The following is a 576,716-nucleotide window of genomic DNA, read 5'->3' on the forward strand; positions in this document are numbered from 1 at the left end:
GAATAAACAGTTTTGTATTTCATTTCAGTCATATCTCGGCTCCCCTAAGTGATGTCTTCTTTCATTTCCACCCAGCTTCAAGGAACCATCTTCATTCCCTGGGAAAGCCCATTAGCTTTAATGGAGTTTGAGTACAAATGAACTTAGCCCAGCATGTGGCATTTTCTCAGCAAAAGTGCAAGTTGCCACAGAGCCCCTTAGAGCTTGTCTAGGCAATAAATGAACACTTTCCATCCAGTGTGCTGCAGCTTGACAGCAAGGCAGGCAGGGCACATGTACCATGCCATGGTGACACAGCAGAGAAATAAGGCTTTTGTTGGAGGCAAGGTCCCTAGGTAGAAAACAGCCCTTTCCTTCACATCCTGATTCCAGTCTCTCTTCAGAGCTTACGACTCCACACCTCCCTGTGCATAGAAACAAACATATATATTTAAAAATAAAATAAAATAGTTTCAGGAGCGGTGGGAGTAATGAAGCTTTATTTTATCTGATCGAGGCTTGTACTACTGCTGAAATATTCCTAATATCCTTCTTCTCTGTGGAATCTTTTTCAATAATATTGCCATCTTTCTCTCAGTAGAGGTGCCAATATTAACGTATTTCTTTTACTCAGCCACCTCTCTTTCCTGAAGCAAAAAAGCATACATTATTTTTGAGACTGCCACTCCTCTGTCAATTCTTCTTTTTCAAATTGAGTAACAGATATAAAAATTCCTAGGGGGCACCCACAGTGCATATAGATGCATGTATTCTCTAGACATTATTTATTTTGAACCAAGACTGATGAATATTTTTAAAGAATATAGTACTTATAAATTGATTTCATTGAATGCTTTCTTGTTTATGTTGAAACAGTTGTTTCTAATCTAATACTACTGAGAAATACTCAATTCCACAAAGGCTGTGTGTGAAGTAGTTAAAAACTTTATTATGAACAAACAAATACAATACTTTCATGTGCTTCCCCACATGAACTGTAAATAATTATGAATGACTATAATTTTGTCTTTATTAAAATATTCCACTGCCTTCTTCACAGGCTATTAAAAATTAGCCAAATTCATAGTTGTTTTCCAAACTCTGTATTTTAAGAGTTGGATCACCTCAAATATATTTTGAGAATTTTTTCTTTATAATTATGTAAATGGTACTAACCTTTGTCAGTAAGTAAAAGAAAGCCCTTTTAAATTACATAAAATATTCAGTAAATATCTAAAGCCTTTCAAAATCATAATTGGTATCTGTTGAGAAACCACACTAGCATTATTCATTTAAAAATAGGTAGGAAAAATATTCATGAATGCAGCAATAACTAGCCAAGACAAACATAATGTTATATTTCTGTAGCTTCCGTATCTTGTTCAAAGATATTTGTTTTTCCAGGGTGTGTTTAAAAATAAAAAAGGAATACCATTTTTTTCTAACTATCTAGCTATTTAAACAAAGGTGTATCTCTTGGCAGAATAATAGTTAAATTGTTGTCCAACTTCCCAGAATAAGGACTAAATATTTTTCATGACTTGCACAACTAACTACTCATTGTGATTGATTTTAAATGAAACACGACTAAGGACTCGTTGAAGTTTCAACAACCTACTCTAAATTCAGTAGCATATTAACACCAATGCCTCCATCCTAAATAATTATATTTCAGTAAGTGTCTATGGAGGTTTAGAGGGATGATCCAGACATAGTAGCTCTATTTCCAATGATAATATACCTCCTACAACTTAGTTTTTCTGTGGATGTTATTGAGCTGAGAGGCACTGATCAAAAAGATGTAACCTGATTTGTCTTTTAGTATTTTAATACATCCATCAATCTTCATTAATATCTGAAAAGTGCATGAAGAGGTCAGTTTTCCATAACTAATGACATTAAGTAAAACTCACTAAACTGAAACAGGATGACTGCTTACTGGACTGTACTTTGAGACCTCCAAATGAGAGTCCATGGTAACCATGCTCACTATATACTAGCACACTAGAAATCTGTGGCCACTTGAAACACCATTTACAAGAAATTATAACATATTTAACAGATATGCTAAGAAATGAAGGATGGAGTAATTATCTATAAGCTACCCTACCTGGGCTCCCAAAGAACCAGCCCCACTGTTCACACCCTGTGACTTTCAGGCTTTCTTGATGGAGTCAGATATTTGTCCATCATATTAAAGTAATAATTCCATAGCAAACAGTATTTTGAGAAGCAGCAACTACAAGATAAGCATTAGTATTCTAAAGGACAAAGTTTATTGATTAAACATAATACCCAATTCAACCAGAATAGCTGTGTCAATCAGATCAAATGCTTTTTTGTTCAGTTTTCTCAATCAAGACTGAAGTTTTATCCCCTCAGCAAAGGTACTAATGCTTTGTATTAGAGAACTCAGGAGCTCAGAGGGATTTTTTTTTTCCTGCAAGATGGATCATTTGTAAATGCAAACTCTTTGTTTGCAGTCCACGGTGAAAGGACAAACGCTGGCTTGCTGGAAGGATTAAGGAAGGTTAAGTTCATTCAGAGTACTGTTATAGGACCAAAGCTCATTGCCAATGAAACATTTAGGCTTTGAATTCCTATTTGGACTCCTGTTATTGATTTCAGTGGATAGTTAGAAGTCTAAACACATGCTATTGAAGCTAGATGTAGTCTGTGCTGCCTCAGACCTGAGCACGGTAAGCACAAAACACTGTCAAATTAGAGCAGTAACATTCCAAGCTGCCTGCAAATGGTTTGTAAGGAGACAGAAGGAGAAGGTCTGGGCAGATGATCAAATCTGCCAGGGGAGGAGGGCAGGGCTGAATTGCACGTGTAGGAAACAGGTAGATCAGATAAAGCAACCTATCTCTGGCCAGGCAGAATCAGAGACAGAAAACAAGTAAGATTTTGTCAGGAGTATCTGAAAGCCACAAGAGGGTGAGACGGAGTAGGATGAGACTCTGAAGAGAAATACATGGTGCAAGAGAGCATGGTGGACATAAGCATTATGGTGCACAAAGGTGGAAATGGACTGAAATAGAGATTGCTAGTGGTGATATGTGTACCACTGATGGCCTCCAAGCCGTAGAGTGGTAGTGGTGTGGGGCAGTTTGTGTCCTTTGGGAAAGCGAGAGCCTGCTCCAGAGGAATGGTAGGGGAAGAAGAGGAGGTAGTGCTTCTCCCATTATGGCCAAGCACAGAACCAAGAGCTGCTGCCTGCTATCACTGAAATTGAGCAAGCCAGCTGTACTTTATATATAGATATGTAATATTCCAAACTGGTTTTGTTCCAGAGTCTTTATGAGGCTGTACGGTAAACTGCAAATGGAAAAAAGGATGCTCTAGCTGAATGTCTATGTGTTCCTGTCAGTGCTTACTTGCTCTTGCTTTGCTCACCATTAATTCCTTCCACAGAGAAGCCACTTGATTTAAAAACATGGTTATTCTCCCTATGTGTTAAAATAAAAGGGATGAAGAGAGGAAAGGGATGCTGGCAGAGACTAAGAACTAATCCTGATCACTGTCAGGACTATGTTGTGCATCTGGGCACTGTCAGTGAACTCTCTTAGCACTCCAGAGAAAAAGCTTAGAAAATGCAATTCCAAGAACATGGTATCTTAATGGAAATGCAAGGCAATCCCCTGTGGCCTGTGAGGACAAGCCCCCTGGAATGAAATAGTCTGAAGCACTTTATTTTTGCTTTGTCTTATCTCATCTTCCTGTCTGTGCGACGAACAACCTCTCAACCTTTACAGCATCCTTCTAGCCAGAGAATTAAAGGTTACAGTCTGAAGTAACGAGACCTCAGTGATCCAGTTTTTCTCATACCGGTGTACATTAGGACTAATTCCACTGAAGTCAATGGGACAAATATAAAACCAGTGCAAGTGGAGAATAGGGTTTTGGATTTCACCTTTAAGTCAAACAAAAAAGATGAAGTTGCCTAATAGGGATTTTCTTTCTTCATTTAAAATAGTAACCATTTCCTGGTTTTTTTTCCTTCAGTGTGAATTTATCTGTAGCATTTCTCCACCACTATAGCTTGCATATTTCAATGTGAGAAATAACATCCCATTAAGTAAAGATGGAAAAATGCATCAATAGTCTGGAAATTACAGGCAATGGGTTTATTAACTAATGTCCCCCAAGCAATCTCAATTTTCTCATATTGTAATGAGATGGGAAGAGGATTAAGCTGTTGCTGGACTGAAAAAAAAAAACATTAGATATATTCTAGAAATCAAAAGGGATAAAAATGCAACTGATGTCAGAATGACAAGAAATAATAACAATACTAATAAGGCATCTGATCTGTAAGACATACCATTTTCAATTATGGAAAATATCTAGGGCCGCCAGAAGAACTGTGCAATGATGTTGTTCACACAGTCTGTTGAAGGAACCTTAGAGAGCCTCATGTGGTCCGTTATGAAAAGGAAGATTATTTAACCTGTCTTTGAGATGTGCTGTCTCCATCTACAGTCACACACACACAACACAGTTAGTCAGGGAATATTTGCCTTAATGGTACCGCCAGTGGCATCTCCATCCACCTATTCTCCCATGTTTTACTACTGCTACTACTATCACCTCCACTACCACGGCTGCATACAAAACAAAAAGAGGGGCTCAAGCATATCTCCTGGCTTCCTGAAAATTCCTCAGGGACTAAAACAGAGAAGAGAAATGTAGTGGTGGTAGATGAATAACCTTTCCTTCTCACTTGAGTGATGATCCTCAAACATGCCCAGTGGGTGACCCTAAGCCCTTCAATGATACAAAGTCTAACTACCAACCAAAGTTGTGAAGCAGTATTGATGGCATATGATACACAGCTTAGACAAAAATATAGGGCAGATAAATCTGCAAATCTGTCTGGCATAGACAGCACGAGGTATAGCACAGTCATGACTCATGTTCTTTAAACTCTGTACAAGGTTGTCCACCATATGCTCATGTGAGGTAATGAACTGACAGGCAAGGAAATTTTCAGGAGAGATGATGAGTCAAGGAAGGCATATGAGGAATACAGAAGGTTGAATGTAGGTTTTGTCCCTTGGGCAGGGTTTTCAAGCACTTGTCTCAGAGATAAGTTTCATAGTGCTAAACCATTCAAGCACAAAATGCAGTACTAATATGAGTGCTGGCATCTGAGCAGGTTTCGCTGTCTAAATGGATCTTGAGAGTCTGTGGACAAGAAATCTTTAGGCTTGCTGGAATATGAACACTGTGGTGATTTCTATGTCAAGAGTGAAGAAAGAAGCCCAAATGGTTATAAGTTCAGTAGGTATAACATCTCTTCAGTGGAGATACTAGATACTGGGATTTTTTCACCCTCAGAAGGAATAAATTACTCCAACCATCTGCTATACCTTCTTCAGGAGACTTGAGGACCAGAGCCAGGAGTTTCTCCCTGGCAGTAGTGCAAAAGGGAGCATGCACTGAAACCTGTAAGGCCCTGCATGAGGAAATACCTTGATTTTCTTTAAGTGTGCATATTGCTTATCGCACAAATCAAGCTAAGTCCTTCAGCTGAGGAGTACCAGCTCACTAACTCAAGGTGCATTATGGCAGTCCAGTTCACTGTGTAAATCTAAAAGTAAGGACTTAGTAAACAGTAAAGTCTGTTGAAGTCAGTGATTTATTTTTCACTTGGCCTTAACAAGCTGCTAATGCTATTTAGTGCAGACAAACATCTTACACCTACCTAAACTCCACTACAGCATTTATTATCTGAGACACTCCTTCCTGGCTGTTCTGAACCACTGCAGTGTGCAGCGCATTGCTAAATAACTTTCAAGCTGTTCTATTTTCAACTATGCTACATTTTTCACCAGCACAACTTGCCTTATGTTAGCACACATTTTCCTGACCCTCAGTCAATTTCAAGCCTGATCATTAAAATCTGTATTTGTGCTCCCATGCCCATTTCTTGTAATGCTTCCTCTTTCAGCAAGCTCAGCCTTGAGAAACCCCTCTATGAGCATGCTTCAGGGTTGTCTTTACGTGTTGGGAAAGAAGACTTGGATCTTCTAGCCCTGCTGATATTGAAGAGGCAGTGTGTGCCCAGATGTAGAAATAAAGCTGTTTCTGGAGCATAGGGGACAGAATGTAGCGACGGTAAATAACACTGCTAGGATGCAAGGATGGAAACAAAATGGTCCTACCAAAAGCCAAGGGAAGCTGATAATCTTACCAGGCACTCTGTAGCAACCACTGCTACACAACGCTGGATGCTATGAAGGGCAAGTATCTCATTAGTGCTTCTCTCTGATAGTAAGGACTATATGGCATTCACATAGAGATGTTCCAGCAGCTTAAACTGGTGAGACATTTGAGGTAGAAACCCAAGATCATGCAAACCCCATGGAGAAGCAGAAACTTTCTGCTGCAGCCACACAGGAATGGTACAAACACAAGATGGATTCCTCTAAAAGAAAAAGTGAGAAAAATGTTTCCCTATTCATTGTCCCAAGTCTTTCCATCTTCACTTATCCCATTCCTTTCTCCCTCTTCTCTTTTCAAAATAGCAACTGACTGTACACAAGGATGAAAGAAAATAATGGATCTGAAGTGTCCCAATACCTTTAAGATGACAGCCATAATGCAGCCATAGCTCCAAAAATAACAAAACCATTCTACAATCAATGCAAAAACCATTCCCAGGTATATTTTTTGACAGATAGGATGAATTCTTAGTAACAAACAGCAAAGCATGAAAAAAAGCAGAATGTAGGTTTAAAACAATAACACTTTCCCCATTGAAAATACGATCCAAAAGAGAGTCTCTTTGGGCTGCAGCTGTGTTAAAAATTGGCTTGATAAGAAACAGTTATGGTCTGATACAAAGTCGTGGGTAATTTCTCCCGTATATCGTGGAAGTGTTGGTAACCTGCAGCTCAGCACAGCAATCTTTACACACCCATTCATTAGATAGTGGAATAAACTGGATATCAACAAGCTAAAAAGCAGTGCAGGTTTTACCAGTGCAGCCAACCAATCAGCTTACTATGCACACAGCAGAGTCATACGCAGCATCAAATAGCAATGTCAACATCAATTATTTCCTAATTATTATCTATGCATTATTGTTAATAGACCTTGCTTTGACATTTGCAGGGATTCTGCCTGCAGAGTGATGCAGTTCCCAAACTGAAGTGCTTCTGGGCTCTATTCAGGATGAATATCCATTCTACTGTTGTCCTCTTTTAGTAGTGATGAGAGGTATGTACAGGAACAATAGGACTGACAGGAAAAAATAACATTCTTAAGGAAATATTAGTCTGCTTTTCACTGTACAAAAAAACCCACAGGTTTAAGGGCATGCATAAGAAGACTGAGACAGCTGATAGTAGTTCAGCTTCAAAGTATTTGCATTGTGCCTACAAAGAGTCAGACTTAGTATGTTTTTGGTAGATGAGGTTGGTAACATTAATCACCCTTCCTATATCTGCTGTATCCACAGCTCATGAATAAGAGACCCTGGGCCTGTGCTAAAATATGGTGAGCAAGTTATCCACTTCTCGCAATCTCCATAGTTTGGGATAAGATGGGATAAGAAATTTTTGTTCTATATTGAGTTTGAGAGTTCACAGTATAGATGGTCTTAAGAAGGTAGAAATATCCTCACTGTCAGTAAGTCATATTACTTAATTACTAACCAGATTCATATGCATTTCAAATGAAATGTGAAATCTCATAGCTAAAAATAAAGTGGAATTATTATATTTCTAGTTGAAATAACTGATCACTCAGTCTTGTTGCATTCTAATAGGATACCATCAGACCTGCAATTATAACAGTGTAAACCAAGTAGCTCTAATAGCAGTCTTTTCACCAAGCCATTCTTACTGACAGAAATAAAGACAAACACAGCATTTTACAGTGCTTTTTCAGTCCACCAGATCAACCTAATCTAATTTATGCTGGCAACCTTTAATTTTAACTAGGTCAATTCACTCTGTGAAACCACGGAGAAAACTATCCTGACAATGCAAAATTATAAAATATAATGGAAATAATGGAAATAATATGAGTCTGAAATTGCAAGTCAAAGAACAGCAGTGTACAAATGAAGGTAGCCACAATGGAAAATATTGTGTGAAGCTGCCACAGGAAAAAGAAACTCACTCCAGAAAAAAAAGGGAATTACTTGCGTTGGGTGAGATCCAGCAAGCTATTGAACTCAGCAGGGGATCTTTGTCTTGGTTTCACTGGGCTTTGGCTGGGAGCCATTGTTTCTCCAAGTTCAGAGAATCAGTTTGGTTCTTTGACTCTCGAGACCGAATTGAATGAGTAATACTTATTTTGATAATGTGGAAACCCTGCTTGACTAATTCAAGGATGTTTTGAACAACTGTGTGCAGGCCACCTTTATTGCTGGCTTCACTGATCATTAACTGAGTTGGAATCCCAGGAACTCCTTGCACTTGTCTGCTACCCCCTGCTCTCTGAGAAGCACCACACATAGAGGGATAAGGTACCAGTGATGCTGCTTTCAGAGAGACCTTCTAGAGCTAATACACATTTCAATATTCCTAATTCACAGGTTTTAATTAAATCAAATGTCTGTGGAATCATATTATTTTCTGCTGGTTAGATTTTAATGATGTTTTAAACTGATCTTTCACTTTAATGAAATAATTATATAACGCAGGGATGTGTGCTACTATTCACCTAAATTAATAACGCGACCACTTTTTGTGCTGTCATTTGCTGCTGAGGAGGAAGAATATCAAGCAGCTTTCTCAGTCTGCAGATAAATAAGGCAAAGTTCTTCCTGTTTGTGTTTACTGATATAAAGTACATGGTCTCCCTTACAGTTCATGTCTTACAGTGACTATTCTCCTTCACCCATCTTATACCTAAAACTCACGGAGTCTGTTTTGTTTCTGGCTGAAGAAGCGAAGTTAGCATTGCCACGGTAGATGACCATTGCCTGGCTGCTTGAAGCAATGCAAGCAGAGCACAGAAAGCTTACTCAGTTACAAGGAACAAAGCATTAAAGCTTTCTGTTGCAGGCAGTCAACAAAAATGAAGTTCAAGAAGCTTTGTTAATTAGGAGAGTTGGTTAGGATAAAAAGCTATTTAAAGGAAGTGGGCATTTAATGCTGAGATGAAAGGACAGGTCAGTAGGAAAGGAGGAGAAGATGGCAACAATGTTTGACCTGGTGGCATTTTTCACAGGCTTCTGTACTTCATTTAGGCTTTCATCCTTTTTTTTTTCTATAATTATCCTGCATGCAGTGAAGTAATTAGAAAGATGTTTGGTGCTCTGGTGAGCCTTCATAAGCTGTTCAGTTCCTGCAATAGTACTGTCTTTGCGAGGGGGACAGACTCTTCAGAGAAATAATATAGAAACTCTGTGAGGGGCACCCCAGGGAAAATTCCTCTCTGTCCTGGTAGCCACACATAGTATGTGTCACACTTTTTAGATTTTCGTCTCTAACAAGAAAACAAAGTTATCAAAAAAGAGACAGTTTTGCACTCTAGGTTCACATGGAAAACACTGTTGCCTCATTTCACCTGAATGTGGTTAGCCACTCAGTATGGGTCTCACGGGGACATACCTGAAGGATAAGACTTCTACATGCCAACAAGCAGAAGAATTCTCAGTCTAGTCTCATTACAATGTTATATGCAATGATTGCTTTCCTGAGCAAAGCAGAAGAAATTGCCTTCTGTACTGTGCTTGGTCTCACAACTGCTTATCACTCCATCAGTGCCGAGGCCAAGAAACTTTCTCTACTCCTCAGGGTCATGTCTTACCCTTCATGCTGCATCACACTCACCGGCATCCCCAAGCAGCTTCAGTTGCCTGCTTTAAGCCCATATCCTCCCAGCCCTTGCTGTTTTCACTGCACAAAGGGGCTTGTTTGACCTGAAAGAGAAAGCATTTGACCTCTGGATTTAAGGTCTCCCATTGCCACCTCTACATACAACACCCGACATTAACCCCAAAGGAGGCAAATGAAGCTGCAGCTCCTACACTTTAAACATCAGCAGATCAAATGGCAGTTCTTTCAGGTTTTCATGAAGCATCATCCACCCAAATTAAGCAGTTTTCAAGACTACTCCCTATCAGGTTTAACATTAACATTAGCCAGAAGTCATTTATCTATAGCTTATCAGTATGCATGGGCTATATCCATTAACCTGAAAGGGATCTCCTGAGTCATCAAGCCTAGTTTGTTGCTATCTCAAGAATCTCACTCAATTCAACCATAAATTTAGCAAAAGACATCTTTCTTCCAATCAAATTGTGTTGAAAAACAGGGAAACAATTATATTTAAAACCCTCATTACTCAATGTTTTTCTGTTAGGAAAGTCACATCAAATCTTCATTATCTTTCAGAACAGATATCCTACAAACTTTTTGCCATTTTACCAGCCTGTGTTTCAGCCAAGTGGGTATTAATGGGCTGTAGTCCACAGTCCAGCATATTGTTAGCACAACCCAGTATGCTACAGTAATCCAGCATTTATGTGAAACCTTGCTTAGATAATTGAGAGGAAATGCCTTCCTGGGGTTCTTCATACATATCCACTATTTTCATGGTTTCTTTTGGGGTTCAGTGAAAGAATTCCTTATTACTATACGTCCTTTCAACCTGAGCTGCCATCACCACATTATCAGTTTTCACTTGCAGGAGTCTGGAACATTTTCATTTCCCTGGAATTATTTGTGCTCTCGCCTTGAGATTTCCCACGGTCTGTTAAGTACTTTTTTTTCTAAAATCTTCACCCAGAGGTTTGAAATGCGGGTAAGCTAAAATGGAAACTTTCTCAAGAGGGTTTTTTTCACTCTGGTCAATTCTGAATTCCCCATTTTCATTATCCATCACAAATGGATAATTTTTGCAATATTGGTAAAGGTCCTGTGATAAGACCTGAGCCCTTTGTGTATCTGCTGTGAGTATCTGGGGATTTAGCCCAGTTTGTGCAGGTTTGCATTTCTTTCAGATGGTGGAAAGTCTCTTTACTGATCATGTGTGATAGACAACTTTTATGGTCGCAACTCACACCTCTGATCTCATTTTTAGAAGAACATCTTTACTTTTTTTCACCATTTGTAAATATATCTATTCCTACTCCCAGCTGTACCATGGGCTAGGACACCAACAGAAAGAAAGATGTCTGGTTTTGCTGTGGAGCTGTTGTGTTTTTGGAAGCCTGTCCAAGTGCTGAGCTTGGAGGGAAGAACCAAAAGCTTTTCTGGATGCTGGAAGGAGGAAGCGATGCAAGTGAAGTGTCAAAGCATGGGTGAATCAGAGGATGGCAGAGAGAAGTGGAGAAACTTGAAAAAGTTTCCTTAGAGGATGGAGAAAAGTGGATGAGCAATCAAGTAGGAAGAGGCCATGTTCCAGAAAGCCAAGAGTAGACCTTGTAAGTGCATTTTGAGTGTGCATATTGTATGATTCCAGGTGTGTATAACCATCAAGCTATTGTAGCAGAGAACAATAAATTCTGGGAATTCTCATTATCTTTATTTTAACTTCTTATTTGACAATCATTTACTGTCTGCTTCTCAGTTGTTCTCTCTCCCACATTTTTCCAGCAATGGTGTGAAAGGAAGGGCACAATCAGCCTAAGTCATTTTTATAAACTGACTTGTTCAGTCATTTTCCTTTGGCTAACCAACAAGAAAGACATATGCTTGCAAATCCATCTGGTAAGAATCTGCAGCTGAACTGCATGACATCTGGGTGGAAAGTTTAGAGGCTTAATAAATTACTTTGCAGTTACGTACATTTCAAGAAGTTCTAACATCAGTCAAAGAAGTCTAAAATTAAATCCTATTCTTTCTCTTTCAGTTCCAGATTACCAGAAGAAGTGGTGAGTAGCTACACAGACAATCCAGGCATCTGTCTGCCATTCTTCTTACTGAGCAGCATTTTGGTTAGTTCGGCAAGTTTATGCCCTCAGATTTAGGAAAAGGAGAAAGAGAAGAAAAAAAGATAACTTTAAAGATTCAGCAAGAACTTTTATGACACATTCCTGTCCTTAGCTATTATGAAGTTTCACTCACTTTAATTTATATTCTGGAGTTAGACTAAAACTGCCTCTTGATGGGGGCTTTCCCCCTTTTAAAGGCTGCATTATTTTTCTTCCTCCTAGTTCTCTACATCTGGTTGCATGAAGAGAAGAACTCATTGTGTGGACAACTGGATGCCATTTCCCATGTGGTCTAAAAAACTAATGGTTTGAAAGAGGGCTTTACCCCTGCCTGTTTAATTTTTTAAGTCCCCCCCAAGTTAGTCCTTAAGCAATTAAATGTCATTGTCCGTCATCACTGGGAGATAATCCATTGCTGAGCTGGAGAGAGGAGCAAAGGAGAAAGACCAAGAGTCATCTATCCATACAGAAATCATATCTTAACAACTTTCTTGAGTTTGAATTCATGGCAAATTTCAACTATAATTCACCTGAGACACCTCCAAGCTATTTTTGTCTCCTATTGTTATAGGAGCAGATGATTAATGAACCTCGGCTTGTTATGTAAAAGTGAATAAGGCATTTGTTTCCTGATTCATTTTAGGAGGAAGGGAGCTATCCTAACTTGCCACAAACCATATGGTTCTCAAACACATTTCTATCTCATACATTTTTCACTTTCAATGAAGTCCAGATCAACTGTTTGTCTGTCAAATGTTCTTGCTCGCTTAACACAGGTCTACAGTTCTAGTGCAATTGCCTTTTTAAGTGGATGCAAAATCCCCAGTCACTCTTTCCCCTTGCAGATGAATAGGTTGTTTGTTTCTAGGTCTCTTAGTATTATCACATTAATCTATGTGTATGAGTCCAAAACAACTGTGCATTTCATGGTTTCAAGTGCTAGCCAGGTTGCTATCAAGTTTCTTAGCTGCCTCAGCTTAAGCAAGAACCCTCCTTTCTGTCTCTGTGTCTCATTTTCCACATTATTTTGAAGGACTTTTCCCTAAGTGCTCGTGATGCTTATTCCAGGATTATTTTATATTTCAAACGATCTTCCTGGCTGTGATTAATTTTGCTACAGTAGTAGTATTTACTTCAATTGCTTCTCTCTGGTTTTTCTGAGTGCCAGCTTACCGGTTTTAACCAAATTTAACACTTCTTTCCAGCTGCTTCAAGCACTATGAAGTGGATGAGAATCCCTCTTTTCCACCCAGCTTGGCACAGTCCTGTTTTTACAGCATTGGCTGTAACAGAGTCCCATACTCCTTACTTTTACAGGAGTTTCCTCTTCTCTTGCCAGTGCAAATACTGTGATGAATATCACAGACTCCTAAAACCAAATTTGTCAAGGCTCCTACACTGAGCTCTACAGCCTGTCTCCAGCTACATTTGCCTGTTAAACTTACACACAATCCCTCCGTCACTCCCTAGTCCAATACACCAAAGCTCAGGCTGGCCTGAAACTGCCCACTCAGCCCTGTACAGAAGAGAGCAGGCCATGTCGCGCTGTAACACACTGTAACTAAAGGCACAGTCAAACACCCAAACAGGTCCCATCAGAGGCCAAGCACCCTGGATGTCTCTCCCTGACCATGTACTTGGTACTGTAGGACATATACGTTGCTACTCCATCAAGCCTTGTAAGCAGCATGCCCTGAACCTGAGCCAGCTACTCACAGATAGGAGAATATACATTGCCAACGCTGAAATCCAGCTGAGCATTTATTAATTGGCCCGCAGGAGATACCTCATGTAGTATATAAGTATGGGTACATGAAGAGTGCAGGGCTGCTCACATCCTCTGGTGTTACAAGTGGGTCACTTCTCTCTGTTCTAGCAATACACCAAAGTTGCTCAGCATTGCAAGGACATAACCAACCTATTCCACCTTTGATGTTCAGTCTGGACAGATGCAAATAAGCAAACATTTTCAAAGAATGAAAAGGAAGTGGCTTTGATTTTCTAATCAAGCATCGATTGCCCAATGTCACTAACATTGAACGGAAGGGTGTTTTTTCAACCTTAGAGTGTTCTTTCTTTCTCGAGCAGGCAGCTCCAGTCAATAGATGAAAAAACAAGGAATGACAAGTTTATACCAGGAACAAAGTAAAAGACCATATCATACATAGTCTGCTAAAAACAACTTTTTTTTTTACTCTATGAGTGGGAATTCTATTTGAAAAATATTTCAGGTTTTGTGCCTAGACGAGTTAGAATTGACTTACAGAGCCCTTTCCACACAGGGTTAAATAACTAACAACATAATTTGTCTTTTCTTTGATCAAAGTTTAATCAAAGAGTAACCATGGGGATGTGAGGATGTAAAGGCAGAAAAATCAAACACCATGCATAATACCTCTTAATAGAGGTTCAGCAACCATAAAAAAATAAATAGACTGTCACTGTTTCGAGGTTCCTTGATCCACACAGATAAAACCACAAGATTTTATCTGAATTGCTAATGTCACAAGATTGCAACTAGAAGAATACCTGGACATGTGATGTTCTATAGAAGTTATCATTTTTGTCTCATTACTGTGTTTTTCTGGAGGAGGGAAAGGCACTTCCTATTTCTTATTTCCTGCCCCAGGTCTGCAAAAATAAATACAATCCTGTATTAAAGACACAGGTTTGAGTTACACACTGAAGGCCAAGTCCTGCAGTCCTTATTCAAAGGAAAACTACTGGGAGCTGAAACTAATAAGCTGGCCTGATTTTTGCCACATGAACACATGTAGAAACACAGAAATCCACAAGCGTTGTTCTGAAAACTGAACCGAAGACTCAGCAAACAAACAGCACGTAATTATTTGCTCAGTTACACTCAGAGCACAACATCCCGTTACCCTTGAGCTGACAGGGGAAGCTGACTCAGTTCTGATTTTTTTAAGTACTTTTTTCCATGGTTTTGTAATATTGCCAAATCTTGGCAGATCACCACAGGACAGCAAATACTACCTTCTCACTTAAAAGAATTTTTAAAAATATAAAATTTTAGCATGGACAAAAGAATGTATATTCCCAAGGTAATGCCTCAAAACCTGCCCCACCCCCCCTCCACCAACCACAACATCTTGGAAATTTTCCAAAACTACTTGGTTTGCACCAGGTATCTGGTGTGGAAAATTACCATCCAAATGGTTAGGAATTGCTAGAAGCAATTGAAAACAGCTTTTTCCAAAGGAAAATGTTGGGCAACCTTACTGATAGGCAACCTTACAATTTCTGCATGAAATAATAATAAAAAAGAATATCAAGCAAATAATGCTTTTGTTTACATTGGTCCAAGCTCCTCCTCCTCCTGAGATGATGAGTGTTAAACGCTTAGTGTCTTACTACAGCTACTCAAGTAATAAATCAGAATTGACGGCTTTCTGTGAGAGTAGGTTGTGAGATTTCATTGTCCCCACTGATGCACCCACCGTCTCTTACTTTACTCTCCTCCAGCACAGCAGAGGGGACACTGAACATGCCAGCCTGTAGCTCAGTCTCATTAGTAGCTGTAGGCTGACAGCAATTTATACCCTTGCTTTTTGAGGCAGGGAGGAGGATGACAGAGCGAGGCAATTCAGTTTAATTGCAGTAGGCGTGCAGCCGAGCTGCACTCTCCTGCCCCGGCTCTTGTCTTCCCCCACTCCCACCCCGCACAGAAAGGGGCTGCTGCTCTGTGCAGGTTTGACACACATCACCCTCAGCCAGCTCTTTGCCTTTTATTCTGCTATTTATTAACTGATGCCCGCAGATAATTCCAGTGTACTCTGGCCTCATTATGAGAAGGCAGACTCTCAGTTCAGTAATCTCCCAAGATAAAAGAAAACAAGGAAAGAAGAGGAGAAAGTAGTTTATGTACTTCGGGCACTGCAGCAAGGCTTGAGAAACGTTCTGTTTTCACAGCTCCCACAAAAGGCACCCACGAGCAGGAGGATACTGGCCTTTGTCAAGATGTGCCTCAGCCTGTCTTGGTTAATGCCTTTATGGTAGCAAATCCATGATTTTCATTATTTCCTTCCAAGCTGGGCATTGTCTCTGTTGCGCTTGGCCATCCCACTGCTACAGGGAGATGGTTTGCATAACTATGACACCAACAATTATAAAGAGATAGGATTATTATTGATTTCGAAGCCAGGATTTTACTTTTGCCTTATCTTCTTTCTGTCGCTCACACTATAAGCCTCGAGCCCAGCCTTCCCCAGGACACCTGTCTAGAGGGTCAAAGTGCAGAAGTCCAGAAGTGACCATCAGCTTCCTCTCCTAAAATGGCCTTCCCCACTACCCCCTCAGCAGAGCTCTCTCTCCCACTGCAATTTCTAAGCTGAGCTTGGAGAAATTGTGAGTTAAAACACAGCCTTTGAATGGGGGAAGAAAGGAGGAAAAAAAGAAATAACAAAAAGAGAAATAACTATTTTTTTCCTGAAACAGGAGTCATAAAAATAAAAAAAAAAAAAAAAAAAAAAAAAAAAAAAAGTAGGGATACTCTTCCTGGAAAAGCAACAACTTCAAACAGCCACCCTTTCTAATTCAGAACACTGAGTTGTAAAAATAAAAACCCTGGAGCAGAGTGAAACCTACCATATTTCCAGAAGCTGAGCTCACAGCAGAGGCTAAAACCGAGGCCACACAGCCCCACTTGAGGCAGCTAAGACCATACAGTGCTCTGCAGTATGTTTCCCTCCCACTTGTACCTTCCTGACTTGGTAAAGCTCTCCTGTTAAGCATGAATAATAAACCAATCTGGGTTAAAAATAACTTTCTTTTTCCCCTCAGATACTTTTCTTTTTTTTAAATCAGATCATCCTCCCAAATCCAGTCCACAAAGCAGCTCTGCAAATCATTCATGTAGCAGAAGGACTGCTGCCCAAGTGCAAGGGCAGAACAAGCAGTCCCGGGCTTAACACAGCATTTGCTGGTGATCCTCTTTCAAGAAACCATTCCTGCATGCAAAACTCCATAGATTAGCTGTACAGAACTACTGTGGGGCACAAGGTCAGAGGAGAAACTGCTCTTTCACTGCTTGTTATGGCTTCTTTATTGAGGCCATTACTCTCAAGTATCCCTGTCTTCATCGAATTCTGCATCTAAAGTGAAAGGTAGATTCCATGCCTGTGTTCAAACCCTCCTTGCATCCACATTATGTGAACTCAGCTGCAGCTTCTGAGGAATGCCAGGTCCCACAGCCACCCTTTGGAAGGACCCAAGCCCATACTTCCCTGCATGGCATTGACTAGAGGATGGTCTGGCTACATTTCCTTCTTCAAGCTACTCATCCACATCCCACCTGCACTTCCACAGGCTGTAAGGCCTTCCCTAGGAAGGCAGAGGGGATTAACTGGCAACCAGAGCACTGCCTGCTCAGTGTGCCTGTGCTGAGCATAGAAGTCTGTGGAGCTGTGCTGGGGGATGTGATAAGCATGAGCCTGCTTTCTGGCTCCTGCAATGATTACAAACATGCCTCCTCATTGCTTCATGTTTATTACTTCCCAGTACCATGTCCTGGTTCCCTCTTGCAGCTTATGAAAGCTTGTGACCATTTTTCATTAATGTCAGGGCGCATATTCCATAACTATCCTCTGGTTTTATCTGCAGGCAATTACTAAGCTGCTTCTTTCTTATCTCTCCTTTCCTCCACTGCTAAAAATGTCACCCATCCCAATATCTGCTCTACCATACTGCCTTACTACCTCTCCCTCCTTCCTTTCAGTCATGTATCAGCACTATCTGATTTATGCAGCAAAACAAGGGGAGATCCAGTCTATGAGCCTTTTTTTTTTCTATTTGCAATTTTCACCTTGAGTCCTTTGCTAAGTCTACTTGCAGTAAATCAAATCCCTTCTCACTGTATAAGAATCTCTTTGCTGGAATAGTCTCTGGGACTGATTGATTTTCTATCATCTTTGCATAATGCCTTTCTCAGAGCCTGTACAAAGTACTTTGTTATCCAAAGTGAGGCCAATTTAAATATCCCCTGCTGTACAAATACCTGTCGCACTTCAAAGGTATGTTGTAGACCTTCATTCAAAAGTGACTGTGCTGGCAACTCATACCTGATACTGCTTTAGCTAATTTTACAGGAGAGCTTCCTATTCATTTCTGGACAGAATGAATATTCAACAACCAGCACCCGAAACAATTGCTTATTCTTCCCTGCAACTGCACTGTTCTTCAAAAAACATATTTTCCTTTTCTATCCACACACACTGTATTTTCCTGAGGTGAGTCAGAATGCAGAACTTCCATCTCAGTTTTATAAACGTCTGACTGCTTCTAACTCTTTAGTCCTATGCCATAAAACAGCAGGCAGCAACCTTTATCCTGGAAGTCATGAATTCATTACTCTCAGATATAAGCAAATACACTGACTGTGCTATAGGGTAATTGCTCACATTGAAATAGTCTCTCATGTACGTTCACTGTTAGAAATGTATTCAGCTCTAGTTCCAGTACTCACTCTAAAGATACACAAAGTGAGCATAGTTTAGTAAGCTCTGCCCAGCCAGCATGTTCTGAAAATGAATGAATTTAGGAAGAAGATATTGATTCATTTCAGCTGGGATTTACAGTGGCTTCATTGCACCCACAGCTCCTTAAGCTGCCATCACTCTTTGGAGTACCTGCAATCAGTGCAGCCCTTTTCATAAATTCCACAGAAGAAATTATGCTCTGCCTTTACATTTTGTTTAAGTGCTTTTTGCCAGGCTTTTGCAGCACATGTACCTCAGACCTAGATTAGAGGAATTCAGAAATTAGTTTATCAGTATACGACTACTAAATACAGCTCAGCATTTTTCTTTTCAATGTTCCTCATGTCCAGCCTGTTTTTTTGGATCCTAATTTCTACTTAATTACCACTACCTCGAAATACCTTTGGATAAGTTACCCTAACAGGAAGGCTGCTTCAGCTTTGCTTTTTGCTGTGATGTTGTAAAATCACACTCATTTACTTTAAGCTTGACCTAGGGCATTTGTCCACTGCCTCCTAGATCCTTGAAAGTCAAGAGTTTTGCTGCTCCTACATATACTTCCATTTTCAATACCATACTGTGAATCCTTGTGTTAATGTTATATAGGCATACTGTCTCTCTTTACACACATATGGTTCCAGGGAGCAATGCTCTACCTTTTTAGCCAGGAAACAATTTTCTGCCAAGCATGTCTATTTTTGCATCTTGGCTGGGTGGCAAACAGGGTCACCCCAAACCTGGGCCAGCTGCTCTACACTGCAGCTTTTCCTAAAAGTGTTATCAAAACTCGTAAGTGCTAAGCTCTAACTGCTAAATAACACAGCTTCACCCATTCTTCTGGAGCCCTTCGAATATCATGACCCATATCCTGACCAACTTTCTTTTATTTTATTTTAAAGCCTCTTGCTGAGCCCTTCATGAAGCCACATTTCAGTGTTGGAGCCTTCTGTGGCTGGCCTCAGTCAGAGCTGTCTCCCCATCCCTGCTAGCAACAGCTCCTTTTTCTATACAGGGCACTTAATTGTCTCTCAATTCCAAGCATTTTAGCCCAAACTCCAAATGTAATCTTCCTTTAAAAAAACCCAATAAAATAAAAAAAACCTCCTGGCTGGTGGCAGGCAGTTGGGTAAGTTCATTAGAACTAATTCCTCTGTTAAAAGCTGTAGCAGGCACAACAAAATCAGTACATCTTTATACTTCATTCCCCTCCAAGCTCACTGTTCTTGATGAAAACATGCCTTTAGCTTGAGAAACATACTTCCACTCCATGATCAACTAGCAGCTCTTTCCATGTCTGCACCTTCCATAACAGGGATTTCTTCCATCGGCATGCCACATCCACACTCACAGCATTTAATCAATCAGTTATAATCACACTACATTCAATCAGTAGATATCTGCTTCTCTCTAACCCCAGATACTGAATATTCCCACCTCACCTCCTATCCTTCCTGCTGCAATACAAGCCCTACCTACATTATGTGTGTATTTTCTTATCCTCTTCACTCTCCTTGTCTTATTGACAATTCCTTAAGCGTTTGTATAAGATGCTACAAAGAATTTGACTGGTGTTTTGCTTTTGTTAAAAGAGAAAGTATTTCTGGTAACCAATATTATTATTACATTATGTCTAGCGGGATAATCATATAAGGATTTCAATCTTTTAAGCAATTTCTTTTTTTTCTTTTAATAATCTTTTTTACTCAATAAAAGGTGAAGTAAAGCCCTCAGTTTCTGTACTGACTGCATCCCACGTGGAAGCAAAAGTTTGGCTGAGTTTTTCCTCATATAGACTAGATCTTATGGCATTTGCGTGTGCCCCTCAAATCATGATCAATTCCGACAGCAAGGTATCCACTCTTTCCTTACATCTTTTCTGTGTAAATACACACCTGCATTGAAGAAGCTTGCTGTAGGCCAGCTTGCTACCTACCCATCAATACATTTGTAGTTGAACAGGCAAAAGCAGGATTATGAAATCATTGCCACCATGATGGCATGACAAAGTCCTGTGCTGAGCAGAAGGCTGACTCCACTACTGGGCACAATGCTCTTCCGGAAGAAACAAGCATGACTGCCTCATTGAAACTAAATAATTGCATAACGGTGACACAACGTTCCATATTTTATCAGCTCTGCAGGTATCATCTCCATTTACAGCTAACGCATTTCCTTTGGCTGCCAGCATAACAAGCCCAGTCTGTGATGCAAGGGCAAACCTGGCTCTTCGTGATTCTTTTGTCAATAAAACAAAAATGTAGCAGATCAGACTCTGCTTCCAGATGAACTTGTGCATGAGGGAGCTTACTTTCATCCTTCAATTGGCTGTTAATTAGGTATATTTTTTATACTAAGGAGACCATAAGGCTGAAAGAAAATCTTACAGAATTTTTTGTAATTAATGAAAAAGTGTATCAAAGTCCACAGCTTGAATTAAAATATACACAGGAGAACGAAAATCTTTCTTTGTTAAATTTCACACTACTATGGTAAGTATTTGAATGATTAAGATCTGTGTTTACATTTTGGGGTGTAGATCCACCATTACTTATAACTTTTGGTAGTTTCTAAATGGTTGAAAAATATTTTTCCTACTGTTACACAGTGCAACAAGGAAGAGCCTGAAATTATTTCACAATAGCACACTGCTACCAAGTGAGAATGTTACACAAAATAAAACATCTTTAGAGAACATGGCATGTGTCTCCAGCACAGTAACACAGAATGGACACGGGCTCTGAACAGTACCTTTCCTGTGGCTTGAGTAACTTGTTGTTGCTGCTTTGCAGGTCTCAAATGGGAACACTAGGTGAAATAGGATTAAATTTTTTATCATCTGAAATAGAGAAAGGGGAAGGATACTGATTAAATCTGTTCTGGAGATCATGATAGAAAGCATACAAGAAAGGAGGTACATGTAAAGTGTGGAGAGGCAAAAATAGAGCAAGAGTCAAAGAAAATAGATAAGACAAAGACAAAATATGTTCACAACTATGTGAGTTGTAGTTTCATTGTAAAATGGAAGCATTATGGTTTCTGTTAAAGTCTTCATACTGCAAGCAGGGAACCCTGTTTGTTTATATGTGCCAGCTGAGCAGATGTAAGTAGAATATCCTGCATCATTTCCTATTTCTAATTCCCCACTAGTGAGGTTCTCTCTGCATCTGCGATGCACTCTCAGTAGCTTGAGTGTGGTTGCACAGAGGTACGTGTAAGGCCAAAACAGAGGTTAGACCTCGCCTCTCCAGCACAAATTTAGCTCAAGTCAGAACCATTATTTTCAAGGTTAGGACAAAATCTTTAAAGAGGACTGTTTTTGAGGAAAAAATTCTGATTAATGTAATATCTAGGTAGCATCCATAGTGGAAAGTAATTTCAACAACACAAAAGTTTTTATTTGTTTGTAAACATGACAGTCCCTCACCAACACTAAACATCAAAAATAGTGTACTGAATTAAATCTTCAGGATATTGATTACTGCACATATTGTTCCTTTCTTCATTGCACTTTTCAGAGCACTATTTTCCAGGGTGGCATTAAAGATTTAGCTGTCATGCTTACATGATATATAATCCCATGGTTTACCTTTCGTATATGTGACTCAGAGTTAACTTGCCCAAGGGAGAGGTTTAGCAAAGATTTTTTCTACCACAGGGATTTGTTGCCTGGCAGAAGTCAGGCCTAACCAGATGTTTTCCCATTTATGAACATTTTACATTGCCCTCCCCTTTCAGCACTAGCAAAGCTCAGTGTCCGTGTTTTCATCTCTACCTCCACCACCTCTTCACCCTTGGCAGTGGCACAGCTGTGCAGCTCCCTCCTGATTGCTGGGAAGACCTAGGTTTTATTCCCAGACAGGAAAGCCTGGTGACTGCTGAATTAATTTCCTTTTATTCTAACTTTAAGAGAAATGTTTGGATTTCTGAATCCTATAAATTGATCGTTTCTACCTGTCTCATATTTCTGCTTGCCTTGTATTAACCACGCGGTCAATGCACCTCAAACTTAGGTGGCCTCCAACAGAAAGTCTTGTAGAGATTGATCCTCAAAGTCCAAGGAGACTCTTGCTTATAAAATACACTGTCATTTTAAAAAAGTGTTTTCTGCTTCAGTCAAGTCATATGAAGGCCATAATCTTCCATCTCAGCCCCTTAAACTGGATTTCTCCTCTGGCTTAAAATGAGTTCTCTGTATATCAGGGGCATATAACTGATGTGGCCAAATTCCCTTTCCCTTTGCTGCAGCCAGGTGCCAGCCTGCTAGAGAAGCCAGGACTGCATCAGGCTGCTATTTCAAATTTCAGCCACCTACTTTACAGCTGGATCCTAAACCCCAACCTTAAGAAACCGAGCATCACTGTGTTAACCCAATGTGAGATAAAGTCTTCCCCATTCCCATGGAAGCAAAACATTCATTTTCCTCCTGCTCCAAAATCTGCAGGTGTTCCTCATGCCTGAGGCCACAGAAAGGACCCAGCAGCCCTGTCATTGGCCATGGCATTGACAACTGCACCATTTCTCCAAGTAACTCTTCCATATTTATGAATAGAAGAAATGAAAGGGCAGCTGCTTATGCTTCCCCAAATGAAGTGCTCCTGGCATGTCTTCATAAAAGCATCACAACCCAGAAAAATAAATTCAGAACATGTTAACTCTCTCTAGCTCAAAAAATCCTAAACCCGAAATTATCCAGTAGATTTATCTTCCCCTCTTATTTTTATTATTTCCAGTCAGTTGGTATTTTTCTCAAATTAACATATTTCTCGTGTTTTTAGATTAATTTAAAACTCTGATCTTCTTAATACCAAACTCTTACATCTCTTAAAAATTAAGAGAATATCTTTAGCACTGCACATAGTTTTCATTCTCTATTAGAAAAAAAAAAAAAGTAAATCTGACCAAACAAGTATGTCATCCTATGAATGAAAACCCACACAGTTATTGTGGGTTATAACATGTATTGTTATTTTCAACATAGCAGGAAAGTGACAACAATCTAGGGACAACTCCAGGGACTATAATACTGGGGCTTTTGCATCCCATAACCATTTTCTCCTCTGGTGGTTGCTGTAATTGGCTTGTAAGCTTTGGACCCAAAGCACAGGGGTAGCTTTTCATGTAAAGCATCACACTCAAATGTAGCGCATGTGGCTACACTGAGGTAATCACGAGGCAATCATGTGTTACTGCTCCAGTTCAGCAGTTGAGCAGGAGGCCACTGCCTTTGGGTTGGATGCCTGCTCTAGTAATAACAAGCCCAGTCCATTGCAGCCTGCCAGCTACATTCCACATCCAGCTCTTCACATGTTCTTCTCACACAAACACAAATGTTTATCCCACCTTTCCCTTTCCAGTTAGCAACTTCCTTTGAGAGGCCCACATGTTCTCCTAGATTCCCACCATACCAAGGAGTGCTGAGGAAGAGTCTTCTCTCACTCATTGGTGCAAATGTCAGGGCATACCCCAGCTCTCTGCCGGGCCAGAATATACCGCATATGGTGCCAGGGCAGCACTTTTCACCAACAGTAGCACTAAATTGATAACGACCGTGCTGGTCTGGGGACAAGCCGCTCCGTAGTGTTTCCTGGCAACCTTAGTGCTTTTGGAGGCCATTGACCCCTTTCAATCACATTTGAAAAAGAGAAGAATTCGCTTCATACCTATCTGGAGTCCTACAAGTTTTGGGGAAGAAAAGGGAGCTAGAAAGAGACATGGAGGATCACAGCACCGTAGTCTCTCCTGTGGTAAGCATTTTGCAATGAACTTGCCATGCAGAAACTGGAATTAAGGGACAAAAGGCACAAACATGATGGCAAAGCAGGCTTCATTAGCTCTGCTGCTCACAGAACAACTCGTATTTGACACTGGGCAATTATCCAGCCAATAACAACATCTTCAGCTCAGCAAAAAGTCTTAGATGAAGACAGGGAAGGTTTAAAGGCTGTTCAGTTACATGCCATCTGACACACATAATCATGCTCTACAATTTTGTGTATTTTTGTCTTGTTGTTACATAAAAGAATCCAAGAGATAACTTAGGTAAGGAAATCAACCGTGAAAGCGAGCAAAATAATTGCCTTCTAAAAGAGCTGAAAGAGAAAAATAGCATAGCTTAAACAGCTTGTATTGACCAGGTAAGTTACTATTTTATTTTCTCTATTTTTTTTCCTGTAAAAAATTCTCACAGAATATGCAATAAAGTAATTTCTATTTCTCATAACTTTCCTAGTTTTAGGCCTCAACACTGTTTTATTTGTTGGCTTGTTCTTAAAGTTGATGAAAATAATTAAGGAGGCCCTTAAAAGACTTCTGTTGCTTTTGGCTGATTTCATCCTTAGGCTTGTGTTGATAGAAAGCAAAACTGGTACTTGTTAAAACCTAATAAAGGCATCAGTTTTTCTCCAAAAATATGATTAAAAAAAAAAAACAACCTAGGAAACATTCTGATGTTCTTTTATGATGGTTCTTAGAGGTCACTGGAAGTCTTGCAAGAGTGCTAATGCATGAATTGCCAGGCTGTTCTGCAGTGTGGTCCTCATCTTGCTATGGGGCACACGCTCCTCCTCTGTTAGCTCTCCTGACGTGGAACAATGGACAGCCAGGTGCAATCAAGAGCAATATCCATGCATGAGCTTTCACAGACATATTGTTTACAATGAATTTGTGTGTTGAATCTATATGGAGCCTGTCCAAATGCCCTGAAGCAAGAAATGTCATTTATATTCATATCCCAGAAAGGAGGAGAAAATTATTCTAAAAGAATGAAAGGCTGCTGAGCATGGAAGAATACCAGGCTTCCAGACAAAATCTGTGTTGCAGAGCATAGGCACAAGACAAGAATTGTTCCTCTTTGTAAAGCCACTTATTTCTACATGGATTCTGTTTGTCATCAATATCATCAGGTTTCAGGATGCTGCACACCCATAGTATTATAACATTTTCCTGTAGGATAAACAATTACAATGAGATGCTGCAGGGTATGAGAGGAGGAAGAACAATTGGTATGCTACTGGCTTGTTCTCACTACATCTCTTAGCAATGGCCTTTGTCCTCATGGACTGTTCTGTACCATCAGGTATATTTTCCGGGTGGTACGTCAACCATTCTGCCCAACTGCCTGCAGCTGTGGCAAAGTGTCCTGGAGAGATCTGATGCAGAGTAGGTGAGGCCTCAGCAAGTCTGCTACTCTCTCAACCTTCCTGTGGTCTCAACAGAGATCTCCTTAGGTGTTCTTCGGAGATTAACACACCAAATCTATTCTTTTGGTCTAAATCATTTACGATTTGCATTATGCATGTCTTTGCCTCCTATGAGTCATGTTGTTTTCCTGCAGAGCCCTGAATAACTGAGAGTAAGGGCTATCCTGCTGATAGGGTCAAGAGTACTTCATTTAAAAGCTGCAAAAATACACACCTCACCACTGTAAAAGGTCCAGGATCAGCTCAATTTATACCAGGAAAGGGCACAGGCTGACACAGACAGAAGCAAATATCCAGCTGCACAGAATAATGAAGGCTTCATACGCTGATACGAGATTATCCAAATAACACCTTACTCAACTGAGAGTTGAAGTCTTGGGCTTTGGCTGTCTCACAGAGGAACAAGAGAAATAAGCACTACCCTGCCTGGCATCTTTGGAGGTGCACAGAAGGCTATGGACCTTGCATATGATTCCCTGGCATTCAGGATGGTGTTCTGAAACAGCGGAACACAGAGAGACAGGCCTAGGTGTGTATGCATGATTAGGACAAATAGGTGCTTAATTTGTTTGAGTGATTTTACCATCTTCTCTTAAATCCCTTTTCCAGACCCTACAAAACTCTCTGTGCTCTTCCTGCCACTTCTAATCCTCCTTTCGCTGCTTTAGAGGAGCACCCAAAGTAATCTGCGCACCAGAAACAAACCACAGTAGTGTGGGTATCTCTAGATGGTACAGGTTGCCCTCAGAGCCAAGAAATGGTAAGTGATGGGATTTAGGAGACATGCTTACTTTAGTCATTTAATGCAAACGCACAGCAAACCCTATTCAGCAATCCACAAACCCAAACCCTAGAAAACAAGTCACCAGTAATATGGAAATGCAATCGTTTGACTCTGCATATATAGTCTATGGCAAACTCTTGATTGCAAAGCAAGTTGAAAGACTTGGTTTTCTCCAATTACTCAGTCATTTCCCACACTGCTGTGTGCCAATGAGATTAAAGACTGATTTTGTTATTTTCTGTGACGTCCCAGTAGTATTATCCTTCCTCTTATCCTTCCTTCCAGAGAGCGGGTGCTGACCTGCACAGGTGGCAAGCCTGGGAAAAAAAAAGCACCTTGCTTGTTTCCAGACAGGCTGCTTCTCTCTAGCCTAACTGCATCAGCAAAGAGAAAAAAGGGGATGAGAGAGGTGATGGAAGAGATGTGCATGGCAGGAGCAGTAGAGGAACTGGAGACAACAGAGGAAAAGGCAGAAGGGAGCAAGAAGGAGACCATAGTTCAGCAGTAATACTTTCCTGAACTAAATGCAAGTATTCCTGGAAAAAAATTAAAAGAAAAAAAAAAGAAAGGAAGGAATGATCATAGCTCGGTCTTGATCTGTCAGAACCAGCCACAGCTACCTCTCTACACACAGGGGGAAACACACAGCTGCATGTCGCCTTTGCCACTGGGACTGAAGGAAGGCTAAATCTGAGGATGGAGGATAATTCAGTGGCATGAGAGAGCACAGAGACTATTCTCTCATCAGCTCAGTATTAGCCTCACAGATTTCCTAGACCATTGCTGATTTCAAAGCAGTTTGCCTCACTTTGAAATGCAGCATCATGTAGGTGCAAGCAAGGAAACACCTAAGCGCTTCTTTGCATACCACTGGCTTTTCAAAAATGTTTTGTCACTGCTTTGGACTCTCAGCTACTGAGCACATTGAGAGGAAGAAAAATGCACCTGTGAAACCTTGTGTGTGACAGGATAGAGGAAGCTGATGGTTTTCCTGCATTGTGAAGTTCCCCTGATTCCCTCTCCCTTCCCTTCTCCTGGGAAAAAAAAAGTGCAAGAGAACAATCAAACTGAGGCAAGAGGGTCGTTTAAGTAGCATCCGAAGTCAGCACCAGTCCAAGGAGCAGTCTGTTCTGTGTGTACACAAAATTTCCAGCTGAATCAACAAATGGAACAGAACTGGCTCCCAGAGTTTTGAGTAGTAATGAAAAGATTTCCGTGAATGTCAGCTATAAGTTGCAGAGAGATGGAGCTAGCTGGGCTCCCACACTGTAGTACCTTTGTTTTCTATATGCCAACTCAATAAATGTCATCTGCCAAGCCTAAAATTGGTTTTTTATTGTTTTTTACACATCAGGATCTGAATTCCTGCAGGCTTAAGAGCAGATTCAGGGCCATGCTGGCCCATAGTCTAAACAGAATGCAAAGCACAAGGCAGTGAAGGCCTCTCTATGTTCCCTGAAACCTGCTAGTACTCTTGGCATTGAATGCCAAAATTATACCATTTCACCATCCAAAAATTTTGGGGGCTGATAGAGCGGTTGTTGCCTATCTTTGAGAAGTCAAGCCAATGGTACTATCATTAGTCCAGGGTTTGTGCTCCACAGGAACTGTTAGATACCATGCTCCTGATTAATCATTTTCTTTCTACAGTGCTACGAAGCTGGTGTAATTAGGCCCCAAGGGGAGCAAAATATCAAAAATTTCCAGGTTTTTCTTTCATCTGATTTTTCCCATAAATGCAGCCTCTGTGCTGAGTCCTTTATTCCTTATTTCCTCCCCCTTCAGTGTCCCCTGACCCTGGGCCTTTACCCCTCTGGCTTATTTCAAACCTCACTGATGCAGAATACCAGCTAGAAGGAGGGTTGCTTGCCTGGGGAAAAGAGCCAAAGAGGACCTCTCTTTCATGGGGATTGACGAATGAAAGGGTGAGTTCACAGTGGCTCTTCCAGCAATGTTCCTTTATTCTACCTCTCTTAAAACAGACATTAAAAAGTAAATGTCATAATTTAAATCACTTGCTTATCTAAATCTTCCTCCTAAAAACCTTCCTCCTAAAAATCTTCCTTCCTTCAAAACCCTCTCTTACAGACAATGGAGTCAACAACAGTCTTGAATTGCACCCATCAAGCAACTACAGCCACTGATAAATTTTTTACTCTTCTGTGTTTTTCTATATTTCTGAGGTAGATAAACAAGAGCAGTAGTTTCTCAAGATTAAAAAGGAACTGGGACACTGACATACAAGAAAACTGCTTCTTTATTCAAACTGATTTCTGTGGGAAAAAGGAACTGGCTACTGGAGCTACTTCTAAGCAACCAGATCATCAGGAAATTCAGAAATACATATCTGGGGAAAATACGTATCCCAAGCACAGCTGAATAGGAGAGATCCAGATGTCATTCTTTTTCCATTCCAGGAAAGGGGAAAAGGTTTCCTACAAAAACATATTTTTTCCCTGTCTCAGGAAAAGCTATGTTAATAAATAAGCATCACAATATGAATCTCTGCCCTGGCTCCATCTGTTAAGCCACTACAAGACTCCAGAGAGTCTTCAGACAAATAACACTAAATAGAAACGAAGAGCAGCCTCAGATTTATTTCTCAGTGTCATAAAACCAGGAAGGACAGCTAAGTCCATGCTGCCAGCATAAAAAATGTACTCTGAATGGTACATGGTACATTTGCCTTGGTTGCTTCATTTGCCTTGGTAGCTGCTAGTGTACAAACAGACCTTACTGAGCATTGGTTAGATTTTTGATTGACCAGGTCATGTTTTTTTCCATCAGTGGATGAACCGTCGAGGAGTCAAAAAGCAGCTTCTGCCTCTCCCAGAGGAGCAAAGAGGTTATCTTGAGGCACTCTCTCCCCTTGGAACATGTGAGACAGACAGCATGGAGGAGACCCAAGGCTGATAAAGCCTCACCAAGTAAATTTCTCCCCAAACACTCTCCCAGCAACTTTTTCTGTAACACTCTCCTGATGCACTAAGGTGTAGAGGTTGCAGTTACAGGACAGGAGGGTGATGAGGAATAATAAATAGGTACCAGCACGCTGAGCTTATTTGGAGGTGAAACAGCCAGCTGCAACTTGAGGATAAACTTGGGTCAACTTGGCCTTAGAGAATAAACTATGCTTTGGCAGGGCTGTGGGTTGCTATTTCAAGCACAGGAGGGACAGTTTTTGGAATAAAGCTCACTGCATAAATGAGCTATGGATAACAATTTATTATATAAAGTAACCCAAAAGTACAAGCACAGTCCTCTGGAATCAGCCTCAGGAATTCCCTCTTTGATCGCTAACTTCTTCACATCCCAGTCATTCTTTATATTAGCAATATGTCCTTTCTTTAAATCCACCATTTCTCTATTTTTTCTGCTCTATTTTTGTTAATTAAAAATCCTTGCTAGCTCCCATCAGTGTTCAGCTAACTTTCCAAGTGTTCCTCATGAGTTTTCTATCTTTTCTGCATCCCCACCTCTATGATCCACTTTCTCTTCATACATCAGCCTTCTGAAACCTTCCTAATATTCATTCCTGTTTATTCATAACTGTCCAACAAGCTCTCATAATAATGCTCACGTTTTGGAATTCCAAATCCTTTCCAGGGATTCAAGATCCATGCTTTCCACACATTTCTTCAAATATCCTTCTAAGCCTTCAGCGTGAGAATGACAAACAATATTATAATGTCATATTACTAAAAAACCTCACTAAATTACTGTGCCCAGTAGATACTCTGAGCATGTATCAGGCAGCTCTAACTAACCAGCATTTCCTAGCAAATCTGCATCTCTGTGGAGATGTAGACTCCTTGAGCTATCAACTGCTTTAGCTATCTGCTCATAAATTTGTCACATCAGACTGGAGATGGAGGACTCAGTTCTGCTGATCTGCAGCTTCCAGAGTAGCAAAAGGTCAACACCTGAATGTTGTGGGACTTGTGACCAAGGATTCAGTGTCTCCCACCTGTGTTACTCGTTTGATTGCTAAACAAAGCCCACACCGATCATGTCAGCAGGCTTATGCCACACACTGGACATGCTCTACACCACAGGTTACCTCATTCTTGCCTTTCTTCAACCTTTGCAGCCCTTGCATAACCCTGCCTCCACCAGCTGCTGTGGCTGCAATGCGTAGTTGGGGCCTCTTCACCAAGGTGAATCACTTGCCAGCAATGCACTCTCCTGCACCTTATAGCAGGATCTCCAGAAGCCACCGCTCTGTGAACACAAGGTATCCAGGCCTTCCCAAACTGCATTGAGCATTTCTGCTCATATCTGTGGAAGACATAGATTTGTACAACACAGTTTGGAATCACCTCCAATGTCTGCAAATATGCAGATTACCCGGCATTGCCACAGGCATGGTGATAAGTCCTTGAGCCCACCCTCCTCCTGAGTACAGTGGAGCACCAACAACTCCTTTTTCCTTCCTCAATTCATATTTATTATTTTGTCTTGTTCCAGCTTCTTGTGGTTTATGAACCCAAATACTTTCCTCCCTCCCCATCCCCATGCTGGGCTTCTCTACATCCTGCTTGTAACCTTAGTACTATGTCAGGTGCTGTGCATTATGCAGGAACTTGTTTTACACATATTGGCTGGCAAACAATGCTCCTAGCAGCTATTCAATGCTTCTTAACTTGGTATCTTGCTACTCACATTCTGAACAGCTTTTAAGTCATCTTCTATGTCCTCCCACTGAGAACTACTAATGCCCACCCATAACCTTCGCTTCTGCGCCCTTGCTTGCTGCTTCTCCTCCCACCAGTCCCTCCAACCCAGAGGCTGACATCCTCCTCAGCATCCCAAATCTCTCCCTTCATTTTGTAACATTTTCCCTTTTGGGATGCCAATTTCTCTCCCTGCCCCCAATACCATCTCATCTACTGATTACTTAAAACTCACATGGCACTTCTGTCACCATTTCCATATAAAAGTGTGTGGAGTTTCTGTGACAAAGCTGTCATGGCAACTTGAAGTTTGTCAGGTTTTCACATTATACATAACCTGCAAAACTGCATATTATTAAACATGTTCTGATGCTCCCAATTACTTACAAATTATTCCATTGCCAAATCCCACTGCTATATTCAGTCAACATTTGTCATCTGGAAGAAAAGTTGCCATTGCTTCAGGGCATTGATGAAGGAGGGTGTTCTTCTGTCATGCCTGCAGCAGACTTGGAGGAGATTAAAGTCTCCAATACTTTTCTGGCTCAGCTGGTGGATGGACTTAAGAGCCTCAGTAGGATGGGCTGCTAGGGTACACAATCACCTCTGCATGCATCTAGTGAGCCCTAAAAATGTCATACAATAGCTTCTGTCAACCCTTTTCAAGGACATTTCTTGTTAACATTCACATTTTGGTCAACTAGACTCAAATAAATGCATGGTGATAGATGTAGACATAAGTTAGATAATCCATAACACCAAGCTGAAACTCTAGTAGGTACTAACAATACAGTGTTCCCCTCCTTGGAGCCCATAGAAGTGCTACATAAGCCTGACAGAGCCAGGTATTTCATACACATCTGTGCTACTGTAAAGACATTTCATTCACTAATTTAATTTCCCATTTCAAATGAATTATGAACACCTATTCCTAATATGGCTCAGTCTCTGATAGGTGGCAGATGGAATTTCCTTTTATTTTATTAGGCAATGAGGCTTGGGTGTGGGGAGAACTTTTTATTACCTCTCTGATTTTAACTTCAGGTGTAAGCACATGCAAGTATTTTTCCATCTGTTCCCTGATTTTCTTCTTCATAGGCTTCAGACATTACTGGAACAACTCCATCTTGAAAAAAATTCTTGCTCTAAGAAAGAATACTGAGACTGCTGAGGCTTTTCCCTGTGGAAAGATAAAAGATTTAATCAACTATAATGCATTGACTGATTTCTAATTTTTAAATTCCCCATTTTTTAACTCCCAACAAACCTTTTTACTGTACAAAACCTATATTAGTAAATTAATAATTAATCAATTTTCAAGAATTAAAAAATTACCTAATAAACAGTTTCATAAAGTAATAAATCAGCTTGCTTCTTCCCCTCTACATGCGGAGTAACTTTTGATTTATTCCTTTTCTGATGAAAAATTACATTTGCTCTGCAATCTCTGAGCAGCTTTAGCCATTATATTTTGTATTTGATCCTACTGAGACATCCAGGAATAAAAAGCTCATGAGAAGGCAAAAATGCGCTAAAGAATTTGTACCTGTTTTAGACTGAGGTCAGGCAGAACAACATACATTGCTTTCCCACAGACATTCAAACACCACCAAGCTCAGCAGCATCCTGAGGTACTTCTTTGGCATTATCAAGGGAGATATTACAGTTTTCTCCATCTTCTCCCAGGAGTTGTCACTATTTTGGAATATCTGAAGGATATCCACTGTGATGTGTTACAAATTAATTTCTGTGTTAGTGGATTCTGAGTGCAAGAGTGGCTGTGGATAGGTTATTTTCAAGACACAATTATCTGGCTTGAATCCTATCCCTCTAATGAAGTTAGAAAGTCAATTTTTTCTCTGCACTGTGTCAAAACACTCCAGGACACACTCCATGGCCTCATCCCAGTGACAGTATCCAAGCCTTCTCTATATAGTCACATTTCTACCTCTCTGATTTTACCAAGAGAGCAGAAAAATTATGATAGGTTCTGACTCATTACTGAAGGACATATTGCTTGACAAACATCAATTTCCTAGGTGAATTCCTTTACTTTCTATCTTGTAGCTGCTTCTATGAACTTTCTGCCCTCCACATACTCTCCAGTAGCTACCAAATTACCCAGGTGCTTCTCTGATATGTCACAGCATTTCTCAGCTTTTTCTGCCAGGGCATCAGAAGCTGTAGCATGCGTCAGCTTTCACTTCTTTGGTCTTCTGCTTGAGTTCCTGATTTTCACCTTTGTCTCTATCTTTACAGTGAACTTTTCACATCCTCTTTCAAGGCCTCATTTGGCTCTGCTATAGCCATAGTTGGTACCTCAAACCCTGAACAACTGTAGCTGTGCTCTATTCTTGTCAATATTCTGTTGTTTAAAAAAACCAAAACCAAAAAAAAACCCCCTGTAAGCCACACTCAAAACCACATAGACACACACACAAAAGATTTAGGGATTTCCAGCACCTCTTTCAAATACATTCTGATTCATTTGTATTACAATCCTTTTGAGGGATTCAATGCCTGGTGCTGCCAAATACTCACCTATGCATCTTCTCAGAAGACCTAGTATCCTGTATCTCTTACCTCCCAATAACTCTAGTTTATAATTTCAAGATCCGTAAGAGCCCAGTCTGCAAACTGGATACAAATAGCACCGTATTTGTCCCTCTAGAATCATCAGATTCTTGACCTCCTTGAATCTTGCTAACTTTATAAACCCTTTCAAAATCCCTGCCTACATTTACAGTACTAACGTCTAACTTTCTCTTTAACCCTTTCAGTGTCACAGTAGGTCCAATTAATTTTGGTCAGTTATGACTACTTAGCATTGCAAAGTCTTTTCTAGCAAAAGATATAGTAGAGTTTTTCCAGTGTAAGTAGCATTCGAACTCCGTGTTCTACTTTAGCCTTTTTCCCCTTCTTACGATTCACTATTTCATCTCACTTGCTACAATTGCATTCAGATTTATCGATTCTTGTACACAAATGGTCTCCTTTTATTGAATTTCCCAGGGACCTATGAGATTTCCCCCAACACAGAAGGATTTCCAGTTGTTTGTAAATGTTGTAAAGAGCTGCTGGCAGAAAGAATCGAAGAATCCAGCATTGTTTGGAAGAGAAACATCTGTCTCAAGAGGCAAACAGAGATATTTCCCAGGAAACAAATCATACATAATGGTCAATAGGAATGCAAACTTGCAGAGGGTGCACTTGATCCCACTGTCTATGTCACTGACAAAGGTGTCAAACAGTGTCAGTCCCAATATCAACCCCTGAGGAACACCATTTGTCACTACTCTCCACTCTCCTGCCCAGCTGTATTGCCCATACTTCCTCTCTCTCAGGCTCCCTTTCCTCTTCCAAGCTCCAGATTCTCCTTCCTACAGGTGCCTTTCTCCTTTCTTCGCTGAGATCTCTTCCAAAGCCTCCTCTCACCAGCTTTTGTCCCAGCCGTTTTTCTTGCTGTCAAAATCTCATCTTACATTAGCTCCCTGAGCCCTTCCTCACTCATGCTCAGTTTTTTTCAATCCTTTTGCTGCTGCAAGGCCAGCCAGAACTTTCAATAGCTCATACTGAGAAGTATCCACTTCATCAGTCTCAAAAGGATGTTGACAAAAGCTTCTCAAAGGATAAGTGAGTCACTGTTTCACTGACACTATTTCATCCCTGCCCATTCTTGGACAGCTCATTTAACGAACTAGTGACCATATCAGGGGATTTGTTCTACTGACACCAGCAGCAAGTACAACCAACACAAAAAGAATGTATTATGATGGTAATATCAGCTCAATACAGCACTTTGCAGCTCTTTTCATTTTGATTTAGAAACCCCATTTGTTCTAATAGTGCTGAATGTTTCCTGTGTTTTGTTGGTCTTGTTTCATCTCTAAGCCCCTCCAGCAAACTGTAAACTTTGTGCTTCAACAAACAACACTAAGAGGGTTACTAGAAGTCCATCTAACTTAAACTTATGTATTGCTACAGCAATTACAAAGGATTTTGCTCAAATTGAGTTAACAGAATCCGCATTTTATAGTAGGACAAAGACAACAAGTAAAAAGACACTAGCAAGAGGAGGCAGTACACATAAGATATAAAGGATGATTGGAGGACTCATCATCTATATTCAAAAGAAACTGGATTCACAACTCAAAAATCTGGTAAAAATAATCCTAATTCATTGGATTAAACCAGACTACTCTGTTCTAAAGCATTCCTAGGTTGTTTCCATTCCACAAAGAGGTTTAATTAAGTTGCACTCCGTGTGTGTAAAAAATACAGGTATTACCTGTTTGAAGTGATGGAGCAGAATCTGGTGCCCACAGCACTTAACACTAGCAATTACTAGTCAAAACGCAGGATGATTACTGGATTTGCATACAAGTTGAAACAGGATCAATAATTTCAGACTTCCACACTGCAGGGGAAGTGTGCTGGACTGTAGGAAAAATTTTCTTTTCATGTGACAAGTGCAACAAATTGAATTTGCCAATCCATGATATCCTTGTTTTGCATGGAACTTTGAGATGCCATTTTTACAGCCAGTCAGGGTCAAGATGAACCATAACTGTGCCTCTGAGGATGGAAGACCAGTCTGTGGGCTGCATTCCCAATAAGGCTGATATAGTAAGTTCAAATTAAGGCAGTGGGCAGGAAACAGGGCTACCATACCTGAATTCTGACATTGCCTAAGGCCAAAATATTGCAGCTCAGAAGGTGGGGAGGATTTAGTAACACTGGACACATCCTTTTTCACAAGAGAAGTAACTTAGCACCATCTAGGTTTACCTGGCTTTGAACAGTGCTCTTTTTGGTAATAATTTCTGGTGACAGGATGATGATATCAGTCACAAAGACCATGTTTCAAGGGGGAAATTAGTCTTCTTCTGGTCTCTGCTGCTGGAGGCTGAATCTTCCTTGGGGCACCATCATGTTGCTTCTTGCTTTTCTAATCTCCCTTCAGCCACAAGCTCTTCCAGTTTCTCTGAAGCTCTGCTCATTCGGAGTAGCAATGCAGATGGAAGAATACCTCCCTGGGGAGAAGAGTCAGCTCCCAGCTTGAAAACAGAGCTAATTTTCAGATGCCTTTTTTCCCACACAAGGCAGGAACATCCATTCTGCCCCTTCCTTCTCCCTTGTTACTGTGAAAGAAAATAAGCATTAATAAATAAAGATAATCCAATTAATTCTTGTCGTGGCTGAACCTTTTTGCAAAACACAGTGAACTGCTGCCACTCAGGGAGTGAAATCAATGGTAGATTTGTATTTCAAGTAATACTGTAAATGTTAATAGTCCTAGAGGTTTTTCTTTGTTATAAAAAGGTTATATATGTTTGTTATAAACAAAACCATCTTAACATTCAGGAAGAAATATAACACCTTTTTGGATTTCCATTTTCAAATAAAACTTTTCCATAGAAACCCATCTAACTGCCAGATCTGCACAGGGAGTTTATAACTATAATTCTTTTTTTCCCCCCCATTTAGGGAGCCTTCAGGTTTCCCTGTTCTTCCATCCACACTTTTCAGAAAAACTGTGCTAATAAATGAAAAGATTCTAATGTGAGTCACTGTGCTGTCTTGCTTCAAAATGAGGGACTCCTCCCACAGAAAATAACTACAGCTGAGGCTTCTTTATTTAACCCAACTCAAAGCCACAGGTATGAGGAACTACAGGTAAACTTCCACCTAACACATCTCCTTACAAAATATTTGAAAGGCATTGCATAGCTCCAGCCAGCCTCAGTCTACAGAGGAAATTCTTTTCTCACATGTCCCAAAAGACTAGCTTTCTATGCTTGGTGCCCTGCCGTCCTTCCCTTCAGCTCAGCTTCTGCTCAAGAAATACTCCTTCACTAAACAAGCATTCAGAGAAAAGCACCCAAGCATGGCCTGGACTTGTCTTGACTGACTGAAGATGTGAAAAACCTTCCTTCATCTGCTGAGCCCTCTCCTGGCTGCTGGGTCTTTGGATGAAAAGGAGTCTCTGGCACAGCTGGCCCATGTTAGCCACAGGTGGAGGGCACAGCTGGACACAACCCTTGGGATGATTAGCAGCGACAGGCCAGGAGGAAAGTATGTGGCAGATGGTGTGAAAAGAGGCAGAAACCTGAATGAAAAGAATAAGCTTGATCTCAGAGGAGCAGAAGGGCAGAAAACTTAGAAATACTTGATGCCACAGTCACTTTATAGGAAGTAAATATATTGTTAAGAGGAAATATATTTTTGGTCATGAATTAATACATAGGTCACATATACACATGTAAAAGCATGCACTGCCAATTTCCAAAACAAGACAAATGGTCCCCATGCTTTCCACTTTTGCTTGGCCTGGGTGACAGAGGCAGGAACCATTTATACATCCCTTACCTCTGCCAAATTCTAGCTACCATTTCTCTTGATTACTGTGAGAGCCAGAAAGGGAGTATGAGGCTTTCTAGGAGCCCATGCCTTCCCCACATCCTGCTTTTTAAACTTCCAGTCAGTTTGTATGTTATTGCTTAGTTATTATCTGGAGACAACTATACTGAAATAGATACAATAAAATGAAAAAAGCATTTTGTGAGAAGTTAGGGCTACAGAAAGCTATTTTACCAAATCAGAAAACTCTGGCCCCAGTCGTTCTACTAAGAGCTTCCCCAAGTTTAAGATAAACTTAAGTGGAAAATATGCATCACTTTTTTGTTGGCTTTATCACAGTTCCATAATAACTACAGGCATTACATTTTATTTTCCAATGCAACTTTAACTAGATATAGGTTTTAAGGTATTTAGGTATTACTTTTTTTTATTTTTTTATCTTAAAATCTGACTTAAGTAATTGAACTATTTTTCTCTACCACCTCTGAAATACATACAATGGGGTGGCTTGAAAAAATGACCACGTGGTGTTGCTTAATCCTGGAAAAGTATCTTTCAATTTCCAAATGGAGCTTTTTTCTATTTTCGGTTACATTAAATAAGAATATTTTCTCACAGAGTCATAACGTCTACACTGAATGGCAAAAAAGTCTGTCCTGTGAAATGTTTGCTTGACCTGATTCAGAGTGATCCCAGAAAAATAAGAAAAAAACCAGATCTGTTTTGAATAAGACAAAGCATTACTTTAGGGTTTAGAGATCTCAATCGCCATTTAAACTCACTGTCTGTGTACACAAAAATTGGTCAGAAATTCTGCTTTCTCCCAGTCTGGAAAAAAATCAATTCTGGTGCCACAAAATGGAATTACCCTCCTGCCAGCTCTGCCCCAGACATGCTCGGGTTGGCCTTTATTCACTGTGGGTTTGTTCTGTGACAGCCAGATGAATGACATGGTTCTATTTCTGCATCCATGTGTTTCCACTAAACATCTCCTTTGAATAACTCTCACTCCTTGATGCTCCTGGGACCAATTTTGTTGCACCTTCAATCAACAGGTGTCCCCTCCAGCTTTACTTTTCCTGTTTGCTGTGATGGGTTAACAGTACAGCTTCTCTGAGAGGCTTTTAAATGGAACTCAGTTAGACAAATGCCAGCTCAAGAGGCTCTCTGTTGTTTTGCATTTAGAGGAAAGTGGGTGAGATGTGGTACATTTTGATGTGGTTTCCCTTTGTACTCTTTTGCACAGATATGAATTACTATGTGAGGCTTAAGGTATGAAAACTGTTTGCTTCAGTCTGAATGATCTGAACAGTCAAAAAGAAAATAGCTGCAAGACATCATTTAAAACAAATCTGTGCCCTGACTTGAATGGCCAAAAGCAGACAGGCAGATTAAACTGTGATTATTTAATGTATTAAGAATCACTGGGATACGTTCACAGGATTGGGTCTGAATTGTTGATATATCTTAGTTTGCGTCCTGAATTTCCAAAAGATCAGAGCTGCATTAATAGCAAGACATTATACTGCCAGTAATAATACCTGACTATGATTTACTGCAGTTTTCTGCCTAATAAACAAGCCTGAAGATACTCAGTGACCAGAGCATTGCAAGTGATATCTTATTATAAGCTGTCGCAAAATGAATATCAATGCACAAAAAAAATCCTTTTAGCTACATGTGCAGAGGATACATCAACCTTGCTGAGTATTTTACTGATGCGACTAAATTAGAGATAAAAAATTCCCTACCCTTTCTCTGTTGGAATGATTTAGTTTTCCGGTTTTTATCACTCTACAGAACAACCAGTTTCAAGTTTGTACTGGGGCTGGCAACTGGAACCTGTACAAAATATACATGAAGAGAAGAGAGAAGTCTATACACTATGGAGTAAGAAAATAGTGAGGTTTACATTCACTACTCTGTAGTGTTTGTGATGCTACAGATCAAGTTCTAATTTCAATTTTACTTGCAAAACCCAGACATTTACCCCAAGGCGTTGTTAGAAGGTAGGACTTTCCTGACACAGCAGCACGGCCATCCAAACTCATGCAGCCAGTCAAGGCACCACTTCCTTCAGAGGGTGACTTTAGCAGAGCTGTCAGAAAGAGAAGGTACAAATTCTGCCGCTCAAAGGGTGATAAGAAGAAGCCAAATTGACTGTGACCAGCCCAGTCCCGCAGTGCCTCCAGAGCTAAACCCCACGAGGAAATTTCTAAGTTCTCCACTCCAGGCTTTCCAAAGCCAGAGGACAAGCCCTTAATACTGCAGAGCACACAATGGGAACTTAGTAGGCAGAAAAAGCAGTCACAGCATCCAGGTAAAACCCTGCTCCTGGATGAGTTTCCACCACCACTCATCTTACTCTCACAGTAAAGCGTAACTCCTACTCAGAGCACCAAAAAGCAGAGGTGGTGCTGGATTTCACATTGCACTGCCCTCACATCTTACCTCCTTTCCCAGAGCCAGATGGTGCTGTGCGCTGGCAAGGAGGAGCACCTTGAAGTAGCTGCTGAAAGGAATGGGGCTTTTTGCTAAAATTCCAAAGAAAGCAAGGCACATCTGAGGAAGGTGTATTTGAGGTAAGAGACAAAGGGAGCCTGCCTCTACCAGGTTTCCCTTTGTGACTGATGTCAACCCCCTTCACCGATACTTGATCCCTTCAAAACCACTTCTAGTAGGACACCGAGGAGGAGATTAAGAGATTAGGATGTGAGGCTAGGTCACTGATCCCACCTTTCTACATTCTTGTGGGTATGCTGGTGAAGTGCTCACTGACAGTGACTGCTCAGCCTCCTCTTTTCACAATACACTCCATCCCTAATGCTGTTCCCTAGATTTTGGGTGAACAATTGCTGCTACCTGTTCCTTTCCTCACAGGCCTCTGTTGATCCTCTTACTAATCACCTCAGGGCCCCACCTTGAGATTCTGGAAAAGGGACTGCAGCAATGGCAGCAGTACAGCACATCTGGAGGAACCTCAATAGGCAGAGCAGTAGGGATAGAAGATGGAAGTGTCTCATTTGCATAAAGGCAGCTGGGCAGGGACAAGCCATGGGTGCTTGGTGGTCCCGCCCAAATAAATGTGTGTCAAATTGCACCCTAAAACACCACAGCTATGTCTGTCACGTACAGGGCTGAATTTCTGAGAGCAGAGTACACGCAAGGGGATTTGCAAGCAAAAAATGTAAGGCATACTTTTTTTCTTTATCCTATCCTTCCCTTCAAATTTCATAATATTAGAAGAAAAAAGAGGGCTTTTCATGTCAAGCATTGGAAGAAACATGTTGCTTGACACCATTTTTCAAACTGGAAGGACTGCAGAGAAACATGCTAAATACAAGCGCTTAACAGGCTTAGTTATCTCAGGGTTATTGGCAGATACAGCCCACATGATGCTATGCACCAGGAAAAAAGGCAGGGATATCTGTAGAGCCCCACATCTCCAGTGACAAGTTCACCGAAGAAGAATAGAAAAAAAACCAACAACTGGGTGCACTGCTTGAGCTACTCAAACCCTTATTATTTTCCAGTGAAAAACACCTCCATGCAAACAGCTTCTCTGACGAGTGAAATCAAGGACATTCCAAAATGATTCATGAGTGTGTAACCTGGCTACAGCTGGCAATAAGATGACTATGCCTTTACAGGGATGACAGGCTGAAAGATGAGCTCCTAATGAAATCAAGCTCAAAAGCAAAAGTAGAGAAGGCTCTAATGGCTGATAATTTAACACAGAAAAACTTAAGATATAACAGCACCCAGAAGTGCTCTGGTGTGCAGTCATGACCTACGTGGTCACGTAATAAAACAAGTATCTGTAATAAAGCAGATATGAGCAAAGCCTCATGAGCACACAGGTGAAGGTACAACAGCAGGACATGGTATTATTACAAGAGAGGCAAATGTTAGAACACAGTAGGTTTGCAGCAGAGGTGGGCTGCACTGTGCAAAGCAAAAAGCACACCTGGTGTACACACAGACCCACACATAAACCCATTCTACTAGAATTCAGTGCAGCTAGACTAGCACAGAATATCAAGCTGTACAGAGTAGAAACAGGGACATAGATGGTTTGGGGATTGGTTGGGTTTTGCCATAGGGCAAAATAAGATAAAGATGGTAACACCCGGTGTAATTTGTAACACCCGGTGTTAACAGGTCTTAAAGAAATTTCTGTAACATTCAAAATCTGGAGACAAATAGACTTCAGCATAGTAAAAGAAAAAGTCTAAACATGAACACTGTCTTTGTGAAAAAGACTAGGAATTTAAACAGTCCCCATATACAAAAAAGGTTATATTAAAATGCAGGTACAGTCAATGATAGGATGTCAGCATCCAGGCTTTTTCTATAATAAATGTGTATTTTGCATCAGCACTAGAAAGAAAAGGCTTAAAACTATTGAACTCAATAACAAATCCACCAGCAGTAGAATTCATAAAATGAAATCTCACATCAGAGGAAACTGAGAAAAGGTGTACTGATTAATTTAAAATCTCACCGAGACTTTGCAAAGCCATGTTATCTACAAGTACTGCTAATCATAAGGGCCAGAATAAAGGAGAGATGACAACTTACAAGGGAATTGTACAGTGGAGGTGGAGGAGCCCTTGATGTGGGGGAGAAAAAGAGAGAGATACAGATATAAACAGTTCCCTAAGGAAGAAGGAGGATACTGCTCTCTACCCAGCTTGGGACACCAGCTGTAAATCCTGGTATCGAATACATCAAATAAAAAACCCAAACGCTGTGCTGGTGTGCTGCTTCCCAAATCATTTGAAGAGACTATTTGAATTAGAACTGTATTTGAATTGCAGAGTACATTTGAATTATGTAAGAGAAAAAGAAGAGCTAATGGTTCTGCTTTCTACTACTACAGAGCTTTATTCTATCTGGTTTTGGGCCATTTTAGAACTCCCCAGAGACAGATTATTCAAAAAGGGACTTTATTTCTGACATTATTATTATTATTGTTATTATTATTATTATTATTGTTCCTCTGTTGAGTGTCTCTTGACTTTCTCCTAATACTTAACCTAGCATTTTAAAATTATTTTTACTTATCTGCTACTTGAATAACACCCATGCACAAAACATCAGAAAGCCCTAATTCAGTGAATTACTTATTCACTACATTAAGGTAATCTAGCTGTTTTATAGACATGTTATCACATTCTTTGTAAGTTAATCGTTATCAGAGAAAATTAATAACTCCTTGGAGGTCAGGCAGGATGGCACAACACACTACGTGTGATAGACAAGAATGTTAGTAGGCAGGTTGTAACATGCAGTAGCAAAATCAGAAAGTTAGCTCACATTAAGCATCATCTAGGATGCCCCAAGTATGAAGTTTTAGAGAAGTTTTTTGAAGCAGTAACCTAGACTAAATAGGATACATTTACTGCTGTAAGCTCTAGCATGCATATCTCCAGGCTACTACTCAGAGCTTCTAATGGTGGTATTTTTTTACTTAAATTATTGCTTTGAAGTTTCCCTCCTTATTTACCTGCATGCAGCTGGGCTCCAGTAAGATGTGTTTATTGCCAAGATGTGGAAGACAAGCACTGGGCCTGGAGCTCTGTTACCTGTTACACCAGGATGATCCCCGCAGCCTAGTGGGCATCACCGCACAGCAGCCCTGTAACTCCTGAGCTTTATGTTTAGTTTGAGGGTGAGGAAATAAGCTATCTGTGTTAACAAGTTCGGTCAGGAAGAAAGCAGAAGGTACAGGTTGGAAGCTATGTTTGGGTTCCCTTTTTTGCCCAAAAGGTAAGTGTAAACAGGAGAAAGATACTATCAATGCTGCCAGGCCAGAAGCCAAACGGGCACTTCAGGCTGAGCTGTGGGGATGTATACATGGTCTAATGACTCAGCTCAGTGCTCCATGCAGGCCACCCAGATCTGCTGAGAATCAGGGCACATCTGGTCAGATGAAATTACATTGCAAGCCAGCCCTTGTGGTTTAGAATGTGGTTAAGAACTGGATCTGGCTCCAGTATTTTGTATTGAACTATATTGTATTGCATGGACATCTTCTGTCTTCCCATTATAAGGCTTGGTTCTTCTGGGTTAGGCCTGAAGGCTGCTACTGAGAATACCTCTGCTACATTTCTTCTTTAAACAAAAATTCTAACGGGTCTCTCATTTAATTCAGCCTCTACAAATACCACCTTGCAGCATTTAAGGCTAACCAAGTATCTTGCTATTTCTGTCAAAAGCCTGGAGTTATTATTTTACTGGAGACTCTTAGCTTCCTGGTGTTGTGTTTTATTACTATTACACAGAGCATATCACATACCTCGGGGAGCAGTAAATGCTACTGCATGACATACATCAGCACATAGTGCTGCAAATCTCCCTGGAGTCGACATCCAGCCAGGATCACCTCTGGGGGATCACTCATCAGCAAACTCTGAGGGTGTCCAAGGCTCTAGATCATACTACCAACCTGAAGGAATCAAATATTTTGAATGACAACTGCAAATAGGTGCACAGTTCAGTCCTTATCACCCTGACCCCTCTACAGGCTGCTGGAGGACCTGCAATCCCCGAAGCACTTTCTGTAACTCAGCCCTGCAGTTTTACTCAGCTGCCATACATACAATTCATTTCAAAACAGCTCATTTTGATACAGTAGGACATTTTGAAAACCCCTGGTCTGCACAGCTGCCAACCCTTGCCTTCCCCCTTCCTTGTCTGTTTGATCTGCTCTGGGGGCAGTTCCAATGACATCCTCCTCATAAATAATGCCAGCTCAATCAGCTCCTGAGGTGTCCCCTGGTTCTCTTTGCTTTCCCCCTCTTCCCACCTCCACTGTTACCATACCATTCCTGATACTCCTCAGTAATCACATAGGTAAATAAGCCCCCATTCCCAGGATCCACAAAACAGGCTTTTGGATAAACACTTGATCCCAAAATCACACCCATCTCTGCCTCTCAACCAGAACTTCTCACACAGCTTTTATACCACTACCTAGTTTCTTTGCTCTTTGGAAATTTTCCATTCCCACGATCTCTAGCCCTCTGAAAAGGGCTTTGGATCAAACCACTTCTTCTAGATTTCAGCTAGCTTGTTGCAGTTAGTGACTCCACACCTCTCATCTGCCAGACACAAGCTTCAGCCCATGTCAGCAAAGCGAGCATCCCTCCTTCAGCACTGTAGGAGCACTGTGTATCATAGCACTTTCCTCATAGCATTAAGCAGCTAATAAAGGTTCTGCAATGGACTTCCTAGTGTTCCACAGGAGCAGGGTGATTTCCAGCAGCAAGAGCATAAAACAGCCACCTCCAAAGAGGGTGATATACTAACCTGACCATGTCACATCTTCTACTTACCTTTCCATACCTCTGCAACTCTAAAACTGTCTGGGTTCAGATTATGCCAAATGCTAGCTAAAAAACTCTGTAATTTCTGCTACAACAAAGCAGTTTATTAAAAACACAAGAAAACCCATTTCAATACCTGTTTTAGATTCTACCTAGCAGATTCAAAAATGTTGCTCAAATACACTGGGTTGTTGTGAATGTGAAACCAGAAGTGTACAGTGAGATTTAGACTTGCTAGTACTCTTGGGCAGGTGTCAGACGGCATAGGAAGGGCAGGAATTTTGTGGGAGAGCTCATGAGTTGAGGTAAGGTCTCACACCCTACCACACCTGTATTCAGAACTTTGAAACAGGAGAAGGAGGCAGCTGAGGGCTTTAGGATATTATCACAGCCTGTAGTCACTGGCAGGATTTCACAGGCCTTGATGAGTGAAAGAGGAGAAAAGAACCAGTTGGGACAGAGACACTTTCAGCACAGGCGATGGGAACTGCTAATGAAGGAAAAAGGGAACTAAAAGGAATGATTAAGAGTTCCAATATTTTATTGGTGAGTTTGGAATCTGGTTAAACAATACATACATACATTTGAAACTGGGCATCCAGTAGCTCTCATATACAAACCATCACAGTACCTTGGCAAATTCACAGTGCAGAAGGAAAAGCCATTTAAATGCTGCAGGCTCCCAGGAGCAGACAGTAGTAGGTAAGCAGGTTAGCTTACCTAACTAATAGAAGGGGGGTGGAGGAGAGTGTGAGATATCCAGCTCTAGGCATCTGCTTTCCCTATCTCAAATTAGCCAACTAATTTCCCCAGGTGCTCTCTACAGAAACAAGTTTCTCCAGAGGGCAATTCACTGCACAGTGTTATACTGCTGCTCTACAGAGCTCTTGTGAATTTATTTCCTGTTTCTTAGAGGAATACTAATGCTCTCACCAGCAATTGCAGAGCATGCCCAGGGAGATGAGTTGGCTAATTTTGATGCCTAGAGATATGTGAATCTCTGTTCCCTTTGCATTCCCTCCACAGCTACCCATTTTGAATTAGCATGTAAACCAGTGGCATTCACCCCATATTCACAGATAAGGAATTTATCAAGAAACAGGGCCTTTCACAGGCTGTCATACATAGGAGACAGACATACAGAGAAAACTCTAATTTCATTCTAATCCCTGATGGACTTTTTGCATTTTGCCAAAACCCCACTTTTCCACCTCATACAGCATCAGATCTGCCCACACCATGTCCATCACATTGGCACAGAAGTCCCTGTGAATGCTCAGTAGGGTGTCCATTTGGGTGGACAACCACAGGATCTGCCTGCACAAATATGCTGCCAACCCATGTGGGTTTCAATCCATTGAAGGTAATAGGAGGGTTTTCACTGATTTTAACAGATAGGGTAGATTTAAACAAATGTCACATGCAGAATTCATTCACACATCAAACTCCAGTCGTTCCTAAAATCTGACTGATTTGGAAGAAAATATATGGACTTTCCTTCCTTGTTTCCAGCTAACTGAACAGTATCTAACTTCTGAATGAACACAATTTATCCAAAGGAAGACTTTTTTCCATCAATATTGACTGCCTGTAATTATGTATACATTCACAACATATATGTTCCCTTATTAAAAGATTGCCCAAGTGATAAGGTGGAAAAAAAAATGCTTCTGGTTTGAAAGAATAACTGCACAGACTGCAGTTTGCTACTATATTAATGTAGCACAAATAGAGGCTGTAATTAGAAAGTAAAAGGCAACCAGAGGAGTTGTTAATAGTTTTGTGCAGTGTTTAGGCTTCTAAAACTAAAATGCTTCTTTAGGGAAGTGATAATATTCTCATATGTGATCCTGTGACTACAGTATAAATGTTAAAGACGCATTCCCACAAGTGTCACATGCTATAACCTGTGCTGGTTTTGGCTGGGGTAGAGTAAAATCGAGTCACAGTAGCTAATATGGGCCTGTGTTTTGAATTTGTGCTGGAAACAGTGTTGATAAAACAGGGATGTTTTAGTTATTGCTGAGTTGTGCTTGCATGGCCTCAAGACCTCTTCTGTTTCTCATCCCCTCCCACCAGCAAGTAGGCTGGGGGTTCACAAGAATTGGAGAGCGGACACAGCCAAGACAGTTGACCCTAAATGACCAAAGGGATATCCCATGCCATAGGGTGTCATGCTGAGCATATAAAGCTGAGGAAGGAGAAGGAAGGGGAGGATATTCAGAGTGAGGGCATTTGTTTTTCCAAGTAGCCACTGTTCACGATAGAGCCCAGCTTTCCTGGGGCTGGCTGAACACCTGCCTGCCCACGGCAAGTGGTGAATTAATTCCCTGTTTCACTTTGCTAGCACATGGGGCTTTTGCTTTGTCTGGTAAACTGCCGTTATCTCAACACACCTTTTTTTTTCTCACTATTACCTTTCTGATTCTCTTCCCCATCCTACTGAGCAAGCAGCTGCGTGGTGCTTAGCTGCCAGCTGGGGTTTAACCATGACATAACTGTCTGGCTATATTTGCAAATTGCTCCATTTTATACAGTTCTATTCTAAATTTATCACTATTTCTAATGAATTTCCCTGTTTCCAGGAGCACATTAGTTACTTTTTTCTTAAAGGCAGGATATTTATTATTTTTCACCGTTACCCATTCACATGCTAAATTAGATACAGAACACAAATCAGGCACAATAATATGCTGCTTCCAGTACAACAGAAGAAAAATATTTATATTCAGTAGAAAGCAAGCAGGCAATTCATTAGTTTAATGTATGTACCTAATCTCTGCTGGGAAAAGATTTCTATGTTGGCACAGGACACCAGAGAAATTGAGTGAACTAATATGGCAACTATCAAGAGACAAGATTTTTCTTCTATTCTTTTGATACAAATATGGATTCTATTTGAAGGTAGATGACTTTCAGTGTGAAAACTACCCACCTCCCCAAAAATTGAAACCACACACAAAAAACACCCCCAAAACTAACAGGCACAACAACTAATTAGAGCAAACACACAGAACAATTCAGGGCATCTGGAAGAAAAGGTCAGAACTGTGGTGGCACAAGTTCTGCATATCAAGAGGTGGAAAACTAAACAAGAACTTCATTGCAGCTAATACTTTTTTCTAGAAAATAGTACATGAGTACTACCAAGACATATCTCATTTTCAGACATATCTGGAGTGGGGGAACACATCTTAGAAGAGAAAATTATATATAGTATTTACAGTTCTCCAGGATCTGCTCTCAGGGATATTTCCAACTGAATCACAAGAAAGCTTGTTGTTGCTAGGTTCCTATCTATCTGAAAGGACAGCAATGCATCGGTGTAGGTGAATGCTGCTTTGTTCGGGTGCAAACCAGAAGGCACACGGTATAGCCCAGGCTCTCCAGACCACCCAGAGAGTCTAGGAATCACAAGTAGTCAAAAAGAAGGTAATGAAACAGAAATAGCAACTGCTTGATGGCAACAGTGAGTTCTACCCCTACAGCTTTTCTGTCTGCCGTGTTCTTCCTTCCCTAAGAGCAGTCTCAGGAATAGATCTTCTCTGGCTCCTCACAGTACTGTTGGATCACCTCAGCAAGGTCAAGGCACCGCAAAATTCTCCATTTCTCAGCAGCCAGCTCTTCCTTGGATACCTGGCCCAGCAGTTTTTTGGCAAAGAGGTTCTGATCCTGCATGAAAAGTCCCACAGAAGACCTTGGGGCTTCAGGGAAGTTCTCCAGGCAACCACTTGTGAAACAGAAGTTGATTTTCTTTTCACGTCTCATCCCCGGTCCCCTTTCTTCAATCCAAGTCAGAGGTCTAGTTGAAGGAACAGAGGAAGAGTATTTATTAAGAAACGGAATCAACAGCTCTAATTTATGTGCTTTTTTCCTCAACATTTACAGAAAGTGCTCTAATAAATGCACCATTTTTAAATATCAGTCATCGCATATTCAGGCAACATGTTCTGAAAAATGTGCCTTGTGGTTACAGAGCTCAACAGCAAGTAACAGTCTTAACTCTGCCATTTCTTCACTCCATGACTTTCAGCACACCATCTAAGCTCTCTCCAGCTTTGTTTTCCCCATGCACAAAGTGAAGCCAGCAATGTCTAGCCAGCTCACAGGGAAAAGGGAAGTTTAATATGTTTGTTTGTGGACTTGGATGAAAAGTGCAGTGAAACATTCAAATATTTTTTACATGATTCAATCACAGCTAATCCCACAAGGCCCTCAATATCTAGTAATTCCTCCAGCGAGAATAAATTCAGGTTGCTCAGGTACATAATGATGATCCAGGTGCTACAGCGTGAGCTGAACCTCACCCCTTTGGGATAAACTGGACAGATGGCAAGTTCACTCACACAGACACAAGTGTCCATACTCTCTGAACTTTGAAAAAATGTTTCTTTCTCTACACTGGGACCACTGAGCTGATCCTAAAAATTATACCAGAAAATGACAATTTTTCCTATTTCAGTTCTCAGGCTGATCTTTCTTAATCAGAGCAGAGTCCTGTCTTATGCCAACTTGATAGCCACAGTCTCTAAACCAAGCACTGGTGGTATTGGCTATTGACCTGCATAGCTTGCACTTTTCCCCCCAGCTTCCCATATTGGCTGAGGAAAGAGGAGCCATGGGACATGCTGCATCACTTCAGGGTACTCAGACTCCCTGACACAACGCTGCAAGTGCTTGCAGAGGCTTTGAGGAATGGTCCTCAACACTAGCAACAAGTCACAGTCCTCCCTTCCTGCTCTTTCTCAACTGTCTGAACCACGCCATTACCCTTCTGCAGCTCATTCATCAGCACTCACTACTGCCTCTGTTTAGAGGATGCACATTATTTTTCTTACTTGGTTATTGATGGCCCTTCCACAGTCCTTTATATCCTACTTTAGTCTGCCATTCACAAATTATGAAGGCATCAATAGCCTGGAAGAACAAATTCTGTTTCCAAGTACTGCCCATTAAATCTTCAGTATCATTAGATCTGGAAGGAACGTCCTTGTCAATCTACCCTGAATGCATTCTGCAGAGCACTCAACTTAATGATTCTGCACCTCTCATCTTTTATACTTTAGGATTCATTTTCTATATTTTACATCATTGTATCAACTATTCTTTGCTCATCTGTACTGCCACACCACACCCCCCTCTAAAAATTAAGCATGGCCAGGTCAATCTGCCTGAACAGAATAAAATAACTGGAGGGGGGGGAAAATACCTAAATCACAGCCTACAAGAACACACCAAAAAAATCCTCAGAGGACTAATAAATGCAGAGATACCACGGGTTTCAGGAAGTCTCAAGGCTACATGTGGCTGCAAGCCAGAAGGGTGCTTGAGGGCCATATCACTCAGTGTTTTCTGTGTTCTCATCCTCCTTCCCTGAGGTAAAGGCTGTTGATCTGGGTCAGAGGCTGCTGAGCAAGCAAGGCTTTGCTCTGACTTGACAGAGCTGGTTTTATATTCCTATGATAGTAAACAGTCACAGAGGGTTCAGGCCACTGTTATTCAAAGCTGCTTTAGCTCAGGTAGGGAGATATGAAGAAACCACTGGGCAGGCATAGGCAAAGATCTCCATCATGTAATAGCAAGGAGTTCACAATATGATCCAAAACAGGCCCTGTCAATGCAGGGTCACCTCCCTGGGATGATCTAGAGCAGATGTACATCAGTGATCAGGCTCAAGTGTACGCCTTCTGCTCTTAGCTTGGGTAAGCCACTGAACCAGAAGCACAATCATGCAGAGCAGGCAGAATTTAATTGAAATTATTAGAATGACTGATTGAGATCAGTGAGCAGGAAAATGTTGGGTTTACTAATAGATTTATCTTCTTCTGCAATTGGAATTATAGTCATCTTCCCAAAGAGAGGTTGATGCTACTTGATTGGTAATCAAAACATATTCTTTTTAATTGACAACAACTTCTACTCTAAAATTAGTCTCTTATTTTGCTATAAAAATAAGTGTGTTGTAAGTCCACATTATTTAACCAATTTTGTAGCTTAAGAAACAGGCTTATATTTTATGTCAGAAAACTGTGAAGGGCTGCTGCTTTTTTCATAGACAATTTACCCACTTTCCTTAAAGATTTGTATGAAAGTATTGTCTGGCTACAGATGTATTTAGTTATTTAGAAGTGTTACTTAGAAGCAACAAATCCAACATTTTTGATAGCTGAATAACGCCACATTAAATATGTTAGATATTTAAAGAAGAAGAAGAAAATTTACCAAGCATTAACAAACCACTTTTATACCAACTTTTTGCAAAGCAGTCTGCAGAGAAGAAACCACCTTGACTTTCTGTCTTTCCAGATTTCAAACTGGCAGAGATATCCTAGCTACATTTTATTCAGAGAGAGGAAGAGACTTTCTGCTTTTCTGATTCCCTGGTTCCTCAAATAATGAGCGGCCCTTGCTGGACTGCATTAGCTCAATAAACCAAAATGAAGCAAGCATTCTTTGTATCTCCAGAAGAATTAAGCTGGCTTCATGCTTGAAAGAATTCTGGGTACACTCAGCTTAATATTCTATGCAGCAACTTCTGCAGAAAGCATGTATTACATGATTTTCTATGAAAGTTCAATTTGAAGCTATTTTATTAGACTCTGCAAGCTTAGATGTCCATAAAAACATAATTTCAAATGTTTACTGTCAGAATATGTGTTCAGAAAATGTCTTCAATTTCTTTTTAAAATTTTCCTTTTTACACTTTGAAAATGCCAATATTTTTTATTTATCATGCAGTCAATGAGGGTCTCCCTTAGCTTGGATGGGAATTAGACAATTGGACCCTACCCCTGGTTAACATCAAAAGAGATGTTGTCCAAATCATTATCTCTCCAGCTTGCACTAAAAATTGATTTCTGACATTTACTGAATCCAAGCTCTGTAATCCTTGGACAGGAACTGCAGTCCCAAACCAGATGCGCTGTCAGTAGAGGTTTGGCTTTTCCTGGATTGCTCAGTGTTTTATCACAGAGAGGCTGTCAGCTCAGCCTTCTTGGAAACACAACAGAGGCAGAGGTCATCTCTCAAATAGCTGGGTGCCAGGCATTAACACACACCTCCAAAATTCACCCAAAGACAGACAAGCAGCCAGGGTGGGCTGTGCAGCAGAGACAGGCTATACCCTTTGCACAAATCCCTGCTTAACAAGCAGAACACAGGCTCCCGCACTCTGCACCTGCTGTATTTTCCAAGGCAGAAAATAGGATGAATTAATCTGTTTTCTCAAGGTAGTGCATTCATGTCTTTCAAAAAAGTATGGGATAGCTCTCAGGAAAGGGGCAGACCTTTCCCATCCTTCAGCAAAATGAAGATTGGGCAAATTAGAGCTGTAACACCATCACCGTTGCTGCTGGGCCATAACCTCACTTGACAGACAGTGGGCCAAATTCTCTGCTGCAGTAACTCCATTGACGTCAACAGGGGAAGGTCAGCAGGAAGTATGGCCTCAGCACTGAACAGAATACAGGAACGCTATGTAACTTTCCAACTGGCATAAATTATCCCAGAGGCATAAAACTGACTGTCCCCAAAGTCATTAAAACACTCATGGTGACAAAACACTTACTGATCCATCCAAGGGCTAAGAAAAGCAGGTATTGGTTAGTGGTGTGGAGCAGGAAAAAAACCCCAGTAAAACAGAAACAGTTCTGTATCCAGCAAATATCATATATAGCAGCTAAGGACTACCCAGGAGACAGGACAGCAAGGGAAATGTTTAAACCACCCGCTAGTTCCACCTGCTGGAATTAGTTCAAAATCTCACTGTATCAAGATCTTTACAGCTACTTGTGTTACTAGCAAACTGCTAACAGGGTAAACAGAGCTTGTATACAGAGTTCTGTCCTCTCACAACTGCATTTTAAAAGGAATTGGAAAGGATGTTTTATTTAAAGAGAGAGAAAAATTGCTAAAACAAGATGCTAATCCCAAGATAAACACCAGTGGGCTGTAGGAGTGGCTGATAAAATGCTTAACTAGACCCGTGGTGAAACTAACAGTTCAAAGGAGCCCTGATTATTCCCTCCCCAAATACTAGTCCTTCAGGTTATTACTTTACCTAAACAGTTTTCTAAAATTCTGTGTTGGCTTTGGGTTTTTTTAAGAGTTCTACCAAGATGTGCGCAACAAAAAAAGGGCTATTTGTTACAAATGAACATAGGCCAGAATATTTTCCCATGGGGTCTTATTATCCCCTGCTCTCCACAGTCTTTTCAATATATTTCTTGTCATATGCCTATAAGGGGTCGTCCATCTCAAAGGCAGAGCATCCTAAATAAAAAACTAGGAAAACAGGAGTAAAAAGAAAGGAACAAATTGTTCCACCACTCTTTCTACCTCCTAGGAAACACGCAGAGCTTGGGTAACTTCTCTGTACCTTTTCACATCAGATAATTCTCAAGTTGCATCTATAGCACACATTAATCTGTCATCATCAGTAACTTCAGCCTATCAGAAAGGACATAATCTCTGTACAGATGGTCCAGAATAATCAAACCTGAGAGTTTTTACCAGACTTTAGACCAAGCTGAGTACTCAATCCACAGTATGAAACACTGATGACTTACTTCATAGTCATAAAATATTTTAAAATATGCTATTTTATAGCAAGGCCATTACAAATATCCTATTTGAAAGAAAAGATATTGTTACGATATAGTAAAAAGGAGATCAAACTCAATACTACAAAATGCATCATCAAAAGAGTTTTCTCTTGTACACCTTCATGTCAGCATCCAATCACTGTTCCTCAAGAGGAAGAGAGGATGCAGAATTCCTGCAGACAATGAGGAGCCTGGCTCACCTGCTGCCACAGCCATTACTCACTTCTTATTTGCCGTCTGGAAGTGAACAGTCATTCTGGAATAATTCTTATCCTTCTGTTTTTCTCTGGTGGCAGAGGTAACAGTGAGGTCTCCAAAGAGGTCAATCAGCCAAGTCAGCCGGGCAATTCCACTGAAAGCTGGGAATCCTGATTTGTTTTCATCAAGGACACTACCTGGTGCAACATAATAAAAACCCTTGAGAAATATGAAAAAGAATAATGCCTTCTGCATAGGAAAGGATGAAGAAACTGCAGAGTTGTAGACTTAGAGATCTGGTTGTAGAAAAGTCATGAGTGGATGGACTGAATAGGAAAGTCAACAAACACAGTCAGCCTTGAAACGGACAAGTTGGTGACCTGTGGCAGAGAAGGCTGCACAAAGTACATATACAACAAACCCTTCGGGACATGCTGAGGACAGGAGGGTGTATGTGGATTCAACAAGGGTATAAAGCAGGGAGGAAAAAAAAACAGATAAAAAAATCTCTTCAAGGTCTTCTGTGGCCAAACATCAGTATGGAAGACTAAAGGTCCCCCGTAGAAATTGGAATGCTTCCTCAGCACTCAACCTCCTCTTCAAGACCAATATGAATGAGAAATTTGTCACTCACACCAGGGTACAAGAAGGTCTGAAGGAGTGCTCTCTCCTCCATACACCAAGGCATGGGCTTGCACCCCTCACCAGATAGCAGAAAGAAAGCAGCAAAGCAACAGTCCGTAGAACATAACTGTTAGGGCAAAGGTGCTTTCCAGACAGTTCCATTGTTTCATGGAAATATCAATGAACCAATACCTGTGTCCCTACTCAGTTTATAGACAGACTCATGTGTAAAAGGACTGAATGAAGCCTGGAAGGACTGGTGTCCCTGTGGAGCAGGCACATAAGTCCAGATGTACTTTGATTTCCTCACAGCTACTGACCTGTGAAATGCAGCGTTCCCTTCACCAGGTCTTTCCCAGCCACCTCTTTTTTCAGCTGCTTGTACTCTTCAGTAAGAAGTTCAATGTGCTCCACATGGAGCACTTTATCTGCCAGAAAAAAAACCCAACAAAACAACAAAACACAAGCCGAAAATCAGGACAGATTAAATAAAAGCTTTCTGTGTGAATCAAAGTCATGTCTACACAGTGAAGACTTCACCAACCACCAGTGGGAACTCACTTAGAAATATTCTCATGCATGGCTGGCAAAGTGATGTCAGGAAGAAAACCAAACATGCGCCCTGTGCTGAGGCATCAATCTGGGTTAAGGATTTTCGGGAGACAACAAATATAAAGACTACAGAAACAGTAGTTTATGTTTAACAGAAACTCTGTAATGAAACTCAATACCCAAGTAAGGCTGACACATGAGTCTTCAGAGTAACAGATGGATTAATTCTTGGCCTCTTTTTCCTCACATCTCCTTGTTCTGCATTTTTCCTCCCAGGGTAGTATGAAAGAAAAAGGGAAGGGAAAAAATAGTATAATGCTCAGACCCAGATTGGAACAATATGTTAAGGAGTACCTCCCTCCATTGCAATTAATTGGGTTGCTTTGGAATAGAGGTTATCCAAGTTGAATGTGGCCCTCATTCAATACGTTTTTCTGGAAGATTTCCAGGAGAGTCAATTTAGGCTGCTGACAGTAACTGCTGCTGTTTCAAGAGAAGATGCATAAATTCTGCTCAATGGGAAACCATTTGGTGAGCAACAAGACAGTAAGTGGTGTTGGTACAGGGAAACAGCAAAGCAGAAATCCTATACCTCTGGTGTTTCAGGACAAAAGTCACAAAGGAAATTTTTAAGAAGCAGTGGTATAAATAGTACAACTTGCCCAAATAATTTGCACTCCACTCCTACCCAGCACTGCTCTTTCCCTGGCAGCCCCATTCATCCCCACTGGCCTAACTGAACTGCCAGCTTCTGACCCTGGTCACCACAGGGATGGTAATACACACTTCCCAGAAAAAAAAAGATTTTGCTTAGAGATAAATTGTCTTTCAGACAGGGATGCCTTGCTGCCCCACAATAGCATGAGCAGCTGTATGTGACCAGCACATCGCAAATGCTAGAAGCTAGGGGAGCTGTTTACAGTTCCATTTCAAGGGAGAAAGAGGACAGGGAAGTGCTCAAGTCTAATGGCTGCACTCACCAAGTGCTTTACTATCACTGTGACAGAAGTTTTCTTCTTTAACTGCACTCTCAGTGTCACAAACAGAGGGTATGTTTTTGCGAGGGCGAACATACCTTACTCTTAGCATTGACATTTGTGTGTTTGTTTCCCTACTGGCACATGTCTTAAATCCTAGATTCGCACATCTCTGAGACAGGAATACTCTCTCGAATGTGATGACTTATAGTAGGCTGGAGACACCTTTGAGTTTGATGCCTGTGGTACTACCCAACAGGTAGTACTTTACACTCTTGAGAACAAATGTGTTACCTTTCTGCTCAGCCATCTCCCAGAGCTCATGGGCTGCCTTAGCAGACAAAGCCATGGGGTACTCAACAAGGACATGTTTCCCAGCTTCTAAAAACATTCTGAAAGGGATAAAAGATCAGTCATTACAGAGAATTTTATTGTAATCATCTCTTACCACTGTGCAAGTTGCTTCTCATTCCCACAGCCATCTCCATAAGGAGAAATGTTCAATATGGAGTAACAGAAATAAATGGCAAATTTCCTAGCAAGGATGGTGTGATGGCTACATCACACATTTAAACAGCACGGAAACTGGGTTTTAAGTCTTCTTTTTCCACAGAATTCCCTCACTCCAGCTGCTAAAATACCACAGAATTGACCACTACAATTTCTAACTTACACCCAAGTAGCTGGAGAGGGGCACTGGCATATCCTTCTGCTATATAATCTGTGAGGAAAGGCTTTGAATCCTGTTTTAAGCTGCCTGTCCATCAAACACAGGCCTAGATGTATGCAAATGGAATTACTTGGGAAAGGAATGCATCTTAAATCCTACTCTCTTCCAGAGCTTATTGGGTGCTCTAGGGAACGCACTATCATTCATTTCAGGCCTCTAGTCTGGCAGTCTCTTCTTCAGTGTCTGCATCCTCTCCTGCAACAGTTTACACAGCTCCTCTGTGCCTCCAAAATACAAGGGAAAGAGTGTGAAAAGGAGGGAAAAACATCAAAATACCTGATGGTTTCTTCATGGCTTCTGTTCTCTGTACTGATGAAGGCTGCATGGACCTCTTTGCTTCTTAGAGCATCTTCCAGGCTAATCTGCTTGGCCTCATTAATATTTCCAAAACTTCTCCTGCATTATTTAGCATAAATACAACCAGACTTTAACTGTCACAGTCCATTCTTCACAACTGCATGTTGTATAGCAGTACTTAAAAATTGTTCCCATGGACCAGCCTCACTGAGCTCAAGCAGGGTAAAACAAAGGCAGCTCAGTTATCCAGGAAGAGTGTGAGCACTTACAGACAGAAGTGGAGTGCACAAGAGAAACAAACAGATGTGCCAGTGTGTAGGTGGTGGTATCAGTACAGACACTGGCCTGCTATTGAAGTGTAAAGTGCTTTCTGATTCTGGCATTTTAGTTTTTAATAAGCATCATTACCAAAGAACCTTTGTAAAAGAGTGACTTGAAAGAGCACTGTGCTCCTATGGGAGAACTTCTCCCCACTGTCCTGGACAAAGTGGGCAAAAGCACTTGAGCTGGCAGGGCCACACACAACTGCAAGTACGGACAAGCAGGAGAAGGACAAAGCAGATGCTTGGCTGTGATGGCTCATACCTGGCAAAGTACACAGCATGTCAGTGCTAAGGGGAAAGCTCTTTTGGCCAGCAACTTCAGCACATCTCCAACTGCAAATTAAACACACACACTCTCCCCAAAAGCCCTTTGCATTACTAAAGAGTGGAGCAGGCACCTTGACAGTATTAGGACAGGTGACAGAAGGCATGAAAGCAGGCCGCAAGCAGAACTTGAAAGCAGACAGGTAATGTTTGCGTGATTGGGATACAAGCAAGATTACACTGAATCATGCATTTCAACGGCACTGTTTCTTAAAAAAAGTAGTGGAAACCCTGTCTTCAGCGCACTTCAAGGCTAGCTGTAGCACTGGCAGAGGCATCAGAGGACAAAAGTGTATTTGGCAGGGAGATAAAGGGAGTGATCTAATGAGTCGATTCAGTCTCAGACAACCCTGCATAATTTAAACATAGCTGGAAATATACATTCACAATCTGAGATCCATTCATGTACTGCCTAACTATTTAAAACTTTTATGCTCCACTGTAATGGGGCAGACAGTGTAGCAGGAATGCTCAGAGGAAATACATACTAAATTTCCACAGCTCCAACCTAGTGAGAAAAACTGTTGATCTCTAAGAAGCAACCTTATTGTATGTACTAAATCATAGGATTTTCTTTAAAGGTATCTACAGGTTCAATATCTGGTTTTAAAAAAATACAATTTTATGATGAAGTTGTAGTATTGGGAACTTTACAGCATATGCTTTTGTAAAAAAAGCTTTTTTAAACTCTGTAAAACTTCTTTTTAAAAACATTTCTACAAACGTTATTCAAACACTATGTCATTAATGTAGTTCTTGTCACACTATCTTAAACCTATAGGAAATTTCAGTCAGACGGAATTGCAGTTTCTTCCTATCATACAGATCCTACAGCAAGAACATCTCTCAGCTTTTATTTTAGTAATTTCTTAAAGGTATTTCACTAAGGTAACCTATTTCTTCCCTCTTGCAAAGCTTTCTGTGCTCATTTCTGAGCTGCCACTTAGAATGATAGGCATACTTGCATAAACTTTCCCTTTTCAGCCAGCCTTAATTATAAGAGAAAAATAAAACTTTGGATCTCATCCCTGACCCCCTCAGATAGTTGTCCTCCACCTCGAAAGATACATGTAACAGAAAAATGAAACATTGCAATATACATATTAAACATGATAAGATGAAATTTCTAACCTGGATACGAAACCAAGGAGTTTCAGGTGCTCAGAAGGGCTGGAAGGCATCGGATTCATCAAGTCTCGGATTCGTGCTAAGCCAGCAATTCCAACGCCAACCACTACTGTCCCAAACATTTTGCTAGACTGTCCAAAAGAAAAAAAAAAAAAAGACAATCTTGTTTTTTTTTTAAGCAGGGAGAAGAGCAACTGGGAGGGAAGGTGGGAGAATGGATTATTCTTGAACTCCGCTTTCATACAGCCAAACCTTATTGAGATGTCAGCTAACAGAGATGTGATGCTGTATGCTACTGAGCTCACTTGCATCCCATTGAAATGTGGTCAAGCGGTTCAGCCTGTCAAAGGACTGGTCTTGAGACTTGTATTTAACAGCTATGAAATCACAGCTCCAGCAAAGTCCTTCCTTTCCGTGAATAGAAAGCAGGCTTTAGAAGTGAGACATTCTTCTATTTATATTGCCACTTCCACCCTGGAAAGGAGCCAAAAGGTTCTGCAAAACCAGCAGAGCTTTATATAAACCCTGCTGACTTCCTGAGTGTCTGCAGTACAGCGGGCCTCGGGCTGCCACACAGTCAGTCACAGAGTAGAGCAGCATAGCTGGAATACTTTGGGACAGGAAGCAAAGAGCATCTTTTCTTGCCCCATGTAACCACTGGCACGTCCTACAATGTCAAGCTGCAACCAACCATCTAATAATCTGGCGGAGATACTTGCTTCACATTTCCATGCACAAAGAAAGCTCTGCCAACTCTTTAATAACAAGCAGGCATGTCTTCAAGATCTACATCTCCCAAATGCACATTTCTGCCACAACATGGAGGGCAAGACAGGTATTGCACTCACTGGCTGGGCTGCTGGGTACAGGTAATAAATTTTTCTGTTGGTTTTGATTTGCTATTGATTTGCAGAAGCACTGAGCAACTGGTGAAACCTTTCAAACCTGGACTGCTCCAGCACCCTGACAACTAGCAACACTTTGTAAAGTAATTGAAAATTTACAGGAAAAATGGCCTAAAACAATCAAGTCACATCCTCTGTATTTTTTGTTCCTTCCATTCCAAGAAAACACCCCTTCAAATTTTATTTCTTCTGTCTTGGTCTTCTCCTTCCCACCACTGCCAATCCCTTCATCTGAGTGAACTCTTTAGATTGTTTAGATTTACTGTAGCCCTTTACATCCTTCTGACACTGAAATGGATAGATGGACAGTGCAGCATCACAGCCATAAATGACTGTTCTGGCAGTCTGAGAGTCTGACAGCTGCTAAGAAATTACATCAACTGGGACAAAGAAAAGATCCTGTCTCCAATCACATGCCTTGTCTGGATTTTGTTTTCCTATAAGCTCCTGCCTATATTCCTGCCAGGGCTGAACTCCATTCCTTTCATATATGCCAAAAGGGTACAAAGATAAATGTTTAATGTAAAAGAAAAAATCAATGATATACTGAAGAGTCCTCCATGGGCATTACAGTGACATTTCAGTGATATTTGAGGTATAACATGACACTGTTCACCAGAGAAAAGAGGGCTGAGAGAGAGGTGGGGGGAAAGGAGGGCAATATAACCACACAACCCATTTTCAGGACCAGCCACAGGCAGAGTCTTGGTCTGGACTCTGTTACATTTGCTTTTCTCTGTGGCCAAAGAGAAAAGAGACTGAGACTTTCAGAATGATCTCAGCTGTGAGGAGGCCCAGAAGGTCACTTGATCCAAAACCTATTCAGTTGCACCACAGCCATGCTGAGTTCTGAGTTCTGTTCCCATGGTTGGCAATCCTCCAACTTCTCAGGCCCCTGCTGCAGTGTTTGACCGCTCTCACAACAAGAACTTCTTCTTAGCATCCACAAAAGTTTCCTGTGTTGCCTTTTGCCATTTCATAGCACACCTCCAAAAGAGTGTGGCTCCAGTTCCTCTACACCCTCCCATCAGAAAGCTGTAGGCAGCAATAATAATGCCCTTTACATTTCTTTTCTGCAAGTGGGAAAAACTGAGTTCCCTAAGCCTGCCCTCATTCATCATCTCCTTGAGCCATTTACCATCTTCATAGCTCTCCACAGGACTCGCTCCTGTATTTCATCAGAGAATCATAGAATAATTTGGGTTGAAAAGGACCTTAAAGATCCTCTAGTTTCAACCTCCAGCCCCCACATGCAAGGACACCTTTCACTAGACCAGGGTGCTCAAAGTCCCAACCAAACTGGCCTTAAACACTTCCAGGGATGGGGCATCCACAACTTCTCTGGGCAACCTGTTCCAGCACCTCACCACCCTCTCAGTAAAGAATTTCTTCCTAATATCTAATCTAAAGCCATTCTCCCTTTTCTCACCCCTATAGGCCCTTGTAAAAAGTCCCTCTCTAGCTCTCTTGTAGCCCCCTTTAGGTACTGGAAGGCTGCTACAAGGTCTGCCCAGAGCCTTCTCTTCTCCAGGCTGAACAACACCAACTCTCTCATCCTGTTTTTTTAGGAGAGGTGCTCCAGCCCTCTGAGCATCTTTATGGCCTCCTCTAGAACTGCTCCAACAGGTCAATATCTTCCTTATGTTGGAGGCCCAGAGCTGGACGCAGCACTCCTAGCGGGGTCTCACAAGAGCAGAGTAGAGGGGGAGAATCCCCTCCTTTGACCTGCTGGCCACGCAGCCCAGAATGATGCAGCCCAGAATACAGTTGGCTTTCTGGTCTGCAAGTGCACATTGCCAGGTGACTTCAAGCTTCTCATCAATCAATGCATTCTCCACCCAGCCTGTATTTGCACTTGGGATCACTCCAATCCAGGTGCAGGACTTTGCACTTGGCCTCGCTGAACTCCATGAGGTTTGCATAGGTCCATTTTTTGAGCCTGAAAAGGGCCCTCTGGATGGCATTATCCCTCTCCTCTAGTATACTGACTGCACCACCCAGCTTGGTGTCATCGGCAAGTGCATTGCTTAAGGTGCACTTGATCCTACTGCCCTGGGACAAAGATGTCCCAAAGACTGACAATGTCAGTCCCAATACTGACCCTTGAGGAATACCCCTCATCACTGGTGGACACTGTGTTGTTGAGTGCAACCATCCAAACAATTTCTTATCTGCCGAGTGATCTTTCCATCAAACCCATGTCTCTCCAGTTCAGACACAAGGATGTGTGCAGGACAGTGTCAAATGCTTTGCACAAATCGAGGTAGATGCCATCAGTTACTCTTCCCCATCCACCAACACTGTAATTCCATCATAGAAGGCCATCAAATATGACAGGAACTATTGGCCCTGCCAGGTCCACCATCTGCCAGTTCCCTCAAAAGCCTCAGAAGTCCCATGGACTTGTGCACTTTCAGGTTCCTTAGGAGAAGGTCAGGTTCAAAAACATCTACAGTGGGCAGTTCTTCATTCTCTCAGTCCCTGCCTTTGCCTTCTGAGACTCGGGTAGTGTGCCTGGAGCACTTGCCAATGAAGACCAAGGAAAAAAAGTCATTATGTATCCCAGACTTCTCCATATCCCAGCCAGGTCTCCCATTTTCTTCCAGGGAGAACCCACATTTTCCCTAGTCTTCCTGTTATCATACCTGTAGAAGCTTTTCTTGTTGCCTTTAACATCCCTGGTCAGCTTTAATTCTATCAGGGCTTTAGCTTTCCTAATCTGCTCCCTGGCTGCTCGGACAATCTCTCTGTATTCCTTCCATACTCTGTAGGTTTCCTTTTTGAGTTTGAGTGTGTCCAGGAGCTCCTTGTTCATCCATGCAGGCCTCCCGGTGTTTTTGCCTGACTTCCTCTTTGTTGAGATGCATCACTCCTGAGCTCAGACGAGGTGATCCTTGAAATTATTTCTCGTACCAGGGTACACAAAACTGGACACAGCACTGCAGACGGATGTACCCAGGTCCTGTCAGCTACACTCTTGCTAATGCAGTCCAGTTCATGGTTGGCCTTCTTTGCCACAAGAGCATGTCATGGCCTGAGTTCAACCTGTCCATCAGTAGCTGTAGGGCAGCTTCTGACTTTCTAGCCATGCAGTGCCCAACCTGTACTGATGCAAAGGTGTACCAGGGTGAATTTATGCTGATACTTTTGGTCTGTGTTTGGCCCCAGACACCTGCAGTAGTTTACATTCTCCCTGCCAAGTTCACTGATAAAACAGTGAATTCGTCCTTGGAGGGAGAACTTCTGTATAAACTGTTTTAATTGGTGTTCTGTGATTGGCTAATTCTCTTCCAAGGGCATTTGAAGCAGAATTTGATGAGGAGGGGAGGAAGGCTCGCCCCCAGACTCAATTACGAAAGACCCCCAAAACATACTGCACGTGCGTGAGGGGATTTCCGAAGTTCTCACGTGTGCACAGAAGAGATGCACTTGCATAACCGGGAGGTGAGACTGAGGGCCTCTGGCTGGGCGGTGCTGGCCACACCTGGGAGGTTGTGGTCACTCAGTTAATTGTATAAAAGTAGATAGTGCTTTCTTGGAGAGGAGCTAATCTTCACACCAAGGACAACGTTGCCTTTTGGCGGGGACGCCTGCCCATTTGTGAACTTACTGACTCTCCAAGGATGCAGCTTCTGCTATGGGTAATTATAGGCATGCTAGGTCGGTAAGATAACTTTATGGGAAACAGCTGGGTAACTGGGGAGGTCGTGCTGGGGGCTTATTTCTCTCTTCCTTCCTCCCTTTTGGGTTTGTTCGTTTTGTTGGCCACCTCTTAGTAATAAATATTGGTTTTTGTTAAGCTTTTAACGGTGTATGGTTTTCAGGTTTCAGTATGTCTCAAACCCCTCCCTAATACAAAAGGGGGCTATTCTACATTTGCCTTTGCTGAACATCATGATGTTCCTGTCTGCCCAAGCCCCTCTGATGTATTGACCACTCCCTCCAGCTGGATTTCATCCACAGACTTACCAAAGGTACACACTTACCAAAGCCACACTCCAGGCTATTGTGCAGGTGGTTAATAAACACATTTAACAGTATTGAAGATGAACACAATACTTACCCTTTCCAGCCATCAGGATCCTCCCTGATCACCAAATGGCTTCATAGGGATATCAAGCAAGTCCCTAGCACTCTTGGATGTACTATGTCTGCTGCCAGGGGTTGCTGTACATCCAAGAGCTATACCACCATCTTCCTCTACTGTGAGTAATGTAACATTCCCATAGAGTCTGTTAGTAGATTCAGAAAACCTGGAGGTCTGTGGACAAAACTTACTAGTGAAAGCCTTCGGGTTTTGTGTTGGAGGGCAGTCAGGAGAACCCTGCTGATCCATGCCAGCTTTCTGCCATGCTTGTCTCTGCTTCCAGCACACTGAAGTCAGGCACCTGTGCTCTGGGGAGATCATCCCTGTAGATCAACCTCAGCCTCTCTGGCCCCCCAGGGCAGTCTTCCATTAGAACTTGCCAAGTAGAGCCATCAAAAAGCCCAAATACCTGCTATTTTGAAGTATATGGTTGCAATTCTTTAAAATTTATATCCATAAAGAGCTCCAAGTGTGCATCAGGACCAGGTCAGCAGAATCTAGAAGTAGCACAGTTTGAAAACAGGAGTTAAGTTCAGAAATTTCCAAGGTTAGTAGAGTGTTAAGCTGTTAATATTTGCCTGTCGCCTTCAGCAGGATTGGGAGTCATACAGCAAACAAATTCCACTGAACCTCCTACAGTCATCTCATTTCCAAGAACTGCTTTTTTTTGCTGGTAAGCTGCTGACCTCTGCTTCAACAAAGTGGATAAAGTGGGGGAGCTGACTACCTTCTTCAGTGAACAAAGAACATCTCTCTGTAGATGCTCAGGTTGCTGAATATCAATATTTTTGCCTCTCTTTTGAAAAAAAACTTTCCTAGCTTCATCTGATGAACACCTTCTGACCTCCTCAAAAGTAATATTTAAGATAAGCAAGATTATTTCATACTAAGAACAAAACCTGTTACTATGCAACCTGTTGCCATAGCAACCAGCCATTTGGTCCAAGTCAAGGGTGGTTAAGGGTTTGGAGGCTAATACCGTATCCATACTGAAAGAGACAGCTACTAAATGTATATTACAGAACAATTGCTTATACACATCGCTAAGAGAAAAATTGCTATGTTTGCATCCCTGCTGCCACTTTTTATTACCTTTATTTTGCTCACACAACAAAATCTGCAGCTGCTCAGGGAGAAAAGTAAATTAGATGTTTTTCAGAACTGTTACAAACCAGGTAAGAGCAGAATAGAGAATACTCATCTGATGAATATATAAAAATTTACTCCTTATTTCAAACCTTTACATGAGGATAACAGCTACAGTTATCTTTCAAGAAAAAAAAAGAGGAAGTAGGAAGCCCAAATCATAAACTGCTGTGCCTGCCTTTCATGCTTTTTTCTTACTATCAGTGACCTCGACTAAAGCTTTGACAAAAAAGATTTCAGAGGCATTTTCAAGGCTGCTGGACTTTGGCTCCCATCATACTGAAAAAAAAAAGTACCATAAGTGATATAACAGTACATCAGCCAGTGTCCAAAAGCAGTGCTCACACACTGTGAGTGGGGAATGCATCCCACACCCCAGCAAGACTCGCCCTGGCCAGGTTGCAGGCAGGCCTGCCAGCTTCGCTGGGGTGCCCTCTGAAGTGGGATAGGGGGAAAGGAGGCTGCCGAATGCAGTGGGAGCTTTTCCCCACTGACAGCCAGCACAAGTGGCTCCTCTTACCAATGCAGACGAGCCCTGCATGACACAGAGATGAGAAAGGCATTCAGCTGAAGAGGATCATTTATCCTACACCGATATATCATTGTCCCATCACTCCTCTGCTCTTGAGCTTTCTGTGCTTCTGCTGTGTATTTCCTGCAGTAGATCTAGGCTACTCCGAAGTAAAAAAAAAAAATAAATTGCTCCATGCCCAAATATTCTTGCAAAATTTAGCAATGAAACAAGAATATTCAGCAGCAAAGCAAACAACGGAGTATGTCCAAAGGGATCAGGCACCCAGCAAGCGTGTTCCTCCCCATGCAATCACACTGGGACTTCAGCCTCTACATCTCAGAACTGTTTACACTTACTGAGGTAAGCTTAAGGGAAGTGAGGCTTACCTCTGTTTTGTGCAACATCACTAAGGCAATGCAAAGTCCGTGGAGAGGCAAGATAAAAGGCAGAACTTAAGAACAATTTCTTTTTCAATAAAATTTTTCATGGCATACTTAGACATTACAGAATGAGAACAGGTACCTTCTCTCATGATATATAAAGAATTTCAGTAAGCCTCATGCATTTTCCCTGCAGTTTTCACAGTCTTGTTCCCACGGATATGAATGAGTGACTCACATCAGAAATCAAAATATTTTGTAGTTCATGTCACATATAATAACATGTAGTTCATGTCACAAATAACACTGATGCAGGAGGCTTTCCTGAAGCACTGCCATCTGGGTCTTTTTACGTGTGTTACTTCAAGTGCCACACATATCTTAAGAGTAACAGAAACCTCACAGATGAGTACTTAATGTGAAAAAACTGTTGTCAAGGTTAGTTCACTTTTGCATAGTCAAAAGTTGAACCATGAGTGTTTGAGCCTGGCTGCTGGAGGGATCCACCTTATACACATATATTCTCACTTACATATTCTCACTTAGCAGACCTTCAGCTTGCTCAGTCAGAAAGGGGACAAGATGAGACTGCTGGTGCTGTCTGTGTTTCTGTGAGTGCTCTGTGATTTGTGACTGACCATGTACATACGCATATACATGGCGTACATGTGTGTTCTGCGTGTATGTGCTGACTGGAAATATGTTTTCAGCCTAAATACTGACCAGGGGTCATACGAAGTCTTGCCCCTTTCAGGCTGTTGGATTCCGCCTGATTTTTCTTCTAATATAAACCAGGCTGGACTGAGGAAGTTTTCCGGAGCTCCCTTTGAATAGCCTTGTGGATTAACATCCTCCAAAATGTTTTCTCTGTTACCGCAGTGAAACTCCGAGATGAGGGTTGCAGAACCTCAACAGAAATTTTCAGGGGAACACCAGACAGACAGCAGCAGTCACTGTAAAGTCAACAAGCTGAAAATTTGAAGTTCCTTTCAGATCTAACTCACTGATTTCAAATACCCAGAGAAGTGGAAGATACTGTACTCAAGGTTGCTGGTACATGATACAGCCTGTGCCATCACATCTTACTCTCATTGTCTACTCTTAGCAAGAAACATCTGCCTGGAGCAGGGAAAGCAGAAGCTGAACAGAGTGGCTTCTGTTAGTGTTGAGGTTTTTGTGTGAAAAAATTCACAAATGCTCCAATTTAGCAGCCTATTCAGACGCATAAATACCCTTTGTTCTGCAGGAAACCATTTAGGCACTTTAACCTCTGCATGTACTGAAGGACCTGCTGGAAGTAGACCCAGCACGGGCCTCACGAATCCTCACTAAAGGCAGGACTTGAAGAAAAAGGCAAAGCAAAAATGAAGGCAAAGAAAATTATTGTTTGAATGCCAAAATGCTGGATTGTTTTTGCTCTGTGTTTGCTGCAATACAGAAAGAGAAAAGTAAAGTGTTCTGCAAGAAAGAGACAGACAGGAAGGCAACCCCCAACACTCTTCGTTAATTCTCTTCAAAACATTAATTGAACATAAAGTCAGAATTTGACTTGAAAACCTGACAAGACCATTTACAGTTTCCACATTTCAGAGGAAAACAGCAGCACTTAGAAGTTGTAGAGCAACCATGTACATTTTCCTTGAAAGCTGTTTGTTACAGTCTTAAATGTCAATGCTTGCCAGCACCTCTTCATCTCTCCTGCCCATCTTTCAGGCTATCAAAACCGAGGCCACAGTCTCTTGGCAGGCACACAGGCTCTGCTGAATGAGTTATAACTTTAAGGCACCAACTCTTACACAGGTTTGCCGGTGGAAAAGTCTCTCATCCTGACTGGCATCACTGTGGAAAGAGCCAGAGGGGACTTTTCTTCCCCCATTTTAAATGCCATTTGAACAATACACGTGCATTGTTTCACATTTTTATGCAGGTTCACCAATTAAATTACAGTTTTCCCTGGCTGCCAAAGCTGAAGTTGATATAGTTATATTGAGATATGGCCAGATGCTGTGTTACAGCTGCCAAACAAGCACCTTTAGTCTACACAGTGGATCGTTGATAATAAAGGACTGCACTTGTACCAGATACGCTGTCTCCAGCATTAATATCTGAGTAGAAGGAAAACTTTTGTTAGAACATAGTTCTGCAAGCTAAATCTGCTAACTCCAGAGTCTGCAGTGGTTCTGACTCCCATCTCAGTAGGGCTGCTTTCCACAGCCTGCAACTCCATAATTGAAGCAAAACCATCTCATGAAAGTAATATAACACCATGAGAAGTACTGAAAGAATAACCTGAAGATCTGGTTTTAATATGTGATATATTCTACCCTGTGGAGGACTGAAACAGAAGTTCTGTGAGGGACATGCATGGGTATGAATGACCATTTCATCCTGTTCTCTTGTCTGTATTCACCCTTTGTGGTTCAGATTTGGTTGCTAGTATGCAGAGGAAAAACAAAGGCAAATAACACTTTTGAGATAGGTCAGGCAGGCTCATTTTGTTTAAAACTGAGAGTCAAATTACATTTTGATATACCTACACTGCTAAGGCTGAAACTATCCAAGAAAGAACTGAGCCTGCTTTGGGGCACCTGAAAATTAAGAGGAAGACATGAAGGACTCCACTTTTTATTTTATAAAAATATTCCCTTAAAAAAAAAAGCAAACCCTTACTTATAATGGTAATTTTCCAGGAACTATTCTGGAGAGAATTTCAGAAAGTCTCGTGAAACTTTTGGTGGCTAAATAAACAATTGCACATAACTGCAGCCTCATCACAGCTACTTTTTAACCAAAAGGCTGCTTGTATGTGGCTAATTAGCACATGCCTAAAACAAAGAGAGACAAAAAAACACCCCCAAAATTTATTTCAGGCTTTAATGTGCTATAACATTTTTTGAAAGCCAGTGATAGAAGAAGAGAAGAGTGTTTTAACAAGCAACAAGCTAATTACTTTGGAGTAAAGTCTATTCAGGACAATGAGCTATGTTTTGGAGATATCAACAATTTTCAGATCCTAATTTTCCATGAGATCAAACAATATTATTGCTACAGTCCCAATCTGTGCCTGAGAAAATAACCCCTGTAAAGCTAAAAACAGTTCTAACTCAAAAAGGCAAAAAAAAAAAAAAAAAAAGGCATGAGACACATCCTCCACCACTTTTTTTGATTTAACACCCACATAAAACACTCGAGCTATCACAAAGTTGAACTCTGCCAGGTCCCTGTGGACCATGAACCATGTTTCCTGGCTTCCCTGTAGAGCAATAAAGCCCCCAGCGTAAAGTGTCTGCACAGCTAAGTGTCTGAACACTAATAACTGAGACTCTGCTTGAACATCTATTTCATACAAAGATATTATTGTTTTGTCCTGACTCTTACACTTTTTTTTTTTTTTTTTTTTTTTTGAGAGCTTTTCATATTCTGGTAAAAACAATGACTGGAGGACTACTTATCCATACCTGCATTTCCGGGGAAACTTTACTCAGAGCTAATCATGAGGGCAGGGAGCTGAGACATGCCCGAGAATCTCAGCCCATTTCCTTCCCTCCTTTATGCTGCTCATTTTGTTTTTGCTGTATCACCTACTGAGAGAAGAGGCTTCTCTACATCACCTGATAGATTCACAAGTACTTTGCAGGTAAACTCTAATGCCAAAGAGGCTTCCAACCTTTTGTTGTAATACAACTGGAAGTGATGATAAACAATTACAGAAAAATGTTCTGAAATATTTTCTCAATTATTACATCTGCCCCTGAATTTTCCTGCCAATTACTGCACTCCTTTCTACAAGCTCTTACTTCTTCAGAGGGCCTAAAGAACGCAGAGCTGTGCTGGGCAGATGCAGGAAACCCATATTTCCAGGCTGTATTCTTACTTTATCCGAGAAGTTTACTGGGTGACCTAAAGCAAGCAAATCACACCCCCTTTCCTCATCAGTCCTCCCAGTTCCAGAACAGCAGAAACCTCTCTCTCTGTAGAGCATTCTCAGACCTACTGACAATAAGTGCAATGTAAGAAGTAGGTATTACTACAACCTCTCTTCTTCTCTGTAGGAAATCCCACACAGAACAGACATCTAGAAAATATGACTGTAACTAAAGTTAGTATTCAAATATCTATATAAAACAATGCCCTATAATGCATAACACAAAAAGAGATTTCTTCTTTCTCTTCTCTTGCTGTTAAATTAATCTGAAACTCGAAACCTAAAAGGAATTATATGCATGCTTAGCTTTAATCGCAAGTAATCCCATTGATCTCAATGAGAATACTCCTACGAGCCCATTAAGAAATAAGAGCTCTTGCTGTTTACTGTAATATTAGTAGGCACAAGAACAAAACACATATCCCGCTACAAGTATGTTCCATTAATATCTTTATGGACTCAGCCCAATAGATGATACCTATCTTCCGGTCCACTAAAGGTCACTGCATCCCAGATCTGTAACAGGCTGACCTATTTTGAGAATTCCCCAAACAAAAAAAGCACTCTTGCTACACGCTGCAGTCACCATAAAGATATTGCTTACCATGGCTGATGAAATCCTCTGCCAGCATCGTTAGTATGATAGCAACTCATAACACCAGAGTCCTGCCCCATACTCTCTTCAGAGCAGACAATATACACAAAATTCAGCTAGTCAGACAAGCATACTTTTTTAGCTTTCTCATCCTCTATCCAGCAGTAAAAAATGTTTTCACCCTTCTAAAATAAATTGAGAGTAAGATAAAGTGGGTTTTTTTAATAACTAGATTGAGACAACTTAGGAAATTGATAAAGTTTTGCATAACGTTCTATTTTTAAAAATCATGCTCTAACACCTCTGTCATTTTATCAAGTCTACAACTCCACAGTAAGGCCTGAAAAATGCAATGGTTTCTCTCCATTCATATTACATTTTGGAAATCTACCAATGTCAGACATTGCTCAAGACTAGGGAAAAGGAGAAGCTTTTGAATGAAGATTAACAATTGAGGTTATTCACTCCTAACTTTAGAGCTCAGTATTTTTCATGTTACTGGGCAACACAAAACTCAAGAATGAGATAGGCCAGCCTCTCTCTCATGAAGAGTTAGTCTGTAAATCAATGTGCTTTAGCAGTCAAGTAGTCCTGATGTGCTATTCATCTGTTATAATTGTCCCAAAAAAGCAAAACACCTTTACTGAAGTATCAGCCACTAGAGGGGGTATTTGGTATCCTACCTAAAACCTGATAAGAAAATGAAATTAAAAAAAAAAAAATTAAGGTTACAGAAAACCTGTAAAAGCATATTTCCCACAGTACTGCAATTACACATAAGGTTCCATGCAAAGTGTTTTAGGAAAAACAATGCTTTCTTTGTGTATAACTGAACACAATGCAGAAGCAAACGCCTCGTCTCCTCTTCCAATTCTTAGGTCTACCCACATCAAACACTGCAATTTCTGTGAGCAGAGATGTAGTTTTATATGCCAAGAACATGGCTAAATTATCACTAGGTTTGATTTGCCTGTACAGTCATCTCTGAGCATGTCTAAACCTGATCCTTCAAGCATGCCAAGCTAGAGCCTGACATGCTCAGTCTTGGGCTTGATAAACAAGAAAAAGAACAACCTACAAAATGGTTCCTATTTACAACTGTCTTCCTCTTTACAGATTCACAATCCCCAGATTTATCGTTCCAAAAAGTCTCCAAAAGGACCTAGAAAACTACCATCAAGTTAGGTCCAACTTCAAGCAAAGTAGAAGATTCAACTTGGCTCAAGCCACTCCTAAACTATCTATTATTTAAAACATGTTAAGTGAAAGATGGATATACATTTCAACTCCTGCACATGAATGTGTAATGAATACAAAACTCACCAAAAACTATAAATGGACTTGATGATTGAGTCCATGCAGGGACAGCCTGGAGAAGGGTACAGGATGGATTGTGCCAGTATATTAAGGGCATCATAGATTCTACATACTTTGTTAACTTCTGTCAGTTTGGGGACAGTGAAGCTGCTGGCAGAGCTTACAAAAACTCAAGACCCTCTCCAAAATTTATGTAAAAATACCTATAGCTGGGTAATAGACTTAAACACCCCCAGCTCCCCTTTATTCCTCACAATCTGCCTTCAAAGATGTGGAGCTGGAAGGTTTTAGTGAAGCTGACTGCCTGCTCAGAGGAGTATTTTAAATACACAACTCATTCAGAACCAGCATGGCCATGCAATTGGGATAAAAGAATCCAGTATCGCTCCTCTTCTTTCCTCTGCCAACTGCATGTACTCAGTGTGGACTATTACGTTATTTATAACAACTGTGGCTGAACAAATGGATAATATTCCACAAAAGACAGAATCGGCACAAGCACCTAACTTTGAAATGACTAAAACAGCTATTGCAAAGGTTCAGGAGCAGACAATACTTGGGGCACTGAAAGAGGGGAATATACCTTGTAAAAGAAGTAGAAAAATAACAGGATCATGGAAGCACTAGATTTTTTAGAGTCAATACTTGCATTTGAAACGTAATGCAGACATTTCTCTCTATTAACCGGATTTTACTAGAGTATATCCACCCCACTTTTTCTGCAATATTTTGGTGAAGTGATTTAACAGTTACTGTTGGAGAAGAGATTTGACCCCAACTCAAGTTCACGTCCTTAACTGCACCATTCCTTTAAACAGCCAAAGAGGTCGCTGCGTTCTGAAGAGAGTGGCTGTGCTGAACTACCACCATCCTGTGCCACCAATAGTAATTTTAAAATGTAACAGCAATCCTGATCATTGCTTTATTCAGCCTTGCTCCTTTTTAAAATACCCATCTAAATCCCTTCTTCTCTGCTACCGTAACCCAAGAAAGCATTTTGAGGTTCTGGGAAGAAAGTTAACCTTTTAAGTTTATTATCTATTATTTAAGCCATCCACATCTCAGGCATGACTCTGGCCCCTCCATAAAATGAGTTTCAAACAATCTCTTTCTTTATTATTAGAAATGGAAAACACAAGGCATCTTACACTAATACGATAAACACAAACACTACACATGGGCATCTGTAAGCTGTCATTGTTTTACAGATGCCTGTCTTAGATATTGGACACTAAATCTCTGTTCTTTCCTCCTATGGTCAGACTTGTGTACATAAAGGCAGCAATGGAGCCTCAGCAGCTCAGAATATGTGAATGACAACTGTCTGTAATAATCTGTAATAATCCTCTGAGACCACTCAGATCCATTGGCTCTGTTTAGGATTGAGTCAGAAAAAGAGCAAAAAATGGCCCAAAAATGGCTTGTGAGACAGACTTAGAGATCACAAGCCATTTGACTACACTTGCTGTAAGGCTGGATGCTTTTTCCTCCCAATGGATTTTAGTTCCACAATCTGGAATAGGAAAATTTATTCCAGATAGGCCAATAAGCAAAAATAAGGTAATGTAGGAGGTGTAAATTAAAAATAATAATGGGCACACTGAAAAGGAATCTACTTTGTTAGAACAACAGAATGGTTTGGGTTGAAAGAAACATTTAAAGATCTTCTAGTCCAATCCCCCTGCTGCAAGTGTGATGTTTCCTTTTTCCTGTCACTGGGGACTTCATCTGATTGCCATGACTTTTTGAATATGATGGAGAGTGACTTGGCAACTGCATGAGTTCTCCCTGCTGATGAGGATTCTTTGTATGAAAAAGGCTATCTCAGTCAGCATAGTAGTATGAGATCCCACAGGCAAAAGATGAAGAGTTAAAGCCTCATTAAGTAGTCATTTAACCAAAAGAAAATTAATCTCTGGTGTTATCAGCACCTTCATGCTTCTTAGGAGTTGATAACTTAGCAACATCTAGGATAGGAGGATTTTCCCTTCTGTGTTTTAAAAAGAGGAACATTTTGTTTCTGATATTACATGCCATTTGATGCTAAAAGGTACCAGCCAAATGACAGGGATGGTAACATGCAACAGACCAGCAGTTGTTTCTGAAAGGTGCTCTCAATCTGAGTACATGAATACAAAAAAACTGCTGACCTTCCACCAGGGAAACAAGGTGCCTCATGTGTATCCCTGGTGCAAAATTAGGGCTTCTTTAAAGACACCAGGGAATAAAGACTGTGGTCTTCATCTCTGCCCTCTTGAGAAAGCAGTATCCTCTTTGATGGAGTCTTAACAGAAAAACTGGGTTCAGAGCAGCCAGAGAATCACATGGCCACATTCCCTACTTGGAGGGCAAGAGGAGAAAGGATGTGAAGCTCTTATCTTCCCTAAAACAGAGGACCAGCCACTTTAAACACTGTTTATATTATCATATAATATGGCTATTTTTATGGTTCTTTCGCTGTGTTTTCATTGTGTCAGTATTGCAAATATTACTAGATCAGGATGACTGTCACCAGGACCTATCCAGGAAGGACTGCATTGGAAACTCCTATTTTTAAACAGAGTCAGGCAAATGACCTATTTATTTTGAAAATAGTTTTTCAAGAGCCCTCAGTCTTAAGGTCTCATTACAGATGCCAGGCATATAAAAACAGACAGTTTGCCTTAATTTGTAAATACTGGGCTAAATACATGGATAGCTATCTCACTTCACTATGCAAGTAAGTACATGTAAAATAGATTTAAAAAAATCTAAAGTCCAAACAAAAAACACGTTTCCTAGAGCAAACATTTTCAGCAGCTGCTGAGATCGGTTATGCTGATTTCTGGGTGGTGAACCTAAGATCTCAGACACTTCAGAACTGTTTCTTACAGACAGTGCACTCCAGGATACTCAAACTGAAAAGTCAAGTACTCCATACTTATGAAAAAAAAAAAAAAAAAGAAGACACAAACCAGGAGCTAATTTGCCTGCTCCATCCAAATTTTATGAATCTGATGTAATGGCAACAAAAAAAAAAAAAATTCTCAGTCCTTCATACATTTGTATCTTCTGTCACCAAGACTAGGCACAGAGAGATCTATACCAACCTGCTGATCCCACTTCCAGCTACGTCTGAGAAAAATTAGCAAATTACTCCAAAGACAAGTATGAGCAAGCCACCTCAGTCTCTGTGTTCATCACCAAATAACAGACTAACCAGTCTTCTGTGGCTAATCTGTGTCGGTGCCAACAAAAGACACTAAATACTGACTAAGGGCTGCTCTCCCTAGCAACAGAAAGGGTCACAAAGCTTTACAGCTTCTAGCATAGCAAAGAATGGCATTTCAACTAGAACAATTGTGGTCTCAATTTTACCCCTCACATCCTGTACAACTTCTTTCTTTCTTTCTGTAATTTAGGGATTATTTAATAATTCCGTGTTCATTCCCACAGCTTTCCTCTCCTCTCATTCACAGAACAAAGGCAGTGACAAGACAATAAATATACCTTTTTGCCTATACCTTTCGCTATAAGGGAAAGTTAATAAACATGGTAACATTACTTGAGCCAAGAGAGTTTGTTTTATTAGCCAATGTAGTGTAGCCTTTAATTTAGCATTTAGGATAGTTACCACAACAGGAACACTAGTTGCCCCAAACAGGCTCTTTCTAACTGGTTTATAATGGTATACTGAAAAGAAAGAAGATTAAAAAAAAAACCAACAAAAAAACCGCTTTGTTTATGCTAATTGTTGAACTCATGTTGTTAAAGTGGTGGATTGTGCTCATCTGGAGGAACAGGATTAGCGAAAGCATTTCATTATCTTTCCCAGTCAGGTGTGTTTTCTTCAATGTTTTCTAATTAGACAGTAGAGCTCTGTCTGGGTTGCAGTCTAGGGAATACTTAAGTTCAGTTAAATAAAAAGCCAAAGCTCCTTTTGCTTAGTAGAGAGGAAACAAGTAAAATGTATATTTATCTTTTTATTACAATTATTTTATAAAGTTTCAAGATGTAAGCCCAACAATTAGGCCTTACAGGCGAGAGAACACTTGCCACAGTTCAAGGCAAGCTCCAGAGAAGTGGGATAGGTCCTCAGCAAGCTTTGTTCCACTAAGTTACAACATGACATGTATACATCCAGTGAGGTTTGGGGTTTCTTTAACTATAGGATTAAGCTGGCGTCTTGACTTTCAGATTGTTTTTCCTCCCTAAGCTCCATTCCCTCCCACCTCAGTGAAGCAACCTTTTTGATGTCTTGCTTAATAACATACAGTACAAGCATAATGTAAGTTATTTTAATACACTGAGCACTACCTGCAAGTTTCAGAAAGATCTACGGTTGTGTGAAAATTAGAGGCGAAAAAGTTATTCGCAGTCCAGCATATGTTGATGTTGCTCTATCACCTTTTGAAACACAGAAATTCCTTTCCAGGGAATTGTTCTCCCACTGCAAAAACTGCTTTATCATATCCATCCAAGCTCTTTCTGTTATCTACTCCACTTCTTTCCAGCTTCGGTTTAGTTTTATCTCCGGACTGCTGCTTACCTAGCCAGGGATGGCAACACAGACAGAGCTTCAATGGACTGCAGCAGTGGTAATGGAAAACACCCAGTGAAGCTTCCTACAACATATCTGCACAACATACAGTGCAATATCTTTTCTACAAGACAGATGAAGCTGAGGTTATTTCAGAGTCATCATTAAAAAGCAAAAATGCCAATGTGCATTCCAGTCTTCCATTTTATTGAAGTCCTGACACCAAAGCATAACATGGAAAGTGATTCCCATTTTAATTTGAAAACTGGTCAGTTAATGTATCCATTTATCTTCACTTGTATTGACCATGACAGTTCATTTTTAGTGGAGAGAGCAAAGTGGTCCTGTTCCCATCTGCTAAGACTACTTTTCAAAGTCTGTAGATACAGTAGATGTTCTTCATTACAAAAAAAAAAAAAATTACAAAAAAAAATCTGTCCTTTGACCTTTAAAATGAAGTCTCTCAGAGCTGAATGTGGTGGTATTTTTGGGTTGTTGGGCTTGGGTTTTTTCAGGGGGTGTGAGGAGTGGGCATTGAAACATCTAGTTAGCATAATTTCAAAAATAATGAGGACACTAAGAATGAGAAGTTGAAAACTACAAAGATTGATTCTGCTTTTTTAGCTCTACAAAATAAGCATTGCTATTCCTCTAAGGATAACACAGACCATACTTCATTGACAAACTCCAGTTACTTACTAACAGTAACTCAGTTCACTGTCTGAAGAAACTGATAGTTTGTTGACCATGTGGATGTAAATCCAGGAGCACAAGTCCAGAATCATCAGCCTTCCAGTACAAAGGAAGTTCCCTGATCCAGTGCGAAGAAATATATAATTTGGTAATATTTTACTATCAATTATTTACTATCTAAGTGGCATGCACCACTTGTGACAGTTTCTAGTAAGACTTTAAGGCTTTCTTATATATGCTTAAAATAATTTAAAATATTAACCTATTGCTCTTTATTTTGCAAAGACTAAACTGCAATTTGGATTTACATTACTGAAACAGATGTGTCTTCATTCCCTCATTTATTGACACAAATGACAGAAAGATGCCCAAACACTATGTTATTGATTTTTGGCACAGTGTCATTCTGTGTTCACATCTGTAATTAGAGAACCAACAGGTGAAAGACTATCCTCACTCCACAAAAAATAATTTGGCAAATCAATGCAAGGAATTGGATAAAAATTATTTCACACAAAATCAGTTAAGTAAACTGTTGCCCTAATTAACACTGGTTCTTTTCTTTTTTTAACAAGCTCCAACACAGAAGTTCAGCATGATGCCAGGAAGTATATAAAGGCTGAGCTTGTCTTTTCGCTGTATATAGATTGAGACTTGATGCATCTTTTTCTTTTTTTTTTAAGACAGAGATAGGCAATAGCTGTGATTAGAGCATGAAGTAATTACTAATAAAGTGTCACCGTGTTTTACACACAGATTCTGTACTGTATCTGAGAACATAAGAATCACCTTTTTCCCACCAAAAGCTGCATGAAACATGTACCCACCACGTTCTTTTACAAAAGGAAAATATTCTCATCCCCAGTTTACACGTGGGTAAACTGAGGTACAGTCTGCTGGTTCGGAAGGGAGTGTCAAACACTTGCAGTAAACATGGATTTTAACAGGATTTGGAGGAAGTTCAGCACTTCTCAAAACAAGCCCAGAAGCCACTTTGTAGGAAAGGCTTTATATGACCTCTCACACTCTCATCATGAAGTGCCCTGGCCACGCCACGATGCTTATCGGTTACTTCCACATCATTTACATCATTACACTCTTCTTTCACCGCACCCTGGATATTCTTCCAAACAAAAGACTTGTCCCTTTTTTCTTTCTCTCCGTGACCCCGCTCCCCAAGCGCTGGCCTCTCCCTCTGCTGTGGTGGGTGTCTTTGGAGCAACGTGACTCGCAGGACTCCCCCAATCCTTCGCCACAGAGGGGGGAACGCCGGTAGCGAACAACCTTGAGGAGGGCTGCGGGGGGCGGGGACGAAAGACGAAAGCGCTGCATCCAAATCCTAATTACAGTTAGCAAGGATTAAGTAATAGCCACTAACCTCGTAAGATCACAGAGGAGAAACGTGATCCTGTTTAATTCTCCACTGCTCCCTGCAGCTCCCTCTTATACAACGCTCCGCAGCTCCGGCATATCACCGACCGCACGCCCTATCGCTGCCGCGGCAGCAACACCCCCTCGGCCAGGAATCCAATAAGGCTCCATAGGGGCGGGCTGTAGCCAGAGGCAGCTGGTGCAGGGAGCTTTTGCTTAGGACACACCAAGAAAGCTGCACGTGGCTACCAAGGGGCACAGTGTCATTCTGTGACACCTCCCTGGGGACCTGTGCGAGACCCCCAGTTAAGCCCGCGCAGCGGTCATCACCCTGACGTACGGTTTCCAAATAGATAAACTACATATCAATAAAAGGCATTGTATATGCTTAATATGCCTCAGTAAATGCATCCACAGAGAAAGAACAGGGAAAAAGAGGAACTTAGGATTATATATCTACTGAAATCAGTCACTAGGGAATGCTGAACTAACAGACCACAAGGATTCTTGGCAGAACACCCAAGACAAAGTCCAAAGGAGGAACAAACAGTGCCAACAATCTAAAGTGCTAACTGGGTAAAAGGGATTTTGGCAGGGGGAGATCACAGCCACTGACTCACAGCACACCGACTCTAGAAACCACCGACTCAAAAGAAGGAGAAGACTGAGCATGAGGACTAATTCGCATGAGGTGAATCATTGAACCAATAGAATATAGAATACTACCTAATGAGAGCACTATGTAACTTGTAGACAATGAATACTGGTACTTTTGTTTGCTAAAACGTATAAGTAATGTAAAGTTTTGATGATGGGGAAGCTAGCCTTTTGTGGGTTACCACCAACTCCCTACTTTGCACAAACTAGAATAAAGAAATAGACATACATCGCCTCAGTGTGATTTGACATTGCACACCAGGTAATGAGCCCACCTGCGGGACCATAACCCCAGCCAGGCACTACCCAGAGCCCACTCATTGCAACGGCCTGCAGACACTTGTACGTCAGCAATGCTTGTGTCTCCCAGCTGCATCCCCTAGGGTTTACATTGCAGGATGAATCTGTGCACAGGAAATTGGGAGTTTCAACATTGGGAAATTGGGAGTGGGAAAGAGATCACTCTCTGCCTGGCTTTGCCCAAGCAGCAGGTATACAGAGAGCAGATGCTGGGACAGCCCAGGCCAGATGTTAGGCAAGCTCTTATTAAAGACTGTTTGCCTCCCTTTCTACAGGGATTGCTTCCTGGCCCACAACATACTGTGCTTAAGCACTAGATTTTCCTAGGAAAGCCACTTTTTACCCATATCTTACTCCTAGCCTCTTTACTTGCCGTTTGTTATCTACACACAACAGGACTTTTAGCTGTTACTTTAAGGGCTTGGAAGATAAAAGCCTGTGAGGGTGCAGTTATTTACCCCCAGGCCAGCAGTTACTGCAATGAGCAGTATATGAAATGAGGATGGTCTGAATTCCACATGGAAACTAGAACTGTGTCACATTGGGACTACATGTACAAAGGATCAAGTTCTGTACTCATTCATCTCAAAGATGAAATAGAAATAACGCTGGAGAACCCAGTACCTTTTTTGTTTTACACACAAGTGTGTTTAATTCAACCCGCTTCTGGTAAATCTTAGGGTGTGCTGTGTAAGTAGCCATACTGGAAGAAATCTGTCATTATTCCTTTATACTGAAATTCTGCAGATTGGGATTTTGAGAGTGACACACCTTTCTTTCCATCTTTTCTCACTCGTTTCTGACCAGTTAACTTCCTTATTAGAAAGACTTCAGGAACTCCCTTGGCCTCCTCTCAGCTACATTTCCTTGAGAAAACTTGCGCACAGAGTTTATGCTGACATTACTATGCTGGTTGTTTCAAATACGTCACAGGATGTTTCAAAACTTTTTCCATCCGCTCTCAAACATGTTGTATTACCATAGGCTAAAGCACAGACCTATGCCACAGCAGCTTTAATTACAGTCATTACACAACTGAAATAAGGAGGAGCTCCAGAGGGTAACTCAAGCATTATACACAAAACTAACAAGCAGGAAGTTTAAAGTCTGAAGGTCTCCAACATATATGTGATATTACATAAAGGGGGATTGGCAGACCAGGAGATACAGAATTTAAAGATGTTCCTCATAAGTTCAACATATGGGACAGTTAACGATTAGCACGTAACAGTATGCTTAGCATAAAGTAATGAATCAATTAGCACATGATAGGAAACCTTAACGCATAGCAGAACACGGGAAAGAACGCATATGGGAGTGATTAGAGGCAGATGTAACTCAGAGCCCTTGGATTCAATAACCATGCTCCCATTTGTACAGCCACGTGTTCTACAGGATGTGGGACACGTCCAATCTCATAATTAATCTTGTCCAAAAAAATCCAAAAAACCCACCCACTTTCCAAATGAATCAGATCCCCAACGAGATGGAAGTGGTACAACACACAGCCAAACAGGAGGGCACAACTCTTTCGACCGCACAGTAGAGTTAGGTTAGCTTAAACCAGTCATGTGCCTACTTGCTGTTTGATCCCTGTATACAGCCTGGAGCTCTCTCTGCCATAAGGTTGTTTGCTTATTCAGGTGGCTAGTTAAAAACCTCAACATTTAAATGAGCTCCAGATCTGGATAAGATTGGGAGGGTGGGGGGAGTGGTTCTTCCAGAGGTGGAACAAGATATGGGCTCTGGAGGAGTCATGTGTGGCCGTGAGAGGAGTGGCCAGGATAGCAAGAGAAGCTGGGTCCCCAGGGTGATGACAGTGGGCACAGGGAGACACCAGCCTGGAAAGAAGCAACAGCAAATAGCAAATAGTCCCCAGCATGGACATAGCTCTACTGGTATAACAGTATAACCATCTGTTTCTCTTTCCATGTGGAAATAGCAGAAGGAGTATCTATGAATAATGAGTGTCTTTCAATACCAATAAGATTTCACCAAAATTGGATGGATATTGTATGGCTTTCATCGTTGCAAAAGTACCACTAAAAAAGGCCTGCAGGGGTAGTTAGGCCAACGCAGGCATAGCTGGGAACTGTAGACAAGCTTTTGGCACAAAATCCTTCTTCAGGTCTGAAATATATGAAACAGATTCTTCAGAAGGTAATTAGACATATAGGAGTCAGACCACCTTGAACCTAAAGGCCACCAACTCCCACAAAGAAGAGACGGTAGTGGAAAGGCAGGAGGAGAGGAAGAGAGGTTAAAAAACCTGCAGCTGTGCATATAAAACAGTCTCTTAATGCCAGGGCTTCTTAGGAGTGTAGGAAGAGGCCACCTGCTCCCTTTTTTGTGCTGTATTTCTCATTGTCTCTTTTTTGGTCATATCTGCATGCCCTTTAGCTCTGCTGATTGTCTTTCCATACCAAGTTTCTGCCAGCTCTCACCTTCCACAACCCCAGGAGTTTTACAAGCCCTAGCAAGCAGTATTAATTAATTTCTGCTACAACGTAGCAACATCTCATTTGTCAATTATTTTGTCAGTAACAACTAAGCAATGCAAAACCATGTAATCAACTCCTGATGACAGGAGTTGACTTGAAACCACTAGAAGTCCTCCATGGGAAGAAACAGTTTTATACGGGAGAATAAAATAGCAGATAGTATTCCACTAAATCACAACGGTAAGGCAAAAAGTGTAAATAAGCTGGAATAACAGAATATTGGATAACAAAACAAACTGGCTTGGCAACAGCACTGAGAAGAGTGCCTTACACAATTCCTCAGCCAGGAAGCCCACACAACAAACATCAAAGCAGGTAGAATGCAATAAGGAACAGCAGTGGAATACACTCTGACGTTATTGGTACACTCATCATTTAATTTCAGATGAATCAAAACCGCAAGCCGAGGCTCGGGATGACATAATCCAGCAGCACTCACACACACACTTTACAAATGCTACAGCCTAAGTGCTGAGCTCAGGGACAGCGCTGGACAGCTTGCTTAAATAAACTCTGACAGGGACACCAGCTTATGTGGGACAATGGTGAGGGATAAATCTGGAATGAAAAAGATGAGCTAAAGACAGCAGTGATTAAATTAAATATTAATATTAGTGTGTGGAGTTAGATGGTCAGATTGGAGCCAGAGTTTTTGGGGGGGATTGCTGGACAGACACTTGCAGAAATTCTGTTGAGTGTTTCAATTTTATTTGACTACACAAGAGTTGTTTTATGGTGTCCATTGGATCAGGGCTTGTCCTGGAAAAAAATAATATTGAAGCACCATAAAAGAGCAGATCTCTGGCAGGAAGTTCAGGTGTGGGCAGAGCTGGGGGGACCTGAATTGCTGGGAGGTCTGTGCGGTGGCAGCTAGTTGGGGGACTGCAGTTCTCCCTTTGCAGGCCTCCCACAGCTTAGCCCTGCAGCCGAAGCCATGGCTGTGGGACACCTGCCTGCTCCAGCAAGACACGGACTGAGGAAACTCCCAACTAGGATGCTGAGGAGAGGGACCCTCGATAAAAAAACCCTGGTTGAGACATGATGCAACAGAACACAATAAAAGAAAGATATTAAACTACTAGAGAGCATCCAAAGGAGGGCAACGAGGACAGTGAAGGCTCTGTAGTGGAAACCATACAAGAAGCAGCTGAGGTCACTTAGCCTGTTTGGCCTAGAAAAGAGTAAAGGGAGAACTCATTGCAGTCTACAACTTCCTCGTGAGGGGAAGAGGAGGGGCAAACACTGATCTCTTCTCTCTGGCGACCAGTGAGAGAACCCAAGTGAACGGCACGAAGCTGTGTCAGGGGACCTTTAGGAAAAACCACCCAGAGGGTGGTTGAGCACTGGAACAGGCTCCCTAAGAAAGTGGGGAGCACTTTCCAAGCACCAAGCCTGCCCGAGTTCAAGAAGCGCTTGGACAACGCTCTCAGACACATGATGGTCTTGGGGATGGTCCTCTGCGGGGCCAGAAGTTGGACTCGATGATCCTTGGGAGTCTCTTCCAATTCAGCATATTCTGTAACTATGACACCCTCCGCTGCATTCGCAGCGCCACCTGGCATCGCCCTCTGCCGCCCGCCGCCGGTATCGCAGCTATGGCGGCCCCCACGGCCCACGCCTGAGCCCGACCGCTGACCGCCGCTGCCGTGAGTGGGGACGGACGGGCAGCCGAGCCCGAGGCGCGGCCATGGTGGGGCCCCGCTGCCCCCTCCGCGCCCGCACCGCAGCACCCAAGCGGGCCTCACGCTGCACAAAATGGCGGACGGGGCGCGGGAGGGGCTGTGGGGCAGCCGGGGCCCCGCGGGGGCGGGAATGGGGGCGCGGGGGTGGGTTTGATCCAGGAGGGATGCGGCCGAGGGAAGTACAGCAGCGGCTGCGGAGAACGGCAGGCGCCTACAGCGGCGGCAGGGGTCAAACCAGGGGCACTGAGCGGTGGCATCGCGGGGAGGGGCGCGGTGCCGTCAGGGGGGCGCGGGCGGGCTGAGCGAGGAGCCCAAGACCCTGAGGGCGCGGCCGATGGCAGTAACCACACGCACCATCTCGCAGGGCGAGTAGCAGGGCTGTGCTTAGGGTAACTGCACTTCAGATACACCTCGCCCACTTCTAGAAGCGGGACATGAGGCAAATTTACCTAGCAAGCTACAAACAAAGCCTGATGCACACAAAATATTAAAGCTGCCATAAGGGCCTGCTCTTTCAACGTTGGTTTCACCCACCTAACTATCATTTTTAAAGACGCTACTAGCTTCCATGCAGGTTGGAGGTGCAGGAGGCGCAGCACACCATCGCTTCTGCCCCATGGCCACCGGGCCAAAACATCCCTTGTTGTTTAAAATAGGCACAGTTTAAAAGAGGCCCAGGCCTGTGGTGCCCTGTGCTGTGGGGAGTGCGTTGACAGGACCACAGCCAGTGGAAACTTGAAGCGGTAGAGCAAACATAAGGCAAGTCATTCACAGTAACTCATCTGCATGATCGGAAAACTACAGTCAGCTTTACTTTGTCATTCAGGTACAACTTGTGAAGTGATCAGGTTGTCTTGAGCACATTTAAAGTTCAGACGCTGCAAAGGAAAGGGATTGTCATGTTTCTTTCTCTAAAAGTTGAAACATTCCAATTTAAGACTACTGTGACCACTAAACCAGACGAGGTTTCCCCTATCCCTTCTTTTTGGTTCCTCCTGCTTCTCAGCGTAGTTGGTTTTGACTTAATTACTTTCTGTTCATTGACATGAACTCTTAAAGTGCAAGAAGAGAGCATGAGTTATAAGAGCAGGTTGGATTGCTTCTGTTAGAGCCAGGTTTTGATAAACTGAAGTGCTCAACCAACCAATCAAACCTCCTCCTTAATCCAGTCTCACAGGCTGGAGTAATAGCAGGCTGTGACAGCAAGATGGCCCTATTCCACTGCCCAGCTGAACATCGTGCTGTACCACTTGTATCAGGTTTAGGGATCAACTGCATTTTTGAACGTTGGTTTTTCCAGTGCATCACAGCTTTCTGGACATGGCATACACTGCAGCTACACAGGCCAGCAGAAGGGAGGGAAAAGGGGCACGAGTGTCCTCCATGCAGCAGCAACTCACAGCTGCACTTAGAAGCAGTGTTAGACTGCAACTACTCTGTTTTGAGTCTAAGCTTTGACTCAAATTTGAGCAGTAACTGATGTTTCATATCATGCAGTAGCCAACGTTAAGGGGTTCTCAAACTTGACTAGGGGTGTGGTAGAGAAAGATGCATGCATGTTGACAGATAACAAAATACTGCCTTTCTGGCAGCTTGGTGCCTATAGACCCTTTTGTGTTCGTTAAGACTTGACAAAAACTGCTACCCTCACTATATCAACTTAATTATTTAAAGTGCTAAAATATCCCAGATCAGCCAAATTCCATTAAACACAAAGTGCAAAGAAAAGTTATCTTAAACAAGCAGTGTAGCCCTTGTAAAGTTGTTTCATTTCTTCCCTTGAGGAAGAAAGGATTCTCATCAAGAGGGGGGTGAAGAGGTTAGTCAAACTTAATGTGTCACTTTTTTGTTGGATGAGCTTTAATTTAGACTACTGTAAATTGAATGAAAAAACATGGAGAATGGAGATAAGGAGCTTTTGGGATTAAAAATAAAAATAACCCCCAAACCCTTCATTACTGTCTTACGGCTTTTTCTAAGTAGTACTTTGCTGTTGCAGTTCTGAAATTAATGAAGTGTGCATGGATTATTGCTGAGCATATTTTACTTCAAAGCTGGTTATTCCCCAGAAGTCAGAGGCTTTGCATGTCTGTTAGTGCAGTACTTTCCAGGCCACTTTTCTAATACAAACTTCTGGGGTTTGACTTAATGCCAGAGAAGCAAAATAACATCCTTACCTATGCAGCTGTGACCACAACATAAAATCAAGCAGGAAGAAGAGCTGATGCTGGGGGTTGTTTTCACTACACTTAAGGCACCTTTAGAGTTGGCACTCACACAAAGAGATGAGGCCACGCATGCCCTCCCAAGCAGCATGGCTGTTAGGGCACTTGGCCTTTCTTTTATACCTACACAATTTAGCCAGCACAGGTGAATGCAACTTACCTATTATACAGCATAGGTCCGTGTGAGCATTGTTATGGCACAGCAGTTTCCCTTATTTGCCTGTCCTGCCTTACCTAGTCAGCAGCATGGGCCTTAGAGCATCTCTGGGGACAGTTTGGTGGCAGCCCAACTTGTGGTTGTTCTGAAAATTAGAAGGGAGCTCTAGATGCATATCTGAAGGCTGGCTGCGTCAGATCTAGCCTTCTTTTGTACATCGACCTCACTGCCTGTCCAGCTCCCATCTATTCAAGTGCCGCAGAAACAGAAGTCAACAACTGATCTGCGCGAACACTTGATCTTGATATGTTTGCATATTCAAGTAAGTGGGAGGGGAGAGGGAAAAAAGGGACTTAGCTGAATTTTTCTATTTGTCTGTAATGCTGTTAGTGACTCAGTCTACAGTTTTGAGCTGTGATTTTACATAACTGAAAAGGTTCCAGAGAAAGGCTGTATTGTTTTTTAGTTTCTAGAAGGAGCAGTTATGTGACCATCAAGCTAGTATGGGAGCTAAGCTCTTGAAGATGTAGTCTTACTTTTTTCTACTCATCATCTTCTAAGGAATAGAAACTCCTTCAGAGTGTGCTTCTGAAAAGTTACCTGATACACAAGAAAACTCGAAATTTTACTAACACTGTTCCAGTTATCAGTTCAACATTGCTTCTTAGTCTTTTTCCTGTTGTGAGCAATTTGAAAAGCATCACCAGCTAGTTTATACTGACATTTGCCTTTCAGCAGGTTTCAGAGATGCTTTCTGGTATTAGAATATCTTAAGTGACAAAATGCTTTCATCTGGTGTAGTGGTGTTTTTTCAATAAATCCACAGCATTAGTAACACTTGTGTTTAACCCCCTCAGTCCCCCTCCCCCAGGGCAGAGTAATATGCTTTTCTTGGTATTCATTAAGTGATTGCATAGCATCCCACCAGCTGAAATATTCCCTGTTTTCAGGGCTGTCTCAGAGTACTCTGTGTATCCTCAGTACACAGCAGATAATAAGGGTTTTGCGTTGCCTTTCTTACACCTCCTTACACCAAATAAAAAGTCAATCCTGATACTAATTTGATCATTCTACTAAACATAGTAAGCCCAATTATCCCGTACATCAAAATGTATTCTGCCATCGTATTTTTAGACGTCTTGTAGATCAAACTGGAGGCACGTGAACAGAGAATGTTTTCTTTTTTCATATCTATAGCTGTATCTGCTTTGAACGTGTGCTTTGTAAGCTTCTCCCATTAACTAACAAAGAGATAAAAATCTTCCCCATCCCTGTGTGCCTTCTCCAGATGCGGATTAAGTTCATTAATGGCAACAGTAATCTCCTAGACTGTCTGACAAGTGTTGATCTATGCTCCAGCACTAGTGCAGATTCCCACTTTGATGCTGTTAAATGAGTTAGAGCCCAGAGCATGGGTTTGAAGCAGATTGTCTCCACGTACTGCACCTTGACTTGAACATGAAGTTTCAGATGGATCATCAGAGGCCGCACCATGGGTGAATGCCTAACTCCCTCCACAACTCAGAGATGGGAAAGTCCACGAGAACAGGTCTGAGCTACCCTAAACAAACCACACACACAGCCTACGTAGTGGGAACACAACCCTCACCATCGGGTATTTTGATTTTCAGAGCAGATACATATATAGCCAGCATTAATTATAAAAATCCAGTCTAGCATTAAAATAATTTAAAATTGATGTATTGAACTTCCCCAGAAGGAAGACCCATAAGAAATGGGAATATCCACAGGGAAATTTGAGCCAGCGGAAGTCTAGCACAGTCCCAGAGACTTTGCACTAGTGCTTTTCTGTCTTTTAGCAGTCTACAAGAGCCTCTACAACGGCTTAGGTGGTGTTGGTGAACACCACAAATTGAAGGTGTAAACACAGGGTGGTACACCAAGGTCTAGACTACTTGAAAAGACATGGTCATCTGAACAACATTCATTTTAATGTAACATGAGAAATCATTCACCCTGAGGCTGGGAAATGTATGTAGGGTACTTAGGAGGTAGGAAAAAATAGGAAGATACTCAGAATGCAAAGACTTTTGCAGATACAGAATGACTAAACTGCCTAAATGGAGTTTGCTTTGGCAGGCTATGGGTAGAAGGAATACAAGTCTTGCCAGAGACTTAAATTAACGGATTTGTGTCCTGTTCATGGCATAAGAGAACCATGAAAGTAGTTTTAACATTAAAACCAGGCACAGAAACATAAGTTAAAAGGTTAGAGAACTGCAAGAACCTACTCTGGAAAACATGTCAGTTAAGAGTGATTAGGATTGATTAGATGGGTTTAGAGTCAATTCAGATACTTTCCATACAGGTGTGGTTTTTTAGAGATTGCTTCTGGGCTGCTCTTTAGCCTACTGGAGCCAGTAGGAGAAAGACAGACCTAGCCAGGTAAAAAGTCAAGTATGATGTAGATGGACACACAGCGAGGCAAACAAGTAATGAAATTCCTTATTTAGCAGGAAGGTGTTTTTTTCTGAGGTCTTTAAACAAGGAACAGTATTGTCTTAAAAAGTCCTTCATGTCCTGTCAGCTTAGTGCAGACATCACTAAGTACTCTGATCTCTGGTATCATTTTCTTCTGATCCCTCCACAAAATTAAGACCCCTCCAAAACACATAGTTAGCATCTCTTCAGTGGCCTTCCCTGAAAGTACCCTTGCCAAGCAAGATGGAATGATTTTTCCTCTGTACTTCCTGCTCACCATTTTCTCCAGCCATAATAAAGACAGATTTCAAAGAAACACTTGCCATGTTTAATGGAACTGGTTGTCCAGTAAGTATGTTATTAATGAGCATTCTGAGGAAGGAGACACAGCCTATCTGCATAAATGAGTGACACAGCATTGTTTTCACGTGATTTAAGCATTTAACTTTCAGTCAATAAAAGCTTTAGACTTGAATTTTTTTCCTTGGCCCCTTAATATCATCTGTTGTTGGGATCCAGAGAGCTGCAACATGATGTAGTTCATACACCAACCCATTTTGACTACTGAGTTTAGATGGAAAAATGATGTTGCTTATTCCTCTAGGACGGGAAAGCAACTGTCAGCACTTAGAGCTACAATGTGAGCTGCTGCAAGAAGTTTATGAAAATTCTCTGTTAAATAGAAAGCACGTGAGTTATTAGAGCTGCAGCTATCTAAGCTTAATCCTGGCATCCAGGAACATTTCCTTGGGTTTTTTACTGGATATGTACATTTGTGGACACAGCTGTACGAGCACTGAGAGAGAAAACTAAAAGCCTACATGCTTCATAGCCTGCACTACAGTTAAAAACATACAGCACAGTAGCAGAAGCAAAAGGGAAAGTTGCCATGTGCAACTTCATTGTTACATTAGGTCTAGCAAGTGCATGAACAAAAAGCTGCTCTAGAAGTGCTGATTTTGCTGTAGTACAAGGCTTCTACATGTAGCATAGTCAGAAAGCCCACCTTAAGAGCTGGTTTAGAATAATAATACTATTCCCTGTGTTGTATAGGAGTCCATTAAGAGGATGGAAGTCATCACACACCACTTGGAAAAGGAACATTAATAGCTTACCAAGAGTCCCATATACACCACGTAACAGTCTTCAATCCTTTTAAAAAATAAAAATGTATTGAAACTTGTATCCTTCAAAATTTTCCACTTAGTTTCCTACCTAAAGTAGCTGTAGACTCCTGCTGTATAGTGATTCTTCTTAATACTAGAAGCTCCCAGGTACTTTCTTTTAAATTTTGCTGCCTCTCACCTGCTTGTCTTTTTAACCTTTCTCCTTTAAGCCTCACAGGTCCAAAGCTTTCAGTTGAAAAATGTACTCTTTAAGTCCGCCTTACCCAGAAGTGGTGAGGAACATGTTTCTCCAATCTTAATCCTGCTAGGTATGAAGGATGAATGCTTAAAAAAATAGGTTGTCTGAGTTTCTATTACTTTTTTTTTTCTCTCCAGTCAGGGATTAATTATGAATTCCACAGGCTTCTAAGTAAATGAGTTGAATTCCAGGGGTGTATATGAATTACAACCACTGTTAAACACAGGATGTTTGCTTCCCATGTTTATTACAAAATCTATGGTGATCTCCACACTGCTTCCATTTAATTGAAGTTTTGCCACCAATTTAAATAGGTAGCTCAGGTCCAAATTCGTTAACAGAATGGAAAGATTTACTCCAAGTGTGGGATGTAGTAGCTCAGATTAGAAGCTGTGCCATTGCTTTTACATGATGAGCATGCCTTGGCTTGATGAGGTTATTTCCTGAACCTAAACTATAAACAAGCAACCGTTCAAAGTTGCAAACCTGCGTATGGGATGCATCTGCTGGAAATTATGACAAAAGCTAACAATCTGCACCTCAGTGAAGTTAGTGAAATATTTTCCATGTACTTGACTGGAGCCAGGATCTTGCTGTAGGTGCCTACACTGTAACTTTGCAGGAGTTAATGCACACTGCACAGTAAATTCCTCTGAAAACTGTTTTAGCTCCTCTCCTCCCCAGTTCTCCCTTTTTCTTTAGGCTGAGTTTTAAAATGCTTTCCTAATTCCCCTTTTAAATCAGAAACTGAGTAGATATCCTTTCAGCATTCTGCTTGAGCAACACCGTTGGCATCACTTTTACACTGTATTAATCATAATGCACAATAGTATGAAGTCTTCCATCAGAATTTGAAAGCCCTTAACAAATATTAATTAAATATTGCGTCTCTGTGAGGTATGTAAATAATTAGTTTTACAAGCCAGCACCACATACAGGAGAGAGAAAGGTGGATTCTCACATTAGCACATAGCCTCCTATTTGTTTACAGCTGTTTTCTTCACAGGTGTCTAGACCTGAAGTAAGTTCCTTACACGGCTTTTGTAATGGCCTCAGTAACAGGAACATTTGTGAAGCTGAACTGCAAGACACCTCTCATATTTCCACTACGTGAAAGCATGTCCTCTCAAATTTGTAAAATGCAACTGTGGTAAATCAAGTCAGTAGAGAAGACAGGTGAAGAAGAATTTGAGTCTTGAGCTCCAGCCCTGCCTTCAGTTCATCAGAACAGGCATTCCTGAACTTTTGCTGTCCTATGTTTGCTTTTCTACAGGTAGCAAAGGACTTCCTGGATGCTGCAGGCTTCCTTTTCCCAGACACATTTACTCTTTCCACCTGAAAATCACATTTAGGCAGATTTTGAGGACTTCATAAATTCATCCGGGCTTTCCAGATGTCTGGTAGCTGTAGGGAGCAGACACTTCTGAACTAGTTGCTGCATGCCTATGAGCATTTCCTGCAGTTACAGAACATGAAGGCCCCAGCAGGAGCAGCTCTGTGTGTGTGCTGTGCTGTCCAGCCATGCATATGGAGTTCAAAACATCAGAAGCAGCAGACTTGATGTAGATATATTGTGCAGCTACTAAGACTGTGCAGTTGGCCCCATGCTTTTGTGGGGGAACTACACAGTTATTTGCATATAGACTGTACATCCCTTGCTCCTGGGTGTACTGCAGCTGCTGTGTATGCACATTGTTTTTTCTACCCATGAAATGCTCTGCAGACATATGGGGTTCCTACGGCTCTAGTTTGCACCGTGATATACGCGCTCCTCCACTAAAGCAACAGGACCCTTACTTGTTCCACTTCTCCCTTCGATACCCCCTTCCCTTTTAATAACAAGTCCTTGCACTAAGAGAGTGCTTTCATGACACACCCTCAGGCAATTTCAGTTTGTAGTCCCCAGTCCTTTGCTCTCCCAGGAGTCCTTGCTCTTGGTCATCCTGCTGCTTACCTTGCACTGGTTCTGACATGTGTTGGATCCCTCCATTAGCCGCTGTGACCTATTAGCCTGGAAGAAAAATAGCAGAAAGGTGGGTAGCTTTCCCTGGAACAGTGAGGTAAATCAGCTGACTAAATGATCTAAGATAAAGGATCAGCAAATTTGCCAGTGATACTAAGCTGTGTGGTGTGGTTGACACACTGGAGGGAAGGAATGCCATCCAGAGGGACCTGGACAGGCTTGAGAGCTGGGCCCATGTGAACCTTGGGAAGTTGAACAAGGCCAAGTGCAAGGTGCTGCATCTGGGTTGGGGCAATCCCAAGCACCAGTACAGGCTGGGCAGAGAAGAATGGATTGAGAGCAGCCCTGAAGAGAAGGACTTGGGGGTGTTGGTTGATGAGAAGCTTGACACAACCTGGCACAGCCCAGAAATCCAGTCGTGTCCTGGGCTACATCCAAAGCAGCATGGCCAGCAGGTCAAGGGAGGTGATTCTGCCTCTCTGCTCTGCTCTTGTGAGCCCCTACCTGGAGCACTTTGTCCAGCCCCAGGGCCCCCAACATAAGAAGGACATGGACCTGTTAGAAAAAATCCAGAGGTGGCCACAAAGATGCTAAGAGGGCCTGACCACCTCTCCTATGAAGACAGGCTGAGAGTTGGGGCTGTTCAGCCTGGAGAAGAGAAGGCTCTGGGGAGACCTTAGAGCAGCCTTCAGGTATCTGAAGGGGACCTACAAAAGCTGGAGAGAGACTTTTTACAAAGGTGCATGGATAGGACAAGGGGAAATCGTTTTAAACTGAAAGACAATAGGTTTACATTAGATATTAAAAGAAATTTTCTACTGTGAGAGTGTTGACACGTTGGAACACATTGCCCAGAGAAGCTGTGGAGTCCCATCCCTGAAAGTGTTCAAGGTCATTTTGGATGGGGCTTGAGCATCCTGATGTAGTGTGTGGCATTGCTGCCCATGGCAGGGGGGTTGGAACTAGATGTTCTTTAAGGTCCCTTCCAACCCAAACCATTCTATGATTCTATGATCAGAGGAGTACCGGAGCTGTTGCAAGTGCAGCTGGGAGGCTGGGAAAGAGATTGAGAGACTTGACCTCTCACTTTTGCAAGTGGCTTGTTAGATCAGCTTAGCTACCTGTGAAGTGGTAGTTTGATTTGTTTCTTTTACAAAACAGAGGCCCTACAGTGCATCTTTTTCCTCTCCTCCTTGTCATTTATAGCTGTGTCATTCAATCTGGGAAAATTTGGGTGGATTCACAGTTTTTGTCACAACATCACATTAGAATCTTTTATTTGGAAGGGTTATCAAGCATTTTCTACATCATTCTCCTACAGGCATTTGCATATAAGCTTTCTTTAATATGTTTCTGTGGCCTCAAACCAGTTGGGTTATTTGGTCTTCCACTGTTATTTATATGTTGGGGAATAAAACCATTGCTATCATCATGTTCAGATACCTCTATGCTTTTTAAACATGCTTTTTCATATTCTACATTATCCTCAAAGAAAGCTTTGAATCAGTTGTCTTTCTCACTTGAACTAGTTTCAAAATTGTACCTAAAGCTAAATACAGCTCCTATATTCTGAGGAAACTGCTTTGAAACGAAACAGAAATTTGAGAAGCTTTGTTAGCTGCTTCAGAGAGAGTCAAGCACATGATATGTTCCACCAAACCCCCTGGAAAATTAATAAACAAACAAACAAATAAATAAACAGTTTTTTCCCTACTGCCTAACATCCAGCTATATTTGAACTGGAAGAGCAGAATATCACACCTCAATGAAATTCTGATTATTCCTTCAGTATTGTTTGAGAAATGATGGAATACTTCAGTGCATTAATAAAGCAATTTAGACATCCATCTGCCACAGTGGTGGAGCTCAGAAGATCAAAAGAACATTCTCATCTGCTTGACACACACAACACCCAGCATTCATTCATTAATGGCATACTTTCAGCGTAGGTTATAACTGTACACATTATACAACAAAGCAGTACCATGAAGTCCTCTGTCCCTAGGGAACAGAGGGAGGAGGAAAAAAAAAGGCTTGTTGATTAAAGCATTCTCAGTGGCTGAGAACATCACTAACTCTGACATGTTTGACTGTGAACTTCGAAAGGGTGGGAAAAATAACTGCACACCACCATCTTCATTTGATTGTGTTGTTCAGAATGAATTCCCCACTGATAAAATAATTCCTGATAAAAGGCATTCTAGCTTTCCAAAGTCATACACTCAAAGCAGATGCAGTGGGGTTGCGTTGTAGTATCAGTGCTCTGTCAAAAAATGCACAAATTAGTGGTTTGTGTCTGCCCATATATTTTGATGACAGAAAGGTCTAAATGTATGGGTTTTAAGCCAAAAATGATCCATTTTAGGTTCTGAAGAAAAAGAGAATCCATCTTTCTCTGGCAGATTAAAAAGACCAAACCCATTGTCTTTGTCCTGTTACCTGTTCCATAGTGTCTCTAGCCTAAAGACCTAAACTTAATTGAAAAGCAGAAAGCCCACGGCAGGGGATTTGGAACTAGATGATCTTTAAGGTCTTTTCCATTGTATAGTTCTATGACTTGCTTATTGGTTTTGCATTTTTAGAAAATAAATTTTCTCACCTCTGATTTAGGAAAATTCCAGTTGTAATGATGCTAACTGGGCAGATTCCAGATCACACTCGTTCCTAGCATGGTAACGTTGATTTAGCGGCAAAGCACCAGGAACGAATCTGGCCCTGTCTCTCCATGAAAGTGAAAGTGTGTTAGCCAGTTGTTTCAGCATGCAGAGTAATGTGCCTTAGGATTGCACACAGCTAATCCTCTTTATACTTTGCTGACTGTAACCTGCTTAGTCTTACATGAAATGTATTCGTCGTCTTTTCCTGAGCCTGATCCAAAGCCTGTTGAAGTCAGTGGAAAGAGTCCAGCTATTTTTTCAGTAGTTTTGGAGCTGACTCTATATGAACAGCTGGTCTAGCACTGAGTCTTCTAGTTGAAAGGCAACGAAAATAAGCAGCACCAAACCACATTGGTGCTGTATTAAATATATAAATGAAAGTAATGTGAAACTTGTAAAACCAGACTGGACAAAACACTCTGAAACATGCTGCAGGGAACAGTCTAGTGCTAGCAGGGGAATAAGTTAGCTCTTTAATGATTCCTTTTCCATAGCTCTTACTTTTCCATGTATTCTGTAATGTAACAGTACTTTTTTCTCCTTGGGCAAATAGCTGCCAGACAGCAGCCCTGGAATGAGAACATATGTAGTGTTTGCTTTTATCTTACATTACAAAAGAAGCATGAATGCCTTGTGTTATTCCAAGTATAAAATTACAGGTGTCAAATCATTTGGTGCATTAAGTGCTGTGCCAGAAAAGTAATCCAGTAAAAATAGCTATGCCCTGTCAAAGCTGAGCAGTTAGTATTGTTATTACGGTTCCTTGCATGGCTCCAGCAGTGGAAGATGGCACAAAACAAGTGTAAGAGACCAGCAAGAGACTTGCCTGGAATTGCCCAGAGCATAGAAAGACAGGAAGATGGAAACTAGGTAAACCTAAGGGCCCAAGCTGAGAATCTGCCTGATCTGTTTTGCAGTTGGTTTGAACTCTAAATATGTGGTTAAACAAAAGCTGGTTAACATCTTAAGGGCTGATTTTTACCCACAGATGCCAAAGAATTATAGCAAAGAGTGATTTGTGTTTGGTTCTGGGTAAGTGTATGGTTGACCCTCTGTCCTAAGGAGTATACCATTTAAAAAGTAGAATGATATTTAGCTGGAAGGGTCAAAGAATTTTATCATCTCTATATTACAGGTGAGAGTGCAAAAACAGGGGTTAAGATGGTTTGGCTGGGTTAAACAGTCAGCATCTGCCTGTGGCAGAGGTCCCCTAAGTGTTGTCAAGTGCTTTACAAACAAGGCCATCCCTACCAAGTTGTGGCATGGTTGAGAAGTTGTGAATGAATGTAGGTGAGGAAGTTTGCTGTGGACCTGAACTAGAACAGGAGATACAAAACCAGGACATAGCAGAGTACAACATGAGGTTTTGGTATGTGAATTTCTCCTCAGCAAAACTTGGAGAGCCACACACACTTTATGCAGCTTCTGGAAATTAAGTTGTACTTTTATTGTCCATTCCACAAAAGCTGGATTTGAAGAAAATCTCTTTATTAGGTGATGTCCCTGAAGGGGGCAGAAGAGTCACTGCATTCAATACTTTCTCCAGGTCTTCAGTGCTACTGTGAAACCTCGACAGAGATAGCCTGATTTGCTAAATTGGGAATATGCTGCTTCTGTCAGTATAGATGTTCAGAAGCTTATTAAAGGACATAGCAGCTGACAAGTGAATCTTTAATCCCTGTCAAATCCCTTAGTTTATGACCAGTGTAAAGCAGTTCATATAAAAAAGAAACTTTTGCTCCTCAATTCATGTGTGTTTCCGGATGAGATGTGTTTACTTCCACAGTGATAATCGGAACACATTTTACTTATAATTTTCAGGATGAATTTTGGCTGCCTTAAAAACATTCCCAAAACGCCAGCTCTCCTCCTCTACTTCTTGAAAACCATGGGAGTCATAATCGGTGGCCATGCTGGTATTTTAAGTAAGTGGCACGAAGGGTGTGGCAGGCTGCACAGTATGCTGCTGAGCAGCAGGCCTAATCCCGATGTGTAGAGGCTGCAGTTGTGTTAGAAGGTCAGAAGCGACAAGGACAGGTAGGCACCAAAACCTACCTGTCCTGACAGAGATGGGAGTTAGGGGGGTAACGGTCATGCGTGTTGATTTACAGGCAAACTTTTAATTTGGTTCCTCTCCTTCTTTGCAAACCACATGCTCTTGCTCAATGTAAATATCTCATGCTGCAGCGACTAGGTTCCTCTTTCATGCAAGTTTCGTTTCCATTAATCTGTGAAAGGACTGTACCAAAAACCAGAATCAGCTATGAAGGGGGTTTTAATTTCTGAAAAAAAAAAAAAAAAATCACTGCAGTGGATTAAAGGATGCATCTAGTGTACCTCGGTATGCTGTAACGTGAGCTATTTGTTCAATAGTTAGCTCTAGTTAACTAACATGACTATTCATTCTAAAATAAGCACCCTGGCAGTGTTTGCTCCCAGGCAAATACTTGTTCTGCTACAGTTCTTTCTCAGCTCGGCTGCCTCTGATCCCCTTTGCAAGTGCCGAAGTTGTTAGCCTTTGTAGTCATGAGAGTTAATTACCACTCATTTTGTTCACTTTTCTGCATGGCCAAAAGCTTTTATGTCCTTTACGTGATTCGGGAGTGGAAAGACTAGCCTGCATTAAGGGACTGTTTCTTATGCAATGTATGATTAATAGTTGCCAAGAAGTGGTCTGCCACATGCTACTGGCAGGTTGGTGGCTGTGCAGCTGCACTGCTAATTACATAGCTGGGCTGTTTAAACACAGTGTATCTGATGGTGGAGATAGGCTCCAGGGCCCTGCAGGAGATTGAGGTTAGGTAAACTGGGCCACCTGGGAAGTGGTGGATAGATGTGGCATCTGGGGACAGATGGGATGGATCTGCTGGGGATGAAGTCTGGAAATGTGGAGAGAACAGCTATGAGCCATGATACGAGCCAGTGAGTAAAGGAGCAGAGGAAGAAGTTAGCAGCAGGCGAAAGCAATTCGTGTAGCAATCAGCTGTGCACAGCATGGCCCTTCGGTATTGGACTGGACTCCCTTAGTGTTGGGAGTGGTTGTGGTAGTAGGAGAGGAGCATATGTTATTGTTTAGCTTTCATATCAGTCCAAGAAAACTAGATTTATCTCCCAGCCAAAAAGCATTGTCCCCACCAAAGTGAATATTCAAACACAGTGCACTTTAGTGGTTGTGGCCTGCAGTAGCAGGAAGCTCAGCAGAGACCTCATACTTCTAGCATCTCTAATCTCTGGAGTTTTCTACTTGAATTATGTTTTTCCTTTTCAGCTAAATAAACCATAGCGAAAAGCCTTTCACTGTGTGCTGAGATACTCTCAAGTGCTCTTGTTTCCAAGGGTTACTTTATGGGCACGGCGGTGCAGCCTCAGAACAGAGCTCTTACGTGTCCCAGTTACAGAATTACTTCCCGTGCTGCTGACAGCTTGATTTGTGGAAGAAAAAAAGAACAAAATGGCAAAACAAAACTCAGCCCACAGCACGAGAGAAAAACAGTCTTGCTGTGCTATAGAGGAAGCATCAAACACAAACATTTCAAAGGAGGAAAGCTTCTAGTCTTCATGTACATGATAAAAATCCTTTTACAAGGATAAGTCACATAACTGTAACTATTTTTAAGCTTTAAAAGTTTCCTGTTTAATACCTGTGGGATAAGTCTGTGCAGCTAGCTGGAGGCCAATTTTAACCTTGAACCATTGAAATCTGTTTACTTGTGGCTTGGTACAGAGCTGGCCATTGTGGTTTTTTCCTGCTTTGAAATAAGGGATATCTGGGAAACCTCTAGCACCACTCCTGCAAAACAAAAAATCCGTATGATTGACTGTGCACTAGATCTGTTTTACTTAGCTGCCAGGTGTTGCAAAGTAGCCAGATACTGAAAGTGGGGCTAATCAAGCAGACGTCTGACTTAGAAATTCACCATTATGCCTTTATACTGAATAAGATGGTCAGTAATAGATACTAAGAGGACATTAAGTGCATGTATAATTGCAGAACTGTTTCATTCTGGTCTGAGACGAAGCAGTAGTTAGAGAAGACTGAACTGAGATGGTCTGCTGTCTAACAAACAGTTTTATTTCTGAAGCGAAATCTTATGGCGATGCTCTACAGGGCTCACGATTCATACATCTGATAGAGTGCTGAAGGGAGCTGTGTCTTGATTGACCGCTTATAAAACCGGGATTTTGCTAATAAATGCATTCTTCAGAATTACAACCCAGCAGATTCTTAAATGTGGAGTTCATGGCTTTGTCTTGAAGAGTAGTCTCCTATGGTTACTGTGTACTGTGTTTTTATGATAGGTGAGACAGCTTCCTCCTGGCCACTTAGTTATGTCACTATTAAATGGAGAAAAGGAATTGCCGATGACCTAGTCTAAGAGGGGTAAAGCAAACAGCAAAGCACTGCCATTTATGAAACAACTTGCTTTAAGCACATTCTCTAGTTAGTCTAAGTCATCAGTCATCAAATATGTTTATTGTCTTCTTCCTCCTCTGTCTTTCCCTGAGCTGTATTATAAAGCAGTGCTTTGACTGGAATTGGGAGTACATTATGGGGGGCTGCTCCTGAGAGCAGGCAGGGACTGAGACTTTCAGTAGGGACTGAGCCAAAGCATGGAGAGACGAGCAGAGCCCAGGTTGCAAGAGTTGCTTGAGTCAAGTGTTGCTTCTTAAGGAGGGCTCTGAAAGGATATATGCAACCATGGATAAGCCATGCATTAGTCCAGCAACTTCCTTGATGCCTGTTCCCTATACTACCTCTCATCCCTGGAGTTGCCTCTGTTGCTTCCTTCTGATGCAGGCTTTGGTCCCAGACTGGATATTTCTCTCCGTGTCATCTCCCTATTCTCAGTGCTAGGATTTCCTGTTTTAAATCCAGAATTTTGAGAGGAAAACAATATTCCCTGGTTATGAAATTGAATAAGTCAAACATACCTTTAAATAGCTGCATGTATTTCTGGCAAGAGAATCTGAGACTGCAGGCACAGATCAGAGTGAAGTGTGGCATATAGTGAGCATCCCCAGTTACCAAACTGAATATGGCCACCCAAATGGTCATCTTTTAAAACTAAGTGGTACAGGTGAGCAGCTGTATTTTGTTAAGAATTAAGAGAGACACAGAGGAATTGATTTTCCAGAAATACTAAACTAGGAGGCATTGCTTTGTTGCTCATAGTACACAATTTTTCCTAAAGTCAGCCAAATATGCAGTTTTGGAGATGTACTTCTAGTATGTGCTAAGCTCAGGAATCTACCTTCACTAATAATTTAAGAACATGTCAGGAATGTTTTCTTCTCTTCACATGTCAGTATATGCATGTGTATTCATCTGTGTATGTGTGTGTATCTCCCATTATTAACAGTGAGCACTAAGTTTAGGCATCAGGGATGAAATGGACTGTAAAATTTCCATGCCATCTGCCCAAACGGCACACTGGCTTTAAAAAGAATGCTCAGATGTTTATGAAAGCTAGACTGAATGATGATGATGAAGTCTCTGTGTGAGGGAAAGCACTCATTTCTCAACTGGCAAGCTTTTTTGAAAATCAGAAATTTTTGCTATCTGATGCACTGTCTTTCAAATTTGTGATTCCAGTTTTCTACTTTGTTAAAACAGCACGTAGATTGAGCAAAACAAAGTTAGTGGTTTGACAAAATGTTTTGATATGTTGTTTTAGTATGAGAGAGGGTTTCTCACCCCTCCATGGGAAAGAGCTAGTGGTCAGCATGGGCTGAGGGTGCAGCGACCCCAGTTTTGGTGACAGAAGTTGTGTCACTGGTTTTGTTCTTTCACAAGAACTATGGGATGAAAGCAGCACCAGGGGCAGCAAATTTGTAGAGGAAAAAATACAAATTTGATTACAATATTGGTTATGCTATTGGTCAAGTTCAGCCAATTGCATTTGTGTTGAGCAACATCCAGAGCCTGCTGAAGCCAGTGGGAGTTTTGCCATCAGCTTCCCTGAGGAGTAGGATTTTGCTCATTGTTTAAATTAGCCCTATCTTCATGGGAACATATGGAGCAAATGCAAAGGTTTTGAATTGAAGAAACCAGTAAGCAGCTTTATGCATTTACTTTGTTACTCAGGTAAAAGCTGAGACAGCAAAACCCATCTGCTAGACCTTCAACACATCCCTGTAAAACTCATGGTGAAGTCAGAGCATTCTTTTCTATTTTATTTATGGCCCTGGCTGCCTGAATGAGTGCATCTGGAGCTCAGATGTCTGATGCCCTTATTGTAAATTAGTTAACTTGAAAAACTGCACACACTGTCAGATCTTTGCTGTGGAAATGCCAGGCTCCATAGTTGAGGTGCTTTTGTGTGTGCATATGTTTTTTTATGTGAAAAGGCTCTTGAACTTTATGCATAAACACTGTTCTCCCCTCTTTTTTTTTTTCCCCTCCCTCTTTTGTTACAGACTGTGGACTAACATTGAATATTCAGGGAAAGCTCCCCAGGGAGATTAGGGACATGGACAGATTTTAAACAGAGACTTAATGCATGGACACGAAAGGACAAACATTCTAGTGGGAATACTAATGCAAATTCCCTCTTTGGGGTCAAAATGCATTAAACAGCTGCTTGCATGCTAAAAATGCTTTTAAAATCAATAAAGATTGGAAATTATAAAATTTATAAATAGAGATCATGCACAGTGAGAATAAAAGTACTTCACTGACCCTTTTGTTATAAATCATACAACAGTATGTACCAGTGCTAGAGAGAAGCACATCTATGAATCCCTTTCTGCAGGGCTCAGAATCCCAGATCCCACTGAAACTTACTTCAAGCAGAATTTGTCTGTATCCTTCCTGGAGGGCTATGGGAACTGAGACTTAACAGCACTAGGAATTAGATGCCTTGACATGAGTAAACTGCTGTTATCATCAGTTACTCTGATTAACTGTTGTGGAAGATAGCCTGTTGCTATTTTTAATAAATCTACATTAAAAGAATTTGAGTGAAGCCATTGCACAAACAAGCAGTAATAGTACATATATTTGGGCCTGCTATGCAGCAACTAAACTCAAGTGGAGTCCAGCTGTAAAAATGGGCAACCTGGATGGGTCAGCATCTGAAACTGGGTTGAATAACAGCAACATGGCAATATCAAAGCCGCAGTGTGGCTTTAATTGCCACACGGTGGGTATTTATCATATAGCTTTGTGTGTATTTAAGAATAAATGCAATGAAAAAAATATTTCTGAAATAAATATATTGCCTTAGCATTGCTGTACATTTGCCTTATGGGTCCTTCAACCTGACTCAACATCACTGCTGAGACCTGGTCACTGAAATGGAAACAAGTGTCATTTACAGTATAGAAGTGCAACAGCACCCGTCTAATCCTTAGATCATTTAAGTTTCCATTGTGGACCACATTTTATTACCTGTGCATTTTATATGACCCATTGCCTCTGTTGCCACATGCTGTGGTAATCCCTAAAAAAACCTGCCACTAAATTGAGGCCCTTTGTTTTAGATGCTGCATGCTTGCAGCTGCTGGAAGCATTTGACAGCTTTGAACTCTCTATTTTTTAAGTTCCATTTTAGCAAAAGAACAAGTCTGCAGTGTGGAGCCCTGCAGCACACTGCTCTGCAGCCTGCAGCTTTTCATTGCTGCCTGCCTTCTGACTGTCCCCATAGCTCTTTCTTTTGGCTCCTCTTTGCTTTCTACCAGTTCAGACATTTCTTTCCAACCTCACAGCTTTTTCTGGTCTGCCACTCCTAATTGTGCTTTTTAAAGCATTCCTTGGAGACATCTTTGCACTAAAAGTTGTTCCCAAGCTTATTCTGCAAGCCAGTTTTGAGGGTTGTGTTAGGTGTATGTATCCTGCTTGCCACTTGGAAGGCAGCGGTAAGAAATAGGAAGAACTGCAGCTGCTGTTTGTAGGAGATATAATTTTGGATTTTTTCAGAATGAGGTGGCCTCTCTAACCTTAGTCTTGCTCTCAGTAATGTGTGTGGTGTAACCACATGCAACAGCGTGTGTTTTGAATGTTAAAGAGGACAATTTCCTGTGAGAACACAATTGCTGTTGACATATATGGCAAGACTTCATGATGTCTGCACTCATACATGGCCATTGAAGCTAATGGGCCAGAGAGTCAGACCCCTCTCCACAGACTAGTCCTTGCTGAAATTAATACTCTGTGAGCCCCTGAGATGGTGCCTCTGGTGTTAACCAGGGTGCTTTTGCATGCCCCTGCTTTTCACCCCTAAAATGCACAGATGTCTCAAAGTAGTGCCACTGTTTTGTACCTACTTCTGCCATACTTGTCTGTTTCTCAGAAATGCTTGGAGAAGACAAAATGCTAAAGGGAGAGCATTTTTCCTAGCTTGTGGTATGTACTTTTCCTCAGAAGGTGTGATGCACTGTGAAGCTGCCTTGAGTTCTGCTGCTGCCACGCCACCGGGGCTGCTCCCTGTCGGTCATGTGCTACGTAGAGATGGATTAAAAGGTGAAGAAACCAAAAAACGCAGGACTGGAGAGTGAAATGAAGCCACTTTCCTTAGTGTTCTTCCATCCCGAGGGGAAGGTGAATAACGCTTGTGTGTGTGTCCAGAAGGTGGCACCGGCAGCCCGAGCCTGCCTGCAGCTCTTCCCTTGTCCGGGCCCAGCCAGGCGGGCAGCGCCGCCCCGGCTGGAAACACCCTCGCTAATCCGAGGTCTCAGCCTCCTTAAAGGCTCTTAACCCTTTAAGCCTGTAACCAAGCCTGTGCTCTCATTGCCTGGCTCCAGGCCTCTGAGCCCACGGGTGACTGGCGTGGGGGGTGACCAATAATCACTGCTGTGATTGGGATCTTGGGACTTGAATAAGCAGCTAAGTCCTCAGAGCAGCAGAAGCTCTAAGCAGCAGGATCTTTGCCACCTCATTACAAGATTAGTTTTGCTGCTGAAGTGGAGAAAAGCCTGTCTGAAGACACCATTCAGGATTGGTTTTTTTAAAGGATGTTTCACGACAGGTGCTGTGTGGGCACTGCCACTCTGTTAGTGGATGTGCATGTATTGATGCAAGCAGTTGAGTTATTACTGGCAAGCATTTCTCAGGTGTCACAATTCCAAATACTAGAAGAAGAGACACTGGTTCATCTTCTCTGTTTTGGGAAAACCTCTATGAATGTGGAAGGTAGACCTAGAGTAGGATTTTTGCACTGTGATCTGAGACTTTCGTCCAAAGCCTGGGGTGAGGAGACACCTTGGGGCTGGAGGGCCCTTAGCTGAGGACCCCTGGGCAGTGAAACTGTTTTGCTGCAAAGGAGAGCAGATAAAACTTTCAAGCATGCTTAAGGAGTCAGACAAGTTAGCCTTTTCTGCAAGAGCAATTCTGGCTGTTATGTTTGCCTTTCTTGTGATGGAAGATAGCTTTCTTAATTTAAGCAATGGTTTTCCAACCTCAGAAACCACAGAGATCCATATGAAATTTTGGAGATATCCTGCTCTCTATGCTGGCCAGTCTATCCCCGTTTTCCCTTACTAGCATTACGGCTCTTGGTTAAAAAAAGAAAACACAGCATATTTTTCCCCTCTTTTCTTCACCCCATCTCACCTCAGCAGGAGCCAAAACCAAGCTCCTGTGCCTACCACACAGAGCCAAATGCTGTGGTAGGAAGGAGAAGACAGGCACCGGGCCAGCTACCAGCTGTGGCGCCGGTGCCAGTCCTCATCTTCCAGCCGCTGCCCTCCGTTCCCTCTGTGGCCGCCGTTCAGTCCTGAACAGTTAACAGGCAGGAGCAGATACTTGAGGGAAAGCAGTGGTCTGCCTACTGATCCTGTTCGTCACTTTTGCGAAAAAAACACAGCAAAACAACATCCAAAATAACCCCCAAACTCCCAAAGCTCTCTTCTGTGCTTGTTCTTAGGCGCTATTAGTTTTCATCTTGTGGCATGAAATTGAAAAGCTGTCTTGAATAAAATCCTGGTATCTGGGCACAGTGTGTTACCATGTGCCTTCAGTTTAACAGTGTCCTGAAAGGACCCTTTTTTCTTTATAGCTATACACTAAGTAACTAGAAGTAATGGTTTTACAATACAGATAATTAAGTCCATTTATATTTTAAAAAGGTTTTACCACTAAGGAGGAAATGTGTAGGTTGAAAATAAGGAGTAGAGGAGAAGTTGACTTTGTACTGGAACAGCTTGCTTTTTCCCAGGTGCTTATCTACTGTTGATGGCTCTTGGCATTGTGCATATGCAGGAAGGCAGAACATGCAGCTGGACAAGAGGGCTGCATACAGAGAGAACATTTTTGACCTTTCAGCAGCCTCAGATGTTGCTTATTTCTAGCCATGTCCTTTGTTTCTTACATAGTTCCCTTGCTAGACATAGTTAGGGGCTAAGCCTCTTGGTTGCTTTTTCTTTCCTTCTTTTTTTTTTTTTTAATGTTGTTGGTTAATACCACTTCTGATAGATTCTTTATCACCTGCTCCCTGCAAGGCAAACTAGAGGGCTGCTTCCCTTCTGTAGCAGCTGTGCTGGAGGACTGCTGATGAGGAACAAAATGGGAGCTACTGACCAGTAATTTGAAGGCTGGCTATTAAAAAGAAAAAAGCCAGCTAATTAGAGCTTAGAGGAAGAGGCAACACTTTATGCAAAAACACCAGAAGGTAAGCCCTCCAAATCCCATACACTCCCCGTAAATAGCTATAATTAACCCCACAGTATTCAATTTATTAATTAAAATTTAATTAATATTTTCTGTCCTTGCCAATCACCTTAGAGGCTGTCAGGAAAACATAGTGGCAGCTTGGTTTCCATAGAGCAGTAGTGACATTAAAGAGGGCAGAGGCACAGAAAACTCATCTCGGTCTCCAGGTCATACCTGTGATAAAACAGAGGTGAAACTGGTCACTGGATTTCTGGGAAAGGAGGGGATACTGGGAGACAGTGCAAGCCCCAGTATTCTCCTGGTCACTTCCAGATGTCACCCTACAAATGCAGCACTCACCTGGTTATCTGAAATTGTGAGAGAAAGGAATAGTGGAAAATGTATGTTACTTACTTGACCACACCAACTGAGGACTACTGTACAGCGCTGTTTCACTTGGTTTTGATGTTCTGCTTGGTGCTTTGTCGCTTTGTCTGACATATCTCTCCTGAGCTTCATGGACTGTGCCAAAGTAGAACAGCTATTGCTTAAAAATGCTGTGTCTGCACTAGTAGCTTGGTGCACTGCTGTTCTTCTCCAGGGATGGGTGTCCTGGTCATTCATACCACCCATGTCAGTATGACAGACACCCGTCAGTGTCTGAGCACCCTTCTGAAACAAATCTGTTGTTATCCCCGAGGGGAAATGTGTCATCAACTGTGTAAACTACTCCAGGGTTTGCTCCAAACAGATAGGATAGATTTGGAAGACACCAAATGTGTTTCCTTCAGCGAGGACAGTGCTTCATCATTATTCAAAGTTGGGCAATAGCATCATTTGTGCTCACCCTTTCTTTTCCTAGAGAACGCAACAATTTTTTTTCTGGCATTATAATGTGTTTGACACAGGACTGCTCAGCTGGCCTGCAGCATCTACCTGTTAGTACTCTCCGTATTTTGGACTGAAAAAAGCCACCAAGCCCATGAGCCGAATATAATGACTGTTAGCTACAGGGTCATGAGAAGAGATGTGAGCTGAGTGCTGTGCAGCATGGCTGCAGCCAGCCCACTCAGCAGGGAACAAACTCTAAACAGTGTGGTCATGAACCATCCTGCCAAAAGTGGCCTGTGGGCAAGGGTCTGTAGTACAGGCCTGGTGAGAATGGCCATGGGTTAAAGAAAGTCTTTTATTCCCCATTTAACAGAAGACAGAAGGGCATACACTGACTCAGCAAGAGAATGTACTCAAGAGTACATTGAAACCAGATCTCCCAGGTCACAGGGGAAAAGCTTTCAGTACAGAACTGTTAAAAGCAAGTGGGAGAGGAGGTGGGACACAAGGACTATCATCACCAGCTTCTTGTCTTTTCTTCTCTGGATGAACCATGAGGGGTTAGGCAGATTTTTGATATACCTAGTGGTTCAGGCCCTTCTGGTAGGGAAGTGGCATGCCATGTCTCAATCCTATGGAGGCCAGACACCAAGCTGTTCAGTGCAGTGCTGAGCGCACCCAGAAGCAGAACTGACGTTTGCCAATGAACATCACCATTAGAAAAGCAGTTTGGAGTCTCTTTGACTTCCAGACTTTGGTGCATAACTACAACTTCAGGACCATCACAGACTGTGCTCTTATGGTCTCTCCTATGGTCACACAGGAAACCAGCCTCAGGCCCATCAGACTGTGAGTCAGATCTCCCATCAGATGTATGCTCCCAGGTATGGCAGTGGGGGCTGGAATGAACAAATTCTCGACCTTTGTGTGAAAAGAAGTGCCTTTGATGCCCTGCAAAAGAGCTCATGCAGGGCTGTCCCTGTTCTGCCAGCAGCAAGGCCAGAAGGGTGGAGATGAAAATGCCTTTGCTATTGCAGTGGTTCTGTTGGCAGCAGGCTGGGACACTCGATAGGGTAACATTGAGTCACAGCAGCATATGTAATCTTGTGTTGCCACACATGATGAAGCAGGCTCAATCCATTGTTATACTGTTGGTAATTCCAGATACATTTCAGTAAAACTGAGGAAGAAGGAGATAGATGCTGAGAATCACTGCAGCCTTCATCCTAAAATGGAGGTCCAAAAGAGCACAGTAATTGTCCAACAATGATTGCAACTTTTGCCTGACTTTGTATGCATCATTTAGTCTTTCTTTCTTTATTTTAAATAATTACAGCTGAATTTTTAGAAAAGTATTTCCTGAACCTCTCAAAAATTCATCAGCTTCCCCGTCTTTTACAAAAAGAGTAAGGGGAAAGAACAAACCCCAGGCAACTCACTGCTAAGTTTTGGATTTGACATGCAGAACAACAAATTCATCCAAAATGAGTTTTGCTTTACTGTTAGTCATTTGTTCTAACCTGCAATTAAAAGGCTCAGCATTTGTTCTCATCGCTTTCTGAAATTACATTTTCCACTTCCTAGGCTCTGGCCTCAGGCAGTGGATTTTTGAAGTAATCATGCCTTGGTAATTAATGTTTAAAGCTGAATGTTGCAACTTTTAACACAGTGTGTTGCTGAGTAAACAGCAAAAAGAATACAAAAAATACAAGGCTTTTACTGGAAGCTGCAGGTTTTGGAGACATTATCCTTAGAGCTCCCAGCTGTAGTACATTTGGTTACCCCTTCCTCTATGCTTGCAGATGGGGGAGACAGCCATGCTTAAAAAAAAGTAGAGGAAAATAAACACCACATTTAATCTGTCATTTCTTTGTGCTACTGACTCATCACCCCAGAAAGCTTGCTGGGAATGATTAACTCACACAGAGAGAGAGGAAACAAATCTTTGACAAATGGTCTGTACCTGTAACATGACCAGTGCTATTTTTGATTTTTGCAAAAGGGTAGGAAGACAAGGGATGAAGCAGGAAGAGAGAAGGGGTAAAAATGGAAGAGGGGGAGGGTAAATTGTGGTTATAAATTCCCTTTCTATTTCATGTCATTTTGTTTGTCCTGGGTCTGCCTTTCTCTGTAGAAGCCGCATCTTCCAGTCTGTTATTAACCCAGCTGGATTTACCTGTGACAGCAGCCCATTCTACACAGGGCTCCTAAGAAAGCAAAAGTGGGAAAGTACTCCTGTGATCCTGTGAGTGATTTCTGTCAAAAGGGGCAGGGGGGTCACACTGTACCATGGGAGAGGTGCTATTTTTCATACACAGAAGGATTTCATGGTCTGGCAAAGGCCATTGACAAAATCCTAAACAGATCAACTGGAACAAGAACAGAATACTGCTTTTGGATAGTTTTATTTCTTTTTCTCCCCCCTTCCCCTTCTCTTTTGTCTTCCAAAAAAGAGAATAAAATTCCCAATCCAACAAGCAGGTTGGCTAACCTGCAGGTTGAAGCAGGTGCTTTGGGCTTTGTTACTCCTTGATGTTCTTTCTGCTCAGAAGAAACCAAAACCTAAAGAGCTCCTGCAAGAACTCCTTGTGTCTGATTCTGCATTTAAGTGGGAAAATGGAACCTCCCAAATAATCTTGCCTTTCTGGAAGTGAAGAAGACTGTAAAAAAGATTAGTAAAAGACACATTCAGCACTAGTCATACTCATTTGGGTAACAGGCAAGTTTCTGCCTGTGCTCACTTCTAGTATTCATTATGAATGTGTATTAGTGACTTCCTAAGCAGTAATCCTAGCAGAACAGTAAATGAAGCCTTCTGCTTCAATAATTTCCTATTCTTTTAGCATTGTTTATCAGGATGCTGATACATTAACTGGGTACCCAGTGCTTGACCATTTTATTATCCATTGCTTTTGTTATCTGCCCAGATTCCTGATCCTAAAAGGATTAAGTTAATTTTTAGATGATTCTGCTGTTGAAGCACAGTGATTTTGAATTGTTTCATTTGTTTGTTTTTTATGACTTCTTTAGAAGTTATCCAGTAAAGATGAGGGCCTATTTGTACCAAATTTAAGCCTACTCAAAATATTTTGTTTGTGTTTTTTTCTGTTGATTTTTACAGATCTCTTAAAAAACAGAGGTTCAGAAAGCACTTCTGCAGGATACAGAATGCTTCAGTTACACTTCATGTTAGATGACACAGATCATTCAGCATTTTGCTAGAATGAAGCATTACCAAGTCCCATGGAAAAGAAAATTCCTTGGGATTAAGAGCAGTGTGTTTTTCAATAAAAGTTTAATCCTAAACAAATCATTCAAATGGAGTGTAATAAAGACTAGTACAGCTAATGAAAAGATTTTGTTCAACTCAGTAGGCCCTCAAACAGGCAGAGATAATGTGCTTGCCCTTGCTAACAGTGTTCACTGAGCTGTGTTTCCTTTCCTAGGCTGGAAATTAGATTTCCTTCTCCATTGTTTGTATAGAAAAACTCAAACTACTCAAGAAGGTCATGTGGGAGCCCCTGTGTTTAGAAGAAGGAGCTGCATTTGAATAAAAGATACTTCCCAGCTTCACGTTCAGCTACTTAGCAGTAGTCAAAATAAGTGTCCTTACCATGCTTTTGAGCTGAAGCCCTACAGCAGGCTGTGTCCTGCACACACTGCTGTGCTGCAGTGAGGGACTGTACAAGATCCAGCATAAATAAACAGCAAGCAGCCATCTCACACGCCTCCTCACGTGTGCGTGCATGTGTTTGCACTGGGGAGCAGGTGTATTAAGCCACCCAAGTTTATACACGTGAGGTGGGAAATGTTTATCATTTTTTGTCTATGCTCCATTTCCAGCTTATTCAAATCCTGTCCAGACTTAACATCCTTTGTTCTTATCTTGCCTACTTTGAAGGCTTTGGACCTGAATTGGGCAGGTCCAGCACTGTCAGCTGTCTGTGGACCACACTTCAGTTGGTACATTTTTATCTAGAGGACATTTTGAGAGACATATGACTGCTGACTTCCAAGACCATTTCCTAAGGACCAGGGTTCAACAAGAAGCAAGCAGACACACAGGAGCAAATTGATCAGAGGCACAGTCACCCAAGTATCAGGGATGAGGGTAAAATTTAAGGATCTGGCTTTCTTCTTGCACCACAGCATAATTTGCTCTCTTTGTTTTGTTTTATCTTTTGCTCTTTCTCGTCCTTACTTCTTCACTTTTAGAATGAGAGTGGCCAAGGTCATTTATGCTCCAAATTTCTTTTCTCATTCTGAAACTGGCAGTGAATGCTGTAAGTTTTCCTGAAGGAAAACCTTTCTTTAGAGGTGCCACATACTACAGTTTCTCTCCAGGAGCATGGGATAGGGAGAAAAAACTCTATTAGTAACCCTTTTGCTGTGTAACCTTTCCTTAAAATGCCAGCAACTGAGCTTCCACAGAGAGAACAACAAATATTGAAAGAGGAATGTGAAGGACATTATGAAAGGAGAAAGCAAGAAAGGGGATCTGCTCAGACAAGTTTCTCAGGAAAGCTGATGTAATAAGTACTGTAGAAAATCCTAGCAGTTGACATAACTTTCTTTCTAAATAGCTGTGGATCCCAGCAAGCTGGGAGAAACAAAATGTACATCTGGGAATACAGCTGAGCAGACTGTTTTGCCCAAAAGAATATAGTAGGTGTAAAACTTCTTTTCAAAAGATGTCATTGAAGTTTAATTGAAAAGTGTCCTTTTAATTAAGGCTGAGTGACCAGTGGATGAAACTCTCATTTCTGTTGGGACTGTTCATGATGATACTGTAACATTAACTCCCACACGATGGGAGTATTCAAGAGGCTGCTGTTGGGATGCCATGGTATGCAGTTCTGTAGCAAGCATTCAGTCTGATTCCTAGAGTTTAGCAAACGTTTAATAAGCTTTTTAGCAGCTGTCTTGAAAATTGACTGACTTTGTATTGGCTGACTTGCACATATTTCAGCTTGGTTTCCTTCGTAAAGGACCGTACTCAGCAGGTGTGTTGTACACGTATCCACATCTGTGTATACACAGTTTGGGAATCTCCCTCCCTGTTATAACAGACCTGACAGAGACATGCAGGGTCTTTGAGCAATTGAAGATGTTAGACTTTTGTGGCAGCAGGTGGATGGATACCAAAGGACTTCTGGATATTCTCTGCAGGGGAGAAGCTGCAGGAAACTGTGGTCTCTGTCAGCCTTGGAGACTCCAAAAGACCCAAATCTGGAGGATATCAGGTGTTCTTATTCCACTTTTCACAAAGCTTGAGGGTTGCTTGCAGCCTGAAATGCTTCATCTTTAAAAGCACTAGCTCCTCTACTTTGTTTCTCCTGGTACATGTAGAGCAAAATATTGCATGTGCAGAGACTGATAAACAGAAAGTGCCATTAGAAGTGCCATTTACAGGTAGCCTAGTTCATAAAAATTGGATAAACTGGCAAACAAAAAGTCCCAGCACATGGACTATTGCAAATTGATTCAACATTACGAACAGAAGAAGAACTGTACAGAAGGAATGTCTATTATGAAAATTATATTTAGTTACAAGGCTGACATACGTGGTCTGTTACCTCCTTTTTACAAATACCGTTAGCATGGCAGGAATGATTTCATGCTAAAGAGTGTGTGGTTATTTTCATAAGGTTTTTGTGAGTAAGACTGGAGAAAGCTGCAGGAGATCCCTAATGTTTTTGATAGCACTGTCGTAATGTCAAAATATCATGTGCAAACTTCTCGCTTTACTGTAAATTGGTTACATGGAAAACTCAGGCAGTAGGACCGACAGTGCTAGATGTTGTCTTGGAGTGGAATATTGAGTGATCATGTTGAATTCTTGGGAATGTTTGAATATTCTTCCTCTGTCTCTGATACATACCCACTCCTCTGCATTTTCTCTTTTGTCTAGGTGGAGTCTGGATAAGACCTGTCAAGGGAGCTTCTTAGCTGGTTTGGGACTACCTAGTGATAGTGATCTTCAACTGCAGTTTTAGAGGAGTGGCACCAAAAAGCCAGTTGTTATGCTGAGTGCTTTACAGGACAAGTAACATTCCCTGCTTCCTCAGCTGCCTGAAAATCAAGCCATAGATATTGAGCTTCAGTTTGAATAGGGTAAGTCAGAAACCTGCATACATTGCATGACTGAGTTTAAAATATAGTTATCAGCCTATCATACAACTGTCTGAAACAAAGCCAGGGGAAAAATCACTAGAGCACAATGTTTTGTAGAGGACACTGGCAATCTCTCCCCGTTGTACTAAAACTACAGTAAGTGAGGTCTCGTTAGTACACCCTGGTGCTGTACTGATGTTGGGTTGCATTTCAAGAACTTCCTAAGTTACAGGAGTGCGGAGGCTGGAAAACTGCAGTGGGTCCACTGGAAAAGCCCTGCCCACTGCCAAAAAGAGTCTTGCTTCTTGGCCATGACAAAAGCTCAAGATTTCTTAGTGCAACTTCTGTTTGCTTCCTAAACTGCAGAGTGCAGAAGATATCTAAACTGACTAGTTATTTAAGAGAATAAAGTAGCAGTCTACCTTTTTGTTTTACTTGGTTAAAACCGAAGATCAGAAAGACGTCAAAGTAACAACTCTCTATCCCTAAAGATACAGTCTTCAGAAAGGTTACTATATACCTAATGAGACAGTAACCTTTCAAAAAAATCCGCTCTATCTGAGATACAGTATTCCTAAAGCATCCCTTAAAGTTACTGTATCCCCAAAGATACAGTAACCTTTCAAACCCCTCAATTTGGGGTTTCCTTGTGATTTGCTAGGCTTTGTTTAAGAGAGTTTCCCCCATCTAAGTCCTTGGTGGCTCCAGTGATGGTGGAGGAGGAGCTGTGTAGCAGGCTGCTCTCTTTTTGCATGGAGATGAAAATCAGGCTCCTGGGCCTTTAGGCTGGCATTTGATAAAACTTTGTTCCTTTGCCATTCGCACTAAATCCTCTCTGGTGTCACATTCACATAGGAAGCCCTTTTCCATTCCCACACAACCCCCATACATACTGTTGTTTCCTTAAAAAAGTCCATTTGTGGCTTGAAAAGCTCATATCAGAATCAAAGCTATTGAAATCTCTCATGATTTCTTATGTTTGTTCTTTTGACATCTAGGCATAGCTGCTAAAAGTCTGAGAATGTTTGCTGTTTCTGTTTGAATTTCTTCCCCTCTCCACCCCTAAACCAGGTGGCATTTTTAACTTCAAATTGTGCAGCGGGGAGCATATTAAACACTAGATCTGAGAGAAATGGGACATGATGGGACTGTAGCTTTAGGTGCTGCAAACAGTCCAAACCTCCATATTAAAAATAAACAACTTTTTTGGTTTAAAGTGTGATCAGTCCCTCAAAAAGCTACATGAAATCCATTTTCTGGATGATGTAACGTATGCCTGCCTAGTTTGCTTCCTATTAGGTTGTTAACATTTGCTGCATCTCTAACTGCTGGTTATCGAAGGAAGGACTTAACTCTCTGCCAGAACGTTGTGACTAATTAAAACCTTGCCTTTAACGTTTAACGAGAAAGTTCTTGCTTTCACCAGGAAACTGGTTTAGACTCCTAATCCCCTAAAGCACAAATGGCACATAGTGCATCATAGTTAGCAAGCAGATTTGAGAAAAAAACACAGTCAGAGGAGTGGAGCTTGTTGCATAAGTTAAAAATGATTAGTTGATTTCTTTTTACTTTCTCCACCAGTACTGGATATTATGCATGCTAACTAGTATTCCCTTCTCAGCAAGGTATCCAGACCTTGTAGGGCCAGTTCTTTTTACCAGTAAGACCACCTTTACATCATAAAATATCCCAGACAAAACATGCCCAGGGGAAAATCCCATGCCTATAGATACTTTCAAGCCTTTTCAACCGTTTGCTTGACTAGCTGCTTGCCTTGGGTGGAGGAGAATGGCCTGTTAGAAAGTGATGGCCAACATAAATGGAGAAGAACAAATAAGACAATTAAGGGTGTGTCTAATGGATCTGAATACGAAAGGATCTGCCCATCTGTGCCAGACTTGGGCAGAAGAACAGAGCTGGTAAGTTTTAGCTCTGTCAGACAACTGCCATCTTGGAAATGGGACTGGATTTACACTGAAGAAGCATCACATGAGGAGAGTAATGTTTGGGATACTGTGGGTCCTCATTACTGATTTTATAAAGATTAAAAAAAATACCACAAGGTGTTTCACAATGCATTTACAGAGAGAATTTTAAGGGCAGTGAATAGTGCATTTTATTCCAAATGGTTCATTTAACAGATGTTAAATATACATCTGAACACTGTCACTTTGACTATTGAAGTCAGCAAAGTCATTACCTGGTATTAAACTCAGAAGAGTCTTGCTTTTTACCTCTACACCAAATCCCATTCAATTCAGTATGAATACAACAGTACATTTAAGTGGAATGCAAGGACAGAGACAATAGGAAAATCTGGAGCTGAATTTCCATTTGAGTACTCTTGAACTTTGTGGTATAAATCTTCTTTTCCTGCAGTGTGATCTAGTTTATTTTCCCCAGAAAGAAGTATATTTTCTTTTTTGCAAACAGAGGCCACATAAAACACATGGTTGTCTTCCGAGCAATGTCTCGAAGACCACAGCTTATACATTATAAAAAACCAAACAACTTCTGTTTTGAAGCTAAATGAAGGTTTTTAGTCTATCAGCATTTTTATTCCCTACCAGTTTTCTGCATAATGGAAAATATACACCCTTAGAAGGGTAACAGCTATGATAAGTTGTTAAAAACAAATTATCTCGGAAAGTAATTTTTTCCATTATGAAAGTGGCTTGTCATATATTAGTGAAATGAATTAGTCACTTAGCACACCTTTCACAACCTCAAAATAATTAGATTATGGCCTATATGTTCCCCGTGTAACAGGAGCAGCTCTCCTCTTTGTACATACAGCACTATCACTCCACAGTTTCTGATTAGGTTTTATTCATATGGAACCATAAATCACTCATAAATCAGTCCAAAGCCTAAAACTAACTAAACCAGTTCATATTTCTCGCATGAGCTATTCTACTTGCACGCCTTTCCAAATTAAACATTTCTTGTTGGGATATAGAAAGATTCCAGGTACGTGGTATTCTATAGAAAAAAGGTGACAGCGTGACATACAGAAGATGTATGGATGGGGAAGGGAGGAAAGTAGGAAAGCAACAGGGAAAGAAAGGGACATTTGCTTTTGATCCTTTCAGTAGAAGAAAGTCAACTGAGCAATAGCTACCCAATTCATCCTTTGATTTATCCCTGTTTTCTGGAACTATCCAGAGTAGAAAAGGCTCAAATGGCATCTCATCAATGTATGTGAGGGGAGAATGTAAAGAAGAGGGACCCAGGCTCTTTTCATCAGTGCCCAGTGATGGAACCAGAGGCCATGGGCACAAACTGAAACACAGGAAATGCAGTCTGAATATCAGGAAAGGTTTTTTCACTGTGAGGTTGACTAATTGCTGGCACAGGTTGCCCAGGGAGGTTGTGGAGTCTCCATCCTTGGAGATACTCAAAAGCTGGACAACCACCTGTAGGCAACCAAATTTGAGCAAGGATATTGGAAAAAGTGACCTCCAGAGAGGTCACAGCCTCAGCCTTTGTATGATACTGTGATACTACTTTAGTCTCTTGTCAGTGAGAAAGTGATACAACTCATTTACTCGGTGGCTCCCTTCAATCAGGAACTGCAAATTTTAGAAATGCAAAGGGTGCTCCAGCAGCCAGGAGCTCTGGAAGGGACCCCAACAAGCACTTAAAGTTTGCAGTGGGAAGGAGTGAAATGCTTGTGGGGTCAGGATAGGCAACTTTGCATCTGGCAGATTAATAGAAACAAAGGAGGAGCTCAAGAATCACGTGTTACTTCCACTTCAATCACTCAGAGAATCATTCCTCTCCTTTTTGTTTCAGAGAGGGAGAACTGTGACATAACTAATAAATATACTTCAAGTATCAACTGATTACTACATCTTTGTGCCAGCGGCATTGGGGGCACAGGAGGGATGCTGAGAACTGCTCTGAAAGGACTTGTCATGTGAAAAAGCAAAGCAGAGAAATCTGGATGCCTGAATTTTATGACATTTGATTCTAGTGAAGACTACACTGAGGCCTTGGTAGTTTCTGGGGTTATCATCATGTTTTCCATACTGATTTACTGTATCATTCTCCTGCACAGGATGAAAATAAGTACATCCAGGGGCTTTACAGTGCCAGTTGCTGGTGCCTGCAACACTTAGCTCTGGCCATAGACAGGAATCCCAGGCTTTGGGGCTGCACTGTGATCACACGGGGGGAAATATAGAAAAAGGTGTCACATACCTCCCTCTGTCTCCTGTGACTTGCTTGTCTTCTTGAATGCCAGCTCTCCTACATGCTAAAAAAAATAGCTGATCTGGACTTAAAGTGGTGCAGGGCAGCAGAAAATGTTAGAAGGCAAATTCAGTGCCAAGTTCAACAGTGCCTTTTCTCGGAATGTCACCTCCCTGGAACAGCTTCCCATAAGCATGGCAAGATATATTCTTTTTCTTAAGTGAATTTTGCAAAAGGATGGGACAGAGGAGGCTGAAACTTTCAAAAACAAGAACTCTGTAATGATGAGTTTAAGCAAAAATGTAACACTTTCAAATTGTACCTGGCACATTAGGGCAAGATACAAAAGTGCAAATGCAGCTTTAATGTAGAAGTAGCAAGTTTCTGTCTGTCATACTGAAAATACAAAATCTTGCCAAGTTACAAAGAAGGCATTTTTTCATACTCTGCAGTAGACAACCCTGTTATTCAATAATAATGCCTTCATCTCTTGGTGGTGCTGTTGGAAGTGGAGAAGGAGCTCTTTTCACATCTTTTCTAGTCTGTCTCCTTTTCTAGTAAATACAAGTGCCTGCTGAAAAGCTCTGTGCTAAAGTGCCTGTGTTTCTCTAACAGGGACCTCAGAGAAGCACTGCTGGGGTTAACATATTGTTTTGCCCAGGCATATACAAGTGTATTGCAGAAGGCACTATGCAAATAGTGTTCACAGAGTTTATAATTTCCTGTTGGAACAGCAAAGAAAAGAAGGTCATTGATTTAAACCAGAGAATACAAATGATTTCCTGCCCACAAAGCTGCCAAATGCTTGGAGTTATTGATTTTTTTTCCCTTCCCTGCTGCTAACCAAACACTTCTGGTCCTGTCATGGGCATCATCAGCTTATTGACTAAGTAAACGTAACTCATTAAGCTGAACATTTTTAAAATAATAGAAAATTATAATGACTACAGTTAAAAAAAAAATAAAATAAAAGGAGAGGAGAGGAAAAACAGTTCCTGAAGTTAATTAAGTTTTATGTAGATTCAAGTTTCTTGAATTTAGGTTGGCATACAAAAGTGAGAGAAAGGAGAGAAAGAAGACTCTGGGAAAAAAAAACAGAACTCCTTTCCTAAAGAAGCCAAAAAGAGGAGGGTGCAAGAAAGTGGGTACTTCAGATTTTTATGACCACAAGTAAAATAAAAATTACTGCAAAATTGAGATTGAAAGGGTAAAACTCTGTGGCAGTAGCATGGTGAAGGTATGTTTTTATTTATTTATTTACTTATTAGCAGCAGGAGGTCTGTGCTGTTGTCTGAATATTTTTTTTGAAGCCAGGGCTGAGCACAGCTGATGCCTGGCCTTGGAACGTGTCAGCTTGGAGATAACATGTACGGTATTAATAAATGTAGAACAATACTTGCTGTCAAGTTGGTTACAAGGCAGTAGTTCACTGAAGGGGGCCTGACAATGTCAAAAAGCATTAGACCAGAGCCAGCAAATGCTTTATACGCTACAGCTGAACCTTAAAGATGAATTGATGTCCTGGATCTGACTTTAAGGCATCTGTCTGCTCTGAAGAGCATGTGTTTGTCTGAAGAAGCAGGGAAACAAGTTGCTTTTTCCTCCTCCTCCTCCAGCCATCTGCTTACATGCAGAAGGCAAGGAGCAAAACACAAGAGAACAAATCCTAGTGTGTTGTAAATGGACTGGGATGCCTTACAGACAAAACGGTCTTTAAAAGTAGCAGCACAGACTCAGGAAAGGTGTTTAGAGGCAACTCTGAACAGCAGGGAGGCAGCTACCAGGCTGAGACACTGCAGAGAGGGCTGGCTTTCCCGTGGGACTTGCTGTTGCAGGTGCTGCTGCTGGCTTCCCTGGCCATGAGTCTTGCGGTCCTTCGGTGTGAGAGTTAGCAGTGAGAGAAGAGCCAGTGGGAAGAGACACCAGGAGGGAAGTAAACAAGCAGATTACAAAGTGATGAAAAATAAGGGTATCGGTGTTCTACAGTGACTTAGAAAAGGTGTGACTGTTTCCTCCACCCCCTCACCTTCATGCCTGTTGACTGAAGAATACTATTAAGTTAGGTAGTCACAGATTATTAATGACCTGTTAACAGCTTCTTTAATTTTCTAATAAGTGCCAACTGCAGCTGCTATAATTATTCTGCTGGTCCTACAACACGCCCTGTGCCAGACTGCAAAATATTTTTTTTGTCTGGAACACATTGTTGTGCCTCTTAACATGTGTGTACTGCACATGGGCAATTTCATACCTAAGTAAAATTACATCTTAGACTGTCAGAGCCCTTTGCAGCCATTAAATGTTGGTATCTTCCAGCAAAGTAGGAACTAGGAAGTGTTTAGTCACCTATTTTTACATGTGTGAATTGAGACACCCAAAGTTTATGGTTTTAGCCACAACTATACAGTGAATCAGTCCCTGAGCTGCTTGTGAAACCTGGGAGCACCGTCTTCTGCTTTGCTTGTGCTGGCATCATATGAACTGCAAAAGTCAGGGGTAAATTGAAAGTAAGGCCAAGTAGGGGCTTTTTCTATCTAAGCAGAGGGTCCTGGGAGTAACACTGTATAAAAGTGATTGTATCTCTTCATCGCTCTTCCTAGTTCCCACAAAGAGAAAGCTGAGTAGTGTGTGATGGGAAAACAAAACATAAACAAACAGAAAAATGTGTGTGTTGTGGTCAAAGGCAAAGTATTTCCTCTTCAGCCTTCAATTTAAGAAGTCTGTGGGCACAGATCCCTACCAGCATGATTAGCAGCAGTCATTCCCCGCTAACTGGTCCTGTTTCCTTTTCTAATGGATCACAGCACACCTATGTATCTCATGTGTGCCACATTTGTCAAATTTCATTGTACTGAGTGCTCGGTAATCTAGCATTTGATCAACAAACCCCACAAATGAGTATTTGAAGATTACAGTAGCAATAAGGAATGTTGTTAACAGCCCTGTTTGAAAGCTACTAGTGAGGATGTATCTTGAAAATGCCGTAAAGCAGATGCTGAATTTTCAAAGATCCCAACAGTTTTAGAAAACAATGATCCTGTGAAGGTGTTACCTGTTGAGCATACACAAAACACACAATGTTTTGAAAAATCTCACCCATCAACAGTATGCAAAGGTGTGGTTCGTGCTTTTGCCCAGCTCTTGCACTGTCACACCTCCTTGTTGGACAAAGCCCTATGCTGTAGCTCCATAGGCAAAGCTTGTCCCCATATCCCTAAAGGTAGGTTTGTTGTAGGAAACAGCCCTGGAATTGTGCTGAATCTGTCTAGGCTGGCATGTTTTAGTCTAAAAGAAGGCATGGTTCATGGGCAGGGACACAGCCCAAGTCTCTGACAGGGACACAGCCCAAGTGTCTGACCTGTCACAGACTTCCTGTGAAGTTGTTCCATGTTTTTCTGCAACAGCTTTGCACAATGAAAAAAAAGATCCTGCATTCCCTAACAGAAACTGTTGAAGGACCAAAGATTTAGTGAGTAACATTTAAAGTATTAAACAGAGAGATATTTTTTCCTCAGATCTTTTCCCACACATATTCTGAGGAGGAAAATATGGATTGCGGTCAGCTGTTCTCTGAAATTCCTCTTGACTCATTTTTGGAAGGGAATCTGATTCACATTCAACTGTCTTGTGAGTGCCCAGCATATCCTTTCCTTTTTCCAAGGGTGGATGGATAAATCAGTAGCTACTGCCCAGATCAAATCAAAGGTCTGACTCGAGATGCTGCATGTGCAGTGGTGACAGGTTCCATCACTTCCTTTGCCCTTTTGCACCCTCCATCTTGTGCAGCTCTGTGCTCAAGTTAAAAAGCTGGATCTGTCTGAACAGAAACCTTCAAGTACTATGAGAACTTCTTTTCTTTCATTTATTTTTGATGGTTCCCATAATAACTTTTTTTCCCCCTTTTTGTCTTTCTGAGAATAGAATGTTTCTAGGTCAGAATCCCTGTTGGTCTTGTGCTGTTTTTGGTCCTCAATGCTTATTAAAAAGTCACGAGTCTTTGAGGTTAGTTTTTCCCCAGATCCTAATTTGTGTTAACAGATTTAGCTGATACTGAACCAGTTCTGCTCATATGGGCAAGGACCAACTTCTGTAAATGATCCGGATGTCCAAAATGTTTGAAAGTAATTAGTTTTCCTCAAAGCCTTAGGCTTTAAGTGTTGATCTGATATATTTAAAAGGGACTTGACTTTCAGAGGAAGGGTAGGATCCTTCTTTTTTGAAGGAGGAGCCCTTCAGGGAGGGTGTAAAGATGGGCACTTGAAATAAACTTACCACAACTGAGGATCTGAGGGGAATTAAGATAGCATTTTTTTTTAAGTTTTGGTTTTCAATAGGAAGTTATGAATAAGAGCAGTGTGTTTGTGAAACGCCAGAAGTATGTACTGCTATAATATTATATAATAAAATGCATTAGATCAGCAAGGGTTTTGGCCATAGGGCTGCAAACCTCTCCAACTCCGCTGATATTTTAAAAGCTTTGTAAATCAGGCTCTATGCTGATCGCAGCAGAGCAAATCACATCTTTTACCCCCTCATTTCTGGAAGCAGACACATTACAAGGGAGCAAGCATCTTATGATTTACACTATGTTCCTGCTTTGAGCGTTTTTTTCCCTATGACTGCCTCCCCTGGCGTTCAGTTCCGTTAGGTCACCATCTACTGCATGCCTATTTAATGCATGCATGTGGCTCATATTATTGAAGTTAGCAAGGCTACAGACAAGCACAAGCCTTATCAGGATTGGAGATTGTGAACTTCCAGGTTGGTATTAACTTTTAACATAGCCACATACAGTTCCTAACCCAGTGACATCTGCAGTACTTCTATGAGCTTTTGTGACCATTTGCTTTTCTCTTTGCAAGGTAAAATGTGACCTGTTAACCAAGAAGGTTATCACAGACTCCTTGTGTTTCTTGATTTTTTCCCACATCTCAGGATTTAGTAAGTTGACCTAAAGCAAGATTGGTCATTGGGTTTTGCTTTGAGATTCTGTCGGTGTCTTTGGCATAGTGAATATATTGGACAGAGATAAATGCCCACAAACTGCCAAGAAAGCTAAGTAGTTACTACTTCATAGAAAGCATTGCAAACTCTTTGAACTTTCCATGAGAAATCATTTTGTACTCTTCATTGCTCCCTTACCTTGAAAGTTCAGTGAACCTATTCTAGGAAACTATATACAGAAAACACACACCACACTACAAAAACGTCCCTGGCTTTACAGTCCCTTTCTGCTAAGCACAGAGGGCTATTCCATCTCATCCTGGCAGCAGAAGACAGTCAAAGGACTATATCTGCTATTTCTTATGTGATTCTTTTATGTTAACATGCCCATTTGGAAGCTGGGCTGTGCCGCTTGCTGTGGGGAGAGCAGGTACAGCACAGAGCATTTCTTTTGAACCTTGGATTGCAGCACCCATGACCTCACTCCCAGCGGCAAGGAAGCCAAGAAGCTGTCCCAGAGCTTTTCCAGGTAAACCCCTCACTGTTAAAACCATAAACACCAGTGATCTTTACTTCATGCACCTTGGGTGCAACTTTTTCATTTACCCTACTTATGAATTCTTATTCTTAAATCCTTTGCAGTTCACCTCTAAAACACAAAAGGTGAACATTCACACCTTCTTCCCCCCTCCATGGTGTCCAATTACAGAAACATACAATTAGGGATGCTAATGACAGATTATGAGGCATTAACCTATAATGCCATCCTCCAATAACAGCAAAAATGGGTCACACTGTAGCTATAATTATCCTGGTTCTCTAGTAACACGCCCTAGTCGTGCCTTGTTTCTGCGATATCCCTTGTATTTCAGTACAAAGTACAGACAGCTCTAGATGTCTTGGAGGGTGATCTGGAGCAGATTGTTGATCTGGCTTGCACATGGACACGGCCTTCAAAAAGACTGAACAATCTAGTCTGTAGCATCTTTCCAACTTAGAGAAAACCAATAAAGAATTTTGGCACCTGCCTTTGTAACCTGCGGTTAGGAAGACAGACTCCATTTTCACAGAGAGAAACTGAGGGACAGCAGGAGAAGGCTCCTTGGACAATGGGAATGGTGGCTCCACTGCTTCTGTCTGCTCAGCACTGGGGTGGTGTTGCAATAGTCTGCAGGGTAAGAGGGCACATAGAGGGGTGAAAGTGGGTGGATAGGAAGAAAAGAAATGCAGTACAGGTGAGCCCACCAGATGAGACCATGTAGCTTAAGAGCACATGGGAAGTAGTCTGTGATAGTGGAATAGAAATGGTATTTTCAAATAGAACAGAAACATGAAAATAAGAGTGCCCAAGAGAGGAAAAAAGGGAAATAAAACTAAGATATCTGAAGGCACCATGCAGGCTTTGTACTGGCTGAGAAGGCCACCTGCATTGTAGCATGTGCCCCAGGACAAGTGATACAGCTACAAGAGTAAGGTGGCTGTTTGGAGTCCTTAATCACTTTGTTGACTGCTTTCACTTTCCTTGTTAATTAGCCAGCAGCAAAGGCAGAAAATAAATTTTGGACTACTGGCAAGCCAAGAAACAGTGTTTCTCATATGTAGAGTTGTCCTTTCAATGCATTTACACTAGGTAAGTTAAACATTTCTAGGAACTGATCCATGAGGAGACCCTGGGAGGGACCATTTCAAAGCTGGCTGAAAAGGTTTTCTACCTCCCTAAATGCTAAAATATGCATTTTCAGTGCATCTGTAGAAGAATCACATAGCGGAGAAAAAAAAAAAGGAAAGTATTGCTCTGACTTTTGATTGGACTGTGAATTAAGCAAACTTCTTTCCTACAAATTTCTAAGGTGTTGGTGAAAGCGGTTCATACACAAGACTTTGGTCTTTGGTGCTTCTGAACATGCTGGCAAGGGGAAAAATTTGTGCTGTTACTTCTCAGAAATAGGTAAATAGTATGTTGAGACTATTTCTGTGAAAAAAGGGGGCTATAATATGCTGAAATCCTATCAAAACACTTCTGTTGTACTGTCCTGTTTTTGGTGACAGTACTGGTGAAGGTATTTTGTAGGCAGCGAGTGTCAAGAAGCTGTCTCTAAAATGTTGTCCTGGCATGTTACTAGTATAGAAATTGGCATACACCCAAATGTCTTATGGATCTTACAAGATCAATGGATAGGCAGGAAAGCAAGAATGTGAAATACAAGTGTGTGCTCTTGTGTAGTTTGCCTGACATTCCCTTAATCTTCTGTGACTTCCTCGGTGGCTTGCAGAAAAGCTGGACCTAGGGCCAATTCAAATCCCACCAGCCCAAGGGGATGTTTCATTGCAGAAGGGTCAGGCAACAGTTCCAGCTTTGAAGTTAGATGCTCAGGTCTATTGATAAATTTTAATTTCATTGTAGTCTTTTCCGCATGTATTTAGTGTGTCATGTCAATACCTCAGGACTACAGTGGTTCAAGGTGGTTTAAAGGCTCTCAGATGCTTGCCTTGGTGGCCTCTCATTATATTGTATTGGCGAGGTGGGTAGGCACTAGCCCAGATTGAGTTAGCCAGCAATCACACTGAGTTTGCATGGATCAAGTTACTTCTCTCTTATTTCAGAGCAATAAATTATTGTTTACTGTTTGATCTGTGATATGACCCAGAATCTGGAGATGCTGGGGGAGCCTGGTGATATCAGGAGTAGGAGAAGGAGGAGAAAATGCCTTCCCTATAGAACCTGCAGTCCCAGCTCCCTTGCTCAGTTCTGAGGAAAATAAAATTAATGTTTGAGGCTTGGTGAAAATGCCCTTGCTTCACTATTACCCGCCTTTGATGGAGGTGCCTGAGACCAACCTCTGCCACACAAATTTCAGAGATGAGACAGAAAATTCAAATTTGTGAAAAATAAGGGAGACTCTCTTAAGGCCAGCCTATTTTTAGAAGATCCTCTGTGGAGAAAACAAAGTCTAATTGGAAACAGACTTTATTGTTGCAGTAACCCACCATTTCACATGTGACCCTGGGAGTCTTCTACCTCTCTGGGTTTGTTAAGTCTCATTAACTGCCTGAGTCCCACTCAGCTTCAAAGTCAATCCTGAATACTACCTTCTCCTCCATACCTTGCTATTTTCAAGACACAAAGCAAACATTACCGTTACTTCAATGCTCTCCTCTTTACTAGTTATTTTTTGAGAACACTACTTATAGTGATTTAGTGTCTCTTCTCTTGATTTTTGTATGTGTTAATCTCCACTTAATCTTTCTTACCACTGCATATGAGGTGGAGGAAAAGATGTCTGCTGAACAGCGTAGCTTGGAAACTGTGCTTTTTTAATTACCGGCTGTGAAGAAATCTGTTTTTCCACCAATTGACTTGCATACTTTTTTAGTGGTATAACAGTTTCTGAGGGGAGATCTCCACCACAGATAGCAACATGAAATTCCCTCCTTAGGAGGCAATTGCCCCTATATCTGTAAGATTCTTCCAAATGCATTGTCTTACAGTTACTGCCTTTGTGGCAAATGAAGTGGAGGGGCTTTGATCCTTCCCTTTGAGAGCCTCTACACTTTGCAGGCTGTAAGCAATTTTCAGAAATGCTCAGGACAGGAAGCATGCCTCTAGGCACACCTCTGCTTCCCTTCCCTAGTGAGCCACCTCCACGGCACTTCAGCAGAGCAGCAGATTGGAGCAGCAAACACAGTTGGCCATAGGACAGAAATCCTAGTGATGAGTTCTTGCATACAACAGATCCTTACTACGTTTTGGTCTTCCACAAGCTGATACCATTAGTATCTCCACTGTCACCATTCAGAAGTCATCAGCAGCTCTGTGCCCGAAGATGTAATATCCAAGCATCCATTCCACCAGGGACCAGGATGGCAGGGAAGGGAAGCAGCAGCCCTCCTGTGAGGTGATGCACTGGGCTCCAAGGACACTTCTGTCCTTGGGTTTGCAAAGTCTTGAGAGGCTTGTTAAACGCTGAGCTCTGAACCTCTTCCCGCAATGTGCTGTCATAGGACTGGCTTGGGAAAACAATTGAGAAGCAAGTGAGAGGAGAGCATCAAGGTCAAGCCAGGGGATGGGGTGGTCCAGCCCGTGGGCTTCCCACTGTGACCTAAAGCAAGCAATGGAGATGTTCTCCCTGTTACCATGTGCTAGTTTCAGTCTAGGCCTTCCTGGAGACCAGCTTGTAGCCAGGAAGGAACTAGGAAAGTGACCAAGGAAGTATTCCATGCTATTCCTTCATGTAACCTGAGGTATAAATAAGCTGGTCAGAGAGACCTCTCTCTCTCTTCTTCCAGCGAGGTTTGGGAATGGTAGGTCCCTGCGTCGGCCTTGCTTATCTGGAGCTGAGGCCTGCAGCGACTGCTGTTGTCTATCACACGTGAGGGGAAAGTGCTGGGCTGGGTCTGGCTGTCCTGCTTTTCTCTAGGGAAGTGGTAAGATTTTGCTAGTTCTTTATTTTGTTGGTTATCGTGTTTTTTGGTTGTGCACACCTGTTATGTTTTTGTCCCTTTTTATCCCTTTTTGTCCCTTTTTTTCCCCTTTTCCCTTCCCCTCTTTCCCTTTTGGGAGCGGTTTGGGGTTCCTGTATTCATATGTGCATAGTACCTTAATTGTATATCTGTGATATATGTAAAATATATATATTTTATATAGCTTTTGCTATTTTTTTTTCCTCATTCTTCTGGGAGGTTTTTCAGCTGTAGTCAGTGGGGTTTGGCAGGAAGCCAACTACAACCAGCTACATACCGTAAAGAGGACCTTGGGCACACCTCAGCCTTCCACACTTCTGCCTCACCAGGACCAGCAACAGACGACATCTGCAAGCAGGGACAGCACATCAGGGGCAGCAGTGCTTAATGGGATCACCATTTCTCAGCAGCCAAACTCCCTCACCAAATGTCACTGTCTCGGCACGACAGTGGTGGTGATGAGATTCTGTGTGAGCATGTGACTGGTCAGCACAAAGCTCTTCCTATTCCATCCATCTCCCTTGTTTGGGTGCAAGCAGAGCGTGAGACCTAACAAACCTCAAACCCACTGACAGCGAGTTACAGAGCCTCTGATTTCCGTTGTTTACTAGTCAAGTCCTCTGAGCCTCAGTCAGAACCTCCTCACTGGTGCAAGAGCTCCATGTCTTCCCACTCTTACTCAGCAAACTGCCAGCAGTACCCCCACCCCCAGACATTTGCATTCAACTACCCTGAATTTCATCACAGAAAGCAAATTTTGCCTAGCCACAACTTTGGAAGGGGCAAAAACAAATGCCACAGGTCACAACCTGTTATATCTGATCCTCCCTCCAGATTTACCACGGTTTTTCTTCCCCATCCCTGTTATGTGGTGTTAGTGTCAGATCCTCCTCTTGGCCAGATGAATTTTACAAGAAACTTGGTTATTAATCAGATTTTACAGGGATTTAAGGAAAGTTGCAAACACAAGCATGCAGGCAGAAAGCTCTCACTATCCTTGTGAAATGGCTACTTCTGTTTCCCTGTAAAACCACACTTTTATTTCCTCTGCTGCAACTTCTCATGCCCCTCAAGTTCCTCAGGGGAAACAATGAAGAAAACTCATCAGAGAAACGAATCAGGAGGAAGAGGACTGTACCAATGGCACAATGTGGGCATTTCGGTACATAAAATAGATGTTTCTATCACTACTAGTGATCCACAAATTTGAAGTAAATTAAACAGTAAACCTAAATATAAAGAATTCTTAAAAATCAAGGGAACTAGTTAATAAGGAAAGCATTCACCGGAGGAATAGCATGCTTTACAATTAAATGCTAGTGCCAACAGAGCAGAGATGAAATTTATACATGAGTTGCACTCAGTTTTCCTCAGGCTAGAGCATGCAAGAGGCAGCATATGGGCATGTCAGCAGAGTCGTGAGAAGAGGGAGGCTGCCAATGCCACCCTGACCCAGCCACGATGGGAAGAAGTCCTGACATTTGCCTCTCCACCCTCTCTAAACTGTGGTTGTCAACTGAACAATATCTGACTAACGCATACCTGAGGGATGCTAGAGGTGGTTTTCACAGCAGGACTCAAAACGGCCTTGCCCAGGTCACATTTCTGTAGCTGGTTTGGGCCTTGGTTTATTAACCAGCTCTTGCTGAGTGTAACGTTTAGTCACACCGTCATGTGACAAGTGTTTGGGATTAGAAATCCCAAACAGTTACCCCAATTATTCGTATGTCTACATGCCTCTTTGAAAAGAGCAGCTTTTTGCTAATGTGTTTTTTTAATTGTTGTCAAAACCATTCCTCTTTCCCATCCCAGCTGCAAGAGTATCAAGAGCATAAGCTGATACTCAGATGCTTGTTCAAGTCCCATCCTGCCACAGCCTGAAGCAACATGCTACTCCCCCACTGACGACTCAGCTTGAATCCTACTAACCTGCTGTGGGCAGGAACATTAGCTCAGGCTCTTCAGGCCACACAGTCCCCCTCTTACTCAAACTGTGGAAATGTTTAGTAGGTTGACGTTCTCAGAGGTGTTTCTCATTCTGCTGGGTCATACATTCAAATGCCAAAATTGTGACTCATTAACAGGGCAAGTTTGGGCTAGGGGGTGCAGGAAGGAAGAAAAATAGCTTGCAAGAGCCTTCCTGTTTATCCATGGCTTGGGAAAAAAAATGACACAACAGAATACGCACACCCTGGCTCCATTATCTTTGCTGGCACAGTGCTGGCTTGGCTCTGTCCCTTAAGACTCCAGGCCAAATCCATCCCTGCCGCAAGCGTGTTTACTTTAGAGGAGTTTACTCGAGAGAGAAATCTGGCCCCCGGAGCCTGAATGCTCACAGTGTGCGAATGAGCACACGGGCACCGGCAGCCCCCACGACAATGCCACCGCACTGGCCCCCAGCCACACCAGGGAGGTCATTTTCTTCTCAGCAATTAGTGAAGTGGTGGCATCACTAAAAGAAGTTGAATAAAAACATTCAACCCAGCTGGGTTCCCAGTTTGCTCTGTTCTCACTACCCTTCCTTCTGGGCCAGCGGTGGGGCCCCAGCAAGCAAGAGCCCAATGCCTGTGCACTGCACTTTCATTCAGGCCTGGTTGGAAAGGGCTTTTAGGAAAGAGGAGGAGGGGGAGAAGTAACCCTTTGGCTTTCTTCTTTTACAACAAATGTCTTCCCTTTTTCTTTTCAGGGAGGAAAAATGCCAGCTTCTCTGAAAAAACTGCAGCAAATGGCTGTTTTCATGGGACTGTTCAGTGGCGGGGGATGCATCGTGATGTATAATCTTATGCAAAGTAAGTCTTGCTGCTGTTAGCAACCTTATTTCTCCTCTGCCCCTTTCATTGGCTTTTGTGTAGCGGGGAAAATAGCAGCATGCAAGATGTGAAAAGCAGATGAAGTTAAGGGAAGTGTGGGTGAGCCTCTGGGTTCTGCCTCTGTGGGCTCTGCTTTGTTCATCCTCAGGGCTTTTGCTCTCCCAAGCACTGCTGCATGCACTTCCAGAGGTGAATATTGCATAGGAAGCAAGCTGTTGTGGTCAGAAGAAAGTCTGGGTTTTGGGGGTTTCCTGAGGGTGAAGTGAAAGCTGAGGCAGTAATACAGGTTTCATTTCTTCACTGAGATTTTATAACTGGGCAGTAAAAAAGGACCATCTGCAAGAAGGTATTAGTGTTTAGAAGTTTTATCTGTAAATCTCTGTGTGGTGCTGCCCCTAAACACAATGCACCTGTGAAGTGCTAAGACGTCATTAGTTTCTCCTGAATGAGGGATAGATAAGAGCGTCAGCACTGAGAAGACCAGGACAAGGAGAGAAAAACTAGACAGATGATGTTGCTGTTTATAGACATCTCTAGTTGCTACACGTCTCTGGCCAAGAATCCAGATTACTAGTCCAAATGATAGATGTTGCCTTTCTCTAAAACAGCTTCTAGATATTTAGCATCAGAACAGAAATAGGCTTTGCCTCTCTTTCAGGGGGTGCTATAGGCCTCTTGTTGGTGCTATCAAAGACTATTGCTTTTCACCTACCCTTATATCAGAGGATGCTGCCAGAAAAGTGTAGCCGAGCCTGTTTCTCAAGCCTTCAGATAAGCTCTGAAACCTCCCCTTCATTTTACACATATTAATAATAAATCAGACAAGGCTGGAAAGCAGGATTTAATTTTAGGCAGCTCATGCCCTCAAGCTCCAGAGTACATGACAGAAATATGATCCTTTGCTTTAAAATATTGAATCTGGCTTTAACAAGGACATTAACATTTTTTAATTTTCAACTTCAGCATTGTTATCTAGAAATCTCGTGGGGAAGTCACCCCCTGTGCTATACAGCAAGTAAAGTGGGCTGGTTCCTGCATCACTTAGCTGTGCAATCAAGTGGTGCAACACGATGGCTACTTCTGCCTCTGTTGTAATATCAGTGGCCACTGAGTAGCTGTCTGGTAAGTTGGTGGCAGGCAGCGGGAGAGGGTTTCTTCCCTTTCTTTGGACTGAAGGGAAGTTTGCATGCACGTGGTCTCTGTGCAAACACTCAGGTAATCCTATTTCTACTGACTCTTGTCACCTCCACACCCTTCTCATGGAACCGGTCTGCTCAGCAAACTCCAGCATCCTTTCAGCTTTTCTACCAAGAGATGTGTGAACAAATGGATTAGTTGGGTATTTTATGTTTAATGCATGAGATGCTAACAAGGAAGAGCTGAGAAGGAACACCAGGAAACTAGAAGCCCTTTCCCCTCCAACCTGCAGGATGGACAACATCATATTTTTAACGTGGTCTGGGTGGCTGTTTGCCATAATCCGTAGGCACTAAATGACTGGCGTGCTGGAGCTCCTTAAGATGGTCCAGGGGGGCCGGGGGAGATCCAGCACAGGCTGCAGCCTAGCAAAGCTGTTTCTATGCCAACTGGATGCTGCCTGCTCACAGAGGATGCCTCTAATTAGGAAGAGGGGGCAGCATCCTTCTGCCTCATGCTCCAAGATTAATACTGACAGGCAAGAGACTAGGAAACAAACCTTACACCTTGTTCTAAACTCTCTGAAATGTGAGGCCAAAGTTGCCAGAGTTGGATTTTTGCAAATGCATACTTTTGGCTTAATTCTGCCATTCTTGATGTCAAGAGAGTAAAGTTATGCTGGCTTGAGTACATATAGAAATCCCAGCAAGCAAAGCTTAAAACTGTTAATAAGCAAATACCTGCTACCATAAGGAGGGTCAGCAAGTTTCCAGCCTCTCAACTCTGCACTGTCCATTGGCACCCACGGCACAGCTACACATAGCAACCAGACATAGATAAATAGCAATTTACCTCAATTGTCCTCCATATGCCAACACTGCAGCATCCATCTCCTGTGCTATTGTGGCTGCTTGACCAGTAACTCTAATGGTGCTTCCTTGTGCCTCCCTTTTAATGCATCTGTCCCTTTTAATGCATCTGTTGGTAGGGTTGCAGCTTTGTGGCTGCCACTTGGAAAGCTGTATCAAGACCACAGCAATAGTTCCACAGCAGCAGCTGTTCCTGTCTTATGTCAATGTCTGTAAAATATTCTCCATTCCTAAAGTATTTTATGTGCCTCCTATAAAAAAACCCCACAAACTTGAATTACCATTAGAACATTTCAGATATTCATCCTTGTGCCTTTTTTTCTTATTTTTCTTCCTTTTAGATGACCTACAAATGCATGAAAAGTGAGGAGACACAGCCATAAGCTGAACTGTATGTCAGTATGGAACAGTCTATGTTCAGGGCCCTTTTCACTTAAATGAGTTGAATAACATTTGATGACGGGGTGTGTTTCTTCCTTTTGCCAAATTTCTCCTAATTAATAGTTTTGGACTGTGCTTCAGGAAAGGTGTGGTAATCTTGAGAAATTTTTTTTTTTTAGCATATGTTTTGATTTTAAGTGAACAGTCTCCTCACTACCCTGTTTCTCTCACCTAGAAAGTTTTGCCAGGACCCAGTATTACCAGCAAGCTTTGGAGCAACTGAACAGCAATCCTGATGCCCTGGAAGCCCTGGGTGCCCCCCCTCTTAAGGTTCACAACATCCGACTGACAGATGGGAGTAATCGCGTAGACACAGAAAGAGCACAGGTAATGCTGGGGAGGTGGTGTCACAGGGTGGCTTCCCAAGATGTCAGGTGACAAGAGATCAGCCAGGGGATTTTGTGACCTGATCAGCAGCTCATAAGTCATTTGAGGACACTGAAAGGCAGTAGAATAGGATACCAGTTGATTTGGAAGACGAATGGATTTCCAAAGTATAAATCTATTAGACTAGAAACAGCAATAGCAGCATCTTCCTGTTGTGCTATATGGGCACATCACAGAATGCCAAGGGACCTCTCAAACCAGTTGATAGCCCTCCTGCAACTGTAAGCCACAAAATTATTTTCAGATACATATGAGATCCAGCTTTAAAATAGCACCTGTCTTCCTTTCCCCCCCCAGATATATCCCATGCTAGTTTTTAAAGCTTTGTTCAGAGTGAAGTTTTATAGCCACTTACAGGCTATGCTGTGGTACAGCACAGGTGGTGTGGTTTTTAAAAGCACCTGTAAGTTTGTGTCATGGAGAACTGCTGCCCAGCCTGAGACTGAGCGTGGGGGTTACATAGTGACTGGAAAATGCTGCACTGCGTGCTGAAGTATTGCACAAGGCTGCCTTGTGTCAGCTCAGGGCTGGGCCCAAGCAAACCTCGCTAACACAAGTCCACCTCCACTCAGTGTTGTTGCCTGAAAAGGACTTTCCCTCAGTGTTTTTACCCCTTAATCCAGGGCTAGTTGCCCTTCCCTTGTTTTGCTGGTGACACAAAACGTCCCTATCGACTCTCCAGGTCCTTCACTGGGGTAACTTGTCACGTCGGAATAATTTTGTTCTTCCTGTTGAGTAGTTCTGAATTTTAGGGACCGAGCAAGGGCATTAAGGAATGATTCAGATGGTACATGAAGGAAAGGGACTATCAGGGCAAGATAAAACCCAGCCTTTAACCAACTCATATGAAATTTCTTTACATTTCCCTCCAGCTAGGCTGCACTCACATGATACCCTGTGCCAAAATGTTTCCCAGGTTTTATAGATTCTACCAAGAAACATGTCTAAGGAAACAAATGTGCAAAACCCCACACAATCTCTTATGCTGACTGAAAGGCAGATAACCTTTCCCACTGGTGTTTTCCTATGTCACTGTTTAAGAATGCTAGTCACTTGGGTGACTCAGGGTGAAGTCAAACCCTGCCTTCTACCGACCTCACCCAAGACACAAACCACCAACTTTCTTCTCCGCTTTTTCATGCTCCTAAGCATTCATGTTCTCATAAAACAAACTAGTTAATCATCATTATAACATAGGTCAATTTACTGACTCCACAACATTCCCATCTCCTGGGTCTGTTGGAGAACACCTGGCATTTTCTCTTTGTGATTACAACACCGCCAGCAAATGCTACACCTGAAACATATTTCTTTTTTCAGACATTAGACCAAGTGCAATTGGCCACCTTGATCACTGCTGCAGCTCCAGCTTTGTTTGTCAATAACTGAGTGATAGAATTTGTGACATTGTAAAAAAAAAAAGGAAAAATCACTGAAAGTCTTATTGCCTTGGTGTGTGTTGAGGGACTGATCTGTAGAGGGTCTCAACCTACTGGCTTGTTATGGTTATGAGAAGCCCTAACAGTGCAGGTTACCTCTGGATGACCATGTATTCTGGTAAGGAAAGGTGTTTGCTCATAAATATTTCAGAGAGCGAGTGATTTTCCCTGGGGGTTGCAGCTGTAACAGTACATTCTTTCAGCAGAGAGAGATTAATGCATGGCAGAACAGGCATACTTGTGTAGCCACACACATGTTAGCTGTTAGAATGGCTTGGTCAAACTCTGAGATACAGTGAAAAACATACTTAGAGTTTAAGGTAAAGAGGTGTAGAAGGAGTAAATGTCCTTTTTGCTTTGCTGAATCTTTAACATGCTTTTACATTTGCAGATAAAGCTACCAGTATCTGGAACAAAATCAGCGGGATACCTCTACATTAACTCGGAGATGGACCACTCCCGTCAGCGGTGTGTACTGGGGGAGGTGCTGGGAGAAATGTCTGGATGCAGGGAAAGAAGTGGTAGGAGAGAAGAGTAGAGCAGGATATTTGCTTTAGTCATCCATGTTGCTGAGATCATGCACACAAAGCAAGCGGAAACTCCTGTCTGAAGGTCTTGTGAAAGGTCATTAACATCATTATGACTAAAATGTAAATTAGTTGAGAAATATATTGAATTCATCTCTCTGAGTGCCAATAGAAGAGCAACATGAGCCATTCATCTGTGTTAACTGTGTTCTGCAAACTGTAGCTTGGCACACATACAAATACTATGAGCCAAGGTAACGCACTGTCCCCTTCCACCCCTGCTCCCCACAGAGGTGCAGAGGCTGTTGAACAGCAATCTTAACTCTAGTCTGGTATGGATTGCAGTAAGCAAATCACACATTTCATCAGAGCCATGCAAGGCGAGCTGAAAATGCAGGATTTTTTTTTCATTTCATAAATATGGTCCTTATTGTTAAAAAAAAAAGTGCTACAACAGATATATTACAGTTGAAGGATGCTCTGATTCCACATCATATAGAAGTGACTTTACATTTTTGTAGTACTAAAGCCTGAAAACCTCCTTTGTCAAGGGTAAACTGGTTTCTAGAACTGGGCAAAGAATTGCTATATGAATTCAAAGTCCATCTTCCATTGCAAAACACTGTTTTATTAGATGCAAAGCTCTTGTTAGGCACTTCTGTTAGCTCTGTTTAGAAACCAAAAGCCACAAAACTCTTACTTAGCTGCCACCAGCCGTATGGTAATGTTTTATTTTCATAATTAGATGAGCATGACTTAGTGTTTCTCTTCTGAGTAAGTACAGGCAGTAAGGTGTAAAATGATGTGAGGACGGCGCTAGTCTGGGACTTGAAAAACTCAGTACCAGGCCTGGCCTCCTCCCTAGTGACCAGAGATAACCCCAGAGGTCCCCAGCCACTTTTCTTGCACAGATCACTTCCTTGGTGCCTTGATCTCCTCACTCCTCCTTAGCCCCTCACAGACTAGGGAAATAACAGTTCCCTGACATTCCATGTTCACAGTTACTGTGAGGATAACTGAAGATTGCAAGGTGTTGAACTACATTAATGCATATATATCTCTCAGAGTTTTGTTTTAAAGTGTTTTTAAAAGTTTTTAAAGCTCTCCATGTATTTCTATAAGCTTAAGATAAAAAAAAAAAAGGCATCTTCTTGTAAGAGGATTTATGGCAAACGAATCTGTCAGACTCAATCAACTCCATCTGTGTGCAGGGTCCTGTGTACAGCTTCATGTGGGGCTAAGGCAGGACTTGATGTCCTTGCACCCAGCTGAGGAACTAACAGTAAAATGGCTGGGAGTAACAAACATGTACACAGGCTGTCCTAGTGGAGTTCCCCAGATTATGCATGTGTGCTTTTCCAGCAGTGACTGGGGAGGCAGTCAGACCCATTCCATGGGCTGCCCATCCAAAGTGGTGGATTCTCCATCCCTGGAGGTTTTTAAGATAAGACTGGATGTGGCACTTAGTGCCATGGTCTAGTAACCACAGCAGTAGTGGATCACGGGTTGGACTTGATGATCTCGGATGTCCCTTCCAACCCAGCTGATTCTATGATTCTATGACACTGGGAGTTGAGTGCTCTGTGCAAGAGTAGTTTAGGCTCCTAAGCCACAGAAATGCATCTGACTCTGAGTGTGCAGTCTGTCCGTAGGGGTTTATTTGTTTATAAAAGAGAAGGCAACTGAAAAAAGGGAAATTTGGAATCTGTGAGCTCATTCGGAGCAGGAGGAAGAGGCATTCGCTCAAGTGCAGGCAGTGCAGGGGTGGGGAGGGTGTCCAGAGGCGAGGGCAACCAAGGCACCAGTTGTGCAAAATGACACTTGCCTGCCCCAAAGTGAACGGAGAGAAGGGCTGAGATCCCAGGCCACACTGTGGGGAGGGAGCAGTTCCTCCTTCAAGCCTGGTTATAAAGGAGGCAGTTGCTTGTCCTGGGTTGGGAGTGGAAGCAGAGGGAGCAAAGAGCCCTGCTGCAGACCCATTGCACAGAGGTGCGGCAGCCTAATTACCTAATTGTATGTACTCAGCACTGACTCCAGCAAAAGCAGAGCTGGGTGAGCTTTTGTAAAAATCCTGTTTTAGTACCCCAAAATAATAGTCCTTTCCAGCTGGAAAAGCAGCATGAACAGTCTCTCAGAAGTGGGTTTGGAGCAGAGCTTAGAGGAAGGAAAAGACTCCCCCTCAGTCTCCAACAAATGCAGTTTTCCTTCTTTGAGTAACCACTGTTGTACCCTGTCAGGGTTTCAGCAGTCACATTGAGTGATCACACAGTGTTCAAACTCCTCCAAGCCAGGATAATTCCTTAGCAACACCGTCTGGCTCCAAGGCCAGAGAGGAGTGGAGTAAGGAATGCACCCGCAGGATGGAGAGGAAAAAAAGGCAATGGGTCAGGGGAGGAATATCCTATCTAAGAAGAGCTGGCAGGATTTTATTTGAGTTGCAGCAAATAGGAAACAGGCATCCCAGAGCTTTGAATTTGGGCTGTGCTATGCTATTAGGGAGAACAGCTTTCAGAAGCTGGCACTTGCAAACCAAGTTTTAAAACGGTTGAGAGAATTTTTAAAAGCAGTAGAAGTGTGGAATGACTTGTTTCTCTGTGCCAGCTATTTCTACACTGACTTTACTACTGTGATTGATAGAAGTTAAAAATCTCCTTTGTTTTGTGTCAGCTGGTGCCTTCAGGATGTCACCTTGAAACTACGGGATGGTCAGAATATCCTTGTTTACCACTCCCCGGCGGAAAGCATTGGTGTGCAAGAAGGCTAAAAATCAGAGACAGCTGCCTCTCTGCCTCCCATTGAGCCAAAGGAGCCATTAATCGATTGCATCCTGCTGTGTCCATGAATGTACACAGTTGTCACAAGTGACAGTTTCACTTAAGTGGGTGCTCTCAAGACAATTTTCTCTCTAAGATTGACCTCATCATTGTTGTAATTGTAATTTCTTTCTTTTGCTAGTTTATTCATGTGTTCAACAGAAGCCTAAAATAAATACCTTGCAAAAGACTTGCTGTTCCAGAGAAGTCAGGTGTGTGCTGGTATTATGAATTTGAAATAAATAAACTGCGAGGAAACTTAGATTTGTTTTACAATTGCAGACCAAAATCAGGACAGTTGGGCTGCTCTGTCATAGCCAGAAGACCAAGCCAGCTTCTCAAAGCGATTCCCTTGCTGCTTCAGTTTTCACTCATTTCTCAACAAGGTGTTACCTAAATCAGGAGCAATGAAGCAGCAAAGGTGAGGCTCAGCAGCAGCACCCTCTACGCCACATATCAGGTAGATTTGCTCCCTTACAGATATGATTAAAAAGCTCATGAAATAGCTGAGGCTATTCCTTGTAACTTAAGAATTCCAGGAAGAGACTCGCTGCTCACACTGAAGGTCACTCAGAAGAAGCCACTGCCTCACACTGGCACTGCCTGACATGAGTTCAGGAGGGGACATTTACTTAGGGAGGAGAACACTCAGGAGGTGCAGAACAGGTGAAGTACTGTCCCAGTTCACTCTGACTACAATAGGAGATTTTGACTGTGCCATGATTCTGTCTATCAGGTAGAGAATTGCCCATCACCAGAACTAAGCTGAGGAATAAGTAAAAAAAACCAAAACACCAAAAATACCCCAAAACCCAAACCAAAAACCGAACTACACCAAACAAACAAACAAAAAACCCCAAATGCATGCATTTTCCACTCCCACCCCAAACTGCACACGTGAACAATTGCAAAGCCTAAGGCACAGTCTGAGACATTGAAAAAACACAAGTAACTGTCCTGCCTTCGTACCTTAAAGTAACACATGAGCCATTAAGAACCTCCCGACAGAAGAGTATTTTGGATTCACTCTAACGGAGATGCTTAAGCTGGGAAAGCCCAGAGCTTATATCACACATTTCCCTTTTCCTCCGTCTCCATGTCTTCATTCAAATTTGAATCCTAGAAACCCACCTGAGGCACAGGCACTGCAAAGCTTTTCACAGAGAAGGGCAAATTAGATCAAAGAATTGTTGAATAACAGTGAGCACTTTCTTGTTCAACAATGACCCAGCAAGCTGGGCAAGGTGGCTTTTGAACAAACCTGAAGAGCAAATGCCATAGTAAAAAGAAAGAGATACTAAAGGACCACAGCAAAGGCATCTTGGACAAACAATTTTAGAAAGAAACAATACACATGCTGTAGTTTGAAATTCACGAAGAGCAGTCGGGATGAACAGCTCTTGTGAGACCTGATCCAACCCGCATGAGAGCCCAGCACACCAGGGAGAGAATTAGGATGAATCAAAGAGAGACAGCATTACCCAGATTAAAATCACTCCTTACTGGTTTTGTAAAACAAAATATAAACCATGTGATGTGAAAATATCAGCCGAGCACTACTGCAGCCCAGCTAGCAAGAACATCTGAGAGATACGGAGATCTCCAGGACACCTTGTGTCGCAGAGCTTGATCAACTCTAGCTTTTGGTCACTGAAGAAGTTTGGTGGGGAATCAAACAGTTGACAAGAAAAAGCCAAATAAACCACTTCTCATCCATCAATTACCACTTTCCTGGCTGCAGCTTTGATTTCTTCCTAATCTCCAAAGATGATGTGGCTGTGGAGAGCAACCCCAGCCTGTTCAGTCAGACATAGTCCCTCCCTATGTCTTCACTGGCTGCATCTGGCACGCATTGCTGTTCATCTGCATTTTGTCACCTCTGTGTGCATAGTAAGCCTGGAGCCTGCAATGGCTGAAAGGGGAGCAAGTGTCCAGGAAACCTGGCCACAAGCACCCCAGCCTGCCGCACAATGCTGGCTCACCACCTCCTTGGCTCTTGAGCTGGCACACACAAGATCCCCACTCTGGCTTCACAAATTGCTGCACCACACCACCACTGCATGGCCTAGCTCTAACCCTGGGTTTTCCAGACGGGGAAGATGTATCCTCACACAAACCTTACCAGTAATACTGGAGATTTTATTACCTTTCTTGGGGGAAGCAGGGCCCACAAAGTGGTTTCATCTCTCACTTTCCCCCCAGAGACCCAACAAAGCACCCCTTTAACTTTGAGCACACCCAGTCATCCAAACCAACCAACGGGGTCACCAGAGCTGTAGGAACAGGCAGTATCATCATATCATACCAATTCTCTAAATCAGATCTTTAAACCCAGAGAAGAAAGAAAGCAATGGGTGGAGCTGGAAGCCAGCAAATCAGTACAGTGGGACAAGAGTAAAATCACAATCAAATCCCTGCCTTTGTTTTATTACCAAAGAGTCAGCAAACACAGAATTTCTTACCTCGTGACCTTGAAGAGCTGCAGAAGTCACTTCCTCTCCATGTTTGAGCTCTTTTAGGATGCACATATTCAAAGGGGGAAAAAAAAACCTCAGCAGGCTGGTGCCAAGCTGCTTTAGCCATGTGGCTCCCACTAAATACATCACAGCCCACGGCTGCTTTCAGAGAGGACACAGGTGCAGCAGGAGCAGCCAAGGGAGCTGGAACATGCCAGGAAAACAGGGAGAGCAAAGGTCTCAAAACCTAGCAGCTGCTGAAAGCCCAAATAACTTCAAAAGGGCACCTGGGCCCTTTGCAGTCTTTTCTTCTAAGGAACACTGGAGCAGATTAAGTTCTATTTAACTTCATTATGTCACTGAAACACTGATTTCATTTTTATTGAGAAAATATTCACCTTTTGATAAAAGACCCTAGATCCCACAGAACAGTTAAGGTTGGGAGAAGCTTTGGGAGATCATCTAGTCCAAGTGTTTCATTCCCACCAGGGTCAGCTACAGCATATTACCTGGGACCACATCCAGTCAGCTTTTGAAGATCATTAAGGATGGAGACTCTATGACCTCTGGACAAGCTGTACCAGTGTTCAGCCATTCTCACAGTAAAAAAAGCTTTCTCTTATGATTAAACATAATTTCGTGGGTTTCAGTGTGTGCCCACAGCCTCTTGTCCTGCCAATGGACACCACTGAAGAGAATCTGGCTCCATTCTCTTTAGTCTTCCCTCACACTGATAAGATTCCTTGCTGAGCCTTCTCCAATTCCAAGTCTCTCAGCTTTGTTAACAGGTGCTGCAATCCTTTAACCATTTTAATCACGTTCAGTATGTTAAATAATTTCTTTTTAATTGTCTTGAAAATTTGCACAGTTCCTTTGCCAGTTGTTGGTGTGGTTAAAACAACCATCATTGTCATGACCTTTGCTGGATTGCGTGTTTGTTTCTTATTCTCTAGTTTGATTTTAATTGTTTCTGCCAGGCAGCCATCACCCTCAAGGAAACTATCAAGGTGGCAGACTGTTCAGGGCAAGGACTTAACTTACAGCTGAGGAACAACAAATATTGCTCAGCAGACTTGAACCTACTTGAGTTGGACCTGACTAGCATACAGGGGCAGTGTAAAGCCAGATGTTTTAAAAGCACTACCTTCAGAAAGCCTAAGCGGGCTGACATGTTCCCTTTTGAATATGTTTCTCCAAGGAGTAATAGAGTTTTGTCCAGCTCAGTTAACTTCGTACCTTGGGCAGATATCTTGCATTGCACTGGGAACACAAGTAACTTGAATTCATCTCGCATTTAGAAATGAGAATGCATCCAGTTGTTTCCTTCATCTTTCCTGCTTGTCAAAGAAAAATCATTTTCCTGCATGGTTTTTTGCAAAATTTGCAAGTTCCCTGTAGCAGGGCCCAGACAGTCCTGTAACACAAGGAGCAATGGAGACCTGCATATTTTTGATGTTATTTTGGAAGACACATCACACTTGGCCAAATGCCTTTGGTTCATTTTAATTAGCACCAATTGTATAAAATTAATAGAATAATGTAATTTCTTAACCAATCTAGTGCTGTTTCTGTTAATTTGCTTTCCTAGAGGATTTAGGAGCAAGCACCTTTATTCAATAACTTTTGAGAGACAGTCTTTGCCTCTCTTTGCTTGGTATGGCCCACAACAAGGACTTCCACCCAGTGACCAGGCCAGCTGGATCTCACAGAGTGCTACTGGAAGGTGGCAGACAGTAAGGTGATACCCCAGCAGCTCAGGACATTTCCCTGTGAGGATTAGTGAAAAGGCACCTGTGTAATTCAGTCTGTATGCTGGCATTACAAATTAATTGAAGAGGTCGGGTACACTGATTTCAATGCATCACCAGCTTCGTTGTGATTCTAATTGCACAAGCAAGCAAAGACTCAATTAAGTTCTCCGTGTTTACAGGAAAAAGATAATCCCTTCAGGTAGTTCCCTTTCCTCTCCTAATTTTGCAGTAACTGTTGTGGTCCTAATGCTCTGCTTCATTTTGACAAATCCTAACCTTTCCTTAATTAAGAGAGATTTTTACACTCATATGGACTTAATTTTTTTCTGTTTTATAACAGAAAATTTTTTTCTGTTTTTTCTGTTTTCTTCAAGGTTGTATTTTTATGGAACCAAAATATTTTACTTTAACAAAGCTCTACAGTTCTTAGCTGTCTTATAACAGGAACAATTAATGAAATTAAGCAGTGTTAGAAGAGGAAATGCCTTTCCATAGAAGAAGAAATGGTTTTCTCACCCTAGGATCATCAGCTAGGATCTAGCTGATGCTCTAACTTTCCCCACAGGAAGTCACATCAGACAAATAACACAGTTCTGGACACAGCACATTTTGGAGGGGATATCAAACTTTCACTGCTTAAGAGCAGACACTACAGCATGATTTGTTAAACCTGGATTAATGCTGATTTGTATCTGCTCCACCCTGTCCTGGATACACAGTTGTCCTACATTGCACACAGTTCTTGGCATTTAAATACCATCTTTCCAACTGCACATCCTCAGGCAGGTAATTTCCGGTTGTTCAACATCTAAAATAACAGTCCTAAATCTAATGGAAATGTACTTCTAGGTTTGGTATACACCAAGAAAAACCCAGGAAGATTTACATGGATAATGTGACTATATTCATCAATCCCAATGACAGCTTAATTCAACATCGGTAAATGCTGTGTTGTGAAGAACTCTACAGTGGAAGCACATTGCTTTTGAGTGGAAAAGATGACTGGTGCATTTTATATTTGCTGCAAAAATTGAACAAATATAGAATTCAGAAAATTAAAATAATCCTTCTAATGAGTGTTGAGAAAAATAACTTCACAGTAGTCCTTGGAGAAAAGCAAGAGACTCCATGTAACATACTACAACCTAGATCCATCAGAATATTTCTAGCTAGTAGTCAAAGCCAGGCATAAAGGTGTGCAGTCACCAACCACAGAACAGTTTAAGTTGCAGTAATTTGCAATGCAGCACTGTGCTTCAGCTTTACTATTAATTTCAGTCATCATGCAGCTATCCTGCACCAGATAAACCAGTGTAACTTTTTGGAATTCAGTTTCTAATCAGCAATGCTGTTTCGAGGAAAGATCATGTTTTTAAGTGTTTCCCGAAGCACAAAGAACAAGAGACCCATTAGCTGTTCAGAAAACAAAATTTCATTTATTGTAAAGTTCCTGAAACAGTAAACACCTTATCAGAAGTACAATGAACTGGCAATATTTCTTTAAAATATTGAACTCTCTTCCAGGGACAACACCTGAAATATTCAAGAGAGATCTTAAGCCATGGAGTAACTTGGTGCAAGGCCCACCTCCCTCCCCATTCCCTGCGAGCACCATCAGTGGAGAATGGGCAATTAATTTTTATTTGCATTTGTGACTTAACAGCTCTCAGGATTCGCTTGGTAGATCATAAGCTGGGACAAGCTTTTATTCAGGGACCCACAAATGAAAAGTGTGACAAATGAGACAAATCACAATACAAATTCAGCTTTGGACAAAATGAAAAATATTATTTTGCAGAACTTTTAGTTTAGTGACTATAAAATCTATAGCCCCTTACTTGAAGAGGGGAACATAGCAACAAGAGAAGACAAGGCTGTGCTTTCAGTCAGGTGTTTGCTATTTAGTCCAACAACTGCAAGGGAGGTCTAAGCCTGGACCTACCCCTCTTATTGATAAGAGTTCATGGGTCTTGCAACAGAACCATAGACATAACAACCCTTTAGGAACACTGCCCTTCCATTCCTTCACCATCCTGCATCTGAGCAAACAGCCATGCTCCCAGTGCTACAAAGGCAGCCAGCAGGTGCCCAGTCTGGAGAGCAGGGACTGGGAGAGCATTGCCCACAAGGTCCAAGAAGTTGATTCTTTCTCCACACCAGCCCCTTCCCCACCAACACAAGCAGCGTTTTTCAGATGACTTGCATATGAACACACAGTCCTCTGTGTTCACAGAACTGTGGAAAACCAGTTCTTCCACATAAAATAACGATTTGTTCCCAGTCTTCCTGATGTGTTGCTTCACTTAGTAACTGAGCCTCTCAAGAACGTGGACCGCAATAGTCCCTTTCTACAGTGCAGGGTAAGAACACCTCATTTTCAGCTTTACCCACGCTCACAGTAGAACAGAAACAGCTTCAAGTGTGTGGGATGGCTGATAGTCCTGCAGTCAAATGTTATGGAAAATTTTCCCTGTTAATAGGGTGAATCTAAGATGCCTTGTTTATAACTTATACTATTAAACTTTCACAACTTTATACAAATTCTTAATGACATTAAAAAACACCGTATAAAACCACCTTAAGGCACAAAAAGTTAAACAGAAATGCAGCCCACTGGAAATCTCAAAGCAGCCAATTCAAGAGAAGCTGGCCTTGTAGTAAGTACATAGTTCATGTATACATGTTAAGCTTCATTGTCATACATTAAAAACAGTATATCTAGGACAAACTGTATACTGCTCAGCACCTACTCTTTTCCATTAGTACCGGTCTCCATCTGAGACATGATCTGTGGTTACAAAGAAGAACTGAAACAGGTACACTTCCTCGAATGATTTGCTGCGAGCAACCGTGAGCTATTAAACATTTATGTATGCAGATGTGGCAACATTGTTTTGTAAGGGTGGGCTGTGAGCATGCTTCAACTCACTGCTTTGCTCAACTTTGTAAAGTAAGGAAGTATGGATGTACCAAAAAAAAAGTCAAAACGGCAGTGATGGAAGCTGGGAGAAACTGTAATCTTGCACAGAAGAATTTCATGAGTCAGTGTCCCCTCACCCAAGCAAATTGTCTTGGGCAAATGACTGGATGGTAAAAGAAAGATGCTCATGAAAGGTACGGTCCTGTCTAACAACCCTGAAACCGATCAGCCTTGTAGGTAGGGTCAGCTACCATCTGCCTCCAGAAACACCCAGACAACACAGATACTCTGTTGGCTCTAAGATTCATGTCTAACTCCAGCTGACAGCCAGCCTGAGCTATCAAGCAACTGATTGATTTCTCCAGAGCACGAAAGGCATCTCTGCATTACAATATAAAACAAATCTGAACTCAATTCTCAGTACTACTGGGTGTTTTCTTATATGAAGGTCTTCAAGGAGTGAGAAGCTGCCCTACTTACATGAATACTCAATATGTAATTCCTTAGGGGAAGAAGCCTGATAGAACAGTTCAATTTTTCTGATGTGGCTTGAAATGAAGGCACTCTGACCTCTGGCAGTACAGCCTTATGGAAAACTACCCACTCAGTGTCACACTGGTTTTGGTTCGGCTTTCTTCTGTACTAGAGCTTTTTCCCTCACCATTCCAGCCCTGCTGATCAGATCATCCCAGTACTGCTGGTGTTGTTAAGAAGCCATTTAACTTTTGTGTGAAGGAGGAACTGTAACCTTAGCAGAGCACTGAACTCCTGCTCACTAAACAGAGTAAGAACATTTGATACATTTGAAATTAGGAAAGTCTGTAGCAATATGGACAAAGGGGAAAAACTAGCTTAAGAGTTTCTATTCATTTTTTTATAGCAAGAAAACTTTTGTCAGTTTATTATAAAGGAACAGCATAAGGAAACCAAATAAATAGTTGAATAGTTAAACGTATGCAATATAATAGTACTAAACTTCAAATTACATAAAAATTAAGCTTTGGAACAGCATCAATATGAAAGATTTCTTAGAAAACTAGGACTCAGTCCAAGATCCTCAGATCTGTACATTGCAAAAACCACTCAGTCTTGATGCCCAGTTGGTCCCAGCTTTGTCCTCTGAGGGACTGCGTCCATTGAGAACTATGACCCATCCATACTGCTCCCTAATCCCACTCTCTGCCCCACCATACAACATGCTGTTTTTCCAAGTGTCTAAAGGGGAGTGATCAGGAAGCAGGAGGCATAAGCTGTGCTTTGTTGTTCCAGAGGAACTGGTACGTTCTTCCTCATGTGAAAGCTATATTGAACAAGGTAATGCAATTTAGCCTAAGAATACTTCTTTCTTCCTTAAAGCAGCAGTTAGAGGAAAAGAAAGAAGGCAGAAATGACCTCATGCTCCCAGTAAAACCAGAGCCAAGTAGTGGGGGAGGTGGAATCAAGAGCTAATTAGTTGGCCATACTGTCTAATCTAACATGGTGAAGTCAGTGGAGAGAACTTCAACAACTTCAGAGGACCTACATCAGACTCTGTAATTCTTTTCCCCTCTCAACACTGTGCAGTCACACTGAGCTGGGTTCTATGGCACATCTCACCCAGCACAGGAGGGGAAGGGAGCGATCTCAGCTGCCTCATGAGTGACTGACTCAAGCAAACACATCACCCTCAGGAGCAGGATTTTACTGTGCTCCCAAATGAAGATGTATCTCCAGTATAGATTTCTTCACCTGTGGGACACGTGCATCTCTTCCTAGAGAAGAGCAGCCCAGTGTTTGGGCATACATCATATGAGTCTGGGTCTTTGTTTATATCTTCCTGATGGAAAAAAAGAAACATAGGGATTTCAAAATCATACTGTGTGTATGTCGAACCAGTCAATCAAATTCTCCTCTCGTACAAGTTTTAGATCAGCAGATAGTTCCACTAAAGTCAGGAGTGCCAAAAGGCATCTGAGGAAAACCCAGCATTATATATTTGCATTAAATGCCAAAACATGTCCTAAATTACTCCTCTTGACATCTGTCACTGAAACACTTCCAATGTCAACGTCTCCAGAACACTGGAACAATTAACAAAAACGCTGTTATCAAGCAACAACAACAAAAAACACCCCCCCAAAATAAAAATTACAAACAAAAATAAGCTTATAATCTTTGTTAAACTCCTTCCAGCCTCTTGAAATCTTGTTTATCTGTTCCATGAAAATAAGAACTTGGCACATTTTCCTTGTATGCCATTTATCAACACTTTCTTTTATCTAGAACATTTATTGCATATCAGAAATTCACTTGGCTAGGATATTTTTGTTTAGTAGAAAACATTGCCTCCTAGATACAGCTATGAAGCTCCACACAGTTCAGTAAATGAATTCTCCTGGTATTTCCTGCAGTAATGGTTCCTCAAATTTAAATCGTTTGGAAATGGCTTTCTGCTCAGTTACTTTTTCTTTTTCTGACTGCCTACATTGTCCCAGTGTATATGAAGCCACTACAATTAGTTCTTCTGTCACTATTGATTCTTCCTCTTCAGTTTTCTCAGCATCTACTGATTTTTCAGTGGCAGAATCTGCATCTTTCTGGATGGCATCACTCGTCTCCCCTCCTGCACTCTTATTCCAGGCCCTGCAAGCAGGATTATCACTCTGTGCTAACCATGGATGTTGAAGACATTCTTCTGCAGTTGCTCGATCCCTGTAGAGGAAAGAAAGCATTAAAATAAACGTCCAAATGAATGCAAAATCCAGTGCCTTGCAGAAAAGATCCCTACAGATTATTCCAAGGATATGACTGTATTAAAGACAGATTGATAGAATAGGGGGGGAAAAAAGCACATTAACAGCTATCTTTTACCAAAAGAGACCAACAGCAGCCCAAGATGATGAACTGCTAGCATTTAAAATAAAGGAGTTCACGGAACCCTAAATACGAGTTTATGCTCCCATGTTGCCAACCAACTTTCAAAGTTTATATAGATTTTCTTTTTATCCAACCCTTACATTCTTAAAGTATTCCCATAGACAAGCAGTAGGCAATTTCAGTAGCTGACATGCCCCATGAAGAAGTGGCGAAGTTTCACAGAAAACTCCTCTTCTATTTAGAGACCTGGAACTTCCAATTTGCTGCCCACTGACAAAAGCGTACAAATGAACCAGAAAAGAGCAAGGTACTCTATCAACCAAAATTAAGGACTCAAAACACAGTTCATTTAAAAGACTTCAGCAAAGTACCTGCAAGAAAAATCAGTATACTGTACCACAGTACAGTGGTACAGTATACTGTACCACACACTACAATTCACATTTGAGTTTTAATTACTAACACTCGTACGCATTCATAATATACAAGCTTGGATGGAAATGGAGGAATTATCTTTTCATATACATAAAAAGTAATAGCACAGTGAAATCAAAGTTTCATTACAGTTTAAAAATGAAAACACTAGCACTTGCTACATTTGAAATTAATTCAGTATGACATATTAGCATATACAATTGTGTATTTTACTTACTCGGGTTTCTTAACCAGCAGAGTTTTGATGAAATCCACAGCAGACTCTGATACAAGGTCAAAGTCCTCTCCAGAGTAACTTATGTTCATTTGAGATATATTTAAGAATGTTTCTTGTTTATCATCCCCCAAGAAAGGCGATATCCCTGTTAGCATAACATAAGCCAGTACTCCAATGCTCCTAAATTTAAAGTGAAAAAACAGAAAAGCATTTTGTTTTAGTTCGCCTTTTTTTCTTAAAAAAACCAAACAAAAACCCTTTTCAGTGAAGTTATGATGACCATTAATTTGTTCAACTTACCACATGTCAGTTGCTGTACTGATTGGGTCATAACTCAGAATTTCAGGAGCTATTGAGGGGGGAAAAAAAGTGGGCTTTGTCATATGCAGACATTACATTATAGTTCTATAATGCAATAATGGGCATGTGGTAAAATTTAAGGTAAGCCATTTGAAGCACGACAGTCTTTTGAAACTAAGATATTTCTGTTCAAGTTAAGTGATTTCTATCATCCACTCTTTTTAAGTATAAAAAATGTTTTCCTTTTATTGCCATCTTCAGAAGCCAGGCCAGTCTCCTTCCCAAATAAGGAATCTGTATACACATTTCCTAAAGAAAAAACAGAAATATCCAATATTCCATATTCCAGCACTGTAACCTAACCCATAACCATGAAGATACACCACACAACTTAAAGACATTTTCAAGTATACTTTCAAGGCCTGGAATGGTTTGGGCTTTTTAAAAAAAAAAATAAAATGGATACAAAGCTCCACAGGCTAGAATATTGTATTCAGAGACTGAATACATGAATTTAAACTTTTAATCCAAGTAATACTTGTTATCATTGCTAGTAAGAATCATCTAAAGCATGTACTCATCTTCAACACAAGCAGACAATCACTGTTCATTAGCCAGGCAAGACTTGCCAATTCTACCTTTTAGAGCAGTACCACGTCCAAGGGATAACTTGATCTTGCAACACTGTAACTACACAGCCAGTCTGGCATTTTCAAATTGAGGTAGTTTCTCTTTTCACACCCCAGAAGCCTGGACTATACATCACTCCTACAGTAACAACTTACCTACGTATTCTGGAGTTCCCATAATTTCTCTTAGTTCCTCACTGCTCTTCATTATTCTGGAAAGGCCAAAATCTACTATCTTAATATCTCCCAGAGGGGACTTACTGGTTAGTAGAATATTTTGAGGCTGAAAAACAAAAGAAGACTTTTAGGATCACCCAAATCTAATGCCTATGACATCATATTGCATAATTATTTTAGATCATGAGTAGGATAATGTCTTCCATAACAAGTATGATACCCAGGATCATTTATGTATTTTCCCCAAGGTGATCTTGAAGAGACATGTAGGCTAAAAGGAGCAGCAGGATTTTCTGTTTAGAACCGAGGATCAAATCTTTACTAGCTTAGAACACGTACAAAATACATGCCAATAGCTGTCTTTTAACAATAAGTACCTCCACATTTGTACCTTTAGTCCTTCGTATCACCTTTTTAACTACCCTTCCTTCCCTCCTCACTTTCTTCCAATAAATAGTGTAAAATACATCTCATTGAAGGGTGTCCAAAAACACCCAATCCTTTTAAAAACCCTGAACATACAAAACTATTTTGACTGCACCTTTTTAAAGAAGGTCTGTTGCAACCAGCCTCAATCCTGTTCAAAGTACAAAACAACTGTATTACAGAACACTAACTGAAGAACAGTTTAAAAAAATATAGCAGCCTGAAAAACAGGTTTTTAAGAGCATCACCTTTGGATAAACTTGTTTGTGCTGACATCACTAGATCTTGGCTCTCTTCCTTCAAAGCACCTTTGTGGTCATTAAGAAGTTCTTTACTATTTTAAATGCTAGCTCAATTAAAAAAATAATCTGAAAACTAACTTTAGACAACAGGTCTTAGATTTTTGCAACTGAAGCATATCCTTGCCAGAAAAAAAACCCATAAAAAACAACCGTGATCTTCCCTGCCCCCAGGCCAGTGATCACAGTGGGTTTTATCATTAACTTCTCCAAATAGTAACAGTGACAATTGACACTGCATTCATGCCTCTTGTGAGCACAAGTTCCACTGAAGTGAAGAAACCCTTACTGGGGACCTGGATTGTCTTGCATTAGGGTGGTTAAAAAGGGAGTAAGAACAACAAAACAACCACTGACTGATAATCCAACTGGAGTAACACCAACATTTATATTTCTTCCCTAATCACAGAGCTGTTCTCTCCTCCATACTGTACGTCAGTCATGAAGGCACATGAACAATCTTGCTTTTGAACACAGAAATGAACCTGTGCAAGAACATTTTAAAAAACTTGGGCCAGTTCTCCTCACTGCAAGACCTGAATAAAGTCAAGTTCTTCCACTCCTGCAAAGTTATACCGTGGTATTTCAAACTAACTCCGTGATGTTGTCAATTTATTTCCTGTTTGTAAACCTACATATTAAGAACAGCTCTTTGTTTTTTCTTTACAAACTGGGATCTAGTGGCCATATAAAGACTTTTGGAGCTGCATATCACCAAATACTTTAGTTCATATTTGTTATTCTCTATTTGTATTAGAAAAGCAAACATCCAAAAAAGCTGATCATACCTCCCTCATTACCCTCTTTAATGTTCTTCCCACTGAGAAATGTAGTTATGTTCTGAAGAGGCAAATTAAAAGCATGAGAAAAGTATTTGTTCTCTACATTTACATGAGGCAAAATTTTTAATAGAAAAGTTTTGCGAAACCCTTCAGCCTCGTATTCTAATATTTTAGTAGATGAAATAGTTGCCAGAAGTAGTTTTTATTTTCTTTAATAAACTTATGTGAAACACACCTATGCAGAAAAAACCCTGTCTACAGTATGAATTGAGTCATAACTCTAAATCAATTCATAATGAGATATCAGTCATTTTCTTATTTTAAGGAATCATTATGGGTTTCATGTAAAGTGACAGTCTAAACACCAGCATAAAACCTTAAAGGGGCCATAGCTATGAACTTACCATAGTTTTCAGCTAGACACCATTACTCTAAAACTTTCAGAAAAGGAAGATCATTTTCCCACATCTGTAATGCTGTTTCTCTCTTGTTTATGCTGCTAGAATACATCTAGGTTTGCCTAATGCTGATCAGCCCACAAAAGCAAGAGAGAAGCAGGCTGGAGGCTCTCTTGGTTGACATTCTAAAAAGGACCTTTTGCTCTCACCCTCAGGCACTTAATGAAATAGGTGATGAAAATCATCAAATGTCAGCACTTAAAAACCTCCCCATCTACTGCAGTAAGGCTTAAAGGTTCTAACTTAGGTCCTCTAATTTCTCGTACCTTTAGCTGGTTTCAAGAAGACACATAAGGACTAAGGACATGTAATAAAGGTCAGGTTTTTAAACCAATCAATGTCTCACCCTACCTAACTTTAGCAATGTTGCAAGATATCTAATTTTATAATGCTCTAAAAAATCACATCCCTAGAAAAAAAGACATGAATTATCCAAGGAAAAATGAGCAGAAACAGGAAAAACAGACTAGCTAAGATACCCAACTTCATTGTGTCTAAAGACACTAAACTAGGCTGATCAGTCTGACCTAAAAAAATTTAAAGGATCCCCATATCTTTAAGTAATTGAAAAGTAACAGAAGAGTTTGCTTGGGAGCTAGGTTTTTGGGGTTTCTTTGGTAAATGTGTACCAGTGGAAAAAATGCAACAGTCACACTAAAGGATAAGGCACAGTAGGCTTGCATCGCAGTTTCTTTCCCAAAATAAGCAATGCAAGTCCCGTAAAATAATCAGAACGGGCTCTGTAGAACGTGGATATTCTATACCTGCCTATTAACAAACAGTTTGGCTCTAATTGCTGTAAAGGTATGAACTCTAAATTAAAGTTTTTTTCTCTGAAAATTTACTATTTCCATTTTTTAACTCTTGTCTTATTTTATTGGGTGTTCCTTTAGTCAAGGAATAACTACACGTCTATTAATATTACACTTCTGTGCAATAAACATTTCACCTTAATCCACCTGAAAAACTCAGTTAAGAAAAGTAGTCTTTGTTGTTATTCTAACAGGCCACTTTTGTAACTGCATTAGTTTGCTTTCTTAATATCGGTATAAAATGACACCCAAACCAATTTAAAATAATGATTTTGCTAGTTGCCATCTCTGAGCACAATCGAGAAGAAGGAAGGGAAAAGTTGTCTGTTGGATAGCCAGAGTAATATCCAGTATAGGAGAGTGCTGCTTGGAGCAGTCATTCTCCTGCACACAGGGCTCTTAACCTGTCTCTGCTGAGGACAAGAGGCAGCAAGTCCTTCCTCAGCCCCCACACCTTAAATTCTCTTCCATTCCCAACTCCTTTAAGCTTTTACCAAACACCAAGATCAAGTCAAACAGCAAATGAGAACACAGAGAAAGGAGTCTTCCCTTACTCTGCAGCTTTTATGCGCCATTAAGAGGAGATGAAAGACTCCTGACTACAATCTATGCACACCCTGAAAATTAAATGGCATTAACACAACATTGTCAAGTGATACTTAATTTGCACTCAGTAGTATTATATTTGCTCTTTCTCCAAGTCAAAACTGGACTATATAATTGTATTTTTGCTATTAAAACCAAGCCATATTTCAACCATCTTTCAGTAAAAACATGCTTTTGGAAAGAAATTATCAGGTGGCTACCTTGCTTAAGCCACATCAAAATACCCCATTTCTTTCTGCAGTGTTCAGTCTCATAGGAAAAATCTTCTGTTTATAAAGAGGGCAAACAGAAGCTAAAGCAAGCCAGCTGTCAGTGTCATAGATCAAGTTCATTAGATTTATAGTATAAAACTACAACAACAAGCTAGCAACTGTATACTGACAACCATTTGGGTTTAAATTCTTTTGGGTGTAGAATTTGACTTTTTTGAAGGTGCAACATATGGAAAATTGGATGTACCTTTCCAAAGGTATTTGTAAGGGACAAATGAAATTAAAATCTTTAAAGACACAAAGGTGAAACTAATAGTACAAGGAAAACATTTTACTAAGAATTTGTGAACTTTGCTATTGGCAAACACTTTGCATAACAGCAACACACATACATGTCTTCCAAATGTCATCACAAAAGTAGCATTTGCAAAAAATTTAGTATTTACTAAATTCCACAGTGCTTTAAGCCATGAGATAAAGCAGCATGAGACATACCATACAACAGATGATGGTTTGAGGGCAGTGGGCTAACAAATATGCAGCCAAAACCAGCACTCAACTTAACTTTTTGAGTTCCTTGTAAAATGGGTCTTTTTTTAAAGTCTTGCAAGGCATGTCAATCAATCAATCTCTGCAAGTCATGGTTTTTAATCCTACAGTGTCCATCATCTTTATTTGCCAATACTCTGAAGAGTGCTAGTATTCCCTAAACCTTATTTTGCAAAAGACTGATAGTTTTATTTATCATGAAAGTCATCACATTGTAATTAGGACTCCTATTAAGATCCACCTTTAAAAACACATTGCACACTGTAGTAATGTATAAACATGTTAACCTCAATCACTATACAATTTGCTCTGCTAATGAACTTTCTTAAGGCAGCAAAGCAATGTTGGATCTTTCAGTGAGAACTGCTATGGTCCATTTTATAACAAAAGTTTTCTGATCAGTTGGACAGTTTTTAAGTAAGCATTTCCTGAACTTTGAAGAAGATACCCGTTCAAATGCTGTAATCAACATCCCAGTCTGCTTTTCCCAGTAAGTTCTGTAGTCATTTAAAACACATTTCTGATTACAATTAACCAGCTGATGGTGCTAAGGAACACTCCAGCTTTAACTACAAACATGTATGAATATATCCTGTCCACAAGAGATGTTTCAATTTTAAACACTTTGCTTTAAGAAAATTCAACTGGCCAACCTTTGTAGAGACACTGAGTATCTTGCTTAAGCATACTAGAACTTTAGGGAAGTCTAACCGCTCATTTTTAGTCTTTCTGAACACTTACTCTCACATCACTTGCTAAAAATTTTCCATTAATTATTGTAGTACAATTATTAATATTCTGTGTGTATGACTCAAAGTTTTAAAGGATTCCACATACAGTTTGAATAAATGGTTGGAAAACCAGGCAGGTGACATATTTGTGTGCAAATATGACTCATCATCTGCTTTAGCTGATGAATGGTTGATGACATGCTAAGTTATATATTAAGTATGTACACCTTGATACTGGAATCTACTGGTAGCTTTGTAATACAGCCAAAATACAATCAAGTAAGGATTCTCAGTAACAGAACAAACATGCAGCAGCCTACAACATACTTAGTAAATATGACAATAGGACATGTAAAAAGAAATTTAAAAAAATTAATGCAAGTTGCTTTTTATACAGCCTTGCTTAGTAATAAACTAGTTGAACCTCATAATGAGATAAAGGTGCATCTTCCATATGAGTGTATGGATGGAAGCTAAAGAAAATTACCTGCAGCTTTAGATCAGTTGGAGAGGATAGTTTTCTGGATCCCTGCTACAACTCTCTTCTTGACCATGAGTGATATTCTGGATTTTGTATGATGGCAACTATTCTTTTCTCTTGATTTGGGTCAAAACTATTTTTCAGTATGAAAAACTATTTACTCCAGTAAATTATGATAATTTATATACCAACAGGGTGTTGGCCAACTGTTTGGCAGCAAATGGCAAACATTTAAATTATGTTTTATAGTTTTATCAGGAAAGAAGAAGGAAGTGCTATAAATGGATTTAACACATATTTAACACATTAATTTACCAGTCCTATATGAACATTTCATTCTGAAACATTATACTTGATACCACCAGTGTCTCTGCTACCCTTCTGCTTCATCAAAATTCAAGTCAATACAAAAAACCAAACCTATTTTTCAATGGCCATACAATACCCAGACATTTTTACTGCACTTTAAAAACGTGTTAGGTCTTACCCAAAGCACTCATTTGCAATTAAAGGTGCAAGGTAAATCCAATCTTGAATTCACTGCACTTCACTTAATCAAATGAAGTTTATATTTCACATAATTATAGAAACTTTCCAAAAGGCTTGCAAAGCCCAAGGTTAAATTTTATCATTCTATCCCAAGGGCTGAATTTTATCACTCAAGGTATAATTAGAAAAAAATTGTGTTAATTATATATTAGCACTATTTTGACATATGACCAGCTTGAAAGTCAGCAGCTCAGAAATTGAGAAAAAAATACAGCAATCATCTTACCTTCAAGTCAAGATGAACAACATTGTTTCTGTGCAAGAATGAAACTCCTTCTAATATCTGCCTCATAAGTCGTTTAACATCTTTTTCTTTGAAGGCTTCCTCTCTTTCAGCCACACACTGGTCAAAGATTTCACCTCCAGCAGCACTATGGAACAATATGAATATTATTAGTTCAAAGACTAAGTTATAGCACCCATTTTGCTCTACTTGCACTGTTTTATTTCATGCAAGCAAGAGCAGCAGGTGGTAGCGTCCGATAGTGATATTTTCAGTTATTCGACATCTGACAAGCTTTTACAGCCTCAGAAATGTTCTCTGCAATATGGCAGCTATATAGAGAAGCAAAGATTTTAGTCATTTAAGTTAGAGAATACAAATACTCCAGAAATTTGGGGGACTGCTTTGGAAACGCTGCTGACTATTCTTCCAGATGAATGCCACATTTGTTTAAGAACAGTGTTTTCATAAAAGATGTGCCTTTTGCCATTCCTATGAAACTACATGGGAATTTGGCTAAGGTAAGCCTTTGTAAACATAAAGAAAAGCAGCCCCACCTCCCATCCTCCTCAAAACTCTTTGCATGTACTTAAAAGACGAAATGTAAAGTCTGTAAATGAATTGTTTATGAAGCCTCTGGTATACAGGGTTGGACTGAATCTCTAAACATCTTTCATCTAAAAATACTTCTGAAAATTTTAGCTCTCAGCTTGCTTCCTCTTTTGTTTATATATGTTTTAATAAATAACGAAGTAACAAAAATATAAAAATAACTACATATGAACGAATGTTTTTGAAGTACTCAGAAGCCACACACAGTACCATCTCTGTATAGCAATGACTCAAGAGAACTGACAGTGTTTTACAACATAACCCTGTAGCACCAAAAATAAAATAAACTGAGCAGAGGCTCCATCTTAAAACAAAATGGGAGTAAGAACATTAGAATGGGGCCACTTTGCATGTGGATTGTTGAAATACTACTATGAAATCAACACATATACACTTCGTTCTGCATGAAATCCTATAATCACTCCTTAATGAAAGATGGTGAAGCCCCCGAGGACAACATCTTCTCCAGTTACACCAAACTGTGACATGCCAAACGTGACTTTGCACAAGCATTAATCTTTCTTGAGGCATCGCCATCTACTCTGCCTTTGCTTGCTATTTCCCAAGAAGTTGTATTACCCAGGCAATCCAGAAGACAGTGAGGCATATTCAATATGAATATAACAGCAAATGAGAGTTCTACAAAAATGGTGCATTTAGACTGTGCACTTTCAGAAAAAGAACACTTAAATATACTCAAATTCTCATTTTGCCTATATTAAACTTCATTGCTACAGTCCTAGAGCTCTGAAAAGTCTCATGGCTTTAAAAATGGTTTTTGCTTTCCCAGATATTCTCACTACTGTTAAATTTTCCCTTGCAGATTATCTTAAAAAAAAATTAAAAGAAAGTTAAATCTTAAACTTTTCTAAAGAGTTTTATACTTCTGTTCTATACACTAAATGGTACAGTAGTACAATTTCATTTATTAAACTAATATTTTCTTTCTTAAAAAGTCTTTTAAATATTTTCTTCATTCTGTATCACAGATGATGAGCTCAAGAATAAAATTACTTTTTCAAAGGAACATTAATACTTTAGTTTCTTTTGAAAAACTGCATACACCTGACACTATTGCATCTTTCTGCGGTCCATTTTTATTTAATCCATGAAAGTAGTAATATTTCAGCTTTGAACAGGATTCAGATATTAATGACATTTTTAAAATGAACAAAGTGTATTTACAGGTTAGTGTATTCTAATATTCTAAGCCAAATTCTTTGAAAAAGCAACATCAATTGGATCTTTCAGACAGGGATAGAAAAACACCTACTGCAATTCATAAATTAAACTTTCTACTTCAAGAATGTCATAATATATTACTTGAAAGAGTGATTTAATTCCTTTTTAGCAGTGATCTATAATGATATAGTGATAAGATCTACTACCAAAATTGCTAACATAATGTGTTTTACAGCAACAACCCTGGGATTTTACTGGTATAGCTCTGCCACTTCAAGTAAGGAAAAAATACTTCTGTATTAATTTATATAATATTTAATTCTGTGAAATAGGATTTATACTCAAAACCTATTGTTGTCAACTACTTTACATTTAATAAACCCAGCTGAAAAACCAGTGGGAGTTGAGGGCACGGGGGGCCTTATAAAGCCCTATTTGCTATATCTCTACTTGGTAGTCATCTGTTACCATTTGTTTATTAGTGTAACTTAATTAACACTGAAGTAGGCACCAAGCTAAGATGTAAGCTACCTAGAATTTTAATACTACACTTAAAGAACTCTGAATTATAAGTGATAAAAGTCAAGGCAATAAAAGTTGAAACAATGTCCCATCACTGAAATTGAGACACAGTGCTACCATGAGAGAGTAGAAAACCCTTGATCCAGAAAACCTTTTTTTTTTAAAAAGGTATTTAAGTAACTCCCAGCACTTCTGAAGATGCCTGGATTCATCAGCATTTTTAAGAGTGAGACATGCAAATACAGCCCTTACACATGCACACCCACTTCATAACTTATGAGACGTTGCTGTTCCCATCTACCATAGACACCTGGCTTTACAAAATAGTTGAACAGTGACTTCACATATAATGTTTCATTTTTTGATTTCAACTTTGCTATTCAGGATGCAGAGAGAACAACTTCTTCTGGACAATTCACTCTATCCAAAAATTACCACACTCTAACAAGTAACCAGCAACCATTTACAAGAACACATAGAAATTTGATACCGCAAGACTGTTCTGTGTATTGTTTCTGTGGAGTGAGGTTAATTGATTTCCTTAAACAAAACAGTCAGCTAGCTGTGAGCCAACCCAGTCACAAGTGAAGCACAATGTCAAAGTGAACTCCAAAAAGACTGCCCCGCACATCTATGTCAAATTTTGCCGAGCTCCTTAACAATACTTTCAACTCGGTTATTTTGTGTTCACCAGTTAGATTTTGGAAAAAAAAAATCTAACAACAGAAGGGATTAAAATACCTGCTAGGAAAGTATCATGGGCATGTCATTGCTATGATTTCTGTATGCAGACATGCAGACCATGAGTTCTCTGGTGTTAATAACATTTATGCATTTTTTCTCTAAGAACACATCGTCCATTAAACTATAGTTTTTCTATTTGTCATTATGAAATGACTTTGCAAACAACTGGGCATCCCCACCACCTAGACAGAAAATGTTGTTAGGGAATAAAAGCAAAGAATTATCCTTAGGACAGCGAACTCTTTAGGAAAACAAGCCATCTTAATCTGAAAAAACAAAATGGATAAGGAAATATTTAATAGCACAACATTTTGAAATCCAGTGTTACTTAGAATGCATTATTTCTCTAGTATATGCTCCCCTACCCAGGTGTATGAAAAAAAAAGTGAGATTGAGAAGTCTTTCCAAACTTGAAACGTATGGCAACCATAATTCTTTAGCTATTTTAATTTATTTATGAAAGTACTGTTGTGCTATGAACTTCTCTAGTTCAAAGTGAAATCCAACTGCTCTTCATCAATGAAAAGCATGCTAACACTTTATTACTGCTTATCAGCATAAATGAACTAAAAGTCATTTGGAAGTCTGGAGCACTAATCTTTGTTACAATTATGTTGACTTTAGATTAAATGGAGACTACTTATCTTCCTTGAAATGTATCTTAACAATGCAGTGTACGAAATTCACCACCAAACTTCCTTCAAGTGCACTTATGATACACTTACGCAGTCATTCAACATATCATTAGAAAAATATTGAACAAATCTATTTTGGTGCATCTGAAAAAAAAATTAAACATTCCCCCCGCTTTAATGGATCAGACGTTAAGTTAGTGTTCTGAAGGACTCAGAAGTACAAATCATCGGAGTACAGATATGTAGACAAGTTCCTAGAATATACTTGATTTCAATGCTGAGTGAGATCATATACAGTCTGCATGGGAAACAAGGTACTTCCTGAATATTAAGCTCAGTCAAAAGTCTGTCTTGAAAGGGTTATCTCTGCAAGATAATAGAAACTCATCTACTTTTTGTACATGGAGCTTATAATACAAGAAGATCACACCAAAGTGGCTGTAACACTATAAGGAAAGGCTCATGTTCACTGCTACTGACAGCCATACCCCCCTTCCCTTGGCTAGGTACACCATTAGATAGTAAATGCATTTACTGATAGTTTTCCCATTGTAAAGCTACCACAACATACCAGTGTCCCCAAAGCCTGAGAAAACCATAAATCCACATCTGATGAGAGGACATAAGGGAAGAGAAGTATCCAAATGCATTAAGTTGTAGATACTGTTCTTTTAAGTTCTTGGTTCCCTGACAAATGCTTTTTTTTCTCCCTAGCCTTTCTAATCAGGCAGCCCAAGAATTCAATGAAATGCAAACAAAAGGTTACTAACACCATTTGAGAAGCTTTCCCCTAAAACTTTTTTAAGAGCTCCAGTCTTGATTTGAGACTGCCATCTAGAACAACTTTGCTAATTACTCTAGACAAGATACAAACCTTGGAGCACCACATTTATTTCTGACTACAGTGTTTTTGCTTCAAGTTTTATCTGTTGAATCCCATATCGAATAGTTTCCTGCAGCAGACTCCTACTCCAACCAGTCACACCTTCAGTAAGTAGGACAATAAATAATGTCAAAGACAATACAAGTAGTAACATTACCCAGGTCCAAATAACTACAGGTGAAAAAGACACTCCATCCAGCATATCTGATGAACACTGACTGTGCCTTCAAGATGATAGAGACAGCTTTTTCCTTTTTTTTTAAAGCAGGCATAATGGAAGTCTACTATATTTACATAAGACCCTGGCAGGTAATGGCTCAGTTCAGAAGCTCTTCACAACACAGTACTTAATGGCTTAGATTTTTTAAGTTGCACTTAATGGTTTCTGTAACATCTGACCCACTAATGACTCACTAATATCATCTATCTCTTCAACAGATGTGTAAAAATATGGGGATGGAACACTTACAAAAAACCCACCAGGTGCTCTATTGCTCTTTCTTTCAAAATAAATTGGAAAAAGCCAGGTAAGTTGTATATATGCATCAAGCCCCAAAATTATCAAACTTGCTTTTTTTTCCTTTTATATTTGATGTGTCAAGTTTCCCAGACTGTATCTCTACCTTTTCAGTAATATTCCTTAGGACAGAGAGTGTTGTCAGGGTGGATGCAGACAGCCACCAATTTGCTACGCCACAGCTGAAGTCAATGTTGTAATGCCTCATTGCTTCCCATTGCTCAACACTTAATATTTAACAGTTAGTGGCTAATTTTAAGTTCGTTTTTTTGTCAAAAATTGATACCACTTGAAAGACAACCCTCCATGTAACATTAATACTTCTCTTCCTGAAGGCAAAACACAAGGTGTTCCCCTCAGCCCTTATGGCAGATTCAACATCAAGACAAGAAACTTTAAAACCTTAGCAGATAAAGTTAGTGGTCAACGATTATTTGTTTTACTCCTTCGCAAGATAAAGATCTGCCACATAGACCATCAAGCTTAACAGAAACTGAAATGCCCTAGAGAAGCTTGCAGTCTAGGTATGTTCTTTAATCCTCTGCATAAAGAATGTCAGAAATTCACTAACATTCATACCTGCTTTGTTGCAACATGCCTCTGAAACATGTTGACATTAAAGAAGCATCCAGACATATTTGCTGAAGTCAGGGAAAGACTGTTTTTGTAATTTATAACTCTTAACACATAGCTATTTATCTGAAACAAGGTATGACTGTTTGATGCACATAAACAAAATAATTTTGCTATTTACTGAACAACCTAGTTAATTAATACTTTGGATTAAAACAGTTTTGCAACTATAAGAGAATTGAGATCTAAAAGAAAACTAGCAGTTTTGCATTGAAATTATCAGAAAAATCATTGCTCATTTGGATTCTACTGCTCACATTAAATCACTATGGGATCCAGAAATTTAAACAGTATTCTAGTTTAAATTTCTGCAGTGTCCAAAGCAGATATTTATGAGTCTCCAGTAACAGCAGTTAAAACTCCAGAAGCTCTGTCACAGCTCTGCTTTATAACAGATACTTGAATATTTCATATATTGTGAATTCCATGAGGGCACAATGAAGTTTAAAAAATGTATTCTAGAAGGAATTTTGCCTTAGCAGACACCATCTCATTCTAAAGAAGATGTGATTGGGAGAAAAGATTTCTCACAATTTCTTTTTGATATCAAGTAAGAAAAGAGCTGTACAAACTAGATTTATCTTAGCAGACAGGTTAAGTCACTTCTGAACTACTGAGCCTCACTGTTCTCCTAATTATTAAAATCCATAGAGCCTGAAGAGGAACTTAGCAACAAGCATTTGGCTGCATCTTGGAACTTAGCTGTCAAGTATCTAAGCCACTGGCATAAACAGTCACAACAGCTGCAGCAATACCCATCTGGACAAACTCAAGTGGAGAAAACCACACAGACATGTGCAGAGTCACAAGTTAGAGGTCCTTTGAAAGAAACTATTCTAGGTCTCAACCCTCCTCCTCTTTTCCTTCCCCCAAAAGATAATGTTTTAGAGAGCTTTTCATTGTAGAGGTTTTTGATAGTTTCTTTCTAACAATGATGTTGCTTTCAATATATTTTCCATAACTTATCACACATTCTTATCACAGAATATTCTGAGTTGGAGTTGATCCACAAGGATCATCAAGTCCAACTCTTAAGTGCATGACCCGTATGGGAATCAAACCTGCAATCCTGGTGTTTTTAGCACTGTGCTCTAATCAATTCAGCTAATCTCACTGGTAAAAAACCCCCACAAATTTCACCCCATTTTTGTCACTGTCAATGAAATAAACTTCATTTCATGACTAGATCCTCATTGCTTCTTCTTCTTCCTCTTTTACAAGTAGGGAGGGTACACATATTTCATTAAAGATTATTAAAGCTACATAAATTATAGTTCAGCTTTGAAAGATACTGCATAATTAGAGAAATTTATTATCATGGCTAGGCTTCGCGAACGAAGATTTGGGAAGGCTCTATCCACATTTGTTACAGGAGAAATTTATTATAATCTGAAGTAATTATGAGACTGCACATAACTTCTTGTAGTAGTGATTTTCTTAGCAATTCTTTTCAAAGTTAAGCAAGGGTAACAGGCAAGCAATAAAAACTTACACATTATTCACATTGATACACAGTATTTTTACATTGTTAGTTTTAAGCATATACTGCAGAAGGTTATTCAGGACTTATTACTAATACTTACTATTCCAGGACTAAAATCATCTCTGTCGCAGTTTCATAAACTTCATGCAAGTTAATGACCCAAAGGTTGCACTGTGCCAGCTCAAGGACTGCAATTTCATGGATTATTTCCATCCGACAGTCTTGGCCCTTTCTTCTTTTTCTCATGAATTTTGCTGCAAACTCTTTTTCAGTGTCTTTCTGGATACACTTCTTCACCACTGCAAATTTTCCCCTGAAATTAAATAAGGATTATTTGTAATTAGTGACAGCTTCAGTACTGCCTTTATAAATTAACATCTCAGGAAACTCGAACCAAATCCCTATTAATGGGTACATTTAAAATTTATTCCAAATTTAGAGAGATGCCTTGCTGAGTGATGATCCCTGTGCTTAAAAGTTAGGAACACTACAGCCCACAGTGTAATATAACCTCCATGAAAAATAAGGAATTTAAAAAAATCTATCACTTCAAAGAATCTGAATTTCAAAGATACAGAATAAAAAAGCTGTGCTAGTTCCCAAGATTAAGTTATCCTCAAAATATTAATTAAAAAAGTTGGCAAAACCCAAATGTACAAATTTAGGCAAATTGAAGGCAATTTATGCTTTCTCTGACTACCTCACAATAACCCAGCTATTGTTTTCTCAAGTATTCCACCATATTCAAGGGAAGAGCAACCAGCACTCTCACCAAACCCTGCTCTATTTGCCATGCACTATCCAGACTCTACTCTGCATTTTCTAAGATGGCACTCTGTATTTTCACCATGGTATGTCTCAAATGATAAGAACCAGAGTTTTTTGATTGTTTAACAGTTCTCAAAATCCCTTAGTCTCACTGTGTAAGTAAGCAACATGGATGATTTAAATAAAATTAAGCAGCTCAACTAACGTCAAGCTTTCTAATAGAATTTTTGCAGCAATGCTGAGGTGAACAGGAAGGCACTCTGCACAGAGCTGAGCACAGTGCTCAGCCCACATTAATGAGCGTCACCTTCCACAGAACACACAACTGATGATACACCAAGCCAGCAGGGCAGCTAAAACCACACTGCAGCACTTACGTCAGGAGACTTCCCCCACAGCACTTTGGCTGAAGTGTCTGCTCTAAACGTTCCTGCAATAGTCCCGCACCACCTACTCCACTCAGTTCCATTCATACAGTGCTGATTTTTAGACTGAAAAGGTTTTTTAATTAATACCTGTTATCTAATGAATGATGAATTCTCATACTTTGAAGTATAGTAATCTTACTTTAGTTCTTACCATACTGACATAATCTTCATCAAAACTGTCTTTTTTTGTTTACGTGTAAACATTTTCTTATAAAGCTGCAGGAATAGCTTGGAGATCTTTACTTTCGTTCTTTACTTAAGTAACTTATTTTAGGGTTGCCGAAACCAAAATAGTAGTCTTCATCTGTTTTGAAATACAATTACAGTGGGTTTTGCCTCTCCCACCTGCAAGCCGAAGTTCACAGAATTAACTAATTCAGCTCATGTCAGAGTTTTCACTTTCACATCTCCTGACCTGCTAGCAGAAGACTGCTATCCGTAAAATGTAACTGCTAAACCAAGCTGTGGTCAGTTTGCTTTTAATAGGCATTTGTTTCAAAATCACACAGTCTAAATGGATCAAGTCGAATAAACACCCACAAAGTGGGTATTTGCTGGGCAACCTCAATAAAATAACTGGACTCATAACTACTGATACAGCCACAGTTATTCATCTAGGAATAATATTTTGTGGAAGCACACATTATCTACAACACAATGTGTATTAAGACTAGATCACAGCCCAGGCCACCAGACGTCTGGTGTAGGCAGACAAACAGTAAGAATATGCATTCAATGTCTTGAATAAAATTTTTTTGGGAGAAAATTCTTAATTATTAATGTATACATGAAGGCAATACTATAGAGCTTTGCAAATCCATGAAAATAATTTAACAGGATTTTGTATCCTAAAATTCACATACAGTACAAAGCTATGCATTTATCAAAAGTGTTAAAACACTTGCTGAAGTTCTTAGCACCAAAAGCATCACAAGAAAAAAAAAACAACTGGTGACTATGCTGATAAGAAAAAAAACCAATAGATAAATTGAGAAACTAACAGATAAGCTCTTTAACACCAAGTTATTCTAATATCTGATAGATACTAAGCCTTTATTCCAAAATATCTAGGCCCCTTTCTGGGTTCAGCCTTCTCTGATTTCCTCAAATAGTCTCTGAATGCACCACTTCCTTCTGGTTGAACATTGCCTTAGCACAGTCAAAAGTTTTTAATTCTAGCACCAGGGAAGGACCTAGAGAAAGCAGCTTAGAAAAGTTTAAAATCTCTATAATACAGCTTTTAAGCACTGTGCTGTTCTGAATTACATACAAAATCTATCTGGAAGCAAGTTAATTAGCCTAATGAGTACCGATGTTGCCAATTCATCGCACATTAGTCATTATGGAAATAAAATAGTGTTCATGGAGCAGCAATAGACAGCAAGAGCCACCACCGTTTGTGTGGCCACACGTGTCCTGTTTAGCTGAGCTGGCCAGAAGCCTGATAGGTGACGTAATTAAAAGGACAGGTTACACGGGAGTTCAGTTGGCTGACGAATAATAATAATTCTTAGTTGTTTGAGACCAAGAATCCTGCCCAGATTCTTTATGGTTATGCCTATAATTAGAGCTATTTAACTACTACCTGTTAGAACTCATCTTTTCTGAATACAATCCCCAAAAAGATCAAACTTGACAAACCTGATGTTTATAACTAACTAGTAGAACTATTTACTGTGCAGCGATCTAGATTCATGTCTGAGAAAATTTCAGAGCTAAGATCCAAAGACAGCATCCACTGTATGGCTAAGCCAAAGATAAATTTTAAAGAATTTCTTTTTGCTTGAGAAAGAATAGTAGATAGACAGCTATAAACAAGCTTTCTTACAAAGTACACATTGCATACACTTCCTCTTTGCTTTTCTTAAAATCCTGCTTTTCAGAACTCCTTATAAAAAAATACATCAAAGAGTGTTAGATCCCATCATTGCTAGTTCAAAGCATTAAGAAGAGCTAGCAGAGAGAACATTGCATGGAAGGAAAAACAATTTTGAGATGAAAAACTTAACACACATTTCCCAAGTTGAAAACAGACTACCAGTCACCCCAACACAATTAAAAATGCTTTGTAGGGAGACAAAAATAGGAAATTAGAAGTAGTTCTCAGTCCTCACAAGAGTCTCATTCAAGAGTTATGATTTAAGATAAATCATATCTGATTACAAAGAAGCTCAATGTCACCTTTTCATATTGCCAACAGAATTTGCATTGTTTCATCAGGCACACATAGCTTAAAGGAAAAGTGTCAAATCACAAATAAAATATCAAATCAGATAAGCAGGAACATTTATGTCACACCAATTAATTTTGGTTGTCCTAGGTTCAGAACAACAAAGAACTAACCTTACGTTAATCATTATTTTTTAAGTGAGCTATAAAACACTGTCACCATAACAAATGCAGGAATAACAGCAATTCCTGTGAAGATATTTACTTTTTATAAAATTCAGAAAACTTTTCTGAGATCTACAATAATATATGCAATTTATTTCATAACTCATATCAAATTTTTTTTCTGAAGTGTGGGTTTTTTCTCCTGACAATTTTGGATTTCCAAACAGGAAAGTGCAGGGATTCCATTTCTGATGTTCACAAACAGTTTACTCACATAAATTTATTCTCAAATGGTGAAACCAACTACTTGCAAGACTTCTTCTTCACCTCTTTTCCACTTCCACTTAGTTCCACAACTATTCCACCCCAGCCGTGCCTCTGCAGAAAGCAGCTGAGGACAGAAGTGTGATAGTAGATAGATTCTCACTGATGCACAAACTTGTACAAGTGTCATGTCCTGCTAAGATGCGCATTACTGAAAGCTACCTGAGAAATAAGAAAGTTCATGCCAGAATTGTTTTTCTTTTGAGGAAAACAAAAGGATTTAAGACATGCGTTACCTGCATGTGAAACTACAACCAGGTAACTTAGTCAGGAACAAAGAATATTTCAGTCTTCTCAGATGATTACAGTATTTCTTATTCTTAGGTTTGGGTGGAGAATGAGCTTGTCTGCTTAAACAAAAAACTGGGAATGAGGAGAATCAACTGAATTGCACTAGACTTATTTACATGTGTGCACTGCACACATTATTTCGCTAGAAGATCGTTTATTTTGGATCAATCATTTAAAGTGACTGTTCTACCTTCCAGAAGACAGGGAGATCAGTCATTTATGCCTTCCTCCAAGCCAGCTCTAGCATCAGGAGTATTATTTTCTGTACACAGAAAATGATGACTTCCAATATGTGCATAGCTTGTTTCACATGAAAAAAAAAAGTGCAATACTCCATCAACAAGCTGAAGAATTAATAGTCTAGTAATATTTTGTGTGCAATTATGAGGTTTTTTGTTGAAGAAAATGAGCAAAGCAACTAAATATAATTATACTAGACTCTTTAAGGAAGCTCTACGTAGTAGAAAATGTATTGTTCCCTGTTTTACAGTACAATTATAGCTTAAGCATGGATGGTAAGAGGAAGAGTTAAGCAATTTGTGTCTTGTCCTCTGCAAAGGTTACACTACTTCAAACTAACCTAACTCAAGCTAGCACTGTCTGAAAACATTTAAGTCTCAGTGAGTCGATGAGAAGAGGCACCCTGAAAACACTCATCACAGGTAAGTTTCATTTTAAACCTCATGCAACTGAAGATTTGTGTGAGAACATTCTGATTTTGAGGACAGTAAAATTACTAAGGCTGTGAAGACTGGCCCAAAATTTCATATATTAAATAATTTCATTAAATAACTGCTATTTCCATGTCATCCAAAGCAACTTAAAATAATTTCCTTTCCAGAGTGGCCATTATAACCAAGTTTATGATATTTTTCTCAAATTAACCCGGCTTTCCTAACAGCTGTATCTCAATAGACTTCCAAACAGCTTCTCAGCTACTGAATGAAGCAGCAGCATTTTGAAGCACATTAGTTTTACATTTGCAAATTAGTTTTTTCTCCCATGAGCAGAAGTAATGAAGCCTGACTTCCTACGGGTTTGCACCCAAGTCCCTCTGGTGACATTGTGATCAGGTTCCTCCAGGCTCATGGACAACTTTCAGCAATGCTTCCCCCAGGACCTTTGCTTCCTAAGATGCCACTAGGGGCCTAAGCTTTGCTTGCATTGCTAGAACTACACCACCTTAATATTTTAACATGTTCCCCCTTCTTCCCACTTCCTTCACACACAGGTTACAAGGGAACAGAAAACAGAGGTTCCAAGTGCCATGGAAAGTTCAACATGTATGTGTTGACAGACAGAATTAGAGGCCCAAGAGCACACAGACCTGCTGAGCTCACACAACAGCCCTGATCTCAGCAAAAGTGATAAATCTACTTTGTTTTTTCTCCCCACTGTCAGTTTGAAACACAATTCATATGAATGTTATTACTCTCAAACCTACCTAAAGTCTGGCTTTTAAATTATTTCCCTAATTCTGGGAAATGAGTATAAAAAACTTTTTTGTTAGCAAATTCAGCTGCCAAATTAGAATTATGATAGATTATGTTGTGCGTACGAGGACTGCTTTTCATCCAGGATGAAAACCTGTCATGCCTGGGTGCTAATTTGTCCAAGTCCTTTGTAAAGATAAACCTTATCCATAAGTAGAGAATTACACACTTTATGAACATATAGAAGTGAAACAATTTGTGCTAACGTATTATCAATAAAATGACAATTAAAAGTGGCAGAGAGACTTTCCACCTATGTTTTGTCACAGAGTTGGCAAAAAATGGTCTTTAACGGGAGTACTTGAGCCAAAGTATCCACTTTTTAAAAATAAAAGTGTGGTAAAAAAAAGCATTCAAAATTGTTGAATAACAAACCAAGCACATACATTCAAGTGTATAGATTTATATATTCTAAGAGACAAGATAGTGAAAACATTTGTGAAGTTGAGGAGAGAAGAAGACAGTCTGAACCAAAATATGTGCGACTGTTGCACAAAAACAAGACAAACATTTATAACTGTCACTTAACTCATTTTAACACAACTACAGGTGCAAAATCACAACCTTCATGCAAAGGTCATCTTTAAATATAGTTCTGATCAAAAAATATTCCTCACAAATAAAGCCATGCTCAGATTTACTTGTTTAAACTGCAGACTAAGACTTGCTGCAGTACTTAATTCTTGTTCATAGTGTAAAAGCTAATAATCTCAGTTGTACTTTTGTGTGCCAGAAGGAACCTTCATCTATTTCATGTTCTGACCAAGCCAATGACTATCACCCGGGTCTAAGAAAAACTCTAGTTCCATGGTAGAACTGCAAAATATTTTCTGAAAACTCATCTGAACTTCAAATAAATTTAAAAAAAAAATAAAAAAAAGCAGAAGTGATACCAGGACATCCTGTTCTATACTGCTCCTACGCCTTCTTGGCTGTTTCTTAGAATTTAGGCTGATTTGTAGCCTGCTTCCCATGGGAACACTTTAGTTCACTATGCTTAAACAGGTATTATCCTATTAATACATCAGAGTTACTAAGTGAGCATTAAGCTAACACCTAGGCAACCTAAAAAATTGTTAGACATACTTACTACAGCTACATTTGCTTTGAAACTCCTCTTTAGCTCCAAAGGGGTTGATTTTGCTGCCGTATAAACTGAGTAACACAGCTAGTATAACTTGAAAAAGAACATACATTGAGGAGGGTATCTTGTCATATATCCTGTGGTATTCCATCTAATCTTTTTTACCTGAATACTCTTTAGATGAAGTACATGCAATTCTAGGTAGTGTTACTCTTTTTGTGGGAAGTGACAGAATTTCAAACAAAAATAGTGGTTCAGTGGTGCTGAAACTCTATATATGTAGCTCCTAAGAAGCAAAAACCTTCAAATGAGAATTTTTGCCTCAAACCTTCCTTTCTCTCAGACAGGTGTTGAAATTATAAATGGATTAAACCTTGCGTGTGGAATCATTTCCAAAACCAAGATTTTCACCAGCTTTTTAACTCTTTGAAAAGTTCCACCATTAGGTTATTCTCAAGCATTTGTTACCCCAAACGAGTCTGGAGTTGTTTTTCCGCATGTCACAGATTACAAAGCCCAAGGAGAAAGGGGGAGGGGGGGGGAAAGGGCGGTTTTCCCTCTACAGCATTACCCACTACTCCACACCGGCTTCCAGGGAACACCACACCACCTTCCCAGCCAGATTCGCAAGGCTAAGGAGCTGAGGGTGACTTTTCCAGAGGGAGGAGGGACAGACAGAGGGGGCACTGCGGTCTCCCCGCACACTTCCAGCCAAGCCAGTGCTATGGGCACGTCCATGGGCTGACCCACCGCAGGCAGAGCCACCGCTGGGTGCCCCTGGACGCGGCTCTGCCCGGCAAGGCAGAGACCCCGCGAGGGTGGGATCCCTCAGCCCCCCGGCCCCGCTCCTTCCTCTGCCATCGAGCTGGGCTCGGCCGGGGCGGCGGGGGAGGCACCGCGCTCACCTGCCGAGCTCCCGGCCGGGGCTGAGGCTGTACCGCTCCTGGAAGGGCTCCGTGCGGATGGGCGTGCGGATCTCGGCCAGGAACCCGCCCCGCCGCCCGGATCGCCCGGCAGCGGGCTGGGGCGGCGGCGGCGGCGCCCGGTCACCGCGGGAGCGACTGGGTGGCGGCTTCTCGTCGGGGCTCATGGCGCGGGGCTTCTGCTTCGGCAGGGAGACTCCTTCTCCTCCTCCTTCCCCTCCCGGTCTCCGTCCCGTTCCCGGCCCGGCTCCCTGCGGGCGCTGCCGCCGCGGGCTCGCGCAGGGCAGCGGGCAGCACGCGCCTGCCGGGGGGGGGCGGGGCGGAGCCGCGCGCGCCCCGCCCCGCGTGCGCCTCACCTTGGCGGGCGGGACGGACGGGCAGCGCCACCTGGCGGCGGGCGCTGTGGACGGCGGCTTCACGTCACCGCGTAATTTAATTTAAATTTATTTAGTTTAAGTAAACCCCCGTAAAGCCGAGGTTGAGTGTCTGAGGGGACCTCTGCCTCTCTTCGTATCTGTGATGTCTTCGTGTCACAGCAGGTCGCGGGAGGCGATCCTCCCCCTCTACTCGGCCCCGGTGGGGCCGCATCTGGAGTGCCTGTCAGGTTCTGGGCTCCTCGGTACAAGAAAGACAAGGAGCTACTGGAGAGGGTCCAGCGGAGGGCCACAAAGATGAGCAACAGGAGCACCTCTCTTACGGGGAAAGACTGTAGAAGCTGGGCCTCTTTAGTCTAGAGAAGAGAGGATTGAGAGGGGATCTCATTAATGCACGTAAATAACTCAAAGGTGGGTGCCAAGAGGATGACGCCAGACTCTTCCCAGTGGTGCCCAGTGATAGGACAAGAACCAGTGGCCATAAATTAAAACACAAGAAGTTTCACCTGAGCATGAGGAAGAACTTTCCATCGAGGGTGGCAGAGCACTGGAACAGGCTGCCCAGGGAGGTTGTGGAGTCTCCCTCTCTGAAGACATTCAAAACTCACCTGGAAGTGTTCCTGTGTCACAAGCTCCAGGTGACCCTGCCTTGGCAGGGGAGCTGGGCTGGATGATCTCCAGAGGCCCCTTCCAACACTAACAGTTCTGTATTTCTGTGATCTGCCTGGCCCAGGACCTCACTCTGTGGGCAATCAGGTGTGCCCCAAGGGAGTGGCAAGGCAGGAGTGTAAAGCCTGAGGTGAAACTGCAGGAACCAGAGGTAAAGGGCATGGCCATGTGGGGAATCTGGGCTCGGATCTTGCACTGAGGAGCAAGAGTGGTGGAAGGCAAGGAGACAATTGGCAGCAGCAGCTCTGCAGGGGCCAAATGCACCCGAGCTCACCTGATGAAGCCTTGGCCCCTGCGGTGCCTGAGGCATGAACCTCAGTTAAGCCTTTCCCACAGCTGGGGTGTGCTGAGCACTTCTCCTCCATGCATGCCTGAGATCCAGGTGTCCCTTTGAGGTGTGCAGGAATTGCCTCCCAGTCATCTGTTTGTGCAGGCTGGTGGGAATTGCCTCATGGATTTGGCATGAGCCTAACTGGAAAAGGCTTGAGAAAAGGGTGTGCTCTGCTCACTTCTCAAGCTCTTCACCATCCAGCTCACTTCATGTGCGTGTTCAAAGGACCTGTTCTGTGTGGCCATCATTTATCGAGGCAGTGCTGTGGCATTTGTCTCCATTAAGGGCACAGAATCTCCTGCCAACATCCAGAGCACCAAGGAGAAAAGACTAATGAGGGAACAGCTAAAGATTCAGTCCAAACCTGGGTCATTGATCAGGGACTGAAAAACAATCCCTGAAAAGGCATTTTGCTGGAATTCCCTCATTAATTTACTGCCAAATCTGATTTGCAGAAAAAAGTAGAAACATAGTATCATAGAATGGTTTGGGATGGAAGGGACCTTAAAGGTCATCTAGTTCCAACACCCCTGCCATGGACAGGGATACCTTTCACTAGACTAGATTGCTCAGAGCTTCATCCAGCCTGGCCTTGAACACTTCCAGGGATGGGGCATCTTGTAACTTCTCTGGACAACTTGTTCTAGTGCCTCATCACCCTCACCGTAAAGAATTTCTCCCTAATATCTGATGTAAACCTACTCTCAGTTTGAAGCCATTCCCTCTTTTCCTGTCACTACTTGCTCTTGTAAAAAGTCTCTCTCTAGCTTTCTTGTAGCCTCTTGAAGCCTCTTTTCCAGGCTGAACAATCCTAATTCTCTTAGCCTTTCCTTATAGGAGAGGCGCTCCATCCTTCTAATCATCTATACTTTAGGAATAAATTCCAGAACCAGTATATAGAGTAATGGACAGTTCAAGATTTACGGTATCATGTGCTTTCCATTCAAAAAGTTGCTAAAGTTGTAGCAGAGCCAGGCTGTTACTACTGAACAATAAAATCTGGATTAAACAGAGGTTATGAAATTGTTACATCTGAAAATACATATCAGTGGCATTTACTATGGAGAAGAGGTTGTTGCCTGACAAATATATTAGATCTTACAAGTATGTTAATCCTAAATGAAGGTTTCAGATACTTAATTCTTGTGATATTTTCTACTTCTTTACTTACTTTCACAATCACATTTTTCTGGGGGGGACCCTGCAAAAAATTTAGGAAAATGAGTGTAATTACTGACTCTGAAATATGAACAGACCTTCCTCAAAATACTTTGGGATATTTAGGTTTCCATGGCTATATTTTAAAATGAATTCTAAGTTTTAGATTATTAAATGCCTTTAAAAATCTAGCAATTTGTGCTATTGGGCTTAGGAAGAATTATCCACAGAATACAAACAATCCAACGCCCCTGCAATAAGCGGGGACATCTTCAACTAGATCAGGTAGCTCAGAACCCCATTCAATCTGACCTCAAATGTTTCCAGGGATAGAGTATCTACCACCTCTCTTGGCAACATGTACCAGTGTTTTACCATCCTTATTGTAAAAATTTTCTTCCTTATCTTTATTCTAAATTGACCTTCCTTCAGTTTAAAACCATTATGCATCATTCTACCACAGCACATCCTGCTAAATTTTTTGTCCCCATCTTTCCTGTAGACCCCCTTCAAATATTGAAAGGTTGCAATAATTTCTCCCTGGTGCCTTCTCCTCTCCAGGCTGAACAGCCCCAACTCTACCATCCTTACTTTATAGGAGAGGTGCTCCAGCCCTCTGAACATCTTTGTGGCCTCCTCTAGACTTGCTGCAACAGGTCTGTGTTAAGAGTCCCCAGAGTTGGATGTAGAACTCCAGTGGGGTCTCATGAGGGCATAGCAGAGGAGCAGAATTCCCTCTCTCATCCAGCTGGGCATGCTGCTTTTGATGCAGCCCAGGATGTGTTTGGCTTTCTGGGCTGCATGTTACTGGCTCACATCCAGCCCCTCATCCACCAGCAGCCCCAAGTCCTTCTCAGCAGGGCTGCTTTCGATCCCCTCATCCCCCAGCCTGTATTGATACTGGGGTTTGCCCTGACCCAGGTTAAGGACTTTGCATTTAGCCTTGTTAAACCTCATGAGATTCTCAAGGGCCCAGTTCTAAAGCTTGCTCGGGTCCTTCTGGGTGGCATCCCATCCTTCAGGTATGGCAACTGCACCCCTCAGCTTGGTGTCATCTGCAAATTTGCCGAGGGTGCACTTGATCCCTTTGTCTGTGTCATTAATGAAGATATTAAATAACACTGGTCCCAGTACAGACCCCTGCAGGACACCACTTGTCACTGATGTCCACTGTGACTCTGAGCCATTGACCACTACCCTCTGGATGCAACCATCCAACCAATTTCTTATCCATCTAACAGTCCCCCTATTGAATCCATCTCTCTCTAATCTAGAGAGAGAGATGCTGTGGGGGACCTTGTCAAAGCCTTTACAGAAGTCCAGATAAATGACATCTGTAGCCCTTCCCTTGTCCACTGATGTAGTCACCCCAGCATAGAAGGCCATTTGTTGGGTCAGGAAGGACTTGTCCTTGGCAAAGCTGTGCTGGCTGTCTCAAATCTTCTCCCACTTTACTATGCACCATAGAGCAGACTATGTTATTCCTAGTTGTACCAGAATATTGTGGAGCTGATACGTCCTGTATTAATGTAAATTTTCCCTCTAGAAAGGATAAACATAAGCTTTATAACTCACTGTAGTTTCACCTGTGCATTAAAACAGCACTGATTTTAGACTTAAATACTGCAGCATAAACTTAAATGTGCTATCTACACAGGGAGAAATATGTGTGGATATGAACAATGCTTGATTTACTTAGAGACAAGCTAACAGACATATTTAGGCTGGTTACTGTCATACGTTACCTGCTAGTAAAATGTATATGCTTTTTCTCTGTTGTTTGGATATTCGGCTTCTATCACTGAAATATTATTAGCCTGCTGTATGCTCAGTTGCACTCAGATGGCATAGCAAACAGTGATTCCTGCTGGTACAGGTAACATTAACTGTTTTACACTTCCATATGTTTTTTTTTTCTGGCAGTAGCATCCAAGGAATTCATTCTCATGAGCTGTGTTTGGCCTGCAAGCTAAGCAGCAGGAGGTGAGGTGGAAGGCACCACCACAGTATTCTGTTTAAAACAAAGTCCTTTTCAGTTTATATCTGCATGCACTGGAGTCAAAGAGTGATTTCTATATTCCCCTGAAGAGGTGGATCAAAAATGTTGCATAGGGACATAAGCTTTGTTCAGTTTTATCAGTCTGACTCCAGCCTCATCATTACAAGACATTTCTCTTCTCAACATGTATGTATTCAGGCAGCTTGTGCATGATGGAGAAGTTACCCAAAGTAATCATCATCATCATCATCACGATCATCATCATGGTCCATTTATAACAGAAATATGAAATCTTACCATCCGTAGCTCAGCACACATAAGACTGTTTTTCAGGTGCTAAATTCATCCTTTCAACTTCTGTAATGGTAGATCTTCTGTGGCTGGAATTTCTGCAGGCTGCTGAAGTTCCATTATGAAGTTAGTTATTTTTCACTGAAGCTACTTATTTCTTGATGTGGTGGTTTTACCTATGAGGCAACAGGAAGAGTACACATTCCTCACCTGAGGTGTTTTGCTCCTGTATTCTTTAAATGCCTCTTGTCATCATGTAAAAGCACTTACACAAGAATTCTGAGTACCCAGCACCACTGAAAAACAGTCTTGCCACACTTTTGTACAAATGGAGGTTTCTGACCAGCTGCAACAAAAAAAGTGTTACTAATCTACTCTTTTCTAATTTAAGGAAGGAAAGCACAGCTCCACTAAGTGGCAGCAGTAGGCATCATTACTGCCAGCTTCATTGAATTATTTTTATATTTGTGAGAGGTTTAATATAAACTAGTACTCATGTCACAATAATATTTATTCCTCTTTTTTACTCATAGGGTTTGATTTCATAATTTCCAAGACAGATGAATAAACTTGTGCTTAGGAAACCTAAGAGTAATCTTTCCAAATACTCTCACAAGTTCATATTTTGCAGAAATTCTCATTTGAATATCAATTTTACATTTAATAATATTAATTTACCAGTTGGAAAACACATCATAGAGGTCCCCACGCTTTATGCTGGTGCTCCTCAGGTCAGTTTCAGCTTCTCTGCAGTGTCCAGGCAGTCCCAAACACTGATTCACCTTTCACAGATTAGGGAAACTATATTTTACAAAATCCAAGATGCATCACTACTTATTTTATGGCTTTGTCCAGAGCACAAAGATAAACTGTTTCAGTCTGTACATTAGGAGGACTAAAATATGTAGTTGAAGCACAATGATAATGTTCAAAAGTCATGTTGTGGGCTTTACATACCATAGAAGCAGGGGCTGAATTCTAAGGTCCCAGTTCTGTTAATCAATGCATGGATAACTAGAGCTGTTAACTTACATGCTTAAAGCAGGGAAGTTTATATTCAATTGCCAAAGATGCCAAGGCTGTCAGTAAACATATCCTCGCACACTGTAAGTATAATCTTTTATAGTAATCTCTATTACTGATTTCAGCCATTCTTGAAAAGTCACTGATCAGATTTAGTACTGACATACCTAAGAGGTACTGCAGTCAAATCACAGCTTGTAACACAGCTCCTAAGGAGATTCCAGTGCTGCCCCAGCTGCATTCCTGAAAATCTGTTACCTAAACAAGGTGACTCCGTGTGGCACGCTGGTTAGGAAGCTATACTGCTTTGTCTACAGAGAGAACCATTAAGTGCGGAAAACAGAAAATAGGAGCGTATGTAATTTATTTTTGTATGCTGTTTTGATTTTGGAAAACCATCATTAGGAAATCACACCCAGCAACAATTTTTCAATTGCTCTCTGCGGTCAATTTCAAAACTGACTGAACAGATTTTCAGTGTCACACCAGGGTATTTACAGCACTTTTTTCTTACTACTGATTTATTTTGTAAGTGGGAAAAAAGAATAACCCAAACCAGTACTCTATTTTCATACTGAAAGATTTAAAAAGGGTCCCCAAAGTGTCCTCTTCACAGAAGGAAAGGAAGGTGACCTCAGTGCTAACTATTGCTTATCATTGACACAGAGAACTCCCCCATGCAGCTCCACTATCTTCTGGTACCATAGGAGTTAATTAATTATATGAAATCCTACATGCCAGCAAAGAAAAAAAACATCATTAGTTGCATATTTTGTGCTTTCCAGTGACTTCTGTTCTATTCAACCTCAAAAAGCTGTAACATGGCACTGTGGGGATGAGCTTCATTTACACTAGAGTTGAAACTATAAACCTGCTTTACATCAAAGCCTAACATAATAAGAACCAGGGCTTGTATTTCAGGCAGAATAATGTATTGGGGGTTTTTCTTCAAAATTTAGTTCCAAGAGGGTAGGAACTAAACAAACAAAGCCACACACTCTTCATCTTGATAAATTCATGAAAGGTATTTTCAGTCAAAATTGATTTTCAACTTTACCAGAATTAAATTAAAAAATAATAAAAGAGTGTGGCTTTGCAGCTCAAGGAGGATTTATGATTAGAGGAGACTCAGCAGATCCTTTGTGGCTTTGTTCTCTAGATGTGACAGCTATTGTCCAGTCTGGCCTCTTGTACAAGAATGAACATCAGGCTGCAAAAGGATTTATTGTCCATTGTAGGTAAAAACTATGACACTGCTACCACAGGGATGGAAGGGATTATTATTGCTTTGTAATATTCTATAGGATTATGGAGTTTTGTTACCATGCCAAGAGAGACATCTGATGTACACATGGAGCATTCAGGTGGGCTGCTGCTCTTTTTTAATGGAAATTCAGTAATTGGAATAGAATGGGTTCTGGTAAAGGGCATAATTCCAGCCACATACACAGATCACCGCTGCAGAAACCGACACCTCTGATGCACCCTAATGATCAGCAACTCATCTCACTGCTTTTTATTAAATATTGATTTTCCCTTCCTTTATACGTGAACAATTCAGAGAAATCTAGCTTAGTGTCACAAATGGCCTCTCCCTCACTTCTTCCTCACACACATGCACAATCACACAAACAAGTTTTGAACAAAGTCTGTGCTGAGATCTGGATTTTTGAGCATGTGCATGGGCAGGTGCTGCTCTTGCCACCACCACCATCACCCCTGCCACAGGAGAGCCAGCAATGGCCTGGGGCTTGTGGACCTGTGCTCCTCCACACAGGATGAAAGGCAGTGCTAACTGCAGAGGGTCTCTCACCAGTTCTCACAGTCACATTTGCTACTGATTTGTCCTGTGCAAGATATGCTTACCATTTCTGTTGGAGCGTCTTCCACGGATTTATATTTTCCCTCATAAAAACTGTGTCTCGTGTTTAAGCTTTCCCATCCTTCACATTGTACCATAATCCCTCATAGGGTGCTGTTTGTGTAAGAAAACAGGTATGGTCAGCAAGGTGTCTGCTGATGGTGTATCTGAGGCGTGTTAATCTATCCTGGAATGTGTTAATGAAACATGCCTGAGATATTACAGTGACGAGCAGGAGAGAAAAGGGTGTGACACACTGAGATGCCAGAGCATCTTGCTATGTATTTGCTGTCAACACTTATGCAGACCCAGCATATGCTATTAAGAAATCATTGCACTTGCATTTCATACATGTAATGCAGTAATTATATCTAGAAGCAAGGTATGCGTAAGCAGCATATACATTTCCTTTGTCTCTCTGTTTGACCAGACATTTTCCACAGTGAGGAATAAGCTCACAGGCTCTCAAAGCAGGACTGGCCTTAGGGTAGTCTAGGAGAGTATGGGGGCACTGGTTATGCACACTTATGTGGAAAACCTCAAGTTTTAGACGTGTACCCTGAGAAATTGAATAAAAGCAGTGGAAGGGCCTGAATGCAATGGTCAGAAAGGATATGATCCTGGAACCGCAGTTCCTGAAATGAGTGGACTTTGACCAATGCCAGTCTCCACCCACTCTAACATACATCCTCTACAAAATAATTTATTTGTAATAGACAGTCCACACAATGCCATAACAAAGTGATTTTATTGACATTCCTCTATAGTGATATGGTTGAATAGAAAGCACAGCCTGAGTATCATGTGACATTTTTCTGTCAATATAAGCAAAATCAGTCCAGTAATGAGGACCTTTCCTGCCATTGACTTTATGTAGTCTTTAACAAAAACCATAACAGACATTTCTGTTAGATAAAGTGGAAGCTGCAGGGAATTTGGTTAATGGTACAATATTTACTATACTTAGTAACTACTATCTACAGGCATCTGTTTTTCTACTAGAACAAAGGACCTACATGACTCACTAGAGAGAAAGTAGCAATCCAATCTTTTGGACCTTGTGATAACTGGAAAACCTATCCCAGATTTAGTATATTGCAGTAATTTTATCTTTCAATAATGAACACTGAGGTACAGCAAGAATAATAAAAAAGCACCGCATTTGTTGTAGAAAGATCTGTTGGTCTGCACTGGACTGAAAGTGTTTAATCTTGACTGGGAAGCCCTATTAATATTACTACGGAGACAGGGCAAATATTATTTCAACAGAAATTAAAAAAATCTCCAGTCAAATTTGTCCTTCTGAAATTCCATAGACTGTCACAGGATTAATTGTGAAGGACGAGTTTAACTCGTCCCCTGTGCGCTTATATTTTAGCTTATTTCAGATTTGATTTTCATGTTCAAATTTAGTATCCTATTGTTTCCAACTAGAGGTATGTCAACTCTTTGTTACAGTGAAACTAGAATAACAAAACACAAACCCAACAAACACCCCCCTCCCCACAGGCTGTCTCTCAGACTAGACTATGAACTTAAACCTCAGCTACAGTCCATTGAAAAGTTCACTGGCACTTGAGCAAACTGGGTGAAAAAAGTCCCCTGTGTCAGATTTGTACAAAACTCATGATTTCTCCATTAGGTGTTAGATGTAGTTTGGACCACTCACTTCTTTCCTTGTCATAGCCATGGGTCTCCCTGGAATACAAAAGTCAAGTTTTGAATATGCACAGCCACATGACTGAAACTGAAAGCTCATGTAATGCATCGCAGACCGAATTGACAGCATTTGGTAATGCTGTTAACAATAACACTTGTTTTCACTGGATCAAATCCTGCATAGCTGATGTGGTTGAACAGTCAGTGAGACTACCTCAAGGTGGAAGACCTACTGGTGATCTAAAATACCTGTTTTCATTCTCTTATCTTCAGATCAATGTAGGGCAACAGGATTTCATAAAAAGAAATATCCCCTTCCCTCCCTCTACCATTAATACTATCATGACAACCACTCAGAAACATATAGACCCTCTGAAAACATACAAGTTGTCAATATTCATTGCTCCCATCAAAAACTAGAATTCACAAAAGCTGTCAGATTGCCTCTTTCATTTTTCATTTACATTTTAAAAATCTATTGATGTTGATGACATACCTAATCTAGCCACCATGATATCTAGTCACCACCATGTTTAAATGGAACTGAGGTTTAAAGAGCTCAGAAGATTTTTTTACTGTGAATCTGCCCTATGGAATATCTTCTGGTCTTTCCCGTGGGGAAACAATGAAACCAGAATTTCTGTAATCAACAGTTGGTGTTTAACAAATGAAAACGCAGACTTGGGGAGTGAGTATCAGCATTTGAATCACAAGATGAACAAGGAAGGGTATATGTCTTGCATATGCATAACAACAACGAAGTCAACGAATTGCTTAATGGGCAGGTTAAATAACAGGCCAGGGGAGATAGGTTCCACCCTCTGTCCTGTTAGCACCATTCACTGCCTCACTCCAACATCACGACACCACTTAGATGCATGGCTTCCCCTTACTCCAGGCTGGGACTGGATGCTGCCCATGGTATGACACAATGAAAAGAGAAGCATCGACCTGGATATCCTGGAGTCTGAAAACCTGTTAGGGTAGGGCATTTGGGAAGAGAGAGGGATAGGACTGGAATGGTAGAATACCAGAACAGCCGAGTATGTAATTTTCTTTTTCTTTGTTTTATGAAAACAGCCAATTGTCTCTATTCCTGGCTTTAGATCCAAAAAACTTGCGAGGAAGTCTGCATGACTTCGTCAACTTAGAAAGCAACCTTTTAAAAATATTAGGCTGTGGGCTTGAAAAACAGCTTGGATCAAGGATTTTGATGGGAAGTAGCTGGCTGTGCTGCATGTTTCTCAGAGCAGGAATACAAAGTGCTCGAGATGGCATCTGCCAAACATAATCTATTTTACATAATCTAGCAAGTGTCAGAACATGTCATGAAGAAGAATTTTAGAAGAAAGCTTTCCATATTTCAACCAATGGGGTTTGATGCTGTCTCTGAAATACAAACATCTTTTATTATGCTACAAAAAATAGTTTCACTTTTTCTTAATAAAATATAGTTTTAAAATACGTAAAAAAATTCAACTATACAGCATTGTAAAGATTGGATTTTTTTTTTTACTTTTTTTTTTTTTACTTTTTTACTATGTTAATGAGACAGCTTTTGATTTTCTCTGGCCAAACATGGACCAACCACCTGGATGCTTCTCTTTCTTTTCTTCTAATGTTGGAAGGCATCCAACATTTGACATAGTGCAGGTAACTATAACACATCACCAGGAATAAATTAAGAACCATACAGGAATCACTGGATTTTGGGGCTCAGAGGTGAAGAAGCAGAAATTGGAAGATTTCACGTTCAGTCTTTCCTGGTGTCACTTGTTCTGATGGAATTTATGTGCATATGACAGATGCTCTCAGAAAAACGCTAAGTTTTCCATCTCTCCTGAGCAGTTGGGCTGGTCATGTGAAATAGATGCCTGAGAGCTCATTTATGGAAATACTAAACATCATTTTTGGTGTGTGGTACAGTGAAGCTGGCCTGTAGCTGCAGCCTCCCTCTGCAATTGTAAAATGATTACTCAATAAGAACAGTAACAGCATACTATAAAATAGATTCTCAGTAAAAGCCATACATTAAATTAGTATAAAAGTGGCAGAAATATCACAGAAATTGAATGAATGGGGCAATTTAAATATTTTTTAATGTATCATTGACAAAAGCTATTATTTCTGCTTAGAAATGTTTTGGGGTCCATCATCTTTCAAATACCTGTTGTTCTAAGAATAAAAGCAGGAGAATGATCTAAAACTCTCAGATGCAGTTTTTCAAGTGAGATGAGATTCTGTACAGCCACCATAAAACTATGCAAGAAAGCAGTGTCCAATCTTTTTCTCTGAAGAGAAAACTTAGATGTGTTAGACCTTACGCTAATCTCCTCATTTTACAATTTGCTGAAGCATAGTTAACACAAAGCTACCAGTAACAAGCCCCCGAGGGGGTGTGGTATTTCATGTGAGCTGCTAGACACCATGATGTTACCTTCTCACTTACCTTCACAAGGCTCTCTGTTCGTATTTCACGCATCCTTTAACATATTTAGTGTCAGAAGATACTCGTATTTCCTTTTCCCAGTCAAGACAAACACTTTCAATCTGAGATTAGTCTTGGAAAACAATGGCAGCAAAGATTAATAAATAGAACATAATCAGAGCAGTGAGGTTGACTGTAAGAGCCTCAGCAGAATTCATCCGAAGACAATCTTACTGCTGTTTTGCTTTTGTTGCCTGGATTCAGAGTTGGAATGCAAAATACACCAAACTGAAGTGGGTTATGTCTGTAGTAACAAGAGCTGGATTTTTAGTTTAGTGGTATCTAGCATGACTGGAGGGCCTTTGGGCTTCCTCCAAGAGGAAGTGCAACAAAGTCTTAACGCACAGAGAGTTACAGTCCTCTTCATCCCTGACAAACACCCTCAATCAATGCAGCTTCTTATCTGACAGACCCTAGATGAAAACATTTTGTCTACAACCAACCACTCTTGAGGATATGGAGAATTCCACTGAACAAGAAAAGAAAAAAGACAGAACCGAAAACAACCCCCACCAACCACAGATTAGCCCAGCCTGACAGAAAATAAATGGCTTCTGACACAGGGGATGGGATTGTCTAGACTTCTCATTTGGAAAGGAGCATTTTCAACATCAGAAAACAAAGATCTGGTAAACAGAACCCAAGAGTATTCATAAGAGTAGAACATTCTTCTTACTTCCCCTTTTCCTTGTCATATACAATACTAAGGTAAGGGAGCCTTGTCCTTTATGCTACATAATAAAACATCCTTCTTGAATGTGCACAACCTTGTGCTTCTTGTGTGGTAAACATTACAATGGAGATGCCCCTCCCAATATATCTGAAGTGCAAGTTCTCTCCAGCACTGGCAAGCAACAATCATAACAATCGCTGTTATGCTTTTTGCATTGCATTACAGGTTGGGTTTTTTTAATTTTTGAAGGTCATATCTGCACCATGTATCTGTGCCAGTTCCAGCTGATGCAACTGATCATGAGTTCGTATATAAAAATTTCAGTTTTCCTCACAGATGTCTCTCAGATGGACAATACACACAGGGAAAATAAGGATGGATGAAGATATATTTGACCAGCTCCTAGTACTGGATTCAACAGTTAAGAAGATGGGCTGTGAATTGATTTTAGAAGATGTGGGTATATAAAAGCTTGGAATGTTTGATGAGGTTTTTTTTTATTTTTTAATCAACGCAGGTGGAAGTAAACATTTATTAACATTTGGTCAAGTGTAGTGTAACTTGCATTTGTATTTTCATTGTTATTAATGGAGGTATGTAGAGATATACAGAAACCTTGAGACAGTTGTTTTTCTATTGCATACAGACTAGCAGTCCATTGGAAACAGAGGATGAAAGCATGAAGGTTAGATCGTAGAGGGTAGCAGTTCTTCATGCACAGCTTTTGTTAATCTTGATTTTTTTGTTGTTGTTTTGTTTTGTTTTCAAAAATAAAAACATGGGAAACCAAGATCAAATGATGGTGGACAGGAAACGTGACATCATCAGCCATAAAAACACCAGAAGTGCCTGAACCCCTCATTCAAGTCCAAAGGTGCTAGTTTCTTCAACAGCTGTCAGCAGCTTTTCATACAGCATAGAATATGAGGGGTAAGGTGGAAGATCCAAACGGTTGAAACATGTATGTGCCCTGCAAAAGGAAAATATGCTACATGTTAAGTTTAATCTAAAATCTTGAGAAAATAATAACTGAGAAAACTTGATCCTACTGAGACTCAAAACATTCAACTTCACTTAAGAGAGAGAAAAATAAATCCCAACTATTAAAGGAAAATCTTTGAATTACACCAAAATATGAGATGCTGAAATGTATGTGCACTTACACATAAATATTTCATAAAGAAGATACAAGCTAAGTATCAATGTAACATCATTCTCTGATATCCCTGTTTTAGATGCTGCAGGGATCTTGTAGGGATCTTGATGGAGAAGAATGCTGGAGGTCACTGAGGAGCTGGGGTCTAGGCCCTGATAGAGGGAAAACTTCACTACTATAATTTGAGTTGTTTTGTGATTTTTTTACAAAAAATGGAATTGAGCTGTACATCCAACACAAGCAGCCAGTAAGTTTTGCATCAGTGGATAAGGATAATGTGATGGACTATACTGACAGAATGGGCTCAGCATGTGTTTGCAAGTGAGGCAGGGCTGACTGGTAAAAGACCATTCAGGGATCTGCTAACTGAAGAAGGAAGGCTGCTGAAAATGTTCCTGCAAGTCAGCTGTTGGCCATCTGCTCTAAGTCTGGCCTTTCAATGTTATTTATTTGCAGTAGCCAAGACAAAAGCAAAACACTTTGTGCAGAGCAAGCTGCAAACTTGATGACCATCTCTTCCCCTGGTTTTACCATTATATTTACCCTCCATTACATTTACATTGGCAGCACCTTCAAAGGAAGCTGTGGAATGGGTTCCATGAAAGCCTCCACCTTGTTGCAGCTTTTCTGGCAGCAGCAATCAGACCCAGAGGCAGATTACACTTCACTGTGTGAGGTGCTACACAAATGTGGAGTAAAGAAACAGTCTCTGCCCCAACAGTTCAGCCATTTCAACTGACAGAAAAACTGTAGAGCTTGTTCAACAAACGGGGATGAAGAGGCACCTTTTCATTAAAAGAGTTCAAGTTTTTTCAGGCAGCTTAGAGTTTTACATGATGCTAGCAATATCTCTATTTCCTCTTGCTCGCTTGACAAATGTGACTTGACAGAACTGCGCAGGAGGAAATGTAGCCTCAATGACTAATGATGTCTGAACTTCTCGGCCTGAGTATTTTTAGGAGCCATGAAGTTGTTTTACTTCTAGCTTTCTTATCTCATACTTTAATTCAATGCTATTTCTTCAAAACTGATGCAGCAGAGCTATCTTGGAGAAAACTACTTGAAACTGTGCTAGTCATCTCTTAGGCCACCCACAAAGTGGGAAAAACATAATACTAGAAGATGGGCTGGCCTGAGACTTGTAGATTCACAGGGAGAGTTTTATCAAGCACCAGTGATGAATCATTAAAAACAATCAGGCAACTGAAATAGCCAGAGGCAAGTAATCTTCACTGCATCACAGAACTTCAATTAGGAGAGCTTTTACCATCCTTTTTCCCCTTCTGAATGAAGATTTGTTAGCTGGTCACTCTCAGAGAGAGTACAATAAACACAAAATTTGTGGAAACGAGCTGGGAACACTTGAGTTAGTGAAAAAGGAACATTAATAAAGCCATTACTCAATCCATCTCTTGAAATTAAACATGGCAGCCCATGTGCATTATCCATGAGTAGCACTGCACTGTTTATTGTTTATCTCAGCCATCTTATGGCAGCATAAGTTGTTTCTACAATCCATTGCCAATACATATCAACCACTGGGAGTTAATTAACTGAAGGATTCTTGTAGTCCATTCAGAACATGTCTATCACAGGCAAGACAGCACCATGCAAAGACAGCCAGTCTTGAGGGGCTCAGCTGCCTGGCTCCAGAACTGGAAGCAGCATAGCCATGGTGGCTCAGGTGTGGATTCTGCTAATGTAACTTTGCAGAATCTGAAGATATCTGTATGGTACTTAACCATGGCACATTTAACTGTTTGAGACAACAGCATCTCAGACGTTGCTGTTGCGCATCCTATCGTGTGGTGCAGACATATCCACAGCCACTGACTCTGATGTTTACGTCTTGCAGACATTCATCTTGACAGATCATCATCCATTTCATTTCATGCTGATTATGAAACAACCTTGCAATGCTGTTGACTTCTAGTTATCCTTGACCTAGGCAAACTCAGAAAAAAGATAATTCTTTGTCTTAATATGAGGTTTGCAGAAGTGGACTCTTCTATGGAAGGTCTCAAGCAAATTACTGTGGGGAGAAACTATTACAAAGAAAGGGAAAAAAGTTAACGTTTCTAGAAACACTGAAGCATTTTGCCAAGCAACACTCTCACGTTCACCACTTAAGCAACTTTACAGAAAAAACCCCTTTCATTCTAAAAAATGTCATCAAATTAATTAATGAAAAATTATTTTCAGGAGTTCGATTCGGGTTAGGTTTACACTTCTACCTACTTATGGTGCAAACCACAATATATTGCTAAAGGCAAAGCCTGAGTTCAAATTCTGGTTTGTGAAACTAATATGGATCTACTGCAGCTTCAGTGATGCCTGTGAAGCCCACCCAATCTTACAAAAAGATAATTATGTGCAAAACTGTCTATTTTACATTCAGCAATGGGCCTAATTGCTTCTTTGCTGCAAAGGTTGTATCTACTCGTGTAACTGCACAATATACTCTGCTTCACCTGAAATGAGAGAGAAGGTTGACTGGGACTCCTTCTCATTCAGCTTTCCCTCTCTCCTCAGTATTGCTGTGCATACTGCCTTTGGCTCTTGCAACTGAAAGCTGAAACATTTATTTTCCAAACTGGACTAAAGCTAAATTGCTCAGTCTCTAGTATGTCACATCATATGCTGTGTGATAAAGCAGTACACAGGGCAATTAAGAATCAACAACATTTTCCATAATATTTTCCACTGTTGCCTAACTGTGCCCTGTCCACTAAAGGGGTAAATTACTCCTGAACCACGTTGCCCTCCTACTACTCATCCCAGTGAGGGTGTCTACAGTAAGCATAATTCAGGGGACACTTGCTACATATATCGGGGTGAAAACATTACATCAGGAGTGCAAGAAACAGTCACAGCAATAAGAAAATATTTCTTCCCTTGATTAAGCCTCCTACCACATAAGCCTGGTGACATTTGAGAGGGTGTTCAGGGAGTGAGAGGTCTGGAATAAGAATTAGATTGGTAAGAGCTTTTATGGGAAGGATTCTGGCTTCTCTAGAAGAAAATGGAAGATAAAGTCATGTAAACCAACTCTGACCCTCATATGCCCTCATCCTCCAGTAAGTAAAGCAGTAAATGGACCACTTAAAATTTCATTCCTCTTGGCAGACTGTGTTTATTGCTTAAAGTAGTTATGGTGGGCTTGAACCTTTAATCTTGCTCACTGTTCACAGTACTGTGCTATTTCTCTTCTAAGAATTCTCTCTAAAAATTATAAGCTTTTAAGACTTTTGCATTCTTCTTTTCTTTGTCACTTCCTTTATTCCCCATAAAGATGAGAATCTAAAGGTAGTAAAAGTGGGCACAGAACCCCTTAATTATAGCTTGAACTCTTCAACTAAAATAAGACTCGCATTCTAACATAAACATGCCTGTCAGGCACAAACTGGGCAGCTCTCCTTTTCACCTTGCCTTCTTTAGATGAACCCACAACCCCCTCTTTGATCAACCTCAGGACCCACAGGTAGCAATTTTTGTTCCTTTTGACTTATTTGCTGTCTGGGAACCAGTGCTTAATAGATGAATGTAGATTTGTAGATAATATTCCTGTTTTATGTGAGAAAAGAGGACACAGAAGAGGGATGAAAGATAAGGAAAAAGAAAAGACAGCAAAGCCCATGCACCCAGTCCACTGGGGAAGAAGGAAATTTTGAGAATAAAATTCTTTGTAGTCCCATACAATCTGTCTTAGCTGCTATATGGGATTCTGTGGTGATTAAATACTTGATCATCTAACAGAGAGGGACAGAATTCTCTTACAAAAGTTCAGATATTTACTAGCACTGGTAATTTGTATCATATATAACATGCATTACTGTGCTGAATGAATATCTCTTCTGCTGAAAGGGTAGTTGCAGCTCAGCACTGTTGGGAAAAGTGACCTCATTGTGTCAGATGTGATTATTTGAATCACTGCAATACGTTCTGAGGTCCTTACCTAATTGACACTCAAACAGACATAACCTTGGAGCTGATAGGAGTTTTTGCCAGGTGAGGAGCACAACCGGAAGATGGGGCAGTGGCATTTGTAGGCACTGAACACTTTTGTGACTGAGAATTTTAAAAGAGGGAACTGTTGCCTCCTATAGCTGTAGTAGAAAGCACTGCCAGTTCTTTGTACAGCTTTGTTTTGGGCTGGGAGTTCCAATCCCACATCAGATGAAGCTATGATGTCCCAGCTAGAAAACCAGTTCATTAATGTTTGGTGGGTAACAAAAAATCAGTTCTTACAGAACTACTGCTAAAACTACTAGTTCAGTCTAAAATACCTGCATGACCCAGGAAAGGTGAAGAGAGGCTTCCTGCTTCAGAAGAGTCTATAGCTGGAAGAATTCTAAAACCATCTCTACTCAGGCAACAGTTACAAGAAGTAAAACATGTAACTTCTTTATTTTGGGGCAAAAGTTTGCATATTAGATAGGGAGAGTAAAACTCAACTGTGATGAATACGATTGAACCTGTTATTTCATATGACCTGTTATTTCATATTCATATGTTTGGAAGAAACCCTGCTGAAGATTTACACTGACAGATCTGCAGACTGACTGCTGGCAGTCTCCTTGGGACCTGCTTCAGGGTCATTGTCTGGAGGTTTGGGATTAAAGCAGCGTCTCTGAGCTGTATTGTGCCTCAACTTTCTAACATGTGTGGTCTCAAAAGTAAATATAGATAGGAATAATGTGTCTGGCACACATGCACACCACAGAAATAAGATACAAGTGTTATCTTACTCTTAGAGGAACACATTACACCACAATTACCCTGTTCATGGCAGGGGAACTGGTACCGATGAACAAACCCACCAATTTAGAATGAAGTTAATGGATTCTTAGCCTTCCTGAAAAAGTCTTTCTTACCCTCAGTGCTTTCAAGAAGCACTCCTAAGTGTCATGTATTAGTGGTTATTCTTTGAAAAGTGTTGCATTTTAGAAACTTACACCATGCCTCTTTTCTGGGAGTGCCATGTTGTTGCCGCAAGTGCAAAAGCATAGGTGGTTTAGGTATTACATTAGGTATTGCATCTTTGCCCACTATAAGCAAATGGTAGTTGCATGCTCCATTGCCAGAGTGTAAGGACAGGATGCAAGGGAGGTTCACCTAACTACTTCAGCCATCTGGAGCAGAAGCAAGGGAATACAGAAAGAGGCCTGGACTCTCCTTGGAGAGCTAAAAGTTCTCAATGCTTTGTAAAACAATTGAAAACTGAAAGGCCAGACTAACCTATCCCCAGTGACTATCTACCTGGATGTCAAGAAAGCCAAATACATCAGCTTCCATAATATCTTTCAACACATTGCATTTATTGAGTCACAGACTAAGAACTAAGGCCACTAGAACAACTATGCATAAGCACATAAGCAACTAAATTTGATGATTTCTAAGACATGAGAAAGCTGGTGGTTTTTTTCCTAGGACTTTGAAAACATGGAGTGACTCTCACTGCGAAACTGTAGGAATTGTTGAAGTGAGGAGGGAATTTGTTGTGGTTTACTGTAAACAGCTAAAGTTAGTTACATTCACATCACAGGGCCCAAAAGGCCTACAGGATATGACATATGTTTTTTAGCCTCTAAGTCTAAGTAAGTACAAAAATCTAAATAAACATGAGCAAACCATAAACAGGCATATAAAAAAAGTTTTAAGTAATACTCATTTAGTTGCTTAACTAAGGATTTAGGGAACCTCCAGGCTTAGCCTGTGTGTTTTATGTTATTTCTTAACACCGTGTATACTTGGCAGCAGCCCATAATTTTATAAAATGCAGGCAATAATTCATGGTGATCAAGCTGTGTTTATTCCCCAGGAGCAAGTGTTGTTTCTTTTTCCTCTGGCTGAAATGAATGCAGAGCTCTAAGACTTCCAAACGTTGCTACCAACTTTCACCTGGAAAAGAGGTCTCTCTCAGGGAGAGCAACAAGTTCGGTGATCAGCAGACAAACATAAAATCGTTAAAGTGGATATCTCGGGGCTAACTGAATCTAGTTCATAAGTAATGCCTAGGTTCACAAAGAAAGTTAAGCAGAGCAGAAAGAGGCCAATTACCTTTTCAGAACTTGACGGGTCAGCCCAGGGCATGTTCTGTGCACGTGCCAAGGTCCACCCTCCCCTCTCACCCCTTTCCACCCCAGAAGGAGTGCAAAGAGAGCTCTGCAGAAATGCTGCACAAGTCTGTGACTGCTAGTTGCTGACTGTCAACAGGCAGGAATGCCCTCATTAAGCTCTGAACCTCTTAGATAGAACCAGGCTATATATATTCTGCAAATGAGGATCCAGACTATGCATAGCAAACTCGCTTTCAGGCTTTCTTTCCACATTGCTGGCTGAAGCTGGGAGTCATCTCACTGACCTTACATGTTTTCGTTTGTTTTTAAATCTAGCTTTCATGTAGGCTCTAGTTCTCCATATTGTCTCTATAGAGTCTTTGTGGTAGATGGACATAAATCAGAATGTACCAGGTGTGACTCAGCTTAACAATTTTAAAAATCTGTGTTCAGGTGGGATGAACTGTTCCTTAAAAACACTTATTTTCCTGTTCCTAACTTTAGAGGGAGTCCACATAAGATGTCAGCTCCGAATGCCTGGTGATATAGTGCCCTGGTCCAGTTCCTGCATCTCCCCACTGAATAAACATGGGCTTGAGCATGGACTAAGAGGGTGATCAGATTTGGAATTTGCCTCTCTGGAGGACTCTGGAAGTTTACTCAAGTTCACGTCTTATAGCATGTTTCTGGGTAAACAACATGGACAGCAAGTAACGAGAAAACTGGACCAGACCCTTTGTTAAGTGATTGTCTGAATACATTTCCAAGGTCTGCGCATAGAGATTTTTGCTCTGTGCCATGGAAGTGACCTCCTTTGGACTGCAGCTGAAAGCAAATGATAGGAGCAGGGAGACGCCATCCTTTGGAGGGCAGATGTGATGTAAAAGGGCCATGTAGCAAAAGTGTCTCAGAGGTGCTGAAATGCTGTGTAATGTCAATGGGGCAGAGCCTCAGGCAACTGTAAGGACATTCAAGAAAAGGTGACTCACTTCAGTGAGGAAGGATGAGTGCTGGTCACTCATGAAGTGGTGAGGCAGAACTCAGAGCTGAATGTATCGCTGGCTGTGCCAGGGCTCTCTTGGGTGGCCTTAAGCAAGTCAAACCACCCCTCTGTGCCCCTGTCCCTTTGTTCCAAAAAGGAAGATGACCCCTCCTTTGGGAAGCACTGCCAAGTCTGTTGATTCTGTATGACATTATAACTCATTTGCTCCTAGTTGGCTGACTGAACTAGATGTAACAAATTGGATATTATCACCACAGGGTCTGATATCCTGTCACTAAGATTCTTCATTATGTAAAAGGGGAACCATCAGAGCAAATGAAGGGATTATGCTCAGGTCTCCAGCCAAAACTCAGAGACAGATTTTGGCTTCACGTCTCTGTAAATTCACAAGTATTTTTACTAGTACTCTGGAAGTAAGGGGATCAGAATCAGTAGACACGTTCCTGCTGGTCTGGATTTGTTCTAGAATCAAAATAAGAGAACTAGGTTTGGATCTATGGAAATCTTTATCTTAACCATTTCCAAGGATTCCAACTAGTTTAAATCGAGCATGTAAATCAAAAAAGGTAGCAAAAGAAAACACTTTTCTCTGAATATAATTACAGAACAAACTGATAATTGTTTCTTTGTTGGTTTTTTTTTAGGTGTCCTTACTGCATTCATTATCTTTCACTGGCAGAGAGATGCAACAAGGTACCAGGCCTATCTTTCTCACAGCAATTCTGGTACAAACTCCCAGCTGGGACATACCTTGGGAGGGAGGTTATTTTCCCCCATTTCTCTATACAGAAGCGCCGTAGCCCGTTGCTTCCTCGGAGAGCAGCAAAGCCCTCGTATGGCACGCTGGATGTTCCTGTGACGAACTGTAACAGCCGGAGCCTCTGCTCGTTGTTAAATCTCTCCACTGCTGCCCAGAACCACCGTATTACTATGTGTCCATCATGGTAACCTAAACCAAGAAGCAAGAGAAATTAAAATCGCGCCCTCCTCAGTGGGAAGTGCAACACTGAAATATGTTCCTACTGGCATGGGTCAGAAGATCTACTTAAAAGATCATGACCTAACAATATATCTTGTTCTTCTTGAGCAATAGGTCCCAGGTTCCATTTTGTCCTGGCTGTGGATATTATAATATTACTAATTAATTTCAAACCCTGAAACTCAAATATATATTTGAGGTACACTAGCCTCTCACAAATCCTTTGGCAAGAACTGGTGTTACATGCATGAGATATTAAAGACCAATTGCAATATGCCACACAGTGTGAGTCTTAACAACTTAACAATTTCTCATTCCCAAATAAATTCTCTTTTGGATCGCAGTGGTGTTTGACATATGGAGAGGAGTTTGCTGCCACAAGCCCTTCCCTGGCAAACTTCCCACCTGAGGGGCTCTGTGCCTTGGTTTGTGCTAGTGAAAGCCAGCATAAACCCAGGCTGAATCTGTTTCAACAGCTAAAGAGAAAAAAAGTAGGAGAATAACTTTGGGGATCAGCTGTGCTTGTGGTAAGCTGTGTATTTCAAGGTAACACAAAGGCTGGGCAGTGAGCAGCAAAGACTGAAACCTTGTATTTCAGGGGAGGATATGTCAGCCTCAGGGACTTTCCATTTGTGGTGCAGAACTGGTGGATTTTACACTTATCCATCATCCAAGACAGGCTGGATAAATCATACTCAATGTTTAAAGCAAAACCAGGCCAAGCAGTAGAGAAGTGATATAGTTTACATTAAGAGGGGACATTCAAGCAAGATCTGTATGTTGTTGAAGTGTAACTGGGAACTATGAAATTCAGCTCTTGATTTCAGCTCCCTGCTGAAGCCAAGAGGACTTGTGAAACTACTTTCAGTGAAGCCAGGAGTTCATTCACAGTCATCTAAGTAACTTTTAGATCTAATACTGCAAATCCCTTTCAGTCCTTAATAGTCAAAACTCCTGCTAAGTCTGTAGGAATTGAATGGATAAAATCTGGATAGAAACAGCAGAAGCAATTTCAGTACTATTACACCTGTTGATCCAAACCTGACATCTTATTTGTTTTATTTCATGAGTTATTCTTCACAATAACTCTCTGAACAAAATAAGGGCATTTTTCTTAGGAAAGACAGAAGGAAAAGATGGACCAAGTCTTTCATGTTTTAGACTGAACCAGTCAAGATATTAGTAAACATGAGCAGGCAGTTTACCTCCACGATATTCTGTGTTGTTCCGCCAGTCATTGAGATCTATTTCTGCAGTGCCAGCTATCACCAGTTCCAGTTCTCTGGCATCAAAAACAGAGACGAGCCTGGAGTCTACAACCTAGAACAAAAAACACTTGTAAGCACAGTTTCAGATGGGAAATAAAGCAGATGCAAAGTCTCATAAACCTATAGCTCTGATGGCCAGCTGTTTATTGTGACGAAGTCTGCAAGCTGACAGCTAACTTCCACTTCTCTGCTGATAAATCTGTGCTCTTCTTCAGGGAGCCTACTGATGAAGGGAGTCTGTTCAATGAGCTGCAAACAACCACCACACATGAGATTTGGCCAGAATGAAACAATAAAAGTGACAGGACATAATCTGTGCAGAACATTTTTCATTCTTACATTCATTCTGACAAGTGATTTTGATAAAGCCTGGATTTGTAATATGGACAACTTATTTTGTATTTGTTTCACACTGGAATTTGATTACTATTGTGTGGGAGTGCCCTCAGGTCTTCATCCACTGAAGATGCAGCTAAGGTTCACTTCCTTCATTGTGTGAAACCAAAAGCTTTAATGGCCTGTAACATTCACAGGGAGAAAAAGGTAGCTAACTATACGCACATGTTGTAAACTGCATGGAATCACTCAGCCAACCCCTTTCCACAGAAAAGGGCTGACCAAGTCTATGCAGCCACAAAGCCACCCTCACTGACTTCCACTGCCAGTAAATTTGTCGGTGCATGACTGCTTAGCCCCATTAGTAATAGTATTATTCTGCATGTCCATTATATGCTGTTTCATTTTCCAGGCTTGCCATTCTTCCAGTTTGTTTCCCTCTTTGAGACAGACCTCAACTTCTACTTAGATAGCTGCCAGGGCCAGGGCAAGATACATGTTTGCATATGATTCATGAGGGGCAAGAATAGGTGACTGCATGGGCTGGTCAGCAAAGCCACAGCTTTTCACCCAGTCCTTGTAGCAGCTCTGCCAGAAGGATGTTCTCAGATCCAGGTCTTCAGCAAAGATAAATGAGGAAAATCCAGGGACAACAAAGGAACAGCATCCATGAATACCAGCCAGATAACAGCTTGGACTGCACTCAAGGACCAATTTTGTTGGAATGAATTCCTAAAGATACAGTGTGTTCTACCAGCTTCTCATCAAAGTATAGAGTTTTCACAATCTTCCTTTGTTACACAACAGGGTAGAACAAAATTTGCAAATGACTACTTCTCTTACTTTGTGAATGGAAAGCAATGTCCTTCTTAGCTCTTGATCATAATGCTTTATTATATTCAGAGTACACATTTCTTTCCTTTCTTCCTTAATGCTAAACAAGCCATACATATACAAGGTCTCCATCTCTACAGATCCACAAATCCTTGCTGTTGTGTCTGTTCAGCTCTTTCCTAGGGTCCCGATGAAGCACCATTTAACCATGGGTGTAATCTCATTCAGATGAGAAATGGAAGATCGTGGGAGCATCGTTTTGTTACTTACTTCATAGAAGCCACGGACCAGGGCCTCTGTTTGCTGAACCACTCCTCGTTCCACTCGCCACTTAACCATCCTCTCGATGTACTCTTTTTTGTTCTTTTCTGTCACTGCTGTATTTGCCCCTCCAGATTTCAACTCTCTCTCTGTCACCTGCAGAACAAAGATAAACAGTGGTGTAGCAATGTATGGATCATATTGTGTTTTAAGCTCAAGGCTATCTAAGCAATGGTACAGGAAACAACAGGCAAGGATGGACAGTCTTGGAATAGGCAGACTGCTCCACTAACTGGAAGAGATATCTACTTGTGTCTTAGGCAACAAGCATTACCTTCCCCAAGTGCTAGTAAAAGTGTTTACTCAGAAATTCCAATAGTCAAAGAAATTATCATAAAATGAATACTCCCAGTACACTACCTAAAACAAGACCTGTACAGCAGCCTTGCACAGAAAACAAATAGTCACTGTGAGATTCAGATTTTTGTATCAGCCATCCAAACCTGAGAAGTGTTTGTACTGTAAATAATTTTTTTTTAAATCAAGAGCTAAAGCATTTCATTGCATTTTAATGGTTAATTTAATTGGCTTGAGTTACTAAGACTTGAGATTGAGAAGGGATTTAAGGAATCAATCTGGATTCCATTCAGCAAGCACATACTCCTTCTCCCATGTGACAGAAAATAATATTTATCTTCCAATTAGTTTCACATTCAATTCAGTGGGTTTAAAAGGAAGAATGTTTTGGTCTCCTCTTCAGTTTTCTGCTGCTATAACAATGATGTCTAGCACAGATAGTAAATGGAGCTGCACAAATACATATTCATTATTAGTATTATTTATATTATTATCTATTTATTAGCCCAACAGACAGCACAGACAGTATTTAGGTCACTTTACTTGAGGGACCTGTTATAATATTATGAATTAAGGAAACATTGAATGAGTCATCTAATCTGCAGCTTTGCTGAGAAACAGCAAGAACAAGTAAGGTTGGATGGAATGAGTCAGGAATTCTTAGCTGGTTCAGGTTAAATTCCCAAATGTAAATCACTGCATCACCATTATACAAGCAATGCTGCATTATCCAGAGGATAAGACTCTGGCCCAGCTGCCATGTTACAACATGTATTCTTCAAGGCTGCGTGGCAATAAGATACATCTGGAAAACCAAAGACTAAACGTTGTCTGGCTTTAAGCACAGCTGTAAGTCTCCTGCAAGATCTCCCACAAACATCTAGACAAGCTGGTCATTTCTTCAACTTCTCATTATCCATATGAATTCAAATACAAGTAGTTCCCTAGAACTGGAGGCCTGCAATCAGTGTCCGTATTTTTCCTTTCTTGTTCATAGAAGTATTAACCACAGCTGTGAGCTAGAATTCAGAATCAGGTTTCAGAGTAGCAAGGAGACATTTCAAACTATCTAGCTCATCCCTTTTACCTGACTGGAGCAATAGCCAGGGCTCAAGTCAGGCTGTATCCCCATACAGAGTTCAGAGACAGGCCTAAAAGAACACTTTCTACTAGGTAAAAGCATGAGAAACTACTTTGAGTCACAAGTAACTGACACCTCTCTCTGTGTCTTATAAGTGAAATTCTCAAATTAGCATTCAGTCCCCACCAGTAAAAATGTGCCATGCTCGATTTGACATCGTATCTTTGCTATTACAGGAGTGTTCTGGGTTCCAGTATGCAAAAAGGCTGTAATTAATTCTAATTAAGAAAGTCCAAAAAAACCGATTTGGCCTGGAAGGCTTAAAAGCTCAATACACATCAGAGATGAGACAAGAGAGAAAAAATGACAGAAGCAGTGACTGGTCCAGAGTAAAGTCATTGTGGAAGCAGACAAAAGGCTTGTGACCCATCTACCATACAGCTTCTCAAAGAGTCAGTATTTCTTGTTTCCCTTACCCAGCCTTGGAAATCCAGCTTCCCAAATATTAGCAGAGCTCCCACTGTGATGTACACTTGCACGTGTATCCAGCAAAGCAATGCTCAGATGGCATTTAAGTGCTCAGATACTCTTGGCGTGCAAGAATTTCCAACTGGGATCCATCTGTGAGCATAAAATGTGACTGAGATTTCTTTGTTATTTTGCTGTTAGCACTTAGCAAACTTTAGAAGGGGGAAATTCTCACTTTCCCTTTGGACTCTTGGATTCTGACAGTTGTAATTCACAGTGAGAACCATTTTTTAACTCATCATTAGTTCTAGCAAGGTTAGTGTCTAGTACATATGAAATAAAGTACTAGACAACATGTGAACTGGAATCAAAATCTGGCTTTTAGTGTTCTTTTGCTTTCATACCACAGCATCTACAACAGATTATGATTTTTTTCTATTCTCTTTGGAGTGCCATCTTCCCCAACAGACTCCTATCTAATTGTCTAGCTCTTTCCTTTGGGGAAAGTATAACAAGTAATTAGTGTCAAATGTTACCTTCAGATGCATCAGGGCAACTCAGGTTGAGATTCTTATTCAACTTTATAGTCTTCCAATGTAAATATAAACTTGTCTCATCTGTCTCTGTGAGTAGGTCTGTGTGTTTCTCTCTGTCTTTTTGTATTAGTCTTATGTGGCCATACCTTCCAGGGAAACCGCTGTACTGTCAGTTCAATGTCATATAAGCTCTCAGCTCCATGGAAAAACCCTGCATCTGAGTCTGGGAAAAACAGTGTTATTGTTCCTACAGAGGCTTCCTACATCAATTCTTCGGCCCCATCCTTTGCATTTCATCTACCCTTAACTCTGCTCATCCTTAGCGACCTTGCACTATATGCGGACTAAATTCAGTTTTGAATATGCCCCCTGAAGCCTTGCTTGCTTTCTGTTACTTTCTAGCTTATAGCTGAGCAGCCCTTTTGCAGGGCCAGAATTCCTCCCCTCAGAAACTAGCCTAACTGTCCTCTAGCTCACAGAACTACTCTAGCTTTGTGCAAACTCCTCCTGGCAATCTTCTTTTGGAGCAGTAAAAGCCATTCTCTGTATATTCCATCTAATCTCTCTGCTCCCTTTGATGCTGTGTGTCTGTTTCTTACACAAGTTAACTCCATTCCTTGAGCTTCTGCAGTGCTTGGTGAGCGTGGCTCTTCAGCCTCCCTAGTTTTCAGCATCACCTTGGAGGTCCTTAATCTTATTCTGAATGTTGCTTTGGGTCTCGTGAAGGTTTTCCAGAGACAGTTATAATCTAGCATGAGTTGCAACAGCAAAGAGCACCAGGCCCTCAGTGCAAGCCAAAGAATCCCAGAGGAGACACCTATTCTGGTTGCCAGACTTAAGTGCTGCACTCTATTTAAGGCTGTAGTTCCCCAGATTAGTCAGGTTACAATGACTAAGGTAGAGCTGAGTTGTAGAAAGCATAATAAATGGATGTACATACCAAGTTGTTAAGCAGGTGCAAATTAAGTAAAAGATACAGAATCTAACAGCGAGACATCAGACAAAATAATGGTGAGAGCTGCCAGGTCCTACACCACCTGTCAGATGTTTTTCTTCCCTCCTAACCCCCATCCTTTCAGTCACATCAGCTTTTAGTTACATTGCTTGCATTCACCGAATGCCACATCTGTGTGAACTACACCCTGGACAGAAGAGCTGCACTCCAGAGAATTCCTCGTGCTCATCAGTGTGTGGGTTAATAGGCCTGCAGGAGGGCTAGTATTTTATATTATACACCCTAAGAATAAACATCTGCCTTGGAACAGGTGGCTTGAAAGAAACAGAAGGTAGGAGAAGAAAATGTTATTGAAAGGCTAAAGGATCTGTTCTGACAGAAAGATGTTCATCACGCCCAACTTTGTCAGCTTCAAATTTTCTTTTCAGATGTTTTGCATAGCTGTGCTCACCTGTCCAAACACCTCCTCGTTCACTGTGAAGGTTAAATCCAGGATATCTGTGATGTTGTTATCCTTCATCCACTGCAAGCTCTGATGGAACTCTTCATCCAGGTACTCTAAGTCACTTAAATCACACGGTCTGATTGAAAGACAAGAAAAAAAGATATGATCCCATGACTACTGGCTTATTACTAAGTATGTGAACAAATTTATGTTGAAGATCCAACAAAAAGGTGATGTTCATTTAGTTTTATTAACATCAAAGCCTGTTACAAGACCCTCTTGAAGCAGTTGTGCAACTATCTGCTTTGCATAGCTAGGCTCAAGGCCAAATCTGTTGGCTGCCTGCACTATTTGCTGTCAGAAGACACCCCTGGGGCTTGATTTTATGTGATTCTTCAGGATGCCCTGCACTACAGAGCACAAGCTTACCTTCAGCTCTACCATGCTGTGCATGGCTGCTTCCACGTACCTATCCTCCTCAAAGCGAGCTCACAGGACTGACATAAGGCAGATCAGGCAGCCTAAATTTCTGCAAATAAGGAGCTGTCCTTATTTGCTGAAAGGACAGGTGGATGTTATGACCAGCCTGCTTTCAAACTCCCTAAAGGGGCAATAAGGATGCAGGGAGCAGTCTAGGTTTCAGGCTATTTCCAGACTAGATCAGGTACAATTGAGATATGAGCATTTGGAACCCAGCAATACTCATTGTTAAAAAAAACCACAACAAAACCCAACATGACAAAGAACTCAAAGGACTGTTAAGACAATTATCATTGCGGATTTGGAATCATCTTAATTGATAAACTATTTCAGCTAAACTTTATTCTGCTCTTTGTCATTCAATTGCAGTATTGACATAATACTTATTATAAAGTAATTTTATTATTACTGCAAATTTTATGTACCTTGTCTTATTTCAGTCTATTAATTAAAGAGGGACAGATTGTCAATCAAATATAAACTAGAAATTGAAAGCAATCTATTACTGGTAGCTTCTGCTTACTAATATAAAAGACAGTAGAAGACCAAAAAGAAACATTCACCGTTTGTATCTACACTAGCATTCCTAATTAACCCCAGTTGTGTTTTAGAATGAAAACCTACTCCACCAGTGAGGCATGACAAATTATGTATTTTTTCTTAATATGACCTCCCTCCTTTTTTTGTTGTTATTTTGTTTTGTTCCATCAAAGATGCTTTTCAGTCTTCCACATGGTTGAAGTTCTGTAAGTTTTCCTCAGTAAACTTGGGAATTATGGGTCAGTACTTTCAAATGTGTGTTCCTAAATGTCATACTTATTATTCATTTTTATCAACGTAGTATTTATGACTGGCAAATTCTTGGAGAAAGTAAAGAAAAATTAAAATGTGTTCATTTTCTTCAATCACAGACCAACCAATCAACATCAGAAAGAACCTGAAGGTCAGGGCGCTCAAAGCAACTCCCCAAGGGTCTGTGTTTCTGTAGGACTCACTGTGGGATCACTGTTTCTGCATGGTTGCATGCTTATACTTACAGCCTTAGTAGTGCTTTGTAGAACGGCCTTGTGAAGAAAGCATCAAGAAGGTACTGATGAATGAGAGCAAGGCCAAGAATACGACCGCTGAACCTGAACCTGTGATACAAAAACACAGAGTAAATGAAGTGTACCTCAAGACTGTCAATAAAGAAACTTACACAGGTAGCAACTGTTTTTCTTTTTTTGTTTCTGACTTGGTTTTTCCACATTTATTAATTGATTTCTTTTTTTCTGAGCAGATACTTAATGCCACCCCTCCCATGGCTGATTAATAATGGATCTCTTCTTGATCCATCTCCTACAGTGCCTATACCTGCAGCTGGTATGTTACGTTCTCTCCTGTGCCAAACCAATAAACACTCACCTTCTGTGAGCTTTAGTTGAATGCTCTGATACAGACTGACTCCATCAAGCATAATATTTAGCCTGTGAAATACTGTAATATTCCACCTCACCAGAAAACATGCTATCTCAAAAGAGCAGCAAAGGACATTTGGAGAATCAGTATATCCAGTTTCTGACTAGTTACAACCCTGTCCAAGGTGGGGCTTTAAAGTACTTCAAAAGGGTAGCGAGTTGACTTCATAGGGGAAAACTGAAGTTCAAGTAAGCTAACTGTTGTGACCAAGGACAGATTAAAATCAGTATCTAAAGCTCAGGCACACTGTCCCCAGACCAGTTTCTTAATGCTGATGCTCAGCTGTCTTCAGCATTTACATTTTCTGTGTTTTTTTCTCTGTTTTCTAAGAAAAACAACCACTAGTTCCACAGCAAGTACACTCAAATAGTGCCTTGCCCATTACAGTCTTCAACTTGTGATGATAAGCTGCTAAATTTTTCTTTCTATGATTTCTTCTACAAGTTAGACAATTTTCCATCAAATCTACTTTTAAATCAATAATCTCAGACAAATACAGAATTGGTGTGAGGTCAAATGAGTTTGATTTTTGTAAAAACAATCCCCAACACCCGTTCAAAACTTGTTTATTTTTAGAAAAGGAGCAGAAAAAAAATCCAACATCCCAAATGTGAGTATTCCAAGCCTGAGCTGACTGACATCACAGCAAAGTTTTATTGCACAAAAGATGAGAAACAGATCTAAAATCCAAGAAACCATTTCTTCCACTACAGGAACCAGTGCAAAGACCTCTCCTGCACATGAATGAAACATGAGTCTCATTGTAATAAAAGTGACACAAGATATCCGTTCAGTCAACTTTATGCTCTTGGGACAGAACAACAAGTGCTTAGTATGTCAAATGGGGCACCAAATAGCATGCTGTGGGCCCAATTAGCATTTACATCACCACAGGAGCTGCCTCTGGGTCCCCTGCATCCAAAAAAGGTGCTTATGATATGCAGCTGACTGGCAACAGAAGGGTGATTATATTACCCCCTTACAGCTGTTTCCACAGCAGCAACAAAAGGCAGCTGTTGGGTCTAGTTAGAACCTGCTTCACTTCACTTGTGCTCTGGTGCAATGTTTCCAGCAAAAACCAAGGGAAAGAGGGGGAGCTGACACAATGAAAGCACAGTGGAAGCCAGACAGCTCAAATCCCAGAAATGCTGAGCCTATAATCCATCAGTTTTATAGCACCTTCAGGATCCATAATCAAGTCCGTTTGTCCTAAATAACACATTGGCTTTTTTGGTTTTGTTCCTCACCCTCATCCATCCCTGTGCATTGAAAGCGAACGCTGAAAATACTGTGAGCACTGGGGTGCTCCTCACTGCAATGCTCAGCCCGTGGCTACTCAGCTGTGCAGGATGGGACAGGCAGCAGCCATCTGGAATGAAGTAAAGCTGAAAGTAAACTGCCAAGAAAGACGTGGGAAGGCTGCTTCTCCTAAGAAACTTCTTGAATGTGTGAACAGCATTCCTTTCCTCCTTGCTGGTTACATCACTTCTATACCTCTGCATGGCTTGGAGGGTATTCATGCAAAGCTGACATGAAACGGCAGCGTACCAAGACCAAGGTGTTTACAACCACGAGCACGTTACGCTGGCCGTTAATGGTGAGTTTAATTTGAGTCAGTGCCTGATGGCAGAACTGTATCAAACCATCCAAAAGTCAGGAGTAGCATTTTTGTGTGAAAGGACCAAGCCTGGTGGGTCAGCCTAAGCAAATGTGGGCAGAACAACTCTGGGTTGTGTGGTTCATCAGTCTGGCCTTGCACTTTCAGCTCTCAGGAACACACCAGATCTTACTCAAACAGGGGGTATGACCATAGCTCCACAGTCCCAGCCCTTGCAACGGTACTCTGTATGAAAACAAGCCCAGTACTAGCTGATTTAGATAAGGGAGATGACACTCCTGGTGCCTATCAATACAATGGATAAAAAAGCTACCAGCAGCTCCATATCACCCAAGTAGACACATCGCTTCATGTCCAAAGTATGTGAGCTCTCCAACCCACAGACCCTTCTGCCCTTGCAAAAAGCTCTGGTATCTCTGCAAAGACTTGCTATACTTGACTCTGTAATCTGAAGAGTGGTGTATGACAAGGTTCTCTGGCCCCTTGCCCAGGTTGGACAGGGGCTGGACCAAAGGTGACACTTCTGTGGTCCAGCAGTGCACTGAGAAACATTGATCATGGCAAGTCAACAGATACCTGAGAAACATGGACCATGGTAAAGTCAGTGGATACCTATCAAAAGGGAAGCATTTGCTGCTGTTCTCAGAGAACAACAATACAGTCTATCTGGGTGTGTGTCCATACAGTCCATCAAGCTGCCACTACAATAAGCCAAGCACAACAGTCCAACTTAAACTATACTGAAACTGACAAAAAAGCAAGAAGGAACAAATTGCCCTCCTTACAAAAGCCAGTTAAAACAAAACCAGACTCCTGTGTTTATTTCTTCCTGAAGGATTTAGAGCACGGGTGAGATTTATAAGTGGCTGAGACAGTTCCTTCAGAACAAAACAAGTTTTCTTGACAGAATAAACAGCACAAAGGTAAATCCTGGCTAGAGGGCACATACCTTTCTTTAAACCTGACTTACATTTATCTTTCCAAGGAAATGTAAAATGCTTGTTTGGTTTCCTTCTAGCAGAAAAGCTAGTTTGGGAGAGCTGGGGAATGCAAGGTCTTGCTCTGGCCTTTTCTTTCAACACCCTTCCTTTTTGGAGAAAATGATTGAGTCTGAGTAATGTGCTCTGGCAGAGAGGGGAAATGCAGGAAGGAGTTAATGAACAGGAAATGGTGGAATGAGAGACAGAATTAATGAGCATTAGAGTTGCTCTGGTTTGACTGCCTATTGACACCATTTGTCCACTCAAAAAGGACATTGTGTGCACCTGCTTTCTGGCTTTTAGCAACACTACTCTTTGACCCATTTGCACAAGTTTCCACGGTACCCAGCTAACTCCTTTTCCTTCTGGAGGCTTCAGGTGCCCCTGAAACAGCCTGTTTCACAACAGCCTGTTGCAAAATAACAGGTTCATTCCCCTCAGTGGGACTCTCTTACTCTGCATACTTGCTGTATGCCTGTATACTGAGGGAGAGACAAATCCATATGCTATAGCAGTGACTGGGCAATAAATTTTCCTGCAATTGCACCTGGGTCACAGGAGATTTAATTTACTCCAGTTGTTATCACATAGCACCAGAGCAAGACAGGACCCATAATGACACTTTGTTACAGGGCTCTCTCAACTGGCTGGCTGAATGCAGCTCTACTTCATAGGACAGTTTTAGCTTGGATTCAGAAGGATAATGATGTACCTTGAAAAAATTGTAATCCATGTGTAAAGAGGAAGAACGGTTTTTATCATTCCGTTGGGGATGCTTTGGGAACCATACCTTGTGGGCTAAATTGGGTATGGTATGAAAACTTTAAATCCTAAATAGAGGAAGCACCTAATGGGATTAAAAAGATTGAAAATCTTGCAAGCCTTATCTCACTCAAACACATTAGCTGTGTTTAAGGGTGCCCTTCTTGATGCAGTAGCTTGTGAAAAAATATTCAAAGAAGGGCTCAAGAGAGATAATATAACATGGTTCACGCAAAATTTGAAAATGTCACTTTCCTTTCATAAGACTAGTGAAAACTTGCTTTCATCTGAAAGGTAAATTTACACATTCTCTTGCACCAGTTTTAAAGCTTTTGACTGTTTAATCGCGCAGATGAACTTCTGGCCACCTGAAAGACAAACTGAACAAATGAGGCTTCACCGTAGTACAGGGTTTCTGTCCTTGGCAGCCCTTCTGAGGGAGAATGATATTTGTCAGGTGGATGCCTGACAGCTGGACAGCCTATTAGTCCTTTCACAGTGGGTGAGACTGGACCCAGTCTCAACCTTTATTAGTTACCAGAGAATCTAACAAGAGGAAATATTTACAAAGGCACAGTCACAGAAAAGACTTCACTCTGAACATGCATCTTAATACACAACAGAGAATTCAGTCATGAAACAGAAATTTGTAGGAAACCAGGCATCATGGATTCAAGACGTTGTGGTACAGCTTGTTTTAAAAGGACAGTTAAATCCACCATTGTTATGAAGACACTCATGAACAACCTGAAGGCTATAAACTGCTGATTAAAGGAACTAAAAATCCATTCTTATAGCCTAAAATTTTGTGATTTGCGATCTTGTGATATGAAGGGGGGATGCAACATGCAGAGGAAAATTCTATGATTTCTGAATTTTGGTGTTATCACCAGCACTAACACTTTACAAATGAAAAACTTCTTTTTTTTTTTTCTTTTTTAATACAAGAAAGTTTTAAGAATGTGTATTTTGCAAGAAAGCTGACCAGACGGTTACGTCAACTCTGCCTGGACTCATACACTATGAATTTTAAGGTAAACTGTCAGTGTGTTAGGCATATGCACCAGAGGTCTGTGTCTATATGGTCGTAGCACATATCCTTGTACTGGCTCAGTGCAGGACATGACCAATATGTCCTGTATGAGCCACATTTACAGAGAAATAATCTAGGAGTACATCAGACCACCTTTACAAAACCTTGGCAGTGGATCAAATCCACATCTCTATCACCCTTCATTAACAAATGCCTTTCTTTAATTTGGTGTGCATGTTTAACCCCTACCCACACAAATGACAGAACACTTAAACGGAGCAATGCAATGACGTGCAGCGTTCTGCTGTCAGGAGGGTTTGGCCATGCAGGCTGGGATAGCTAACACCGTCCTATCTCACTTGCATCTGCAAACTTTGCAGGCTGCCTCTCTGCCACCGTGTCATTTGGCCTTGTGGCAAGTTCGCTCTGCATATCTGCAGGCTCAGAGGTGGACGCTGTGGCATTCCGGGACGATGCCTCTTCAGATCAGGAATCTGATGAGCTCATGTGTCATTAATATGAAAGGAATGGCTCTTACAAAGGCTGTGAGACAGAAGTCCATGAAGTCTCAGCACATTAAAAAGAAAAGGTAGAATAATTGCTAAATTACTCATGGAGAAGAATTCCAATACAAGAAGTAACAAGACTACTATTAGCTCATTTTCTTTTCTTATATCCATCTCTAATAGGAAAAATTCTCAGACAGACCAAGACACACTGTTGGGTCATCTATGCACAGCATCATTCAATGTTGTGTTGAGAACTTATCCCACTCTTCTGATATCTAACAACACTGGCATGCCACCTGAGAACTCACTCTAGATCCCCACACATGTTTTTTGAAGGAATGGTAATGACTCACTCAACCAGGTTTTGGTGTTACCCCCGTGAGTTATGTTCTAAATACCAAAATACTTATCCCATATATGGTCAAAATTCATTACAGGTTTTCACACAGTTACTGAGTTTTTAAGGGGAGTCTCCGTACTTCCTCACTATGTTTATTGCTAATTTGTGCATAAAGTTTCTCCTGCAAAAGGCAAGTAAATACTGATGCCTCAGTAAGATCTTGCCCTACTTTTATTTTCTGGAATAAGTGGAACACATTTCTGTTTCTCAAGTACTAAGGAGTAACCACATGAAAAAGATCTATCACTTACAGGCGATGGAAATGTGAACTATCCATGTCCTAAATCTCTGGAGCTCATACACCCTAAATTAGGAACTAAACCTCAAACCATTCCTGAAGCTTAATTTACCAGCAACTGAAAACCAAAGAGATAATGAAACCTTATTGCTTCTTTATTTAACCTAATCAGATCCTTCAAGTCTTTTCCTTGTCTCTAACCTAGCTATGTTGCACGTTCACTCAAAAGATCTTTTCATCTTCCTTATATCCTGGCTATCTAAAATGAAGATGGTCTCTCTCTGGAACAAGAAATCTGTGCTATGTGTCATTTTACCAGCAACAAAGAAGTTCCGTAATGCAGAGTTTTGAAGGAGGAGAGGAGGAGTGTGGCCAAGTGCTGAAGTGGTCATCTCTGCCTGCAGAACTATCAACCTCACAGACCATAATGTGCAATCATCCTCCTCTGGGAGAACTCCTACATGACAGCACAAGCATGACTAACCTTCATCAGAAACCAGTCTGCCTGCAGGCTTTAGCTTTTCTTGCTGGTACAATGGATAAAACACATTGACCTGTGAGACTCTTGGCAAACACTCCTCCAATTCTGCCCAGTGCTACAGAGGAGATATAGACTGAGGTATGGACTACTGGCTAGAAGACTACAAGCCTCTACGTTTTGTGATTCTCATATCCTAACTGTATTTTTGACTGGCAGATGTCAAAGCAGTTTACAGAGGAGATCATTTGAAAAATGAGAAAACTTAAGTACAAAAGTAAAATTACTTACGTGAAGTTTCTTATCAAGAAAAAAGGTGGTGAGGACAACGCAGGAATCACAGTCCTCTGAGTCCCCGGTCCACTTTAGTTGCTTAGTCTACTTGATATTTTTTACTTTCTCATCCTCTATAAAACGATATGTAATTTTGTCCATCAGCTCCAGTTAATGATCAGCTCCTTATGGACCAGTTCAGTCTGATGCATATGGGTTGTTTTTTTCAAGCCAGCAAAAGAGCATTTTCATCAAGAGACTTTGATTTTGGAAAGGTTGGTAGTGGGCATTTTCAAATCTATGAATTAGTGAAGTTTTATACATTGCATGATTTATGTTTGCTTTCCATAGCTTTGCCATGTTTTGAAACAAACTAGTCAAGCTACAGGGGAAAATCCAGAGATTTAGTCATCTGCCAGACAAGAGGGTCATAAAAGCACAAGCTGAATGACTGCACATTTTCCTTCAATGGCCTACTATGAACACTGAAGCTTATTTCCAGTCAAAGGAGGCACATCCTTTCCAGCCTGTCTGGGGTATTTAAGCATGAGAGAGACCGCTCACCATAGAGTCCCAGGTAAACACCCAGGACTGTTTACACCACGTAATGAAGCACGATGCAGATATTGAGCTAATGGCAAACAGGTCACCTGCAGTGCAGAGCTGTATGGACTTACCCTCCCTGGTCCAGAAGCTGCACACTTGGGTTTGCACTGTGCTGTGATTCAGCCAATGATCCCTGTCTCTCAGGATGAGGTTCCTCAATTGAGTAAATAAACTCAGAAATCTCTGTGCTAATATTCACTCTGTGCTATTAGTTGCTTGACAGTCTGCCTTAAGTATATTGTTTTGCAAACCATCGAATACCTTCAACTTTTATCAACACCACTGCAAACTGACTGCTCCAATCCTCTCCTGGGAACGTGCAGAATAGAAGACATGAACTTTTATATTTCTGCTCTGAGGTCTAAGAAAATTTTTGACTTTTCCTTTACAAATCTTGCCAACACAATTAATTCCAGTTTCTACTCTGTCATTTTCCAGAATGGAAGACGTAAGTCACAGTGTAAAAAGCTTCCTTCAATCAGCCACAAGATACTGAATGTACAGCTCTGTATTCTTGTTATTAAATGAATTTTTTCTCATAGAGGATGATCAGGTCAGGATTTTTCTCATCCTCCATAAGTTTACTGAGATTTGAAAAATAAGTCTCAAGTTGGGGCAAACTAACAAACTCAACATTGCCTTTCTCCCTTTAAAAAAACATACAGATCAGCTCAAATTAAATCTTTAACATTCCCTTTTTCTAGAATTTAATATAACACTGAGGTAACATACTTAAATGAAGAATAATTTTCAATGGTCAAATGAAACACTTAACTTTCAAAACATGCCAGGGAGAGGCCTACACAAAGAGAAATGTTTTTTCTACTCAAAAATACCCAAAATTAATTAGGGTGATTTACTAAAAACAATACTGCTCTGCAAGCAGTCTTTCTTTTGATGTATGAATTGTGTTGCTAACAAAAAAGGTTAGCTTGGGAATTTCTGCACCTGCTCTAGTTGACTTTTCTTTATCTTACCAAAGTCGGAATAAAATGTAGTGAGAAACAAGGAGGGGCAATGATGACTGAGCAATACTTCACAGTGACAGCTCAGCCTCGCCATTCCAGTGTGGCTGGAACAGGAGATATGAGGACATTCATCACTCCCTGGGCGTTTTTTGCCACTACAAACATACATACAATCTCTGCCCATCCCGATGGTTCCCTGTAGGCCCATGTGCTCAGGGACAGTGCGTATTTTACCCTTTTCTCCTGTGCCACATGCAAGGTGGAGACACTATGGAGATTTTCATGTGAAGCCTCCCGTCTCTGGCCAAATTTAATCTGCAGTGTTACAAAAGACTAAATGGCCCCTAGCAAGGGGAAAAAAGCATAAATATGACTTTGTAAAAACAGAACAAAACAGAACACCCACCTTTCCCTCAAACCAAACTCTAATTATGGAAGCAGTGTTGGAGAGACTATGAAATTCAGAGAAGGAAAAAGGGGGAGAGATTGTGAGAGACATCTCTTCTTTCAACTCATATAACAGCGCCATTCAGATCCTCAAAAGAACTTGGAAAAAAATTCTCTAGTAAGAGACAGAAAGTCAAGAATAAGGTAAATATAAAGCAGAACCTTTTTTCTTTAAAAAAAAAAAAGGTTGCTGTACAAGCTCAGTTAAGGAGAATGTTTTTCTTCTTCAGTTTTGGTTTGTCTTTAATCTTCCAGTTCCTCCTGACCCTTAATAATAATTAACCAGCTGTTGAGGTAGGCTCTATGTGATATAGTCATACATCAAACTTAATAGGAAAATAGTTTACTTAAGTACAGAAGGCATTGAGAGAGATCACAGTACAGCAGCAAGAAGGCATTTCAGTAACATACCCTTTTCACATAGTGAAAAGTTCTTATAAAATTATTTCAGCTGCACATTTATTTTAATATGATTTACAATAGTGCTTGAAAACTTCTCATGCAAACATAATTTATGTAAAATAAGATATTGCTAGTAATTAAAATTTATAGTGTAACATAATGTTAAATCCTTTGGTTTTCTATGGTGCATTTCATCTGAGAATTTCAAAGCAGTTCAGAGCATTAGTGTGCATCAAATGGATTTCAAGTTGATTACATACTAGGAAATCTCTTCAGATGGAAACTGAGGCAAAGAGGTAATCATCTCATTTAAAAAAGCAACTGGATGTAGCTGGATGCCCCACTCTGGGGTGCTGTATCTGATCTGATTTTTAAGAGGATGATTTTTCAGTGTTTAGCATTAACAGGCCCTTTCAAGACAGCTGCAAAATTGGTCTCTAAATTTATTCCTCCCCAAATGTAGGCCCACACAACTGTCCCTTTTGAGCCTAAAACCAAACTCAGAGTTTCTGACTCCCTGACTAAAACACGTATTGGGCCATATGTAGGCTGACTGCCACAGCAGTTGAAAAATTAGATTAATGAGTAACTCACACCACATATTCCCCAGAGCTACTTTCAGTCAGTGGAGAGGAGTAATGGCAGTTTGCAGACCTCCTGCTTAGATGCTGTGACTACATTTCTCCACTGTTTCTATAAAGAGCCACGGAACGTGCTAAATCCATCCTATGAGCTGGTCAGCATCTGAATATAACCCATTAGGTCATAAGGCAATTTGTCACTTTCTTTAAAAACACTGTAGTTGAAATAAGTCATTTTCTGTGTAGCAGGATTAATGGAGCTTTGTTTCCTATAGATCTGTCTCTGATGGCCTTACATTACCACACCGCAATAGCTACAGTTCCTCCTACACATCTCTGCTAGCACTTCCCTTATTTTGGAGTATCTCCAGTTTCTCCCTTCTGCCTCCTCTGAGCTTTCACAGCTCTCCCTCACATCCACAAGCAAGATGATATAGCTGGTTCGCAGCCTGTGCCCGTGAAAGACCTGTCAGCTCCTTCATCCCACCTGGCCAGCTGAGAGGACAGAACAGATCCCTGTTGAGCTCACCAGCCTGCCTCACTAAGGCACTCTTCTGTAGATCTATCCTGTAGCCTGACAAAAGTTTCATAAAGCTTTTAGGAAATTAGTATCTTTGAGACCTTTACCTTCCTGTCAAACAGGTCTCAAACTTATCAGGAATCTGTCTGATCAGGGCAATTGCACAAGGCACTACTCCTAAGGAAATTGGGTTAGGAAAACCAACCAAACTCTCTAAGCTGAGGTTGCAACATCCTGGGTTCTTCCTGGGTTTACTATAACAAAAAATGGGAAAAACCACACCCTGCATTGTTTGGCATGCTAGAGATGGATTGTGATGGTTATGTGATTTCTCATTTACACAAATAAATAAAAGGGCCGTTCAGAGTTTGGCTGGGGCTATACCCACACAGCACTGTGCAGGCAAAGGGAGCATGCTCTATCTGTGTGCCAAGCCTGCCATAGCACCTAAAAGCAATCAAGGCGGTGCCAAGCCTGAAGTAACCAGCCCTGATGGGAGACAGTATAATATTTTCTCAGCTCAGTGTTGTGGTAACCATGTCAGCTGGCTTGGAGCACAGGAAAAGCAAGTTCATGTCGGCATGGAGGGTGGGCACACCAGGCTTCCATCTGCCCGCAGAACACAATGGAGCAATACATGCAAGTCTTCTGTCTGACTCTGTTCAGCAGCACAAACTAGTAAATGAAGAGGGGTATTGGAGGGCAGAAAGAAAAGTTAACTACGGGAACTGAATGAAGAAACTCCTGCCCCAAAGCAGTTCAAATGAACATTCAGTTAATGGAGTTCATTCAGACATTGTAGCCAGGAATCAACCTACAGCTTCTGGAGACCTGGGCTGCTGGTTTAGACTATATCATCATCTTTGTGGTCTTCAGTAGGGTTCTGCACAAAACCACTTTACTCACAGGTCTTCAACTTTCTATTAAGGTTCTGCTTTATAAATAAATGTATTGATTTTCATATACAGAAAAACAAACAATGCAACAGGACTTTTCTGAGATGGATACAGAATGCTAAGTATGATTAGCAAGCTGTAAATACCTCTAAGGTAACTGTAACACTGGGGTACTGCTCTCTGGCTGCATAAATGTCACAGCAAGGTCCACAAATGCCTGACTGTTACAAAAACCCATGCTGTCACTAATTTACTATGAAAACACAGAAAAAGATGTTTCAAGTTATGATCCCTCAGATCTCCAAATGAATATCTGTGAATAATTCTTTCTGTCTAGGTCATTTGGCCTTTTATGCAGAGAGTGGGCTTCTTTTCACATTTCTGGCTTTGGTTCTACATTTACAAACATGCAATGGACCAAAAATTCAAAAGCAGATGATGTGACATGGATTGCTGGAGCAAGTCAGATAAAAGAACAGCTAAGGGATCTGGTGACAAAAAGTCTGGTGCGGATGACTGTGACACGAGTACAGCGCTGTCTCTCAGAAAAGATATTGTGTATTACATTGTGTAATACATTATCTTATGTATTATCTTATTATGTGTATAACATTATCTTACTGCACTACTCCTTGGGGCAGGACTGCTGTGAAGGAAAACTCTGGTCCACTCAGAAGACATGAAAAAGAGAGATTGGATTGCCACCTGACAGCAGAGTATGAACACAGTGTCTTCGGAACCAAAAAACAATGGTACTTTTGTTGTCATTGTCAGATGAAGTACTCATAGCAGTGAGGGGAAGTTCACGAGAAAACACTGAGAACTGCTTTATTCTAAGAAGCAGAACTTCTTAAGTGATATTACGATGATAGCCAAATAATAACATATGAAAATGGCAGCCATGTGAACAATGAAACAGCACAAAAATAATACTCTTCAGGTTTGGTGAAGATGATACAGAAATTATCACAGAAACAAACGTTCAGTTTACCACCTTGCTTAGCTGGAGCTGAGTAGCAAAATAATATGGAAAATGATAGACAAAATATAGACCTGAGGAAAACCACAGCGTATCACAGAATGATTAGGTAAGTAATTTTATTACAATATGGAATGAATGAGATGCAAGGAAAAGATGCCAGCCACTTTCTAGACCTCTTGAAAATGCACCATGAAGGCAGGGAGAGTACCCAGTAAGCCATATGAAAATCTGAGACTATGCAAACTCTGGAACTAGGCATTTTAGTCCCAGAATTTAGAAACATATTTCCTCAGAGTTGATCTACCCAACCAATCTTTTATTATTTACTGACTTTTGGTGAAAAAGAGAGCTACAGTATTCAATCAAACATTAGTAATTCAAATCAGAGACAGAAACCTTTTTCACTTCAGTGAAAAAGTATCTTTGTATATCTGCTAATACCAGTCATCCTGGACCCCAGGGCTTCAATGCTTCAGGAACTCAAAGTCCATCTGCAGTCTTTCAAAGAACTATTAACAGGGAGGAAAGTGAGAAGCCAGTTTGGCAAGTGATTGGGAGTCATTTATTAGTATGTAGGAATTCAGCATTATGGAACTGTACTGAATATCACAGCTCCAACTTTCATAGAATCACAGAATATGCTGAGTTGGAAGGGACCCACAAGGGTCATCGACTCCAACTCCTGGCCCTGCACAGGACCATCCCCAAGAGTCACACCACGTGCTCGAGAGCATTGTCCTAATGCTTCTTGAACTCTGCCAGGTTTGGTGCTGTGACCAGTTCCCTGCAGAGCCTGTTCCAGTACCTAACCACTCTCTGGGTGAAGGGCCTTTTCCTAATATCCAACCTAAACCTCTCCCGACACAGCTTCATGACATTCTCTTGGATTCTGGTCACCAGAAGAAGAGAGAGAAGAGATCGGTGCCTGCCCCTCAGCTTCACCTTGTGAGGAAGTTGTAGACTGCAATGAGGTCCCCCCTCAGTCTCCTCTTCTCCAGGCTGAACAGACCAAGTGACCTCAGCCGCATGAGGTTGTGACAGAAACATTTAATATTCCCCACCACTCCATCTCCCAGCAAATTGAGCAAAACTTGAGAAGGATTCTTCAGTGGCTCACCCTATTTCAATTGTTCAAAACACCTGACCAAGTGCAAAGACACGAATGTTATTTTTGGGCAAAACTGTACTCTTTTCACTGAAATAATAGATAGTAGTTGGCACAATATTTTGCACACTTCCTTGAAGAAGAGCAAACTACCTTAAGTGGGGGTGTATTTTAGAAGATTTTTTCAAATATCAGGTAAAAAGCTAGATAGAGTACCCAGATCAGACAGAATGGCTCATTACTGGCATGGATTAAAAGCAGCTCTTCTGGCTACGAGCTTCAGGTACATCCTGTACCATGCAGATAAAAACGTGTATCACCAAACTTATTTGGTCTAGAGAGTTATAACAGTGTCCTTTCAGATAAATGGGGATTTAAAATATTTTTTTAACTTTAAAAGTGTGCGATATCTTATATTTTGTGTGTTCAGCATGCACATATGTTAACTGAAGGAAAAAGTCTTATTCAATGGAAGCTTGCAGGAAAGGTGTTAAATCTCAGTTTCTCCATAAATGAGAAATATTTTCCAGTCATTATGTCTCTTTCATAACTTGGCATACATACAACTACTCTGTGCTTTGATGTGCTCATTTTGGACTCAGAATGCTGTTTGTACAAAGGGCAAAGCATGAAATAAGCCATTAAAAGGGGCAGAACAGTAACTTTTAGGCTGGGGGAAAAAGAGCAGTGTATTTCTCAGTTCTGCCAATATGAACAAAACTTCACATCTTTGCATTTTGTTGTATTTATCTCACACTCACCACTGTTCTCTTAAGAAAGAGAAAATGTAAAATAATTTTGAGGGAATTTTTTTGCTAGTCCTGCTTCTTAATATAGCCATTCTTGCAGAAATACATGCCAAGGGTAGATTTCACACAAATGATAAGCCCCCAAGCACCAAAAAGCATACAGTTGAAGAAATCTGCAAATCTAAACCAATTGCGATTGTGTGGTTTTCATGACTGACATCAGACTTCAAGCTTTGAAAAGACTATGAATATTAATTTTCTGTGACCCTGGAACTCTCGAGCTGTTTCATCTGTGTTAACTGGCGCTTCATAACAGATTTGAGAACTGGAAGATAATCTTTATTTTTTGTATGTCAGAGCGAGGAGGCTCTGCTGGAATCATATCAACAAGTAAATCTGAGAAACAGAAGTTTTAGCACTGATTTTGATGAGAATGAAGTTGGAGAAAGACTGAGAAAATCATAAAACCCCATTCCTCGTGAATAAACAATGTCAAGACCTTAGTACAGTGCCATTGGAGAAGTTAGCCTACAAAGCCTTTATGGGAGAGTCTTACTCTGAGTTTTAAAAAGCTTGGTCCAAATCCTATCTTAGCTGGCTGCACAGACTTCTGAATACAGTACTGCAGGGTTATACATGAACAACTGAGATCAGTCACATAGATAAGCATAACAACATTTAGAATGTCTAGATATCTATAACTCAATCATGAAACCTATTGGGCTAATTATAAAATGCTGGTCTCAGCCAATTATTTCCATAACAGGTTCAAGAAATATTTCCAAGTACTCACTGGATTGCTTATCTTTCCCTTGGGTTCTGCAATCTTGCCCTATTTACAATACTTTATGTGCAAATCTCTTCATTCATAGCATTTATTTCTTTCTGCAGGACAAAAGACTTATCTTTCTTAAAAAAAGAAAACCAAAAATGCCCAAAGGCCAAACAACATTTGTATGCAAGAAGCCGATATGTGTAGACGGAGAAATATCCCAAGTGCCTAACTGTTGCTGATTTCTGAGTTAAATGCTAACTGCCAGAGAAAATCATATTAGGTGTCTTTCTGCTGTTCTATAAGCCCAGGATACGTTTAAAAATTTGCCCCTTTCATGCTGAAACCTCTCAATGCACAGGACAAAATGAAGGGATCAAACAAACTATATATTTTTTGCAGCAGAATTTATCACTTAAGAAAATTGCAGCTGAACTCTTTGCAATGACAGTGTTTATAACACATAAGAGTTCAACTACTGCTGAGATAACATGGCAACACCATTTCCGGAGACAGAGGCCTGCATTCAGTTTGCTCACAATGTGGGCAGAATGATCTTAGGTTTGTGCCAGCCTAAGTGGTCCTCTGCCCAGAAATCAAAATACATCTCCACAGATAACGGTCTCCTAAATCAAAAGTTTACCCATGCAGTCTGGTAAGATGAACAAAGGTCAGAACATATTTCTTCTTGAAAACTGGGAAGGCACCACATGTCTAATGAACAGGATTGTAGTGGGAGGTGGACAAGCTGTAAGAACTAAGCAGCTCTCTTCCTGCTCATGTCAGTAGAGAAACACTCTAATGCAAGGATCATTGTTAGCATAATGCTCCACTGCTGGAACTGATAATACCAAAAAAATCCCAACAATTCAGAGACCATGCTAGTCCTAAGAAACATTCTTTTTTCTCCTTCAACCTTAGAAGACATGACAGTAGAACTATTCTTTATCTCCTGCCCACTGCAAGCCAAGCATAGGAGGATCTGTTTACAAGAATAGAGGGACATGTACTATTTGCAATTTAAAAAGGGCCTGAACTGCCTTCCATTTTAAAAAAGGAGCTCCGAAAGAAGTCAGTGAGGTTGACAAAGAAAAACATCATAGGAACAAACCCACGTGGCAGCGCTTCTTTGACACAATGAAATCCCACAAGGGATCAAACGATGCCCAGGGCTTGCAGCCCATGCTTTGCTGAACCACATCTGAAACTATCAAAGTGAAAACAACTCCCAAAGATAGACAGATCTGGAGGCAGATAGAAATGAGGAGAACAAAATATGCTTTCAGAATTTTTGATAAAGAAACAAGATCAGCAATTTGTCTGTTTGCACATATACTTGGTGAGGCAAAGTACCTGCTCACTCTGCTGGCCTTGCCCCATACAAACAGGGACAGTCTGTCAGGGAAGAAAAGGTAAGCTGCTTTCACTGGACCTTTTTTTAAGGCCTGTGGTAGGTACAGAGAACAATATATAGCTTCCAAGCACAATGCTTCTTGATGTACAGAAAGACCATACTTACTATTCTTAGAAAGGGACCAAGGACATGAGGTCTGCATTAAGCAGAGCTCTTTTTCCTGTCCTTTTCACATTCACACAGAAGTACACAAACATTAAATCCCAAGTGATGTGAGCAGGACATTTTAATAGCAGTACCTCATTACAACTCCTTTTTCAGAGCTTGCTCTTGTATTTACACTTACTCCCTCTCTTCCTCTTCACAAACTACTTTCCACTTCTTCCCAATAGAAGCAATATTTACAGGTAGTCTAGTCCAAACCAGCAGCTTTTGTTTTGCTTTTCCACTTTTTTAATGCTCTAAAATGATTGTTCAAGTCTGAATAAAACGTTCTTACCATTCCAGGTGATTTTCAACAAAGGCAGACATGGGGCTGATCTGTACAGTGTAAGTGTCATTGGCTGAATACTCAAACAGCCCATAATAAGGATTGAAGAGCTCCTGAGACAGAAGGAAGAAGAATTCTCGGGAGGGGCCACTGTAGTCCAGCCTGGAAAGGAAAAGATAGAAAAGATAAAATGAGGCTCCTTACCATTTCAGTGAATTTCCTGGGTTTGCCTACACTGGTTGCTGTCTTAGCACAGCAGCCTGTACAGTCAAGTGTTTCTAACATGGTGTATCTCTCCTCTTAAAGCTTGATCCTGCGTCCTGAACAAGTCGTGATGCTGAAATTTCACCAATATCCAGGTTGACTTGGGAGGAATCATAACTGGGACACATCCCTTATTTAGTTTGTTTTCCTTTGTTCCAAAGGCTTAACAAATTGAAGGTACAAAGCTCAGCCTTGCCTCAGCTGTGTGGCTAGCAGGGGACTAGATTTTTTGTGAGAGCGTTTGAACTGCCTATGAACACTTGGGTTCACAGAGCAAACAGCCTGGACTGAAGTAGAAATTGCTCTTACTCTCCCACGTGCAGATGTAGCGAAATCTAGCCCCAAGGATGCTTTCTTAGCTATAGATATACGTGTATGCTGAGCAAGACCAAGTCCCCACAGAACTGCGTCTCAAGATAAAATGATGATTCCTGAGTTGTTCTGTCCAAGCTCTTCTTTTCTGATATTTTCATGTGGTACACCTTCAGCTGTGCTTTGCTGTTGCATGAATTTGCTCTGCAGAGAGTCACCTTTTTTCCTTTTATTTTTTAAACTCCACTTTTAGATCAAGCTGTTTCCAATTACGTGAACTTGGGAAAAAAAAAAAGCAAAACAAGACAAAGTTTCATGAATGCATAGTGCATTAAACCCATCTGTGATGTATTTATTAAAAACAGGTCATTCTCTAATACTGGTATGTAGGTTTTTCAGTCTAAAATAAACGTACAAGTAGCAATATGAAGAAATGATTTGTAGCCACATGTCATGTGCTGAAAGATTTTCTGAGGTGGACACTACTGCTTCTACTTAACAAATGTAAAGTAAGTGGAAAGCTATGCAGCTGGATCAGAATGCTCTGTACTATGTTTGAAGTTACAGAAACCTAGGTGCAAGGGGTTGAATGACTGACTTGTGCAACCAGAAAGATGATAAAGGGCAGGCAGGCCCATCCTCCTCTGTTTTACATCTGGAGATTCAGTACTTCTCTTTTTGAGGAGCTTTAGCTCCAGTATCATGTGGTGAGACTAAAGCCATAATAGCAAAAAAGGATGGTAATAAGCCCACATGACCCACTAGTGCCAACCATGGAACAGATCTGGTTCAGTGGACATCAAAATACTGGGCAAAGCCTTATGATGTTTGGAGCAAAAAAGTACAAGCAACACCTGTCTATATTAAAAAATCTTCAAGGGGAGACCAGGTATTGCATTTCTGGGCAACACATTAACTCATCATAAAGCCTTCATTTTCAATGTCCTTTTAGCTTTGAAACACATGGGAAGCTGTGGCCATACAGCATCACATGGCCATACAGCATCAACTCCTCTTTTCAGTAGGGAATTGGTATCTTGGAGTCCCTCCAGCAGAATGTATATTAGCACTAAGCAGCAGAAACCCTGGAGGAATGTATCTTCAGATATAAATGAAACAGTGAAGAATGATTGAATTTGCAAATCAAATGGGTTTTTAATTTCTCCTGAGGACACCATGCCACACACAGTAAAAGTTATTAGAGATGTGGGGTAAACATGACTTTGGCCAGTGTTAGCATAGTAGAACACTATTTCAAAAACACACACTCAGGTGTGCTACGTGTTTATGCTTTACTTGCAAGCCAGAGGCAAAAACAGCTGTGGAAGACGAGCTCTGTTAAACAATACTGAATCCATGGAGCATAAAAAGTAAGAATGAAAAAATCCCCTGATACTGAGGTCACTGAGTGACTCTCTTTGAGATTGGTGACTTCTGTTTTCCACCGGACCTAACACATCCCCAGACAAGCTCAGCTTGCCAGAAGCCCTTCATTTGACATGCCACCTCAGAGCTGGTAGTGTCAGCAATTGCTGGACATCCCAAGAGCTGCCTGAGATCCTTACTGTTCTGGTGCCTTTGGAACTGAAATCCTATCCACGTGGTTTTGGAAAAAAAAAAGAAACTTTACATGCAAAGCTACTGAAATACAATTTCATGCCTTTGTTATATGGAACACTGGAAACATGCACAATGGTCTTTCCATTATAAAAGTGTATCAATTAAGCCTCAAATACAATGTAGCTCTTAAGGCGAGCCAGTGTGGCTTTGAAAGGTTCTGCTCACATTTTAAAACAAAAACTGGCTTTAATCATACAGGAATGGCTCATGGATTTGTAAGACTGGTAGAAAGTTTCCTGAGAAAAGGCCTTCTCAAGAGACTTCCTTCCTTCCACCTTCCAACTGGGTGAATTAAACTTAACAACTAAATGGCATTCATGTTTCTTACTTCAGCCAGAAACAAGAAATGCACATGGATAACAAATGATCATTAGATGGCATGCAAAGCAAAAATTTTTGAAGCAAAACCAGATCCATTGTGAAGGCTTAGAGTAACAAAGTGGATAAAGGTCTGGTCTCTAATTATAGTCCTGAGACTGATTCAGTGTGTAAACATTGGCCTGTAGTTGCGTTTTGCCTTCCAGCCAGTCAAAATACCTATGGCAATAGATGACATTAGATTTAACCACTTAAATTGTCACTTTTAGACATCTAGATGGAAGGTGTTATAGGAAAACAAAGCATTATTGTTATTGTTATTTTTAACAAATGTTTGAGTTAAGACGAATCACTCAGAGGCAAAACAAAACCAAAGAAACATTACATAACAAGAGAAGCTCAGCCTCAGTCAACTCAGTGTTTTGCAACATAACAGCTACTTCAAAACTGAGAGCATTTTGTGGTTCCCTACCCTTCCTCGCCAACAAACGTGACGTAGAGTTTGTTCCGCTGGAGCTCCTTGCGTGAGTATGCCATTACCTGGTTGAAGGTGCCTTCCAGCAAGTGGTCACGCCGTATAATTAACCTGCAAAGGGAGGCAGAAATAAAGATCTAATGACTGAGTCTTGTGTGAACTTGTGAGGCTGAAGGTAAACAAGAGCTGCTAAAGAGAGACATTTGTTCTCAGAGAATGCAATAAAATTGCATCTGCTGGTGCATGTGCTACTTGACCATTATGGGTTTTCAGTGGGTTGTTTCATTAGGCTTTTCTATGTGCCTCAAAGGTGAATTTCTTCACAATGCCATGATTAGGTTCAGAGCGTTGCTAAGACTCTCTGCAACAACCTCCCTGTACAAAATATGGTAGAGAGGGCTGTGAGTTTCCTGTGTATATGAGGTCACAGCTATCTGGAATTGGCCCCAAACACTTTCCGGATTTAATCCAGCTAATGTCCATGGAAATACTGCTTCTGTAGCAGGGGAAGCAAAGGGAGTATCAGCCTCTGTTTATACAACACATCTCTCACTCTCCTACCAAGCTCTAAAACAACTTAATGAATTGTACTTTTAAACACCACCTGTGCAAGAAATCCTTCTTGTTCATATGTTCATGGACATTTTAAGGCAGACCTTCTAAAATATAATTCATGTCTGCCTTGGACCCACTTAGGAGGACACCAAAGATGACAACCACCAGCTAGGACTCCTGAACTCCGTAAAATTATTTTGATGATGATGTTTGCCTGAATAAATTTCTTGGCTTCACACATTTTTTTCCCCACAACAGATGTCATTTGGTAGGAAGCCAACCTGACGCACAAATTCAACCAGATGCCCAGGAAATACCTTAGAAACACACAGTCCTTTGCTGAAGTTGGATAACTAGACTGAGCACAAGTAAGTACAGACTCAAAAGCCAACTAACAAGATGTCTGGAAAACAAACTCCACAACCAAATCACAGAGATCCCCAAAATACAAGAAGAGTGGCAGAAATCTCTCTAGTTCAAATCCAGGAGGGCTACTGACACAAAGAACGATGGGAAGTTAAACCTGCATGTACAGACTAAGTTTTGCAGGGTCATATTCTGGTCCTGAGTTATACTGGTATGTAGATGCAAAGAATTTAGAGTCATTCCATCATTACAATTACGTAGCTGTTGCTAATATGTGGTGGATGTTTGCCTAAACAGATGATTCTCCCACTAGCAAATCATAGGTATTTGACATCCCTGTTAAATAGGTAGGAAACAGGAGTGTGAGAGAATTTGAATCTATAAGAAATAACCTCCACATAAAAGCCTCTTGAAGGTCACTTTTTTGCAGATCTTATCCTGCCCTGGTGGTTCATGTACAAAATACAATCTCCAGTGTCTTTTCCATTCCCTATCACTGTCTTAACAAATAATGACAAAGAACAAAGCTATACTGTGTTAGACTATTTAAGTGATTTGTTGTAATACTCACTTAATTTTACCTGGACCTTGCCCATACCCTTTGGCTTCAAGTTTTCGATAGAAATTGCGCAGCTTGGCTTCAAAGTCCCTCCTGTATGGAGAAGGTGCTCTTGCACTTGCTCTCTGCAGCCCTGGAGGGAAAATGAACAGCATCGTAAGGTGTAAGGGGCTTTACAGTTTTCCAAATCATGCAGCTTATGTTTCCAGACAGAACAGGCTAATAAATTTGATAGGAACTTTTTAAAGGTATACAGTGTACTCAGGATTATTTTTGTTTTGGCATCAATGGAGTTGTAAATTACTATAATTCAGTGATTGCAATGACTTCCAGGGGCTGCACCTTCTTCACTAAAAGAACTGTTAAGCTCACCTTGTGTGTGCCTTGTGTTGCCTCAGCCTTTAACTGTGATTGATCTCAATGGAAATTCAAGGATCAGAAAGGCATGAGAAAGACTGATATGCCTTACTGCCACTCATGGTCAGTGGCATTTAGGTTGTCTTTCCCTTTTTCACTTTTAAGAGATCTCTCTCCTCTGCACTGTATAGGTGATCTCCTTACTCGGCAGGATTAAACCTCTGGAACTCAGAGCAATGTTTCTCACTGGAGCCTAGCACCCTAGACAAGCTGGGAATCGGGTTTCCCCTGTGTTAATCTGACTGTATATTAAACATTTCCAGCTATCAACACCAAACCCCTTTGTGGAATCAAGAAAAATATCTGTCAGTAAGAAATACTAAATTTCCCTATTATGATTCACACATACAACAGATTTTTTAGCAGTTTGGGACCTGCTTTGTATTGAAGGCTGCATTCTCAAAGTATCTGACTATTCCTTTTGCATAAACAAGTGCCATGCCATAAAGGGTGAAAGAATGGATCCATGAAATCCCATTTCTCTATCTCACTGCAGAAGACAATAAGAACAAGACCTTTGATGAGAAATCTGGCAGCAAATGCTCCACAGGAAGTTAAAAAAATCATCACTCTTAGTGGGAGCCCAATGTATCGTGGTTGCCAGGATGGAAGGACATTACTAATTGTCTCTGCTAGTAAAACAGAAAGGTATATTTACACACAGTGTAAAGAGAATCCCTTGTGAAACCTCTTTTTTCTGCTGGAATTTCCCACACACCCCTTCCACCTGGACATAAGAGAATGGGTGTTCTCCTGGGCTCTAAAACCAGTGACAAAAATAAGCAAGCAGACAGTATGTTGCCAGGAATGAGTGTTTTCTCAAGAGCAGGTAGAGATCAGAGCAGATCTTTTAACAGTTTCCTAAGCCACATTTGTGCCAAATACTTAACATTTTTGTCCTGTAGGAAACTTGTTTATGATCTGTCCTGATGTGGAGAAGGGGAACTGTATTAACAATGGTGGTAAAACTCATCTTATGAACAAGACATTCTGACAGAACACTGTCCTCCTATAGACAGAGAGTCAGCATTTAACTTCTTCCCATCAAAAAATCTTTTAATTTTCCACAGCCACATCCAAGATTTGAATTTCTCTTGTCCATTAATTTCGTTTGAAATCAGATAATTTAAATGAATGTTCAAACAAGCTCAGTCAAAAATGGATTTCTTCAGACCACATTTCTGTCGATTCTCTCAAAATGGCCACTGGACACAGCCATGCGGTGAGACCGTGGTGGGGGCTGTATATCTTGGCAAAAGGGAGACATTAGCTCCTCAAATTTCTATAGCATAAACAACAATAACTACAGAGACATAGCACAGCTGGAAATAACCTTCTCAGACAGCATGTCTTTCCGGAAAATATGTTTCCTGTCAAACCTAAGTTAATGGGCTCAACACGGGAGGTCAGACTAGATGATGAAGATGATCCCACCAGCTCCTAAAACAGGCGCACCTTGGGGAAAAGAGAAGTTTTCATAACACTGAGCAGAGGAGACTGAACTTTACAGGGGTACTGAAGTATTGCAAAACACCTTTAATTCGGAAGACGCACTTTGCTCCTGTCACATAATATGAATGTGCTTCCATGTCAATGAGTTATGCTTGGAGTACATCGTTCTCTTATCCTAATCCTTTCCAACTACATCAAAAGCAGGAAAATACCTTCTTTCATTTGGACAACTTCTGATCCCTGTGTTTCATTTACAACTAACATTTCAGCAGATATATAGGAGCACTGGTAACTGATCCAACAAAAAAGCAGCTGGGTCATATTTGGAATGGTCCCTGGAATTAGCAAGCTGGCAGCTGATACTGGCTCTAAATTTGCCCTTTATTATTTACTAGGAGAAATACCAAAAATGCAAGATTTTGTCTTTATTTCCCAACCTCCTTACCTGGGGAATTTTGGGGTGATGAACAGGGTGAGCAGCGAGGAGAGAAACTATAACCAGGATGGAAGGCAGCCTGCAGTGGTATGTAGGACATAATATCCTCTTCAAAAAGGCTGCATGGAGAAAATCATAGGGAGAGATTTGGTTCACATTCATCACATGAAGGTATGTAAATATGCATAATGGTGCAAGTCCACTATGTCATAAGTTTGGGTGCATCTCTGAACTCATGGATTCAAAAAATCCACAGGTTTCCCAAATATGTCCCAGTCACCAGTAACGAAGAACAAAATGAATGTTATTAGATGTTTTATGCTAACAGTGGCTCAGCCTACTGACAGAGAGCAAAGATGTGAGGCTATGTTCTAAACAGGAGCACCTCCAACACGTTAGCAGTGAGAAGTAAAGATACACACATCTGTCTCCCAGGCTGTTTTTCTTGGGTCGTACGCCTTCATACAGCTCAGTGCTTCGACCGTTCAAATTAAATTGATGGGAATAAGCTGTAAACTTCTAGTATTAAGCAGTGCTATTACAGCATACCACAACCACCTGGGTTATGCAACATTCTCCATGTAAGACCAAAACAATGAAATAAGTCCTTATCTGTGCTGAGGAAAAGTAGCTAGGACCTAAAGACCAAGCTCTCTGGTTCCAATAAAAACTGAAGCCTTATCTACATTACCCAGACAATGCTCACTGCATTGAGGTTTCATGCATGTGTGGGCAGCACTGTTGCAGTAAAACTAGCAATTTCACGAGCAGCTACATTATTGTACTGAGAAAGACAAGGGGTTTTTTCCCTTTTCTTTTTCTTTTTAAAAAAAGAAACAAGATTTTTTTTCCATTAAAAGGAAACATTTTGACCTGATTCTTTTTTATCTGCTACCTCACGGTAACAGCTATACTGACTGAGCTGACTGGGATGGAGTTTACTGTACTGATGGATGCTTCCTTCCAGGAAGTACAAATTGGCAGATATACTATGGCTGAATTATTCTGGATGGCTGTCAGCATGACCTGATTTAACAAAATCTTTTCAATTATGCTGAGAAAGAGCCAAATAGCCTCTGTGGTACTGTAAGTAATGACATCATGCTATTGATCAAATTGATTACCTCAGCAGAATTACTAAATCTGCATCACAGGACAATTTTTCAAGCCCATGTGTACCCTCTGTCCGAATGTAATGGATCTTCTCCCTGTAAACATAAGTGATATTATCGAGAAGAAAGAAAATAAGAAACAGAAAAACCCCATGCCATTATCATGGCATGAACTATGCAGAGAGTTTTTATTCCTTGGTATTTTGCCAATTCCTGTTTATCTCCTTACAAAAATGGCAAACATCTTATATGCCTGATTCATTTTCTAATCTTACTAACATAAAATTGCAAAAAAAAAAAAAAAATCTGCTCCTGTCACTCAGTTCACTGATCCAAAAGCAAGAGATTTTGTTCTGTATTTTAGAAAACAGAATGATGCTTAGTCCTCCGAGTTCATGTGTAAAAATCAGGTCACCGACAGCAGACTTTCTGTTTAAGTCTACAACTAACTTTTGTTAACAGAATTTCCAATAATACCACTTCCTTTCCCTCCATCAGTTTTATCTGGCAAATAACTCTCTAACATATACTTGATATGAATTGATCACACAGAGATTATACAGTGTAAACATATGTTACATGTGTAAAATTATACATTTTGCTAATAACGAGCGGGAAACATAGGATAGGACTCTATCAAAAGATTAGGATTATGGAAGATACATATCTACACCCCAGCCTGTCAGTGTGTTTCTAAAGCATTGCAGTGTCCAAATATATTTATTCTAGTATCAAGTCAAAATATTCTACCTCAAGACAAGGATGTGCTTCAGTACCTTGCTGAGTGGGGCTGCAATGTGTGGCAGAATCAAGCTCTGTAAAAGATGGGCATTTGCCTCCTAGGAGTTTGGTAAATACCTGCTGTATGAGCATTAGACAATAGATTGGGATCACTCCTGACCCAAAGTATAATCATAGGCAATGACCTGGAGGCAAAGGGCTCAATATCCTGTTACAAATCTCATTACACACTGGCTAAGCTGTCTAGTCCTTATCACTAGTCAATTTTTTTCTCTGCTCAGAAAGAGATAAAAGCATCATCTCTTCTCTGGGAAATGAGAATTCAAACTACAGCTGAGAAAAAAAAATTGTTAGTTACAGAAATGTACATCCTAAATACTGAGTGCATTTTTCATTCTGTCTCTCTCATTTTATTTGAACGTATCAATTCCTCCAGGAAGGAAGTCTAATCCTTACACCCAAAGAACTCTTTGGCCCTCACAGGTAAACAACGTGTCAGTAAGGCTACCAGCAGAACTTTCTGCACTGCAGGAACTTGAAGGTACTCCTTCCCTTCTTCAGCAATCCTGCAGCTGTGCTTCTTACCGCACAGTACAAACTAAAATCTTGGTCAAACTCTTAGCTGGTGCATACTGGCATTGCTGAGACTGATTAACACCAGCTTAAGTTCTTGGCCAAAACAATTAATTCAAACTTTGGAATTCGAATGAGTTTAAATTGTACTGGCAATTGGTTCTGCTTTTTTCATTTTTGAAAAAATCTAATATGAAAGGAACAGGTATAAAAAAAGAAAGATACAATTTAACTACTTTGGAAAGGACTACCACTAAGTCAAGTGAAAAAGATTAGACAGGAGTACAATACACTTCATAATAATGCTCCTTTTTATTTATAAAATCTAGGGTGACTATGTCCATGATATGGGTTTAAATCCAACCACGAAGTAAAATCTCTGGTTCTGCTGGAGTTACTGGAGTTTTGCTGCTGACTTCCATCCAAATATAATTATAATTCTATCTTCTGAAAAGCAAAGTGATAACTGTAGGTGAGGACAGAGTTTCTGCCATTCAGTAATACTTAGAATAGAGACTAGATATGCCACTATTTGCCTACAGTTATTTTGGGTCTTCTTACTTCTTGAATGTCTATGGAAAATAACTACAGTAACTACATGGATCCTGGTGGTCCACACCTACTCTTTAATGGTGACAGTTCCATACGGAGCCCAAGTTCATCTTTTATACCACAGTTACTAGAATTTGGTTTTCCCCACTACAAGAAATCTTTCCTGGAACTTGGTTTCAGCAGTCTGGAAAAAAAGTGGTACCTGAGTGCATGGTTTCTGGCCAAGCTGGGCTGACGCTCCTGAAGCATCTCAAAAATGTTGGGTTGGCGTAAAAATGCAACAATCTTGTCATTGTAAGCTGGAAAAGGAAAAAAACAAACCTGAGGCTTTATTTACCTTTGAGGGAGCCCGGTCACATCACCATTATTCTGCAGGGGCACACTGACCTCGCTGCCAGTGAGGCATAGGGCAAACATGAAGCAGTATGTGTGGTTGATGAGAAGTTGTAAAAAGCACTTTTGTGAGCACTGCTTTGAGAAGAAAAGAGAAAATTGGCTTACCCAGAGGTAATGCCTCATGATGGTGCTGGTTTCGAATAGCTGTTACAAGACTATTGCCTGGTCTGGCCAACAGGGTGACTCCTCTGTTTCGAGAGACTTCAGAGGCCTACAACACCAGAGGAAAGGAAAAGAATGATCAAAATTGACCAGCGCTAGCACATCGGTCAGTTAAAAGGTTTCTTATCTTCTGTGACCTTCAGAATGGTCCACGATGCTGACTAAATGACAGAAAGCATGCATGAAAATTATAGCTTTATACTGTAGTCAAATTAAAAAAGCTAAGTAATCCTGTGCTTCCAGATGGAGATGCACCATTATCCACACATATTGCACCTCTTTGATGCTGCAGTGAAGGCACCAGAATCCAGAAGTAAATGCAAGCCAATGAAGGTATTGCAGTGATGGAGTTCTCTGGTTCAATGAAAATAAAATCTTTGTAATATTATACAGTCTCTTGTTCTAGCATAATTGCATTTACTTCAAGGTTTTTACAGCCATGTTAATTTGAAAAGAGAAAAAAACAATAACACTGCAACATGTTCATTCAGCATTGTTGAAGGGAAATTTAATACTGGAAATAATATGAGGAAGGTATATCTACGCAGTTTACAGGACAGAAAAAGGCTGCATCATCCCAAAAGCAGGTTGCTTAACATGCACAACCAGAAATAGAATTTGAATTGTATACACTGAAAAAAAGAATATAATCTAAAGAGCTGATAAAAGGAATAGGAAGAAGGAAATTTATCACTGCCCCTTAATTGAGGTACCTAAAGAAAGCCACTGTTCTAAACATTCTATCTAGTGAAGGGAAGTAGGAAGGCAGATACACTGAAAGACAGGTAAAAAAGTTTTGAGGATATTACGTGAGGATATTAAAAGCCAAACAGTGAGGTCTGGCAATCTTCAGTAAGGCACTGCTGGGTAACTCTCTGGGGACTTGTGCAAACTGAGGAGAACCCACCTGCCTCTAATCTTCCTCCAGAATATGACCATGGTGAACCCAAGAGAAGAATGATAGAACGGTTTGGGTTGGAAGGGACCTTAAAGATTATCTAGTTCCAACCCCTCTGTCACGGGCAGGGACAACTTTCTCTAGACCAGATTGCTCAGGCTCCCTCCAACCTGGTCTTAAGCACTTCCAGGGATGGCACATCCACAACTTCTCTGGGCAATCTGTTTCAGTGTCTCACCACCCTTATAGTAAAGAATTTTTTCTTAACATTTGCTCTAAACCTAACCTCTTTCAGTTTAAAGACATCCCCCCTTTTCCTGTCACTGCAGTGTAAGTACAGCCTGTATCAGGACAAGATGCATTAGGAATTCCAATTGCCACTCTACTGGGCAAATAGCTGCTCCTTTCTCACTGCACAAATTGTAGTACTTGGCAACCGCTTCAGGAAGAAATTGCCCTGACTCCAATATTTTAAATGCTTAGTTCTGCATCCAAGCAAACAGTGCCAACCCGTTTTCAGTGGTACGGCCAAATGCCAGGTCTTCCAGCTGAATATAAATGAAAACTGAGAAGCTAAATGTGACTTGGCAAGTTGCCTTTTGGAGCCCACAAAGCATAAAATGCTTCTATGTAACAAGATACCAATCAATGCACTTGATCCGCATCAATACACAGGTTAAACAATGAAAAATCTTAACAATTCTAATTAAACATACTGCAATTTAAAACACAAAACTGCTGTGAAAGTGCACGGCGAATGCTTTGCTCCATCATTCGGTTATGATTTCACCTGCACCCATCTTCTGCCCTCGTGTCCCTCTCACAGCCCCATGGACCAACTGACACTGCAAGTTTAGCTCAGGCTTAGGCAGCTTTCGCCCTGTGACCCTCCCCCCTCACAAGCGCTGTGTGGTCATTATGGCACTCACTCTGTGCTGTGGAAGAAAGAGGAAGCTTAGGTTCAAGAGGTGCCCTATGATTCATTGCCACAGTGGGCATGAAGCCCTTCCGGGAGCAGCCTTTTCCTGGGCTGTCTGTAGGCAGCACAGTCAGAATTACACACTGATGACCTGTGATCAGTTGCACTAGTGAGGGTGTGTGGGATGGTACTAAGGCACTGTGTTGTGCTCAGCTTCTTCACTACCAGGGAGCTCTGGAGATCAGGTGAGGATGCCCCTTCCTCAGGTCCTTGTAGAACAGATTTGCATGGGTGTACAGCCTGTTTTTAAGGGTGATCTCTGACTCATCCTTTACAAAGACAAATCCTATACCCTTGTTGCTACACATGGATTTACTGATCAGAAGATAGAAAGGGGGAAAGGGACGAGTAACAGAGGAATTAAACACATCTGCCATAAAAATTAGCACCAGTTGGTATTTGCTCATCAGCTGGGAACTGTATGGTATTTCTGCCCAGCCTGGGCCTAGTTCCTCCCTTTGCTCATGTCACCTGATATACATATACTTTTTTTCTTTTGGCTAACTTTCCAGTGCCTGGACATATTTCTCCTAAAGCAAGAATTCTGAAAGGAAACATGTCTAGTGCCCTTGAAAAGAAACCTTCACTCCCTTCTTCCCTTCTTCCCAGTTCTGGTTTAACAGTTAAAGTCAGGTTGTAAGAAGCTAAAGCTAGGTTGTAAGAATCCAGTTCTGTACACATCTCAATATAACAAAATGCACACTCTGTGGTGCTTTTCTTCATCACCACGCTTATGCATTGTTAATGCTGTGTTTGCTCTTTACAGATTTACACCTCTCAACAATTTTTCTCTGGCAACACAACAGAAAAATTCCAAGCCATCTAATTAACTTTCATTTTGCTAACACTTTTCTTTCCAATCTTTCAGCTAATAGAGTACAATTGATTGCTCCAACTCAGTGTTTGATCACAATCGCCTTGTCTACTTTGACTTTCTAATTGAATGACTTAATTTCGATTAGCACATTATTCTCCAACTAAAAAAAAATAGAGTGACCCCTCTAATGATTTAGTGACTGGATTCATCTAGTGCAAAGTAATCTTATAGATTTATGTCAGGGTTTAACAGCTTTGAAATTGATACTGGGATGTTGCAACCAGAGTGGAGAGTCCAAACTATCACAGGAGCCTTTCAAGATATAATACTCTTTCCTGGGTTTTATATCACTGCTGGATTTGAAAGGCCCTTGCCTGTTTGAATCCCACTGTGGTTTGGGTCAGTAAGATTTGTATACTGCTATATTCCAACACCTCCTCTGCTTATCTTGCTAACCATCAACTCTTGCCTCTCCACTGTGGATGCCTGCTTCTTTCTTCTTTCTGTGTTTAAATTCTCCACCCTATAATCATGTATGTTGATTTTCACTGCAGATGGAAAGTCCCTTAGAGGGAATGGAAAGCAATTCTGACCTGTTCTGTTTATAGCAGTGGTAGAAGGAAATGAATCACTTAGTGATCTATCTTCTTTTAGTTACTGATGGCCACTACAGCTACCTGAACTTTTCTTCCAAAAATCAGGCAACCAAGAGTAGCATCAACCACCTTTTTCCTGTAAAAGATTTATACCTTAAAGAAGTGCTTACTAAAGAATCTGTAGCATTTTTGACAAATTTATATATCATGCTATTTAATATCAGTAATCTACATAGAAGTTTTTGCAGAGGTCCTTTATTTCATTACCCTGGCTCTTTTTTATACCCTCTCTGGCACCCACAAGTTTCATTATTCTGCTCTCCTTCAGGCTCATTTGACATCTGTACATAATGTTCAAAACTGTTAGTTGTCTTTCATGGTCCTTCATACCATCCTGGTGACAGATTCCAGGGGCCACACCATCTGCTCAGCAAAGAAACCAGCAGGCCTGCAGACAGCTGACACATGGCCAGGACAAAACCCCAAGTGTGACTCTACAGACATGATTTATAGGACAAAAGAACATCCAAATACACTTGGAGGAAATGGCATGTAACATTAGGCTCTTAATAAATGGCCTGAATCGTAAAGGGTTGAATTTTTTCCTTTAAAGGGCTTTTAGGCATCAATCCAAAGTCCTTGGATATCAATGGGAGTCTTTCCATTGGAGCAGCAGACACTTCCAAAGGGGAAGCTACTGACTACAGCAAGGGTGCAGAAGCACTGTAGGACCTGGGCCACTGAGACTGTGAGGTGACAGTGCCATCACTGACGGCTCCTGAGACAGAAAACCCTGTTTCATTGGCTGATTGTGCCAAATCAGTGGCCTCAATGAATAGTTTATAATTTCCCCAGAGAATCATTACTCATAAGTACTAAGTACTTTTGACTCCCTTCCCTGTATTTGATATTTTGGGTTTATTGAAAATTGTTCCTTGCCAGCCTTGCCAGTGCTTGCAGAACCAAGTGTATTTTTTGGGCTAGGTCATCTGAGTTGCTCGGTGGTGTTTCCATCCCCGACATGGTGAATTTGTAAGTAAGCCCCAGGCAAGCATGTGCCCAAATATGAACCATCCTGCAGGTGGCTATCACAGTCCTGCCAGTAATTCAACCACAACAGCAACACTAAACTGCAGGTTGTTGGCAGAGGGAAGTTGCTAAACTGGTGGGAAGATATGATTGAAACAGATCCACTGATACACTTCTATCTTCAGAAAATATGTTTCCATATTCACTCAAGATGGAGAAAGCATGCCCAAACTACTCATGCCTGGTCTGCCTTTGATCCTGAAGAACTGACCTTGCACCCTAGTCATCTCCTGATCCCAACCCCAGCTGGCAGTGAGAGGTGTCAGACAGGTCCTACTGCAATAAATTAATTTCACAAGCATTTCTCTGGGTATTTTGCTGGAAGAGGAAGATCCTTTCACCATAATTCATCTCTACCCCTATTCAGCATCAATCTCTACAAATCTTCAATTGTAGGTATTTGCTATATGAAGAATCTGGTTGCTGGTACTTTTTCCTCCTTAAATTCACAATACCCAACACAGTATTTACACTTCTTTCAATTATGTCCATGGCCCTCAGTGATAAAAGTCATCCCCATGAAACATAGGAAAGATGCTTAATTTGACTGAAGCTAGGGAAGCAAACCTCAACATACATTACTACACTACTGGTAGGGAGTATATAATTTCAGAGTACAGTGTCCCAGTGGGGACTGAAGAAACATATGAGGCTGCTGAAGTGTCAGGCTACAAAAATAATGAACGACTTGACTTCAGTAAAGCAAGACCAGAATGTCATATATGGATTCTTCTTTTAAAATCTATTTTGTCATCATTTCACTTCAATCAAATTTTACTGCTTATTATTTTAGTCTGAAAGCCATCAAAATACAAACCTTCGTTACCAACAAGCTCTGAAATAAACCCTTCAGGAAGAAAAAAAATCACTTATTGTCTTTACAAGATAAAAATTCATAAGACAGTCTGTTTCAATGCCTTCCAAATATAAGAAGTGCTTTTAGTTCTACAGAAGACTGCTGTCAAAAGTTCCTGGATTGATACTGGCATGGTTACCTCTCCAGCGCTGTAGCTACGAAGTCGCTGAAGATGTTGCCTGTGAGTCAGGTGATTAGGGAGACGACCGTTCTGCAGCGGAATCCTGGGATCTATGAAGGTGGTAGCACGGCTGTTGTGGTCAACGAAGAAAGACTGAAACACCAAGGAACAATGTTTTTTTATAAGAAAACGGGCAACACTGTGATAGTATCGTGGGAACACAACGTGACAACCACTGGCAATTGTGTCAGAAATACCTTGGTTAAGTACAGTCCATGGAAGATATCTGCAAACAAAAGGACTGTCTTACTCAAAGCAGGAATAGCTCTTGGAAAATACCTGAAGCTATGTAGGTCAAAATCACGTGTAATGGCCATGGTGTAAACAAGACAGAAGAGAATAATATTATTGGGAAATGGTGCTTTAGCCTATTTGGTGGTTCCAGAAGTCACCCAGCAAAACTTCATTGGACATAGAGACACTGAGTCAAATTTTGCAGGCACAACAAATCTACTCTGTCTCAAACTTTTTTGCCAGTCCAATGCTGCCTTGGCTATGCTGTGATATTCTGCGGAAAGCTAGAAATACTTTGGAACATTTGTTCTTGAAGTTTTTTTTCTGCTTCTAAAATAACTCTGCTTTCTGCTTGTGTTGTTTAAACCAAAACATCATCAATTTTAAGACAAGAAGGAAGGAAACTTTATTAATCATGTAGCCTGATGTGGTGTGTTAAGCAAGTGATTAGTTTTGTTGGCACCCTTACCTTGCCCTGCTGGTCAGTTTTTATCTCCCAGCCACGAGGAAGCTCCAGTCGGGTATCAGCAAACATGTTGATAAAATTTACCAGGTCTCTATTGTGCTGATATCGCTCAAAATTACGAGCATCTCTACGAATCTTCAGAATCATATGCTTCAAGCAGGTACTGTTAGTGAAGACCCGATAGGCACTCTATGAGATGAAAAACAGAAGTGAGGAAAACCAGTTCTGATGGAAAAACAATGTATTTGGTTATTTTGTGGGACATATGCCCAAAGAACTGAAACAAATCCTGCTGGAATCAAGAAACATTTCCATCTCATGATTTGAATGACTACATGAACATCTAGAATTAAGAAATACAATCTGGAAAGTGAAACATCCCACACGCTGTCCACAATTAGCTTGTGCATGAACTACCTTTCTAATACATTTCAAAGAGACAGTCAGCTGAAACATCACATACTCAAGATGCCTGTAGTTCTGCCCATTTCATTACTTTTATTGGTCAACAGAAGCACTGCCTGTATGCCTGGATGGTGCCAGAGAAATGCAAAGACAGCTGTGAACATGTATTTATGCTATAACTGAAATCAAGATACGTGTGATAGGATTCAAGAACTCAAGAGGACTGCAGTGCAGATGTCTACACCAAAGCTTGCTACCTATGGTCCCTATATAGCCACAGGACAGGAACAGACACTTCTAATTGTCTATTTTTGGAAGGTGTGAATTGTTTCCCTGTAACTGAATATTTGTTTCTGGGATGACTACAAAGCATGTCAGATGGAGACATTTCCATGAGTCAGATGAATGCCACGCCCCAGGCAGCAAGTTGTATCTCACAATGGGCATTAAAAGCACCTTCTGGAGGAACGTGCCCTGATGCAGTTCAACCCAGTTAGTGCTGATCTGATTGCAGCAGAGGGTCTAAAGTGAACTATATTTGTTGCCACAGTACATTCAATGATAGAATGCCACAAAATAATGCTTGTGGTGACAATACAAAGGCACATCCAGAGGCTACTCTTGGAATCTTTCACTTCAGGGAAAAAGTTCCTCAAGACAGAGTAGAAAACATCACAAAAGTCTGCAACCTCCCTGAGCCTTTCACTAGACAGAAAATGGGTGCCTTGGTTTGTTGGTCAGCCCAAAGGACTGAATTATTCATTAGAGTGATAAAAGATCACTGGAGGACTCACGTCTCCAGTGAATGAGCCCCAGAGTGCAGACCTGGAATATGTCCAGAGAATCTGTTAAGAGAATTTGACCTAACAGCTTTGAATTCTCAATTTCTGTGTCCTTTTAATGCATTTTAACCACAATAATGCAATAAAAAATTTACAAGTATTATCTTTATTATGTAAGGATTTACTGTGGTGGCACCACTGAGAACACTCCCTGTAGCACAGGGTCCCTAATTATGGCAAAGGTTGGCAAAGGTTATGAAATCACAGAGATATGATCTCTGCCCTGAAGATATGACCTGCTTATAACCCAGGAAAGCTTCATGGTCACAAACCGTTAAGATCCCAGCGTACTCTATAACAAAAGTTGTATTTTGATCAATGACTGTCTTGAGTATCTCTAAGCTGCATTAGGGAAGCAAAGAGTGTAATGTAGTTTTACCCCTCCATGGAAATAAAATATCTGAAAAATGAGTGCCTTTCCCTTTTAATTCTGTCAGATAATATTTTCCAATCCCAACCTCACTGGTATAATTAATACCTTGAAATTTTAATAGGGGCTTGTGGTTAAAATATTACACTTGTGTTAAGCCAAAAGTTATGTGAGGCCATTATTTCTGTACAAGTTGAATCTGTATGAGCACTTGACAGATATTTCAATAGATTATTCTGGTTCTCGCATTAGAGACAAGTTTATAAGCTCAAACTGAAGGCCTCTTTTGGCTTTTTTTTTTTATTTCAGTGAGAAATAAAACTGGGATTTAGACCGTTGTGACTGTTCCTTACACAACTATGGAATCAGTTCCTCATTTTTCAAACAGCTATACTGACTGAAAATTACATTGCTCTCAGCTATAAATCATCACATAATCACCCTGTCAATGTAAGAAATTGTCTGCACTCCATAATTTAGTTCATGTAATGTCAGACGAGGTAATATATCCCCTTCCTTGGTAGGGTTTCATGGGCAATAATCTCTGGCACATGCTTGGAGATGGACACCTGGCTTCAATCCACCAGGTGCCACAGCCAAAACCTGATGTCTGTAGTTAGCTAAAAACCTGTGCTGAGGCGACTCTCCAAGTGTTTTACTTTCTTTTCCTTTCAAAAAGAAAGGTCATTGCTCTCCAGAAATGAATGATTTTCCAAATATTCAGAAGTCACGTGTAGATTCCTAGTTGAACTACATTCAAGACACGGTAAAGTAGGACTGCATCTCTTCGTAGGACTCCCCTATCTGCTTCCTCCTGATATTAGATTTTTTTTACACTCCACTATAGGTTTGCAAGAAAATGTGTAGTTTTACTGTATAAATAAAAAAAAAAGATATTTTAATTTTGAAAATTCATTTTTATTTGTGTTTTTCCCAAAATAGCTTCACTAACTCAAGTCAGTATTTCTTTTACTCCATTATGCCTGCCTGATTTTCGGGAATGCAAATTGCATGCGTCATTTTTTCCCCTCTATTTCCCTGAGACTTGGCAGTATCTGAGAAAGATTTCTCAGGATGGTGGGCTCAAAAGGCAACAACATTACTCCCTGCAGCAACAGACAACAGGATCAAACAAGCTGAAAACAAGGATTCCTGCTTATTTCTGAGAGGAAAACGCTAATGAGCTTTTCTGTACCATGGAATTTCTTGCGTGAGGCAGAATCTCAGCAAGAGTCTTGTTGGAGCAGCCTGCCTGTAGTGTCCCCAGCCTACTCTGGTGCTGAGAAAGGACAGCTGAGCCCTATGTCACATAACTCAAATTCACTAGCCATTCTCCCTGAAGGCCTGGGGCGCTGCATTTGGACTCAGAAATCAGTAGTGCGAGAGAGCAAATCATCATTACTCACATAGTTTGCATGCAGCACAGTGAAGAACTCAGGATTGGTGATGAACTTCACAGCGGGAGACTGCAGCAACAAGGTGATTTTCTGAGAATTCACAGGAGAAAGGGAACCTTCCCTCCTAATCTCTGGACAAAAAACAAACAAACCACAAAATATTATTAATGTAGTGGGAAGCACAGTCTACTATTTAACCTTTAATGAACAGCTGCAAAAGTGACAGTATAAAAAAGTTACCACCTGCCTGATGCACCCTCTTGGCATTCCCAAGACTAGCCTGCTGGCAAACTGACAGAATGTGGTGCCTTGTTTACCACAGCAGTGCAGGGGCTGGATGGCTTTCTGAACTGTAGGTTATGAAACTCTGTGTCATATCTGCTTCTGTCTCTAAATACAATGTGACCTCAGCAGTTTTTACCAGCTGATAGTTTGGTTCAGCACTGTCACCCAGGTCCATACTGGTTCTCCCCATTGCTGATTTTAGAGGGATCTGATCTCCCAATCCAGCATTGCTCTTTACTTTAATTGCCTTATTTTTGGCAAGTCCATGGTTTTGGGGACTTGTATGGTAAAGAAAACAAAACAAGACACAATAGGATTATTTTTAATCTGTATCAAGTAATGAAGCACAGGATCAGAACTGAGCATTTGAGAATGTAACTCTGTAGAGATAGAAACTCCTGACCTTCTACAGACACCAGAAAAATATTTCCTACCATGGAATTATGGCTTGGGTGTTCTGGCATTTTCAAATAAAGCCAAATTTTATTTGCAGTCCAAGGAAATTGGATGCAGACATCATTAACAGAATAAATATAGATTACCATTTCTTTTCTTATTAATTATAACTTTTTTTTCTTCCTGTTGGACACATTGTATTATTTTATCCACTTAAAACTGCAGACTGTATCCATTGCTGGAATTAAATTCATTTATACTGGCTTAGAATCTGGATTAATGTGCCTAAAATGTATTCCTTCTGACATTTTTCATTTAAATTAAAAGACAAATAACAAATGTATCACACTGCAGCTTTTTTTTTCTCTAGTGTGTTTACACCATTCTTGACCTTTTAATTCTTGGCATTTTATACAATATTGACATTTTCTCCTAAAAACAAAGTAATTATCTATAGCAAAAACCATTTCCTAATAACTTATGATAACATTTATTATACCCATTAGCTCGTTGAGTTTAAAATAAAAGAGTGAACGTTACATAATGAACTGAATAAAATACTTACTAGTAGCAACTCCTATTAAATTACTATTTTATTATATTGGCTATGATACTAAATAACTATACATATTACAAGTAATGGCTACATTACGTATAAATACTAAAAATACAATGTGTACCTTACTTCCACTTCAGCTTCTAACAGAGAGAACTGGGATCTCCTTAAATGATCTAGTGTACATAGAAGTCTCCCATAAATTGCAACACAAAAGACTGCAAGGAAGCTTTAAATATCTAATGTTTAACATCGTTGACAAAATTTATTTTCCAGCTAAAACCACCCAATGGATCAGGAAAACAAACAAAATCGAGTATTTTTCTAAACTTTTTAAAAAAATTTATTATTTCTTTGTGTAATTTTTCCTATTCAACATGGAAAACTAAGAAAATTCAACCAGATATCATGTTGGTTCTTTGCCAGTGCTATTTAGAGAGGGATGGCAAAAAGGTAGCAAGAAGTCAGATTTACTTGTGGCAGAAAATACAGAACACAAAGTTAGGTAGCGGGTAAGAATAATCCAGAGGAAGAGAACTGGTTAATCATTTTGGTGGTGCAAATTCTCAAACAAAGCAGCTTATTTTTGCATGGCCTCAAGTTGCATAGTGGGCACTAGTCTGATTGCTAGTGCTTCTTACCTGAAACAAACACTTAGGCTATGATTCCCCAAATGTTTTAAGAAAACATGAGTCTGACTATCACCAAAAAGAGTAGAAGAGACCCCTGCCATCCCATCCTGTCTTGGGTACACATTCTCCTCTTCTTGGTAGTGACACTCATTTTTGTCTGGTCATCTAACAAGATAAATGAAAGAACCATTTCTGGCTGTAAATGACAAGGACAAGAAACCAGGCTATTTTTCAGGCAGATCAGTTCTCCACTCTGGTATGGGGTCCTGTCACATAAATTAGTGATGAGCAAAAAGATAGCTGTGCCAGTCCACAGCCCACACTTAGATCAGCTCATAGCTATCACAAAATTGCAGCTTTAAAAACCACAAGTATTTCACACTTGATGCCAGGGCCACTGCAGGTGCAATCACATAAGCAAATGTGGCAGTGCAGAAGTCAGGCCTAGAGAGAAGAAACTGCAATGCCCCAAGCTAAAAATCACACTGCAGCAAAAATAAGACAGCACCATTTTTACAACTACTGGGTGAATAAAAACCAGACACCTTTTCCATTTTAATTTAAAGTAGTCTTTTACCAAGGTAAAAATGCTTTGTATTTTTTGTAGTAGTTGTTAAAAAAGAACAGAGGACCTTTTATACCTAGCTTTATACCTGTAGCTTCAGGTCTAAAAACTGTTGCTTCAAGTCAAAGTCTTTTTTTTTTTTTTTTATTAATCTTTGCAACCTGGTATAATAAAGTTCCTGTCTCTCCTGGAAGTGCAGGTTTCCCAGAGCTGAATGGCACTGAACATGCCACTCAAAAGCTTTCCCCCCCATACCTGAGCTTGGCTGAGAAGGCTCTGCCTCAGAGTCACTTCCTCCTCCAGTGGGAACTCTCTCCACCCTGTTGTTTACCACAGCATCATCGTCAGTCCGCTCTGTTGCGATTGTTCGCTGGATGTTTTGGTATCTAGATGTATTCATAGAAAGGAACACCATACTTTAGTTAACAGAGGAGCTTTCTGGTGCTTTCTGCCTTAACTATCAGCACTGTTTCTGAAGGACTCCAACACTTCTGTCTTCAGCATCCAGCAGAGTAAGAGCACACCCGACTCTTCTTTGGCTGGTGCAGGTGCTCACACTTGAGCCACAACCACTTCTCTGCAAACATGGCATTTTGCAGTGACTAACAAACAGCTACAGAGAGTGCAAAGTCAGGAATACCCAAAGGTTAAGTTTAAACAGATGCTTTGGATACAGGTTGCTACTACTAGGCTTCTCTTTAAAACATCTGGACACCTGGAACCTGAAACAACAGGTGGACCATGGTTCCTCCTCTCATTTAGTCTTATGGAAGCATAACTAATGAAGTAAGAATCAACCCTGTGACATGCTGAGTACCCTTCAGTCTTTCTTATTAAATTATTGGATGCACATGCTCAACCCTAAAAAGGCAAAAGCTATTAAAAGTGTTCACAAAGTATTTATTATGATGCTGCATGGACTACAGTTGTGAATACTTCCATTTTGGTAGGCAATGGAATGTAAACTAGCAGGTGGTGTGACCTCAAAGAGCTACAATTTAATTGATATGACAGCTACAAAAAAGTAGAATAGGTTGTAACATGATAGCTAAGTGAACAGTGTGAAGATAAAAGTGTTATGCCCATTTTTGGAAATCAGTGGGATTGGGCATTGGTGGTGACTAGCTGTAAAACAAGGAAGGGAAACAATATAGAATAAGCAAACAAAAAGTGAGGAGGGTGACAAAAAAACTCTGAATAGAAACATGTGAATATCTTTAAAAACTATAATGTCATTTGCATTTTAATCAAGGAATTAATTGCCATATTAGTTGTTGTCAGTGGACCTGATCATGGTCTTAGGCATGAGCTCAATTCTAAACACTTTACCACATCAGGAACAAATATCCTGGAGTGTTTTGAATTCACACTACAGAAAGCAAATTCTCATTAACTAGTTCACTCATACTCACAGATGAATGAGTGAATATGTTTTCTTTGATTCTATTGGCAAGCTATGAATTTGTCTTACATTTTGAAGAGAAGAGAGAAGAGAAGAGAAGAGAAGAGAAGAGAAGAGAAGAGAAGAGAAGAGAAGAGAAGAGAAGAGAAGAGAGAGAAGAGAAGAGAAGAGAAGAGAAGAGAAGAGAAGAGAAGAGAAGAGAAGAGAAGAGAAGAGAAGAGAAGAGAAGAGAAGAGAAGAGAAGAGAAGAGAAGAGAAGAGAAGAGAAGAGAAGAGAAGAGAAGCGAAGAGAAGAGAAGAGAAGAGAAGAGAAGAGAAGAGAAGAGAAGAGAAGAGAAGAGAAGAGAAGAGAAGAGAAGAGAAGAGAAGAGAAGAGAAGAGAAGAGAAAAAAAGAAGAGAGAGAAATCATAAGGAGAAAGAGAAAGAAGGAACCGGAATCAGGAAGAAAAGCAAAAATAAAAAACAGGCTATCTTAATTATTTAATTAGCTATCTTAATTAGCTTTTACTTCACCCCAATATTTTTAATCACTCTTTATGGATAGCATTGCTGTACGTATTTGAAGGGGATGGCTTTATTGACTGCATTTAATCTGATTCAGCATTGTTTGTCTTTCATTTTTCTGACTTATACTCTTTTCTCTTTCCTCAACTCGAGTTCAGACTTGCATATTTTAACTACTTTTTCTCTCTTTATTTGTTAATGCACACTTTATTCCAAATTTGAAGTTAGTTCCTCAAGGGGACACAGGATCATTAAAGACAAGTAGTTAGGATTTGGCTTTTTGATATCTCAAAAGACTTCATCTCCAGTAGCTCACTGCAACTTAATCCTAAGCAGAAGGCCTGGAGATAATTAAGAAAAATAATCAAAGTTTTAATAGATTTATGCCAAACTTTCACAATACTATGTGTCCCCCTACAGTACTCAAATTCATTTGAAGCTACATTTAGCATATATTTTGATAGTTTAAGAAAACATTCATCTTTACAAGGAAATTCTGATAGCAGGTTTTGCTACAGCATGAATTTACTGCAGTTTTAAACCCCCTGTTTTAGAGCTACATTTTACAGTTTTATTCACTTGACTGCAGGCAATTGAATGAATGTTCCATTCCAGTACTGGAGGAGTTTTACAACACCCACACACAACAAAGGGAAAAGGGAAAAAGAAAGGGAAAAAAACCCCAAACATCCCCCCCCCACACACGTTCATATAATCAAGGAATATAAGCACACATATAGAAAAACCTCGTACCTTCGATTTAATTAGATGGTAGAAAATCCCTATTGGCAACCCTCAAAGAGTAACGCTAGCTGTATGCCAACAAAAGGCTGCGCCTTTCTTTTGGGTCTCAATACTATAAAATAACCTTGTATAAATACCAGAAAATGCCAAAGTAATTGGACAAAACATTGAAAGTGCAAAAGTTATGAGAATGCCTCTGGAAATTTCAGTAACTGTTCAAAATGATTTGTCAGAGAAATGGAGATTAAGAAATACCATGCTGTGGCTGTCTTAACTATTGTGGTTGTAATTTCTTATGTTACTTATTATCTTTCAAACAAGTGCACAGACAAATCTAGACATACATATGCTGCAAAATATCTTCTCAACAGAGCTTGGACAACAAGGGCTGTTATCTGCTTTGCCAACAAGTAAGTAAGTCAGGTAGTGCTGCAGAAAATGAGCAAGAGCCTTTAAAATAAGAAATATGGATGTCTCTTTGGTGTTTGCCCAACACCTGGATTCCAGTTTTGCATTCCCTGTATCCTCAAGTGGCTAGTACAGCTAAAGGGAAGCTTGGAGCACAGAAGGAAAGCAGGACTAGGCTTAATCACAGCTACAGGTTTCTTTTTCAAGCTGAATTTCCAAAGCTTTGTGGTTTTGGCTGGGCTGGAAATACCAGGCTTCCTTGTAATATTTTGGTCTTTCCATTCCCTTCCACAAACAAAACCAGGAAGCCAAAAAGTAAGTAAATTGATTTAAAAAGAAAAGTCACCAAGTTTTTTCAAACTGCTGAGTGATTTTGAGTCCAAATTTTGTTTGAGGTTAGTGCAAAAGTTCAGGCTGCTGCTAATTCTGTCAGCAAGGTCTATGCTTGCTGTTGCCTCACCTAAAATGATTCTTTCATTTCAAAAACATTTCAAATTGTGAACTTTGAAATACAACAAAACAGTATTTCTAAAATGAGTGCTCAAAACAAAGCCCAATCCTTCACAGCATTGATAATAACTATTTATGAAAAGCAGCTTTCCTCACAATCCTGAAATGTGGAGACATGAAATATCTGAAATTAGATTTAGGACAACAATAATTAAAAAATCCAGTCAGGCTGAAATTACAGAAACGACTTGTCACTGGACAAATGCTCAGAGTATGAATCCCTTCTATTAGAATCATAGGAAATGTTCCAAACTTGGTAGAAGACTTTCATATTCAGCTTCTTGAATCAACAGAGCTCCTTGGCAGACAGTAGAGAATCACCAGCTTTTTTCCTTAGCCCCAAGAAGTCATGAGAGTTCATGTTTAATAAATGGCAAAGTGCTTAGTCTCCAATGGGACTTGGGTAAAGAGAGATATGCCACTGCTGAAACCCCTCCATACTTCTCCCTTTGTAATTGGATATATGAATACTAAAAACAGAGAGATCAGAAGAACATCAGCCTTATTAACTGTCAGTTCCCAACACAAGCTAGTGATAATCACATCACAACCAAGACAGGCAGACAGCCTATATGAAAACATGGCATAATATGAAAGAAGGAGGTCACAAAGACAATGTCTATCCTTCAGTGTCTGCTGTGATAGCTGGTTTAATGATTAACCTGCATTAACTAACAGAATGGTAAATCACTCTCACAAGCATTTATTCCTTCCATAGTTGTGATGAGCTTCCATGAGTTCAACCTCAAAAAAATTTTTAAAAAATCTGATATATGTCCACAACTTTTCTGCTTTCTGTGGCAGATAACTTGCTTAAGTGGCAGCCAAATAGTCTGAGCTTTGACATGGCTCAAATCCCTCTTAAAGACCAATGCTAAATGGCAGAGAAGTCATGCAAATCCCATGAAAGAATCTACATAAAACATTCACTTTCTTTATAGAGTTTTGTTTTTTTCTACATTAACATGGTAGCTTGAGACTTCATGAGCAAAGCTATAACGAAAACAAATACTGCAGTTTCTCTCACTTCTGCAAGATATAACACAATTTAAGAAATGCTAATCAAAATTACAAATTCCAGTAAAAAAAAGATTAATTCTTCAAGAACGTGCTGATGGTGTCAACGTAAGTTGCAAAACAACCACTTTGGGAAGGCTGGTTTGCTCTCCATGAGTTATATTACCTTTCTAATTGTTGTCACTCAGGGCCCAGTTCTCCCAGACTGCCCCATTCAGGGCATAGTAGCTCCCAAATTATTCAAAGTACTCTGAGAGGAGCACTTTAAAATTCTGCACCCCTCTCTCAGTTGCAGATCTTTCTCTTAGCACAGAAAAAAGATCAAAAAACTTTTGTGGCATTTTACATGCTATAATTAAAATATAATTTCAGTTTTGCCTGTCTTTTTCTAGAAATGGCATTATTACAGTAAGCAGGGAATAAAAAAAAAAAAACAACCCAAAACTTTTTCTGAAGCAAAAAAAAGGAAGATTTTTGAACAACTGTTTATTTTTTCTTTTCCCTCTTAAATTCAGTCTAAAAAGCAAACATGAGAAGAAAATGACAAAATCTATGTGTGGACTAGTCAAACAAAGTGAAACTATAAGACATGTTAAGAGATATTTCAACCAGCTCAGAACGAACTGACAGATTTACAGGGCCCAATGCAACGTTAAGCAGACCTGTCTACATCTAGAAATGTGCACGGTCCTATTAGTGCAGGGCTCTGCTCTGGGAAAGGAGACAGACCTTTCAGCAGGCCTTATTAGCTCGAGTAGAAATGCCACACTGATATGGCAGCAATTTCAGAAACAGTACAGTACAAGGTTCCGACCCATCGACACCCCTCCTACAGTTAAATAACAAAAGTGACTCCATCTTTTAGAAGACTCCTCCCTTCCCTTCTGGCAGTCATTTCAGGAAACTTCTCCAAAAAGCCTCTTCTTGCTGTTTGAAACGTTTTGCAATATCGTTCACTCAACAGCACTGCACTTGTGGGCAAGTTTGCGTACCAGACACCCACAGCAGGCACACCTGCAGGCTGAAAGAGATCAGCAGCAGGGACAAGAATTTGGACAAGGAGGAAAGATAAATCCTTAGGGAGTCAAAGCGGTGCACTGGAGAAAGAAGGAAGCTACTGGGGCAGTGTAGAAAAAGGAGAGCACGGATCTCAAAGGAATTTAGGCGCTAATGCTCACCGCCGGTTCAGCTGCTCCATTTGCTGGATGGAGCCAGACCTGTGGATCCCATCCGGCGTTGCCGCGGCTGTGGGGCGCTGCCACGTGGTGGTTCGGTTGACATGATCAACGTAGAATACCCTCCCGTGGCTGTCTATCCGAGCTTCCCAATCTAGTGTGGGAAAAAAAGGAAGGGGTGATGCTGTCAGTGTGATGCCTTCCAGAAAACCTAAATGTGGGAGACACATACAGATACACACATATAGACGGACTGGGTGTATACACACAGGAGACACCATATATATAGCCTACATGCGTGCAATATATATTATGTGTATACATTCAAAGGTGCATATATACTATGTGCTTGTCTCTATATACATATATGCAGTATATGCATATACATAAACATTTCATACACAGCACACAGGTAGGCCATGGAATTCACTACCATAGCCCATGAAAAGCTAGTGACATAGTGGCTGCATTTTCAAAAGGGCTAGATAGTTTTTCAGTTGGTGATACTTGTTGGCTGGATTCACTGCAGGTCAGAGTAGCCACATAGAACTGACTCTTAGTAGAAAAAGATTACACCTGAGCTAATATGGGAAAACCCATGTTTTCTTTTTTTGTTATGTTTCAGAACAAACATGTTTCATTTTTCTCCTTTTTATTAAGTGGCTTTGAAGGACACCACAGAGCAATTAAAGGCTTCCCTGAAAGCTGATCACAAACTGATTGGACACAGAAATCTCTCTAAAGAGAGTATTGTAAATCTATTGCTCTGATGAATGCAAACTAGATTGAGAGTTTGCAGCATAATATTGAGCCTTCCATCATTATTGTTTCCTGATAATGTTTATGTTGTCCCATGACTGAAAACTAAAACCTATTTGGTATATGATGGCTTGTGGAAAATGGTAATGATAAAAAAACTGTTTGAAACAGGAGAAATTCAGAAGTGAGTTAGCTAGCAAAGCCACATATCAAACTGGTCCGAATGTATGGAGAAGTGGAATAAATCAGGCTTGCTAGTTTCATATTGCTACATGACCCATCAGCTGACTACGTATCTATGTAAATACATGCACATACCTTCTACACAAATTTATATACAAACCTCACTCACATTCACACACAAATGCACATATGGTGATTACCTTTGAGGGCAAACACTTCCCCAAATTCCCACACTCTCACTATAATACCATCTTCCCTGATGAGTCCTATGGTTTTCTATGATCAAATTCAGGATCAGCTAGATTTCATACTTCATGTATTTTATCTCCTACTCTCTAAGAGCAGGACTGAAGTTGTAACTCTCACTGTTGTATCTGGACCCCTATCCTTCATGACCAGTTCCCATCTCCTGAATGCTGGCTCTGGCTAAACCCACTTCCTATACTTGGTCCCAGAAAATTGTAGGCTGTCTCAAGTCTATGGCTGGCTGTCCCTGACAGGTGAATCCCACAAACCTTTAAAGATGGGCACTGAGAGTCCTTGGAGACATTTTCTGTAAGACTCCAAGACAACAAGAGCCATATGCACATGCATTATTTCTTTCAAAGCTGACTGTAAGTACCACAGTCCTTGAAGATGCAAAACCTATAGTCACACCACAGGTATACATGCAGTGTCTCTCACTGTGAACATCACTATATAATTTAAGGAGAGGACTCTCTCTTACTCCACCAGGTAAAGTTTCCCAAGGATGTTGTAGCTGTTTCAAGAACAAGATCACAGCTTTGTGAAAACCATGTCTAAAACATAAGACAGTGAAAAAAAAGCACATCAAGTACAACATATGCATATTGAAGTAAGTCACACTGACACATAAGGCAGGTTGAAGGCCAGAGCCTTGCTAAGCATGCTGGTATGGGTGACAGGTGTATTGCTTTGGGTAGGGAATGGTCCTTCTGGAGCTAAGCATTATCTGCAATATTCTCGAGGAAATAACCTTGGCCAGATCAAAGGTGAGACGATGTACCTTAACATCATGAAGATCTTCATTTTCCTTCCTGTTGTCTGGCAAAGGACTAATTCTAGCCCTCACCCCACATTATTGTTACAGTACCTCGTAAAAAGTTGAGAATAATAAAGACTGATGGATAATTAGAAGCTTGTAGGCAATGCTGTAGATTGACACTCTAGACAGCCTACAGAAGACATCACCTGGTCATAGTGGTCTGAAGCCTCCTGATGGACACTTAGCAAGAATACACAGTCAAACAAGGTTCCGTGATCCAGTCCTGTGCACTATCAGCTCTAGAGTCTATCTCGCAGCGTCTGTCTAATTAAATACAACTTAGAGTTCCTAAGCTTCCAAGCATAATACTTGGAAACTTAGGAGTAAGGAAACTTGTCCAGAGCTTGGAGGTCACAGTGAAAACATCAGGTCAGGATCATGCAGACTGGATTACGACTTCAGGAAGGTTGTCTCTGTCAGATGTATCAGACATACGGCAAAAGTATGTACAACATGAGCCACACCTATAAGTGAGTGTTGCTTTATTCACTGTTTTGTGGGTACATACACCTGAAACCATGGGCTGACACTGGCATTAGCCTGCTAAAACATTAGGAACTGTGTGTCTCATGCTCCTTGCGATAGCATTTCTAATCTGCTGAATAAATCTTCTTCTGGTCACCCAGGAAGGTTGTCAGAGAGTGTCAGGTACAACTTTTGTTGTACTCAGGTGGCAGACGGACTTTCTACCTTCCCATACGACAACCTGTAAGTCACACAAGTCACTGAAGCTGCCTGCATACGATACCAGATTTGTGGACAGATGGATGGATACCTGCACAGTAAGACAAACAGGCTGACAGGTGAACTGACGGACAGAACTCTGCTTCTAAGCTGTGCTCAAGTCCCTTCATGCTAATTCACAGGCATAGGTGATCTAGGAAGCAGCCAGATTTCCTGAGGGTTTTTTGTTAAGTTTTTCAGGTAAAATAAGACTCTGACTACTACAAAGACTAACCTCCATCTAACCTTTACAGTAAGAGCATGCTAGAGCACAGGCTGGGGACATGACAGTACTGGTTCTGTTCTCCGGTGATCCCCCTCCATCAGCCAAGTCATATTTCACAGCAGCTTTGATACTGCTCTGATTTATAACAGAAGACAACTTCTTCGGGCAGGAACATCAGGGCAAAGTAAGCACACTGCCTTTCCCTTTCCAAGCAGCCACGCCTTCAGCAAAGAGCAGCTCTGAACTGGGCACATGGGCACAACTTTGCTTCAGTTCTGTAGGGCTGCCATCAGTACTAGTAAAGACAGGCTTAATAAGGGGTGACTATTAATGCCGTTATGAGGCCCCACAAACTCTGCAATTCTTCTGTTAATCTCACATCGACCTGAACATTCATACTGGTCATTATGAAATTCCTACATAAATAATGAATTTGTTCTACTTTACTTTCCTAAATAAAACTATCTGAAATTAAATTTCCTCCCTGAGACCGACTGTTGTGGGCTTATGATGAAATCAAGCTACTCAGAAAACTATTCAAAAGACAAAGAAGACTGTCCAGAAGATTCTCCATGACCTAAATAAAATCAATAAATGCTGAACCTGCAGCAAATTATCTTCACCTCTACTTATAGATGGAAGTTAGCACTGCATGTGCCAGGTTTGATCACATAACTCAGGTTTAAATGGTAAAGGTTCCTCCTTTCACATGATTGAAGAACTATTTATCTAGGATTAAGAGGCATTAAACACACTGAGATAGTGACACTGAATTCTAGAAAAAGAAAAAATTCTAGATTAAGGCTATAGTTTTCATTTTGAAATTCCTGTAGAATTTCATGAAGAGTTTTTGGAAACTGGTTTTCTAAGTGATATTATTCAATTAAACTTTTTTTTTTCGCACAACATTAACCTAGTATGGTTTATTTCTATTCAGATCAATATATTTAAGCCCACAGTGTCAGCCTTTATTGTAAAAATGATATTATATGCCAATGCTAAAACAAAATCCTCCAAAGGGATATCACTTCTGTATTTTATCATCACACATTGCATTTCATGTCCTTAAACCTTGTGGAAGCACTTGTGAAAATCGATGGTAGAAATACTTGCCTTTTGAGGATAATTAAAAGAAAGAGGAAAAACATATTAAATCGATGATGGCAGAGTATGAAAGAGATTTACAGTATATTTTGTTTACCTGAGCTGGTGTCAGTATCCTTTCATTAAGTCATCTAATGGAGAATGTGCCCTATTCACAAAGTGTTGTGGTAAGAGTGTGAGGAAGAGAAATATTTGCCTGTTACAGAGGTAAGCATTCCCATTTCATCATTCACTGGCAAGCCACAGTGGGACTCTAATAAGACTTCATTGGGTTAAAGGCATTTGAATCATTCATGCAACTGTGCAGCTGACGCCAGCATCAGGGCTATTTTCGGCTTAGGGAATACTGACAGCATGGTTGGCAAATGATGAATTATTTGTGAAGGGCACCACAGGCCAAATAAGTGTGTTTCCTTCTTGGGCTTTGAAGAAAATAGAGTGCTTTGTTTATATGCCTGGTTGTTTTTGTGAGGCACTGCACATTTCAGGCTGTTAAATCCTGCGCTCAAGTTGAAAGGTGATCAGCAGCACGTTGCAGGGCATAGAGTGCGCTCTGCTGGGCACTGAACGCCAATGCAAAAAGCAGGGTAATCCTCCAGGAATACCCAAGGGAAAGGCTACAAAGACAAGTAAAAACACCTCCAGCAGTTGCTTCCGTGGTAAAAATCCCGTATTACCAGGCTACTAATCAATCATGCTACTTAAGACTGTCATTTTTATTCAACGCAAGTGTAGAATTCACTACAGTTCATAATGAACATAAAAATCACTGATAATCAAATCCAAAGACAGTAGAAGACCACTCTACATAAGCTGTCTTTTCCCAGCTTCTGCTGGTTTTGTTCAGATTTGGACCTGTCTGTCCCAGGAGCATCCTGACCACGAAAGGGTTCCTGCTGGACCTGCTTACAGACCTGACAGCTCACAGGGACTGCCATCCCAAACCATCTTTGAAACTGGTTATGGAAAAGCTGGAGACAAACATTATAGAAAAATCAGAGTACTTTGCTGAAACACCACCCAGAAAGCTCTATATTAAGGCTTCCAGAACACCTGACAGATACCCAATCATTCGAGCCTAAACACACTGACTGGAAACAGGGAAATACTACTATTTTCATTTCATCATGGCTAAGGAAGAAGACAGACCAAGGCAGACGGAGGTTGTGGAGCTTGTTCAAAATAACACGACAACACTTGAAGTCAGGATCCAATAAGGGAAACAAATGGGCATATTGCTTGGGTTCTGTAGACTGTATATACAGAACAGACAGGGTTCATTAGAAAGACATACTGACCTCTACAGTGTTTGAGTTAACAGGAAAAGCTGAAAAAATGCAATAAAATAAAAAACTAAAGCTTACTTGGTGGAAGAGGCTCATCGATAGTTGGGTAGTGATGATGGTCAGGCCTCAGAGAAGGAAGCTGGCTGACTGGCTGAGAATTATGGAGTAAAGGACAATCACCTATGGACAAGATATTCAAGACATTGACAGTCATTCACTGTTTTTACAATGTGGTTCAAAAAATGTGCTACTGTAAAACAAGTGACTATTTTACTAAGAGGTTAACCTGGTGTACTAGCATCTCTGGGCATTCCTATTTTCAGGCCCTATTTTAATAACAACTCATATTGTAAAGAAGTATTACAGTAATGCAGTCAAATCAATGCAAAACTATTATGGGCCAGATTCTGGACTCATAAGCACACAAGTGTAAGCGAGAGAAGAATCAGGCTTGATCTCTGAGAAACACTGTTCATATACAACCAAACTCAAGCTGCTGCAGAAATTGGCAGGAACATGCAAAATCCTGATTCCAACTTTTAAATTATCCCACCACTGGAATAAGAGGCTAAAAGCTGCCTTGGATCTTTCTCTGATTTTCCAAAGAATCAGTGGCTGCCTATGTGTACCAGAATGACAGGATTTTGCAGTCCCTGCAAAGCAGATCATCCTCTTTTAGAGGTATTTTTCAAAATTCAGAGTCCATCTTTCGTGGAAGGAGGAGAATGAAAGAAGGATCAGAAACAGATAGGAGACAGGTGGTAGAAGAGAAAGAAAAAAGATAGTGAGAAATAGTCAGGATCTGAGATAAGGAAGGAAGACCTGAGATAGAGAAGAGGGAAAGAAGAAGAAGAAAAGGAGTCACACAGTAGACAGTGCAGAGGAAGTTTTTAAACACTAATATTGTATACATGTCCATATATAGAATCATAGAATGGTTTGGGTTGGAAGGGACCTTAAGATCATCTAGTTCCAACTCTCCTGCCATATCTAAAATATGAAACAAATGAAACCTAAGTAAATGTCCAAACTGACATTCTGTTGAAAGGAACAAGTTACTTAAGATCCAGTCAATGTTTAAAAAATCCTTTAAGAAACTAAGAAGTTACAGTAGGGATGAAAAAGCATTCCTCATCTTAGACTTAACTGTGAGAATAAGGAACCTGCTCACTAAAACTTCAAAGGTTCCAGAATAAAGATTCCTTCTTGGTCTGTCCTTAAAATCTTAGAAACCAGGACTATTTATCCTACGAAGGGACATATTTTCATAATGCGTGGTAACAGTTTTTCACTATAACCTCCAGCTCCAGATAGGCTTGTTAATACAGATACAATCTGAATTGCATAAATATAATATTTACATGCATCAGAAAGATGCATAGAAAAAAATATGAATGGTTCTGGGGATGTTGGAATGCAAAACCAAACTCATTGTGTGGTAGCTGGTTTATCTGTCTGTAATGTCAGAATCTTAACAGCCTAAGAACGAACATTTTACACAAAAACCCAAACATATAGCTATCAAATGTAAAAAAATTACCAAAAAAAATAAAATATGGGTGGGTTTTTTTGTTGTTTTTAAACAACCAACAGCTAGAAGGCAGAAGCCAATTTTGTATAAAACTGTAAAAAAATCTCACACCATCCAGAAGTGAGAAAAATTGCTTAGACAAAAATACTCCCTCTTCTAGGTGCTCTGATGACACCGTATGGTCTGTTAAACGTCTTCATCGAACCACTTGTGTAGAGGCGTATCTCACAGATGTATCTGCTGCATGTTTTGAACAGACGGCAGATTATGTAAGTTTATTACTCAATGCTGAAAGTCCATCTCCCATACTCTTAAAAACTGTGCTGTTACTACAGGTGTTGTAGCACTGACTACCACATCACCCATCTATGTTTCTTTACTTACCTCACCGAAATTGACTCTCCCCTAGTCAAGATAGTTACGCCAAGCCAGCGGAAGCATAGTAGTAGTATCGGTCACCTGGAGTGGATGGAGGTGACCACATCTACTGTACTTGTAACAGCTGCCAAGTCACGAAGCAACATGCACATTTACTGAAGCACCCCTGGTGACACCAAGAGAGTGCTAAGAGATGGGCTTGCCCTTAGCTAACCAAGGCAAAGCCACTGTGAACACTGCAGTGCCCTTTATATAGGCTCAAGTCTTGGTGTCGTACTGAATCCATATGCACAAGACACCCTCTCCCACCACATCCCCTATCAAAAGCACACACAGTCCAAAATAACCACCAAATCCGTAGGTATGGTCTCACACATACTCATGCTCATGCCCACTTAGGTATATTTCCACATAAATGCTGTCCACAAGCAAAGCCTCTCGCCTGCAAGGAAGGAAACTTGGTTTCTATGCCTGTATATGTCTGAAAATTTAATTCTTTGGGCGAGATTCTGCTACAGTCTGAATAACTCCCTAGTCCCAGTTGTGTACAAAGTCTTTACACAGGCCTGTGCGTAAGGCCACCCTTACACCTTTTATCTGCATGGGTTGGGTCTGTGGCAGTGGAAGGTGGGAGTAAGTAAACTGGGAATGGAGAAGGAAAATGTAGAAGGATGCTTTAGTTGGGGTTTCCCAGTGATGCCCAAATAGGATATGCTTTTGCTGCCATTTTAATTTGGTGTCATTTACAGAAGGAGACAGATGACTCAGAATTTGGGAATGCAAAGACTACCCCTTGACCTTGTTGCATACTCCTTAGCTGCAGTTGAGTCCTTTACTTCTAGAGCTGGAGAAAAACGATACGCTAGCTGAAGAAAAGATGAGTGATCAACCCCCTCTCTTTATGTAACTGCATACAACACAAAATGAGTTACCAAAGGGAGGGATTTAATCTAACTGTTTGGGGAATTGGGAAAAACAGCACCTAAATTGCAAAGACAAAAAAAAGTACATTTTAAAGTATATTCTATCTCTAGGGTAGGATAAGGAGATGAGAATTTTATTCAAGATAGTTAAATTTCCAAAGTGCCTAAGAAAAAATATAAATCTCTGTTGAGTTGCCCTATGATCTGTGACATCTGAGGTACATTTTTTTGATACTTGGGGAATTACAACAAATATACAGAAACTGGCCCTTTATCTGGTTCAAATCAGCATATTTGCCCTTTGACAAGCACAAACTGGTCCTTTCACTAACTATCAGAGGCATGGCAGCGCATCAGATGTGTGAAATGGAACAATCCCAGGAAAAAAGGAATGAGTAGGTGGATGTGATAATGCTGATTTGCCACATAACTAGAGTAGCTAATCTTGATTTTATAATGATGCACGTATATCTACAGGAATCCATATAGACAGATCTCCACCTGATTTATTTGGTTTTGCTGGGATTTTTAAGGAAAGGCTCAATTATCCAACCCTCCCTGATATCTGGCCCAGCTCACAGCCACCAAATTGGTAAGAACTAAACTGAGCTATCTGAAACCTCGACTATCTGATGCCTTCCGTGACATCCAGATAACCGGGGTTGCTCAGCGCATCGATTCTCAGGATCTAACCTTCTCTTCTGCTGCTTGGACCTGCTATTGGGGTGTCTAGACCCTCTGTGGCTCTTTGTGGATTCCCAGCATGAGCTACTAGTTCATCTGGCCACTGGGAGGAGCCATCCACTTGCTCCCTGTCCAGCTCAGGGCTCTGCACTGAATCTGGCACTGACTCAAAAGCACTGTTCTCCTCCTCATCATCATCCTGTGAGGAAAAGACTGTGCTCTCAGAAATCTTTGCGCTGTCGACGGAGGAGAAGCGAGTATGGCTGGAGAAGCGATTGTTACTGTCATAACACGAGGTGCTGTAGCAAGAAGTGCTGTAGCAGGAAGTGCTGTAGCAGGAAGTGCTGTAGCAAGAGGGGCTGTAGCAAGAGGTGTCGCACGCTTCGCACTCGTTGTCACCATTGGGCCTGGAGCTTGACTCGCTCTCGCTTCCTGTCCTGAGGGGCTCCCCATCCAACAGCCCATCATTTAAGTCGGAGAGTTGCTCATCCAAGGTCTCAGGAGGCACTGTTCTCTGGCTGAAGTTCTCTTCAGCCTCATTGTCCAGAGGAGGCTCTGCTGCTACGGTCTCACTCTCACTGACCACTTCCTTATCCAGCACCTCCTTGACTGTAGATTCCTCATCGTTCTCCCCGCCATTGCCACCATCTTGTTCTTCTTCCCCATCACTGCTCATCTGTGCCGAGGGCAGGCTGTGGAGTAGGTTGTGGATCCGTATGTAGTGTGTGCGAGGGGTCTCTGGCTCACCGCAGGCTGAAGCTATGACCGTCTCAAGTTCAGACACAGGCAGGGAGCACGGCCTGTTTTTCCTCTTTGCTGTGGTCCTCAGTTGTAGCTTGTTGTCTTCCTCCTCCTGGGCTGAAGCCCCTTCATCTTCTTCCTGACTCTTCTCTAAGTCCTTGCCAGCATGCACATCTGCACTCACCTCATCAATATCTAATGTTTCTATGCTGGTCACTCCACCATCTCCCTGAATACCAGAATTGACTTTGTTATTTTCCCTAACTTCAGTCTCAGGAGGAGACATGCAAGCCATCAGAGTCGACTGCTCTGTGAGGTCCGTAGCACTCAAAGAAGAAAGCATTTCTCCTGGGATGGATTCCAAGGGCTCAGGAACTGGCACCGCATCAACCTCCCCATCTCCTGCTAGCTCTTCATTTAAGCTGTTCTGGTTGACTTCCCCAGGTGGTTTGACAGCCCCTGGGCTATCGACACTGTTCACACTGTATCCATTTAGCTGTTCTGGAGCTGCACTTTCTGAGGTCACTGTGTTGATGCATGGAGGCTCACCGAGGCTTTCCTCTGTGGGATTGTTCACAGGGCTTTCCTGGAGGTCAGCTGGCTCAGGATCTGCACTAATGGAGACCTCTTCATCATCTGCATGAGACAGTAAAAGAAATTAATTACGTCTTTAATAAGAAGCATTGACTGAACCAGAGGTTGGCTGGGGGGGCACAAGCATCCACAGCTATCTGAGAAAATTAAAAGCATAAATTACAGTGTGAAATGCGTGGGCAGCTGAACAACTATCAAGAAGTGTTGATTTTTTTTGCTAAGCAGTCTTTGTACAGTGGATTTAATCACGGGCTTACTTATGGTGGTGATTTGTATGCAGCACTCTGCCTCCTTGCAGCATAACCTGAAGGTAACACCTTCTTGAAATTCCTCTTTGAGCCAAACTGGCATTGGAGGGAATATCATGGGAATGACAAGGAAGTCTTCCCCGAGACTTTAATGACATTCTTCTTTTCATGCTGAAGCTGGCAAGACTCCACAACAGAGAATGTAAAAAACTGTTTTTCACACCCCTTTGGCGAAAACTTTCCCCAAAATATCCTTTGATGTGATCCTCATCTGTACCACCTCCTTCCAGGCACCAAACAACCCGAGCTATTTTACGCCATCTAAATACTGAAATACATCTAATACAGAAATCTGGGTTTTGCATCAAGGGGAAAGTAATGATTTCCAGCCACCAATGCAGCTGCTGTTAGCTTGACAAAGTGTACCAGAGAGAGAAGAGAGTCCCTCAGGCAGAGAGTCCCTGAGAAATGCTATTGAGACTGCGACATGGAAACCAAGGTTCCACCTTACACCACCATGACAGTTACTTCTGTATAATTACAAGAGAATGTGAACCAAAACCAAACCATAAAAAGGAGGGAAGGACTGGAACACTGCATTATTTTTTGTTTTATTTTTACTTTTTCATTAAAAATAATCAAAATGAAAAAAATTTCTAATTATCTCTACTATTACATTGTCCATTTTAATTTATGAAGTGCTCAAATGCAATGACCCTACAAACAATGGCCCATGTAGCACTTCACAAGGGCAAGTGATAGAGAAGCAGGTCAGACTTCAGTTTTCTGTCCAGTGATGTGGCAGAGTATTTGAAGCAGCCAAGAACAAGGGAATATGAGATACCAGTAGCTCTAAGCTAAGGGGAAACAGTGAAGAAATTGTGACTCACAATGCGTCCTGTGACGGGGGACTTTATTCATTTCCCTTTGCTCATGACTGTACCTGAAGTCCTAGAGCATCCAGGAATAAATTCAGATTTCTGAAGAGAAAGAATGGAAACAAAAAAAAAAAAAAAAAAACCCAACAAAACAAAAAAACCCACCACCACCACCAAAAAATCAAAACAAAAAAGAGATGGGTTAAGACTGAGAGTTACCTGGATGGATGGAAGAAGTTATTTCAAATCGGAACTGCAGCTGGCCACTGACATGATCTGTAGGAAGCCTGCGACCCAGAGTGTAGCTTACAACTCTGTCCCTGAAAGAAAACAAATATTGTCACAATAGACTATAACCTACCCAATGTCTACTGTGCATAGATAAATCTGCTGTGTCCTACAAAAATACATAATCAAATACATAAAGGCTATTTATCCCAGCCATGAGGGCATGTTGACTTGCATACGAGAGAACGAATGGCAGAGAAGGAGAGGACAATGTCTTCAATTACAATGGAACAGCTGAGTAAGTGAATAAGACAGGCTGCTGGGATACACAAGCACATATGTATAAATATAGAGAGAATGGTGGGAATGAAACTTCTGCAGTATGGATATGAAAATATCAACATGGGAAGCAAACAACTCACACTTCAGCTATTGTGACAAGACTTTGCTTCCCTGCAGATCTGACCATATCTACCCTTTTGTAGAACCTCACATTTCTGTATTTTCTTCCGCTCGCATAAAATGAATCTTTCCTGTTCTTGTCTACAAAATCCTGTGCAGGCCATTCCCCGCTTACCACCTTCTCTCTTCAAACTGGCTGAATGACTGCTCTTAATCTCTTTCCACCCCTCTTACCTCTATGAAGCTGAAATATCAGGAGAACACCTTCCTGACAAGGTTGATCAATGACTCCATTCTGTCCTTGTGCAGGTCCCTCCCTTTGCCACACTTCATCCACCCCTCAGAACAGAACGAAACTATAGAAGAGATTAACTTCCCAGCTGCCCACAATGCGGCTGAATCAATCTTTGCAAAGCATTTTTTGAGTGTAACGGGTTCACTAAATAGTAATATTTATACATCTTTTGAAGAAACATAGTTCACTTCCAGTTGTGCCAAATATATTTGCTAGGATAGCTTCACATGCATCAGAAACTCATATAAATGAGACAATCTCAAGACTTGTGTATGACCTCTCTGAATTAGTGTGAATACTCATTGAGCTTGCCTGAGATTTAAATGCCAATAGGGTATTAAAACTAAGCCATATCTAGTGTGCAGGTTGGAGGCACTGCTCTTGGCAAAGTACATCCTTAGATAGACAGTGTTTACCATAAGGAAGTCAAATAGGAAGCTATAACCAGAAGATGATAAGAAATCTTCTCATATAGCGGAAAGCCAATGATACCAGTTACAGTGTTCTAACTTCCCCAAGCTGTTCTTTTCCATCTGGTTTCTAAATAGCTACTCTATCTTCCCTACTTGAGAAAAAAGGAGGTAGCTTAGTCCCTTCTGGTAGATTCAGCTGTCAATATCACAGCCAGTTTCTGAACCAGCTGTTGAAAAACACTTCCAACAAGCTCATCTTCCTGCTGTTCTGCTGAATTGAGATACAATTTTCAGAAATACCTTCGTGGAAACTGCATTGTTCCTGCTTTCCTTAGGAGATGACTCTTTTTCTCCCCTGCTCTTCAAGGTCTGAAGGTTACAGGCTTAGAGCCAACTTTTTGGCTTTGTCTGAATACTATCCATCTTCCTCAAATTGGTTTGTATTATTTTGGCAGCATATACTTTCTCAGGACTTTCATGCAATGGGGAAGCAGGGCAGGACTTGTGAGCTCAAGGTTGTTCCTTGGCAGCAGGGTAGGGTCAGGAAGCTTTAGTTACAACATGCCACATATATTTTTTTATAATATTTCAGCTCTCCAGAAATTAAAGGGAGGAGAACCAGATCTGGTATGATTTTAGCCCATAGGTAATTTCCTGAAATATGAAAACAGCCTGCTGACAACATTTAAAGAATATTCAAATTGAAAATATTGCACTCTCCAGATTCGCAGCCATGATACGCAAGAAAGTCTTCTTTCCTAAGTGCCAGCTCTCATTTCTCAAAATGCCATGCACAGAGTTATAGAGGGAATTCTTTGTCTGGCCCATAGTCCTATAAATTCGAATTAAGACGAACACCACGTATCAGACAACTGTCAGTTTAATAACTTCCCCTCAACATCGTTGTATCACAATAATGATATATCACCAGGGATTTCGAAACAGCAACACACTCGTCGAAAAACAGAAAGCAGCAAAAGCAGCAAAATTTACCCTATGGCATGTCTTTCCAAGAGGCGTTGAACCGGCATAGAAAGTTTTCCCAGAAAACGTTTGATGATTGGTCGGCTCTTTGCAAATTTGTCTTTAACTTCTATTTCCAGGACGTCCGTGGGCAGGGAGACAAAGCTGAATTGCTGCAATAAAGGAAGAGCACAGAACATTAAGCCGGAAGCTGGGCCACAACAACACACAGTACTTCAGCTGTGAGGCACACCTTGGCAATTGAGAAGCAAAGGCCTAGTGAGGCGAAGGATATATGATCACTGTTCTCAGATACACTGTTTTGAAAACTCTCCTTTTCTTGTTCATCTGTGCCCCAACTCAGAAAAGAAAAACTCACTGTTTATCTGGATCAATCTCCTGGGTCACACCATAGTCCCACGGAGCTAAAGCCAAAGGTAAGCCATGGTATAGGCTACTGTCACAAACGATACCAGGGAAAATAGGAAAGGCAACACCTACAACTGCTCATCACCAAGTGCATTGAAACATGTGAAAGCTGTCTCAGCCAATCTGGTTACAAGAACAGCTATGTTTATTTGTAAGTAACATTTCAATAAGCTTCTAGAGACTGTGTGCATGCAAAACTAGGGTAGGAACAAGAAGAATGATATTTTAGGTTGTAAGAACAAGGAAGTCCATGCATACAGCTTTCAAACATGGGAGCATTAGGGCACCTGGAGATGCCAAGATCTCCTCACAAGGAAAGCAAATCTCAATTTAAAAATAATAGTGAAATATATTAGATAACTTGGTCTTGCTTTCTCCTAGACCGGCTAAATTCAGTACAGGCTTAGAGCTGGTGACACAGGTCACAATAATTTTTCCAAACATCTGTTACTACTAGAATATCATCAATCAAAAAAGCACATCTGTGCTGTGGTGCACAATTGTAGGAAAATGGACAAAGTGCTGTTCACCTAACTGAGAGGTCAGTATTGAACTGGAAGACAACTACTGTGGTAAGTGAATATTAAGATGGATGGAAAGATTTTTCTAGCTTTCCCACCACTAAAACCAATCTTCACAACAGAATCATGCTCTGGGTTATCAAGGCCTGGAGTTAAGTCCTAAATTGCTTGCTCTATTGAATCATGATCTAATTCAGAAATGTTTAGTTCAAACAGTTTCAAGTGAAACCAACATGACTGGGATACTCTATTAATCAGGCCCTGCAAAAACACAAATAATCAGAGAAATACAATTCAAACAGGAGCTAGTGTTATTTTCTTCTTGTTTTCTTGTACATCTTTGCAACAGGAAGATAAACACACCAAAGGGGAGAACATTAATTTGCCATGTATATTGAAAGTTGCCTTAAAAAATAAGTTGTATTACCATTACTGTTTCACCTACTTAAAACCTTGGGTAACAGCCACTTCGTGACATTTATAAGGAAAGCAGAAGAAGGAAAGTAATGTTTAACTGAATGAGGTTATTGTAACGTACAGCCATTTACCACTTAATGAATTCTCCATTATTGTGCTGTTGACTACTACTATATTGTAAAAAATCTCTGTGGGGTAGGGCATGCATACACACAAGTAAAGACTGAACTGTCCATAAGTGAAAAGTAAAACACAGGTTAATGATCCAAATGTTAAAAATATATTGTCTTCTGGTGCAACTCTGAAGCAAATCAGAATCTGCATGGATATTTATTTTCATAACATCAGGTGGAACCAACCCTGGCAGCTTCTTCCTTGCACATTTTCCAGACACCTAAGCAGAGAGTATGGATCCAAGGAGCAAGGTGTATTGGAACCAGCCAAAGAAAATGTCCCTTTTCCCTTGAACGGCTGTGCCTCAAAGACATATAAACATCAGAATATTCTATACAAATTGTAAAATTGTGTTCTGATTTCATCACCTGCCAACACGTTGCATTTTGGGATACGAGAGACTGCCCTGAGACCAACCCCTGGTCCATGATCACAGTTTTCAAATGTTTCTTCTAGGAGAATGTTCTGATGCATAAAACCAGCTGCATTTTAGAAACACAGTTAAACTTTTAAGACCAGAAGTGTCCTGTGGCAGAGCTCAAAGGCTTTGCCATTTGGAAACAAGTACAGTTTGAGATAAAAAGTGAACTCACTGAAATGGGCTTGGACACAGCTTGTAAACCAGTGCTAATTTTACATAATTCAGTGTTCCATTATCTAAGCACTTGCTCCTCCTGTTTCTCTCATCTAGTTTAATTCTTAGTGGGCAAGATTTTTCTAAGGCAATCTCTGACTGTGGATGCCTCAGGCTCATGCCATCCACACTAAAAAGCCCAAAGGAACCCTTGTTTGCAGAACAAATGGACCTCTGGCCCTCTGAAAAAATGGATCCCAGCAAAACACCTAGGTTTGAGAACTCAAAGACTTTCAAATGCATTTTCAAAAATCACGAATCACTTTTGAAAACATGTTGTTTCTCATGATATTTAAAGATGGGAATGTTGTCTTTGGATGTGGAAGCAAATCATCATTAAATCCTAATTTCCCTCTCTTCCTTCACCATCTTTTCTGACAAGTGCCAGGCGCTGTACCCTAGCCACAAAACATTGGCTACATTTACACTGTTCAATGCCTTGGCTTTTGCTATCTTATCTATCCGGAAGGGAAAAGATTCTGTGTTTCATGGTCATATCCAACATAACTGACATTAAGTACTAATGTATTACTGCCAGAATAGATTAAATTCTTTCCTTGCCTAATATTTGCTAATATTTACTAATTGTCACACAGCAACAGCCAGTTTGTGGAAATAACAGCATAAGCTTCATATCTAAGTTTTAAAAAAAACTTAGACCAAAAATCCCAAACAAAACAAAAAACCCCACCCAAACCTTACCCAAACAAACAAACAAACCAACCAACCCCTACTGATTATAAATTTTGCAGTACCCATGGGTTCACACTCAGGAATGTTGTGATTAATAATTCATGCCATGGTGGGGCAAGAAAAGGAGGCTCCAGGATCACAACAGAGAAAAAAAGCCAACTCTCTTCAGGATGAGGGAAGTTTGATGTTGCCCAGAAACTTCACCATTGGTAATTAAAAGACCTGCATTTTCAGAACAAGTCTGCTGACATTTTTTGATGTTATTATTACAATTTTTACTTTAAGTTTTCTGTTATTTGGAACTTTTTTTATTATTACAACTCTTAGTATTGCAATAATAATGTTGTAACTCAGTGTTACAGAATTAACTCAGAAGTTCAGCTTTCACATTAAAAAGAAGCATAAAATTCATGGTTGCAGAAGAAAAACAAGAATACAAAAACTTTAGCACAATGAGTCCAAATATATTATTTTTAAAAGACTTCTGATATTTCTGACAGTCACTCCTTGAAGGTAGATTCTTCTGTCTTTTTTAGCTGGCATTGACTTACTCATACTTTCTTCCAGAATCTAAACCAGCAATCTTTAAGCTGTACATTTTCATTGGGATCACAGCTCATTTTGTGGGCTTATTCATTGGTTGGGTTTTTTTCCCCACAAAAATTTAAGTTCCTCTAATAACAACCATTAGTGCAAACTATGGTTGGTCAAGAACTTCATGGAACCTGCTGGAATCCAAACACACTTAACTAAAGTTGATACTAACTGTAGAAGGGTATACTGATGTTTACATAAATGGGCTTTTTTCACAGTCAAAAATTTCACAGTCACATTTCTGGCAGTTTTTGAATTCTGACGTTATGACTTAACTTGTTCCAAAGCTTTAGGCCTCTCCAGCTGCCAGAAGTCCACCAAACTTGATAATGGCTGCATGGAAGTGGTTTCTGTCTGAGCCTTTCTTTGTACATGAATACAAAAAATCTCAAAGGAAGTCACAGATTTCTACACAGGTGCAAACTCATCTACCAAAACAGCTACAGTTTCAAGGCTAAAGCCCCACCCAAGAAGAAGACTTTGTCTAATGTGTTCATTTGGATAACAGCAGACAACAGGACACCTGGAAAGAACAATTTACAACAATTTAAGTGATTACTAGAACTTGATTGTTTTCACTTGTTCCATAACCAAAATTCAAGTAAAATGCATTACATAAAATGTAGGGAACAAACCTCTTGCAAGTAATTGGCAGACCCACCATTTATAAATGATCTACAGAGGTCAATGTATGAATAGGTAACAAATAAGAAGTTAAATCTCTATTCTCTGATTAGCCCAAGACAGTAATGCAAGGTGACAGAAAGGCTACACAAAAGGAGAAAAAAACCTTGTAATGGTTTCCTGGAAAACCCCAGCACCTGGGGGGACATTCCCAGAAACTGATAAAAGGATTAAAAGGAAGAAAGGAGTGATATGGAGATAATATGGCCCTTTTTCAAACATCCTGGCTGCTGAGAACTCAGGAAGTGGACCCTTGGGCCTATTTCATCTGTCTATCACCCCCAAATTAGTTTATTGACTATAGCCAGTCAAACTGACTGAAGAAAAAGGCATAAAAAGCGATTGGACCCAAGCAAATCTCTTTTTGCTTGGGGGAGGGGGAGGAAGGGGGGCAGGTGGGCGGCCAGGGTAAGCGAGAAGTTCATCAACTATGCGGAGGTAGCTGACGGGCTGCCTTTCTCCTTCCACTTCTGGGGAAGCCTGGAAGGTGAGATCTATTTTAGGCATGCTAATTACCTGCTTCTAAATAACTAGAGCTTACTTTTGCTTCATAGTATTTTTATTTTTTACTTTAAGTTTGTAAGTGGCTTTTGCTTTAGAGTTTCTGCTTAAATTTTGTGGTATTAGTATTTGTGCGGTATTATATATGTGTTAGTTGTTCTACTTCTTTGTAAGTTGCTTTTGCTTTAGCATGTGCGCCTATGCTTTGCATTATTATTATTACTACATAGTTTATGTGTGTTTTTTGCAGTTAGACCCTAATTCCAGACACAATGAACACCATAAATTGTCACAAATTTGTATTAATAAACATGTTATTTTGTGAACACTGTTAAGAGTGAGTCCATTTTTAGGTGCTGACAGTTTTGTCGATGGTGAAATAACTTGATAGGAGAAACCCGCTGAGCGGTTTTTCTACCACTATTAAGTACAGTCCTTATATAAAAAGGCATCAAATGTCCTGTCTGTCTCAGCGAAGCTGTTAAGTGAAGGGTCTCATTAGGTGAGACACTAACAGATTGTTTTGGACATTAAACGGCTTTGATCTCCTGGGGGGGGGGACACTGATAGACAAAAAATAAATTAATACAGGTTGGACAGAAAATTCTTCTTTTCTGCCCCTTTTCACGTGACAAGTAATTACCTACAAAGTTGCATTAGCCACACCCTGCATACCACATCAACTTGGTGCAAAATGACTCTTAGAACTTAAGATGATACATGACACAGCTCACTCCACAGAGAAGATGGCAGATTGCTTCAACAGAACGAAATGCCATTAGGAGCAACCTGCTTCTCACAGCGTGCCTGGCCCTAGAAATAGTCTCTGATCCCATCTTGGCAATGTAGTGTCTGATCCTTACCAACTAGGGATGAGAGGGCTCTCCTCTATAGGAAGAATGATGTGTTCCTTCACTGGAAGGATGAGGTGGTCAACCAACTGCCCTTGTGTCTAGTCTGGAAGAATCCCAGACTGAAAAACCCCCAGAGACAGAGGGTTTGGAAAAGAGTGCAGAGCTTCAGAGAGGAAGATCTTTTTATTTTCCTCTAGATATGTTTCAGGACTCTTAGAAGAAATGGTTATCTGTTAGGTAGCTTCCTAAAAGGAAGCTATGTGCAGAAAATCTGAACACAAAGAATGATCCAAGATCCCTGGTATACTGGGGAAAAATAGCACTTATCGCGAGCAGAAGTGAAAAGGCCTTGTAGGGACTGATGATTCCTGATCTCTGGAATACATTGGCTGTGTTCGCATTAGGAAGACTTATGGTGCAATGTGAGTAGATCTGGAGAGCAAAGCAGCTGGTGCTGTGCACCTGATTACCACATCCAGATATGTTGCAAGAGTTTTAACATGAAGTGACTCCAGGCTGATGCCCTGGATTGAACTCCCATTATTGTCTGAAAAGTGCCGGATGCACTCCTGAAGCACATCTGTTGGCTTCCTTTCTGATGAGAGTAATTAAGTTCATGCACTTTAAGACTGTCCAGTGGTGTCTTCAGCAGGGAGATCAGGAGATTTGCTTTGAAACGGTTCTCTTGAATGGAACAAAAATACTGTTGGAGATTGACCCATTGAATTGTTAAGAACCATGATCTATAGAACAAGTTAGTATGTGTATTATTTTCCCAACTATTTTCTTTTTAGGGTGTTATTACATCCTCCTGGAATGATGATGACTAGAAGGAAAAAGACTTGCTCTAGATGCAAAGTCATTGCAACTCTCTACTTTTCCCACTTCTTTAGCCATTTGTCAATGCCTGTCCCACTTGTTACAGTGGCAAGAGATTCAACAATTTCTTTGTTCCTAGACATCTAATGCAAAGAGGGAGTAGGATAGGAGAGAGATCTTTTAATTCCTTGCTAAGAGAAAAGCTGCAGCATTATAGCTTATCTTATTAGACACTGGAGGATCTGTACCATGTACAGCCTTAAAATGCCCCAGCCAAAGGAAAAGCTTTAGATGGTATTTTCTCAGGCACTAGAAAGCCATAACTAATTATTTCCATAGAAATACAGAGGATAGAGGGAGAGGAAAGAACAAAAGTACCATGATGAAGAAAACAGCAGCAATATATTAAGTCCTCTTGTGCTAAGCAGTGTATCATCAGTTTTGTCTCTGGTTAATATTAAGTCGTTAGGATTCTCCTCTCATTTACACAGATTTTACATAGCTGCCTCCTGCTGATTCACTCTCACAGAGACACAGATCAGAATCAAATTTACCTAGAATCAGCTGATACATTGATAGTGTCACACCATCTCAATGATCTAAATGTAAATCTGATTTTACATTACTGCTGGCATCTTCAAGCAAGACCCAAAAACTGTAGTAAACACCACTGAAGGAGTTTCAGACAGTAACCTACTTTGCAGTGCCTATTTGCTTACAGACCCAACAATGGTTTTACAGACACAGATGATTAATTTTATTAATGTGAATAGATCTTGTTGGGGCTTAATGCATGACATATGTGGTAAAGAATGAAGGTCCATGCTAATGCTGACCTGGCAGAATACATCAGTATCTATTTATAAGATAACAGAACCATTTACAGAGCTTGAGAATAGTTTTCATAGAAAGCCAACTACTGATGATGATTCATTTCCATGTTTTATTTTTACCAAAGTTTTTGCATCCCCGAATACAGATGGATGACAGTGACTCAATAACACTATCAAGGATTACGTCCCTTAGCACCAATTATACAAGCTAAGTGCAAGTCAAGTTCTTTAAAAACAGTCAGTATAACAATTGCTAGACAGTTAGTATAATAAAGTCAGTGTAATAAAGATAGATAAATTAATACATTGCTGACAGGAAGAATTAGGCTCTTGATTTTGAGTTGAATAAGCAATAGAATTAAAAATAAATTTTATTTGCGATATCCATCATGCATGGGGGTGATCTTAAAAGGCTGTAAATTACCTGTGATGGATGAAGATAGATTTATTCTTTCAGCTGAATATTTCATTGGTAGGTTTTTTGTTTCAAGAACTCCAGTGAAACAATTATACTCTTTAAGCACACACCACTCTCCATCTGTATTATTCTGTTCTTCATTCAAAAACCTTCTCTACATATTACTACTATCCTCCACAACACTACTTTTACAAACATCTGGATAAGCTCATGGAAAATCACAGTTTCTTAAATTTACTACAGTGCACCTCAATGACAAGACAAAATAATGCAGTCAGTAGTCAAGCACAGGGCTCCATTGCTGTCAAGGGCAGGGACATGCCTATGCCTACTATGAGAGACTTCTGTAACACAGCAGGGACTACAGGGTGCCAGATCCAATATCCTGGCATGGAACTGCTGTTGGGGTCTTTTTCCCTACAGTAAAAGGGGTGCACATAAATATATGATGATGTTTTAAAGTCTATTCAATCCTTTCTACTGAACTCCTTCAAGGTTGGGCAGGGCCTTCAGCAAACTGGCTTTCTGGATTTCTTCCTCAGATTCACTGCTTCTCTCTATTGGAAACAAGGAACAAAAAAAGTCCTTCCCATCTATTTCATGTATTCCACAACATTCAGAGTTGCTAGTTAATAGGCTCATCATGAATTCCCTCTGATGGTTTGGATAGTCTTAAAGGATGTCTCTTACTTTATTAATGGCAAATTTCAGCCCTAAGACATTAGAAATTTAAATAAACTTCTGGCTAAATCAAGTGAAAACACTGCTTAAAGAGTCAGGGTTTTTCTTTTTCACACATTGTCTCTAAATTTATAAGCACAGCAGAGACTGAAAATATTTGAGGACTCTCATAAGCACCAATATAAACACTAGCAAGACTAATGGTCTTCTAGATACAGAAGTTGCAATTAAATGCACTTCTAGAAGGATAACATCTTGAAAAAACTCTAGATAATTTTCCACACCATAACTCATTCCTGAAGAAAGTGAAGTTGTCTTGGGCTTTTGCACTTCATTCATCAACAGAAAATAAAAAAATGTGTTGGTAAAACTACAGTTTTTCTGTGTGTTACACTTTACAGTTACTAAACTATGTGTTACACTTTACCTGAACATGTGTGCAAAAATATTATACAGTGAAGGTACCACCCACAAGGTTTTACTCGGTCCCAATGACGCCTTTGGCAAAACTTCTATTAAATTTCAGATCCAGATTTCACTTCACCTGTATACTGCTTTTATGCTTAGGGGTAAAGGCCTCCAAGTTTCTGCAGCATATTCTTTTGTATTTGCCATTAGAAACAGGAGGAAAGGTTATACAAGATAAATAATAAGTAGTTCGATCAATGTGATGTTTCTGTTGCTTTTATTGTGGTCTTCTAGTGAAATGACTGAAGGATTCTGTGAGGCCATGGTAGCACTGTTAGCATCTAGTGCTCTATATATTAGAGTAAAATCAGATCAAATATAACCTGCTTTAGTTTAAATTCATACTATTGATTCAAATATATTAAAACATCTTTAACAGCTTAACTCTGTTTTGGAAAGATTCAGCTTTGCTCTAGTGTCCCCTGCTTGTATGACTCTAGGATCATAGTGCTACATAAGGTAGCACTCATGGTATCAGCAGACATAAAGCCTCTAGAGAAGGAGAGAGCTAAAATAAACCCCTTATTGCATGATCTGGCTACTTTGACAAAGTGTCTTTCAATCCCAGAACTGCCGGGTGATCTACCATGCACCAGTCCAGCATTCAGGATTGCAGAATCAGTGCCTGAGTTATAACTGTGCATTGTAAGAAAAGCAATTACAGACCAGTACTCAGTCAGTTGCTTCCATGTCATCTCGGCATTCCTGCAGGCAGTATCCAAACCCAATGCTTCTATCACTGATGATGGCCTGCACTGCAGAAGCCCTTTCCCCAGACTACCTCCCACTGGCATTCAAGCCCCTGAGTATTTCCTTCTTCTGATTTTGCATTTCTAATCTTAAGAGACAGGTTATGTGAGGAATTATTCAAGTGCAATATTTTTGAAAGGTTGTGAGTTATCTGGGTTGCAGAGAGCATGAGTTACACATATGAAAATACTGTAAATCTGTGTATGAGATCTGACACATTACCTACTATTTGCTAAATGCTCTTGCAAAAGACTACCGAACACTTCTGCTCATATGCATCAATGCATTCACCAATGAAACGTGGCTATCTTCAGAGTGATAAGGCAGCCAACTCAAACACTATTTTGTCTCAGCTATAATATAACAGTGTTTGTAAAGGCTGAGGCAAAGAAACAGAGTGAAGCTGCAGGGAGTTCAGATTGTTTTTAACCTGGTACTGGGCTCCCACTTCAAGGCAATCCACTCTTCCAGAGCTAGATTAATGGAGTTGAAATTCAGTGCATCACTTAGCACTTCCTACTACTTTATATATGCTGAATGGTTGCATTGGCCAATTTTTAGTCAGCTCACTGGCCAGTCCTTGAGGCTCTCTGTCCACTTACCAATATATGAAACGAAAACTGGGGAAATAGTCTGCTCAAGTTGCCATTGCTAAGAAAGAAATACCTAAATATGTCTAAGGGAAAGTTACAGAAGCCTGAAGTACTTTATCTTAAAAACCATAGGGAGAATTTCCTATCCAGCTGGAGGTATGTGAACTACTTTTGAAACCACTTTGTTTTGTTTCTTATGATCCAAAATGATCTGTATTGCTTGTCTGAACTGTCTATCACTTTACTGCTTTCTGACAAATTAAATCTTCTTAAAGGGCCTTTTCTGAACAATGTGATAACAGATACATTGTCTCAGTGTGAAACAGTATGGGAATAGTGTCCTTATTTTTCTAATATCAGTATTAGAAGAGCTATGATCAACATTCACCCTTCTCAACTCTACTAGCTGTGCAGAATATTTGGGAAGTGGGACTTCCTTCTGAGATTTTCTTTGCATTTTACTTCCAATCAGCATGATAGGACAACTCACCCTCTATGCTCTTGCAACAGTCTGGACTGTCAGCACAATGTCTGCTTAATCTAGGGGTTTAAAGTCAAGCTGTCCAGTGGCATCTGGCTTCCAGGCACTCACTTATTTAACAGTAGAGATGTTTCTGAAGAGCATGTGAAAACATATAGAAACATCACAAAATGATGCCTCTCTATCATCAGAAGATACCATCTGGGCTTTAACCTGTCTCAGTGAACAATTCTCAGCGTGAGGGCTCTTTCACCTCTACAGAGAGCCCTCCTGCAAATGTCAAATTGTCACAAGCTACTCCTCATCTAATAAGAAATTTCCATTTCCTTCTGTCCTCTTGCACAAAGTACTGCAAATCAGAGCAATGGAAGAACAGCTTTAAGTCAGGATAACTTGTGCTGAACAACATTTGAACTGCCTGTGAAATGATCATCAATATTACATGAGACAGATGAAAATTTGCCTGAGGTATAATGGTGCTCCCAGAGTGTTCCTATAATGCAGGTGGTTACTATGCAAATAGAACAACCTGGGAAGTATATGAGGAGGAATACCAGAATTAATTAATATAAGTAAATTAGTCATCTTTTAGTCTGTAGGACTTTTGGTCCTGAATCCCTACAAAACTGAGTTTACTATTTCACTTCTGAATTTGCTCAAGGGTAATCAAGAACATATATAAAGATCCTATTCTGCAGCTATTTCCATAATTTTATTTCCCTATTCCAGATTTTTTCAAGTTCAGCATCCAAAATGAATCAGACAGGTCATTCAACAGAAAAAAACAACCAAAAAACCCCATTGCCTTCTATTCACACAGAGTGAGAGTACCTAAGGAAAGAATGACCCTTCTGAAATAATATATTGCCTAAAATATGTTTTTGTGAAAACAACTAGTGACTGATACTTTTAATGAAATGGCTATGAGTCCTCAATATTTTTTTGCTTCATATATTCACATCTATCAGTAAAAAGGGTGGACAGAAGAATGGCTGCCACCACGTTTCAGCAACAGTTTTCAGTCTTCCTTATCCCCTTGTCCCATGAAGGGACAAAGTTGCAGAAAATCAAGACTATAGTCTTCTGTGCAGTGGAAACCAGCGTGGGTTTTCAATAACAAAGAGTTCAGATGGGCTGATGTGCACAGACTGCAACACAAATGCACACAATTGAACATCTCAATATCAGCTGAAGAGAAGGCAGCAGGAAGAACATGCTGAATGATGGCTTGGCTCTTTTACACTGCTTTGCCACTAACAGGCTAACAGCAGAAAGGGAGAGGCAGTGTGCTTGCATGTGATCAAGAGAACCAGGGAGCTGAACAGTAAAGCTGGAAGCCAGCTGTGCTCTTTTGCTTTCTGATGACCATAATTAGGCCATTTCATTGTTTCTCCTTTTCTCGCTGCCAAATTCCACTTGGAAAAGAAATGACAGCCCACAAACTCAGCCATTTGGCATGGCTTGAGGAGAAGACACCAGTGGCATTTTATCAGGGTCATGTTCTTATATACTGAGCATGACACACACTCACATAGCAAGTTTCCCCTTCATACCTGTCCGCCTATAGGTCTGTGTCTTATGCACCTCACTGAAAGATCTCTGCCAACTGCCTGATCCTCCATGTCAGTTCCAGCTCCTCAGCTTGACCTGGGACCTCTCAACCAGATACACCTGATGCTTGGCTCAACAGAGAAGTTATGGCTTGGCGGACGCCTCACGACAGTGTCTTCAATTAAGTCACGTTAGAAGGCATTTTTCTCTTACTAGTTTCAAAGTTGTCCCCCCTGTCATATAACCTCCCCACCTGTAGCATAACCTGATGTGTATCTAGGTAGGAGCATTCAGTAACATTTCTGCTGCCTTTTTCCCACACTCACAGTTCCAAGTCCATACAGTTTGACCTAACTATCCCTGAACTACTTTCCAATTTGCATTTTAATTTGAATAAATCTATGTAGTCTATTTATTTACTTTTACTCTTTCCTGCAGTGGAGATATTGGTCTGACAGAGCATGCCGGAATATCACACCCGTTATGTCAGGCTCCTTTAATTCCAAAGGGATTCCTTATTCTTTGCTGCCTGTCGCCATTTCGCATGTAATTTAAAAACAGCAGGCAGCAATTGAACTCTCAGATCTCATTATTACCTACAAGTCCTTCCAACAACAAGAAGTAGACTAGAGACTTTCTTCAAGGTGATGGGCAAATGTGCCAAAGTTGCCTCTAATTTATATTGCCACTGATGCTTTTCAATCACACAGCTTCTCTTTATTTGCATGCTACACTTGTTCTGCTTTATATAATGTCTCCTCTCTGTGCACGAACACTACGAGAACTCAGCAGCCTTTCACACTATGCAAGTTTATTTTTCAATTCTGTTTCATGTCTGCCTTCAATAATTAACAACTTCATAAATTACATCCATGAAGTACAACCCATACTGAAATGGGTTTTTAATGTATCATTCATCTTTGTAGCTAATTAAGCCTTTTGTACCAAGACAAGAAGTTATGAAATACATCAAGCACAGTTAGGTCAACAACTATTTAACCAAGAAAGGAACTAAAAAAAAAGAAGAAGAAAAAAAAGAGGGATAGTGCTAGAGCAATGCCCATGTTTTAAGAAAAGTCTCAGCTCAATGCTCAAACTGCTTACCTCTCCTTGCCAGATCGGGTTGACGGTATTACACATGATCTTAGATCTTTTCTCCTGTCCATGATGAGGAAGTGCTGGGAAGATGCTATGTTTTCCAGGCTGGATGGAAATCTTCAGATAAGGATCTGGATTAAAGAACATTCCTTTCTTCAGACCAAAGGCCTGGAAATCTGAAAGAAGGTAAGTAACCTGATTATTTTTCACATTCCAGGTGTCCCTTTGGGGACCCAGTAAGGAACCCAAATAATATGGCATGAATGTGAAAAAAACTCACTGTGTTTATTGTGAGGCAATGTAACACCAAATCATAATGATATTGTGGTTTAGGATTTACAAATTATTATATAATGAAACTGCAAATTTGCAACCTAATTGTGCAGATTGATTTGGCTTCAGGTTCAATATTTATGCAACTTTAAGTGATCTGTTAATTTTTCTAATAAGCCAAGCACTTGCTCAGCCTGACTCTAGTGGAAGGAGTACTCTGAAAAAGAGATCCAGTCATTTAACCACAGTCATGGCATTTGGTACCCAATGTATGTCACTTCTCCTAGGTATCAATTTTACCCATGTACAAATCTTAGTTTTTACACCACTTTTTTCTACATGAAAAGTCAATTTACATTCTTTCCACTTTAAAGCATTTTCTTCCCTGCATGGGTTAAACTTGACCTGTAGTAACTTAGAAAGGCTCTTGTCTCTAATGACCAAATTTTAAGCAGTGCTTCAGAGCTGCAGAACTCCCAGGGAGCATAATATGTGTCACGTAGACAAAAAGTCTCCAGGCACTTATTTGAAAATTTACTCATAATATTCTGAAGGAAGACACAAAGCCCATTATAGTTTGTCCCTGTGAAGCCAATGAAATGCAAACCAATCTGCTGGTATATCATTAATTTTGGCTCAACAGACACAAACTAAACCCTCCGGCCTTCTCTTTTTCTAGATGCGTTTTTAAGCTTTCTTCGGAGTATATGAGCACTTATTCCTATTAGTGAATTCAGTAACTAATTTATTTTCCACCGCTTCTTTTTAAAGCTTTATTTCACATAGGGCTATAAGCACTGTACTGCATTCTGCCTACTTTCTCTTGCTGTATTGAAGAGATAAAAAAGCATTACACAAGATAGTTTCCAAAACTACTTAGATGCATACCTAAACATTCAATTTAAACACATATTCTTTCTTTCAGGCAGATTTTGAAAACATTAATTTTCACAGTCTTTTAATTCTCTTCTGATTAAAAATCCAATTATTCTGGCAGGTTGTGGGAGAACATGTAAAACCCTCCAGGCAGATATTTTGGATGAATCTGAAAATCATACACATTGCACACCATCAGTATTTTTTCCAGAAAATGGCTACATCAAACACAGGGATATGTTTCATCCAGTTGTATTTTGCTTCCTTAACATATGGTAATAGCCAACACAATAAAATGTGCAAGTTCAAAAAAACTGCTTTTCTTTCCATTGGGTTTAATCATCTATTCCAGCACACAATTCATGTTGCAGATATTCAAAAGCTGTTGGACAGATGGCCCTGCAACAGATTGTATTTTAAGAATCTCATTCTTGAGGCATTCTCTAACAGTTAACAAAAAAAAAATAAAGGATATCACTACTAAGAGCTTATTTGAAAGTACTTTGTTGACAGTATGTGCTGCCATGGTCCCAGCAATGCTATCACACAAAGAAAATTATCTGCTTCAAACTGATAAACATCAATTTTTTTTTTTTTTTTTTTTTTTTTTTTTTTTTTTTCCTGGGTGAACAATCTCTGTGTAACCAGCATGTACCTCATCTAACAGCCTGGTTGAAATCCTATATGGCAAACTCTTTGGCTTTGGAAGTTTGTACTGTTAGAAATGCATTCAAGAAATAGAAACCAAGATTGCAAAAGCACTATGAATGACAAGGCCTAGCAGTGTATTAGCACCAGGCTGCTAACATATGAGAGGAGAGAAAGACCTCTGGGATCTTATTTTCTTTCTCTCTGATGCTTCCTCAAAAGATTCTGAAACTGAAATATTTATTGCTGCATATGTTTCTGATTTTCTTTCCTTCAAATGGAGACCATACCACTGAGTAAAGAAATGGTCTATTGATAGATAGAAAATACCTAGCACTCAATTATGTATTTTTATATATTATGTATCATAAAGAAAATACATATTATTATGACCTACCATCCTCTTTCCAGTTACGGTAATTAAGCACAGTCATGAAAATGAAGGTACTCCTAGTCTCATTTTTGTATTTGGATGAGGAAGAAAATATAATTTAGCTAAGCACAGAGCAGACAATTTTATTTGTGTCATTTCCTTGCTTAAATTGCATAACAGAACAAAATTTGTTAAAAAGTCAGTTAGAAACTTCAATTTTTAATGTCCAAAATATGCATAGGGTAGCAGAAATAGCTTTCTCAAGGACAAATATCCCACTTATATCTCACCACAAATTCTCATCACTATGAAAAATGGAGCATCAAAAATGCAACAGCTCTGAATAAAGTTACGTGGATATCTGCAGTTAACCAAAATTCCATTTAATTTGAAGCAAAACCTATCTTTAGGTGCTGTAACTATCTGCTGGAACTCATAACCAAAGGCTCAGATACTCTCTTACCACTGCTGCGTAACATACCAACAGAAGAATCCCAGCTATTCTGCTTTCCCAAATGCAAATATTTCTCTTTATCATGTTCAGAAAAAAGGTTCTAAAGATACTAAATATTTGAGTGGTGGTCTGAGGCTAACTGAATTTAATTCTTTGGTGAAACCAATGAATTCCACAGACATGCCCTGCTGTACACTTCAGTTCTACAGTGTATTTCTTGGAGGCATATGAGGAAATGTTACCAAGATAACTCATCTATTTGTTGCAAAGGGGTATTTTCATCCAGTCGCTTAAAAAAAAAAGTTAACAATATACCATAAGTCAGTTTCCTGTTTAGTCATAAATCACACTTAAGTGTGAAAGAGGTTATATACATCTAACAATGTAATAATGTCAGGCCATCTCTCATGAAAGATGACAGAAGGAAGGAATCCAGGTAGAGACAGAACAATCACAGACTCTTTCAGTGCTACAGACTGGCAGTAATTGCAAGTACGTGCACCCAGTACAGCTAGGTTCACTTCATTATAGAAAAGTGGTTTATACTAACTGCTGCCTGCAGCTTTCTCCAAGTGAATTATAAATTTTTTCCAACTTCAGAGCTTTCCTTCCATATATGCTGATGTTCAGGTGTCTGGATGAGACCTAAGGAAGCTTTATGCTAGGTCACTTGCATGCATGTACTCTCTGTTCCTAAGGAGGGCCACAGACTTTCCTGTCTGCCTTGTAAAGGATCATTTGGCAAATCTATTTGCCCTGCAGCATCACAAACTGTGATGGATAGTGATGGACAGTCTATTTTTGTGGCAAACTGGAAACTAGTATGTATTTACTGGAACCAGATGGGGATGTCAATTCCAACAAATACAGCTAGAGCACATCTGTGTTTTACCATGTTTGCTTTTGCCTCAACACAAGTGATTAAGCTTTCAAAAGGTCAGGGAGAAAGTATGATTTAGGCTTGTGAGTCACATTTTGTCATGCTCAGCACAGAGATTCCCTGACAGTAATGATCAGTAAAACTACTGTAACAATTATATATATATACATACCTGCAGACATAGCAAGGTACTTATCCGGACCCAAACTCCACATAGGGGCATAACAGAGAAGGATGGAGAATCAGAGAGAGAACCAGACCCTGGAGCAGTCTGTTTGCTAAATTGATTACATTTAGTCTGGTCATCAATATGTCAGAAGTAAGTTAAGGAAGCTGGAAGCTGTTCTCCCCAAGGGATGAGAAGACTTTGCCAATAGCTGTGGAAGAACTTTCCTGGAAATAATACATGAGGCTACTCTGTGCAATTTAGAAGTGTGTCTCAAGAAGACCAAGTCCCTCTAGTCTCTTGATGGTGCATATTTTACTTCATTGAAGTAAAAAAGCCAGAGTCTACAAACCAGCAAAAGGATCAAAGACTAGTAAGTAGTAAAGCTATTAGTTTTGAGAAACTGATATTGATATTCTAAAACAGTTGGCAAATTCCTTCCAACAAATGCCAAGTCCTGAATGTCCTTTGTGATTCCAAGCACCATCCAACTGACGACAACTGATGTCTTGCAGCTATCTATACTTGTGGTAGAGGTTATTATGCCCTACAGATTCTATGGTCAACTCACCAAATTCACATTTTTCTTATTTAGCATACTAGCCTCATAATCTCAGGACCAGGAAATAAAATGTCTTCCTCATGAGTCACCCGACCCCTTGAGCAAATGAAGACATCTTCAGTTAGGCCAAACTTGCCCAGAACATATCTAAAAACAGCACTAATGGAGTTAACAGGACACTGGAAAGAACCAAGTGTCACTGGAATGACCACATTCAATTTAGATTATGATCTAGCTTGATGAACACCAAAATGGAATTTATTCTCTCTATGATCTGCTCATTAATGGCAGAAAGCAAAAAATATTGTCATCTTACTGAGATCTTGATAGTTCACGTATCAAAGCAGAGTAAACCATCTTCATAATCTATCACCACAAGAGAGTTGCTAATTAGGAGGTAGGTAGACAGCTCCAACATTTCCCTTCAGATTTCCTTTGTAAATTCCCAAAGAGCTGTCAGCTTGGGTTCTGACACTGAAAAAATGAACTTGAACAGGACTGGTATCTGGATTGACTACCAGTGAGGGAAGGTAAGTGCCAGGCTGCTGATATGTCAGTGTTTCTTTTGTAGAGTGTTTCTTTTGCAGAGCTTGGACTCTGTATTAGAGGGTAGCAGTTCATCTAGTGGCCTGAGCTACCCAAGACATCGTGGCTACCCAAGAAGTCGTGGCTTCAAAAGAAGGAACAGCAAAACTCTACTTTGCTCAAGATTCAACAGGAGGCACATAGATACTGCCTCTCAGCCATGTGCTTTTAAAGCAAGAGAAACTATTTTAGCTACTATCAGTGTAACAACCTTTCAGTTGTAAGAACACATCAATATTGCATTTATTGAAATGCCAATTTGATTCATGTAGCAGTATATGATATTAAAATTTATCATAAGAAAAGGGAGCATGGATTCACAGAAGTATTGCATCTGGTATCAGATTTCAAGAAGCAAATATTAAGGAATTTTAGAAAACAAACAGTAATGTGCAATGATAGGAAGTCTTAAAATCCAACACTGCAAACTAATGCAGAGGAATTGAGAAATATACTACATACACTACAATAGATGACTGACTTGATCAGCTACTGAATGAGATTGTGCAACTGGTGATATGCAAGAAGTTAAATCAGATAATTAAAGTGCTTCTTCCTGCTCTCAGAAATCTACAGCTCTATAGACAGATTTCACTTTCCTTTTAAAACAGGATGTAAGAAAAAAAAAGGCAGGTGTAGTTGCACAAGGAGGTGTTTAATGATCTGAGATTTAAAAAAAGACGACTAAGTGGATCAGATAAACCAAAACATTTCTGCCACAGGGCCACCAAGGCAAAACATTAAAGACAGTGGAAAAAAGGAGAAAATATTTTCTTCTAGCTGTTACAAACAAAAATGGAAGGACTGTCATTTGGGCAAGGAAAGGGCAGCAGAGGTATTAGGAAGAAAATAGGTCTATTAATAAATGAAAAGGAGTAGAGAAATTAATTATTCAAAAATGGCTGAAAGACAGGCTACCTTTTAAATTGTCTTCATCAAGAAGGAAAACAGAAAAAGTCTGAACAGCTAAAGTGAACAGCTTATCACAGCAAGTGGGAGTTTTTATCACTGCAAGCGGTTAACCACTTGAACAAAATACCATCTCCTGGTATCCTCAGATCCAGACTACTATCTGTAAGATATATCTGAGCCAAACTCACACAAAGCTCCACACCATGGAGCAAGGTGGCCTACGTTAAATAGGATAATAAAGTAGTTGAATTCAAAGCCTTTTGAGGCCTTTCAAACTTAGTCTGGAGCATGGCACTACTTTGCAGGCACAGATGTACTGGAAGTGGTAGAAAGTCACCTCACCTTCACACAAGATCCAACAGGTAAGAAAAAGTCAAGGAATTAGTACCTCGGGTTTATAAAGAATACATCTGAGCAAGTTGGCTTGAGTTGAGGAGGGCAGAAGAGGCAGTAGATTTATAACAATACTAAACAAAATTTAGTGGCTAGAACTCCTGTTATAAAATCAGTTACTAGGATTTCAAAAAATTGTTGGAAGATAAAGTGTATTATATATCTGCATTCTGAACAAGCATTTCATGGTAACAACTACAGTCATAATGACCCTTAGTGGACCTTATACTATTTTCAGTTCTGATTTATACTCTGACTTCTTTAAACTGACAACTGATACTACCCGAATACCTGGTCTGAAAGACACACAAAAATAACTAACAACATTCTCAGAGTGGTGTGAAGAGGATAAATGCCTGAATGTTTGTAGAATATTCAAATCTTCTGGTCATTTGTTCTACAAGAACACATAATAAATGTGTGCACACTTAAATAAAGTGTGCAAACACATGAGATATGTGAAATATTAAAGCCTGAAAAACTTATTTCATGCAACATAGGGCTAGGAGGCATATCATGCAAACCTCATAATACACTTTCTAAATATACCAGCCAACAAGACTGCTTTTAAGGGCTTTCAGCAAATTTGTTATACTGCTGAACCATGAACCTTCAGTGAAGTAGCTGGTACATCTCAGGAAGCTTAGCACATATCTTCTTTCCATACTTCATGCAAGAGAGCTCTGACACTTTCAGGCACCTTATCAGAAGTGTGATATTCACTGGTAACAGCAGAAAAGGCATTTCAGAAAATAAATGCAAAATGGACTGCATAGCTTTCCTTAAAGACTTTTTTCAATCTAGTTAAATTAGGCTTAAAATATTTCTCTTGGTATTTTAAATAATGAAAGCTATAATAATACTGTCATCATAAAAACTATTAAGAGGCTTAATTACAGGAAACTACCTTCTTTGAGATCAGTCTTGCTAGTGAACATATTGATCTGAACCAACCCTTCATAGGACAAACTTCCAGTCTCCAACGCAGAAAACATGAAGGAAAAATCCCTCCTAGTGACATAATGTGAACTCTCTGCTATTTCCATTCTCAAGAAGCCAGCCATCTTCTTGTGCCTTAAAGGATTGTTTTACACCTGTTTCATTGTTTGACATTTTTATTCAATCCAGAAATCTTTTCTCAAGCAAAATCTCCCATGAAACCAGTTGGATTTTGTCCAACCAAATACTCTATAAAGAAGCACTTTCAGAAAGAAGAAAGCAGTTTGTCACCAGGTTTATAGAAAATAACCTGTTTCTGCACAGTTCATTTCCACATAGGGTCTGACTGGAGCCTCAGCAGTACAGCAAGCAATACGAGTCAGCTGAAATGCACTGATGTTGTTCAGCATTTCATGGAATTTGGCCTACTTCGACATTTTTCTCTCCCATTCTAATAATTTTTTCTTTAAAAAGTGATATGGTAGAAGACATAGCTCTTCTTGCATTCTTTAGATGACAGACTGCTTAGGGCATGGCAGCTCTGTGCTGGTGCAGTGCTTAATGCAATGGTTCCCAGTCACTCTAATGGTTTGACACTTTTTTCTTTCTAATTGCCACTAAATCAACCATAATTTGGAAACATAACTTTTAAGTAATGATACTGAAGATGACAATATACCAAAATATAGATATTGAAAAGGAAAAGTCTATGTAAGCCAAAAGGACTCGTGACAATAGAGAAATTATTGCTGAGATAGTAGTGCAAACAGAAAGGAATCCTAGTTCCTGCTGATGCCTCTGGAAGGTCTGGATTGATTTGTATTCTATTAGATATATTAGATACAGGAATAGCAACAATTTTGCTTTGAGAGAGACAACATTTTGTTGTTGTGGTATTGACTAAGTGAGAAGGTAACAAATCCTTGCGACATGTTAATCTGTTAATTTCAGAAAGATTGAAATAGAACTATTTTGATACCACAGATTTTTGATAAAATAATTGTCCAGTTACTTTATCAAAGCCTTTCAAATACCTGGCTGTGAGGATGCTGTTAATACGGATGTGATACAAATGTAGATTAATTGCTTGTAAACCATGAGAATAAGATATCCCAAATATATTACAAGGTATGGTCTTCATATACTTTGAATCAAGCTGTAAATTAGATACTCTAGTTTATAAAGGGGCCAACTGAGACCACATTATTTATCAGTCTCACAAATTACTAGTCTTGACACCTCTTGGTCTACTAGGCCAAAGAATCTGAGAGAATGAAAAACTGTAACTAGTTCTGGGCCACATTTTCTGCATAAGATTATTAAAGAACATTAAAAAATATCAACTCTACTTCTTTATTTCTCTTGAGCTAAGCCCATGGTTTTATCAACTGCTGGGTGGATGCCCAGTGTCCAACTCACAAAAATAAGTGATGTGTTGAAACAGCCCCACCTAATACCAGTCTAACTTGCCATGTATCATATACAGCCTCTCAAGAACCACACTGGATATCTAATTTGGGAGAGCACTGACTTGTGTGCTTAGTAGAGGGAAGCTTGAAACAAATCATATGGCCAAAACTAATCATATAATGAGATACTTGTCTAAGTGTAGGACTTTATACAGAAAGGCCTATGCCTGTCAAACTTTTGATCTAGGGTAACTCTTTTTACTCTGTACTACTTCCTCAAAGAACTTTCAAGTCAAGGTAAGCATCTTTGTCTTCCAGGAGCTAAAAAAATACAGAAACCAAGTAGCAAGCATAAAACTCCAAAATGAGAACCTTGCTCACAACTACTCTCTTTTGACAAACTGATTTTCGTCTACAGATGTGATTTGCAGACTGTTTTTACCAAAGCCAGATCAAATGGTTCATAGCTGTTTCATGGAACCATATTAAGCCTTTAAAACCTGCAGAGACATGCCAAGTAATGAGGCTGAGCATTCTTCAAGAAGTGCAGAGGAGTGCGAGAAGTGTTCTGGCGCAAGAAGTCAGAGAGTCACTGTTGAGCAACACAGACAAGCTTGTGCACATAGATCTGCCTCAGGTCCAGACCATGACTGTGGAACGTGCTCTCCAAGAAACAAAATACTACCACAAATCATATTGTGCTCTCTAAGTTAAGCACATGCCTTTGATCTTGCTTTCCCTGACCTACATATTTAACTGTGAACAGAAAACCTAATCTGGCCCCAAAACTCTACTTGAACAAGACACTTCAGCACATAACTCTCATTGAAGGAAGAGAGTGTGGCAGTAATCACAGATATTAATTCTCTGCCTCAGCATCACTTCTAGAGCAACAGGCAAAAACCCATACATAAATATATACATATATAAAACTACCACACATGAAAGGTTTTAGAAACATGCACATGAAAGGTTATAGAAACTCCAGTCCCCAACTCTTTGGGCTTAAAACTTTCTCATCAGCAGTGACTTACCTGACAATGAAAAACTTATCAGTCTCCGATTTCCTTGTCCCTGGATTGAGTCTTCATTGGTGATGCTTTTAAAAATCTGCTGGAAGACAAATAATGGTGAGAAAGAGTAGTCTCCAACAACTCTTGAACATAGAAATTGCCTACTGTCTTTTTGCAGAATTTTAGTTTTACAACTAAGAATCAATTAAGGACCAGGGATCAAAACAATGTTTATGTTTATGATGAAAAAATACTACTGTAATTTGAACATACCAGTTCATCACCCAAAAAGGAACTACTTATTAATCAGGACATAAGGATGGGGATGTAGCTATCATCTCTTAAAACAACTTCCATCTTTATAACATCCTATTACTTGTGTAGAAAATCTTGTTCCAGAAAGCTAATTGCATACATGTGAGAAAGACTTCTGAGAGATTACTAATACCCTGCACAACAACCAGCTGTGAATTATGATAACAATGAGCATTGAGGGTGATCTGGCAAAAGAAAAGAAATTAAAAATCCATAGATGACCATTTGTACTCCACAGTTTAGGTTTTAATGTCAGTCTTTGGTTCAGCAAGTTTACTGGTGAGCTGCTGTTGTGCAAATTAGGACCCAAACTGCCTTCTGGCTGTGATCAGAACTGGGAAGCAAGAATGCCTTTGAGCCAGTGTCTGGGGCATCAGCAGAAACACACCATCAGCAGTTTTCACTGCTGAGCCCCTGAACAGGGCAGAGGAGATGCCATCGGGTGTCAGGCTCCAAGTCCAGCAGGGAGGTGGTGCTACTAGTACTGCCTCCCATTGACTCTGGAGTCAAACCAAATGCTGCTCTGCCCCCAGGAAGCAGCAGCTCCTCGCCACTCTTGCCATTCAGCTGTCAGCCAAAAAAGAAAAACAGCATTTATGCAGTGAAGTTCCAATTTCTGCCAGGAAACAGTAACTGAAGTCCCACTCAGCTGTGACTCATTGCTCAGTATATTAAATATTGTGTAGTCAAGCTTAACTTAGAAAGCAAGCTGGTCTCTGCCTCCAGAGAGTGCAATGCAAGGGGGTGCTACAGCCCAGCTAGCAGGGATTAAACAACACAACTGTCAGGTTAAGACACAAATGAGGCCTAGATCAAAAACATACAGGTTGAATTTAGACATCATTATAAAATAATGGGCTCTGTTGGACTTGACTTTTTGTCATAATCATTTTGTTTCTTCCAGACTATCTAAATGAGATAACAGGTACTGAGTAGAGTGAGACTATGACTAAATTCCAGTATGAACACCCCTATTGGACCACAGCTAATTAGTTGCAATTGTTCTTTCTGTCTTCTCAGCTAAGTAGGTTTCAATATACTTATTGAAGCCACTACTGATTTCTGGATAGAGACACATTTAAATCAGAATGTGATTGCTAGAATTTATGACAAGAACTCGGTAACCTTTAGCAGTCAAAATTGTGATCCCACCAAGAAACAGACATTTCCTTATCACTGTGTATTTTTTATACTATGTCACTAGCTGACATTTATTAAACACTCTCTTTTAATGCTTACTATTATGGTCCTTCCATGATTCTGTCCAGGACAGTAACTGGGCCAACCAACCTAGACATGTGCACATTTGCAAAACATGTGCTTTTTTTTCAGTTCTTCAGTATTACTCTGGGTTTCTTTTTAGATCTGCCATGTATGTCATACATCATGGCAGTATGAATAGTTTAGCAGTCTACACTTCAAACAAATTGGGGTGGATCTGATGGGGTCCTGCAAACACTAGTCTGTTCAAAACTTAAAAATATGTTGCTATTAAATGACCCTTTGGGGGCCATACCTGCATTAGTGAGATTATATCAAGGCAGTCATAATATTGTTGCGAATTCTGATATGGGCAAAGCATCCCTAGCATGGTCAAACCTGCACTGGTGAAGCTTGGCATTATACAAGGGAAGTAATAAGACATCCAGTCTCATAAGAAAAGAAAACCAACATAAATTTATTTGCTTCTGGATGATCCATCCCTTCTGTGAAACAGCTGTACCCCACAGCATCCTGTCAAGTGCTCACTGTGCAATCACGGGGACAAAAAGCCAGCCCTGCTGCATAAATTAGTTATATACTCAGTAGCTGACCCCAGTGTAGTTGTCTGAGATGCAACACTACATCCAAAAGCCAGTCGTTTTGATAATGTCTAGCACTTAACCTTAGCAATAGGAAACACCCACACTTTTTTGAAGCTTTTCCACTTTTCTTCCTGTCCAGCAGATGAGAGAGAGAAAGCATGGCAGAAAGGCTGAAGGAGAGACACACTTATCTTTGGGTTGAGACCTGGGGTGCACCATTAAAAACAGTTGAGCCAAATGCCTCGTGTGTAGCTCTACCATGACAATCTGTGTTCCTCACCCTCCAGCAGTCTGAAGGCACTGGTCTGCCACTCTTCTCTCACACGCACTGCAACTTCTCACCCACAATACAGGTCCTCAGGCACGGCAGGGAAAATGCCAGAGAACGCTCAAGAGCAGGTAGACATCCTCTCTCGAAGAATGGAGGAATTAAACACGGATGTACTCAGGGAAGGGATAATAGGAAGGCCGTGAAACTGATTATACTTTAATTATTGGCATTTCAAGAAGTCAGAAGGAACAGCAGTGGAGGAAGGGAGAAAAATCTCCCAACATTAAATCTGCTTTTCTGAAAATAAAACGACCTAATTGCTGCAGTTCAGATTCACTGTTTTCTAATGCAATACCAGATTGTCCCCAGTAGCGAGGACAAGGCTGCACCTGATGCAGGGCAGGGCAAAAGAGGGTGAGTAGTCACCAATGCTCACCAGCCACAACACCAACTGAGTTTCATAGTATCTTGAGGCCTGAGATGGGAACATGCACAGGTCATACTGTTCCTGCTTGGCATTTATCATGAAAGAAATCCAGACTGATTTTAGTGGCTACAATATAATTACACTGGGAGTTTTGTCAGTATAAGTAAACCTTGAATTTAGTCATCAGGAGGTAAAAATCCCTCTATTTTCTCAACCGCCACTTAAAATATAGTTAGTTGACAGAAGGACAATATTCATCTTGCCACTTGACATTCTATGGACTTGAAGTCCTTCACATGAAAAGGAACAAATGTGATTTTCCCTCAATAACTTTTCTGCTCTTTTATGCCCTTGAAGTGAGAGCTCAGTCTGAATTAGTTTAATATTTTTAGTTGTGCAGCCCAGACTAATTATTTTACAAGTCCTGCTGATACAAAACAGAATGAATATGATTTTATTACATGCTCTTTTATATCTAGACATGAAGGGATGGGACATGAGCTGCAACTTCAAGCCTAGCTGAATCTCTCTCAGAAAACCAAAGGCTTCCTGAACTGGATTCAAACCTCCTTTTGCTTTCCTTGAATATAACTGGAGCCAGCATCATTGCCACTGATGGGAGCGTATATATTCAGACAGTTAGAGGGCTATCAGTACTTCTTCAAAATATCCTGCAATAAACATATACTGTAAAATCATCATCTTTTCTGCTACAAAGTTTCCTAGCCTCTGAAGAATTGCAAAAGATGACTGCCACGGCCTGTGATGGCTATCTGTGAAACATGGGAAGGTATCTGAGGCCAGATCCAAGCCTCCTGGGACTTGCTAAGCTCAGGAAAAGGTCCAGGTTTGGTAGTGTTTTTCATTTTTACAGCACAGAGAAGAAAGAAGATAGAAGGAGATGAGTGAAAGCTAAAAATAATAGTATTGCCCTAGTATCACTTTTCCTTGTGAGTAGTTCCTGCAAATGCTAGAAGGAAGTTACGTGACCCTGAATGAGAAAGGAGGCAGACTTCACATTAGCAAACGGAGCCCTCGAGACTCGCTTCCTCTTTAGCCATGGTATGTGTTATGGAAAAAGAATTTAAAAAATCTTGAGAAATCCCAGAGCATTATAATCCATCAGCTCTTGCTGTGACAAAATTCCAAGCGCATCACTAAAAATTTGTGAGGCCTCTGAGCAGAGGCCCAGAAACAGAGACTCTCACAACTAATTAAAAGTATCTCCTAAAATACCTTTCTCTTCACTAGTCTACCTAAATATATGGAAGAGTAACAAAGATGACTCTCTTGGTCATGAAAATAAAGTGGCTTACAGGGCACACTTAGGATGCCCCTATTCAGCCTCCCTGTTGCTCTAGGTTAGGTGAGGCAAATACAGGTATAGTGTGAATCAGGTCTGGAAGAAATTGTGTTTACCTGGTGCTGCACTAGAAGATCTGCTTTTGGACACCACAGTGAGCAGTAATAGTGTAGCATGCTGGCAAAACATGCTTTGCAGCACTGAGTTCTCTTTAGCATATTTGTCTACTGTGCAACCCAACTTCAATATTTTTAATGTCCTGCTGATACGAAACAGGATAAATATGATTTTATTGCATACATCTACCACAGCTGGACATGCATAGCTGGCAAATACAAGCACTTACTCCTTTTCCCACACACAGCACAGGAAAACACTGTTATGTCTTAGTTTTAAGTGTTCTGTAACTCTTTTTCCTCTCCAGAAGGACATTTTTGTCCCCTGTGCCCACACAAAGAGATTCAACAAAGCTAACCAAATTTTCCCATAAGCAAAAGAAACATCTAGAGTAAGTAACCCTCCCTTTCCCTGACGGCCAAAGTACTTCTGTATCAGTAGCTTCTGCTGCAAAAGAATGGCAATATTTAATGACCATAATTTATATCAGTTATCTCCCATGAGCCAGTATTTCTTACATTTAAACAGGAAATTGCAGTGACACAAAAACCAGTGCTGCACTACCTGTTTGCTTTTGTTGACTTACCTGGTGAACATCATGGACATGACCTAATGCTCAATCCAATCACGTTTTGATTTTACAAGGTGCTAATTAAAACCTAGAATATTTTCCACTGAGAGCACAGATTGCAATCCAGTAATATCTATTGCAGATTAAATAATCAGGTACTGTAAACTGACAAAGCTCTAGCCTGGACAACACTATCTATTCACAAGAGTTTTTCTTTAAAGAAGCAGATCTAAAAACAAAGTATTCAGAAGGGCTCACACTTCCCAGCAGTACTATCCATATCTGTATTGAAGATGGAAGTCTACAATGAAAGAAAACTAGGAACCACAAACGTAAAGCAGCAAAATATTTTCTGTTTGTACACACCGGCTCTGAGGATGAAAAGCGGTAGATTAGAGCACTGCAAAATGGGAATGCTGCAACCTGTGCTTAATTCAAATAACAAGTGAAAAATAGCCTCAGCTCAGCCCCAAATTGTGCATCAGCAATCAGAAAACGTGTTGCTAGATGTGTCAGAGCTAAAGATGGGGTGTTGCAGTGCTGGGGGAAAAGGCTGTCCATCACTGCCTGCACTATGTGTGCTTCAAGCTCCAGTTCTCTGTTTTCTGCTTTTCAAGGCCACCAAACTTGCCAGCAGATTTAATGCAAAATAAATAAGTTTAATAGCCTGAATTCAATGGTCAGCAGCAAAAGAAGAAGCTGATGCCCTGTCTCCTATGTCCTTCCATCTGCTTTTATCCCCTAATTCATCTGACATGTAAGATGGGTCCAAAACTGCCCAGCACAATAATGCAGGGGCAGAGTACCAGCTTCCACTCTGCACAGCTTTGCTGATGTTAGTTTAAACCAGCTTGGAGCTACTGTTTTAACAGACCTGTGCGTACGTGGCACAGGAGTCCAGAACAATTAGTCAAAAAATTATTCTCCCCTAACCTATTTCTATTGGCTTTTGCTGTTGCCCTCTTGATTCTCTGAATGCTTAACATTTGGACAACTCTCTAAAACATGTGGAAAAAGGCTTACACTTTCCACAGCTCAGCAGTGAAGTTTCTTATTACAGGAAGAGAGTATCAGACATTATCACGAGTTCACACTTCATATTCTACCATCTTCTTTAGAGAGGGAATTCCTCAGTAGATCTGCAAATGGGTGAGTATTCCCATTTCATCCCAAGTGCTGAATTTAAAAAGAAATAGTTTTGTAAAAAAAAAAATTGACTAAGCAAACACAGACTGAGTGCTTCCTTTCACTCCGTTACTTGACTTCTTCAGTGAAGAAAGGGCTTTGGGATGTAAGGGGCGAATTCTGAAAGGAGCAAATGCAGATCTGAGCTCCATGCCTGCCTCTGACAGAATTATGGCTATAATCCCAGGCACCACTTTGAAAATCTACCCCTAATTAGTGGCAGTGCTTCAGCTGCAACCCCCACTCTGTTAATAGAATTATCCAGCTCTTGAATGCAACATATTCCACTTATCCTGTTAGCTTGTTAAGCCTCTGTGCTGGCACCGTAGTATTTTTTTATCAGGTGCCTCCAAACAGCAGGCAGCTTCTCCAGCAGCAGCCTAGCTCCTGTTGGGCTCTCTGCAGCCAGCTCACATCCCTGAAGGACTGTGACCACACACACACAGAGGCTTCCCCATGTGCCACGGTCAGCGGCATTCTAGCCTTGTAATACACCACCTCCTCAATGCCATTCCTCAATTAAGTGGAGAATTTGCCTTTTGTGGGCATATAGTAATTGCCCTCTGTCCACAGAAAGCACCTTTTGCTTCATCTTGCAGCAGTGTTTATTGATTACCTCATTTATTCACAGGAGACAGAAGTTTTTCATTCCAAAAAGTCCTGTCCTAGAAACCCTTAAAAAAGGTAGCAAGGAAGTGAGTAAACAACTGTTTTTTCCCATTGAAAAAGTTACAAATTCTTTCAGCAGATTCTAGATAACAAACCCTGGCAGACAAACTACATTACTGGAAAGAAACCTGCTGCTTAGTATCATCAGTAAAGTCCTCTAGAAGGCAACTATCAACAGGCTTATGACAAGAGGACATCCAATGACAGTTCATACCCAGTGTATGTCTCCATGTTGGCATGAAGCTATTTCATATTCCCCAGACGACCCTATGAGTGTAGAATGCTATTTCAGCATAACCAGACTCTAGAATCAGAATGTTAAGAGCTAACACTTCCAATTAAAACAAAATCAAGGACTGAGGCAACAAATCAGTATCTCTGGCAGAGTTCAATCTCTTTTTCTTCCGAAATTTTATTAGATTCAGCTTTTTAATGGTTTTAACAGCTCTGCCTAATAAACTTCAGTTACCCTTTGACAGCAGAAGAAAAGCTTGATTAGAGATTCTAATCTTCCTTCACTCTTTGCAACTTCATTTAAATAAAGTCTTAGATTTTCAGATACTTTAACACAATAGCACATGCTTGTGCTTTGGGTTGTGGTTTCTGGGTTGATGGCTGAACTACATCTAAGCAGCAGACATTTTCTTTATACATAGCAACTTCTGAGAGGATTGCTTTCTGCAGCATATCTCACCAACTGCTCACACGCTGGCTCTGAGGCTGTATGCTATTTCATGCCAGTGACCCTTTGAGCCCTAACAAGTCTCTCAGCAAGGTTAAAGTGGACCAAAGGATGACAGTAGTTTACAGCCCCAATATTCAAAACAAACTCTGGTTGAGTTAGCAGGGAAGAAGGCTCCTTGCAGTTGCTAAACAGCTTTGTACTTTCCAGTGTTACCATCATCCAGAAAAAAAACCCGAAGAAAATCTGGGTTTATGATCAGATTTACATCAGGCAGCTGCCTAATGCTGAACAGGATTGACCCTGTAAACCTGACAGGTCCATACACAGAGTATTAATGTGCTTAACCGCTCTGACAGCAAGAACTGCTTGTAAATATTATCCTCTCTGGAACAGCTAAACAATATCCTGCAAGCCACTGAAATAACTGGGAGGTTTGTCATGGAGAGATGAAAAGGCCCATTGGGCTTTGTCTGGATCCTGTAATTCTGCATTAAATTTGCCCCTTAGACCCCAAATTCAAACTTGTCATGAAAATCCTTTCTTTGTATGGAGAACTAAAAAAAAATTGCTGCTAACACCTTTTCTCTCTGCCTACGAAATGATGAGAGGCACCAACACATACGATATATACAGAATAAACACTCTGACACATCCACAATGTCTTTGGAAGGCAGGAAACTTGTGTTAGGCAGCAGTTTATACTTCCAGGCTGTCTTCATTACAGCTTCAGAAACTCCTCACTCCTCTAACACGGTTTGGATGGGACAAGTGCACAGATGAGTAATGCTGACACGTGTGAGAAACAACTGTATCTTTCAGCTAAGCTGTATTTGAAGAACAGCTCAAAGCATTAGTCATGCTGCCCAAGTGTCTGTACAAGGGAATCAAGTCAATGACCCTTCACACCATAAAAGAAGCAGCTAGGCAGTGAACAATGCCCATTCTTCTAAATGAATGCCTCAAATAACAGTTCAACCATGAATACCATTATTTCCAGAAGTGAGCTACAGACACTTTACTTTCAACCTTGGGTCCTACATTGAGCAGAAATGAGGCGACTGCAGAGATTTATAATCTGATTTTAAAAGAAGAGAAATACCTCTGCTACTTCAAATGTCCGTCAATCTTGCTGCATCACTAATAAAACATTTCACTACACAGAGGATTTTTGTAGCTATGATGCCATAGAAAGGCTAAAGCTGAGAAGAAAAGAAAATCTTCTCCTTTTATAGTATCTACAGTCACTCAGTTAATACAGCTTCATTCGCACTCAGTGTCTCTCCTCTGTATCTTTTGGCAGATCTATGAGACCCAGCAGAAACTGCTTATCTCACCTTAGTAAACCCATGGGTTTGGGGTTTTTTTGTTTGTTTTTGCTTTTGTTGTCTGTTTTTGTGGTTGCTTTATTTTAAATCTTTCTTTTTTAAAAATCCCCAACTGGCTTTTGCTGCCTACAGCATTCAATGTTTTGTTTTTCTTAGGTTGCTGTTTTTCAGAACAGTAGGCTTTAAAAAGTCAACAGCCTCTCTCCAGTGAAGTGGGCTTGTGGGAACACTGACTGGAATCAAACTGCCACAGAATAATCAATGTTGGAAGAGATTTCCTGAAGTCATCTGACCCTTCTGTCAAAACAGGACCAACTTAGAGCAGGCTACTTAGGCCCCTGTCCAGTTCAGCTCTGAATATCTCAAAGGATGGAGATCCCACGAGCTCTCTGGGCAACCTGTTCTAAGGGTTGTCTACTGTCTTGAGAAAAAAAATATTCCTGAGGTCTAATCAGAATGTCTCTTGTTGCAACTTGTATCTATGTCCTGCTGTCATTTCATCATGTGCTGTGAGTAGAGTGTGCCTCCTACTTCCCATTAGGTAAAGTCATCAGTAACATCCCAAATATTACTTTCCTTAAGACTGAATGAATAAATAAATCCAGCTGCATCTCTGCCAATCCTCATATGCAAAGTCCAATCTGAAGGATAAAGAAAGCAGAGGCCAGACTCATCCTGAAAATGAGTCTCTGTGAGACTCATCCTGAAAATGAGTGGTAGTGTGTTACAGCAAACTTGAGGTATGGCAAAGACTTCTGGGGAGAAGCAATATTTACAAAATCTGATCTCCAAGATTAATTGTCTGATCTCCAAGATTAACAAATTAATTCATTACAGCAATTTAGTCATCACCAAAATCATTGTGAAGGATTTAGCCCGGTTCATACTGGATGCAAGACTTCTGAACATAAAGTCATTAAATACAACAGGAGGGGAAAGGGATGTCAACTAAATGCAGAAGTGCTGTCACTTCAGAAAATCATTAACTTCACAGTGTATAATGATATAATGCTTGTAGCTCTTAATAAATAAATCACATCTTATCATCATCAGAGGCGTTTTCACATGTGTCAGGTTTGATGGAAACCAGTGTACAATTCAACTCAAACACTTCAGCCAACACTGGGAAACTGTTCTGTGGCACTGAGCAAGGCAATGCAGAAGTTCATACGCCATGCTAGACACCACCCAGACTGTCCTCATCTGTACTCATAAGGAAGAGAAGTGACTCCCATTCCCACACAAACTCCATATCCCCTGCTCTCTAGATCCCTCCCCCTTGCCAAACACACTTTCATGAAAGCAAATGTCTTCTGAAGAAAATGTCACCCCTCATCTCCACCAGGAACATTCCTGCCCTCTGCCAGGCAAACAGGTCATCCCTTCCTTCCTTCCTGCCCTGCACAGGCAGCCCTCAGGTTTGCTTGTCTGCAACTGTGTGAGTAATGATGGGCAAGGAAAGGAGAGGAGAGCTGGGCTGTCGCTGCTGCCCTTCCAGCAGCAGCTCTCACTCTGCTCTTCCCGATCCTGCAGTAGCAGGAACATATTGGTCAGCATGCAAAACTTTGGGTTACATGGAAGCAGGTCTGATCCAAAGCACCTCCCTGACCCATGCCACCTTAAACAGTTGGAAAGAGAAGAACATGAGACACAATTTTTCCAGCCTTTTCCACAGGCTGTGCTGCCAGTCTATGGTGAGACACAATGGATGACTTCTGAATCTGGAAGTTAATTTTGAATCCTCTAAAAGTGGTAAGAGATTGGCCACTGACTTTATGGCATTAATATTTTATCCTTTATTCTTCTGCTACAGTAGCATTATATATCCCTGAGCTGCAGGACACTGAAGTAGCCTGTGCTGACCCCCTGTCAATGATGTATCACTCACAGCAAAAAGTTAGGATGTCATGAGAATAAACTTGGCAATTTCCACCTCCATTCCTCACCCTCAAAAGCACAACTGAAAAATAAACATGCAAACTCTGAGCATCCTCTCAGGGTGGCAGCTCCAAAAAGCATGAAGACTCACAGTATTCTACTGCACAGTGTACAGAGGTAGCTGCAAAAACAGCAGTCCTGCAAGCTAAGCCTGACATTGCCACAGCTCACCCCTACAGCAAAGGAGATGTCTCTCATGCCTGGGTGTGTCTGGCAACTCTGAGCACTTTGAGGTTCACACAGTGACCACTGCCAGCCAGCTGTCTGAGAGGCAGCCAAGTGGTCCTAAAGGCTGTTTGGGGCCAGAGCACAGCACGCTTTCAGGCAGCCTGGACCTCTCCTAATCAAGAAGATGTTCAAAACCTTGAGAGGAAGCAGTCAAATACAACATCAAAGAAATTTACTAGAAAAGGAAAAAGTGGAAAAAGAAAAGGTAAAAAGGTAGAGCTCTATAGAACAATAGTGGAAAACAAGGAAAAAGCAGTCAAGGATTCTATAAGGAAAGCAAGCAATTAAATAATAAAATTCCAGATCTTTGCATCCTAAAAAGCTTGTTTCCAAAGTCCTACCACATAGCCATAAGGGCAAAAGCTACCTCGGTGTAAATAAAAATCAAACTGGTTGAGTTAAAAAGGGAAGTGTGTAAGAACAATATAGTTGCTTTCCATCAGACTTTACAGATGTTTGAATTTAAGCCTCATTTTAAAGTGGAGATATTGAGTGGGGATATTGAGCATGCTTTCAGTATGGATGGAAACAAGCTTGTCTGAGAACTCAGCTAGCTAACCAGGGGAAAAAAAGCCCAGATATTTAAGGGAAGTGAAAAATACTTCTCAGGAGACTCAAGGATTAAAAATTAAAAAAAGGTTCACAATTCTATTAAAGAAATATTCTTATGCACATCTGTTGATATCTAACATACTGACCTACATCCATTTCCCCACCTGTATGAAAGCCTGAGAACAAAAGAGGTCCAAGTAATAATTATAGGAAAAAAATATTTAGAAAAGTGTGTAGTATTATATAACTTTATTCCATCAGCAAAACTATGTTAAGGGAACATGATTATCCCGTCAAGCTCCAAGAAACCAGAAAATGCAAACCTAAAAGATAACTGTGAAGCATAAAGTCTGCTTCTTGACAAATATAAATTGCAATGCTTCTTTCTTTTTTATCTGTCTCCAGTCATAACCTTTTCCCAATATAACATTATTAATGTATTTGTGGATCACCTGGATTTTGTGTGAAGTTAAGTACAGGCAATTCAATATATACTCAACAAACAGACAAAACAAAGGATGACATGATCATCATAGGGTTTGCATGCGTGACATGTACATACACACAACAAGAACATTCATGCACACTGCACTCAAATGGCAGATTCCTGCAGGCACCAATGTGTGTTGGGATGTTGAAAAACCTTCTGGCTTTCAGTCACCACCTGCTCTTCTCTATCACCTACATATGGTATTTCTACTGAAACAACCCACGAGTTATGCCACAAACATTCAAAATTACCTACAAATCCCCCAGTTGTAAATGTGTGCAAGTTCACCTCCCAGTGATTTCCTCAGTCAAGTCTGCTGATTTTATACAGGTTATCTGAGGGTATGAGTTATTTCAGAGAGGGAGAGATTTTAAGTACTGGTTACTTTTATAAAGGGTCATGCATTGTAAAACTACAATAATGTTCTCTCTTCAAATCTTTATCCCACCCCCCTTCTTCCCAGGAGTAAGGAAAGCAGAGCAGAAAACAAAAGGAAGATATTTCAAGAAAAGTAAGTTATTTTTCTTCATTACTCGGCCTGCTGGAAAATCCTTGGTTACTGAAAATCCAATAAGGAATAAAGCTGCAGTAGATATGAAACTTCACTGCAGGACTACACATAGGCAGGTTCAGTGCAGGCTGCAGATCTAGCTTTGACAAGTTTTATGAGCTCTTTCTTTCCCTCTGCATGTCTGACTGTTTGTCTGGCTGCTGTTCTGAGGTAAAGAAATCCTCCAGGCATGCTGGTGAATGGCAGTTGCTGAAATTTGCTGAAAATTGCTGAATGAGAGACTGGGCACACAATTGCTCATCTCAAGTTCCTCCCTCAGCTTGTATTCACATATAAGTGATACAGATGCATGGACACAAGAAGAAGACTGGTACCCAGCTCCCAGCTTTCCTCCCACTGTGTCAACTTTCCAGCCAGCCACAGGAAACACAGCATCCTTTAGCTTAGGAATATGTGATTCCACATCTCTTTCATTTGTGGCTGGTTCAGAGACTTTATAATTTGTACACCTACCCAAGAATTTATCAGTATTTTCAACTATGCATCAAAGCTTTGTAAAATGATACCTTGCTTTTGCACAGCAAACACACCACTTATATGTTCATCTTATTTCTCATCTGTGTGTCCTAAGCATTTCCCTCACATCTGAAAACCTGCAGGTTACAGCTCTCACTGCAACACAGAACATAGGCAGCTTGGTCAGTGCATCAGGAGTTCCTAGACAGAGATGCCAGATAAATCTCCATGCTCTTATCTGAAAGAAAACAAAACAAACAAACCAACAAAAACCACAACCAAAACAACCACCAAATCCAATTTTACTCAATTTTGCATTATACTCTAAAGCCGCTGTCCAAAATGACGTCTTACAGCAAATTAAGCCATTTAAAATGGCCAAGCAAAGAAACAATGTAAATAACTTGTATCTAGCCTATATTTGTGCAATAGTTCACCCAGGCTTTGAGAGAAAGACTACTAGACAGGGATATCTCTGTTACTTCAGTGGATCTGGCTTTCAGATTACCATAATCCACACCAATAGATTAAAAACCCATAGCCACACCTTTGTTAACATCTCTCCCTGCAGAGTAACTCTCCTCTTGCCTTTTCACTCAGTAGTGTGTCTGAGACCCAGCAGCAGACACTGTTAAATAAAAGACCATCTTCAAGAAACAACTTGAGCCTCTGGCATCCTAACATTGTTTTAAAACATCAGATATTTTAAAAACACACCCATGAGCCACTAATTCTGCTGTATTTACCACATTTCCCTGATGTCCTATTTTTGTGTCATCACAGAGGTATCACAGGAATTTTACAAAACAAGTTCCTTTGCTGCCCCAGCTCCACCTACTTATTTTGCCTTGTTCTTTGTAAACTCTTGAAGGGCCATTTGGGATTTTATTCATTGCTTCGAATAAGCAGTGAGTTCATGTTTTTCCCTGTACACCTTTTAAAATTTATTCAACATCTTAAGAAGGCTTATCCACACTAACAGTTGTCTCTCAGCTAATATTTGCATTCTTTCTTCAACGTGAGTAATTTCTTCTTTGTTCTAAACTAATCAGCATGGCTTAGTATGCCGATTTTTCTGAATGGATATGTCAGTCAGAAACCTGGCCACTGCACTTTTCAGCATGGCTAATACTTGCTATTAAGTCCTCTGCTTTGTCTCATCAGCTAATAGGAATTAATAGCAGATTACGGTCTATGACAACAACTTTCATTTGAGAATTTCTAACCCTTTCAGAAAACATTAGTTCTTAGCACATACCTGAGAGGTAATATGTTTGCACCCACATTTGAGATGACACATAAAGATGACCAACAGTAGTGCTATATAACAAAACTGAACAAGATATAAAAATAAAGACTCAACTATCTTGAAATTGCAGGTACTAAAGATGGATCATCATTAAGAAATTAGAATCTGAACAATAAGAATTCACACATTAACTAGTCTTGAAAAAGTCTCGGTATTATTTTAATGACCACCAGAACACAGGCTTCTTTTCTTGATGAAAGCACAATGTCATCCCAGAAACATGACTTTAAATTACTTCCTGGGTCATGGGGGCCAATACATACAGCAATTGGTACATCTCATCCCAAGTGATTTAGATTTCTTACCTAATTAACATAATTCCTACTTCAAAAGTCTTCTACCTCAGAAGGTAGAAGTAAAGCCTTTGATACTGTCTCCCATGGCATTATCCTCGAGAAGCTGGAAGCCTGTGGCTTGGACAAGTACACTTGTTGCTGGATTAAAGACTGGCTGGATGCCTGGGCCTAGAGAGTGGTGGTGAATGGTGCCACATCCAGTTGGTTTCCGGTCACTGGTGGGGTTTCCCAAGGCTCAGTATTGGGGCACATCCTGTTTAATATCTTTACTGATTATTCGGACAAGGGGACCAAGTGCACCCTCAGTCAGGTTTCAGATGGGTGAGAATATTGATCTGCTGGAGGGTAGGAAGGCTCTGCACAGGGATCTGGACAGGCTGGATTGATGGTCTGAGGGCAGTGCTCTGAGGTTTAACACGGCCAAGGTCTGGGTCGTACACTTTGTCCACAACACCCCCATGCAGTGCTACAGGCTGGGGGAAGAGTGGCTGCCTGGTGGAAAAGGACCTGGGGGTGCTGGTCCACAGCCGATTGAACATGAGCCAGCAGTGTGCCCAGGGGTCCAAGAAGGCCAATAGCATCCTGGTCTGTATCAGAAATAGAGTAGCCAGTAGGACTAGGGAAGGAATCTGTCACCCTGTACTCAGCAGTGGTGAGGCTGCATCCTGAGTACTGTGTGCAGCTCTGGGCCCCTCACTTCGAGAAAGACACTGAGGTGCTGAAGCATGTCCAGAGAAGGGCAGTGAAGCTGGCAAAGGATCTAAAGGGTAAGTCCTATGAGGAGCAGCTGAGGGAGCTGGGGTTGTTTAGCCTGGAGGAAGCTCAGGGGTGATCTTATGGCTCTTTACAACTACCTGAAAGGAGGGTGGAGCAAGGTAGGGCATAGCCTCAAGCTGTGGCAGGGAAGGTTCAAGTTGGACATCAAAAAGAACTTCTCCAAGGAAAGAGATGTCAAGCTATTAGAATGGCTGCCCAGGGAGGTGATGGAGTCAGGCATCCCCAAAGGTGTTCAAGAAATGACTGGACTTGGCACTTAGTGCCATGGTCTAGTTGAAGGTGGTGATTGGTCAAAGGTTGGACTCGATGATCTTGGAGGTCTTTTCCAACCTAAGCGAGTCTATGATTCTGTTCTGTGATTCTATATCTCAGTTGCAGTTCTACACAAAACCATGAGTTTGTTGTCCACACTCAAAATTTCCTCTCCCTATATTGTTATATAAACACCCAAAGAACTTCAACTCATGAGTACCAGAGGTTATCAGAGATCCTAAAATGTTTGATTATACCTTCAACAAGAATTTTATATTAAAAATTGTGCAAGAAAAGATGCAGATCAGAATCACGTGTCACCTGATACACATGCTTTTAAAACACCTTAGAAGATATTCAGTAAAAAGAAACATGGTGAAGCTATAAGCAATGCTAACTGATACACAGATGGGAGATCAAGAGTTTCTTATCTCCATCTTTGCTAATCCTGGAACATGGGAGAAGATAACAAAATTGAACAAAGGTAAATGCAAAATGGAGGAAAGCAAAAAAAATTTTTTCTTGCAAGGCCTAATTAAAGAGGAAAATTTGACCCTGTGGGGATAGAGAAAGCATACAACTGACAAGCTCAAAATTATTTGCCTTGATGACTTGCAGTCGTCAAGCATCCCACTTAAAACATGGTCACAAGTTTTTCCAACAGCTGCCCCTTTACACACATCCAGTGCACAGTGAGAAAGGACAGCTAGTGAAAACATTAGGGCCTGTCACGATATGGATAAACGGTCAAGGAAAGAAAACAGAGCACAGAAAACCAAACCCTTTCCTCTTCATGTCCCGTCAGGCAGTGCTGCAGACATACCAAATCTGACCTGGAGGATTTCACGCCCATGCACTGCAGGATTCTTATAGCTTCCAAGGTCTTAGGTATTGGACTAGCTGCATACTGGAGAGGACTCACCCTGGCAGCATTCCTGCTCCTTTTTTTCCTGATTAAGAAATGTACTTTTTTAAAATTAAGATTGTGCCAAGTATAAACAGTACTTTCACTAAAGAATAGTCAAACACACACACAAAAATGGGTAGAACACAACGTTCTCTTTTTTAATCCATTAGCAGGCCTTTAGTGCACCCACTGAGACTTAAATCAATGTGTACAAAATTGGCAGTAACAAATCAAACTGACAAATGCTGGGGGAGAGGACAGAAATAATCTATTTTGTGAAGCAACAACAAAGCAAGTCTTTTTGCAACTTCTGAACTGATACATGCAGGAAGGCTGAATCATATAGCCTAAACTACCTCTAGTAATTTATCTGGTGTTCACCCACAATCAGATTCATACCCTATCACAGTGGGTAACTCCTAGAAGGAAGGAAGCAGGAGGTGCTTCATTCAGCAGTCTATCACATTCACCTCTGAAGTGTACTCCACAGGTCTAATTCCTTCCTTCCTTCTCCCTTCAACAAAACTAAATATCTGCTTGCAGACCCACAGTGTAATGTCAGGAACTGCACTGTTTTTCATTCACCTGACCAGATGCAGGAGGGAGTATCTAAGAATGTAAAAGGCCAAAGTAAGAATGATTATACTAGTGCAATGTGCTGAACAGTTGCTGATCTCTCCATAATTTACTAAACCACAGAAGGGAGTAATATGATGTGCAGATATTACTGTGGCTATTATGTGACTGTAAAAAGAGACATTCAGAAAGCAAAAGTAGCTAGGAAATACCAGACACGTATTGAACCCATTAACAAATAAATGGCTTGTGTAATGGTCGTCTTGATGTTGCTGAGATAAAAATCACTCCAGTTATCATCTGTTATGCTTTTTATTTCTTCACTTCAATTCTGTGCTGCACTGCAAGTCTGCTAATTAAACCACTCCAAATCTACATTTAAGAGTTCATACAGGATCAGATGCCCAGTAAGGTTAAATTTGACCCAGGTGTTTTCTTTGAAACAGTATGTGCAAAGAAACTAGGGCAACAGGGAGAAACCCAAAATTGATGCAACTGACCTGCAAAGTGGCGATTAGACTGTGGCCAGTGACACCTAGGGATGGCTCAGCAGCTCCACGATTAGTGCTGCTTAATTAGAGTCCATGAGAGGGCAAGACATTGACAACATTTTAATAGAAACTGCAAATGGTAGCATTAACCCTGGCTTTTGTTCTGTTCCACTCTGCTTTAAATCTGCAGAACTGCACATTTAGACTACCAGAATAGGAAAAAACCTGATGGATGAGCACTTACAGAATTATTTTACTTCATAATTTAAAAGATGCCAACTTTTTAAAAATGTTACCTCTTTCCTGTTTAAATCCATTGCAGCTATGCCTACAGCAATGCATCATGTGTGAAGCTACTAGAAATTTAAGCATGTCTGCACCAGTAAAAGAGGACTAAAGATGACAGTATCAGGACCTCCACAACTTCCAGGTCAGATCACTCACATTCCACTCTTCAGTGCACTGAACAGGACACCTGCCCCAGCCACACTGCCTGTATAGGCACACAGCCTTTCCATGCTTCAAGTGCCTGGTACTCTGCCAGGGATATATCTGATATATAGGTTCTTGCATGCTCTCATATACTACCTGGATTCGTCACAGGATGCAAAAAAGCAGTGGCTGCCAATGCCTCAGCAATATGTGCAGAGTTGCTGCCTGACACAGCACTCAGTGCTGATTGTTTCAGAGTGGCAGGGCCAGTGTGCTGAATATCCTCCTCAGTGACAAGGACTGCATTCCAGGGAAGTGCTGTGCTGGTCTGCGCTGACCCCTTGCCCTGCACTGCATTTGCACCACACAAGCTGCTCTTTTCCCTTCTCCCCTAGATGTGCATTCCTTGAAGATGTGTGTGAAATATGCCAGAGGATTTATGCAGAAAAAACATTGAAGAGTATTTTGGGTGCATTTCTTGCATCAAGTCTTTTCCAATCCACTCTGATTTTTGATGCCAAGCCTAATTTTAGGTACTTGCACTTGAAATTCCATTATGATGATCAAATACACTACACCTCCGTCTTTCGTATGGACAGATCAGGAAATTATGAAGACTGTAAAATTAAGTAACATTTAAAATGTTAACAGCTGTGTGCTGGAAAGCAGAGACATTCCTCAGGGGTTGGAACAATAAAAATGCACATACCTATATGTTGGGAGTTGTAGGCTGCTGCTCAGGAAATCAATGCTGGTGTTCACAAAGAAAATTGATTGTACCTCCCCTGCTCAATTTGTGCTTGTTGGATAATAAATTATGAACACCTACCTCTCATAAAGAGTCTAAATCTATGAATGGGTGGCGATAGGAGTTTCAACCACACTAAGCTGAAAAGTCAATATCAAGATAGGGAAAAAAGCCATCAGGAGCATGGACCTGGATAATTTCTTACTTTAGCTATTGACATATCTGGAATCTGTCATAATGAAAATGCAAGTGACCCTACTTGTCAAGTCTATTCTGTTTTGAAAGATTCTGTCAACTTGAAAGAAAATAATCAAACATTTCCAGTAAAGTCAGCGGAGTTTCAGCACATGCTCTGCACCTTTACTGAATCAGGACTGTAAATGCAAACATTACTGGACTGCACTCAGAACAGTGTTTCATTGCAAACGAGTTTTCTTAGTATTTAAAGAAAATCTCAACCATCCCAATTAAATATGTGAGTAGAGGAAATAAAAGGAAGGAAAAGTTTATTATTTATAACACAGTGACTATAGTTATGCTGCAGTCAGAGGACCAATTACACCCTGGTTATGCTTTCCAACTCCACTAATTCATATAAATGGAGTGCTTGCTACATGACAGGGTAATTGCAGTGTAAATACAATAGTCTTTATACAACTGGATACTGAAAAAGTGTCAGTGTTACTGAGGTGGCAATAAGAATTAATTTGGACGTGTCATTAACCTTCAAATTCTTTGAATCAGTGATAATTAGGATATAGAAAAGCATAACCAAAAATGTAATTACACTGAACTAAGGGCTCAACTGCACGAGTATTAAGAGGCTGCTCGTGGGAGTAAGTATGCTTGAACATAAACTGAGGATCACCAAATCAAGCTGTAAAACACTACCATGATTTTATAATGATGCAATATGGAAGTGAAAAACTTAATTAAGGACATTTTTCAGCTGTAAGAAATGTGCTGAGGGTTGTTGTGCACACCAAAAATAATTCCCTTGTATTTTGTACTGGGGGATCAAATTCTGCCAGGAAATCCGCCTTTCCCTCTTAGTGCATGTTAGCTGTAAGCTCCTGTAGTGGCTAGTGGATCCATTCTCTAGAACATTTCAAAACAAATGTACAATGAATGCACACAGGACTTTGTAACATGAAAGTGCTAAAGTTTCCTATGCACATAAAATCCTTGCCAATTCCCTACTAAGAGGTACTACTAAACTTCTTTGTTCTAACTCTGATCAGCTTACTGTGAGCTATGACACCTTCTTACCTCTGGATACCATAATTTTCTTTTGTACACAATGACCAAATTGCTCCTTGAATGCTTAAAGAAAACAAATGACATACATAACTTTCTGTTAAAATGGTGAAGCAACTCCTCGGTCAGTGTAAAAGTTTCTTTAAATTCAAAGGCTCATGTGCTCATGTTATACCAGTTCATGATGTTAGCCTACACCAGTGGCAACATGAGCACATAAGGCAGGCACGTAGTGGACAGCACTGCTGCTATTGTGAAAGAAATCCCACAGCAGGAGAAAACAAAAAATGGGCAGATATTTCCAAAAATGAGAAGCCTACACAGGTCACTTTCCATCCACAGTTTATGGATCAGCTACTATCATCATTCATCTCAAATGCATAATCAGTGGAATCCACTCTCTTTCAGCAATTGTTTTTTAGGATACATATTTTGTGAGGTGCCCTTTAACTCTGTATCCTGGCAGAGAGCACTTTGTATTTGACTGCTGGAATCTACGCTTCCTTCCAGGTGAGTGAGTATTTTCCAGTCATTTCCCCTGCTCATTTTGGCTTGATTTTTTTCATTCCTAAATGACATAATCTCCTTTGCAGGTAATAGAGGGAGACATATACAGGGATGGATAGAATATAGGTGGTACTAAACAATGCTGTTCCTTGCCTTGTATTTGAAGGCAGCTGAAGCTGAGGGAGCCCTGGCTACCTCTCATCTCAAGATAAGGAAAGGGGATTCTCTAGCTCACTCATGACAAATACTCAGTCACCTAAACATACCCATATCTTCCAGAGAAGTGCTGCTTCCCTCCCTGGAAATGCTGAGCCTTCCAAGGTACACCACTTACACTTGTTAAAGATGTACCTGGTTTGCATTCTTTGCTGTGATTAATTGCAACAGCCTGATGTTGTGTTTTCCATAAACTCTTTTTTTTAACCTCAGTTGCTGAACAGTGCAGAAGCCTCTAGAATCTTCTGCTCCCTCTTTATTCGCTATTTCTTGAAGTACAATTATTCCTACGCTCTCAAAATCAGACTGTTACAATGTATTCTGTAGCAATGTCCCAGAAACAAGGACAGTTTTAAAACTCACCTATCACAGAATCAGTCATGAAGTGAAAAAGAAGACACAGATGAGATTTTTTAAATCCAGCCTTCAAGATAGAATGAGAGATGCACACTCTCATAAAATCCCATCTTGCAGCACATACATCGAAATGAGGCAGAATGCTTCACTATCAATGCTTCACTCCTTGGCAGCCCACGCTCTGACGTGACAGCACATAATGCAAATATTTATGGCAGGAAGTCCTCAGGAATGATCAGTCACCACCAAATGGCAGCAGCTTATCAAACACTAATTCCTGACATGGGAAACCCAGCTGAGGCAGCACTTCCACAAAAATACAACACAGAGAAGGTCTCTTTCAATAATTAGCTCCAATTTACATAGCTTTCCCCATGATGCTAAGTGTATTTGATGAGTGCCACCATGATCTATGAGACAGGAACTATGGCATGAAAGCTCCAGAGGTTCAATCAGCTGAGGTTCTTTGCATCAAATACACAGTGCGTGAATGCTCCCAATTTAGTGAAGACATTTGTCCTGAGGCTAAAGCATTGATTCTCCACTTACTGTCTTTTAATTGTGATGTATCCAATTTATCTTTTTAGGCTATAAACTCTTAGGGGAAAAGGTTCTTCTTCACTCTGCATGCTGTTCTCATGCCAGCTTTATTTTACTGCAAGTAAACCACATTCAGGTTAAATCATTTTCATATTAGCTGGATAACACTTTTCTATTGCTAGAATTAATTGCTGTAACATGTATTTTTTTCCTACAACAATGTCTGATGTAAGGATGAATCAGTGGTGACAACATTATAAATAAATGAAGAGTAACAAATAGAGGAACATTCCAGATGTTGTAAAAATGTCCTTTTCTACTCAGAAAACTGTTTGTTCATCCATGCCATGGTAATGTTTATGCTTTAGTAGTATAAACTCCTGCGCACAAGCACTGCTTTCTACTAGTCCAGAAAAAAGGAAGCTATCCAGGATGTTTGTTTTCATTGTTTCCCCCTCCAGAATTGCAGGTGCTCTATTTTACTGCCATTACCCTAGGCCTATCTGCTGCCCCAAATTCACATTTACACTCCTGCCATGTATGAATTGGCCAAAGCGCACAGCCCTTCGTTCCCAGATATTCAAGCTTGATGATTCACAGGCGATAAAATGTGACAGGACTTTTCACCAACAAACGAACTGCAGGGCATCCTAATCAGCAGGCAAGGCAGCTCTAATAACTGGGTTACAGCGTAAGGAAATAAACTCAAATGGAGCAGAACATTCATAAGACAAGAAACGTTAGATGCTACTCAGCCTAAAGCACCACTGGTGCTATACAAAGACATCCAACTAACACAGCAACTTTTTTTTCCCCTTTGGAAGCAGGATTCCTTTCAACTGCCAGTTAAAGACGGTCTCAGCAGCGCGTGAACAAGAATGGTAACCGCTTAGAGCCCCCAGCATGACTACTTCAGGCTTCTTTTCCCTTTCCAATTGCAGCAAACTGCAGTCAGACAGACAATGGAGTGTTTTGTTGATGTGGTGGTTTTAATTTGCAGAGTTAGGATACTGCTGGTTTTCAGTGTTTTCAGGTATGGTTGACAGGCAGGACAGGACACACACCAAGCCGCCCACATGCCAGCTGCTGTCCCTGCCGCAGGAGGTGCCACACGCTCAGAGGCTCACACAGAACCCACTTGGGTGGCTCTGGCATCAGCTGCAGATGAATTTGTGCTAACAGTGAAAAACACTGTCCCCAGAAGGGCATCTGTCCCCAAATGTTGCTTCTCAAAGGACACCTGCTCTGGATCTTTTTCCTAAGCTGTGCCAAACGAAAAGGTTTGCTTGTGTCAAATACACAAAGCCTCGTTCCCTCTGTTCCCCTGCGGACAGCCTAAGCTCAAAGTGAATTTGTGATGCTGTCACTACAATGGCAAAACTCTCTTTGGTTCAAGGCAATCATCTTTTCAAAAAACTTGAGCCTCTACATCCACAGCAGGATCCCTAATGAGATTTTCTCCCAGCAAAATTATTTTTTCTAACACACTTGGGTCCCTCAGTCACTGCTAAAACTCCTACTGACTGCAATACAGGGTAAATTTCTAAGCACAGACCACAGGATCCCTTCTTCCAGCAGACTGGATGTGCAGAAACCTGTCCCAGGATCTGAAGACAGTTTCCTCTGAGCAGCAGAGCCCCTCTCTCCATCCAGCCCACAGCAGCTGGAAGACCATGGCTTTTGCTGGTACTGTAAATGACATGCCTGGGAGACCGAGGCATTGCTCTGAATCACTGGAGCAATGAAAACAGCTGAGGAATTTGATGCATCCTATTCCATCAAGAAGGGCCCTGTGTGCCAAGTCTCACTAGGATAAGAAGTGTCAGGGACCTCAGATGAGCTATAGGTTTGGCACTAGACTATCACGGCCCTTAACTGATCATACAGAAGAATAGGGGAAAATAAAACAAAGTACTTCTTCCCTACTCAGTTGTGCTCAGATTATGATGCAAGACATATGAAAAAAAAAAAGAGATGGGGCTGCCCCCCTCAGTATACTTCACTGTGGAGGCACTGAAGAGAGATGGGAAGGGACCCAGCAAGATGGATAAGAAAAGCTATAGATAGAAAAACTCTCTGACTGAAGATGGATGAGCATAGCAAAATACAAACTAGAGTATCTGCTGGTTCTTTTGGGCAACAGTTTTCTGATCATTGCTCCAAGTCAGTATCTAGAAAAAATATGCTTTAAAATGGATATAGTTCATTTTGGGATTTCTTGAACACTTTCTCCCTCTCTCCTTCCACCAGAACCAAAAGTCCATTACTGAAATTAGTGAAATCACAGCCAAAAGGTGAGTACAGTTCTAAAGGTAACGTCTGCACTTTGCACAGTGTAACCCAAGCCTCAGCAGCAAGAACCAAGAAAAGGTTAGGCCTGGGCGTATCCCTTGTTATCCCCTTCCCCATCTGTGCAGTAAGAGTAACACCACTTGCCAATGGTACAGGGTGCTGTTAAACATTCAAATACTTTAGTAAGGGTTGGGCATGTACTGCAGAGAGCCAGATGGAGAAAGCCATCTGATGGTGTCAGCTGGGACTGGAGTTTGGAGGATCACACTTAGCTGAAAGCCTTCACACAGGCAGGAATCAGCCCAATATTTTTCTCTAAACTCTAAAGGAGTTTTCAAATCTATAACACTTTCTCCCACCTCTTTGCACTCATACAGAAGGGTCCATCCAGGTTCATACTGCATAACCTTTATTGCCATTCCTTTCTTTTGTTGTCTTCATGTTTGCCTTACAATGCACAAAATAAGTCATGCAGCAAAACAACAGAGAAAAAGATGCTGCACCTAGAACACTGCTGGCTTCTCTGGTCTGCAAAAAACCACACCAGCTATTTTGCAATCCAGAAAGGCAGGGAAAATTAGAAGATGATAGAAAAAGAACGCTATTTCCAAGGACACTGGTTTGGCCCTCAAACAGAGAACTGTTATCTGATACCACTTTTAATTGTATTTTATTTTTCAGTCATACACAGTATACTCAACTAAAGGTCATAATAGGTGGTTCTCATCTGATTTCTATGGAAGACCATGAGTACTGCATGAAGAGGATTTTTTTTTTTAAACACAAGTCTTGCTCAGCTGCAAGGGAACGGCTGCTTTATTTCCCTAGACATACGTATGTAAAGGCCTCAACTGAAGAACTTGGAGAGATTACATATTTGCATATGACAAAGGCACAGGTCCTCAGACATTCCTCTACTAGCTCCATACATACTGCTGATACTTAATAACAAAAGAGTAACCCTTCCATACTAGACTTGAAAAATTTGCTTAAGTCGTTCCCACTCAGGTCTAAGACATGGATGTGAATAAAGCAAAAAAAAAATTCTAATCTCTAACCTACTGGTATTTATTGCGTTGGTTGGCTGGCTTACCTTTCAGAGAAGACTGGGACTAAATCAGTGGCATAGACTGTCTTCCCAAATTAATAACTACTGGGAAATTAACAGCAAGTCCTGAGTCAACAATACATGACTCAATACAGGCTAAAAAGAACTTTTTCAGCATCCCACACGATGAAGATATCCAAGGTCAGATCATAATATTCCTCTGAAGACAGCTGAAGGAAACTCTCCAGGCTCTAAAACTGATGAATGGCTTTACTGTGAGCACATCAGACAGGCACAAGACATGAGTGCCTTTTATTCCTAAAGGACGTGCCAGCAGCCCCTACCCAGCATCCAGTTTGCAGCTATTGTGTGCATCCAAAGAAGGTAAAGAGAAACCACCAAAGTCTTTTCATGGCTCAATGGTGAAGAAACTAATCCTTCCTAGCCCTGGTGGAACCAGATGCTGCCAATACACAGCATGGGAGACTTTTCAGTTCTAGAAATATTAAGATTAAAAAAATCCTAAAACAAAAAACCAGCCAACCAACCATCCAAAAAACCACCACCAACAGCAAACAAAGCAACAACAACAACAAAACCACACCAAAAATAGAAGTTAAAAATTTAAGCTTCAGTGATGTCCACTGAAATCTAAATACACCCATAGGCAAGATAGTTTTTTCCTGAAACCATCTTCCAGACTAAACAATATCTGAGGTCATCCTTTTCTTATGCTGGTTGGACTACAACTCCTCAGCTCATGCAGGTCTCTGCCAAGCCTGGCAGGCAGTGAAATGCTGTCAGCAAGGCCAGACAAGCTTTGGAGGTCATCAAGTCTCTCCGCAGGCTTCTAAAAAATGTTTCACTCTCAGGTGATGAAATTTTCCAACACCAGGCAAGATATACAGCTTTTTAGATCCATTTGAGCCACAGAGCTTTGCTAAGCTTTAGCAAATCAAAATTTCTCTCAAAGAAGCCTCAATCTGTCAAAAATGATGTCCAGTGTTTTGATAGATCGGGTCCTGGGTGCCCGCTTCTTACCACTGATGGGAGTGTGTCACAGTGTGGCTGCTCCTGGAACTCAGGGACACTGCTGTGAGAATGCTCGTGGCTTGATTTTGAAAAAAGCACCTTAAAACAGGAAAATTTTTCTGGACACTTACCATATTTACCACCCAAGGATCCCAAATCCTCTAGAAGTATCATGTATCATGCAAACCTCACAACACCCAGCAGAGAGAAGGTAACTTTACAGAAGAGGATGCAGCTAGGATGTGGGACTTGCCTCAGATCAGAGGGGTTATCTGCGACATACTTAGATCTGAATCTGCATTCTCCTGGTGTAGAAACCCACATCTTCATTGAAAGACTACACATTTCTCTGTACCACAGTACACTGCAGAGCAAATCTTACATTCAGTTTTGTTAAAAAAGTATACAAAGCAGGCAGGGAAAGCAAGGCAGAGCACAGTGAAAAAACAGGGAACATACATGAAAAAAATAAAATGTCAGCATAACTTACAGGAGCTGCATTGTTTTTCACTGTCACACTTGGAGTTGTGGCTCGTAGGGCCCCACTCACACCATGGTAGTACTTGAAGCAGATCTTTGTTTCAGCTAAAAAAAAACAAGAAATGGATTATTTAAGATTAGAAGAATTGCCAGGGAGAAGCTGTGTGATCAGTTGCAGCTCACAGGCATAAGACTGGCAAGCAGTTAAGATTTGGAATGGTTCATTCTGTCTGTCTGGCACGACAGGATATCTCCTGCCTCTGATCTTCCCCTTTGCCAGAGTGAAATTTAGAGTTTGGTTCCTGTGATTTAAAATAGTTCAAATCCAAACCTCTTCTGAGCAGCAGTTATGACAGACAGACCTTAGAGCACCTGAGTAGACTCTTTTAGCTACATTAGGAAGAAAAAAAGTAGGAACAGATAAACCCTCATTGTTAGACACACTAAACACTAATGTGCTAAGAAACTGGGAAACTTTTTTAGCACAATGAGATTGCATAGTTGCTCGCTGACAGGTTTCACTGTGCCAATACATTCTGGCCTTGGTCAGGGCAAGGACATAGATCTCCACAGATTAACTGCTCTGTCAGTTACAACATTAAAGCATTTTTCAGAAACAACAGAGGATCACCAGACCCTGACTCAGTGTATTTCCACTGACTTCCAGAGATTTAGATTAGGTGAGGAACACAGGAAAGATCATGATTTTGGGCATTGACATTCAAATAAATAATATTAAGTGAGGGAAACTCATTCCAATAACTGTATCAAGGCATATAAGTGAAAATAGCTTCTTGCTAATCAGCCCCTCACAACCCCCTTTCTTGTGTGCTACAAGAACGAAAGACAATTTCATCCAGCTTTTCTGTTGGACTGTAACTACAAACAGACGTGAATTGCTAGTATTTGCCATGATCCTGCTCCCCTTCTTCCCTGGAACCGGTGACCTCCTGGTGCACATTCTGGCCTGCCTGCTGGCAGCAATTATCCACGGTTATATATGTAACAGGTATGTTCCTCGGATCTGAAAAACACCTGTTTAAATAAAAGCAGCATTCACATTTTCTAGTTTTAACCAGAAAATGCCATGGAAATTTTCATCTGTTCCATAAAATACTTGAAGGTGCTCTTCCTAATCAAGTTTTTCCTTAACACCTGCTTTGCAGCTGCTGCTGAAGCCCAAGGAAAACACCAGCCTTTGCCTGCAGAGCCACAACAACATTCACTGCAACTACAGTGCCTATGTAGGAAAATAATAAAGAAATGCCAGCTATGTATTTTAATATAAAAATTGTATTGCAGTTTTAACACCAGTAACAATATAAGCTAAATCACTGCAGCTGTGACAAAAGATTATGCAATATTAAGAGCTGAGACTTTGGCCAGATTATGGTGCTGTGATCTGCTGTTTGCTAGATCCAAGAAACAGCCACGCAGTGCTCCAAGTGGAAGCAAAACTTGGAGATGTGAAAAGTGGTGGAAGCTCTCAAAAATGCAGGCCTGAGTCACTTACCCTGATGCCCACACATACACAGGGATACAAGACGAAAAAGAAATCCTGATTTTTTTGAAAGACAAAATAATTTTAGAAGTGCAAAGCTTTCCTGACTTTCATATGTGACTTGGGAGATGAAAAGCAAAGAGCTTAAGTTCCCAAGTAACTGGAGCACCACTCGCTTTCAGGTGGGTTCTTAGTGCTGCTCCCTGAGGAGCCCTGCAGGAACGCACAGCCAATTGGTGTCAAGCACAGTGCCAGAGTAGTTCATCTGCTGACGTATTTTTCATCCCCACAGCTTGCTCCTCAGACGACCAGGTGCACATTTCTGCTCACACGGTGAAAATACATACATCTCCCACTGTATGCACAGACGTGTACATGTGTTTCATTTACCTCACAGCATTCCATAAGAACTGGAGCAGGCTGCAGAGTCCTTCAGCACCTCCATGAGGGGCTGTGGGGCCCATCCTGGGGTTTAATTCACAACTAGGCCCCAATTCTGCAAATTCAAGAGACTTGCTTGAGGTGTCAGTGCAGCTGAGCAAGCAACCCTATTGTTGCACCTGGGAGCAGCAGTTGTTTCCTTTTAGCAGCAAAAAAAGCTAGATGAGCCCGTGGGACTGAAAAACTGCCAGTCCAGATTGAATTTTCACATTGTAATTTTCTCTACAGGACTTTTAACAGCTCAGCAGCTAACTCATTTACTTGCTGAGAGGACAGCAAAAGCTGAGGGTATCACAATAGCTAAAACATGCAGTTCTCACCAATTATTCAAATCTTAATTTTCCTCTCCCTTGGAGATTTTTAGCTACAGTTTGCATGGAACATTGAGAGCTAAAAGAAAAAGACGCTTTCGTGTTTTTTTTTTTAATTAACTTGTGTAGCTAATAAAATATAACTTCAGGTACTAGCCTGCATGACAATGTTCAGACCCCACAGCAAGAAATTTTGTCTTAGGTTGACAAGTAGGAAATCAGTTACCACATACACTGGGAAACTACGGTTTAAAAGAATCCATTTAATTAAACTAAAAGTATTAGACAGAGAGAACACAAGGAGAAAATAATATATCCATATGTAGTTAATCTGGATATTAGTACTACTTTCAAGGACAAAGGATTACTAAGATGACTGAATACATATTTGGAAAGAACCCTGTGGGTATTGAAGGTTCCTCTCAGTTTCACATGACTACTATTTCTAATTAAATTTGCAACCAAACTGCCTTCATACAGGTGCCAACTGGCAAGAAAGCAACTCAGAATGAGGCAAGTGTCACACTGAATCCAAAACAGTGGTAGAGGTGGAGCCATTCATCAGGTAGCAGTTGAGGTGGTGATTAATGAACATCAAAGGTTTCATTCAGAAAACAGATCTGAGAGCAAAAAGTCTTATGGAGGCCTTCGCAGGTTGAGAAGTTGCACTAGAGGCATCAGAGGAAGAACATTTTCTGGGTTCCTCCCTCTCCTTTTTGCTCATATCATTTGCAGACTGAAAATATTAGGAAAATGTCCATTTTCAATGGAGAAACAAAACTTTAACAAATATAAATCTTGCAAAATTATATACAGTTTCTTTATGTGCAAAAAAGACCTAGTTGGGCATTTTTTGGCCAGGAGCCATTCTTTCCAAATAACATTATCAGTGCAATGTTTTTTCACTGCCACAGAGTCCTAACATTTTAATCTATCTGAAGATTCTCTTGCATTCTTGAATCACCTCTGAGACATTTTCAAAACAGATGCAGACATTTGCTGGCTTGGTACCACTGCCTCTGCAGATGAACAGAAAACACTGGAAGTATAAGCGAGGCAGTGATATAAATTAACCTGAACATTATCCAGCTGGCATTTGTAAATAATATGTCTTTACAAAGATGTTTGCATTGTAGTCTTGTATATTAGCTTGTCCTGGAATAAAGGAGACCATTTAACTCTGTCCTGATGCCCTTGCTACATGGCAGAGTGCACAGGTCAGGAGCAGGTGTTGTCCATTTAATCCCCAGTTATAAAGAAATGTGTGCCATTGTTATTTTCATCTCTAGTTACGAGTAGCAGCTCACTGGATCCCATAATGAAGTTATGATGTTAAGGTCAGGAAGTAATGAGGTTAAATTCTTCTTTCAATTAGCAAAAGTGGTAGTGAGACTGGTAAATCTTCCAAGAGATGAGATGTCTAAAGATGCTCAGAAATACTCATGCCCATTGACAACTACCACTCTGCTCAGCAATTTTCATGGATCAAGAACAGAACAGCATTGTAATCCCTTTACAGCAGGCTTGGTATCTTGACTTGTGCTGCTTTTGGCTGGAGTAGAGTTAATTTTCTTCACAGTGGCTACTATGGAGCTGTGTTTTCAATTTGTGCTGAACAGAGTGATGACAATACAGAGATGTTATTGTTATTCCTGAGCAGTGCTTACACAGAGCCAAGGCCTTTTCTGCTTTTCATACTGCCACGCTGGTGAGAAGATTGGCGGTGCATAGAAAACTGTGAGGAAACACATCTGCCACAAGTGAATCCAACTAACCAAAGGGATATTCCACACCATATGACATCATGCTCAGTATATAAAGTAGGGGTGAGAAGGACAAAAGGGTGGGACATTTGGAGTGATGACATTTGTCTTCCCAAGCAGCCATTGCATGTGATGGGGTCATGCTCTCCTGGAAATGGTTGAACACCTGCCTGCTCATGGGAAGTGGTGAATGATTTATTGTTTTGCTTTGCTTGTGTGCATAGCTTTTGCTTTCCCTATTAAACTGTCTTTATCTCAACCCATGAATTTTCCAGCTTTTACCCTGCTGATTCTCTCCCCAGTCCAACTGGTGTGGGAGTGAGCGAGCAGCTGCATGGGGATTGGTTGCTGGCTGCAGTTACACTATGACACCATTTTACCACGGCTGTGTTACAGCCTTCCGCCGTATCTGTATAAATAAAAGTCCCCAGCTGCATGCTCAGATCCACCACCATAACTGTCACAGGTGCAGAAAATACAACTGCCCCAAAGGAAGGGCCCCAAGGCAGGGCAAGTCAGGATAATCAGAATCAAGCAACGTGGTGTGTGTGTGGGTGATTCTGTTTCACTCCTTGCACCATGGCCCGCAAGCACCTCTGTGGACCACATAGGAGGGAGGCTCATGGAGAGGAGCCAGGATGTAGTTCATCCCTGCACACCACAGAGACCACTCCTCATTCAGAGGAAAGCACTGAGAAGTTTAACTTTTACCAGAGAAACTCTGCCATGAAGCTTCATCCCTCTCATAAGAAAAAAAAAAAATCATTTCACAAAAATTATTTCTCTATCAGAGCCCTGAGTTACGAAATCAGTTTTGCAATTAACTGGAAAATTAATTTACCAATCGAACATTATTCTTCTTGGCAATAGTTTATGCTGCCTCTGCAATCACCCACTGAAAATACCCTACTAAACAGAAGTGAGAGGAGATAAAATCTAGTAAGGTCTGATGATGAATTGCATCTGGAGGTATCGAAAGTTTAAAGTCTCCAAGAGATGTCCTAGTACTCATCATCCAGCCACTCTCCTGTCAGTTACTACTCCTGCTGGTTTATTTGATAACCTTTCCCTCTAAAATAATTCCATTCCTACTCATCTTCCTCGTTCCTTCAGAGTTGTCAAAACTGCCCTAAATGTCTTCCCAAAAGTTCACTTACTCTTGTAATCTTATGTTCCTTGCTTTCTAAGGCCAATCTGATGTCAGAGGCTTAGCTGACATCCATAAAGGTGGATTTATTCTTTTAAATATAAAAAAAAAGCACTCTGCCAGGATTACAGTTTCCCTTGTTAAGCTAAAAAAAAAAACCCCAGAACATACTAATGAGTATTTCAAGGAAAGCTAAGTTATATTCTTTGGGCGAGGCAGGAAGCATCACTGGTGTTTGACAGGAGCGTGTGATATACTTGGGGCACTTCCACAAGCTTGTTGTGATTTACTCCCGTGATACTTTTTGTTTCAATTAAATAGCTGAGGTGACTAGGCATTAGCTAAGCATTTCTCAGTGCTGAAAAAAACTCTCAGGGAAGTAAGGCCAGTGTTAAAAACTGAGTCATTTGTGATCAATTCAATCTATTACTAAAAGAGCTGTTGTTGCTCTTTTGGGCAAACATTGTGCATAAAAAATGAGAGGTGTCAAAACCAGTAATGAAAAGGTAGCTGTCTCTGGTAAGTAGGTGGGAACCAAGTGAACCAAATCAGACAGCAAAGCAATTAAGTTACGAGTCATAAAGCTTTCCCTAGAGAGGAGCCAGAAGTGGAATAAACAAACATATGATGCTGTAGGACTGTCTTGAACTAAAGTAGCCACGGTAATCTCCGGAAGAGGAGATACAACTGTCAAAGTGAAGACAATGAGTCAATGAAGGGGAGAACTGTTTGAATACAATGCGGAAACTGGGAGAGGCATATGGGAAAAAAAAACAGGACAAGGAATAACAATGGAAAGCTAAAACAGAGGGAGATTAAAGGCAGTTTATATGAGGTGTTACAGTACTGGAAGTGAGTAAGCAATGTCCTGGAGGGGAGGAGAGGACTGAGATTATAACAGAATCGCTGCACAGAGAGAGTGAGACAGGGGAGAGGGCAGAGAGGCTAAGACTGTCTGAACAAGACTAAATGAGAAGAAAGCAGGGAAAAGGAAATAAGACAAGGAAAGGCAGACAGGGAAAGAGTAAGAAAGTAAATCTGAAGAAGAAAGAAAAAAAGTACCCCCTCAGTGAGACATGAGGTTTCACAGGTAGCTGCTGATACAGCTCATACATTATGCTCCATGTTTCCTAGAGGTCTTACTAAGGGGGCACTTTTTTTCTTTCTTCTTCAGGTTTGACTTTGTTACTCTTTCCTTCACAGTATTTGTTTAGCATCACAACCACCTATGGTTTTCCATAAGCGCCTCAGTTTTTAGACAATTAACAGTTTAAAAACCAAACAAGGCCTAAACAGATGTGCTTCTTTAATTCCTGTTGCAGAATTTCTCCCAATTTTCTGATGACTTTTTCCTTGCCCTGTTCTAAAAAGCGCACAAACACATAACACTTCTTTGGGGACATTGTGAGATTTGAGATTTTAAAGTCTCGCCTTTCAGATAGTTATAATACTTCCTGACAAGAAACAAAAAAGTACCCAGAGCAAGATTTAAGGCTGACCAGTACATAACAATAATTTCAGGCACAAACATTTGCATGGAAACTGCAATAGCTCAAAAATAAGTAGTAGAATACTCAGAAAATTTCTAATCAAGATTCAACTTAACCAAAAAAATGCAAACTTGCCAAGATACAGAAATGCACAGTTAGAACCTTAATTCAAATAACCTTAACTCTGCACCAATAACGCATTTTGGTATTTGTAGCTGTAACTGATGTGTGAACAACAGATCAGATGATCCTAGTATTTTTTCTAATCTTGAGAAGATGTTGCTTCCCAAGGGTTGCACATTGAGGGCTGGAGTTACCTCCTTTATAACAGGAGAGATTATTATTATCATTTATTGTATCATTGATTTTTTGTTCTGTTGTTATTTGTGATCTGCGGATACTCTCCACTATTGACTTTCACTTTTACTTCCTTTGTTTGATAATTCGATTCAGCAGCTATCTGCCTCCAACCACAACAAGAGTAGTACAGTAAATTAGTACACTAATAAATAATGTGTAGTAACAAATCTTCATATTCAGTGGTCCAGTCTCTCCTCTGTCCTAATTTCATTTGTTTGAGCCCTCAGTGTTGCAGGCTCCATACTCCATTGATTTTTGATTCTAGCTTTGTTTAATCCACATCTATTACTCTGCTGTTCATACGAAGTGACAACCATCTGCTCACCCATGACTGCACCACGAAATTTTTCAGGTGTAGGCTCCTGACCATAAGGCAGGCAAAATCACACCATTTTTGCCTTATGAAAATAGAGGTATCTAGGAGTTTCTACAGCAGGACAGGTACAACAAAGTGGCTCTGTAAACTGCTATTCAGGAACAACATATAGATCTAATTTCAATAGGCTGTTGCTTATGTGCTACCTTCATAAAAACTGTCCTATTGGCAAGACTCATTACTAAAGAATTGGTAGCAGCTGGAATGGATGTGTGCTTATACATTCAGGTACTTTTATATATTCCTCTTTACAGGCAGCACATCTAGCATTGCTGATCGCTAAGGTTGATGAAATTTTTCATTTTAAACCTTGCTTTCAGATGCTTATACATTTTCAAAGATACGTATATTTGGAATAACATTTTGCATGTTGAATGTCTGCGTCATATCTACAGAGATGCACAGCAAGAAAATTTTATCCAGAAATTTGTAGGTGAGGTTAAGGGAAAACCATTGGGATTTTACACATGAAAGATTTCTGAAGACCTTTCCTTTTACCCCCCAACTCAATATACTATACTAAGCATATATCTCCAGGTGTTCCTGTAGAAGTACATTAAAATTCATCTAACTTATAAGCCTCTCCAAAAAATTCAGTTTGATATGCTCATTTGTGAGATCTTTGGTTTTACCATCTAAATGCCCAGGAAATCCTAGCTATGCTGAGCACATTCCAGACTGGCAATAGGATAGGTTTTTTCTGCAATCCAGATCCAAGCTCTTCCTGGCTGTCCCATGTCTGGAAGCAGGAGGACTGTATCCCTGGGCATCTCCCCACTGTGCCAAGTGGCATGGAAGACGAGAATATGAATCCACTGCCAATTTGCCCCCATTGAAGGAAGAGATGGAGGCAGCAGGGGGGATTAGGAGCATTGGGTGGGGAAAGAGTAGTCAGAACAAAATCAGGTAAGAGGGTGAAGAAAAAAACCCTGTGATTTGTGGTGGTCGTAGGCTTGAGTAGAGAAGGATTTGGGGAGAGCAGGTAGCAGAGCACTGTTTCAGTCTGGCTACAACAAATGAACACTGCCACCTGCCTTCACAGTACGAACACTATGCATGTATGGGGGCTCTTGTGTTCAGGCTCCCAATTAGGCAATCGCAGGGAGATGGCAATGGGATTTAAGGTAGTCTGGCTGCTAAAATTTTCACCAGACAGACAGGGGTTGGAACACATTAAAATCTGAAGCCATCCAGTGGCCTTTGTGATAGCACAGTTTATCAGGGACACGGAACTGTACCATCAAAGTGCCCAGCAAGTCTGGCATTTAGATTGACAAGTAGGGTCAAGGCAGGTGGAATGAGGCAGAGTAGATCAAGTCAAAGCTTCCACAGATACTCATCACAGGAAAGGTCAGTGGAAGGATGTCAGTATCCAGACAGCAGTTAAAGACACTAAATGTCTTTAATAAAAAGGTGTTCCAGCCCTTTTGTAGCTAGGACCAGAACCTGCAGTTTGTGCTGGCGTATGTCCTCCAACTATTACCCCACTTCCTAAATTTTATTGTATAACATGAGTAACGGACTTGAAATTTGCTCAGACAGCTCACATCCTTGACAATAATAACTTCCTCCTAAAATTATCTTCAGATGAGGGGTAGGTGGGAGTCTGGGGATAGGGAAGGACAAGGACTCAACCTTACCATTGCTGGCACTGAGTCATCTCTCCTCCCATTTTAACCAACAGAACTATTTCTTCCATATTCATAAAGACAGCAGGATTCAGCCCAGGCAAGAATTTTATCTGATCATTTACAGTCAACCCCAACTGTGATATCTATCTGCTCTGCCTTTATGGACTGCTGTAAAGAAATGACTGATAGGCACCAATCTGGATGAATAAAAGTTGGGAATGGGTGGGATTGTAACAACTTACCTGTTTTTCATCACGACAAGGAAGAGCTGTTTGAGAGAGACATTTTAGTCATTGCAAACAGCAAATTACAAGGGCTGCACTAAGACTGAGACTTTAATGAAATTCCAGAGCCTACGGGTGGTCTAATGTTTTTATGTAAATCAGCTTAACGATGAGTTTTTCACCATGAGCATTAGCAAGCAAGCAATTTATTTGAGAAAAACTTGCAATCATCAAAGCATTTTTAACTGTGTGATAGTTGTGTCCATAATAACTGAAAAACTTGCCTAAAGTTTGCTCTCTGATCCTTAGCACTTGTGTACAGTGCATGACAATCAACATTGCAGGCAAAACCAAACACATGGTTCATCTATTTATGAGGGAGATGACCTAAAATTACTTCTGAAATGCAATGATTACAACAGACTAAGTTTTTAAATAACTATTTTGTTTTAAAATGGCTCATCATCTTGGTTACAATGGACTCAACATTTCTTTATCAAAATTGAACAGTAGAGAAAAAAATCCCTACGCCTCCACTGCACTGGAAACGAGCCCTTTCTGCCTCACATGCAGAAAGCCATCTGTTTCACTGTATTAGTGGGCCCCTTAGCTACAGTAGAGTCACTAGTATATTCAGGAAAATAATTTGAACTGGAGATATAGTGTCTAACCTTATTCTCAATTACACCAATATATATTAAACCACTACATAGACAGACAGAAAATAAATATACAGAAACACTGACACCCCTGAGCTTTATTCTGAATATCAGCACAGGCATTGTGAAGGCAACTCAGAGATGACAGAGAAAGGTATAAACTCAAAACTATACAATAACACACGGATCCTCAGAAGAAAAGGGACAGGCAGAGCTGGGGATCCCTGTCCTCTCTTCACTGTGCTATATGTCCCAGATGTCCCAGATGAATCAAGCTTTTATCAATTGTCCCTATCACAACATATCCTTTAGGCTTCCAGGTATTATGTCTGCCTCAAGTTAACTGTCTCTTAGAGCAGATGTCTTTGAACCATCAGCTCTTTGCTTTTATCAGGGCAATAGTAGTTTAAAGTCTTAATTAAATACATATGACTGGATTATGCCTTCAGGCACAGCTTTGAGCAAGAGATAATGCATGAACTTCAGAAGCCAAGTGCCTCAAACACAGCCCTCTCCATCACATGTTTTTATTCTCCTTGATCTCAAAACATGGGTGGACCTTTGGATTTATAGAAACAGAAAAATCAGCTTTATGATCAATATTTAGTATTTAGGAAGGCATAACCCATAACTTTACCTGGTGCCTCCTTTGTGAAGGGAGAGGAAAGCATGAAAAATGACACCTTTCAACTCCAAACCTGGTCAATTAGGGAGGAAATCAGGGAGGATTCATGTTTCCATTTACATTAGTAGCAGTTTAATTCAAGACACCTGCTTCAGCACTTGCTGAGCTGGTCTTTAATCACATGTCTGATAAGCACAACCAAATTTCACATTAGAAACAGAACATTCCCTTGAGTCAGTATTTCACTTTTTCCCCAAGAAAGTGATCTTTGAAAACATTAGTGTGGAAACAAACCATCGTGGTGCTCACCATTTCCCCAGCTCCTCTTACATGTTACATCCTTTCTCTTGTTAGTCTGCCAACTCTGCCAGTCAGAAGCCCTATCTGTTCACATTTTCTAACATCTAACATCTTCTCAGTCACTATAAGAATGCTTAACAATTGCTTTAGAGCAAAATTCAGCTGCCAGACCATGCAATATTAAAACTCAGTGTTCACTCTGATTGGGAGCTATTTTAGTCAGTCAAGCATGTGCCACGCAGTACACGAATGGAGTCTAGCAACTGAGTCCTTGAGCAACAAGATGTCAATGTTACCCAGAAAAAAATCCTTTGCACTTGTAAAAGAGAAGCCAAGAGCTTAGCACTATTATTCACAATACCATAAAAGGGCTGTTTTTCTATTTTAATACCCTTATCGTACTTCAATATGCACACACTCCCTGTCTCTACTCATATTTAAATATATTTTTAGCCTAGTATTTCCATGACAACAAAGCAAAAAATGGTTAATTTAATAAGATGGTGGAGCGAACGTTCAAAATGCTTGTAGAAGCAGCTTCCTAGTGCTCCAATGGTTTCAGTTACACTAAGCACGTTATTGTTTGCTGCTGCTACTTCTAATCATCAAATTAAAAAAATAATTTTGAGTGATTAAGAGAATTATGCATCATGCAAAATCATAAAACAAAGACTGTTCATTGCTGTCATAGTACAAACACCCTAATACAAGTAAAAGAAGTCGGCAAAATGTTAATTTTGATTGAAGTAAGAGCTCACAGAGAAGAACAAGAAGAGATGTGGTCATACTCTCTTAGACAAGGGGTAGTAGTTTATATGTACCAAGAATGATGTGATGGCAAGTATGACACTTCATATTCTTTGCTTTCTGGACTCTACCTCAGAGTGGAGCTATTTGCAGACAATTTTGGAAGAGAATAATTTTCAAAATCTGGGAAGACCAAAATGAAGGCCAGTATTTGAGGCTGTGGCATTAAAGGCAAGGAAAATATACAAGGGAGTAACCCAAGGAAAGGCACACACCTCTTCCTTCATCTGAGGATTATTTGGTCTAAATTGCATGTCACCTAACAGGTCTGCACAGTATGAGGAGAAAATGAGGACAGTTGCACCTGTGTTTTGGCTCTGTAACTCTACTAAAGGCAAAAGACAGTCACGGCACAGTAACAGTGCAGTGGAGTTTGAGATCTTTGGCACATCAGTTCCTGGCTTCACATTATCATCTTGAAAACATTTTATTCTTTACCACATTATTTTTTCCCTTCTTTATAGAAAGGAAATGATCAGCAGAGAACAATATGTAATTCTAGCATTAAATACCTGTTACACTATTAAATACAAGGGTGAGATGAACACTCTTACACTGTAATTACCCAACAATCAAAATTTAGTTGTTCTAAAAAACAGTGTTCTTTGAGGTTTTTTCTTAGTACACCAAAGACTTACCTGGGTAGATCTTGTAAGCATTAATTAAACAGAAGAAAAGGACTTGTGTGTCTTCACAACACAGAGCAGTTCTCCTGTTTACACAGCTGAAACATCTATAATTAATTGAGTTCACCCACTCAGAACCATGAGCCTTGAATAAAAGCTGCATGCCAGCTATGCTGCTGAGCTGGTTTTTTTCCTCCCCTCTCCTTTTAGCCTTACAAATGCCTTGCTTTACAAGGCCTATCTTCCTTCTATTTGGTGAGAGATCACCAAAGTGAAAGCGTGCTTACGTCCTTTGGTTCTCCCAGAGCCTTGTGAACCATGACCCTAGTTGGCGAAGACCGGTCAGTTTGACGCCTTTGCTAGCAAAGTATACAGACTATGCCCAGAAGCAAGCTATGTATAAGGCATATGCTTGGTCCTTTTCAGGAAAGCAGTTCACAGGCAGTTCTGTCCACAGAGATGATGTCAAGTTGTGTCCAGGCTCTAGACAGCTCAGGATCTGAATCAACTGAGAAAGGTTCACACTAGAACGAAAATTAAGGCTGGACCTTGTCAGAGGTAGGTCTGAACCCTGTCTGATGCTTTCTAAAGATCAGTGAGAGAAGGAAAAACCTTCTCATTAGAAAAATTAGTCTTAGCAGAAACAATTAATTTGACTTCTGCTTTTAACTGTAGTTGGATCCACAACTGTATGTGTTGTTGGAACACAGCACTGAGCCTCTCTGGTCTCTTATATAAAGAGGAGATAGACCCATCAAACACTGGCTCTTCTAAAGCTTACCCACAAAGTCATCTTCTATGAGAAGCATACTATGAGACTTTTGTGATTCACTGTACAACTTCAACAGTAGAAGCAGAAAGCAAGTAACTTGGTTGCATTTGATTAAGCCACTATACAGTGAATGATTTGTTATATTTTGTCTTGAGATGGCTCACATGTGGCTGCTCATCCATTCAGAAAACTCCTTTTCACAAGGGCATTTTGATCAGGTGCCACTGCTAAGGTGCCTATTGTTAATTTCCCTGGGAATTCATAAGCCAAAGCACAAGTTACGAAGAAGGAAAAGATCAAAAGGCTGCAAGGAAAGAGGTATTATACTTGTTATTACTTCTCAATTTAAAGCTCCCTCTGCAATCTCCTATTTCAACAACTTTTTTTTTTCCTTTTCTAAAATACCAACTTCTGTTCACCCTTTATTTGCAATCTAATAATTAGGGAAGAAAATTGCTGTAATCACAAAATGAAATGTGACTTTTTAAAACCCAACAATTCCAAAAGTATCTCGCCTAATATGAGTAAAAAGAAGGGGCTACAAATAGGTTATATTAAGTTGAAGGGCAAGATAAAATATCCTGACTGTAATAGAGACCAGTGAATCTAACGCTGAGCGCATTGGATGAGTGTATTTGTTTTCAAGTACAATAAAAATACGGAACTGTGGGGAAAAAATTACTATGAAACAGCTGTTGCATTTGTGCACGTTAAAAAAATTACTGTCTTGTGACATTAATGAAATAACAAGGAACGGAATTACCAAATTTAAACAAGCAAGGGGACAAAGAATCCTAGGCAGCCTAGACAAGATACTGCGGTGTGTAGAAGGTTTATTCTCTAGCAAAATACATCAAGAAGTACATTGGGAGATTGCAAAAAATGGTCTTCAAATCGCTGTTTGTTCCTATTGATTATAAAATTGTATACAGACACCAGTACATCCACCACCAGAAGGTGTCTGGCACATGCTCTCTGACTTTGCATTTCACTGCTGGTGAAGGTGAAGGGGTCCCAACAGTGCCAGCTGCAGATGTTCACTTCATCTTTGGGGCTGCCATCCTGACACCAATAACTCCCAGCTTGCTCAAGCCCATCCAAGCTGAAATTGCTGCAGTCACAAACACACGTGACAGACAGGAAACACTAAATGCAGCAACACTGAAAAAGGAAAATGATCTGTCTTTTCCTTGCAATCCTTAGGACAGATGTCAGCTTCCTGTGCCTGAGGCAGACCTGAAGATTTCAAGTACCCTGCAGAACCTGGGTCACCCCTTGGCCATCTCTGGCAGAAACAAGCTGAACATTCACATGAAATGCTCTGACACCAGGAAACCTGGGCTCTTTTCGAACCTCTGCCGCTGACTTAACTGTAGTAGTCTCACTCTTTCACAACTTAATTTCCTCCCAATCTGTAAGATGATAAAAATTATACTTCTGGCAACCCAGCCCAAGGAGAGAAGAATACAAGTTATTGCTAGTCCTTCCATAAGCCAGTTTTCATAACTGGCTGTTCTTCAGTGACAGGAGAATAGTATTCTCTCCTGCAAAGCAAAGCTCATGACCACATTCTGTAGGGGCCCTAACAAGTGTATGGGCACCTGAGAAAATAGTAGCTCAGTAACAGGTAAATTCCCAGCAGGTATATGGTGCAGGTGGACACTGCCTCTCTAGAGGTAAGGCACTACATGCACACTTTTCTACTGACCTGAAGGGATTGGATTGAGCGGGTCATCACAGGATTTAGCCCTACTTATTACTTAAGCTGCAATCAGTCATGTCACTCTAAAATTGAAAGCTACATTCCCAATTTCTTCTAAAGTATTTGTTTGTTTGAATCTACCTTGTACTTGTTTTCCTTTAAATCACATACAGGTCTGTACTTTAAAACCTCCTGAGCTGTAACCCTGTCACTCCTTGTATTACAAATTCCACTGAGAGAGCAAGGCACTCAGACAATTCAGACTGTATCCATCACCCTGCTCAGTAATCACAAAGGACGAAGGAAGAAGTGGAAAGTGAGACTGAAAGTTACGGGTTTAACTGGCTGGCTGTAGGTGCCTATAGCCAATATACAGAGGGGAAAAAGCTGCTAGAAAAGGAGAGCACTTTTGGGAGTGACCACAAATGGTCACGTACAACTAATACAATGATAACAGTAACAAGTGCACTGCTACACGAGCTCGGTCTACTCTTTCTATCTATTTTACTGCAGATGTATAAACCAAACAGCTCCTTTACATCTTCTGATGGTGTTTCACCAACATCAGGAGAAATGGAGCTGTAACTGTCTCTTGAAACCAATCTCATTTGTTGAGATGTTCAAAAACACATCTAGGCCACATCCCATCCACGATTCTGTAGCTTGTCTGTTTTAAAATACAAATCCCAATTCCAAGAAGGTCATAGAAAAGTATTTGCAGGTAACATGTTTTAGTTCACTCATCAGATCAAAACAGAATCTATAAAAAGCATACTGTAAATTCAAGTATCCTTCTTGCTATCACCAGCAAACATGTCTTTTTTGGCAGTATTGAGAGCAGAAAAAGAAAGGGTATTAAACAGAGCCAAGAATGAGGTTTTGAGACTCCAGGAGAGAAACAAGCTGTCTTCCTGGTTTCAGTTTTTCAATTTTAAGAGGAGAGATAATGATTCCAGGATGGTTTTGCAATAGATTGTTTTGTAGGTTTTGTTCCTCTGACACTTCTGGAAATTTCTAGTCTGAAAACCAAACACTTGAACTCTCACCTGCTGTGAACCCATATCACCTCTTACAAACTAATGGATCCATTCTAGTTCACATATACAAAATACCCAGCCTCTTGTTTTTCAAATAGAGGTCCTTTACTAGCACACATATATATTCCAAATCTGAAGTCTCAAATAGGCCAGCATAAAATGTGCATTTTTATCATGTCAATTTGGTTTGTCAAAGAAAGCATATGTGCACCTACATTGTCCTCCCGTATAGTGCTGTTGTGAACATCCAACTGCTGAGTGCTACACAAAGACTCCAAAAGAGGTAAATGTATTTCCAGTATTGTTATTTTATAGTTTTGATGGCTCATTTTTCCACCTCCTTGCTGCGTTGGAGAATATGCCTACCATAAAGTGACTTTCCTGACCTAAGGGAGGGCTGGCAGATTACTTTGAGTCAGCTGCCAGCATGCAAGAATCTTTATGTCAGCCTTGACAAGCTGTGGTTTCTAAAATTAAAGTGTTTTGAAGGACTAAGTAAATTTTAGTCCACTGCATGACAAAACCTGCTTAAAATTTCGTGTTTGATTTATCCTTTTAAATATTTCCCCAACATCTAGACTGTATGCCTCTTCCACACCAGTTGTCAAAAGCCTGATTCATCTTGTTAAAGCCAACAGAAAAACTCCCACTCAGAGGGATCTCAGTAGACAGAGACCACACCTACCTCTTCTCATTTTCCTTCAAAAAGAAACAGTCTTCTCAGCTGTATTCTGTTCCTTGCACATCCACGTCATTCAGTCCTGCTGCCCTTTTCCAAAATATTTCTAAAGCTCCTACAATCTTTCTGTTTGAAAATAGCCAGGTAAAGAAAACAAAGATCTGCTCAATGCACTACCAACCGGATTTATATTTCACAGCACATTACAGGCATAGGACAGCTAAATAATTTATGTCACAGAAGTATTACTTAGCATTTCACTGCATCTCAAGTGCAACAAATTTATAAAATTTAGAAAAAGAAAGAGATCTGATAAAGCAAAATCAGATTCTACTTTCCAAAATGAAAAAAAACACAGATAGGCTAGTACAGAGGCAGAAACTTTTAGCTTTCTACATATTACATATATTTAAAAGGCTTTCACTGAGTAATTTTCAACAGAAGGAAGCACAATATGAGATTTTAAATCCATTGCAGAATCTCAGCACACTTCATAGAGAAGCTGTAATTACAGAGGTGCTCGCTAGCAGTGTTCTTGTTAAGGATGTGTGAGGGGGTTCACTATTAACCCAGTTTTCATGGTTTCACAGCTCCGTGTGAAGACACCCATGCACTGGCCTTAAACCACCACAAAAAGAATTCCATCCCAGCAGCAATTTATTTAGTTACTTTTTCTTCTTGAAAAAATGCAGAGAGAAAAAGGAAATTATATCAATTTTTCATGCTTTTATACACATTTATATCAAAGAAAGAGTTAATAATTTTAAAACAGCAAATTCTGACACTTCTTGGTGAAATCCTTGTCCTGTTTAAATTTACATCTAGTTCTCTCGACTGCAGCAGGGACAGAATTTCAGTCTCTGGATTATAGATCCTGCTGTCCACAGAGCTGCTCTGCAAGAGTAAGTACCTTCTCCTGTTTGACTCCTTCCTAAGCTTGTTCTAGTCTCAACATAATGTAAAGTAGCCCAAACTCCTCTGAAAGACATCGGTGTAAATTATTACACTTGTGCATTGTTACATGTCTCCCTGTTCTGAGCATTGCTAAGTGTTTCTGATACAACTAGAGATGGGATTTTCTGAAAGAGATGTTCTAGGAAACAACTGGAAGCCCCTTCTTGGATGGTTGCTCACAGCTGCTGAAAGATACATGTCACATAAATCAGCACTGGCTTAATCCCCGTGCCTGCCCCAGACACAACTACCACCTGACAGTGTTGTATAACACATGCACAGCACAGGCCACTAGAGATGTAAGAGCTTTGCTCTGCTACTGAGTGCAAGGGGGACTTCACAAACAGTACTGACACTTTTGTCAATATTTTTGAAAAAGGACCATCCCCTGCAACATGGTTGAAAGCTGGCATGGGTTTCCAAGATAAGGCTTTAAACTAAGATTTTAGTTTGAATTCACTCTGCCTATGGACTCTGAGCCTTTATGAGGGAGAAATCATGGGAAACTTGTTTGATCTGCTTGATTGCCACTTACTCTTTGGTCAGGGAAATCAAGATACTTGCAGATGAGATTTCTCCTGGCTAAGTTTCATTTTCTTTCCCTCAAAAGTTAGAAATTCAAATGGAAAAGTAGCATGAAAATTCCCTCTGCACCAGAATGTGATAAAGAAAAAATGCAAGTCAGAGGCTTTCTGTTGACGTCCCAGCTGTGGCACAGCTGTGCCCCACGTCTTAAGTTTCCAGGTAACGTGAGCCTATTCAGCCCCAAATGCTTGCTTACATTAGCTATAGCCTACTAAGACACCAAGGCCTTTCGGAACGGCACATGAAGATGAACTAAACTACCAGGATTGGAGCAAGTAATCCAGTAATTATAACTGATCGCAAATCGGTCACTCCAAAAACAGCATGGTGGTGAGAGGTGACTTCTGGCAGAGAGTCAATACAGACAACTAACTGAGTTTAATTGTCAGTTAGGCACCACAGATGACTCTGCTGTGGCTGTCTCTGAACTGAGCCCCTATAATCCAGCTTACCCCTTTATGCCTTTTCTTTTACATTTTCACCTTCATACAAAGCAGGTACATGAAAGGTTCTCTGAAATCTAAGGAGGAGTCAGGGAAAAGAAGAAGATAAAGGATAAGGCCAAAGTATACTGGTACCAAAATCTATTACTTATTTTTGTGACATACCATGCAGCTCACAAAGGGAAAAGAAAATGGTGACTCTATTAGCTATGTAGATTGAAGATTCCTCACAGGCATCTCATAAAGCTTACCATAATATCCTGTAAACAGGAAAAGATTTGAAAGCCTGAATCCAGAAGCGTGCTAATTACAGAACATCACTTATATGTAAATCAAGAAATCCTAGGCAAGTGGAGGGAAGGAAAGAGTTTCATCTCTCCCCATGACCATAAGATACCACAGTGACAAACAAAACTAAAAAGAGCGTTATTAGTGTTTTTTAAGTGAGCAGGCCTGGCTCATTCCGCCTCAGGCAAACACCCTTATCAATAGGAACAAGAAAAATGCACATCTCAGAGGTCTCTAGGCTGACATAGACTGTAGGGGTTCGAAAGTCAGAAATAAACATTAGCTAATACACCTCAGAAACCAAGGAGAATTCCTTGTTGTAAAGCAAAATCTTAATAATGCACTTGTATTCTGTTGTAAAGAAATATTTTCTTTCATTCTTAAATCTTGTCTAACAATTAAGCAGGCAGTGAATCTAATTCACTGTAGGCATTTCACTTTTTGGTGTAAATCTGCTGTTCAAAGTATTGCCTGACAATCCAGGGAGGTTAATCGTGTCAGTTTTTGTGGCTTCCCAGGTATCTTTGAAGTAACCCGGGGTTTCCAGGTTATAAAGCAATTTTACCCTTAGGAAATAGTGCTCAGCAGCTTGGGTAAACAGCAAATTAGTAGGAAGACAAACCAAGACTGAAATCTCTACAAGCCCCTGACAGACCTTAATGTGTTGCAAGCGTAGGCTTATTTTAACAGTAGAATTCACATACCTGTAACACCTGTGCTAGACAACGGCAGTGCTAAGAAACTTTTCTGTGTGTAGATTGATTTTTGAAGCCAGAGGCAGGAGAGAGAGGTGTCCACAACATGAGGGCTGCACCAAAAGCTGCTTCCCTTCCCAGAATCTGCCTGCTGAGCTGACAGGGATGCTTAGAAGCCTAGAGCTCTTGCCCACAAGCTGCCTAGGAAAGCTCCCTGGTGTTCATCTACATCAAAAAGATTACACATTTATTCTGAGTCCTTTTCTACCCTTGTGTTTGCACTCTCTACTTAGCTGATTTTGTACTTCTGCCACTCAGACATCAATGTCTGGGGTAACACTGCTTGCAAGTTACAACAACCACAACCACAGCTTAAATTCTGATACATGTGTATTGCCCATCTTGTTTTTAACCCCAGCTACACTTCATGTTTGGAACATTGCCACAATGTAATCCAAAATCAAAATCAATATTGTTTCTTATGGTGTAAATGATTTCTTTAAAAAAAAAATCCATTTTTAAGGTTTTGTTTACATTTCATTTTTGGATCTTCCAATGAACAGAAGTTGTACAGTATCCCAGACATGAAAAAGAAATGGGTCAGGGAAAAAATAAAAACAAGATGCATAAAGAAAGACCATCTTTGAAAATGAAATAACACCTGTTCCATTTTTAGATTTGAGGCCCAAGACACATTTACATTTAGGGTTAGGGTCTAGAGCTGCGTGCTCTAACTAGACCTGCCTCGAGCCAGCAGTTGGACTAGACAACTCAAGATTATTGAACCATCGTATTAATATCTTTTTTTGTGAAGGGGCCACTAAGAGGAAGTAAGATTATCAGTATATGCAGTCTAATCATGGAAAGCTGCCTTAAAATGGCCTCAGAGTGAGAAGCAATCAGATCTGTAGCTCTTACTCTCAGGAGTGAGTCTACAGCTATGAGTGAGCTGTGACAGATCACCCCAGGTGAGTAACAGGTCACTTCCCCACATCTTTGCTTCCTACCACTTCAGAAGTGAACAAGTACCTTCCAGGCACACAGGCTCTGCTGCCAAGGAAAAGGAAGGGTCTGGAATAAACACTCCTGGCTACTCTTAGAAGGCAAGACAGTGCTCAATGAGAGAATGTATAATGAAATTAGCATAGATAATTTAATGAGAGGGGAAGGATAGAAAGAAGCATCCTTCCATAAATTTAATTAATAAACAATTACAGCAAAACTATTTTGAGGTTGGGGTTTTTTTGTTTGGTTGGTTGTTGTTTTTTCTCCTTTTCTTTATATAAAAAGCTATTAGATATGGGAAGAAATTATAGCTGTACTGATGGGGTAAAGTGAACATCTAAAGTATTGAAAGGGTTGGAGAAAAGCTGGAAAGTATAAAACGCTATTTGTTTGAGGCTCTCAAGATCCTATTACCAATATCAAAGACCTTGCAGAAAGATGTTTCTGCTGGGCAGAAGTGTTTGAACCCTGCAGGGAGACAGCACTGACCTCCCACTCTCTTAGCAAGCCTGTTCTGGGTATAAATGGCATACATCTGGCAGTACCTACAGCAGGAAAGCCTGGACCAGGAGTAAGATAACAACAAGGCTATATTTACTAGCTAGTTAATGAGAAAACCCAATTATCAAAAGGTTTCCTGCATCATAGATGCACTTTTTCAGAAGCAGGATGAGTTACTACAGTATTGCACCACAGATATAATTCTGCCTTCCACATGGAAGGCCAAGTAAGTTTTGTCTGCCTAATAAAACTATCCATTGCTTGGATAAATATTGCCATAATTACCAGAAGGCAATGGGCAGGATGAGCTCACTAGCCTTCTGGCAGTCATCCTAGGAGAAGGACAACTCTAATTCCAAACCTGGGCAGATGGAACTCGCTTAGCCCTGTAAGGCCATCCATCTAAGAGGACACTCTAATTAAACCTACGTCCTAAGGACCTCACTGTCAGCGTCCAAGCTCGCTTGGCCCTGGCAGATGAACCTTAGGATTAAAGGGTGGGTCCAGTTCTGTGCATGCTGAGTCTCACCTAAAACAATCCATTGCGCAGGCTCGATATATCCACCAGAAGGCATGAGAAAGAGAATGTCTGGCTGAAATCAGACAACAGTATAGCAGGGTCACAAGCAAATTGCAAAAAATTCCTCAAGTGCACGATATGGTCAATGGTATACTCGGTGATACCAAAGCCAAAGCAGAAAACACATTGCATGTGCAGGAGTTCTGATCCTAAAGCAAGTACAACATGGCTGAGAATATTGCTGATATGACTGGAAGACCAAAATGAACATTTATGTGGACCCGTATTTTCAAACTTTGGGACCTACAGTTAGACTCCCCCAGATCCAAAGCAAAGATCTACCATTTCTTCCATGGCACATTCCAGGTACAGAGTGGACTCATGGCTTCTACTTGTTTTACTCTATACTGGGGAGCAATTGCATGATCAATAAACAATTCCAGAAGTACTGAAGGATGTAGGCCCTACCTGATACCTCCAGTGAGGTCTGGAGAAGAGGGAGTGGCACAGACCAGACCAGAAATTATAGCTGTCCACAAATTTTCATGCTGCAGCATGGACAGATTCAAGCAGGAACTACTTTAAAGACCACATAGCCTCTTTTCAACCTCCTGGTACTGGCAGCACTACTGGATGCTCCCCAGGCCTTACTTGTTTCTTGTAAAGAGTGCTAAGCAACAAGCTCCTGGTTGGAAAATGTTAACTCTCTGTCAACTTTCCCCTTACTTTAAGATCAAATGAGCCTGAAAGAAGGCCGGTGTCATGTGTCCACCCACAAGTCACAAATCTCCCAAGTTAGGAGAGCTGGTAAAATTAGGGGACTGAGCAGATGTGTGCAGAGAAAAATGATAATGGGGACGAAGAAAACAATGTGACGAATGAAGAAGAGAACAGAAAAGGGCTGTGATTCTCCCCTCCCTCCCGCCTTATTGTCAAGCATCTTCTTCCCAAGATACAAAATCACATGCTGTTGCATCTCACAATGGGAGGCACATCTGGTACCTCAGGCGGTACCACTTGGCACTAGCTTGCACCTGACCTGGGGGCCAGGTATCCTCACCAGGATGCACTTTTTCTGCCAGTTCAGCCAACGAGATGACTCTTCGTCTTTCCTAGGTAAAGGACTGACCAGGTAAGTCTCAGGTTGTTGGACTGCAAGGGGAAGTTACTGCTATTCCTCAGCTTGACAACTTCTGGGAAAGAAAACAAAAAGCAGATCCAGTGTGCTCAGAGCTGGCTTAAAAATAAAAAATAAAACAGAAAAAAAGAGGAAAGAAAATCCTGATTCCTTCATTATCACCTCTTTTGAGGCTCATTGTAACTTCAGTGAGGCCACAACAAACCTCTCCTATCTCTCCAGCAGAACAACAAAAGGAAGAGGAATGTACTATTTAACAGGGCACAATTATTTTCAAGGTACAACTGTTAAGTAAATCCCAATAGCTCAGACTGCAGACAGACTAGAGGTAGCCTAAAATTACCAGATGAGAAACTAAGCAGGGAGTACAGAAATTGAAGTCTTATCTGCAGTTATACCCATGCATTGGCAAGTCACTTCTTCACTTTGTGTCTCTGTTTCCATCTCTCATCTATTAATCTATCTTTTCTATCTCAGCTTTGAAGTTAGGCGTCAAACATTTGCACTGAATGCACCTGACATCAGCTCTTTAGGACAGAAATTATCTCAGTACATAGAAAAGAAGATCTACTCTTCTTGGCAGACACTAGACACTACTGTAGTTAAAAAAAAACTCAAAAGGTCTGAAAGTTGACAAACAATAGATCTGTGCATCCAAACCTGGTCTCAAAAGCACCAAATCTCAGTATAATTAGCACTAAAACTTTGGTTAAATGTTACTGCAACTTCTTGACCACTTTGTTGAGAATTAGATGATGTCCAGTCTCCAATGCATTGATACAATGTCTATACTCAGTCTACAACTTCCTCATGAGGGGAAGAAGAGGGGAAGAAGATCTCTTCTCTGTGGTGACCAGTGACAGGACCAAGGGAATGGCCTGAAGTTGTGTTGGGGAGGTTTAGGCTGAATGTTAGAAAAAGGTTTTTCACCCAGAGGGTGGTTGGGCACTGGAAGAGGCTCCCAGGGAAGTGGCCACAGCACCAAGCCAGACAGAGTTCAAGAAGTGTTTGGACAATGCTCTCAGACACATGGTGTGACTTTTGGGGATGGTCCTGTGCAAGGCTAAGGGCTAGACTCAATGATCCTTGAGAGTCCCTTCCAACTCAGCATATTCTGTGATTCTGTGCAGGTTAAGTGGCTGAGAAAAGACTCCATGTAAGCTGTGGTCTCTGTGACCGGGAACTATGGCTTAGTACAGAAAGATTTGCTCTTACATTAATGCCTAAGATCAGGCATTATTTCTCATTTAAAGCTTTCCAGTTTGCTGGAAAAGCAAAGGCTTTCTAATTTCTTTAAGTACTGTCATGAAAAGCACAGGACAGGTAGTGTGGGGACCAGCAAGGCTGCCCCAGCATGGTGTCACTAAGCATGCATGTTGCAACATAAGCATCTCCTTTCCTGTGTGTGAATGAAAAAACAACAGCCCTGATCTCCAAAGCGCAAACAAAATATGCCCAAGTGTCAAAACAAGTTGTGTAAAGGGAGAAAAAGACTGAGAAAAACCCAATTTCCAGACAAGTCTTTTGGTTAAGCTACCACAGTGCAACCGTGAAGGAAGCTGAGAAATAGCTGCCTAACGTCTTGTGTGGATTGGCCTATGTTTCCATTTATGATAGGTTGCTGCCTGCAAAAGAAAGACTTTGCAAGAGGAAAACGAACAGGAAATACAGTAACGGCAAAGATTAAAGGGCTGAACAAAGGATCCCAAGCACAGGGTTCTTGAGGAACCTCAACATCCCTGAACCAGGAAATGCCTTAATCCGGTTTCAGACTGTGCTCCTCTTCCCAAAGCTAAGCCCGGCTGAAGTGTAGTATTAAACTACTATAAGAGTAACAGGCTGAGGAAAAGAAGGAGGAATTTAAAAATTCTATGTAGGGTTGAAGACAGCCAAAAAACACCAATAAGACTAATACATGTGCAAGGAGATGAAGAGAAAGAACCTCAAAACTATGGCATGTCTTCCTTGGGAGAGAGACAAACAGTAGATGCACTTTTTGGGGTATAAGTCTCTCTTATTGCTTCATCTCTGTTTTTTCTCCAACACCTTTAACCATTCTGCTAAATAGTCTGTTAAAGATGCTTCTGTGTTGCTCTGGTTTTTACCATCTGTGGACTCACAAAGGTTAAAGTCATGCAGCATGACTATAGATCGTGCTAAAAGGTGTATCAGGATGGACTTCAACAGCCTTGTCTGTATTTTCCCTTCTCGCATGCTCTTTCATGAAGTATATGATGTGAAAGACACTGTAGCACTGAAAATGGAAACAGGAAATTATTTTAGTGGGCTAGACTTGTCAACAGTGTGTCCCGAAAATACTCTAGTTTCATTAGAGCTTTTGTCGATACGACTGTGCCTTATTTAGTTGGAAACATTCAAGGCTAGAACATCCTTCAGTAATTTGTACCTTCAAAGTACAAAGCAGGCCTTATATCAGCCTCCTAAAGATATGCAAAAGATATGTTTTCTAGAGAGAGCCCCGGATGAAAGGGCTGATTGCCAGTTTGGGGACATTCCTGCACCTTTCCATAAATGCACACATATATGGCATATATTGACCATGACCTAGAACATACACCTTCTACCTGCAGATATACCAGGATGTCTCAGATCTCTGACTTTAGTTGTACCTATTTTTTACCATTATTTCCCTGTCAGTAAATAAGAGTAAATGAGTACCATTTCTGTCTCCTGCAAGGCCTGTCATCCATCTTTCTTATTAAAAATGCAGCAACAACAACAAAAACAAATTTAAACAAACAACTACTGCACAAGTTTCTGCATAAAAATGCCACATGGATGACTGGTCATCCTTGGAAGTGGTTCTTAGCTGTCAGATAGTAAAACACCTACAGAGGCTAGTAGATTAAGGGGGGGGTCCCAGGTATCTGCCTATCTGCAGTGCAATTCTGAATAGTGTCAAAACCTTACTCATTATAGTAAGGATAAGCTAGTTTGATACTGTGCTCACAAGATGATGCTGCACCACACCTCAGTGAAACAGTTTCCTGCATACCCTTTCTCTGTATTGTTGTATAAGCCAAAACGTGTGCCAGAAGCTGCAGTGAGACAGAGCATGTTTCCTTTCCTGGAAAACCCACTACAGGCTGGTTCTTTCACTGCAGTGCTCTCCAAGCCTAAACACAAAGCACATACCCCTAGTGGCACCCAGCCTCTCTTGGCTCCTCCCTCTCCACAAACCCTGACCATTTCATGGCTACAGTGGGTGTTTCCTGTTTATCACTGACTGTCAGAAAAACCCAAATTGCCAGACTTCTGCAGAAATGCAAAACTGGCTGTAGTGCAACATTGCTTCTGCAGCTGTTAAGGCTTTTTGTTTGCTGAGTATTAATAGGAGATGAGTTCTGTTCCGCTGGCATTCATGTTGTAATTTGGAAGCAATTCCCTCTCTGGCTCATACCAGTTACATATCTATCTGGCAACATTATGTTGCAAGTTTGTGAAATCCAAAGCAGAAAGGCATGTGCTTCTCTGGGAAAGATATTAATCCTTTTCAAGGTGAAAAAGTAGATCACTAAAACAAACACAAACTTTAAACATCTGTGGTATCTGAAAATGCTGTATGGGTATGAGTAAAGAAATTATTTTTGTTTAGAAAACAGATAAGGCCCTGTAGATGCTCTCAATGCAGGCTATCAGCAAATTGAAAAGCAACACATATTTTGCCCAAATACCCCCAAAAACATAGAAGCATGTTTCAAAAAAAAGAAAACTATTTTGCATTGTGACTGACCTACCTCACAAAAAGCATTTTCTTAACCAAGTGAGATTTTAAATACACCTGAAAAAGGTACATTTAATGGCTCTGACTGGGCAGTCCACTGAGAATACTGTGAAAGTACAGCTTAAACAACAGAGAAGCATCTGAAATTTCAGAATTTCAGTTTTATGAAAGAACAAGAAGGCCAATTAAGGCAGAAAAGCATTGAAATTTCTTTCCATGTTTTCCTTCGTGTTCTCCACTCGTGATGCACTTCTCATTGCTCGTTTCTTCTTCCCATAGCAGCACGTGCACAATTTCTTTCTAGTGTGGTCCTTTAGGCTGACCCTCTTGGCCAGTAATTATCATTATAATTGTGTTGGATAAATTTCTGCTGTGATAATCTGCTACCATGAAGAAAATAACCTGCAGACACTTTTCCTTTTACTCACGCCTATTTCAGGTCCCAGACCATCGCATTCCAATTACTATCTACAGTGATTAGATGTCAGTAATCTGTTAAGTACCTGAAGAGTGGCATAATGACTACAGGTTACATGGTAAGAGCGTCATATTTCATTTGCTTGTTAGTTTTCAAAAATGTAGGAAAGAAAGGATAACTAATTGGGGGACATTAAGGCTTTTGAACAAAATGCTCCCAAATATTTTATATATGCCTCCATAATCAATACAGAAATGAATACTAATTCTCTATTTACACTTGACCTCCTTTCTAATGCTTCTTTTTTTCATATAAATGGGAATTTCACTGTTACAAATCAGCTAGTCTTTAATACCTTTGATTTTTCAAGTTGCCCCACATAGCTCTTTAATTAAAAAAGGCTCAAAGTTATATTTTTAAGCTCTTTTTGTCAAATGGCTGGCTGGTCACAGCATAAGGGTAATTTCCTTAAATGTGGTATAAAAACAACCCGGGGGGAGTCCTACAGTCTAACTGTACACAATAGAAAAACTTTGACTCCTGAGGTTGGCCAGGATGATTCCCATGGTCCCTCTATAATAATCCTAATACAATAGCACCACCAAAAATATTAAACCTTTATATATTTCAAGACCAGGAACCACACCAGTCTGTATGGGATGCCTGAAATTCTTGAGAAACTTAAATTCTCTATATAAAGCTGATTCTTTATTTGGCCATGCAGCAATCTCCCCTTTATCATAGCTCCTACCAGCTATCATGGGCCAAACACTGCAGTGTATACCTCAACCTTTTCTGAAGCTCTGTGTGGTTGATTAATAGCCAATATTGACTCGTGGTGAAAAGATACCAAAGTACAAACAATTACAGGAAAAGTAAAAGAAGAAATTAAAAGCTGCCTTTGCAACTGAGCTACTCTGTTTTATAGAGAATTAATGCTGTAATCAGCAATGCTCCAGTCAATAGCAAGTTAAGGGAATTAAAACATATTACATGGAAAAACAATACAGATACCTTGAAAATAAATTACCATATCTTAGCTACATTTCTTATCTGAGTTTGATTTTGATGACCAGTATCTTTCTGATTCTTGCACACCATATTGTGTGCTATGCAACATAAAAGGAAGATATGATCTCTGTCCAAAAAATAACAGACTGAAGGAAGATTGTTTACACCATCCTCTTTGGATAGAAAATACTTGAGGTTTTCAGACACTGCAGCTTTTAACATAACATTTAATCAACTGCAAAGCTGTGTTCTTCCATATATAAGACTCAACAATGAGCAGGAATCCTCAAATGTGCCTTTAGAGATATAAAATTGACATACATCAACATTCTTCACCACTTTAACTTCCCACTTCAGTAGTCAAGTAGCTCTAAGAATATCCACATGTGCTGCTATTTACTACTGCCTACTTCATTTTCTCCTATTTTAATTCTGGACAAGGCAATGATTTGTCCTTGATGAGTGCACTGGCGCAATCTCAGGGCTGACATTCACAACCTAATGGTACCAGCATAACAAATTACCAAGAGGTAGCAACTTACCAACCATGGGCTGCCCAACTATGGTGTAGTACAACTTATTTTAAGCATCAGTGAAGGATGGTTATGCTAATTTGCATTTTCTTACAGTAGGGCAAGTGAAGAATGCACATGCAATCAATTAACAAAAGCTACTGTGTCTCAGCTAATGGGGGCAACCTATTAACCTGACATAATTCATTGTGCAGTTGAGCCCTTAATGAAAAGTGGCCCAGCTAAAGAGGCTTTTATATTGTGGATCACGCAAGAAAGCTACTAGCAGCCTAGTAAACTTCCTCAATAAACCAAGGTACTAAGGTCTCCTCAAAATTCAGTCTGGGATTTTGTATCTTCTTTCCACGCTTCTTTAACAGCTAAAAGAAAATATGATCAGTCTCAAAGATTAGTGACCATGGCTCAAAGCAGCTGCAAATTAGAGTCTGCTTTACAAGTTAGATCCTGCAATGAATTTCTGTCCCAAAACCAGGATAACTACACCCACCGTTCTTATATATTAAACAGTTTCCCATCCATGTATTTTTAAAAACACAAGATATAAGCATCCTGTATGTCCTGTAGACATTTCAGCGGCTCCCTTAATTCTTTAGAGTAGCATTCTCAATTTAGTTAAACACCAGGAATTACAGATCATCAGCAATGCCTCATATTGCAAAGAGATAACCTGTTTCTAGGACTGAGTATCTGTAAAATGTTTACATGTAGCATCCTTGCTGATACCAGATACTTAAGGTAAATGTTGTAGATAAAAGAAGTATAACTCTTGTCCTTTACAAATCCTTTAGAATATAGGTTATATCAAAGATTCCTTTGATTGCTCTCAAATTCAGACAGTCTTAAACACATATACCTGACTGTCAAGCAATTTATAAATGCTTTTACCAAATGTCTGAATTTTGTCCAGGAGGCTCAGATAGATCATTGGAAACATTCAGTACAATTGTAAAACTGAAATTGCTACTCTTCATGCTTAACTCCTCCTTAAGGATACATGTGGCTCTTTCACTGCAGATGTTTTGCTATAGATCTCAGTCCAGTCTTTTGAGTACCCTATTTCTATTCTCCAAAGATGACCACGAATTCCATTCACACTAGCACGTGGCAACTCTTTGAAAATAGGAAGGACTCGAATGGTCAGAGACATGGGACAGTCAGGGCTGGAAATGTTAACTTGCTGTATAAGGTACGTAGTTCTTTGCAGAAGCAAATTCAGTGTTTCTGCATTTTCTTTGCTAAGGGGGTGGAAAAGAGTTACACTGCATTGCATCAGATGCCCTGGGTAATATATTAATATTATGAGGAACAATTAATTTGAAATTAATGTACCTTGCTGCAACTACATACTGTTATACCTTTATTGGTCTAGATGATAATCAGAACTCGACTCTTTTTACTTTTGAATCCACCTGAATCTGGTGGAAGCTGGATACACCAGGAAGTTTTCCAATTAAAAGCTGGTGTGATTGAGATTACGCCCCTGAGTTAATACCATACTAAAGTTAATGCAGCTCATAGCGAATGATATAGTCCAAATAGCAGCAAATTGCGTAAAACATGTATTCATAACTGTATTTTAAAAAAAAAAAGTAAATAAGTCAATGCCCACAAATGTTTGCAGAAATTGCAGGTTTCTATTCCGCCAAGTGATTCAGTTTCTTTCAATACATTTGAAGATTTTGGTAACATTTTTGGCCTTTCCTAAGAGACATATTGGGCATAAAAACATCATAAAAACAAATATAACAGTTCAATTATCTTTCTGCAGTGACTGAATTATAGCATAGCAGAATTGGAAAAATACTTACGCTCCACAAAGTAAGAGCTGGCATCAATCTTCCAGATAATCTGTCCACGGTGAGAGCCATTGACACCGCGGTTCTTGTAGTCCAGAAAGTTTTCAGACAAGACCTCATCTACAAATAAAGAAAACAGTCTCATCAAGAGCCTGTTATGACAATATGCATAGCAGAGAGTCAGGCTGAAAATAAGCCATTGGCTTGACAGGATATGACTGCTAGGCAGCTTGGCACCACATGTTGAGAAATTAGCTTTATCACTCATTTATATTTTTAAAAGTGCAGACTTTCTTAAAAATAACATCTTTTCCTGAAATCTAATTTTAAAAAATGCATCCCTACAAAATTCTCAAACATGAAAACATCTAGCTTACCATGGATAAACCACTACCTAATTAAAATAATTATTTTAATCTAATAATAACATAGAATTATCCTCCTCCTTTGCACCAACTCTTCCTTTAAAAAAGCCCCACAGAAAATAGTTACATGCAGGTGTCTGTACTACATTTACTTGTACCACAACAGATGTGGTTATTTCTTGCAGCGTACCACAAGGGACAATTATTTTTGAAGAATCCCACTCACCGGGTGCCTTCACAACCCTCGGCCTCCAGAACTGTTGTTGACTGACAACAAAACACTGTCCTCTTGCAGTGTTTGAGCCACCTAGCAGCTGTCAGACTACCAACCTCATCTTCAGAGAAGTCAAGGAATAACCTATAAAAATTAATAACCTCTAAGAAGTTGCTGAGAACCAAGGCTGAAGAAGAGACCCCCTTGCACATGCAGGTCTGTGTGTAAATAAAAGGTGGGCAGGTAGTGAGCCTGAGGAGCGGATTTTTGGTTGTCCACAGGTGTAAATTTTTAGTCTGTTTCCAAGTTTCATTTTACACTGCCTCAAAAAGCTGTTTTCCAGACCACTCTCAATCTGCAAGCCCCATGTGGTGCAGATGTGAGCAAACACATCCCAGCCTCCAAGCAAGGGCATGGTTCTGGACCCCTTTTTATCAAACAGCTCAAAAACCAGCCAGTGGGACCATGCTGCAGCCTCAGGTCCACACTCACCAACTTACTAGCTTATGCCCCACTTTCAAGCACATAAAAAGGCACATATTGCCACCATAACAGGCCAGCACTCGTAGTTTTCACCGTCACTAAATACAAAAATAAAATAGTCATATGGAGACATTTCCAGCCGGTCACAGAGGAGTGGGGCTCGCGGGTCGTCCGAAATGGCCGCGAACTGAAGTGGCTGAAGCAGCAACCTCGGATGGGCTGGGCCGTGGCCTCATTGCTCCAGCTTCAGGGGGATGGATTTCACATCTGTGCTCCGACAAAGCAAAAGGCCACAATCTTTGCCTGCAGAGACCAGCCAGCAATCTCCCAGATTTTTCCTTTTAGAGATAAGGACAGTTTTAATTTTAACAGAGATTTGTAAAACTGTGCCTTAACCAACTCAACCTTGCTACAGAAACAGTCCTGGGTGGGTGCTGAGACTCTCTTCTGAAGACAATTATATTAATTATTAGTCACCCTAAAAACTGAGAAAAAATGTGAACCACTCAATCTGAGATTAAAATACATCAATTGTAAACACTGGGATGAATTGGCTTTGTTGTTACATATATCAACAAGAAAACAAAGATAATGCCACCCATACAACAAGGGTCACTGTGCCTGAGGACAGACTGATGGTGTGACCAAATGCAGAGCAAAAGACACAGTCCAACAGACACAGCTGAGAAACTCAAAGACTATCACATTAGTTAAAAAAAGGAAACTTTAAATTGAAGGAAACTACACTTTCTCTGAAAGAGTAAAGCAGCAAGAAGATGTCGACATTGTCCCATTGGTTTTACACAGTCATGCTCTCAAAGGAGGAAGGTAAGCGGGTACCAACACTGAACTGTTCAATGCTACTCTCTTGAGAGATTTACAACAGAAATCCTTTTAAAGAAGTCATTAACGATTGCAATGGATAATTATAAATAGCAATGCTATCTACAATAAATTTTTCCTTTGCTGACTTGCTAATTGTTAGAAATTATTTCACTTAGCTGCGTTTCATGCTTTGTATTGAAGTATACCTCTGCAGTAACCCTTCAATAGTAAAATCCTCTGGTATGATTTCTGCTCTTCTGCTATACTTTATAGCTGGTTCTGTCTTCTTTTAAATTCCATATTATTTATATTAAAAAAGGCAGATAAGTATACAACCATTACTCTCAGAGTTTGGTTTACTAAGGAATCCCTTCAGTGTAGGACCATCCTAGATACAGATTATCGAAGATTACCCACATCATTCTGTGGAAGTAGGAACACGTGTACATGAGAGAAAACTTAAACTTATTAACTGTCCCTTTTTGCTTTAGCAGGGAAAACATTTCATACTTAAAGATGAGCACATACTGAAATGCTGCTCTGAGATGGAGCCTGGGAACCCTGCCTGGCTCTCATCCTGCTGGGGTGCTGAGAACATCCCTCAGTTCCAGCATGCTGCTCTCTGGCTTCATCACTTCTGATATTTATTTGTCCTATTTAGTCTCTGTAAGCTGCTGGAGATGCTCCAACACCTGCCATGTTATTAAGATGTATGGGTAATCACTGTTCCTCAAAATATATTGTTTATGAAATACCATGCCTGCTTAAGGAGGCTTAGTTGAGCTGGACTGGATGGCCTTGTTTAAGAAATTGCAGACATTTTTAAGCTAGAGTTTAGTGGCACAAGACATCTCAGAATCAGCTTTAAAATACTCTGTTCATACACAGTATCTGAGGGGGCCAGCTGGCACTGCCACTGCATGGGCTGTTGTCCTCTTCCCGCAGCTGGCACAAAGGCAGCGTGAACTCTGCATCACGTAACCTCTCTATCTTGACAGAGGGGTTGACATATGCCCATATCCAAACTAAATCCCATTCCTATTGCAAGCTGAGCCAGTGGGGAGGACTGCAAAAAGCTGTTTCCTCCTTTCTGTTGAAAATGTACGGGAAGTCTGGAAAACCAGGCTGAGAAGGAAGGTCACTATCCATCTGCATGTCCAAGGTAGAAGAGCACAGAAGGGAAGGGATAAGCAAGCTTATCCCTTATGGTTACAGCTGACAGGTGAAACCATAGGAAAGCTGGAACAAGCTGCTCCCACTGAATAGCACCTGCACGCTGCCTCCTGCCATGGAGGCAAGAGACAGGGCTGTGCAGGAAGGACAGCGTCCAGAGCAAAGCAGGTCCCCAAGGAAGGGATACACACATGGAACTAGCCATGTGCACACAGTTTATGGACAGTGACCACTGAAATACACACTCAGGCAGCAGAAAGGATATTTTAATATGACTTTATGGAGCTCTGCAATATGCAGGTCACCTCAAAAAGGAGCAGCGGAGCCTTTAAGTATAAAACCAATTTTCTATACAAAACGTATTTGTCATGATTTAGAAATCCAGTATGTAGATTCTTCTCACAGTCAGTTTTAAACCCTGACTGTCTCTTTTGAAAGGCTAGGTACTTTCCTGTTTCCAAAGAAATAAAACTTATTTTTAGTCCAGTAGGAATTCATGTTCATTGGGATTTTTAAACCAGACAAATTTTATCTCTAGAAAAATACATTCAGGTCCAAAAGGGAAATCTTGCTCTTTCATTTTTTGACGGTATGTATTTTTGGGAGGTGGAAGATAAGAAAGAAATATCCTCTGGCAAGTCAAAAATAGAAGTAGTTGAAACTCGTCAGGAGGCTGGAATGTATGAATATGCCTGATCGACCTGTTTTAATTGGCAAATGATACTATTCCAGGCATGCTATTCCTGGAACATGGACATTATGTATGTAGCACATTGACAAAGAAAATTGTGCATGTGAAATACAAAGCTGTTAAGTGGACTACAGATATGTGCATATGTATGTACCTATATTTATCAACATTCATGCCATACGTAAGTGAATAGATGGTGTGGTATGTAAAGGAGAAAGAGTATGTGCAAAGGAAAATAAATTTAATTTCCTGTTTCTACTGAAAATCCCTATAACAAAGGAACTGACCTTTAAAACATGTTGCATCTTAATTCCCAAAGGTAAATGGTGAAATGCCTCATTTCACCTCCACACAAAAAGAAGAGCAGAGTTAATGCTGCTCCCTTTCATATATTTCAGCCAGCAGCTAATGGCTTTTGACATTTTTCCAATGAGGCATTATAACGCATCTCCCTCCCTCTATTTTTGAAATGCGATTAACCTTTAAACTAGCTCTCTATTTCCTCTGCATAGCCTGGGTTTGGCCCCGCTTGGCCAAAAACACTTTGCCATTGCCCTCAGATCTGTGGCTTCATTTCCCTGCATGGTAAACAGCTAACTAATTAGGAAAGTGTAAAACGAGGGAGTATTCAGCATGTGCTGCACTTTGAAAATCATTAGTTGCTCCTGGAGCTAGAGACAGGGATGGTGAGGGTGTCTGAGATGGGGAGCTAGCAGATATTGCTCTCTGGTTCTCCTGCTCTCGGGCACACAGAAGCATCGGCTGCCTCCTGCTGAAGCAGCCACAGACCTGCAGAGCTGCACTGGGACAGGAGCAGCAGCTCCCACAGACCTCCCACACCTCACACAGTCCCCTAGAGGAAACTGAGAAGGTGATGAATGACCCAGAGCCAGGCAGCTGGGGCCTGAATAGCAGCCAGAGGGACCAAGACATGCTAGAAACAAGTGGTTTGGGAACCAACAGCAATTCTGATGGACTATTTCTCCTCACTAAGCCAGATACCTCCAAGCACAGCATTTTACTGCTAAAAATATTCTGTGCTGTCACTTCCATGCTGGGCATCCCAATATACTTCAAAAGCACTAGAGAGAGAGAAAGAGAGAGTGTGTTAAAGAAAGCTATCTTTCAGATGAAAGACAGTATCCAGCTGACAAAAAGCATGCTGTTCTTCAGAGGAATTAGGGAAAATGTTGATTGAGGCCACCCCTCCAAAAGATCCGTAAAATATGTAATGGTGACTTTAAGTGCTATCAGCAGCCTACACTAAACAGACAGGACTTCTGTATTTGAAAGCTTGCCTGAAATTCCCACAGAGAAACAGACAGTCAACACATCTTCCTCAGAAGGACTGATGGAGTTCAAATTACAAATAGCTGAGTGACCCTTTTGGTCTGCTTGGTTTTACTTAAGAAGCAGAAATGGAAAACCTACTCTGCTCTCTCAATATTTTACTGATATATATGACCAGCCTATCTTTTCACATTCTCCATGACTAACCACTATACAATTTAGAATAACCTGTGTTACCTTCAAAGAAACAAATAATTAACATGAGACTGGAATGCAGTGTCAGTTTAAGTGCCTGATCTTGGTACACTATTCCAGTCTCTTATCCATCACTAATTTGATTTAGCACTACATTCTACATCATTTGCTTTCTATAAACTTAAGGCAATTACGACACAAAAATAAAAACTACGCTTTATGTCTGGATCTGTTATGAAAAAGAAATGCTGCACTTCTGAATTTACTGCACTTCTGAATTTACAGAAGGACTTCCAGTCTTCAGCTGAATAAATTTGCTTTAGTTTGAAATTTAAAAGTGCTTTGGTCAATATGTATGTCTTTACTATAATGAAATATAAAGATAGCTAGTAAAATGCTTTTAAAAATAATTTTCTATACAAATTGGTTGAGCTCTGGTTGATCTGTTTTGCAACTTGCATGGAAAGCTGCAGGAAAGGGATTTTGTAAATCACAGAATCACAGAATTAATTAGGTTGGAAAGGACCTCTGAGATCATTGAGTTCAAACTATGACCAAAACACCACCATGTCAAGTAGACCATGGCCCCAAGTGCCATGTCCAGTTGTTTTTTTTTTAAACACTTCCAGGGATGGTGACTCCATCACCTCCCTGGGTAGTCTATTCCAATGTCTAATCATCCTTTCTGTGAAGAAATTCCTCCTAATGTCCAACCTAAACCTCCCCTTGAACAGCTTAAGACCATGCCCTCTTGTCCTGTCACTTGTTGCCTGGGAGAAGAGGCCAAACCCCACCTGGCTACAACCTCCTTTCAGGTAGTTGTAGAGAGTGAAGAGGTCTCCCCTGAGCCTCCTCTTCTCCAGGCTGAACAACCCCAGCTCCCTCAGCCTCTCCTCATAGGACTCGTGCTCCAGACCCTTCAGAGAATGTCAATAAAATAAAATAAAATAATTTTGCAAGATAATAGAAGTGCAAGCCATGGATAACTGTCTTATTTCTGATGTTTATTCTCTTACCACCCAATTTATCACTTGAAGAAGAACTCAGTGATGACAACAGCCTCTACAATTCACAAGTGTAGCTTGCAGTGGGTTGTATCAGGCCATGCAAGTGTTTCCTTTTGCAACCCTTTAGCATTGCAAAACCTAGCCCTTGGAAATCGTGCTTCTAAAGAGCTGTACAACACAAGCAGTCATCACTCTGCAGAAGAGGAGCTATTAATGAGAAATATATGCAGAAGATGTAGATACCAATTTCTTATTTACAAAGATATCACAGTAAAAAAAAAATCACAAATAATGGCTATCATTATAGGAGTCAATAGGAACATTTTCATTGACTTCAGCAGCTACATATTAAGCTCCAGTATGGATTGAAACTTCACTGTTAATTCATTTGCCAATTTCTGCTGCAGGCAATGAATATAGTACAATTTACAGTTAGCATCCCTCCTTCTATAACTTCTTAGGGAGAAGAGTGCTGAACAACAAGGGCCTAATCCTCCATTGGTGCTGCAAGCCTAGTCCCTGATCTAAGAGTTTTGCATATACTTTTTTTTCAAGTACATGAATGGTTCCATTTTAATCCCCCCAAAATTACCCAGTTAAAAAAAAATAAATTGGGAAGGAGAAAACGTGAACAATGAGTGGAGAAGAGCAGTGAGAGGAAGACATGGCACGAGAAAGACCAAAGGAAAGAAGGGAGATAGAAGAGCACAAATTGTGATAAAACAGAGTTGTCAAAGTTGCAACAATTCTTAGTCACTGAGGGCAGAAGACGGTGGTCCTAAGTAAAACTGGCATACAGAAAGGCAGGCATGTTGGTTTAAAACCCGAACCACCTAATCTGAAGCAGAAAGAATTACCCAAATGACGTCAGCCACTCTTAAAATCAAGGAGTTGCAACTTTCAGCAAAACACTTACCTTTGAACATCTAGTTTCCTTTCAGAGTCACTTATGACATCATCAAAGGATGATGATGTCACCACTCCAGTAGCCTCCAAAAAATGGGAGATACCATTCTCATCTTTCATGATACCAACACCAATTAAAAAAGCAAACAACTGCCAGTTACAGAGACCCTATTAAATCTTGGTAATGATATGCCTGTGGGTTTTCAGAAGGCTCTGGATGAAGTGTGGATCCAGTCTGTCCTCACTGTCCTGCCCACCTTGCACTTGAGCTAACCCTGCTGAGAGCCTGAGCTCTGTCACTTGAGGGTCTTGCCTCTCCTTCCCTGCAACAGTGGAGTCTTTGGCTAAAAGCAGAGCTGGTGGCAACAGGCTCTATTCTTCTATGGTGTCCTTGAGGCATTTGGGACCTGTGCTCTGGAGCAAGCCATCACTCACCTATTTCTCTCCAACAACCACAAATCTTCATCTGAAAAGGTAAAAAGAATGAGGAAAGCAAAGAGCTGAGGCTCAGCAATAACAACCTGCAGAGGCTAAAACCTCCCCAGCAGATGTCAGGTTGCAGTGGGATGAGCATCTGTCCAGTTATACTGGTCATTTGGCTCTGCGTGCATTTGGAAGCGTGACAGTATCCACATAGCTCTGAGTGCTACTTCAGCTATGCCTGTCCCAGCTACAGGCTCTGCTTTAAAGCTCCTGCACTTCCAGGTTTGTTCTTACCCCTGCAGCAGATGGACCACATCTGGGTTTAAGTACAGCAACAGCTCCACTTCAGCTATGCATTGCACAAACTTCCCCACAATTAATGATGCCTAGTTTGCACAGAGAACTGAAAACGGGAGGGAGGAATCCAAACAAGGATGATCAAATTGCCCCAGTGAAGATACACTACGTGTGGTAAGGTACAACATGGAAGAGTTTTGTTTGATTGTTTTTAATATAACAATGGTTCTAAAGTTCCCACAGTCAGCAGAAGTTTCTCTATTGACTACAGTGTAATTTGGAAAATGAGGATTAAGAGAAAACAGTGCATCCATGAAATTTGCTGGAAAATATTAAAATAAGAGACGCTGCAGGCCTCAGGCAGTATAAAGACATGATATAAAGGGACATTGGAAGATCTGAAAGGTGAATGAGGATGACATTTGTCCAGGTGAACAATGTTCATTAAATAGGGGGGAAATATATTTGAAAAATGGGCTTACAGCACTGTTGAAAGACATAACAGCAGACTACACTAGACAGGAGCCTGAGATCTGATAGAATAGTAAAAAAACCCAAGCCAAACACAACTCAGATGTGTGCACTGAAGCACCATGGTGCAAAGAATCTCTTGAGAATCTGGACTGATTTTATCTGAAAAATGGTATTAAATTATAAACTTATTACAAAGTGGAAGATTTCCAGCGAAGAAAAAAAATGTCTTCAGGGCAGGAGAGATCAATGAATGTGAAACATTACAAAAGGTCAATGCATACACAGTCATTACAGTAGTTGTGGAGGGCAGCATGGGAATATTTCAGTGTTATGAACACTGCATTTAAGTGTTATAAACACTAAGGAGTGGGAATGATTTAGTTCTAAACCAGAAAACTAAGAAAAGAAAAACATATGCTGAACCTTCAAAATCCACATGGCTGGCTTGGCAACCTCTACAAAACAAATCTTTCTGCTTTAAGCCTTATCCTGCCAAAAATTTGATGTCTGTGCAGTCCACTGTTTGTGCTGTGATTGATTCTATCCAGTCAACAGTCTTAACGTGCTACATGAATTATGCTTCTTTTGAAGTACTGAGGCCAAAACACGGCTTTTGGTGCACCAATATGCCCCACTGACTGATTTCTTCAGAAATCTTTAGTAGGTGATAATTACTGACTTCATTATCAGTCTGGGCTATACAGTGGTATGGGCCATCCTTGCACAGCACAGAGACAGTTTCATCCATGGGCATAAGGACCCTGGAAATCACTGAGAAGGCATGAAGCCGTTGTACACCCTGTCTGCACTATTTCCCTCTCCTGACATTCAGCACGACAGCTGAAGGGGAAAACTCTTTCCCACCATTCACCTAGAAAGAGCTGCCACAGCTGTTATTTTATGGTGATATAAATGAAAATGGGAATCTTTTGGCACACAGTAAACACCTCAACCATATATTTAAGGAAAAGAACTGGCAATCTGCAGGCTTCTTTACCATGAGTTCCCTAAAAGACTGTAAAGCACACCATCACTACACTAACCCCTCTACAGAAGTTTTTTGGTGCATTGCTACTAACAACATTAACACCACACAAATGACAGAGGTAAACCTTGGAAACACTGAAAGGGAGGATGTGTCAGAAGCCATACTTGTTGGGAATATGCATTTAAGTGTTGACTGTATGTACTTGTAAAGGGGTGAAACAGATGCAAAAGCTAATTGTTTTCATGTTGCACTCAGTGGGTCTGGAAACAGCACATCCTGGTTTCACCTGGCTGAAGTGGTCCACCGGATACAGAAACCGGGAAAGGTAAAAAGTGACTCAGGCTGATAAGTCACTCTCACTGGATCAAGGAGCAGCCAGGTTGGAACAAAGAACTGACATTGCTGCACTAATATATCTGCCAAGGCCTGCGACACCTGATACTCTCTCTGCTCAGCATTTGTGCAGGCTTTCTATTGGGTGTTTTTATTACAGGTTTGCTCCTCTGACACTTTTTGTTGCTGAAATAAATAGTGCTGTGCCTAGTGAAAGCTGTCTGGCCACTGGGCACCTCTGTTGGTGTTTTACAGAGGGAGCAGAATTGCAGGTGTAGAACAAAACTTAGCTTGCTGAGGTGATTACAGCCTGGCCAGAGACCCAACCACAAGATGACCTTCTGAGGAGAAGCCCTAAGACCAGAGAGAGGTTCTCTTCCAAAGGCCATAAAAGGACTGGAAAGATGGGCAACCCCAGGACACAACAAATCCAAATACCAACAAAATTCATTCTAAGCAGACACATTGGGAAGAGTTCTGTTTTATAGATAGCTATATCTGAAGCAGAGAGGTGCAGCAACCATCCAAACACACAGAGAGTACCTGAGTTGGGGATTAGAGCCGTAACACAGGCACCCACAACTCCTAGCCTTATACAAACTTTACTGTGTCTAACAGTTTCCATCTCTGCTGGCAACATGTGACACTTTCTGCTTGTGTGTATTGGATGTTTGGTAAAATAGCTGTACAAACAAGTTCTGATCCAAGTCTGACAGCAGAAAAATGTAGATTTTTCCACTTGTCTCAGTGGCCAATACAGCAACACAGGTCATCTAAGCCTAAAATCAACCCAGAAAGTGTTTAAACAAATGTTTAAATGTTTATTAACCAACAGCTATTAGATTTGTCAAATTACACCTTTTTGGGAGAGCAATAACACCACAGGATGAAATAGAGGAGGGAAAAAATTTTAAAGCTAAACTTCCATCACTAATTAGGTCAAGACATTTCTACTTATATAAATTTCAGAGGAACTAGTCTATCAAAAGCCAAATTGGACTCTACAAGATTCGTGCATGAAGAAATTTTTAGTAAATGTAATAAATTAATGTTTTGCTTTCAAAGAAAGAAAGAGGAAAGAAAGAGAGGAAGGAAGGAAGGAAGGAAGGGAGGGAGGGAGGGAGGAAGAGAGAGAAAGAAAGAAAGGGAGAAGGAAAGAAAGGAGAAGGAAAGGGAGAAGGAAAGGGAGAAGGAAAGGGAGAAGGAAAGGGAGAAGGAAAGGGAGAAGGAAAGTCTACTTCATACAAGTAAGAAAAGTATAATATTACCCCTGATAAACACCCAACATCAGTGTCCATAGACACTGGAGCAAATGATTTTTTCAGAAGTCTGGTTTAAACAATTCTCATTAGCTCCTCTACATCAGATATAGAGGTAATGACAGAAGTGAAATGTAGTAGCAGCTAAAATGCTACTGAAGTAATTATAAGATAGCTCTTTATCTACAGGCAGCTGCCAGCAGTCCATATTAATTTATCTAAGAGGCTTCATACTGTAGCAAATAGCAATAGCAAATGAGATAACAGAGAAAGAGAAAGCCTCGAGATAAATAACTGCAAATATTCCATCTGCTTCACATTAGCCACTAAACGAAAGTCCTTTTTTAAAAAATATACAAACACTGTATCTTCATTATTCATAACTTTGTTTTAATTTCACTTTTTTTCCCAATGGGCATTTTCTTTACAAATAGTTTTTCTGCAAAGAAAACTTAAATTCCAGAGACTTTTAAATAGTAACAGAGCTTTGTTATGTTCGAATTTCTGAGATAACTCTTTTTGAGTGTTTCCATGTATTTTTGACGGTGGGTATGTTTCTGAAAGACTGCTGATGTTCATAATACTACAGTTCTTTTGAGGGAAGGCAAATGCACATTTCAGGTGAGTTGTGACACAATTTAGAGGTAACTCTGCTTTGCTCAGAGCTGAGAGATAGTATATAAAAGGGGAAGTTAGAACAGAGTTCAAGCTTAGAAGGAATTAAATGTAATTCCTACTCCTGAAGGCACAGTATGCCTTAAACACCTAGAAATGCTTGTTTTCCCAATTCATATTTTTTTTTTGTCATTTCACCATGGCTAATCTTAAAATGCATTGAAGTAATAACATCTATATTTTAAGAGTCAAAATTACTATTTTCCCTTCAACTAAGGAGTTTTTCTACGGTCTGTCATCAAAATTGTGTATGTGTGCACAGATTTTTTCAAGAAGCTACAGGGTGGATATACTCAATACTGGTTTTTGCCATGTCACATGACGACCATTTTTTACACTGTTTTACAAGAGATTGACTGGCTGCCTAGTCCATTTCCTGAGAACATGAGCAAAAAGTTACTTCTGATAACCAATGCTAAATCCAGCTTCCACCAGCTTCTGCAGATAAAAGGATCTTGTGATTTTTTTGTCTTGTGATAAAAGGAGCTGTGGCTCCTTCACATGAAGAGCAAGCAGACAGAATTTCCGTACATGGAAGACTCCTTTAACTCTTCCTTCAGGCTACTTTAACCTTTGAATAGCAATCCCAAAATCCTCTACAGTATCAAAACATATGAGTTACATGACTTTTGCTCTTCTTTTTGGAAACCTTTTGTATCATCTATATTTCCCCAGACTTGGAACACCTTTATTCTGAAGCCTGCAGTTTATTAGGTATCATCAAAATTTTAGTGATGGCAGTGGTGGTGAGAACAGACTAAGTTTTATGCATTTCAAAACCAACACACATATAAAATTATTTGGAGATATTTCCTAGAATACTACCATGGCAATGATTAAACTCCTATAAGGTGAGAACTGCCTTCTGTGCTGCCTTTGTATAGTCCCTTCCTGGGATAACCAGGAGTTCCACAAGACAAATAACTAACACCAACTCCAATGTTTCCAAACCAAGGTTTAGAAACAATCCACAACATGGTCTAATATCCCAAGGATGCAAATAATTTCCCATGTTCTCATGACCCCCCACAATATTAAATAGTGCTACATTCAAATCTTTCAGCTCAAATTTCACCAGCCCAAACAGTCACAAAAAGGATTGGGCTGTATCCACAATGTGGCTGTGAGGCAAACACTAGAATGACCAGCAGCAATGCGAGAGTTAACAGTGTTGCCATACAAGTGGTAATAATAGGCTTCAACACTAATCCTCTCCTGAGCAGACTGGGAAAAGCTCATAATTTCTTTGGTTCTCTTGCTCCACCCTGGCTGCTAACTCAAAACATAGTTATATATCAGTTTACATTCTGAAGGTCATACCCACAAGGCCAGGAACATTCCTTGTCTAAACAGGAGTGCAGGCTCATAAAATCTGTGCAAATGCACACACAAATCTAAGCCATTAGGGATGTCTGGATGTCTCACCCCTATAGATTGGTCACAAATAGGATACATTAGCATTTTAATTCAGGTCAGAAGTGTGCTTTTGTAACAACCCTTCCAATTGTCCCCAGTTTGTCACCACCACTCTGCATGGTGATTTTCAGCCACACCAATTCAATTCTGTCCTGATGAAGCTAAACACTTGAAGCTGAACACTACAGCAACTCAAGGGCATTCATAGAATCAGCCAGGTTGGAAGGGACCTCTGAGATCATCAAGTCCAACCCTTGATCCACTACCATCGTGGTTACTAGGCCATGGCACTAAGTGCCACATCCAGTCTCATCTTAAAAACCTCCAGGGACGGAGAATCCACCACTTCCCTGGGCAGCCCATTCCAATGCCTGATCACCCTCTCTATAAAGAATTTCTTCCTAATATCTAACCTAAACCTCCCCCGGCAAAGCTTAAAACCATGCCCTCTTGTCTTACTGATAGCTGCCTGGGAGAAAAGACCAACCCTCACCTGGCTATGACCTTCTTTCAGGGAGTTGTAGAGAGTGATGAAGTCTCCCCTGAGCCTTCTCTTCTCCAGGCTAAACCCTCAGTCTCCCTCAGTCCCTCCTCATAGGACCTGTGCTCGAGTCCCTTCACCAGCCTTGTTGCTCTTCTCTGGACCTGCTCCAGCACCTCAATATCCTTCCTGAACTGAGGGGCCCAGAGCTGAACACAGTACTCCAGGTGTGGCCTCACCAGCGCTGAGTACAGGGGAAGAATCACTTCCCTGGTCCTGCTGGTCACACTGTTCCTGATCCAGGCCAGGATGCCATTGGCCTTCTTGGCCACCTGGGCACGCTGCTGGCTCATGTTCCGCTTCCTGTCAATCCAAACTCCCAGATCCCTTTCTGCCTGGCTGCTCTCCAGCCACTCTGTCCCCAGCCTGTAGCGCTGCAGGGGGTTGTTGTGGCCAAAGTGCAGGACCTGGCACTTGGCCTTGTTGAACTTCATCCCACTGGAATCAGCCCAACTCTCCAGTCTGTCCAGGTCCCCCTGAAGAGCCCTCCTGCCTTCCAGCTGTTCGACACTCCCCCTTGACTTAGTGTTATCTGCAAATTTACTGACTGTGGACTCGATCCTGTCATCTAAATCATCAGTAAAGATATTAAACAGAACTGGGCCCAACATTGATCCCTGGGGGACACCACTAATGACTGGTCGCCAACTGGATGCAGCTCCATTCACCACCACTCTCTGGGCCTGGCCCTCCAGCCAGTTCCTGACCCAGCACAGAGTGTCCCTGTCCAAGCTGTGGGCTGCCAGCTTTTTCAGGAATATGCTATGGGAGATGGTGTCAAAAGCTTTGCTGAAGTCCAGGTAGACACATCCACAGCCTTCCCCTCATCCACCAGGTGGGTCACCTGATCATAAAAGGAGATCAGGTTGGTCAGACAGGACCTGCCCTTCCTAAACCCATGCTGGTTGGGTCTGATCCCTTGTCCATCCTGTAGGTGCTGTGTGATTGCACTTAGGATGATCTGCTCCATAACCTTGCCAGGCACTGAGGTCAGGCTGATGGGCCTGTAGTTCCCCAGGTCCTCCTTCCAGCCCTTTTTGTGGATGGGCGTGACATTCACCAACTTCCAGTCAGGGCGTGACATTCACCAACTTCCAGTCATCTGGGACCTCCTCAGTGAGCCAGGACTGTTGGTAAATGATGGAGAGAGGCTTGGCGAGCTCTTCCGCCAGCTCCCTCATCACCCTTGGGTGGATCCCATCTGGTTCCATAGATTTGTGGGGATCCAAGTGGCTCAGCAGGTCGCTAATGGTTTCCTCCTGGATTACAGGGGGGCTATTCAGATTCTTATCTCTTTCTACAAGCTTCAGAAGCCAGCTGTCCTCAGGACAACCTGTCTTACTGTTGAAAACTGAGGCAAAGAAGGTGTTAAATACCTCAGCCTTTTCCTCATCTTTGATAATTATATTTCTGTCCATGTCCAATAAAGAATGGAGGTTTTCCTTGCCCCTCCTTTTGCTATTGATGTATCTGTAGAAGGACTTTTTGTTATCCTTCACAGAGGTGGAGAGATTCAGTTCAAGTTGTGCCTTTGCCTCTCTAATTTTCTTTCTACATGGCATAACTATAACCCTAAACTCTTCCTGAGTAGCCAGCCCTTTTTTCAATAATCAGTAGGCTCTCTTTTTTACCCTAACTTCCTTCAAAATCTCCCTGTTCAGCCAGACCGGTCATCTTCCCTGCCGGCTTGCCTTTCAGCAGACTGGGACAGCCTGCTCCTGTGCTTTCAAGACTTCCTTCTTGAAGCATGTCCATCCCTCCTGGACCCCTTTGTTTTCGAGGGCTGTTTCCCAGGGTACACTCGGAACTAGTCTTGTGATTAGAACAAAATCTGCCCTCTGGAAGTCCAGCGTAGAGTTTTTATTGATGGCCCTCCTTGCATCCCTGAGTGTTGAAAACGCTATTATTTCATGGTCACTGTGCCCCAGATGGCCTCCAACCACCACATCTCCCACCAGCCCCTCTCTGTTTGTGAACAGGAGGTCTAGCAGGGCCCCATCCCTGGTAGGCTCATTTACCAGCTGGCGTAGGAAATTATCCTCTATACGCTCTAGGAATGTCCTAGACTGCCTCTTCTCCGCTGTGTGGAGTTCCCAGCAGACATCCGGCGGGTTAAAGTCACCCACGAGAACAGGGGCTGGCGATTTTGAGACATCCACCAGCTGCTTGTAGAATAATTCATCACCCTCATCATCCTGGTTGGGTGGTCTGTAACAGACTCCCACCAGGATATCAGCCTTGTTGGCCTTCCCCCTGATTTTGACCCACAGGCACTCAACCTTATTGTTACTGACTTCAAGTTCTACAGAGTCAAGAGACTCTCTAACATACAGAGCCACCCCTCCATCTCTCCTACCTTGCCTGTCCCTTCTGAAGAGCCTGTAGCCACCCGTGGCAGCACTCCAGTCACGCGAGTCATCCCACCACGTTTCCTTGATGGCGACTACATCACAGCTTTCCTGCTGCACGATGGCTTCCAGCTCCTCTTGTTTGGTACCCATGCTGTGTGCATTGGCGTATATCACTTCAGCTGGGCTGCTGATTTCACTCTTAACTCGGGCTTTCCATCCTTAGGCTCCTCTCTGGAGAGCCCGGTTTCAATCCCTTCGCCCTTCAAACCTAGTTTGCCAGACTGAGTCTGTTCTAAAGCCAAGCCTTCATCAGATGTTTGCTTCTACAGAACCATTTCTACTGTATCCACTTGTAAAAGTGGATATAGCCACAGTGTCAGTTATGTTCTTAAATTCTGAGTGTTTTCCATGTCAAACTAACACCAAAACCCAACTGATCTTCACAGTGGCCCAATGTTCTTTAAGGGGAACCAAAACCAAAACTCGTCTTACATGAGGTTTGCAGTGGTAGGAAGAAGGGAAAGGAAGACAAAAAGGGAATGAGGGGTGCTACTGCCTGCTATTTTCTCAGTTATTTAGAGTGGAAACCTGAGAGCCTGGAAATAAAACACCTTCAAAGCCATCAAGGGTCAACTATTGGTTTCCTGGGGACTGGGCACACTATTCATTTTTCATTTGGCATTGGAGTTTGTTGGAACAAGTCATTAACTATTGTCATAAACAATAGGCATTCAGCCAGCAGGGGCAAGGACACACTTCAAAATCTGCACTTGTAATTTACTGGGGTGTCTGGGAATGCAGTAGTTTGATGCAGTAAATTAAGCAGGAGTATCAGGGTATATTTTTATTTTTCCCAGTTAAAACTCTATGTATTCAGGTTGCCTATCAAAAAAAACCCAACCAACTTACAATGTGTTTTCACAGCCCTGGATGCAACATCTGAGCTACAAAACCTGGCTGAACAAGTTCAGTCAGTATGAAACAGCTCTATGCAGACCACCAGAAGGTATGCTTTGCCTCTTTCTACTGAGGCAATACATTCATAAGTTGCCTGCACTACTGCAGAATAGGCTTACAGTATTTCTTAGTGTCCAATACTGGGGGCTCCTGGGTCTTCTCATCTGTTCCAGTAAAACACTCCATTTCAAGTTTAACTGTAAACACAAGTTATTCTGTTAAGGCCAACAAACCAGACTGCTTTCAAGGCATCTGTTTTAAATCCAGTCTCTGCTTTTTTCCTAAAAGATTTAAATTTCAGAAGCCTACTTTTATTTTCAAAGCAGAGTATTTTTTAAGGTTACTCACGGGAACAAGTACTGCAGCCTGGCTTACTGTAACTTCCACTCCTTTCCCTCCATGTCCTAAATAACCAACCTTGTGTACCCCTTCTTCCAATCTTTCCAATATCCTGAACTTATTTTCACGTACCTAACACCTTGCCACCAGTGTTCTTCTGTATGTTCAGACCTCCTACCTAGTACCTTCTCAGACATCCCCTACATCACTAACATTTGTGTTCCCAATATCTTCAGCACATGATGTCAAGCCATCTGGTTTTACCCACTAAAGCACTTCAGTAACACCATGGCTCCCTAAGATGTCCCCTATGACTGCTCCAAAAGCCCATCTCACAGCATCATATGCTTTATCTGGTTCACTATCTGAGCAGTGCTGTTGGAACTACAACTGCTAGGTATACCTTCCAAATAGATAAGGAAAGTGTTTTACCAACATTTCCCTTTGTGGGGGCACCAATTGGAGTCAATCTTCTTTACCAAGTCACTAATTTTCAAGAAACACTTTAGAACTGCAGATTATTACGACCCCCTAATACATAGAGGAATGTGTCTGAAACTGATTCATCATGCTCAAAATTTACCAGAGGGCAAAGAGTTAACACAGACTCCAGTCTCAGCAGCAGGACTATTTCCATAGGAACCAAACCAGGTTAAAAAAAAAAGCTAATTTTATACTGAAGTGGAACAATCAGGTAAAAGTGAATTGAAACCATTTACTACTCTTATGGGATTGGATTTACTAGATGGAGTTGCCAAATATATGGTAATGTGCATGGCTCAACTGAGCTTCCAATACACAATAAAAGGCAAAAAAGCGCAAAACTTTCTGGGACAACTCCAGACTGCCTCAGTCTATAATTATTGTTCATATCTAAATATCCTGTGGCTATAGAGAAAAAGTCATTCTTGCAAGGTTTTTAAATGATTCATATTCTTGACTTGTAATCTATCACAGATTACTAAAGGATGCTCAAGAGGAAACCCTGAAAATATTTTATGCCTTTATATGGGAGGTATTTTCCCAACATCCAAATGGTTTTAAAATGAATTTATCTTTAAATGTCAAGAAACCATCAACAGAAAGCCTTTTTGTATCTTTGCTGAAGAAAAAGTGAGCGCAAGGACTGCAACCAGCAATTCAGGAGCAGAAAAAATTTTTGTAATATATAAACCCACTTAAAGACTACACTTAAGGGAGCTGTATCAGCTCATCATCACCATTAACCCATAGTACCTTAATGCCTACAGCTATCAAAAGCAGCAAGAAACCCAAAGGGGAAGGGGTAAGGGGGACTCACCTATGAGATACATGCCAATCCAGTCCCCTGCATCCACTTCCTCTTTTATATCCCAGTATATCACTAGGTCCTGCGAATGCCCAATGGAGTAGTAGGAGCTGCTGACCATCAGGGTGGACCGGCTGTCTGAAGTGACAAGGTCTGTGTCACTGGTAGACCTAGGAATGGTGACTGTCTCATGGGAATTGTTCCTGATGTCCATGTTATGGAACTGGTCAGGGTTATAGCTGTATCTGAGAGGTTCTTTGCACCGGCGTCGATTTTGTGAGCTTCTAGATGGAGACGCCATGGCTGCCAGGCCCAGGAACCTGTTTTGGTACAGATTCTGCAAAGAAAAAAAGAAAGGACAGTATTTACAGTATTATTCATTTTTCAGTGACATGAAAGCTCAGGAAAAGGAAAAGTAGTAAGTTATAATGAGAAAGTAGCAGATCTTTTTCCGTTTGTCATTGCAAAAAGACATGAGAAGATGTAGCAGGAAACACAGTGCTAACTCAGCTCCTACTCTGTAATTCTTACCATGAAAACAAGTGTAAGAGCAAGCCTTGCACCACCAGGCTCAGCCACAGCTGGCAGTGTGCGGAGATTAACAGGAGCTGACTTCTTCCATGCTAATGCACATATACAAACACAAACATCGGGAATATCAAACTGCTAGAGAGCCATCCTCTTTTAACATCAGGAGATAGTCTTCTCACTTTTGACACCTGGAGTTAAGTCCTATCCCCAGTAACTCTTGTTACATTTACAAAGGAATCTTAAGGTGCAGTCACTCTAGAGACTATATTTCATCTAGAGAGACTGGCTAGCAGTGAGTAAGAGCTCTTCCTCCCTGCTGGATATCTGAAGAGTGAATGCCGTGAAAAAGGAGTTACCCTTGTTACCAAAAGAGAGATGTCTTCAACTGATGTATAAATACAAACTAAGTGTTGCAATGTGTCTCTGTACAGCTGATGGATTCCAATGCCATTGCTCTACTCTGTTTTCTGCAGTAGACTTTGAGATGCTAAGCACACCCACTCTGGTAGGAATTTGGGAATGCACCAGACAATTAATGGCAATCGAGAAGGTTACTGCAGAGTAGTCATCATCCTAGCAGTTGAAAAATATTTAAATTTCAATCTACCCTTCTCTTCCTCAAGGCAAGCTGAGTGACTTGTACAAAATGTGTCATGGTGCAGAAGTTAAAAGCTTTTGTGAGCTGGCAGATGGAGAATGCTTAAGTTATGACTGGGTTGAATTCTGATGTGAAGACATTCCCTGATACTGATCAAAATACTGGTTATTCCTTACTTTAGTACTGTTTGTTTTTTTTCATTTTCCTTCCCAGCTTTCCCTCTTCTCTCTCTACAGCTCTGCTATTTCAATCACTCAGCTTTTCATTATTCATTAGCCTTCCATTATCCGTCTGTTGCCAACCATGCTGTCAAGTCTGTTAGATACAAAACCAGACAGCTTTCCAGTATGCTATGAAATGCTTTTCACATGATCAGAAGTCAAATCATCCTTTCGAACTCAAACAAATTAAGCGGAAGAAAAATCACAGCTCCTTTGTCCAGTCAAGCAGCAATTTAACACTGGCTTTATTAAGGTTATGGTAGCCCAGAAGAACAGTAAGTCCTGAAAAAAATAAAATATTTTCTTTATTAATACCATTGCAGGGGGAATAATTAAGAGACCTATTATTGTGTCTTAAGATTCTGTTGCACAAAAACTGTACAGAGAACAAAAAATTCAGCTGGCATATTTGCACCCCTAGAATATGCCGTCACTTGGCAAACACTGCCCAACAATGCTGACAATCCGCTGACCCAAATCCTCACTTACTGCATTAAACAGGGTTTATAAGCAAAAATAGCTGCAGTGGGAATGCCACACCTTGTAGTAAGTACCGCAAGATTGAAGCTAATAATGCAAAAGGCTACACCAGAGGTAGAGGAATAGAAGGAGGAAGGAGGCATGTGGGGGAACGAAGTATGTGGTGTTGCCTTTGCTGTGCATCTCATCATATCTTTGCTGCCTCTTTCTAATATTTATTCACTGTTTGAAAAGAGAGTTCACGTCATAGTATAAAGAACCAATACCCCATGTAAACAGAAAAAGCATCTTTTTTTATCAAGAAACATGCTGTGAACATCTTCTAATCTGGGAAGCACTTTTGGACATGCACAACTATCGTGCTCTAGTCAGTAATTTAAAATTGCTGGTAGTTTCTGTCACTTAGCAAAGAAGGCATCTGCTGTCCCAACAGTACCTGACACAACTAGAATTGTTTTTATAATGGTGAGATATCAACGCAACAAACCTGAAGCTCACTCTTCTGGATTAGTCTATATCATTAAGATGGGTTCCTCCGCTCACAGCATTACCCAAAAGCTACCTCAGTTCAAAGGCAGACATTTTATTTCTGGTGACAAATTACTCCAGGGAATAGTGGTTCTGCAGATACTTTCATTTTTGAATGTTAATGGATGTAGAGTATTAATTAACTGCATACCTTAAAATTAAATTAGACTTAAACATTTTTTTTTCAGCTTCGGTATGACTTTAAGCAGTTTTAATGGAAATGGTAAATTTATCGTTATGTTTTAATTCTGTAAGTTCCTATTTTGCTGTATATTGATGCCAGTGGAACAAATGGTATAATTTTAAAGCAACCCAGAAGGCCAAATTCTCCACAAATTGCAGTCTCTCGTATTTCCAGCATTGATTCTACACAAACACATTAATCTGAAAAAAAAAAAAAAGAAAATCCCCAAGCTAAAAAAATCCCAAACAAATGAAATAATAGTCACACATAATCATCTGGATTAAATAATGGCATCAAAATACAAGCATGACTGTAAGAATAAATAGAAAAGAGGTTAGGTAAACTAGTTATTTTATTACCAGCTTTGCATGCTTTCCATGCAACTGTCTAAAGCCCTCAAGCCCTGCTGATAGTCCCAGCTATGGTCAGACAGCTTAAAATAACTGCAAAGACATCCTATTAATATCTTCTGAAAGCAATCTGATCCATCATATATACCTAACATATAAAAATAAATATTTTAAGGGTTTGAGATTAATATTTATTTTCTCTCCCTTTGCAGAGGTATGCACACTATACACACTACTAAACTTTCATTTCTAATACAGAGTATAAAATACAAAGCAAAAACAATGAACAGCCAAATGCTGGTTGTCAACAGAAACAAACACCTCTTCATTCCTGCCTCAAAACAGTCATTCTATAGCTGCTTCTACAGTCAGTCTTTCCAGGGGTGTTTCCACCCATTGATTCCCTCTACCAAGTGACACCCAGGCTTCACTTTCCCACTCACTCCCCTCACTACTGATTTTTACAGAGCTCTAGAAAGCTTTGTTTCTAGAGGTCTACCAAGCCCATGAAAGTTCTGCTCAAAATTAGATTTTTTTGAGGATTATCTGTAGGCAGAACTTGCCTCTTCTTTATGTCACTTAGTCCATCTAATGATAGCAAACAACAGGAAGTTAATTTAGGATTATTTTTCTCCCATAAAAATGCAATTGCAATCCCTAATAGGGAAAGTAGGAAGGAGCAGACAAAAGAAAATGACAGATGACATCTGATTGTAAAGAAAACTGACTTTGAAAATCTACACATAGAAAAACTGTAACCAGTAAATACCAAGAAAAAATATTTCACAGAGTTTCTCTCCCTTTCTCACACCTCTCTCCTTTTGCGATTACTCTATGGCATTCGGAAAGCAGAGAGTTCTTGTCACTGCCTTTTCCTTTAAAAAACTCTACCACCAAAGGTAGTTGTTCCCTTCTTTGAGACAAGAAGAATCCTCAGGCAGGAAGGCTTCACACCATTATAGCCAGCTGAATTTTACCAAAGGATTCAGAGCTGCCACCCATTAACTTCCACTGGAAATCTGTAGGGTTTAATGTTAGGGGTTTTATTTTTCTTTTCATTCGGGATTATTTTAAATCATGCCAGAATGGTGCATGATGCTTTAGCAATACAGAGATAGATCTCACCTAAACATCTGCAAGGATCCATCTCTGTTCTCTATTCAGACAATTAAGAGCTGTCTTTTAGATACTTGGGCTGACACCAGTTGCCTCCTTTGCTGCTTAGAACCTGAGATTAGCTCAGTTAAATTACAGCACAGTGCTAAAAATGCCAAGGCTGTGGGTTGGATCCCCATAGGCGACATTCACTTATGAGCTGGACTCTGTAACCCTTGTGGGTCACTTCCAACTCAGAATATTCTGTGAAAGATGTATTTGTGCAGGTCAGGATGGCAGTACGATACTACAAAGATACCACATGATTGAAATACAACCCGTAACTGGAGCTCTGGCAGACGAAGAAGTTAAAGGGAACGAGGTGATAACATAAGCCACCACAACAGTGGGCCCAAAGTAGTCATTCAGATGTCTGCAAGCATCATCACAACCTGAATTTCACGGGCAAGTACCAAGAAAGAAAATGAGATAGCTTTCTATGATGGGAAGCTTGGAACACAGCACATTTACATACCTGAAAATATATTAGGCCAGCAGTCAAGTCTGGTATCATAGGCAAATTAGAGGTGGAGTCAGTCTTTTGGTTGCTTCACTGGAGGTGAAGGCTCTCCTGATAAGCTTTTAGCCTTCACTTGAAAGGCTTATATGTTTTGTAAAGACAAGAGGGAGCCAAGACAGGTTTAAAAATACAAAATTAGGGCAGCATGGTGAAAGTGATAAATTATCACAGGAAAAAAATCTTCGGAGCAGCTTTAAGATGGTAAGATCATGTGTATCAAAAAGGATATTTTACTAACAGGAATAAGATGGCATCAGTCTGTATGAAAGATTTTAAAAACTTAGTCACAGCCTATGTATGAATACCCAGAGCAAGAAAGACAAGCAGGAAAACAACACTGCCTACAGTCATTGGAGGTGATATGACGGGAATCTGCAAGCCAGAGCTTTGAGGCAGACCTTTAACTTGAAGGTGAGGCTGTCGAAAGGGCTTTCAGTATGTAAAACTGTTTTATTAGAGCTTAAATTAGAATTGGCTAAGTTCTGAAGGACAGGAAACTCATCTCTGTTGGATGGAAGAGCAATAAAGAACTGTGTGAAAGTGAAAAGATATGACTGAATCTTGCAGCTGCTACCTTACAGGGCAGGATTTTGTCCTCCAGCCTTGCTCTCAGCCTAGCAATGTGAACTCCTTGGAGTTAACAATCTTGCTTTTTATAGCCCTAAAGACTTATTGCAGGAACTGCTTCTTGTTCTTCCCAGCAACCTTCTCAACTCCACTTCCCCTACAGGCCTGCTGTGGAAGCATCTTTTCCCCATCTGCTCTCCCCACCCGTAGCCCAGAGGGCCCTTTAGCCACCACCACTCAGCAGCTTTCAGGGCAGGTACACTCTCCCTCTGTCAAACTCTGAGCCAGGAAAAGGTAAATAAAATACTCAGATTTCCTCCTTTCTGCCCAGGGACAGTCCTCAGCACAGCACATGGTACCTGCATAGCAAACTCAACCAAAAGAACATTTGCATTTTCCTTCACTGCGGGCATAGTACAATTGACCGTGCAAAATGCAAGGCAATGGAGAGGTTAGAAGGAAAACAGTTTGAAGGTAAGCTGTAATCAAGGTTACAGCTTCAGCTATCATAAAGCCCTCCCATCAATCTACTCCCACCTATCACAGCTATTTATCATGTGAGAAAAATCCCTTTGGACATTTGAATTTTGGAAGAATTGTTAGTGTAATGCTTAGAACAAAAAGGATTTTTAAAGCATAGATTATACTACAGCCAAATTCAGTAAACAAGGCCTTAGAGTGCAAAGAGCTATACAAAATCTTCTCCAAATCATCTAGTATCTGACTTGCTGAAAACATTAAACCCAACATGAAAGTCATGAAGCTAGGGATTGGAGAATGCTAGGAAGTAAAAGCATTTGGAGAGCACAGAGAACTTTGTAAGATCAGCCCATTTATTTGAGAGGCACAGGAATGGCTTCTTAGAGTTCCAAAAGAATTATTTAATTGCCCAGGGAGTCTCAGACTTCCATGGTCTACTGACACCCTTTTCCCTTCAAGATATTACAGAGCACATAGACGAAACTGCTGTTCTTGGGAAGGCTGAAATGAAGGCTGTAAACATTTCAGAGGGATGCATGCCATAATAACACTAAAGAACTTTAAGAGCATTTGTCTCAATATTGCACATCTATGACACTATATATATATTTATACCTATAACGAACACTAATCGGAAATCGAAGCCATTATACATCAGCAGTGGGGCAAATGGATGTTATTAGTCAGTTCATTTTTCCATTTCCCGACCTTTGTGAGTTTCCAGTCTAGCTGTACTGCTATGTTAATGTATCCTCTTACATTTAACTTTGCTTCAGTGATGTGCAAATCAGTGCACAAATAAGAATCAAAATGAAAGAGTTGGCCTCAAGGTCAACATGGCAAGGTTTGGTGCTGCTGGTGTGGGATTGATTCCTGATGCAGACCTATTAGTCATAAGGCAACAAAAACTGGCAGCACAGTAATCAGGGGTACTCTGGAATATGGGGCAATGATTGGAGGGAAATTGAGTTCACAAAAAGGATGAAAATTTATAACGCTTTTTTTTCTTCTCTTTATGGAAGAACTACAAGAGACTGCCATCTGAAGAACCCAAAAGAGCATGCTGAAAGATATATACATCACATTTCCAGTTAAATGATTCCAAGAATTAATATTTGTACTTCTGTAAGTATATAAACCAGAACAGGTTTCTTAAAAAAAAAAAGTCGCTTTATCAATTTTATATGAAATCACTCAAACTTTCTACACTGTAGACTACTTATGTCTAACTTATGTCTAATAGAGCAATTAACAATTTTACATTCAACATATTTTTATTGAGGCAGTGATAATTCACTCACAGTTCATAAAGCACTGGGAAGTTTCTGCAATGAAATGAAGCTAAGGACAAAATTAATTTCTTATTTTCTGTTAAATCAGTAGCAGAAAAACAGTCTTGTCTCAGCAGTTTGGCACAGCAGGGGATAAGAAACAGCCATCAGACTTACCCATTACAGAAAAAAGATCTGAAAACATTGCCAATATTTTTAAAGGACACAGTCAGGTACAAAATAACAGGTAAACATGCAATATGGCCTGAGTATAAAATTTTAAAAAGATAACTATGGAAATAAATAATAGAGGGGTCAACATGGTAACATCTTAAACCAAGATAACATTACTCAGCTTCACTTTTTCTTTCCACACTACAAGATAAAAGAAATAATCTTAGAATCTGCTTATATACTACTATCAAATGCTCCCAAGTCCACAATGATTGCCTTTGCTCATGCTTTATTATGCACATAACAGGAAATTTATATTTTTTACCTCATTGGTTTTAAACATCAAAAGAAGGCAGAGAAGTGCTGCTGCAGTACCAGACAGAAGCACGGCAGTGATTACCTCCCAACAGGTGCAAAACAGTACATTCATACAAGGAACAACACACCCTCTCTGAACAAGCATCCTCATGTCCATAACAGCCAGTATGGACATCAGCTTCACAGATACACAGTCCTAGTGACTGTGGTGCCAAAAACTAAAAATCTCCATTCCTTATCTTTTAAAACCCAAGGCTGATATTTTTGAACAACAATCATTGCAAGAAGAAAAACAATCATTCTATACCAGGTGCTAGTACTGGTTTATCCATTATTTAAAGCAAACAAGCATTACTCTCAGAAAAGGGTTGTCTCAAAAACCCTGTGTGCCCCACACTGGTCTGCTTAAGAATCATCATCACATTTTATGAGGTCCACGGCAAAGGTGGACTGTAATGGCCTCCCAGGAATGCTACTTACTCCATAGGGGTTTTAGGAGGGAGGACATAAGAACAGGGACTCTCTTCTCTGCTGCAGGCTAAAAACGTTGCTGATACTCCTGATACACTGTTCTGTGAGCTGATACTCCTACAGAGAAGTCCTGACCATGCCTGATGCCCTTTTCAGGTTCTGCACAGCACATAATAATAGACATCTCTTACCTGATGGATTTTTATAACCAGTGGCTTCAGTTGTTCAGACTTCGTCCATGAAAAAAATCAATGTCTTTAGTAGTATTAACAAAGGTCTGGATTCATCCAACTCAAGCTTTGAGTACTTGAGTCACACTCAGGAATGTGAGACTCTCTGAGTACTCAGAGGGAAGAAACAAGCTCCTCATGAAAAAGACCGAGACCCAGTTAAGGCTTTCCTGGAGAGGACTGAATACCATCTCTATGACCTTTTTAAAGAGTCAGTGACTATGGGTATCCTAGGCACGTTAGGTTAGCTAGGAAGGAGTCAGACGTGTATGAACCTCTCAAGCTGTAAGATTTTACATTATATAAAGGTAAGTGGGCAAAGCACTCCTGGGGGTGGCAGAAAATGTGTATTGTAAGTACATTCAGGCATGTAAAATGGAAATGAGGCAAATTAAAAAACATACTAAACTACTACATGATTATTTAAGAATAGTCTGATTTTCTAGAAAACTATAAAATTGCAAACTAGATGGTTCATCCAGAGAAAGTGCATAGAAAATAAAATACTTAGTACAGTGTACGCACTTTACATGCAGATCTTTTCAAAAATGTAATACCAGTAAACATAGCAGAGGTTTACAGGAAAAGCTGTGGAGGCATCCTGCAAAATTTAAGAGACTACCAATGAAATGATGTAGAGTAAATATGAGTTGCAGAAAGATATCCAGTAATGTACACAGCTTCCCCGAACTGTCAGGTTATAGTAATTTCTGTGTTCAGAAGCAGTCCCACATTTCCCATATCTCTTCCCCAAAGTTCAGCAACTGGAGGAGTCTTTTTTTGCAGAAAGTACTCTTAATTTCTTATGCTATATGAGAGTTATAAAAATCCCAGGATTCTCTATCATTATGAATGCATTATACCCTCCACCAAGACAACTGTTTTGCTAAAAAACAAACCTTGTGTCATGTCTGTAGTGCATATTGCTGCCAGATTGAAGAAAAGACTTCTGTAATGTATTGCATAGGTGTCAGGCATAGCTTATTATGTATAAAACACATACAGAAAAAGAAGGCAACAGAAAGCAACCAAGCACAGATATCAAAAGAGAGGTTTTTAATATTAACCTCCCTTCAGACACAAGTATGCAAATGAAAGGTTCATGTGTGCACGTATCAAAAGGCTTATCCTGCAGAGCTCAGATGTATGCACGTAGTATTCTCACCACCCACGTTTCCCTCTCTGCCTAGACACTTGTGCGCAGCACAAGTGGATCCATATACATACGCACCACAAGACATTCATCGCTGCCATGACCTGTAAAATTTCTGTCAACTCTGTGAGTGCCATTCCCTGGAAGAGCTGGGTACGCTCTACCTCCTGCCTCCCTCTATTCCAGACTGTCAGCAAGGACCTCTGTGCCATGTCTCTCACATTGCAGTCCATGCCATAGCCATATTCCAGGTGACCATGCATCTTCCTCTCCTCCCAATACCTTTTTATTCTCAAGGCCTATCTCCTCTTTCTCACATGCCAACAATACCACCCTCCCCACGCTTGTAGGTAGGAAAGGATGGGGCACATGACATTACTTGCTGTACCAGCCATAAACATGTGGATTAACATGTGGGGACAATAAACCTACAAATCCCAGGAGGGATGGAAGGAAGCTCTTTTCACTCATGGTTCTTTCCAGCTGTCCATGATGGCTGACTCTCCCTCCACAGCAAAGAAAACATTTAAAGTCTCCTATTTCATTCATTGCTGCTACACTCTGTCATGCTTCTTGCCTCCATCTATATTTCTTTAAGAGAAGAGTGTTTTGAAGTGTCAGTCTCTTAGCCTCCTCAGGCAGTGAGGCAGGTAGGTACTATTAGGAGCCTGTTGGGTATTAATGCCTATATCAATCACTCCTTTGATCTATGAACAACAACAAACCATTGCAATAAACCAGTGTTTCAACCAGATACCAGCTTCAGAGTATGCCCTCAGCTCCATCTTCTACCTTTCAACAAGGCCTAGAATATTCCCCGATATTTTAAAATTAATTGGCTACAGAGCTCCTGTTATTACCATATTACCTCCAGTCAAATGCAGAAATGCCATCTAGTTGAGTGTGCTTGATCGTGTTTCCGATAAAATTAAAGGCAAAACTCCCCTTGATTTCAATGTGGAACAAAGTGACTTTGTAAAGCAAAAGAAAACCCATATAGCTGTCAACAGCTGCAGCTAACAAGGGCTAATCCAGACCTGGAAAATAAAGTTCATATTTTTAACTAAAACACTTCAAACATTTTCATCCATGATTCAATCTATTTTGTTGGAAAACACATCATACAAACATATAGAGCAGCAAGTTGCATTTCAGAACACAGATTACAGCAACTACTCTTAGAATGAGATCTCAAACCCTAGAAACAAACCTGTGATTTGATGGGTTAGATTAATTTAGGATACAATTATTTTTAGACTATGATATCTGAATGTTTTTTCCTATCGAATTATAATAATAGAATCCAACACATTTTTCATTTTTTCAAAAGAAAACTGGAACATCAGACACTGAGGCACAGTCATCATCATTGCATGTTTTCTGTCTGATGTCACTGGAGGATAGAATGAAAACTGCTTGCAAGTACTAAGAGTTTGACTTCCACATTTAAGTATGTTTATTCCCAACAGACTGACTTCTCGTGTCTGTATACTCTTGGAGAGATTATGAAAACAAAATATCTGAAGTTCATTATGTGTTTTTTTAAAAGACAAATCTAAGATAATCAATATTTTGACGATCAAGAATTCCTAATTTGCACTGGAAAACAGTAAAGAAAAACTGATTTATGTTTAATAATGTCACATATCCATTATTTTATTATTGAAAGTAATCCTGATGCCATTAAAAACTTAATACTAGTGATAGAACCCACAAGGCATAGTTTAAAGGGTTAGATTTCTCTGTTCCTGGACAGGTAAAACTAGCCTCAGATAAGTATCTTTAAACCAGATTGCTACTTACTATTTCATCTTTATTAAAAGTTGTTTATGTTTTGATTGTATAAATCATAATAAACTACCATTCATGAGAAAGCAAAGAAACTGGGGAAACTATCCCAAGAGAAAATGAGTAGCTCTAGTAATACAGTCTCTAGTTGAGAAGCAAGACTCAGATTTTACAAAAAAGAACACGTGCCGTCTTTACCTAAGGCACAAAAAAGTCCTACATAAGAGAACAGAAGCTGCTTTCAGGAGCTCTGGATAACTGTAAGATAATTCTGAGCTACATATCTAAGGTTTTCTGGGGAACTGCTGGCCAAGGCTAGATGAAAGGCAGCCTGGTAGTTTCCCCCGGAAAACGATTATAGGCATAAGGCAGATTTTCAAAGTAGAAACCACACAGAAACTTTTGAACTTGAGCAGACTAGTTCAAGTAGATGAAGAAGAGCCCACTGGTGCAGGCTCCTCCAACCAAACATAAAAGAGAGACAAGCACAGTGACCACCAAGAAAAATGGGAGCTGCACACAGAGATGGGCAAGTCCAGTTTTGACTGTATGATTTCTAAGCTTCACCCAAACTTACTTTGCTGCCAATACACCTCTAATACAATAATTAGATATTCCTGTATTGTACCACACAATCATATGTAGAGGCATGTCCATCTGCTCACAATACTGTGTGAGGTTTTAATTTACTTTTTTTTCTCTTTTACTCCAGTTCAAAAGGGTTTGTGTCCCTGTGTTCAAAAGGTCTCGTGAGACTTTTCAAAGAAGAACATGTCCAAAGTCCATAGGAAAAATTTTATTTCACTCATTCACAGAAATGCACAAGAATGGTTCTGAAGGAAGGTTCAAATGACAGTTTCATTTAATTTTAATGAGGACTGCTAGTTAGACTTAACACTTTTTGGTTGCCATTGAATACTCACAGAAGAGAAGTAATTACAGTTTTTAATACTGCACTTAAAGTAAGGTCCAAAGGAAAAATTTTTTTAACATATTTTTCTGGTAACAAATCCTCTGCCAAAGAAGTGTCCTAAATTCATCAAGGATTAGGTTCTAGGGCATTGCAATGGAAATCTACACTTTAATTAATTAGCATTTATAGAAGCCCGCAGAAATAAGCAAGTTGGAAATTTGTTTGGTTCTTGCAGGTCTTAAACCCGAGTTCTGGAAGAAAGACTGAGACACACACATACATCATCATGCAACAAGGCAGTGGCCACGTGAGCAGCCATGGCCTGCCTGGATGTCTTGGCATGGGACTTAGAACAGAACCAAGGACAAGAACTACTTGCTGTACAATTCCACACACAAATCAATGAAACACACCTTGGTCCACAGATGGTACTTTAAATTGCTGTTATTACTTGTTAGATAAAATGCTATTCAACTTAACCTTAGGCAGTAAAACTGGAATGTCAATGAAGTTAAAACTTGACTTTTGAACAGGCATTTACATTAGGGGTTCCAACGCACAGCAAGAATTCATTGGGGTGTACGCACCAGGTTTGCGTGACAAAGTTTTGGTAGCAGGGGGCTACAGGCGCAACTTCGGTGAGCAGCTGCCAGAAGCTCCCCTTATGTCCAACGGAGATAGTGCCAGCTGGCTCCAAAAAGGGTCCACCTCTGGGCAAGGCCAAGCCCATCAGCGACAGCACCTCTGGGATAACATTTTTAAGACGGGTAAAACATTTCTGTGCAAGACAGAAACTGCAGCCAAAGAGAGACGTGATAATATGTGAGAGAAACAGCCCTGCAGACACCAAGGTTAGTGAAGAAGGAGGGGAAGAAGGTGCTCCAGGCACCAGAGCAGAGATTCCCCTGTAGAGATTCCCCTGAAGACAAGATGTGCCCTGGAAACTCATGGAGGTCCCCAGTGGAGTAGAGATTCACTTGCAGCCTATGGAGAACCCCATGCCAGAGAAGGTGGATGCCCAAAGGAGGCTGTGACAGTGTGCAGGAAGTGCACACTGGAGCAGGCTCCTAGCAGGAACTGCAGACCTGTGGAGAGAAGAGCCCACTGCTGGAGCAAGTTTGCTGGTAGGACTTATGACCCTGCAGGGAACGCACACTGGAGCAGCCTGCTCCTGACAGACTGCACCCAGTGGAAAGGACCCACTCTGGGGCAGTTTGTGAACTGCAGACTGGGAAAGACTCATGTTGGAAAAGTCTGGAGAACTGTGTCTCATAGGAGGGACCCCACACTGGAGCAAGAGAAGGAGTCTTCACCCTGAGGAGAAGGGAGTAGCAGAAACAACGTGTGATGAACTGGCCACAACCTCCAGTGGGGAAGGCATTTTTTAAGATTTCATTTTATTTCTCATTACCCTACTCTGCTTTGATTGGCAATAATTCAAAGTAATTTCCCTGAGACATCTGGGTTCCCATGACTGTAATGAGTGACTTTATCTCAACTCATGAGCCTTTTGTTATATTTTCTCTCCCTGTCCAATTGAGGAGGGGAACGATGGAGTGGCTTTGGTGGACATCTGGCATCACAGTGTAAGACTTGCAAACAGAAAAGACACTAATTTAACAAATTTATCACTTGTAACTCATAAGCTTAATGGCCACATAATGTTTTTGGTAGTTTTCTCTCAATATTAGTGATAAATTAACTTGATTGCTGTATTTTTGTAACCTTTAACCAGAAGCTGAATGTTTGCATTAGACATTCAGGTCTGATTCAGAAAGTATTCCTGGAAATAAAAACGAACAGCCCTGATAGCAGTGGAATTAATGCAGCTGTTTTCCTGCAGAGCTCTATCCTTCATCACCAAACCTCAACTAAAGTCCCAGCTTTTTGCTGTCCATTCCAATGCAAAAAAAGACCCAAAGCAAAGGTAATGATAATCCCAGTGACTTGCCAGCTGCTGGAGTAGGTGACAAACAGCTCTACCTGCCTTTCCCCCAGTCCTACTTAGGGTCTTCCTCCTCTTCCCAGCCCCTGGGGCCTATAGAAACTGAATTATCTCAAAGACAACTACTCCTTTCTGTTTCATTTCAAATTAGCCAACAGCTTCAGAAGTAGTTAGGTAAGGGAGTGACAGATAGACAGAAAGGCCAATCAGAAGTCTGATCAGCGCAGGAAGATAGACTATAAAAACATTATACATAGCCTCCACCGATTTAATTGATTACTCACATGAGGGAATTTCCTCATGTGTACAGGTCTGCAGAAATAGGTGTTATGGTTTTTCAAAAGCCATTACAAACACATAGCATAAATCTAATCAAAGTGACTGTAGTGGGAACAGGACCTGATCAAATATGTAACACAACATTACTCCCTTTCCAGCTCCATTCTTCCTAATTACCATTTTTTAATACAGAGTTCAGTGTGTTCTCATCCTGGTGAAAAATTTGAGTTACAACTTAAACAAAATATGTTTCTATTTTCTATATGGATTTTGTGACAATTTTCATCTTACTAGTAAAACTGGTGTGATTTTTCTCTCCCATGCTAAATGAGGCACCTAGGGTATAATTTTTCTTTGAGAAGCAAAGAAATTAATAGAGGTGAAAACGCAGTGTCATAAAGAATGGACTAATTTAAATTGCAAAGTACAAAAAAAAATCTCATTTATATTTTTCATTTTTAAATTCCCAATGCAATTAAAGTATATATTCACATAAAGAGTCAGAGATAATGTATTTGACAGAGCTTTCCTGATGTATTGTAGAATAATTTTTTTTATTATGCAACTAGTTCTGCAAATGGTTTAATATTAATAAAATTAAACCTTAATTGACTTTAATTAGACTTTTATGATGTAGAGGTTCACAAAATAATGGATTTTTTCAGGCAGTTTCTCTGTTTGCTTTAAAGAGATGGGCCACATTTTAAGAATGTATTTAAATTTCCCAGTAAAATCAAAATATTTGTGCATGTCAAAACAAAAGTATATCCACACATCATGCAAGGGCAAAGCTGCAAAATACTATGGAAGCAATGCAGGTTCCCAGCATGTAAATCCTGAAAATTAAAAGCATGTTTGTATTTTACCAAAGGAAATTATAAAGGTTTTTATCCCAAATTTTTTAAAAGCCCACGAGCTTTTACTTGACAACAGCCAGTACATCAACAAGGGATTTTAAAGTGTCATCTAAACTCCAAAGGCACACAATGCAGACATCGTTCCCAATGTCATCAATGTCCTCCAGTATGGACAATGGCTTGTGCATGTAGGTATGGGTCAGTGTAAAAGTGAAGTCAGCCTAGGCATCATCTCGCATGTCTTCGATGTGATGCAAACACTCCTGTTAAATTCAACAGGCCTTGAAGCCATTCCTATCCCATTGTGTCATTTGGGGTTCTTTTAAATTCCTAAATACTCAAGGTTAGATGGAAAGCACCATCTTCACAGCCTTTCAATTACATGATACAGTGAGAAGAATAGCAAATTTCCTTGTAAGTGCTCTTTTCCTAATACCCTGGATGATAACATTGGCCAGTTGTGCTGTTTTTTAAAGCACGTCTTCATTTCTGGTGGTGCCCCTTAAACACTCTTATGTTTTCCCAAATGTATAGTTATTCCCTTACAAGTCTGGCAGATAATAAGCAAATACAGAGAATTGTTCCTTCAATTAAACTAGTGCTGGAAATAGGGACCAACGTAAACAGGAAGAGGGAATCGTGCCAGAAATTAATCTGTTTCTTAATTTCTCCATTAAGATGTAACTACTATGTCAGCCAATATTTATGTACTCTAATTAAAAAGATATTAGGAGAGCAAGGGTTCTGGTTCACAGCTCCACCTCTCCTCCTACCACTGCCTCCCATCTTGCTGCCTTTGCTGGCACCACCAGCACCATCTGAGAACCTACAGGACAAGTCAGGGGGTTTCTCTCATGCCTGCAGGTTGGCTAATCACCATCCCTTTTGCACCCAAATGGATTTTAGTGGATCTGTTGGCTCTTCTGCCTATAACACAAACATATAAGAAGAGTTGCAAAGTTCGAAACACACTCCACATATTTTGGTTATCATTAGCACCGAGAAAGGCAATGCAAGTGTATAAGGTTTAAAGCAAAGGGATTGCAAAATGCATTATTTTGGCTATGTGGGAATATTTTTGTTTGGGAAATACCTTTCAGTATAGGTTCTACCTATGTATGCTTTTTCATAAAAAATAACTCCTATAACTGCTTTTTGTTGTTGTTTATTTTTGCTCAAGAACTACACAACAAAAGGATGTTTGAAAGGTTTCTTTCTGTCAAATCTTAAATAAACCACAGGTAACAACTGTACAGTAACAACGGTTAGGAACAGCAATAGATTTTTTTCATAAATAACTCTTTAATAAAAGTATGAACTCCACATGTGATAAACTCTAATTAAAGGCTTTTTTTTTCAAAATAAAACATTGCTGTGTGTCTTAACGAAGTACTAAATCCATCCAAAACAAAAGGTTAATATGCTATCCTGTGTCTCATCCGGAGAAGATCTTTTAAAAGCCAGAAATGGCTTGCTGGAGCCACGACATGCTAGAGCACTAAGTCTTTTTGTAACTGAGATTGTGTTTTGATGGTGTGATAATATTTTTTCAGCTGTGTTTCTACCTTTTCCTTTCAGGTTTTTTTACAAATCTTCATTGAGATTTGACTGAGGGTAACTTTTCTATATTGGTTTTACAGTTAAGGGAGAGAAAAGGGTGCTCTGAAATACTACCAGAAGTAGTATTTTACTCTGTTTACTATATAGGGCATATGTAGGGAAACTAACTTAAGAAACAAAATTAGATGCTTCAACACTTGTAAATAGCGCTCAGGCATCCGCAAGGATTTGGAAGGGTCCTGCACTTCTTGCACCCATCAAGTTTTCAAATTCATTAGAAACACTGGCACTTTCCTCCAATGCTTACATTGCAAATCATAAGCATTATTTGCAAGGACAAGTAAGTGCTCTTGGAAGCACCTACCGTTCATTGCCATGCACTAAATCCTGTATTTGGTTTGCTTTCCCTGAAGTAGTCCATGCTCAGATTGAAAGGGAAACAAATTTTTTTCTAATAACAGCCATAAAGGACGAAAAAAGTGTCCAGCTGGAAATACTGTTATAAACTCAGTTCAACATGCTTTCCATAGGGGATGAGGAGGGTGGGGTGGGACAGGGGACCAAGGAATGACTTGCTTTAGTTTAAAAAGTGTTTTGCATTTCTGCCTCCATGCATAGAGGGGAGTGGTAGAAACTGAGCCAAAGCTGCAGTTAACGAATTCTGTCTATAAGTATAGGTGATATATCTAATAGACACTTATCACTTTGTGACAAGTGATTTATATCACTTTGGTACATCTGAATACAGCTGACCACATACACTGAGGACCAAGACTCCCTTATCTTAACCACAAGACCCTGCTGAAGAGACAAAGCATCACAGCAGTTGACTATGCTGTGGCAGGTAAGTAATTTACTTTTTCCTGCTGTTGCATCAGCTACCTATTTCTGGCAGGATTATTGGTGGGAGGTATTTAATACAATTTCCAAGATCTCCTGTGTGTTGTATCAGGGCCTAGATTTGTTAAGACACTTAGCTAGCAGTGAGAGATCCACTCATTTAAAACTTAATATCACCACAGTTGAATTTGAAAATGCTGCAAATAGATCCTTCTGGTGCCTACGTAAAATACAGCTTTGCTCATAAATTAAACAGGTATAATGCACTCTGCTTTACTAAAAAACCCCTATTCTGAATCTTTTTCTTACCCCTTCTGCTATGAAACAAGCCCTTCCTTTTGAGTCTCTTCAATTTAGAAAAAACGTGCAATCCTACCATGACCTGCATCATCTTTGGGGGTATATTTAATTTAAGGTTTGTTTTTTTTCCCCTCAGAGTAATAAAAGAAACTGCCAAATACCTGTGAAGATGTACTTACCTGATGCAATAGCTGCAAAATTTAAATGATTGTCATGTGAAATGTCAGCTTGTGAACAGTTTTCCTAAACTAGAACAGTCAAGGACTGCTTTTCATCAAAGAGTCTTCCAGTGACTCTTCATCACTTTTTGTGAAACTACATGCATGTAGAATACCACTGAGCTTGCAGCTAGACAGAGGTGAAAGAAGGAGTGCTGTTGGACACAAAAATTCTCCACAAAAACTCTCAGTTGTCATCATCAAGAGACTTCATGTATTTCCTCAGACATTACAGCATCGCCTACTTTGCAAAGAGGCTCAAAATACATCTCCAGAAAAACTGCCAGTGCCAGAGGCTCTCACTGGCTACTACAGAGTGCAAAACTTGACACAGAAGGATATGTCCTTGTGAAACTGGAAGAACATAATGATCTACGACATACATGGCTGTTCACTGAACTCTTACTCTTCACAGAATTCAAGTTATTTGCATGATTAATAACAAAGGAAAATGTAGAAGCAAACATACAAACAAAAGCCCCAACCATATCAACATTTCAGTGACAGAAATAACACTAGATAAGCTTTAGTGCACATTCTGGCTCTCTTTGATAATGCATAACAATTCAGAAGACTAAGCTGTGCAGGAAGATGCATACAGCAGCAGTGTGTTACGCATGCACATAATCTCACAGGTTCCCCTAGTAAGTGATTAGTGCCATAGTCATACATCCCTGCATCTCACACATTAGTGTCTACCATGATGGCTGATTTGTGTGTCGTGATGACTCAGAATTAATTCACAGTTAGAAGGTGCAGGTTTCAGAAAATGTCTTGTGAAGGTGAGTGGTTGATGCATTTTGTGTCTTGCCCACACATGGATTCGTGCAACTGCAGTGTTACAGTTGCCTGCTGCTCCCAGGACCTCCTTGCTATGATCTTATAATCACCGTGTCTTGATTCAATAAGAATTCTTGGGCTGGCCACACAAAACAAAACCAACACTGACATCAGATGGATGCTTAGTAGGTCACAAAAGAAAAAAAGAAAACATAAACAATAAAAGATCACTTTAAATGAAGCTTAATTGGGTGTGTTGTTGAAAAGGTGCTCAAAATACCTGAACCACTTTGTTTGACCTTAGACACGGACCGGGGGCAGCTGCAACGAGCTCCGAGCTTTGGCACATTCCATTATATGAATGGTAGTGAATTTATAATGGAATGGTATGGATGGTTTTTATAATCAGAAAAACACACTGACCTTAACACTACACAGGTGGAGCAGCATAATGACCCGCCAATTGTAAGCGCATCAATTCCTGGGGAAAAGTTCAATGAGGTTAACTCAGCATGTATCCCATAACCAACATAAGCGACATTTAAAAATATTGTTTTTTCCACCAAAGCCTGTCTGTTTTGATGACATTTTATTAATTGATTTGTTCCACTGTTCAGTTCTGAGTACATCTTACCGTGTTAACAGTGTACTACACTACGTTCCAGTAGAGCTGGAAGCTGTCCTACGCTTCAGTGCTGAAATACATGTGTTTAAAAAAGTAAGAACGGTGTTAAGTACAATAAACTTTTCAGGCTGTATAAGATTAAGCATAATATCCGTTTAACTTAGGAAGAAACTGAAAGACAAGACACCATCAATGGATCTTCAGCTTCATTGCAAAATCCTCACATTGAGTGAGCTTAGATGGGTACCAGCCAAGCAGCATTTTCTCTTCCCATCAATTTATTGACAAGCTTAGATATTGAGGGGACCAGCCACAAATGAAGTAAATTTCAGTGTACCATCCTGGAGCTGACCAGGTATCCAACATAGTCTGAATAGTCAAAGATCAGACTGCAAAATACAGTGAACAAGATTCTGCTTCTCTATTCAACCTCAACCAGTATTAAAGCATCCACATGATGCAAGACTACACAGAGAAAAACAAGGAAACAAAGAGAAACTTAAATCTGAATAAAGGAGGCCTAATTAGCAAGGGCAGAAGGCTCTCCAAACATGCAATAATAAAACTTTAAATTATAATTTAAAAAGTGAAAGACATCCACAACTCAGACACAACAACAAGACTTATGATGTCTGTATTTCAGCTCTCTTTTGTGATCAGGGCACGCTGACACTTTACAGCTTCTCCACAGCACTAGCAGGGAAAGCACCTCAGCAACAAGACAGTTCAACACCTGGAGACTGTTGGCCCACCTTAACATTCATCCCCACCATCAGTTTCTGATGTGCACTCAGTGACAGCTGAGAAGGCAAGGGAAAAAAAATAAAGCCTTAAAACAACACTACTAAAATAGCCAACTCAACACAAGCACAAAAACAAAAAAGAGACCGCAAAAGAGTTGGGCAAGGTAGCGGATTTAGGAAGATGTTCTACTGTTCAGAAATGTTCAGCTGAAAAAAAAGGTTTATAAAACAAAACAATATCATTTGATCATATCCTCCAATATTAAAAGGCTTTCAAAACATGTAATAGCCATGAAATTAAACAAAGTAAAAGTACACATTGCTTTGTTATCTCCTGTGTTGCACAAGACACTAAATCTCATGGACATAATCTGTTTTAGTCCCAAATTTACCAACTGCCTATAGTCTGGTGGCCCTTTGCTTTTATTGAAAAAGCGTATTTACACTGGAAATAAAGCAGGGTGATCCGAAAGTTGGGCAAGGAGCCACATTATCTTTAAAGGCAATCTCAGAGAAGTTAATCCACATGCATACTTTTTTCAGCTGTCTGTTAGGAGTGCACACAACAAAAACTCTTCCAAATAGCTGAACTGTAAATCCACTTCTCACAACCACAGTCACCATGAATTTTCTACAGCCTCACAGAACCTGGTTTCACACTTAATAGCTTCTCACATCACAAAAAGTAATATACTACATTATACCATGTACGGTAGAGACATTCCTTTATGTCTCTACTGTTAGTGATTTGGGATAAAAGCACAGGTTTCTTTCTAAGCCAGTTCTAATGCAGCTTTCGTAGAGAGGAAGTTTCATACTCCACAGGCAATATGAAAAACCCACAGCCCCACTCCTACCTTCAAAAGCATCCACACCACAACAGCAGGTTATGCAGACCAGGGATGCTGTATGATCACTCTGGAGGGAGGAAGAGCTCCCAGACTTGCACCGGGCCTGCCTCCTGCCGTGCCGAACACGGCTGCAGCAAACACAACCCCAAAATTTATTGCAATAAATTTTCTCACTCCTCCTTCCTCAAAGCATCTCAGCATTACAGACTTCAATTCAAGTCACTTAGTTTATGAATGGGAAGCAAAAATAAACTGAAATACTATCTACCTAAACTGCCTGGCTCACACATCCTGCAAAACCTATACTGAGTCACAGAAAGCATCTTTTGCACAGAGATAAAATGTGTTGTGATCCCTTCACATGTTTAATCCAGAAAGAACGACGTCGCTCAGGGTTTATAGCAAGCCTGACAGAAGGCCCAGCTGCCATCATCCACACAGGAACACCCAATAGGGCAGCAAAGCTCCAGTGCCACACTGTGGCCAGGGCTCTGCCACACAGGACAGGTGGCACATGGGTCTGTATGCATTCAAACTTTAATGCCAATAGATAGGAAAGGTTTATAGATTTATTCAGGGGTACATTTATGCTAAATGATGTGCTTCAGAAAGGTAATTATAGTTGAAGTGCACTTCAGGTAAATTGGAAAGCCTGTGATCAGAAAGACTATCAGTGCTCTGATGAACACTGTTTTCTGGATTTCTTTGTTGGCTGTCTCTTGTCACTTATGAACTCTTACATCTAGATGACATGTTCCTTGGCACTTTTGTTCGGGTTTCCCATGGCGCTCTACAGCATTTATCCTCTTCTTCTCAGTCCATGACTGGGTCTGCCAGTTAGTATTGCAATAGAAGTCTAAACAGCAAATATTTTATTTCAATAAAATATTTTATTTCAATAAATGCATATGCAAACATATCATCTCAAGGGCCACAAAACCAACTAGTTTTATGTTTAGAACCTGTGTGATAAAGAGGTGAAAGGAAGAGACTAAAGAATACAGGAGTTGTGCTGTTTGTGTCAAGACTACTCACAGCCTGCGTATGCATTGATTTCTGTCTGGGAACAACAGTTTTCCAACAAAATTAGCCCTGCATAGAGGATGAGTAGTTTCTTTTAAGACCTCTGTATGAGATCAGCACGATCCAGGAGAAAAATGAAAAATAGGGAGAAGAGTCCACTGAGCAGTGGAGACTTCCTAACCTAATTCTCCTTCTGAAAATGAAGCAAATTGAAGTTGATTCAATTGACGTTTACTACTTCCCTGATTTCTCTTTTTATCTCTCTCACCTTGCCTAACACCTTCTCTTTCATCACCCATCATTTAACATTAAGGTTTCTCGTTTGCTATTCAGCCCTGACAAGCCCAGCTGTGCCTCAATCCCTCTCCCTTCAGCTTTCTTATGTATTTTCTTCATTTCTGCTATTATTCCTTCTTCCCCTTCTCCCCGTCCACTTTTCATTTCTTTCAGGTTTGTCCCCCTCCCTACAGAAGCCATTGCTAGTCTCTGCAGCTGATGCTCGACCCCTCCATCCTGCCCCTTATGGAGTCTCCAAGTACCTTCTGGCTTTTTCTACTTATCATACAAGTACATTAACATAATCTTTATGTATGCCATGCCCTGCCTGAAGCAATCTTCAGACTCATATCCTGCTGGTGCCTGCTGTCTTGCTTCGAATTCCTTACTCAAGAACACTTTTTGCAAAGAAAACCCCAATAACAATAGAGCTGGAATGCTAACAGCTAAAATCAATGCCTGTTTTACATCTCTACATACATGTGCACACATCTACGTGTGCATGATTACATTTCTGCTGTACCCTTGTCTCCTGCTGCAGTCCAAGCTTTCTGTATTGCTTGCTCTTCACCCATGAACTGTTCAGTGCCTTGGGGTAATTTATACAGTAATTTGTACAGTAATGAGCCCAACAGATCTCCAGCCACAACATGTAGTACAGGTTAGTAACAGCTCAGTCTGTGCAGTAAAACCTATTCAATCCTGAAAAAGTATTTCATTCAGTGGTCAACAGGTTGCTTCTAGAGACTTGTGCTCAGTATGACACCACCTGCATAAGGGCTGATCTAGCATCTGAGAAGAGACATCTGCCCAAACTACTGAGCCACTTTAGACAGAGATGGAGCACCACACACAGACATGCTAACAGAACACAGAACATGCTTTTCCGTCCATAAAAAATTCTGCTAACAATAACAGAAAAGCAGGTATGTTTGTCCTGCACGTATGCTTTTCTGTTCCTCTGTTGCTTCCCTTCCTCAATCATCCCTGCCAGCATCAGCCCCAATATGCTGCTAATTAACAGCTGTCTGCTGCACGGTTTAAGCACTGTTTTGCATTGAAGGGATTGGAACAACACTGAAGAGATGAGAATTATTTTTTTTTAACCTCTACAGATTGATATTCGAAAGGTTTTTCAATTTTTACAAAGATCAGAGAAAGAGAGGTAGCATCAGTTATTTATGCTAGAAGTGTTTGTTCCGTCTATCTCAACAAATAAAAACATGTAAAAGAAACCCTTGCATTTTTCAGGTTTGGTAATTGCAACTGCCAGCTGAAGTTACTATTTTAATACACCTCACTAGAGCAGGAAATATATAAAATTCCTTAAAATAAATCCACGGTTTTGTGACTGCAAGATAAATACTAACAAATTCTCATGTGTAAATTAGCTAAATAACTCACAAACCAGTATACAAATTAGACACTTTCTTTTCCCTTCAGAAGACGAAAAGAAAAATAATGCAATATCATTAGAAAAATAATTAATATGTTAACTGAGGATTTTAATTGCCCAGAGACAAACCTCAGTTGCGTTGAAATCTGGCTCAAAATCAGAGTTACATCTGTTGTGGAAAGCACTTCAGCTTTTACAAGTAAAGGCACAAAATCTGTACATATTAATATAAAATTAATATGTACAATATTAATCAATATAAAAACTCTGATTGTTTTACATCAAAGGCAAATCAAAAAGATAGCAACATCTTCATACCATTTTCAGGTGAGATCTTCCATTTGTTAATCTGCAAATCTACCCCATTGTTCTCAATTTGCATCTCAGTCTTGGAAGTTATCAGACAGTAATGGTCTTCTCTATCCACTTCAGCTGATGAGGAGTATGGGGCTGTAGAACCATACCATGAGATAGAGCTGCTTTTGCCTCATGGGTGCCATGAAATCCAGAATATGATGTGGACAAGGAAACCTACATTTCTTGGATGATGGTTTTCTGCAATCTAAATTCAAAAGACCTGACCACGAACTTCCCTATTTCCTACATTTGATGACAGCAAAGCAAGAAGGGTGGAGCCTGAGAGATGTGTTAAGGGGGTTTCCACGCATCAGTAGCCTGCTGGAGTCCAGCTCCACATAGTCACGACCAGGAGATCCAGCCTCCGCTGGGCAGCTGAGCCACAGATGGGGTGTGTGGGTGGGCTCTGAGCATGAAGCTGGTGGTGCCAGTCCAGTCCATTTCGAAACTGAAGACTGCCATGGAACAAAATATCCATGTCTGGCATTAACTGAGCTTCCACTTCAGAAGTTTCATGGCAGAAAATGCCAAACCAGCCCAGACACTGAAAAAGCTACAAGAGACCAAACACTGGTGGGTGAGTGCGACGCAGTTCACGTCACTGCTGTCTGTGGGGATATGCTTTACTCTGCAGGAGTGTGAATAAAGGTGCTGATGAATCTTTTAATGAATTCTACAGTCACGTAGTGAAGAGGAAGGTTGTGGCTGGTAATGCTGACGTTGGTAAGGAGGTGGCTGGACAGGTGGACATCTGACACTAAAAGGCAATTGCCTCCCTTTAGAGGCCCTACACACATGGAAGATTGCTGCCAAGAAGGACTGAAGAGTTTGCTTTTTATATGTCCACCTGGAACCATGTGAGACTGCCAGTGTCATGGCAGGCAAATAAGAGCCTCTGTGTTATTTAGCTTATGGTGAGCACAGCAAACAGAACAGAATAGTTATGACACGTTATTCTCAGAGTTCTGCGTGACAACCTATGACCCAAGCCTGAGGACTCCATCCTGGAGAGCAACTCTCTGCAGTACAGGGCCTAGACCCATCCAAGAGACAGAGACAGAAACAGGCACACCTCCAGCATGGCTCAGGCAGGGACTAAAGGCCCCAGGCTGAGCTGGGACACATTCCCTGGGCCCTTGGCAGGAGACAGTGCGGGTAGGAGTCCGAGAGGAGGTCGGTCTCAGCCACTGAGGCCTGTGAGCTCCCCCAGGACCCTGAGAGAAGCAGACTTGCACTGCTCATGTGCTTTCCTTTAGTCACTGGTGCTTGGCCCCTTTGGAGATTAAGTTTTGGGTGAGATGGACCTTCCCTCTGAGGAAGTGCTGCTGTTCTCAGGCACAGGTATTTTAGTATGTTTTCCCAAGGAAAATGGTTTAGGCATTTCTCAAAATGAGTACAAGGAGAAGAAACAAAATCTACAGGGAAACTGACACCTCCAAAAGAGCTGCAACCATTTAGTTGAGGAGCATATCCTGCACCAGACTGAGGGCTTGACCTCCAAGCCTCAGAGACAGGAATTTTGCCATCCCATGGAAATCCAGGGAAACTGGAAGAACAGAGAAAACTTTCAATAACCACGCATCACATCTGCTTTTTGCAAATTTGTGCAGATGGTCCCATTATCTCAAGATGACCCACAGCTCTCATGCCCTTCAGAAGGTGGGAAGGCCTCCTTCCCACAAGGTGACAGAGCCAATGCCTAGGCTGGGAGATGGTTATGGGTATTCACTGCCTTCTGCTAGTGCAGGGCTGGGAAGAAATGTCATCAGCGATTTCCTCAGCATGTACTGGTAGGGAAAGTAGGGGTAGGAAGAAGAGAAAAAGAAGGGTAGGAATAGCTCATCTAGAAGGGATCTGCAATGATCATCTAGTCCCACTGCCTGGCTACTTCAGGCCTGACCAAAAATTTAAGCATTGTATTAAGGGCATTGTCCAAATGCCTCATAAAACAGCGACAGGCTTGAAGCATTGACCACCTGTAATCTTCCTGCAAAGCCTGACCTCATTTACAGAGACTATACAATTTTTTTTTCCTCCTGACTTCCAATCTGAGTTCCTTGTTCAGCCAAGTAATACTAACAAAAAATAGCTGACATTATTATAAATGTTCTATTACAAACAATAGTATTTGGAGGTTGGACTAGATGATCTTTAAAAGTCCCTTCCAACCCAAACCATTCTGTGAATCAGTGCTGACACATTATGACAAAATTTAGAACCTAGGTTCTGAACCAAGATCCTTCACAAAGCAAGGAGACACAAGCATAGAACAAAACCCATCACTTCTGCCCCCAACAAGGTGACATCTCACATATGCCCACTAAGACCTTGAGATGAATGGAGACTGAAGAGAAAATGAGACAATATTCACTGCTGTAGTAAGCTGTGGTCTCAGGACAGACTCCAACTGTTTGTCAAATTTTCTGTAACACTGCAGAAAGCTGGAGTTTTAAAAAGAGGGAACAGGACGTTAGAGTATTTCCTTTGCCTGGCAAGCAGGAAGGACTGCAAGAGAGAGCCTGTGAAGACTAACTGAAAAGGGGGAAAACATTCCAAGGATGTTGGCAATGAAGGCTGACCAACAGCAGTGCTGAATTCTTGGTGTGAAAGGAAAGATGGTAGGAAGGGTATCCACAGGTCACGAATTCCTCTGAAGATGAGCAGCTGTTTGATATATTTTGCAGAAGCAGAAACCTACAAAGCAAAAAAGGGGCATAAGAGAGAAAGAAAATACAGTTGGAGGAACATTCTCTGTAAGCAGAGGATGCTTCCAGCAGTATTGTGGCTGGACAAAAAGTGAGACATGTCCTTTCCTACACAGGACACTACAATAACTGAGGCCCTAGGGAAAGGAACACTGGACAACAACAAGCTGAACATCTCCTGAAAGCTTCTCCTGCAGAGCCCACCTCAACCACTTATCTCCTGCATCATTTCCTATCCTCAATGAAGGGATCGAGTTCCAAAAGAGTTGCAATTCTTCTTGTTTGACAAGCCTCTGGAACATCAGGTTTCTCTGCAACCTCTCCTTCCACCTCTGGATTTTGTCAGGCTACTCATCAACATCCTTGACCGTATACATAACAGTGCAACTACTGGCAGTGCACAATGAAAACTAAAGCAAGTTGGTATTATTGCACCAATAGGAAAGGTCTCAGTTAGGGTTCATATTTCTGTATCACTAATATTAATTATCCATTTCTCATATATGGTGTAATGAAGCATATGTCCATTTTTACCTAATATTTTGGTTAGCAAAGACATTTTCCAGGAGAAGTGGTCCATAGATATTTTTGATTACTTGTTTCACTTTTTTCCTTTTCTTATTAATAAATTTCATGCATCAGCACAGGCATCAGCAGTTCAACCACTGGGCTCAAAAGACTTCTGCAAGTTCTGGGACAGATGTAGGCACAGCAGCTGCCAAACTCATGCTTGGGCCGTGCCACTGGGACTCCGCACTGGCCTGAGTAGAAAACATTGTGCTTGATGAGGTGGAGCTGTGTACATCACCACGTCTTCAGATGGAGTAATTTCTCGTTGCTCCACTGGCTCAAATATACTGGTTGAAGGGACTGCCTTCAAGTCTTCAGTCTCTCCCTGACAATCGTGATTTTCCTAGTGATGTGGATACTTGGCAGTATACTGACTTAAGCAGAAAAACAGTTTAACACAGTCCATCAGCCACTTGTGAAATGAACTTGGATCTGAACAGCGGTCCTAAAAGTTCAGTGGAATACTAACATCTGCAGATGAGTTAATGCTTACCAAATGAAGTTTACCACTGAATGAGCTGTAAATGTCAAGCACAAGGAAACCAGAACATCTCCTAAAGAAACAGGAATGATTGAATCGTCAGCATTTCTATCCCTTATCCTGTCCCTTTAACCCTGCACTTGCAAATGGAATTTCAGGGTCTACCTAGAACCATCATTTGGCCAGAGCAGACAGAGATGGGGGAATAGAGATGACTTGAACAAACAGCACATATGACAATCATGCTGTAAACTACTATGGTATTTTGTATTCAAGCAGGATGTTAAAGCTATTAGATCTATAGCGGGAAAAGGTACAAGACAGAAAACTTTATTTGGCATTGCCTAAATGCCATTACTCCCCTCTAACTGTAACAAACCACTAAAGCCTTTGTCCAGCATGCTTCAGGTATAACAAATTGCTGCTGGATGTCTCTGGAGCTGGCAATCTCCTCCACTTATCTGACGAATTGGGACACAGAAACATCCAATTATCTATTAGCAGCACCAGCAACATTTTTACGAATTGCTCAGTTCAATGATCAGTATCTGCAAACTACAGCTTATATTTAATAGGCACAAAAATGGGGGGGGAAGAAGCAAGCAGCATACCCAGCAATAACAAGCTTCTACTGTAAATGATAAATACCAACTCTTACTCCTGTTTCTAAATCACCACCTAAAATCTCAAGGCTACACTGCCTTCCTAACAGCTGTGCAGGCAGCAGACGAGACTCATCCTTATTATTTTGATGGAATTACCCTGCACCCCACTTCCATCCTCTTTTTACTACAGATGCTGTAAAACAACAAAGTGGCACTATCTATGCCAAAGTCATGCATGTATTACCTTATCTAATGCTGGATTTCAATAGTTTACTAAACACTGAAATTATGGTAAAGAGACGTTTTAGACGTCAGTCTACTATATAAATGGATTTTCCATCTCTGTGCCAGTCTGTGATACACCAGACTTTATGTGCTTCCCCATAAACACACAGGCACAACAGCTTCTCAAGGAGTCATATTTAGAATTGCACCATTCACTTTTTCAAAGCAAAATTCAAAGACCAAGTTGTTAATGGAAGATAGAAAAGGGAAGAGGTTAAAGTTGTTTTTTTTTCCTCCTTGAAAATAAGAAATATCCCAAACCAGAAGCATTATTTCTGCTAACTTGTTGGTTCCGGCTCACTTTGCGTAAAATCCCTCGGGGAGCACCAGTAGCAAGTCTCAACACGCTTATTCTTGGGAATCCAAGAAGGAGATAACCAGTACCATCTCTGAAGTTACAAGCAAGCTAAGTGTCTAGACAAGCTGAAATATTTTACAAAGATGAAATGTAAAGCCTTGATGATTACTGGATACTAGTAATCACTAATTATTTATCCGGCAGTCCATTTTCACAGCATTTCAAGTTGGCTGTAAGGAACATATTTGTATACTTGGTAAAAGTGATACATAGGATAATGAATCAGGCAGCTAAAAGATGACACTAGATTTTATAAAAAGCCACCGAAGAAAGTAAGTGCTACTTCTCAAGTAGATAGACTTGAGAACACATCAGATTATCTTCACAGAAACCTGCCCACAGGTACAACAGCCCAGTAAGTCCTATCCAGACCATTAATGTCCCACTACTTACTGTGCACCATCTTCTAAATGGAAAGAGCAAGATGAAACATTTTAAAAAATGGGCCACTTAAATAATTTCCATCCCAACAGGGTCAGATCAGCAAAGTTCCATCTTCTCTTGAAGTATCTCAGGCAGTCTTCAAGATATGACTTGCACGAAAAACAGTTACTTGCAATTGATTGTGTCCTTTTATTTTTAACGAGACCTAGGAAATAATAGGGTGAAATTCCTGTACTGCTGAGGAGAATTATAATTTGCTATTTGAGTTCTAGCAGGTGAAATATTAGCCCCATTAATAATGTCTTGAATAATGTCTTGCTTCCCTAAATAATTTTACCCTATAAAAAGGGGTAGTAGGTTAAATTAAAAAAAAAAAAAAAATCAAAGCAAGGTCTTACTTCCATAAGTGTGACAGTAGGTGATTTTCTTTTAAGAATTGAAATTGACTAAAATTTTTTAAGAAAAACAGATATCAAAGATAAGAGAACATTTCTATCTCTACCTTCATGACTGTTATTTCCCATACTGGACTAAGTCAAAATAACTCCTGAATGTAATCTCTTCCAAAAAACCAATTATTTATTTGACTATATTTCGTCATTTCTGCAATCATGAGAATTTAACTAAATTTAGAATTTAACTAAAAAATTTTTTCCCCCCAAGGAACTGATTTGTTTTCTCTTCTGCTCAAGATCACTTCTAAAATGTACAGAACCTGCAATGCCATGAAGAAGCCAGTAAGAGTTTCTTATAAACTTATAATTCAGATGATTCCTGTGGACTACACATTCTCTGAGAGTTCACCACGGTCCCAGAACCTACTGCAGCTGAGCTGAGGAATTAATGAGAATCCATCTCAATCATAGAACAATCAAAAAAAATTGTGCGAAGCAGAAAAAATAAAAGGAAAAAATAAAATGCATCTTTTCAGACAAGAGAATTTCATAACCAATAAGAGAGAGAAACCCTTACCAGCTCCTAAACAACAACACTGTCAGGTGAAACTACCTTACCAGATAAAAAGGTTACCAGTAAGAATAAAGGAAGATTAAGTTTTGAACTTGAAAGTAATTTTGTGTGCATGTTTTCAGTGTCCAGTAATCACCAGTAAAGAAATCTCCCTTGGTTCTCTGCCCAGTTTGTTCCTAAAAGGCATGTGCACTTACATATACAACCTCTCCCTGCTTATGTCTCTGTTCTCTACACTTGGTGCTTAGAAGCTTAAAAGACTCATTTTCCTTCTCTCTCTGCTTGCCTCAGCCTATGTCTCAAATTATTCCACCTCAGTTGCATGGACATGATTTCAAAAGTACACGTTTTAAAGCCCTATTAGACATCCTACTCATTTATAGTATTGTTGTATTACCTTGAAAATGAGATTCCTCCACTACACACACACATAAAAAAAAACCAAACCCAAAAAACCAAACAAAAACCAAACAAACCAAACAAACCAAACAAAAAATCCCAATGAAATAATCAGCAATAGGCAGCAAACAAGCAATCATCTGATATCTGTTCTCTTCACACATTTGATTGTGTCTACAGTTCAAACAACATATTACTATTACAATATCTTTACTGGATGCCACAGGCATACAATACTTTATGTTTGGCTTATTCATAATTGAAGACAATGGATGAACAACCATCTTACTTAACCAATCCAATTAAAAACCCACCTGTACACTCATTTCTGTATTATACTAGTGGCTATGATGAAAGCTGATGAAAGATCGGTATTCCATCTGATGCCAAGATTTCACACCACAGTCATCTGACCCTAAGGAATACTAATTAGTGTATGATAAAAAAATCAAGAGTCATAGTTATCATTCTCTTGATTCAAAACAAGGAGTTAACTCCCTCTCTCTTAATATAACTTATTATGCATGATCATTTTCTTGTAATGGTTTATTCTTCTATTCTTTTGGTGATCCTTAGCTGTCCTAAAAAAGATATGGTACAGTAAGAGTGTTTTTCCTCTTCTGACATCAAAAACTCTGAAATTGTACATGGTTGGATCCAAAGGCACGTTGGAACTGTCTTCCAGTAATAGAAAATGAAATTACACCAATGTCTTGTTTAGGCCAGTCTGAGCCTAATCACTGGATTAAAACTAAGACTAGCTCCATCTCTAGAGACATCACTGTCTGACCACAAACAATGGGGCCAGACAGAGGGTTCTTGCAGATTGTTCCTGCGGCCTGTGACAGGAGACCACACTGGGTGTGCTGTATATAGTCTCAGCCTGGTCTCACCACTTAGGAGGACACAGTACACAATCCTCTAAGATCGATGTGTATCTCTTAACGGATGGGTAACATTAGTGGGAATATGGGATGGTAAACTTGTAAGAAAGCATTATGCTGTGCTTTCTTAGGAGCCTAGCTCCAGTAGCAGTCACTGTGTAAAGAGGGAGCATGGAGTGGTGGATGGGGGAGGAGATGAAAGACTTTCTAAATCCTTGTCCTCCAGACAGTCTGGGGCACCAAGCTGCAGAAGATGCTAAGTATGATAGTGATGCAATATCCATTTTAAATCAAGAGAGTTTTTTTGCCCCCTTCTCCCTCCAGCACTGCACTTCAAGCTTGGGCATTAGGCTTGACAGAAGACATGAGGCAGGCTTCTTGAATGTCATACAGCATGTCAAGATCCCATCCCCTGGGCCCCTCAGTGGCTTGCAGCTATTATTACTCTTAAAGTGCATGCTATCATCTCAGGGGGTTTGAACTGAAGTGGCTGTCTCCTGGAAATAGCCCATCTCCTCATTTGCACAGCCACTGTTCAAGCAGCGTGGAGTGTAAGGAGCCCGAAAAAGAAGAGGTGCTTGGGGCTGTCTTATCTACAGCCTCTTACACAGCCTAGCCCGTTTCTTAACATTACACATGCACTAAATTTGTGTCGATGACAGTTCTACCGGATGTACCAGACTTTTATCTCCAAAGTGCATGTTTACCTGATGGTGTACGATTGTTGCAGCTACACTGGTTTGCAGCCAGAAAAGCCTCTGCAGAATGCAGTCCGCAGAGGTGGATATTTTTAATGTATATTACATCATTATAAATAGACTTGAGAACTAAATCCTGGAACTAGCCCATGGTATTAATTCTAATTTGGGCCCAATTCCAAATGGGTGGCTACGTATGCAAACATTCGTCTGAGTGTACAATTGGCTGTTATGAACACAAAATTATTTCTTGTGCTTGTGCATGCATAATTTACACACACTGATTTAGATCCCAGAGTAATTCCCTAGCAGAATTCCAGTGATCAGATTTAACTTGAAGGCTGCTGTTAAAAAAACAGCAACAACACAGTAGTATATTTATATAGTATTTATAGTATATTTAGCCACATAAAAAAGAATAAACTGAAAAATTAATTGCTGTTTCTATAACTAAAAAACTCCAACACACTCAGTATAAAGCTATCATTTTTCATCTGACTGCTGGTTTCTTTCATTCCCCAGATCCCCCAGTTAATTTCCCCCCTACAATTTAATTTCTACTAATACGCATCTTATATTGTGGCATATAAGCATAGTGTCATCCCTTAAAAAGAATCGACAGGATGTGATTACTGTTAAGTAGCATGTTTTCTATCAGGTGTATCTGAGTTTCATGCTTTACTGCACAATTAGCACAGAAGTACCCTGGAAACAGGTCCTATGCAAACAAAGACAGTCTGATTTTTCCATACAGCTGCCACACTGATTTACCCTTTGTGTCACCTTCATTTAAAAGGAAAAAGGAGTACTGCTTAAACTACAAGAGATACTTTAGAAGATGTGAGACTTCTTTTTTCAAAACTCACTTTGCAGAAGCAAATGCTCAGAGTGGTAAAAAAATGCTGGGAAAGTTAATAATTTTCTGAATAATATACTGAGGATGCTAACTTGTAAAGTAGAATCCAAAGACTACTTTTGGATTTGTAGTCCAAAGACCGTGCTCATTGAAGTCAACTTGTTCTTGACTCTAACTCAGGCAGAAACAGGCCTTATCCGTGACAACAGACATGTATGGGAACTGTTTTTGAAAATAACCTCTCATGAAACAGGCTTTCCAGAGCTACTGATTCTGAATACACGCTGCAAAATATAATCTGGAATTTCCCCTGCCTGTTTCACTGTCTTGTTATTACTGTTCACTGAGATCAGAACACGCTTAGAAACGTGCTGACATCCTTTATATTTAATTAACAGAGCTGAAAACTACCTTACCAAAACCATAGTTGTAGTGATTTCAATTCAGCAAATTATGGCATATTCTTAACTATAGCAATAAAACTATCAAAGCTTATGAAAGCAATTATATGTGTGTTTGTAATCAAGCTGGTATGTAAAAACACAATCAATATTACTTCTTAGAGTTTATTACTTGTAGGGATTTGGGAAAATCTGTGCTTGAAGAATCATCCTGCATTTCAGCCTTTTTAGGGTTACAGAAGCCAGCAGTAATTCACTCTGCAATTAGAAGCAGCATTTATATTACCCTGTTGCATGACCCTTGATTTATTTTTATAAATAAAAACATGAGTACACATGTGTGTATACATGTATATATTTATCCTTATTTGTCAGCATAACTTATACACATCTTTACAGATTCTTTTTTTTAATTAAGAAGCAATGCGTACCACGAGACAAGCTTATTGAAGTGAGATTGTATTTATGGTAACTTAAAAGATCAGGCATTGTCCATTAAATGAATTGAAAGGATGCGTTTTTTCATCTCCAAACATGTCTGAGCATTTCACCTTGCCTTGACTGATAGGTTACACCTGGCAGTTTCTCCAGTAAACATGGTGGTTTTCAGTCTAGTGGAAATGTGCTCTTTAGAAAGGCAACAAAGGAAAATATCTGAGTTGCAAGCAAGATTATTGGAAATGTTACCTATTTCAGAATGTTCAAGGGGTTTTGGTGTGTGGGGATAAAGAGTTAGTAACTAAGATTTAATTGCACCTTTTACAATACTCAGTATTCTTAAAACACCCAACCCTGAAGTTGTATGAACAAGTAAAAATCTTTCCTTTCTGTATTGTGAGTTTGTAGCTTTATTTTTTCAGAGTAACTGGAAAAGGTCAACCCTAAAGGCCCAGAAGTCACAAGACAAATTTAAAAGAGGTTTTCCTTTCCAGAAACCTAATTTTTTTCCATAAAACAATTTTTTCGCTTCCGGTTCTTGACTTATCTTTAGGCACTTGGGATTGGCATTAAAGAATTAGAGACAAAAGAGGCCAAGATGCAAGTGAGGAGCTTGCAGAGAAAGAGATGCTTACACACTGCGTGGCAGGATGCAGAACCACACACCAGCTCATGTGAAGCTGCCTTGGCTGCCCCCTTTCCAGCTCACAGCAAATGAAGAATGTGAGCACACCCAGAAGAGACTGAAAGGGGCATACCTTAGGACACTTGTCATTCAAAGAAACGCCCTTTCCCTAACCAATTCCAAAGGTTTCCAAAACATTCCTGCTATGGAAAGTTTTCATAAAATAATTACAGAGATCACACATCCAGTTCCTACAACTCTTTCTTCTGCAGTAAACACACTAGAGAAGGTGTTTAGTTTTAATGAAGTAAACTACCAGCCATTATATCACCAATTTTACATCCACCTGCAAACGTGAAATGAAAGCAATTGCATCAGGTTAGCAGTGATGCACTGAAGTTCCCTTAATCAGACCCTTCACATTTATACATGTTCCACTCTAGAAGAAAGTGAAGCGAGGACTACATTTTCCAAAGGCTACAGCAGCGTGTTTTTTCCTAATAACAGTTTTTTTAATTATTCATTTATTTATTATGAATAGCCATAAGCAGTGAAATTCTAAGAGATTCATTTAGCATAGAGAGATCAAAAAGAGCCCTTTTGGCAAAAAGTATCCAAACTTCCTCATTATGCAACTTCTGCATTTTCCCCATCAGTACTTGTATTTTAAGAAATATGTGTCCCTATACGAACCAGGCTTAAAATGAAAAGTGTCTGGAGAAAACTGGAAAGGCTATCCATCAGATTTATCAGACGGTAATGATCTTGGGCTCCTTAATTTCAAAAGCAGAATACTGTAGCAGTACCAGAAGCAATAGATAGGATCAAGACCCCATTGTAGAAGCAGTTACAAAAACACAGGGGAAGAGAAAATAGCTGCTCACAAATGCTTAATTTAAAATGAAAAGAAAGAAAATGGAAATATTAATTATCCTTACTTCATAAATGGTCAAGTACAGTGTCCCATTGCACACCATGTTAATCTGACATTCTGCAAGCACTCAGAAATAGACCCCTTGCCATTTAAGCGTTGATTCACTGCCTTTACTTCAAGGCCATCATTCCGACCTTTTGAAATATTTCTACACTCCGAATTGAAAGCTCTAACTGCTGAAGATAGTAACAGAAAGCCTGTCAAATTCCAACATATATTCAAGAGATTACGTGATAAAGTGTGACATAAATCCACAATTCTCCTTGAAAAAAAATCATCCCGTCATGTAAGTCACGGAAATTTTTTGTGATCCTCTAAGTATTTTTATATTCGGAATCAAAGAAACCACAAAGTGTTTTCAAGACATTTACTCATCTGCTTTTGGAAAGGTCTTTTATTCATAAGTGCTACAAGCCAGTAATGATGAAAAATTGTTATGTTACCCCAAAATCTCTTCTGATCTCTTAGTAGTCAATCACCACTGACATACAGCTTTAATTATGCCATCACACAGTTATCACTTCACTTCTCATCCCCGTTTGCTCTTGCTGTGCCAGTAAACAAAGTGGATTCCAGCTCCCGATATTCCCTGTGAGAATCCACTCTAATTCACAACTGGTTAACTGTAGCCATGGCAGATCCTCATATGTTGCGCACTATTATGAACTCCAGCTAATTAAGATATTCTGAAAACTGACTTACCGCTTGCAGATTCTAACTCAAATACAGAAATTTCCTAATTTTGTCATGGCAAAATCCACTAAGTCAACAGAGTCCCCTTGAAATGTCACCTCTAAGTGCCTTGACAGCCACCAATTATTTACCTGGGATTGGGGAAATAGCTTATTTTTTGATAAAATCTTTAATGGTAGCTTCTTCTTGATATTAAATGGATCTTACAAAACACATTACATGTCACAGTCCTTGGCCTACTGTCCAAGGCAGTACAGACCAGACAGAAATGGTTAATACCACACCGAGCCAGAGCCAACATGCCCTGCAATGAACTGTCTCCATTCAGTCTGAAGAGACACAGGGATACAGAGAAGCCCTATAAATAATGTATCTCCTCTACCAGCTTTTTTATGAATTGAGCACAAAGCTCATAGAAAAGGCACACATGGAAAAGGTTTTCACAGAGACTCTTTAGGACTGAAGGCAGCCCTCTGATCATCAGCAGCTGGCAGAGCACCATCTCTCCTGTTATGCACCAACACAAAGGCACTTGACTTCTACAGGAAGCCTTCTCACTTTATGTATGGTATTGATCTGGGGCTGGGTTTATTTAATTTCATGTTGAATTTGCACTACTGCTTTTGTTTTTCTGTTTTGAGTGTCAGATCTTTTGTTGCTTCTCAAGCAGATCTGGAGAACACACCTGAGGCTGGCAGCTCTTGTCAAAGTTCCCAGGCTCAAATGCTCACCTCTTAGATTGTCTTTGACTAAATTAGTCTCTACCTACGGTGGCCTAAGAGCCACCATTTGTGAAGGGAAAGCAGCCAATTGTCCTGTGTGAAATGAAACCAGGATTTCCACGTCTGCTTTCTGAAATAGAGGCTATAAAGTTCCCAAAAACTTCCTTTTTCCACAGAATAACACGAACTGAACATATCTCTCCTTTAAAAACAACATCACAGACAAGTTAAAAATTAAAACAGAATGGTCAAAAAGAAAAGAAGGCAAGGGCATCTCCTTGTAAGGACTCTTGAGTTTAATAAAGTTGTAGAAATTATTCTGGCCTAGGTTCACCATGTGTTTCAAGTTGATTAGATAAATTAGGCTACCAGCAATTTAAATGTCAGTTGCTACAAATACTGAGCTTTCCTTTTTCTTAAAATTACAACTTGCAGACACCAGAAAAATTACTTTCTCACATACACAAAACACATCAACTTCATGCTATCTTTTTTCCTTTAAAATACAAGGCAGCAATTTTCATGTCTCAGTGGAAAGGAGTAGTATCCCATAAGCAAAAACACAAGTTGATGACTTTACAAATTTCTCAGATTCAAAATTGTGTAAAGCAACTCCAAAGCACCAGGACCCACAATTTAGAAAGAGAGAACAAACAGTGGTAAAACCTATTGACTTGGTTTTTTTACACCCTCTTCTTTGTTGCAACCACAATGGCATCAGAGTAAGACAAAAATCAGGCACTTTGCAAGCTGCCCCCAACCCAACAATGAGGGCTGGTTAAAAAGCCGCCCCAGAAACAGCTCTCAGTATTTCATAGTAATATGGGAGGTCTGAGTGCAGATTAGGAGTCCACCCCTGGTAAAGTTATTAATCTGGCATCCTTACAGAAGCACTGAAGCCTGGAGTTGCAGTGTGTAGCATCAAGCACCTTTAGCTTTGCTCCTGTCCCAGGCATGCAGCCAAGATTCAGCTTTATGGGCCATCCAAAGGCAAGGGGTTACATGTCCTCAGGGTTGATTTAAAGCTTTCAAAAATAAAACAAGCAAACCAACAACTTAGGGCCTATAGAAACAGTGTGCGCCTTATGACAATGCTCAGTTTCTATTGGCAGGACAGTGGCTTGAGTTCAGCTTTTTTCTTCTCTACTCACAGCACCCATCAACCCGGACAGTGATTTTGCCCACAGTACCTTTTCACACTAAAGAAATGGCAATACGTGGTGCAGATTGCCCTCCTTGTCCAGATAGTGGGAGTAAGGGAGTTATCTAACTGGTAATTGAGCCCTAAAGGATGGAGCTAAAAGAATACAGCCTAAGGCTAGGCAAAATTTAATTCATTCTCTGAACGAGAGAGAGCTTCCCTGATTATATTACTCCAGACACTGAACTCACCTTCCACAACGATAAAACACTTTTATGCAAACGTCACCAAAGAATTCACTCTGATCATCACAGACAAGCCATTATTTTGAGGAATTGTCATAACAGGGGGCAAAAAAGTAATATGAGAACACTAATGTGAGTTTTTTTTAAGTGCCTCCCACAAATCATGGAGGCGGCAGAAATAGCAGTAGAAAAAGACAAACCCAGGTTCTACTTTAAATTCGGATTTGTAAGGAAGTCATGTTGAGATCCAGGCAATTATTTAGTAAGCGATATGAAAGAATGGAGGTTTTTTGTCCTTTTTAGCCGTCCCTGTTGGTTTTCTTTCTGTCCTACGCACACAGTTTGACACCACCCAAGCTATGCCTTTGCTCTGAGAACCAAAACTCCCATGTGAGCTCTGAAAATCATGCCTAAAAAATGCAGCACACATGGAGCAGAAACCCCCGTGCTATTTCCCACCATCCCAGAGAGGGTCGCGTTCTCTGCAGCCCATGGACAGCTGGATCATCTGGCTGGTGAGAAAAGATGACTAGAACCTAAGCCTCACACTGCACCAGCATTTGCCCAGACCTCTTCTCAACTCTAAGGAGTCTCCAGAAGAATAGATGAAACATGCTCTGCACCTTTCTGTAATCACAGCCCTTTCTGCTTCCTTCGTTGAAAAGTTATTTTCAAAGCAACTTTAAAGGATCCAAGGAACAGGCATGGTAACAAAATGTACACTTCCTACCTTCTCACCAGCTTAGACTATATCCTTTGGACTTCCACTCAGAAGGTTTAGCTTGGACATGACAGAAAACTGCTGTACTACAGTTCATGATCTATGTAGGACAGAGTGGCAAAATTTACTGCCTCTGCTCTCTTCTCACCTCTAAAATTCACACCTTAGGGCGAGAAGAAAGCAGGTGTGTCTATGCCAATCCTTTAATCCCCATCCCAACACTGAAAGACCTAGTTAAGATCCTCCAAGGAAAAGAAGTATTATTTGAACTCTGATGATCTGTTAATTGACAATCACTTGATTTCTAAAGATGCTGCACACCAATTCCTCCTAATTCAGAGGAACAAGTTGTAGAAGTAGAGAGTTGAAGATGTTAATCTCTGCACTGACTGTACAAGTGATAGCAATCACTTTACCTCCTTCAAGGACTGTTAGAGCAGTGGGGGCCTGACCGCTTTCTGCAGGGGGTTCTGGAAGATCAAAAGTTCACAAAAATGAGAAAATTTAGGGAGGAAATTTCCAAAGAGACAACCATTACAGGATCACACGTTACAAGGAGAAATCTCTCATACCACAAAGTCACTAGCCTCATGTTTTAAATGAAAGTGACAAAGTACTGCTTGTTTTCTGACACTGGAACAATAACCTGAAGAAAACGGCTACCCTTATATTTTAGAGCCCACCCTGAGAAAAGTGAGTTTATTCCTTCAGTATTAAATTAAATTAAGAAAAGCAGATACTGTTTTTCATTCTTCAGTGTCTCCAATATTCATCTTTCTTCTTTTCCCATTTAAGCAATTTCATTGGATATCTTTTCCAGAAGAAAACTACAAACATTATCTCCATAGCATCGAGAGAATGCCTCAAACCTGTTCAAGGTGGCAGCACATTAGCTTGCTATCTAGCTGTTTCTCAACAGATTTTATTACTTTTTAATTCCTTTGTTCAGGAGTTGAAACCTCCAGCCACTAGCCCAGTGGCACTGGGGCAGATTTACGTACTGTCGTCTATGAACTCAAGTAAAACTGAATTCCCAAATCACTGCACAAATAATAAGCATCTGTTAGTATCCAGACAATTGGATTTTCTTGACATGGAATGGACGCTGTGTGAAAGATAGATTCCATAAATACTTTCTGAACACTGAGGTAGTTCACACGAGTATTCCTTTAAAAAGCAAGCTCTTGCCATGCCACTGTTAATGCTCTGCATTCAGGCCATTTTCCATAGTTTTGCTCTATGGACAGCAGGTTCAGTGACCAAATCTGATATTCTAACCACCATATGAAGAGTAGTGACACCAAGTTTAACTAAACAGACGACCAAAAAATGGAGCAGCCTAAAAATTGGGATAAATTTGGGATATTTGCAGCCCCCGGAAAAACCACATAGTGCAGTAAGACAGGAAGATATTTACGTCCAAGTAATGAAGTGTGAATATCAACCTATGTTGGAGCTAATACAAACAAATCACTTCCAAACCACATTCACCCACTTAAAGGGAGTTCAGATATTTTCACACCTTCCTATGTCATGAGGTTCCCAAGTGGACCCAGTCTGGATCTCTTGCATCTCTGATACATTTCAGAGCATAACTCTGAAATGAGCTAAGGCAGCATGCTATCTACTGCATTTCAATAAGTCAAAACTTGATTAATCACTTTAGCTGATCTCTTCAGCGGAAACCATTTTTATTCTAAAATCTAATTCTTGGTTTTTAAGGGAGTTTAACCTCACTATGATCCAACAAAACAAATGTAAACTCCAACACATTAGCAGCTCTCTAAGAATACATTTCACGATTGCAAAGAACTGACACAGCTGCAGTAAAACTACAAACCCCATCACTGAGCACAACATCAGCATTAAAGGATGAAGGATAAAGAAACTGAAGGATGAAGACATCACCTGTATCTTGTTACACTGGAACAGTAAAAAGGGTTTTAACTAGAACCTTGCTTAAACTAAACAAAGCAGTCTGAGGTCTAGACCTCAAGTACTTAGAAACTATTCTTTCTAGGTTCAGTTTCTTCCCCAGGAACACATAGGGATAAACACCTGGCTTCCTCTCTCCAACCTCAAAGTAAGAATCAGGCTTATTTTCGCCTCTTATTTCCTCCAGTGCCATGAACTTGGGGTGCACAGTAGCTCCAATTCATTAAGAGGAATTTTTTTTTGTCCAAGGAAGTTCTTATCCAAACCTATTTCTAGTCTAATGGTTAGAATTTTCTCTAACTAAAGAGGTGACTGGATTTAAAACCACAAACTGTAGGAAAGCAAAGGGCCTGATCTCAGCCTTCAAAAGCCCTTGGAAGACAGATTTGTGGTTTTTTGATATTTAAAAACACAGAGGTGCTTTGAGGACCTGCACGAGGCAGTTTCAAACAAGGACATAAGCAGAAATCAGAGTAATGTCAGTCATGCTACAGCACTGAGTTTAGAAGCCTCCAAGCCTCAATGCTTAAAGCAGCAGAGAACCACAGATTACTATTTGAGCTTGGACATAGATAGCTCAGATGGTCTGCACCAACTAATCAGGCTTAACGTTCTTAGTTTGCAAGCTCAGCAAGTTTAACTAGTCTTTGCTAAAATTCACTCTAAGGCCCTGGCTGTCACAGCACCTGAGGTTTACATTCATGCATGCCACAGGTCAATTTAATTCAACAACTTATGCACCAGCTGGTATGGCTGCAGTATGAGACTGATCTTATGAGCCTCCCATCACGAGCTTTACATGACTGAGAACTCTAACATCCAAAAAAGGCCAGAGGCAGCTGAGACTGGCTCAGCTCTGGAGTAGGGTGTAGATGGAAGCAAGCAGTAATTTTGCAGAGGTCTCAGCACTTCATTAGACGATGGAGCTAGTACAGTCAGCAGCCTGAGTCAGTCCAGCCTCCTGCTGTTCCTTCTGCATGCATCTCAGAGCACCACCAAGTCTACCACTAAAATCAGGACATGTGTCCCAAGACAATATGCAAACACAAAACAGAAGACCAGTTCCAGTCCCAACAAGCCAGTGACAAACACAAAGGGACAGTGCAGCTCTGTCTGACAGTAAGATGAACCATGGCAACTACAGACTAATTAATGCTTATTTTTGGGTATGCCACATGGCAAGGAGAAACATGAAAGAGGATGTGGGGTGGATTTGTAGTGGTTTTGTTTCAGCTGGGGAGATTCTCCCCAGTATGATGGCAGAATATGAAAATGTATAAAGGATCTTGCTAACATCTGAGGTCATGTGGCACCTTTTGGATGTTCAAAGGAAGAAATGATATAAAGCTTCTTCTATTTGGATTTCATTCTCTACTTCTTCCTTCCCCTCAAGGGAGAGAAAGGGTGGGATATTGACAAACACACAGTTACAGGAGCAGTTAGTATCCTAAGAACTATACATCTTGAAAGAGAAATACCAAGATTATGGATAATAAAATAAAATAAACAAATTTAAGAGAATAAAGCATTGGTTTAGAAAGACATTACTTTATCAGTGGTGGGATTCTGTAGGGACACATTGGAACTCTGCCCAAAAAGTCTGGTAAAGAAAACCTGAGTCCAGATTTAAAATATATGTAAAGCAAGATCTCAGTTGTTGAGAATGGAATGATCAACCCTGATCTCAGACAAGTCTCACCACATTCGGGTGAGCCCTTGTAAAAGTTGAACTTGGTACCTCTAGAAAATATCCCTGCTGAGGCCAAAGTACATTGGAGCTCTGAACAGTGAAATAACGTAGATTTACGTGGGAGTAAACCCCAGAAGCCAGAACTTCACAAACAAGACTGCAGGCTCTCTCAGTAAGAGATCACAATTATTTTCCCACTTACTTTCTTTTGTAGAAATACTGGTGATTACTGAAAGTTAATCAGAAAAGCATGACAGCAACCAGTCAACTGGTCTAAATTGCTTCAGTAGGTCCTGGTTTCCAAGTGACCTTGACTGGCTGAGTTGGTCATCGCAGCTCATTTCCCTATTCTGCCTTCACTCATGTCCAAATGCCCTCAAAATAATCCTAAAGGCCTATCTTCAAGAAATGGCACAAAGAAAATTTGGAAGATGAATAGTAAATAACTCTCTGCTTTCTGCTCTTGTACCTTACAACTGATGTTTTGATCATCACCTTACAATATGTAACAATGCACTGCAAGAAGAATGTTGTTCCAGTAATCAGCTGTGCCCTTCACATAACTTTGCTTGCTAGGATATTTTTGAAAAGGACAAATTGCCTTCATTAATGGAAGCTGCGCATTCTGCATTTCACAGGGAAGATGCCCCAACAAGCATGACCCCACTTTGCAAAGAATTACAAAGTTCCCACACAAAAGAAACATAGCAGGGAGAAAACACATGGCCTCAAAAAAAACCAAACCAAAAAAACAAACAACAAAAAAAAAAAACAAAAACAAACAAAAAACCCCACAAGAAACAAGTGTTCACAAGGATGCCAAAAGGAGGGGTATTCAGTTTTATTTAACGTCCTTATTATGAATCCAGCTGAGGGGCAGCAAATACATTTCTTCACTCTGCAGATGTATGTAACAGAGGCACTCTGTGCCTTGGGGTGCTGATGCTGCCAAGTGCACAAACCCAGCCTTAATGGTAGGCTCACTCGTGTCCATGTCAAGTTTCTCAGAAGTCCTAAATCCTTGCAACCTTCTGAGGATTTTTATATCAGTGAAGTTACTTAGGGACTAGAGGTGTCACTTACACACACTTAGGTGACCAACTCAAGAGTGTTAGGGAGCCTGACCTGAAGTCCCTTGAAAGCAAAAGGAGTAAAGACTTGATCCGTGGTCTTTGGACCTTCCTCCAATAAAATTCACAGGAGAAAGGTAGTACTTCAGATGGAAAATAAACAGTACAACAGACTATCCTACACCTCAGCTCTTTCAAACTGGACAAAGCACTATATAATATGCTTTAATAATAAGGTAGTAGCAGGGAAACATCTCAGTCTGGCTTTGAGATGGGTGATATAATCTGTTGAGTCATTTTCATCACTGATTTATTTGATTTTCAGCTTAAAATGAGCCTAGATAGCTCATCTTTGTACCTTTAAATAACGTACCTTAAGAAAAACACACAGTTAATGTGGCCAAAGCAGTAGTATTTTCTTTATAATAAAAGCATGAATTGCAATGTACCAGTTACAGCTTTCAAATATGGGAGCAAAGCTATTGTAAAGGAATTCCCTTAAAGAACTAAAATTTCTTCAATAGCTTCAGCCACACCTAATTTTCATTTATCTATCTGTACTACATATAGATACATGCACATATAGATACAGACATACACAAGAGAAAGGAAAAACCCAAATTTTAGATAGACACAAGTTTAAAAATCGAGTCCAGTTCAAAACTTTCAAACACTGAGAACATTCAAGCTCTCACCCTTATGAAACATCCACTGGAATGCTGTATCTAAAGCAGAGAAGCCTCAAAGATAATGTTTAGATTCACTAATCTTCACTATTCATTGAATATTAAAATCATGAGACTCTGCAGGCTGCCTGCCCACTGGAGAAAATCTGATATTAAGCAAAAGGCAAAGAATTGACTGGACCTTTTCACATTGCCCTGTGTCAAACATACTGAGGGTATCTTGTAAAGCCATATAAGCACGAATGCTAGAAGCCTGAGCAGATGCAGATATCTTACTCCATTTTGAGCCTGAATATTCAAATATGACTCTCAGCCACCAGATATGTGTATCCTCCTAATCATGCAGGAGTACTAAACTGGGGTGACACACCAACATGGACACATAACCATGGGAAAGAGTTTTTACTGAGCAAATGGTAGTAGAATTAGAAAGACGACGTAATTAAGTACAGTGATGTTTTGGTAATCCTTTATGGATCATATCCCTCACTGCTTTGTCTTGCTTCACACAGGACTGATTTGTCAAAATGTCTCATTGTCTGCTAGTAGGGCATGGAACAGCTCATTCAATAAAAAACCCTAACAGAACTACAGCCTTCTGCATGGAGACAGCTGTTTGTACCATATAACCTCCTGCTTACTGACAGGGCTGTACAATGCATCAGTTCTAAGTTAGAAACCATCCACTGGCTTAAAAATTTTGACTCTCTGGTAGCTCTTTCTCTCTTGGTGCAGTGGAGGCAACATTCTCCCTTCAGAAGAGCATAAAGGGCTGTCTTCTCCAAGGGCATCTTTGGCTGTGGCAGTAGCTCTCCAATGATAATCTCCTAATCCTCACCGTGAGGATGTTGAACAGCCAATTCATCACCCTGATATTTCAGAGGAAAGACCCCAGCCCCCAGCTAAGCAATCAAATTTAGAATATAAACCTGGTTCCTAAAGCACAGCCAGCCAATGACACTTATGGCTCAGAGTGCAACCAGCCTGAGCAACACTGCAGGAGACTTTTCTTGCACATGCATCCTTCCTGTCTGCTCTTCCTGCCTGCTCTTCTACCCATTAAGTGAGTCTCTTTGAACACCTTGAGAAATCCAATTCAAGACTTCAAAGAGTGGGACAACCAGGACCCTGTCATCATAGTATAAGACTATATATATATAGCTAGCTGGTAGAACATGGAACAGCCCCACTGTCAAACTCACTTCTCTTAACCAGTAAGAAATCCCTAAACCTTTCTCTTAACTTAAGCCCATGCCATAACAAATTATGGGGTCTCTGCTGCCCTAGACTACTGCACATTCTGCAGCCCTGCTGCTGACAGATAGAAAAAGGACATGAGTGTGCAGACCTGCTCCTGCTTTAGTTACACCACTCTTTCAACCTGGAATAAAAGGTAGATGGTCTGCACACCTAAAAAAGCCACATGGGATCTGTTAGGAGATTCATGTGCCTTAAAAGTTTATTCTACGTTCACTGTGACTGGTCAAGAATTTAGCTGTATTTTCTAGTAATTCTCACACCACTCATGTTTTACAAACGTATTTTGGTTTTGTAGCAAAACTGACACTTTCTAGTTGGTCAAAATGCTGTCAACTCACCTGGCCTAAGGCAGGTTTTCCTCTTAAACCTCCAAACCAGTACAGCTTTTAAATTGCACAGTTATGACAGACACAATCAGCATGTTCAGAAAATGAATCAACACAGTTGACAACAAGTAACCAAGCCTCATAAAAAGAGCAGGCTAGAGTAGGCACTGGAAGAGCTATGACTTACATAGAAGATCAACCTGGATGTTCACATGGCATACCTACAGGTCTTAAAACTTCACATGCTGCATTTTGGGAAGAGCTCTGCATTTATTCGTTTCTAAGTACCAAAACAGGTAGTTTCACCGTAATTTGTATGTCCTCTTAACAGTTCTTAGTGCCTCCTGGCTCAGCCTGTCTTATTACTAAAAAGCAACAGTGTAGGAGACCTGAGTAGCAATTAACATATTTTTTGCTGCTAAATGCGCTGATACATTATTAATACAACACACGTTTGCTGATAAGACTGATGAACATGAGATGGTTGGCCTTGACTCAAACAGCAGCTACTCTGAAGAAGGCATCCAAAACACACCTCCCAGCATTATGTGAATCTGACCCACAACATTTCAGCAGCACTTTATAGGAATGGAAGAGGAAACCCTGAGTCACAAAACTGCTGCTCGTGGGCATCTCCAGTTTGCCGGATAGCTCTCTAGCTCTGGTTTTCAGGCCCGGGTTCAGTTCCCTCCTCCCCTCAAGTGGATATTGAGCCAGCAATATCCACACTTCACGCTGTGGGACAGCTAACAGTGAGGCCTTCTCAGCAACTCTAGATGAAGCTGTTCCACTCCTGATAAAATACCTAAATATCAATAGAAATAAAAAGCAAGAGCATGAGTCTGGCTCTCAGAATGACCTGTAAGGATGCTCATTTGACAGGCAAAATCTTTCATTTTCTGTTTCTGCTCCGATCAAATTTTAGTTATTTATATAACATTTAAGCAGAGGGCATTATGAAGACTCTTCAGCTTCAGACTAGTTTTCAACTTTGTGGTGAAAGAGTCTAATGTAAAACAGAAAATAAAATAACCCCTCAGGAAACAGAGGAAGCAAATCCAAGTTTGCACCTCCTAGGTATCAACATAAAGCAAAAACTCCAAGAAAAAAAGGGTCATGACCATTGGTGATTTTGTGAATGCAGGAATTTCCTTTCTTTGTTTTTTAAGCAGCTACTGAAAACAGTACTATTTGGTTTTGTCTGGAGTGAAAAAGGATTTTTAGAGAAAAGGGAAGCACTTAATACTTGACATAACCTCAACTGGGTTTTTTAATTTTATTATTCAGTTCATTTGCCTATTTTCAAAAAAATCAATTATCTGGACAGGCCAGTTATGAACATTTTGCATGTCGATACATCTAACCTGAGTCTTTGTATCAGACTTACACTAATGTCAACAGATGTCATGCATGCAGATCAAAGGCAAATATTCGTTTTGAGCGCAACCCTGAAGCAGCTGTCTTTGCAACAAGGCAAGAATCCACTTTATTCTTGTAAACCCATCTGTCATCAGAACACCTTGAATCTGCCATGAATATGAACACCACAAATGAAAATATACATGAGATGATACTTGAACAGATTATAGTCAAAGAGCTGCTTCTCAATTAGGGATAATGCTAAACATGAGAGAATAACCCACATAAAAAAAATTCAGTCTGATTCATACCAGGAATTATGCCCGTTTCCACTAACACATCTGTGTTAACACTTTGTTTTTCACACAAAAGAGAACTGAATAGGCAAAACATTAGCACAACAGGAGACACCAGTTCCTGTTAAGTCTTTGCAATGGCTATATGACAAACTGCACTTGGTAAATTCAATTCCACAATCCCAAATCTGACAAGGTTTGCAATATTGCACACACCTCTCAGTAAGGCCTAAGTGTCTCTAAGTTGCATACAGGGAAGAATTGAGCCCAAACACAGTCAAATTAAGGGGTTTTTGAAGCTTAACTAGCTTCCGACACTCAGATTTTGTATAACAAGCACATTTATGCACCTGAGCTGTGAAAATTTGGTTTTACATACTAATATCTGTATTAATGTTTTCTCACTTAGTTGCACAATCACTGGCTCTCCTGATTGTTTTCAAGATGTTTGTTTATTTGTATCTATTGTATGACTCATTATTTTAATTTTCTCAGTAATAACAGAGATATTTGCTAACATTCAGTGTTCAGTAACAGAACCCAAATGCAGTGCCTTTCTGTCATATGGCATAAACATGTGACTAGTCAGGAAAACAAGTATAAGGCTTTGATTGCACAACCTTAAATTAATTTGATTATTTATATCTGAGTCTTGAGAAAATGAATCTGCCCCTTCTCTTCTTATACTGACTCAGATTTCCTCCTAAGGCATCAAGTACCACATTGGAATCACTAGATCATCCTAAAGCTTACAGCAGAATTTTAACCTTTTTGGTAAGGGTTGTTGTTTCTCTTCTAATTCTCATCTTCCAGATGACTGACTTCCATGTTAGCAGGAAACCAGCATCTAGATCAGGCAAGGCACCATATGCAAACTTCACTTCTCCTAGTACAGTAAAAAGCCTGGAAAGATCTCCAACTCGTAACTTGAACCACCTCCAGGATGGATTTACCTTGCCTGATTTTTCTTTAAATCTATTTTAAGCACCACTGAATGTTTTTGTTTGGTATTTTAAAAGAAAATAAGTGTTAGAAAACCAAAACATAACCTTTAAAGTACACAGAATAACCAAGTAAATGAGAAGTTTGGTTGCCAAATGTTATGTGGGTAATAATTATGAGAAAACTGAAAGCCTGGGCAATGCAGTGAACATAGATCTGAAATATAGTACTTTTTAAACATTGACAGCCCCGATTATTACAGCCAATGTTATTTCTAGGACTTGTAGAGGAAAAAAACCCTTATATTACAGTCTGCTCTTGTCTCACTGCAGTGGACTAACTCAGTTTTGATGCTGTGCAAATAACACTGATCTTTGTGAACAAGGGACCTCAGATGGAGCTTCATTATCAAGAAAAACTTGGTGATGCCCCACAGTGATTCACAGCATTCCTTTTACTGTTGGAATGCAGGAAATCCGTTAAGTCCTTTTAACTTCCAACATGTGAAATCCTTTACTCCCCACTGAAAGGGGAAAGGTCATTCTTGTAATAGAGAAAGCTTTGCTCTGTTCTTTAAAATACAACTGCAAACCCAGCCAGATCTCTCAAGACAATGACAAAGATGCTACACAAACTCATATGCCTGATATTTCCAGCCCAGAGAGTGTATCCCAGGTCACAACACATTACCTCAGCCCACATTTCCAGCTATTGCCATTTGACAACTGGGCTTAAGGTATACCCAACCAGCAGTGTGGGTCCCAATGCAGCTTGCACATACATTAGGCAAGCCTTCCCCTGAAAATCATAGCAGTCACAGCTATGGGGAGGTGAATCCTGTGGTCTACCATTCAGGCAGCTATCTTTTATTTAGCAGGGAGGGAGACGGGCAGAAATTCAGACCTAATAAAATACCCTAGGGAAGAGAAATTTGTGGGACAGGGACAACAGAGGGACTGAGTAGCATGATATTAATGTCTTGTGCACAAAAACCGTGTGCTTAGTCCAAGTGCTATCACAAACAGTGTTTTACAGTACTTATTCTGGTCTGAAGAACAAAAACTTCTCTAAGTGCTTGGCTTAAGAAATAATTGGACATCTGTTTAACAAATATCATTGATGGAACAATCTTTCCTAAATCTAAAAGGCAGTGGATGAAATTTCAATTCCAACACAATCAGATACTTTCTAGTGATAACCTGGAGAAGTATATGAGCGTCTAACAGCTATATTTGCTACACCTTGTAGACTGAATGCAGCTTTCTTCTTTGCCTCCAGGTAACAGTCATACGTTTACACAGCTATCTCATCTTCCATGGCTCTTTGCCAGCCTCTTCTCAAGATAAATTTTTCCTACTTTCCTATCAGCTCAATAGATTCTCTCAGGAAGGGGAGGAGTGGGAAAAGTAGTCTGGGCACCCCAAGCATTATCGCATACAAAACGATAAGGCACAAGCACAAATTTGGGTGCAAAGAGCTCTGTCAGTTGCTGCAAAACTGAAAGAACGAATTATATAGAGGTACTGCCTACAGTGTTATCAGTTACCAGACTCTCTGTGACATTTACACTCGGTGAGAGTCTGAGACTCATGCTCAGGGCAAGATGTTTCAGGTTGATTACTTACTCAATTAGAGTGTACCGTAACCAGATTAAGGACATCTCGCTATCCTTTATTACTTAGAGTGGTTTTGTTCATACTATTTATAGAGGTTTGGGCAACTCGAGTGAATATATTAAGTTTTCTGTTACTGTTTCCTTCTTCCAAAGAAATATCCAAAACTAATTGAAACCGGTTTTTTGGGTTTTTTTCTAAACTAGGAAATCATAGCTATTTGAACTGGAGCAGTATCGCACCATCACATCTCTCTGGCAGTCAGAAATTGCAGTTTCAGAGTGATATGCCTCTGGATAGAAATTTAATTTTTGTGAGAAATTTGGTGGTAAGAAGAGGAAAAGAGTTAAGAGGGATAAAGGGGGAAATGCAACTATATTTAAATAAATTAATAAAAATCCCTTTAGAGTTATTAGACAATACAGACTTGAAGTTTCTGAGCCACAGAGTACTACAAGTTGGGAGAGTACTGGCAAAGGACCTGTAACGTTCCTACATTAAGTAAACATATCTTACTGGCTCATGAGACAGGAACTGCTCAAGGGGGACCTTTCCATCGGATCCAATACAGCTGCTCTCAAGTTTTCACAAGGAACTTCACTACTACACACAATGCTTATCACAATATCTATTATTAAACTTACTCAAACTTCTTATCATTCAGAGGGTTTTCAATTGCTCTAACCATGAACTACAGTGAGTTCGATTCATGAAAGCAAGCTCAACTTGCTAGGTCTTTCCAGCTTTAATTCCTTGAAGCATTTTTTGGCAAACCCAGAAATAAACTGATTTCACAGCCAGACATCTCTATTTACAGCCTGTAAATAGGACCACAAAATTCTTGGTTTTCAGCAGCTCTAGTATACAGCTATTTATACATACATACATTACATGAATACCTACAGAAATATATATTTGTTGTCCCATTAAAACACCACATTTTTCAAAAAGTGCTCTGCATTTTACCAAAATCTCCACCCAGAGAAGTAAACGTATAAAATTTCTCCCATGTTGGTGACAGTGCTCTTAAGGCAGTCATCCAAAAGACCCTACTCTGAAAAGCAGAATTTGTACTGGATACTCAAAAACTCAGCAGAACAGGACTTGGCAATCAGGCTTTTATATGACAGTGCCAACAGAAAAGCAACCCATTTATTTGAGTTACATAATCTGCCTTAATACATGGTGCATCCTTGCCTCTAAATGGCAAATTTCGGAAGTCAAGAGAAACATCACAGTTAGTAACAGCAGAATTCATGCACTCCTATTGTATCCCTCCATATATTATTTATTACTTTGCTGTGATACTGTCCATCTGCATAATATACTGCCATGCTTGTCCATGGCTCCAACTTATCTGTCTTCTTTCACATCTTACAAGCTTTAAATGGCTTAAAGGATTACAATTTTTACCGTCTGGTATGGGCTGAGGATAGAGTCGTCAGAGCTCAGGGCAAACTGGCACTCATGACAAAGGGAGGTGTGGCACACCTTTTGCTGCGTAGTTGCAGGGGAGCAGGAGGGCAAAGGCAACTCCTGGCCAGCAGCATACAGAAGTATCCATCCTTACAAGAAACCTACCACACACACTGCTGCCACTCAGAATCAAACCTCATGTCACTGTAGCAAAGCCATTTAAGAGCCCCTGGTTATCAATGGATTATGAGCTCCATCTTTTGTGGACACAAAGAAGTGTTTCCACCCCTCGCGGCTCCCTTCATCAGCCAGTGACACAGTGAAAAGTTGCTGTGTGGGCACAGACTTTAATTAAAAGCCTTGTTAAGCTCTGCACAACTCTTATTTTTAAAGCAGTGCATGAAATGAAAAGGAATATCTCCCAGCACAATGTATTCCTAGGAGCCTCTGATAATTAGGGCAGTCACTTAATTTTCACGTTCTGGTTTCTACTGGGGTATGTGCCAATTAGGAAGGTTCTGTGACGTTCCTGCCTCCCAAACTTTTACCCCCTCTTAAAAATTCATGCGGCTTATGTACAGCTGCCTGCAAACTCCATTTATGCTATAGCAAACATTAAATATTAAAATGCCCATGAAGAAATATTATGTAAGCTATTGCCAACCCACCGGCACTAACTGGTGCCTTTTCAACCCTCTGATCCTGGTGTACCTCCCCTTTGGTCCCCAGCTCACACACGACACAGGTTTAGGACAACATCCCCATGGGAGCTCAGCCATACAGCCCAGGCTGCCGAGACGAGGACATCTTCAACTGCAGCTGTAGCATCAGCCCTGGCCACTGCCCAGGACACTGCACCCAACAACCTCTGAGCAGCACAGGCAGAGCTTGTTCTCCCCTTGTTCTCCTACAGGGACAGCCAGTGTTTTCTCAGCCTTACACAACAGAAGGACTGTCTCAGCCTCCTGAGATACTCACCCACTTTGTACCCTTTTACATTCAGTGGTGAACAAGTTCAGTGCCTTTAGCGTCATCTTGCACTCGCTGGGACTTTACTGTCCTGCCTACGCTGCACTCTCTTCTCAACATGCCACCGCCTCACCTGTCCTCTCAGCCTTCTCACACATAGAATCACAGAATCATTTAGGTTTGAAAAGGCCTTTAAGATCATCAAGTCAAACTGTTAACTTGGCGCTGCCAAGTCCACCACTAAACCATGTCCCTAAATGCCACATCTACACATCTTTTAATGTGGTGGATGCCAATTCCGCCACTTCCCTGGGCAGCCTGTTCCAATGCTTGACTACCCTTTCAGTGAAGAATTTTTTCCTAATATCCCTTCAAAACCTTCACTGGTGCTTTCTGAGGCCATTACCTCTCACTCTGTCACTTATTACCAGGGAAAAGAGATGGACTCCCTCCATCTCTACAGCTTCCTTACAAGTAGTTGTAGAGCGTGATGAGGTCTCCCCTGAGCCACCTTTTCTCCAGGCTAAAAACCTCCAGCTCCTTCAGCTGCTCCTCATCAGACCTGCATGTGCACAAATAGGACAGCAACTCATTTTCTGAAATCAAGCCCAGACCAGCACTGTGATTAAGTATATGCTTAATTTTAAGCAGGCTAACTGAAGTCTAGTGCTTAAAGACACATTAAAGCTCAAGAGTGATTCTAGCTGTTAAGGTGAACTTTTCCATAAAAGTGAATAAAACACAGGACTAACACTCCTCAGAACATCCCAGTTTTGACATTTGCTTTCATCTCTAATTAGGGTAAAAATTCAAAATATCAGCATTTTTAACAGAATAAAGCATTTAGAAAGCACTGGTTTCAGATATAAAATATTTCACTATTCCCCAGCTGAATGCCTTAGCATTTTGGAATAAATATAAAAGTCTTATTTTAAGCTGGTTTGACATTAAATTGAACTGGGTCTAAACTGGCCCTGAGGCCACATACAATGCCGCAAAGCCTCCCAATAGCATCTCCTGACCTTATTCTCCCTCTAAGGGCTGATATTCCCAGCCACTTTACATCTCACTGCACTCAGAGTACGGGAAGAACGGGTGGTCTAGTGGGAGGTAGTTCAGGCAAGAACCCAGGGCTCACTGGGGGAAACGGGGTCGGTTTCTCTCACCAAAAGGCATGGCAGAGAGTTTTTTAAATTAATTCCTGTAAGCCTCCTTGAGTGTACATTTAAGAAAAACATACAAAAAGGACTGAGATTTCAGAGGTGGCAAAAGCCATGCAGACTTCTGAGGAATTATGTAAATTGTTACTTACAGCATAAATGAAAATACCTTACTTAGTCCTTAGTGTGTAATACCTTTGCTTCAGATTTCAAATCTCTATTTCCTCTGTATATATTTCAGACAATGATCAAGTCATCACTTAAGTTCTCTTTGGTAAGGTAAGTGTATCAACAGACTACATGGGCCCAGCATGTGTAGTTCATCACTCCCCCTTCTGAATTCCTCCTCCTTCTCTAAATTCTTCCTTCAAAAACTTTCCTGCCCTGTGGGCAAAAGAAGAGGATTCAGCACAGAAAGAAGTGGAAGCTTTCTTTATGTCAGCAATGTTTTTTCCTGTTTACCATTACATTTGGATACTTCAGTTTTACAGTTTGTATCTATTTAACATGTCACATTGATTCTGTATCAACGTTGTGTCTCAATCAAAATGTTGTACAGCAGCAAGAGAAATGTCTCATAGCAGTCTTGGTGTATTATATCAATTGTATAACTTTTCTTAACCAGGTTTAAAATGTCAAAGATAAAAGGCCAGTCTGACACGATATTTTTTCTACAAGTCAAATCCCACAGGGGCTAGCTTTCCTTATGTTACCCTTCCTTACAGATGTATTAATCACATCCCATAATTTCTGTTTGGCATAAATAACAGGTAACTGACAAACAAGTAGCTGGGTTGTACCACTTCCCCTTCTTAAATACCCACAAAACAGATCCCTTCTATAGTTCTCCTGAACCTCTCCAGGGCTCTCATATATAGTAAAATTGACATTAGTGGCCTGCACAACACCTCAATAAGCTCTTTTACAGCCTCTAATGCAAATCTCTGGGTTTGCTGACTTCCTTAAATGCAAAAGTTTCTATTTTCTGGTCCCCATATGGTACCATATAAGCAATATGCCTAAGAAACACACAGAAGAAAACAGACTCTGCTCAATGCTAAGGTGAAAATGTTTTGATCTGGATAAAACAAACACTAGCAGGTCAGAAATGACAGTATTTTTCCTCACCCCCCCCGCCCCGAAATCTTCTTGACGAATATATGTTAGAGACAACAAATTTTCTGAAAAATAAACTCAAATGAAAATTCCAGAACTCTATTCCTAAATTAATGATTGCATGCAACCTTGCTAATCTCTTCCTTATTTTACCTCTCTATCTTTTGTTATGTCTCATCTATATTTAATTTTTAAATGGTCTTTTACATGTTTTGTGAGTGGATAGAACAGGAACCTGTACAAGATCTTTTAGCCACTATAAATCTTGGTTTGCCCCCAGAAGTTTTCCCTTGACCTAAATGTGTCTTTTTTCGCTTATGGGAGAGAGGGGTAGGGGAGAGAAGGAGTAGGAGAGAGAGAGAGAAAGAAAGACTGGGGACACTTATGTCTGGTGTCCTCCAGAAAGGACTATCTTTTGCTCTGGCCATATCCCAGTAGGTACCAGTAAAAACTTTCTATGATGTTTTCTGTCAGAGCTCTCATTGTGCATTCCTTTGGCCAAAAAAACAAACAAAAAAAATTGCTGTCAAACACTAAAAGGTAGAATCAATTCAGATTTTCTTTTCTATATACTCCTGCACTGCACAAAGATGTGGATAGCCTGAACAAAACGAGCTGTATATTCTGGGGAAAGATAATTGGGAAAGTAAAAACACAGTAGATGTTCAAATAATGCTTCGCTCTACTGAAAATCATAAGTAAGTCAAAGAAAACAGAATATGGGTCTGAACTGTACAAACAATAATAAATTCAGTTTTACTAGTTAAACATGTTTTCACGAAGAATGGGGGTGAGAAACGGGAGGAAGACTCCAGAGTCCATTTGAGGAAGACTGCAGCATTGGCGCCAGGCTTCCCGCACAGGACAAGAAATCAGAAGACTACTTAGCTCCTCTTAGTTTTCCTGCAGCAAATTTCAGCTCAGGATCAAAAACTCTGCCTCAGAACCTGCCCAGAGCATTACCCAGGGAAACAGAGAAAGGCAAGAGCATGAGTGGAAACAATCCACATAAGCAGTAGTGCACACAGCTACAGCAAGGTACAGCAGCTGAAGTAGTCTCTTCAGTTACTTCTAGCTGAAGTAGTCTCAAAAACCATGTAGATGGTTTTTGTTCTTTTCCCAAAGACAGCAGAAAACCCCTGTTAAGGAGGCCTATCCAGACCTTTCCCACCTCTTCCCTAGCCTATTCACCCCTTCTCACTCAAAGAGCTGTGCAAAATCCAACCTTTCACAGAATTATATGTTATCTGTTGTGCACAGTGAAAGAATGGTGTAAGTTTTCTGGACCAAAAGAGGACCAAATTCATCTCTCTACCCGTTAAAGCGTCTTTTTTTTTTCCCCCTGCAGTAAAGTGGAAACACACTTGTAAAGTGAGAAAATAAATTTATCTAATTCCTTGAGCTCCTCAAATGAAACCAGTATGGAATACACACGGTGGCTATACCCATGCAGTTCTTCTCATACTGCTGTAAAAGGGGTTTAAGCAACTCAAATCCCTGTAACAACCAAGGAATCTGCTGCAGCATTAGCTTCTTGGAGTCAGATAGAACCTAACTTTTGTATCTTCACAAACCAGTCCCTGCAGCAACACTACAATATGCACAACTTTCATCACCAACTGAATTCCTTAACTGTCACTTAAACCACGTCTTTCATCTCTTGACACTAAATTTTTCCATACTTCCAAAACCTTCTCTATGCAATGTCACTGTTCAGAGATTCCATCATTCATTAAAAACGACAATGTCTTTAGGGCTTTACTGGCAAAAAAATCTGTGAAGTGACAATCACAGTACCTGTTTTAGAAACCTTTAGAAAGCAGATGAAGTAAATCCAGCATGTTTTGAGATCCACCACTCTTTATGAATAAAAAAGGAAGCAAACTTTGAAATTCAAGGGATCCCTTGGGTCTGCACCAAAAAAATTTAAGTGTAAAACCACACAGTTCAGTCAAATACACACACGTGAACAAGACAACTTGATCAGCCGTACACACAATTCAATTTGGTACAAATTTTTCAGTAAATTAAATTGGAAGATTTATTATTGCCAACAGCTGTGTTTAAGTTTTTACCAAGACTGAAGTTTATTTCCTGTAATCTTTTTCAAATATAGTGCAGACATTCTGGAAGATGAAGACTATTAGAATATGATGCCTTCATAAGACTATGAGACTCCATGAGAAATTAAAGATAAATAGGTTAGCTATTCCCTTTGGTGTAACTATTCATGTTAATTCAAAAAAGGCAGGAAGGAGAAGCAGAAAAATAAAAGTCTTAAAAAGGGATCTAAAAAGTCCAATGATAGCAAAAGAAGCTAAGTAAAAGTAGATTACTCAATAACCAGCTATTCCTAATTGCTCTTTGAGAATCAATGGAAAAAACTGCATTGACTCATCACCAATGACCACTCGCATCATGAAACTGCCTTCTGTTTCCAGATGTCTGTAACCAGTGGCCTTGGCAGTTGCTACTTACTCCCTAGGGATAATTTATCTTCTCAATCAGAAATTCAGCTTTGCTGCCCTCCTATTGGATAAGTCAAGGACTCCAACCATCAGAATTTTTCTTAGTACTTGACCACCTTCATATATTCTGACACATCTAGCTATCCTGCCTACAACATATACAAAGTATGTCCGGGGCTCACACTTGAGAAGGCGTGTAGAATAAGCATTAGACGAATCTCAGGAAAAGACTTCCCATTCTGCAGTGACTTGATTGTATAGGCCTTTGAAGGAGGAGTAATTCATCTGTCTTTTTCAGCATCAGACATTTCTGTTCTACTTGTTGAAACTCTAAGCCTTAGGCAGGAAAAGAAACAAATCCATTGGAACAGAAAAGCCAACGCAGAGGCCTTTTATTTTGCAGTTCATTCGAGACTAAGATGACACTCTGCTAGTGGCCCCCAAACTACATTTCTATGGGAACTGGTGTCAGGTGGATGAGATTGGCTTAACTCGCTCATAGTCTAATGGAATTTTCTCTTAAAATTTTGAATAGAACCCAAGATGGTCCATGAGAAATTCAAGCCTGATGAGAGTCTTCTGTTTCCAAGAGGTTTCAGAATCACTGCTACAGATGATAAACAGTATTAAGTATGATTACAGCCTCATGACACTTGTTCACAGGTTTAGGATAAATTTATTCAGTACACAAGGTGGAAAGAAATCATTCCCTCCAAGAAGCTTCCACTGGTTGCTGCTGAATGGGACTTCAGCAGCTGCAGTACTAGCATCCATTAGAGGCAAAAGAGTGCCTGTAACAATCTTTTTGCCTCACAAGTCTCATTCTCAAACTGTTTCATTTGTTCCTATAAAGTAACTCTAATTTAATTTTGGCATGTATAGTCCACACTGTTGACACATTTCCTGACACGGCCCTTGCTACATTCTATGCGCTTGACATTCCTTTGTCTACAGAGGCCGGCAAAGGCAGCTCAAGAGCAACATAGTTGTTTACTTCGGGATAAAGTTGTACCACACATTTATCGGTGCAATGGGAAGCAAATTCTGCGGGTTTACAGATGTGGTACATGCACCACATGCAGTACCCCAGAATGCAGGAAAAAAAAAAAAAAAAAAAAAAAAAAAGCCCTTCAAAGTGGCACATAGCAAAAGAGAAAGTCCTAGTCAAAATGACAAAGTCTAAAATAAAAATGCCTTCATAAATCATCTTGTTGGATTCTACTGGAGTCAGAGGTAAAACTTGGAAACATTTTGAAAACATTATCTCCTTCCCTTGTTAAACTTACACCACTGAAGGTGTACGGAGCAGAATAATTTATTCTGTTTTGTTAATAAGGAAGCTTCTTGGTAAAACTGTAAATTATTTTTGTTTAATAACAGCAAATGGAGCATCACATAAATACATGTCCTCTGTGAGTCTACTGTAAGACAGAAAAGTAAGCCTGGCAGTTGCTCATTATTATTCCTCACACTGCCTCTAATGAACGGATCTATGCTCTCACTTTTCATTGGCCTAATCAAGGATTCTCTATGATATGCAATTAATCTTTAATATGAAAGTGATTAGGGAGAAGACAAAAAATGCAGCTGAACATCCTGACCACTGAAAACCAGATTAAGGAATTATTAAAAAATCCATTTCCTTTATATTGCAGTTTTACATTTGCAAATCTCTTGATATATGAAAGCTCAATGAAACAAGTTTATTTTTATAACCCATGGAACAAGATTCATAGTTTTCATTCAGATGGATATGTTGGTAGTTCTTTCAGCAGGGAGCCCACATTGAAATTTTAACACTCTGAAGAAAAGCAGAGGAAAGCAAGACATTACCACCATTCACAGAAAGGTACTGGAAACACATACTGAAATCATAATACTGGAAAACAACATTCCACATCAATCCTGTCATGGTCAAACATACCAAGAAACACCAGATGTGAGCCTAGTTTGTCCTGCCTCTCTGAACTTTGCCTGTGTCACAGGCCTTTGAATACAAGCTTAAAAGCATGGAAGATGATAGCTGGAGAAGCTGCTCTTGATTGGGACGGGAAAGCAGCTAAGACTCTTTTGATTGATGGGCTTGTCCACCACTGCACATCTAATTCCCAGAACCACTGACTGGGTTTGGGAAATCTTAAGGACAAGAAGGAGGTTGAAAGCTAAGCAGGAATCAACTAAAGATGGATTCTGTGGGTTTTCAGTCTGGAAAGGACTAAGACTCCTGGGATGTCCTCTGAGATGTCTGGGAAGGGCACAACATAACCAACCACCATGAAAGGGTGTTAAATAAGAAAGTCTGAATTTTCAAATTAACATTTCTAAGAGGTGAGATTTTTGAGATGGCACCTCAGCTACAGAAAAAAAATCAATATTGATAATTTAGAAGCTTAGTAGTTAGTATTACTTTTATTTTTAATCAAAAGTGGAAGCACAGTGTAGGCTGATTAGACAGTTAACACTGCTACAAGCAAGCCTTTTAATATGGGTAATGTTTGCATGGATCTTTCTTTCACCAGAAACTTCAGAGGACTTAATTTTCAGAACATGAAGGCCCCTAAGAACTAGCTTCTGAGGAGATTTACAGAAACCAAAATCCTTAAAAAAAAATCTCTAGTCACTTGTTAAAGCAACCAGTAATCAGGTAAAATGGAAAGGTAGGCGATAAATCATGACTATGTACATCTTTGACCATTTCATTCAACTCTGTTCAACAGATCATTTTGACCAGGATCATTTCCAAGAGTCAGCAGAACAAAGCAATTCTGTAAGACAATTGTTTTCCTTTCCTTCTGAAAGCAAAACACTTTTGTACTTTGTATGGTAAGCAGAGGTCTGCAGGGAGCAAGTCAACTCTGAACAGTCATGTATTAAAAGACCTTCTAGGACCCACTAGAGCTGGATCTTATTTCCTGAGCAGGGCAATGCCCCTGGCTTCAAGCTGCATCTCCAGAACCTGCCTCTATCCTGGTAGCTCCCCAGACTAATACTGCCTTCCACTTGCCACACCATCACCTGCAGTGATACTACTGCAAGTTATCTGTACTTCTTTTGATCAAAAGACATCTTTGATGCTTGTGAGTTCTCTCCTGCATTTAGCCCTGTACAGCCATCTCTATAATGTAGCCCAATATTTAAAAATAAAACACTAGAAACTAAAAAACCCCTCACATTTTCCCATAAAAGTTTGCATGCAGGATAGCATACCATACTAAGTTTGATGGGAATCACTTTGAAGTAACAAGAGTACTGTGGTATCCTTGCACTTCTAATCCAGGATCAATACAAAACATCACCTTTCCAGTGACATAAATGCAATCATGCAATCTCACCCATGTATGTGGAACTGCATTCCTCAGACGTGGGAGATGTGCACAGCCCAAACAGTGGAGCAGACCACTGAAATACACCAATATATTTTTGCCCACGCTCCCAAAACCTTAGTGCAAGTCCTCTCCCCCAGCTCCACCTTGTACCTGCACATTTGGTTGCCAGTAGTAACTTTACACTCCTGAACAGACCACATGCCACATAAACACAATGTAACAAGCCTATTGCCTGCATTGTGCAAACCTGAAGTATGCATTAGATTCAGTCTGAAGTAAAACTGAAAACTGCTTCACATCTTGCAATTCCTTCCATATTTTCCTTTGTGCCTTCCCAGTACCATTATCTTGAAAGATGAGAAACCTTAACCATTTTTGAGAGAATCAGCCTCTAGTAGTACCCTTTCTTGGAGGTGTAGAAAAGCATCTCATCAAAAAAGAGATCCTAAGCATGTGATTAAACATGTTCCTGACTTCAGACCATCATTGGAACTAGTCTTTACATATTATTACACTAATCTAGCTTAGATGCCTGTAATTCTCAGTGCCCACAGCCTCCTTCCTGGGACTGAACAGGGAGGAGCTTTTCACAACACCTAGAGGAACTTAATTACCTCCTCAACTTTGGGCCCTCTGTCAAATTCAAATAATCTGATCAATGCAGGCTAAAGCTATGAAGGGAGGGTACAGTAGGAGATAGACAAAGAGACAACCGATCAGAGGATTGTTTGTCCATAAGCCTCATTTCCTTCTGAAACCAGACTAAAGAAGTATCTTGGGACAAAAGACTTGTGACAGCTCATCACTTACCTACTCATGTGCCGGAATGCAGCTGGGTAGCACAGTAATTATGGCCTGGAGAATTTAGGGGATTATTTTAAATGATGTGCTTACCCTGGAGCAAAAGCTTTAAAAGGACAAATTGGAAGAAGTCATTATCTCACCCAACCTCTTCCCCTTTTTCCTCCCTTCCCCCTCTTTTTAATTTTAACCTTGATCACAGTCTGCTCCAACAGTCGTGCTTCTCCTTTTGTCTGACACTGTAGTAAAGTTGTAGGGTTGTTTGTGAAATGTGTTGCCATGGAAACTAATGTGTGCTGCCATGGAGATCATGTCAGATCCAGCCTCACATCTTCACTGCAGACTCAAGAAAAGAGGAAGAGAAGGCAGAGAGAAGAAATTCTTCCTTAAAAACCCAAATGTTTTGAAATTTTAGCAAACCTAACAAGAGAAGTCACAAAAATTGAGGTCAGTTATACTCATCAGTATTTACTATAAATTCACACAGTGCTTTCAAAGATGCTGCTTCTTTTAACAGTGTTCTCAGAACCAGTGTAGTTTAAAGCTTCAAAGTGTTGAGCAACACATATGCAAAGTCTAAGATTCATTTTTAGACTATCTAGGTACCAAAAATCCTTGCTCAAGAATTTTTCCAAGTCAAATAATTTCAAGAACCACAGAAGAAAGGAAAAAACTAGTAAATGTAAAAGCTGCATAAAATGTATGTGTTTTAATAAGCTAAATGAATTCATGACATACGTACATGGTCAGATTAAGATATGAATTAAAGAGACTAAAGAACTGAAGTTCATTCTAAAGAAAATAACATTAAAAATCATCTAGGCATCTTTTTAAAGTCAGTGGTGGGTACAAGATCCCACATTCATTTCCCTGCATTTTAAAACTCTGATAGTTATTTTTCCCATATTCTTTAAATGAAAACAGAAGCTATAACTAAAAGTCATGAGTAAATTACTTTAAGTTAATGAGGTATCTTAAATCCTCCCAGTGGCCAAATCCTAAGCATTTAGGTTCCCTGAGCAAAACCCAACTGACACAAACTCTGCTTTAGCCCATTCAAATGAATTTTGAGCAGAGTCTCTCTAATCAGTGTGCATAGTCATCTTGCTTTAAAACTAAAGATATGTCTAAATCTTTCTCAGATCAGGGACAAAGTAAGTTCGCTGGTTCATGAAACGACTTGAATTACTGATAATAAAACCTCAGAATAAGGAAACATATCAATTAATGTTCAAAGACGCATCATGAAGAGCAATCCTTTCCTGAGTTAACGCTGAATCTTGTCAAATAAAACATCTATTATGTTTATGCAAGATATATTCCATCTCTGAATCACATCAGTCGTCCACACTTGATGGTTGTGCACCCAGCCCTGACAATTTGCAGCTTTTGTAACACATAACCACAAAGATTTTTGTATTCTTTAAATGCATTTGAGTGCAAACTAAGACTAAAAATTTAAAGTTCAACCAATTTTCTGTTAAAGAAGGGGAAATAAACTCTAAGAGCATGAACAAACATGTCTCCTTCCACAATCTTATGGACTTCAATTAAAAAAAAAAGGACCTAAACTCTTGACAAAAGTTTTAGAGCAAGGAAAACTTTGCTGATGCATGAGTCCAAAGGCTTTGTCTGAGAAAAACAGTAGATACCTAAATGCCTGAAACTCATCCTGCTATAACTCCACACAGGAGACCCTCCTCCGAAATCTTGAGGTCCGCATGTTTTCTTGTATACAAAGGGTATTTCAATGTGCTTTTCACAAAACTAGATATCTTATCAACATTTTTATACTTAGCGTTAGCATGCAGGCAGAAAACCTGACAAATCAAGTTGCGAGGCACATAACATTATTTTCAGAGTCCCATCAAGAAACAAACTGAATACAGCAGCTAAACTGTACTGTACAAAACAAGAAAGACTAGTAGAAGCCTTCCACAACTATGCAGCGATAAAATAACTTGCAGTAAATAATGTGTCTTTTAGATGGAATGACATTCAGTAAATGAAGCATATTTTAGATGAGAATAAATTTTAGGATTCATAGATTCAGCCCACAAAAGTCTCTTAAAAATACACCTTAAAAATGGATTAATATCCTTCATTGCTCCTGCTCTCTGAAAACAGCTGGGATCTAACATCCACCTTGACTGGGACAAGCTGAAGCCCTGCAAAACACTCATAATAAGACAATCTGATTCACTGAGATGCTACAACTTAAATTCTGTTTCTTTCTCACACATCTAATTTCTCACTATAAACAATTACCTAGAAAACACTGTAGACTTCTCATCCGTAAAGATTTTTTTTTTCCTCACATGTACAATACAGGAAAAAACAGACTATAAACCTACAGTAATTTCATTTTAACCACACTATGAATAAACTAAAGTTTATGCTAAATATTGGATCCCTCCTTCTTCCTATCTCATGCATTTGAGGAAAGGCTCCTTCACACTTTGAGGACAGGTTGAGGAAGTTGGGCCTGTTCAGCCTTGAGAAGAGACAACTGAGAGGGGACCTTATCAATGTCTGTAAGTACCTGAAGGGAGGGTGTCTGGAGGATGGAGCCAGGCTCTGCTCAGTGGTGCCAACCAATATGATGAGAGGCAATGGGCAAAAACTGATCTACAGGGAATTCCACCAGAACACAAGAAAGAACTTTACTGCGCAGGTGACTGAGCACTGAAACATGTTGCCCAGAGAGGTTGTAGAGTCTCCCTTACCAGAAATATTCAAAAGCTGCCTGGACTGTGATTCTGTGATTTGACTACAAATGCATAAGTTACTAGGGGAAAAAGAGAATCTGTTCATCTGCAGTGTTCCTTCTACTTCGGTGCAATCTAAATATTACAGAAAATATTCAAGGTAATAATGCCAAGTACTCTTTCTAGTACTCTTTTCTACTGCACAGATCTCAGGACCAGTTGACACGCTGTGCACCTGGAGGATTTATTAACTTTCTGGATCTTGCAATGGTCCCCAGGGAGAGGGGGGAAAAAAAGCACAACTGATTGTTTATTCCCTTGACATTGAATTTATACAGCCTTACTATTTAGGCTTCAGGAAGGTTCAAGATTTACCAGATACTTCTCCAGAACATGGAGGTAAACCCAGAGCCTACCTCAGAGACTATAAAGTCTAGACAAAGAAGGATAAACCTGGACTACAATCCCTCTTGCAGGCATTTACTCTGATGAGAAATTCACAGTTTTTGTGGCTCAGGAAAAAGCACAAATACTTTGTACCTTGACTTTATTTAAAGTTTTTTTTATACAGCCTCACACAACATTCTTTTAAGAAAGTTTGGAAAACATGATCTAGATAAAGTTTATTCAGGCTGAATACTGAATGAACCAGTATGAAATACCAGCAGTTACGACTGGTTCCACATAAATGATTAACAGAGACCTGGATGAATTCTGTGGGCCAGTGCTGCTACATTTTTAAGCAGATGATAAGAAAGAGTCAATTATTAAATCTGTAGACCAAACGGAACAAAGAAAGACCACAAATGCGAAGGACAGGTTTCAAATCCAATATTATTGAGGCAAACTGCATAAATTGGAAAAAACAGGAAAGAAATAAAGCCATACACACTGCATAAACACAGTAAGGAGAACTTCAAGTCAGTTGTCGTAGTTTAATTCCAGCCAGCAACCAAGAACCATGCAGCCACTCGGTCACTCCCCCCTCAGTGGGATCGGGGAGAGAATCAGAAGGAGTAAAAGCTGGAAAACTCACGGGTTGAGATAAAGACAGTTTAATAAGGAAAGCAGAAGTTGTGCACACAAGCAAAGCAAGGAATTAATTTGCTGCTTTCCATGGGCCAGCAGGTGTTCAGCCATCTCCAGGACAGCAGGGCTCCATCATGTGCAACAGTTACTTTGGGAAGACAAATGCCATCACTCCTAAAGTCCACCCTTACCTTCTTCCCCTACCTCTGCGTACTGAGCATGTTATGGGATATCCCTGTGGTTCTTTGCAGTCAGCTGTCCTAGCTGTGTCCCTTTCCAGCACCTTGTGGGCCCCTAGCCTCCTCACTGGCATGGTGGTACAAGAAGCAGGAAAGGCCCTGAGGCTGTGCACACACTGCTCAGCAATAACTAAAATATCTCTGTATTATCAACCCCGCTTTCAGCACAAATCCAAAATATAGTCCCACACTAGCTACTGTGAAGAATATTAACTGTACCCCAGCCAAACCCAGCATACCAGGTAAGAGTCCTCAGAGAGAATCCATTGGTAAGAGGGGATGACAATCTGAACGTGAATCAGAGTCAAGCTATTGAGCACAAGGCAAACAAGCTGGCTGGAACAGATAAACAGGACTGTGCCCCACAAAACACATGGAGTTATCCTTCCACTCTACTGAGCATCAGCAAAGCTTCAGCTGCAGTACGACACCCTTGCCTGGGTGCTGCATTTAAAGAAACAGATCGGCCAACTGGAGCAAGTCCAAAGAGTCACATAAAAGAGGAAAATTCAGGAAAACTCAACCCATAGAGATAGACATACAATTGGGCCTAGTTAGCAAAAATGTGGAAAAAAGATGGGAAATGGAGTGGTTAGAATGGTGCAAGTGACACCATTCAGTATTTAAGATGCTACTGTGAAGAAGAAAGAATATTTTCTCTTGTGCCCACGATGGATGGAACTGATTACACCATAGCAAGAGTCAGTTCAGACATTATGAAAAACTTCTAACAATAAAGAGACCAGCACAGGTATAATGTTGCAAATGCAAGGAAAATGTTACTTTCTAGTAAAAGACAGTGGGAGAGGTACTATATCTGTAAGCAAAGGGATGTCTTCAAGAGGTCACTATTCCATTTTATCAAGTAGGTACTTTAAACATCATTTCTAACTGAAAGATAAAAAAAAGTCAGGTAAAATGACTGCTAATGATGACAATCTGCTTTCTTTCAACTGAGGAACACATGGAAACTAAGTAACTGAATGTGGCAATGGGTTTCTTTTTTCAGCAGGCATTTTCTATTATTTGCATACTTTTAGTAAATCTCAACAAGCTATGACAGTTGTTCCAATTGCTTGTCAAATTCTCCTTCTATTTTCATCGGCACTAAAAGACAAATGAGACAAAAGCAATGACAGATACCCTCCTCACCATATGAGGAGGGGGAGAAAAATTGCATACACAAGCCATCCATTAGTTTAATGCAAAGGAGATTACAGAAGCAGTAGTCACTCAAGAGCAAAAGGATAAGTGATGTTCTCACAAGCTATTACACTAATGGTGAGAGCAAGGGAATGCCTCTGTAATTGCCAGAGAGCAGGCTGAGAGAGACCTCTGGGGATTCAGACAGTGCACGGGGCACAGGAGAAACCGCTCAGCACTAGCACAGGGGTGACTGCTGACTTACAAAATCACACATGTTATTTCTGACATCAGACCCATCCTTGCCGCCTTTACTTGTTAAATGTCAGTCCCTGGCTTGTTCTAGACCTCATGAGTCAAATGTATTTCAAAAGCATTGCCTAGGGGAGTAAAGGTTCAAGTGTTAAGTCCCCTACACTCCCTCCTCCTCAGTTCATTTGCTTTTTCCACAGTTTCCTGATTCAATCCTCATCTGTGAATCCAGAGACAATCCTCCGGCAAGAGCAGACCGTAGATGCACTCCCCCCAGTGCACAGCTCTGAGCTCTAAAAATCGTGGTCACACCAAGGGAAGAAGTGAGCTGCTTCCTTTTCACGCCTCTAGTAGACCTGGCCCAACAGACAGAGCTTTTGATGCTTCCTTCCTATCTGTCATCCCCTATGTCTCTACCCCTTAGCTGACCTTCCGCCAACCAGTTAACTGCCCTTGCATTTCCAGGGTCCAGTCAGTGCCAAACTGTTTCTGGCCAGCACACATGAAAAATTAACCACATTGATTAAAAGGAGCACAAACCTGCTGAAACCTCAGCAAACTTACCCACTGCACTCCAGGTACAACTTCACAGGAGGCCTGCACGGCTGATGCCATGCACCAGACAGCAGTTTTTAGCCAGTGAAGGTTGAAAACAATTGTTGTCTCTGAACTGCAGGCGACTCATTAATATGAAGTCCAAGTGAGGCACGAGCAGAGACCCACGTGTGGTCACATGCCACGACCAGCCCTGATTCCCAGAACTTGCAAGCCATTTCACAGACTAGATGTGCTCCCTGCAGTACTGACCTTAATGAATCAGATAGTTAAACACTGCTTTAAGCCACTTTGAGCATCATATCTCACAGGCTTGGTACAATGTGCAAGCTCTTACTGATGGGCACACACTGCTAACAAATGTCTCCCTCATCTGCTGGCTTTTTGGCAGTCCACAATAGGTCACTCTTAATGCAATTTTATTTTCTTAATTAAATCTTCCCTGAGGTATCATCACAGAGTATTATTTCCCTTTGATTCCTTTACTCAGTATTTCAGAGTAGAGAGAGTCTCACCCTCTTTTCATGGGCTTGAAAGTTTCTCCCTTGATTAACCCTCAGAGAAGATGAGAGGATTTTTCTTTTTAAGTGAGTAACATTCATGTTTGTTAAATAAACAACATATAAAAGGCCATATAACAAGGCTTAGGAGAATGTAAAGGAAAACATAGTCAAGTTTTTTTTAAAAAAATCAATACAAAGAAATTGTAGTTTCTTGCTATCTCAAACTTCACAGAGCAATTTGTTTGCAGTAGGGGAGAAAGACCCCCAAATCTAACTGCTTTCTAGTGAGAGCAGCACTTTAGTGAGTTTAATAAAAATCAAGGCTTTTTTCCCAATGTATATCTGTAGTAACAGGGTCAAGGAAAAAAAATCTCAGCTCTCCCTTCCAGAAGTAAATCTCCAACCTGCACATACTGAAAACTTTGAACCCTGTAAGCACATTCTGATCTCATACAAGAAAGTCTCCAAATCAAAAGCCTTGAAAATTCCCCCATTGGCAAGGAGTCCATCTCCTGATTTTTCAGTACTTATGGACAGAATTATTGGCTGGATATGCGATTACCCTTTACACTTTTCAAAAAGTACACTGCTCTACATAGTTATGTGCAGGTGATTATGAATCAACCATTACTGCTTGTGACACCTTCCACTGAACATAATAACATGTAGCCCCTCTGCTAAAGCAAAACTCCACTCTCAAGGAAGACAGACACAAACAACCTTAGCAACGTACACTTAAAGAAAATCCTAATATGAACTACTACAGAAATAGTGACCAGAAATTCCAGTCCTCTATTGCCACAGACAACCCTGCAGCAGATGTAAGGTGAGATTTACATCATCCAGTTCTATAGCTGTTTTGCTTAAATTTGCATTGAGGCTTTCTTGAGAGAGAGACACGGGAAAGTACAATTTACCTTAAAATACAGAATAGTTCATCCCAAGCCCCTCTCCCCACTGCAAAGAATCCAGTTATTCCACTGGTACAGGAGGGTTCAATTCTAGACAGCTAAAGTAAGATGAGATTTATTTAATACAACAGAGGGAGAAAGATCCTCAGAACACTCACCAAAAAGTACAGGACCCTCAGCGCCCTGTAAGAGCCGTAACAATCCCAATAAGCAACTTGTGCATGAAAATCCCAACAGAACTAATTGAATTCTTCTGCATTTTGGAAGATTTAATTAAATCACCCACTAATAAGGCAAAGTCAAAAATATCAGGAACATCAGAAGCAATTGTCTCACAAATGCCTAATATAAGAAAATTCCATGAAATGCAAGTGTAGCACTGAACTGCAATTTATCCAGTGTCTGTATACGAAAATCCCAATAATCTTATATTGATGATATAAGAAAATGCATAGCAGTGGTTCACAGATATTATTGAAATAGATATTTTGTAGGAGTAAGTATTTGGGAAGGATCTGAAGGAAGAAAGTAACAAACTACTCAGGCAGTCTATTACCACTGGCTCGATGAGTACAGAAAACAGCATGAAGAGATCTGCCATACCAATGGCAGAAATTAAGTACTTCAGTCATGTTAATTATCTAGCAAAAGAAGGGACAGAGGGCACAAGAATGGGTATCTAAGAATCAGCAGTACTTAGCAGATCCATAAAGATAAAAATAAGATAAATAGGCAAAAAAATTGATCTCAGATTCAAATAAAATGAAACAGACTAGAAAAATGCCCTCAACAGCAGATTTTTAACTTGCATAAAGCTGATGAGGTTAAGATTACAATAGAAAAGGATAAAATGACCAAATCATGGGCAAAGATTTTTGGCGACAGATGTGAACAGAAAATTACAGCCATTAATAATGTGAGAACAGAGATGAATTTTATCTAATAAAAAAATCAAATAGTAAGACTAAGCCCATGAGCAAAATATTGATGGTGGAAGGAGACAAAGGAGAGAAAAGGATCCCATACAAGAAACTGAACTGTATCCAGACAAGATAGCAGTGAAATACAACTGCACAAAATACACAGAGCTACAACAAGAGATGCAAAAGTGCACATTAGGGGTTGGAGTTAGAAGACAATTAGTCTGGGAGTACTGCAAAAGGAGTATCTGAAAAACAGGAGTGTATTTTATAATGGTGACAAACCAGGAGTGGAAAAGTATACAGGTACCAAAGATGAAGGCAGAAGAAAAGACTGACAGAAGATTCAGGGAAGGATAAGAGAAAGCATAGGGAAGATATGACAGAGGTCCCCAGACTCAAGAGTGGAAAAGAGAGCAGAGGATTATTCACTTTCTCTTTCAATACCGGAAGAAGGGGCATCAAGAGAAAGCAGGAGTCAGGTTCACAACATACTAAAGGAAATGACTCTTAATGCAACAGCTAGTTGAGCTGGGAAATTCATTTTCAAACATAATACAAGTGTAGATAGGTTCAAAGGAAAGCAGAGGTGATTTCATGTACCTTTCCTCTGTTGAAAGGTACTAAATCCACAGAAACACAAACAGTTACAAAAGTTCCTGAGCAGAAAATGGTTGAGGTCAGGGTAAAGAAATAATAAAGAAAAATTATTTTTCTCACAGCAGACAAAAATCCCTGCAAAATGCCAATTCCATTGCCCCAGTAAGTCCAGACCAAAGATTTTTTACCCTTAGGCCTTCACATCTGTTCACAGTCCGCACAGGTGACTACTGTCACAAACACAGACAGCATGAATTGACAATTCCACAAGAAGAAACACCTTGCCTTCCTCTCACTCCTTATTCCCAGTCTTTGCTGGGTGTTTGCTTGCATTGACATAAGCCTTCATGGAACAGTCAAGTAGACCTGATTGTGGGTTAAAACCACACAGCATAAAATAAATAACAGGCTACCTCTAACCCAGGTCACTGCCCTGACACAGCTCTCCAGGCAGGCACACAAATGCATGTCCTGACCCAAAAAAATTACTAACATGCAGGAAAGAGTGGCTAGAGAAGCAGAAGGATGCACTGGCATTATTTAGCCTGGAGAAGAAAAGTCTCAAGGGGAATCTTATCAATATGCATAAATAGTTGGTAGGATGGAGCGAGGCAGACTGAGCAAGGCTCTTCACAGTGGTGACCAGTGATAGGACCAGAGGCAATGGGCACAGACTGAAATACAGAAAATTCCCTTTAATTATAGGAAAAAAACCCAAACTTTAACTACAAGAAGAAAAAAACCCAACTGCAAGGCCTGAAGAATGCAGGTTACATAGATAATTGAATGGTAAATATGACATGACATTTCTATGGAAGTTCACATCCCTGCTAGAAGAGCATTTTATATTTGAAGATTTAGGGTCCATAAAGTGAAAATGGCTAAGTATTGGTGCAAAAATAAGAAGGTCCCAATACCACTGAAACCAGGAGGGCCCAAACAGTAGCACTATGCTTAGTTTGCACTGGATGCTTGAAAGCTCAAACATAGGCTCTAACAGCTATAAAAATGGTGTTAGTGAGGTGGGAGAAAGTAGAGATAATGAGAAGAAAAAAAGATTTCTCCCAGCAGTGTCAGGAGGGGGAAAAAAGGAAACTTGCTAAAGTAACATTTGAATCTAAACAGGGAAAACTGAACTAAAAAAGGGAGCAGGGATTCGATTCAAAGTGATCCTGTCAAGCCAAAAAGTAATTGTGTATGTTTGGGGAGGGGAGTTCCCTCACTGATGTGCTTCTGTTTTCCAGTGCACAAGTGTTAGAAAATTGCAAGCTGAGAAACCTCTATGGTCTCTGTCCCACATAACGCAGTGAGTATTTCCACAGTTATTTTAAGACTTCATGGGCCAAATGCATCCCCAGTGCAAGATCAGTGACTTAAATGAACTTGGCGTACCAAAGAGATCAGCCCCAGGCTTCCAAGAAGTAAATACAATAGTACCACACCATAATGATGATGTGTACTGGAAACAGTAGATAGTTTTTAAGAAATGGTTGTGTTAAGAAATGGCAGAGTAGGTCAAATCTCGTTCTCTGCACTGTGGGAAATGGAAGCATTTTGAAGTTTTCCTTACAGCTGAAGCATAACAACAAACACCACCTTGCCACACCTCCATCTCTGATCTCTCCCAACTGGATCTGATCATTAAACAAGGCTGCAGGGCTCCAGGTCCTCTGAACAGCTGCCAGCTGCATTACAAACACATTCTCATGAGGAATATTTTGATTCTGTTTAAAACAGCTTTTTTTTTTTGACAGAAAACTGTTCCACTGGCAAATCTTCATGCAGCTCCACTATTTAATATGTCTCCCCGCCTCCCACACATGCATGCACCAGAGCTACTTCAAGAAGATAAATTTGCTGCATGTTCGCAGTGCATTGGGTTTGCTCCTACCCAGTTCACCTGTCTTCACCAGGAGCGAGAGACTCCAAGGAAAGGAGTAATCAAAACAAGGCTGATTTAATGTCTACACGTAAATGACATGTATTCCCAAAAAACATATGCAAGTAAAAATATATGGAGTTTTAGGGGGTTTTTTTAAGAGGCTTCCAAGCCTCAGGGTGGCTCACATGGTGACAAATTCAGTTCTTTACTCAAGCTGCCAGCTTTCTGAAAATGAACATCGTAATTATATCACCAATCTTGATCAACAACTGCAGATGCACTTGTGATTTGTGGGTGTCTCTAGTTTCCAGCAAACAGTCCACCAGTGCTGCACACATCTGCGCAATACTTGCGCCTCCATCTCTTCCCTGTGACTCAGCATTCAGCAGGGCTGCCAAGGACTGGTCTGAGCTCCTGAACCACACCTGAAGCCGGGCAGGACAGCACTGCAGGGACATGAACCACAGCAAGAGGAGGAACATCACACTCAGTTAGTGGTCTCTGAGGAAGTCTGCTCAATGCCAACCCTCTCTATTCTAAAATAGGACTTTTTTTTTCTCTCCACAGCAATCACATAAAAATGGTTCGCTAGATGGAAGATCTGCTACCTCCAGCAGATGCAGAATTTGCCTGCTGGCTTAAGCTCAAAAAGTTTTTTACCTCCTGCTTCCTTTAAAAAGTGGCTGGGGAACAAACAACTACAAAAACAACCACCCTAAAAGCTATGGGAGGGAGCTGACTTTTTATTATTTATTTATCATGAACTGCAATGTTAACTATGTTCCTCTAATGAGAAATCCTCAATTGGTATGAAGTTCAACTGAGACCTCTTCATCTACAAAGTCTCCCTCCTGCTCTACCAGCTATCAGAAGCCATGGTCAAAGAATCAAGGGAAGCGATTATGGAAAGACAATGGTTTTGGCTGAGTGGTGCAGCTGGAAAGCATTTTTCAATAATCTCTCACCTTTGTCTTTGCACTTTTAAACTTAGAGGTGAGCCCAATGTCCTTCTAAGCTCTAAACCTAGGTTCTGTGAGGCTCGAAGAACTGGTTACCACATATTATCTGCAGCTTGTAATAGCTCTGACCAAATCATATCAGTACCCTATTACATGGGAATTTGTATTTGAAAGCTTTCATATTCACCATTAGATACCAGGATTCATTTGAAAAAAACTACTGCATAAAACAAGCCAAACAAACATGCAAATTCCCTTTGGACGCATCACTGAGGCATGAATAATAACAGTTCAGAAGACTTAGACTGAACATATATATTTTGGGTCAGATCAAAAGAATGGGATTTATGCAAAATTAATCATTCAAGTTGAAAATGGTACTCACTGTCACTCATCCCTGCTTTCAACACAACAGGATTCAGGGAAACAGTGTTCTGCTCCTCTGCAAACCAGAAACACCAGTTTTGACAATCTACTTGCTTCTCTGCCTACAAAACACAGGAACCAGCTCCTGGCAAAGGAACAGAAACTCCCCCTCTACCCATTAAAGCAGAATTATGCTCCCTCTTGCTCTCTGGCTCAATGAATCTTCAAATCTTCCATGTAGAACATAATGACTTTGGCCAGATCAGTGTAAAGCATGTCCCACACTTACACACACTTAAGAGGATCTCCCTGCCTGTTAGGGCACGTTCCTGGAAAGTCGCAGATCCAGGTCTGATCTAAATCAGGTGCAAGAGAAATAATAACACCCCTTTCTGGAGAGGACAGCTCCCTCCCTGAGCACCAGGCCCTACCCAACATACCAGTTTTGGAGTTCCTGCTTTTGAGGACCTGCCTCCTTTCAGGCACTGTTAACCAGCTTCCACGTAACCCAGGGCACAAGCATGCTGAGGGGGTAGAGATGCAGCAAGCCACTTTTGCCTGCACTACATGGGAAATAAAAACTGGGGGGAGCACAGAGCAGAAATCCTATTGGTGCCTGCACATAACCCAGTTGCTCACAGCCGACTCAAGATAATCTGTTACGCTTTTCTTTTTGGTGCAGTGCTGCATGAAACATGGCTATAGGGTCCTGGATATAAGCTAGTAAGCTCACAATATGCCATATAGACTTAGCAGTTTAGATCTTCATTTGCTTAAGGCCCTCTTATTACTTTTCATTTTAGCATGTGGGTGTCCCCTCTTGTGGTCCCACAGGGATTATTTGGATTAGCAACGCTGCAGTTGTATCCTTTTTGGTCCAGGTAGCTAAAGCAGATGAACAGGGTTTTCACTGAGTTATTAGAAGTCCATCAAATAGACTGATCTCCTGTCCATCTCTCAGACCTATTGCGAGGAGGTCACAAGTCAGCCAAACACATTATTTACAATGACCCTTCCAGAGTTGCTACATAACACAGTGTTAAATCAGTAGACTCCTCCTCAAACATCCTATGTCATGTGTTCCCCTTGCTGAGCCAGCTTGACAGCCCAACTCATGCAAACCCTGAGCCTGCTACCACTACCACATACCAGCTTTCCTAAGGTGTGTTGTCTCTCTAAGGTCAGCGGGACTCCCTCAGCAAGAAACATCACGCGTGCACACCCAGAGCTGGTGGAATTAGGTTGGGAAAAAATAGGTCAAACCAGGCATATATTTAACTTGGAGTCCAAGCCTCAGAATCATATTTTACCAACAAATAATTCATACACACACACATACTAAATTGACATTTGAGAACCATTAGAAAATAATTCTAATATGAATTAGGCAGTCGAGATATTTTACAGAAGCAGAGGTTCTACCAGGAACACTTTTATTCCCACTCCAAACAGAGGTTTAAACATACAACCTCTACCCCACAGCCCTATATCATCCTTTTACTGTAATCAAGCAACTCCTATCTGTACTATCTTTTGGGGAGTTGTTTCTTACTCATTTTCAACCAGAGCCTTAGACATTTTTTAGCGTTTCTTTTAAAGATGGTGATGGTGCAGGGTCGAGACAACCCTACAGGGAGCCTGACCCGAGCCACTACTCATATTCCAAACTTCAAAAAGTCACCTTCGCAGACAGATTCAGGCAGACAAACGAGGAAAGGAAAGGGGACACAAGGGTAGTCTGCCTCTTTCTACAAGTTCTGTGGCAACTTCCCTGGGCTTGTGATGATCTTCCAAGCTGGACAAGACAATACAGCTGACATCTCAAAAAAGTTACCATATGGCTCCAACATGTAAGTCGAATAGCTTCTCCTTAGATTCCATCTCTAGAAGATGCTATCTGCTTCCACCCTTCTCTAGGATCCACCTCTACACAAACCTCAGTAGCTCACTCGGCAAGCTGAACACATAGAAGGGCACAGAACACTTTGCTACAGTTTTGCTGCATTTCCTACTTGTGATTTTGTTCCCACATCCCAAACTTTTTCATTCCCTCCCCAGCAACAGTAAAACCTAATTTGTAAATTGCCTTAAGCATTTCATGATAAGCAAGTACCCTCTCTGCACCTGCTCCCACATTATACACAGTTGAGTGCAAAAGATACTGATATTTAAGAATTCAGAGACTTACAATTAGGTGATACATGTTTTTAATTAGAAATGCCCTAATATAATTGCTCAAATACAGACACTAAGGTTCTAGTCTACATCATGTTATTGGGTATGGAGAATTAGTCTGAGTTATTAAAACATGTTTTAATTGTCTGAGACATAAAATTGCATGGCCCACAGTATCTGTGTAGCAAACTGCATTGCAAAGAACAACAGTACTTTGCAATCACTCAATTCTTGTGGAGTGAGAAGGTTGAAGGGAAAGAATAGACTATCAAAGAGAGGGAATCTTTGAAAATCTGCTAGGAGGATTCTTTGAGAGTGACAGTTCTGAGGAGCATGAAAGAATAATACAAAGTCAAATTTCAAGAGTGGATAATGGTTCTTACTCCAGCATGCAGTTTCCTGGCCAACATAAGAAATTCTACCTTTAGTCAGGTGGGAAATCTTATTCTTTAATGAGAGCTTTGCTTATACAAAAAATGGGTAATTTCACACACAAAGTAAAATCCTTAAGGAACATTTAAGAAGTGGAAACAAAAAGGAAGGTAAATCAGGCAGCCTAACTCTTATAAGCCACTACAGTGAGGGGCCTTGGAAAGGAGTTCTACCACAGGACCAGGTGTTTTTCTGTTGGAATCCTGTTCTGGCCTAAGAAGCGGAGAAGAAAATATAGTTCAGCTCATTAGTCCTTAATACCTGGTCTGGGTAGTAACTCCTATGGCTGTTTCTGCTTTAGCCTGCTGCTAGAGTAATGAGAAAGAAATGTCAGCGCTTCATGCTGGCACAGGAAACAGCCAGCTTCCCTATGACACTCAGCTCTGTGAAAAAAAACAATTAAAAAAAAATCACGAGGTCACACAGCATTGCCCTTCATCAAGAAAAGTTCCAAAAAACTTTAGAAGAAGCACTGTTCATTTTTAAACCAAAGTGGTTGACTCAATAACACTTTATCTCAGCATCGTGTCTCTCCTATGACTCAGGTACATATACAGTATTTCTGAATCATGGTATTGACCTCACATTGACCACCATTTGAGAGCATGGTGCAGTCAAATCAAGCAACTTAAAAGTTCATGGGAAGATCTTACTCCTAATCTCTATGCAACTTCCTGTAACCAAGGCAGGAAACAACCTAATGGCTAATAGGCCTTCCACGAGTATTGAACAGCGTCATCTTGGAAACATGTGTTCTGACTCCAAGATTAAACATTTCATCTGCTTACCCCCCTTTTCATATTAAGCACATAGCAACTAAACTTTGCTATTTAAATGAAGATGCTGCCTCAGAGACTAAATCTGTGCTTTTCTTTGTCTTCTTCAGGCAACCAAGCAATTGAACACAAGACATATCTTGTCAAAGAAACAGTATATATAAATTTTCATATTAAAATCCTAGGGCGTCTCACATAGCTTTATTTTTTTTAACACATCATTAAAGACAATTGACAAATAACCTAACACTTGATGGATGTTCTTCATTAAAATGCGGATTCTAAGTTTAAATTTTCCTGAGGCTGCATTAAGATGTAGGAATAAGACAATATCTCCTACTATCACTCTTGACAGCGCCAAAACAAAAGCAGCAAGTTGCCCAGCTTGGGACATCAGGTGATCCTACGCATTCCACTAGTTTTTCAAGCCCTTGTAAGCATGCCCACAGATGCCCAGGCGGGCAGCTTCCAATGCTTCAGGAAGTGCCTTACAACAGGCACCCAGTTCACAAGCAAAGCTGGATTATCCCCAACTACACTGCTTCTTACCTAGTTCAGCAAAGTCTGTACAACGTGCAACATACATTCTGCCTGAGAGAGACTTTGGCAGGATAGATTGTTTCAGGAAGGAAGAAAAGTCACAGCAACAGTTGAGATCTAGAGAACAGCTCCTTGATTGTCTCCATACTACCAGCACTCTTGCATTTCACCAGCATACAGTGAAGATTGAGTTGTTTGACCATCTCATCAAGCTTTTCTCCCCCTCTCTTGCTCTCCTTTTATCCCTCAGGAAAAGCAGACAATTTCCTGCTCCACCTCTTCTGCTTACACGTTTCGCAGGAGTATCCACCAGTCCTCCTCTCTGCAAAAAGTGGGTAGCACAACATCAGATCTTCTCAAGCTTTCTTTAAGAAAACAGGCATGCTGAACCACGCATTTCAGGACCTGAGGAACCTGATTCTGTAATTGAAGTTGCACATGGCAACATTTTCCTATGATACAGAAAAATTAATTATACCACATGACATATTTCAGTCCTGGTGCTCAAGAGTTCATTAACAAAACTACTTTAAAAGGTGCTAATAGAAACAAATGCCTTTAACATCACAGACTTCCCAGATGATTTCTGCTATGGAGATGGATGACAAATCACTCTGTCAGTCATCTTTAAATTCCATATTGACTACATTGAAGCAATTAGCCATTTATTTTTAGAGCATGTTCCATTTTAAACACAAGTGATTCAGTCCAAGAGACATTCTTTATTGCACCACTATTTCATGGGTTAACAACTCTCAAATTTAAATGGGTTTTAATTCTGGGAGAAATACTTGCCTTTTTTCTTTTGCTTCCAGACATTGGTTAGGAATTTTAATTCGGGCTTCAAACCAAACAAATGTTAGTGTTCTGCAAGCATCTGCAGAGAAATATAAAAATATCTGGAAAGTGTGAAAGAGAGAGCCTGTTTTGCTAAATGCACAAAATGAAACCTCAGCGTAGGTCTCAATAATAGGCTTTCTGACTGCTGTGCACACGCTCTCTCCCACAGACCTTCTGCTCTGCAGCAAGGGAACGCTGCCTGTGCTGCTGCGTCCTCAGAGAACTTTGCAATACAATGGAGAGTAGCGATTCCCTGGGGAACACAGCGCTGATCACTAGCTTCGATATTTCAAACACAACCACCAGGATTTCCCCCTTTTTTAAGATCTAAAAGGAACAGCTTGCCATATCACTCCACCCCAACCCCCAAGCCATCTCAAGGTTTATCTGCATTGTAGGCAATGTTCTGGACAAAAGGATGAGGGGCTGGAATCAAGCTTAGGCTGCTTCTAACTCGTGGAAAAGGAGGGTGAGATTATAAAGTGGAAAGTTGGGGAAAGGAGAGCCCTGAGGAGCTGATGGTGGCTTCTATTGCTGCTACCACTGGAGGGAGAGGACAAATGGGAGCTGCAACAGGTACTGCAGCAAGGGAATTCCACTCCAGGCTCAGCTGCTGCCCTGCTTCAACCCAACTCCTCCTTCTTGCCAAAGCAAAAGCAGGCCATGGGGCCACAGTCAGCCTCTTGCACACAGCAGTCTGATTCCCAGGACAGCAGACTATTTTGCCTGTAATTTGGACCAGTCTTACCGGTCCATATTCCACAGACATCTGAGATGAGGACACCTTCTTGCCAAGGGACAGTCCCAGCACCTCCTAAGGAACCCTGCCTGAAAAACCTACACCTCTTACTTCAGAGCTAACAATGGGATACCCTAGCCAGGCATAGCTGATCAAAAAAGTCCAAGACTGACTCACAAGTCCATTATACAGCTGCCTAGTCACCATTCATTAACTGTAAGGAAAATGACCCTGGGCTCCCCGCATCAAAGAAATTTGCCATTTCTTCTTAATTAACTCTAAGCATCTTGCTGGCCTCAAATCTCATCTAGAAAACATCAGCTGGAGTAGGTGGTATCCCATCTTGCTGTTTGCTACTGGTTGTACTTTCATTTTTCTTGAATTGCATGACCCTCACCCTCCTGAGATTACCAGCAGAAAACAAAATATTTGTGCTTTAGGACAAATACGTAAGTACATAAGATCTAGTCTATTCTAAACTTTATTAGAACTAATGGTCATGATATCTAAGGCCAACAGAAATATATTTCTAAGGAATTAAACCAAAACCCTGCAGTATTTGCCACTCAGCCATTGCAGAATCACAACAGCACATGAAATGTTACAAGGGAAATGGGTAAAAAAAGCCTTAAACAGAAGCAAAACTGACTCATCTCCTTATTGCCAAAACCGAGAAAGCTGCTGAGCGTAAACAAACAACAGACATCCTGAAGAAAAGGGGGCGTCACAATTCCTTTTCCTGCTAATAGGCAGATACACAAACCCGTATGAGCAGGATCATCCCCCAGCTACTTCAAGCCAATCTGATGGAAACAGCCAACGCTACAGCAACGTTCCTGGCAGCACAGGTGCCACTGGAGGCCAGGGAGCATCTGAGGTGATGGTGACTCCCAGTGCAATCACAGGATCACAGCTGTACATGCTGGAAAGCTGTGGCAGCTGCAGGTACAATCCATTCGTGGAAGCCACACGTATACACAGATACCCAGTGAAACTGTTTGGGGTGCTATTCACAAAGACGTAACTTCGGCTTAGGCTGGCAAGCATCCCTTCTGCAGAACAGGAGGGAGAGCAAGCCAGAGCACTTCTATAAGGCTCGAGTTCTCCTCCCTGTCTCTAGAGGCCCACAAAGGCTGTGATCTATACATGCTGAAGCCAGGCCTCCTAAGTTTGGAGGAAACTACACAGGTAAAGACTTAGGACCACAGAGACATTTTGAAAGACCAAAAGTCGCTGTGAAGACAAGTTACATTCTCTGGCAAAGTCTATCATCACAAAGAAACTTCAGAATAATTGCCGTTTTTAGTTACTAAAAGCCTTTCTGTTTGAACTTTACAATATGGTTAACTGGAAGGGAAATAGGAGGTTGTTTTGCTGGATTTTTTTTTTTAAAGCATTTTTCAGAGCTGAAACCACAGGGCGACCTTAATGCCTGCATCCACGAGACAGATCCAACAGCTTTAAAACATAGACAATCTAACCTCTTTGTCAGAACATCTCCTGGCCCAACACCAACTGTTCAACACCATCACTCTTGCAACTTGAATTGCAGTATTTCAAAAAGCTGCTAATAAAGTAAATTTTGCTTGTACTATTTATTCAAGTCATTGCATCGTTTGTAAGAAGACTGTTCAAAAGGAGACAGGGAGAAGGATTTAGCACTACCTCGAATGAACGTTAATTAGCATCAAACAGCACGTGCAAAACTCCATGAAGCTTCACAGAGATTATCTTACAATGGCAAAGAATGCTAGATCACATGCCATGTGCATGAAACACAAAGCCACTGAAAGATTGCACTTTAGGAACAAATCTTAGCCATTTATTTATTGGAACACAATAAGTACCATATTATTTACTAGAATGCATTTAAAATACTGAGCATATGAATTTGGGATCAATTCTTTGGGATGTTCTGAGCAAGCGTACACAGTTTGCTTTCAGATAAATCACCATCACATTTAGATATTGACAGTTACTGATAAAGTCACTGAGTGCATCAGTTCATGCTCTGGTCTGCTCTGATTTCAAATGAGTAAGCTGACAAGAAAGAGCTGACTGATACCAAAAGTTTAGAAGTCCAAAGCTCAGGTCACATTAAGTCAGAAACACATTAGCGACTGTATCACACAAGTGACAAAATATGCCATCCACCCCTGACTCACATGCTGCTCGCTGCTCACAAATACTGCCCATCTGACCAACCACTCTGTTCTAACTCCCTGCTCACCCTCCAGAAACAAACAAGTAAGTGGACCCCTCATTTCCTCTGTAAGAACAGATACTCTTTTCCCCTGTACTAGACTGAGACTACATCAACAGGATGAGTGTTGTGTTGGCTGTGTGCTGCTTCTTACATCTACTTCCAGCATGAAAATCAACATTGCACCTGTGTTGTCCAAATGGGCGTGCGCTTCAAAGACAGACAGAAAAGAAACAGAGAGAGCAGCCAGGATACATACTGTACTCCACTTCTTCATAAAACACACACTCCACTTCTTCATAAAACACACATACTATGCAGAGAAATGATAATCCCTTCTTAGTGGAAAATCCAAATTTCCAAAATGAATCCCCTAGCCAAAATGAATTACTGTAATAACTGCAATCCTCGCATGAGCACTAATCAGAAAGGCGCAGCTGACCACCTGCTATGTGGCACGACTGGCACAGCAGCACCCTGCCCCTAATTCCTGCCATATCCAGACAGGGTTGGGTACCCCTCAAAATGAGAAGGTAGTGCTGGTAAACACAGGGACAGGAGCACAGCCTGACTGACTGTTGTACAGTCTCACTACGCACTTCTGCTGAGTGCAGCATAAAAAAAAAAAAAAAAAAGAGGCACTACTGCAGCTCCAAACAGCAGGATGCAAAAATCTAAACCCAGGCCAAGTAATTTCTTCTGCAACTACAGAGAAACACACGGGAAACGATGCAAGAAAGAACAAAACGAATTGTACTGCCTGTGTCAGTATAAACCATTATCTATGCAGGCTGCAAATTGAGAAACGCAGCATTCGACAATGCTACGGGCGAGGGCAATGTTCTTAACATACTTATAAGTTATTTTATTTAATTGCTAACAAAAATGCAGTTACATAATAACACAAGGTAATAACCAAAATATGAAGTCACAAGATTGGCTTACAGCAACAGAACAGGGGGGGAAAAAGCAGTTCGTGCTTTAAATTTTGCTGCATTGTCAAGGAGCCAAGAACCAGACCTGGGGGCTTCTGCTTTTACAAGGAAGGGACGTAACCACCGAAAATTCAGCGCGGGACTCTTCATCAACGCCTGCGCGCATCCATATCCCCCAAATGATGTCAATCCCCGCCGGCACGTCGCTCATCATAATTCTACACTATTTGCTCGCTAGTGGAATTCAGACGACAGGCCGACGGCTCAGCCCGTAACCCACCGGGGCCCATCTGCTCCTTGGAGAGCGACTCCCCCCCACCGCCACCCCCCACCCGCGGCAGCGCTCAGGGACACGGACGGGGGTCCCATCCCGCACAGACCTCCGAGGCACAAAGGCGGCACCCGCAGCCGGGCGCGGATGACAGCGCACACCCACGACCCGCCACCGCATCCCGCCGGCCGGGCGGGGGCTGCCCGCCCCGGGAAGGGCCTTTCCCGGCGGCGAGGCCGATGCCAGCCCCATCCCGCCTCGCACTTTTCGGCCGGGAGGCGACGCTACCTGCCTCCCCCTTCCCCCCCGGCCCCACCACCCTCACCCGGGGCCGGGCGGCAGCAGCCCCTCGTACCTGGACAATGCCGGCCTGGGCACAGCTCATGCTCCTCCGGCGAGGGCAGCTCTCACATCCCACACGTGCCTGTCAGCCGGCAGGGAGGGAGGGCGGGCGGGCGGGGTGCCGCCGTGTCAGCCCCTGCCGAGCCGCACCATAGTCCAGCACCGGCTGATACGCCCGCAGCACCGCCGAGCTCCCTCCTCCTCCTCCGCCCCGCCAGCCTCCTCCCACCTCGCCGCCTGTCGCTGGGTACCGGCCGCCTGGAGCCACCCACACGCCGCGGCGGGCGCCCGGCAGCGCCGCCCGGCCCCGCCCGCCCCTCAGCGCTCCTCCCTCCCTCTTCTCTCTCTCTCGCTGTCTCTCCCGCCCGGCACGGCGGTGTCCCAGGCCGCCCAGATACGGTGCCCACCCGCGTGTCGCCCGCTCGCTCTTCTCACCCTCTCTTCTCCCGCACAGCATCCCAGCTCTCCTCGGGGGCATACAGCACACAACTTGGCTCATCCCGCATCGGGCATAGAGGCGGGGGGGGGGGGGGGGGGAATCAACCTGTTTTCCTCCTTGCCCCTTGAACTCGGGGCTCCCGTCCTCACACCACCACCTCGCCAGTGCCGGAGCCTCCGGGGTGATCATTAAAGCCTTTTCCGCACTCACCTAAAGAAAAGACTGGGGAGCACTACTGCTCCAGCAGCTGTCCTGGGGAACATGCAGTCTTCACCACGCTCATTTCCAGCCTCTCCTCCTAGATAGGGCTTTATGACTTGCACCCCTGGAGAAAGAAAATCACAGTACCACAGCTGCAAAAAGTCTCAAAAGGCAGTTCAGGATGGGGGCAGGGGTGCCGTACACTCATTTCTCCCACAGGTCTTGCAAACCTGCTCACCAAAAATAGACCAGGAGTGCTGTTGGGACTGCAGGGAACAACGGCTTCCAGCAGAAACCCACTGTCCCACCAGTCAAAAGGGACGAAGAACAATTCTTCATGTCAGCTGTCAGAGGGAAGATAGAACAATCCTGCAGAGGCCTGCTTGCCCCCTCACCTCACTTTTCTACACACAAAGTTTTTGAAACGGTGCTTTTTTTAAATCATCCTGTTGGAGTGGATTCACACCCACCCACTACTAAATATATCAAATTTTCAAGACTATTCTGGGTCCTAAGTTGTATCCTGAAGCAAAGTCATGTTGATAAAAGCCACAAATGTGTCCAGTAACTTCACAACTGAAGCTAAGCTTGTTTCTAAAACCATCTTTGCAATCTTTCCTCATACAAATTTTTTCCAATCTCAGATTTACTGTGTTTGGTATCAGTGCAAGAAATACTTATTTTAATTTTCTAATCAACACATTCCAAAATATTTTCAGATGCATTGTGATTTCTAATGTCCACTTGATCATCTCATTTCCTTTCTTAAAGATGTGAAACAGGAGAAATTAGAACCCCATATCAGCAAAAACATCAGAAGAAAAATCAAATTGAATTTGGGAAGGAGAATGGCTTGGTATTTTATAATATTAAAAGAAGAAATACATTTCAATTAGAATTACCCACACACAAGATCAGTAAGTGAGTCAGTTCATGTGCATTCAGAATGGGAAGAAAGGGGGCTCATCATCACAACGTCACACCAGCTCTTCTCCAGGAGCAAGGCAGACCAAAAGACATTTTAGGCCATGAAGACCACATGAAAACAAATTAATGTGCATTTCAGGATATGTTTGTGTGCAAACACTCTTCTGCAAATGTTTGAGAAGTTCAGGCAATGCTTGGGCAAGCACACAGGCTCTCCTCATCCAGGAAAGCCATCCACTGATGATAGATTGCAGTGAACCATGCTAACAAATACCTACAGGAGGCCTCCAGATGGATACTTGCCTCCTTGTTTTAAATCTGTACATCAGTGTTTACGCTGAAACTGCTTATCATAGGAACGTGCTTTTGCCTTTGCACTTTGAAAGTCTAAATAGAAAGGAATAAAATAAAGATGAGGGAGAGAGTCAGAGGAATGAAAAAGTAAAGTGGTTTGCCCGAAGGTCACACAGTAATTTCCTGAAACAGAGTAGAGAACTGGCCCAAGCCTCCTCACTCTTGATTCATTGCCCCCTCTGAGATTTTACCCAACTCCTTCTGCTCTTGTAGGTTACTGGTGGAGTTCTACATCATGTATTCAAATCGGATGCTCTTCTCATCTTACAGGTGGACATATATGTTGATTCTATCAAAACCATTAAGTTAGCTAAAACAGGAAAACTTGATAAATGCACATGCTCTAAAAAACAGTCTAAATCCAGCAAACTCCGAGCTTGATTATGAGTTAAAGAGACAACATTGTGGGTGTGCAAGGAAGAGCCAGAACCCCCATGAGCACATTTCAGGACTATGACATATGAAGCACAAGACCTTGTCATGCTCCGTGGACCTGGGGAGAGGAACCACTTTAAGGAGAACAGGGCATATGCTTTCTTCTTCACAAGCTACTATCCCTATTTTCCTTTATGACTGAAAAGAATATCCCGAATCTCCTACAGGAGAAGGAAGTTAAAAATTGTCCCTGTGGAATTTGAGTAAAATCAGAGATCAAAATTAAGATCAAGAGGCAAAATGCATACCCACTTCTGATAGATGTACATTCAAATATTGAGCAGAAGATAAATGCGACAACAGGTTTAGAAAATGAAGCAGGCTTTGAAGAGGACATTTTGCCCTGTAGTTCCTCAAAAGAATGAAATCATACACATCGGAAATGAAGTGGTTTCCATTGTAACTTTGCATTTTACTGAAAAGGAGAAGAGTTACATAATGCATAAGGAGCTTTAAAATTAGACTAAACTTTGGCAGTTCAGATTCCTATCTACATAATAAACAAATCTCTGAATTTCATATGCATACCTTTTATACACTCCCCAACCTCCCACAGACAAAACAAAACAGCACATTTTGTTGTCCCACAGGCTTATCTACAACTCCTGGTATCTTTTCAGCCATAAGCTAAGCCATATTCATGCCTCAGAGCAGGTCTGCAGGCAGTATGTGGTGAAGATGATTTGGACAGCAAGTGACCAAGATGCGTGTCTGTGTTGCAGTGAATTTTGCAGAATTTTGATAGTGAGAGAATAGTCCTACAAAAGTAAGAAATGGAAGCAAGAAAAATTTGGCTTGGGGAAGGTGTGGAAAAAGTTAGATGAAGCAAATGTATCGTTACCTACCACATATTTCTGAGGTACACAGACATATACACTTAAATCAGCACAGGACAGATTCCATTGCATTTCCAAAATCTGTCATTCTGGTGGCTCATGCTTGATATATATCAGAGGAATGTCTACTTATTATTTACAAGTATATACAAGTAACTACAGTTTGTAGTTATTTTTAAATGCTTTGATCAAATAAGTGAAAAATGGGAAATTTATGTATTCTTAACAAATGTGAGGCACACCTTGATCTAGAAAAACAGACAGATATGTTAGTTGTTGTGTTACAGCCAATAAAAAACCACCCAATTATGTCCTTCTCTGCAAGAATCTTGAGCTGATCTAAGTGATGATGTAATGACTGAGTAAGGCTCTCCCTCTTGAATTTGTAGGGGGCCAGGTGCAAACAGACCCAAACTTTCCCCAAGAGAGATTTTCTGAAAGAAGAAATGATTGGTCTCTAAACCATTAACTAAGCATGCTCCTTCCTTTAAGCCGTATAAAATCCAAGAGTAACTTCCAGCTGCTTAATCTTTATATGGCCCTTTTATTCAGTCAAACATAGGAGCAAAGCCATTATGCTGCCACCAGCTCTGGATAGCCATTATATAAGTAAAGAATGGATGACTGATAAGTGGGAATCCACCACCTCGGCAGAACTGGTAGAAGACACTGTGCTGTGAGGGTAGTTTAACAATTCAGATGGGCATTTGGGCATATCTTAAGTTTTTATGCTGGATTCATCTCCAACTGAGCTAGATGCCATGTAACTACATCTCTTTTCTGCAACTTAACATTCACTAAATTTTATCAATAAACACAATTTTTGCTCAGTAAAAGAGACTGTCACTCAGGTGACATAGGGCAGCATTTCTAGATGCTAGGCTCATTTATGTCTAAGTGATATTCTCAACTCAGCTTACATGGCTTCTCATTTTGGATTATTCGCTCTGTTGGGACTCAGAACTCTGTTACTGACACACACAGACTGCCTTTAAAGAGACACTTGCGTGATGCTGTCTAATGTCTTTTACTGTATTTTGCCTTACACAGATGGGATTGCTCATACCTCAGTTGAATGCCACGCTTATGCACAGCAGTAGGTACTTGTCTGGTGTGGGTGCTAGGACTTCAGGCTCTGACAAAGTGCTTTCTTTTAGCAGCTCTTGGGCACAAGCTGACTTTTTCTTAGACATTATATCCTTCCTTCCCGACAGCCCAGATATGAGCATTTGGGAAGGGGCCATGATGGACACTCCCCTAGAACAAATGACCGAAGAATATAATCATTGGGGAATGACATGGGGCAGGTCCAAGAGTGATTTCTGCCCTAGCAGGACTGCACCTCCTATCAAACTTCTTCCTCACAGGAACAGGCAGCATGCCATGCAACATCCTAAACTCTAATCCTGTTTTATCCTGAGTCTACACTGGAGTTTCTTTACATGGGTACTGAATTCCTGGAAAGTTTAACTAACTTGATCAAAAGAATTCCAGCCCCTCAGCTGCGATCATTTGCATGTCCCGATTTTTGCAGTTTCACCTAATTGTTTTACAAGTAGATATACACTGGTTTGACGTTTGCCCCTGTTAAGTTCAGTTTCCTCTACCATGATTCTCTTTCTGGAGCAAATGCTAACCAGCTTCAAAATAGAAGGGTGTTAAATATTAGCATCCCTGGCAGAAGAGATACAATGATGATGAAATATTATTCTACATGGGCAAATACACTGCATATTTTTTCCTGCATAAAGACTCTGCCTATGCTATTAAGAGACCAATTATTTTTACAACTAAGGTTCCACTTAGCAAAAAAAAAAAATCATAAAGCATGTTCAATGACACAAGGATTGATCCCATATATCAAGAAATTGTTCTGTCACCAGTGAAATTATTTTGATGAGTGTTCCTATATCTTCTTTGATATGTCCCCAGTGAACGGTGAGTTCACATTGCAGCTTTTTCTCCTACACCAGCAAAGTGGAGGTGGGAATACCCTTTGTCAGGGTCTCTTCTCCTCTACCTGGCTGTCATAAAACTTAAAAGACCTTTGTATATTTGAGACACACTCATCTAATGTGTATGAGAGGTCTCAACCAGCTTAAAGATTGCATGGGTTGCATTAAGTCAGACACTCAAAGTATTTATGCAAGCCTTATCTTCTTAGGAATCCATGCTAGAAGAGTGGGATAGTTGTTTCATTGTGAAAAAAGTTGGCCCTGCATCATAACTGCAACAATGAAGCCAGAAGAGAAAAGGAGACCTCTGGAGAGTCACAGCACCAGAGAGATTTGGCTTAATTAAGATGTATTCAGTTTTAATCTCATCTGGAGACCTCCTCTGAAGGGGCAAACCGAGAAAATATCTAGTTATAGGAATAGATTTTGAAGGTACTTCCCCAAGAGGACTAGTCCTGATAAAGTTCACTGTTTGCCTTTCACACAGGCAGTACTGCTATATTACTGACCGGACAACTATTCATGCATTTAGACACAGGCTTTAGCATTGTGCTAGAACACAGCCAGAGCAGTTTTTCTTTTGATGAGAGTGGGTATTCAAAAGGGATGAATGAATTCCTGCTGAAAAGGGATGCTTCTGGTTTTGCTCTGCACCCAGTTCCTGATCTGGCGGTCCCACATCTTCCTGCTGAGGCTTTCCCTTGGTCCTTCATTACCCACTGTTTTCATGGGTTAATTTTCTACTAGCTGAACTGGAGTCAGACCAACACCTCCCAGGGGTACACTGCAGAGAGGTGAAAGCACATGAACAAAGCAGTGCTCTCCAAGGAGGAGAAAAAAGTTGAGATTTTCCCTTTTATGGGGCAGTTAAGCCTCTTGGGTGAGTTCAGATGCCTCATGAGATCTCTCCCAGATTGAACTGGAAGAGGACCAAGCCCAAAACAAGCAGGGATATTCCTCTTACCTTGTGAAAGCACACTAAGCCAAAAAGCACTGTGTACTCAGTAGGGTGGTGAAGAGAGATTATTCCTGCCTGCAACCAAGCCTTGAAAATTTTTTTGAAGATGCCAAATGCTCAGTTGTTCTGGCCTCCCTCTCAAAGGTTTCCAGACAAATCACTACTTATTTACATTTTTCTCAACACTGGCCCACCACTGAGTAGCAGGCCTGTTTTAACTAGGTTGGAATGAATAGAGGAGCTCATCGTCCACACTCATTTGGCTGATAAACAATTCAATAGTAACAAGGGCTGAATTAACAGATGAAGGCAGATGGGCTTATGGAATAAAGGAGGGACTGAGAGAGAGGTTATATTGAGAGAGCAGAAGGATTGGAAAAAGATCAACCAAAAATGGGCCAGCATGTTAAGCCATATGTCTCTTCTAAACATTTTTTCTGCTCTTGTTGTTTGATTGTCACAGTGCTTCGTAACTATCTGTTGTTTTGTTCTGACATTTTCAGGGTTTGGGGTTTTTTTGCTGACAATGCTTCACAAGAGTCCAAACAAACAACACCACGCACACTCCATTTCATGTGGGGTGAAGACCTGTGTTATTTTTACAAATATATAAAATCACAATTATATGAATACAGCTACAGTAAGCACAGATCCACAGTCACCCTTAGTCATTCTGCAATGTCAGATCCACATCCCCATGCAAATACTGCGGAGATAAGTCTAGCATGGGCTCAGTTGCCACTGTCTTCCCTCATCTGTCAATATATTCTACTAATAAAAAGGAAAAAGAAGTGTATATGCACTTAAATAGCATATCCCTTCCAATTGCAGCCAAAAGAGCCTACTACGAAATGTCATAATCACTCAGGACAGATGTCCTGAGACTGTACACAGCCTTCTGCAACATTTCTGACAGCCTTTGACTGATATCAACTATGCCAGGTTTAAACTTCAGTGGCCAGTGATAAAACATCCATTTGAATCTCCACCCCAAAGCTGGGAAAAATTAAACTAAGTTACCTGGTGATCAAATACCTAATTTTTCTACACCTAAAAATATATCAATTTTCTTAATAAATTGGGCCATTAATGAATGGGAGAAAAGGACAGCAACAAGACTAAGGGTTGGACTCGATGATCCCTATGGGTCCAACTCAGCATATTCTGTGATTCTGTGAAAAGAAGTTAAGATACAATAGCAAAGTTGCATTATAATAGCTTACAACTTTCTTCCCTAGCACCTTGGTGTAGCCACATGTGGCTGTTTCCTCATCTTCTGCACTATCAATCCCTTTCCAGCTTACAGTCAGCAGGTCCCAGGGCTTTATCTCCTGAAGAAGAGGATAACAAGCCTTTATGCAAGCTGCTGGCCCTACAGCATTAACTGCTCCTCCTGGCCACAGGTGCTACCTGCTCTCCTGGATGAACCTTGCACCCCTGCTTGAGCCCTGTCTGGTCCTTCAGCTCTCCTCTTGCACATTTTGCTCTGCCAGCTTTGCTTATAGATGCTGCTCTTTTCTATCAGCATTTCATTTCCAAGGTCTTCCTACCAAGGTCTCTACAGACATAGCAATTCCTTTTAGTCATCATCCTGCTGACTGACACCTAAAATTGTGTAGACAAACTTGAAATTATGCCACCACATCACTGTACCTTCTGGATACTGAGAAATGACTACTCCCTATATGTAATTTTCCTTAGCTCTGCCTTTGAACTACAAGTGACATGACTATGACAGTGCTCAGCTAGACAGACAGAGACACAGGCTTACAGAAGTTAGATATACCAGCTTGCAGGGGCTCTTTGGCATCTCCTAGGTTTACAAAGAACCTTTCCCTGCCTTTAAGTGCTCACACAATTTCTGATCTCTAGATACAACCAACACATACATAGGAATTCTTGCTGCAGAGAAGTTCTTGAAGTTTTCATATTTTCCTTTAAGTTGCATTAATTACACTAGGAATATTCATCAGCCCCAGCAAACATTTCAGCATTTTTAAACTTAAATGTCAGCCTGAGAAAAACCTCACAAGCAATGCTTTTATGCTCAGTGAAAAGCATGGCTAAATCCTTTGCTTTCAACAGTTTGTCTTAAAAGGATATGACCATTACACATTAGCTGTCAGCTAATGACTAGAAAACGTAGCAAAGTTATATCCCTACATGAAATAAACATTTATGTTATATGTCTCTGAAAAAACATCAATATGAGAGACACATAGGTCTACTCCATGTACACAAATGCAGTACAAATCCTGTCTTCTCATGAATACATGTGAAGCAACAGCAAAATTTAGGCCTCAGCAGTTCTGTGTAACTTGAGTCACACCTAGGATTTCCTTCTGTATTTAAGCTGAGCTTCTTTAATCCTATCTGTTGTCTGAAGCACAGCTCTGGGAAAGTCCACATTCATGGCTCCACTTCATATGTAAGGTAAACTCCCTAAGAGCTGCTGCTCCTTGCCCAGCAGCCCCACATTCAGTCCAGCATTAGGGAATAAGCAAGGGTGCACATTTGGCTCACACAGTGCTAGCAAAGACTATTCTCTATGGGCAACTCAGCAAATGAGCTGTTAATAATGCACCAGCCTTGCAATTCAGCTGTATTGTCTCTGCAAAGCTTAACAGGAGTAAAAAGCAATAAAAACTGTTTTGACACTGTTGGCAGATGTGACTGACTACACTGTTCTATTGAGTAAGTAGGAGTTGCAAATGTTACATCCTAGAGCTGAACCATACAGAGTTTGAAATAAAAGAAGCAGGGACAGAATTATGGATGAGGCATACACATCAGCAGCTGAAGTCCTCTGTGAGCCATGTGTACAGGACAAGCACTTAGGATTGATTTCTGAGCCCTGTAAATCAGTATAAGTGGTGTACCAATGTCTCTACAAACTACCAAGACACCTGTGAGGAGTCACCAGACATTATAAAACACTGGCCCTTTCATGCTGTGCATTGAAAAGCAGCTGTTTGCAGGTTCTCCTGTCCCTGGATTTTCTCTTTGTTTTGTTGCATAAAGGGAAGGAATGGTTTATATTGCAGTCCTATCTTCCTCATTACAATTCATTTTTGTGCAAGGAGGAAATTGTGTTGCAGTGATTCTTTCTGTAAGACTAATGATATAGAGTGCTTACATTTTCCTGCCGACATAAGTATTCACAGAACAGACAAGAGTAAGGCAGAAGCAGGGGCTGAATTTATGGTAAAAATGACATCTGGTGGGAAAAGGAGGCTTGATCCAGAACCGACAGAGAACAACTGACATATGAGCAGGAAGAATGCTGTAAGAGGCACTGAACATCCACAGCATGTGTATATTCATTAAAATGTTCTTCTGCCTTTGATATATTCCGATTTTAAAAGCATGTTAACCTGCAGTTGAAATAAGCATTATTCTCGTAGGGCTAAAATCAGATACATCACGCTGCTTTATATCCAGAACAATTTTTTACTGAGACCAGAATCTGTCCCTAATTATTATGAAAAAAAGTATCAGTAACAAAGTTCAGCACTACATTGTTTGAGATACACACAGATGAATGACTCTTAGTTCCTACACGAGCACGCATTCTAGTCCTCTTGCACTTCCCAGCCAAGAAGTAAACAATTGCTGGTTTCAGTTTTAATATTGGAGATAACATAACTGTAACAGTTCCTAAATGCTTTTTTAAAAGTCTACCAAAAAAAATTAATTTCCTTGTGATTAATATCTCCCAGGCTTTGTACTTCAGAGCAGGTCTAAGGAAGTAGCTGAAAGGAGGATGTCTGGCTTCACTATAATCCAATGATATTCAATAGGGTTTGTACACATCTGACCACGGATGGATTATTGTTGTACATATAATCAAAGTATTCAAAGAAGAGAGCAAATAAAATTCTCCATCACTGTTAGTCAGAGCTCTCTGGATAACATCTCTGAAGACCAGAGTTCCTTGTGGACTTTAAGGATTCACTAACCTTTGTCCCATATAAAAACTCTCTAGAGTTTCAGGTGGCACACAAGTTCTCGGTCGTGGTTTAATATGGCAAGAATTTATCATACAACAATTATTCAGCTGCACTCTGTTGGCCTAGAGCACTATTTTTCCAGAAAAATTTCCCTCAGTATATATACTCTCACATTCTGTGTTGCTATTGCAACTTATCCTGATGAATTGTATCTCACTGGCAATTTGGGGGTTTTAGTTTGGGTTTGTTTTTTTTTTCTTTCCCAAGCTGATCGAGTCTTAAGTCTGACAGACCTACAGAAAGCTGCAACATTTCTCTTTGAAAATGACTCCTACCAAAAATATCATACTACTAAAAATAAAATTAATAATGCAACATCCCTTTTAGTGCTAAACCTAGCTGAGATACCCTGCCTGATGTTCAGGCATATCTGGGTAATAGTGCAAGAGCCTTAGGACAGGAGTCTTTTTTTCATACAGCTACTTTAAATAGCTTGGTAATATTTTTAGTTTTACTGTACTCATACTGTTTAAAATTGTATTATTTTAAAATAGCTTCTGCAATGCGAAGTACCGTGCTGTGGAAAGCAAATTGAGTTAAACTTCCCACTCAATATTTGTATAAATCTGGTGCTTTATACAAGATAAACTGTGCATCCTTCTTTCTGATTTATCATTTGATCACAGTGTGTCCTCATAATTTTCAGCTTTTATCCAAAATATGACTTATGACACCGAATATAGGTTAAAGTGAGCAAGCTAAATACAATCAGGAGTACACAAAGGGAAAGAAGAATTCTTGCAAAATCCCATCATGATTTTGGCAAGTACGCAGCAGCAGTAATAAAATTCTCTTTCTACAACATTATTTTTGGTCCCTTAGGAAAAGTGATCATTCCTCCATTGCTAGAATACACTAGAAGATGCTGCAAGCAGATGACAAGTGATGTCTAGTGACCATGCAGCAACTCCGGAGACTTGGAGTCAGGTCCTGGCTCTGTCAAACTTCCCATATAGCCTTGGGTAAACACTTCAGACTACCTGCTGTGTCTGTTCCTTAGGTGTAAAAAGGAAAACATTGCTTTAACCAGGGAAATGTCACTAAGCAATAAACCAGAAAGGATTGTGAGAATGTCAGGTCAGATGCATGTTATGAACAGCAAGGATCATGGAAGTGTTTGGATGGACAGGACAGACTGAGGTGCACAACAGCACAGGAAATTAACTTTTTCACAGGTATTAAGGTAAACAGCATAATTAGTTTTGTGCCGCAACTTTGGTTTTCAAGGTCTGAGAATAACAAGTATTTGCAAACTGAAGCCAAACTTAGGTCTAATCCTTCACTATTAAATCAGTGTTGACATAATACACAGATTATTATATACTGAAGGTTTTTAGTTTCTAGTATTCTTTATGTAAAAGTTCATAAAATACCACGGGGAGATTGTGTCTCATAATATTTCAAAGTATCTTGAAGAAGAAAACAAGTGACAGGTACAAGCTGCAGAATTGCACTGGAAAAATAAGAATTACTGAATTTTTCAGTTCTCCAGTGGCAGACCCCTTGTCCATTAACTGGGTAATTCTGATTTCACTAGCTTAAACCCTCTTGATTTGAGTTATCTCAGATATGCCCAGCTGTATTAGATGACAAGAAAAGGGAGTACACAGAAATTCTTCAGGGAAAAGTGAAGGATCAAGACTAAGCTATCCAATTCCTGTTTTTTCTTGTAGTATTTGAGCTCCTTCGAATGATCGGAATCTACAAGTCTCAAAAAAGTCAAATCTGCATACAAGCAGGAGAGTCACTGATGTAGAGATCTTCATTCTGGAAGTTTTCAGACTGCTTTTATATTAAACAGGGGGGACAACTAGTGCAACTTCATTCACTAAGCTAGGCAAGTGAAATAATAGGGGAATTTTGCTGTCTTCTGTTGAATGCGTTATTACCAGATAGGAGTCTCAACTGCCTATAATAAAGCAGCTTATCAGTGATAGTGCATTTATCCCCTTTGCACTTTGGGGTTTTTCAGGTTGGTTGGTTTGTTTGTTTTTAAGTCATGATGTTGATATCAACTTCTGCTCAGTGGTTATTTGTGATTATCCTCCGTATAGAAAATACAGCCAGAGAGGAACAGACCAAAGGCCAGCTAGTCAGGTGTCTGCTTTCTGACTATTATCAGGAGTGGATAAGCAAAAAGAACCAAGCAAATAGGGTAAATACCACATGCAGTGCAGATCATTGCACTTCATGACCCAGTGATGCAATTTCATAGCTTATTTATGCTTGTATAAAAATACTGGTCTGTACATAGGTGCACTTATTCCCCATCAAGCCAGTCTCTGCATCCCTCCTGCATGTACGTGGGTTTTGCCATATTTCCCTTCTTTCTTTAAACATTCTTCTAATGTTTCACAGTCAACATACAAAAGAAATCCAAGGACCTGCCCAGGGATGCTTTACCCATACCTCTAAAAGTGTTCAGAAGAAAGCATTTTTAAACAGAATATGTAAAAAAAAAAAGCATCATATTCTTGCCTTTCTTTATACTGCTGAATTCCTGTCTCAGACAAAATCCTAAATAATTCTTAAAAGGAAAAGGTTTGCAGCAAAGATTGGATAGACTCAAACTTCCAGGAATCATTTGGAATACATCCACAGACAACTAAAATACTTGGAAGTGCTATTTACTGCACAGGAATTATTTTATGTACATGTTCTTCCTAAACAGAACCATTCTGTGTAATCCATTGTTGCCATTACTACCCAATCTGCTATGTCTCATAATACTTTCCTAATCAGGAAGTGTCCTATTTTATGATTAATCCACAGGAGATATTTGGAAGTGTTTCCTCTTAAGCACATTTTTTCTAATCCTTTCTTAAAAATGTTTTTAAAGTATATAATGAAATAAAGATATGAAAGTGCCCAAACTTCCAAGACTAGTTTTTCCAAGGCTAACGTTTTCATGGGTAAACACTAGTCTTACTTTGGTCTAGAGTGTACATTTTGATTATTTTAACACTTGTTTCACAACTCAATCCATTATGAAGAGATGGGGTAATAAAGTAGGGAAATTGAAAGTATTTAAACAATTTGAAAACTTTCTTTGACCCTAAGGAGAATATCTAAGTTTGGGATAAGCTTATTGTTCAGTGGCTCAATTACTACTTTACAAAAGCTTTTTTTGAGTCTAGGCAAATAGCCAGGCTAGAAATACTACATCTAAACACATGCTGTTAAAGCAAAATATAAAATATTGACATTTATTGATTATTAATATTTTCCTCATTATTGATCCTTTTGTATTATTTCCTTCATTATCTCATATCATGGCTACAGCTCAAATTCCAGTCTCTTTCAGTAGGCTTGAATTCTGTCTTGATATTTCATTAGACAAATTAAATATTTCATTAGACATGCTGACAAATTCCAGATTACAGTAGAGTATGCCACTGCCCTTTCCTATTTTCTTATACAGACAATTCTTGCAGTTCAGCTGTTCTAGAAAACTCAAACTGAGCCAAGCTAGCAGTTGCTCTCTTTGTAAAAAGTAAAATATGGCTTGAGATGTGGCTATTGTGCAAAGTCAGTGACAGTAGGATAACTCTGGAAATAGAAGATGTCTTATAACAAGAATGGGATGTTATTCTTCAAAGTTCAGAGCAACCTTTTTGTTAAAAAAAATTGCTCTGGTTTGGCAATCTTTGTTATTACTGACTCAAGAACCAATTAGTTTGTGTGAGCAAACAAATGTTATTTAGAAAAGAATACAGTGTTCATAGACCTTCCCCAGTCTTTGTAAGTCATAGCTACACAGCAGCAACAGCCACAGCTCAAGCTGCATGAGAATGTGCTCAAGGGACCCTATTTACTGCCTGGAAAGCCAGAGTACTTTTATAGAAACTTTAGGTAGGGTCAAGAAGCAATCTGTCAAAAGATAGAAGTACACTGTGAAATATCTAGTGGATGCTATGTCATTGAGTCTTCTGACTCAACAGTGATACACAATGCTGTGTGCACCAGAGTTTCCTCTAGTATCTTAGTGCTTTAAATATGTTTGTTGTGAAATACTGAATGAGTGTCACTGTGACTCAATTTGAGAAAAATAACAGCTTTGATGCAGTCCTGCATCTACTCTAATTCCCTCTGCAGATCTATTCCCTATAAACAGCATACACAGTCTGATTGCCCCAAGTGTACATTTCATAGCAGTAGGGTAGGAAAAATCACTACATGAAAGAGGGAGATTTTGGAATGTCAAAAGAATTTAGAAACTCAAGTGGAAAATGGGGATGGTCTATTAGCATTGAAAGGAAACATCCTTTCAAATACTGCATACAGGTTTTATGGAAAGGCAAAAGCAGAAGCTGAGATCTTGGTCAAAAACAGTCCAGGAACCCAATACAGAAAATGCATGTTAGTCCATATTCTGATGTAACCACATTTTAAATGGCCTTGAGTTCTGCAAGAAGCGACTTTCAAACAAACTGTATTCAGCTGCACATATGTGACAGAAAGCAGAGGCCATATAACTGTAGGCTACAGCAAATCCCAAGTGCTCTACACCTTGCTTTTATTTCCTGCCCATGTGGTACTTAGAGGCGTGTCCAGATATACAACAGCCACCTACATGATCAGTCTGATGTCTGGTGGGACTAAAATGGAATATCCCACAAATAGCTAGCTATGCTTCAAAATCCACTAGAGTATTTCAAGAGCACAGGTAAGGTGAAAGTGTATGTCAGAACACTGGGGCTCCATCCCCATTGACAATAAGCTCCCTGTTAAGGCAGTATAAGTTATGTATCTGTCCCAATTTTCTTTATATTTACATATTTGTCACAAATAAGTATAAATATGCCAGAAGTAAAACCTTGAATCTAAGAACTTTGAAATCCCAGATTCCTGTAAGCAATGAGCAATTCAGTGGGCTTTCCTGAAAATACTTAAAATTACTGGTTTTCTTAAAGTGCCAACTTGGCAAGAATCCCTTCTCTTTACAATATCTTAAGGTGAACACCCTCATATGGGAAAGCCCTACAATCCCTTTCCAAATCCCCTTTGCATTTTTACCATCTCTGGTTCACTTCTGCAGCAGCATTTTTTTTCATTGCTCACTTCAAAACATCTTTTCTACAGAGATGTGCTCCACAATTCCATCTTTATAAAGAGTGAATAACGAAAGAGCTTCAAAATTCCCCTCCTCAAAGTACTAGAGTACTTGAACTATGTTATATCCACATGTGTCCCAGATTCAGGAAAAAAAGAAGAGTAACAAGATTACTACAAGGAAAAACAAAGAGAAAAATCATGTCCATACACAATTTTCTTGAATGTATCCCTCAATTAGGAGCTCTCCCTCTCAGAGGGATATGGGCAAAAATCTCTGTTACAATTTACCACCTCCCAGGGAACATGGATAAGTAGGTTTCAAAATGAACCAACAAATGAGGAAATAACCTACCAACACAACTGCAGAATTTAATAGTTCTATCTCTTGGTCATTAGATTGACATTTCAAGATTAGAGTTGAGGGTAAGGAGGAAGACATTCTTGGGAATACCTGCTATTATCACCCTGTGAGCTAGTTAGTTGGGGGTTAGATTGGACTTTAAGGAGACAGTCAATCAAACAGGGAACCTGTGCTTTCAGTTTTTTTTAATCACATAAGGAACCTAACAGAATGGCATTAGAATAATATGCAGGCAGGTGACTTGAGTTCTGCCCACCACAGAAGTCCGAGTACAGGAAGCATTGTCTCCCAAGCATCCTGTTCTGCTATTCTTCAAACCAAGCAAAATTTTATCACAATGCTGTCTGACATGTGCTGATGCAGGAGTAAGATTTTCTAACCATTTAGATCTTCCTGACACTCTCTTCACAAGTCTTTAGCCCTTTTCCTGTCACAAAATTCAGAGCCAGATAACCTCTAGGTCTAGAACTTTCCTATTGTTGCTTTGATACCTGTTACCCTAAAGTAAATGTCCCCAAATGTAATGTTAGTATTTTAATATGTCAGTTGCTATTTAGGGCAAAGTGAGCAGTTTTTTCTACAAAGCTACGAGTTTATACAAGTTCTTTTCAACTGGATAAGCTGGACCAAAAACTGAGAACAGTGTGCTACCCAGCCCACAGAGCCTTAAGATAATGGGTAGCTGTGAAGCGTGGGCAAACAACGATGGTATGAGGTTTGGTTAGCATCTCCGGCAGTTTAAGTATCCTTCCTGCAAGTGACTCTGCTGGGGCACATGCAATAGCCCGGGTCACGTACAAAGTTGGCAGAGAGGTTGGAACAAGAACCTAGAAATTCTGTTTCTCTAATTCCTCTGAGAGAAATTTAATTTTTCCCAGATATCATTTTAAGTCCGAGAGCTGAAAAGTGTTGAAAATACTGCCCATTCTTTTCAAGACACAAAAGTCAGACATAAATATGTTCCTTTCTTCTCTTCCTTCGGCGTGTTCTTTTCACATCTCAAAATTTGGAGATTTGTTGTTTAATTCTAGTTCTAGCAATGTAGTATTGCAAGAGGCCATAAAATTGTTCAAATCAAACCAAATCTTTTACCAGTTTAGTGGGGTAAATCCTTCCTGGACATCAGCAGTATTGCTGATGTGATTAAGGTGAGTGAGATTTAGCCTAGTATGTATTCACTGAACTCCAGGAGCTGGGATGGGAAACTACAATAGAAATGGATAACATATTGGAAAAAAGCTATTTTAGGTTTGCATTTGTTTTTCAGGTTATAATTAATAGGGAAGCCCCTTTAGAAATTTTTAAGATGTCCTAATGACTGTCCATGGGAATTATTTTTAATTACAATTCTTTAACTCTGCTACTGAAGGATGTGTACCAGACTCCCATCAGTATTTTTTAGCTGTCTCCCTAGATTATCCAAGGCATGACAAGATATTTTTGCCCTTCTGCTGCTTCATTTGATGGAAATGCAATTTCCTTCCACAAGCCGCAGTACTGACATGTAACAATAATGGCTCATAAGACTACTTTGTAATACATTTGTCATAACCTATACTGTAAGCACTCAGCTCATTTATACAGACAGTCAATTTAAAAAATGTTCAGTAGCTTCTGTGATTATTAGCTAGGAAAATACCTCCCAAGATCTATTTTTAAGCTATTTTCCATGAGTCTCCCTCACTGTCATCCCCAAAGACTTAATCCCATCTTCTCCAGACTTTATCTTAAGTCTTCAGAAAAAAAAAAAACAAAAACAAAAACAAAAAAACAAACCAAACCCAGAATTTGCTTTTATCTTGTCCTTCCCCCTTTAAAAGAAGACTAGGGCCTTAGAGAGTTTGGGGACACTGATAGAGAGAGCCCCCACGTCAAGTACTTCATATGCAAACTAGATAACCAAGGATATCAGCAGCTGTTTTGAAAAACCACAGTATGTAGAGTATTTTTGTGGAACAGGGAGCACAGATTTGGATTCCCCTGCTCAGTTTTGCCCTTCCTAGAATCTGGCAGGGTACTCAACAGAGGAGTAGCTGAGCATCCAGCTGCTCCATCCCAGTTCCAAGCCAGAGAAGCACTGCAAAGAGCCTTTGGGAATCATAGAGACCTTGCATCTATTTGGTATGTCCAGATGGTTTAGACCACAGATCTCAGTTTGTCTGAAGAGGACTCAGCCTATGGATTGTCCTATAGTGTAACGTAGTTTAAGCATAGACTTCATTCAGACATGAGTCCAACATCTGGGGCACAATGTTAAGGATACTCAGTCACAACACTCTCTGATATAAATGCAGCAGGTAAGTTTTGCCCATACATCAGAATGAGTCCATTCCAGATATGGGCAATAGTTTCTAGTATGTTTATGCTACTTTCTTCAAACACTCTTTCATCATCCGCAAAAAACACCTATATCAGTGTGCACCGAAAGTGTTATAACAATGCTACTTGAGTATCTCCCTGTCCTTCTGGAGGTCCTGAAATATGTTTCAAAGGCTAAAAACATTTTCAGTTAAAAATAATTCGTGTCAGCATAATGCACGGGATGCACAAGAAGGTAATGCACTATTCCAGGGTACAGCACAATTGTAGACATAAGGTAGCTAAGTTATATGTAGCAGCTACTATAGATACAGAGTTGAAAGAAAAGTCCTATTTGTGAGCCAGACCCTCTCTTCTCAGTGTCTTACAGGAAGGAATAATGAGAAGCCAAATATTTCCACAGTCATAACCTTTCATTCCTGATCTATTTATTCCATCATCAGAAGTGTCTTGATAATGTGACAAACTTGACTCCATTTGCTGAATACCATTTCAAAATGAACTGCTGGAAACAAAAGCCTGGGGTGTAAAGCGACATGAGTTACTTCAACCAGTGATACCTGGAAGCACAGAGAACTTCTATCACCACATTGGAAATGCAGAAAGCCTGAAAGACTCGGGCCTTTGTCAGCTTCGGAACCTTTTCATGAAATGCCCCAGCTCACCTCCAGCAGTGACACAGACACCAGGTGTCATGGTTTGAGACACAAACCACTACACCAGGCTTCTGCACAAGCCCTCCTCTGCACTGAGGAGCGTGGCAACCAAACTATCCTTTCCACTGTGGAAAGGCTCCCTCTGAATCATCATAAAAACAAAACACATGCAGCCTTCTTGAAAATGAGGATGGGTTTAGGGGCTCCCCATCATTGCATTAAGTGAAGAATTGATAGAGACCTGAACAAGCAACAGCTTTCAAAGCTCTGCACTAGTTTATACCTGAATAAATCTGGAGGCAGCTTTAACACTACAAGGTTTATTGTTCCCTACAGCAGTTCAAGTGAATTCTGCCCATTCTGCCTACACAAGGTGTACCAACACAAAAGAGCCACAAGTAATCTATTTTGACAAGAGCTGCTGTAACAAGTCAGAAGTTCTTATCACACCTTTGAGCCACACCACTAGCTCCAGGATACATTGTGTTCAGAGTAGTAAGATGCAGCCTGAACCTCTGCAGTCCTAGCTGCCTTTCAGAAATAAAGTATGCTTACTGTCCCTCTTTGGAAAGATGATTATTTTAGAAATTCTGTCTCTGGATACCTTCTCATGGTCAACTACGAGTAAGATGTGCAATCACTACAAGAGATGCTGCACCTTCCTTGAATATGTCTATACTTACACTGCGCAGGTATTCTGTTGAACTGGCACTGAAAAGCAATGTGTGGTGCTCTAATCTTTCAGACTATTCCTGTAGAAACCCTGCTCCAGCTTCTTGATAGATGTGGCATATATTTGCTTTGGTGGCACTGGCATTTCATGTTTCTAAATAGCACTAGCTAGCTGAATAGCAATATCTTGTCATTGCACCATAATTTACAAAACATTTGTGTGTTGTTTTGTTTTTTTTTGTTTGAGATTTTTTTTTTTTACTATCTTGTCAAATCATTGTACATTAAGCCAGGACACTGCTTTTCAACTATCACTAGTGATTCTGAATGCTCTCTGTGAGGCACTCTGAAGGATCCCTTACAGTAGAAATAAAATACAGAAGTCTAAAAGAGACTCTTCTGGAAACAAACCATCTGAACCACCCACCGTCTTAATCACTTACTGATGATACATCATGTGACTTGGTTCTTTAGACAACTTTCATTCTTATCATTCAGTTCTACTTCTATGTATTGCTAATAGCTTTGCAATGCTACTTCATTGTCTCTAATACATCTTGCAGATATCTCTGCAAGCATACTGCTGGCACTAAAAAAAAAAATCATTCTACTTATTTAGCTTCATGGAAAGGTGGGATTAGACAATTCCTTCCTTAACATCACATACATAGCTTGCATGGAAAAGTGTAGAGTAGATAATTAGATCAGACTCTCACCTCCGTTAGCCAACCATTACCCTACATTACCTGTGGCAGATTCGTAGCAGCTAAGCACCAGCCCAGTGAATTTTAACAGAACATTTAATTAACCTGGGACAGATTCATACACCTAAATTTCACCACTGATTAAAATTGTGTAGCAGCAGTTAAGTATTGTGTTTTATGAGCATACAAATGCAGGGTAAAGAAGCACATTAGTTTGACTATTTTTTTGTCACTCATTAAAGCAATTATGTTTTCTTTTAGAGCACAAGGTTTTGTTTCTGGTAATGTCTAAACATATGCAGTCCCAAAAGCATGGCTTCCTGGAAGTGCAGTACAACTGTGCAAGCCAGTGACCTTTTTGTGGCTTTCACAGCAATGACAGTAGCTGTGAGCTTCCAAGTGGTTTTGTTGTTTCTTTTTTTTTTGATTCCTTAGTAACTCAAGAACTCTAATTCAGCTCTTAGGTACAAGAGGTTGATTAATGAAAAGAGAGGGTTTTCATGGACACTTATGCAATTGGTTTCTGGAACTTTTATGCCAGAAGTTGATTCATGCGAAAGGAAAAGTAACTCAGTCTGACATTTGCTGTCATGACGGGGATCTAAGTAATGGGATAGGCTGGTTCATATCTCAGTTGTGCAAGAAATCTTGTCCTTTCTGAGCATGTAGAGCGATTTAGCCACCAGGCCAGGGACAGTAGAAAAAGTCCCTTTTTTATGTGGGAACAGACAGTTACTTTTTCCACAACATGAACAGGGTATAACTTAATTTACACTGCTCTTTAAAAAAAAAAAAAATCTTCAGGTTTATTTCTCCATCCTCCCAGGTGCATTTGCCTTTAGTAAGAACAATTTCCTTTGTTCTAAACATCACAATAATAATGCAAATTTCCAGAAGAATGCCTCTTGAGAGCAGCTAAGGAGAGGAATGACTAGACTGACCAATCACGTTAGGAAAAGACAGGGAGCTGCCGATACCATTGGAGAATAGACCATTTCAAAATCAGGAAAAATTCAGTGAGAAACCTTAGCAAGAAAACCAGACAATTGACTTAGAAAACTACCATGACACTCTGTGCATTTTGGGCCAATTCTGCAAGTGGTTCATTAATGGAATTATAAATATTAGCTGAGGATCTGTCCTTTCATGATTTTAATTTAAATAGAAGAATTTCAAGGAAGGGGATTTCATTTTGGATATAGACGGTGAATGCATGATTTGCACAAATAGCATTAGAGGCAATGCAAATCAAGTTGATTTTCAAGAAGAAATAATTTCATTTATAAGCGACATTAAAAAAAAAAAACAAAACACAGTTGGTCAGGAGGTGGTTTGTATTGGCAGAAGAAATATTTGAGAAATACGTATCCCATTTAAACATGAGAGTTTCTGGATCTCACCCTTTTGCTGAAATAGTTCATACTGCATCTCTAGAAGAGTGGTCCACTGCAGCTTCTTCCACTGGTAGAAGCTATCCTACATGACTGGTATCACCTAGGCATGCTGGGAGCATGTCCGTGCTGTTAAGATCCTGAGGACAGTCAGACTTGGTCAAACATCCATCTGTATCCTGTTTTTCCAGCGGTGGCAGATGCTCAGCAGGGCCACAGGTAATGCCTCTGAGGTCTAAAGGAAGTATATTCCACTGCTCCCTCTGTGCCCTGATAATCATGTTACCTCTCTGACCTTCCAGCTCCCCTCACTTCATTGTGCTACCTTCCACCTGCTTTTACTTCTCCTAACAGATTTCTTTTCACTGGGACTTAGCAAGAATAGTATAGAGAGCTGCTTCTCCCCATCACTTACATCTTAGGACTCTTGCTTAGGCAAAAATTAAAAGAAACATGACAAATACGCACAAGGACTTCTGAAGCTAAAAAACATATGTGTGGACACCATTATGTTCAACATCTCCAGCTGGTCTTTTCCTATTCCTTTTCCTTAGCCTTTCCATACTTCTGGCCTCTACAGTATCCTCTGCCAAAGAGTTCTGTCACTTCCCTATGCCCTCCCGAGAAAAGTATTTTTCTTTTCAAAGGCACTCTCCAACAGAAGAGCCTGACGAGCAGACATTCACCACTGACTCTCCAATCCATCCATGACTAAGACTGTACCACATCCTTTCTTCAGCTTGAGAGAAAATTGAAGAATTTCAACTTGTAACTCTTTTGAATAAAAACAATCCTGTAGCAGGATATTCTGAGGAGACTTCTCCACACCTTTTCCAACAACTGTCTCCTCAGAGGACATTTCTTATGGTCTTGTTTTCTGGACATGAGACCTCTAATTCCAGTTTTGGTCCCTTTTAACCTTTGCTAAGATAAAGAGACAAAGTTCCAGGAGTCTCCCTCTTGCTCTATAAATCTTAATTTCTAGCTCTTTTGTCATTCTCATTGCTCTTTTCTTGTCTCCCAGTTTCTCAGTATACTTTGGAAGGGCATCCTATATTCTGACATGCTTGAATGGCAGAACCACCCTTGCCAGCATAACAGCTACTCTGTCCTTACTGAAAAGTCCTTGAAAAATAAAAGTAAAAGCAAGAAGTAGAAGTTCTTGTGATAACAGCAGCTGGAGCTTGCATTCAGCTTATTGAACTTGCGTCATACCCTGCACACCATCAGCTCTTGAGTTTCCATTTCTTCCTCAGCTGCTGCATCAGTTTGTTCAGACAGGACCCTTGGTCAGTGCCTGCTTGCTCAGGCTGGATCAGGATAATCCAGTGACCACCCTCTGATGACTGATAACTGATTCCCAGCAAGAAGTTGGAGATCCTGGCAGACACACATACCCATACCTTCCTAGGATAATCTCTTCACTTTCAACCACTTCCAGTTTCAAGACTGCCAAAGGCAGAGTCTGCTCCTGCTAGCTTGGCTGAACTACATGGCCAAGAGACCAAGTTTTACCTTTTTCACTGGAAAAAGCAAAATTTTTATTTTCCTCATTTTAAGACTAATTTACACATCTTTAGATGACATTTTAAGCAATAAGAAGAAATTAATACATAAACACTGGAGTGATATAGTGAAAGAACTAAGTTACATTTTAAAGTTCTCTTGAGGGCAACTCAGCAGCCTTCAAAAATCAGTTAGATTAACCACAGGAGAACAATCTTCATAAGAATGCTACTAAAAATGATTAAGTTGCCAATTTGTTTTAATGCAAGTCTTGGAGTTTAGAAAGACTCCTTCAAAATGTAACAAAAGAACTAGATTTACTGTGTAAATTATACAGTAGCACTTGAATAAGCTTCGGCTATTTCAGCATGAAATTCTTTTTCAGCCTTGGGTATACATGAAGTCAGTGCTAGGGGAAAAAGAGTATCCCAACCTACAGTAGTTCTAAGCTTTCTGTGTGACCTAAACCTGAAAGTAGAATTATTGTAAGGATTATATTATTGGAAATCAGTACATGAAATACCATCTGTTTCATTTAAGAGAATGGATAACTGAAAGAACCCTGTATAGAGATTTACCAAGTGTAAATCCTAACGTAATCCTAACGTAAATTATTTAAGACCTTGTGATTGTCTCCAGTTAAAAAAAGCATGGTGGTTTTTATCACAAAGCCTTATCTACTTTTCTAGTTTTGAATCAACAATTAGAAAATTAAGCCCAAACCAAAACAACTGAAAAATAAGCACTGGCTAATTTTGAGGATGCTGTATTGTCACAGGTTTCATGAGAACAGGCAGCACTAGGGGAGAAGGACATGTATTAATGACTTCCTAGAGCTAAAGGCTGCAGCAAGAGCTCATGCCTGTGAGGCAGCAGCAAACCTCAGCAGGTGGAGAGGCTTTGTTTCCAAGTCCTAGTGGTTTTACTACGAGTTTCAGGGTTTCTTCATTACTCTTTTACGTAGTTACTATCCTTTCCCAGCTGCCTACATTTATCACATGACTTAAGAACTTTGGCCCTTCAATAAGTTTGTTTTCTGTAGTAACATGGTAGTAGGAAACACCTTATTCACTTAAAAGGAATGTGAGCTCTTGCAATTGGACAGAAACACTACAAACTAAGTGAAAACCAGTCTTTCCATTAGTGCGGGAAATAACTTTGAGGGCCCGAGAAACTGGCATTGGTGATGTTGTCTTTCACTGAGTAAAAAGATACACTAAACCAATTTTTTTCGGAAAAAAATAGAAATAAATGAACATTTGCAGATTTGAAGTTATGTTAGCTTATTTATTGCAGTCTTCATCCCTTTATCCAAATTGGAATAACCTAGGAAGTCATCTAGTTACTTCCTCATCATAAATATTTTTCTTTCAGATGGCAAATATAAGCCAGAAGCTCCAGAGATTTGTTGTCCAGGAGATAAACATAAGCCCCCTGTCCCACCAGTACATTAATAACATTTGGTTTTCATTTAATCTTACCCAAGTAACATGAGACTATAAACAGTCAAATGCAAGCAAGTTGTGGCATGCAACCTCTTTATGAACCCTGGTAAGAAACATTACTAGTAACCACTCCAGAGAGGAATTACCAAGTATTATCAACCAGTTTGGTAAGTGGTACTAGTTTCTCTAAGTTTATTCCTTTCCAGATGTTGGTAGTGCCTTCCCAAAAACACTCTAGTATGGTACATTTCAAGTGTTGTTATGGCTCTTCTACCTTCTACATAATTTTTTCTAATTAAAGATTAAAATGGGGTCAGAGTTTTAGATTAGGGCATTTTTTTTTTATAATTCATACATTAATAATTTAAATAAGTGAAGTCAGGATAGCTGGAGCCTACAGGTCAACAAGAGGTCTTGGCAACTCAGGCTGTAAACAAAAACATAGCTCAGCAGAAAGGGAGAAGGATGACCCAGCACTGCTACAGTTTCTTTCTCTACCAGCAAATTCCTTCAGTTGCCTCCTAGGACTACCTCAAATTTTCATCTTCCTTCACTACTGTGTTATTTACATATTTCAGTTAAAGTTGACCACAGAAGGCTAGTGAAAGTAAAAACAGGATTTTTTTTTTTTTTAATTAACACCCACAATAAATATCTGGCTAGATCTCGGTTCAACTTGCTTGGCAATGACTCACATTAGTCATTTTTTCATTGTAGTTATATTTGTATGCCTTAGCTGTGATGTTGCTTTACCTGCAGTAATAGAGTACAACAAAAACTCCACAGGGATAGCACTGGATTGTAGGTAACGGGAACTCTGAGGCTTCCCAGCAATAGACCAGTTAGGACTCTCATTGCAAATAAGGTACATCAGATGTTCACCAACCAAACCCAAAAATTGTCAATAATGAAAGATTCACCCAAAAAGTGCCTAACAGCCATCAAAAGTATCTGGGGCCTCAAAAGGAAACCCTCAAATGTATTTCAGCAGCAGAGAGCTGCTGCCTTTGTAAAATATCCAGATGGCTACAGCATTCACCCTGACAAGAGAACAGCATTCTTTAGGCTTTTTCTTTTCTGTCAGCACTCCTAGCCACTTTGCCCCAAACTTCAACTTAGCAGTATTGGGTAGGAAGGAACAGGGAGGTGCCTCCTGCTCATCCCAAGGAAGCTGTGTTGCTGTGCAGTGGAGAGCACAGTCACTGGGAGACAAGAGCCAGCAAAAGCACAGTGAAAACCCTGAACTTGAGGAGAAGATGTGTTGTAGCCTCAGCCAGGATTGTGCTTTAGTAGATTAGTATTGTAGTGCCAGATAAGTAGCTCTGGGCACAGGAATGGGAATCCAAACTTCCTTCTTAGTGGGTGTCATATCCAAGAGATTAGTCATGACTTCTTATTTGTATTTCCCTACTACAAGTAACTCTCTCTACCCTTCAAAAAGAAGGATAGGGGAGAGGGGAGAAAAGCAGATTTTAGAGAGTTGTGGCTGTGATTATCCAGGGAATGCCAACCAATCAGGAGCAGTAAGGCCCCCAGTTTGCAAGATTCCGGGCTCACCGTACACTTAATACATCCTACTGGGTACCTCCAGACCGCTGAATTTGATTTTCGGTAGCTCCCAACTCACCATGGCAGCAGTCATGAGCTCCTTCTCGCAGCACAACCTTTCCTGTGGCACACATGCCAGCTCCCAGGGCTTTAAAATACGCTCCAGTAATTTGTGGCTCCCTTCTTACAATGCATGTCACTTGCCCAAAGTGGACAAAAAGAATAAGATGGTGTTGGAAGCCCTAGAGAACTGCTCCTTCTTACTCCTGCTTGTTATGAAGTCTTCTCAAGCCCTTCTGAATGAATTTTGTGCCCTGTACATATGCTCCCAACACACAGCATATATACTTGTTTTTGCCTTTATAACAGCAAGGCTGATAAGAAACTTCACAGAAAACCTGTCTCTTTGCCAGTCTAACACGTTCCTTCCCAGCCAGGAGCATTACTGAAACTAGTTCATAATCCCTGGCCAAAGGAAAACAATATTGTGCATAATAATCAAGCTGTAAGTCAAAGATGAACAACCTCCTACTGTTCATCTTTGTGGCCAACATGCAAACAGGAGGTGGCAATCTGCCTGCCTCGCACAGGGAGTAAACCTCAGTCTGTCACTTTAACTCACCATCCAGTCTACAAGGCTAGCAAAGGCTTTTGTGTTCAAGAGGAGCAAAGATGTTCCTTTTCCCTTTCAAAGGGATATGAATTAAAGATCAAGGTTAATATCCTCTGGGTTTTATTTCTTCTGTGAAAAAATATATTAGGATTCATCAAATAGACCAAAAAAGACCTTATAAAATAATGACCAAAGCATTCCTGTTGTCATAACAGTGGATGCAGAACAAATATGAAGACCACATCACTATTTACTTAGATGCATGAGGCCAGGTTGATCACAGGAAAAAGTGGGAGAAGAAGAAATACATTTCTGTAGCTTGCTGCATTTTAGAGATTAATAGTGTACATTTTGATTCAAAAGAAGTGCAGAAAGTTTAGTCAGATATCAAAGGGCTCACAGAAAAGTAGTGGGGATTACTGCCTATTTAAATAAAATAGGAGATCAAAGTATTTCCAAATTAAACACTCACAAATACTGTCAAGATTTAAGAATTATTAACTTAATTCTGAAAACTGAGATAATTATAAATTATCCATGCACATGAATTTTAGCATAGTTTTCAACTGCAAGTATAACAGGCATAAATGATGGACAGAAGTCTTTAAGAAAAAAAGCCAGGCCCTTGGAACACGGTACAAACTTTGGATGTATCGGAATGAACACCTAAAAGAAAAAAACAGAAGTATTTAGGTACATGAAGCACCAGAGGCATTTGAGATATCCCTTCTTAAAGCTTAACTTTCTGTCCAGAAAATAGTGTCCCATGGCCCAACAGAGGTAGATGTGTGAAGACTGCCAGCAGTCTCAAAGCCTCTCCCATAGCCCAGAACTGTATATGTCTAGATTGAAAACAACTCATAAGATGCTAATAAAAAAGCTTATTATAAAAATAGCTTCTAAACCTCCTTGCAGCTTGCATTTAAGTAGATTTAAGATCTATTTAAAAAGCCTACCAAGTGCAACTCCTACATATCATGTATTTCAAAGGCAGCTGAAAAAAAAAATACACTGCCTTCTTTCAGCCTAGATTTGAGACTTCTATATTTCTGCAGAATTTCACAGGCACAGAAGTCTAGGAAAGACTAGTCCTGCCCTGAGTTATGTGGTTCATGTCAATCCTGACTCACCTGCACAGCTTTACCATTCTGGACTTGAAGCAATAGATATGAACTCGGGTGGACAGTTGATATCTATGTTCCCAGATTCACATTTTTCAGTCTTTCATATTCATGGTTTTTCTTAAAATTGCAGCTTTCTGATTTTTATTTAAGGGAATTTTTTTGCCCTAATTTCCAACAAAGACAATTGAACACTTTTTATGGTCTGAAAATAAAAATCAAAGAAAAAAAGGGAAAAGTCTGTATTTTTAAACTCACTCATGACTTGTGGCTGACTCAATTTTCACAAGTGCTTTACTTAGCAGTGAAATTTAAATATGATTATCAAAGTACTATCTGAAAGGAAGATGGAGAAACTACTGCTGGGGAGTCTTTTGGTGTTAATTAGATTTCCTGGAAATGTTCTTCCTTTTCAACTCTAGGCATTGTACTTGTATTTCATCAGAAAAAATCAGACCCAGTTAGCCCACAACTCCTGCCCAGTTTATCATCATAAAGTTCACATAAGTTTTCAAAGGCTCTTTTAGAAATTATACATCTAAAATAGAGGATGAGAAGCATATCTTGTACCAATAAACAGCAAATGGTGTATTAACCTCTAGTTACTAATGGTGTTGGTGCCTGTCTAGTTCAACAGGAGCCCAGTTTCAGATGCTGGAGGCCTGTGCTGTGGAGCTCTTTACCTGCTGTAACTACACTGGGCTCTCTAGAGCTCTTTTTCACTTAACAGAAAAAGACCCTCCTGAAGACAGGCAGCAACCACTTTAAAATGAAAAGCAGTGGGAACACAAAAAGCTGCACAGAGATTTAGGGAAGTCTTGCAGCAGCCTCCCCAGCTGCAGTACCATGGTTCTGTCACTAGCAACTCTAAAATCCTGACCTGAATTCTGCCCTAGGTATAAGATGGTCTTAAAGATCTGCACTGAATGATCGCACCCCTTACATTTAAATCAGTTACTTGTCCAAGTCATCCCTGCAGTACAACCTAGATGTCATCATCTCTTGTATTCAGATTCACAGGGTCCTTGTCATGCTAAAACCAAAGCAAAGTCTACACTTGGTCAAAAGTTGAGACTAACCACCTGACACACCTGAAGGATGGGATGCCATCCAGAGGGACTTGGACAAGCTCTTAAGTGGGCCCATGGGAATCTCATGATGTTTAACAAGACCAAGTGCAAAGTTCTGCACCTGGGTTGGGGCAACCCCAGGTACCAACACATGCTGGGGGATGAACAAATCAAGAGCAGCCCTGGAGACAAATTACTTGGGGGTTCTGTCAGGTGAAAGGCTGGACATGAGCCAGCAATGTGCACTTGCAACCCAGAAAGCCAAAGACATCCTGGGCTGCATCCAAAGCAGCACGGCCAGCAGGCCGAGGGAGGTGATTCTGTCCCTCTATTCCACTCTGGTGAAACCCCACCTGGAGTGCTGCAGCCAGCTCTGGGACCCCCCGCACAGGAAGGACATCAGCGTGTTGGAACCAGTTCAGAAGAGGGCCAACAAGTTGATTAGAGGGATGGAGCACCTTTCCTTTGGGGAAGGGCTGAGAGAACTGGAATTGTTCAGCCTTGAAAAGAAAAGGCTTTGGGTGGCCTAATTGTGGCCTTCCAGTACCTGAAGGGAGCTTACAAGGAAGATGGAGAGAGACTATTTACAAGAGCACGTAGTAACAGGACAAGGAAGAGTGGCTTCAAACTTAAAGAAAATAGGTTTAAATTAGATACTAGAAAGAAATTCTTTACTATGTGGGTAGTGAGGTACTGGAACAGGTTACCCAGAGAAGTTGTGGATGCTCCATCCTTGCAGGTGTCCAAGGACAGGCTGGATGGAGCTCTGAGCAACCTGGTCTAGTGGAAGGTGCTCCTGCCCGTGGCAGGAGTGTTGGAACTAGATGGTTTTTAGAGTTCCTTTCAACCCAGGTCATTCTTTAATTCTGTTAAATACAAAACTCCTTATAGACAGAGTATCTGAATGATGTGATTGTGGTCTGCCCATATCAGTAAGCATTTGCAGGATTAGACTACAAATGTTACATTACAGAGAAGAAGAAAGAAAAAAATGCGACCCCATGATCCACTTTTACTACCTTTAGGAAATAAGAAAAATAGGGGCAGGGAAAAATTTCTGAACTTGTTCCTGTTCTTCAGTGATCTAAGTGCTCTGCTTCTTATTTCCATGGAGAAAGAACAAACTATTCATCTTGGGACAGAAGACTCAGAACCAAACTGTTCATGGCCATCAGACCTTCTGCATGACCTCAGGCCAGTCACTTATGTCTTTCCATGCCTGAGTGCACTCATGAGTAAAATGAGATTTGATTTGAAATCCATGCTATTCCCTTTCTAACAAGGAGAGAACCATGCACCCTTAGAAAGTACTGAGCAACAGTTAACAGTTCTGAAAAAAACCCCACAAAAAAACAAACAGAAAATGTCTACTTAAACTCTATAAGCAGAGCCTGCCCCTTTGTTTTATATCAAGTTAATGAGCATCTAAATGCTTGTAACTCTTTGACAGAGTTCAGCTTTTACAATATACCTATGAACAAGGAACTAATTTTTTTCTCCTTGCAAGAAAGGGATAAATGTTAAATAGAAGATTCCAAATAAGGCTAGGTAAGACAGGAAAGCACTTCTTGTAGGCCAACTCTGCCTGTACTGAGGTATCTAGTGCAGTTCCCACATGTCTCAAGGGAATCAGACTAGACTCTTAAAAAGTTTCAGATTCCATTTCAGTATTCAAATTATGAAGTTTGCGACAGCCTGAGAGGTGCTTGGTCTTTGAGAAAAGATGATCTAGAAACAGTGTTTTGATTTATCTTCAGAAACCGATATCAATGCAGAAGGCACTGTTGCCTGCTTCTGACATGTGAAGAGGAAGCTGTTTTGAAATGGTAAAGTGATTTTTTGGAAGAACTCAAGCCTGATTATTTTATATTAATTTTTATTTATATTCCTTTCATTGTATTACCATGTTGAGAAAATCTTGCACTGAGTTATCTTTTACAATAGTAATTTCCCAAGTTTGTTCTTAAAGATAACAGGTTTCTCAACTGAGTTCCAAAGACAGCAGGCTAGCCCAGTGTCCCAATTTAATTGTAGTTCTTTTAAATTAGTACTTGTAGCAGAAGAAGCAACTATGAAATTAATAAATCCAGAAATTCATGAAATAACTATAGGCTTTCTGAAAAACAGAGTGAATTATTCATCACTTTAGTTAAACTACTTATCATTAGCTCAAGTGGCAAAAAACGAAGGCAGCAGCTGGTGCTTTAAAATCTTAAGAAAAATGAAGAAGATACAGCAGCATTTGGTCTCTTGGGAAAGAAACTTGACTGTAGTGTTCCCTCCCTCAAGAATTCAACTTCTAAAACCCCAAGAACAAGAAAACACACACTCTTCTGGGAACATCTAACTCTGCATCCTTTTGATAAGGCAAAGTTTTTACTTCATTTGGGTTAAATTGGGGAGTTAAAAAACCACATATCGCATTTTCGCTCTCCTACTTTAAAATGCAGTCTGTAGGTTCAAAGAAGGCAAAGCAATCACTCAAAATCTTCTAAGACCTTTCAGAATAGAATATATTAGAAAGCTACTAGATACTCAATATCTAAGGCAGCTTAGAGCATAAAAAATAGAGGTTATACAACTCCACTGAAATGCTTATGTAGATTATCACAGTTCTGAAAACAAACCCATTTTTCTCCTAATGAGCCTGAAGCAAATTATTATTGTAGCTGCTTTTTCTACTTGTTGGTACTGGTCAATACCTTGGGGGATTCAGTCACCCTAGTACACAACACCCACCCTGGTGTATTCACTCTTCCCAAGATTGGACATCACACTTCATTATCCCTTTCAAGAAAGCTTTTATATCTTGAGAGATGCTTGACTTCTGAAAACAAACAAACAAACAAAAAAAGAGCATTTGTACTATTTTGTTACATTGAAGGAGAATGCTTAAGTTGATAAACACCTTCCTTCCCAGGCAAGACAAGAAAATCTATTTCTTCAGGAAGTTGCAATTAAAATGCAGAGAGATAAAATTTGACAGAGACATCTTGAAAACATGACAGCAAGAAGTTAAAATGTATAAAACCAATTAGTGGTTATTCACTGTCAACTGAATGCTTCACATTAAGTATTAGAACATGCTACTTTATTGTTTTTAAAATACTTTCATCTGTGTTTATTCTAGTCTAGCAAGAGAAAAAGCATTTCTATTGACAGGCAACTCCAGCTAAGTTACACAGACCAGCATTTCCACCTGCTTAGAGGCAGACCAAAGGGGGACCAGAAGCCAACAGTTGATTTGTCCAGGTCTACCCCACATACTACTCTAACTTGGATAGGTTTGGTAATTCACAAATAGCTTGTAGAAGCCTGCCTCTGAAATTGTTACTTGCCTGCTAAGTTTGTTTACGTTGGTCAGATGTTTCTTAAATATTAGTGAAAGAGGTAAATGGAGAAGAGATGAACACCTTGAAAAACTGTGTATTTGAAAAAACAACCCAAAATCAGAAGTAATACTTAAGAAGATTTGTTCTTACATAAATAAATCACTTTCTCAAAGAAGCTGAGAGAAGCAGGAGGAATAGGGCTTCTATGGAGGTCCTAGGTATGTCCGGAATAGAGGAAGAGAGGCAGGACTGCAGACAAGCCACCAGCAGCATGGGGACAACCTCCACCCCTAAACACCACCCTCAAAACAGGAGCAAACAGTGCCTCCCACCTGGTCTTAAATAGAGCTCCTGGGCCAATAGACAGATGGTTTATGGGAAGCTCATGTGGGGCTCTCCTGGGCCAGTTACACTAATCAGTACCCTCAGGGCCTCACCTACAGTCAGATTTAATTTTCTTTGTTTCTCTTGCTTTTGTTGTAGTATAGAACTTTGTTGTTATCTCTTCTAATTCCTAAAGACTCCTAGACTACCTAATTGGTCTTCCTATGGAAATTCTGTGACTGTCTTTCTCACTGATCTCTGAGCTCTCTCCAATTCTCTATTCTTCTGAGGTAGAGAAAGGAGAGCAGATCTTCACATGGTATTCTGGGGACAGATATTACAAATTTCTAGAGAGCATAATTATTACCTGATTTTTTTTCTCTGAATCTCATTTAATAATTCAAAACCATTTGGATTTTGCTGGTTTAGTCAATACTGAGCACTGAACTGTTATTTTGGTAGATCTGTCAATTGAAATCATACCAATACCCCAAATAAAAATCCCAAACCTTTTTCGTTATGCACAAAGTTGGTATTGTTTTACTTTCCTTTGCATTGAATTTCTTCTACCTTTTATTGCTGAGCTGCACAATATTTTGAAGTCCTTCAGCCTGTCTTCCTAGCTAGTTCTCCTCTTCACTTCCTTGGCTAACTGAAGATCTTTGGCAAAAGGGGTTCCTAGCTATCCACTTCCATTTTATGACCATAGGATATATCTGCCTTTCAGACCATTCAGACTGGGAGAGACTTCATGCTAACACGTCTGGCAGGATGGTTGCAAGAAGTCTCCACCAGCAGCAGACCTTACTTCTAGCCCTGCACTGGGCTCTCTGGGTATCCCAAAACACTGTGGGCCTAGTAGCAAGGGATGCAGTGGGGACAGAAGTGATGTGACAGAAAGCACATCAGACGGGAGTACTCCTGAAGGTTGTAATATCTTTGCCCCTTAATGCATTAATCCACCTCTGTATTGTCACCGTTTTGGTAGAAATGATGTGTCTGGCTGGCAGGCAGAGGTGTAGGAAGGAGACATTTTTGAGCTCTTCTATATATAGTACAAGTCTGAGGAACTGCTGCTATTAATCTCTATCCCAGCAGCAATTCTCCTGCAGCAGGGAAAGACAGAGGTCTGGGGGCCATGCACCTCCCAGGATGTAATACATACATGCATATATCATACCTCCTTACTTGAAAACTTTAAATTTGGCTTTAGGCTTTATCCTGGAGAAAGCCTGTGCCACATCTCTCGTTCTCACTCACAAACCTTTTTCTCCCGTTGCCTATTTCTTTCAGCCCTTGTTTCCATGCATCAGTCTTTTTGCTGTGTTATCTATCAGGCATTTACAAGTTTTGGCTGGTGTAGGCAGCTCACCCTCTCCTCCAGATATCAGTGTGAAAGCACGAGGTCTCCCCTCTAAGCTTTCACATCTCTTCCAGCTGAGGATTCATCCACAGATAGCCCCCTTCAAAAGCAATGAAACACCTACAGCCCCAGCTCCCAGCCATTTCTGTTGTCCCTGCAGCACTCCAGGCTTCTTCAGTGCTATTTTAGGAGTGATTATCATCCCTCCCTGGGTTTCCCATGTCTTTGAAGGTAGGACAAGAAAAAGAACAAGTTCTACCATTCCCCCACAGCTCTCATTTGCTCTTGGGCTTCTTGGGTTTTCATCCTTTTGCCTGGGTCAGCCCATTTTCCACCTCAGTCCAAGCAAAGTTGGATGAACACTTCCTTTTCACCCCAGGTTGCAAAATGCCTGCCCTGCTGAGGACATGCGGTCTCCAAGCAGAGTGCAGACCAGAGCCCAAACCCTGTAATTTACAATTTGCAGTCAAACACACCACCAAGCAGCAGACAAAGCACCATGTTTATACTCCTCACTTCCCCCAAACATTCATTCAAGTGGAAAAGGAAATACTCCTTCTTTACAAGAAGTCTCACACGAGCTTCTGACTTTGTTGGCTTTCCTGGTTACTGGGATCTTCTCTAGGAAAGCCACTGCATAAAGTTATTAACAGCACTGCAGAAATGCATGGCCCCACACGTTGGTGTGGCTATCGGCAGCTAAGCCAAGGCACAAAGATCTGCTAGGTATGTGGAGTATTTTTTTCACTCACACGTAGTGCATGAGAAGTTCCAAGGCCAAAAAAATGACACTTCTGCATGTGTGGAGAACAGCCAAGGAAAAAGGTCAGGAGCAGATCTTACACATGCAGACTGGAGAGCTGTTTAACCACATCATCCAAAACTGCAATTCTCAGCTGATCCTCCCCAAGTTCTGGAAATTTTTTGTTCATAACATGAAGAGACATAGAATGAAAACAATCAAGAAGACATGGGCTGAAAACAGAGAAAGTTAATATGCTCCTGCTCTTCTATCAGTCAGTCAGTCTACTCCTGGAGTACAATGAAGATGATCCGGCTGTTCATTTCCTCAACAAATCATCACAGAAATCTGTTTACTCATCATCTCTTTCCCAATCCTGGCAATGCTGATTTTTTTTTTTAAAACAGCGCTTATGGTCAGACACCAGGGTTTCTTTAATCTCTTTCAAAAGCAGCTTCAGGATTAAAAAGTTTATATAATCTCAATCTCCATTATCTTTAATTAATTTATTCTCATTTTTCAAAATTCTACATCACATACCAATTAAATTGAGTATCTTCCATCTAAACAGATACAATCTTCACATTATCTCTTTACCTCTCTTGAGCTATTTGATGCTTCCAATAGAAAGGATTTTCAAAGAATTTATTCTCAAAAATGTCTTAAATAATTAAAATTATGTTTTCGCTTTCTTAAACTGTCTGAAGTTTAAACAACATTTCTCAGTTGAAGAAAGTAGCTACCATTACTACTGCAGGTTTGGTTTCACTTTTCTATTCAAAAATTGCAGTAATTAGTAGTGGGAACAGAATTCAAACATAACATTCACTGTCATTCTTACATCTGTTATCATGAACAATGTATTTGCTTAATTAAAGAAATATTTTCTTTTAAACAGAAAAGCCCACAAAATTGTCATCCATCTGCTTGAGAGATTGCACTGCAATTTTCCTTTCTGATATGGCAGCTTTGGTCAGGCAGTGTAACTTTTATTTTTGCTGTCCCATAAGCAAGGTTACCCTTTAGCGACAGCATTCCTGAATAGCTGAGAACTGGTTTTACACGTGTCTTGTAGGCAGCCAACACTGGCAGAACCCACTGCAAGAATGGAGAGGGCAATGTTTGAAGACCTGACTGTACACAGTGCTTATGAACTCAGTTTCTTTCCATAGATCCTCATGTTTATGACAAAGGCTTAAAGAAGACACAAGAAAGACATATCTTTCCTTCCATAAGCAAAAAGTTACATACGACAAAGTTAATTCAGGTGGACTGTGAAGTAGTTCCTGGCGCTAGAGAATGAATAGCCTACAAAGTGACACTCTCCAGACTTTCACTTTGCTCTTTGCTGCACCCAGTTTCCTTTGGGTGAGGAAGCTGAGTTGCAGGATGGCTGGGTGCAGAGCAGAAGAGAATGAGAAGTTTAGGAGCATCTTCTTTATTTACTGCAAAACAGTACAATGTTACCCTCCCCATGGAGCTTAATGTCCTCCGTGGCAAGTACCTAAGCAGTAGACATTAACTCTCAACACCTGAGCTCTGAACAAACCACCAGGTGGTTATTTCACTGACAGCCCATGTTCATCTGTGGTTCATTTGCTGAGTAAGCTGTCAGAAATACAACCCTCTGATGTTCAGATTCATACAAGTCAAAACAGTTTTCTGTTGTAAAATGAAAGAGGGAGGAAGTATTTTCTTGGTCTTCTCATTTTTGATAACTACTTTTATTACATTGATATTTCATAAAAAATTGTGATGGGAAGAAAACCTGTGCACTTACAACCTAAGCAGCTGCAGGAGCCATCAAATCACGGAGCCATCAAATCATGCACTAACTTAAAGCTATAATCATTTGGAGAAAGCTCTTAAATAGACACAGAGGTAAAGGTAGAGGTGGTTCTGTGGACCAGTATCAGGAGAGAAAACTGATGGAGAAGAGACTGTACAAGCTGCTGATAGATGTTACTGCTTCTTCCAACCAAGGCTGCTGCTTCTTTACTATGAACACAATCCTGCAAGGCAAATGTTCCAAGACATGTTAAGCACATTCATTACCATGGTGGTCCTCTATGGATTTCTCCCAGGTAGTTTTTCTGGGGAGTGAAGAAGATGCCACTTCAGGAAAAAGGGCAAATTTTATCCCTGTAAATTGGAAAATGGCATGAAAACTGTCCATTGGCGGTGTCAGAACAAAGCTGTGGAGAACCTTAGATCCAAAACTGAGTTTCACTGCTTATAACATAGCAAATTAAAACAAAAATAGTATTTTTAATGCTTTCAAATTAAACATGTCTAGATCTAAAGGTGTACTTCAATGTAGAAATCTCAAAATACCCTGCATAACATTGTCCTAAAAGTATCTAACTTCTCAAGCTGGCTAAAAATATCTGAGGACCAGTAAATATCTGCCTAATGGTTAAAAAATATTCATGTAATTCCTTTGAACTTTTCAAGACTGAAGTGACACTGCCCCTGAAAGTGTTAAAACATAAACAAGCCTCAGGATTGAAATGTTAAATATACTGATAAGACATTTTTGATACTTTGTGGCCCAGTAGGTTCTTTTGGCCCAACCAATTAATCTTGAATTCAGCCACATTAACTGCAGCGCAAACACTTGCAGGTTTACCCTTTGCTTTTGAAGATCAAAGAAATACGTAGCACAAGGCTTTATGAATCAGTCACGGAAGTGAATTTAGACTTATCAGGTGAATTCATTTCTCTTCAGCCTTTCAGGGAATCAGTGAAGACTAGTTTTCCACTTTCTGTAGGGCTGTCTGTTTCAACTAAAGATAGAAGCATCCTAGCTTGTGGATAAATAAGTAGCATATTTAATTCAGAAAAAAGATGGACTTGCAATTTTCAGTCTGGATGGCAGACATTTGTCTTCTATTTTCACTTACAAAACCAATAAAATTTCCAATAAAATTTTCTATGGAATTCCAAGCAAATGAATTCCAAGCAAATCACCTAGATCCTGCCTTCATCTCCTACCCCACTAATCCATAACCACATCTGCATCTTCGTATCCTAAGTCTTACTGCAAGACTTAATGTAGGGGGGGTTTTGGTCCTTATCGGACCCTACATAAAATGCTTCCTAAAAAGTGCAAAGGTTATTATGTTCTCTGACAAAAGGCCACAAAATGGTAAATTACTGTTTGTAATAAAAGTCCAATGTATAAACGTTTTATTTGCAACTGTGAGCATGTGCAGTTACATTCCTCAACCCATTAACCTACATTATTAATACATGCATGCAATGCCATGGCAACTGGCTGTGAGAACTGTGTTCACCAATAAAACAAGAATGTGTGTGTGCTTATTTGAATAGTTGTATTTAATCCTGGAAATCATGTCATCAGTAATGACATATGACAATATGATAATTAGGTTCTAATTATTTATTAAAATCATACAAAATTATACAGATACATATAAAACCAATAAATTCCAAAGCTTAGGGTATTAGTCACTTCCTTCAATAAAAGACCCTGTAAAGGTCTCATATTCCCTCTTAATCAGCACAACAGTTTTCCAGGGTAGGAACAAAATGCCTAGCACAGCGTTTTACTTGGTGACTGATACACTTTGAAGGGGACTTTCATCAATTCACATGTAGTTGCCATGTATTTGTACTTGTCTTTATGCTGAGGTAGAGGTTATCAGGAAAACAGCCAGAAAGGGAGGTGTGAAGGAAGGGTCTGTGCTCCATGCCCTGATCTCCTGAATCTGGAAGGTGATTTCTGTATTAAAATCATCACTGGGCACATTGTCATTCTCCTGCGCAAAAGCAGAGAGGGATTTCTCCTGTCTTCTCTCCTGTTAAGCTGGAGTGAGCTTGTTTTCAGCCATCAGCAATACACCAAGGCACACGTACCTGCAAATTGTCTGTGTGCTCTTGAGCTACCACCTAAGAGTTCATGACCTGTGCTCTTAGCCTTCACTCTGCTGAGAAAGATGTGGCCCCCATAGAACCTGAGTGATAAGAGTAAACACAAGATCATTCAGCAGGGTCCTCTGAACACTAAGGATTTTCATATTGCTTTTTTTTTTCTTAAAATCAAAGTGCCAAGCTCATTTCCTTCTCTCTCTCCTGAGAATAATCAGAATACCCATCAAAGAGCAATATATTGACATTCCTGGAGACCAGAGGTTGCTCACTTATTCCCCGTATAAAGTACAGCGTGATAAGTCATATGCCACAAACACAAATCTTACTAGCCTATCCACAATAATTTTCTCAATTTCCCTCCAATTCCTGTCCTACAAGGCTGCTAAACACAAAATTTTTGCAGTGCACATTTTGGAGAAGGAGTATTTCACCACTGGAAACAAGAAGTCTTGAACTCCTCCCAGACTGGTCAGGTATTAAATTTCTTTAACTCGTGCCATCATGAGCTCCATTCAAAATGACAGCCTCGAAAACCAAGCTTTATATTCTAGTATCATGCTTAGAGTTCATTAAGTCAAATGTAGATTCAGGACTTTTAATAAATGATTTTGAAATTTTTTTTCCCCTTTTCTTTTCCTTTCAAGGTTCATATCATGCAAAAGGAAAGAAAAATGCGTGGGTGAGGGAAAGAGCTTGAGATGAGGAATGTGGAAGAGTCCCCACATCCATTTCTTTCAAAGAGATGAAAAGCAAAGACTTTCTTTCATTTGAGATTGCTGTTAAATAAATACAACTGCTTTAAATATTTAATTTCTGTACAAGGAACAACTGGAACTGGGAAAAAAAAGGCTTAACAAAAGCTGATGAAGAATGACTTCTGTCTAAGACAAAAGAGCTGAGATAAACTCATTTTTCTGTCAGTTGCCACAGCAGCTGTGACCATGAACTGCAGAACTACCAACATGCCTCTTTATGACCTAAACAAACACTGCCCTGACAGAGGTCACTGAAGCTGTTGAGGGTGGTTGGGATAGTTGGTTGTTCCCCTGGGGCAGTTCCAGATGCCAGTCTGCAGCCCTGGGGACTTAAGTGTCTACTAGTAAACCCTGCTGGTCATTACCAGACAGTGACTCACAGCCTAAAAGAGAAGAGGAGTCTGGCTTTATGCTTTGGAATTCCATATGCTGGCCAAGTGGTTTCCTTAACTGTGCCTGTATGTGGTTGACACTTAAGGAGACACATGTTGTACCATATATGCTCTTGAGTTACATCCAGCTCAGTCCGACCATACAAATCCAGCTCATTTTCTGAGAGTGTATCTCAACATCCATGTTTTTAACCAGTGGCACTACTTTGGTGTACAAACATGAATTCTTATTAGCAGGGAAGCCACCAATACAGAATTTAAGAAGGAAAAAGTGATGTGCAGACTATGATGGATAAGAGAACATTTTACATGAAAAGCGTTGCAGGGACAAGGAGGGGATCTATTCCCGATCGTGTGCTATCCATGTACAGTAAAAGTGGTGAGAAAGAGACAGAAAGGCCATACACATTTCTCCAAGCTAGCTGCTGTTACGCACTCTGTATTTATAGCAGGTTATTTTGGCAACAGTCTTTCATTTTGCATGATGCATAGGGCTTGAAGGAATGGACTGAGCATGAATACATATCCACATACAGGGATGAAATGAATATACCAGGCAAGTTATCTTTGTTATGAGTGCCTTTGCAAAACTATGCTTCATTTCACCAGTTTTACGGTCTAACAAATGAGAGCTGACAGTAGTTCTCAGCAGCCCACCTTCCAACCAGAAATGAAACAATAGTGTATTTCAAGTGCTTTAAAAGGAAAACACTGTTTCTTACTGGCAACTGTACACTCAAAGCTGAGTGCCACTTTGAGTCACCAGCAAAAAATGGAATTATGAGACCTTTGCAGGTGGTGGGGTTTTTTCCTGAAATGAGACTTGTCAAGGTATTAAGCAGTACACCTGATAGCAATTGATTGCTGGATTAGGTCCTAAAAAAGATGTTAATTTTAGAGTGTCTTTGTCATGGTTTTAACAGAATTGCCATGAAACCAGGTGTCTAGAAATACCAGGTGGGAGAGGGGAAGGAGGAAGAAATTGTGCAGCAGGCCCAGTTTAAGCCAACAGTGTCAGGCTTTAAAATATGGATGCAGATCATAGTGAAAGCAGACCCGGTGTTGTAAAACAACAGCACTGGTGTTGCATTTATCTAAATGGAATTCATTACAGATTCACAGAAACATAGTTCAACTTTGTAAACATGCCACTGGCCTGCGACTTGGGCTAAGACAGTACTTGGCCCATGAATTTCCTTCATGTAAGCTGTAAGCTCTCTCTCTCAAAACTACACCTGTACAACAAGGATGATGCTACTTCTCTGTCTCAATTTTTGGGGAAGGGGAAAGGGATTTTTACACACATTGGAACTAAAGTCCCAGGGAGAAGAATCTAGGAGAAAACTACTGGCAGGTCTGAGCTTACATGACTGGGACTGGGAAGTGGAAACTTAACACCACACTGAACATAAATGACATGGCTTCCCGGAAAAGGGGGAGGCTCAACAGAGTGGTATTTAAACAGGTGGTTGAAAAACACCACCTGTGATTTCAACTGCAAGTGCTGAACCTGAATGAACTGCTTTTGGGGAGGAGTATATGAAGACGAAAAGCCATTTATGCCGGGACTATGACAGCAAAGATGGGCCAAGATGCTTTTAGACCATGCTCTCCACATCACTTGAGTTTTGACACTGTGGAACTAAGCTGCGGCACAGGGGAAGACAGCAATAGTAACACGTGTTGTCGTAGCATCCATCATGGCAAAACTGATGGTCTAAAGATATAAAAGAAGTGGGATTTGAAAGAGGAAGTCACACATTTATTAGTCCAAGGGGTACAGTTGAGAGAGGAGCAAAAACCAGACAAACTTCTGAACACCAAAGGCCATGGCATAGGGCACCCCATTAGAGTCCTCAGGACTGTTAATTTTATGCAGCAAGTCAGCACTGTGACACACAAACTGCAATTTTATGGCTGCAACAGAAAAATCTAGGACAGCTGGCCAGGACTGTTGTTTGCATGACCAAGGATCTAATGATTTATTTAGAAGGACACAGCCCAAAATGGTGGATATTGTTAGCTTTGGGTACAAAGGCAATGGCAAAGGCAATGTGTAACAGCAAATGTTGCACTGGGGGACAGGATTGAGTGAGGGAGGGCTCTATTGAAGCAAATAATGACTTCACAATGGATTTAGAAGCTGTGCATAAAACCTATCTAGTAAAATGCATCACCTCTAATTAGATTATCAGACTATCTCGTATGTATTCTATGAAATCCTCCATCATTGTAATTACTAAGAGTTCTGTGTCAGAGGATAATTCAGGTGAGAAGAGTATTTCAGGCAGGGGAAAGATGAATTCTTACAGTTGGGGCTAGGAAGGTGGGCTTAAACACAGCTGTGTTTTGAAAAAAATTTTAATGAATTGAAAGGTATGAGGTGCCAATTGCCTACTCCTCTTGCAAGGCTTCCTATAAAATGAAGGAGGGAGAGAATGAAATAACAAAACCCACCATATACCTTTAAGGATTGTACTGCAAACACTGAAAGTGTTACCTGCTTTGTGGGCTTTCCTACAAGTGTCTAAGTGGAGGGAACAAAGTAATTTATCTAATAAAACCTGAAACTTGGCAACTTTTTCTTTTCTTGAAAGTCATGAGTGCTCACAGCACCTTATACCGAGTTTCAGTAGCTAAATTGCCTCAGGAAATAAAAAGCTTTTAAAAAGTCACAGGCAGGATAGCTTTGAAATTTCAAGTTGCCTCTATAAAATAAGAACAAAGCAGATATAAAACATTACAGTTTTGCAGCTTTTAATTTATTTTTTCAGTTCGTCTGGCATAATGTTCATCTCTCCTTCTTTGTACAATCCCCTAAAATTCTGAACTGTATGACATGGAGATTTGTGCTTCTTCAGGCCGGTTCTTTTTTAAAAAGGTTCTAGCACTGCCCGATAAGGTTGACTGACACTTTGCATTATAGGACACAGTTGCTTCTGGCTTTGCCAAACGTTATCCATTTGGAGTAATACTGCTTCTACTGAACTTTTGCCTCAGGCTGATTATCTTTATTAAAAAAAAATTCAGTGAAAATGGTTCAACTATTTCTAAATAAAATACCAGAAAAAAAATACTGGTTTGGACACTGGAGGAATATTTACTCTTTTTGTTTGAAATGCTAAGGTGACTTGCTATTTTGAAAGAAAAACCTGAAGTTTGGCAGAGATGGCTTTTGAGGCATAGAAGACAAGCTGGCCAAGTTTCAGACAGAAAGAAAATCACATTTCAGAAATCCAGACTACTAAAAATTACACACCTGACTGAGCACGCGGTGCCCCAGCTTTCGGCCAAGCTGCGTCGGTGTCACCCTTCCAGAGGATTACTACGGCAAGACTGGTCTTTCCCGAACGCCCACAGTGCAGAGGCAAGAGGTGGAACGGAGCCTGCGCATGCTGCTTCCCTCGGGAGCCGGGGTCCGGTGTCCCGGGAGCTGGGAGGAGGGAGGTATCTGGTCCAAATGCGGTTAACAAAGCGATTCGGGGGAAGGGGAGGAGTGCACTAAAATAAGGAGTCAAGTGAGGGCTAGGAAAGAGAAACCACAGTTCGAAGCAGCAGGGAAAACTCGACTGCTCAGGCTTAGGCTAGAAAGCGCAGCAGATCCGTGTGCCTGCAGTCGTTTGGTGGAGGGAGGGAAAGGAATGTGGACCAGAAACTGAACTGACACTGGGGCTAATGGAAACAAGAACGAGAGATTAGGACTCAAACAAGTCACTGGGTTTCTGTTGCTTAGAATTTAACTGAGATCGGATGGATTTTCGAGGACAGTGAAGAATGTGCCACCTCTTGACAAATCTCACTTCCCTGCTCCAGCAATCAGGATTGCTGCAGCTGGCCAAAATGCTTGCAGCATCCTCACAGAGTATGGTTTGGATTTGGTTTTGCTACAGTATCAGCACATTTATTGTAAGACGAACAGATAATGCCTTGAAAGCACATTAAGACAGCTCTGTTTCCCCATTTTCAAGGTCTACTTTGTTCATATGATAAACTAACAGAAACAAGGGCTCTCTTAGGTTATATGTTGAGACCTAAGTATGAAAAGTCCCATGTCTTGATTTCTAGGTGCTACAATAATAAAAACTCTCAGAAATACATGCACTTTTTTCTGCATTACTGCTAATTTTAAGGCAAAGGAGTGACAACAGAGCCACAGAGCCTTTGCTGAGCACTGATCATTATAAAGATTTATTGTATCAGGAATTGCAGTTCACTTTTTTCCATCTTTCAGCACCACTTTCAAGCATGATATGCCCAGTATGCCCACTTAGAGATTCCACGTGCCACTTGTGTTCTAGTTTGCTGTGCCTTTTTGAAAAGTTTTTCCACTGTGTTCTTTAACAGCACAACCAACCACAAAACTTGCATTGGAGAAGTCAATGAACCACTTTTGCCACCTTATATCAACTGTTCAGTAACTACATTTCTCACTCCACAAAACCATTCGAGATGCTACTTCTTAAACAGACAAGTGGATCATTCATGTGTTACAGCATAGGATCTACAGAATGCTTTTGGTCTGATGATGGCAAAATGTGATTATTCCTGAAGCTGTTTCTGCAAACTCTTTCATTTCAGTCACAGCACAAAGTTTTGCTGAAGTCCGATCAAATGATTTATTGCAATGACAAGTCCAGTCCATGGAAATTATTGTTTCTCTGTCTCTGAAAATTAGGAGCCTTTCATGTTACAGTTCTATATAAGTTTCACTCTAGCTAATCCATTTATATAGCAAGCCCATAATTTTTGCAGTGCAAAAGAATTCCCCCTCAAGTTATGATGATTACTGAAAAAAAAGACAACTCTGGTTTTAAAAACCAGAATGCATGGGCACGGTCATGCACACAATCTGCAGTCTGTGATTACTTCTGTCAGGAGTGCAGTGTGTTTAACTTCAGCTTGGTTTCAAGTGTCTTTGATTTCTTCCTCCCTAAAAACTCCAATAGTTTCATGGGGAAAAAAAAAGCAAAAATATTATGTTATCTTTAGACACCATTTCATCACATTAGAAACTCTGAGATAGCCCAACTAGCAGCCTATTTTGTCCCAAGTCTGTTCACACTATGAATTTCTGACACGATTTTGTACTCTCTTTGAACAACTTTACATAATACGACCTTCCTGTCACTGTTTGTTCCCTTCAGAGCATGAGGTTTTAATAAAGACATACTTCAACAAAATGCATCAGATAGAAGCTTGAGGGTACAAATGTTTAAAGGACAGACCAGATTAAAATAAAACCCTCATATTCCATGACTAGAATAAATAGAAAAAGGAATGATATTTCAATTTTTTGGAAAACAGAGCTCAGAAGCACAGTTCCCAGATACCTTTTGGCAATTTCTCAACTTAAAGAAGAGGCTGCTCCCCAGCCAAACACTTCCAGGAAGTTAAATAAAAATTGCTACAGATTTATTTTTCTGCAAGGGCTCATGTAGAATAAATATGATTATGCTCTAATCCGCACAAAAAAGCAGGTGGGCTGAGAGTTGCACCCCTGTAATCTTGGCACCATGTGTTACAATTCTCTGCCAAATTTAACACCTTCCACATCCCCATCAGACAAAGATTATTTCTAGGTGACAGTCAACAGCCGGCAGGCATTCAGGTTGTGCTGATGGTATGCATTCTTCATTAACAACCTCTGAATTGCTGGCCGAGAGGAATATGTATTTTCAAGGCCATTAAATCTTCAAAAAATATATGAAAATGTGTCAGCATCAGGATAAAGCTGAAAAAAAAACAAAATTAGTGGCATGCTAAGGGGAAAGTGCAAAGTGTGCAAAGTGTCTGTCCTTCACTCCCAGGGAAGTGAGTGCAGGGCACAGGGGCAACTCAGAGACTGCAGATGTCCTGTGGCTCCTGGTGGGACACAGGGAACAAGGTGGTAATACTGGTATGGGAGGAGGGGAAAGAGAGAACTTGGAGACAAGAACAGTGGACTCTGTGGCTAACAGAATTGCTTGTTTTTTCAATACAAGCCAATTAAACTTATCTCTTTGTCTTCCCAAGCAAGTGTGAAATACGCCTAGTCTGCATTGAGGTATTCTTGGAAGGATGCACACTGTACGTGGATGTGTGACTTACTGACATGGTGTGTGAGAAATCCCTCTGAGGAACCAAAAACACTTGCTCTGGTTTTGGTACTTGCCTTTCAGTAGCAACGTTGTGCTAAAAGAACCAGTAGTTTGCCTAAATCCTTCATAAATATCTCAACTAATCTGAAGTAAGAAAATTCAATCCTTTCAAATCCTCCTGATGCCATTCATAACCAAGAATTCAAGTCCTGAGGAGGAATGCTATACAAAATAACAGAAGTCATTTAATCAGATTATCCTGATGACTCCTTTATGAACACTTGTCTTTCAATAGCTTCATTAATTTTGTCCCAACTTGTCCCTCTCATAGACAAGCTATTTTTCAGTAATAAAAGCAGTGGATTATTAATTGACTGGTCTCCAAATTTATTTTTGCCTTTCATTTATTTTTAAAAGCAGTGCTTTAGCATGTTAATGAAAAGGAAAAGTATCTCTCTCCCGCCTGCCCCATCAAATGTGACCACAACTGAGTCTTTGTAGGTCATTTCTGAAGTGAGATAATGATGAACTCCAATCAGTAGCTAGGAGAGATGACACAGGCTCCCCAGTCAGAGCATAAGGCTTTCCTTCAGATGGGTTTACTCTAAGGAAAGGTCTACCAGACAGTCTCTCTCAAATCCTTAAAAATTTCTTAGCTGAGCTTTACTTCTTTCTGCCAAGTGCCTGGGTTAATTCATACCATCCCAATAGATACAGTCTCTGGTGAAACATACATTTCTCTTTACAAAGATTTTGTTAGGATTGTCTTCAACTATTTAGAGGTTTTGGTTATAAATATGTACAAGCAGATCAAAGTGAGAGTTTGCCAGACCCGTGAATGAAACGATGCATTATCTCCTTTCTTCCTGTGCTACAGTCATCTGGTATAAGGTTTTCAAGAGGTATATTGTTAACAATTGCTACCCAAAACCCAAATATTTTATGGTACTGCAGTTTAATACAATAGTATATTTATGTTAGGGACACATACTGTATTTTCATTATCATCACAGTCAAAAGATCCTCATTTCTTTATGAGGGATTAACCAGAGCATGAGTTGTTCCTGCAGAAGTATGAGGATTTAATTGCACTGATTGCCTTCCTCTTTCCTGCGCATAACATTGTTCCGTTCCATCCACGAGAAAATATTTAGGAGTCCCAAGACGAAGGCAATCCCTTTACGTACCACATAATTTACTCAAAATAAAGATTTATATGCCCAGTAATATTTGTTGCATCCTCCTTATCCTTTGCTTTGTAGGGAACCAAAGACAGAAGATAATTCTTAAGAGGAAATTTTTCTCTACTTTAGAAAAAATCAGAGTGCTACTTGTTTTTTATAATTTTCAAATCCTTCCACAAAATCGCCATGACTTTGCAATTGGCACTAGCCCAGCAAGCTCATCAACCAAATATCTTAAATCACCAATAATTTTTTTAATTTTTAATAATTTTTGACTGACCTTGATTTTCACAGTGTTACTCAAATATGATAGCTACTAGGTAAGACTAATTCAAGTTAGTGATTTAGAAAAAGGAGCACCTCCTCTGCAAAGACTATCCAATTCCTGAAATATTTTACATAAAGCTTAATTCCTTTGTAATTGTAATAATGCTTGAGTTGTGGTGCAGCAATGTAGGGAGTAAATCAGTTTTCCATGCCTGAAATACTTCTTTAGAAGATCTTACTCAGATATGACTCTTTGAAAAATCTCTGACCCTCTCTATGTCTACTTGCAGTGCAGACCTACAACGTAAGCAACTCTAGGACCATCAGTGTAAAACAGTCTCCAGGTTTTGTACCATCATTTATTAGAGACAGTTATTAAGGACATTGAAATGCCTCTTAAATTTTTTCTAGTGAGAAGAATAACCCTCTATGGTGAACTTCAACAGGCTGAGACAGTAGACTTAAAAATAAGGGAATTACCATCTGTCAGATCTTTTAAGAGCGTTCTGTGGGGCACAAATTCATTAATATTGATTTATACCTACTTCAGTCATGATCAGGTAACATGAGAAGAAATTAATGACAGTGATGCTTCAGCTGCAGAGGGAAATTTATAGAGATGACCAGTGCAAACACATATTGGGAATTACACTTCTGGATTAGAGTAAGATTTTAAAACTTTGACTATTTAGGGAGATACCTCGTTTAAACGGGAGAATATATAAATACTGTATTTAAACAGGAAATACACAAATAACACTGTATTGTGATGAAGCCATCTGCAGAAAGTGATTAAAAAGGTAGCAGCAGTGCTGGAAATATAAGCCTAGATCACTTTGCTTAGAAAAACAGGTGGACTAAGGTTTCTCCCTGCAAGGAACAGAAATCCCTCTCCCAGCTGGCAAGCTGCAGGTGCACTTGCTCTGAACAGACCATGAATCCTACGGTAGAGAAAGATGTACCAAGTGTGTGAGCTCAGTCACTGATGCTGAGTCTTCATGGCTTTAACGTCTGTAAATAAAGGGAATGTCACCAGGACAATTGGCAGCCCTGCAGACAAACTTCACCCAGCAGAAGCGAAATGTCCCTGCTGGCAGTCACGTGTGTGCCAATTTTATGCTGGGTCATTTAGAAGGCTCATTTCTGGCATCCAAGAAAATGTCCGAATCCCGTCTCCCATCTGAAGGAGGTCGGTGGGGAAGACATTACTTCTGCATCTGAAAGGGACCTGTAGAAAGGAGGGGAATTGCTTTGGCTGTGCTGGACACAGGCCAGGACTGTGGCTCTTGGCTAGTGTCAGAGCGATCCTGAAAGAGAACACAACATTAGGACAGCTTCTTTTGGCTCCTGCTGTTCCAGTCAAGCAATCAACGAAGTCTGTGTCCTGGCAGAGGAAGGGATGGGCTGGGCAGAGGAAAAGTAGAGGATGTCCTCCCCACCCCAGGCTAACACACCTCCCTCCTCCAGTGCTGAGGAGAGAACTACAGGACCACGAGTGCTTGTGGCATCAATTTAGCAAAGTCACATAATTCTTCCCCCTTTCCTTCTTCTCCCCTTTCTTCCCAAATGCTTTAACATCTCTAATTAGAGCAGTGTCAGTGGGAAGTGGAAGGCTCAAGTGCTACTACTTTTGTGCCTCAAACTCATGAAAGAATAGCAGCCCAGGGTTAAAAAATTCACAAGATTAAGCAAACTCCATAAAACACTATTCTAAAAACTATGTAGAATAGCCTCATACTCAGGGAGCTCACACTTCTCTCTTCTCTGGCACAGCCCTGCCATACAAGCTAACTACATCCCTATATCCTATTAGAATATGGACCTGCTGAGTTAAAGACATTATTTGAGAAGCACTGATTTATTAGTGTCTCCACTCTTCCAGTGTTCACATCTCATGCAGAAAGATTTGTGTTGCCTCTTCTTTAATTATCATTTTGATTGTAGGGTTCCTGAATGAAAAGAGAAGACAAACATTCACAAACAGCAGATTCGCAGTAATGTACTTTATGGAAAAAAAAAAAAGTTATTTAATGATACTGTTTCCTCCTGTAGCTTTTAATAAATATAACTACTTAAAGTGTCTAACAAAGTGTATATTATAAAATATAACCAAAGAATATAAAGTATATAATACACTTTAAAGAATATGAAGTCTATAATAAAGAATAAGCCTGAAATTTTTTAACCTTCTTTCCGTCATCTCACACAAAAAAAGTCGCAATGAGGCAATATCTGGCTTTCTTTTCTAGTCTGTGCCCGTAAGAGTCTGGGAGGTGAAACCTGGTTAGAAAGTCTGTTTTCTATTGTTCCCTTAGAGTTTGGACTCTGCTGTTGTGAGGTTCTGCGAAAGCACATATCTTTTCAAAAATACACACATGTGCATCTCCCAAGATGCAGATGGATGGGTTGATTTCCATATAAAGTTGCCACAATCACACTGCATCACAGAGAGTAAAAAATCTGACCAGAGAGCCTCTGGTTTAAACCAGGACTGTTTGCTTAGGGCCAGGAGCATAACTGTGACATCCCTAGGTGCCCTTAGGACACATACACTGCAGACTATTTTCACAATTTGTCCCAGGAACTCTGTCAGTTACAGCTGAAAAGCCCTATCTCTGTTTGCTGCAGCACATGATGGCTGGCCAGCACTGCATGTAACACACCGTTTCATTAACACATCCAAAAATACAGTTTGGATTACAGCTTGTGGAGCAGTAATTTTAACCTTAGTGCCTGACCCTTTTCTTTAGCCACAACCAATTGAACAGAGCTCCCTTAGAAAAGGACAGAAAATCTATTTGTAAGCATAGTAATCAGCTTGTTTCCCCCTCCTCTCCCCACTCCTGCAAACACAGCCTGACTGTGAAGTCTGTTGTGAAATCCGTATATGCTGTATTATGGGAAGGGAGTGATGGGAGAACATCCTTTTCACTTCCTAAATTAAAAGCAGTGATTGAATGAGCTCCCCTCAGCATCACCGCTGCCCCGCATAGCGTGTGACAGAGCTGGATGCATCTAAACAATAGGCCCATACAGATGATGCACAATAATTCTCTGGCTGAGTTGGGATCTGTCTTCTCGGCACCTGCTGCAGCTGAAGCCCCCATCTGTGCTCCCCAGGGAGCTATGACATGTCAGTACTTAATGTGTTTGGTGTCACTGCTTCCTGAGCTCTTGTTTTATCTGCATGAAGCAGAATTTGGAGAGGAGACTGTTGGGGGCGGGGGGGAAGGAGCTCACAAAAGTGCATGTACACAGAGAGTGTGAGTTTTAATTATAACACAGACTGGGGGGCACCCACACTGTGGGCAAACACTCAGCGCAGTGTAGAAGTAATTAGGTGCACAAATCTCAGTTGTTAACAGACCCTTCAACACTTATTATCCTCAGTGCTGCACAAAAAAAAAGTGGATCCGTGTGTGAAAGGGGCTAGAAAGCTTAATTTTCACTTCTTTTTATTTGGGTGGATTGATAAAATAGAGGGAAAGAGAACTGGGAGGATACAACAGTGGGCAGCCAGAGTATGGGTTCCCCTTCACCCTCCCTGCCCCACTCCTTCTCTCCATTTACCACAGCATCCTTCATGCCAAATCATTTGTTTGTTTCTCCCAAACTATGAGCTTATTTTGACATGGGTCTGTCACATGCTTTGCTCTGTTTCCTCCACTGCCTCACTTTATTACTCCAAGTTTCATCACTCTCATTCATTACTGCAACTGTACCCACAGGCTTTACTGACAGGTAAGAGTACAAAGCCTACATTGTTTTTCATTTCTCTATATAGTCACAAAGTCTGTGTCTTTATTTCATTTCTCTGTATATTGTTTGCTTGCACACCTTGTCCAAATGAGAGGTGACCACTCTGAACTGGATATGCCAAACAACACTTAGAAACTCAGAAGCTTCTATTTGGCACTAATTATTGTCTGTCACTGCTTAAAAAGCCCAACTTTCCTAATATTTCCATCTCTGGGACTCTCAGCTGCTTTACAAAAAAGCAGCTGGGAGGGTCATTCTAATTACATTAAAGCCTGAAATTGAGGGTAGCTGTGAATATAAAGTATATACATTTTAAAACTGCCATAGCACTGAAAAAGAGTATAGTGCAAATGAAGTTATCATTTACCAGATGTCACATTCTGCCCTCTTATTCACAGTGAGTAAGCAAAATCCCAGAATTAGGACCTTACATATATTCTGACTATTCTGCCAGAACAAATCAGAAGCAAGTCCCCTGAGGACATGAGACAATACCAGTTTCCATGAGATCAAACATAGAAATCACTGGCATTATGGATTCACATGATTAAATTCCACATCTCCTCTAATACTTTAGATAATTTTTCTCCCTTTTTTTACTAAAAAGTATATCAAACCTCCAAGATTTTTTTTCTTGGATTTAGCTAATGGAAGTTAAGTGCCTGCATCTTCAGGTAGGCATGAAAGTGAGTGTCCCGCTTTCTGTCTTCATCTTACACTTCAGAAATAAAAAAATCTGAGTACTTACTCAGGATTTGCTGCTCCACCAACCATACAGAGGAACTGTTTCTTTCATATCAGTAAGGCCTGAAAGCTCCTGTTGCATGAAACTTCAGACGCGCTGGTTTGGAAATAACAGGAGGTCTCTAAAGGTCACTGAAATTGTCACTGGAAAAGACAGGAAAAAAGCTAAACAGCCTTGTCTCACTGTTGCAGAACAATATCTTGGTGTCCATGAGTGAGCAAACCCTCCCATTTATGTTGTCCTGTTCTTTGATTTTAAATTAGTTATTTTGTAAGCAAATTCTCTTTCCTAGGCTAAGAGTAAGGAACCCATGAAAGAGGTAAGATGAACCCATGAAAGAGGTAAGATAAAGCCATGTAAGGATTGACTTACATGTCAAGTGTTTCCCAAACTGCGGAGATACTTGCATAGGTGCTGAGGTGAGTTCACATGCAATGCACAATATGGTACACTAACCTATGTGAGTGTTACACACAATGATCTCTGCACTGTGGTGACCCTGAGCACTGCTGTGCCAGCTCTGTCCCTTGGCCACATACTGCAATCCTGATGCCTGTGCTTACCATCTTCAAATGTAAGTGTGGAAGCCAATAACTTCTGCAAACTGATGGACTTGAAACTGCTCACAGATACCCTTCCTAACACAGTAAATACCACAATTAGGATGGAAAGTTTTAACAGAGACTGTTGCAATGTGCTGCAGTGGTTACTTAATCCTGCCAAGTGAGCCCTATACTGCAGTCCATGGGCACCTTCGCCTCGTGCGTGGGGTGTCTTCCCAGCAGGAAATATTCGTTCTTGATTCACTTGCAGGCTACCCTATTTCAATATTAGAAAAGCTGAGTTCATGCTATCAATTACATTTTCAAAGCCACTTTATGCTATTTGAGAGAAGGGCTAAGCACATAATGTGAAACCACAAAAGTGCTTTTTTGGCATTCTTTAACTTAGGAAGAAACGGGTATGCTAATTTAAGGTCGTTGTAACTGTTCTCAGACTGAATTTCATCCCAGGGAAAAATTATTATTGCTATGTGCCTTTCGAAAAAAAAAAAAAGAAAAAAGAAAAAAAATGGCTTTATTAAGAAGCTAAGATGACCTTCACCAGAAGTAATAGTCACTATAACACTATCATTCTACTAATGGCACACACAGAAGGAAGGTGCCCAGGGATGAGAAAATAGAAATAGGAAATCTGGACAATTCACTCAATCCTTTGCTCTGCTATTGACTTATTTGGCCTCTGGCAAGACCAGGGAAGTTAGTGAAGAATTTTCTCTGTCTCAATTGTCTCAAGGTGAGACCCTTAAACATCTTCTGCATATACTTTCTGTAGGACTGAGATACTCAGTACTAATTGAAAGTGATTGATTAATCTTTGCAAAACACTTTCTAATACTTTGGCAAGACTACTTGATGATTATTGCAACATTAAGTGATATATATGGGTGCAGAGATATCAATGTATATAGAAAGGCATTTTTCTCTCTGTGAAATATTTCCAGATAAATTATTGATGTGTTTTTTAATGGAAAAATATGCTTTTACTAATAAAAAAGAAAACACTTAAGCATACTTTTATCTACAGGAACAATGTAAAAGAGTGTCTGTTTTCTCTCAGTGGGTCACTTCCATAACCACTTAAAACTGGCTTAATTAGACTGCCACCACCAAAAAAAGGTACTTTCAGTCTCTCCCCTAACCTATTTTCTGCATGTATTCTTGTGCTGGCAGTAATACCTGCATCATACTTTTAATCTCCTGTTAATTTTTTCCCTCCTCTGGATATGTTTAAGCCAGATCTGTTCCTCTGCATGGTTCTGTACCTGCATGGCAGCAGGAATGCTTCAAAGATAAGGCTCTGTATTGACCCTAAGCCAACCTTTATGATGGTTTCAAGACTAGGAAAGTGATTGTGAACCAGAGCACAGGGGATCTGATGTCACTAAAATAACACAACAACCATTTCCTATCTCTCCTCTGCTTACTAGCTTCTGAGCAGCACCAGGTCTGCCTGTCAGCTCAGTAGCAGCCCAGTCCACATTTCTGTATGGTGTGTGGGAGTTTCAGCATTACTACGTGAAATCCATTTCTGAGTACAAATATCCACATGGAGGAACAGCAACATGAGACTAGTGTAAAAGCTGTCTGTGCTGAGAGCCCAAATACACACAGAAGTCTCAACAATGCAGATTTTTAAAGTAAAAAAGAAATGGCTCATTTGCCAGAGAAATGAAGAACAGTTATCCTGGTAGCGTGTGTTTTATTTATAGTAACAGGTAATATCTCTGAGGACTGCCAAATACCCATAAAAATGCAACCAAGTGCAGTGTGACTATTAATAATAAATTTTAACTCTTAGTTGGTCACTTCACTCAGATTCCTTTGCTTCTACTGTCAAACCAGCAGAGCAAAGCATACTGACAGCTTCCATAAATAGCAGAGATTTAAATTATTCAACAGCAGGCAAACGGGATGCACATTTATACAGAATGTGAGCATCTCCCTTGCTAGCTTCTTAGAGCCCAAGATAGCTGAACACATTTCCTTGTAGGCATCAGTCAGCTCCAACATAAAAGAGCAATACAAGAGCACAGAATCAAAGGGAGTATTTTGTCTGTGATTTTACACAAGGGACCAAAACTTTCCTGATTCTTAAAGCTGACTTTGGCAGCCACTAAACTTCTTGCTTATACAGTGCAAATAATTATATTTCTCACTTGAAGAACTCTCTGCATATTGAAAGAATGAATGAAAGCCATTTAGAAGTAGAAAAACTGGCTTTCCAAGAGGCTTTGGATGCTTAGATACACTGCTGAGATGTCACTGATATTCACAAAACCACCTCTCAAGTGACAACTAGCCTTGTGGGTGCATAATGGTAGGTTATAGTAATGCCACACGCTATTTATAATGGTTACCTGTAAGTGAGGAGGTCTGGAAATAGAAGGTGCACAGCAAAGTGTGGGGGATCCCAGGACAATGCATGATGCTTCTCCAGAAGGCAAAAAGAAGCAGAGTAAAATGCCGCAGTGACATGTCTAGGCTGCTTCCAACACCAAGTTAGTGTGTTCAGAAATGGCTCAGATATCTTTATGTATCACCACTGCTCAGGTGTTTGCACCACTGTCCAAAGGCCCGCACTGTATATCTAGTACACATCCAGGCCCCATCATGAGCAACAAAATACTGTGAATCTGCTGATTTCATCTGCTAGACAAACCAAGGGGTGTGCTCTCCATGCACCAATTCCTCTGTGCTACCAAGGAAGTGTACAGAGGACACCACCACTTCCTTCTGCTCAGTGGCTTAGGATGTTCACCTGGAAGGCTCCAGGAATCAATGTAGTGTCTTGGGCTTTGAGGAATATAGGTCAAGTTTCCTAGACAGAGGGACGTTTTGAACTGAGGTCTCCTATATAGGAGGCTGTCTCCAACAGCCTGTTGGCTACACGGAGGAGATGCAATGCTGATTCATCCTCTGCCCAGATCGTGGGGTGAAGCTTACTCAGAGAGTAGAATCCTCACTTACGCTCAAACAGAGCTAGTTGTTTACAATGAAGAGAAAACAGATGCTGCAATCCTAATTTTTCAAGCACCTAAATTTCCTCTGTAATACACAGTCAAGCAAAACTATCTCCATATAAAAAAACAATTCAAAGAATGAAAGAAGATCTCTTTTAAATAACTGAGCCTAATGTGCAAGGATTCAGCATGGCCCTTGAATATGTAGAAATATCAATATATCATGTAAGGATCAATGTGACTTTGCTTGCACTTACTTAGTGTTAGGCAAATGCTGCTTGGGTTCAGGGACTAAATTTTCCTCTTGCAAACAAATAACACCATGGCAATTAATAGAAACCCAAAAGAAATCTAGGCTACAGGATTGTTCATTTCAACAAAATAATCCTATTATCTGAGAAAGAACGCCTGAATATTCAAGAAAAGTGAGTTGAGCAGAATGTGCAATCACATTGGGAAAATCTATTACTTATTCAGTAGCAAATGCATTAAGGATATCATCACAAGCAGTAGCACTGCCAAGTACTATTAAGAAGCTCTGCATTGAGCCAGGCTGCTCCTCATAATTTATTAAATGAATGCCTCTTTCTTCATTCCAGCAAAGACTGGCTTCTGAGATTGTGATGCTAAGAATGATTGTTTTCTTCAGGACAGTTTTCAAAGGAGTGATACTTTCTATTTGCTTCGTGCACTGTGGGAAGCAGTGCCTGATGCTGATGGAGTCCCTGTGGGCCTGGTAGCTTCTCAGCACGGTGGCCCAAGCTCCAGCAAGGAGCTGGGAGAATTTGTCCTCTGTAGGGTCCTACAGGAGCTGTAACCTCCTCCAAGAAAGCCAACTGATGATCCCCTCACCTGCACTTCTAGAGAGCTGAAGGCTCCCAGAGAGTAAGACATCAAAGCCTGGACTGTTCGGGAGCATCGCACAGCCCTATATCCCCACATCAAGTCTAGAGAATATAACAGTATCTCGCCTAATCCCATTACTCATTTTTTTGATTTTTTTTCAAGCTATTTGTAGCATATGCCATGCAGCAACCCCGCACAGCACTGGCACAGGAATCACTACAGCTGCTGTAACATGTACTGTATGAGGTTTCCCCTCAGCTGGAGTCATCTTAGGCAGCTGCAACTCACCAAATTTACTTTTCCTTTAGTATCAGGGAGCCTGGGCAAAAAGGCACCTAGGGACCTGAGCAACAGGACTTTCAAAGATGACTTTGTATTACTTCCAGTAAGCACAAACATTTTCGCAAGTTCTGTTATTCTGCTGCACAAGAAAATACCCCTGGTGAGAGAAGGAAAATGTCCACAGGAGTGGGAGTAAAACCTCAGAACCACAGAAGGGTTTGGGTTGGAAGGGACCTTTAAAGATCATCTAGTCCAACCTTTCTGCCGTGGCCAGGGCTGCAACCCACTGGATCCGATTGCTCAAATCCCCATCCAACCTGGCCTTGAACACTTCCAGGGATGGGGCATCACAGTCTATCTGAGCAACCTGTTCCAGTGCCTCATTATCCTCACTGTAAAATATTTCTTCCTTATGTCCAGTCTAAAGTCTGCTGCTCATGCCCTTTTACAACACTGTTTTCAGGCAACAGTGAATGCTTCATTGTCTCAGGAATTATCTGTGTTTTTATTGTGAATAATGTTATTAAAGGAAATTATAGCCCACCTCAGAGCTCACTCTGTTTAGCCTCAACACAAGTAAACACATCATCCTAAAAAACTTGATATCTACACATACAATTAATTAATTTGGAGTGCTTTAGGTTTGAGGTCTCACTATAAAAATCCTTTTGAAAAAAGTTAAGCCCTGTGGGTTTCCCATCTAGACTGCCACACCAAATTTTGAGCAGCTGTAGAAATTCTGTAGGAACTCAAATCTGGAATTTCACCACTTTGACTTAACGTGGCCTCCTTCCTGTGGAGCATTCGTGATAAGCAGGTCACTTCTTAGATAAATCTTAATGCTTTGGCAATTCTGCATACAAACAAAAGGCATTCCTCTTGATGGACACCCACAGCCTCCCAAATTCAGAATGGGATTTCCCTCCATTGTGGTAGCACACATGGTGCCATCGATCCCTTCACCTTGCTTGGAAGTTACTACAAATACATCCAGCTGCTTTGGCAACAAGTTAATCACTTGAAGGGGGTTAGGCTGCAAGGAAGCAGTGGTCTCCACTTATTTGCATGCAGATCTGCTGTTATAACCCAATTGAACACTAACTGGTGTTTCTGTTGGCTGCCTCAGTGCACAGGCTACTGCCTGCATGGCTTCCTTGAAGATCAGCTTGCTTCTCACCCCTCGAGGCACTGCCTTAAATCCAAGTTGAGAATGTTGCTAAGACCACAAGCGACAAACCTGCACCACTACTGTATACTTTCCTGGGATACTTGTGAAACAGCAGTATAGAAGACCTCGGATAAATCCCATAATTAGCAGACATGAACATATTATTCTGGTTTTCCTTTTTGAAAAAAAATTTGTTTTCCCATCACAAAACACAGCACAGTAAACTATTAAACTAGAGATTCAGATGACTGCATTTTTTTCTGCATCTTTGAAAATTTGCAAATCTGACAACAAATTTTCCAAGAGGAAAACATCCTTTTCTTTTTTGTTCCCCAGCTTCTCCTCCCCAACATCTTCATCCTTCTCCCAAAGAAGGTAAATTTTTCATGCACACAGCTAATTTGCTCAGTTGTTTTGATTTTGCATTTCTGAGTTTTTATGATGCTGGCACCTGCGGGAAAAGTTCACCAAATCTGGATAAGAGATCTACCCGGGCGTATTGAAAGAGGGCTGGCTGAAAACTAAATTTAGTTTTTCCTTTTTTCCATTTTTTAAAAAATAGAACAAAACATCAGTAGAGACCTAAGGCTTGTAAATATTATTGAAGAACTGGAGGGAGTAGAGATAGATGTTATGTATTCTCACTCATCATACGTCTTCATTGAGCAGGATAAGAGGAAGGAAGAAGAGGCCATCATTTTCTTTTGGATTATTTCTTATAGGAATATAAAATTTGGGTTTAAATTAATATTTTTGGAAGCAGCCATAAGACAGACACACCAGAAAGACCACTCTGGATATCTGAAATAAAATTAATAGTCTGCTTTCATTTCTCATTCAAGGACAGAATAGTTTTAAAGTGGATGTTATTATCTTTGCCGTGAGCAACTGGTTTCTAGTAGATGTGAAAGTCACAATGATTGTGGAATCTGTTTCTATTATTTCCCACTGTGGGAGAGAGCATCCCCAAACTCTCAGGCACTAGTTTGTAGCTTCAGGTTAAAAGTACCCACTTATCCAAACATGCTTTCTTGTTTGTTTTCTAACAGGTTGCTGGAATGGACCTTTCTCAAGCCTGTGGTGACCAGTCAAGGGACTTCTTCTCTTACATCTGAGAACTTACACACTCCATGGTCTGCAGAATGCGTATCTAGCACTGAGAAGACATTGGGAGAGATGGAGACAAAAGCTGGCACCAAGCAGTATAACCTGTAAAATCACATACAGTTATTGGCTTTTCCTACCCAAAGGACAAGTGGTCTGAGGGACTAAGGACAAGCAAAGCTGAAAACCTAGCAAGTGTCCGTGTAAGTGTCTGCAGGAAGAGAAAGCAGCTGGAGGCCTAGTGGCAGACTTTGCGCTAGACAGATCTTTCCATGTTGGAGGCACAGCACAAGGGATCAGAAGAGGCACAGTATGACCTGGAGCTGTGATTGTGCGGTTGTTGCAACCTGGATAAAACGAAGAAGTTCTGAAGCTTTGCTCATTACGGCTGACAACAGTTTCATCAAGGGTTCAGCAACTTGCAAGGCTGGTGTGTCAGACCATGTATTTATTTTCCAAATCAGCATGCTGACAAGAACTCAGTGGGAGATGTGCTGCTGGTGTGATGTGCCTGTGTGGATAACAGCACTTATCTTTTCTTCCGAGGTGTGATGCGCCTGTGTGGATAACGGCACTTATCCTTTCTTCTGAGTTTGTCTCTCAGTGGTAGCTGCTGCTTCTTGTAACTGTCTCCCTCAAAATGCTGCAGGTCTCTTGCAAAATCTGCCAGAATGCAGTTTGGCAACTATGCTTGAGGCGCCTACACCCCAACCTCAATGACAGCAGAAGGGAACCTTGCCAGCCTTCACTGTCACACACCAGTAAGGATGCAGGACGTGAGTTTGGCTCAGTGGGAAGTGACTTGGGTCTCTACCAGTATCTGCCTCCAGCTCCTCTGTTCATTCTCCCTGTTTCATTCAGCATCCTTTTTTTGGCTTACCCGTTCTTCATGATTCAACACAAGTTTTCTTATTCCCAGTGCTTGCTTTCCTCACAAGTCTGGCAGCCTTTGTGACCTGCAATGTGTTTGGCAGCTGCCTCACACATGACTTTACTGAAGAAGTTTAGTCTAGTATCATTTTGAGGGAAAGGTCAGTAGTACAGTAACTAGCTGAAATGCAACAAAATACAGTGCCTTGTGTAAATGCATCTTGCCTCTGTTTTATCTCAAGTTGGTCAGGTGAAGACCACAAGTTCGACACAAAAGAAGCAGGGAAGGAGACTTTTGGAAGAGAGCGAGTTGAGGGAATACTAGAGTTTATTTGCCAAACCTGTGCCTGAAGCACTGAGAATATTTGCTTTCAAGACTCTTGTAAGTCAGATTTCTGCTGTAGAGTCAATTTTATCTCTGCCAATTCATCAGAAATCACCTAAGGAATCTCATACAAGTCTCATTTTGCCACTTTATTCTCTGTTTAAAGAAGTGCTCAGAATGCTTGCTAGTTAGACAATATGATGTTTACCTTTATATACCTGGGAAGGTGTGGAGCTTATCTTCTCTTTATGACAACTGTCTTATTCCTTACCAACTCACACAATCACAAAATAAACCATATTTCACCTGCCTTTTGTCTCTGGCAACACTTGTTTTCTCATTATCAGACTGTATTACTGGCATATCTCGGGTCATAGGATAATTGCTCAATAAATTAGCTTCACCATTTTCCCAAGAGGATCTGGACTAGACAGAAACAATCTGCTGGGTGCTCAGTGGTCATTAACTGTTCAAAAAAGCTGAGTCAGAACAAATAAAAAAATGAAATATACAACTACAGAATATATGTGAAATTTTCAAAGCAGCCTATGCTTATGGAGACAAATTCCTCTTTATTTTAAAGTGCTTACACTGTGTTTTGTGTTTGTTTGTTTGTTTGTTTTAAATTCCAAAGTATTTGTTTCATTAAATTCTCTCGATTTCTCCACACCTTTTCACTTCTGCCTTCCTTACACAACTACAGGTTTCCCCACAAATTCTGCCGAACATAGGGGTTTCTCGGGCTATTAAATAAAACTAGGAGCTACACTGTGACTGGGACCAGCCACACTGTGATGTTGGATCAAATGCTGCTTCAATCAAATGTTACTTCAATCACACTTGCAGAGTGAAGGCTATTTGTGTACTGGAGCAAGTAGAGGCAAAATGGATGCTCCTCGTCCTGCTTCTCCAACCCAATGTTTGTGAAGGGAAAGTTATGCCAACTGTATCTTATTAATACAACTTGTCTGCCTCTTCAGAGGATTAAGGATAACAAACTCCAAAAGAACCAACCAAAACCAGCTAAGCAGCAAAATTTGATGTGGGGGAAAAAAATTCCCTGGGAAATGCCATCTCCCACTAACTATAGTCACAAACTCAAATGTAAGGAGGCAAAGCAGAAAAAGATGCATTTTTTTAGTTTAAAGTTTTGTTCCGTAGGAGCTGGAATAACTTGAATGATAAAGTCATCCATCACAACTTCATCACAGCGTAGCTCTCAGCTCTGGAATTATTAAATCCCAGAATTAATGCGAGCATTTACTAGGCTAAATAAAATCCTGTCAAACCTGATTTCCACAGCTGGATTATGCCTTCTTAGGTTACAGCAAGACTGCCAAATTAGCCAAAGTCTTTCAAAAAGGAAGCCCACCTAAAATAACCTTTTCTTCATTATCAGGTCTAATTTTACTGAGCTGAGTTATATGTTTGTCACAGCCCTTTAGAACTCTGCTACACATAGGACAAAATTGTGAGCTCCTTATCTCTACCTCAGAGGAACTCCAGACAACCAGGAAGCAGTTTCACTGTCTGTATTAATCTTTGCAGTGCAGAGGCTGATAAATTTTTTGCATACAATAGCTCAAAATTTACCCAGACTTGTATGTAGGGTCATGACCTTGCCTTTAAACAGAGCTCATCATTGCTACTATAGAAGATAAAGAAGTGGAAGATGAGACCTTGTTTTTCCCTGTGGTGTCAGAAGTCAGTCACCTTCCAAACAGCTGGGTGGTTTTCCTGAAGACTCACTACCGGTATTCACAATTACTGTGGTGGTGCATCAGCTTATTTATCGGGGGAAAAAGTTCAAGGTAGTAACTGAACTTAGCTTTCACATTTTGTTTCATCATGAAACATTTTTTTTTGCTAAGAAGCTGCTCACATGCTCCACTCAACTCTTGCCAGTTTAATTACACCTTCAATAATTCAGTCAGTAGTTGCTCAATCTCACCAGTTAAATTATTAAGTAGAAGAGTGGAAAAACCCACAACTGAGCATGTGAGGTAGAGCACTCTAGGAATGCAACTGGGGCTGTGCACACACATCTGGGAGAGCGAGTCCTGGAGTGATTCTCCATCTGAGCCTAATCTCTGAACACACAGGATTTCCCTTCTTTCCTCCCTGCCTCCATAGTTTTCTGCCTTCATGTTTTTCTTTCTTAATAACGATTCCCATCACCTTTCCTAAACAAAGTTTTCGTGTGTCCTTGTGGCTTCCCCAGTAAACTAAGCGAAAATATCAGGTCCCAAACACACTCCGAAGCAGGGCATCAGAAGAACAAGGAAACATTTGTTTTCAGGAGCTAGGGAAGAGCATAAGATCTCTCAAACTTTAGTAGGGTGAAAATAAGGGTTTCATATAATAACTAAAGGTGAAAAAGATAAACCACAGAATCACTGAATTGTTAGGGTTAGAAGGAACCTCTGGAGATCATCTAGTCCAACCCCCCAGCCCTTAGAAAAAAATATGGGAAGAAGGAAAATATGGGAAGAAGGTGTCCCTGCCTGTGGCAGCAGGTTGGAACTAGATATCTTTAAGGTTCCTTCCAACCCAAACCATTCTATGGTGTAACAGATGGGTCAGAGATGTGAGAATAGTGAAAGAAAGTGGATAGCTTCACTGAGACAAAGGAATGTGTGAAGCAAGAGGAAGAACAGATTTGGGATTATACGTGACATGGCAGAGAGAAAGTAAAAAGGCATTTTTAATTACATAATTAAGTATCCTTATTGCAGCTTTCTTTCAGCTGCTAAATTTGCATATATGCTTCCCATATTGATCCACATTTCTAGTTATTAACTTGTGAAAAGGTCATCCACTTGAAAAGAATTTCTGAACAAAGCAATGAAGTAATTAATTTTTCTGTTAGAGAACTTGTTTAGGCAATAACAGTTCCTAAAATAGTAAGTCAATTTTCCTCTACTTAGAAGAATATATGGAATATGTGTGAATAAGTAGTAGAAAAAAACCCTACCCCTCAAGGAAAGTGCTGGGCTAATTAAAGCACTTCTCATACACCAATACAATATTAAAAACAAATTAATTACGGAATGCAGCTTCCTGCTGGCTTTGAGAAAAACAGTGCATAAATTAATTGAAAGGTATTGCAGCCAGATGCAGCACATGGCAAGTGAATCAAAACCATGATGGCCATTATGGAATATAAACTCTACAACTGGTGGTGGTCCACAGCTACCAGTCCATACTGTCTTTACACGGCCTTGCGAGATCAATGTGCTTACAACACGATCATGACACTTATGCTGAGATCTCTGCTTTCCCTACAGAGTACCAGCACTGAGTACTCTCCAGCTGCTCAATCTCCCCTCCATACACATTTCCATACTACTGCTTTTCTGATAATCCCCTGTGGCCCTGGGACTTCCTCTGTGGCTAAAATAAGATATAAAGCCATATTAGTCTCAGCATAATGAGTGATGCAGCAGATCTCTTCTTCTGTATGTTGCCTCTGTCTTTCAAGCTGATCAGAAATAAAAAATAATTGGAAATATGTCTCTGGGTGAGCAAATGGAGGATCCTTCTCAGCACGGGCTCTTCATTGTTATTAGTGTTACGTATTGCTGCCACTGGAACTGTGCAGACACAAAAGCCTTCTTTTGTTGGAGCTAAATTTCACAAAAGCACAGTGTCCTTTTCTTTAAAGGAAAATACAAACCGGAAAGAAGAAGTCAACAAGGTACAGAGAGTCCTCCATGTTTATTGACTGTCTCAGGGACTGAATGCTGAAAGTAATTTGCACCAAGCTGTTGACCAGTTCTTGAGCTTTGGCTCTGTATTTGGCTTTACTGGAAAATGACTGAGGAAGAGAGCAGGAATTGCACCAGTCCAGGATTTCAAACAAAACATGGAGGAAACCTGAACATATGGCTTAACTTCAGCCCTGCAGGAACTCATTTGTTGCAAAATTCACAGGGACTACTGCAGAGCCCAGCAGTAGGTTGGCTGGAAATATGGAACCATGCTTTTCCCCCTATACACTGCTTAGATCAATAGTTTATCAAAGGTGAAATTAGCCCCAAGGCCATTCGCAGAAAATAGGAGGAGGATACTAAGAAAATCAGGCTGTATAAAATGTGAGATCTTCTTTTAAGGAAGGTTTTAAACAGTCAGTGTTTTCGTAACATTTCAAACTGGGGAAATAAGTGATTAGACTGAGAAATCACAAGACATGCCAAATCTATGCATATTTTGACAGTGTGGTAAGCAGCATAGGGGAATCTACAATGGTCAAGTTACCATGCAAATGCCTAAATATTCAGGCATTGCTGTAAGAATTGCTTCATGGATGGAGTCCAGGAAAGCAGAGAACCAAGGAGGCCGTGGAAGACAACAGCTGGCAGTTTTTGCAGCAGGAATAAGAATAAAAGTCTTTGCCTCTGCTCCCTCAGAACCCAAGATGGTTAGATAGTCCATATTGGCCACTACATTTGGCAGAATCTGTCCCTTACCGTTTAGGGGTCACAGTGCATGGCACAGTCAGGAAAACACACAGACCACACATAGGCACAAGCCTGCTGCCGCTGGCTGCATACAATCAAACCAAGATGTGGTTTGTGCCATCTCTACGAGGCTTTGTCTTTTCTTGTTGTCCCCCAGCAATCAGTGGGAATGACCATTTTCTACAACTACTCCTCCGAGACTGTCAGTGCAGAGCTGCTGTTAGAGCTTCTGTGCAGGCCAGTGATCACAGAATCAGAATCAATGAAGATAGAAAACAGAGGCACAGAGAGATGGGGACGATTTTCTCCAGTTATTGACAACATACCCACTAAGGACCATAGCTTATGGTAACCACTTAGGGGGAGATGCTGAGTTATGAAATGTAGATGCCTATTACTTGACCAAACTAACTATGGATTTTACTATTGAAGTAGGGGACTCGTAACTCACATTTTCCTTACAGCTTTTTCTGCTCCTTGCTCTTTTAAGGAGGTCTACTTGTGATCATGATTAACACCGACTGCAAATGTGTAAGAGAAATTCTCTTGGGATACGGATATAGAATGAACAAAAGGTAGCCTGCCTGACAATCCTCTCTACAGCTTTAAATTCAGCAATGAACTTTCATCTTCTTATTTTTTTCACTTCCACAGGCTGGGAAAACTCAGTGAAACTTTTTTCATTTCAACTTTATCTTTGAAAAGAAAGGAATCTTGCTTAAAGTCTCAGAATTTCCTTCATATTTCTCAGACCAAAATGTAGCTAAAAGATCTCTGAAAGGTTATGGAATCCTTTTTTTCTCTCCTTCAAGTGATATGTTCCTGATACAGATAGCATTCTTGAGAATCATATTAACAAAGCCAATGTCTATGCTCTTGGGAAGATTCAGTCATTGCAATGGGTTATTAAAACATCAATAATTATAACAGGGTTATTAAAACATCAATAAATTGAAAAGAATTAAATTACTTTTGATCAAGACTACCTATTCTCAATGGTTTGCCTGTTGAATCTGATACTCATATCAGCCAAATCAGCAACATGAGGAAGATACACTATGAGAGCTTGAAAGCAAAGTACAACTCTTTGATCATAAAGAAAAGGGAAAAAATTATTGCAAATTCTATTCCTTTTTTTTTTTTTAGTGTCTCAGAAGAAAAATTATTTCTTTGAGACGTGATCTAAACCAATTCTTTGCACATTGGTACTGCTGATTTTAGTTGTGAATGATCTCTGGATCTTATGTTCTTGTTTGCTTTACTTTCCAAACAATTTTATCACTTGTATTGTTTGTTTGTTTGTTTTTCTTATTAGACAGAATGTCTTGTATATAATAGATAAAGAAAGCACCTTATTCCTGGACTAAAGGAATCTAATCTGTGGAGGAGAAATCTTTTATTTCTAGGACTACACTTATTTTTATATTCATACGTTAAAAATTCCTGAGGACAGATTCTGCCATTGTTGTCCAGCTGAGTCATACTTTTATAAAAAAACTTACTGTACAGAATGGCTTTTCTTGTAGGGGAAGACACTGTTTCTGCAGATGAGAAATGACTGGGTTTGGTCCTTGGAAGCTTCCTGCAAAAATCACAGTTTTCCTCCTGTTCTCAAGTGAAAGAAGAAAAAAATATAAAAATAAAGGGGGCATCATGTAGTAATAAATCAGATTTCCAGCTTATCTGAAGAGCTCTGGATAAAGGCCCTCATGGGCTTATGTCCTATCAAATGTTTTGATATATGGTACCTTTGCAGCAGTTTACTTGATCAAAATGTAAACCTAACTACATTAATGGCCACTGCAAGTGATAATGGTCATTATTCCCTAACTTGTGACACAGCAGAGAATACAACAGGCTGATAATCTGTTGCAGTTGATTGACCTTGGCTGGATGCCAGGTACCCACTAAAGTCACTCTCTTATTCCCCCTTGCAACTGGACAGAGGAGAGAAAAAAAACAGCACAGGATTCACGAGGTAAGAGCTGAGAAAGATCACTTACTGGTCACCATCACGGGCAAAAAAGACTCATAGTAGGGATATTAATTGAATTTATTACTAACAGGGTCAGAGCAAAAGAGTGAGAAGTAAAATAATCCTAAAAACACCTTTACCCCACCCTTCCTTCCTTCCACGTTCTCCCTCCTTCCACTCAGCAGTACAGGGGGACAGGAAATGGGTGTTACAGTCAGTTGTTGTTTCTGCTGCTGCTCAGAGAGAGGAGTCCTTCCCCTGCTCCCATGGGGTCCCTCCCGCTGGAGACAGTCCTTGATGGATCTCTCCGGTGTGAGTCCATCCCACAGGCAACAGTTCTTCATGAAACTGCTGTCCTGTGGGTCACTCCTCCATGGGGTGCAGTCCTTCACGGATGAGCTGTACTGATATGGGTCCCCCACAGGGGCCACAAGTCCTACCCAGGAAAAACCTGCTCCAGTGTGGGCTCCTTTCTCCATGGGCTGCAGGTCTCCAGCAGGACCCCGCTCCATCTTGGGCCTCCTACGGGGTCACAGCCTCCTTCATGCATCCACCTGCTCCAGCATGGGCTCCTCCATGGGCTGCAGGTGGGTCTCTGCACCCCGATGGTCCCCCATGGGCTGCAGGGGCACAGCTGCTCCACCATGGGCTGCACCACGGGCTGCAGGGGCCTCAGAGCCTGGAGAACCTCCTGCTCCTCCTTCTGCACTGACCTTGGTGTCTACATTGTTGTTCACATGCTCTCACTCTGCCTTTCCCTGGCTGGAATTTTTTTCACCTGTGCAACAACCTTCTGTTCTTAAATATGTTATCACAGAGGCATTACTATCACTCTTGACTGGCTTGGGCTTGGCCAGAGGCAGGAAGCCAATCCTGGAGCCAGCTGGCATTGGGTCCACCAGACAGAGGAAGCTTCTAGCAGCTTCTAACATAAGCCACTCCTGTAGCCCCCCTGCTACCAAAACCCAGCCATAGAAACCCACTGCATCTGCAAATAGCTTCAGTTCCTTCCTCTGCCACTGACCGAGGGAGCAATTTTGGGGAATTCCTTTGCTCTTCTGGCACCTATCAGTAGTAATTGTGTCATTTTGCTTCCAATAGGAATTGCTAACATCAAACTGATGTATGATGGTGTGGTATTTGCTATGTTCCCCATTTCTGCCGTGCCAGACACACAAGCACTTTGCAGTTATTCATTCAGTTGCACAACGTAGGTATATTTCATACTGTAACTTCTGTTGTACTCCTTGTATTACATACACAGTGACAGGATGCCTCTTACTTCTACATACTTGCCAATCACTATACCTTCTTGGTCTTCAACCCTTCCTCCATTCCTTTTTTGTAGCAACTTTGTGGTAATCTGCTCTGTGCTGGACAAAAATATCTGAGGCGAATTCATCTGGGGCAAGAGTAATTCAAATGTGTCAGCATTATTCTGAACCCTTAAAAGATTACATTATTTATTCATAAATGACCTTATCCAAAAGGACTATGGCAGAACTGGACTCTTGGGCTCAAGTGATGTATCATGATGGGTGTTGGCAACAGACAGGATTAATTTTTATTTCCTTGATTTCAATTAAAAAAATTGAAAATTTAAAAGTAAAGGTTTCACAATCTCATTAAGTAACTTTGTAACCAACAGCTTGATGTTGTTTAGCCTGACTCTCAGTCACCTGGAATTACAGTTTCCTTTAAAAGAAATCCTACTGAAGTCAATGGCTTCTTGAAGATCAAGGTATCATTTATTCTGTTTAAGAGCGACAGAATTATGTAAGATGTCTATAACTGGACAGAAAACTGATGTTATTCTTCAAAACACCTTAGATGCTCTACTTGATCTGACTATGACTATGAACAGCCAAAAGATGAATGAGTAGGAACTTCCAAACCCGCTATATTTAGAACAAACCTTCCCTACAGGACTGGCCTGTCAATTTTGAGCCTGAAGCTATTCAATATAGCCCCTACAAAGCCACTATTCTTTGTATTAAATAGTAATCTCAGATTATAAAATGAAACGTCTATCTTTCCAACAGTCTGTTCAAAATCCTTAGTTCCACTGACAGAATGTCACCTAACGTGCTCTAGAGCTACAGCATAATGGGAAACAGAGCTGTAAGCCATATTGCTGGACAAGCTGATGAGCCTGTGTGATGGGGCTCGGAATAGAAACATTATATTCCTTGGAGATGGATGCAAAAGCTGGCAGCTTCGTAAGTAGGGGCCGATTTTCCTTCCTATACCATGTCACACACTGCATTTATGGTACTTATTCCTCTTGAGCCTCATGAGCTGATCCCAAAGGGTTAATCTAGCTTACACCCAGAATATGTCAGAACATTTCTATATGCTTGTGTAGTGAGAACAACTCCATCAGAATCATCTTGTATAGAGAAGAGTTTGTGTATTGACCTCAACCAGGGAAAACTGAAATACAAGATGTTTGAAAGAAATTCAAGTATCAACTGATTTGTCTCAGTTTACTACATTCAATCTTAGTTTTCAGCTGTGAACCAAATTGGGTTGGTATACATGTTCTGCATTAAATATATATATATATACTTGCATATATATATATGGTCAGGGTTTCAGCACATTGGACCAAATTCTGCCTTGAATTATATGCCAGTAACTTCAACAGAATCTCCTAGGAATATAGATAAGAGTATGCAAAACTAGATCCATCACTGCTGCATAGTCTACTATTATACTACTGTAATACTACTCATTCCTTTAATGGATTTTCCTTCCCTTTGGCCCCATTCTTAAGTCTTTGGCAGGTTAAGAGTGAGGCAAATTACTTGGAAACACCTTGTCTTTACTGATCCTCATTCACTGCATAAATTACACAATGCAGTCATGCGAGATAAATGAAGGATTTTTGCTAGTATCTCATATTTAAATACTAATTCACAAGTTCTAAAGACACAGGCACTTTTATCACTTGTGTGCTTCCAAAATATCTTAACACTTTGAAGGAGCACAAAATCTTCTATTCCCTTCTGAGCAACTAATATTCTTTTAAAGACCACATTGGTTTCCTCTTCTTTTCAGTTTCTCTCTGCTGTTTGCAAATTTATCCTTATTGACTCTATGAACTCACAACAGTTATGCTTGGAAAGTCATTGGAATGCCACCAGATCTATTACTTTTAGGACTTTATAGCTGCATAAATAAAATGTCAGTTAACTGAATATATTAGCCATAGAGAGGAACATACAAAGCTACTTGTATTTAAGGAAAAATGATAGGTACAATTCAAATAATTCACCCAGCAAAGAGAAGAAATGCATAAATATCCACAAAAGCCAGTGCATAAGTTCTCTGTATAGACTGAATTAACTATAGTTGGAAAAATCAATTACAATGTATTAGTTTAGATTTCATAACAACTATTGTATTTTTCTTCATACTTATAAAAGTCCTTTTGCAAATGTTTTTCTTACACAGGTGCACTGTTTCCTATCTTACCTGTGATCTCGGGCTTTTGTTTTGCACCTACTGGAAAGCTACACTGCTCTGCCACCTAGTGCTTTCAAGAAGGGTATTTTATACCAAAGGCCAGCTCTGATTGTTCAGTGTGTTCAACAGAATAGATGGGGATCGTGCAGAAACATTTTATTCATATTTTCTTGCTAAATAGGTGATCAAGGAGAAACTTGGTTTATCAGCTACTAAAGACACTAAGAATTGATCACTGCCAGAGATCAACTCCATGTCTGCAGATCTTAGTGTGATACAAAATTGATTAGCAACCTGCATCCTTGTATTTTAGGATGTTACATCATCTTCCTGAATCTTCTTAAAATGTAAAATAAAATAATTTTTACATAAAATCCCTATGGAAGAAAAAATATAATCAAATATAACATGATCATATGAAATTTTTAGACAAAAAATGTCTATTTCAACTACTAGCAGGTACCCAAAGAATCAAATGGCACATGTAAATGGATTCTAGATTACAGCATTTGCAACAACCAGCTTGCTTTTTGTTAATTTTAATGTAGACTGTTTCAAAAAGTGCATGTTCCTATATTAGCACCATTGCCATTTACATTTCTTTCAAAATTACATATAAATAGGGCTTATTTCAAGTAACAGACAATGCCACATATTTTAGAGGAAATTTGATTTTTTAATTTTTTTTTAAGTAATGGAGCTTTGCATTATCAGAGTTAATACAGCAAAGCTCTGAAAATGAGCTTTCCTTTGCTCTTCTTTTGAAGGAAAAGTCATTCAAACTAAACTGCTCTGACTCTCACTGAAGATCATTTCTGCCATAGAAAATTAATTGGTACTATATCAATTCATACTATATCTATGAATCTTCAATATTTGTCAGTTAGTTCTAATTTTTTTTTTAGACACCATGAATACCAGATATTTTACTGACATTCCCTTCACATTACTCAGAAATGACTGTGAAACATTATCAAGCATCTCTTCTTGTCTGGATTGCACAAAAGCAGTACTAACATAAGCTATATGGCCTATATGGCTATGAAATGAATCACAGAATGGTTGGGGTTGGAAGGGACCTCTGGAGATCATCTAGTCCAAACCTCTTGCTAAAGCAGGTTCACGTAGAGCAGGTTGCACGGGACTGTGTCCAGGCAGGTTTTGAATATCTCCGGAGAAGAATATCTCCAGCCTCTCTGATAGCCTGTTCTAGTGCTCAGCCATACTCACATTAAAGTTTTTCCCCATATTCAGATGTGTTTCAGTTTGTGTCTATTGCCCCTTTTCGTGTTCCTGGCCACCACTGAAGAGGAGTTGAGCACCATCCTCTTGACACCTCCCCTTAAAACATTTCTATGCCTTGATAAGGTCATCTCACAGCTCCCTCAGCCTGTTCTTGTAAGAGAGATGCTCCAGTCTCTTAATCATCTTTGTTGCCTTCTGCTGAACCTGCTGCAGGAGCTCCATGTCTCTCTTGTACTGAGGAGCCCAAAGTTGAATAGAGCACTCCAGATGTGGCCTCACTAGGGCTGAGTAGAGGGGCAGGATCACTTCCCTCAACCTTCTGGCAACGCTCTTCCTAATGCAACCCAGGATACCACTGGCCTTCTTGGCCACAAGAACACACTGCTGGCTCATGGGCAGCTTGTTGTCCACCAGGATCCCTAGGCCCTTCTCCGCAGAGCTGCTTTCCAGCAGATTGGCCCTCAGCCCGTATTGGTGCAGGGGATTATTCTTCCCCAGGTGCAGGACCCCACTCTTGCCTTTGTAGAACTTCATTAGGTTCCTCTCTGACTAACTCTCCAGCCTGTCCAGGTCTCACAGAACAGTTGCACAGCACTCTGAGGTATCAGCCACTCCTCCCAGTTCTGTATCATCAGCAAACTTGCTGATGGTGCACTCTGTCCCCTCACCCAGGCCAATCATAAACTGAATAAGACTGGACCCAGTACTGAGCCCTGGGAAACACAGTAGCTACAGGCATCTGGCTGCATGCTGTGGTGCTGACCACAACCCTCTGGGACCTGCCATTCAGCCAGTTCTTGCCTATGAGAATATTGTGGAAGACAGTGTCAAAAGCCTTGCTGAAGTCAAGGTAGACGTTATCCACTGCTCTCCCCTCATCTATCCAACCAGTCGTTCCATCATACAAAGCTATCAGATTGGTCAAGCATGATTTCCCCTTGGTGAATCCATGCTAGTACTTCTGACAGCCTTCTTTTTCTCTGCTTTCTTAGAGATGACAACCAGGATCCATCACCTTTCCAGGAATTAGGGTGACATTAGCTGGCCTGTAGTTTCCTGAGTCTTCCTTCTTGCTCTTTTTGAAGTTCCTCATGTTCTCAGGCACCTCTTCTTCATGATCTTACAAAGATGATGGAGAGTGGTTTAGCAGTAACATCTCCCAGCTCCCTCAGCACTTGAGGCTGCATTCCATCAGGGTCCATGGATTTGTGAGAGTCAAGTTTGCCTTGACACCCACAACTCTAACCTGATCCTCCTCAACCAACACAAAATCTTCCTTTGTCCAGACTTTCTCACTTGCCTACAGGGTCAGGGATTCCTGAGGGCTGCAGTCATGGTAAAGACTGAAGTAAAAAAGACATTCAGTAAGTCTGCCTTCTCCATATCCTTTGTCACCATCAGCAATGGGTCCACGTTTTCTCTAAGTGAAAATCCACAGTGAGGTGCTGTAACTGCACCACTGAGGGGCAGCAACGGACAGTGGAGGGCAAAGTTGCCCCTCTCCACAGAGGACTCCAGACGAAGGCAGGACGGCTGTTTGCAGTTTTCCCAAGCACACACTGACCACCCAGATGACTTAAGGGGAATGATGGCAAAAAGCCAGATTTGACCCTTGTCAAATTTAAAGATTTCCAGTCATTACATTTCAATTTGCTATTTTACTCAAGAAATCAAGTGCACTGTAAAGGGGGGAAAATAGGCTTTCCATATCCCTTTAAGAAAGAAAATAATTTTGTATACTGACAACAGCAAGGAACACTAAGCCTTCAATCCAGTGCAGAAAAAGTACCAATACTATGTATCAATCACTATTTTGCTCAAAACCAGGAATATCACCAATTATCTCAAACAGCAGCATTGTGGAGAGATCCAGACCACGGAAATAACCAAATAACTGTATCTTTCCTTGTAAATAAACTTTGTTTCTAAACAACACTGGCTTTCAACATTTTTTCTCCCTCGGAAACAGCAGCAGCCAAAACCAAAAACCAGACTCCCCCGAAAACTTAACACACTTTATTGTACACTTGTGAATGTTTTCCCTTTATTAAAAAGATGTTATTTACAAAAACCAGCACAGAACATTATTCAGTGTACTGTAAGCAGATGTCCAAATCCAAAGTAGATCCCGATTTCTCTTTGTTGACTGCTGTGATGTATCACTGAGAAGCACTTCCTACTGTATGCTACAGAAACAACACCTGACTGCAAATCATATGGCATGACACAAATCAAGCATTGACATGTTCTGTATTGACATTGAGTGAAGGAGAAAACATTCTTGAAAATAATTTTTTCTCTTGCTGCAGCAACTGTTTTTGTTAGCATTAAATCTATAGCATCAATTTTGAACAAACCAAGATGGGCGTTTCCTGGCTCTTTCAATGATCCGTTTGCCTTCATCTTTTTCTGAAGGCTTTTCTCCATCATAAAGGACAACAGTCTCTACAGTTGGAGCCTTAAATGGTCCTCCTTCCATTTTGCGCATTTCCATCCGTATCAGATGAGTTTCTGCTTTGACCTTTGCGTAGCAATAGCCACAAAGGATGTGTTTCTGTTTCAAGTTTCCACACTCAGGACAAACATCTATGTTCCTCTGAAAAAACAGTGGAAAACAGGAAATTTTGTAATTTGAACAGCACCAACAAAAGAACAGGGAGCAATCACAAACTACTAAAAAATTTAAACGAAATACCAGAGAAGTTCAATTACCATTGAAAAATCTATTCTTCTATATAATTTTTCTGTAATGTGTTGCTATGTCAAACGCTTACTATTAAAAACAGCCTGTGAAGTCAGTATCTAAGTCATTATGCTTATTGATAATGACTCAGTTAGGTGCATAGAAAGCACAGAGCTTTTCCACTTACATTATCTGTTCAGCCAAAATTCATTTTGTTGGTTTGCACCTAAAGTCTCACTATTTATTTAACGACAGACTACTGTCACACATGATGAATGTACCTCTTCCAAAGGATTTTAAAGATTACAGTGTCTTTTATGCTTCTTTATTTATAAACAAAGTTCAGACAGCTTTTTCAGTCAGCACTGACGACTGCGATGATTCTCTAAAACAAGCAAGGTGAAAAATGACTGGTGTAAATATTACTCTGCCCTGTTTGCCACCAACAAAATTACTCGTGGCGGATATGGTGGCAAGGCAGTGGAAGCTTGGTGATTACCTTTACTTGTATAAGCTTGCTGGGATGCCTCCGCCGGCAGCGGTTCACCTCGATGGTGCGCCGTTTCTTGGGCACTGCCATCCACAGGATGCTCTCCAACAGACCCGGTGCTTCGGTGCTACTTTCACTGGCGTCATCTGCTGCTTGTGGAAGAACAGCTGGAGCTTGCACAGCTAGTGCTGGTCCTGAAGGAGAAAGAAAAAGAGGGAGGGGATTGTACTGCTCTGCTCTGCACTGGTGCAGCCTCACCTTGAATATTGTGTGCAGTTTTGGGCTCCACAATATAGGAAAGATACTAAGCTCTTAGTGTCCAAAGGAGAGCAACAAAGATGGTGAAGGGCCTTGAGGGGAAGCTGTATGAGGAGCAGCTGAGGTCACTTGGTCTGTTCAGCCTGGAGGAGACTTAGGGGACACCTCATTGCAGTTTAACAACTTCACTGTGAGGGGAAGAGGAGAGGCAGACATTGATCTCTTCTCTGTGGGGACCAGTGACAGGACCATGGGAATGGCCTGAAGTTGTGTCAGGAAAGGTTTAGGTTGGATCTCAGGAAAAGGTTCTTCACCTAGAGGGTGGCTGGGTGCGGTAACAGGCTCTCCAGGGCAGTGGTCACAGCACCAAGCCTGATAGAGTTCAAGAAGTGTTTGGACAACACTCTCAGGCACAGGGTGTGACTCTTGGGCTTGTCCTATGCAGGGCCAGGAGTCGGACTTCATGATCTTTGTGGGTTCTTTCCAACTCAGCATATGCTGTGATTCTGCGAAATTCCTTAGAGCCAACCCCATTTTCGCTGGCGGCCGCGGAAACACGACACAATGCTGCGGCCACCCCCGAAGGAAGGCGGTCAGAGCGGCGGCCCCCGCCCCGCGCCCTCACGGATCCCAGGGCCGCGCCCCAGCCGTTCAAAGGTAAAACGAGTCCCGCAGCCCCGACAGCGCCCCCTCACAGAATCACAGAATTGTAGAGATGCAAGTGGTGTCTGGAGATCATCTAGTCCAGCCTCCCAGCCAAGGCAGAGTCACCAAGAGCAGGTGGCACAGGAACGCGTCCCGTTCCTTCTTGCGGAGAACAGGGCGGGACTTACCCCAGGGCGGGCTCTGGCCCCCTAGGCCGCCCGGCAAGAGGCCGCGCTCCAGTCGCCCCCAGCAACGCTGGAGGAGAGCGCGAAGCCGCGGCAGCGGAGAGCGGACTAGCACCAGCACCGCCATGGCCTCGCCGAGCCCTCCGTGAAGGTGCGCCTGTCGCTGAGCCTCCTGGGAAACCGAGTGCCCGCCGCATGCCGCGGCATAGCAGGGACACTGGACGAGAACTCCAAGTCCCAGCATTCCCCTCGCTACCGGGAGGGAGGGGCAGTGGAGGGCGCCTGGAGAACTCCAACTCCCAGCGCTCCTCACGGCGCGCCTCTCCGCCAACCGCATCCTGGCAGGCTCAGTCACGCGCGGCCACCGCACCAATCAGCGCGCTCGCCGTGCCCTCGCGCAGGGAGCGGGAGCGGCGGCCGCGCCTGCGTCGAGGGAGCCGGCGCGGAGAGCGCAGGGGCTGGTGCCAAGATGGCGGAGCGCGGCTACAGCTTCTCCCTCACCACCTTCAGGTGCCGGCGCAGGGGCCGCTGCAGGCCCAGGGGCAGCGGCGGGCGGGCTGCCGGGCCAGCGGGAGGGCGGCACGCAGCTTGCACGGAGCGGCCTGCTGGCGGCGGCTACACAGGACCGAGGGGTCGCTTTGCAGAGTCATCGGGCCTGCGGGCGCTGGGGGGCAGCGGGGGCCAGACCCGCACAGGGACGGCGGGCGTGGGGAGAGCGGCGGGGATCGGGCGGTGCTGCCTTGGCCCGAGGGGGACATGCAGCTGCAACAGACTCTTGCCAACCTGAAGGGCTGCTGGCACCCCCGGGGGCGGAGGCGGGGGCTGCGGGAGAGTCCCGACTCCCACCGGCTGTCTGTCGCTGACCTCGGGGCCCGCTGCGGGCGCTGCTTGTGTCTGTTCTCGTTGTGGGCCAAGCTAAGATCTGTCTCGGCACTGGCCCTGCAGCAAGTGCTTGGTGAAACGGCTTAGCAGGGTTGTGTCCCCCCCCCCCCCCCGGACTCTTTAGGCTGGGGAGTGATTCTGTGTTTCTGAGCTAACTGGAAATGCGTGATGACAGCTGAGCTGTGGTATCTTGAGAGCTTGCTTCAGAACAGGCTTTGCAGATGCGGGAATGAATGAAGCAGATGAGTTATAAAGTAGTATATTTTTCTTCTTGCTGCACTTTGCAGTTGCTGCTTTCCGTGCACTTCGTGTTGTGCACAGCCTGGATGTGGGATGGTTGCATGCACGGAATGAATATGCTGCTGTTGGAGTGGTGTCTGTTGAGATGTTGCTCTAATACACAGACTTAAGATTAATTCAGAGAAAAGGAAATTACCTTCCCTTCATTTTTTGACGAAACTATTAAGCTATCCAGGACTATGTTATACATATAAAAAAGAAAAACTGGCAAAAAAGCAAGAACCTTTATATGCTGCTTGTGGTGAAGTTAGACTCCCTTAACCTTAGAGGAGAGTTGTGCTGTGTAATCGCAGAGTGAGTTGCTAAAGGCATGTTGCAGTTAAGCAAATGAAGCAGTTCATGACCTAAAATGATGAAAAGAGTGTTTTTAATGGATGGAAGCAGCCCAGCATGCTTGCTGTGCTCTAGCAGATTGAATTCTCTATTAGCTTTCGGAAATGGTTTCCTGGGGGAGTTACAAACTTTTCGTATTGTACAGAAGCACCATGTGCTCAGAACTCTTGTTCTGATTTGTTAGTATTTTGTAGTGGAGAAGCCAGAATTATTACTTTGTCACCTTTATAACCTGTTTCCTCAGTGTATAAATGACTACAGTGATTGGTTACGGCTTGCTTTGTTCTTTCTGACTCATCTAAGCACCAAGTTACATAATTTTCTATTTTACTTCTGCAACTGTTAAAGCAGCAGTGTCTGAAATACAGCCCAGGCACTAGATCCCACTTGCAAAATCACTTGACAAGTGAGTGGCTGTCTCTGTGCTGTCCTTTTCCCTAAGGGTCAAGAATGGACCTCTTGATCCTGCTCCTTATGAGTAAGTTACTATGCCAGCTTTAACTCCTTTATTTCTGTTCTGATGATTCTGCATCCATTACCAGCACATGGATTGTTAAAGAGAAATTCAGGAATACCTGGAAATGGCACAGAGGTTGTTTCTGTCTTGTGCTTATCTGTCAAAAAGCATAGCTGTTTTTTGCTGGTACCTTTCAGCAGAGAACTTCAGTGTCTTGAAAACTTTTGGACACCACACATATAATGTATATCGTGAGTAGAAACTCATGACACACTCTGAAGATTTTTCCCTCTGAGTGGAAAACTTTTTTAAAATGGTATAAAATTGGAGAACGGACTCGTCCTCCTTCAACCTGCATCCCAGTCACTGCTCCCTACCTGTGACTCCTTAGCTTTCATGAGGGCTGTAGGTTAATGCTGTGTGAGTATCCCAGTAGCACTGCAGCAGTGACTTCTGTGCTGAACCAATTCAACTCCTTTAGAAGCTCTTACAAGTCTTCAGACCTGTGGGGTTTTGTTGTTTGTTTGGTTTTTTTTTAAATTCTGGTCAGAATATGCTGTTGCTGGACGTAAAGAGGCTTAAAAAAGCAAGTTGGCATCAGATTGTTGTAGGAAAGATTCGAGCGCATTGGAATTACGTTAATGTTTCTTTTGCATCTTCCTTTTTAGTCCTTCTGGAAAGCTTGTTCAGATTGAATATGCTTTGGCTGCAGTAGCTGCAGGAGCTCCATCAGTTGGGATTAAAGGTATGTCCAGAAAATAACTACTTTAGTGAAGGATTTGGGATTCTGACTATCCTTTGAGAGAACTAAATCCGTTTGGATTATGTACTGGGTCCTGTGTATTGGACCGTTCTTCATCTTTCCTTCTGTTACATATTTTGTTACTCTTTCAGTGGATTTTCAAATGTTTTAATAGGTTTAGTGTTTTCTGGGGTTCTTTTCTGGGTGATTCTGTAGACGTTCAGGTGGTAGAGATAGGTATTTGGTTTGGAGTTTTTTTTGATTGTTCCTGTCCTTGTATATAGAAATTACACACAAAAAAGTTACTTTGATTACTCAGTTATTAATATGTTATTCAGAATCTTTAGAATGGGACTGTGGGAGCTATATGGTTATTTAAAATGAGAAACAATGGGTTGGGTGGATTCATCAAAGTATCTCTCTTTAACACGATTGTAAACTTGAAGAGTTTTTTTAAAAATAGAGGAAGAAAATTTTTAGTCCGATAAACTTGTTCTGTGTTTCGACTGCTTTCCATAATTTTAGTTTAATATTTAAAAAAATTTCCTGTTCTTTTCCAGCTGCAAATGGAGTGGTGCTGGCAACTGAGAAGAAGCAGAAATCCATTCTGTATGATGAAAGGAGTGTCCACAAAGTAGAACCAATTACCAAACATATAGGTTTAGTGTACAGTGGAATGGGTCCAGATTACAGGTACGAAAACATCTTGTTTGATCACCACTTAGATCCATTTTCATACAAGAAGTGTAAGAAGCAGGTAGCAATTAGCTGTTTCTAAGTCTTTCTAAGTATATGTTGTAATACCATATTTTATTATAATAAAATGACATTCACTTGAAATTTTCCTTAATATATCTGATACCTTGTCAAATAACCTTTTATGTGAAGAATGAAAGTGGTGTTATTCAACCTTAGTTTCAGTTTAAGTGTTTCAGAGATTACTCAGTTGATAAAGGTAAGCCAGCACAGTCTGTTTTCTTACATTAATGTTACGACAGAGGTACAACTCTGTAGCATTGTATTTATTAAGAGTTTTCAGTTCTAGTTAGAATTTCTTTGATATAGTAATTTTGTCTTTGTTTTTAGAGTACTTGTGCACAGAGCTCGGAAGCTGGCCCAACAGTATTACTTGGTTTATCATGAGCCCATTCCAACAGCTCAGCTAGTACAGAGAATTGCTTCTGTGATGCAGGAATACACGCAATCTGGGTATGTGGTGGAATTGCAAAGTTGCTTAGAAAGATGTTTTTTAAAAGTAAGGAGTAACAGCTACCCAATGATTCAAGTTTTTGTGTCAAAGACAGTTTTTCAGTGGAGAACATGCACAGAAAGTGGGCCAGTTGGAGGAGCATGGACTGGCACTGGCTGAGAATGAGTCTCCATATCTTGCAAACCAACACGTCAGACAGGGCAGCATTATTTGGGCTTGTTCTGGTGGTTGACTAGTCATTCCTCATCACAGCTGCAGTCTGGTGGGAACCATTCGGGGGAAGGTTAACACATCCAAAATAATTTAGTCACCTTTGCCTTTCGCTGAATAATTTATCATTTTGTTTTCCTGTAGTGGTGTTCGTCCTTTTGGTGTGTCACTGCTAATATGTGGCTGGAATGAAGGGCGGCCGTATTTATTTCAGTCGGATCCATCTGTAAGTATCTTACATTTGTAAATTCTGCTGCTTTTATAAAACGTGAAATTTCACAGATGCTTATGAAATACTTTCTGTGATGAGAACAATGCAGAGCTAGAACAAAAGATACCTTAACGTAACTTCAGAAGTTAAAATGAGCCATTTCAGTAGGTGCTTGGAGCAAGTCTGGATCATTCTGGACCTACATGTTCCTGAACTGCTTGAGGGATGGGAGCTGCTTTTCAGGGAGATCACCAACCCTTTTCATGCCTTTCCTAGTTGATTGTGCCAGCAAAAATTGCCTTCTGCAACAGATACCAGAAAAAAAAAAGTCTGCTTATGCTGCTCAAAACTGAATGGAAGTTAAAAGCTGTTGTATTGTGAAACATAATGCACATGCCTTTGTATTTAATGACAGTGGTTAAGTGAGTTTATTAGCTAGGTTTGCTCCGCACTTCTGAAAAACTACCCTTTGATGCACATGTGAGGTGCAGTGCTTCAGACAAAAGAAACAAGGAGGTCACTGTCATGATCATCAGTGAGTTTCAGAAGTTTGAATTACTGCCTGATTCTCCAACGTAAAAAGCAAAATGCAGATGCCTTAAGGCAATTTGATTAAGGCATAGACCTGCTGATAGTCTTCATGCCAGAGAGAATAGAAATGATGGCTAAATATCCTGTTAGTAGCTAACATAAATCAGATAGCTGATTTGCAACAAGTTTTTTTATACTACCTAGTCTTCAAAAAGAAGAGTGGAGTGAACCTCAGTAAGGATCTGACTGTGCACTTTCTCAAAGGCAAACATACTATTTCTGTTTAAGGAATCCCAAATCAAAGCTATGCTACCTACTTACTGGTTCATCTTTCATAGTAGTGGGAGGATGAAAATAGTTTGGGCCCCATACAAACATTCTGTACATTTTCACAGCATATGTTCCTGTATCAAATTATTCTGAACGTGATCCAAAATTATCTCCCATAGTCTCAGAACATTCAGTATTTTCGTAATTGTTGCTGTACTTTTTTCCCAAGTAATTGAATACACAGCGTTTGACTAAGTCACACAAAACAGTTCAATAGATTGTTGCTTTTACAGGGAGCTTACTTTGCATGGAAAGCAACAGCAATGGGAAAAAATTACGTCAATGGGAAAACATTCCTTGAGAAAAGGTAACGTATTTGATACTTGTCTAAAAGGATACTGTGTTTTGTTCAGATTCCACATAAAACAGCCAGATTAAAAAAAATGCACACTTTTTAGATTATCAGAATAAAGTTTTAAAATACTTAAGATGTGATGCTTCTAATTTACTTACTTACATATGCACAGGAAATTTGATTAATTTAAACTCTAACTTTTGTGTTTATGGAGAATTGTATGAGTGCAATAAACATTATATTCAACATAATTTGCAGCAATATTGTTATATACAGTGTCAGTATGAAAAGTACTGTTCTTATTTTGACAAATAATAACTTTGACTCATAATGTTACAGTGCTTACAAATAATATTTGTATGAGATTTTAGTAGTGTTTGGGTTTTTAGAGACTCCAGGATTAGTAAAATTTGGAAAGGGCTTTGTCCCTTGCTGAAATACATAAATGTCTGTTTACAGATACAATGAAGATTTGGAGCTTGAAGATGCCATTCATACAGCTATTTTAACACTAAAGGTGAGCAAAATATTTAAGAAAGAAGTTTCTTATGTTATGACTTCATTGATATGATCCACTGAACTGTATTTTTTTTAATAGGAGAGCTTTGAAGGGCAAATGACAGAAGACAACATTGAAGTTGGCATCTGTAATGAAGCTGGTTTTAGGAGGCTCACTCCAACTGAGGTTAAAGACTACTTGGCTGCAATAGCCTAGTAGAAACCAAGCAAGACTGTGTGGTTCACACAAAGGTCTTTTTAATTTTGGCTACTTAAATGTTTTTCTTTGCAGTTTTTGCATACTTATTTCTACATGGTTTGTCTGAGAGATTTTTTAAACATCATGGGTGCAAATACAACGGTCCTTAATATTGTAATACATGAAATCTTGTTAAAGATAATTCTTTCCCTTGATACACAAAATACTGTACAAAATGTAAAGTTATAGTGACAGCTTGAAAAAGGCTAAAGAATAAAATCGAAGGCCACTGTTTTGGGGGAAAGTGTCTGTGTGTCTTTTTAATCCTAGCTTGTTTATCTGCATAAAGCTTAGATTTCAGTATCTTTATTTTTGAGGAAACAGTTTTTCCCATACAGCCGTGATGGATTCATGTTAGACCTTCTAAAGAATTTAAATGTTGAGCGGACAGGATAATTTTTCACTTTGGAATATTGTTTAAATGTTAAGTAATTTCCAGAAATGGTTTTATCTGGTGTAAAAAATCATGTACTTTCACAAAGAGACAGAACAGTCTTCCATTTCAGGTATGAACTGCAATCTACTTGAGCCTCTCTGCTTTTGACCTTCTTCGTCTTTGTGTCACAAGAACTTGTTTTCCATTACTTGAGTTATTTTCGTGGCCCTAGAAATTGCACTTTTTCAACCCTGAAATATTGTTAGAAAAAATAACAGTAATAACTCTTGCTGAAAACTAAATGCATTTATCACCATCAATAAAAATCAACAGGAGTTACAAAACAGAATGAGAGTACGTAATGTAATGACTTTATCCCTTGAATTGTCCTCAAATATTTTCCAACTTGCAAGATAACTCTAAAGACAGGTGCAGAACTTGGATATTATTTGTGGGGGGTGTATGTATCAATACATTTGTTACATGTATAGAGTTGGTCAGGTCATAAGCACAGAATTTACTACAAAAGAAAGGATAAATATATGGTGGGGGGTTCAGCAGAAATAACCTGGTCTGCAGCCGTTTAAGTTACTGTTTGCAGATTTTATATTTTTTTAAAGCAATCTCATTGTTAAAATGTTGATAATGAACAAGGAGTGAGAGCTGCATCCCTCTGCTTGTGTGTCAACTGCATCCCTCTGCTTGTGTGTAAGCCTAAGGGTGGAGGGGAGCTGCCTGGCAGGCTACATGTCATCCAGCCATAACTGATGAAGGAAATACAAAGTATCAGTTAGTCTGCAGAAAGTAGCGTATAACCTAATTGACCTGTGTTTTCCAGTGTCTGTCTTCTGATGGTTCATGTTATCATCAGGTAAATAAGAGTTTCTGAAGCATGCCATAAATGAAATTTTATTTCCTAACGTCAGAAATAAAAGCTCTGTCCGAACAGTTCCTCCAGATCACTTTTTGAGTATTTGGCTCTGAAAACCAGTCCATACTCTGATCCTTATTCTAGAGAAAATTAAACAACTCGGAACTGAAACTGAAGACTTGATATTGCTGCATCTTCAGTTTAAAATATTTATACATAGTCGGTGTTTTAATGATATATAAATATTCAAAAGGGTTTTCTATATGAAAAAATGTAGGTAAGTACTTCAGAAAATGGTTAGCCTGAACTGCAGTAGTTTAATTGTCTCTGCTGCTAGAAACAGTTGATTAGCAAAGAACACCCTATGAAGGGTAGTTGAAACCAAAGCAAGTTACAAATAAATCATGCTTTCTCACTGCCAAGATGGCAACAGTGAGAGAAACAAAAATCTCTTGAGGTTTGGGGGCTGTGGTTTTGGTTTTTAAAAAATTGAGCACCTGCCATCTGGAGAATGTTACTAATTTACAGGTGGCAAAGGGAAGGGAAAAAACCCAGTATCATCCATAGTTTCCTGTGGTTTAAAGATTTAAAAGTAGTAACTGTTCTGTGCATTGTACAGAAGCTATTGTGTTCTGAATTAGGAAAATACTGTCTGTGAGATACCTGATAATAGGTATAAGTGTTGAGGGGGTGTGTCCCCACTCCCCCCCATCCTGCCAGGACAGGCAATCATTACAGCACGGGGCAATTTTAGCACTTCAGTACTTCAGAAGCGTTGCTGAGTTTACTTCATGTTGGACCAATGTTGCAAATGGGTGGCAGCATGAAGCTACTACATTTGTCAGATACTCCGAATGACCACCTCTAGTTGCCAGGTTGCTTCACTGAGTGCTTTTTAGGAATATAAACTGTTCGAATTGGTAAAATAATATTTGATTTATTTTTCAATGGTGGCACATTTTTCTTCTGAGGACAAATAGAAGTGTGCCTTGAAAAACATGAGAATACTATCACTAGGCTCCTCTTACAACAAAAAGCTTCAAAACGGTGAGCAGTTGTAACTTTCCTCTGAGAGTACTTTCCCTTTAGAGTGCTTTCCTCAGGCTGTCTCTCTGCAGTATGATATGGGAGCCCCAAGTCATAATTTCCATAGTAATGATTTATTGCTCCTTGCATAAAGTGGGATCAAGGGGCAGTAAAGCAGACAAATACTCTTTGTGAGAAATAACAAATTGCAGGTGAGATTATTTCAGCTAGCCATGAAGTGTGACTGCTTCGTTTAGCTTGTTCCTAATCTGAAAGAAGAAGAGACAGCAATCACTTAAAGCAGGTGATGTTGATTTGTTTGTCCTGCAAGATGGCCTGCTCCAAGGTAGAGCAGTGTGACACCTACGAGAATTGGGATTTATTAACTAGTAGGATCGGGCTCTGAGAACAGTATTATCATTTCATTAAGTTATTACTTTAAGTCACAGAGTCACAGGATGGGTCAGGTTGGAAGGGACCACACCCAGTCCAACCTCCCTGCTCAAGCAGCGTCATCCTAGAGCACATGGTACAAGATTGTGTCCAGACAGTTCCCCAGTATCTCCAGTGAGGGAGAGTGCACAACCCCTCTTTTACAGTGCACGGTCACTCACACAGTAAAGTACAGGTGCAGTAAGCCCCTTACAACTTACTTTGTCTTACTATTGCTTTCCAGATCTTGTGAAATCGTTTAGGCACTTACTCCCTGCAGGAACCAGCGATCAGAAGGCAAGTCTTTCCCATGCAGGTAGGGAATATTGCTGCATGGAGAGAGGCAAGACCATGGCTATGTCTGCTGCACGAAGGCGGGCAGCAACTTGGGGCAAGCATAAGGGACACTCGCTCACATTTAGCACAGAATCATTTTGTATGGGCTAGTTTTGTTGTTCAAGCTTCATGGATTCAATGGGCGTGGGTCCAGCGTGCACGGAGCCATGGCTGCTGTTTCTCTGCTGAAGTTGAAAGTCAAGGCCAAATTGTTTCTGGCCTGTCTGTTCCCACTCTACTCTGCACTGGTGAAGCCTCACCTTGAATATTGTGTGCAGTTTTGGTCACCACAGTATAAGAAAGATATTAAGCTGTTAGCATCCGAAGGACGCCAGCTTCCCCCTTCCTTGAGGTCACTTGGTCTGTTCAGCCTGGAGGAGACTGAGGGGAGACCTCAATGCAGTTTAACAACTTCTTTGTGAGGGAAAAAGGAGGGGCAGGCACTGATCTCTTCTCTGCGGGGACCAGTGACAGGACCATGGGAACGGCCTGAAGTTATGTCAGGAAAGGTTTAGGTTAGATATTAGGGAAAGGTTCTTCACCCAGAGGGTGGTTGGGCACTGGAACAGGCTCCACAGGTAAGTGCTTACAGCACCAAGCCTGACAGAGTTCAAGAAGTGTTTGGACAATACTCTCAGGCACATGGTGTGACTCCTGGGGATGGTCCTGTGTAGGACCAGGAGTTGGACTCGATGATCCTTGTTGGTCCCTTCCAACTCGGCATATTCTGTGACTCAGTGACTGTGTCTGACCTGACATATTGCCCTTGGCCCTTACAGGCTTTTCGGGACAAGCCGCGGGCACACTGGTGAGCGTGGCCAGGCCAGGCGGGCCGGGCGCGGCGGAGCGAGGCGGGTGGTGCCGTGTCCCCGCCCGGCGGCCCCGGGGGAGGTGCCGGCCGGGCCGAGCAGCCACACGCCACGCCGGCTCGGGGCGAGGGCTGTGGCCGCTGGGCTGTGAGTACGGGCTGCGGGGGCCGGGGAAAGGCGGCGGACCCGGGGGGAGGAAGCGGGGCCAGGAGCACCCGGAGAGGCGAGGCTGGCCCGGGCACATCGCGCCTCGGCAGTGACTGGGGGACGAGGGCGACAGTGGGGACAAGAGCCGGCGTCCGGCGGCGTCCCGCCGCCCGCCCTGCCGGGGCCAGAATGTGGGTGGAGGGCGAGCCTGGAGGGAGCCGGTGCCGCCGGGCCGGGGGCGAGCGCTAAGGGCGCTTTGCCCTCACCGAAGATGGCGCCGCGGCCTCCCCGGTGCTGCGGCCACGTGATGTCGGGGCGGGGGCGGGGAGGGGCGGCCGGTCTTGCCGGTCCCCGATCGGGAAACATCGGGCCCTGAGGGGAAAGGAGGGGGCAAAGAGGGGTCTGCGTGCGAACCTGTGGTTCGTAATGGGGCCACCGTGCAGTTGTCGTGCTGAAAAAGTATTTGGGTTTGTGGGTTTACTCTCACTGCAACCCTTGATGTTCGCTCCGTTTAAGTCTCAGTGTGCCTGGAGTAGGAGTTGTAGCTGCTCTGGGGAAAGGTGCCCAAGTGCTAACCGTGGGGGTTTACTCATGGATTTACACACGAGAATAAGCTTGTAAGAGAAGACTGGGGGGGAAAGGCTGATTGCTCTGTCTAAAGAGAGTCAGTAGGTCGGGTCGGAAGGCATTGGGCTTCTTGGTCATGCTGGATGTTGACTGGGCCAGTAGCAGCTAATTCTGTGTTTCCACTTGTGCGTAATGCAGGGGTGATTTCCACTCCTTGAAGTCAGGCTCCACTGCTACACTGGCAGAGCCTGTTGTAAGACCCAGGCCGTGTCCTGTTGCTCGTTTGTCTTGTCCTTTAACACCAGTTTGCTTCAACGTGCAGGTTAGGTAAGAATTATAGTGTTTATACTTGTAACTGGGAGTCAAAATGGATTAATTTCACTATTCACTATGGTTATTTACTGCCCGTCATTGTGCTGTTGTTTGCTGTGGCATGAATCCTACATTTTTCAAAGACAGCACGCATTCAGTGAAGTAATTCCTATCATACTTTACTTAAGGGAGGCATACTAAAATAATACAAATGCAAAGGAATAGATTTATCAGATGCAACACAGTACATCTCTTGGTAGAATTAGAAAGCATAGCAATTTCTAGGTTCTCCTGACTCTAGAATTGTGAATCATAGTCTTGTCGCGATGCCGTATAATAGAAACATACAATGGTTAAGGTTGGAAGGGACATTAAAGGTCATCTAGTTTCCCCCTACCATGGGCAGGGAAACCTTCCACTAGACCAGGTTGCTCAAAGCCCCATCAAACCTGGCCTGGAATACTTCCAGACATGGGACATCCACAGCTTCTCTGGGCAACTCGTTCCAGTCTCTGAGGGGCTAATCCACTGAGCTGAACAGTGCAGGTTGGAAGCTGGAGAGGATAGAGCCGTGCTCCCCAGAATTGTAAAGTGCAATGGGCTTCCTCTATGCTATGTTAAAATACTTGCTGGGAGTCAGACTTCACAGTTTTTATGTGTATCTGTGAGCTTGGTGGGTATCTTTTAATGATAACTGTGATGAGAGAGAGGCATTTACTTATGGCATTAATTGTATTTCTAATTTTACTCTGGATGGCAGCTTTTGCAAACGAGCTGTAAGAGTTAACATCTAAGTGACTGGTTCAGTGAAGGGCTCCTATGCAGAGAAGGAGGAGGGGGCATTGGAAAGAAACTACAAAACTGGAAGGTGTGTGTGGAGACCTGGATGCTGCTGTTCTTCCTAGATAAGAATTGAGGTTTTCTGAGTCTGTGGGTTGGATGTCCAAAGGTAAAGGAAAGGAATTGAACTCTTTGCTGGGACTTGTGCTGAGGTTCCAGATGCTTGTGCTTTACAATACTGGTAGCTGTTGCATGAAGTCTACCGCAAAGCTTGAGTATATGCTGTTGGAAAGACCTCTTTTCACAATCTTCTCTTTTGCTCTCACTTGATAGGAATAATGTTTCCAACATGTCTGTGCAGTCACTGCTTTGTGAAAGAATTGCTGTTGCCAAAGATTTGATCAAGAGAGCAGAAGCCCTTTCCAAGTCCCAGAAAAGGAGAATAGAAGGTGGGGCAAAACTATGTAGCAAACTGAAGGCTGAACTAAACTTCTTACACAAGGTGGAGGCAGGGAAAGTGGCCATTAAAGAGTCCCATCTGCAGAGTACAAACCTTACCCACCTCCAAGCCATTATTCAGTCAGCAGAGAATCTGGAGGATGTTGTCAGTGTCCTCCATGTCTTTGCTTATGAGGACAGGTTTGGAGACAAACAGACCCTGGTGGTAGATGTTGTTGCAAACGGAGGTCACACATGGGTGAAGGCCATCGGTCGGAAAGCTGAGGCTCTGCATAACATCTGGCTGGGGAGAGGCCAGTATGGTGACAAAAGTGTCATTGAGCAGGCAGAGGACTTCCTGCAAGCAAGCCGTCAGCAGCCGGTGGAGTACAGCAATCCCCACATCATCTTTGCGTTCTACAACAGCGTGTCCAGTCCTATGGCAGAGAGACTCAAGGAGATGGGAATATCTGTGAGAGGAGATATTGTTGCTGTGAACTCACTGGTGGAGCCATCTGCAGACAGCGAGCACCCTAGCACCAGTGAATCAGATGAAGAAGGCCCTGAACTCCTGCAGGTGACCAGAGTGGACCGGGAGAATTTAGTGGCCAGCATTGCTTTTCCTACTCAGATCAAAGTAAATGTCTGCAATAGAGTGAACTTGGACATCACTACCTTAATAACCTATGTCTCTGCTCTGAGCTATGGAGGCTGCTACTTCGTCTTCAAAGAAAAAGTGCTGACAGAGCAAGCAGCCCAAGAAAGGAGGGAGAGAGTGCTGCCTCAGCTGGAGGAGTTCATGGAGGGAAAAGAGCTCTTTGCCTGCGAATCTGCTGTCAGAGATTTTCAGTCCATCTTGGAAACGCTGGGAGGACCTGGGGAGAAAGAGCGAGCTGCATTGCTTGTTAAAAGGGTTACCGTGGTACCAGATCAGCCATCTGAGCGTGCCTTAGGACTAGTGGCTAGTTCAAAAATCAACAGCCGTTCTCTAACCATTTTTGGGACAGGAGACACTTTGAAAGCCATCACCATGACCGCAAATAGTGGGTTTGTGAGGGCAGCGGCAAACCAAGGCGTCAGGTTCAGCGTTTTTGTCCATCAGCCACGAGCATTGACAGAAAGCAAAGAATCTGCTGCCACACCTTTACCAAAGAGCTGCCCATCTGATAATGGACTATAAGTCATTAAATCAGTTAGTCATGGAAATACTGTAGGTACTGCAGTGGAGGCTTTTTGAGAAACAGAAGAATCATAGCAATACAGTTTTGGGTGTGTATCAGTGATGACAGTAAATGTAGCAGTGGAAGAACTCCTCGAGGGATTTGCAATATCTTCACTCATTCCTTGGGGGTTTTTTTGTTCAGCTGACCATTAATTTATTCACTAAAGTAATAAGATGTCAATGAAAATTGTTAACTGGCTTACAGTATATTAATTGTATCCATCCCTATTAAAAAGTTCAGTTAAAGCACAGTTACTATTGTGCCCTTGTCATTTTTGTCCTCTACAGAGAGGTAAGATCCATCATAGATGAACTTTGGGCTTGACTTCTGTGGAACTTAAATATTTCTTTCACCTATCCTATTTGACTGAATTCTTTGTTGATTCAGAGGTACCTTGCATAGACACCTGTGCCTTTTTGGTATATGATGTTTTATGAAGACGTGACTAGTAGCCATGAATAGAAACCAACTTAAGCCTTCTTTCTCTTACTGAAAGGAACCTCTATATGTATACCATGTTAGACTGAATTGGGCAACAACTTTAAAATTCCTGGAAAAATCAGTTGAAATCAGAGTTTATTTGCATTAACATGTGACTCTTGGGCTAAACTTGACAGCCAGTGGTAGCAGACCAAGGATGCAAATCTGATTCCCTTTTCTCCTAGTCTTTGACCAAATGCAAAGTCTTGCTGGGTGCAATGCCCAGCTCGAGATAACAGAATCCTCCTAAACTGAGCCAGCACCCAGGTGGTTTTTGATACTAGTCTGCTATCTGCTGAGGACTCACAGTGAACTTGAGTCTCTCTTTGTTGCATGTGGATTACCTGAAACAAAGCCTCAGTGAGGTCCTTTAGTGTTGGTGTGGCAGATGAGGAGGTTTGCGGGGTATGTTGTTAAATCCTAGCTTGCTCTATAGCAGAGAGAAGCCTTTTCACTGGTGTTGTAATTGCTGAATTTATTCAAAGTGTAGAATAAACAATTCCTTTTTTTGTCTTTTTTCTTTTTTTTTCTTTCCCCAGGAGAGTTTTGCTGTTTTAGAAGTGTTTCTCATGTTTTTTCCTGAATGCTGTAATGACAGCACTTGCTCTTTGGTATTAATTTGCATCAGTTTCCTAGTGGAAAATTTTGAGATGTCAGAGTGAGCCTCTCGGCCCTGAGCTATACATTTTTATCAGGTCAGTGAAAGAGATAACCACTGAATATTTTATAGGCTGTTGTTTCAACATGATAGCATTGTTATGTAGCTTATGGTTCAGGCAAAGAACATTCTCTTGCCTCCTTCCCTCCACTCTAAACCTGTTCCTACAGCACAGTGTGGCTGCAGTGCTGCCCTTAGCCATGGCCTCCACTCATTACTTTCTGGTCCCCAACAGTGATGTAAAGATACTGGTGTGCCCACAAAACCACTCTGCCAGCCTCATCTAGCTGAATAAGCTGAACTCCAAGGAGCAAAAGTGTGCTTCTTGTCCATGTGACTTGCTCTGCTCTTACTATGCCCGTAAACTCTTAGTGGTTGTCACCAGTAACCACATGCTGCATAGCTTTACCTTAAACTTTTAACAATGCAGAGGGCAGTCTGCTCTCTACCTGCCCCTTGTTTCTGTGGGTTGCTGAAGTAGTACATGGGGTTTAATTAAGATGAGCGGAACTGGATTTGGGTTTTTTGCGGCTTCAGCATCCGCTGTACTTACTACCTGCCAATTTCACAGTTCCTCCGTGGTGAGTTCCAACAAAACATCTACTTTGTTCCCACAGTCTAACACAGTGTAATGAAACCTCCTGGCAGGATACAACCCCTACTGTATCCACTAATTTTCTTGAAACTTCTTCTGAGGGGAAAGGAGGACCAACACAATGAAACAATATAAATAATATGTTGGCTTTGCTGCAGAAATGCAAGTCTACCTTAGGAGTTAACAACATACAGGAGCTCAGGGAGGCATCATGGTATGATGGATTTACCAGAGCACAACCACAGATGTCTATGAAATGTTAGAAACAGCTGGAAGGAAAGTGCCTTTCATTCCTATCATGAGACCTCTTGCTCTGGCCACATGTATGATGGCTCTCCTCTCCAGTAGATGTGGGAATAGAGGTGGGGAAGGTCATCTGTCCAAGAGAAAAAGAACTGTGTTTCTGTTTTGTATCAAGTCCTGAAAGAAGATACAAGAAACCTCCTAGTGAATAATTTATGACCAAACAGCCTGGGAGAGAGGGTTTCTTTTTGTTTGCAACTCAGACCTGTAAAAGTTGAGGTCCCAACAGATAGCTTACTATTTAATAGAATCATAGAAACAGAAAATATTAAGGGGTTGGAATGGACCATAAAGATCATCTAGTCCCAACCCCCCTGCCATGGCAGGGACACTTCCACTAGACCAGGTCACTCAAGGCCTTGAACAAGTCTAGCTTGGCCCTGAACACTGCCAGGGTTGGGGCATCCACAGCCTCCCTGGGCAATCTGTTCATGTGGCTAACCACCCTCACATTAAAAAATTTCTTCCTAATATCTATCCTACATTTCGCCTCTTTCAATTTGTACAGTTCCTGACGGAGTCCCTCTCCAGCTTTCCTGTTTCCCCTTCAGATACTGGAAGGTTGCTATGTCTCCGTGCAACCTTCTCTTCTCCAGGCTGAACACCTCAACTTTCTCACCTTCTCTTCATAGGGGAGGGGCTCCAGTCCTTTTACCAAGCCCTCCTCTGGATTTGCTCCAAGAGTTCCATGTCCTTCTTATGATGGGGACACCAGAGCTGCACACACTACTCCAGGTGGCGTCTTAGAAGAGCAGAGTATAGGGGGAGAATCACCCTGTTCGGTTGTGAAGGAAGTTCCTTCCTTTATTAGTTCCTTTCCTCTTCTTTTGTTATTTTTGTGGGGTTTTGTTTTTTTGTTTGTTTGGGGTTTTTTGTTGTTGTTGTTGTTGTTGTTTTTTTGGGGGGGGGGATTTGCCCACTACTTCCCAAGCCTGTGTTAATGCCCTCCCTGCATTTCCTGCAGCTTGATCACCTGTTTCTGGAGGTCTTCCACCAGGGCACCTACTCCTTGACCTCTCCACATTTTCTTTCAGCTGTGCCACCAGGTTGAGCAGATTGTCAGCCTGTTCACACCTCAGACAGATACTGTCTCCACTGTCCTCTGGCATCAGCCACAAGCTCAGACAGTCACTGCAGCTGGAGACCTGGACAACTGCATGGTGCTGTGTGAGGTCCATCTGGCTCATCATGTTCCTTCTGAAAGTGGCTTTTGACAGAGCTGAAAGCACAGTTAGTCCTCTTCTAGTCACTCCCAAAGTTTTTTCCCCTATCTTTGCACCCTGTCTGGCAAACTGCCTGCGCCACACCCTGTTTGCCAGCCTGGGTCTCTCATGTTCCCTGAAGCTGTTTAAATCTCCCTCAGTGCTCCTGGAAATGCCCCCTCTTCACCAATGACTTATCACTGATTAATCTGTTTTACAATATTACAGGGTATATTCGAAGCTAGGTGCATGGTAACAGTGCACTTACGCATGATAATTCATTATGACCTTTTAAGAACTAATCCTTTGTATTTAAGTTAATTTGCTTGCAGCCTTTTTAAAGTGATGAGGACTTTGGATGAATAAATGGGAGACAGCTGCTTCCTTCTGCTTCTCACTGTGACTCGAGAAGTGGGTTTCCATCAATTTCCTTGTAGTATTCCATTTAGCAATCTTGACTATCCTCTTGTGCACTCTCTAAGGAATTTTCTCCAAACCATGGATGAGAGGGCAGTGGCTTGGATTTGTACATGGTAGGTGACCCAGGAAAAGCTGTGAAAAGCCAGTAACCTCTCTATTACCGGGATTAGGAGTGGGTGAGCTCTGTTTGCTGTATTCCTTCAGCCCTACTGCTGCAGAGCTGGCTGACTTGTTTTGTAGTGATACTTTTGTATGACTAGTAAGTGCAACTTTGTTTAAAAGCCTCTGTATCTGGAGCCATCGTGTGGTGATTTTCGTCATTACCAGTCATTTTTGCCCAATGCGCTATTTGTTATTGAATCAATTTTCTCTTTTACTAATTTCTGCCAATCATATGAGCATTATTTTAGGAATATGAAACTCTTCCTGCATGCCCCTGTGCAACTTAAGGGTTCTATTGTTATTTTCTGTCTCCCTGTTGCATTTTGCAATAAAAAAACTCAGAATGCGGATTTTTTTTTTCTCCTCCGGTGGTTATCTGGCTTATCAGTCAAACAGAAGTGTGATGTTGACAGGCTGTAAAAATTATTTTATAAGATGAAACCCAAAACTGAATGCTGGCTTGGAGAAAAAATGTGTAATATTTGATGGCTTGTATACTACCTTTGAATATACTGGTGATCTACATGTATAAACCAGTGTTCTGGTTTGTTGCATTTAGATATCTTCTACTTAATTTCACAAATAGGGGATTAGACATAGAACTTCCCTTATTTATGACTTTCCAAATGAGTAATTAGAAAATACAAAATTATGTTTGCAATTAAGTTGAAAAAAATGAAAACCTAAGACTGCTTATCCTTTCTTCCAGTATCACACAACTGCTTTGTCTATGCTACACCAGGCATTAGAGGATCTGGAGACATCTCATTTGCTGCTATGGATTTTGTTTGGGGTTTTTTCAGTTAAAGTTTTCAGTATTAAGTTCTTTTGCAAAGATGGATTCCTAAACTGTTTCAGGGAACCTTGTTCTTCTGACACTTTAAATTTATTTTACGTTATCTCTGTATGGTTCTATAGTCTCTGAGGAGAGCCAGCATCTCTGTTCTGTGCAGTGCTCAGCCTGCTCTATTTGCTCCAACAGTAAGAATAGCAAAAAGGAATGCTGCAATTGATGCCAGACAGTAGAAAGCACTTGGATATTATGTGATAAATAAATCAATAAGTTAAGTTGTTAGTACATTCATGTTTCTGTATATGTTCGTTACTTGCTATTGCTCTGTCTGACAAAACTTGCAGATCAATGACTTGTTTGTCATTGTACTTGCAAGCTGTGAAAACAGTCAGAGGTAGTTTTTGGGTGTTGTAGCCACTGTTGTGTAAAACTGTTATTCATTGGTAGTTTAATGGCCTAAATAGTAGTTTGTGTTTTGAACTGCCCCTCTCATCTGATGATACCGTCTGGAGACTGTCTGAAAATATTTTCACGACCCTGCCCCTAGTTCCTGCAAACTGAAGGTAGGCTTGGTCACAGCAGTAATAAAATAAGAAAACATAAGCATCAGTTGTTTGGAATGTGTTTGAGAGGAGACCTATAAAAAAATATCCTAAAATCTTTTTAATCTTTTTTGTTAAAGTGGACCAAGAAAAGGATTACAATAATGACGAAGCATGTATAGTTGCAGTGACATTCTTTATTTCAGGTTATTGTGCAAGCAAAACAGCACAGGTCACCTGGTATCTAATTAATCTGGTAAAGTAAGGAAGAATTAGGTGGAGTTCTTTAACTGAAGGTTATGGTTACACTTTTCCTGCAAGTTGTACTTCTAGGAACAGCTCTGCCATCTAGCTTGCTACAGGCACCTCACGTGTGCTCTTGGTGATGAAATCACCTCTGTAGATACGTGGATGTTGCTTTTCCATCAAGTTTTAATGTTGCAATTTATTCTAGAGTAAAAACAAAGAAAGTGAACGTAAAACTACTACACTGCTCAGAATTGCGATTTTGGCGTTTTGCAAATTGTTTCCTATCAATGCATGGAAATCAAGATTGTTCCTGTATAAACTATTGTAAAGAACAAATAAACAACCTCCCCCTCCACACACACTTTCATTGTTGAGAAGATCCTTGTGTAAATTTAAAAGATCCTCGCTTATAATGTCTTACATAAGAGATTAATCTCTTAATAAAAAAAAAAAAAAAAAAACAAACCTCAAACCAACAAAATATATACCACCCCAACCTCCCCCAAATCCCCAAAGGGATTAACAACATCTGATAATGAATCTGTGCCCCTTTATTTATTAATGAGACTGAGTACATGCTAAAGCAACTCGCTGTGGTACTGAGAAACATGGAGATAGAGGGCACAGAAGTTTACACTGTGTAGGTACCAAGATCCTTCTCAGATTTTTCTTCTGTAGGGATTAATTTGGTCCATCTTTATGGGGATGATGTTCACCAGAGCAAAATGTAACTCAAGTGTACCACAAACCTTCATAACAATGAAACTTGACCATATAAATATTTTTGATTTTGTTGGCTTCGTGGGTTTTTTCCACATTAAAAATGCACTATAAGCCAGCCTTAACTATATTCACAAGAGAAACCTCTTCCATGGAGAGGAGAGGTGTGACCTCTTTACTTCACATACAGCTGTAAAATGCACTCATCCATAATAATACAATTTATCTTAAGGAGCATTACCTTTCTCTCTGTTGCTAGCAATTTATTTATGTTTTTGGAATGAGGAGAGGAGAAGAAGATGGCTAGATCTCTGGTATGCCAGATACCCTGCTAGAAATCGACTACAAGGACCTGCTGCATTAGTGCAGGAAAGGTAGGAGCACTGGGGTAACAAAATGTAGATAACAATAATGTGGGCAATCCAAGGCAAAATTGGTCTTACCAGATATTTCAGTGGATGACTCCTGGGTTGGTTCTTGGCTTGGTTCCACACTCGGCTTAGGGGTGAATTCGGTACTTGGCTCTCCGCTCAGCTCCCAAGTGATCTGTCCACCTTCTTGCACTCCAGTGTTCCCAACTTGCTCTGTGCCATTCTCCTTGTGTGAGTCTCCGCTGTAGTCCAGGGGCAGCTCTGTGCTTGGTTGCGTGCTGGGATCTCTGCTTTGCTCCACACTTGTTGCCTCAAGCACTGGAGTAACAGAGGTACCTGTGAATGAAATGAAAGGAATTTACATGGATGAGGAGGATGGTTTGAAAAACAAAGGTATTTCTAGGGATATCTGAACATGTACATAGTTGGTTGATAGATCAGAGAGCCCAAGTAGGAGTTTAGGGAGGGGAAAAGAATAAAGTACAATCTGGAATGTGAATCTTATTTCAAATTGACAAAGGTGGATTTTCTGATATATTTTTGACTCACCGTGTGCCTTTAGCACATCAACCAGAACCAGAATCAGCAGTGCTGAAAGGATTGCCGTCTTTCTTGTCATTGTTACCTAAATGCTGCGTTAAGCCCAAGCCTTTGGAGCAAAACTTGAAGTGAGTGATAGACAGAAAACTCTGGGTATTTAAAGGCAAGTTCGTACCTCTGCATGCTTTGGCACCTTCCTGAAAATAACAGGTTGCAAAAACAGCATCAAATTACATTCTCAAAACAAATGTAGGACCTGTCAGGAACTGTAATCATGTAGCTCCTGCCCTTTGCTTCAGGGTGAGATAACCTTTTCTGCAAGCAGTAAAGGACTTTGGGGACAGAGAGGTGGGACTGTGGTGGCCTAGATTGCAGTAGCGCTGACAGTGGCGTCGCAAGATTGCCTCTGGCAATGCTGATTTCTCAAAGCAGTTGATCCTGTTGGTTTCGAATGAGGATCTTCAAAATCCTTTAATGTGACACTTGACAAATTGAATGTACCTTATGGAAAAAGGTGAAAGGTGAGGTGTGACTAAAAATTGTGCAGCTGACTTCTGTGTTGTAAGAAAATAATAACAACGTGAAAGAACTGTGATGTTCTGGTCAAGGATCAAAGAGCATTTCATTGGGAAGCCTTTCCTTTTTCATTGTTGAAAAGTTGTGCGTTTGTGCGTGCGTGTGTGTTCAGTCTGTGATATCTTAGGCAGTATCCCAGTCCCAGAATGATGCACTTGAAAGGCTTGGACAGAACCAGTCAAATTTCCAAGGAGGACCTGGCTGCTATATGTGGTTTAATCAGCAAAGCACAATTGTTCCAAGGGACCTTTCTGATGCAGAGAAGTTGCTCTGTTTGCACGCATGCGGTTGAGTTCCCCATGACCTTCCCCATCCAGGGAAGTGCATCATGATCAGACACTCGGAGGTTGTGGTAACTGTAACCAGGTTAGTTATGTTTTGGGGTCTGCCGGGGTGGTAGTGGAACTTAGGGCTGTGTGTGCAGCTCTGTGTTGCAGATAGAGAACTGTGGGCCTGGTTCTGTACATTACACTCATATGAGTGAATGGTGTAATTGCTCTAACTAGCAATTCTGCAGTAATTAGCAGAATTAGGTTAATATCAAATCAGTGTAAAGGAATTCAGAATCTGGCTCTCAAGATTTCCCCCCACCCTTTTTCCCTGACTTCACTTGTTTAATATTGCATCAGCTTAGTTTTTCAGCACAGTGTTTCTTTCAAGTCGCTTCTGCCTCTAGGGTTAGCCTGAGGCATTATTCTTCTAATCAAGCTTTTTATGCTGCAACAGAAGGATTTTATTTTTTTCTTGAAGAGAAAAAAAAATACCAATGCCCATGAACACCTACTGATATGTGTCTGCAGCCATAGCTTTCTCCTGTGCTGTTGGCTTCAAATGAATGTTGATATGTAACAATTTTTCTTTTTCAAATGTGGAAGAATATTTCTTCAGTATGAAAGAATTTGTTCCTGACTCACTTGTAAGAGGTAACAATATGATGCACAGGCCAGAAATCTGCACGTAACTGTCTGCAATGAGCAAAATTCCTCGGTATAGACTAAGAAGTCTTGTTTTGCATAATTGAAAATGTTTTTCCTACACACAATTTCACATATTTTCATGAGGTATTGGGACTGTTAGTTGTATAGGAACAGTAAACAAATATGCTACAGGTTCCGTTACTCTTAATGAGTTATTACTGTACAAGGAAAGAGGAATTGTCATGTTACTGCCTCAGTGGATCTCAGTTTTGTTTCTGGAGTGTTTATCTTCCATTTTAATGAGGCTCACTGAGCAGAGTTGCCCGTCTTGATTTTTCCAGATTCCTCTGCTTGTTTCATTATTACAGTTTCTAAAAATTTGAAGCAGGGAATTCAAGCATTTTGAGGCAGGGTTTCAGGTTAGTTTGTCTGGAGACAAAGTCAGTTTTGCCATTTTTTGCGCTGCTGCCTGTCATACTGTTAAGGAGAAATCTCAAAAAGTTTGTTTGGATTTTAGAATTAGTACAGAACCTGTCACTGTTCAATATCTTCAGTAATCTGAAAGTAAATACAGTTAACCTTGCTGAAAGAATAAGTAATGGTGAGGACAGAGGTGTGTTACAGATCTACTGTTTTTAACTATAATTTTTTCAATGAGCCCCAGCCAACAAAGCAAGTTACATGCACAGGATAAAGGAATAAAAGCTTCACTTAAGCAATGGCAGCTGCACCTGGAAATGTCTTGCTCCAACAGTTTCCCTCCCTGTATTCCTGAACGTGGTCCTCAGTCCAAATACTGACGTCCATTGTAGAATATATCCAAGCTAGAGACAGTAAAGAAGGAAATGTTTATTGGTGAAAAAAAATTCTCTCTATGAAGGAAGAAATTCTTTCAGATGCCAAATCTGTTTATTTTATAGAAAAGAAGGATACAGGATTGACTTATGTTTTGTTGTTCCATCAGGGGGAAAGCCCCAAAAAGCTGGGTACTAAAGCAGTCATTAGTGGGATGGATAGAGGTATAGCCAGGGACTGTGGCTTGAATCATAGGATTTACTATGAGGGAACTGAGTGGTATTTAAAAACCTGGTGGATTAAAAAAAAACCCTAGGTATGATTATCCAGTGGTTCCTCTTAGCCTTGTGGTCTTTTGAGTCTTAATTGTCCAGATTATGTATTGATATTGGACTCCTAGGGAGCAGCAAATATGACTTTAATACTGTGGAGATGGATCACCACCTTCCTCTGTGAGGTGGTGGAAAATATTTGGTGTCTCTGTTAAAATGCAGGAGGTTGCAGCATAGTGGGCACATTTGTACAAACTATTCATACACTATGTCTGCCTCACTCATGTGCAGAAGATGGAAAGCTGTGCAAGTGTCCACAGAGCCTCTTTAGTCAGGACAAGAGAAGTGAACTCTATCTTAACTGAATTAGAATTTTGAAGGATACCTAATAGAAACCCGATAGTGACTGAAACTGTTTGCTGACACCTGGAGTATGACTGGCTGTCATGCTACTGTGTCAAACCATCTCTGTGGAGGGCCAACGTCACTCCTTCTTAGTACTTTTTTGGTCCAGGTGCCTTGGTTGATATGGAGACTTGCAGCTGGGACTCTAGCAGGTGAGAGACAAGCAATTCTTCCTTCTTGTGCTTCTGTGCCTATGCAATGACTGGATGTGAGAACTTATTTTGCATTTTAACAATTGAGTGCAAGTATGCCAAAGGTGTAATGTGCAAGCAAGCACAGTGCTAAGATTTTTTGTCAGCAAGTAATGGTAACTGGGTGTGATATGTAGCCTCCTTTCCTTCTCACCTCCAAATTTGGAAATGTAGTGCAGGGTATTTATTAAAAGTGTTTTCATGGACTAAGAATATTGTGAATAAAAGATACTAAAATAATTTTTAAAAATTTATTTCTTTTCTTCCCATGCTGCTATTTTTTATCTCTTTCACTTGAAAACAAGCCAATGTCATGAAATATAGCTCAGTGGAGCTAGGATCAAAGCAAGGGATGTCGTTTGTCAGATGATGGAGGAACTAGTTGTCAGAAGTTTATACAGGCTCAGGAGAAGACTGCATATAAAAGTAAAACTGAGGCAACTTAGGATATGGAAGCAACATCCAGATCAAGAGTTTCTCAGATGAAAAATAGGACCATAGGCTAATTCAGCTTGGAAAGTATCTTGGGAGATCTCTAGTCCAATGTCCCACTGAAAGGAGTGTCACCTGCATTATACCATTTTACTCAGAGCTTTATTCAGCCTGGTTTTGAAAGCCTCCAAGGACAGAGCCTGCATAACCTCTCTGGGCAACTTGCTCCAATGCTTGATAGTCCTTGTGGTGCAAAAGTGCTTCTTTATATTCTGTCTGAACTTTCCTTGTTTTAACTTATGCCTGTTGTCTCTTGTTCTTGCATTGAGTGCCACTGTCAAGCCTTTTTATAACCTTCATAAATAGCTGGAAAGTGAGACAGTGTTAGCTGGAGGCTGATATATTGCATTCTATTATGTGAATAGAATATAAAGACTTATTCTAAATTTTTACTTCTCTCTGGGCATCAACTCATGGCCACCTTTGCAAATGGGGCACTAGGTTAGATGGATCCTTGGTCAGACTGGGTTATGTTAAACATATTGAATAGTATCCTTTGTTAGACTAGTGTAGGGGAGGGAAAGGTGTTGATTCTAATTTGGATCTCTGAAACAGCTGCAGAACACTTAAAACCAAATGTCTCTCGTTATTTTCATTGCTGTTTGAAAAATAAGCAAATTCTTATATGGTTGTTTTTTTGGGTGGGTTTTGCAGAATACCTTTTAGGCAGAATAATTTTTAGTTTTGCAATCTTACCAAAGGAGATAATTTGGAAAACTGTTTAATTTAGAGAAGTAGGCTCAGTGCTAAGGAGCTGTGAGATTAGATCACACAACATGAGACAGAAACTTCTGTTTTAAAAGCAAGCTATTTTTTTTTGTTAGCATTAAGGACCAGACTTTCCGGAAAGGTGAAGGATGCTAAGACTAGTGCATTCTTTTCTTGTGAGCTAATGCCCTAGGGCTTACAAATGTAAGTGCTCTGGGGCATCTTGTGTAAGATATAACCATGTCTTGGGAAAAGGATCTGTGGTATTGTCCCTTCAAGTACTTTATTTTTGTTTTGCAAAGAGTTCTCCTTTTTTATGGAGATTAACATGAGAGAAAAGGAAAGTCAAAGACTCTAGTCAAATTTCACAGGAAAAAGAAGAGTTTTGTGTACTTTACTTACTGTTTAATGTTTCAGGAGGCTTTTTGGAACTAACTGATTGTTTGTTTTGGTTTGTCAATAAGGCAGATTTTGGCCTTTTCTGGAAAATCTGAGAAAAATATTAAGTCAGGATCTTTCATATATCGATAAGTGTAGGCTAAGTTACATATCAGAAGCTCTAAATACAGCAGTTTGAAATAATGTTTTGTGATTCAGGCCAGACTTTCAGCACTACTTGGAACATAGACACTTCCCCCCCCCCCGTCCCCCCCCCCCTCCCGATGTTCAATGTAATTTATAAAGGTAAATAAGTTTTTGTCACTTCACAGCTGGGGATAGAGGCACAAATAAGACTACAAGACTGAATGAATGATAACCTGCTATCTCTCAAAAATGTCTCAAAATAAAGTATTTATCTCAGGTTTTCCAGAAATGAGGGGGAGGGTGGGGGAGGAGGAGTCATATAGAGGAGGTGAAGGAGGTCACGAGAGAGAGAAAGATGTTATGGAAAGTTTAGATACCTTTGGTAGGTCAGAAGGAATTGGTGTTTTGGGTGTGTGCTCTTTGTAGGCAGAATAACTCACGAATGCTAAAGTTGAAACAGGTCCTGCTGTCCTCAGTTGAGCCTTGCACGAAGCTGAGGTGCACTTTTATCACAGAGAGGGTGAAGAAGCCATGTAGTAAGCTCTAATTGGACAATTTTGCCCCAGAGAGCCCTTCTTTCTAGCTGTCACTAATTACATGCTTGGGGAAGTCTAAATCCCATGTTTGTTTCTGCTCTGTGTGGGTGTTATTTGGATTGTCTCATTCTCTCCAGTAAAGTTAAGTGCTTCTGGAATAGTTACGTTTTTTTCCTTGTTAAATTTGATGACAGAGATTTCCATGAGCTAATGATGGAAAAATGAATGAAATGGTTGAGAAATTTATCCATGATGCATGGCCAATAATAAGGTGGAGAGTTGATCTTTGCAGAAAAGCTGTCAGAAGTCACAGGTTTTATGTGCCTTCCTTTCTAAAGACATTTGAGAACTGGGTTTGATGTTTGACTAACTAAATCAACCCACAGGTCCACTTTGTAAAGAGAATATCCAACTGCTCGAGTAAGGCAACTTTAAGCCACTTCAGTGTGTTGAAGAGAGTGATCTGATTCTGTTTTGCTTAAATGGTCATCTCCCAGGAGTGGTTCATGTACTTCCACAGAGAATTGTGTGCTATTTATTTAACAGTCTGGTACCAGAACACCTAATCATTAGGTAATGTAACCTAATATAATGTTACTTGGTGAATGTAATGAAAATACTGTAGATAAATAAGAGGCAGCTTCTCTAAAGCTCTAACAACAGAAGAAATGGTTTATAACTTGTCTTTTCTGCTAAGACTTTCAGTTTAAAAGAATATAGTAAGCTGGGAGCTTTATGAAGCTGTGTAGATTCCTCTGTAGAAAGCTTCCACATTGCTTAAGCACTTCACTCTGACTTCCTGTTAATTGTACCAGCTGAAGGAGTGGAGAAACGTAAAAGACAGAGCATGTGAATCTTTATTTCTCCTGTTCTTTATTAAGGGTACTCTAATTTTGGCCATGTATATTTGGATGTAAATTTGAATTCTTGCATCTGAAGTGATATAAAAGCCTTACAGAAGCCCTTATTTAATTTTAAGAGGTGTAATTTGCTACAATCTAAATCAGATTCAGTTATGAATTCCATGGGTAGAATCTGGGTAGAATAATAAAAGATCATTCAACTAGCTTAACGAACAAAGCAGAAATGCCACTCAAAAAGTCTTGATTCCCTCTCCTCTTCTGCTCTGTGCCCCTGTGCTTTCTCTTCTGTTACCAATGGTGCTTAACTGCTTCCTGGGAAGCTGATTTAACTTGCTGATTCGGCAGAAAACTTTCTTTTCCTGCTAGACTGAAGATTTAAGATACCTCAGTAGAGGTATCTTAGTACCTCTGGAGCTTATGAAGGCAAGCAGTGGGAGCACATGACCAAGAACAGAGTCGTGTCAGTGGCTGCTGGGTCATCTCAGATGATCTCCTCTGGTAGCTCCATAACTCACTGAAAATACATAATTTGAAATTAGGGTTGTAGTTAGTCCTTGCCTACGTAAGGACAAGTTGGCAGTAATTAGTCCAAATGGAGCTGATTTGGCAGTGGCAGCTTTAGGTCAGACAAAATAATGCTGTATCAGAAGAGCCCCCATGCAGGTTCTGTCACAAGTGGACTTGGCAGCACCAGACAGAGCTGTGGATTGCAGTGTTACAGCTCTGAAGTGCACTTGGGGCTTCCCCCTAAGCCTCATTGATTTTAGTGGAAATTCTCATACCACCCTGGCTTTGTCCATAGCTACTGACAGTGCCAGGGACTGACATTTGAGACCAGGCAAGAAAGTATGAGCTAGCAAAACAGATGTGCAATATGCAGTGGTACTCTGCAGAGGAAAGACAGACAAATGGGATTAGTTGATGTATTAATCTGCTAGTGTGTTTAGTAGGAGATGCTGGCTTGAATATTTTTCCTGCTTTTATCAAGACAACAATTTCCACTTTGTATTCCTGTTCCTTGTCTTTTCATGTCACAACAGCATCATGTCCTTTCAGCCCTTTTGCCTTTCCTTTCTGCATCTGTTTTTTCCTGTCACTCTTTTCTAAATGCTTTCATAAGACAGCTTTAGACTCCCTTCTATGGAGGGTCATCTGAAGGAGGTCAGGAGGGAAGTAGCTCACCTGTACTTTTCCAGGAAGGAGTGGATAGAAATATTTTCTTATCTGTACAACTTCATCCTCTCAGCTTTCTACCAGAGGGCAAAAATGCTTACTCAGATAATGTGACCCTTCTCAACCGCTGAAATCTTTGGCTTACCAAGCAGCATATTTGGCTCCATATGTAATGGCTTCCCACTACCTCTGGAAGCTCTTGTGAAATGGAGTGCTTCATGCAGGGAAAGGTCTATGGAAAAACAAGTACCACAGCAGCACAGAAACCAGAGGTCACCTGCTCTGTCAAGGGTGTTCACTGTAGTATACTAATTCCAGCGGGTTATGAGGAAATGGGAGAATGCTTAGCAGAGACACCTTGGCTCTTCTGCAGGAGCCATGCAGAAGACATCTCCATGAAATGTGGAAGATGCAATGCAAAATGATTTTATTATTTTCCTCTGTCACTTTTTAAAAATGTTTCAAGACTCTGTAGCTCTCAATAATTTTTAAACTTTTGTATGACACACCGAATGATGGCAATATTCATACAACACAGAAACATTGTCTGCAAGAGTATAATTTCTGTTTATGAGAGGAACAAACAGAAACATTGCTCAGAAATACACTGTATGCTTTAGAAATGGCTTATGAGCACCATAATAAAGCCATAGATTTCTTGTACCAGGGAAGCATATTGTATCATGAATTGTTTTTCCTTTTTTAGTATTTGTAAAGCTAATGGAAGATGTATTATCAACTTCAGTGAAAGCAGCTGTGAGGAATGCTAGAGGTCATATTTTCTGCATTTTTTAATCTTATATAAACAAAGAAGTCATCTTGCTCCCCTTCCAGAATGCTCCTCTTGAGGTTAATATCACACCAGTAGGTTGGGTTCATAGAATTATAGAATCATAGAATCAACCAGATTGGAAAGGACCTCTGAGATCATCAAGTCCAACCCTTGATCCACTACTGCTGCGGTTATTAGACCATGGTACTAAGTGCCACATCCAGTCTCAAAAACCTCCAGGAATATCTAACCTAAACCTCACCTGGCACTTTTCATTCTCCATGAATACCTTTTTGGTATGTGCCTTTGCTCCAACTTCATATCTTCATTGTTATCACTCTTGATAAGTTTTCCATATCAACAGCCCTTGAGCACAGCACCCATTGGATCAAGCAATAGCTTTCCTTAGCATCCTGATTATTCTCTTAGATGTGGGCTTGAATATCCGTGGATTCTGCTCAGTTTGCAGTTATGGTATGTGCTGTTTATCTTTGTGAATGCAGCACTGGATAAGTATGAAGGAAATTTAACCTGTCAAATAGAAAGTGATTATGTGATCTGATGGAGATAGCTGGGGGCTGGATGTAGTGATCAAAAATAATTTCCAACTTTCCCCCTACCCACCTCCTCCCTGAGACAGCAAGCTGGGCAGAAATGAATGTTTCAGAATTTCTTTGTCTTGTAATGTTTACTGCTTAAGGCCTGTCTTCAGATGATTTCCATTTCTTCTCATTCTACTCACAGAGAAATAGAAATGGAGTATTCACGGAGGCAGGATTACATTCTACAGCCCAATCTAAATTCCAGTGACATCGAGAAGGATCTGCCTGTCTTTAGATGCTTATTGTTCTCCATTGTTTAGTTAGTTTCCCTATTTAACAGCGTGAAGCTGGAATGGAAATAATGGGTAGGTTTGCACAGTGGTGCAGTCTCTAGGTGGTTCATACTACCAAGTAATGTATATGCCTCCAAATCCAAATTTTCTTTAGGGTCTAAGAGAGAATTTGATATCGAAGCTTCTATTGTACCTCTGTTTTAGTCTGAAGTCATGCAGTTACTTTTTAAATGCAACAAAAAATCACAATGCTGGGAATAGGTGTCTACCACTCCCTCATGCCTGACTTCTTATTCCCACCCTCTAAGTTTGCCCCTGCAACATTTGTCTAGCTATGCAGTCAGACAAACCAGGGGAACTATTTGCTGAAAAAGGACTCAAAACAAAAAAGGTTGACTTCTGCTGAATTTGTTTCCCGTCCTGGTTCATTGTATAGGGAAAGGATAGTAATAACAGTAACAAGGCAGAGGTGTGGAGAATGGACTACACTGTTCAGCAGGGTCATGGTTTACCTTGTGACTTTAAAAGCAACTAAGTTGCAGTGAAGATCAAGGCACACAAAGCAGAACAGATGCCAGAAATGGAGGCAGAGCTTGCCTTTCCCTTGTCAACAAAGGAGCTATTTGAAAGATGCTGGTTCCCACCTGGGAGACAGGAAATTCTGGTCTTGTGAAGTGTGCCTGCTACTTAGTAGGTAAAGCTGCTATGATTGGTAGCTAACCAAAAAGGCACTGTTAGCACAGCAATTGGGATTTCTGTTGAGAAAAAGCATTAAGGGACTGTATTAAGGAAGAAATATTCTTTGACTTAGAAGTAGGTGTCAGATCTGGGAGAGCTATGGTTATCTGCTTCTTATTTGGGACTAGAAACTGAGCCCCTGAAATGTGATGTTCACCTAATACAGGTGTAAGTACTTGATCAAGAAAATCTTGATCAATTCTGCTCTTTGTAAGGTACTGGAAGAGTTAAGAGGAAACTTCATCTCTGCTCAGCCTAGCAGCGTCCAGAAGATAAAAGCACCCCTCATAATGAACAGCCTGCAGAATGTATTTGAAAATAAATTGTTTAATGCCAATTGTCATTGCAAATTTATCTTCAAATACGTTTTGCAGTTTGCTTATGCTGAAAGGTACTTTTGTCTTTGTAAATTCCAGACTGTGGGATTGAACAAAATAGGTAGCTTTCCTTTTAAATAAAGCGGAAAATATTGGAACAAGATTATATCTGTCGCAGATTATAATATTTATATGTATTTCTCATCAAACCCGAATTCCCCAAGTACTCTCAGATTTGTATGAGACTGAGCTGTTTGCCTTTGCTCTACTGGCACCCCGTTACACTTGGTCATATGTACATAAAAGCCAGTCTAAAGCTGTTTGTAAGGATGATACTTAAGGTGACACAAAGAGCGCACGTGTCATGGCTCAGCCCCGATGCTTAGGTTCAAACTTGGCAGTCCTGGCTGTTACAATCTGTTACAATTTGTTAGTAACCTCTTGATTAGGACTAATACTGTAGCCTGCACTCAGAGACGGAGTGTAGTTTGTGTGTTTCCCCGAGTTCTACCATTTTTTGGACAGCATCAGTTACTTTACGTGCTTAAAATACTGTGAATTCTATTTATTCTGGAAAATTATGAATTCCTTTATTTCTTCCTTGGAAGTTCCAGAGGAAATTTCAAACTCCAGTTAAACAAGGTTTTGGTTTTTTTTTTTTTTTTTTTTTTCTTATTTCTGATACTGTGCTGACCTCTAGAGAGACTAAACTTGGTAACCATTTAGAAGTGGAACTGAAGGTTTGGATGTAGGACTTATAGAGCTGTTTTAATCAGATTAAACATTTTGCATTCTAGTAGATCTCAAAACACCCTGTTGAAAATCTCTATAAAATATAGTTTGAATTAATCCTGCATTATCAATTTCACAAAATATATCCCAAGCACGTGGGATGGAACTCAGGGTTTGGTCTGATAGCATGCTTGTAAGTTTGGGAGCAACTGCTCCCAAAAAGGACAGTTCTGCTTCCCCTGTTTTCCTTCATTAGAGACATGTTTCTACCTTTGTCTTAGTGCAAGGCTGGTTGATCCTCTACTGAAACTGTTCAGGGAACTAAACAAAGAGAAGACTGCCAGTGCCAAGGTGATGCTGGGATCACACAGGTAAGACAGAGACTGTATCTGCCGAAAGGGGCAGCAGCCAGCCATAAGGTTGCTATAGTTGCACTGTCAAATTGCACGCTCCATTGAGCAAATATGAGCAACAGGGAGACTTCAGGATAAAACTATCTTCTTGCTCTTGTTGATTTGCATCCAACACCACAGACATGCTGTTTGTATAGAGTTGCACTTTACAAACAGCTGCTTTAGGCCCACGTGGATTAGAGGCCTTATATTAGGGAAGCACAGTTTTTAGGGTCTTTCTGGAGATAAATAAATATCTAAAAAGTATAAATTCATATCTAAAAAATATAAATGTTTGGGTGATAGCCTGGGGTTCTTGTGGTTCTTACCTGATTTGTAGGCACCTGATTTACCCAAAGCAGGGGAAACTTTCTGTCCTTCTCCTTTCAGATTTATTAGAAATAGTTTTTGTTTTAGTTTTTGTTTGTTCTTTTTGTTTGTTTGTTTGTTGTTGGTTTGTTTTGGTTTGGTTTGGTTTTTTGTTTGATTTTGTGTGTGTGTGTGTGTGTGATTTTTTTTTTTTTTTTGATCATCTATTCACTTCCTACTTTGCTCTCCAGAAGGTATCCAAATCTGAGTCTTTACCTTTGCTCTTACTCTTCTTTTGAAAGATTACCTCATGGTTATAGGGACAGAACTAAGCAGAATTACTCTTTTCTCAAGCTGGAGATTCACTGATATGTCTTTAGCATACATCTTTTAATATCACCTGCTGGAGGTCCAGGGATGTGAACTGAGAGCAATTGGCCAAGTGTTTGGAAGAGAAATTTAAATCAGAACAGGAAAAAATGTCAAAAGAAAGGGTGTGGATTGGAAAAGAAAAGACCACCACCCCCAGAAAAATAATCTGCGTCCTTATCACAGAAAGGATCGAGATGGGGACATGTTAAGGTAACCCTGTTAACAGTCCAACCGGACAGAGGGAGACCCCAAGGCAGGAGGTGCGTTAAGTTTTGGATTAGCATCCAGGGCAGAACCCAGAACTCCTACCTTTAATTTTTGGAAATGTCTGGGAAACTCACAGTCTCATTTTCCTGTAGTGCTAGTAGGAGGTGACACTTTGCTGCTGTTCTCTCCCTTGGCTCAAATGAGCGTGACTTGTGAGGCACCTGAAGTTCATGCTCTTATAGATGCTGGTATGATGACACCTAGGGAAGTTCTGGCTTTTTTGGCTTGCTCATTTTTTAGAAAACTTATAAAACTCTGTTCATAAAACATTAATGTTTGTAAAGTCAAAAGTTATGAGATGTTAGAATTTTTCCTTGCAACTTTGTTTTGACTCTTAATTGTAATACTATCCCTTAAATATATGATATACATTATTTTTACTGTGGCATATTGACCTCATTTATTACTGGATGGGAAGGGGATGGTGAATAAAAATGAGTTGTATGAAATTTGTGTAATTTGTTGAAGCAATTGACAGGCACGTGAGGAAGACAAAGATTTGGTGTCATGACTATACAGCTGAATCTGTCTTGAAAACATTCTTACCTCTGCTAAAGGTACCTTGGGTAGGCTGGTCCACAGAAAGCCCTCAAATACACAGAAAGCACACATAAAAAAACCACTTGAATTGAAACTAGTCTGTGTTTTGTGTCCAGTACTGTCAGCTCTGGATCTCTGTGATAACTTGTATGTTTTCAACGCCTCTCTATTTCCTAGCTGTGGAACTGACAGATAAACAGGCATATTGCAAGTATTTTAGGTAAGGTCATGATGTGCTGGAATGGGATTTTCCCATGTCATTGCCTTGGTCGTTTGTGGGGAAGGGCAGGAGGAAAGCAGCACAATAGATTCCCAGAGAGGTGATGTGGGATAGGTATTATCATTGAAAATCTTGTTTCTTGTTGCAAGCTCAGTTTGGTCAGAAGTTGGAGCTACCAGCAGAGAGAACTATTGAATACTGAGAATTGCCTTGATTCCTATTGCTAGGTGTGTATTACCAGGTGTTGCCAGCAGACAGGCTGACCTGAGAGACAGATGGGGGCAGATGTCCTGAGAGAAAACAAATGCAGATTGTCCTCTCAGACTTTCTCCGTGGGAGAGCTAAACATGACTGATGACTGGTCTATTGTTTTTAATAGTGGGTCCATTTTTTTTTTAAATGCTATGTGTCACAGAGCTTGTCAAATGGTTCAAGTTGTCACAGCCCTGGAGGGAGCTAAATGCAGGGTCCACATATCCCAGGCAGATTCTTTTAAACACGGGAGGACTGCAGCTCAAAGCACTGGGGAATGTTAGTGCTGCCCAAAGGAAAGATGAACAAAAAGGTTTCCTACAGATAAATTAGAGTGCACCAGAAGAGATCAAAAAATATTTTTTTTCCTCAACAACAGTCTGTTGTAACACCACCAAGTTATGTGAGTTTGAAAATAAACTTAGTACTTTTATTTGAAGCACTGTAGTAAGAAAAGAGTAGAGCTTTTTATTTGTTTATTTCGTTATTCTCTTGAAATCAAGAATGTTCTTATAACACTGGTCAAATTTTTGTAATCTTTCTCAGGGAAGAACTAAGTAATAGGAATTTAATATACATCACAACTTTTCTCCTTCTATATTGCAACAATAGCAATAATAATAAAAAACCAAACCAAACAAAAAAAAAATGCCCAACAAACCAAAAACCTGTACAACACCCTCCCAAACCTACAGGGCAATTCATTCCAGAGCTATAGCTGTCCAGTTCAGCAGAAGGGGAAAACAGCAATGTCTTTATTAATAGTTATGGCATTAGTTAGAAGTTAGAAACTCAACTTGTAGTTGTGGCTCTGCGGAGAACACTGAGCTTGTCTCCGAGAAGCCTGTGCTCTGTTCCTGACTTTCCATCCAATCTACTGTTTGACATTAAACAGTTCTCTTTCCTTCTGTTTTTCCTTATGCCCTTTACATATCTCATCTTTTCGAACAACAAACATTAGGACTGGTGTTCTTTCTTTAATGTGGCTGCAGATCACCTGTCATCAGTGACATGATGACATGATAAAGAGATATATAGCTTTTGTCACATCCTTGTTGTCGCATTTAAACTGTTTACTTCAAATTGGATTATTATTCCTTTTAAATTAAATCCACACTTTACAGTCATTCTTTAAAATCAGAGAGATATGATGCTTTTTCAGATTACAAAGCAGTATGTATTATTACTACTATTGTTTAATTTTCAGCAAAACTCAGTTTTGTTTGCATTCCTATCCTATTCTGAAATAAAGAATTCCCCTGTGGCTATGATAACAGTCTGTAGCATAGTCTTATAGATATATTTGCACTGAGGTATTAAACTCCGTCTGTATTAAAGAAAAATCTTAATTGAAGCAAGGTTCTGCCCAGAAAGGTTGTTCTCTTTAAGAAATATAGGTTACTCAAAGCTGCAGTTTCAGTCTCTTGCAGTCCCACCTGCTATTCAGGAAGTGTCTGTTTTAAGAAGGAATTCCTATGGGGGAGGAAATTCCCCACAGATTAGGAAGGATTTTTCATGCAAGAGTGTTTTGATTTGTACAAGGGACTAAAAGGCTATTTTTCATGTCACTGGAGAACTTCCAGCCAAATAGATATTTTTCTTTTTGAGCTGCTTAACTGGAAGGCATTCTTGTCCAGAAGTAAAGTTCCTAGGAGTTTTTGCAACTAAAGCTATTTCTTAATGATGTAATTATTATCCAAAACTTGCATTTAGGCAGCAAAAAAAATAAAAAGTCTTAAGCTAGGGTAAACCCTCCTTCTTGTGCCTGGGACATCTATTAAGTTAAATATACAAACTAAAAACTAAAACCACAGTGGCAGCTCCTTTTCGCTCTAGCAGGTCTGTGGGGCAGGTGCAGTTAGACATGCTGCAGAAACACTGCTGGACTACAAGAGCACATAGATTGGTTTTCTAGTTGAAAACACCTTTCAATTGCATTGGAAAAAATAAAGTGGTCTGGACTTTGGGAAATATGCTTCAATCAAAATCCAGGAGAGGGAGCTCTCCATCAAAGTAAGGCTCTGAGCTGGATTACGACCAAGATTCACAAAAGTTTCCACTTTCTTGTCCACCTGCTTATAAATCACTCGGTGGAATTTCTTGCCTGTCTGCCTATTCTTTAAAGCCTAACAGCTCACAGTTGCTAGCTTTAAACAGCATTATTCAATAACTGACATGTATGTGTGAGATTTTTCTTAAAACTCTAGCTGGACATGTCAGATATGGATCTCAGTTCCTATAAAAGAAGGGCTTCCATTATCCTGCAAAAAGAACACGTCTTTTTTGTACAATGCTCAGTGTATTACATGGCAAATCGTGATTTTTCACTCACAGCAAAACCTTCCTCTGCTTTAAGGAATCTCTTAGTTACCAACCTAGTTCTTGCTTGGCTGAAGGCAGTGAAGTTTGCTATTGTCTTTGACAGGGAGCCGGCCCTTTAGCATAACAGACTATGCTTATACAGGAATTTCTCTCAGATCCTCATGATGAGTAATTGGCTCTGAGCAAGACCAATCTGTAGCATATTGAAGCCAAGTCACCGTTTCTGGTACTGTGTGTGCTATTTGTAATGTTCGCTATACTCACTTTTTAACCTACCTGTGACAGCCCCAAATGTCCACAAGTGCTGATTGCCTGAGTTACATCAATTTCCAGCTGCTGAAATTTTGGTGCTCAACAGATATTGGTTTTCAGACCTCTAGAGTTTACTGCTTGTCCTATCACCCTGGGTGTATGGGACGAGTTAGAGGAGGTTTGAGGTCCAGCCCTCTGGTAACCAATTAAGAGTGTTCTGTCACTTATGGTTTTGCTTTTGTATTTTGGTTTGTTTGTTTGTTTGTCTTTTTTAATTTCCTTTTTTCTTCCCCCCCCCCTGAAATATCAAGAATAGTCTGCCTTATAGCTGCTTGTTTCCTTGGCAAGGGTCCTAGAAAAGGTCAAAACTGAGGCAAACAGGTCTTCAATTTTTTATCTAAAATGTCTCTTCTACCTTTTCTGACTCTCTCTGCTGCTTCCCATAGTCCAGGGTGAAATTTAGACTTCAAAGTCCCTTTATTTTGCAAACACCTAGGTATAGCTGGGAATAGCTCCAAGGTTTGTATAACTCTTCCACATTACTACGGTGCTCCTCCAGATTCAGCTCCAGTGTGATTCAGAGGCGTGAGTATTGCTTAGGAACTAAATCCGTTTAGCTACTGAGAGAAGATGTGACAGTGACACTGCCTGATAGGACAGGATTTGAGAAAACGGCACTGAAAGATACATTGCATTAGACAGGAGCAAAAAGATCCATGATGCTGGAGCCAGTAGCTAAACTTCCTGTTAAAGACACCCTAAGTAGCTTTGCCTTTTTTCCCCCTCTTCTTTTTCATTCCTTTTTTTTTTTTTTTCATATTCTGTCTTTTCTCTTTTCTTTTTCTCTCTTCTCTTTCTCTTCTTTACTGGTTTTAGCAAAGCACTCAACCTGCCTAGGGTTGTTACTCTATTTCTTTGGACTAAGCCCTCATCTTGATTTGCCCCTTGATGTATAGTTGAATACACTGAATAGCCATTCTAGTCATAACTGTAAAGTGAATGTATTGAGATAGCATATGGAAAAGTCTAATTAAAAAAGGAATAGGTTAGATTCTTGGAAATTAAACTTTCAATATATTTATTATCCTATATATAACCTATGAGGTGAATGGTAGCTGCCAGTGGTTTATGCTTACACAGAGTGGCTTGTTTGTGCTGTCTAGAAGAAGACAGTCATGTAAACAGAGCATATGTGTGTTTCCTTGAGCTTTAGAAGAACACATTTTGCTCCTGAGCTATGTATTGTGATCATCCATTACAGAAAAGTTTTCAGAGTATATTTTGAGGACGGCAGGCACTGTGGCTAATTGGGTAAGTTATGGCCATCCTGAGGTCTGTGCATTATCAGTGGGAAGGCAGGAAGGCAGTAGTGGTCAGGTTACTTCCCTTCCATTCCCCCTGCCAAAACACAAGGTTAGACAGTCAAATTGCCTCCCCCTTGGGTCTGAGTGCTGGAAGGTGACATCAGGCTGTCAGATTCCTTTCTGTTGGAAGGTGAAAATGTATTGGTAAATTAGATCCCTTCCTGCTACTTGAATGGGAACACCAACACCCTGAGTCTCTGCTCCTGTTGAGCGAATTTGTTGCCGGCCAGGAGGCAGACAGGCAGTGGGAGAAAATGTGAGTGGCTTACAAGCCAGTACAAAAGCAGTGCTCTGCCTTCCAGGCCGGAGCAGTGTAATAAGAAAGGATCCAGTATTTTCACATTGACATTCGGGTTTGTTTTCTAATAAAACACAGTGTAATTAAAAAAATCCTAAATCAAATCAGTTCTATAACAGAGCTCACTGGCTGGCTGCAGTTAATGCCCTTAAAATAATGCAGTAATATATGAAAAAGTCTCCTACTGCCCAAAGACAACCAGTTAACTTCCTTTTATGAAACTGTAGGTCTTTTTATTAGGCTACAAAACTGATTCAAACAAATGAAAGCCAAATGTGTAAAAAATGTGAGTGTTTTTCTTTAAACTCATACCAAAATGGTGTAAACCACAGGCTTTGCAAGAGAAGCTCTCCCTCAGTCTCTCCTACAGGCTGGCTTGGGCTTTTGTGAGTGAATACAGAGCTCATCTATTGAGCAACATGCTTCATCGTGCTGTTAGATACAGGACCTATACAGTAACTGTACTGGAGATATTAAGCAGCCTTTCAGTATGGAACTATTCAGAGTAGCAAACCCTCAGATATGTGAAAGCATTATGCAACTCAGATTGGCACGTGTTCTGTTCTCCAGCCCAAAATAGTTGCTATTGTGGAGGCAAGATATTTTAACATTCACATGCAAAAGCTTTCAACACTTACTGTGAACCTATGCCCTGTCTTATAATATTATTCATTCTCGTACTAAATAGGCATGACGCCAAAACCAGCCCCACTATAAATGAGTGCATCTACTATTGAGATCAATAAGAATTGCACTTGCTTACACCAGGGCAGAATTTTTGCCTATAAATTACAAACAGTTCCATTGTGGATGGAAAATACATTAACCTTCAGCGAACATAAAACTCAGCATGTCATCTGTAGGATTTTTCTTTTCAGTGATTACTTCCTAACTGGAGAACGATTGCATTCAAGTGGGAAATGTTTTAGCAACAGATCTTTGTGTACTGCCTGAACATGTTCACGTCTTTGCCTTAGTGAAAACAGTCCATGTGTAATGACTATGGTCTGGGCACTTAGGTCTTGAATTCTGATAAAGTCCTTGTAAAGACTAAAGGCGAGGCTGTTTTGGCCAAGAGAGCAGTAAATGGAACTGCAATAAGGCATGTAATTACATGGAGCAGACCTTAATAAGCAAGATACACAGGTTTTATTTCCCGTATCTGTGAGCCTTGACTGGTGAGTTAGGGTCTTCCCATTAATACTACCTCATCTGGTTCATATTTCAGTCAAAGGCTAAATCCCTACTCGTAGATTTATCTGACCATGCACGTAGCGCTTCATACCAAGACCAATTAAGCTATGTAGATTGTCATATTTTCTTGCAAAATAAATGTTTTTTATGGCATAAATGTTTTTTATGCCTTTGGTCTACACTGGATTTAGGTACTGGCACGTTAAGTTATCAACTTTTAAATTTCTGTCTGTGCCACTGGGGCTTATGAAATTTTTGCTGTGCGCTCCACAGAGAGAGAGCTATTGGAGGGTGAATAGCCAAATGGGTCTAGGACATGGAAATTCCAGCAGAAATCATCTAATTCGTTATAGATATTGGGCAAGACTCACACATGCAGAAAGTCCACAGAAATCTTTCTTGGCTTCCCTCATGTAAACTGGCTTTGTGAGGTTCATGTGTAAACAGGCTTTGTGAGGTCCATGGCAAAAGCAAGTTGATACACAGAAGATAATGTACTCTATCTTAAAAATGAAAATAATTAAAGGACATGATACTGCATTTGAGGAAAAACTGTGGTATTGCAGTTCAATTGTGTAGAACAATGCACACCTTTTAGAAGTTGCACACAGATCTTTAATTTGAAATGTTTTCTGAATATTAAGTGTTTAATTGTGCACTCTCTCAGTGCAGCTGCTTCTTAAAGGAATATAGATTATATATTCCTCCTAGTTTTCTATGGAATGATATATGACATTTGGTCAAATTCACTGTGCTCTCAGGATAAATTATAAAGTACTTAAATGTATTTCATTACACATTATACTTCATCTTCAGGCAAAAATGTGTTTTGTCAAAATATTGATTTGTATTATCAGGGCATGTTGTATAAAATCCAAGACTGAATTTCATCTTAGGGAACGGTGCAATTTGTCTAACCATTCCAAGGAAAAGGACATCAAATACATATGAGCAACTGTGTTGGTGAAATGAATTTTAATCATGTTTATCATCCTTCCAGATACACTGTACAATGGCATTTGATAAATTTCACTCCCTAGACCTTAGTCTGATCACTGATGAGATAGGAATGTTACAACGTCCCAGTGGCATCAAGCTGGATTCCTGCTCTTAATAGGATCCTGATAATATAGACACTGGTAATTTATCTGTTACTTAAGAAAAATTAAATCTGATTTTGTGAAAGGAGGAAAACCAAATAAATGAATATAGGTAAGAATTAATGTAGACACAGCCTGCAGTATGTAATTGGTGTCTAGAGGTTTTAAGGACTACATGTAAGTATTTGAGGGATTGTTTTTTCTATCAATTGTGTGTTTAAAACTTGAGAGTCATGAAACATAGAGTCTCTCTTTTTTTTTTTTGTTTTTCTTTTTATTTAACTTTCCTACAGATTTTCTACATGACCTTGAAAATGTTCGATGCATCTGATTCTGCAAGTCAATGGGCCGTATTCTACAAAGAGATGAGGACTGAAACTGCATCCCTCTTGTACCTTCTGTTTCTTCACTTGTAAAAAGAGGCCAATAATGTACTCCTTCCTCCTTCTTGGGGTACAGCAGACCTAAATCACCTGCTATTTGCAAAGATTCTAGTATCAAAAATATGTGGGCTGCTTCTGCTTGAATTGCTGAGACTCTAAAGGACAAGGGCTTTGTTCTGGTTGTGGGTTACCCAGCAGAGGGCAACATCACCCTCACACAAGAAGATTACTCATACTCTACTTGATCTAAAAGTTGCCAATAGCAAAAGGAATCTTTATAGTTCTGCTTAAATGCAGGTTTTTACTGTATTTCAGTATTAGCCCTAAAGTGAAATGGCATTGTGTTAGCGCTCCCATGGCACTGTTGGCAGCTAACCTTAGAAAAAAACTTCAAAACCTTCCACTGCCAGCCAGAAACACAACAGCAATTTTTATTTTGTTAGTGCTGATATTCTTAACAGCTGTGACTGAGCAGTGCTTTGAGTGTTGCATGGCTTTAGTTAACTTTTATCACTCTTATCTATTTCATTTGATATGTGACCCAAGGGCACCTAAGGTGCCCGTCACAGGAGCTGGAAAAGAAAGACATCAGATGGATCCTGACCTCATAGAAATCAATGGCAGTATTTTCTTTCATTTTCAATGAGGTCAGGACTGTGCCTGAGCTTTCCCTCAAAACTTATGGCTCTCGGGGTCCTTTGGGCACTATTGAGCCTTGCTGGCCCCGACCAGCTTCTACCCTTCACCCAGGAGCCCTGTTTCAGCTCAGGGCTCAGCACCCAGCCTTGACCTGAGCCATGCCGTGGGCACGTCTGTCTCTGACCTTGCCTTCTGGAGGGACCCATGTGCTATCTCCAGTCCTACCTCTTACCCTTGTCTGCTGAATGGACCTAAGAACTGCCTGGTTACTTTGTCTTGTCTGAGGCTGCTGATGGGATTCACTGCTATGACCACCAGGCTCTACCCCATCTTCAGACCCTGTGGAACTGCACCCAGAGTGAGGGCATGGCCTGTGCTGGATGACCTGTGGTTCCTGGTTTGTCTCCACTCATGGCACAGTCCTGCTCACACTGCTCCTGCAGAGACTGAATTTATGCCCTGTGAGAAATCCCCTATGAGAAATTCAGTCAAGCCATTTAGAGCACTTGAAGAGAACAGGGGGGTTATAATAAATCTTCGCAAGATCACAGGTCTGTGTAATGCAAAAATGTGAAACCCTGAAAATAGAAATAGTTGTGTACAGCTTAACTGAGTTGTAAGCAGCTCATGCTGGAAGCTGGCCTTTTAGATATCCAGATCTATTAAAGAAACGGTTAGTCTTCAGCCTTGCAGAGAACAACTTGAAAAGTGAAGAACTACAGAGGTCAAAAGAACAAGAACTGAAAATAGAAGTATCGAGACAACCCAACTTACCTTTATTGTGCTTGGAATTTAGGAAATCAGGTGGATTTTAAGCTAACTTCATGATTTATTGCAGTGTATTGCCTGACACTTGGATGTCTGTAACTAGCCAGACACAGAAGATGACAGGCAGTGATATATTTTGTTCACTGTGAGGCAAAAGGGGCAAACTTCAGTCAGTTTTCTATCAAGATTTTCCCACCAAGTATCTAAACAATACTGGTATTTTAATTTAAAATTCTGTTGGTGGGGAAACAGCTATAATCAGGGTATTTACCTGTAGGTTAACAATAGATTCACATTTTATATTGTCTTTTCTCACTTTTTTGTTTAAGAAATACAACCCTCAGAATGATTGGGAAATTCTTTTGGATGTTGTTAATATGAGATGCAAACAGATGTGTAAAAATTTGGGACTGGGTAGTTCATATTTCATTTGTGAGCCTCTGGGTCCTATATCTGACACATGTCATGGAAGGACTTCATGGAATTCAAGTGTGTTTCTGTGTGATCCCTGCACCAGCTTTGTTTTTTGAGTTAAGTGGAAGAAGTGTCATTGTTAAGTAGCTAGTTGCAGGGAGAAACTTGTTCAGCCCCAAATGGGAGCTGCATGATTTAACAGGAGCTTCATACTGAATAAGAGGAGATGAAAAATACCCAAGGCTTGTCTACTTGGTGTAAATAATGCTTCTTCCAGCTTTAATAGATGCAGGGAGGCAACAGGTTTTGTTTGGCACATGTACCACTCTGAAACGAAATCAGGGAATTGTTCTCAAACTAGATTTGCAGAAAACTGATATAACAAAGTTTAAAATCCTCCCTTGCACACCTCTCCTGTGGAAGTGCTTTGAAAGTGCTTCTCGTTGCCTTTTTCCCTGTAAAATGGCATTCAGATAGATGGTGCTCTGTGGAAAGATTTTGGGACCTGACAGTCCAGGTCCAGGAGCAGAATTTGCCCTGTGACATTAGAGGAGCCCTGAGTGTGTTTGTATTGTATAATGAACATAGTGCAGCACCAGGAGGGTGCAGGAAGACCTGCCATAAGCGCTGAGTTTAGATGAATGTTACAACTTGTGTTAGGTCTCGTCGTGACATGGTCATGCACTTCTGAGTGCAAAGCTTGTGCACTGCATCCCTTCAATGTGACTTTATTAATAACATTAATAACAAGTGAGATTGCTAGAAAGAAGTGTTCTTTCTCTTCCCCTTAGTAGAAATCCTCCAAGGTTGTGCTAATACTTCAGACAGTTATTTGGTTATATTTGGGTGCCTTTGAAAGAGTCTTTTTAGCAAGGAAGGTATTATTTATTGCTACTCTTAGGATTGTTGCTGTAGATCCCCTTTGAGACAGGCAGGTGCTGTACACCGCAGATGCTCAGTGGATAAAGAGGTGAGTCACTGCCAGGAGCACTGCTGGTGTAACCACTGTGAGACAGTGACCAAAACCAGCAAAAACCTGACATTAAGGAAGGGAGTAGGAGATCAAGGTAACAAAATAGCTGCAGTTTAGTAAGATAGCAAGTTTGACAGATCACAGTTCACCTAATGAATGAAATCAGGCTGCTTCTTCCTTGAAACACATGTGCTGTGACTTCTACTGCTTTTTATTCTCTTGTTACCTTCCTCCCCAGTTGTGATAGCAGCTGAGATTTGGTCAGAGAGGACATCCTCTAAGGGATATTGCCTTTCATTGTCAGTTTGTCTCTCTCCCACATTTGCTGTTATTCCACTCTCATATAGTATTGATGCACAAAATGGTGATTCTGGAATGACTTGACAGATGTTGCACTGTCTGTTTTACTGGTAAATTATTGCTGAAGTGTCAGTGACCAGTGTGAAGGCATTGATTTGTGATGTGTATTAACATTTCCAGTTGATGGCATAACTCAGTAGGTTTTACTCTTTTGATTATCAGATTGACACATTTCCTATTATAAAATTTTGCATACGTAGATTGCTGCATAGCACATATGAAATAACTTATTTTAGTCAACTGTCTTGGACCTCATAGAGCATAAGTCCATTGAGAATAGACCTTGATTTAAAACAAAAGTGCCTTCAGAGTAAGGTATCTAATCCTCTCAGAGTGGGTTAATTAATGGAAATGTTGGTTTAACTTTTTTAAAAGGTACTATTTTACAGGAAGGTAAGTATATTTTTCCAGTAGATTTAATTGTCAAAATGTTTTTAGAGAAAATGACCCCTTGCCACTACTAATAAATAACACACCTGAAATTTCTCTGTACCCATGACTTAAATTAATGTTCAGCTTCTCAAAGGATTGTGGCAGTAATAGCGTGCAAAGCATTTCTGTAAGTTGTAGGAAGGTTAGAGAGTTAATTATTTGGGTCTGCCAGATTGTAGAGAAATTTTAAAAGTATCAGTGGTGAACAAAAAAATTGCTTGTATTAAGGCAGACTTTTTTCTGCTTCTGAAATTGTTGCTATCCAAAAAACATGTTATGGATGCCACATGCTGTTAAGGCTCTCTATCAACGTCTTGCATGGTTGATGTCTGTAAAATATCTAAAAGACTCTGTGTAGTGATGATATCCTGAACAGAAAATAGCATAGCATCCAGCCATAAGATTATGTGGATAGCCCACAGCCTTTAGTTTTCTGGAATTAAAACTGGTCAGTAAAACTTTTCTGAAATTAACGCTGTCAGTTAAAGTCAGTGTTTTCAACTGCTTCATATCTACTTGGTATTTCTACCATAAGCATGATGTCCATTATCCAGGACTGTTGTGCTTAAGTATCACAGAACTAAAGTCTGTCTGGCACGACACATGGATTTCCTTTAATCAATACTACCTGAATGAGAGCACTAGCTCCTTCCTTGGTATGTTTTTATAAACCACATATTTTCATTTTGCCATTAGGAAATTGTTTCCAACATGTGTTGATAGTCTTAGTAATGCTGTAGTTATGCTCATAAATGAACAAGACTTCCTTGTCTGTCTTTTTTCTTTCCCCCCTTTTTTTTTTCTCGGTGTTTTACTGTGAAGGCTGGCATCATGCAGCTATAGGCAGTGAAATTATTTTAAACTTTTTTCAGGTTTTGATGTCTTGACTAATATGGTTCAAACCCATGATTTTTGGGCCTGTGTTTCTTATGGCATTTGTTCAGCTGAAAGGATCAATCTGTCCAGAGGAAGTATGGTATTCTCCATGTTTCATAAAATCCTTAACCTTACAGCTCTTTTCTGGTTTGTAGCAGACTCTAGGTGTTTTCTGTCTTCTGTTGTCTTCTGTTTGCAGTACCAACATAGTTTCTGAGAAGACCGACTTAATACTCCTCTGCTTTAGTATCTGTCCAAATCTCCTAACATCGTCTATTTTTTGAAGCACATAGAAATTTCTTCAAGAGGAAAGTGCCAGAATGCTAATACATATTGTCAAAGACATTGTTCCAGTACTCAGAAATGGACTCTGATATGCCATTCAAGACTGTTATAGCATAAAGCTTGGGGCAGAGATAAAGAGAGATCCTCATCTAAGACACTGGAAGGAAAAGAAAGGAATTAAAAACAAACTTAGGAAAAAAAAGGTGGCAGATCCTGAGGCAGCTTGAATAATATTTGAGATGGAGAAAGATTTTATCAGTGTGGTAAAATAAGTCAGTGTTAAAATTACTCTATGAAGAAGCAAATTATTTATTATTGCACTTATTAGGCTTTTAATGAATTTTGAATAAATATTCTTGGATTCTTTTCAAATTGTCTAGAAAGATTCAAAAATGTGGATGAAAATCATCCACAGAGCTGGGCAATATTTCCAACAGGGTGCTAGTTATATTGATTATGAGGTTGTTAGTGATGTTTTGCAACTAATATACTTCTGCAGTTCCTGTAACCATATATGTAAATAATTTATAACATGCAGCAGCAATTTCTGGTTTATTTGATTGTCAGTTTTTAATTCTAATGGACATTAAAGCCATGTCAAGCAATTGGCAACACCAACATATTCCCTGATATGAGGAACAGTTTTTGCAAGCATTAGATGTTTCTGAATTAAAGACTGGGATTTCTCAAACACATACTGCGTTATTGGGACAGCTCCTTAGATCTTAAGAACTTTAGATTTTGCACGTGTTTGCAGCTGAAACTTTGTCCTGTATACATGGTTTGAAGAATTATTTGGGTTTTTTAAAATATTTTACATTTGCTGCACAAAACTTCTGTACTGTAAACCCTGTAAAAACAGATATGCCAGTGAAGAAACCCACTTCAGTCAATTTACTTAAAGCATTTCACCTTCAGCAAAGTATAGTTCTTCTAATTTTATTTATTATTATTACTTAAATAAGAATTTGTTATTTTATATTTATTAATTATTGAATAAATAAATTATATCTATTTCTTTCCTATTTAATTTTATTTATTTTATTCATTTCTCTCTAGGATTCCAATCATAGTGCCTGCTTAAGCATGTCCTGTCATTTCGTACCTGACGGGAAGGTAAAGCTTAATGTAGAGTTAAGCTGGCAAAGCTCTTCCGCAAATGTCTTTCCTCAACAGTGAGCATGCTGTGTTTCCAGACACTTCACACTTCATAGCCATTGAGAAATGCAGCCTTTTGGACAGTAGAATGGGTAAAAGGTCCATAAACGTGAAACATGAGTGTGTCTGAGTGTTGCTGGACTCCTTACGTTTTTACATTACTCCCCCTGTTTCTTGTGGACATGACTGCACAGAGCAGCAGCAGGCTCCACTGTCTCCTGTGGGTAAGGGAGCATTGTGGTGCTGCAAGGAAAGCAGGGAGTGGGGACCCTCCTTTTACTCAGCCCGTTTGTGGCTCCTTTCCCCACCAGCACCCTGTGGGCCCGAGTTGTGGGGCCATGTGGCATTGAATAACATCACAGCTGAACTCTCCCATGCCCTTCCTCTCTGTAAGCCCAAAGACTCCTGTGTCTGATGCAGAAGCACGTCCTTTCATTTCCAGGTGTTCCTTGCTTGGGGGAACAGGATAAAGTGAGTCCTTTAGACAGCCTCTCCCATCTCCTCAGCTCCACTGGCGAGGTTCGTGCAGACTGATACTTCTCAAAATCCCCAGACCTCTTGAAAAATGTGTCTCCTGTCTTTCCCCCTACATTATCTGGCTAACATTTTGTCTCTGCTGTGCATACCCTCAGAGCTATCGTAACCCTAAAGAATCTGCACAGTAGAAAGCAGAGTGCGTGCAGAAGATGAGCTTTGTGTTCCCCTGTGCTGCCCTGTGGGTGTTGTCACTGAGCCCTCCTCTGCTTTCCTGCCTGTCTTTACATGTGCTCAATTTGCTGTGAAATTTGTGCAGAGTAAACAAGAAACTGTCACAACTTTTGCCATCTTGTGAGTGATTTGGGTATAGCCTCGAGTATGTAAAGCAGAATGTAAGTTCCAGCCACGTGAGAAGAGGAAACCCAGCAGGACATGAGGGCTGAACCTTGTGGTGAAGTGGAGGCTGATGTGCAGGAAGGGGCTGAGGATATACACCTGTCTTATCCAATGAAAGGGTATTTTGTTCTCCAGAAGTTTTCCTGAAGGATTTCTTTCCCAACAGCAGAGATCAGCTCAGAGTTATGTAAAGCTGAGGGGAAAATAATGCAGCAAGGTTTGAGGCACAGCTGGATCTTCAAAACATCTGTGTGTATAACTTCAGATCTCTCTGAAGGATTGGAGCCCTGCTTATGAAAAAAAATTCTCTCTTTTAAAAATTCCTGTAGAGAGGTAGTCATTGCTCACATTTGCAGCTAAAGCACCCCTGCATTTTGCATTAGGAGGACATTTACAAGGACTAAGAGGCAAGATGTACAGGGAAAAATTGACACCCAAGAAAAGAATAACTATTGTGTTTTGAATCTTGCAGAGGAACAAGTGTTAGATAAATGCATCTGACAAACAGACCCTGTTTGATCTCTCTAAGAAGATTTGACAGGTCAGACACACAGGAGCCATAAATTACCTGTAATGGCAAAAATTACTTCAGTTATAACCTTTTAAGCAGTTGTGCCTCATACAGCATCAATTCAGAGATAGTAATCTAAGGAGAACCAGTCTCTCTGTACATGATTCCCTTGTAATATACAGCTACAAGAGTAAGCTGTGTATGATTTTCATAAGACGTGATAAAAATCTAATGGTTCTAGGCTGCATACCGTAAACCTGTGCAGATAACTGGTTCAGACTAACTGATAAACATACTGGGCCAGAAAAAACATTTTTTATTTTATAAAAGAAATGGAAGTATGATTGAGATGTCAGGGTGTGGGGGTACTGCATGGGGAAGATTCCCATAATCAGTCATCAGGCCGTTTCAAAGACAAGTTGTGGAGCTGGAGGGGGGGTGGGGGCTGCCAATGCTGCAGAGCAGCCTGCAAGGGTTTTTGTACCAGTGAGACATCCTGTGCCTTCTTTCATGGGTTGTCCTTGCAGTTGGTAATAAAGGCAGGGTGGGAAGGGAGGGAGAATCATAGAATCGTTAAGGTTGGAAAAGACCTCTAACTAACATCATTGAATCTAACCATTAGCCCAGTACCACTACGTTCACCACCAAGCCATGTCCCCTAGTGCCACATCCACACATATTTCACATATTTTGAACAATTCCAGCAAATGCAGCAGTTAGCACCTGAGTGTTTTGCTGACCACCACCAGCCCAGACGAACTGGGTTGTGCAGCACAGAGCTGTGTATTACATCTGTGCCAGCAGCGCAAGATAGAGCAGGTCCTATCAATGACCTCTGCTAGGGGCTTGTTTCTCTTTCCCTCCTAATGGCAGAACTTGATTTCCCCTGGAGTCCAGGAAGAGCATGTAGGAAAAACTAATTCCACCTTCTGCATGGCCTGGCTTGTGCTCAAATGGCTGCTCTCGGGGCTGGAGGAAAGACTTCCAGGCCTGGTTTTGCTTTTGAGCAGTCTCAGTGTACATCTCTTTGGTGTGTTGCCTCAGCTGGGAAGGGAGGCGACTTGGCAGTCAGAGGGATGAAGAAGAACTAATTTTGGAGCTGGTACAAAGTAGCCTTGCAGTCCCAACAGAGAGGGCTGCTGGTGCCGTGGCTTGGAGCATCTTCTTTTAGCTCCATGGTCGTTTTAATTCACTTTTGATTACTGCCTGTTACTTCAGTCCTAGAGGCCAAAATTCTTGCAATGGTGCTTTCCCAGAAACTTCCCCAGAAAGCTGAATCACACTGGGAAAAGCTGCTGTATGGGATTCCCCCCCTCAAATAATTTGTTTATGTGGTAAGGAAAGCTCTGTTTGTACTGCCTTTTTGGGTAGAAAAGAAGGGAATTATACACTGATTCTAAGAACTGTAATTTCTGTCCCTGTGCTGCTTTCTGTCAGTGCACTAACCACATCTGCCAGGAACCAGGCTGGATGCTGGCAGGCTAAGGCAGGCTGGGAGCAGTCTGCTTTGGCTGCAGGCTGCTGGGCACCCTACTGCTCCCCAGGTTCAGTTGCTGATGGCCCAAGGATACTGCCGGCCTCAAAAAGGTGCTGACTGTCATGATGCCCTTCAGCATGGTCCTGGGCTGGGGCCAGGTGCTGGCAGAGGCTGTAGGAGTGTTGGTGAGGAGAGACCAGGCTGGGCTGCCCTGTGCTGGGCACAGCCAGGCACAGCTGAGCCCCACAGCCCTGGGCTGACTGCAGCACGCCTCAGGGATGAGTGAGTAGAGGGGTCGGGAGTGAAGATGAGCCTGGAAAAATGAGTGGATGGGAGCAAGGTAGTGGTTTAACTTTTGTCTCAGCATCCAATTCTCTTTTAATTGGCAATAAATTACATAAATTTTCCCCTAGTCAGGTCTCCTCTTGCCCTTAAGTGATGTCCTTGACCCACAAACTTTTCCGTCTCATTTTGCCCCTGTGTCAGGATGTGTTGCTGTAGCTGCTGCACAGGGCTAGCTGGGTTTGCCTTCAGAAAGGGGATACTATAGGAGTCTTTCCTCCTAGGGCATCGCTTTTATGTCACGATTGAGGTGCTTTTAGGGTCCTGATGAACAAATAGCTGCCTGGTCTGTAGTTTGGATGAATAAATAGGATTTTTCTCTCAGAAGGTCCTTTTACCGATGCCTTTCACTGGCAGTGAGTCACTTCAAACTTTATTTCTGCCTGAAACACTGAAATGATCATAGAATCACAGAATGGTTTGGGTTGGAAGGAACCTTAAAGGTCATCTAGCTACAACCCCTCTGCCATGGGAAGGGACACCTTCCACTAGAGCAGGTTGCTCAAAGTTCCATCCAGCTTGGCCTTGAATACCCTCGGGGATGATACTATGTGAGTAAAATATTTGGTACATACGCCCTGTGAGGGGTGCTGTCAGATCAGTGATTTTAATCCTATCCTGAGGTCTGGCAGATTTTTGCAAAGGACAGTTTTGTGTGATACTTCTTAGGAGGATAAAACCCCTTAGGTTTGTAACATGTGGTTAACGCTAAAAAGGAAGAAGGGAGAAATAAGACTGGACTCCAAAGTGCAGGTAGCTTAATGTACTGAACTAGGCCATTTAAAACTTAAATAATTTTTACCTGCATTTTAGTCTGTGGTCACTCAGGGTTAGGGTTAAGGAGAAGAGAAAAACAGTTGAGTATCAAAAGTGCGGTTGTATCTTTAATCTGGTCAGCACTGTACATAGAAGGTTCAGACACATCTGCTTGTATCTTAGTTAGTTGTTGATTTGGAGAGCAGGATAAATGATTCACATAATTGTAGCTGAGGAAGGAGGTGGCCTGTACAGTGGATGTTAGTTTCTTGCTCTCACTCGTGAAAGGTATGAAGAGAGACCTTGTACTGAAGACAGTGAATTTGATTCTCTGCTATATAGACAGCTCTAAAGGAGTATGACACAGGGCCAGTAGCTTACTCAACCCCTTTTCTTAAGCACGAATACTGTAGTTAGCTGCCCTAAGATGACTGCTTTAAAACCAAAAAGGGGTCCAGATACTACCCTATGCAGAAAGAAATGGGTCAGCTCTATACCATATGGCTGGCAAAATCCTGTGCACCTTTAGGGGTGTTTTTTTTTTTTTCATCTGTCAATACAAAGAGGGTGATAGTTTCTGCTATAACTCAGTTGCCGCTACAACTGAGCTGTGGGGCAGGAGCATTGGCTATGTTGCTGCTCTGGCCCCTCCTTAGTCCAAATTCTTCTTCTGGTACAAAGAAGATCAAGACAAGATGAATCTTAGCTCATGTTGTGCGGCTGCAAACAGTTGAACAGAATGAAGGTGATGAGACAGCTTTCTGCGAAAGTTCAGACGTAGCTTCTGATTCAGAGACCAATTTGTAACATCTTTTTTTTTTTTGGCATTTTATTTGACCACAATCAGGCTATGAACTAGGTGAGAACAAATTTCTTCAATATGCAACAAAATGCCCAGGGATATCTTACTTTTAATTAGCTTTCTTAAAGAAATGTGTTATATTCAAAGCACATATCTGCTTGTCACCTCACAGAAACTTCTGAGGCCTCACATAGTTTCTTCTAGACCTTGAAGAGCAGCAGAAGTCTCTGAAGCTCTGACAAATAGGGGACGGCCCCCAAATGAGAGCAAATACTGAGGGAAAGGTGGGAACTCAGCTGTAACATATTCTGGTTGGTAACTATCTGGCCATCCCAGGCAGGTGTCCTGTGTGGCTAATTGGAGTGCAGTAAGGTGGAGGTTGGCTGGGATGTGTCTTCTCTCTTACCAACAGTGGTATTGTGAGGGAGATGAGTGGAGTTTGAGAGAAGGTACAAGTCTCCAGGAAACAAAGCTTTATTGCTTCTGCTTCTATGAAAGAACGTAGATTTCTCCCAGTGCCTCAGAAAAAAGGCTATTTATTTATTTGTAGCAGCATACATTTCACTAGGGTTTGCAGATGGCAAGGGTCAGTGTGCTGTGTGATGTTCTGTGTGTTTGCCCTTAATTCCTTTCTTTTGAACTCACTGTGACTTGCAGTATAATCCTCTGTATTTGCTGGATGCAACAAATCGTCTTTAGTGTAAATATCAAATATCATTTATTTTATTAGGAATAATAAAGGCATCACATTTTTCTCTGGATTCTTTTTTTTTTGAGTTATCAGAAAACTGAACTCTTGCTACCCCAGAAATTTGAGCCTAGGGAGTTCAGTGGTTAGTATATGACTACTCTAGGGGAACAAAAGGTACCTTTCCAATTAAAGTTAATAGAGGGATAACTTCAGACACACAAAGGGAAAAAAAGACACCTCTAAGTCATGGTGAGTTCAAAAGGAAAGAATTAAGGTAGGCACACAAAGCATCATGGGAAGTGCTATTCAAGGTACCATGTCAAAAAGGCTGATTAACAGCAGTTCCAAGTCTACCTGATCACCAGGGAGTCTTACTGATAAAAATTATTTCCCCTCCAGAGAGAAGAATCTCCCTGAACTGAACAAATGTGTCACTTTTGAATAAGGATTCATGAAAAGGCAGAAGAGGAGAAGAAAAAAGAATAAAGGTACGCATTCACCAAAAGATCTGAAATTTGTAGCTTGTGACTGTTTATCAGTCTTTAAGTTCTGAATGAAACTGCTAGTCATACGTCAGTGAGCAGGATTCAGATCACTGGCCTTGCATTTATTTTTTGTTTAAAAGGGGCTGTTTGCAGACAAAATTCTCTGGTGTTTATTGTAATTGCAATCAAGGAAATCTAATGGCTTTTTTTGATATGTTACTTAGACCTTCCAGGGTTTAAGGCTTTTCAGCAGAATCTTTTAAAGATGTTGATTAATTCTGGAGCTACTGTGTGGAATTTGATGGTCTGTGTTGTGTGCAGAAGTCAGACTCGATGAGTGTAATGGTAAATTCTAAAGATAAAACCTAATTATTTTAGGTGATTAATGAATTTTGATTATGTCTCCACCTTCTTATTTTATTTCCTTAAGTTGTTTTCAACACTTTGAACTACACAAAAAGAAAAGAGACATGAAAGAAAATGCTTTTGGACTGTCTTTACGTGAGCACAGTGTTGTACAAATACCAAAATTTCTTTTATTTGGCCTTAATCTGTTGTTTGACCATTTATAACTCTCACGTATATTTACATCATATTTTAGAGGAATTTGTCTTTAAATTGCCTTTTTATGTTTGAATAGTATCAATCTTCTTTCATACCCACGGTTTGTTCCTCCATTTGGGGTGATGTGGATTGGATCAGAGAACAGGATTGCTACAGGTGGGGGACAGTTCAGTATGAAAATGTAGGGATTTAAGATGTGTTACGAAGGGTGGTGTTTGGAAGAATTACAGTAGACTCTGTGTTTGAGCTGCTTTCTCAGGGCTACTGCAGTAGATGTGTTTTAGGTGTGTCCAAAGGTTTGACATTAACTGACGAAATTTAGGAGAAGCTTTGCGATGAGTGTAGAAGGCTTTGTTGGACTGCAGCAGGCAATTTGAGATATAGCAGGGGTGAAACAAATGGGAACAGTCATTCTTTGGCTGCAGCTGGACAGCAGAAGATGAGCAAGTCCAGGCTGTGCTATCTGGGCTAAAATGGGATGACTTTTTGAATTTCAGCCAAGTTGTGAGAAGCTTCACTCAGTACTGGAGAGGAATTCGTGCTCTTTACCTACAAAACAGGGGTAGAAGGAGACTTTGGGTAGCAAAATGCTAAGTGAGCAATATTCTGACTTGTAAAGGGAAATTAGGATTTTGTATGTTCTAGATAAACTATTGCCTTCTGAGCTTTCCCTCTGTTTGTTTGGCTCAACATTTTCGAAACAGTGGTTAGTGAGTTTCACGTTACATTTGGGATGTTTTGTGAAACACAGATTCTAAAACTGTTCATCTTCTATTTGTTTTTTCTAGATGAATTATCATGTTCGCATAGGTGTTTTTACTTGAAGTTTTTAATGTTATGTGCTGCTATGACTAGTGTTTAAATGTTAGAGTGGGATTTTCTTAGTTCATTTCCTGACTCTGCTGTTCTTAACACTTTGGGGAGCCGTAGAGGATGAACTATTTCATTCACTCTTTCAGTATCTCATTGTTTATTCATAAAGACATTGTAAAAATTCAGAAAAATACAAAAAGAGCAATCTAAATGTAATTAAACTTTCTCCTAAAAAGTATATTTGTATGTATAGAAATATATGCACCTGTTAAAAAATTTAAATTCAATAACATTTACATTTATACATTATATTATGTTCTATACTATGTTCTATAGAATATTTCATTAAACCTCAGAAAAATTCTATGGAATATTTCATTAAACCTCGGAAAAATTAAAATACATGTTAGTATCTTAAAACAGATGCATATTGCACTCAATTATCTGAAATATATATTAATTTCCTCCATATGTGCACTTGCTGTTGTCCCATCCAAACAAGAGAGTTTAACATGTAGTAATAGAAGATTATTATAATTTTCTTTATTTAACTGTAGAAGGCTACCATGCAGAAAGCAATTTATATGTGTTGCACTATGTTCATAATCACTAGGCAGGTTTCCCAAGAGGGAGAAAGAAGCAGTGTCACTTGTGTTCTGTTTCTGTTTGTTGGTATTAACATTTCTTTGACTGGGAATTGGTTATTCTTCAGGGAGATAAGAGAACCATGTCTTTGCAGCCAACGTGACTGCATCACCACAGTAAGCTCTACAAAATGTAAACTTGGATGCATCTCTGAGCTCTCAGCTATCCAACTGGAAGACTAGGACCCCATAGTACTAAAGGGACTGGTGGATTATTTCTGAGAAAGCATTGTAGGCTTCTGGTGGTATTGACTTTCTTGCAGAATTCCCTGTGTTATTATTCTTGTAAGCAGTTTTCAAACACACATGTTTTGGGAACTCTGCTCAAAGGAAAATGACAAGCATATTTAGTAAATCATGCATCAGATATAATTGACTGGTGGTTGATTTAACATCAGTAATTTCAGCAAACTATAATATGTTTGACACCAGTTTCCTAAGGCATTGCATGGTGGGAATAGTTTCTGCTGAATGAAAAATTTCTTTGTTACAATAGGAAGAAGTCAGAAGGTAGGTTAGCTGTGAAGAAAAAAAAAAGACTTTTGGTGGAGGTGAAAAGAAATCATATCATTATTTGCTTTAACATTTCATTGGTTTTCTCTCCCCTTGAAAATTTCTGTTCGCAAAAGTTTCTTGAGTCAAGAGTTTTTCTTTTTGTAAATCCAGATTTTCTTTAATTTCTTTCTTAACAGATTTAATTTCTGTCTTTCTCTCTCAGACCTTAAATTTAAAGATACTCTTTAATATTCTATACGTTGTTTTAACAACATGAGTCTACCCTCTTGGTGAGGACATGCCCCCTCCTTGGGCCTTTCTGGGTTCAGTTGTCTTCTCCTTTGGACACATTTAATTACAGATGTGGTTCTGCCAGAAATAATAATTGTTTGTGTTTATAGTTTAGATTACATAATAACTTTCCTTCGGCTTTCTGTATTTTATCAGTATTTAGTTCAAACTCTCCAATTTACCAAAATTGATGTGTCTTTGCTCCTCTCTATTTGCCTTTGCCATTTTACATTGCTTTTTTGGGTCTTTTTTTGTTCCATCAGATAATCAAAGTAATTTGTTGTTTTTTTGTTGTCTTCTTGCACAGACTTGGCCATGCTATCTTTCACACTGCCTTTTACGGAGTAACCGTCTTGAACAAATAAGCTCAAGTCAAACACAAACTCTGTCCTTTGTCCCACTGAAGTCCATCTTGTTACATTCACCGTTACTACACTTGGGGAAAAATTGCTGTCAGTGACCCATTAAAACAGTGATGTGATTGTGCTGGTTGTAGCTCTCTGTCTTCTCCCAGCTTCAATTTACTCCTCTGGCTTTCTTACCAATTTCAAAAGTACCTAGGGCAGGTTGTACCTGGTGCACAGAGAAAGGGTTAGGAGTTTTTTAATTGTTAATTATGTTCTGGGCAGTTCATCCTGGGGAACTGCTTTTGTGTAATTCTTTAATCACAGACACAAAGTGGGGTAGCATCAGCAGTATAAAGGGAGTTTGGGACAGCAGTCCAACAGGAGTTTGAGGTAGCGCAAAGAAAGACTTGGATGATACTGAGGTCTACAAACGGGGTAAAATTTCTGAGTGCAGAAGATAACATCATGCCTTTGGGGGCATTTACTGAAACCCGCTGCTGTAGGATGGGAGGTCATCAGCTGGAAACAACCAAGAAATATACAGGACTCACTCTGTCACAAGCTGACATAAGCTGTGGAGATATGACAAAGGTAAACAAAATCCTACGGTGTCTCAGGAAAGGTAATTCCAGACAAGGAGGTATTACTGGCTGCATATAAGGATCATTAATGAGACCTTGTTTAAGATGCCACATATGGTTTTGACTAACAGTGAAAGATTATCTGAAACTGAAGTTTGCATAGACAAGGCCATAGGGATGATCAGGGTAATGGAGAATTTGTTTTACAAACAAGGTTGGCTTGTTTAACTTGGCAAGGCAAAACATGAGAGAGTACAAGTTTTTTTTTGTCTTTAAATACATCATGGCAGAAAATAACTTCTTAATCTGAAGGACTATGTTGGCAAAGGAACAGAGGGCTATAAACTGGCCAAGAGTAGATATTGGTTGAGGTTAAGAAAGTTCCTAACTATTAAAGTGGCTGAGCTTGGAACTCTGACTACTCCATGGGAGCAATCAGGGCACAGAATTCAGTAGAAGATGAAGCTCAGTGAGTTTATAAAGGCAATTATCTGTAAGAAGGTTACTCTTGAGAGCTAGGGATTAGACTACCTGAGCCAGGGGATCATTCTAGACCTATGGCCCTTAGGATATATAGTGTTTTATGTAAATTTTTAAATATTTATTTATTTATCTGTAGCAAAGTCATTTGCACTTGATTAATTGTTTCAAATAAACGGGCCATCTGCGAATAGAAGGATGTGTTTGTAACTGTGGTTACCTTCTAGAAGTAAACAAAGTTTCTGTCCTTATAATGAGGTGGAATTTGGAGCAGCTGCTTTTTAAATCACATTAGCTCAGCTAAGCTAACTGACCTTGACTGAAACTGCTTTTCTGAAACTGAGCCGTAGGTGTTGAAAGGTTTCTACTGAAACAATACGTGTAAGCTAATTGAGTCAGTTAAACTGGTTTGGTCAAATAAAGCAGTTTTATGTTACTGACACAAATTTTCATCCATTTGAATATCATCCACCATCTGATAGGAGCTAAATACAAAATACTGAAAAAAATGAAAAACATTACATTGGACAACAAGTTCTACATCAACACCCCCCCCCCCCAAAAAACAAAAACCCAAAATACCCTCAAAAACAACCCCAAAACCAGAATGAAGCCTGTAATGATTTATAGATTGGTCCAAAACAAATTGCTGGTATTATCTATATAAGGCTCTAACGCCTCTTTAAAATAAGGAATTAACAGTGTTCACTTCACTGTTGGAGAAATCTCTTGCAAGTGAAAGGAGATAGGGATGTGAGACAATTTCCAGTTGCTTCTACCAGAGGACCTAATGAAAGAGTCATAAAAATGTTATCCTCCCATGTGCTCTGAAAGGACACGTTTGGCATTTGATGGGATGCCAATGTGCTGCAAGTGTTGACTGCTGTTCTTTAAAGCCTTATAAAGAAACAAAACTAACAAAAGACACTGCAGACAATATTGCAGCAGCGAGTGTTTCTTGGATGTCAAACACCCTCCAGCCCACAGCACTTTGATCTTGGGAACAAACCATAAAGAACAAATAGAGTAATTTTTCTTACATGCTAACATTTAACAGTGAGGTTGATGAACTTCTGGAAAACTAGCAGAATGGGCATGCCTTTTCCATTTGTTAAATTGTTTTGACAAGAGCATATTTCATTTAAAGAGGCTGTTTTCTATTCCTTCCCTTTTTCGTCTCTGAAAAAATAGAAGAGGAACCAATATAGAACTTCACAGTACAGATCAGTTCACCTTCCACATTAGCCAAGTGGAAAAAATGTCACTTAAATGCTCTTTTATTGAAGGGGGAATGGGAAGGCAGGGGAAATAAAAGAGTACATAGACAGTATAGCTGGGTATTTGTGAGTTTTGGCTCAGTTAGCCTTTTCATTGAAAGCCTCTGTTTCCATTAAACTTGCCAAAGAAAATGTATGAAATATATTAATACACACTGTACACATTAGGGATGGGAGCAGTGACTTAGAGACTATCAAAGCCCCTCTAGTGCTCTCTCTGTGACTAGACATGAGTATCATCAGGCTTTATTCTGCTTCTTATTATTTCCCATCTGCAAAAGAGATGTTGCTTTTAAATTCTCATATCTCATTGTCCTTTCCTGAAATTGCCAAAATGGAAGAGGTTGCCTCCTATGTTGTGAGTCCAACTGCAATGGCAAGGTGTTATACTCCCCCAAACCCTGCTTTTTCAGGATTCCCTTTTCTCAACATGCAGACTTAGACCTTTGGTCTATTTGTTAGGCACATAGCCTTTTGGTATGTTAAAGCTCAGGCTCTATTCACAGATTCATTTAAGATTCATTTTGTCAGTGTGTCTCCATCTTCTTACACACTATATAATTTTTTTTTTTCAGGAATAGATTAATGTGCTAGAGTAAGAGACTCTTGGAGTCTTGACTTCTTAAAGTCATGAGTTCAAATTCTGACTAGATTTAACCCAAGCCTTTCATTGTGAGGAGATGCTGATTTATATGATTCCTGGTGGAAAACCTTAGCATGTCCAGGGCTTGTCTGCTCTGTCTAAATGGATGCTAACAGTCTCTGGATATGAGTCTGGGTTTGTTCCACTAGTTCCATTCTTTCCCACTGTTTGCAGCGTAATGTCTGCATTTCAGCAGTGCTGTGAGAGACACTATCTATCTATTTAGACCCTACCTATTGACTGAAAAATTTAATTCTCTTCTTATCACACAGGCAAATTAACCCACCAGTTTCTGCTCTTCGTGGTTTTCCTTTTCAAATAAGACAGTGAAGATCAGAACCATTACTGAGACACAGCCATATCCTTAGCCTTTTCTGGAGCAGAAACAACCCCCTTACTCGTAGAAAAGCTGGTGAAACCTTGCATTTGATTTCAAATCCTTATTCAGCTATACCCTGCAACATGTTAAAAATGAAACTCAGGAGACCAGGTTGATGTTTCTCATATTCTTTCCTGACCATCTGCAGAAGGAATAGTGTTTATACTATCCAGCTTCAGGCATCTGACATGGGCTATGAAATGCTTTGTCTCCTGAATCTATTTGTGCTGTTGGATGGGATTACCAGTCCATTGCAGCTGGGTGTCATACATATGTGTGAGCTTGTGCCTCAATCAGATCTGTGAGCAGAACTGCTACTGGGAACAAAATGAGCCTTTCTGCTTACATGGTACAAGCTAGCAAGGACCCTTCTTCACACCGTGTCACATTTATTATAAAACTTAACTGTAAGTGGTTGCATGTTTGCAGTTGCATGTTTTGTTGTAAATATTTCAATGCTTCTGCCTTTTTTTGCCTAGGGGAAATTTTAACTGAAGTAGGGAAAAAAGGCAGTTCTGCCAGCAGCAAACCTTCTTAAATGACTGGGTGTTTTCTGTCTTCTGAAGCTGTTTTCTGTCTCACGGCAGTCAACAGATGATCTCAGAGGAGCGTGGTGTCTGCACATAAACCTCTTACCTTCGATTTCTCATGCAAACAGAACACAGGAATAACTGGTTAGGAGACATCTACTAAAAATATCCATAGTTAATTTCCTTTTATGCTTTGATTTGATGTAGCTTTTGGGCAAGTAAAGAGAAATTATACACAACGCGATGAATTTCCTCCTTTTTTAATTTTTTTTTTTTTTTTTAATGCAATTGACTGAAATAGTTTCTGGAAATCATTTAAAGTAGGAGGCTTCAAAAGGTGCTACAACTGTTAAAATCCTGCCACATTAGGGCAAGGGACCTAAACTCTAATAGAAAGTCAATTTTGTTATAGATTTATCTTGCAGCTTCTTTCCAGCAGGAAGCCTTTTATGGCTTCTTTAAGTTTTTCCAATGTGGTTCTTTAAGGAAAGCATGGTAAATCTTGTGAAACTTTACTTCAGTCATGTTCACATGAAATAGGTGTAGACTTACGTGTGCCTTTACACACAAAGGAGCATTTGCAAGTGATGAGCAAGAGGCACAGATTGCTCCTGAAGATTTCCAGAAAATATCCACAATTTGAGATGAAATCTTGTCCTAACTCTGGATGCACTGGAGCATCACCTCTGTCTGGGAAGCTGTGTGTTGATGTCTTTAGCTTTAGTTCTTATGAAGAACACCTCAAAAAACCAAGAGAGCAAGTCTCCAGCAGATACAGATCTGTACACCTACAGTGGTTTGCCCCTGCGTTAATAATCTGTTTCAGTTATTTACTCATGGTAGAACTGACAGTTTCCACAAAAACTTTGTTATAAAAGCTTCTTCACACAAATATGTCAAAACAGTACTAACTGCATGCACCCAAGAACAAACAGTGGGAACCTTTCTATTTCCTCAGCTCATGACTAATTAGGCAGTATGCAAGGTATATCACTGGGGCAGCACAAGGTGTCCTGCACTGCTGCTGAGTCTCTCTTCTTTGTGAGAGAGCAGGACAGCCTCGGCCACCTCAAACAGAAACCAATTTGCTGTATATAAAGCTGCACTTGGAGTGAAACTTGGAGGTCAAAATGTTCCTTTTGTGAAAATCTTTGGGTAGGTGAATATGTGGAGAGGAAATTCCTGTTTTGTAGATAAATGCGAATTTCCCTACAGCTCCCACAGCTGGGGAGAGGGTTGTTGCTGAGCAGAGCTGGTCTCTACATCGCTGCTGTGGTCACCATCCAGGCCCAGCATTAGAGCCAGTTGCTGATCTACATGGCAGCATCTCCCAGTGTGCATCCTGCAATAAGACTTGCTGCCTTGTGCTTGGGGGTTTCTGGATGGATTTCTTAGTGTGAATCCATTGGCTCTTCTGCCTGATCTGAACTGAGCTGATCTCGGGGTCCATTTTGTATGTATCTCCTTGGGTGATGACTGTCCCTACCCATATGCCACTGTCATGAGGCTCTTTCCTGTGCATTTTCTCTGAGAGACACGTCAGCAGTGTGCAAGGTACTTAGAGCTTGGTGCAGAAGGCTCAGTTACGGATTTGCTGACTCCTTTCCCAGCAAAAGGTTTTCATTCTCCTCTGTGGAGGACCTGTGGATAGCAACTGTGGGCTTTGCAGAAGGCATTAATTAGGAATATTGCTGCTTCTGTGTCTTTCTTCTTCAAAACACGAGAATTTCTTTTAAATGCAATTTTAACTTTTGATGTCGTGGGCTTGTAGTTCTTATTTTGGGGACAGTATTTCTGGTGTGGTGATGTTATTGGGTTATCTTTTTTTTCCAATTGTTAAAATATTCTGGGTGCTTATGTGGGTGGGTGGTTTTTGGTCTGTCTGTATCTATTTAAACTGTGTGCATTACTGGAAAGCAATCTTTCATCCAGTGAGCAAAGTTAAATATTTGTTAAAGTAACAGTGGTAAGTGGTTCAGTATCATGCTGAATTGTGGAAAGTCTTCATCCTTCCAGAGGGAGAGCAAATCTCAATCTTCCTTTGATGTGTATGCTTGAGATCACACCTGGTTGGGGTAGGCATCAAGGAAATGAGGTATGATAATTTTCCCGCTTTTCTTCAACATCTTTTCCACTTTATTCAGAGATTGTAGCACCTCTTAGACTTCAGAATCACTAGAATGCAAGTTTCTCTGAAGTACAGAAGTGTACTCTTTTTTCCTCCATACACATGACATTTGGCAATATTTCCATTTACCAAGCTGTCCTTCTGAGCGCATGAAAAGATGGTGTTTCAACCTGATGTTCACAATTGAGATTCAAATTTCTGAAAGAACTCATCAGTTTAGTAACCTCATCCTGGACTAGAAACATTACACTAGATGCAAAGTCCTGCGAAACTTTGGGCTCGTACAGTATTTCTAAAGCATTCTGGATGTGCAGTTTGCTAGATGACCAGGATGGACTATCTTTTCAGTGGGAGGCTGTACCTTGCAACTTTGAGCTTGTCAGGTGGTAGTCATATCACCTTGTCCAGAGTGATAGGATCATTAGTATTCTTAACTGCTTATCCGCATATCATGAGGAAAGGGTGAGCAATAATATTTACCCTTGTCTACTTTCTGTCTCAAGAATGGTAAGTGTTACATGCATATTATGCCTCATACAAGCTCTGTTTCCAAAGGAGTAAACTAAAATAAAGATCGGCTAAATAACTTTTTGTTAACACAATTTGAGAATCCTGTAAGCAACTGAGGGATAAATCTTACCTTGTGACTGGACTTAGGCTTTTCCCACAGAATTACTTTGGCTTTTTAAAAAGCATGTAGGTGTTATTTGGTAGGGCACGAGGTTGTGGCTTTTCTTCTAGACAAACTGTGATTATCTATTGGTAACATCAGCTGCAATCAGCATTGTAGGTACACCACCCCAAAGCCTTCTCCAAGGGAAAAGCAGTTCCTTTGGTTAGACTTAGCATCTAGTCTGCAAAGACTTGGGCTTAGGTCTGCGTTGGTGAAACATGGATCAAGCCTGCAGTATCCCTTCCTATACCGCCTGTAAAATGTGGATTCCTATACTTCCTGTGGAAATGTCTTTTGCCTTTTTTCTGTTTTGTCTCTGACTGCAGGTACCTAAGGACAGGCATGATTTTTTGCTCTGTCTCTGAATGATGCCACAGCAGGGTTTCAAGTTGCTGCTCTAGCAATGTAGGTGCAATAAAGTTGCAATAATTACCTAGAAAAGCCATGTTAAAATAAAAAAAGCTAAATTGCTGTGAACTCTTCACTTCCATGCTGAATTTTGGTATACTCCTAGGCATTTAAAACTCAAAAAAAAAAAAGAGGTGCTTCTCCTGTCTCTGACAACTTTCTCATGCTCCAACTCATTTTGCATCAGACTAACTTTGTGTCCTTTCTCCTGATTTCATAAAGGCAAGTGTGTTGAATCCTTTTACAGACAATTGTTTCTAATCACCATTATGAGTGTGAGCATCCTCAGCCCTTGGAGGTGCCACCACTCTTGCCACAGGAGCACTGTGCCAAAGTTGGGAGGGGGCTGTCTGGGAGAAGAACAATGCAGTGGTGCCCTGACAGTGTCATGGTCAGCTTGAAAATAACTTACTGTGTCAAGAAGAGAGAGCAAGATAAAAGTGTGAGATGTTCTAACAAAAGCTCCAGTGCAGTGAAGATTCATTTTTCTTAGAGAGAATCTTCAGAAGTTCTTTTTTTCATTTTCTTCCCCCCCCGCCTCCTGCATTTTCAAATCTCTGCCCACTTTGCCAGTCTCTCTTTCTGTTACTTTAAATTTGCATTGCAACTTCTGTCTCCTTTGTTCACATTAGCAGGACAGGTCCTTCTAGACAAAGGAAAGGGGACCTTTAGCTGGCCTATATATCAAGTAAACCTTGGGAATAGTGGAGGAAGCAGTCCAAAACTCCTAGTTCTGAATCTCTCTTTCCTTTCTCTTGGATTATACTTTGAAGTAGGGATAGGGTGCTGTTGGCTTTGCTGCTGTGTGCCATTTGATAGAGGCACACAAATCCAGGAAGTGATCCAATTCCTGTATGACTTCTTTTATCCCCAAAGGGACTTCCTGCAGAGGAAATAATTAGGGTGGCTTTTGTTGGTTTTGGGTTAAGGAGAAAGCTGCTATCAGATTTTATTTCCACTGATATCTAAGAAGCAACTCCTTTAAGATTTCACATCCTGAGTTGAATGGTGAAGAAAGTTTGACTGATCAGACTTTCTGAGGGGATGCAGAAGCTGCTCACCCTCGGGTGGTTGCAGATTAGCCTGGAGCAGTTGCATCAAGCTTGCCACTGAAGTAGAGGAACCTGTACCACCTACCATAGGCTTCTGTTTTCTGCACAGACATCTCCTGATGTGACTGCAGTGATCTGAAGTGCTGTATTATCTTACCAACTTCCTTCATAGCTACTGTTTTCTATGCTGTTGTAGTGTTCTTAAACTGGAAAATTGTTTTTGGCATGGTTAGAGAGCATCAGGAGTGGTGATCAAGACCTCCAGAGGGCCCTTCCCACCTTAGGGACTCTGAATCTCTGATGGTCTGTGCTTATTACTGGCAGCAAATGCCTGTTGTGCTTAATGTCCTGTGAGTGCGCATGGAACTGTGGAACTGCTGTCGTGGAAAGTTAAAAGTACTGTTTGTGAAGGTATATGAACTGCAGAATCAAAGATATTAATTGCAGCTTTAATATATATTTCTATAACCAGAGAATTAAAGTAGGTGATCATAATAGTATGAAAGTGAGTGGCCTGTGTGACTATGTTCCTGTGGGTTTTTGTAGGAAGACATGAGTCGTCCTTCCCACCTGCCTGTGCTGTAAGACAGAGACTTGGCTCAGCTTTCTGCTTGAAGTAGTGTTAGGAAATGTATTTTAAGACCCAGTTTTGACTCCGGCCAAAGAGGGAGGAATTTTGGCAATATAAAGATCTGAGGCTGATATTCAAAATCAAACTAAGTCTAGGAACAGCTGTAAAAAAAAAAAAGATAGATAGATAGATAGATAGATAGATAGATAGATAGACAGATGGATAGATAATCTCTATCACAGAAACTTAATAGCCAGGATCATTTCCAAAAGACTCATCTGTATTTGAACAGGAATGTCCTCAAGGCTCATGGACCGTCAAAATCAGGATCTGAACCTGTATAAGGAGGTGTATCAGTCCTTGGATGCAGATACTTTCTCTCCTATAGCTGTTTTCATTGCAGCAGTTGGGTAAAGGTTGAGGGAGGATGGACTCAAACTTTCCTTTTGAGTTATACCTGAAACTCTGATTTAGAGTTCAGACTATCATGGGATTCTTTCAGTTTCTCACTGAAATAATATTAACCCCTGTCTTATCACCAAAGAACACAGAAAAAAGGCATCCCACAGAATTTAATGCTGTTTGTTGACATCGTCACACAGAAAACAAATGCAGAAGGCTTCCACAAACAGAAGGAAAGTGTTGGTCTGGCAGGGAGAGTGTAGCATGAGGCCAAAAGTGAATTCCTGCAATGCAGAACTGAACACTGTAGCCATGTGATAGATGGAGGAGACCAATATAAATCACAGGATAAAATAACCACTGTAAAGAATGTTCCTTGTCCTACAAGTGTTGTGCAGTTATGCTCCCTCCTAGGATTTATAAACTATTTCAGTCATTTTTTTGCAGAACCTTTCAACAGTCCTGAATTCTCTGAATCAACTACTCAGGAGAGAATTGAAAATGGCAGTGCACTGATGCTATAAAGGAAACCAGAAGACTGGACGCATTCATCTCTGATTTAACCCAGTGCAATATAACACTGAAATTAGTAAGGTCAGACTGATGTTACCATGGGTCCATCTTGCCCTT

At 40.6% G+C, this 576,716-nt stretch overlaps 7 protein-coding genes and 1 long non-coding RNA gene across 20 annotated transcripts; 4 read left to right on the plus strand and 4 right to left on the minus strand.

The window, feature by feature from the left end:
* Positions 1–45,242: 45,242 nt before the first annotated feature.
* Positions 45,243–83,626, minus strand: BLVRA (biliverdin reductase A). Of its 5 annotated transcripts, XM_039378398.1 has the most exons (8): positions 77,938–78,084; positions 63,662–63,967; positions 58,482–58,609; positions 56,683–56,802; positions 55,971–56,068; positions 54,468–54,575; positions 53,549–53,720; positions 45,243–48,524 (listed from the first exon to the last, which is right to left on the minus strand). In XM_039378398.1, the coding sequence occupies exons 3-8, from the start codon at positions 58,598–58,600 to the stop codon at positions 48,251–48,253; spliced, it is 891 nt and encodes a 296-aa protein (XP_039234332.1). In that variant the 5' UTR covers positions 58,601–58,609; positions 63,662–63,967; positions 77,938–78,084; the 3' UTR covers positions 45,243–48,250. The 5 variants fall into 5 exon arrangements, with proteins under 5 accessions (XP_039234332.1, XP_027570811.1, XP_027570807.1 ...); XM_027715010.2 differs by lacking the exons at positions 63,662–63,967; positions 77,938–78,084 and adding an exon at positions 83,605–83,626; XM_027715006.2 differs by lacking the exon at positions 63,662–63,967 and having other exon boundaries at positions 77,938–78,083.
* On the plus strand, positions 82,944–138,803 carry LOC113984744 (cytochrome c oxidase assembly factor 1 homolog). Of its 5 annotated transcripts, none has more exons than XM_039378399.1 (7): positions 82,944–83,034; positions 111,210–111,412; positions 125,231–126,173; positions 127,698–127,800; positions 130,444–130,595; positions 132,486–132,562; positions 135,289–138,803. In XM_039378399.1, the coding sequence occupies exons 3-7, from the start codon at positions 126,102–126,104 to the stop codon at positions 135,383–135,385; spliced, it is 501 nt and encodes a 166-aa protein (XP_039234333.1). In that variant the 5' UTR covers positions 82,944–83,034; positions 111,210–111,412; positions 125,231–126,101; the 3' UTR covers positions 135,386–138,803. The 5 variants fall into 5 exon arrangements, with proteins under 5 accessions (XP_039234333.1, XP_027570815.1, XP_027570816.1 ...); XM_039378400.1 differs by lacking the exon at positions 82,944–83,034 and adding an exon at positions 104,468–104,486; XM_027715014.2 differs by lacking the exon at positions 125,231–126,173 and having other exon boundaries at positions 82,946–83,034.
* A 2,247-nt stretch (positions 138,804–141,050) lies between these two features.
* On the minus strand, positions 141,051–168,429 carry STK17A (serine/threonine kinase 17a). The gene is made up of 7 exons (XM_027715035.2): positions 168,142–168,429; positions 160,615–160,827; positions 153,307–153,451; positions 147,155–147,281; positions 146,370–146,418; positions 146,070–146,249; positions 141,051–145,252 (listed from the first exon to the last, which is right to left on the minus strand). The coding sequence occupies exons 1-7, from the start codon at positions 168,324–168,326 to the stop codon at positions 144,919–144,921; spliced, it is 1,233 nt and encodes a 410-aa protein (XP_027570836.1). The 5' UTR covers positions 168,327–168,429; the 3' UTR covers positions 141,051–144,918.
* An 8,165-nt stretch (positions 168,430–176,594) lies between these two features.
* On the minus strand, positions 176,595–436,494 carry HECW1 (HECT, C2 and WW domain containing E3 ubiquitin protein ligase 1). Of its 5 annotated transcripts, none has more exons than XM_039378402.1 (29): positions 436,321–436,494; positions 353,471–353,795; positions 334,981–335,088; positions 304,896–304,990; positions 278,482–278,560; positions 268,984–269,153; positions 255,815–255,957; positions 253,703–253,803; positions 251,032–252,399; positions 247,585–247,686; positions 242,163–242,313; positions 236,654–236,784; positions 233,974–234,095; positions 230,954–231,139; positions 230,209–230,343; positions 224,778–224,883; positions 224,479–224,575; positions 222,423–222,506; positions 221,308–221,417; positions 219,006–219,126; positions 217,511–217,624; positions 214,534–214,686; positions 197,941–198,039; positions 196,430–196,559; positions 192,591–192,737; positions 191,088–191,202; positions 189,654–189,852; positions 179,974–181,655; positions 176,595–177,563 (listed from the first exon to the last, which is right to left on the minus strand). In XM_039378402.1, exons 1-28 carry the CDS (start codon positions 436,348–436,350, stop codon positions 181,544–181,546), a joined length of 4,833 nt encoding a protein of 1,610 aa, XP_039234336.1. In that variant the 5' UTR covers positions 436,351–436,494; the 3' UTR covers positions 176,595–177,563; positions 179,974–181,543. The 5 variants fall into 5 exon arrangements, with proteins under 5 accessions (XP_039234336.1, XP_039234338.1, XP_039234337.1 ...); XM_039378404.1 differs by adding an exon at positions 372,593–372,650 and having other exon boundaries at positions 176,595–181,655; XM_039378403.1 differs by having other exon boundaries at positions 176,595–181,655; positions 278,482–278,557.
* On the plus strand, positions 378,216–381,032 carry LOC120322622. Its single transcript, XR_005562431.1, has 2 exons — positions 378,216–378,595; positions 380,262–381,032. It is a non-coding gene; the product is annotated as an uncharacterized LOC120322622 (long non-coding RNA).
* A 72,490-nt stretch (positions 436,495–508,984) lies between the features above and the next one.
* On the minus strand, positions 508,985–511,488 carry MRPL32 (mitochondrial ribosomal protein L32). The gene is made up of 3 exons (XM_027710132.2): positions 511,248–511,488; positions 510,166–510,350; positions 508,985–509,579 (listed from the first exon to the last, which is right to left on the minus strand). The coding sequence occupies exons 1-3, from the start codon at positions 511,486–511,488 to the stop codon at positions 509,325–509,327; spliced, it is 681 nt and encodes a 226-aa protein (XP_027565933.1). The 3' UTR covers positions 508,985–509,324.
* A 163-nt stretch (positions 511,489–511,651) lies between these two features.
* Positions 511,652–518,227, plus strand: PSMA2 (proteasome 20S subunit alpha 2). Its single transcript, XM_027710133.2, has 8 exons — positions 511,652–511,754; positions 513,885–513,961; positions 514,519–514,651; positions 515,045–515,167; positions 515,523–515,604; positions 516,684–516,757; positions 517,205–517,262; positions 517,344–518,227. Exons 1-8 carry the CDS (start codon positions 511,714–511,716, stop codon positions 517,458–517,460), a joined length of 705 nt encoding a protein of 234 aa, XP_027565934.1. The 5' UTR covers positions 511,652–511,713; the 3' UTR covers positions 517,461–518,227.
* Positions 518,228–521,421: 3,194 nt separating this feature from the next.
* CUNH7orf25 (chromosome unknown C7orf25 homolog) lies at positions 521,422–525,812 on the plus strand. Its single transcript, XM_027710134.2, has 2 exons — positions 521,422–521,499; positions 523,492–525,812. Exon 2 carries the CDS (start codon positions 523,508–523,510, stop codon positions 524,774–524,776), a length of 1,269 nt encoding a protein of 422 aa, XP_027565935.2. The 5' UTR covers positions 521,422–521,499; positions 523,492–523,507; the 3' UTR covers positions 524,777–525,812.
* The last annotated feature ends 50,904 nt before the right edge of the window (positions 525,813–576,716 follow it).

Source organism: Pipra filicauda, unplaced genomic scaffold (genome assembly GCF_003945595.2).
Source record: "Pipra filicauda isolate LSUMZ 115617 unplaced genomic scaffold, ASM394559v2 scaffold137_size4652046_pilon, whole genome shotgun sequence".
In the NCBI taxonomy this organism is placed as follows: domain Eukaryota; kingdom Metazoa; phylum Chordata; class Aves; order Passeriformes; family Pipridae; genus Pipra; species Pipra filicauda.

Excerpts from the sequence above, each read along its gene's own strand:
- BLVRA (XM_039378397.1), bottom strand. Across the intron at positions 54,576-55,970 it reads GGAGATGGCTGAGCAGAAAG|ATAAAGTGCTCCATGTGGAG; the intron begins GTAACACATTTG and ends TTTTTCTGGCAG. Across the intron at positions 48,525-53,548 it reads TTCCAGACGGCAAATAAGAA|ACCTCTGACTTGGATTGAAG; the intron begins GTGAGTAATGGC and ends TCCTTCAACTAG.
- LOC113984744 (XM_039378399.1), top strand. The coding sequence starts at position 126,102 with ATGAAGAAAACTCATCAGAGAAACGAATCAGGAGGAAGAGGACTGTAC. Across the intron at positions 126,174-127,697 it reads GGCACAATGTGGGCATTTCG|GGAGGAAAAATGCCAGCTTC; the intron begins GTACATAAAATA and ends TTTTCTTTTCAG. Across the intron at positions 132,563-135,288 it reads ATGGACCACTCCCGTCAGCG|CTGGTGCCTTCAGGATGTCA; the intron begins GTGTGTACTGGG and ends GTTTTGTGTCAG.
- STK17A (XM_027715035.2), bottom strand. The coding sequence starts at position 168,326 with ATGAGCCCCGACGAGAAGCCGCCACCCAGTCGCTCCCGCGGTGACCGG. Across the intron at positions 146,250-146,369 it reads AGTACAGCAACTGACATGTG|GAGCATTGGAGTACTGGCTT; the intron begins GTAAGTTGAACA and ends CTTTAAATTTAG. Across the intron at positions 145,253-146,069 it reads CTGCTGGTTAAGAAACCCGA|GGATCGAGCAACTGCAGAAG; the intron begins GTAAGTAAAATA and ends TTTCCTCTACAG.
- HECW1 (XM_039378402.1), bottom strand. The coding sequence starts at position 436,350 with ATGAGCTGTGCCCAGGCCGGCATTGTCCAG. Across the intron at positions 219,127-221,307 it reads ATCACCCCAAAATTCCCCAG|GGCTGCAGAGAGCAAGTGCA; the intron begins GTAAGGAGGTTG and ends TTTTCCCTCCAG. Across the intron at positions 217,625-219,005 it reads CAAGGTCCAGGTAAAATTAA|GTTAATTATACGGCGTGACC; the intron begins GTGAGTATTACA and ends CTCCCTTTGCAG.
- MRPL32 (XM_027710132.2), bottom strand. The coding sequence starts at position 511,488 with ATGCTGGGACTTGGAGTTCTCGTCCAGTGTCCCTGCTATGCCGCGGCA. Across the intron at positions 510,351-511,247 it reads GGGCCAGAGCCCGCCCTGGG|GACCAGCACTAGCTGTGCAA; the intron begins GTAAGTCCCGCC and ends TTTCTCCTTCAG. Across the intron at positions 509,580-510,165 it reads GCAAGCTTATACAAGTAAAG|AGGAACATAGATGTTTGTCC; the intron begins GTAATCACCAAG and ends CTGTTTTTTCAG.
- PSMA2 (XM_027710133.2), top strand. The coding sequence starts at position 511,714 with ATGGCGGAGCGCGGCTACAGCTTCTCCCTCACCACCTTCAG. Across the intron at positions 511,755-513,884 it reads TTCTCCCTCACCACCTTCAG|TCCTTCTGGAAAGCTTGTTC; the intron begins GTGCCGGCGCAG and ends CTTCCTTTTTAG. Across the intron at positions 515,168-515,522 it reads CAGGAATACACGCAATCTGG|TGGTGTTCGTCCTTTTGGTG; the intron begins GTATGTGGTGGA and ends GTTTTCCTGTAG.
- CUNH7orf25 (XM_027710134.2), top strand. The coding sequence starts at position 523,508 with ATGTCTGTGCAGTCACTGCTTTGTGAAAGAATTGCTGTTGCCAAAGAT.